At 44.8% G+C, this 576,716-nt stretch overlaps 4 protein-coding genes and 2 non-coding genes across 6 annotated transcripts; 3 read left to right on the top strand and 3 right to left on the bottom strand.

Annotated features, from left to right (window-relative positions):
- Positions 1–57,765: 57,765 nt before the first annotated feature.
- LOC115310470 lies at positions 57,766–57,927 on the top strand. Its single transcript, XR_003916859.1, has one exon. It is a non-coding gene; the product is annotated as a U1 spliceosomal RNA (small nuclear RNA).
- Positions 57,928–211,540: 153,613 nt separating this feature from the next.
- On the top strand, positions 211,541–272,827 carry LOC8034928. The gene is made up of 21 exons (XM_042292800.1): positions 211,541–211,583; positions 212,551–215,018; positions 215,082–219,591; positions 226,305–230,240; positions 230,330–230,413; positions 234,333–235,053; positions 235,147–236,401; positions 236,432–238,862; positions 239,580–239,707; positions 240,078–240,342; positions 241,325–241,465; positions 241,607–241,682; positions 243,855–243,901; positions 249,646–249,893; positions 255,686–255,796; positions 255,914–256,078; positions 258,647–258,981; positions 260,891–261,017; positions 271,674–271,763; positions 271,820–271,822; positions 272,771–272,827. The coding sequence occupies exons 1-21, from the start codon at positions 211,556–211,558 to the stop codon at positions 272,825–272,827; spliced, it is 17,226 nt and encodes a 5,741-aa protein (XP_042148734.1). The 5' UTR covers positions 211,541–211,555.
- Positions 272,828–276,711: 3,884 nt separating this feature from the next.
- On the bottom strand, positions 276,712–433,399 carry LOC8034930 (corticotropin-releasing factor-binding protein). Its single transcript, XM_040503524.2, has 9 exons — positions 433,322–433,399; positions 387,050–387,107; positions 386,624–386,626; positions 318,404–318,561; positions 289,623–289,833; positions 285,681–285,868; positions 282,703–282,811; positions 279,180–279,336; positions 276,712–276,873 (listed from the first exon to the last, which is right to left on the bottom strand). Exons 1-8 carry the CDS (start codon positions 433,394–433,396, stop codon positions 279,188–279,190), a joined length of 951 nt encoding a protein of 316 aa, XP_040359458.1. The 5' UTR covers positions 433,397–433,399; the 3' UTR covers positions 276,712–276,873; positions 279,180–279,187.
- An 11,298-nt stretch (positions 433,400–444,697) lies between these two features.
- LOC120845946 lies at positions 444,698–551,036 on the top strand. Its single transcript, XM_040217509.1, has 14 exons — positions 444,698–444,758; positions 451,368–451,586; positions 452,187–452,453; positions 456,296–456,385; positions 459,651–459,811; positions 477,158–477,289; positions 478,726–478,849; positions 491,788–491,957; positions 509,317–509,424; positions 514,437–514,505; positions 521,095–521,257; positions 525,438–525,559; positions 550,665–550,829; positions 550,962–551,036. Exons 1-14 carry the CDS (start codon positions 444,698–444,700, stop codon positions 551,034–551,036), a joined length of 1,926 nt encoding a protein of 641 aa, XP_040073443.1.
- On the bottom strand, positions 488,026–488,099 carry Trnas-gga. Its single transcript has one exon. It is a non-coding gene; the product is annotated as a tRNA-Ser (tRNA).
- A 5,666-nt stretch (positions 551,037–556,702) lies between the features above and the next one.
- Positions 556,703–558,280, bottom strand: LOC115325597. Its single transcript, XM_040217502.1, has one exon. The coding sequence runs from the start codon at positions 558,278–558,280 to the stop codon at positions 556,703–556,705; it is 1,578 nt and encodes a 525-aa protein (XP_040073436.1).
- Positions 558,281–576,716: the final 18,436 nt, after the last annotated feature.

Genomic DNA, 576,716 nt, shown 5'->3' with positions numbered 1-576,716 from the left:
ATAACTTTTTACTGGTTTCCCTCTAGGTATATAACCTACAAAAATATTTTAAACCGCTCAATTAAACATCTTGCAGTAAAAAAAAAATCCTGAAGTTGTCAAAAAGTACGTTTTGACGCATAAACAGCCGTTTATTCCACCCTGAGGTGGTCCAAGTAAAAATACAAAATATGGTGGGTTTGGAAGAACGATTGATCGTCCTTTGATTCTGAAAGATTAATCAGAGTAATTTTTGTTTAAAGCGAGAAAACAATTTTTGAAGTTAAACTCTCGCGCCACTACCCGGCGTCGCTTCTTAACGCCTCTTTGCCGCAGAGCACGTCACCTGCGACGATAGCCGAGGCGATTAGGTTCACAGAAACAACGTAGTTTGCTGCCCGCTTCCCCTCGACCCTCTTTTCTGGCATTAAGGGAAGAAACGGTGGGTATCGTGTACTAATCGGAGGTGCCGCCAGTGCGTCGCCATAGCAGGCCTGTAGTGCACTTCGTACGCGAGGGCGGCTCCTCACACTCCGAAACGCGATGCCTAATCGACGGGCGGCATCAGCTGACGTAGACTTCTTCATGCCATGCCAAAGGTCCCACGGCGACATCCGATTCCTAAATAAAATTAATAATTCTTGACCATAATGTTTGTGGTGCTTCTCTAAAATATTTTTGACGAGAAACAAATTTCCTGGGGTGATGATGGTTTGAACTCGTAAAAAGGAGTGAAACTATGAGTCATTTATTAATTGATGAAAATTAAGATATTTTAATAGAAGAGTGGACTATTTTTTCCTAAATACCACATGGTATTTTGATTGTAGTGTAATAAGGGTCATGGATATTCGCTTGAAGCAATTTAAGAAAAAGAGTAATATATGAGAATTTTAGCCTTTTTGATAGTTTGGTTACAAACTATCTCGTTTCTGCAGGTGATTAAAAATTCTTATGGGCAACCCTGTGAATATACTGCACAAAAAAGTTTCGGGCCGTACAACTAAATACTTTGCAGAAAACACAACTTAATTTGTGCGAAATTTCGTTCTCGGTTTAAATAGCCGTCAATTCTGCCTTGAGCTTGTCGAAAGAAAAATGCGAAACATGGTGACGTTTACTGAAGAGTTTATTGCCTTTTGTTCTTGAAAGTTTAATTACAACAATTTTGTTCGAAATACGAAAAAAAAAACATTTTCAAATTGAGCTTTTACGTCACAACCTGGCGTCATTTCTTGTGCCTCTTCTCTGCACAGCACGGCACCGTCGCGCCCGGCGAAGCGTGCGACGGTGTAACGGTGTGCCTACGCAGGTAGGGAGCAGGACCTTGGGTTGTCGGGTGCATCTTGGTGAAAAGGGGCTGTTTTTCACTCTTGTTGCTTTAGGGCTTTTCCCATTTCGACCGTTTTACGCGGCGATGTCCTCCTGTGATCTTCCAGTGTCTTGATGTCATGAGATGCTTATCGCTCCCGGTTCAGAGCATCCATTAGTAAGCTAGCTGTTTCCTACATATTACAGTCGGGGGTACATTGAAGCGCTGCCAGACGCTTCAATGTACCCCCGACTCCGTCACAAGCACTCTTCCCGTGGGACGTTGCGAAAAAATTCCATTCAGCGGAAATGCCGAAATCATTTTCCTGTTGACAGAGGTTTGCAAAGTTCTGTTTATTCTTGTATTGAGAGCTTCATCCATTGTTACACCACCGCATAACGTACTTGACGAAAAATGAAGTTCTTTCTTCGACAGATTTCGGATCTCAAATGGTGGTTCAAACGCCAACTTCTCGCTTGTCAGCCCTTTCTTAGCTTACTAGCGCAGAAGCGGGTTCCTCGAAAGGCAAGGAATGAGACTCGATACCCAGTGTCAATAGTGCGGACACGTGCCTTTGTTTATTCATTATTTCCAATGGGTCATGCAAAGATTCCCGCACTGGCAATATGGACCGAAAATAATGCTAGAAGCGCAGTCTTGGCTTGTGACGATGCTTCAAGCGTCCGAGTTAACATACTGAATCAGCGCGTTTCAGAGCATTGATCACGCGCCTGTAGCCTTCACTGCGCTCCAACGAAGCGCGAACCGGATCATAGTTCCGCTTTTCACCGCAGCATGCGTGACGGCTAGATTTCGCGGCGATATTATCGTGTTTCAGACGTCCACGTCAGCTGCTGCCGCCCGTCGATTAGGCATCGCGTTTCGGAGTGTGAGGAGCCGCCCTCGGATACAAAGGGCACAACGGGCCTGCCATGGCGATGCACTGGCGGCACCTCCGATTAGTACACGATACCCGGCGTTTCTTCCCTTACAGCCAGAAAAGAGGGTCGAGGGGAAACGGGCAGCAAACTACGTTGTTTCTGTGGACCTAATCGCCTCGGCTATCGTCGCAGGTGGCGTGCTCTGCGGCGAAGAGGCGTTAAGAAGCGACGCCGGGTAGTGGTGCGAGAGTTCAACTTCAAAAATTGTTTTCTCGCTTTAAACAAAAATTACTCTTATTAAACTTTCAAGATCAAAAGATGATCAACCGTCCTTCCAAGCCCACCATATTTTGTATTTTTACTTGGAACACCTCAGGGTGGAATAAACGGCTGTTTATGCGTCAAAACGCACTTTTTGGTAAATTCAGGATTTTTTTTTTACTGCAAGATGTTTAATTGAGCGGTTTAAAATATTTTTTATAGGTTATATACCTAGAGGGCAGCCAGTAAAAAATTATGTTTGGTCCCAGGAGTTATTATATATATTTTTTATTAAAATGACAAAAATGTTTACCTTTCAATAAAATTATGTATTTAAAAAAATATTTAAATTAAACAAAACTGAACAAACTCAACCACATTGTGTGCCGAGAACCGTGCAAATTTAAGGAAAAAAATATTGTTGGGTGTATCATAAAAAAGTTGATTTTTCGTAAATTATTGAGTGATGCCTAGTTTCACGCTGTTTTCAAAAATTAAAATTGCGCTCACGTCATCACACATTTTTTTCGTCAAAACTATTTTAGGGTATGGCTACGGACATTGTGGCCGGAGCCCATGATTTTCTTTTTTTTTTAGAAATCGGAGGTGGTCGAGCGCAACGTCTGGGACGTTTCACGTGGAATGACCCCAAAGTATTCTTAAAAGACATACCCCCACCCAATCCTTGTCTGTGATCTGCACACAGCTTCTCAGACAAACTATAGATGAAACTACAGGCAAGAAAAAAAAAAGAGCAGCGCAAAGTTACACAGACGCATGTAAGGACTACCACATGGAACTGACTGAAAGATAGGTTACAGCCCCCCGTTAGGGTCCTCGAAACTGTGCGTAACTCAATTTTCCGGAACTAGGAAGTGTGAGTAGGGTCTATACATTTTTTTTTAAACTGAAGCGCGTTGCATGGAAATCGGATCAGGTTGCTGGCGGCTTGACAAAGGAAGTATGGTCTGTGGAAAGTCAAGAAACGCAGAGTGTGCTCTAGTCCAGGTGATTTAGTTATAGTTCCGTGGTCAATGAGATTTCGACTTTCGTCGATAAGAACACGAAAAAATTAAAAACGAAGTACGAAGCATGAACATGGTAAATAACGTCCTGCATTTTGTAGGCTATCAGTGACCATATAGTCGCTCTTTGTTTGTTCTGTGTTGTGGTGTTGTCTAAAGTAAAAGGGTACAGCAGGGACAGGCGTGGGCTTTCTCTACGGGGCAAGTCGCTACCTGAACACCGTCTGTACATATACGTAAATGTATATAAATTACCAGGATTAGAAGATCGCCATTGGACGGCTTGATCTCCTTGCTCTTAGTGACATTTTCGTCTCGCGCCTCGGGCGGGTAATACTCGATGAGTTGTGTTTTTCTTTTATTTTTTTTTTTATTTCCTCGTATGTGACGACCATTCAGATGAGCAGAAGTTCTTGAAATGCACCCGAAATGCAACAGTGGTCAAGCAACTATTGCATGAATGACTAGTGATTCCAGTGGTGCCTGTTATCAAAAAATTATGACTATTAAATGTAGGGCTCGCGTGTGATCAGTCGCGGTTTCAGAGTTATAATATGCTTGAGAGTTAAACAAATAAAGTGCATACTCTCCGAAATACGAAAAAAAAAATACAAAAATATTTCTAATGGGCGCGGCTTGACTTTTGCCCTTTTATTTTGCTCGTAGATATAATGGTTTGGACCTTTTTTTTTAATTGTCTTGTTATTAATCAGAGCTTCTGACAAATAACTGTTTGCGCAATTTTTTTTTCTTTTTTTTTGCTGGGTAGAGGGAAATCTTTGAGCACGATGTCTTTTATTTTCTCTTTAAGAATTTCATGTATGAGGGTGGAAATAAAAATCAAGATGATTTAAATCATGATTTATATCATGGTCTATATAGTGATTTAAATGAAACAGTTTACTATGATGATTTAAAGCAAACCTTTCCCGTAAAATTAATTCTGAAAAAAAGATTTTAGATACCGCTAGTCTATAATTTGATCCTTCATATGCGCATCTGCTTTGTGTTTAAACGAACGAATCATGAAGCCAGAAATATTTATATCAGACTCAACACCACTAAAATACATTGCTCTTCTGAGCAATTAGAATAATTGAGCTTTCTTTAGTCTTCCACTTCGTTCGTGAGTTACACAACGTCCTATTGCAATCAAAGCAAACGCGAAAACACAAACAACAAAACAACTGGGAAGGTAATGTGTTATTGCAAGCAAATCAGAAATTGATTAAATTCAAATAAGGCTTTTTACCTAGCTATAAAAATCAAGCTGTTTTGGGTTAATAATAAGAAGTTGTTTATTAAACTGTACTTTATATTTAGAATTCTTTTTTACGCGATGTTATCACTGATCAGACGGTTTGATCAGTCAATCTACCATGTTCGAAAATGCATGTAGTGATATATAGTAACTAATTTTCAACCATAGTGATTTAAATCAAATAAATATGATTTTTTTTTATAAATCACCATTGTTTTACTTATTTTTTAGCCGTTGAAATTACTGACTATAGATTTTCAACATCAAAATTAACATATGTCATGTTTATATTAGTTTATTAAAATTTAAAAAAAAGAAACTATCTCAATGAATCTCTTTTCAATATTTTGTAATTAACTAACATTACAAGTTCGTGTAAAAAAAATACACACGACATAAAAAAGTACACACAAAGTAATAAATTAAGCTATTCAAGTTCAGCCCAACATTCATATTATGTAATGACATGATTACCATGATGCCATAAGAGCTCTTATCTCTTAGTTAACTTGGAACTACTTCACTGAATGACAATTTATGGTTACAATATTATGTCTGACTTTTTTATATTATGGACAGATAAAGGATGCGCTTAGAATTTTTGACACGTATGCATGGGTTGTAAATTTTACCTATAATTTTATTGAAGTTCCTGCTGTTTTCTGCAATAATTAGTTTCGTGGCTCGAAATGTTTAGCATGGCTATTTTTAGAAATAATATTAGGATATAAAGTCCGGTTCCAGAAACTACACGTGCTATCATCCTAAATAGTAATGAAAGATTCCATGACATCTTAAACTCATTGTAATAGAGATGAGCGCTTTTGCGTGCTAGATACAAGCTCTATTCGTACATGTATTGTGTCATCCCATTTCATACGTAACAATAGACGATAGTGCCATCACTGTACAAGGGCGCCCCATTCAACTTGACAGATGTTTCGCAGTGCCGTAACTAAACAGCGAGTCCAGGGCGTTTGTCTACCTCGCTATCTCGAAAACAACCCCCCCGGATACGCATTCCCAGTCAAGGCGGACGCGAGAAATCGGGAGGAGTTGGTTGCCGATGCAGTCGGGGCAACCGGCCGGCCGAACCGTGTGCCGTTCCACAGGCGAGGCCTCTGCTGGCCAACTTTCACAAACGCCCAGTGACCGTGCCCCGTTGCTCTTCCCTCGGTCGCTGCGGCACGTCCGAAAACGAGACCCAGCCCCGCGCGCCCCACCGCCCAAGAGAATACAAAGTTCACGGGCGGACTCCTCCCTTAATCACCGTTACACACACAGCGGCCAGCGCATCCCCAGAAAGAATAGCGGCACTTGGCGCACCTGCTACCCCCGGACAAAAACAAGAGTGGCCATCGCGCCGGCGAACGGACCAGTCGACCGCTGGTGTAACGGCAGCACTGGGTGACGTGCCTCGTCACGTGACTCCAGAGTCACTCACCTGGTGCGGGTAAGGGGGTCGCTCCTCGGCGTGCTTTCCATGCCACGAGTCCGGAGGAACTCGGAGCCCGAAAAGGGGGCCAAGAACTCTCGCCCTCTCACGGAGCGCGCCGTCGTCGTCCACGTCCTCCTCGCCGTGGCGACCGTTGCGGGAACAGGTCTTCGCGTAGGTTGGCCCGTTTCCGAAGGACCGGTTGCCTACCTCACTCGAGCCGAGCGCTGCCGAGGGAGCCGCAACGTTGCTCTGCTCCTGCCACTCCGACGATCTGCGAGGCCCACCAGGGATACGCGGCCGGCTACTTGGACGGGATACCAGGGGCGCGCTTCAGGACACCGCCGGGAGGGACATGGGAACCTGAGGATCCGTCGGCCGAGAGTGTGTGCGTGTGTGTTGTTGGGAGACCTGGTGGTTCATGGATAGAGGCCCTCTGTGATGGCTCCAGCCGCGATGGGGGGGTGGAGGCGCGGAGCCGGCGTTCGGGCCGTGCAGCAGCCTGGTGTGTTCATCGCCCTCGGAGTCCTTCTCGGATTGCTAAGCCTAGCTTCAGGTGAGGTGGCCCCGGGTTCGATCTGTGTCTAACGTGCTCGGCCTTTCTGTGCGCCTGTCTCTGGCTTTGTGTTTGTGTGTTTTAGCACAGAACCGGGTGTGGTTCTCTGTCTCGCTCAGTGGTATGCGTGATCGGGAGTAGGGGAGAGACCCATGGTGCGCTTGAGGTACCAGATCCACCTATTTAATTTTACGTTGCACGAGACGTTGGAAAAAGGCTTTCAAGGTCTTTGATGAAGCTTAAAACCTGCATATGAACACGTTGAAACCTAAATATTATTACAATATTTTATATGAACATCAGGAACTACGTGCGTTTCATACGCAGTCCTGTCAATGCGCAGTTTTTCGTGTTGATGCAATTTTTTTTTTAATTTTTAACTGTACACGTGTTTATTTTTTTAACAGGCTGTTGAAATATTCACGTACTTGCCGGGAACTTACGATGTGTGACGCATAAAATGTATTGTACTGAAAAAAAAAAACAGCTAGCTCTTCTTGTCTCACTTTTTTGTTAAAGTGTTTTTTTATGTTTGCAGAAGTAGCGCCACTTTTCGGTCTACCGAAATTAAGTTTCAGTTCCACCTTCGTTGTCAGAGATCAGAAAGCTATAAACCGTTTCCCAAACCATTATCGCCTCAAAAATTCGGAGCACGTCCAAGCTCTGGAGCAGCGGAACGCTCACACAATGACCTACGATACGATTGTCCGCCTTGCGTTTTACACGATTCAGTTTAGGAGTAACAAGTGACGGGAAAGAAATGTCAGGGTGATAAGATAATATCCATGATGTCTAGCCTCGTTCCCATGACGTTCCCGAGACTTTCGCAGAGTATGGTTACTGTCGCCCGCTTATTTTGCCCTGAAGACAATGGATAAGAGATCGAACCGGTGTGACTGCTCGCTGGTCTGGTTGCATGCCAATGAAACTGGCGTCAAAAACGATAACGTATCGGCGATGTATAACACTGCCAAGATGGTTTCGTATGACAACGTTGTAGTTGGTCGTCACGTAAAAGTTGCGTTTTTTTAGCAGGCTTGCCGACAAGGCGATTTCTAGAATGTTTCGCATAAAATGTAAGTCGCCCTCATATACCGGCATAATTAACTCTGTCACAAACACGCCAGACATGCCGTATATTCCAAACAATATGTCGGGCGAAATATCAGAATCCTGGGTTTTTCCATTCAGACAAATGCATTGATGTGATATCGCGAGGGGGCGCTCCGCAGGCGAAGCGGTTGCTTTTTCAAAATCACGGGAGAGCCACGGTTTCGCTTGTTAAGCGCTGTCCTGTGCTAAGTTTGGTCATTTATGTGATTACAGATGCTTTACCCATCACCAAAATTTTAATAAAACCAATTTTTTTTTTTTTTTTTTGTACGGAAAACGCACGGAAACTGCTGAGGAGTGGCACTTTTTCTGAGTTTGTTGTAACGTATCCGCCTCAGCATTTTTCGGAACTAATCGTTCTGAAAGTGGTTTCCCAAAACTAGGTGGTAGTGAAACCGCCAGAGGCTTCATTACCTGGAGAGCAAGTCATCATCTTCTTTTTGCGTCTGCGGTGACATGAGAACGACGCCGAACTCTAATTGGCTTTGATTGGAAGGATAGTGGCTAGACTTGAAGGCATCTAGCATTGAGGTCTACCCACTATAATTTCAATCTAAACCAATCAGAACTCGGCGTCGTCCTGACGTCACCGCTACTCCAGCGCAAGAAGCAGACCAACTTGAGCTCTGAGCTAGCCAGAATTTGCACACACAGCAGACATAGCTGCCACACTTGCCGAAAATGAACTTGGGATCACTGCAATGCTGCACTGAGCTTGACGTTTGATATCTCACATCACACTCAGTGTCACAATGCAGATTTTTTTTTCTAGAAATGTTTCTTCGACTGCATTATTCACCAAGTTCTCTCAGTGGTTGACTTACCGAGAGCTCTCTGGGAAGTTATGTGTTTGGAGTTCCATCGAGCATTTTCTGGAAGCGAATCATGGAGATGAATGTCTGTGGTCCTGAGAGGAGATAAGCGCTCGCGGATGAGTCTGAATTGTCAAACTGGTTCGTCTTTGAAGCTGTCCAAAAATATCGCTATCTTCTCCTTCAACTTTATGACGAGTGCTCAATTTTACAATATTTCAAGGTTCATGCGGTTCGCAGTGGCAAATTTCAACCAAAATTCAAATAAAAAAAATCTTAGGTCTTTTTTAGGCAGCAGTCTATTACGGCTACACTCTCAACAAAAGGGTTGTCGTGGGGTACTAGCTTCGGGTTGTCGGAAGCCGTCACAGATATCGCTACCCCACCTTCGTTATACTGACAACCCCACGGGTAATCACACGGCACGCAATCAACAGGTTGCCAAAGTGAGCACCCCCAAAAGCAACATGGCGGCTGGCAAGCGACAGTGGAGCAGTACGAGTAAGGCCTAGCGAGCTGGACTGCTTTTTGCTAAAATACGATTCTCAAGTGCGTGCGCCCGTTCGCGGCCTTCCGTGCGCACTGAAGCACTCCAAAACGCGCCTCGAACCACGGGCACCGCACGTATTACGAGTAGAGGCGACGATGTGAAAGGAAAGGGGGGGACAGGCAGGCAGGCATTTGAGGGGGTGTCCGCGACTGCTTTCGCGCGGCCGGCTGCATTTACTTCGCGACCAGAAAACATTCAAGAAAGGAATCGTATAGCGACAAATGGAATGATATCTTTATTGAACAGAGCGTCTCCTTGCTGTGCTTGCCGCAAGTGATCCGGCGGTTTCGGTTGACAGCGGCGAGGCGAAGCATCACCGATTTAAGCGGCGTCGGTTCCGATCGTTCAATGCTCCTGCTCACCTGTTAGCATTCGTTATCCACTTCCAAGTCCCTGGTAATCCTCACCGCGTTTGTGCACGCACTTCGCGCTATTCGCCGCACGGAAAACCCATTCAACTGGCTATGAGACTGATCCCACTGGGACGAGAGGCTGAGAACCGAACCCTTTGGGGCTGCCCCGTCAGCTCCGTAGAGCCATGGAACGCCTCCATGTTTTTCACTCAAAGAAGTAGACACATAAACGCGCGACTCCTTGAATTGGGCGGCGCCACGCGCCACCTAACGGACAGGGCTCAAACTAGAAAAAAACGAAACCAACAGTCATTGTGTTCAGCGCTTCGCCAGACATTCACGTATGTGCATATTCTACTACACACTTCACACTTCACACATACCCGACATAGAGACACCATAGCATTCCACACAGGAACGCGTTCAGACACAGCACAAGGTACTATATAAGACATTGACACTCTACATTCCTATACACACGTCTAGTCGACACCGCCACCTTATATACTGCTGTATTTTCTGTGACCGATTAGGATGGTGACCACTGTCATATTTTGCATAAATACGAAAAGACTGTGCAAGGTTTACGCGTATATATTATTTTCCTCTACTGCCCTTAGGAAAGCGCTCGTATCTCTAATGTAATCCATTGCAAAAGTGAACTGCAGGTTATGAATAAATTTGAATAGTTGCTACACGTCACGTTTTGATCAGTTTCGTTTTCTCGCTAGCCTACACTTTAAGTATACAGAAGCCTGTTTAATTAATTGTATTGATTATTGAAAACAATTTCTGCAATCACAACTTTCTGAACACGCTGATGCATTTTCTTTTCTCTTTTTACATATCCGAATGACTTCAGCGGCGGTTGAGTAAATGTTGAGTACACTGAGCGCGCGCAGGTGATTCTAGCGAAGCCCGTCCGCCGGTCCTCCCCGAAGCGTTGTTTCAGTTTTCTTCTTTTCGCTACAATTGTTTCTACTCAAGCGTGTGTCTTTCAAATATGCCTTCTATGCGCTCGCGCTCACGCCAAGAGGACAGTGCAGAACTGCCGTTTTCGGGCCCGTGCCTTCACCTGCAACGAACGCGAAATACGTATGCTAAATTATGTAAAGCCTGGTTCAGACAGTGGCGTTTGACTGCGTCTGACTGCGTTGCGGCAGCGAGAAACCAGGGCATCCCTGCTGCTTACATCGCGTGCGAAGATGATTCCTTGAATTGGATTCCACGCTTCATACGAAGCACAGTCGTGCCGGTGAGTCGCTTTCGGTTCTCGACGCAAAGCTGTCAAACTCATTCAAACGCAAGTGTCTGAACCGGCCTTACCGCTCATTCACACTGGAAGCGGATCCGCGTTTGCAAAGCGGTTGCGAACGCGGTTGTATAAATATCCAGTACGATTGCACGCGCACTCCATGGCATCAAGTGCGCGTACAATTGGACTGGGTCTTTATACAACCGCGCTCACAACCGCTTTGCGAATGCGGATCCGCTTCCAGTGTGAATGAGCTGTTGAGCATCAAAGAACGCCGAGAACATAGTTCTCTGCGCTGCACCTGCTGTCGTCTCCAGCAATACTTTTTCTAAAAAAAAAAAAAAATCTAAAACAAATAGCACGTATATGTTTGTCAATGCCTTATTTTTGGAAATTTACTTGGAATCTTTTATATAGATAAAAGGAACGCGTGCTGGAAGGCCTGAAATCCTAGTCCCTTTCGAAGTACTCCGCCTTGGATGACACATACTTGTTTGAGCATTTTTTTTTTTATCGAGAATGCTCGATGAAATCATGTATCCCGAGACATGCGAATCATGTATCCCGAGACAGAGAAATAGTGAAATACACGAACATGATCGCAGATATCTGTGTAGGTTCGTCCCGTCCGGCCTGAGTCGTGGTGTGCAATGCTTCATACTTCACTGCACTTGCAAGCAAAAAAATTGGGTACGACAGGAGAGCAAGTTCGGCGGAACGGGCGGAACCGAGGAGGCCACTTGCAACTGAACTGCACGCAGAACTGACCGATCACACCTTTATTGAGAGCACGCTCTTTACTGAACCGCACAATAAAAGACGACAAGAGTATCTCGTCCGACGAACATTCAAGTCAACTCACGCCTGTGCGTAGCTTTCTGTGCTTTTCTAGAGATTTGGTTAAATTCCTCGAGCACGACGCCAGCTGCCAGCTGTTGTTTACTGTTGTACATCGTAAAACCCGCGACGGAACCAAAAAGGACAACCGCGATACTTTTTATCTGCCTCGGGTTTTAGTAGGTGCATACCAATGTTGCCTGTACTTGTTTGTTTTCTGCCAGTTTAGGCGAAATGAGCCACACGCTTGTTTCGAGCGGTTTAAATTTAAATAAATAATAACCAACGCACAAAGAAAACAAGTTTTAAGTACTTTTTGAGATTTTTGAAGTGACTTTTACTATTAAACGACTGCATGCACTTGAATGTTCAATTCAAGAGTTTATAAAACGTGACTACCCCATGCTTGTCACCTTCCAACAGGGTGCTAACTCTCAATGGCTCGAGCCCAGTGGGTCGTTAGGTGAGCCTGTGGGGTAGTTACAGCCGTCAAAACGCACGATGACTAGGGGGGTGCTCACTTTTTCTTAGAGTGTACTTTGGCCGGTTACGTTCACAGAGAGTCTCTCTGTTACGCTCACAGAGAGTCCGATAAAATGCTGGCATTTTTTAAATTTTTTTAGGAGGTTGTGAAATTACGCGGCGTTTTTAGACTAATTTTATTGCTTTGTCAATGGACAGGCATTTTTTATTCCAACCATTGACAGAGGACATAGCGGTGTTAAAAAAAAATGGCGGCAATGCTAACTATTTTTTAGCAAAAGTGATAACCAAAAGTTAAACACTCTTAAATCGTTCCCAGGTACGGAGGAAGACGCTCATACTTTATTGTATGACTTGAACGGGAAAATTTGACAGGGGTCTGTCTGGCATGGGAAAGACTAATGAAATGGGAGTACATCCAACCGGGCTTTAATTAGACACGCAATGTTTCGAGGCCTACTCGGCTTGTATGAGTGTCGCACTACATTCGTTGAACGTGTCTGAAGACAGTCGCCTGTTATACCCGTGCCACACGGGCAGCTCGAATACCATTTAGAACGAATGACATTCGTGTGATCAACGAATCGGCTCGCGATCTGTCGCGCGTGGAACGCCCCACGCTCGGTGTGTCGGTCGCTGATTGGCCGATCGTTCAAATGTCATTCGTTGTAAATGGCATTCGAGTTGCCCGTGTGGCACGGGTATTATAGTTCGCTTTTAACTGACGTCCGATGTCTTTATTCTGGACAAACCATCTGTATAGCACAAAACGACTTCTCACCTGTGGTTCTTAATTAATATATATATAATATGGGAACAGGTCATACATTAGAAAAACTGGAAGCAATTTTGAGGCAAAAAAGAATTGCAAAAATCTTTCTATAAAAAAAAAAAAAAAAAAAAAAAAAAAACTTGAAGGAATTGTGAATGTCCTTAGAAAAGGAGCTGTTCAAAATGTTTGACTGAGGATGCATCGCGCTCCGAAAACTTGCAGAGCTCCAAGTGCGAGTGGGTTGCCTTGAGCTTTGCTTGCTCGGAACGAGAGTCTGTGCACTATAGATGTGCTCAAAGCATAAGGCTCGGTGTTCTTCTTCTTCGATCACTCTTAGAAGTTTTTGCGAAGTCACACGTGTAAACATCAGTATGTGCTGATCGCATTTACCGTAGTGGTCAATAGCGACTGGAGCACCTTTACGAAAAACACAACAAAATGGCACATTTTTGCTGACTTGAAAAAAACACAAAATTTTAGCTTAATACTTAAAAGAAAAAAAAAAGAAGAGCCACACGAGGTTATTTGTGGCAGAAAAATGCGAATATACTTCTTATCGAAATCATCTTTGAAGTTTGCGTTCAGTAAATACGCTAGTTTCTCAAAAATACTATTTTGCGTAAAACGAATTTGGAATGCACCATTTTTTTTCAGATTTTCGGGTGGTCTTTTGCATATATACGATCCAGCCCTGACGCCGGGTTTCGTTTCAAAGATCAGAACGTTCGAGTCAGAAAATAAAATTGCTAGAATGCCTTAGAATACGAGGCGTCTATATTTGCTTTTACGTTTTAAAATGGCATCTTCTCCGTCGCTGATATTATAGGTAGCAAGCGCCCAAGGATATCTCCGAAAAAGTATGGATGTAGAAACCCAAGTTGATTCGAGAGATGTGAGAGCCAATTTTAAGAGCTTTCGAGCTACGACGATATTGCGGCTTACCACAAAGTACGGTGTGCAGCTTTTCGACGTTTGCTATCACGTATACACACCAAAATCTGATACTCGCAGACGAGTTGGCTGGGAGCGTTTAATATTGAACCTTATATTTTGAGTGTTAAACCCCGTTGCCTGCCAGGTTTATTCTGAGGTCGGTATTCGTCACAATGTTTTGCTTTATAATGAGTTTATATTGTGCTTCTCAGTTTGCAATCTGCTTTTCGATTGGTCTTCGGGGGAAAAATCATATTATTTAAGATCTCGTCACACTGGAGCAAGATCGATGATACGTCAAATAGGGTGTGTGTGTGAGCAGTCTTTGTTTTACTTTTAAGCGTCAGCAACTGAGCAAAAATATATGTTGGGGAAACTCTCGTAGGACGGTTTATTTCTGGAGGGTGATAACACATAAATTTGTTTTGTTAAAGAGCTAAAACAGAGAATAAATGTTTTTGTTTTCTAGTATAAGAGGCCTTTATGAAACCTGTGGGTTCTTTTCCGCCCTGACTTTCACACGTAGACCGTTAGGCTGTCTCGACGCCAGAGAATGATTTACCGAATCCTTCCCGTCCTTCGGTACCTTTAAGCCGGGGTCCTGCTGCTCAAACATCATACGAAACGACAGTCTGCAAACACGAGTCACCGCAGCATCCGTGGTTCGAATGCGGTGTGCCAAGTTTCTCCTTGAACTCGTTACCATGCGGCATTCGAAGCACGGATCTCGCGGTGACTCGCGTTTGAATTTGTTTGCAGACTGTCTTCTGTAGGAAGGGTATAAGCTGTGTGACTCAGGCTTCAGAGGCAGACATAAAGCAAGTAAGGCCAAGCTGCTTCTTTTATATATATATATATATATATATATATATATATATATATATATATATATATATATATCAGCAATTTTTTTTAGTGCATGGTCACTTTTTACTTTGTTTGTCGGAAATGTTTTCAACAATGATATTTTATATCACCCTTTTGTTCACGTACTTTAGACAACAACACGCTCAACTATTCACGCGATTATCTTGTTTTCTTCAATAATTTATCTTTAAAAAAATATATATTTGTCTAAACAAAAAAAATAAAAAAATTAAAAGCCTATCTGCTTAACTAACGAAGGACAATACAATTGTATAGACAGTCGATCCCGATTATAACGACGCATATTTAGAAAGTTTAACTCACATAGTCGTGAACACTGACAATTAAAAAAGTAAAACATCTCTCCTCCACTTTATGATAGAGTGCAACATAGGCAAACAAATCGAAAATGCATTATAGTTTATAACACGCATTCCACCGAAAGATTGGGCTATAACTGTGAAGAAATGCGGAATCATCATTGTTCTGCGTCTAAGATCATATAAATTTGCAGTATGTGTATTCCCGTTTTTTTTTTTTTTTTTATTCAAATCGTGTTGCTTTAAATTAAAGGGGCCTTGGAACCCCAAAGGTCTGCGCAAAACGCCAGGACCTATTATAGCTCATTCCTGCATTGCATGTCTTTCTGAAAGATTTGCTTTCAAAACCGTCTCGTTTTCCTGTCTCTGCTTCAGTCTAAGCAGTACGATAGATATGGCATTGACATTCCTCGTCTCAACACGCCTTTACTGCAAACTTATTGGTATGTCGGGCCGAGTCGAATGAGAAACTTTTTAAAGAATTCGCGACGTCGCTATTTCTTTCGTTTTTTTTTTTTTTTTTTTATGTCCTTGGGCAAAGTCCGACGGCTTGAAATAAGCACGTGCGAAAATGTGATACGTACATAAAATATGTTGGAATTTGTTTTATTTTGTGCAAGAGAGTGCAGGTGCCTTTGCGAAACTATTTCAGCAGCGATGTGAGATGAGGTCGACACCCAAACGTGTCTTAAATTACTGTGGATTTTTGTTTAGCTTCTATAGCGGCTATTTCTTAGACATTAGGGGTGCGTGTCTCAACGTTGCACATTGGGTTCATAAACTTAGTATGTCCTTGTTTGGCTCCGAATTAATTTTGACCATTCGTAGTTAATTCATGGTAGCTAGTATACCTTCAAACTTTTTTTTTCGTATGCTCTTTCATCCGGCTCTTACGTAAAATCTTCCTGATGCTTCCCCAAAAATCAAACAGATAATGTTTAATTTTCATTGTAAAACTATAATTGTATGTCTAATATTGCACAAATATGCATTCCTAGTGCGGAACTTTTTTTCTTAGCGCTCCTTTTAGGCACATATATTCACAATCTGGTAATCGCAATAAATCCATAGAACGATGATGCTTGCGCGTCAGCATGAAGCTAGTGCATCACGGACATTTGTCGATGCGCATCTTTTGAAGTCCTTCAAAAGATTGCCCGTAGAGAGTAAGGCGTCAGGTTTTATGTTCGGGGACTAAAAACCACCCCCAGTACTAAGCGTGTTTTAACCACGTGAATGTCGTAAGGACGTAGAAGAAAATGTAGTCAAAACTTAAGCACATTCAGAGGAACTCAGAGGCGGATTTTGAGGCCCCGTCAAAAGGTTGTCTCTTAGAACCCTGAGAATCCTTAATATCCCGAAGACCATGCTCCCTCTTCCTTTTCCGCACCGACATGCAATGTGGAAGTAAAGGTGCCGCATGCTAAGTCTCATGTCATCGCTGTTGTTCGTCGCTGTTGTCTCCAGGACGTGGCCCCGGCCGTAGTAGTTGCCCCAGTGTACCCATTACGGGGAGGCCCCCAAAACCGCGCCGTCGCGAGCGTGCACGTCCTAATGGCTCGGTCATCAGACCTCCAACGTCCACGAACCCGAGGCGAGGAGACAAGCGCTCTTTCTCGCGGACGACGTTCAAGTTCCAGATCGTTTTGGAGGTCGCTTTCTTGTGTCTTTCGGGTCGCGCTGTTTGCAGCTAATGAGTGTGTAATAGCGCCACGCGGTGCGCGGTGTCCCCGCGAGAGAGTTGGCCGCTCGAACCGAGGCTGGAGAAAAGAGAAACGGCACGACAGGGGACAGCGTGCGTGCTTTTCGCTAGACATCGGTAATGCGGGTCATAATGGCAGGGAAGCCAATTAAAGGGGGTCTATGGCAGCCATTCGTTCTCGATTGGAATGCCCGACTTTCACGCTGGAGAATACTCGATTAGATTCGACGAGAGGAAAAAATAGAAACACGAGAGGAAAAAAAGTGAAAAGGTGAGCGCCCGTTGGACTGGCGCAATGGGTACTGCACGTTCTAATTGAATTGCGGTAATCAGGACTTTCTTTTGGAGGACGTGTCAGCTGATTGGATGCTAATAGAGATACAATGTATACCTATATATACACTCGTGCGTTCAAATCGAATAATATTATTTGCGGCTTACCTGCTATGACCGACGTGTTTTTGGGCGTACAGTATCGTACCTGCTTATTAGATTTGTCGCACTTAGGCTAGTTAGTTACTTTTGGTAGGATGAGCCTAGTATCGAGATAAGAAATTTCAGGTAAATCGTGTTATAAAGCTGTTTTTTGCATGTTTTATACGTTTTAAATGTCAACAATAAAATCAAGTGGCGCAGCGTCTGTTTATTATCCGCGATAATTAGTGTTCGCGGTGCGAGTTTCCACAGCACTGTACTGCCGAACGTTCGTGCAGTCCCACAGTAGGCCGGCAACCCTCTTCGAAAGTTTGCGACTTTCTGTCCCTTTTCAGCCGCACACAGTTACAACGCCAAGAGTCTTGGCATATTCAAATAACAAAACATCAACATCAGACAAAAATGTAGATAAAACAAAAACATCCAGTCACTTCTCAGGCTCAAGAGAAGGAACGTGCACTTGAATACGTTGTGGGTCTCTTGTTCTGTCCTCCGAAAGAGTGCTCTTTTTGTTTTTGTTGTTTTTGTTTTTCTCTTTGACGGCACTTAGTTCGGAACAAACACCGGGAAGTATTGTCTATATAAGCCTCTCGAACAACGGAATTATCGACGTGGTCCTTACAATTACCCGCTTTTCCCAGTCATTTGGCTCACTCGAGAAAACCCGCAAGGCTATTCGGTTCAGCTCCCCTTGATGCCAATGCACGACGCACAAAGCGCGCTAGTCCAAAGGAAACTTCAGGCTCAAAACAAAAACAAACGGCAAATGAAAAAAAAAAAAGAATAGGAGCGAGTCAAAACGTGGTTTTTCGCTAGCCGGTAAAGGACTCACCGTTACGGCAATAGCCACCGGCTTACCGCAAGAGTGCGGCATAAGCGTTGCGGACAATCAACAACTCCGTGGCGCCCTGACGTCCACTATAATCCCGCTATAGCCGGACCGTACCTCTTTTGCCGCGGTAGCGCACTGCGTATATATATATATGAAAGGCAGAAATCCGGCGCCTATAAATAACACGGTTAGAGGTATATTTTAGGTCACACTTCCTTCTATGGCGTGCGCCGCCTTAGCTGTTTGCCCGCGGGCGGCGTTTTTCTTGCACCGAGGCACGTGTTGGAGGAGGTAGACCACCCGTCTGTGTGCGTCTGGACGGGTCACCCGGAGAGGTGGCCCCCGCTTTTGATGCCCGAGGGTCGGCTTGATTGCGGCGTCTATGTGTGTCTTCGAAGGCGATTCCGGCGCTCGGCGGCGGTGGTTTGCGCGGAGGGGCGGGTTGGAAGAAGCGGCCGCGCTGCCGGCGTGACTGGTCCGACGGCGTGACATCGGACTTTCCTAACCCAGAGACTTACTCTTGCCTCCCTTCTTCGCCGCTGCCTCCTCCTCGCGGCCTGGGCCGCCGCCGCTGCCGCTGCATGAAAACAGCAGCCGCGGAAAATACCAAAAGCGCACCACACGGGGCTCGTAAAAATAAGAAAAAATGAAGAAGAGAAAAAAATGCCACGAAGAGAAAATGAGAAAATTAAAAAAGAATCCGGTCCTCGGACTCGTCGGAGACGACTGGTTGTACCTGCTCTGCATCCGGAATCAGGAGGAGACCAAAGTCAAGTCGCTGTTGCAGACATCGGCGCATTCGCCATTTTGTGGCCTGATAGATTTTTGGGCGATTTGTTTTTATTAATGTGGCCGATAAACGGAATTTTAAACAATCTAGGGTAAAATGTATAGAAAAGAAAAAAATCTGTGGGTGTAAAGATGGGTTATCTTTTTTATTTGCTTGAATTCGGTCAAGTTGAGCAAATGCGCGATAAGGTCTCGTTTCGATTCGGCGATGTGTTAGTGGGTTGCAAGAAAGGAATGTGAACTGCAGCTCTGTCTCGTGAAACGTGTGTTATCTGTGCGTTGGAAATCAATATTTGGAGTGTAATAGGCTCACTTTTTTTCTTAAATGATTCGTTGAACGCCACACAAATATTTGGCAACCCATCTTGTAGAGTAGCTGGAGGTATATTCACACAGCTGTGTTCGAATGGGTTTGACTACGTTTGACTGCGTTGCGTCGAGATACTACAGCGAGTTACCCAGACATCCGCGCCTCGTATAAAGTGTAGCAATCAATTCAAAGAATAACTGGGAACGTGGCACACGGGGTACGAATATTCCGGTGGTTTGCACTTTGAACAATGCAGTCACACAAGTGAATGGACCTTAAAGTTCTGTTCGCAGATAGGATCGGTTGCTTAGCATGCGATATGTCACGCGAGCTTACATCTGCTTACGTCGAGAACCACAAGGACAGTTTTGTTTCGTATGAAGAATGCCAACCATTTCAAAGAGTAACTTCGGTCGCGGCATTCGGAGCACGGATGTCCCGTGATTCATAACGTAACGTAAGACGGCGTTCTTGTGTGAATCGGTCTCAAAAGTGAACGAGCGAGAGCGGCACGTGGAACGAGCAACGCAAAAGCGTCTAATCGATCTTGAAATCACGGAAGTGAAGCACGAGCACGAGTTGACTGACATTTGTGGTACCACGTGAAAGTTTATTGACCGCGGACTTCTACGATGATTAACAGCGGAACAGCGTATGCTTGTTTGATCTCGTGGGTCTTGTTAATGAAGATCCCCGAAATCAACTAGGAAATTATCATGAAATGTGATTGCGGACCTAAAAAAGTTCTCCGTCCCCACGCGATGAGTTTTATGATGAAAGAGCAGTGCCAGCTCGCTTTGGGAGCGACTAATTCATATTAGATCAATTTGAGAAAAACCTGGCGTTCACGGCCGCAAGGAAAGCGAACACAACCGAAAACGTAGTGGCCTTTGCTACCTGCTGTTATTGGACTCTCGCACGACCAGTCGCGGCCTGAAGCGATGAACTCACGAAGCGAAGCTGGAAAACGGTTGCTACGCATCATCGGATGTAGTGGGGTGCCGTAACGAAGCAGCAGCAATCAAGCAACCGTTGCAAAACGATCTAAGAAAAAAAGGCGAACAAAGATTTCAGTGAAATTCAATTCTAATTACAACGCAGCCAATCAGGAAAAGCGTGAAACATAAATGTTTCCCCTCGGCAGACGTCAGTTGACATGACAGCATGCTCCTCTAAAGCATCTTACGCTCAAACGCGCATGAGCACAAGCAAGAGACTAAGATATAGTTTGACCACGGAGACGAAGCAAAAGGTTGCGCAATTTTGCCTTGTTTATGGGGAAGCCCCAGAACGAAACAGCTAAGTGCATCTTCCGCCGGCTTACGCAATCGTGAAGCGCGAGATCAAATCCACGGGCAGTCGAGCAGCAGCACGGAGAGCTTGAGCGCGTCGTCGCATCAAACGGTTACTCGTATACCCCGCTTCGACCTTACGATGGACCGCAGCGGACCGCACGAGCCATCCGAACCAATCCAGCGCTGTGAAAACGCATCACGCGACCACAAGTCCCTCACGACGATGCGCTCCGCCAGAAACCCACGTGACACTCTCGCGGCATGGGATGGGCGATGATGGCTCGTAGCGCGTCTGCTGTGGTCCATCGTAGGTGCACGCACGCGCGGCACGCGGCTCTGCACACCGCTCGGGGAGGGGAGGACGAGGGATATATGCACGGTCCGCTGCCCCCCGCTGGGCATTCGAGATCGCGCCTTCCCGACCTTGAGCTGAGTAGCATCCTGGAGCGCGGAGCCGCATCGGGCTGAGCGGCGCTGAGCGGCAGCATCGCATCGCTGCCTTCGACGAACAGGAAGCCAGCCCGGCGTTGCACTGCTGCTGCATGCTATATACCCGGCGGCGCCTGGCATGCTGGCGTGCTCCGAGGCAACCAACGGGTCCCCGCGGTCTGCTTACCCTTCGGCCGTTTATCGCGCGGAGAAATTACTGCCCCGGGTATTGTTCTCGAAAGCCCAAGGTTCCTTAAACTATATGCTCCGTCGGTTGGACCTGCGCATACAAAGATGTCAGAGGTGTATACTCACTTTTATTCCGCGTAAGCTGATTCTTAGCGTGCATTCCCGTGTGTTTATATTTGGGATCGTTGGGGTTTAGGTATAGCGCAATTAGGCGCTGGATGAAAGGCATGCTTGGCTCGTCTCGGGGCTTTGAGCATTGGCAAGCATTTCCGCTGTCGCTGAAGCTGCTGCTGCTGCTGCATGTCGTTGAAGAATCTGCTCGGTTAGTTTTTGCTGGTGAGGCGAATATTCCGCGTCGCTGACCTTTCCGCTTTTGTGGCTGCTATCGCTTCACGGCGTGTTGTTTACTTCCGCGAGGTGTCGTATTTTAAGCGAGGGTGCTACGACCGATAATGTAATAAAAGTTCAAGCGACGAAGGTATTTAAGCTATGCAGGCATACGTCAAGTAAAAAGTGTAAGGAGGGTGTGTGGGACGTGTCGAGGTGCTTGGAAGCCCGCATGCTTGTTTACGAGTAAGGTTTATAAAAGCTGGAATGTTGTCACTGCCTCATCGAGTCTGAGAGGATAAAATACTTATGGTTTTTCCCGAGTACAGAATAATGACCTCGGGGCACGTCTTAATTAGCCGAACCCACGCTCTGTTCTTTGGAGTAAAATAAACGGGTTTGACATTAAGGAGGAAATACTTGATTACCTTTTTGTTTTAAAGTGAGCGTTTAAAGTTTTTTTTCGCGTGGACGTTAAACGGTTTTCGAAGCGATTTCTCTACTGTCGCTAAATGCTACTTTGAATCAATCACTAATGTTAATAACTAAATAAAGTTGCCTTAGTTTCTCTTTCTAGGCGATGGCACTAGGCAAAAAAAAAAAATTCGAGAAATATGAGCATCGTTGATCCCCTCAATTCGGAGCCAAAGCAAGCTGCCACGTGGCCTGGTGCCTATCCTATGCCGCCAACGTTAAACATAGCCACGCGCTGGAGTCGACAAAGTAGAAAACGCGTGCTGAGCTCCAGGCATGGTTAGAGTGGGGCTATTCTCATCACCGGAGTGGTTGGACACGAGCCACTACCCGAGTGTCCGCCGAGGCATTCGCGGCTATCAGCTGCAGTCGAGTGCTCAGGCAGTTTCCGTGTCCAATCCATGAGCCGCGCTCGACTGTCGACAGGCGGGTGGTTTCGATCCCGCAATTACGTCATCAAGCTTTGCGAATGTACGACTAAAAACTTTCAGCCTTTCCACTCTGGTAAAGAAGGAAGACCAGCGGAGCTGTATAATGGAAAGTAATGGCCGGCCGCAAGTCGGCAAGCCAGAGTGGAAAGGCTGCCACCATCTATGAGCGACGGCGGCAACCAGATACGTGGTTTGCCGCCGTCGCTTATAGATGGCGGTAGGTGCCCAGAGTTCGGTGTCGGCATTTATTTTTGAAGGACACGATCCTGGGGAAACTGCCCTTAACAGCTCCGCTGTGAAAGAAAGAGTTCCCTTTTATCATCGCAATTTCACCGCCACAAAGAAGCTTTCGAATCAGCGGCGGTCTGTGCGAGTACACTCGGACCAGACTACGACCAGTACTTCTCTCCAAAGTCATGAGCATTCCAACCCGATATTGTTTCACGACCTCTTTAAAGTGTGTTTGAAGCTCCACGGTTCTTCATCTAGGGTGTTCCAGGCTTCATACATTTAATGGAAACACAGCTCGGGTACCCCATGGTATGTCATACTCTGGTGTTTTGTTTTATTATGCTTCCCATGCGCGGAGAAAAACCACATTTTTAAGTATAAGCCGACAAAACAAACATTCAAGTTTGGCAAACCGAGCAACTTTCCTGCTACTCGTTCACGGACATTGCCTTTTGCCGACGAGGTGCATTTTACTTGCCTTCGAGGGTGCGTTTGTTCTCTTTTACCCTAGTGGGTGGGACGACCCAACGAAGATCCTCGCCGACGTTCCAGTGGGCCGCTCGTCTTGACAAATCGAAGCGTTTTCCTTAGTGTCGAACTCGGAGCACAACCGTATAGAAATAGAGCATGACAAAACCTCCGAAAGAAACCTCTCCTTGCAAGTTTTGTGTGTCACTCAATAGCGTCTTCCTTCGACGGCCGAAAGGAAAATTCAAAGCGCAGAAAGGAAGAGATAACGGTCTCCGTTGCCAGAGCGATCCAACGCGCGAGGCCGCACGGCCGCCTCGCAAACACTGCAGCGGGAGTTGGGCGTTAGGTGGGGTCTACTCCCCGGTCGTAATTGAAAAGTATACGGAACTGCTGGACGAACAACAAAGGAGCGTGACCGCCGGGGCTGGACCTACGCCACGCGCATTCTTCGGAAATTGGTCTCTCGCTCCTGCATGCGGCGGCCGACGCCGAAAGGACGACGGATAGGAGGACGACGACGACGACGGTCCGGAGAGCACCCAGCGGGCCACTGCGCAGCTATAATACACTCCGTTTCTGCTTACCATAGACCTCGACGCAACGCTACGAGTCATCTAAGTCAATCTTGTAGCTGTCACGTGACTCTCGTGAGGGGTGCATCTACGCGTGGGGCACATGATCACGTGATCCGTTCACAGCGCTGGATTGGTCGGAATGATTCGTGGCGCCCGCTGCAGTCCGTGGTAATGTCGTGAATCGGGGTGTAGCTCTCAGCGGGCTTCGCCGCCCCCTTCTTTGAACCGGAGGTTACGTGTGGCGAATAGTAGGGGATGGAAGGGGACGAGTGCGAGTAGCATATAGTGAAGCCACGCGTAGGAAAGAAGTGAGTTGAGAACAATGATCGAGCTCAGTCTGTGGGGGGAATGTTTGGTCGTGAGGAAGCTGGGTCGTGTGGAAAGAAAACAAGCGGGTGTATGCTCCATTTCAGTTTACGATAGACCGCAGCTGACGCTACGGGTCATCAATGATCACTGGGGAGGTATCATGTGACAGTATAAGTTCCCCGTGCGTCGCAGCGCCCCTAACGACCGTCACGCGAAACTCACACGGCTTTGGATTGTTTTGGATGACTCGTAGCGCCCTCTGTGGTCCATCGTAAGGTGAAACCGAGTGTTTGTTGGATAAGAAAGAGTAATGTCAACGGTGACGACGCGATGTCGTACTCCATCATTGAGCTTTGAGGGTAAAAAGGAGAGAGGTAGTTAGTGGGCGAGAAATAGGAACAAACTCGGAACGTGACACACAGAGTCGGATAGATTATAATGCGAGAATCTAGAGACGGAGAAGAAAGAGAGAAAAAACACCAACAACAAAATGTAAAAAAATGCGAGGACAATGTTGCCTTCGAGCATACAGCTTTCCCCATTAGGTTATAGTGGACATTCGTTAAGGGAGTTGAATATCTCGTTAGAACGCGGAGGTGCTGCAGAGATTTAGGTAAGAGGGATATAGAACAAACGCATGTGAGTAAATGCACAAAAATGTTTTTTACACCTTTGCAGCACAGGACCGAAGTATAAAGGGTGCACTGTTACATATATTTGTTGGTCTACAATCGTTATCACGCCAAAAACTCAAAACAACAAAAAGAAATTGTGCTTGTACACTCTAAAAAAAAATCTCGTCGTGAAATAACTTTTAGGGGTTCCCGACTTGTCCACATTTCGCACCCTTGTAAGTTATTTTGAACACCCTTCCCCCCCCCCCCCCCCCCAAGGGTTCGTCAAGAAAACCCTGTAAGGGGTTCTTTTAAGCTCCTTATTTGATGCGAAACAGTTCCTTATCGCCTAGGCGCCTATCTAGTGCGCCAGGGGGCGATAGTGCTTGAGCAGGAACCGTTCTTGACGAGCTGAAATAGTTCTTGAGGTGTCGAAGAGCTGTTCACGAAGGGATTTTTTTTTTTAGAGTGTAGTTTATCCTCCGTGCGAAGCAGTTGTTATCAAGTTTAATTGCCAAAAAAAAAAGTTTTTGTGTATTTATTTTTTTTTAAGCGTGAACGTTTTGATAAAATTAGAAGTTACAGATTTTAGTTCGTTTAATCTAGCTTAGCTCACCGCAAAAGGGTTGAATATTATTTTCTTTCCGCTGTGAGCCGAACTTCCATGTTTTAATAAAAGGGTTCTTGACGTAAAAATAAGATTAGTTTGAAATGTGCATCTCCGAGAAGATTGATGTTCAGTTCCTAATAGTATTAAACTCTTTGGCACGTATTACGCCTTCGGCCAAAGTGCACACATATCGGGTCCTCGATATATTGACGGGTGCACTTGGAAATGAATAAACCGCAACGCAGAATCGCGTTTAAAAATAAATACAAAATAAAGCGCGGTCTAAGTTTGCACAACTTTGAAGTTTAATAACCTCTAAGTTGTGCGAGCATAGCAACAAAATATGCATGATATACGACCGTTTTGAGGTCCGGCCTTAGAGGAACATGGTTGCGAAAAGAACCCTTTAACTAATAATTCTGCCCTCTGCCGGAAACAACAAAATCCCGTCGCATTTTCTGCCATTTAGCCCTTAATAACATGCCATTAACTGCGAAATGCTTTGACGCAACAGCAGAAAAAACAAGCGGCGGACGCCGGCATCGTTATCGCGTGCTTTCTCTCGTCCAGGCGTTTCTCGGGGCTCTTATGCCTTGTTAACACGCCAACAAGGAAACCAGGCACGCGCCAGGTTTGAGAAAACTCTGGATTCGCGCCTTGAAACAGCACACCGGTGTCCACTCTCTGTACCCGCGTCTAATCGCGAAGATACACGGAGCAGAGCCAAGACGAAACTGTCCGTCCGTCGTCGATGGTCCGTCTCGCCGGCAAAGATGGCTCATTGTGCGAAAAAAAAACGTCTCTCCGTTGCGTGCCAGGCGAAAACGCGCTGGCGCAACCCGTGCAAGCCCGTGGCCCTCGGGCCGCTGGAACCGTTGCAGGAAGCGAGAGCCCCCCTCAAGGCTAGCGTCGGGATCAGGGACATCTTAACCCTGATCCAATCGCCAGGTTGCATGCAGCTTGGCTCCCCCCCCCCCCCCTTCGTCCTGTCTTCTTTGTGCGATTGCTTCTTGTGTAACGGCATCTACGCGGAGTCGAGCAGGCGCAGTGGTGGCTGGCGGCCAACAAGCGCCTGCCCGCCTGCCGTCGTTCCACTTCTGGCAGCGCCTTGCCAAACTGGTTTGCGGCCGCCGGGGCTGTTGCACGTTGAGAAAACGGCGTAACAATTCCGAGCCTCTTGCGTAGTTGACGCTGCGTAGCGCTGCAGCAGCAGCGGCGGCGGCGGACCCCCGTGCTTTGCTCCGACTGCAAAGTTCCCCCCTGCGACGGGCTGGGTTTGCTGATTGGACGCCCGCTGTACGTGGCAGTATGCGGCCGACGGGCCAGTTTCATCGCTTTCTACGCTCCGGAGGAATCTGGGCGAGGAGTTCTGGCGGTGACGTGTTCGCACGCTGGTCTACCGTGGAGTGTTTTCTTCGTGGCAGATGCCAAGTTCGTTTATTTGACAATTCAATCTAAAAATCCAGTGCGCCTACATTTCTGCAGGACACTTGGGAGAGGCGATCGCATCAATCTACTGAGGAAGCTCGGCGAATTACGTGGCTCAAAATGTGTTTACATGCCATTAGCGGGACGTATAAGCACTTGAAGCCTCAGGCACAGCGCAGATTGAATTTGTTTTTTTCTTCTTTTAAATTTAAGCATATTTTTTTAGCATCGTCGTTCACCGAACTCCATCGTAGATGGCAACAATTGGCTGTCCCAAATGTTTTACGGGGGATATGTTAGACGCGCTGAATTTGATTTAGAGCTGGTTTGAGGATAGTCGAGCAGAAAATGACGGTGTTAAGTGACTTTCCCCAGGAACGCTATGCTGCCGCGTAAGCTCTGCTAGCGCATATCACCTACGTTGTCCCGCGGCTCCTATCGTGTACTGGAACAGAAAATGCGATCGCTCACGAACACCTTCAAGGCAGCGCTGCCGAAGGTGAATTTCGAAAACACGATACTTTTTAGTTTTATCCTTCCCGGGGGCATCACTACGGGGCTTGACTTGGGAAAATCAAACAAACTACGGAAAGGAAAAAAAAAATTGCGGGCGTCCTTGCATGATTTTGTTTATAATTAACGATTCCGTGTAAGTTGTAGCCCACAAAACCCCGAAAAATAAATAAAAGAATAAATATAACCAGTAAATAAATAATTAACTACTACATTGAACTTGTTGGTGTGCTTTATTGATCAAATTAGCGTCGGGTTTATTGACTTTGCAGACGACGTAAGCATGCGGTTCTTTCTCGTTTATCTCAACAAACTGGAGGCATAAGCTAAAAAAAGAATTTGAGCTTTGTTTGCTGGCCGATATCCGCAGGTTTCCAAACCCCTTCAATTCAATGTGCTCAATAAGGATAATTAAAAAAAAAAAAGAGCGCAAATCAACGCAAGCACAAGGACCAAAAGGACACGTACACAGCGCTGCCTACTTCTCTTCGTCCTCGTTCTTATTTGCGCTCTTTTCTAGTATTTGTACAATGTGTATTCATGGAGGCAGGAAGCTTTCACGGGAGCGACATGAAGCCACCAGAGGCGAAGCCATAAGTGTGGAGGGACACGCCCCCCAACGATGACTACGACTGTTTTGGTCACCCTGATAACACGACTCAAACATCTTCGAAGCATGCCGCTTGCTCCATACATCTATGCATTTGTTGAACATGCGTGCAGGCAGTGTGTGATAGTCATGCAAGAAAAAAGATACCGCGCCCCAGACAGTGTTTCTGCCGGCTGTCCATTGCAGGATCTATTCGCAGTGTAAGCGCGGTTCGAGAGCTTGCGATTGTTGAAGTATAATCTTACGGCTTAGAATATTTGATTACTGACGGCATGAGATATGCGCCACCGCGAGCAAAGATGTGTTCATGAAATGTCTTTTCCTTCCGCATTTCTTGATTTTGTTTTTTATAGGGAGCTTGGAAGGTAACGTTTTGTTTTACTTTTGTTCCTTTTAAATGAACACTGGACTCCTACTAGGGGATACGCCTTATATTATCCTCTCCAATTATCTTCCGATCATGATAAATGTGTGGCAACGAGAACATTCTTGGAAAGTTAGCAATGAGTGTGCGTAGGTTTTTTGATAATGCTTACAGCATTTATTATCATAGTCGGAGAGCTGCACCTTCGCCGAAATCGATGTTTCATTACAAAAATGTGGCGAAAACTAATTGTTTCCGTCCAGTTCAATTTCTGTACATGAAAGAGTAACAACCAATTTATAATCATAACGCATCTAAAAATATTGAACCAAGAAAATCACTCATTATAAAAAACAAATGAAAGGGAACCTTTTCGGAAAGTTATTTTAAGACACGGCAATAAATGTCCAATATTTACCCATTTCTCAAGCATCCGAGCGTGAATACGCCAGTTGCAGTTTGATAAATGAGCGCGCTACGAACGTTCCATAACATAGGAAAGTCACAAAAAACAGAAAACTGAATACTTTTTCCTCGAATATTAATATTGAAAGGCTGAAGATAAAAAAAAAAAAAAAAGAATAAAGTACCTAACATATTCTTTCTTAAAAAAGGCATTTATTTGCTCGCGCAATTCTAAGCAGATATTATTTTCTAACCGTAATAAAGGCACCTTCTTCGTAATTGCTCCCCTGAATGTTCATTTAAATCTTTCTAGCGCGCTTTTTTTCGGCTTTCTGAACCAATACATTTTACTCGTTGCAATAAATTGTGTTTCAAGTTGTTCAAAATTGTAGATGCATTAAGCTCACGCTACTACGGAAATGAACGCTAAACTCAGGTTATATAAACTAGATAAATGACCGATCAATCGTTGTCGCTTCGCGCGCGGAAGCAGTTGTATACCGCTTATGGGCTTATTGTTGTACAGGTACTTTAAATTAAACAGATGCCCCTTATTGAAGTAATGAATTGCATCGCCATAAGGTACTCCACATGTCCGGTAAAAGCCATAATCGTAAGTTAAATAGATTACCTTGATGTAATTTAAGGACAACATCGCGTATCGTATGCTCATTCTGGCACAGTCATTTATCTAGGAGAGCAAATTTGTTTTGTTTCAAGGTTAGGTGTCTATTTTCATTACGATAATACAGATATTGAGGTTAATGTAAATTATTGAGGAAATAAATGGAAGGGGCTATCTTTGAGTGTTGGGCAGTGTTGTAGGCGTTACTAGAAATCAACGAAATATTGCTACTGGCACAAAAAATGAACCCGTTAGAGTTACAAATTAACGCACGTTCCATTTGCGTTACTTTCGTATTTAATAATTAAAACACTTGACTGTTTTGACGTTTAGGTATGGATAAGCGCTATATTTCAAGAAACATTATGTGCATGCAGAAACTTAACATAATTATTATATCTTTTTCACCGTTCCACCTGAATACTCACGAGGAAGAACGCGAAGAAAAAGAAAAGTTAATCAATTCACTTTCGTGACAATATCATTTGGCGCCTAGAAACCCGAAAAAAGTTATGTGTAATTGTTTTGCATGTTTAGGAAGGAGATGTAAAGAGTAACGTAGCCCATTACTCGAAATAAGTAACGAAAGCACGTTAAACGTTACTGCTTTGATAAACGTAATGAGTGCTTTACTGAGCGTTAGCGAGAAAGTAACGCGCTTCCGCCAACAGTGGTAATAATGCCCGTGCCACACGGGCAACTTGAATTTGATTTACAACGAATGACATTTGAGCGGACGGCCAATCAGTGCGCGACACTCCGGGCGCAGCGCATTCTACGCGCGACAGATTGCGAGCTGATTGGCCGATCACACAAATGTCGTTCGTTGTAAATGGCATTCGAGTTGCCCGTGTGGCACGGGTATTAGTAACGCTTTCACTGTCTCGGCTTCAAGAATTTATCGCAAGAGTGGCTTTAGCATTCAGAATCAGAATCAGTTTATTTCGTCTATATGTACAGACGACAGGGGCATGGACAAAAAGCCAACATATGTTGGCTTGACTGGGCCCCACCCCGTTTTCTTGGCAGAGGCGAATAAGCAAATTGTAAGAAAATGTAAGCAAAATCGATAATTATATAGCAGGAAGACGAGTAGGAAAAAACAAACAAACAAAAAACATGTAGACTAGACACTGGTAACGGGGGAATAGAACGCTCATATCATAATGCACTATACAAAAATAAGTGAGCTACAGAAACATATTTTTGATGGCACGAGGTGTTAGTGTTTCTATGGTGAAGTTGTTGCTCCTTAGATATTCAATAATGATGAAAGGTGGTGTCTCAGCATCTGCGTTCCATAGTTTGTTCTGCTGTATGGTCCATTCCAGACATCCTCATTACAAGTAAAATAAAAATTTATACTTCGTGCTAGGCCAGCGATCTCTTGAAATAAAGGATTGTTCAGTTTAACGCCTGCTGTGTATCTTAAAATTATTGTGTAGTCATACAGGTTGGTGACTGGAATGATATGCAGTCTTAAAAAGGGGCTATCTAGAAGAATTATATGGGGCATTGACGATACTCCGTATGGCCTTTTTCTGAGAGACATGAAGATTGTTTATATTGGTTAAAGTAGTGGTTCCCCAAACCAGATGACAATAATTTAGATGTGAAGAAAATAGAGAGTTGTATAAAAGGAGTTTAATTTTTACTGGGAGGTCGAAGCGACACTTGTTAAAAATGCCAAGTTTTCAAAATCTTGCAAATGAGACCTTCAATGTGAAAATCCTATGATAGAGTTTCCTGAAAAATTAAGCCTAGGGTTTTAGTTCTAGGTACTATTTCAATGATGGAGGGCCCAAGAACAAGGTTGTAGCCGAAAACCATAGACTTATTCTTCAGTTTAAAGAGCACTGCCGTAGTTTTGGAAGTGTTAATAGGAAGTGAATTCACAGAGCTCTATTTGTGAAGCGAGTCAAGAGTATGATTTGCGACTTGCGCGAGCTTTTCCTTTTCTTGAGCAGAAAAAATATAAACTAGTGTCATCGGCATATATAACATAAGTTGCCTCCGTACTAGTTTTGAAAATATCATTGATATATGTATTAAAAGGTAGAGGACCCAGTATACTTCCCTGAGAAACACCGGCAGTTAATGATTGTAAACCTGAACGCTGATCGTCGATGACAACACACTGTTGGCGAAATGCTAAATATGAAGCCACAACGTCAAGAGTTACCCCATGAAAGCCGTAAAACTCAAGCTTTTTAAGTAGAGTGATATGATTAATGCGGTCAAATGCCTTAGAAACGTCCACAAATATACCGAGAGTGGTACACTTTTCTTCAGATGATTTCAAGATTATTTCTTTCTGGGTTAGCAAGCCAAGTTCAGTCAAACGCCCCTTTCGAAAGCCATACTGCGAGGCGGTCCGAATAGAGAATTGGTTGCAAAACAAAAAAATTCTGGTGTGGATGAGTTTTTCCAGGCACTTAGAGAAGACGGGCAAAATGGAGATAGGCCTGTAATTGGATTTATAATTCTTGCCGCCACCTTTAAAAATAACCACCATCTTGGCAATTTGCATTTGACGCGGAAAAGTACCCGAAGAAATTGGAACATCATAAATGTGGGATAATACCGGTGGTTATAAGTCGAGAACGTATTTGACAGTCCTAATTTGAATATCGTCAATGTCACTCGATTTACTATTTTGGATGGAATCGAATGTATTGAAAACTTCGTATTCGTCAATAGGGTGAAAAAAGGCACTGCTTTCATTGCGAGTTTCCAGGTGGCTTGTCGACAGAGGGTTATGATTGCTATGAACACTGTTAGCGAAATAGTTGTTAAACGATTTTGCGATTTCTTGTCCGCGAAATATTTTATCGCCAATTTTAATTTCTAGAATGCTATTGTTTTCAAGAGATCGATTTGGAACTTGATTTACTGTTTTCCATCCTTTGTCTACTCTTGACATTGTGGCTTCATTAAATAAAGAGTGCAAATAATTTTTCTTCGCTTGCCTAAGTATTTTAGTCAGTCTATGTATATGTGGCCTGAACTTTTTTAAATCATCAGGCTTTCTAGTATTTAGGAATTTATGGTATAATTTATTTTTTATACGAATCATCTTGAGACATCCTTGGGTTACCCTCGGCTTATGAGTGTTTTTCTTTTGTTGGATTGGTTTATAGTGAAAACTACTGTTATATGCTTAAAAAAAACTATGAAATTGATATGCGTCATCAGCGGAGCTTGAGTTGTATACTGGGTTCCAGTTTACGTCACCAATCAAGGACCTGAAGGTTTCGAGTGTCTGAGAATTTATATCTCGAAACACACGAATGCCTGCAGATGTATCACAATGAAAAACGTTGATGTTGCTTGCGATCATGAATATTGGCCAATGATCGTTTACCTGCACACCACTGAGACCGCCTTATGCGCTACCTAAATCGGTATTGGTTATGAATAGGTCGATAAGCGTGGATGAGACACTTTAACATGTGTTGGCGATGTAATGACGTTGACACGGTCGTTTGAATCACGGACACTTTTAAATGAACTATGCGCACTTGAGGCAGTAAACATGTTGACATTAAAATCCCCAGCCACAAAAAGATTATACTTGTTTGCGCTTGAAAAATCTAGGAACTTATTAAAATAACACAAAAATTGTTAGAGTTTCCACTTGGGGGTCTATACACTACACTAAAAAATATTTTTCTCACACTTCAGCGTCAGAATGTCAAAATCAGCACATATGCAAGAAATCTCAGTAACAAGTTCGCAGTCAAAAGTAGCTTTTACACAGATCAATATCCCTCCACCCCTTTTGCAATCACGATTTCACAAAAACGTTTTGTATTTATTCAGTTTCAGTACCTCCTCCTCACTTTGGTACCAGGTTTCAGCGAGAATAATAGACCCTTTCCGGAATTCAGTCTGGCCACTTTTATGACTATCATCATCATCTGAAAACGGCATATGTGCTATACTAATGGCGGCCTTCTGTTTACTGGTGAAGGAAGAAGTTGGAGATGCTTCTAAGCAGATGATTCGAGGCCTATACATTCTAGATGTTAGCGCGGCGTGAAGCAGGAATTGGATGCAAGAGCTGCGTAAGCGTTCATTTCTAAATCAGTCCCAGTCAATCTTTTAGTAGTACTCAGTTGGCTTCAAAGCCCCTTGATGTTTAGAACTTTTTCAAGGCGTCTATGTGGATTGGCGCTTCGTTCCGACTGGCTGCATTTGTTTCACCATCGACGTTAAAAGAGATTAAAAAATAATTGTAATGAAGTGCACATTCTCGTTTACCGTTGACCTTTAAAAGATACGGCGCCCCATAAAATACTGCAGACCACAGGTTCATTGCCGCCAATAGTATAGTAAAAGATAAACTGCCATTTGAGTCACCAGATGGCACTGAATTCCGGAAAGGGTCAATTACGTCGAACGAGAATCCAAAGTCTTGGAACAATGCACACAGTTCGTCCTCTTTATTACGCGCAGAACGCAGATTCGAATGAAAGAAAGATATCGACTTTCCTTTATCGGATGTAAAAAGAGCGGTTATTTCACTCGGCGTAAGATGTGCGTGAGCAGCCATGATGAAGAAACAAGACTACAAGAAAAGATATTCCGAAGTTGCTACATCATCTTGGCAAGATCGCTAGTGCTTCTGATATGAACAGCCCGTTACTCATCCGTTTTTCGTGAGTATACATTTTCCCTCCCCTCGTCTACGCAGATTTCCACTTTAGTTCGTTCGTTTTGGCGATTGTCATGCCAGGCAAGCTTGTTTTTAGCGCCGGAAACAAGTGTTTGTTGACGTAGACAGGGGCGCGTGTAGCATGACCTAGATCAGCCGTTGGTACCCGTTTCCTCTGCGTTTTCTCAATTACAGCGTCCCGTTTCGAGCGATACTTTAACTGTGCAATGATGAGCGCGGGCATGACGATGAGTTGCCATCAGGAACGCAATGACAGACATCGATATCACACGGAAGGATGGGTTCATCAATCAAATTGCTGATTTTTTGTAGGATTGCTGCCAGATCTACATTTTGGACTCAGGGAACACCCTTAATCTCTATGTTGCGATTTCTAGAGTACTGTTCACAGGCCCTGAGCCGACGTTCACTCTGTTCGGCTTGGCTTTTCAGGGCTTTACATTCCTTTCGGAGGTCACCGTTGTTGTTTTTCAAACTTGCATTTTCCTTTTTTTTAGCATGGCGACATCAGCCCTCATATCCTGAAAGCTTTTGTTGAAGTTATCGAGGCTTAGCAGCTTGATCTCTCTCAGCTCTTTCCGAATTTCTCTCTCAAAATCATTATATCCGGAAGCCCTAGACAGGAAATGCCTTAAACCACAAACACAGAATTGATGCAATCATCGCCACTAGGCTTGTGGACATCACCAATTTCAATGTGCGACTTCGAATATAGAAAGGCGTATTTAGAAACACACATGCTCATTACTGCTGCTATGTGTGTCTCCGAACGGAAGACAATTAGAGTCGTGGCGTCTCCTTCCACTGGCTTCTTACCGCTCCGATAATTTCGATATGCCCTTCGATCGTTGTGGGCCTTGGGTGTCCCAACGCTCGGACCTGATTGACGCAAATCGAGAAGGCGGCAGTGTCTAATCTTTTTTCTGAGTAGTCCTTCACCGGGGACTAGCGCGCTAAAAATGCTAAGAGCACTTTTTTCGTTGCGCGTTCTTATGGCGAGCTCCGGCAAGATTGCGAGATAAGTGAAGGTGTTTGGGTGAGGGACATTTTGCGCTCCGCAATGCATCAGTACGAGTTTGGCGAGTATACTATACCTTGTTCACCCTTAAAGGAACCATAAGACGATTTTTTGAAATCCGATAAATAATGCTTCGTATCACTTCCTAACGTTAATAATCGAATAAACTGGCCTTAGTTTTTTTCTTTCTAAGCAATGACCGTCGATAAATAAATTTGAGAAATGTGAGCATCCCTGATCCCCTCAACTTGGAGCCAGAGCAAGCGGCCATGTGGCCTGGTGCTTATCCAATGCCAAAAGCGTTAATCATTACTACACGGTGGGCAAAGCAGAAAAGGCGTGCTGAGCGCCAGGCATTGTTGAAGTTCGGCTATTCTCATCACAGCAGTGGTTGGACACGAGCCGCTACCCGAGTGTCTGCCAAGGCATTGATTGTAACGAGACGAAGTCGAGTGCTCACTAAGTTTTTGTGTCCAATCCATGGGCCGCGCTCCACTTCGGGCGGGTGGTTTCGATCCCACAATTACGTCATCAAGCTTTGTGAAGGCAAGACTGAAGGAAATAGCCCGCCTTTATCCTCGCAATTTCACCGCGACAAAGAAGCTTCTGAATCGGCTGTGGTCTCTGCGAGTATACTTGGGCCAGCCGAGGACCAGTACGCCTCTGCAAAGTCGTGAACATTCCAACTCGATACCGTTTCGTGACCCCTTTTATGATTAGACAAGAAGCTCCGCCTTCAGCGCGAGCTTGCTGGCTTCCCCAGTGGTTTGGTTGTGCGTGCCTGCGCGTTCACTCCTGTGTCAGCTATGGCAGAAAGCTCCCGCTGAAGGCGGAGCTTCTAGTCTCAGCTCAAGGGTGAATGAAGTATGTAAACAGTTCCAGGAAACGGTTTCCGACCGATGCCATTTTCAGCGTTCGTATGTATGGGGCAGGCTTATCTCACTTTTTAAAGCGGCGAGCAAGCGCATTCTCGGCTGGGTCGGAGAGTTGGGATTATTAGAATCAGGCAGAGAACTTGGAGAGTAAGAAGTCTCGTCGCATTGCAGAAGTTTATAAAACGTGTTTTTGAGTCTTGTTGTACGAAACGCCTTCTGAAAATGTGGTACACACAGCTATTCACAGCAGAGAACCATTTGCATATGTTGACTTAAAGGAATTACTTTGGGTACGCTTGCTTATATTTTTGAAAGAAAGAAAAATAGAGCGAGACAAAAAGCGATCGCCGTGGAGGCACGCAGTTTAGAGAATCTCGTTTTAGCGAACGCCGTTCTACCGCAGTTTAGTGAAACTGGTGATGAGCTTTTTTCTATGAATTCGGGCAGCGTTAAGCGGCGTGTACAGGTAAACCACGTGGGTTAACATTTTTTTTTTTTATGAGACGCCCCAGAATGTTGACGCGAAGTGGCGTAAACGAAAAAAAAAAAGGGGGGGGGGGGGTCTAAACACCTGCCTCAGTCTTTACTTTTCGATATACTGCATTTCTCTAAACTCACTCTCCGCTTTCTCTAAACCCAGCTGCGATAAAACGTGCCCGTACTCTAAAACTTGTTTCGATGAGATGTTGTTTAATCAACCGTAGTAGCAAAGAACCAGAGTCGGGCTTTGAACTCAAACCCGAATCTGTTTTTTTGCTTTAGACGGAAATGACAAGATGGTGTACGAGAAAGAAAAAAGAGACAAAAAAACTTAAAACAAACAAATTGTGGAGAGTTTGGTAGCCTTAAGGTGCACCATTCTGAGCAAGAAGTTAAACGACCTCAATTCTTGAAGCTCACAATGCTGTTCCTGATGGGTACTGTCGCGTAAATTTTAGACTTTTTTGTTTGTTTGGTGTTCTAAATTCATGCCAGCGTTGCGTATCGGCACTAAATATCGGAACCTCAACCTTCCATTTTAAGCGCGCACACCTAATCTTCGTGAAAATCTTTCTCTAACGGTCATGGCGTTTCGGTCCACGGAGCAAAGATAAATGGTGCGCATTCATGCGGGAACACTTAGCGAAGGGAATGATGTGAGCAATGTTCCCTGTTCCCTAGCATAGTCTGGAAAAGAAGATGCGTTATTGGGCTGTATGGGCTCGTTGCAAACCTCAGAGAAGATCGGGATTTCATTATAAACGACTGGTGAGTCCTGCTGTCCACTTCAAACGCAGAGTGTGTTTACTTACCAAGTACTTATTACTAGCTAAACTTTGTTGAATAAATATATAATGTTCTCTTTATCTTTCCGTACTGCAGACGTCTTTTTGGAGGCTTGGCAAGGATAGGCTTATTGAAAGCATGAGAGTATAGTGGGTTTCGACGCAATCAAGGAATGTCGTTTTCCTTTTTTTAAAACCTGTGGCCATACAGAGCATTAACTTATTGAAAGAGTCCATGTTATAAAACATAGTCACGTGCCAACACAAAATCATTCCAGCGTACGCCTTGCAACGAAACGCGAAAAAAAGAAACTTTTGCCAGCATAGAAGTTTTTTCAAACTTTGGGGTTCAAACTACGTTGCAACAAAACAAGCCATAACTAATTTTTCCCACTTTATCAGAGTTAAGAAAAAAAAATGGCACTACCTTGATTTGAGTGGCAGCTTATTGTTTCTTTCGTTTTCGTGCCTAACTTGAACTAACCTTATGCACACGTGACGAGTTTTTTTTTTTTTTTTGCCAATAAGAGTTATTCTGTTTGGGCGTGCCACGCAGATTGCTGCGGTTTACTTGCCCGGTTTATTAGAGGGTTCTAGGCTTTCTTTAAAGTATTTTTCCGTAGTTCTGTACAGCACCGACTTTAATGGGAAAATAATGAAGCGCTTCAGAGCCACTACCCGGCTGTGTCCTTGCACACTTAATGCAACAAGCCGTAACGACCAAGACACTACAGCTTCTCAATCTCGGAAGCATCCGGGATAAAATCGGTTTGTGATGAAGAAGACGGTTCTGTTTCTTGATTTTTGTTTTAAATTAAGTATGTATTATTCAGCGCGCGTCTTTGGCCCAGGGTAGGCGCTCGATTCTCTTCGCAATTGTTGGCTGGGAATCGTTGTTGTTGCAATTAAAGTACGATCGGGCTAGGTCAGCGAAGAACACAAAGGGTGAAATATGATACGTCTTTCTCGATTCATCTCGTGGTAGGTAAGTCGTGGACAGCGATCAACCAATGTTCTGCTGACCTTAGCGTATGTTCTTCCTCGAAGGATCTTAAGGCAGGGTTGCCCGTCGCGTTTGTCTTTGCTCGCTCGATTGCTGGAAGCCCTTAGTTCTCTCTGGCCTCGAGAGCGCTTCACGATCTTCTATTTTGTTTTCCCGCTCCTGTTTTTTCATCGGTATGCTAAGACATTCGCAGGAAATGACACGTGGACCATTTCTGTAAAAGGAATTGAAAGCGCATGATGTTAGAACACTCCAGGAAGGAAGAAACTTGGAATAAATGCGAAGTGTTACATGATGGTTAATAGCAAGTTGCAGATTAGCAAAATTAAAAACTTAAAAATGAAAAAAAAGATCGAACAGGTATATATATATATATATATATATATATATATATATATATATATATATATATATGGGTGGTTTCATCTCAAATCGTGCAGGCAAAAAGGGTCGAATTTTTAATTTCGATGAAAAAAATATATGTTATGCCGCCGTTTCTAAAACCGCAGTCGACACAAACCGCAAGTTCGTCGGATTTTTTCTTCTCGACTTATGAATTTTTAAAGAGGCCGCGGCGAAAAGCAGTGTTTTTCACACCCGTCGTGGGTCGGATGTTTCGCTTGATCTCCCGCCATGGATTTTCAGTCCACATTATATTATCTTTTTTGAAGCACTCTGTGGACACATTTAAAAGGCTCCAATGCCATGAAATAATTTTAGGCCTTTTGCTTTTTTTCTGTAAAAATGTCAAAAACGCCTCCTCGGTCAATTGTTGACGAACTTTGACAATTAATTACTGGCGATCTACTTGGGTTACACCGATATTTTTTATGTCCACGGAGAGCCCAAAACACGCTCTTTCTATTTATTATAAAATGCCTTGGCTGTGTAAAATATCCTTTGCGGTACGTTTACGTTAATATTATGCAAAAACCAAAAAGTACCATTTTTGAAATTGATTTTCTCAAAAAACCCAGTTTTTATTTTTTTTATTTTTTGTTCAAATGTAGATATGATAGTTCTCTACACGAAAATCAAGCCTAGAAAGTGTATATTTTGTTTGCATGTTTTATATTTAGGCCTCAATATCGGAAAAAAGACGTCTTTGTTTTGCAAGACCTAAGTCAGACATAGCGACCCATGCGTCTCTATGAATTGTGAAAAAGTTTTCTTGAATTTTCTTCTGCATTTTGTAATTAATTATAAACGGATTTTGTGATATTGAATATTTAAGTATGTTTTGATAAGAGCGGGAACCATGAGATACATATCTAACCAAATCAGCAGGCCTAGTAGACTTTCAATAACCAAAAGGCACAGACGTTGTATTGTTTCGATTTATAAACCTTTCAAAGTAAACTAGCACGACTAGCTATTAGCTGTCATATTACTAAGACAAAGAAAGTCACCACATCGTCGATATATTATATACAATTCTTTACGAAACCAAACACTGGGGCTTGTTCACCGCACATCGCACAGGTCACCAGGGAATGTCCTTTCACTTCCGTAATACACAAAAGTGGTGACACAGAAACGGTCCGAAACACACAGAGAGTGTGTCATGGAGAGGGGTAGGAAATAAAAATAAATAAATAGGAATTAAATTGCCCAACTCCGATCTTAACGAAAATTGCGTTAAAAGATAATAAAGTATTTAGGTTCGAGCGGTGTCAAGGTCCACGCCCGGTGGAGAGTCAGACAAAGAAGTCGACGGCACGTAAAGGTAAAACAAAACAAAAAATCAATAATTTAATAAAGACGGGAAAACTCAGCCGCACATAGCAAGAACAAAAACCAACTCCCCCGGGCATTCCCTAAACGGGACGCAACCAAACGCGTGCGAACACGCTCTCTACATCACCGCCAGGCCGCTCCGCCATGATGAAATAAACCCAACAACTGAACAGTGCTAACAAACAGTTAGTAAGAAAACATTGAAAAAAAAAAAAAACGTTCAGAAAAAATCGCACCCGAGAAACAAAGTTCAGCGGGGCGAAGAAACACACACGAGTCGGTCCCACGACATTGAAGTCTGGCAGGATGACGGCGTCCACATGATGCTCGAATCTGTTCCTCCCTCTATTACGCACATCCACGACGGCTGTGCGGAACAGTGGCTGTACGAAAGAAAGTGAAGAATAGATTCCAGCAGGCGATGCGCGAGAAGGTAACCGAGACTATGCTTCAAGCTTCACATCGGGAGAGGAGCTTTCGAGGTAGTTTCTGCAGTTACTCAAACTTTCTCTTTCCCCTTCCCTTTTTCAAAAGAACACGTCAGCCGGCGCTAACGTTTCATCTCGGGAGAAGCCCACTCTTCACAAACGGTTATAGTTGACAAGGAGGCTGACTTCGACCCAACTAGTCTCCGGGCAGAATACAAACACAAGCATATTTACCAACACGCTCGTTTTAATATCAGTCTCCGGGCTTTGCTGTTTCCAAAAGAGATAACCCTTTATAAGGACAGAACGAGCGGGTTGGTGGGGATAATTAAACTTAAGGCCCGTTCACACTCTTGCAACCGAGTACGACCGAGAGAGACCAGACCGGTTTTTAAGCCTCTTGCGATCTCTTAGGACCATGCAGTTCCGCTGCCGCGCATCTGGTCCTAAGAAGTCGCAAAAGGCTTAAAAACCGGTCTGGTCTCTCTCGGTCTTACTCAGTCGCAAGAGTGTGAACGGCGCTTTAAACACTCCCTTCTCGTTTTCTTCCTCAAGTTTAAAGGCCCGTTCACACTCTTGCGACCGAGTACGACTGAGAGAGACGAGATCTCTTACAACTTCTTAAATGTTTCTAGAATGAGGGAACACACTGACATTGTGGCGTCATCTATGCGGTGACCCTAGAACTGCATTTCACAAAAGCGAAGGTTTTGCGGGATTTCCGAGGTCAAATGTGCGTAATACCCATAGAAAGGCTCGTTTATAACATTGACAAAAGCTTTTCGAGCCAAAAAAGAAAGGATATTGCGCGAGAAATAAAAAAAAAATATGCCGGACCGCCGAGTTTACACTGCTTCCCAATAGATGGCGCCAGTGTGTTCTCTGGTTTAAGAAGTTTTAAGGAACCCAGGTTTAAGAGGTCGCAAGCAGTCGCAAGAGTGTGAACGGGCCTTAATAGATAACCCTTCGGTGCTATCGGATCTCCACGGAGAGAGAGAGAGAGAGCACGGCCGTTTCAAGGTAAGGATAGGGCGCTCGAAGCTATAGGGCAAACAGGCGGTATCGTTTCACGCATGCACGGATGGCTGGTTTCAAATTTCCCCACATCCCTAAAGAAACCGGCCCATCTTCGTGTGTGCGTCTGCGGGATTTCTGTCCCGCGCCGCCGGTTTTAGCGCGCACGCGGCGTTGTTTTGGCTGGCACAACAGTTGTTGACCGTCGACATTGTAAGGCCGTGGTGTCCTCATCCTTTCAGGCAACGATTCCTTTGCTTTCCCTTGTGCAATACTCTGACAGACTCCTCCTGGGTGGCTGTCACTGTTCGCCGCGTCAACGAAACAATCGTACCATTTCACTCCTCGTGACACAGGGTGCGCTGCTCGCTTTACTGTCACGGGCCGTCCCATCTAACACAACGAGAGCGAAAGGTCGTGGTCATCTGCTGGCTCCGAAAGGGCGGGACGTTCATGCAGGCCAATGAGGGCCCCGAATCAATAAGACGTCTGCCGACTCCTACACGTTAAAAATTTACGACACCTGCTGGTCTGTTAAGAAGTGTTGCTTTCTCTTTTTGGAACTCCTCCGATGTAGCTTGCCGCCTATAATAAAATTTAAATAATCAATAAATATATCAGGGTAGAAATACTGTATTTCAGTTTTATGTGGGAACGTTGAAAAAAAGAAAAAAACTATTTCCAAGCTTGTGAAGACGCGCAATTCGCAAGTCCATTTCGAGCCGTAAAAACACGTTTTTGTACGATATTGATGCTTAAATGTAGAACATACAAACAAAATATACACTTTCTAGGCTTGATTTTCGTGTAGAGAACTATCATATCTACATTTGAACAAAAAATAAAAAAAATAAAAAATGGGTTTTTTGAGAAAATCAATTTCAAAAATGGTACTTTTTGGTTTTTGCATAATATTAACGTAAACGTACCGCAAAGGATTATTTATACAGCCAAGGCATTTTATAATAAATAGAAAGAGAGTGTTTTGGGCTCTCCGTGGACATAAAAAATATCGGTGTAACCCAAGTAGATCGCCAGTAATTAATTGTCAAAGTTCGTCAACAATTGACCGAGGAGGCGTTTTTGACATTTTTACAGAAAAAAAGCAAAAGGCCTAAAGTTATTTCATGGTATTGGAGCCTTTTAAATGTGTCCACAGAGTGCTTCAAAAAAGATAATATAATGTGGACTGAAAATCCATGGCGGGAGATCAAGCGAAACATCCGACCCACGACGGGTGTGAAAAACACTGCTTTTCGCCGCGGCCTCTTTAAAAATTCATAAGTCGAGGAGAAAAAATCCGACGAACTTGCGGTTTGTGTCGACTGCGGTTTTAGAAACGGCGGCATAACATATATTTTTTTCATCGAAATTAAAAATTCGACCCTTTTTGCCTGCACGATTTGAGATGAAACCACCCATATATATATATATATATATATATATTTGGTCTCGTGCTCGTCTTTATAGATTGAACTTTTTTTTAGTGAATGGAAACCGATTGTTAAGTCGGAAGTAGAAAAAGGTGGTTGGCGGAATAAAAGGCGGTCCACTGACACTTGATAACAGCTAACATATACTGTTTATATTAAGCTTACGTGCCTCAAAATAGCAGCTACCCCTACGTCCTAGTGGGCCTCAAAATAGCAGCTGCCCTTATGTTATAAAACTTAATTTCTTCTGAGCAGAGAACATTTGGTAACAAGAGGTAATCAGAAGTATGTTTTTGTAGCAATTAAAGTATTATCGATTCCTTACAGCAACAAAATATTTTACCAGGTTTTTTTTTTTAAAAAGCTAAGTACTACAATGCCAGCGACTCCGCCATGGGCCTTATAAAGCATATGAACAAATAAGCGCCCAGGAATAATGCAGCTGTAGAATAGGAGAAAAAAAAACTGAATATATATATCTATGTCCCATTTCCTACAAGACAGCTGAAGCTGCCTAATGACAGTCGGTTATGCTGTTTGTTTACTCATTCAGTGGCATCAAGTTTTTAAAGTTCATATGAGCTTACAATAAATTACGCCTAGATCATGATATATTTGCACACCAATGTAAACCTTAGGTGCGACATTAAGCTCACACGGGCTCTGGAGGCAACCACGCGTCAGATGTAGAGACACAAGGTCCAGTTCTTCTCTCCATCTGTTTTAATATACGAAATGTTTTAGCTTATGGTACAAAAAATCTCAGTCCAATATATTTCACGTATATGCCTCAGGTGCGACATTAAGTAGCCTCCAGAGCCCATGTGAGCTCTGGAGGCTACTTCCGCCTTCCTCTTGAACCGTCTCCGATTTGTATCGCAAAACTGCGTTCCTAAACGCCGAACGCGTCACACTTGGTTGGCCTGGTGGATTTTCCTTCACCAGGATGGCGAGCGTCGGCCAAGTCGTTTGTTCCTAACGTTTTCAGAGCGAAGGAAACGGCCGCTCAAACGCGGTCGGTTCCTGCGGTCACGCTTCATAACATATCCACGTACTTGCTTTTCTTAAAAAAAGACATTATTTGTTTGGTTCGCTTATTTCGATTTTCTTTTTATTTGCTAGCACCATCTGCACTACAAAAAAAAAAGTGTTTTTCTCCGCGTATTTATATTTACGTTTTATGCGTGCCCGCCTTATAGTTGAGCCAGTCGTCCAAGGCGCGACTTTCCAGCGAGTGAGAATGTATATGCCTAGCATGTAACCTCGGTCGGCTTATCAAAAATATCGGGATAATGTGTAGATTTCAATGTCACATTCAACGCGTGGTACCGCAGCGGGGCTATATACACATGTGAGCTACCAACATTGTTAAACCAATGTGCTCTACAACTTTAAGCTCTCTTTTTTTTTAGTTAACGTTGTGAGATACTATTAGCCTGTACTCGTCATTGGCCCCCTTTTTTTATTTACTTTGAAAGCGATGTCGGCGGGGCACCAAATGTTGCCCCTTGAGTAGGGGTCACGCTGCTCTTACCTCATGTAAAAGACAGTCTGAAGACACTGTTTGGGGCATGTTCTTTTCTTCGTAGGACAGTACTGTCCCATTGGTCGTACAAAAGCTGTCCGCAGACAAGTTCAAAACGTATACATGTGTATGGGGCAAATATGTTTCGAAGATGCTGGGGGCATGCCCGCAAATAATTCTGGCATCGTCTCCATGGAGAAACTCCGTGCCTTTTGTATGATGTATGCGAAGTGTGAGTGACTCTGTATTTACGTGAGTGCCCCAATCGAATGGCTTGCATAGACATACGACCTTTGCGTAAAAAGGTAAAGATAATGGGAAGGGGGCACGGCTCGAGGGAAAGGTGGAGGGAGAAATATGGCGAGTTAAAGTTTTCCATAGTTTCTCCGCGGAACAAAGCGAATCGCTCAGAGCTCGTTTGGTTTCCCGGGCTAAGCACAGGCACGCGACCGCATGCTCATTCGTAGGGATTTTCGTCCAAACGACGGACGCAAGGTCAGGGGGACCAATTGTCTTTTGTTGTGGTGACCTTGCGTAGTGTGTGCAGGGGTGATTGTGAGCGCAACTTTAGTGAAACGAACCGCGTCTACTACCCCATTGTACCGATTATTCTACGACGCGCGCCTGGCCCTAATCTGATTGAGATTGCGAGATTGCTGCTTAGAAAGCACCGTCATGACAAATGGTGCCCACGTGGCCAATAATAGAATGTTTTGGTGTCGTGCCCTGGCATACTCCACTTAGAAGATGACGTTGTGTTGCAGTCGGGAATGCATTGTGCGCGCTCGAAACGCGCATGATATAGATCACTCGTCGAGCAGTGTTGTCCCGTCGTTAGGCCTACAACGAGCAACGACAACGGAGGAACCTACTTTGTTCGGACAGCTCGCTCGTTCACGTGCAGAGTGAGAGGGATAGAAAACGAGGCATAGCAACGCAGACATGGACAGAGATCGTAACAAGGTTTTTCGAATACAATGGAGTGCCTCGCGGCCCCTAAGGCAGTAACCTGAAGTAAAGGGTAGTTCGAACTTGGACATTAATTAACTAGATATTAACAAATCCGCACGCGATTTTGATTAACTTGTCATACCCCTTTTCGGACGCAAATAGTCCTTCCCCCGGACTCTATTTGAAGAGAAATTTGCCTGGTTGTCAGCTTCGAAGATAGAACCCTTGACTCGAGTTGATAGGCTTGTTTGTTATTAATGCGGTGGGTGTCGCAGATACATTCGTATACGTCAGCCTTGTTTCAGTGTCCTTTCGTTTCGCCGGTCGGTATCCCATAGGCTTTCGCTCGCTTGTAAATGCTTGGTTGCGCGACGTTATTTCGTGCTATCAACAAGAAAGTACAAATACTTGAGAGAGCAATCCCGTGAGGTTTTCTATAACTACATGTCAAGCTAACTTATGGTATTCCGTTTAGTTTAGTGACTGATTGAAAAGTGAGCAAAAAAGAGATACAGGAAAAGATGGACGGGTAAACATATTTTAGGAATCCCCGTTCATTAAAATTTGGCTGTAACACAGATGGGGAGGCGAAAAAATTAAGTTAGTTCCTGTTGTTTCATTTCTGATTAAAGTTCCCATGCGCTGACATTACCCAAGTGAACAGACACCAATGAATCTGTAAGACGAATAAAACATTCAAGGATGCAGCGTTTCAGATTGATTATGCATGCCTACAATTCGTTTCTAAAGGTATGCTGGAGATAACGACCACTGCACAAGATACTCTAATGAAAGCACTTTGTATCTACTTAAGAAAGGGTTGCATCCGCTCGTGACGAACACTATGAACTCCTCTGTTTAACTTTAAAATGATGGTTATTTTACGAAACCGCAAGACACGCTTTCGCAGAAGACGGCACGGGCAAGCATTGTCAACTGGGTACGTTGAACTCCGCGCCGCTGCCTTCGTAATAACAGGTTTTCTCTTAGATACTCTGAAAACGGCGGTAGCTTGGACAGCAAGACCAACCAAGCGGAACTTAACTTAAGGGTTGGCTATTTTTTTTTTAATTTTTGAAACAAGAATGCGGTTTTATACTTCCTTGTAATTTCACTCCTTTATCTCTTGAACGTTTTGTGTGCTTGTTGCACTAGGAACAGATAAGTCAAGTCAGTGGGTATTCACGTTTACCACTATTGACATAACATCTATTTATTTATTTCATTGAAAATATCTAAAATGTCGTTCGGCATTGCATTACATAAAAAAGTGTGTGTGTGTGTGTGGGGGGGGGGGGGGGGGGCTCTACAGCATGATGAAAAAAATCACAAATCAAAAACTAAATTAGTACACATGAGCCAAAAATTGCAGAGAACGGAGTTCAGAATATATTGACAAAAGCAGAACTTAGACATATTAATATGATTCGAGCTTTTAACAATTAAATATATCATGAGCACATATACGTGAAATATATTGGACTGAGATATTTTGTACCATAAGCTAAAACATTTTGTATATTAAAACAGATGGAGAGAAGAACTGGACCTCGTGGGTCTTTCTGAATCTGACGCGTGGTCTCACGGAAAACCTTATGCGGTAACGGGAACACATATCCAGGCACTGCGAGACAGAAGTGTAAAAGTGAAATGAATATATATATATATATATATATATATATATATATATATATATATATATATATATATATATATATATATATATATATATATATATATATATATATATATATATATATATATATATAATCGTAGCAAGGAGCTAGGCAAATGCTTTAAATATATGATCATTCTTCTGTCTCCTTTTTTCCTTTATTCCTGATTCAGTGGCAAAGTCCATGCTTGGTCAGCTCTAACATTTGCCACATCGAGTGCTGTCGGTTATTTGTAAGCTTCCTTTTTGTGATTTTATGCACAGATATGATGCGTAGGTCTCGTTACGAATGATTATTTATAATGTTTCATAATGACCGGACCGTAACCATTTCTGCAGAAATATTCTCCCCCTTTAATCGGATTACCATCATTGAAGCACGATTTGTGAGGCGCACTTTGTGCGAGCAATTTTGAAAACTATACTCCGTTCACCCTTAAGCTGAGACTGCAGCCAAAGATACAAGCGCGAGATAGCCCACACTCCTAGCTTTCAGACGTGTATTTCTAGCGCGAGTGCTCGTTCTGTGGAAGAACGCTTCAAAGCAGCGACCTCGAGTTCTCGTGCTTGTGGCATTGGACGCAGTCTCAGCCAGGAGTTCGAACAGTCAAACCTCTAGCGGTACGCTTCAGCTTGAGGACAATAAACCGTATTTTCTTGCTCATTTTTGACTCTAGAAATCGAAGATCACGATTCGTAGGCCGCTCCTCGTGCGACTAAAGCACTGGTCAGTTGTTAGTCACTTACCCATCTCGTTGCTTAAAATCATGATTTTAAGCAACAAGATGCGTAAGTGTCGTTACACTGGAGCGTAGCTTATTTGGTGGCTTTCGTTCGAAGGACACATATGTATGGAGCAAACATGCTTATAATATGCCGGAGTCGTGTCTTTAGATAACGTTGTCAGCATGTCTACAGGGAACACAGCGCATTTTATATGATGTATGAGCAACGTGACCCCGGCCTTCGAGATATGCATAGCTCCATGAAACTGCAACGCTGTGTTCAGTGCACGCACAGATCAAAAAAGAAAAGTATTTTAAACGAGTGTAAAAAATTCTTTTTGTGTCCGTCTCTTACGGTGTTAACTCAAACAACGTTCCCTAAACGTCATAAAAATTTAAAAAAAATCCAGAATAATGATAATGCGTGATCTTTTCGCTATTAAAAGCAAACTTGAAACCAAACGTCGCAAAACTTTTCGTTTGTGAGATATGTCGAAAAAAAAAAAGCATATCTTCAACTTTGACTGCAATTTTTCATTTAAAAAAAAAAAAAAAAAAAAACTCTACGCATGATTGCAATTTCAGTTTTTCCAGGACTCTTAGGGCACGCAGATTGAATTTACGCCATGAAAATATGATCTCAAACACCACTTTAGAGTTCCTTGGAAAGCCGAAGGCTTCGAGACCTTATAGGAGCATATATAATCTGAAGCGAATGTAATTTTCAGGCTACGCAGGGCGCCAACTTAAGAAATTTAAAGAAAACGTCACGGATTTCAAGGCCGTTTGAGATGTCTGGGAGACGGAGGAATACATACACTAACCGGCTGGCTAAAAACTGTCATTCAACGTTCGAATATCAACTTTCCTTACAATACGTATATACAATCTATAGATACCACCAAGCCGTAGTTGTCGCAATCCTTGAAACAACGGGTGACTTGTGCTGCGATCTCCGGGCAAAACAAGTCTGACTCGTTCACCGCGAAAACTGGGGCGACGAAGGCTACTGCGCCGATTCTCAAATGCATGTCCGTGACTCTCTCAATCTCGCCCTCCTATTTTCTCGAAGAGGGAAGGAAAAAAGCAAAAATGCCTTCGGGGAGGTCTCCTCGGTCTGCATTCTACAGCCAAGAATCTGGCGGATCCCATTCTGTCGGGCAGGGGCGTTCGATTCATGGGAGAGCCCGGGTAGGTCAGTCTGCGCGAGATGTAGGCTACGCAGATCACAGTGGTCGCGCAATCATTCCACAATGCCCCCCCCCCCCCCCCCCTCCCCCGCCCCGAAAAAAAAGGGGAACTGGATATTATAGTTTACCTATCTTATGCAGTGTATAGCATAAATAAAAACATTCCACAAAAATCTTAGACAATAAAGTCGACAAGCACCGACGAAGGCAGCGTATTTTACTTTATATTTTATTTGTCCTAAAATGTTTTATGAAACGTTTTATGTTTTGTGTATGTTTATGAAGCGTGACGGATGTCAGCTCCAATGGGCATCAGGTATTTCCATTCTAGATGAGAAATTAGTTCAGTTGAGTATGCAGTACCACCTCTAGCCTTTTTTTTTTTTAACGTGCATCACGCAGTAGTGATACACGAACGCACGCCAGTACGATGCTCATTCAGATCGAAACGGGCAGGGATGGGGATTGAACCCAGGATTCCTGGGTTCTTCAGAGCCTGCTTTCCACGTGCTCCAAGCTGCTGTGCGTAACACTTCTTTATTCGTCAGCGAGGGACTGTCACCTAGGGTGCCTTCATGTGCACTTTTGCTTCGGGTGATGATATATTTATAGACATCTGGCCATTTCGTTCTGTTTTTCTTTGTTGTTCTGGAGCGCGTGAAAGAGCGTTTCCCTGCAAACGCTCTTGACGTTGGCCGTGCTACGGCGGCTTTTTGTGTTAGGCGATTTCTTTGTATTCTCTCTGAGAGCGCGCGCTGTTGGCATCGAGTAGATTGGAATAGACATGTTGCTATGTTACCCAAGCATCAAGGAGAATGCAGGGATTGGTGTTCCACGCGCCGCACGTGCTGGCCTCAGCAGTAGTAACTTTTCTAAAGCAAAACACTTAAATCAAATGGCATCTCGCACGCGCGTTCGTCAACGCTTTATTATGGTTATTTACTTCTAATTTTTTGTACAGGGAAGGCGTGCGCGTGTGGGCGCGTGGAACACCAATCCCTGCATTATCTTTGATGCTTTGAACCTGAACAACAAAGGATGAGATCACCCTGAACAGAAGGACATTGAGCCACCCTAATGTCAACAACGCGACTATGAATTAGAGTTTTCTGGACGGCACGCTAATTCTGAATTACAGCACTTCTGTTTAATTCGCTCGTCTGCACGATTGAGAAATGCACAATCAGCGCTATTCTTCGTTCGACCCTTACATGGAGGCGGGCGCGGGCTCTGGGTGACGTGTGCGAGTTCCCTACACACTTCCGCATGCGTCTCGATTACACGAATGGGAGCGCCTGTCAGAAGTTGAAGCGCGTCTCCACTATTCAGAATCCACAAATTCGTCAAGATGGAGCGAAGAATAATAGCCAATCTGCGATTATAAAAAAAACAACTCAGTGTCTACATGAAAAAAAAAAAACGCAATAAAAAGACACGCAGGCAAGATACATATGGTTCTCTTAACACATGTTCGTGACAGCGCAGTATGCCTACCTTCGTCTTGCCCGAGACCTCGTTCTGTCGTACCGAGCTGTCCAGATGCATCATGCCTGGTCTGACGTCGCGGCAGGTCGCAGCCAGGAGGCAGCTGCCAGGGCGGGGCACGAGGGAACAGCGTGGGGCCGACTCGATTGCACCCCGGGAGACCGGGTCGGGCCTCCTCGCTGCGCCTCCTGCAGCCGTGTGGCGAGCTGACCGCCGGGCGAACGCGACGGGCTCTGACTGCCAAACCTATCCGTCCCGGAGCCTTATTTGGACAAAAAGATTAGACATGCGCCACGTAACCGCATATTTCCGCCGCAGTGGCACTACGATATAGAAAGAAGTAGGCGTTTATTAAAACAGTGATGTCATCCAGTGCCTTGTGCTGGTTTGCTACACTGTGTAATGAACGGAAAAACAAAGAAAAAATAGAAAGGAGTAGAGAAAGCTAAGAAAACGAAATTTATATAAAGGAAGTATAAGAGAATATAAAAAAGTGATACAAGGTAAAAATTAAAAATAAATGGAGATGTGAGTGTTTCAATGGCAAGCGTCATTTACCACTTCAGTTCACTTTAGAACACTACAGCCTGTGCTGTAAACGAGTATTCTTCAAAAACTTTAGGAGAGCTTCTGTGGCCTTATAACCGTCAGAAGATCTCATCTAGGGTCCAAACACGATGTCGATGCTTATTTGTTCTTCCTCTTTGATGTTGAGGTGTTTCTTCATTAACTGCCTTTCATGACTGTATTCCTCGCATTCGCAGACTACCTGTACGTGAACTATGAAAAACTACGTGAAGTAGTTTTCCATAGTTTTGGTGTTAATTATATATTGCTAAAGGACCGAAAAGAAAATTACAGGAGGGCGCTTAAGCTTCGCCTTTAAGCTTGGAACGCGAGAGCCAAACACGTGAACCCCCGCTCGCTTCCAAGCCGTGCATGCGTGCTTGCGGGGCCTTTTTGTTTAATATTCCTTTCTGTTCCTTCTGTATATTTATGACGACGAGCCTCTGAGAGTATTAGATGAGAAATTATATGTAATAGAAATTGTTGCATGATAACCTTACCACGTTGTAGTCTTGACCGTTGTCTTAACAATATTTTCATGAAAAAAAAAAAATGCCTGCGTGGCCTAGTTGGTAGTGTGTCCTTCTTTGCAATGGGTCGTGGGTTCGAATCCCGCATCCACCTAAACGTTTTCTTTTTTTTTCTTTAAGGCAAATGAATTACATCATAAAGTAAAATCATTTTAGACATGAGGCGACCTTCAATTTGCATTACATGTCATGTTTAAATAATGTTTATGTCATGCGTGACGTCACTTTTCAAGTGAGTGCTGTGGGTTGCTTGAAATTCCCGCGCGAGGTCACGTGACTGTGACGTCATGACCCTATGACCAATCCTGCATTTTCCCGTACCACCGAAGCCAACGCCGGCTTTTCTGCAAACTCCTAAAAGCAATCACTTAAAAAAGAAAAAGTGCTCGATATGCGGTCCCACGGCTCGTGACTGGCGAAATTTCTTCTGTTATGCTGAGTAGAAAACTTGTAAACTCAGAAACAGCTTAAGAGACGCAGGGTAGGACGAGTCCCAATCACTTTGTTATGCCCCCAGAGCCAATGAGATTACGACGGTAGCCGATAAGAAGGCAGAAGAACGAATACCAAAACCGAGAAGCGTGGACCACGCCCCGTGTTCCTTAAGCTGTCTGATACCTTAAGTCTTCGCTTTCTAGCCTATCGTGTCTTTCGTGTTTATCAATGACTTTCGCCTAGTCTTCGTTCTTTAAATACCGTTGTTTGTACTCTGCTTCTGGAGTAATGAAGCGCATTGTACTCGTTGCCGTGTTTCGGCTTGTGGCAGTGCTGGACAAAGAGATACCGGACTAAACCTCCCTGGGTCTCTCTGTGCTTGAGATGCAAGCGAGGCAAACTCGTTTGGTGACTTCCAACGCCTCACTTCAAGTTCGTTCCGCCGGTTGCGTCGCGGCCCTCGGCATTCCCGCCTTGCATGCGTCACGATTGACGTCGTACGTTTTCCTTAAGATGAAAACAACTGTGCTCGTTGTGAGCAGTTATTCTCGTAGGACCAGTGACTCCAGGTTACTCGTTCCCGTCGCTTGTGTCTATATACATGTGGGTAACGTATTCGGGTATTTAGTGGATTCAGTACCTTGCGTGGTCCATCCTTTTTTTTTTCATGAAAAAATGTTGCTTGGGTTTTGTAGTTTATTAATTTGGATGGTGTACCCTTACGTGTGTGAGTGAGTACGCGTCGTACGCTCGCATACGAGATCTCCAGTGCTCATGCGAATACACTAGCACGCTGTGAATGTCGGGGGCACTGCCTCTTAAATTGAAATATGTTTTCTGTTGGAATGCTGTAATGCTTAGCACTCCAGCGTCTGTTGGACAGTGGCAGTATGAGCAGCGATGGCTTAAAGATTGTACCGGATTGTTTCGGAAAACGAATAAGCGGGGAAGCAGACCCGTTATTATAGTCCCAAATTTTTTTCTCAATGACAGTTTTTTTTCTCGCAGATTGATAAGTGTTCACAATAAAAGTTATTCACGTGTCTGTCCTAAGTCCAATCCCGTTCACACGGTACAGTTTTCTTACGTTGTGCTATGTTACGGGGGCTCACGTCTGCGTACGTCGCGAGTCAAAAAAAATGTTGTGTGTATGTTTATACCGCCGGAAGTTAGTCTGCCCTATTGAGCGTCTGGTGTCTCAGTTGTAGATGAGCAATTTAGCCAGTGCGGTAAAACCGCTATACTCAGTTTACCCTTAAGCTCAAACTAGAAGCTCCGCCTTCAGCGTGAGCTCGCTGGCTCCCGCAGTGCTTTGGTAGCGCGTGCCTGCACGGTCACACTTGCGTTAGCAAGGGCAGAAAGCTCGCTGTGAAGGTCGAGATTCTAGTTTCAGCTTAAGGGGGAACGGAGTATAATACTCTGTTGTCTTTAACGTGCACCATGCAGTAGTGATACACGACCGCACTCCGGTACGATGCTCATCCAAACAAACGGGCAGGGATGAAGATTGAATCCAGGATCCCTGGGTTCTGCAGCGCGAGCTTTAGCTCCACGCGCTCCGAGCTTCTGTGTGCTAGCCCACTTGGCCACCAATCCTCCTCGCGAATCACCAGGGCTCCCGTGTTTCATATGAAGCATAGTAACCAGCTCAAGAAGTGGCTTTGCACGTGACTTTCGGAGCACCGATGTCTGAGTAACTTATAACTTAACGTAAAAAACAAACAAACAAGAAGTTAAGCAATCAACATTAGGAGATATTCACTGGACGCCATATTTGAGGGCGATATTTAGAGCGCATGCTCAGAACGAGCTCAGATTTATAGCCTGCTAAGACCGGCAACCTTGATGGTGCTAAATGCACGCTCCAAAAGGACTGCGGAAGCTCGCCCTCAGACCGCGCTCAGCAGCAGCGCACACGGATATGGCCGCCAGTGAATCCGTGACTGCAGCCAAAGCTACAAGTTTGAGCTGGTCAGCGCTCCTTGCTTTCAAAGTTGCATTTCTAGCGCGAGCGCTTGTTCTGCGGAGGAACGTTTCAGAGCCGCGGCATCATGCTCTGCATGTGGCATTGGCTGCAGTCTCAGGTTATGCGTGAACGGGATGTAGTGATGGTTGAGTCTGGTTTGAGGAGCTCGAGCGAAAATCTTCGAATATCGTCCAGTGTCGTAAACCCATAAATACTCGAAGAAATTGGGAACGTATAAACTTTCACGTGAACGTCTGCGGAGAGCATGTCGCGGCTATCTACGGAGGGAGCCCGGTGAATGACAATGTTGATGTGTTCAGACCTAAAAGAAAATGGTTTGCGCAGGAACACTGACCATAACTTTTTAACCATGCACCATAACATTGCGTACGCTGTTTTATATATATATATATATATGTGCACTTTTTACCTTGGCATTCACCAAGTTCCGTAAATATTGGCTCTGGCAAATGTTTGTGGAAAAGAAAGTGCTCCAGATATCTTCAAAGTGTATGAACGTCGCGTGTAGTAAGAACATGAAGCTTTTTCGAAAATTCAAATTCAATACCCCCGCCCAGTGAATGCCTCGGCATTCACTGGGCGGGGTAAGCCGGCGGTGTGTGTGCGCTCGTTGCAAAAGAGGAGGGGCTAGGTAATCTTAGCTGAAAGTGCTGGCAATTGATCCGAGGCCTGTTCGAAGCACTCGCAGACAAATGCCGACAAGTGTGAAACTGGGATACATTTATAGATGGAAATAATTGGTCTTCCCGCTACTCTGTAGTTAAGAAGACACGCTGGCTTTGTTTCGTACGGTGGTCGACCTAGATTCGTGGGAATACGGAACTTTTCGGCACGATAACTTGCTTCTGTATCATTAGAGGCGTGTGGTTCGTACAAGTGCACAGTACCGTTCAATGTTGCAGAAAGTTTTTACTTGAACCTCTCGGACTATTTTGTCGTGCGCACGCTCCTGCTCAAAAAAAAAAAATCTTTTTGCAGAGTTATACAGTTTTGCCTGTTTGCTTTTTGTGACCGCTGCACGCATCTTTAAGATGGAGCGTACTTCGATCCTCTCTTCGATGATTCGTTTTGTGCGTGACTCTGACCTCACTCACGAAAAATGCGAGCCGATGTTCATCGACCCGACAATGCGTCGAACGAAAGATTGAAAAGTTTTCAACACGCGAAATATTTCGAGCGTTCTGAACAATGTCGTAAAAGGAGCGAACGCTTCCGCACGGACTTGAAAGCATCTTTCTCGCACAAAGTTTTCTCGAGCGAGAATAGCGCCTTTCGAAAAAGTGTATTGCGTGTTTGTTTACACAGAAGGAAGTTAGGCAGGCCAATGACTTCACTGCGTATGAGATATTTAGCCAGTGGTGGTATACCACTGCTAGCCTGCAGTCTTTACCGCGCATCACGCAGTAGGGATAAACGACCGCACGCCGGTACGATGCCCGTCCCAATCAAAACTGGGGATTGAATATGTAAGGCCCTGAAGATCGCGCTTTTGCTCCACGTGTCGGTCGGCCACCGATCCCACTCACCTTTCGAGGTAGGATTCTCGTCGTGACTGCGTATAGCGACATGCACGACAAAAAGTGTCGCTGTGGTTGGCCTTTCATGAGTGGAAAAATCTCTTACTATGACGCCATAGTACGATTAATTCTACTTTTCTTAACGGGAGCAATAGGAATGTCGTACTGTCAACTTTCACGGTGTTCGTTTAAGAACGCGATGACTACGAGCTTTCTCCGTGGGTCTTTTACCAGCGCCATCGAAATTGTCGCGGGAAATCCATAATCCTAGTCTTGACGTCACAGATAGGAACCATAAGAGGGATCCATCGAATTGTCTCGTCGCCTACAGGGGCTGAGAGCGCGAGAACGGCCGGGCGTCTCTTTCGGACGTCCAGCATCCAGCACTTGCTCTTTGCGTTCCGTCGTGCTTGGGCTGCTCGCGTGCACATTCGAGGTTCGCAAGACGCAGAAACGTCATTGAAGGTGGGAAGCTTGCGCTGCTGGGGATTAAAGGAGGGGCCCAACTGCCGTCCCCACCCTGCGCACAACCCGTAGTGCCCTAGTCCCACCAGAGTGACAAACAAAAATAACCGACACCGACAAGTCTCAAGAACGTGCAGCGTGCACTCGAAGATACAACGGGGGGACCAAAAGGAACTGTAACTTATTTTTACAAAATTGTGTATTTATTTTTACACGCTCGAATTTCAGGCACCTTAAAAAAACTCTCGAACTGATACAATGCATTGATTGGTCCTGAGGTTTCTTCAAATCGTTAATATAGTATTTAAACTCGTCGATCTCGATGCCTTTCAGTGCTTCTGCCGGGGTTTGTTTCGTATCTTTTTCATCGACAAACCGTGTCCCTTTGAAAACTCTTTAAAAGTGGAAACAAACAAAAAATTCGCATGGAACGAGCTCGAGTGTATAGAAAAGATGGGGCACGAGAATTATGCTGATTTTGGCCAAAAACTGCTGAACACTCAGCGAGGAGTGGGCAGGCGCTTTGTCGTGGTGAACCAACCAGTTTTCAAACAACTCGGGTTGTCATTCCAGCCACACCGCTTTGAGTGTTCAGCAGCTTTTGACTAAAACGGCATGGCCTCGCGTCCCTCCCTCCCTACTCATCCGACCTTACCCCGTGTGCTTTTTTGTTTGTTTTGTTTTCTCGGATGAAAACAGTTCTCACAATAAAACAGGGTGCCGACGTAGAAGAGGTGAAAGGTGTCGTGTTTATCCTCCTTGTCCCCACTCTCCATAGGGTTAAAATGTCTAGCAGCAGAAGCACCGAAAAAATGACGAGTTTAAACGCCATTTTGAGCAATGCAAATATTGTTACGACAAGTGTATTGCATCAAGCTTAGAGCACTGTGAGAGTGATTAAAATTTTAACCTGTAAAAATAAATCCAGGTTTCCTTCAAAATAAATTTCGGTTTTTTTTTAGGGAATCCCCTCGTATCTTTGGCAGTGTTTTCATCACTGGCGGCCATAGCTGTGTGCGCGAATGCTGAGCGCGCGCTGATGGCGAGCTTCCACAGTTCTTTTGCAACGTGCATTCGCACCATCAAGAGTGCCGGTCTTAGCAGCCTATTGATGTGAGCTCGTTCTGAGCATGCGCTCTAAACAGCACCCACAAATATGGCGTCCAGTGAATAGCCCCTATACTTACTTCATGAGCATCAAGGAACTACAAGCCTGTCAAAAAGCACCTTCGCTTGCGGGTTACTCGTGCTTTAGGCTTATCGGTGTAGGTGGTTTTGTTTGTCTTTCTGATGCCCGAACCCCACTGGAGCGAAAAACGAAAAATAAAACCGACAACGACAAGCGTCAGGCACGTGTGGCGTGCACTGGATGATATCTTTGACAGGCTGGCTAGGGTGCCTAGATGTCTGTCTGTCTCAGGGTGAAGACATCCATTGTTGTCCGGAATGTACCAGCGCGTGACGCTCTCGCGCACTCGGTGCGTGACTTGGGCGGTAAGATGGCGTCTATGCATCAGCCAAAGCTACGCGCTCGAGCTGAATGACACCGAATTGCGCGCACTTCAAAATGCATAAAAAAACGATTGGGCGGAAAAATGGCTGAGATGTCACCACTCAAGCAAAAGCGCGCGTGTGTATGAAGGCACTCTAAGGCTGGCACTCTTTCACTGCTCAAGAAAAAGTGTAAAATATCGCAGGCCTGGCATATGAGACTGACCACAAAACCGAACACGGGAAGTTCGAACCTATAAGGAGTAGTCACTGGGCGCCACATTTTGCGGGTGCTGTCTAGAGCGCACGCTCAGAACGAGCCCATATTAATCGGCTGCTAAGACCGGCAATTCTGATGGTGTGGAATGCACGTTGCAAAAGAACCGTGGAAGCTCGCCGTCAGCACGAGCTCAGCAGTCGCGCACACAACTATGGCCGCCAGTGAATACTTCCCGTACAAAGAGTGGCAAAATACACGCGCCTTCGGCGGGTGCTGAGTACGTGCATGATGGAGCAGTACTGAACGTGCCCGATGCCCTCATGACATCACGAGGAGCGCACAATCGTACCCCATGGCAGCTAAAGCTAGGTTACATGCACCCCAGACCTAAAACTAGCAGCAAGTAAGAAGAACGAGATTCTGAGATCTGTCCAGCTTGCCTAATAAACACGAACCAAAGCGTTATTTATGGCTTGTTCGGCTTGCTAGGTGAGGTAATTCAGCTGGCAGAGAACGCATCACCGCCAGGAATGGCTCCTGCGGCAGCAAAGACTTCGCGCAGAGCGCACTTCGTCGGCATACGTACCTTGTGCTGAGAATCCCGTGGTCACGGTGGCGGTTTCTCCGGGGGGAGGCCTTCCACTTTACAGCGGTCGGCTGAGCCCTGCCACTTCCCCAAACGGGGGTAGCTGGAGCATGGAATTTTTGGTAGTGGGGACCGGCACTCGGGCCCGTCCCCTTACAATGCAAACGACAGACAGACAAATCTCTTGAATCCTTGGCGTGCTCCAGAATGCACAAGATATGGCGGAAAACAGGACTACTGTTTTCCGCAGTCGTGCATGTATTCACGGGTCGGTGAAAGCACATTTTCTATTGTACGCATTTTACGCAGCTAGAGACACTAAATGAGCTATACGGTTCAGAGTAGCGAACACTTCAGCCATCTAAGTGCTTAATATCATTGCTGCCAGTTTTCTACGGAGTTTTCTGCAATCACAGGAAACGATTTTCCGTCCTCCAGAACACTAAAAACTGCCCGGGAAAGAGAAAAAAAGAAAATACGTCCTGAGCTTCTTGACACTGTGTATAAAGCACAGGAAGTCCCATTTTCAAATCGTAACCATCGCCATTGCGCCCGCCCTGCACTAAGCACCGAAATGGCAGCTCCCGCTAGAAAATAGGGGAACAAAGCGTCGGTATACCGGCGCTTCGTTCCCCGACTCTTAAGCGTCTTATTTGGATGCTGTAAATGCGACCAAGCGTTGTCTGCATGTAGCCTGCGAGAAAAAAACCATGAGGTTAGTTGCCAGTTGCAAGCCACTCTCGTTCGGTCGCGAATCGTTTTGTATGGTGGTTTCAACGGCGAAAACTGCGTCGTGAAATGATCGGATGTGGAGGACTCAGCGCCGCCAGTGCTCTCTCCTACTGCAATGACAGGTTAGGAACGTTATTGGTTGCTTTCAGAGCAACTGCAAGGACTACAACGACAGGGTTACCGGGACAGCTGTTCACCGTACACAATGTAGCAAGAAATTCAAGAAGTGGCTTCTTGAAGTATATCCCGTGCCACGGGTGTACGGGTGTTCCTTCCATTTCTTGTAGTTTTGTATGCTGCCATACTTCGTTTCAGCTCATGTCCAAACGCAGCCGATGCTACAAGCTTGAGCATGTGGTTCTGAATAGTGCTTGCACTGCACGAGCGCGCGTGTTTGGCAGGGACGCTTAAAGCCCGGAGCCCGCGCTCACACAAGTGAAACGGAGTATAGTTGCAGCGGAAGGGTTTTGGCGGCGCTCTCCTATGGTGTCCTCTCGTGACGTCACTACCTCGTGGACAACAAGTTCGATGGTGTTTGCAATTAGCATGGTGGAAGCTGGGATTCATTCCGCTCTAAACGCAACACTGCCAACACCGTCAAGACTCAAGTTCTCACATTCCTCTTATTTCCGTCGAAGAGAAACCCTTTGCTAACGTCACAGTCAGCATTCGGCCAATCGTGGCAGGCCGACCAGAGCGCCGCTTTTGATCGAGCACGTCACCCATAGGATGCCTTCATATTCGCTTTGCTTAGGGTGCTGACATCAGGGGCCCTACAATGCGCTTTTCGGACTCCCACGGCGAGTAGGGAGACGGAAGTGACGTCTAAAACGCAGCAAACGCAAATTGAATGTTGATTGGTGAAAGTCACTCATGACGAATTTCCGCAAAAGAAAAGAAATGTCACTTCCTTCTCCCTATTCGCCAATGGAGTCCAAAATGCGCAACATAGGGCCCCTGGGCATTTTGTTTCGAACGCTTATTTTAATTATTTGCTTCGGAAGCGCGAGCGCGTCATCACGACCGCCGCGAAAAACAGTGTCTTTTATGATCAGTGCGACAGGGGCTTGGAGATTCGCAGGACATCAGGCACGTCACTCGCTTAAGCCTGATTCACATGGTGCGGGTTCACTCGCGATTTCGCAGTTGCGACGGTGCTAGTTTGGCGAAAAAGAAAACACCGTCGAGGTTACTGTTCCCCGGGTCGCAGTTGCGCAATCGCGAGCAAAATCGCATCATGCGAATCGGGCTTCACTGTTCGTATTTAAAATGTAACATAAACGCGTGCGTGAAAAAGAAGAAGAAAAAAAAAAGGTTTAATTCGACATGCCTCGGGATATGGAGACTCAGGCAACCTCGAGAAATTGCTTGCGATACCCGAAGCGCCATTTGACCGTTTCTTGTGCATAAAAAATGAAAGAGAGAGAAAAAAGAAAAAAAAGAAACGCGTATCTTTTTTTTTTTTTTTTTCATTTTGTCATTTTATTCAAGCGCAAGCCCGGATTCTTTTTTTCGTACCAATGGCGCGTGTCTCGTTGACAATGACATTGGCAATAGAGTCGGCGGCATGGGCATCGTCGCGTGCGATCTGGCACCTGCCGACCATTCTTCCTTTTGGGATTATTCCCTCGGAGTCTTTCGGTTGTTGGCCGGCAGAAAGCCGCATGCCAGTTGGGCGGCCACGCGTGGCCGAGCTCACGAAACGGGAGGGGAAAGAGCTCGCGGTCCCTTTTGTCTTCTGCCTTCCGTTCGACGCCTCAGTGCGCGTGCCGTATGCCCAGCCCCGTTCCTTGGGAGATTGGCTCTGAAATCGGTTCCGACTCGCCGGCCTTGCTCCCAAACACGACAGATATAACAAAACCTGGCTTATTGTGCGCCTTGCACCGGTTGTCGGTCGCGTGTCTTTTTATTATTATTTCGAACCATATTGTATATAAAATGGCTCGTGTCGTCTTTTCTCACATTTTTCGCGCTTTATGTCTGGTTCAGACATTTGCGACCGTTGTGTTCGGAGCAACTATAGAACGACATCAACGACCAAGTGACCAGGAAAAGCGTTGGTCATACAAATAATTGGGGGTTGTGTGGATATTTATACAGCGTGTAGTTGGTCAGCCATTTCAAAGTTGCAACGAGTCACTCGCTGTATAGGGAGTATTCACTGGACGCCGTGTTTGTGGGTGATGTTTAGAGCGCATGCTCAGAACGAGCTCACATCAATAGGCTGCTAAGACCGGCGCTCTTGATGGTGCGGAATGCACTTTGCAAAAGAACTGTGGAAGCTCGCCGAAAGCACGAGCTCAGCAACCACGCACACAGATATGACCGCCAGTCAATAGACGATTGCAAGCTGGGCGACTGGCCGCCGCCATGTCTCTGCTCGAGCAGGCACGCCCGTGCGATTACGTGCTTGCCAAAGCTACGTTCACCCGCGCGTTGCACGCGCTTGCACGCATGGGGCACCACTTGTGGCGCCATGCTTGCAATTCTCTTTATAGGAGGTATTCATTGGACGCCATATTTGAGGGTGATGTTTAGAGCGCATGCTCAGAACGAGTTCACATTAATAGCTTGCTAAGACCGGCAACCTTGATGGTGCTAAACGCACGCTCCAAAAGGACTGCGGAAGCTCGCCGTCAGCACGCGCTCAGCAGCAGCGCACAACGGATATGGCCGCTAGTGAATACTCCCTATGGATGAGCAATTTAGCCAGTGCAGTACAACCGCTAGCCTGGGGGTCTTTAACGTGCATTACGCAGTAGTGATACACGACCGCACGCCGGTACGATGTTCATCCAGATCGAAACGGGCAGGGGAGGAGATTGAACCCAGGATCCCAGGGTTCTGCAGCGCGAGCTTTCGCTCTATGAGCTCCGAGCTGGTGTGCGCTATTATCTCCGAGACGTTTCGGTGTCGCCCTCGTTTGGTTACCTTTCGTGACATCATTATAACCTTCTGAAGAACAAGTTCGATGTTGTTTATAATTAGCATGGTGGAAGCCTGAAATCATAGCGCTCTCGCACTGCCAACACAGTCAAAATTGAAGTTCTTACATTCCTATTATTTCCGTCGATGAGACATCCTTCTCTGACGTCATTGTCAGCATTCGGCCAATTGTGGTGGACCGCCCACAGAGATGCTTTCGATCGCTCACGTGGCGAGCAATGCAAGTAGTACCTAGGCGAAGCAATCGTGAGTCACGGTTGAATTGGCGAATGCGTCGTCGTTGTCAATTCTGGTTGCTGCCGACGCAACCGACGCAAATGTCTGAACCGGAAATTAGGTTCGCGTTGTATTTTTCCTTCGAGACGTTCTCATAGGGTACTACGATGACGGACCGCCCGCCCTATTTTAAAAGATTACATACCGCTTCACTTCTTCAGCCGACGCTCCGGTGCGATAGAGTCAATCAAGCAGAGCCAGAAGTGTATCGTCACAGCGCTCGTTGTCTCCCTGGCTTTGCTCTCACCATGCTAAACTAATCACATTACGCATAAAAAAGAAAAGAAAAAGAGAAACGACGCTGGGTTGCGGCGTATTTACGTTGTGTGACGGCGGGGAGCCGTTCTCTAAGATCATCTCTAAGGCGCGGGACATGCGGGCTGAATGCCCAAATACGTCGTACGAATACCGGGTCGCTTTTCGTTATACGAGATTTTTTTTTTTCCATTTGAAGGTTGTTTTTGTTCATAGATGTGTCCGCTTCTGGGATGCTGATAAACCAGTTGTCAGGAACAATGATGCTCCAGGAACTGTTTATTTAAAGCGTAAGTGCGTCTGTGGCCTGGCTAAATCGCTTTTACATTTTGGGAAAATAAAAAGGCATGAACTACGATGTTCCTACTTCTTTTCACCATTTTTCTTGTCTGCATGCAACGCATGTTCTTCTCTTGCTGTTGTTCGTAAGTACGCAACACTTCCTATATACGTATATATATTGGGGTTTACGGACTGTGGCGTGCCCTTGAGACATACTTCAGGTAACGGGGGTAGAGCCCCGATGACATCTGGAGCAGGTCTTCCTGAATCTAGAAAAATGTAAAGGAAAAAAAAAAAAGAGAGCCAGAGAGTTTGGGCAAGAAAATACCGACCAATCAGTAATGCTAGCGAATCAACCTTTCTAAGCACCAATGTAATGATCATTTCAAACGCACTGCTCAGTTAATTGAGAACCGTTCTGTTTACTGCTATCATCCAATCACAACCCATCTTTGAAACGAGGATGCGCCCCAGCCGATGCGCCCCAGCCGAGTAAGATCGAAGGACTGGTTACTCAGAAAAGCCACCCCGCGCAAAAAGCAAAATTTCGGCGCACCTCTTCGCAGTCGGAGTTTAACGTAATCGATTTTACATGGCGGACAGCAGTCCCCTTATGAATTGCTTACCCCCTCTTGCACGCGAAGATTTCCAACGTATTTTCCTGCTCGTGAGAAAAAAATAAATAAAAGGGGAGTTAAAGAAAGAGTTTTTAAAGAAGAATCTACGCCTCCTTCGTCACCTACAACGCTATCTCTTCTTTAATTCCTCTGTTTGATTCCCTTCGCTCTGGCAGTTCGGTGGCTGCGTGTACCACCGAGGCCGCTCAGTACCGAGCCCCTCTGCTATCTCTTTGGTGTTGATCTATTCTTTTGCGTGTTTTTTTCTTTTCTTTTGCCAATGCCGATCTGGCCGAGAATCCGTGAGTGGCCTAGGGGATGCGCCGGATGATCTCGCCCCAGGAATTCTTGCAAGGACGAATTTCTCCTCACCCGCCCTTTACTGCGCATTCGGGCCTCTTTCCTCCTGTGTCTCTTTTTTTCTTTTTTTCTTCTAATTTTTTCTTTGTGTGTTTGGCCATCTTGGGAGGGTGACCTTGCTGACGCTGCGTCGCGACGACGGATATTTTCTTTTTAAAGTACCATTTCTTTTATTTGGGATATTTTGTTCAACAGACATATTTCGTTCGAGTCCTCCTTGTTTATTAGTCCACTCAAGTTCGGGCTGGTGAAGGCTCGGTTAGGCTTTCAGAGTAAATCTAATTTTTGAATCAAGTTTGGTATTTACATGTGCAAGCGTTTGTTATATAACTTGTCTAAATAAACAAAAAACGACAACACATTTTTTTTTTCAGTTAATGTTGCTCATTTCTAGGAAAGAAAGAAAAAAGATATCCTTGAATGCGAGATTTTATTCCCAGCACTGGTGTGTAGCTTTGATATATTTAATCTTGTGTTTGGTATATATACGTTATTTCAAGGAAAAGGAAAAACTCCAATGCTACGTGATTAGTGATATTGTTGTGGTTGTTTTTAATTAACTAATGAAATCAAAGTCCATTTGCAAACCGGAAATAATTCATTTTCGAATACAGCCGATATGGTGCACTATACTTTGTTCCAGCTTCGGTCCGAGCGCGGCCGATGTTATGAGCCGAGGGGCCAATCAAACACCGCAAAAAGCGAAGCGTCATGGCGTGCTCTCCGCGCTTGATAAGGCTAGCTGGCAGAGGAGCACGCACAGAGAGGTGGCGAATACCGGCTGGTCCTATCAACTGCAGAGGGCACGCCATGACGTTGTGCCTCTTTCGCTGTTTGATTGGCCCTTCGGCTCATAACATCGGCCGCGCTCAGACCGAAGCTGAAACCAAGTATAGTGTTTAAGAAATATTAGTGTATATGGAACATAGGTGGTCATGGGATATTCCTGTTTATGGAACCTTGCTGTTTATAGAACATTAATTTCATGGAACTTCATTGTTTATGCAATATTAGTGTTTATGGAAAAGCAGTGTTATGTGCTTGGATATAAGTTAAAGGTTAGGAGGTCAGACAATTTGGCTTAAAATATTTTTAGGATGTAAACTGTTCGTTGTGTTTATCATTTTTTTTTTTTTTTTGGTTTAACACTTAAGGTTCATGGCTTTTGGCTTTTGTATTGGAGTGTAATATCAAACTTCCTCTGGTGCTTCTCGGCCTTTATCGAAGTAAAATAAAACGTTTTTATACAAACGAATGTGGGTTCGTTACATTAAGCATTAATAAAATCAAGCTCCTAAATATACAATCAGTGTTTTTTTATTCTATTTGAGGGTTTATTTTATCTATTTCAAAATTCCTTATGTTTAAAAGGGCCATGAAACGGATTTTGGACCGGGATAAATGATTTTAAAGTGGGACTTCACTAATCGCATATCGTTTAGTCGGCCAAAAGAAAGAGGGTAGAAAGTCAACAGTCAGCTTTTCGGTACGAACATTTGAAGATATAGCGGTCTATTTTGTACAGTTTTTCCTTCGAAAGCTCTCCGCCTTTTCACTATGATACATCTGCGGTTCCCAAAGCGCGTCAGCGGTGCCAACCTGACGTCAGCCGAGCCCAGCTCACGCATTGGACACGAGAACTACGTCACTCGGACGTATGCGTTCGTCAACAATCAATCCGTCGACGAATATTTGGATCCGCGTTCGTGGCCAATGAGTGCCCTGACGGAACTTATCGTCACTGGGGAATGACAAATTTTATGGTGTGCATAAGAAGCACGGTGGAAGCTAGGAGTCATCGCACCGGTGCCGAAGATTGCCACGACGACGTGATTTCACTATTCGCATTTGAGTTGAGAATTAAAGCTAAGGAGGAAGAAGTAGGAAAATCGTTTCATGACCCCTTTAACCGCTCATTAGAAAGTTTTAGTAGATCGTTCCGATACCTCCGATAGCCCCGATAACGATACTATGCATGCGCAAGGGAGGCGGTGGCGGAGTATCGGGAATCGTTATCGGAGTCATGGGAACGATCTACTAAAACTCTCTATTCACACTGGAAGCGGATCCGTGTTCGCAAAGCGGTTGCGAACGCGGATCCGCGTCAAGTGTGAATGATCGGTAAGAGTGCTTCATGAGCCTGGCTAAGCTTTTCACGTGAAAATTGGCTTTTGTTAAGTAAGTAAAACTTTTTTTTTATTTTATTAACACTCCCAACTCAAGTTTCTTGTTTTATTTATAATTTTCTCCTTCCGGCTAACGGGCATTTTGAAAAAAAAAAGTGTTTTATTTGCATTTTTGGACATTTCTCAATTACCTTCTCGTGCATTCTTTTTACTTCATCACACTAAAAAAAAAAAAGCTGTTCGTAAAAGAGCTCTTGGGGGTTCTTCGCGTCACGTCGCGTCGCTGAGATGCGTAACCATAGCAACTGTCGTTGATTCAGTCACGCGGCGCCGCAACATTCGTCCATGTCTTAGCGTCACCGAAAGTTGCTCTAATGAACGCGCTCAGCGTTGCGACGCGAGGCGATTTTTGCAGACGTGTTTTTCACGCTTAAGTTCTCAATCGGCGGTAAAGCCATGCAAAAAGCCTTTTTTGTCTTTTTTTGTGTGTGTATTTTGCAGATGCGATGTGTAGCAGAATTCGGAGTTAAGTCGGTGAGAGTGACCTGCAGTTTGAATGACTATAAAAACCATATGGTATATTTTAAGCGAACTGCCTACGAATTTGAGAAACCGTAAAGTCTTCTATCTAAGCACAGACGCACGAGGGGGTACAATGTTGGCGGGTCGAACATCTCTCCTAAGGATTATTCCGTGAAAAAGTTTTAGCGGACTTCAAGGGTTAATGGAATTACTCCTTAAGCTTATGGTGAGAGGTTAAATACAAAGCAAAAATAAGTCCACTTTTAACGGCTTAGAGCTTACAGAGGCTCAACCTCCATTTGCTCATTCATGCGAATATCAACTTGGTTAGAACAAAAATACTGACTGACATAAATAAAAGGACCGCTTAAAAAAACATTTCGAGACAAAATGTGTACTTCATCCTTAAAAGAAAAGTATGTGTAAAAAAAGAAAAGAAAAACGACAGAAAACAAGGATTGTAATTAACTCATTTTGGCGGAGATTATTCGATTACTCGAAGCATGCAAAATGACCTTTCATAACTCCACCTGCCGTTCCACACCAAAGGCCTTTATTTTGATTACATTAGGTCACTTTCGTCTCATTGTACCGTTCGCACGTTAGGAATATTTTATTAGTCTGCTGGGTATGCGCTAGTTGACCCTAGTCTGTCTTTCATATCTCATTTTCCATTTATGTTCATTATTGAATTTGCACTGCTAACTTGGTTTCCTGCGCTCCGTTTTCTCCTTTTCTCCCACCCGTTCCTTATCTCATTTTGGGTCGACTTCCTTCTTGAACTTTGATCACATCCATGCGTGAATTAAATTCGCAGGCTCATGAGTCTACAGCTGCTTAGGGAAAGGTAGGAGGTGTGACATTCAGCGGTGAAAGATATGTTCTGCATTAAATTAGCCTATCGAAAAAGTCTTGACCTGAAAAGCTTCGATTAGACGCTCGATATTTTGGGCGATCGAACAAATCACTTCGAAGTAAAAAAACAGAACTCCCCAAGATTCACACAGCTAGAAACATGAAACATCTAATTAAGTGATGCCTAAGCAGACTTTCGTCTATATATTCGTGTCCCTTATACGTCAACCAAGGTTCACAGTACGAGGTTCACACTCGTACAACGCGTCCCCCCCTCCCCCACCTTTTTTTTTATTTTCTCAGCCAGCTTTTTAGCCAGTTTTCACACTTTTTGTGTTCACGAGATTTTGCACTGAGTTTAATTTGAAAAGGATGGTACTACTCCCAAATTCAAAAAAGGCGCTGAAGTCAATTTCAAGTTCAAAATTTACAAAGGGATGTTTGTTGATGCTTCATGAACTCCTAATAAAATTACTTAAAAAAAGAAAACTGACTTTGCAGAGTAAGAAAAGAATACGATTACAACTTTGAAATGCGTACAGTACCAAAGGCCACAACCCCAAACGATGAAGAGTTGGTAAAACTGCCGCCGGCAAAAAATTGAGATGGGAACGTGGAGATTAAGAAAGCTGGAGCCTGCGGCTTTTAGATGTGCTTTGGCTTCACGCATAGACACGGCGGCAGCAAGTGCTTGCTTGCATTTACTACTACTGCAAAAAAGTCTTAAAAATACATCAGTTTCCTTATCTTTCTCGCGACTGTAAAACACGTTCCGTAAGGAAACCTTTGCAATGGTTCGTCCGAAGCTAATATTTTCCACTCTGTGCGGAGTCGTCGTAGTTTAACTGGGTAGTTCGCAGAGTTGAATAATCACAACTCTTGCGTGATTATCGGCTGGTCATAAGGTCCCACTTTAGTTTCCACAGATGTTTTACGCAGTACACTCTTAAAAATGTTGGCGCGTCTACTTGTCCGCAAAACACTCGAAGAGCCAATCTCTGCGATCTACGAATTCAGCTCAGCGAATGATGATGCAGATCATCCGCTGAGACCTAAAAATGAAGTCTGCGCTTTGGAATTACGCAATGCAAAGCGTCATGCTTGCATTGCGTAACGCCACAGCGCCGAGTTAGTTTTGAGGTCTAAACAGATGTTCCGCCTCATCAATCGCTGAGCTGATTTCGCAGATCGCAGAAATTGGCTCTTCGAGTGTTTTGTGGGTAAGCAGACGCGCAGGCATTTCTTAGAGTGCATGTAACCTGATGGCCAAGAACATACACAAATCGATATGATGAAGCGCTTCATAAAAAATGTGGCAGAGGCAAAAGTTACGTAATATATTATTCTGGCCACTTTTCAAGCCATAACTTTACGTTACTGTTGCGTAAGTTTGAGCATATTTTGTAACATTAACGACTATTTAGTGCAATTTAGGGGGCGGTCTGACAGTGGGTCTTATTCGTCCGCTGTGAGTATTACTAGTCAGGCAAAAATAGAAAAAAGGGTGTTAACTCGATAACTTTACTCAGCCACTAGGTTCGTGCAGTGGAGAAAAAAAAATAAGGGGGAGGGGCTGTTAAGTCAGGGTTAGAAGCTAATGCACTAATGGAAGGGCGACCAGCTTAATGGAAGGGCGGTAACAACTTCACTGGTCAACTTCCGCCCTAATGGTTTTGCCTGATTGGGATCGGGAGGCTGTCACATCCGTAACGATGGTCAAGATTGGAAACGCGGAAGTGTACTTTAACTACGCGCAGATAGGAAGCGATTCTTCCGTAATCTGTAGGTCTCCGTGGTTTATTAAAATAGCGCACTGGTATTGAAATAGTGATTAGGAAATTACTTCATACCTAAGCAATATAATCTTTGCGAAGATAGGAATTGTTCTTTAAATGTAATTATTTATGGTAAACGTTTGCAGGAGCAAGTTCAAAACCTACTGAAATACCAGACTAGGATTCACTTGAAAATGTCATCGTTACTTTGTTTTTCTTCAATGAATAGTATTACCGATGCTTTCACCAATATATTTACTTAGCTTATTTGCATGTTCGTTTGTTTTTTCTTCTGTGTATTTATACAAGGCACCACTCCGGTATGGCTTTCAATCAAAAGCAGCAATATCGAAAAAAAAAAGTTGACTCCACAGATACCAAAAAAAAAAAAGAAATAAGAAAAAAGAACTGCTTACACACTTGTACCAAAATAAAAAAAAAAAAAACAGAGTGGGAGCATCGTCGAATCAATTTGTCCGAGTGACTATTTAAGTTCAATATATTCCTCTTGCGAACAGCTAATTTTCATCTAGTTTTATAAACAATAAATTCTTTAAAACAGTGCACACTCTAAAAAATTCTCCTCTGTACACTCCTCAGAAGAACGCGCCCAAAGTCAATGAGCAAAACCTCCCGATTCAAATTGGACGACCTGTTTCGCGAGCATCTCAGATGACTTTCATATCGAAGGCACTTCACTAACGTCAAACCTGCTCGCGATTCGAACTCTTCGCGTGACATTCGGCATTGGCTAGATGGCCAGCCTATGCCGACTGTCTTTAGCATAACTGTCATTTCAAATTCTAGTGAGGCCGCTATAAGGGCAGGAGCCATAATGACCTAGGAACTTTATCTGCAGCCGTGACGGACCTGATCTTTTTGAGGATCACATATGTTCAAATAGCAAACTAAGACAACACGATTCGTCGATGTGCCCCTCTGTAGATCACGTCATTGGTCGCTTTTCACTCCTCAGAGTGTCCTGCGCGGAAGTAGATACACATCTTTGTAGAGCGAGTAGAACGCACAATTACCCCATTCTCTAGGATGTCCAAATTGCGGGCCCATGGCGTGGTAATTGCGACTTACACCGTCGACTGCTTGGAGTGCAAACTACGCGGAAAGAAGCAGCGCATTAAAGCCCATCTCTAATCCTTCCGGGGGAGGGGGCGGGAGGGGGCAAGCGAGTCGTGCCGGAAAAATGGCTGGCGAGTGCGGCGGCGGCATGCATTCATAGCGCGCGTGGTGCGGCATGCGGTGTGCGCGGCTGCAGCCCTCTCTACTGCCGCGGCAGCGCGCGCCGTTCTCCGCGGTCGGGTTCGTGACTTCATGCCCCAGTGAGCCACAGCGGAAACGAAAACTGCGCACCGGAGACTGGAAAACGAGAAAACAACAAAACAACAACGTTCTTCCCAGAAGAACCAACGAGGTCGTCCAAGACGCCGGCGAGGAAACCGCGCTGCTGCTGTTGCGGGGCTCTCCTCGCCAGGCACCGTGAGGCCAACGAGCTGAGCCAGCGGGAGGCAGACGCGAACGACGTCGTCACTAATCAAAACAACGGCCGCGGGATGCACTTCTGGGTCTCCTTGAACGGTCGCACTGGACTTCGTTCTTTTCCGCGGCCGAGAATTCCTTTTGTCTTCGGGGTGGCCGTTGCGGTTTCATTGACGAGAAAGCGTTCCACGGTCTTGTTAGCGAGGCAAGCCGCTTTGAGTGCGGAGTCGATATTCGTAGCGGCTCAGACGAGACGACAGAAGCACAACACGGTAGATTATATACTTTATTTTCTTTTTCCCCTCTCTAGAGCCGCTCGCGTGTCTGCCCCGAAGAAAAGGCGGCTGGGGTGCTGGTGTGTTCGATGCTGTTGGTACTGTGTGTTTCTGTAGCGAAGGAATGTGGTATACGGTGTGTTTTGCTGGAGCGGACTGGTTTAAAAACGCGCTTCGGACCACTCCTTGGTGGCCTGGTATAAGACTTCTTAAAAGATCCGACTGAGAGTTTTCCGTTGTGCCTGTCCTCTTGATGATGGCTTGCGTACACCATGCGATTGGCGTTGTTGCGTAAGTTCGGACCACTACTTGCACCGCTCCGTTTAACGAAGACAGAGGGAGAGAAGCCGATGACAGACAGAAATACTTGAGCTAGGGTGGTCAGGAAAAAGATTAAAAATAGTCTGCTCTTGCGTTAACGCTGCAGACATAAAGTCAGTTTAAGCTAAATAAATGATTTAAGTGTAACAACGATAAATAAATAGTCGCAATGAATTAAAGGCACTTAGCCGAACAGCGGATGGCAGTAGATGCTACTCTACCCCGTCCTGGCCACGATGGAGGCTCTGGCGCCCTTTGGAAACTGAAGTGCGGTCGACAGCATTGTATCTCGACGGCGGCCTTTGAGGAATGCGCCTGCCAAGACCCGTTTTGAGCCCGTACGTCGTGACTCGTCCTTTTCTTACGTTCGCGCTGTTCAATTTTCTTTCTTACGTCAGTCGCAGTGGGTTAGGACCGTCAACAGCGTGCAGAAGGAGGCTTTAGTCGACGAACCTCGCCGTGAGCAGTCTGAACGTTTGCCATCGCTTCGGTCTCCGTCCGAACTCGTGATCGTTTTGACCAGTGAAAGCAAGCGACGGCCACCGGCCGACACGTCGCTTTCATGCCGAATGAATCTCGGCGCGTCATTCAGTGCGGTAGTTGCGGAGCTGCATGGCGGCTGTTGCGCAATATGTCGCGACAAGATCGCTCGTGATAGAAGACGTCACGCCTGTTAGAGTCCGAGGCCCCATCTGCCCACATGAGCGTTGCGTCATCCCACGAGCTTGTCGCGTTCCAGGTCAACAGGACGAGCTTCATTCCGCGCGTTGGCTTACGCGGCTCGGGCGTCAAAGAGCGAAATGAGGTAACGGTCACAGTAATTAAGCACAACCAGGTTGCATTGTGACCTTGTCAGGTCTGAGAACGTGACGGAGTTTGCTCACGCAGGTACGCCGACAAGTCTGTAGATTTGCTCATATTAGAAGGCTCGACAATTATGTTACATGAAAGCAAACTTTTGTATGCACGTAATGTGTCTTGTAGCTCAAATCTGTGTTTAAATTGCTTTGCTGATGAGTTGCGAGCACGAGTAGAAGGCAGAACAGACGTTTGAAGAGCCGAAAAGCAGCCTGAAACTTGAACGTTGGAAAATAGTTCCATACTAAATCTTTCAATAAACGAACCAAAATTAGTAATTACCGAAAAAAAAAAAATCGCGGATATGCTTTTAGCGAAACTTCATTTCACCTCTCCGTGCGATATGTTTATTCGCGTGGCTCCGTTTTAGAAAATTGCGTGGAAGGATGTTTACATCAGTTACCATCTTTAGAGAGTTGGTCAAGCTCAGTTATACGCTGTATTATTTTCGATTCTTGTTTACTCATTTCCTACGAAAGCTGATTTATATATGCTTTGATTTCCTTCCGAGTTTCACTCGTTTTCACGGACATGAGTTAAGTACTTACGTTGAGCAGTTGTAATAAAGTATACACAAATCAGAAGAATGTAACGACCATCACCAGTGTGCTGCGGCTCTCACGCCACAAACTTGAATGTCACCGCCGGCAACTTCCGTGTAAACTCGCATTCGCTCGACGGCATAATGACAAAATCAGCGAACATCGATACACAAAAAAGTTTTACCGCTACTTATTCGGAATTTTTTACTTTCAACCGGCACGGGCCAGGTTACCGCTGCGCAAAGCCATTATCAGAACGTCTTACGCCCAAAAGCCCGCCTTGATAAAATAAAAATAAAATTATAGCGGAACTTACATGCAACTTGACGACACCCAGACGCTCTTTTCCCCTGGCGCCACTTCATATCCCCTCGGTTCTTTTTAGGAACCAAGATTTGGCCATGACGCTCCTTCTTTCAAGAATACTTGGCTCTCTTATCAATGAATACTACGGGTAATAAGTCCCTAGGGTCCTTATTATCACTCCACAGGGAACGAGTCTGCGGCATTAACTCGTAAGGTTACCGAAGAACGGAACACGATGCAAGAAACGCGAACGTTACTGGGTCACGTTTTACGTTTCTTAAACTGTCCCTGACCATAATTGTAGAAGATGCAGAAGATACACTTACTTTTAATAAAAATACAAAAAAAAAACAAAAAAACGTTGAGCCTAAAAAAAAGAAAAAGCAACTAACGGAACTTGCTTTTAGAAGGTACAAACATTAGCAAATGTCTTGCCCGTGAGACCGTCTCTCGCTTTCTAACGTCTCGAGTTTTGTGGAATGCCGCGAACGCACGGGGCCTCTCCCTCATTCTCCTACTCGGTGCCTGACAGCATTGCGCGGAGAGAGTGGCGGTTTTTGTGTCGACCCAGTTACTCCCTCCCGAGGGAGTAGTCACCGAGACTCGAGGCAGTTACTCCCTTCCAGCCGGCGTAGTTCCGCGTGGCTTCGCGCGTACGTACAGATCTTGCCGTTAGTTTCCGGGTGGATTGGATGGAAGGGATGTCCGTAATGATCGCCTTTGGCGGCCGGAGCCCTCCTTGGAACGCTTCCAAGGACGAGCAACGGGGGGTGACATTCTTGTTGGGTAACAGCCTTTCACACGCGCTGTCGAAGAAGACAGCGCTCCTGGGAACGCCGTATTTAAGTTGTGTCTAATACGCCGCTCAGTTACAACTTTTCTATAAACCCGTTCTTTCTTCCTTTTTTCTTTTTTTTTTTTTTTCTCGATGTTAGCAGCCGGAATCACGCCGAGCGAGTTTCGGGGAATGTAGGTTGCCGCCGCGAAGGAGTCGGTGATTCGCTGTCGGCGATTGCGAACGTTCATGGCAGAGAACGAGGTACTCGTGATTGCCTTTTGAGGCGGCGATAAATTGGCCGTTCGGTGAGCTCGAACAGGCTGTTTCTTGGCGTTCACTCTACCAGCGCATACCGGGAAGTCACCGTGGTGGAGAATGATTGATGTCGGAGAGTGCAGTATGTTTAGAAACTCGCTTATCCGAAACAAATGTCGTAAGTTGTATGACATTCTACGCACAAATCAATGCCTCATTTAAAAAAAGAAAAAATGGTCGTGTGTCAAGACTCTGGCATAGCTCGATTGATCCTTTCCACCGTATCTATACATAAAAGACGGCGAATGATAATTTCGCTCAATAATGCAGCCTCTGCTCTTTCACTGAACCTAACGGGTGGAAAGTAAACCGTCTACCATTCTTTTAGACCACCTGAGACGAGGTGAAACAAACAAGACGACGTCTCAGAGACGTCGTCTTGTTTCTTTCACCCAGTGTCAGGTAGTCTAAAAAAATGGTAAACTTACACAAGCTCGCCTGCGCCCTAACTGTTTTATTCTTCTTTTAAGTAAAACGTCCTCGTCGCAAAATGTCTCAACACACAGCTAAGTATTAGATCTACTGGAATTTGTTATTTCGTGCTCTGTGATCGATGGAGCTCATTCTGTGGATTTTAATCATTATCTTTTTAAGAGTTGAACAGGAAATTTGACTAACGAGCCGAGTCGGATTCACGAAACGTTGATCCGATAAAACACGTTCTGAATATTAATCAAACGAAAGTAAACACCGTTTTCCGAATTGGCATAAAAAAAAAAAATCCTACATCGGGGGTTAAATATTTCTTACCAAGGTTTTTGCGACTTTTCAATCAAAATTCCGCTGACCAGATCTGAGTGAGCATGGCGACGCCAATTCTGTCGTCAAATAAAAATTAAAAAAAAAAAAATAACAAAAAAACAGTACCTCTGGGCAGGCAAGGCGTCTCCCATCTTCGTCGCAGTTATCCCTCACTAATGGCGAGACACCGAAAAAAAAAATTTTTTTTTTCTCGCTGCTTTTGTCGTACTTGCATTTGTCCGAAGAATCCCTTTGAGCATGCAGTTTCCGTCACATTCCTAAACTTCTCATTGAGCTAAAAATTAAATCTGGGCGAGTTGGTACTGAGATATTTAAGCAAAAAAGGACACCGAAAAAAAAAATAGGAGTAAGACAGAAGAAAAAAAACAAAACAACAAAAACAGAAACAAAGAAAAACTAAAAAAGAAAAAAAAAAAGCCATCAACTAGCTTGACGGATGATCTTAACTCTAGAAATTGTTGTGCAGAAAGTTTTCTTCTTTTTTTTTTTAAGTTTCTTCAAGTAAAACACTTTTCCTGAATCCGGTCTCTGATTTCTAAATCGAATTTAATGTCCTGAAATTGATGAAACTATATGGGCTATACGTTGTGCCAGGGTAAATATTGTACTAAACAAAATATTGCTGTTATAAACAAAACGAAAAAAAAGGTTAGATGCTTTGAGATTTGCGAATCTGTATGGGGTTCTTCGGTATTCAAATACTGCTCGAGAGTCAACTGGTTATAACACATATTTCGAAACAATACAGATACAAAAACTTTGCCCTCAAACTTATTGAAAAAATAATTTATTTACTTTCGGGAATTTCATTGGTTTCTATGTGTACGGGACGAGCACATAAGGTTTTGACACGGTTATCGGGTGCTCAAATCTATTTCATGCTTTAATATTCGTTAGTGAACTGACTAAAGAAAAAAAAATATCCCTGAGAAAGCTATTCGTAAAAGGAACAAAAACAAAATACAAAAAAAAAGAGAAAACCAGTAAATTTGGTTACACGAAAGAGATAAAACCGAAAAAAGAGTTCCTCCTATTTCCGAATTTAATAACCTTTATGAATTAATAAACTCAGGAGGAGTTTTTCGCCCCGAAACGTTCTGGGGAGGTTTCTCAGTCTCATGCCCCTACGCCTTTCGTCGCTTTTTTTTTTTTTTTTTTTGCCGGCAATTTACACGATGACATAAAGAATTGACGCATAGAGCTTTTGGGCTAGGCAAGGACCAGATCGCGAGCCTCGAAAGCTCTAACAAAATAAGGTAAAAAAAAAAATGTGACCAGCAAAACACGAAGTATGACTGCGCAGACCCATTAGACTTGTATTGTCATCGAATACCTTGTAAAGTGTGTGTGAAACGGTTTTTAACACTGATGCATGACTAATAAATGCAGCCGCTTCTCGGGCTTTGTGCAGTTCCATCTGTCTATACTTCATGTGGCTTTGAAGCGCGTCTGTGCTCTCTTGAAACAACAAAATGATAGCCAAAGAAGAGAGAGAGAAAAAAAGAGGAAGTTTACAAAAAATCTGACGGCGCAAAGCGTTCCTTTGAAGTTTCTATTTGTCTCCAGACAATGGTTCCTAAAAGGTATGGCGAAAATAAGTGCAAAGCGAAAGGTCCCTTCATTCAGAAAGAACTGGATTTAGTGTACGGTGGCTCGAACTTGGAACGGTGCATTCCTTCAATAAAAACAAGAAAATAAAAAAAATAAATAAAAAGTTTTGGATCTATTGGCAGTCTTGAACGGTACTAGAAAACAGATTTATTCTCCCTATTGCCGTTTTAAACAGCATCGTGTTGCGCAGTGTCTAAACCCGAAACTCGTTTCTTCATGAGACAGAAAGCTGGCGTTCAAGGATTTTAATTTGTTTTTATGCTCACTGATTTTCACAATCACAATTTCACAATAAGGGTCTAGTGGCTTAAGCAAGAGGAGTGTTTTATACCGCTTTATACTGCCACAGTCCCATATTCGGATACAAATGTGCCAATGGGAGACGCGCGTGGAGACACCTGCGCGAAATATTAGAAAAGCTTATTGCGCCACTAAAGCGCCGATATCCTCAGCTAGTGTTTAAGAGGTCGTCTGTTCCGTCAGCTAAAGTGTAGTTCACATATGTGCCTCAATAAAATTTTGGTTTGGGCTAGTTGGTCCATGATAGGTATAAGGTTTATTAAAAGCGCAAGGAGACAGGGACGATAGAAAGTAACACAAACGAGAGGGACAAGGCGCTGTCCTTGTCGCTGTCCTTTGTGTCGGTGGCAAGTCCATGCCGCTCTCACAAAGCACCAATCCAGAGTTTCGCGTGCTGAGAAGCATCTCCCGTTCCGTCGGCGTGAGGTCGCTGAACGGGAACTCAAACTGGACTCTGAGCGTGGGGTGGTCGTCCATTTCTTCCAGTTCACAGACCGCAACTATAGACAACCGCGGGACAACTGCGCTGAACGTCCACTAAATACTATCGAAAACCAAGAGTGCTCGTCGACGTCTCGTTCTAATGTTTGTTTCGGTTCCGCAACTTTATTTGCAGGCACATAAATAAAAATCACAGAGCTCTAAAAAAAAAAAAACAAATTGTGTGGCATGCCAGAATTTCATTGCGTCCAAAAACACCTTCTTAAAAAAAAAAAAAAAAAAAAAAAAAAAAAAACAGCAACAAAAACATGGAAATTGCTTTTAGGGTCTTTAGAATAGAGGTCTCAGATGTGACGTTATGTTAAAGTATAAGCGACTTGGAGTGGAATTGTAGATCTGCATAATAATAACAACGACGACAAACAAACGTGCGAACAGGCTGAGAGGAAGTCCCGATATACAAAAAGTACATCCGCATATAGAACGCAGTTAAGTGGCCTCGTGTTATAGGGACTAGTTGCTCTAGTTGTTTCTTTTTTTGCTATTGTTCTTTAATAAAAGACACCAACAAGAGGAAGGCAAACGTGAACACACCATGGCGTACGCCGTGTTTACTATTTTGCCTTCTTGTCGGTTTCTTTCGGTGTTGAACTATAAAGCATATAGACATGGTTATCCAAACTACAACCAGAGTGGAACGCTCTTAGCTGATATACATGGTCTTGAGTCTCACAATTTGCACAGGTTGGGTGCAAATATCCATTGTTTTACCCTAACTGGGAAATTGTGGCGAAACTAAAATATAGGTTATACAATGGTGGTAACTCTAAACTGATTTACAACAATTGCGTACGAGGTATTGAGGGTGCCATTTTGAATTTAGGAATGGCCACTCGGCACTGATATACTGCCGTGTTGAAGTAAATTAACCAAGAGTGGAACTCGAACTAAATTCCAAATAAAGCAGCACGGAAACAAGAAAGGCGACTGCTCCATACTCTCACGTTGAGAACGATACGAGATGATTACCACGACCTTCTCAGCCTTAATTATCCCCAACTTAGCAACACGTCCGCGGTCCTCTTCCCCGTTTCACTCTTTCCACGACCACTTCTGGCCCGCTAACACCGGCTAAAAAAAATAAAAAAAATAAAAGAAACTACAGCATCGAGAGCAGCATCGTAAAAACGACAGCAGCAAGGTGTTCAAGCGGGTACGTAACCGAGCCGGGGCAGCTAAGAGAGCTTTTGTTTTCACCGTAGGGTGTGGCACCGTATTAGAGCACGGGCGCTTGAAAGGCATCTCGCTACAAGACCCCCGGCGGCTCGTAACTCACCCATTGTCTTCGGGCGCCCAAGTCTTGGCTACCACCGCGTACCTCGCCAACTTCCGTTCCGTGCGTGCGCCGGTGCTGCAGAGCGTTGCTTAACATAGAACGACGCGATCTCCCGTGTGACCCAAGCGCTCGCACACTGGACATTGGGAGTTGTTATTTTTGTTTCGTGTTCCGGTTCTTTGGTGCCATCGATGTTCGGGAGGGATAGGCGTCGTGCAGCTTGGAACGGCGAATCGTTTGCGCCGCTGCCGCGATCGCCTTGCGCAACAACAATCGGTCCGGAAGACGGGTGAGCGGAGATCAACCGACCGACGGACCGGCCGCTGTCGTTGACGTATACGAAGGGAACCCTAGGGTCGCGCTTCCGCCCGCTCGGAGACAAGGAAACGGAAGCGCGCGTGCATTCGAGCCCCCGGAGCTTTCCGATTTGGCTAGCTACTTTCTCTTCCTATTTTTTACGCTTCTTTGTTTGTTGCTGTTAATGATGCTGTCGTCGCAGCTTTCGCTCGGCGCGTTCGGTAACCAGCGGGGCGACTTAGATGATGCCTGTGTCGTAATCTTTTTTTTTTTTTCTTTTTTTTTTTTCTTTGAAGCAAGCGTTTTGTGTACGTACGCTTCGCCGTTGAAAAGGAAAGTGATGGATTTGACCGACCCGACGAACAAAATAGGCAATTATACATAACTATATATATATATATTTATTTCCCCTTTTTTTGTGTGTGTGATTTCCGCGTTTTAGGTGTTTTAGTGGCTGTAACTTTTTTGTTTCTTGTGTTACGAGAGGTGCGCAGGTGCCACTTGGCTCATTCTTATTTGTTTAATTTGCTTTGAAACGTAAGTGGCCGCACACAGCCGTCGATACTTTTGGGTGAACCTTTATTGCTTCGTTTTTTGATTACTGCTTGAAGAACGTTCATGGTGTTCTCCATCAACTACGGCTGAACAAATGATTACGGGAACGAAAAGAAGAATGAAGGGAAGGCTGCCAACGCACGCCGAAAATATTGAGTTCTGCGAACACGAGACACTCGCCTGTCGGCCGTGCGCCCGCGTAAAACTGCCACCTGCGGTGGATTGTAAAGCTTCCTCTCTTCTCATTTCGTCGGATATGCTATCTTGAGATTTCGGCGGATTCACGTCAGCTCTGTTGCTTTTTTTCCCTACGCAATTTCGGGTTTTGGCGGGTTCCTGAAAACTTTAATTCTTTGATTCATTGGATTAAGTACGGTTCATTCATCTGCATATGTTCGTTTATATCCTCCTCGGAGACAACGTACGATAGTGTGAAGTGCCCGTGTGGTATATTCAATAACGTGGCTCTTGATTCTCGCAGATGATGATGATACCGTGTCTCTAAAAAAAAGCTGATAAGCAAAGACTGCTACATGTACACGGGACGGGACAAACAGTGGAAGGATTTCTGAAGCACAAACGAGCACGTACCACGTGACACTAAGCGTCGTATCGCGTTCCACGCGGCGGCGTGTGTTTCCAGAACACCTCCGATTGGATACATTTCGTTTCTTGTGCATTAATAAGGCAGATAGGAAACGCCATAAAGTCAAGGTGGAGTGGTGTAGAGGTTACCACACCCGACCGGACACTGGGAGGCCCAGAGTTCATATTTTGGCTCCGCCGTTATTTTGGCTTTCGTCGGGTTCCTGAAATCTTTGAATAATTGGATTAAGTACGGTTCATTCATCCTGCATATGTTCCTTTATAAATATAGTAAATTTAATTTTGACGACTTCCATTTTTCTTTTATACGGGCACCTCGTTGCACAAACGCATTCCGGTATCGGAAGGAACGTGTTGTTTACGGCATTTTATTGTGTGTCAAATCGTTTTTGGGGTTGCTGTTCAAAAATATATTTCACCGAAACGCACGGTATTGTGCCTACCGATGCACTACGCAATTCACAAAGCTGTGAACCAACTCACATGAGTGATTTCGTTTTGTCTTCCTCGTGATAAACATTGCTGTCGTCAGCGTCGCGCATGGACGGCGAGGCGATCATGTCTCGTTGACGGAACGCGGCCCTGACGCTGAGCATTCGCTGGACATCGAGTATCAAACGTATGCCGATGCATCTTTCCTTCGGCCAAATGGGACGCCGAGTCTGCCGGGCCAAGATATTTTTATTAGAATATAAAATAATGTAAGTAACATATGATTCATCAACAAAGAACAGCCTTGTAGTCTATTTTTTACTGGATCTATTAATGCGTGAATATTTGCGGTTTACAATTCTAGGGAAATGAAAATTACCAAAAACAATTACTCGTTTAAAGGGACTTATCTTAAAACGCACAGTTGCGGGGAAGGACGATGCCAGACATCTCCACAAAACAACGTACGTCTGGCTATATACTTGTCCTGCAGTTATACATAGTAGCATTCGCACGTTTCGAGCATTTCTCGGCTGACGCACCAAAATTCATGTCGCTAGCGTTTGAGAACGTTTGATTACATTACGTCCACAAACTGCTACGGGTTACCGCACACGTGCTGTGTAATCTGCCTGTCAACCTACTCATTGGATTAATTGTCGTGCCTCCGTGCTTCATACAAAGCAGAAATAAAGTTTTATTTTCGTATGTTAGTAGCGTCCGACTACTTTGCGAAGACTTACCTTTGCGAACACGAGCCACCGGGACGTCCCTGCTTAGCATGAAGCGTTGTAGCCTTACACGCGAAACACGAAACACGCCGACAACTCGCGGTCGTAAGTCGCGGTACCGTATAGGCAGAATTCTAAGTGGAGAGTAAAAAGAAAATAAAAAAAATAAAGTTATCTCCAACCTGTACCACACGAGCTATAACAGGTCTAAGCCAATTAACAAAAAAAAAAAATTCTTTTTGATAAATGTTAATTGAAGAAAGGGAGATGCTCGACCACCCCCCGTAAAGAGCCTGCACTATCCGTGGTGCACTTTTTTTTTTACTTTGTAACATACATATATACATATATACACATATACATATTTTTTTGTTAACTCTTGCTTCTGGTTTCTTGAACTGTTGTCCTTTTTCTTTGTTTTGTAGGTTTCCTGGTTCTTGAGTGGATGTTCATAACTGCAAACAGGGTGTCGAACCGGAACCGAACCGAACCTAAAACCGGAACCGAACCGGTATTTTTTCCGGAACTGAACCCGAACCCGAACCGTTATATTGTTATCGCGATGAACCCGAACCGGAACTGAACCGGAAAAAAAATAACGGTTACCGGCTCATGTCAAAACGGTTCGGCCACGCGCTGTTGACAATGAATGTGCTATCAATGCCATTTGTTTTTTAAGTGCCGTCAACTGACACACACCTCGCTTACATATTTTCCTTCTCCACTCAGTCTTAGGAATATAAACGCTGCATCCATGAATCTTGACAAACGCTGCATCCATGAATCTTGACATAGGAACCAGTATTGCGCGGGTCGCGGCTTGCACGGAAGAAAAAAAATTAAAAAGCTGTACAAAAAAAAAAAAAATCGCGTCACGTGATTTTATTTTTCTACAGTCTCGTAAATCCTAAATGCTGCTGTGTGCTCATTTCATAACACGTTTTTAGAACGCGCGAGTTCTTGAAGCTTGCTTCCATCGGAATGAGAAAAGAAAAGGCTGTGGAGTTTGATAATAATGCATCCGGTTTCGTATAGGCACTTAGAAGCTAGCATATTTGTGAGACAGCGAACTCTTCTATTTTAATATTTATCCTATTACGTCCTTCTGGTGTTGCGTTCGGTGAAGTGTTTTTCATATTCCGTATCTTGTTTAATGAAAACTTCTTTAAGGGTCCAATTTGAGTTACCGAAGGCTAGTTCAAATAAAGAAAGCTGTATTTTCTCCCCACTGTTCCTTCAATTGCTTACACGCCGAGGTGGCGGGATAGTTAGCGAGTTCTACTTGTAAGTGGGTTTGTAAGGAGGTCGCGGATTTTACAGCTACAGCGTCGGACTCAATTAGATGAAGTCCGAATGCGTAAACGGTAACCTTTGAGTGCACATAAAGAAACCATTCCTGGTAGAAATCCCTGAGCCTTACACTACGATGTATCCCGTTTCGTATGTGCTGATTTCAGATGTTTTATTTGTAATTTATTTTGATGTTGCAATTTGTCATTTATAATTTCCGAACCGGTTCGCGAACCGGTTCGCGCATCGAATTAATCGAACCGGAACAAAAACAATTTACCTGAACCTGAACCGTAACCGAACCCGTATTTTTTTCGGTTCGACACACTGATATATATGTATATATATATAGAGAGAGAGAGAGAAAGAGAGAGAGCTCTTTTTGCAAAGCTCTATACAGGGTGCTTTTGTTTAAGTTTAACACATTGGTTTAAAAAAAGCCGTGAAAGTTACACTTATGCCGCTTGTGGAGGTAAGTTATACGCCCAGGGGGACATATTATAGGGGGCTAATCGTAACGGAACGTGAAGGCGCTTTACGACGTAAAACGGAAACTATTTTTTGTGTGTGTTTGTTATAAATTCATAACAATTTTACCACCTTTTTTCGTAACAGTTCATGGTTCAGTGGTGACTGACCCAAATTTGTTGACTGAAGAAGGGCGAATCTTATGACACCCATCTTATGTAAAGACGAAGAGTTTTTGTTGATGACTTTCTCAGTGATATCATCGCCAACTTTCTTGATCATCAACGCCATGCACCAAACTAATGGTATCAACGAAACAACCGACATCAAAATGTTCTACAGGAATATTTTAGATAATAGTCATAGAATATCAACAACCCGTAATTAAGCTTTTGGGTGCGTACATTTTATTTCAGGGTTCAACAATTGTTTTCTGTACTGAATCTTAAGGGCTCCATTCAGAAAGTTATCAATTTCTGATTTTCTTGGCAAAAGGTTGTGATGTTCCCAAGCGTACTGCAATTTATTTGCTGTTATAGAAGCAAATTAATTAAAGCTTTGATATTTCCTCGAAAACTTTTTATTCTACGGAATGTCCCAGAAAGTGGGCCATGATATTTGATAAGTCGTACAGAGAAGGATAATTAGGCTATTTCGATTTCAAATGAAACAGTATCTTTCAAAAAAGTGCGTGAGAAATACACGGGTTTTGCTCCTCCATGTATTTATCAGGCTCGGCGGGCATTAGCTGGAGGAATTAAATGTCGCGGTACGCTCGCTAATTAAATAAGATCTGTTCATTCACGTTTTATTCATAGTTTTACGAATAATGTTGGCAATCGCACTATTGGCGGCAGTTACAAAGAGGAACTAAATAAATTTAGACATTTTAAGGAAAAGAAGCAACTAGCTTTGAGATACCCATCCTTCTGTTTTCGCGCTTTGCCATTCTGATTTCTAAAACTGGACGCAGAAAGGGCGCCTGAACTTCCTTCCACAATAATACATAGAAGTATGGCGTAGTCGTTTTGCGCATCTCGTCATTATCACTACCCGAAGCGAGTACGTCACTCTTTCAGGTTACGGCGCTAATTCTGCGTCCAATTTGGAAATCATTTGAACATTCTTCAATGAATCTTTCGAAGTCAGTTTTTTTTTTTAACTGACTTAGCTATCATCGTAAATGTTGTCCATACTGCATCAGGACCTATAGAAGCAGTACCTAGAAAGGTTAACGATAAATTTTTAGCTAATTAGCGGACTTACCTCGGCGGTCGTACTCTTTCCTACTATCCGGTGAGCCTGACAAATGCAAGGTGAAGACTGTATACTACCTGTGTAACTCTCACCTTTCTTTTAAAGTAAGCAAAGTAATATCAAACACCCTGCATGTACAATCCAAAAACTCTGTGGGTGCAGGTCTTATGTCTATAACGGTAGCGTCAATGAAAATAGCAATAGCAATGTTCAAAATGTAACCCCCAATAAAGGAAGAACGTATTATATGCCTTCACGTGGTTTCATTCGTTTCGTAAACATCTATAGCATTGCTACCGTCAAAATCGCAAACCGTCAAGAAGAAACGCTGATAATGAACTTAGATTCTTTGTTGAATTCGCGTATAAAATACACATGATATCCATCAGCATTGAAGAAAAGAATACGAAAACGTTTACGTGTGGCTGTGTCTCACGCCTGCGAAGTACCCCCGAGTAAGATCATTTCCTCCCCAACTCTGTACCTTGTGGTTTGATGAGTGCCAGACCCCGAGGCAATATGCACGAAAGAAAAGAAACAAATCGAATAACGGCGCCGTTCGTCCGGTATTGGCGGCATCTGTTCACTGCAACTGTCTGGTCGATAGACGGTGGCGGTTCTTTCCCAGCAGGCAACACGAGCGAATTAGCTCGGCTGAAGGTTCCCGTTTATCAGTCGAATCGACCAACCCCAGACGTCAAATTATTGGGGATTATTCGTTCTCTCCGCGTCCTTGTTGTGACAATCGCGGGGCGGCAGGAAACGACTTGCCGAACTGTCACACTGCGACCGCCTCCGCCTGTCTCTTTGTTTCTTTTTTTTTGCTCTGTGTTTTTTTTTTTTTTTTTTGTTTAAACGCAGCGTGGTAGTCTGCGTAATTACTGATTTTGAGACGCGCTCTGGGCATGCGCACCGCCGATCTCAGTCTTGTACCTTGCGAGAATAAAAACTCGTAATCATAGTTCGCCGCACGAACTGTTTCGCGAGACAATTTGGCAATTTTCTCCGTGCGGTGCTGTGTGCCTTGTGGCATTGGACATGGCCGAAACACTTGTGGAGTTCGAACTTTGCTGGTACCATGGGGTTGTCTGGCTACAGCTGGAGTTGACAACAATGACACCCTTGATTTTCAATCAACGTTTGATGTTTCTAAGTTTTCGCCCCAGGCTCGGGTAATTTACCAAGAGAGTAAATATGCACCAGCTCTCCTGCGCTCTCGCTGTAGTAAAATGAGATAGTTTTTTTTTTTTTATGTGAGTCGGTTTATTGCCTTAGTACTGTACAGTCCACCTGAACACTCGGTGAAATATAGCCGAATATTATAAAACATTTGTTTGTTAAGTATTGTTTAGCTAGTAGTTAGTGTTACGTTTTAAAGCGTCTACACCCCTCGACATATGAGTGGAATTTCGTATATGTCTTCCCCTCCCAAACCGCCCCCCGAAGCGACACCAGAAAAAAATAATATAAACGCAGAATTGCGTTTCTAAAAATGAAATAGTTTGCACTCAGTTGGATGATTGGGATCATGACCAAGGTGTTTTGAGTATGCGAGTAGCTAATTACATGTATTCAATAGCAACACCTAGCGTTATGACTGTACACACACCTTTATATTTCACTGCTTACCGCTACGGAGTGCATGGTGAGATTCTGAAAAAGAAGAGGTGAGAACGGCGCAGCAACGTCAGAGCGACGAGCTCTGATTGAAAGGCTTACCGCTCATTCACGCTGGAAGCGGATCCGCGTTCGCAAAGCGGTTGCGAACGCGGTTGTAGAAAGATCCAGAACAATCGCATGCGCACTCGATGACATCAAGTGCGCGTGCAATTGTACTGAATCTTTATACAACCGCGTTCGCAACCGCTTTGCGACCGCGGATCCGCTCCCAGTGTGAATGAGCGGTTAGTGGCGAAATGCTAGCTGCCTTTGCCTCTACTCGCAGTTCGCAAGCCGGCGACCGGCGTTTGAACGCGAGACACGGCCGCTCAGATTGGAGGTATGCAGTGGCTATACCTTCCATCTACGTTTACCCACCAATAATTTGAATCCTAGCTTGGCACTTTGATGACCCCGCGAGCTTTAATTTCCTCCTCTCTCTCAGATTTTTTCCGTAAAGCGATATGTTCCTACAATCTTCAAGAAAAAAACACTAGAAGTAGAGCGGTCGGGGCTAGGAAAGAAGATGTGGAGAAACCAGTGCAGGCAGGAGTAGGTTTGGGGGCAATGTTTCTATAACGAAGGCTCGAGACGTAATCCTTCAACTTGTGAGTCCGTGGCCCGAAAGGCTGTCTGATATCCTACAGGCAACATGCTCGTGCGACTACATCGTTTGTGCGCAGTCTTTCCACCCGAACTCGCGTTTTATTTATTTTTTTTCCTTGCCAAGTTTATCTGTATGATAGAAAATAAACCACCTTGATTTGGTATCACTCACGCTTTTCGCCCATTAAAGAAAAACAAAAAATCTATTCAAATTACGAGGAACGAAAGTATGGAGGCGATCTGGTTAGGAAAGATCATAATCTAAACCCTGATAGAAGGATCAATAAAATAGCCGAAAACCTGATTTCTACTTGTCTGACGGTTTAGATGATAATGTTTGCGATTCTTCCCAAAGCTTTTTTGCTAATTGGTATGCTTTTCAAATTATCTGACGTCGAATGCATTCATCGTCCTCATCGGGTATTTCATTTTTTTTTTTTTGTATCGCCTGCCTCTGGAACGAGGCCGTTATAGTTTATTGTGGTCCTTGAACAAAAATCGATAGACACGTGCACGCAGTATTAATGTCTGACGGGAAGCCGGTTAGTCCTTAAATAATACGAACTGAAACTGACGTATAGAAATAGAGGGAGTAAGAAAATGATTCATATATGTCTCGCATCGTTACTCCTTTTTGGAGTTCCCAATGTTCGGTGAGTGACATGTAATACCCAAAACGCTTTCGTGTACGAAAACCTAACGTAATGTTTATTATACGTTTTCGCGTTTGCCCCTTGTTGCTTTTGAAAACGCGTTGTGGTATATGCAACCGAGCACACGTGCCGCAACTGTGGCCTGCGTATAGGTTGTGTTTGCGTCAGTGTGCTCCAATTTTCTGTCTCGCACTTTTAAGCTATTACTCTCTTTATATTCATTTCATCCGCTACACAATGCGTCTTGTGCTTGATATTTTACGTAAGGTCTTCCTGCGCTACGGCAACCGGCGTTATTTCTGTCGATATTTTTGCCGCATCAGTGGCTGTATTTGGACGACTGTCGTGGTATGGTGCGTTTTATTTAGATTTAATATTTTATCCTTCTTTCGAGGTTCTCGGAAGCGTAGTTTCGTTGCTGATACCGGTGACTAAAACGCCCACTCAAAATGTCGCAACCTCCATAGCGAACAGAAAACAACGAAGTTTTACAGCAATTAACGAAGTTTAGGAATCGTTTAAACAAAAGGACGTTGTCCTATTTTGTGTCCACCCACGGTTATCCGGCGCTTGTTATTTACGATGAAAATTTTTACGTCTCATACAATAGTTGCAAATTGTAAACCAGGCTTTGCAGGCTCGAAATCTCGTAGGACACTTTTTTTATTTATTTTTTGTCTAAATAATAGGTAGACATTGTAACGCACGTTTTTTTTTTTTTTTTTTTCGTTATTTCTGCTAAAGAGCGCGACAGCCATCAATACGCTGTCTCGGCGTACGCGGATTATGCTCGTTATATGTGGACACGCATGTTCCCGCCAACGAGAAATCCGGTGAAGCACATGGGATTAAAGAATCACGTCATTTATTTTATGCAGAAAGATTAGTCTTAGTTCTGCTATCCACCTTTTGCGTGCCTCTGCATCGCGCCGTTTAATGTTTTCTCAATATTTGTTTTTCAACGTGTGCCCCGCTCAATTGGCCTTCCATGCATGAAAGCTTTGTCGTTTATGTTTTCATCTTGTTTGATTTAGTTCATCCACTCGACTTTGGGGCTCACTTTTAAACCGATTTTCCGATTTTTATATGCCCTTTGTTGTGAACTAAAAACTTTAGTATACGCAATCACGAGAAGAACAAGGAGTGCTTAACGTCGCGTCTGTAATGCCCAAACTGTAAGCTCTGTTGTTTTTGTTTTTTTTTGTAAAGTATTACGGGCGTTAACGAAATAGAGCTCCGCCTAATTGAGAGGTATTATGAGGATACTGGCATTTTTTAATATTGATATAAATCTAAAATGTAATTAAGTACTAGCCTAGCCTGATACGCATCGGCCTTAATTATGCTGAAACTATAATACATCGTTCTTGGCAGAGCGTGAAAGAAGAGAAGTAGTTTGCACACCGCTCGCCGAGAGCTGCTATAATCGAGTTGTAAGCTTATCTCACAAATTTGACGCATCTGCTTCGGCCACATCATCGAAATGTAAGCCAATGGGTCGTAACGTCTAGGGTTGATGGGAGCCAACCACCCTGCTTTCTCGAAAACAATTTCTCTTTTTTAGTCCCCCCTCCCCCTCCCCCCTCCCCCTCCCCCCCCTCTTTTTTTTCTGCGCTACTTTTTTATTTAGTTGATAGTACTGAACTGGTTGGTCTCTGACAGCTTAATTAACGCAGGGCGTGCCGGGTCCGGTTATCTCGCAATGACTCTGCAACCAATGAGATTTCAGCATTGTCCGGTAAGGACGCTGAAGAAAGAATGACGAGAGGTAAGGGGAAACATAAAAAAACACGGCTTGCGTTCCTTAAGCTGTCAGCGGCCGCGTTTACATGGATCCGACAGTAGCGCACCGAATAGAGAGGGAACCAATCATACGCGCCCATTCCCTCCGCGTCTTTTTCTTCGGTACCAATCACAATCGTCAAGTGTCGAATGAATGCGCTTCGGTCGCATACCTGTGTTCGTGTGGCTACACTCTAAAAAAAGTATGTGCGCCTACTTTCATGCACACCACTCGGAGAGCCAATCACCGCAACTTACGGAGGCAGCTCAGCGAATGACACTGCCGAAACATGTTTCGGCATCGTCCTTCGCCGAGCTGCCTCCGTAAGTTGCGGTGATTGGCTCTCCGAGGGTTGTGCGGGAAAGCAGACGCACGGGTTTTTTTTTTAGAGTGTAGTGACTATGACTGCCGCTAAGAGCTGCGAGGCTCCTACAACGAGGGATGCTTTCGAAAAAAAAAATCTCTCTCACTATTAAGATTTATTAAATAGACGCCTTTTAAGTGCTTAAGATTTTTTATTGCGTATGAATTAACTGCTCAGTTCCCATACGTGGTGACTGTTGGAAGGAAGCCGATTTGTAAGTAGACCCTCAGTTTTGTCTAATACTGATATGTATTCGTACATCACCGTACAATCATCACGCACATTGAGTGTTGAGCCACCAGGCATTCTCAATGAAAAAAACGTGGTATTTCTATAGCTAACTTCGGCGCGTCATTTTGTCTTTGTTTCTACGAAGGAAACGCTTGCAGGAGCACGCAATCCGAGGGCTGTGCTCAATGGTCACTCAACTAAGCGAAGGTTTTACGGACCTGTTGTCATGAAACTGTGTTACTCCCATCGTTAACACGAAAAGATGAAGTTCTTGGGTTACTATAAGCGTGCTGAGGTACATATGGTTTTTTTTTTTTTTCTCTTCGGCTTTCGAAGACAGTTCACGCCCTGTACATTGTGTGTAAGCTGTAAAAAGCGAAATCACAAAAGTTTATTAATTTGTGGCGTTCTTCTTTATCCAACGGCGAAACTTTCTTGTTTCGAAGAGTATACAGTGATGTCTCGTTAGTACGCACACCTCCGTTCCCCCAGAAAATCGCCCATAACGTGAGTTGTCCATAAGAACGAGACAAATAGGCACGTATTTTCTCCCTTTGTCTCCGAAAATGGTGTCCGTAGAGCGCGGTATCCGTTATAACGGGGTCCATATTAACGAGACATGCCTGTAATAACTTTTCGAAGCTCAGACATATACCAAGCAAATCTAATATCTTTTCGTTCGTTTACTTGCTGCTTTTTTATTTTATTTTGCTTTATAAACGTGTACTTGAAAGACGGCGGTAGCGTTTGCTAGATGAGTTAAAGGGGCCATGAAACGATTTTTTACTTTCACTAAATACTACTCGGAATCCCCCCTAATGTTAACGACTGAATAAACTTGCCTTAAATTTTATTTCTCGCAAAAAAAAGAAGAAAAGAAACCGAGAAATATGAGTATCGTTTATTCCCTCAACAACTCGGTTCCAGAACAAGCGGTCATGTGGCTTTGGGCCTGCCTTTTGACGCCAGCGTTAATCATAGCCACGTGCTGGGGTTCGCAGAGTAGAAAACGCGTGCTGAGCTCCATGGGGATTGTCAGAGTTCGGCCATTCTCTTCATCGCAGCGGTTGGACACGAGCAACTAGCCGAGTGTCCGTTGAGGCACCAATTGTTCCGAGTCGAAGTCGAGTGCTCACGCAGTTCTCGTGTCCAGTCCATGAGCCGTGCTCGACTGTCGTCAGGCGGGCGGTTTCGAACCCACAATTACGTCATCAGGCTTTGTGAAAGCAAGACTGAAAGAAATAGTCTCCTTTAATCCTCGCCGTTTCACCGCGAGAAAGATGTCTATGAATCAGGGCAGTCTGTGCATGTATACATGGGCCTGTCTAGGACCAGCACGCCTCGGCAAAGTCATAGACATTCCAATCCGATATCGTTTCATGACCCTTCCAAAGTTAATCCGACATAAGACAACCTCTAGACTGCAGGTAAGCGAACGACAACACACGCACGAACATTTTAATAGGAAAGCATTAACTGTCCCATGGAGCGGAGCCGTCCTTGTCCGTAACCGCGAAACAACAAGCAGAGAAGTTCCCTCCGCGCCGTAACCGCGAAGAAACGGCAGAGAATTTCCCTCCGTGGAACGGCTCTTCAAATGACTGTGAGGCGGACCGCGCGCCGGATAGTTCCAAGGAACGCCACTTGGCGCTGCTCGCGCCCGCCGCCGCAGTAGCGCACACCCCCGCTGCCCAGAGGCCGGCCGGCCGGCGTCCGCAAAGGCTGCCCGGCTGGCCTCTGCAGAGGGTAGTGGGGCGCGCAGCTTGCAGAAATACGCTACGTATACAAACGCTTTCGCATTTCTACAAGTAAGCAGTCTTAAGTTTCCTTTTGTAGTTATTTGTCTCTTCGTAGAATTTCATAATAAAGCACTTTTCATGCGAAATACATTTTCAGCTGTGTTCGAGACTTCTCGTGTCCCTGTCGTCCTTTCGACACCTGCCAGTCTCGGTATGTTATATTTAATCTTCACCAGCTCGTTTGAACCCTGACTTTCTGTTCACTAAAGCTAATTGTGTTTCGAGGCGACGACTTTCTGCTCTAGCGTAGTCCTGAAAGGACTCGGTACTATTTGCTCGGAAGCTTTAGCAACTGTAAACAAGCGCGAAGAAGAAAAAAAGTAAAACCTACAAATTAGCAAAAGCATACATCGCAGAGGGTCAACACTCCTCTAAGTCCACCGTGCTTTGTAGCATGCTCGAAAACCGGCAAATCTTCGAAGAGAGGAGACAGACGCAAAGAGCATCATGCCCAAGCCTCGCAAACAGAACCGAAACTTCCTCAAAGCATCTTGTCACGACATCATACACAACCGTAAAGCAAGTGGCCCGATCTATAGAAACTCCGCAGCACAGACAAACAGATGCGAGGGCGATTGACATTGGGCCTGCTGCAGCAACAAAGATCGTCATCAAATCCCAACACACTTCGCGTTGCGGATCAGGCCCTCACGCTATTGAACTACTCCAAGATAACAAAAAAAAGACCCCCTCTCCCTCCTGGCAACGAGAAGGTACCGCTGTGGCGTCCCGGGGCAAGAAAAGCGGGTATAGGTTATCAGGTTTCTCGGCCAGTCCGGCGAGTGTTCTCCGGCGTTAGGAAAAAGGGCGCTTCGGTCCTCTTGGAAGAGCGCGTCGCGGACGCTGCTCCGTTCACTCGTGTCGTCCCCGTGCTTCTCCTCACCGACACTCAGCCTAAGCTGCAAAAACTAGGCAAAAAAACATATAGAATATTACAAAAGCACATACACGCCCACTGCCGAAAGCACATGCGCGCGCGAACGCACACACACGCACACGTAAAAAGCACCATCATGGCGATCCTGCCTTTTTTTTTTTTTTTCGTTCGTTGCCTGGTCGTTGTGCTCCTTTACTAAAGCCTCCGGCGATTTTATTCTGTTGCTCTTTGGTGTTTTTTTTTTTTGTTGTTTTTTTAAGAAGGGAGGGGGAAGGGGTCGCTATTCCCATTTGAGAGTGGTTCAGTTATCGATGAACTTGGGGGATCTTTGGTTTTCTAGTTAGTTATAGCCTATACGTTACGAACTGAACGACCGTTGGCTCCTTGTGATTCTATGTCACGGGATGCGCTGTTCGTTAATGTTTGTTGTTTATGAGACCCTCTGGGAAACCCTTACATGTTAAGTACATGTTGTATATTACTACATGTAAAAATAAGAAGGTGGTCGTTGTGCCCTTATTTGCTGCTCTCTAGAAACAGGCGTAGACGCGCAATACAATAGATCAATAATTTACTTTACAAGGCGCTAATTATCTAACTGAATCGCGTTCTACGCGTTATCTTTACTAGATAACGCGTAGGACAACGAAACTCCTTCTAGCGGTGGTTCTGACTTTTGAAAATCATTGAACTAGAATTAGATTTACGCCAATCATACCATTTTATCAGATCACTTGAACCTGTATTTCTCACTGAACTAGAGTTTTTTTTTTTTGTATTGTTGACCATTTTAAGGCCCTCGTGATTACGTTCTGGGTGTACGACCGACGTGCGATCATGTAGCACTACTGCGTGTTGCACGTTAAAACCCCCAAAGTAACAGTCGTACTGCACTGGCTAAATTTGCCCTCTGAAGCGAAGGCACCACAAGTCTATTGGGATTGACTAGAGCTTTCCGGTGTCGCACACACCACAATATTCCATCAATATACAATATTTCTTACACTTTTTTGGTTGCTGTTAATTTTGTTTCGATTTACGTTGGTTTTTGTGCACGCTTTCTTAAGCACCGGTTATCGGTTGGCGCATTTTTAATGCGGCAACCGACAAGCTCGTAGGTCGTCAACATTTGCCACCGCAGAGCGCACGGGGCGGCAACCGTGTTTTCCTAAGCCTAACTTCATCCTAGACCCTTGCCCATCGGGCGTGTCGCAGGTGGAAACGGAAGTGCTTTGAAGTGGTAAAGCTTAAGGTTTTCTGCGATACGCGGACTCGCATCGATCTTGGCTTATCAAGCATCTGCTACTTGAGACCGCCAATGCTAGATAGATAGAAAAATCGTTTTTATTAGAAAGAAAGTCACGTGGCTGAAGCCGATAGCCTTCCAGGAGACCGCCAATGCTCAGTGTCCGGCTCTTATTTATGGATTCTGTCGTCAAACACACATGGTTTCAAGGAGTGTTTACGGACCCACTAAAGGCTGAACTCCATGGGACCAATAAGCTGCGAAAAATCGACGAATTTTACCCGATAGCTGTTGCTCTGCGTGTGGATACAGCAGTGGCTGCCACGTCGCGCGAAAAGCGAGCGTGCCGTCGGGCGACGTTTATCAGTTACTCGTCGTATAATTCGCTTTATGGAGCTCAGTCTTTGGGTGGCGCGTGCGTCCCGGACATCGGTATCGCCACTCGGAGAGTTTGAATCCTACAGTCCAGGAGATGCCTGCACGTCTACTTACCCGCAAAACACTCGAAGAGCCAATCTCTGTGATCTACGAAATCAGCTCAGCGAACGGTTAGGCGGAACATCTGTTTAGACCTAAAAATAAAGTCTGCGCAATGGCATTACGCTATGCAAAGCGTTAGGCTTGCATTGCGTAATGCCACAGCGCAGACTTCAGTTTGAGGTCTAAACAGATGTTTCGCCTCGTCATTCGCTGAAGTGATATTGTAGATTGCAGAGATTGGCTCTTCGAGTGTTTTGCGGGTAAGTAGACGCGCAGGCATTTCTTAGAGTGTAGCCGCGATGATCGTAATGTTAAGGAAGCATAATGCGAAGAAGGCGTCATGTAACATGAATTTTTGCGTGGCACATTTAGTGATCCCCAGTTGATCGCAATCAACCCTCACGTCATCGTCGAGTTGTGCCAGATGATCTTTCTTTTTTGCAATCTAAAATTTCGAATTTAATTGCTCTCTAGGCGTTTTTTTCAGTCACACATTGTGTGCGGAAACTATAGTCTCCGGAAGTTATCTGTTTATAAGAAGTTGTATGGTCAGACGAACAGAGTTACGTTTGAGTGTTAACAAAAATAAATCTCCGGAGCGCACACTCTAAAACAACAACAACAAAAAAAAAATCTTAGTGTTTTTTTGTACTTTTTTCTGAACACAGTGGCAGTCAGTCACGGCAAACAGTAGAGGAATTCCAGCGAATGACGATACGCAAAATACAAGACCTGTAAACTGCGATGTGCACAAGGATTGCCCATTGCACCTGGGTACCTTGCTTCTTTTATAGTCCCTGATAGTGACTATAAAAAAAAAAAAGACGGGGGCGTGGCGAATCTGAAGCGGCGGGAACCACGGGAGAAAGTGGCTAAGGACTGCACGTCGGCGCGAGCTAGACCCAGATCGTTGAGAGAAAAAACCCTTTGGCGGCGAGAGCGGGAGAGACCGCAGCGCGAGGGGAGGACGGTTGGCAGAACCTGTTCTTCGAAAGCACCGACTCCGGCCGAGTATCTAGGTCGAGGTGTTCGACGACTGGTATGCGGAGTCGCCGGTGGGCGCCGCGTGGATAGCCTCCTCCACGGGCTCGCGTAGCTTTAAAAAAAGATAAAAAGAACTAGCTTGACGCCGCGAGATGCGCGAGTGTTGCTCCTTTACGCGAGCTGGCAGCCCATCGTGTGAGTCAGGGGAAGGATAAGTTGTGGGACGCGATTAGCCTGCGGGAGACATTGTGCGAAAAACTAGAGGAAGCTTTATATCTTACATTCCGTTTCATTCTTAGTCTACAATCAATAGACAGAAAGTCACGGCGCAAACGAGCTGGTATAGACTAGAAACGATTGGATGTTCTGCCGCTTTGTGGCATTTGCTAATTAAGCGCTTATAAGTGAAATGCATTTTTAGCTGTGTTAGAGATTTTTTCTACATGTGTCGTCTACTGCTTACCTCCAGTCTCGGGGTGTGTTATGTCCCAGTGTACAACCCTGTCAAAGCTGCTTGTCCGACAGTGTGTCTTAATCTTGAGGTTGGTTTGTATAGATCTTGGGCAAAAGATGCAATATAGGGGAGGCCGAGCTCTCGCTTCAGCAGCTCTGACACTGTCGTACGCTGTGCACTAGGTATGAAAAGAATTATGAACTGTACGGATCGGTGGCCGAATGTGGTAGTACGCTCCGTGTTACCACATTCCACCACCAATCCCTACAGTCCATGATTCTTTGCATACACGAAGTCAAAGATCGCGATGCAGTACCCCCAGGGATCCTGGGCTCAATATCCCCACCCTGCTCCTTTGGATCTGGATGAGTTTCGTACCGGCGTGCGGTCATGTATTACTGCTGCGTGCGTCACGGTGAGGACCCCAAGATAGCAGTATCTGCATTGGCAAAATTTCTCGTCTGCAGTAGAGACATCAGACGCCCACTGAGACGGCCTAAACATATACACGACACACTTAAGTCATTAATTGTCCTTGGTTGTCTGACGTTCAGGATTTTAGCTATCCCGATAGCTATAGGGTTGCATACGAGAAAAAAAAGATACAAGGATGGAGTAAAAACGATGGTATTGGCATAGCTATCGATTTAAAGTCAACATGTATGCGGCGAATGTAGACTTAGGGAAACTCTTGTCTTATTTATTATGCCGCCTTTTGAGATGCGTTAGTGGGGCAACAACGGAACTCCTACAACTAGAGTGGACGTGCAATGTAGGCTGTCGTTGAATAGTAGCTTTAATAGTGCCCCCCTTCCCCCCCCCCCCCCCCCCCCCCCCCCCCATGGCGAGCCATAAAAATAGAAATCAACTTTTTTTTCCGAGTCTTATTTATGCCTTACTAGAAGATGAAAAAAAAAAAAACTTTTTATAGGAGATATTGTTATCTAGAAACATTATACCCAAATAGTGTGCTCACAAGCTAAGCAAAATTAATTCAGCAATGAGGACAGACAATTCAGCAAGCAATTTACTTTTTTAAATTGCGCTACTTAGTCGATTGATTTCTTGCTCCTGTCGCCAGACGTACTATAGCACTGCCATTCGAGTTAACCAAGGCGAATGTGAAGTTGCACTGCTCATTTCACCTGATCTTCTCCTGATACCAGATTTATTTTTCACTACGTTAACGTGTGAAAACCAACGGGTAAGCGTCTAATTCTCACCAGGCTACTTGTTGTGCCAAACCTGTTCGGATATAGTTTGTGTGATTTTGATAATTGAAGTTACTTTCATTGTGCCAATTTAACTGAGTTTAATATATACTACGACGTATGCGCATATAAAAAAATGAATTTCATGCACGTTTGGTCCTCCTAAATGCAGTACTTAGTTCTTCGAAACAAATCGTCGCCGCTTGAAGCGTTTTTTTTTTTTTTTTTTGCGGGCGTTTTTAAATTTTTTGAATCTATTTAAACTAGTGGAACTCATTTAGGGCGACTAACTTCAAAATCTGACTTAAACAAGCCGTCTATTGACTGAATCCACGCTTACATTTAGCTTAATTCACACACACACACACACACACACAAGACCAGCAATTGTGAATTACAAATTCGCAAACCGCCTGGTACGTTTACTACCGCATCACCAATGCAAATCCACTGTTGTGTGGAACGAAGGGTAGCGACTGGTTTGAAGATGGCGATCGCTGTGCGAGTCCTACTTTCGCCGCTGCCGCCCTTAAACATTCCCGGCGGAACCTACGTACCTTTCCCGCAGCACTTTGACTCCGGAAAGGAGTCTTCACCACTCTCCACTTGGGCGTTTCAGAGGAAGCCACCTATAAGACAATTTGGAAGATGGGACCGCGATGACGCGTCAGTCGGCGCTTCTCGCTGCATGGCAACAGCTCTCTCCGCCTTGCGAAAGAATGACTCTGCCTGTCGTGCTATGTTTCGCGCTATGTTCAGCGGAAAATATTCGCTAGATATAGCGCAGACGCTTTACGACTAAATTTAGCGGAAAGATTGTGACCTCAACTGACACGACATCACGAGACACTGTGACGTCGCGCTCTCAGGGTACTTTGATTCTCCTATAAATTTAGCGGAGAAATATTCCCGCGTAATTTAGCGGGAATATTGTGACGTCATGAGCACGACGTGGCGTGACACTGTAACGTCACACTGTCGCGAATTCGTAGTTTCCCGCTTAATTTTGCCGGTAAGTAGGGTGCTTTCGTAGACCGCGCTTCCCCCTCCGCTATGCCCTCCGCGACGAAGAAGCTGCTACTGCGCCTGCGCGCCGATGGCCTTGACTGTAGTGTTCCGTGTATCGTATCGGTTTGTGGAGACCTTAGCGGAGGGGGAAAACGCTGCTTACGAAAACTTCGTAATGTTTTCTCCAAGTTTAGCGTTTCGCGACGTACTTTCACGAAACACACAGGATCCTCTGCCAAACCTCGGCAATAACGCTTATCGTCGTGAAAAATAGGGAGATTCAAAGAAGGGGGTGGAGAAGGAGACTATCATGCCGTCGTCTCTTACGGCAAAGTGGTGGCTCCACGCGACACCCGCGCCTTTTGTGGCGCTCGCCTTTTGTGCCAAGATCCACAATCGCTAACGTCAGGGGGCAGAGAACGCGCGGCTGCAGCGACGGCAGAAAACGAGAGAGAGAGGGCACAGACACAACGCTAAGAAGGACTGGCGAAGAAAAGAAGAAGGGGCTATCGAGTGAGCGGGCCGGCAGGTAAGCAACCCCTGAAACCACTTGACCCGGGACGGTCGCGCGTCCACAGCGGCGGGGCTGGGCGCGTCCAGGTGTGTCCGGGAAGAGCAGTTGCGTAAGCTGAGGAGGTCCGGCTGCTGCATGCCGACGAGGCTTAGAGAGGCGGGCTGCCTCTTCTTTTTCTGTCCCCCTCCTTCCTGACCACGGGTTCCCGAGACACGCGAGGGTTGTACTTTTGTGCGCGATGAACGGGGAGGCGACGCCAGTTCGGTTGCGCCTCGTTGACCTCAACTCGAGCTTCAAAGACTCGAAAGGTTGGTAAGAGAGAAAGTAATCACTCTGGTCATTACATCCGTTTCACCTTACGATGGGCAGCAGCGGACGCTACGAGTTCTCGAAGCCAATCCCTTGTCGTGTAAGCGCCGGCTGCGGTCCTTCGCAAGGTGAACGGAGTTATAGTTGGTTTCGCATCAGGAAAGAAAATAATAGAAACCTATTTACGAAACTTACACTCAACCTTTCTTTCCGTCGCATCTGAAAAACAAAAATTGCATTGTTTTACTTAGGCAACGAAAATAAGTGTGTTTTGTAAATGCCAGGGGTGATCAGTGGCGGCTCTGTTAAATGACGCTCGTTCTTGATTCAAGAACGAAAGCAATTATGAAAGTTTTTGCTGGTTTTTCATGCTGGCGGTTATGCTGAGATAAAATAACGATCACACAAGAGTACTGTGGGTCGTGGCAAAGAGCCAGCGAACTCTAGAGGCCAGCGGTTCTGCTCTTACCCGCCCTGTGCAATAGATGTTTTTTTACTTTTCTTTTTGCTTCTAAGCGACTGTTATTCAAATGAGGGCCCGTTTGAGGATCGCCGTTCAGTGAACTTTGTCCTGCTTTATCTGGAAGTAAATCTGCCTTAATAATAGAAGGCTTTTTCCCCAAATAAACAATTACCAATCTGCGAGAGAAAAAAATACCCGCGACCTAAATCTTGCAAGCGTTTACACAGTTGCTTTCTTGAGAGAATGTCGTCAAGTTTCTGCTTTGCAGAAGACGTTGATGCAATCTGTCCCCTTGTGTGTCGGTGCATTTCATTGTTTCTTTTCTTAAGGCTAGAAACTTCCTAATTTCGCCGTTCATCGGTAAAAAACAAATAAAAAAACAAAACACAGTGAAATTAGTCCCGCGTTTTCCGTGGCTGGGCAGTCTACTCGCACACAAACCGGGCCGATGTAGTTTTTAAGTCTACCTCGCAGAGACTTACGAAGACAACATGCTTGCGTTTTCAGCGCAGGGGACACACGCCTTCGCCAATTAGGAAAACAATGGGGACCGTTATCGAGTTAAGCCATTTGACGCTTTATCTGCAAACAGCGGGCCAAGGACGCCATTAGCGTTTCGTGTAGTGGAACGACAGGAACTTGCAGTGCTCCATGAGCGACAAGCGTGGCATGCCTGCTATGTTCCTCACTTTTGCGGCACAAAGTGCCTGCGCCTGCCCAGGATCGTTACAAATCTATTCTCTTTACTGACTCAGTTAGAAGTATGTATTTTGCAACGAACAACATCGCAATAAAATAAAATAAAACCGTTGTGAACGCATCAAGGACGACGTTACTGATAAAGCAGGCTGCCTCGGCTTGGGGTAGTGATGAACGCCAAGCGTCGAGAGCGGTAGTTCGACAAAAACAGTTTTTGCGAAGCTGGCCAAGGCCTGAAAGCTTCTTTTTTTTTTTTTTAACGTGGAAAAAGTCGCGCATTTTCGGTCGCTGGGAGGGCGCGGAAAGCAAGCAGGAATTTAATCGCTTGGCGATGCATCACCTCGGCTTTTACCTGTCGCTTTGAAATGCTTTATAGTTTTACTTTATTTGTCGAAGAATGCCCAGAGATTTTGTGAAGTGAATATACGCAATAACGTATTTTGTTTTTCTTCACGGAAGCGGGTTTAATATATTTCTAAGATGTCCGAAAAATATCCTTCTGCTTAAAAAAAGGGTTCTTTTTTATTGCAATTATTTTATAACCTTTTGTGGCGTCATTTCATTAAAGCTTCACTTTTTTAAGTCTTTAAAGCTTTACTTTTTTAAGTCTTGAGGCATCGTAAAATATTGAAAAACAAGGAGGCTTCTCATTTTAAATTGCGTTACGCTCTCGAGGCGTCCGCATCGATTTTCGCTTTCGCGCACAAACACATGAGGTTTATTTATTTATTTATTTATTCATTTACCCTCGAGGTACAAGATAGACTAAATATTGGCAGTTGTTCGGTGTGTTTCATTTTCTCCGAACGACGGGCAAGCTCGGTATATCTCGCGGACGTCTCAAATTCTCGCGATAACCAATTTTTTGACCCCGGTCACAGGGTGCTTCTCCAATTGAACTGTTGAAAACTTTGGTGCAGCGAATTCTTCGCTCTGAACTTCAGGAGCCCTAAACTCGTCAAACACAAAGTTGGGGCCGAAGTTGACAGAGCGCACCGATTGGCCTATCACGACGATGACTTCGCGCTTTTTTCGCTGACGTCCAATCGGCGCGGTGCGGGAACTTTCGGCTCCAACTTTGTGTTTGACGAGTTTAGGGCCTCAGAACACAAATGCGGAAAGGCTTGTCTGTGACACCTTTCGCTCTTGTGATCGCTGACTTCGCGAGTCGTAAAATAACTGTCAAAATAAGGAAAAAAAATATTGATTATTTGTATATATATATATATATATATATATATATATATATATATATATATATATATATCACCAGTTTAGCCGTTTTACAGATCAGTCTTGAGCCTCATCCCGGTTCTATAATCTAGCCGGCAGCTTGAAATGCACAGGGCGTGGCTTATTATTCTCCCCTTTCCAGCTGCTTTGAGATTGGTCCTTTGGCGTCGTTATCGTCTAATGGCGCAATCTCATTGGCCGCGAAGGAATAATTAGAAGCCCGGGACTAGCGACGCCCCGTGTTCCTTCAGCTGCCAATACACTCACTGAGCAGCTGAAGGAACACAGGGGTGTCGCTAGTTCCGGGCATCTAATTATCTCTCCACGGCCAATAATACTGCGCTATGAGCCGATAACAACGCCAAAGAACCAATCCCAAAGCAGCTTGAAACGGGAGAAAAATAAGTTAAGCCCTGCGTCTCTTAAGCTGCCGGCTACCATAGACCACCTCAACTCATCGACTTCACGCCACCGAGGTGGCACTGCTGTCGCTAGTGCGCACGCGTGGATGCTTCACTCCTCCCCAATTTGGTTTCTGCGCAAGCGCAGTGCCCACACTTGGTGTGGGCAAAGCGGGCTTGTTTGGTAACACTGTGTTGGTGTTTATACGCCTAGAAACTGAGCGAAAGGGGGAGACGAGAGCGCGGGGCCAGGGGGGGGGGGGGGGGGGGGGGGGGGGGTTTAGATTTGTCTTAGGTGCACTCGTCGAACGCGTTAGAGCACGAAAAGCCGGCGTCCGGCGTGTTTGGCTTTTGCGTTCGAATACATTCGACGAGTACAGCGCAGCGCAGTTAGAGCAACGAGGTAGAGGGGCTTAGAATGATAAACTGGCATCTGAAAGTGACCCCTACCCGGCCGCCGCCATGTTGTACATTTTTTTTACCACAAGACACGTGACCTTATAGTTTTACGTCTAGATTTTAACGAAGTACCGCCTCCGGATAATTCCTCATTGATACTTTATTAGCAGTACCGACGAGATAAGTTATGTTTCGTTTCTTTCAAGTCCAAAATGGGGGGTGCCTTTACGACAAAAACTCCGGCAGCTTCGCAATGGTGCCCCCTAGATGCTGTCAGCCGCGTTGCTGTATTTTGGGCTTCTATCGAAGCTAGACACTGATCTCTGGGGCTAACAGTATTAAAAAATAGTTTGTTATGTTTGTTTACAGCGATCGCCATACAAATCTTAGCTCAGTTTTGCGTAAAGACCTGAGGATTTGGTACGATCACGTGTCTAGTGGTCAAAATTGTACAACATGGCGGCAGCACAGGGGACCATGGGGGGGGGGAGGCACTTTTGCCTGGTGAACGGGATAGCAGTTTATTGCTCTAAACCCCTCTACCTCGTTGAGATAAAGGCAGTAAGCTTAAGGTTCACTTACTAATCCTTCAAAACAGAGGTCAGCGTTCTGACTACTAATCTCTATTGTAGTAGTCTGGATCGCGGATCGGGAGCCCGTCGGGGGCACCACAGGAGGCCATTGCTTGACACCAGCCAATACACGCAAGTGTATGGGAGAAACGCACAAAAGTAGGAATATCTAAGCTTCTACGCGGTACTCGAAGGCCAGTACTTTATGATATGCTGCGATTATTATATCGGGTGCTTAAAGAACAAAGCGGTGTTTGTCAAGCGCTCGAACGCCCGTTGAAAACTCAAACGTGCCAGAGCACCGAGGGCTGAGGTGGCAAGCTTGATCTCGACTAAACAAAGGAACTTGCCGTCAATAAGACTTCCTCGGGGAAACGCGAAACTTGATGAATGTCGAAAAAGTTCCATCGTGACAGCGACTTTCCGGGTGTGAGCGAGTTCCGCGTCCTTCAAGCTTGCCGCTCATAGAAGCCGCCAACTTGCGGTAACTCTAGGTAACTCTTATCTCATTAAGCTGCACTACATAATCGCCCAGCTGAGTCACTCTTGAGCACAAAAAATTTCTTTACAAGAACTGCGAGGGCTGTAAGTTTTAATTTTTGTGCACGAGCTCTCTGACAAGCTTGTCGAAAAGCAGCCAGAGAGTTCCTGTGCCGGAAACAGCGGAAAGGGGCACTTTTTTCTCCTTTTTTCTCCCAGAGTGCATGCCACGCATTAGCTGGTGTCGAGCGATAACTGCCGGTGGTGCCACTCGACCCCAGCACGACAAACCTCGATCATAGTTCGATAAATATTCCACGACAGAAATGGAGAAAACTGAAACGCTTCCGCCTTTTTTGGTAACGCTCTTCATATATTTGCTGGGATAGCCAGACTCACGTTTGCCCACAAAGCCGATATGCAAAGTAAAGCGCCGAGATCATTGACATGTAGTGCCGGTGCTACCAACAGCCGCTCTTCAGGAAGTCGATGACCAAGAGAGCGCAACGAGCCAGCAGAGAAGCAGACCTGGTCCTTTTATTTCGCCGACGGTGCTTTGTCGTTTCGGTGTGTATGCGCTCATGGAGTGTAACAAACGATTCTACAAGTAATGGCTGCCGGATTCCGACCGTGTGCTCGTCATAAAAGCGAGGTGCCGTCCTCGCCTGACCTTCCCGTCCGTCGGGTGGCCCATGCCGGTAACCCGTACTCGGAAACCTTTTTCGAACGCGTGTTCCCTTTTAATGTTTCGGAGCCTTACACGACGCGCGCGTATGAAAACCGCTTCCGCCTCTGCGGCCATTGTCCCGAGGAGAGCAACTTTCTTTCACCGCGAAGGTCGGAAAGTCGCTTAGGGCGAAATGCGACGGTGGAATTGACCCGAGACCGTTTATTTTCCTTCTCTGTTCTTGAGCCGCCTTTTGGCTTTCGCGTTCCCCTAGCGTTCTCCCGCCATTCAAGTACCGCACACGGCGCATGGACGCCGACTCGGACTTATTTTTTGATACGTGCTCGCGAATGTTGTTCCGAGCGTGCGACGGCGACCTCGTGTTGCTTCGCGGCTTTGTAATCATGTTGCTTCAAAAAAATATAATTTGTTTGGTGGTTACGATAGAATGTAAATTTAATTATTGCTCAAGAGCTTCCTACACCCGTTAGGTACAAAAATCCAATTTTCTTTGATAGAGTTATCAGTTTCTGAGCTGTAATATTAATACATTGATTCGAACTCGTGGAATGGGGAAATCACAAACAAAATTTTCACGCCAGTATTGTTACCTATTATAGCTTTCTAAAATTCAAATCGAATATAGTGCATATCCCACAGTTTAACTTGTGGGTACACCCAAAGCTAGCTGGCTTTGTCTGAACTGCACTCGTCGAACGAGTTCGAACGCCGGCGTTCGGCGTTCCACATAAGTCTAAAATTCCACTCATTTCCCTGTCAACGAAACTTTGGTTTAGTAGCTATTACAGGCTGGTAGTGCTAGTACTTAGTTTTCAGATTTAGGCCCACACGTTTTAAGATCAAAATATTTAGCGCTGAACGTATATTTATTTTATTTTTTTATTAGAAAAGGGGGGGAGGGGTGCAGTTTCTACGGCGCCATTGCTTAAGCATTACCCCCGTGGTACAATTTCTTTGATTAGAAACACAAGCATTTCTAAATAAAAACGATAATTGTTTTTCGTCCGATGCTGGTCGATCGTATTCACCGTGTCCCTTAACCCACAGCATTCTGCCGAGAATCTGTTTATTTTGATGGTTTCATGACACATCGCAGCGTCTCATTCACCGGGGTCGATGTTCGCTCAAAAACAAGACTAGTTTTTGTATCCTTAGTGGCGCCGAATTGTTTCGCAGCTTCCAATTGTTTTCCTTTTTTTTTTTCTTTTTGAAAGTAGCGGCGAAGTTTATTTGCCAGCAGCCATTAGCGCAACACGCATACGCGAACGGCGCCGCCACCGGAATCACCTTCCGACTACGACCGTAGACGCCGCCGCACGAGGTGCCCGTGGGCGCTTCCCTAATGCGTTGGGTGATTCGTTTCCGCCCTGATCATCGCTGGCTTTCCTTGCGCGCGGGCTCGGCCTCGTAATGCGGTACTCCTTGGCGTTCTCCAAAAACCAGACGAGCAGCCCACAGTGCGCGGAAGTCAGCACGGCGTGGGAAACGTCGCTGACCGCGCGCTCGGAGGAAGCGCGTCGAGGGACGGGCACCTACTTGCACGCTGCGGCCGCTAGAATCCGTATTAAAACTGACGGGCATGACAGATCACTCGGTATCTTTGCCTCGTCCAGGTCAAACTCGCTCACGCATACGCTGCTGCGACATTAGAGAGTTTTGGTGTCGCGTATAGGAGCAAGCACTGTGCGTTCGCGTTGGCATTGCGTGCTCCACTATGCGCATGCGCGTCGTCGCCATGCGCCAATCCGAGACCCAGTTTGGGCTCCGAGCACGCGCAGGATTGTGCACGCAACGCTAACGCTAACGCGCCGTGACTGCGTTTGCTCCTATACGCAATACTTAAACTCACTATTGTGCAGATCTTTTTTGTACGGGTATCAGCTAAGATCACTCGAATCTAAGTGATCTTCTAATTTGATATCACCGTTCCATGGCATCCGGTAAGCTCCAAGGATACAGTCTTCGGAGTGAGGATCAATGCATGCTACGAGTATCCGTTGATACATGCTAGAACAATGCAGTGTAAGGTTGGGTGTCAGACCGTGACTTTAGGTTAATGTTGGAGCAGCATAATTTAACGTTCCTTGTCAGCACTTTTCAGGAGAGCGGTTCAGGAAGAATTTCACTTCTCTGTTGGATTAGACGCGAAAGTGTTTTGAGCGGCAGTTTGTTAATATTGTTCTGCCCTACAATGAGGATTTTATGTCTCGAAACTTTAAGGCACACGTTCGAGCGAAGCTGTGGTATCGTGGGCTTTTCCAGAGTTTTGGTATGCAGCGCGCTCGTTAGTTTCTTTGTTGGTATATCTCATAAACATCCGTGGTGGCTACTTGCAACGTCTCTTAGGTAACACAGCACTTGTGCCGGACGTTGTACGTTACTTAGCAGAGTTGCTGCGTCAGTGTTGGTCTGGGACTCCTGCTCTCACCAAGTTAAGACGAGTTCCAGTTGAGCGCTGACGCGGCGCTCGTATCCAATCTGCGTCCTAATATGGCCTTGTAATCTAAGAGGTTGTTACTAGAGACCTTCTCATCGCTTATCACTTGGGCGAAAAAGGCTGAATCACTGAGCTGTGCACAGATGCACAGGGTCCGATCTATACTTCGTCTCACCCTACGATGGACTAAAGGCAAAAGCTACGGACCTCTAGATCTAATCACGAGCCACTTAGATATTGCGTGCATTGTGCTTTGACGCACGTATCAGTGCCCGCGTCTCAGATCACTCATGGGGATGGGCGGACAGTGGTTAGAATTGAAGAGCAGTGAATGACTCAACAATGTTACATTGCAAAAAAAGCCACGACGCACAGGCTGTTTGCAGTAGTTTGCAGTGTCGGAGCTGTAGAAATGACACAGTGTTTTTGGATTCGGAGCATTATTCGTCCACCCCTTATCAATGTTAAGCGTGCCATAGTTTAGCGTGGAACGTGATTGAACCTGGCGGGCCATGGCTTTGGTCTTTAGTCCATCGTAGGGTGAGACGAAGTATAGTGAACAGCAGAGCAGCAGCGCATGCTCTGATGGCGTTCCACAGCCCAGTAGACAAAGATGGCAGCGCGCAGGAGGTGATTTTTGCGAAGGTCTATACTCGGAGCACCTCGGAGCAAGACAACTGTTCGGATGAAAAAAAGAAAAAAAAAACTCTTGAAAGCGTTCAATTTAAATTTAGTTTTCGAATATGTGATAGAATTGCAGCTGAATATTTGGACACGAGATAAGCTGCAAAAACGAGTCTAGCAAAGCGAATTAAGTTTTATTGGCGATGAGATTAGAAAACTGTCATTTTTGTCAAAAAGAATTACTTCCTGAATGTTCTTAGTGTGTTACACTAAAGCTTCCTCCTGGCTGATGATTATTTTGAGATTAATCTAATACAACCGGTCTATATCAACACATTATTTCTAGGGGATTATCTTATTTAAATCTAAGATAGAGGTGTTCATTCGTTGTGGCCAGTTAAAATGAACGTTGAGCTCATGCCACTTCCAATCTAAGAAAACATATTATGTTTCAACTTTCAAGCTGGTGCCATCTACGGTTGGCATAGGAATTTTAGTGCGGCATAAAAAATATATTGTGGCAATATTTACGCGAGATTTGCATGGCCCCGGAATACCGAGGACTCTACACTACTTGTTCAAGTGCTACCCTTGCCTCCCACCGAAGAACTCATCTTCCTTCCTCATTATCCACGATGACTTTTTCCGACGAGTTCTCGGCACGACCTCACTTAAGACAATGGGGCGTCGTGTTTGAGGATCCCTGATACAGGGAAGACTTTGATGGCTGGCAGGCATTAATAAAGACGAAGATGTACGACGTATGGAGCAGACGAGAGAATGGAGGTTTCAAATAATGCCCAAACTTGGTAGGTGATCAGCTTTTTAAAGGTCGTCTCACAGAAATTTATATTCATGTGTGTGTGTGGATCGCTTAATGCTGTTGGATTACGGAGGGATTTGCGAGGTTCCTTCAGGCGAAGGTCTACCTGTCTTCGACCAAGTCGTTTTTTTCCCCCAATTTCCGTACCGCGTAAATAGTGCTTCCTCTCATCTTAAGCCGGGCTATATTGAGAGGAAACAAACAGAAGCAGGAGCTGATGGTATCAGTGCGCCAAATGCAGATACGTCTGTGAAGCCCATGCAAATTCTAAAGCAATGAAATGCCACCTGCAGCCTTCACTGCAGTCCACGTTAACAGGAATCAGTATGAAGCAGCAATATTCGTTAAAATTTGTTACAGAAAAAAAAGGAACTTAATTTTATACAAATTTTTAATCTATATGGTTTGCGTTGTGTATGAACCTATAATTATGAACCAATATCTGCGCTGTGCGAGCCATTTGACTTTATGCATATACGTCATTCCTTTCTCTCAAGCTGAACTAACCTTACCGTAAAGTATTAAGCGGGAGTTGATCAAACTCTGTTGTAAATTGCAAAAAGAAAAACAGCTACTTGTTATAGTGTTCGATATGTCGCATAAAAGCGACGTACGATTCAAGTATATTCTATATACATTGGTGACGCCATTTTAATTTCACCGGGCTTTTGGATGCCATTTAATGTGTGGGTATCTAGCATGCACGCTTCAGCCGCTTTAAAGTGCTTTCCTCACATTTTTTACTATCGTTTTGCGAACAGCAAAGTGACCCGTACATCAATTTTTGTTGTTGTGGCTGTTGTTTCAAATCTTGTATTAACGAGGGTAGACTGAAGACAGCGGCATGCACGTGTCTCCCGGGGAATACGATATGATCCTTCGCCGGTAGTTTTGCCCTCTCAGCATCCAAATCTTGAGTTAGAGCTTTGCTTACTTTGCCATCCCTAGCATTACTATTCGATTGCCGGCCACAACATATTTTGGTCCTTATTCTAGTCTTGGCGATGGGATGATACGCGTGTAAAAAAAAGCAGGTATCGTAATATATCGGTGTTTTTCCTGGTAGCAGTCAAGTAATCCGCGAACGTAGCATTTTCTAAATTAGAACTCCGCAGGTTTCAAGCCAGTCCAGGCCCTGCACGAAAATGCACACATTCCGGCTGTCCCATCACAGTGAATACAATGTTTCCTTTCAAGTTCTCCGACGCAACATCTGAAAGGACTTTTTTTTTATTGACATTATGCGATTAAGAAACTTCTCACAGCTACTTTAAATTGTTATATCTTTACTGATAACCGTTATTTCGGCATCGTAACAGCACGCAAGCACACCGGCAGGTATTGAGGAGAAGTGTCCTCGCTTAGAGCAAGCAACGCTCGCTGTAAGAATGGCCTACATATCTAAATCGCCGTTACGACGAATGTTCCTGTTCCGCTTATGCTTTGGTGGCGCGCGGACGGCTCCCTCTCGCTGAGTTTGCGGACGGGCATTACCTTACCGTGATTTATCTTATCTCTTTTCGTTTTCGGTTCCGTCTACTTTAGGAGAGCGCCTTGTTCTTTGCCCGTCCGTGTTATGTTTCGAAGAGGTCTGAGGATGTCTTGGCGCGCACGCAGGCACTCGCTCCTTTTACAGCCGCGCATTCGCGTACGTCGTAGAGCAGGACGCCGTTGGCCCAGATATCTCTTTGGGCGGCCTGGGCGGCCCGGTTTTCAAGTGACAGAAAGGGTCGTGGTGGCGGAGCGGAATCGCTCTGTACGCTATTGTGCGCGCCTACACCTGGTCGGACTCGCGGTAGGTGTGTGTGTGTATTCCGTACGCAGAAGACAATGCACGGCGTCGTGACAAGACGTGCTCTTGTAGGCCTCCCTCTTGAGTCTGTCCAATAGTTTCGCTGAGACCCCAAAAAAATTCAAGTTTTTCCTTTTTTTTTTTGTTTGGTTGTTCTTTTGCGGCGGAATGAGGAAGGGAGAGGCGGCACTCGTTTCAAAGTTTACGACTTTCCGAACGTGTGTTTTTTTTTTTTTTTTTTAAGGTCGGATATATTTTGAAGTACGTGATGCTGCGGGTGAGAGCAGCCTAAATTGAAGGAGTTGTAATTCGTACTACTAATAAAAAGGTTGAATTTTATTGGCGCTAGCGATGAAAATACTTAATTTCTTTAGAATGTAAGAAACATTAACAAGAACAAGGAGTAAGGTTTTGTTTGACCAGGGAAAGGGGGTGGGGGGGGGGGGGGGGGGGAGGACGCGGGGTTATCGCGTCGTTTGGCAAGTCGTTGCCTTTTGTGAAGGTGCCCGAGACAGCTGTACTACTTGTCGGTTCAGTAAATAAATATTGGTTTGCTTTTTTTTTTTTTCATTTGAGTACACTGTGTCATGCGTAACAAGCCGCTACATAGGTATCAATGTTTTGTGAAATGTACTTGGCTGGGTCTTATGCTTTTTCACGTAAGATAAAATTTTAACAGTCTCTTCTTTTTCCTTTTTGGTGCGTCAGACATGCGTACTCGCAGCTCAACTAAGAGCACAACAGACAGTTCTGAAAAGTACAATAACTTGTCTTCTTTTTTTCGTTTTAATCAAATTGTTAACAACGAGTTTTCTATACCTCCGAGCACAGTTTTCTGAACCTCCAAGAAAAATTACTGTATGATATATTATATGAAATTACCCCTTCAAAATCCACTTTCTTCGAATTTCGCGTACGTGCACGCATTGAAAAGAAGTAAACTTTAGAAAGAATTGGCATGCGTTCTTTCGGAGATTTATAGCTCGATGAAATGAGTAGCACAAAACCAACGTTGCCTCTAAAGGTACATGCTTTCGTGGAAAACTGCCTCACATGGTGCTTCAGCAAAACTTTATCTTCCTCTCTTTTTCAAGCTTATGTAAAGACGTAAAAACTCGTATTGAAGCCCTACAACAATAATAATTAATAAAAAAAGAGATTTTCTTCATATTTTTTCGTTAACACGAACATATTTTCTGTTGTATAGAAATGACTTATGACTGTTCGGAAGCTAGCGATTTTCTTGGAACTCAAACGACTCGGACTTGAGTAGTGCAATAAACTTTATTCTCTTTTGGAACTCCCAGCAAAAATATATCGAACCCAAACGGCTTCCTTTTATTTTTCTGACTAGCACGCATTGCTGCGGCTGCACTTGCAGACTTCCCTTGCACTTCCGCGCAAAACGCTATTTTAAGTAAGATGAACCCATTCACATTCATGGTGCAATCTGTCAATACTCTAAAAACACAACCCTTAATAAAAAAAGAGATACATATATATAAAAAGAAAGAAACGGAGCGCATGTTTACGTCGCGGGCAGTGCTAGCTTGGGAGCTATGCTCCGATGTCTTCATATAGAGGCGGACTCCAATATATGTACACAGAGGCAGACAGGCGTCCCTTGGCGCAGTGCTGCGGGGCCCCAGTCCTCGTACAGTGTCCACAAGGAGGTATGGTCTCCCGCGAAGAGGGGACTGACTACGTGACCTCTGGGTCTGCTCAGCCAGCGAGGCCTATCGGGGAGAGGAATCTCATCAGCTCGCTTGTTTCGCTTGATCTGTCGTCGGCGGGAGGAAAACAAAAGTGTCCGGATGGTAATCTCTGCCGCGCCACGTTCTCCAGGGGCCGGCGGGGGCAGCCGGAAGTGATGGCGGCAGAGGGGAAGACGTTGTCTAACGGCGACGAAGACGACGTCGAGCGTTACGTCGCAGCTGATTGCGCAATTCGTTCGCCGGAACGTCGTGTACGCGCACTTTGACGACGGCGGCGTTGGTCGGAAAATGACGCGCGTGGTTGATGGCCTATGGCGTGCAAGGCGGAGCCGTGGGGGAACCTGAGCGAGCCAACCATCTTCCCCAATCGGTCAGATGATTTTGAAATGTAGTAATAGTACAACTTGGGCACCCAATTACAATGTCTAGTTACTCGAGGATGTCCTTCCGCTGTCCCTGTAATAAATTAAAAAAGCAATTAGAAAAAAAAAATTAAAGTCACTCTTAGTAAAATAAAGAAAAAAGGTAATAAAAGAAGTCACTAGGTTTGAATCTCCTCAACATTACTCCAGGCTGCAGTATGGATGGTTGAGTGGTGTCAGTGCGGTTCAAACTTTTAGAATATTTGAGGTGAGTGAAGGTATAAGTGTTGAAAACAGGTCCGGTTGCATTTATTCATTACAAAACAGAGCATACAAAAAACAGACACGAAAGAAGACACGCACGACAACGAGCGCTCGTCTTTTGTGCTAGTCTTTTTTTTTCTGTCAGTGCTTTTTAAACACCCTGTTTTTATGATGATGGTAGACACCAAACAACACGCGCTGGCTACATTTTTTATTTAAATACTATAGTCTTCTAGGATTGTTATTTCAATAAAAAATTAGACAAACTTTTTATCCCCGTAGTGTACTAGCGTATATTATATTACAAAACTCACCATTTTTGTAATAGTTTTTTGAAAAGTGTTATCTCGCTCCACCTAACAAGTGATAGAAAAACTCAAAAAATATTTCGTTTGAAAAAAAAAAAGACATTATTTGGAAATTGTGAAATTTATTACAAAATCGCCCGAGCTTGAAAGTAGTTTGTTGCACACCGCAACAAACTGGCCTCAATGTGGCGCGAAACGCACTTTCATTTTAGGAATGTGTATAATGTCAATAAAACATCCAATGCAATTCGCCGTTTGAAGGTGGAAGAATCATTGGTGCTTCGTTGACAATACCTTTGACTCAGAGGAAAAAAAAATCTGACAGCGCTGCGTTCAAGCTACGTCAACAGTTTATATTGATGGACGTGCGCTCATTCTGTCGCGGTATACGAACGAGCTAAGGCGTTGACAGACGTACACGGAATTGGAAGGACGTTTGTCAGGTAAAGATGCAGTCTTCGGCTTCCTGTGTCTTATCGGTTGCGTCTGCATGAGGGTTTGTTTGACCGCGGTACCAGTTGCAACATCATAGCCATTGAATACACTAAAGCCGATATCAGTTGTAAGACTCGAGAAGTACCAGCGCGAGTTGCGTCAGATTGCCACAATGCTCGTAATCAAACGTCAATTTTATTTTATTTTTTTAATTTGGATGAGGGAAATTATAGTCTGCGAGGGCGTTCGTTAAACTGTCAATGGCCATACTGAGTCGGGTAAAAGCAATCGGAACCGGAAGCTTTCTCACAGCCAGCTTGATAGCGCATGGCATAATTATGCCTTTTTTTCCCCTTCAGAGTCCTTTACCTTGGGCAGATGAATTTTGCTCTACATTCTCGTTTTTGTTCGTTTATATTGCCATCATTTTAAGATGTGCCAGTGTCTCTTCACTGCAGAGAACGTGCGGAGCCAATATTAAAGTCAACTGGGGAAAAAAGTTAAGAGAATGACGGGGGTTTAAAAACAAAATAAAAACAACCCGACCCGAACAAATAGTGTGCGCTGGAACGCTCAGAATATCGCACGGTATGCCTGGTGTCTTAAGGTAGGTTTATACTTTGTCTCACCCTACGATGGACTAAAGGCAAAAGCTACGAACCGCCAGATCCAATCACGAGCCACTTAGGAATTGTGCGTTATTTCGCTTCGACGCACGTATCGGGGCCCGCGTTTCTGATCACTGATGAGGGGACGGGTGGACAGTGGTTCGAATGGAAGAGCAGTGAGTGACTCAACAATTTTACATCGCAAAGAAAGCTACGACATATAGGCTCTTTGCAGCGTCGAAGCTACAGAAATGATGCGGCGCTTTTGGATTCGGAGCATCATTCGTCCACCCCTAATCAATGTGGAGCGTGTCATAGTATAGCGTGGAACGTGATTGGACCTGGCGGCCTGTGGCTTTGGCCTTTAGTCCATCGTAGGATGAGACAAAGTATAGTAAGCGTGTTATTATGGTCCCGTGATTTGCCGGCTTTTATCGCGGATCGCTGTTATTGGTCACTCGCTCGCTTTGCGTCAAGTAGACTGGTGATATTTTGTTATGCTCCTTTTCACTTTAAGTCAGAAGATCCTACGAACCAACGGGGGCCAATCAAGCGTGGCAATAAGTGCACGGTAATGGTGCTCATCAGCTTTGCGGATTTTTTTATATCGACTTGGTCAATCGCGAGCCACGGCTATACATATATGCGATCGTATGGTGCGACGAACTGAGATACGATGACTGCGATTGGGTGCGGAGGGACTGGGCGCGTGTGATTGGTATCTCGTCAATGCGATGGGCTACTGCACTCTAAAAAAATTCTGTGCGTCTACTTTCACGCGCAACACTCGGAGAGCCAGTCAACGCAACTTACGGAGGCAGCTCAGCGAATGGCGATGCCGAAACATATGTTTAGACCAAAAAACGCAGTCTGAGTTGTGGCATTAAGCAAAGCAAAACGCAAGGCTTGCATTGCATACTGTCACAACTCAGTCTGCGTTTTTCTGGTCTAATCAGATATTTCGGCATCGCCATTCGCTGAGCTGCCTCCGTAAGTTGCGCTGATTGGTTCTCCGAGTATTGTGCGTGAAAGCAGACGCACAGACGTTTTTTGAAGTGAGACAGAAGGCCTCCCCATGGAACTTTTCTCCCTCTATGAAACGTCATCAGAGTCGGATCGCACCAACTCGGCTATGGGGCCCGAGCCGGACCTTCGACGCGCTGATTGGATACGAGCCCCAGCCGTACACTGACACAGCACTCGTGCCCGATCTCATGCCTCGGGCGATGTGAATGTGATGACACGTGCCTACGCCTTCTGTCTAGGTGGCGTTGGGTGGAGACGTCCTTTGTTGAGTCGAGTTCTGGCAACGCTTTGCCAAAGTTGGTCGACAATGACGCACCTATACTTAAGCGGTAGGCAGGCCTTGTGCACACTCGCGTTTGCGAGCGGAAATCACGTTTCGAAACTGTGCGGAACGCAAGAGTCGTGTGCTTCTCTTGCAGGGGTTGTGGTGACCTCAGAACGCCGAGCTCTGATTGGTTCTCATTGAAGGATAGTAGGCAAACCTGAAAGGGCAAGCATGCCTTGAGGTCTACCCACTATCCTGCAATCAGAGCCAATCAGAAATTGGCATTCTGTAGTCACCACACCGCCTGCAAAAGAAGCAGACGAACTTGCGCTCCGGAAATTGCTATAGCTATCCCCAGATTCAAATAATTCGGGAGAAAGTGTAGACTCAGAAAGCAGTTTAAGAAAGGAAGGAAGTACGCCAATTGTGATATTGAAAAACAAAGACATTGTGCGACATTATTTGTGCGCCAAACTTTAGGTAAGAAAAGTCAGCGAAGACACCGGTGAGAAAATGCGTTTTGTTCTTGAATGGTCTTTGCTATTGAAACTGCTCTTCCAACAGGAAATCAACCATAAAATGATTTAATTAGTAATATATACAAAAATATATTTTGCATGTTGAACATATAAATTCAGACGTGCAGCATTAGTTCGAAATAAGAATTATAACTTATAATTATAACTTATAGCAAATTTCCGAGGACACCTAAGCACTTCTTATGATTAAAGATTAAAACAGCGCAAGGACACGGACAAGAACAAGAAGGTAGACAAACAAGGCAGCGCCTTGTTTGTCTACCTTCTTGTTCTTGTCCGTGTCCTTGCGCTGTTTTAATCTTTAATCATGAAATACCAACTAGCCCAAACTTCTACTTTAATCAACTTCTTATGAGTTGTGAATGCGAAAGTATGAATGTCGTTCTTCCGCTCCCTTAGTTCGTCTGCGGTGTACTGGCGTGGACGACCACGTTTCGCTACTGCCGAGATTGCGGCCGGCTACGGTGTAAGATACGCTCTTTAGGTGAGGACACGGCGGGGCTGAATGCGCGGCGCAAGGAATCAGATAGCGTTCGTTCGACCGCGGGAATCCGAAAGGCTGCATCATTCCGCTGCCACCGTGCCCGCGGCTGACAGTGTCGCCAACGGCCAAACGGCGAAACAGTGTGAGAGCGAAAAAAATCATCTCGTTGCCATGACACCGCGGTACACCGTGGTCTTTCTGCACGCGCAACAACCTCGCTGGAGCTCTGCGCGTGTGGAGCATGAGGCGGCACGAGCCGTTTTGTGCACTGTTGCCTGCCTCCTGCGTCTTACACCGTGCCCACGGGTAGACGAGTCGTCTGCCGGCGCCGCTTGAAGTTGAAACCATAGTGAGAGAGAGAAAGAGAGAGAGTGAAAAGCGAACTTTATCGGCACGTCGCGAGGAGCCCGCTGTCCTCACGAGCGCGCGCTCTCTTGAAGCGGCCACAGCCTCCCCCCTCCGACAACGCCTGCCACGAGAGCGGCGGCCGAGCGCGCACTCTCGTGAAGCGGCCGCAGCCCCCTGCTTCCTCCCCTTTCCAGCAACGCCTGACACGAGAGCGGCGGCCGCCAATGGCTATCTAGGAGCCGTTTTGCTCAGCCAATACGAGCATGGGCATTGCTTTCGCGTTTTTTTTTTTTTTAGCGGTTACAGACGCCGCCGGCTTCGTTTCCTGGGATAGTTAATGCTTTGCATTAATAACTTTATTTTGCCCAGCGGTGTAGGGGTCAGAATAAAAATGACGCTGTAGCGATTTCACAATGTCTCTGCCCGCTTACAGTTAGCAAAATGGAATGCAGCGTGAAACGGCTGCACAAAACTAGATAAATGTAAAGTGCTAAAAAACTATAAATATGCGAAAAAATAAGCAAACACAGAAAAGGGAACTAGGTACATATTAAAGTAGAACACCAATTGCGCGAATAAACAGAGTACAATAACAAAAAGACTCTCTATATGCATACGTATATTACATACAAAGGCGCTTATTACGGGTAAATACGACGAAGCTAAAATGTTCCTAATAGTAACACTGTATGCATTCAGGAATAAAATAAACTAATCACACAATTAGTAATTAGGGACAGCTGTGGGCCTATTAATAATACATAAAGATCAATGCTGCCATAGTTGATATGTAGAGAGAAATAAAAGATACATACATACATACATACATATCGTGTTCTAGTAAATCGTTTAGTAAGGCACATAGGTTGCATGTAATCGAGAGATTACCACAAGATATTCTTCGTAACTGGATGATCCAGTTTTTTGTATGTCTCGTGTTACTCCGTAGAATATTTTTCTGGGATTTAATAGATGAAGGATAGCAAGGCTATTAGTTTTGATCGCCGACTTTTAGAGTGATAGGAGCTTGTATTTCAATGAGCGTGATTCCTCTACACATATTCAGTGTCAGGGTACTCAGGAATTTCAATCCTCATAATGTTGAGAAATGCAGGCCCAACATGAAAAGGAAGTTCGGTTAATTTTATGCCAGCGCTATTTAGAGCGTCTTCGGCAGGGGCCCCAGACTCGTCGGACACAAAGGTGGGGTCGAAGTTTATGGAGCGGGCCGGTTGGACTCTGGCGGCGATGACTCCACGCTTTGGCGCCCAAGTCCTATCGGCGCGCTCCACCAACTTTCGGCTCCAACTTTGTGTTTGACGGGTCTCACGATCCTATAATCGTCACCAAGTATCGAGGCAGCAAGCACCTTTAACCTGAACACATCACCGCAGATTTAGCCCTCAGGGTCAAGAAAGAGACGAATAAAAAAGTACAAACGCACAAGAAAAAAGGGCGAATCTAGTCCGCAAAAAAGCAGAAAGATAAATGAAAAGAAGAGATAAAGAAAAGACGTTAATGGCAACGGAACCGAGACGAATCGTCCCCAAACCGAGACAGGACTGCCGGGCGACGCGCGAGACATTCAATCGCGGCGGCCGCGCGGAAGAGGGGACAATGCATTGCGCATATCGCAGCCCGGGTCGAGCGGCCGTCGTGAGCGGCTCACGCAATAATTCTGAGCCTCTGCGATCGTGATCATTGGGTCACGAAACGGGAATTTTGGGCCGCTCGAAGAGCGCGTCACGAGCGCTCGTCCTTCGACGCCCCGAGAGACGAACTTTGCCACGTTGGCGCGTCGTCTGTCTCTTTTTCTCTCTCTTTCTCGCGCCGGCTTTACTGATTTTCTTTGCCTCCTCGGATCTTTGTGATTTTGCTTGCGGTGGTTTCTTTGCGACGAGTCGGGCTTGCCCATTTTGCATTGACCCCCTTTCGGTGAGTTTCCCTGCGGCATTTCACGATCGGTTTCAATCAGTCAGCCTTTTTTCTTTAACTGGCGCAGCTATTCTTCTCGTTTGGAAGATTTGTGCGCGTGGGCGTACTTGTGTAGAGGTGGATGGGAGGAAAGAGAGAAGTTACGTTTGGGACTTCTTTGTTGGTTTGTGTCTCAAGGCGCACGGCGTGACCATTTCTCCGTCTGAAGACAGTTCCAAGTAAGGTCCTGCGAATAAATCAGTTTTCACGCCACCCCTGAGGCTATCAAGGGCGACTTTTAATAGCCTCATTTGAAAGAACCGTAAAAGAGAAAAGCTTTTGGGCTATCTCATACTCTTAGGTTTTGACTGGAAGCTTCTTTAACCGTAATGCAATTTAAGTTACTGTCGAGACACGACAGTTGTCTGAAACTCTTTCCTCTCTTACGAAGGTTGCCCTGTTACCGCGAAAATAAATGAGGAAAAACAGGAAGAGAAAAAAGTGTTACTCGTTTGCAGCTCGAATGGTATCCGTCCGTTTTTATCGTGCTCATGCCAGCACCAATGTCTTTGCTTGTTTCATTGTTAAAAAAAAAAAAGCGGTGACGTACTGGCCTTTTAACAGCTAAAGAAAAACTCTGCTCAATGAATTTTATAAGCTAAGCTTAGTTTATGCATATCCCAGTTACCATTTCCTTCTAAAACGCGAGTTTTTTTTTTTATTTTTTGTTACGTTACTATGCATCTATAGGTCTACATTGGTCTCCTATCTTAGCATTTTGAACGTCAGCCATTATAGCGCTCACCTTTTAAAATATGCTCAACGCTAAGTAACCCTTTGCTCCCCGTGCTTCTCGCTAAAGCCTACCAATACGCAAACTATTTCTTTGCGATTCCCATCGTTTCGTAGCTCTCTTCATGAATAAGTGGGCAAAAACGATGGGATCTGTATGTAACGTTGGTAAATATTTCTTTAAAAAAAAATGAAAGTGAGATGGAAATCTTCGGGGGATTGCTTAGCTAGGGGAAGCAATCTGCAGGGCGCAGTTTCTGCGTCCCCTGCGGTGCGAATTTGCATATGAGTTTTGCGGCGATGTCTCTAAAGTTCAATTTGATGGCCAAAAATCTTTCCGTTTGCTTCGAGGAATTTAAATTTCCGATGCACTCGGCCTTATTGAGTGCTGTCGTCAGTGAAGAAAAAGCTTTAAATTATTTATGCGCAAGCAGATAGAAGAACCATCTCTTTTTTTTTCGTTAGTTTAGTTTTTAGCGAGAATAGTTTTTAGTATGCACCCTCTCAAGGTAGCAGGACACTCCCTCTAAACGAAATAGGTTTCTAGACTTGGGGAACCTTCAGAGGTTGGACGTGATAAGCACCAGTCTGCTTGTTCGGCCCGTATATTTCATTCTTTTGGCTTTTGAAGTCTTTATTTGCATGTTTTTTATATCTGGCATCTTAGCAATTTTTTGTTTTAGCATTAATGCAAACTTAAAAAGACAATATATATATATATATTAGAGCTCAGAATATGATGGGATATTTCACCCATCGGAAGCTTCATTGGAATTTATATCCAGAACGTCTTAAGGAGATGTTGAAAAGATCAGTGTGGATATTTTTCTTGCAGTAGTTCCGACACAAGTGGTAACCCGTGATGGGGCCTGGTTGCGCTGGATCACGATGAAATCACTTCAATCTCAACACGCGCTCCCGCAAAACATCCTTCAGCACAGTGCCTTTGTGTACGCATAAACCAAAATGGTTCCGTGTCCTTTCAAATTTATCATCTTTTGGTGGGCGGCTATGTCTTACGTAGTCAGTGCGATCTGAAGAAACACGGAAACGATTACCTTCAAGCGTGTTGTTTTGGGATTCGTTCTTCTGCGTAATTATATATGTTACTGCTGCAACGTCATTGGTTCTGAAGCTATAATGAGATGCTGTAACACACCCTTCACTTTTTAAGCTGTAAGTGACTATAGTTTGCAAGGTATTTTCGTTAAAAACTGCTCACAAAAAGAACACACAAAAAAAAAGATACACCGAAAAATGTCCAACACAAGTGAAACAGGAAGCGTCACAAGAAAAGCTGTATTTTTCGTAGAGGTGATAATTAACACAATTAATCTTAAACCGACTAAAACCACTTGAGTTTAACTTTAGATGGCACGCAATTTTGTTTACCTATTTGTTTACGTGAGAGTAGCGAGTACTTCGTGTCAAAACAGGCGTAAAGGCGATAACCGTTTGTTTTTGCGCAATTGCGTCGGAAGTCATTGAAGCTTTAATCCACGCCAAACAGACGTCAGGTTGTAGTAGGACTTTTTGTAAAGAGTGTTTAGGTGTAAATCACCCTGCATCTAGACTCTTCTAATAAAAAAAAAACACGTAATTATTACGCGCTGTCGCGTGACTGTGCGGATTATCCAAATAATTTCTGCCTAAGCTGGTTATTATATATATAAAAATGGTAATATCCAGAGATGGCAAAATTACTTTCAAAAGCAATCAAATTACATTACTAATTACTTTGCATAAAACTGCAAGAATGTAGTTACATTACACTACAATTTACCACAGACTAAAAGGAATGACATTACATTACAAAGAATTTCCAAAAGAAATGAAATTACTTCGACATTACTATTCAATAACTTGACGCAGTAATTTGTGCTCATTTTATTTACAGTATATCTACCAAAACTCAGATCTTGCTGTTTACACCGCAGCAGCCTTATGTGCCTCAAAGTGAACCATACTAAGCAGTTGTTTTCCTGGTGCACACGACATAAGTGTTAAACATGATGAATAGTTTCTTCCTTAGATCTGACTAAAAGGCAGTTGACTCACCGGTTTCGCGGTTCATTCAACGGTGAAGGTCCTCAGTTAAAAAGAAATATGTTTCCGTTTTTGATTTTTTAAGAAGCTATAGAGAGGAAAAACGTTTCCCTTCCGCCTCAGGCGCCAATTGAATCATATTCTTCCAAGAGAACTAGTTGATGTATTTTCGGTCATTCCTCTCAAGGAGTATTGTTTCCGAACACCCGAAGAGCCCAAGTTCTTGCGCGTTGCTTGTCACACGAGGGGGCTGGATGTTTGCTAGGTGCAAGCGTCGCCAGTTAAGGAAAGCGACAGCGCGAGGTTCCTAATATGTGTACTTTCTCAAGAAACGGGTGGCGAAATGTGTTCGTAAGCTTATTACCGAATAAACTTCCCAAGGAAAGGCAGCGAAGCATACCGCACGCGGCGCCTGTTTTGCTCGATTCCCCTCTTTTTGACTACAAAAAGTACATTTACTGAGTACCAAGGATACGCTCGAAACGTTCCGCACTCTAAAATAAGTCCGTGCGTCAACTTTCTCGCACAACACTCGGAGAGCCAATCACCGCAACTTACGGAGGCGGCTCAGCGAATGACGACGCCGAAACATATGTTTAGACCAAAAAACGCAGTCTGAGTTGTGACATTAAGCAATGCAGAACGTCACGCTTGCATTGCTTAATGTCACAACTCAGACTGCGTTTCTTGGTCTAAACATATTTTTCGGCATCGTCATTCGCTGAGCTGCCTCCGTAAGCTGCGGTGATTAGATCTCAGTGTGTTGTGCGGGAAAGTTAACGCACGGGCTTTTTTTCGAGTGTGGGTCCTTGACAAGGCATTTGGGATTAATTATTCATTCCAGTCCTTTCTTGTTCGCAATGGTCGAAGCTTACGGGTCGACCTTGCCTGACAAAAGGGCAAGAAGGCTGGGCATCTGTTTGTCCGGTCCTCTCGAGTTTTAAACTGTGTTACCCCACTGGTGATGTGCCCTTCGCCTTGTAGCCTATAAGCTGTTAATCTCTAAACTGACAGTGCGGTGGAAGCTACGTGCCCGTTGGAGCAGTCACACGTGTATTTTTCGCGACGTAACCACGCTTTCGTTCATACCCACGCGCAGAGTAAGGGACGGGTCAGGTCATCAAGGGAAGGTGGTTGATTGGTTCTAGGGAGCCCGTAGCTCCCACCGCACTGTCAGCTTAGTGGTTAACGGAGTATATGTATCGTCGAGATGACGCGACGCCGTGAATCCGTCTTGCCTGGCGTTAGTGAGCCATGGCCTTCCAGCGATGTCTTTGCACGTAAGCTTTTCTCCTTCGCCTTTCCAGGTCGCCTTTGTGCGTCTGTCGAGTTCTTCGTACGAGGCTTTGCGCTCAGATTGCCGTTGTTCATTCTCTTTGATGTCTTTTTCACGACATGTCACCTTGCCAAATAATTTTTTTTTCTTAAAGCTCGCAAACGAACTTTCTCCTTTCGGACGACGTAATTTAAAAAAGTACTGAGTATTTTTTAATTACTGACTGAAAGTAATTTATTACATTACTAAATTACCCTCCTAGAAAAGTGATGCGTTACGTTACTCATTACTACAAAAAAGTACTTTAATTACTGTAATTTTATTACAGTAATGTCATTACTGCCATCTCTGGTAATATCTTATGTATCATACAAGTATTATGTATTATTCCCATTCAGACTTACATAGTTCGGTGCATAAACGTCTCGCACAATGAAAGTGCTTGCTCGCGAAACCTCGCGTCCACAGGAAAAAAAAATATATTGAGTCGATAGCGCAGTTTAGCTATTATTCTTTTACCCTTTGGGATGTGACATAGCTCGAAAGATTGTCGTGTAGGACCAGAATAACCCAACGACAAATTTAGCCACTACCTGTTTTTCAGTTTCCACAACCGGACTCGAGTGCCGCTCAAGAAAGGGTGATCGTATTCTTCATTCAAGTCGCGTCATCGACAGAGGCATACAAATTGCTCGTTTTCTACGACGTAAATCAGTCTGACCCAAATGAGAAAAATGGATGCGGACGTCGCCGCAGCAAATTTCCTCGTGTCTCCCGGCCCCTGTGATGCCCCCGAGGAAATCAAGTGGTGCGTTCTTCATGGTGGCGACGCACCTTCTCGGCCAACACCAAAAAACGAGGGAGTTCATCAGAGCTAGTACCTGGAAACTTTTCTTGAAAAGGATTTGCGATCAAATCACGGAGGACAAATAACTAAGGAGGGGAAGGGGGGGGGGGGGAATTGGCATGGAAAAGGAACGTTAAAGATTTGTCGTCGTGATTGTTTGGAATGAGAGCTTACAGTGGAGGACGGCGGTGAGGTTGCGCCGGAATTTGCTTTTTAGGAATTTGTAAATAGTGTTAATTTTCGAGTGATCGCTGCAGCGTGGTTAAATATAACAACTAGTATTAAAAAAAAGAACGTTCACTGATGTCATTTTTAATTAGGACAAAAGATATTAATACCTAGCGTATGTTATTTATAGATAGACAGTTTAGTAGAAGGTGTTCGACCGCGAGTTCTGGGTTTGCTGGCCCTTTATAAGCGAAATATTTTTCCTGACTTAACAGTTATAAGGATACCAGTTTAAGCAGGTTTTCAAATCCAAACGATTGGTTCGTTTTGGCAGTTACAATCAAGATACACGAAGATGCGTCAGGAGAATGTTAAGGGATGTTTATGATGGAGCTCTTAAAACAACTTTAACAATATTGTAGTGTCATCGCTATGAAATGAATATTTTGCATCACGGTGCCGCCTGTGCAGTGGTAGAATGAGTTTTTACTGAACGACTTCCCATTCAAGTCTACTAAACCGGAACAGAGCCAACTTTTGGGTAAAAAAAAGCGCCTCATGAATGTCGGTCTTCAGCGGACGCTTCGGGTGGATGTCACGAAAGTTTTATTTATTTACGAGCTCAGCCTATCAATGCACGCATCAAAATTACAGAAGTTCTTTAGGATTACCTGCAAGTGTTAATAAAATAAAACACGTTTACCTTCAATAAGTCTTGCATGGGTGCCGCATTGAACATAACCTGTTTGGTTAGAATTTAGTAATCGGAAGCCAAAGCCACAATCGAGCAATGACTTTTGCTAAATGTCTGAAAACTGGGTCAAATAATGTACTCTTTGAATGTCTGAACATTGTGAAGAAAGCGATATCGGGAAGCGCTACATTACAATCCGAGAAAAAAAAAATTATGCTCCGAGGGGCACTTCGTAAACATTTCGGAACTGTAAACAATTATCAATAGTTGCTTTTAAATCGCACTTAACTTGCATGTCGGAGCCGGGTTCATCTGGAGGAAATGCTCTCGACCTTGCAATGCTTTTGGGGCGTGACCACTGTTAAATCCTGTCAATATAAATATGAGGTCACTTTCAAACCACAGCCCTAACTGCAGTCATTGTCCGTGTTTTAATGGTACTATAGCTGGTCCGCGGTAACGAAACAATCTATTGAGAAGGCTATTACACAACCTTTGTTTAATTTTTTATTGTAAAATTCAAAGGAATCTGGCGTTCAAGATATTCTATACTTTGTGTGGTTGTGTTGCTGGCTTAAAAATTAAAAGTTTAACTCAACTGTTTTCTAAACGCTCTATTTTTTAATTGTGTGTTGAGCGTTCTCGATTGCTAAAATGATATTTCCAAGGAGAAAAATAGAAATGGGCATGTTGAAAAGCATACCATCTGCAGATATTATTTTCAGTCCATTTTCCGAAACTGTTTCATGGTCGTTCACCAAAATTTTATTATTACCTATTTTCATGATAAGTGTAACATGAATGAAATACGTTCTCTTGAGCACGTCTATGAAGTATTTAATTGAAATATTTATTTTTCACTTTGTTCCGTGGTTCTGAAGTACGGCTGAACTCTAGTGACAGCGATCGTACTCTGAGCCACCGGCGTGCTACCTGCTTGCTACTGCTTCTACCAGATCTTACGTCACATTCCCGGCTGTTTAAAAAGGCGAACGCAAAGCAGTTCCTGTTTTGATGATTTTAAATATAAAAACAAAAATATTCGTAGCTATTTTTTATGAAAATTAACGTGCACATTTCGCAGTTTACCAATACCGTGCAGAAATTATATTTTGTTGATAACACTCAGACAGACGGAAAACCGCCTGCTTGGATTTTCTCTGGAACGTGACCAGAGGCTTGCTTAATCAGTTGTTTTTACTTGAATCTAATTCCTTAAACTCTGGCAGCTTGGTTTTTCTACTGAAGTAGCAAAAGAGCCAAACCGGACGACAGGAGACCGGACTGTCAGTTGGTGACACCTTCGAAGCTACAAAAATGTGCAAGAAAAAAGGAAGAAGAAACGCTGCAGCGCGTAGGCTTTCAAGGAGGTGTCACATTACGCCTTTCAGAGTTGTGCCTTGTATTTTGTTCTATTTTTATACTCGCTCAACTTGGGTCTTTGTTGGTTTCTCGCCTACTTGCTAACTTCCGGGGGTCGCTGAACTTTCGTCTGCAATAGCTGTTAGAAGAGACAAGCTGGAAAACGAGAAAAGTTCATGTCAAGGAAGACAAAACAGAACAAAACAGAAACCGAGCCGACGAATTTTCCTACGTTTTTTTTTTTTCTTTTCTTTTCGACGTGTCCTCCCACTCCTTCATCTCGACTATTATCTCCGTCCACTTTTCGTTTGCTTTTGTTTTTGTATTATGGTTATTTTTTAGCAACCTTGGTCAAACTTTTCTTTTAAATGCAAGACGTGTGTAAGGTGTGAGTGTTATTTGCTTTTAAGTGCGTTGATTTTTTGGTGGATTTTCATGTTGCGCGAAGAGGTCAGGTATTGCGTTAGAAGCTACTGCTGTAGTGTGCAGGATCCTATGTCCATTTGGTCGTCAAAGTGGTTGAAGCGCTTTCAGGATTTGCCACCCACACATTCAAAATCTCGGCTCCCTGATAGTAACTCCAGACGAAAAAACATCAAATTAAGAACAACTAAAAAAAAAAAAAAAAAGCACAAGCACATACATAGTTTCGGCTCCTTTTTTAACCTGTTCTCTGTCTCGGGATTTTAATTGTGAAATTAATTCACCAGTTCGCCTGCGCTTTTTTGTTTTAATTCCCTGATAGTATTCTCGCATTGTCAACGAAAGGCAGGTACGCTTTCTACCGGGCAAAGCATTGTAGCTTCGTACCACCCACTCACAGATATACCCTATCTAAAAAATAAAAAAAATAATTGGTACCTGCAGGTCTCCATCCGGCACTTAAAACAAAGCTATTGCAGCGAAGGTGACTTAATTGATGCCCACGTATAATGAGTAATAACATTATTATTCAATAAAATTAGGGCTTCAAGTTAAAGATCAGTTTTATGCTGACGCGTTTCCTGGAGCCAAAGGCGGCTAGAATCGCTTACCTAGCAAGTGTGCAGCTCTTCCTGCGCACCATATTTTGTTGTCAATTTACTAATTGTATGAGCATCTCTTTCTCTCGATATTTCTTGATTTCACGACAACTGTTGAGGCAAAAATAAAACGAACAATGGTGTCGTGCGGCTGGGCTTCACTTTGAACTTCTGCAAGTTCAGGTTAAGATTACTCTGTCGACCTCTACACTGCTAGAACCGATGCTCTTCTCGTACGACGAGAGCTGAAGAAAAGAAGAAAAAAAAAAACGCTATTATGATGTGGTCGTAAAGTAACTCGTGCCTCGAGGATATTGAAAGCACCGGGGATGAAAGAGGTGAGATTGTTCCAGTGGTTCTATTGTGTTACGATAGTTTGGAAATACAATTTTGTTGTGATAAATGAAGCATAAACTATGTACTTCATTTTTGAGTGCCGTAAACTATGTTGTGCCTCATTGAAGCTATGAAGAATATGATCGACATTTGCAATATCCCTAAAATTATACATTATGGGTGACTTCGCTGGCGCCATTATTATTCATAATTTGTAAGCACCCCAGAAGGACTGCTGTACAGAGAAAACAAAAATAGAAAAGAGTTTTAACACCACAGTATAAAATGGCGAGCAAACAAGAAATGTATTATCCCCTTTGAGGGAAAGTTAAGGAATGCACAGTGTTTCCGATCAATAACTTAATTCAATGTGTATTTACCATTTTTTTACAATGGGGGGGGGGGGGGGGGGCTGGGAAAAAAAGTTGCATGGACTGCTTGACGAGTTCCCTGCACCACAAAAGTTTCAGCAGCAGCGGCAATGCGAGTTCAACTACATATTAAAAGGAAGAAAAGAAAAAGAAAATATAAAAAGTTATACAATATTAGCTAATGCACAGAACAGTGGATTTAAAAACCAAAAACAAGCAACAAAGCAAGTACAATACAAATGCAACACAAGTGTAACTATATCACTCACAACACAAAAAATAAGACCGTAATTCTTTGGGTAAAAGAGTAGTTATGTCTATGCGCTTTAGGGTTAGCATATTTAGCAACTTCGGGAAAGTTATTTTGATTCTCTTAAGATTATAGTTGGAGCGAGAGTTTCCAATGAACCGGGGTTCAGAACTACGAGTTGGATAAATTGAGCTTTTTTCCTGCAGTGACGCTAGAGAAATGAAACAGTCTCTATTTTTACTGCATCCTATTTTATGTTTCAGGCATGACTTAAAGTTAAAGAGTGTGAAGATTTTCATGAAATTCAGATTGCGAAAAAGGGGTTCTGTGTGAAAGTCATAGCCGACATTGCAAATTATTAGTAGAGCTTTCTTTTTTTTTTCTTTTTGCAGTGAAGGTGAAGAGTCATTCATTCGAATGACTCGTAAAAAGCACGACTTTGGCGCAATTCGTTCACCAATTATAAAAATTATAGTCCGTTTCCACTAGTTGAAAGTTCTACCACCGATAGGCGGCTCGCTGTTCTTATTGTCGTTAATCACTCGAGTTCCGGGGCGGTTTGCTGATCAATGCGGATATTTCTACCGGCTGCTAAAATACCCGTTAGAGGAATTTTCTAGTCACGGTGACCTGCTTCATAAAAACAACGTACCCCACCCTAAAAACAAAAACACAAAAAAATAAAAATTTAACATTATTTATTTTTGTAGCGTTGATAAATGGGCTAGGTGGTAGTTCATTTTAACGGGTAATAAACAGCGCATGAACACGAACAGAGTCTTCCGCTCTGTCCGTGTCCCTGCGCTGTTTATTACCCGTTAAAGCAACTATTTACTGCTATACGTTGTCAAAGCCATACTCCGTTCACCTCTAAGCTGAGACTGCAGTGAGAGCTGTGTCCGCCGGACCCCTCAGCCGCCTCCCTCTTATTACCAGACCCGGCTCCCTGCGCGTGGGTATGGGCTGGAGCGTGATGACGTGGCAAAAGAGAGGCGTATGAATCGTCCAACGAGGGCATAGCTTCCATCGCAGTCTCAGCTTAGGGGTGAAGCTGTACAGTGCCGCTTCCGCAGAGCCGCTTCCGCACTGCTGCACTCAGCACTGCTGCGAGAGCAGGTGGCTTCATTTCGTGTCTCACTCGTACGCGCTCTCATGCGAAGGAGGCTCAAACAAAGCGACGCGCTCGCGCAAATAGCTTGGTCTGCGTTAAGGCTGGTCTCCATAGGGCGAATATTCTGCGAACAGTCGACGAATTTTAGCCGGCAGCTTTTGCTCTGCGCGGGGCATCAGCACAGTGGCATAGCCTTCTCTATACTGACAAAGCCTGGCAGATCGCCACGAGACTCTGCCGCCTTATTTGAAAAAAGTAGACCGGCAGAGAACGGATGAGAGGAGAGCCAGGCGATGGCCGCCCCGCTGCGGCGAGACGCCGAAACACACTTATCCCGAGCGATGGAATGTCCGCTCGCGCTCCTCGCCCGTCCTCGCCGCTGCAAAAGCTGTGCCCTGAGTACAGATTCCCCGAGAAATGCTCTGTGCTACCAGATAATCGCGCTCCGATCTGCGACCGGGTACTCTATGGCTCCATCGTCGAACTGCCAAGCTTTGTCAGTATAGAGGAAGCTATGGAAGTAGCTGCTTCGTCACCTGCAAAGTAAGCGTGCCGTCGGGCGAAGTTCGTCAGTTATTCGTCACATAATTCGCTCCATGAAGTTCAGCTTTAAGAGCGCCGTGGAAGCTGCGCCAGCCTTGACAATGCAGCACAAAACTGTTGGCGCCGAGAACGACAAATGGTTGCCGTAATTCCGTCCTTGCTACGAGTTTTCAAGTCGGCTTTTGCGCGCATAAAAAGGATGAACAGGCTTGAAATGTAAGTGACATGAACCTGATCTGTCTACTTTGGGAGCGGCGTGTCAAGTTATTTCTCGGAAAGATCGTGTTAAGCGAGAATTTATAAAAATAACAGGCAGGGCTTAGGTCTGCTGAGCGGAATCGGCTGGAACGAGGGACTTCCTGCCCTCTGAGCAGTTCACGTGACCAGAAAATCTCTTTTGTCGCCATTTTAGCCGCCGGGAGAGATGGCCGCATGGATCAGCAAACCGCCCTGACAACAATTTTTTTTTTATCTGAACGTGAAGTTTTGCTGATTGTGACCGTTGTCTCATGATAATTTTTTTTCTGTGCTTGCTATCGTGATCTCCTGATACAGTGTTGACACCCTCGTGTCTCCCAATCCTATCATTTATAAACAAAATTATTCAAATATAGCATTCGCGGTTCAGAAATACAGTGTCGAATGAAGTTCCCCAGTTGTCCCGTTCGAATCCTTGCTGCAGTGGCCGGCTTATGACCGACGCTTATTCCTGAGTAGTTGAGGTGTAACTGTAAATTAAATTGAATGTTTGTGAACAGTCCAGTGCGGTCTAACGCCTTCCCCACTCCCTATTGTGAACCTTGTCAGATGCCGTTTGTTAGATTGACGCGTAAATGCATAAAATAGCGTGCCATTTCTACTTTTGACATATTGTAACTGGTAGCCTACTTCGGTCTCAAATTTTCCAGAACTGTTTAATTCCGACTAAGAAATAAAACAAAAATAAAAAAAAAAACGCCTGTCTCCGCTTAGATTAGAACCATGTTGCAGTTCTCGTTTTCCAGCAGCGATATCAAATCCGTTTCGAAACGAATAATCGAACGAGCTCGCGAAGTTCTCCAAGGCGTTGACATTTTCTCGCTTGTCTCATCGGGCGATCGCTGTTTCCACTTCGGTAGATTAAAGGCTCCGAGATATCTAGTACGAGCACACAAGAACCGCGACCAGTCGCTGGCGATACCTGTTGCTTAGTTTCGTTCATTCCGACTTGCACTTTTGTTGTCAACTTTTTGTTTAAATTCATATATCCACTGAAAAAAAAAAAAAAAAAAAGAGTAGCACAACAAAGTGTTTCCGCGTTGAGTAGCACCAAAAACGAGGAAAGTCGTTTTTATTTCGCAGAGCTTACCTCAGATTGGAGAGAGAGAGAGAGAGTTCTTGGGCGCACCCTGGGCGGTTGCGGACCTTTCGTAGTCGGATTGCTAGAAAGTGGATCTGTGGCCATTATGTTGCCCCTCCGTGCGTGAAAATTGCGGAGCGGCTTCCACGTAAGTAGCAGTCTTGCGGTTACCTCGGTGTGTGTCTCGCTTCATTGGCGCCGTACCGGAAGGATAGACGATTAAAGTAATTCTCGAAGCAAACGGCACCCCTTGATCAACAGATACTGTGATCATGGGCGCCGTTCGGATCGGAATCATGTGTTCTTGCGCGTTGGGTGCCCAGCGACGTATTGTACTTCTTCGAGTATCGCCAAGTCCAGAGAGGAACCTGTTGCTTTCGTGATTTTAGTCCGGAGGCTATGGTGCTGAGGCTATGGTCCTAAGCAACAATGGCGGTTATCTCAAAAATGCGTGATTCGAGGATGTTCTTTATGTATTTAATTCAGAAAGATATTTTAGATATTTCTTTTGTTCTCGATTGCAGAAGCGCTTATGGGTATATTGTCATAGAAGGGTCGTTTTAATGTAGTAATATTAGCGATAATTAATTATTTAGTGAATAAACGTGCTTGCCGGTTTTTGGCGTTTTTATCAATGAAACTCATAAATATTTATCCAAACATAATTGACGTTACAAAACACGGCTGTACTTTTTCATTTTATTTTAGCTATCTTAAAAAAAATTTCCCGCGAAAATATATTTTTAATTTTAATACATGTTTAACATTTACAAATAATTGAAACAGGGGGTACTACATTTAAGTTCAAATATCGTAATCATTGCCTGCCTAAAATGTTCATCTACACGATGTGTAATGAATGACACTCGTGAGTTCAGTTTGTATTAAGAAATAGCCATTTCATTGCTCAAGTGCACCGGCGTTACACGAATACGTGTGAAAGAATTACATAATTTAGAACGATCAAGGTTACGAGAAATATAAAGTTTCAGCATTTTGCATTCAAACTAACCCCTTTATATTGCCGCCTCAGCAAGTGCTTTCGACGCAAGTAAATTTCTGACCGGGTTTGAAAATTTTCTCTTAGTCCTAAACGTTCGACGGCTGGCGTGGCACGCGCGTAATGACCATTGCAATGTGTTTGTGATTCGCTTTATCCTGTTCAGCCAAATGTTTAGAACAGCACCAGGCTGCTATACCTTGGCTATATCTACGCTTAGTGTAATAACAACAACAAGAATCTTGCTGATGCAACGAGCGATCTCCATGCAAATAAACGCATGCAGCTGTGCAGTATAAAGAAAAGAACTACGTTTGTTTGTTTGTTTACATCCTACAGCCAAATGCGTTTACTTCCCATCTAAAGTGCAAAATTTATTGTGCATAGATTTCTACAGCGGTAGTCTCGCCTGTATTGAAAAGGCGCAGTACGACGGCGAGCTCGACACACAGCAAACAGCGAGCACGCAGATGGAATGCAGTCGCCAGAACGTCACCCAAACTTAAATATCTGCTTCGTTTTTTCTTTAAAAAAAAACAATTTTTTTTTTTGCCGCAGAGAAGGAAGGGGCAGCCCTTCAAACATAATTTCTCGCCTGTATGTTCCTTGTTGGGGAGGCACTTGAATAGATTATAAACTCAAATTGTACCAGGATAATAATAAAAAAATTGTTTTGCTATATATATATATATTTTTTTTTTTACTGCTTCTGAAGCATCTGATGTCGTTCGAAAGCCTTCGACGAAAACGAACACTGCACAACGTTTTAAGAAATTTTGGTAAAATTCAGTGAAGAACAGCAATGAAAATAATATAAAAATAACCTTATTCGTTTCAGAGAAAAAACAACCCCGCTAGAACAACTTTTTTTTTTCTTGCTCCACATCTACTCCCTCAGTTCAAAACAACAAGCAAAATTCATTTAAAAAAAAGGATAGAAGAAACAGACAGCCTGACATTTGGGTTCGTACACCTTTCAGTTAATCTTAATTTAATTTCGATTTACGCACGATGTCAGAATTACGATTTTCGAGAATGTGGAAGTGACGCAAAGGAGAGTGCGTTGGTCTTTGCGTCACTTCACTAGCCATTGCGGTGTAAAATGGGGCACAAAATGAGTCTGATTCAAAAAATATAACGTTGCCATATATATATATATATATATATATATATATATATATATATATATATTTTTTTTTTTTTTTCATCTTCTGAAAAAGAAGAAATTTGTTCTGCAAACCGTGTTTCGCCGTTCTTCAAGCTCGTTTTTTTATTTCAGCGCATTGATATGAATGCAAAATCAATCGCATATACGCTTGAGTGGATTCGTATGCATTTCCGAATCCACTAAAAGTTATCTAAAATTATTCAAAAGGTACTTGCTGAACATATGAAAACATCGGGGCCAGAGAAGACGCTGTTTTTAAAAATAGGTTTGACATGAACAGTCGGCGAAAAAAATCGCTTTTAGCACTAATTCTCTAACTCTTCCGTTTAGTTAAAAAATTTCACTCATTCGCTGGCAATGACTATCGGCACGTGAACTGCGCCATTGTTCAAACACAATTTTTGTTTTTGAAAACTCAGCAACAAAAAAACAACACGTGCATGAAATAGTATAGATACACACTGATGGGTAATGGTGTTGTTCACGACTCTTTTTATTGTTGTTCTAGTTTAAGCTTTTATTTTTTTTTTCTCGTAAAAGTAAGTTACAAGCAAAAAAAAAAAAAATATAGTAAGGGGTTTGGAAGAGGGGGGGGGGGGGGGGGGGGTCAGTTGGATTGGTCCTGGAAGTTAAACCGCACTGCCTCGCTTTTAGGAATCGGAATGAAATCGGAAACTAACTTTCCGGTGCACTCTTTGGCTTTGCAGCCAAACCCTGGGGCTTCTCGTTCCATCTAACGTCATTTCGTGAACAGGCTGAGTCAAGCTTGACCCTCGACTACACTTACCCAAAGATAAGCCGAATGCTTCTTCCGGGCCGGCAGCCGAACTCGATGGGCGAGCATTCCGGCGGTTAAGTTATGGAACAGGGCTAATTCACGGCGACATTCCGTTCTTGCTTCGGTCTCAATTCGGGTCAGTCATTTCCTGCACGGTTAACGAGCGATCAGACTTCGCGATACCGACCAGATTCGTAGGTTTTCATTGATGCCGTCCCGAAGCCGCGTCAAATGACTCTGTCCGTACTTCGGTTCACCTTATGATGGATCGCAACAGTCGCTACACTCTAAAACTAGATTCAGTGACTCTACCTTCAGGGAGAGCTTATCCTGCTATCTATGGAGGGCCCAATGATGAAGTTGAAAATATCTTTCGACATAAAAAACAGGAGTTTGTGCTGTGACGCAGTGCATGATGTAAGCACGTGAAATATCGTGCTCAGTTTCACAGCTGTGACTTTATTTTTTAAGATCTATATATCCCAGCGACTGGTGGTTCCGTAGTGAAACGTAAGTGTCACACTTTTTCGCACTCACTTGTTTTACCCGTTTGCGCCACTGTGCTTTGTTTCACATTGAGATAGACCGAGGATTTCTATGGCGCTAAGAGCCATCAAGGCTAATTTAATGCCGTGTATGTGTGACCTTCGGAAGGGCGCGGTAAGGCGCAGGGCGCGCAGGCACGTGACACGTGCACACTGCTGGATTTTGCTTAGATGGCTCGTAGCATCTTCTGCGCTTCATCGTAAGGTGTTGCGGATTATGGCGAGGTTACTAAAAGTCCTCGCTCCTGCCAGGTACAAGTTATAACCAGACTTGTACGTAACGCTTTACCAGGAACACTGCTTCCATCTATAGTCCGTTGCAACTCAAGAAGGTGGAGCGAGGTAAAGGAAGGTCGGGGAGGAGGAAGCATACAGAATGCAGAAGGCGAGAGGGGGAAACCTCCTTCTTTCTCTAGCGTTCTGCCTGCTTTCTCCTCCCCGGCCTTCCTTTCCCTCGCCCTACCTTCTTGAGTTGCAGCGGACTATAGTTACTTTTCTCGGCCACGAAGTAACGGCTTAGTTGCTTTTCGAGAGAGGCAACGAGTAACCTATTTTCTTCACTTTATGATACAATAACGAGTGACCGCATTTATTTACTTCTGGAAAGGAACGTATACAAAAACGTGTACAACACGAGAAGAAGAAAAAAAAAAAAGGTGGCAATGAATACGATGAATAGCTAGGCATTTTGACACAAAATATTAGAAGGCGGCTACAGTTTCAGAAAATCGACACACCCATAGTAAATAAAAGGTTACTTTCGAGCCGAAGTTTGCGTTGCTTTAGAGTCTCAGTAGCAAGTAACGCACACTGATACTTTTTGAGCGAGTGCAAAGGTAACACTATTTAGTTACTTTTTTTTCAGTAACGTCTATGCGTCTCGTTAGAACGTGTACTGCTGGCAGGTATATGGCGTAGGAGAAAATTTGCCTTCTCTTTTATCCTCGAGAGAAAACAGTGGCTAAAAGTAATGCGGCCGATTCTGCTTCAGTAGGAGGGAAACCCCGCCCCGTCCTTCTTCACCTGCCGTTGTCAGCCATCTGGCATTCGGAGTGGACAGGCGTTCTTGGCGTTAGCGCGATTCCGACGCTAACCAGAGGTCAAGCACAAAACGAATGTGAAAGATTTCGAAGTCGGTCGGCGACAGTGTTGGGCGTTGGCGCGCCACGCTGCAGCCAATTTGAACGCGGTTCCGCTCCGCTTGGTTTTCGTTTTTTCTTTTTTTTGTCTCCCGAATCTTTAGCTAAATCTTTTCTCGCCGCGCATGCGGGTCGCATTGCAGGGTTTCTTTCTTACCGCCTTCATTAGACGTCCTCGCAGTAAGCTAAGGTATGTTTGTTTGCTTTTTGTATATTAAGACAGAGAGGCCCGCAGTTCGTTTTATTCCTTGTGGATTTTTCGGAAGCAGAAACAGCAAAATGTAGAGCGGGCAACCTTTCTGATATTACGATAGGCGACAAGGACTACTTTTTGGGGTCGTCCTGTTTCGTTGTGTACTTAGCTTTTACATTTAGTTTAATGATGTATGCCTCGAATGATCGATTCAATGAGCGTGTGTCAAAATAATTGAATAAAACGAGCAAAAATTCAATAAAACGAGCAACAATTCAAGCGGAAGAGAAAGTAACATGTTTTGTAATGATAGTAAAGTTAATCTAGGTTGAAGTGGAGCCTGGTTTCTCCGTAAGTGTGCATTAAAAAGGGAACATAATGCCATGATAATTTTCTGTGATGCGATTGCTGTATTTTTGCATATAATGTAATTAATGCAGTTAAAGGTGTACATTTTAGTTGTAGTCACTTATTGGACAGAATACTTCGGGAGATCACTGGGGCCCTTCCACGGGAATATTCCTATACTACGTGTCACTAGTTGTGTGCAGCACAGGCGAAAGGAACGCCAGGCAAAGAGAGAAAGGGCGAGCGCTAGGAAGGCGGAACGGGAGTGGAGGGCAATGGAGGACGAGGGGAGAAAGAGAGAGCACTAAGAACTTTGGAGAAGAGATGAGGTTTATCTCCGCCTCTCCAGTGTTCCTAATGCTTGCCCTTTCTCCCCTCGCCTGGCGTTACCTTCGCGTGTACTGCACGCAACTAGTGACACAGAGTATAAAAGGGGTGGATGGGACTTTAAATTAAAATGTGAGTTGAGGTATTATTTCCCCGAAACAAAGAATAGAAAAATGTATAGTAGAATGGGGGTTCTATCAGGGCACGCGAAATTATTGCAAAGCTTAGACACACAATTAATAAAAAAGGATCGAATTTAATTGTAACGCTTGGCAGTGCCGTTGGAGTACATTTCTTTGTTTTTATACACTGCGTTCTTCTTGTGAAAATATTTAAATTCAGCAATTTTATAACTATAATAAAAAAAAGCCTCCAAAGTCTAACGTCTTTTCGACATAGCAAAATGCAGGAAAGGGAATGGGAACATCAGGCGTCAAACAAATAAAAGTCAAGCGCAATAACTTGCATCAGGAGCGTAGAACAGTATTTCTCTTAACCTCTTCCTACGGGATTTTTTTTTTCTTTTTTTTTTTGTAATGCAGGTTGGTAGCCTATAATATCAACTCCCAGAGGGCTGTACAATCTAGAAATATGATGGTGCATCAAGAGGAGTAGAGTTACTGCAGTTCGTACTATTCTCTAATAATATCTACCTGCTTAAGGTATTGAAACTCGCATTCCCATATATATATATATATATATATATATATATATATATATATATATATATATATATATATATATATATATATAACAAAAGGTAGAAAGCAACAGCATATCCGTGTTGTTTTTAGAAACACGCGTCCTCGCATTTTCTCTCGGGAATCACCACGCGTAGACTCTCTAACAATGTTTATTTCACGTTTTCGGTGCACGTAGCATCTCCTAATGGTTTCGCTAAATAATTTGCCGGAAAGGCGCCAGCTAGCGTTATCGCCGGAGTGAGCAACCGAAGGCTACCGTTCAACCGACACACTTGGGTTGAGTAGGCAGTTGAACGGTCCGTCGGAAGGATTCAATATCCGGGACTCCGGGCGTCGGAAATTGGTGTTAGGTGCTCCTTTTTCTCGGGTGTGTTATTTTATTTTTATTGATGAGGTTATTTACGCTCACTGCAGGGCGGAAAGAAGAAATAATTGCTCCCGATACGGTGTCCCAGAAAGTGTTCAAGATAAAAAGAAAAAAAAAAAAAAAACACGTATAGGTGATTCGCAATGGAGTTTGCATTGCCTTTTGTTGCGAGATAACTTTTATGCACGCTTCCTCGGCTATAACCAGAAAAATTATGAAATTACTTTCGGTTTGATGAAGCCTTGTCTTGGACGTTTTGTAAACAATTAAAATAAAAACGAGTATCTTTTTTATAGCCTGTGATTGAGTTCTGGATCGGTTTCCTGACTTGCATGACCAAGTTTTATCCTGGTAATATCCTTATTATGATGCCAAACACTTCGCGGACGAATGTACTAGTTCATTGGCGTCACAAACTTTAAAAAAAGTGGCTCGTGTTTTGATAGAGAGCGGAAGAGATTAAAACAATGCTTTGCATAGTTTGAACGGACGGATGCTCCGTAGCTATGGGTTTTCACTTAAAATAAGGAAGAATGGCTAGGGCCATCTATTGCCGTGGAATGCTTGACTATCATACAGCGGCACGGGAGAAGTCGCGTGGCGCTGGTGACGAAGCAGAAAAAAAAATGGAACTGTCTCACCAAGTCAAAAGAAAGTGCATCGCGCCTGCGATCGTATGCCGTTAAGACATCCTCACATCCATGGGAACAGCTTTGTGCTGTTTATTTTGGAAATTTGGAGAGTTAAGCAAAATAGCCAAGACATCCGGGAGAGCAAGAAACTGACCACTTGCCCCTTCGAGGCGAGTATGCAAGAACATTTTCATACCGAAAAACGAGCCTTGTTCAATCCCCCTCTCCGCCTCGCTAGTTTTACCTTCCGTCTTGTTAGTCCGTTATTTTCAGCAGACGCCAAACTCCGCTGCTGCGGTCCTATAACCTGCATGACAATGACAATATTTGTGTATTGATTATCACGTGCTTATGTTGATTCTTAAGCATTTTAGCGCCTCCACTTTATAATACTTTATTAGGTATCATACATAAGTAAGGACATAAGCATCGACTCCCGAGACTTATTCCCTCCCTGTTTGTGTGGTGATTGCAGCTGGAGCCGTCGGCAAGAGGCCCTGGAAGAACGGCACGTCGTGCGACCCGGACACGCACTTCAGCTGTCGGAGCGACCCCAAAGTGTGCATCGCGCTTTCCAGGGTCCGGGACGGGTCGGCCGACTGCCCGGACGCCTCTGACGAGGGTGAGTGCACCTCCGAAGGCCCCGTCCCGTGTAGCGGTTTCCCCGAGTGGACCATTTCGGTCGGCTTCACCCTCGGCGAAGCCGGCCATGAACCCTTTGTGGGACAGCGGTACATATATATGTGCCACTTTCGAACCTTTCTTCAGGCGACGGTGTAGCGGCAGTGGTACAATATTGTGCCAATTTGAGTGGTGCTGCCAGCTCGTGAACGTTGTGGCAAGCTTCCAGAATATTTTTATGTGGTTTGGACAGGTAGCAGATTTATCGCAGGTTAAGCACTGCCCAGGTTAATTCCTTTCTGAATCCAAGATAATACCTGTATACAAATTTCGCACTTAAACAAAAATTACACGTAGGGACGTATGATTAAACTCTAGTTGAGTTTAGTAATTCTCTATTAAAAGTGTTCTTTGAGCTGTATACCATATGAAACTAAACACTTCGTTAAGTATGCTTAAACTATAGTTGAGTTCAATAATATATTATTAAAATTGTTATATGAAACAAAAATAAAGCTGGATAGTATATTCAGACTATAATTACAGTTTACTTATATTGTATTAAAGCATAATTTGAGCTTGTACTCCACAGTGGCCAGGATAGGCCGACGGCAGCCGCAGTGTTAATTACACGTCCAGCGTGACATTAAAGCAATAGCAACGCCGCAAGCATAATAAAGTGTACGTGAGATGTGCCAATATATCCAAATATACTCGATATACATCTTAGACATATTTCTAGTGTATTGAAAGGGCAAAACAGGATTTCCTTAGAGTATTGATATTTGCTAAGGCAAATTCAAAAAGAAGTGTGGAGTGAGCGAAGGATACATGGTTAGTTGGCTGAGCCATGCGATTCAGAGAAAAAATGTAGCTTTGCACCAATATTTCATAAACAGATGTTTTAATGAAAATATAAATTTGGTTGTATTGTCGTTACTACACTCGAAGAGATGCACGTAGCGAGGGGGCGTGGGGGGGGGGGGGGGGGGGAGGGGCATGGGGTCCGGCGTCCCCCCACCCCCCCCTCCGAAATCTTCCATTTTGGTGGGTCCTCCTATTTCCCCTCCCCCTCATACAGCATTGTGTCCTGGTCGCCCCCGCCCCCTCCCCCCCTCCCAGAAAAAAAAACAAACAACAGAATCCTGGCTACGTGCCTGCTCAGAGTTAGCTATCTTTAAAACATGTTGATTTAAGTCCTCGCTTCAGAGGATCAGGTTTGTGTAGTTGAAATCCGAATATGTTTTGCTTACCCTATTGAAAATGAAAACATTTTACATATGATTCGTCCAATGTTAGTGATGTGATTGCTGCTCCAATTGCGCCAAACTGCGCCGAGGGGCTAACCCTGCTACATCCTGCTACATTTTGCCAAATTATGGGTAGTCGTGCCAAGCCTGCGCCCCCCCCCCCCCCCCCATATATAAAAAAACAAAACAAAAAAAATTTCGTTCGCTTTTTAAACCCGAAACTAAACTGAGCACAGTATTGAGCTTGCGTGTGTTATGTGGCGCAAGCGGCCAACCGACACACGTACCCTCATGAATTGTCCATCCGGTCCTGCATGGTTTTCCCGCCATCTGGCGTTTCGCGCTCTCGTCGTCCCGTGGATCTCGTCTCGCGTCTTTTTTTTTAATATTTTCAACAATAGACGCGGGTGTGTGTGGAGGCTCCGACCACAGCCTCCTCTATACGGAGAAAGCCTGGCACATCGACGACGGAGCCATAGAGCGCGCGGCCGCAGGAAAAGGGAGAGGAGGAGCGCGCCGAACGGTGACCAATATGGTAGCGCAGAGCAGAAAGGGCAGACCTAGACAGCGAGCGCTTGGGTCATGAGCGGCCGCTCCCCGAACCACGCTTGTTTTTGTGGTTTCGTCACCGTCGTTTTTGTGCTCCGGGAGAAACGGGCGCGGCGATTCGAAAGGGCGCAGGGAGAAACGGGAAAGGGTGGACGTTGAGTTTCTCCTCTCCACGATAGCGACAAGAAAAGAGGGAGAAAAAAAAAAGATTGTTTCTGCGTTTGGCCGCTCGCTCTTTTGTGGCGCTAGCAGGCAAGGTTCTCTCCGCTCCCGTTTCTCCGCCCCTCCTTTCCCATTTACGGCGGCCGTCTTTTCACGCGACGCGCCAGGCTTTCTCCGTATAGAGGAGGCTATGGTCCGACGCTCTAGCGTGCCGGGTACCAGCCATGCCGTCATGCTGTGAAACGAAACCGCTTTTTTGGGCGGCGGGGGTTACTTTGTGAACTGAAGCACTCGCTCCTGAAAGCAACAGTCCCTGCCTTCTATAGTCACCGTGGTCGCACGACGTCGGGTTTTGCCGTCCCCACGTCGCTGCAAATATGACGCTTTCTAAAATGAAACTAAGTACCACAGCATGTTCATCAAAATTTCTGTCTTTCTTTTAATCATGCATTTCTACAAAAATCCGTCTTCAACTCAAACACTGCTGTGTCGAAGTATTGATTACATAGGTTTCTCTCGGTGGACTTTCCTTCGAGAGAATTCCGGTACGTGAAAAATCTGCTTCGAAAGAAAGTTGGGGAAGAGGAGTGAGCTAAAACAGAGAAGGCAATGTATGCACGCTGAACTCGCACAGCGCACTTGTTTGTCTCGAGTTCAGTCGTTGCAAACAGCGCTCCAAGAACTTTTTGACCCTGGCTTGCAATGTGTTGCATCGATGCGTTCTGGTTCTTTTTGGCTTTTTTTACGGGTTTATCGTGTACCTTGTTTGCCCGCCTGACAAGAACGCGCGGCTGGCATGTTTTTCGTCGTATGCTCGACAGTTTCATTTTCCATACAATTTCGTTAATCAGTTGGCGACGGAGCGGAGTGACATGGTTTCGGTTTCGATCGAACAACCGTTGTCTCCGCTCGCGCGATGATGCACGCGCAACTACAAGCATGCTGAAGTTGCCCTCACGGGTTTGTGAACTTGATTGCTCGGCAGAGGCACCAGCTAAAACGCTTGCAATCCTTTTTTTTTTTTTTACGTTTGCTTTTTTTAAACGAAAATCTGGTACGCCGGCAACCAGCAAAACGGTGGCAAGCGGTTTTTCGGATTTGCTCGGCAACGCCCACAGCACTGTACACTTGTTGGATGTCTCAGCAGTAAAAACACAAGCAGGAGCTTCCGTCACAACACGTCACATTATAACACTACAGAAGTCAAAACACAAAGTGCCCTTCATTTGTACAGCACTTTAAACGAATATTTTTATTTTTCTAAGAATATCTACTCCAAAAGCCACTTTTACTGGTTCGAAACACAGTCTTGGCTGCTCCAAAAGCAACTTTTACTGCTTCAAAACACTGTCTTGGCTGCTCCGAAAGGTGCTCCAAAATAGCTCAGACCAATTACATCACTGAACGTACATCTCAGAGCTTATATAATTTCGAGAAGGCAAATATAAAGCGTATATAATGTCTTGTATATTCTTAGATGTTCTCATATGTTTCCTTAATGTCTTTATATTTGTTTTCACTAGTGTAATGCGTAGCACACAGTTAGAATTACTCGAATTATCAAAGACGAAGTAATAAAATGGGAGCAATGCTTAGGCTTAGATTACGGGGGGGGGGGGGGGGGGGCATCGGGGTTCGTACCCCCGACCTAGTAAGATCGGGGGGGGGGGGGAGGCAGAGCCACCCCCCCCCCCCGGTTATGATCCTTACGAGAAACTCTGTACGTGCCATGAAACGAGCTTCTAGTAGTGGCATGGAAACCAAATAATGCACACAGCGACGGACACATGGCGATATATATAGGCTATAAAATGCACCCCTTAAAATAAACTACTGATTGATGCTGGTGGAAAAAATTGCGCGGGAAAGCACCCCCCCCCCCCCTCTCCCGGAGAATTTCTCAGCCCCCCCCCCCCCCCCCGGGAAAATGGAAAGTCTACGCCGCTGGAGCAATGCGTACGACGGAAATAGTAGTTTGCCCCACGTTTACGCTGCAAACGTTTCTACAGTTGTTATTTAGAAGAAGGGAGAAAACGAAATCACTAGATCGCATAAAATAAAAAAAAAAGAATCGGTGCCTAAGGTTTGAAGTATAGTGACTGCGAATTAAGGCCACCAAAACGTTTAGCGAGTTAGGAGGTACACTTCAGAAAATTATAGTATGACACCGAACTTGTGAGCCTGAATAAGTGTTACAGACAGACCATGGAATGAGCTCAAGAAATACTGATTTCCACAAAGTTTCACTGAAAACATAAAAAATCAAGAATAAAAAAAAAGAGAATAAGAGTAACCAAACGACAGTGTTGTCTTTTGCTTTGACTTAATGGTTTTTTAGTTGTTCCGCACCAGTCTTGGGTATTACCTTATGAATAAGACTAAATTGCCTGTCTGACCTTGAAGATCGCTGCGCTCTGTGGCTGCCTTCTTATTATTGAGTTGAATAATAGACGTCATCCACTGAAACTGAAATAGGCCTAACGTTCCGACGAAACAGCATCCGTATAAAAATATTGTTCAGCAGTGAAAACATCTTGCGAGTTAGTGTTGTTCTGTTCCTTCAGATATCGTTGCACATGTCCCCGAGCAAGCGCGCCCGTGTCCGAATGGTTATGGTTTGGTTCCCACGCAAAGGGCCGAGGTTCGATACCTGGGAGCCGACGGACCTTTTTGGAATTTGTGTGAATGTCGCGTTCTGGTGAATTGGAGAACCCTGTTGCTTGCTCGAGGACCGAATGTTCCGCGCAGCGAAGATTCTACGCCGATTGTTCCAGCTAGAAGACCACGCGTGTACATAAGGGGCTCCGCGTGGCGAGCCGGAGTCAGTCTCGCGCCAACGCTCGATCCATGCTGTTCTGCCGACATCGACGCCTGCGACGCTAACCTTCTTCTATTTTATTTTTCGGCAAATGTTCCCTTTAAGAAACGTTTAGCTTCTACAGTTATCCCTCGCCGCATCATTTGTAATTCGTGACAATATTTAATTGGACGTTTGTAACCAGCATCAGTTACACTTATATTTCTAAATAGCTTGACACATCGACAGATCGGATAAATGATGACACTTGACACTAACCGATTTCATTCCCGGTGTCGGAGCGTTTATTTCTCGAAAACAGCACACAGCGGACATCTTCAATTAAAACCTAGACTACCTCTCTCCGATATTAGTGCAGATTATATTAACACATTTTTTTTTTTTGCTAAAAAAAATTATGGCGCGTAATACAACAATTTTATTTAGTTCTTTTGTTTGCTGGTATAAAAATAAATATCTGCCGGCAGGATCACCTATACGGGCTTAAGCTGAGCACGTTGAATAATTGCTTGTTAATCCCCTCTACTTTCTAGAATACTGATTAGCCTATACATCGCAACGAAAAAGAAGGCTCAGCAATTTTTGTTTGAAAATGTTATTTTTATGCTCCGAAACTTTTTTATTTACTTACGCTGCAGGAAGCTGCTGGCCTAGCTTTCAAGACGTCTCATATGGTGTGAATTCTCTGAACTAGCTTTCCTAATGCCAGTCATAATGCCTAAAGTGCTGCATCGCATATGAATTAAAAATCAAAAGTGAAACATGTAAAGAGTACATTTCTGAGGTAGGTATATATAACGTAACTACAATCACGAACCAAAGATTCCAAACTTAACCTTAAAAAAAATAATAAATGCATTTTTGATAATTTTTAATGACGTTAGCCTTAAAAACATCTCCAAGATAGACAAAAAAAAAAAAGTTGTTGATTTTGCTAAATACTGCGAGGGGATACCTCTCGTTGGATCCGAAACCATGAACGTGCAGCGTTCGATTTTTTTCTTGTTCACTTATTGCATGGCCTCGCTTCCCGTTAATCCTTTAGTTGGAACATATTTTACATTGCTGGAAATTTGTGTACTTTAAGCGTTTAGGTACATATACGAAGTTCATATCGTAGCAAGGCAAAGTTAAGCATGTCTTCAGACTACCTTTGATACCGCAGTTTACAATTTATCAAAGGCGTTCTTTAGATAGTATTTTTTAAACTTATTTTAGTGCTTTGAAACACTATGCGTCTTCTTATATGACTATCTTAAGATTTAGGTCCCCACTACTTATGCCACAGTTGTGTCTATGGTTTTAAATGCTTCTGATTTCTTTAAGGGGTAATTTTAACGGTAGATTAAAATTATGTTACTTATATATGAGGAATATCAACGCTAACGAATACTAAAATTTGCCTTACACGGTACATGGTATAGAGTCGGATTAAGTAAAAGCAAACCGCTTACAATAAGGTATTGATTTAAAGCCCGCTATCTCAGGCGGTATCTCTAAAATATGAAATAATTCTGGAGTGGAATATTTCTTCATCAGGTTATGTAATAACTTTCGTTTAACGAGGAGACCCAAAAAAAGAGCACGCTAAAGATGAAAAAAAAAGCTTGTTCCAAGAGCATTTTAAACGTTCTAAAAAACAGTGACGTATGAGTGAAAATAGATAGTTGTACAAAGGCGTGGAAGAGCCCGTAATCCCATAATGGACCGTAATAGTTTTCCTGTTCTTTCGGGAGATTCGGTGCGAGGAAAACTTTCTTCTCTGGTCTCTACTGCCGCCCTGAAACGTTTGATCATTCAATTGTCCACCGACGTCGGGAGTTGTAACGAGCAGCAACCATTGTTTCGTTTCCCTTTACTCAGAACTTGGATTTCTATATTGGGCTACTGCTGGCTTCCAGCGTGTTTTTTCCTCCACGACCGAATGGGGCCGGTGGCACTCGACCTCTTTGTAACTTACCGAAATCAATGTTTGTAGTTGCGTCGCCCTTCCGTGTCAGGCCTGTTTCTAATTCCAGAACCGCTTGGTCCATTAGCAAGCTTTCTGAGTAATGAAAGTGCGCGTCTGATGACAGCTTTGACAATGGGTACGCAATTTGTCCACAAACAAAAGAAACTACACTTTGATAAGTTTGCAACATTGGTTAAGAAGCTTGTAATGAAGCATTTATCGGTCAGTTCTACCAAAACTGTTGCAGCTAGGACGGGTAATGAGGACAAGTGAGAGGACGATTATGATTTTTCTGTGAATAGTTTATTTCCAAAGGGACGTTTCTCGTTTGATTCCTTCTGGGCTCAGTGAAACTTGCATTTATTATCATACAAGAGGACAATAATTAAACTAGACTGAGGTCATACGTTGCTTATAGGCAGACTTAAAGTTATGTGTTTATTATTATTAAACCTTACACAAAATATTTCTTTGGTAGACAGCTTTCCATGGCGATATACACGGCATTATCTTAAACAAGAAATTCATACGCAATTTCATACGTTTATTATATATTTTATGAACTCACTCAAGGTAAAGATAATCGCATCAACATGTACAAATAACATCCCGGACGCTCGATCACGCCTCCCGTGACATATTCGCGGCTAGTGCAAACCTTCCTCACGAGAAGCCTTATTGACCAGAAAAAACTGAAGCTATAGAGCCGCATAGTGTATGTTTCCTCTAGCCGCAAACACCTGGCTTCTAGCGTTTCTCGCTACCAGGCTTCCCCCGACACGTCCACCAAATGGCGCAGCTTCCACGCGACCGTAAGGCGCCAATGGGGCACCACGTGTCACGCCGAGGCGGTGTTTTGGTGTGCCTCATAATTTACGCCAGAATGCCTTCCGCCTCGCGTTATTTTTTCTTCGTCGTTCTCCAACGTCCGCGCGGGAACCCAAAGACATTGGCGGAAGCCGGAGGCAGTAGCTGTCATGCACGGGACGGCGGCAGTAACGGCAGCGGCGTCACAGCCTGCCTGAGGCGCTCGTGAACACGGAGCATAATTTATGGAACGCAAGTTCAGCCGCGAACCGTAATTATGGCGTTGTATTCTTGTTTTCATTGGTCGTCGGTGTTCTGCTCTACGTCAGGTGGCACGCCGCTAGCGCCCTACATTAGAGAGCGCGACAACCTTTATGTTCGCACGAACGGCTGCGTAGTCCGGCCGAAGCGCGCGTTCCGTTAGCGTTTTTATGACACGTTTCTAGGCTGCCGAATAAGCAAGATCGAAGATGCATCGCGATATAGAGTGGGGCTACGGGCGTGTATACCCTGTAGCCTTGACGACATTCTTCGTCTTGATTTCGATTTGCGCGTGGTAGTTTGGCCTTCCTGTTGCGGAGCGGATGGGGGTTCGGTGAAGTGGAGCTGCGATAAATTTGAATAATGAACGGCTACCGGACTGAGATACACGCGCTGGAAGGCACAATTCCGACGTTGATCGAGTCGACCAAGCGGAATATAGCCAAGAGAAGACGGAACGAGTGGCGTATTTATTGAAGCAGGTTGAACGATATTCAGGGTTAGAGCTACCATAAGGTTACCTTGTATCGGCAAAAAAGATGTTTTGTCCAGGGTGCTGAAAATATACGGCGTTTCACTAAGCCTAAGCTCACTGGACGCGTCTTTTTTTTTTGTGCGTGTGTGTCACTGACCTAGACATTCAGCGCGATGCCTTTGGCGCAGCGTTGTAGGCGTTACCGAAAAAAAAAAAAGTAACGAAATACGTTACCCGTTACTTGCAAATAAAAGGAACGCGTTACCTGTACCGACAAAAAGTAACGCGCGTTACTTTTGAGTTAATTTCTTAATTATGAAATAACGCGTGTGACTGGTTTGACATTACAGGTATGCATAAGTGACATTTTCAAGAAGCATTATAGTCATTGAGAAACTGAACATAATTAATATTTATTTTTTTCACGGTTTAACAAAACTACTTAGGAGAAAAAAGCGCAAGAAACTAAGAAATTCACATGGCTTGCCGCTAGAAACACGAAAAAATATGGAAGCGTAATTTATTTAAGTCTTGAGAAGACAAAGTAAAGGGTAACAGAACTTCGTTATAATGTTACCCGAAATAAGTAACGTAAGTATGTTACGCGTTAGTGGTTAAAAAAAGGTAACGAGTACATTACTACGTTACGGAAAAAAGAAACGCATTACAGGTAACGCCATTGCTTGTAAAGCGTTACCGCCAGCACTGATTTGAGGTCTTAGCGTTTATTTTGGTAGGGGGTATCCACTGGCGGTCATTGCTGAGGTCGAGGCTGCTCGGCGCGAGCTGATGGTGAGCTTCCACAGTGCTTTTGCAACATTCATTCCCCGCCATCAAGATCGCCAGTCTTAGCAGCATATAAGTGTAGGCTCGTTCTGAGCATGCGCTGTGAGAGCGTGCTTAAATATGGCGTGCGGTGAATAGCCCCTGTAGCCTCGATGCGACAAACCCGTTGTTCAGCTCTCTGGACAAATGCATCGTGCGGTTCGACAAAATATATCGCGTGTTAGTTGTTGTTGTTCTCAACTCCCAGAGATTGGGCTCAAAGGCTAATCCCTTTCTAACCCTCGTCCGCACGGTGACAGGCTATAAAAAGACTGCTCGCATGACTCGGTTCAAGAGTCGGCGAAAACTAAGAGGGTGTAAGCCTCCCTAATCCTTTCCAACCGCAGCTTGAATTGACGGCTGGTCTTGGCCGCAAAGGTCGTGACAACAACGCGACGCGTGTCGATCGTACAACGGCGTCGATCATTAACGCCTTACCCACAGCGCACAATCATAACCTACCTATGCGACTGAACAGACAGAGGAAAAACTCAGCGTGCTCCCGCGATTGATGTCCGAAGCCAGCCACCACACAACTCTTTCAGGGGAAAGTCTGGACAACGGGCACCGCCGTGAAACGCGATTTGTTATTCACTAGATCAAGAATGTCTTCCTCCTTCTTGCTCAGAAGCTACTCTCAAAGCCGACTGGTGAGAACTGTAATTTAAAAAGAGGCATACAGACCATGCATTATTCTTCCTACCGAATTCGTCCGAAGGGTCGCCGAAAGCGTGTTCAATACCTCCCTCTGAGTGGGTCGATTGGGGCGGCTCGGTTTTTTAAAGGTCCAACCTCTAAACTACTCGTGCGGTCGCATGGCTCCTTTCGGCACGACAGGGCAGTAGGACAGCCGAAATGTTTGAAGTGTTTCTCGAGACCTACATTGTGAATGCGGGAGGGAGGGAGGGAGGGGTGAAATACGGCAAGCAAGCAAGCGCGACGTCCGCCCAATATTGAAGGATGTGGAAACGGGATACCGTTGCTCGGGCAGGTGAGGCGCCAAAGGATTGAGTTTCAAGTGCAATGAACCGCGACTGACTTGGAAACAGCTTCCTCGTTGGTTGGTCATTCGGGGCGGTGTCCGTATCGCCCTGTGTGCGGATTTTGTGGTATATTTATGTCTATTTGAGCTGCTCCGACGTTTGATCGTTTGGGGCCAGATAGCGGAAAGCTGTGTCTGTTTTGGTGAAAAGGGATCCCAGATTCCCCCCAACCCTCCTCACCCATTTTATACAGCTTTCTTTATTTTTTGTAATTGTCGCCTATAAGAAGACATAAAAGTGAAGATCAGAAACTCTGATGAAAAGCACTCACGAAATGTCAGTCTAAATAAATGTTGTTGCCTGGATAACCCCACCCTCTATTTCTTACGCCCACTCACACGTCAGAATTCACGACTGCCTATAAATATATATTTATATATCTCTCAAAAAGGGGGTGCTGAAACAAGGCAGTACAAAAGTGAAAACATGAAAAAGTTTGATTTTATGTTTTCAGCGAAGTAATCAGCGAGCAAACGAAAAGAACAAATAAACGCCAAAATTAAAGCCATTGTGTCAACAGACACTGTGCAAACACAAAAAAAAAAACAGTAGTGAAGTCAACAAAGCAAATTGAATACAAAGAATTACTCAAAAAATTAATGGAAGCTGGAAAATTAAATCGTAGAAACGGGTAGGCGTCGACGTCTCGGGAATGCTGCATCATGCCTTGTCGTCCCGAAGAAGGTGGTGTCACTGCAGAAATGTCGGCGGCAGCCCGTTTTTAAAGTTCCCTCGCTATTTTCATAAACTAATTTCAGTACTTCATTCTTATCTATAGGTATTTTTTTTCAGTAACCTTCTTTTGTAATTGATCAACAAATTTGTGTTTTTGTTTTTGTATTTGGCACATGGTGGTACGTATATATTTATGCAGTTTTAAACTCCGTGAGTATTTTTCTTTGTGAAATACTATACAAAAAGACTTCCTATCTGGAGGGCTACTGAGCTCCCAATAAATTCCGTTTCATTATTTTTATGAACAGCAAAATTAAGAAAATAACTAAAGACAGAGCACTGAAAGACGTAGATTCGTTGTTGCTAAAATAGAAGAGGCACTCATTTATTTATCGTTCTTACAATGAACTAAACACCGTTTTTTTATCTCACCTGTCAATCTGACTTACTGTCATCAGCAAACTTTGAAACACAACAAGACTATTTAATTTGGTTCTTTAGTTTAGAGACTACTTTCCCCCAGTAGAATGAATGCTTTTTGCCAAAAGATCAATTTTTTAAAAGCTTTTTTTTAAGTTTATATTTTAAATTAACTGGATCTCCTGGAAAGAGAAAATAATAATCTAGTCATGCCGTACTACGTTAAGATATTATAGAGTGATAAGAGCCCAGGTAAAAAACTCGTGGAAGCAAGCGTCATTCTGGCAAAACCCGAGATTGTTATTTTACTTTTCGACGACATACCAGGAATCCAAGGACACATGCTATAGAAACAGTGTTGTGTGGAGCTTGAAAAGAACGACTGCGTTCAACAGCGTTAGCTGAGATACTCTTTCAAGATCGCATTTTTGACTGCTTTGGTGTAAGCCCCCTTCCAATTAGTAATTTGGCTGAGAAGGGAAGTATTGATATATTGCTTTTAAATTCTTAGAGTAGAAACTAGACAGATTACGTCGTACGAATATGTGAGAAAGATAGTTGATAAAAAACCTGAATGCTCTTGCAAATGCCACGAGTTCTGCGACGTTGCTTGGCATAGGAGCTTCCGCTCGCATGTTTCCATATTTTTGGCTGAGGAAATTATTCAGATTTCAATTAGATAAACGCTCGTCCTTTTTTTCCGATTCCTTACTGCAAATTTGTTTTCGGATCGCATATCGAAGGAATGTGGGCAGTGATATAAGCCAAAACTGCGTTTCGAATTTGGAATTATCTCCAATTTAGTTTTGAGTACCTCCTAGATGTAGTATAATAAATTAACGCTTTTACTCTTACTGTTTATTAGTTTTTGTTTCGAGTGTTAATACTACCATTTTATTACTTTTACAAAATGTTAAAGTGTTTTACTCCAGAGAAACTACCGAGTTTACAAAATTTGAAAAAAAGATTACCGTAAGTGAACTTTGAAAATATTTATTTCACTCTATTAATAATTTAAATTGCGAGTGACTGTCTTGTACAGTTTTCAGAGGAGTAATACATTTTGTGACGAAACAGCACTTTGCATACAGAAAAGATACGAAGTTGTGTCAAATAAACAAAAGAAATCCTTTATTATGCAAGAGACTTGAATGCATTCATGAAACATATCTCCGGAATGTATGGTAAATCTAAGACCAATTTTTTTTCTGTTCTTATGGTCTGTTTGACACTCGTTCTCGCTGAAACTTCAGAAGCGTTAGAAATACGTGTCTCTTGAACCCGTCTGACCTCCACCTAAGTTGATGTTGCTTTCTTCGCTCTCATCCATAACATTTGCTGAGTTACTACGGAGGCGAACTCAACATTTGAAGGGAGAAATTAAGCTTGATGTTCCGACTGGTCATACAACACCGCGTAAGACGCACCCGTGAAGCATAATTTCAAAGGCATATTTCACAACCACACACGCAGACAAAACAATTGCTCTCGAAAGCGCCACGAAGTCCAGCAACAAAAATGAAAGGAGCACCACGGCAGATTTTTTCACGTAGTGGGGTCAATTACATTACCCTTTTCGGCAACACAATTTCCCGCAAAATCTTAAAAAGAAATGAAACAAGAGATCGTAAATCAGGCTTTTGAGTCAGTGTTCTGCAGATTCCTCGAGACAGTTCTGTTTCTTAGTTTACACTACTTTAAAATTCGCTTTTTTGTTTTCGTTTTAATATGTTTTGTACATTCTCTGCTTGCTCATTCGCGATCTTTGAACGCCAAAAAATGTAGAAGACAGGAGCAGCTGCGCCGGCTCAAGGCAAGCGTTGGGTCTGCTCGCTTGGAAAAACTCGCGCGGGGATTTACAAGTTGGCTTACTTAAAGCAGGAAAAAAGAAAAAAAAAACAAAAAAAAACACGCAAATAAAATCAGCACGTGGCTTTCCATTTTTTTTTTTTTCAGTTTCTCGGCCACGTACTTGGGAATTCCTAAGTTGATGACTGTTGCTGCTACTGCTCTCAATTTTTCACCGCCGAGTGTTGCAATGATGGCGAATTCTCCCGGTTGTTGCACGCAACGTTTGTGTTTGCCACTATAGACGGGAAGTAAATAAGCCATACGAAAGAAGCTAAATGCAAAACTAAAAACAAAGACAATTTAAAATAAATAATTTCGAAAGGAAGAAAGCTGAAGGATGTAAGAAGAAAATGACAAAAGACAACAATATTTTCTTTTTCACAATATAAAATACCTTTTATTATACATTTAAATTATACAAAAAGTTCTTTAATTTATACTTCTGTCAAATTAAATGTTAAGTCGTCCGATCAGTGAATATTTTTGAGTCAATATAATCGTCGGAAATACCGTGCCCAGTAACAAGTTTACTAGAAGTGGGGATTACGTTTTGAGATAAAAAGGCAGAAATACATCGGAGACTGTTAATCGTATAATAAATAATAAAAATTAGTACAAAGCTCTGGGTATTTTCAGCCGCTTTGTGAGAACGTACGAGGGAAACGTTTCTTGTTTCATGCGAACAAAACGACGCTATTTTTGGAGGACTCGGAACGGTTTTGTTTCTTATGCATATCTCTCAATGGCGCCTTTTCACACGGTATCTCGACGTCAACGTACGCACACGAGATTCCCAGGCATGTGCAAGTTACTAAAAAAAGGTAATTAAGTAAAGGTACTGAGTATACACGTCAAAAGTAATTTGAGTAGGGTAGAAATTGCTCAAATAAAAAGTAATTAAGGGAATTACTAATTACCATAAAAAGTAGCGAATTACTTTTGAAGTTAATTTTGAAAGTTACTTTTACATGATTTTTTATGATAAAAAAGTGCAGATGTTTTGATCCCTTAGCGAAATTGTGCTAGCCAAATATGAATCGGCTTGTTTTTTTTTCACAGAAATGCTTTAATAGCTGGTTCTGCTTTTGCGTGCCTAATTGTTTTGTAATTTCTTTTTTGTTTGGTCAATGTTGTACTGGGAATGTGTCATTTCTCTTTTGAGGTTTAGCACTGTCTGAGCTTGATCTTTTTAGACAGTTTTTGCTTGTTGACAGTGTTGCGTAAAGTTCATCTAAAAAGTGCTTGAAGTAAAATACAAAGTAAATGAGAGGTTATGTACTTCAAGTAAAGTAGTAAGTACGGCGGGTGCAATGCACTTGACGTAGCGTACATAAACACACTATACTTCAAGGTAAAGTACAGGCAATTTTAACACAATCTGTCATGATGCCGTTTTTAACTGGTATGCATTGCTCCAGGGGTAATCGGAGGTTCATCAGTTTTTTTACGGAAATGGCAGCAAATATTGTGTAAGGTCAAGTCGCCGCAGAGTAGTTGTTTTACTCTCGCTGACGAGCTTTTTGGCACAATCAACTTATAAGGCACTTATTTCAATCGGTCTTACAGCCGCCATTACATCACTCAGAGAAGTGACCAGATGACGCCACGAAAGAGCGCTAATTCTAACGACGATACCGCCATTTTTTTTTTCAAATTCGGAGAATGTACCTTTAAGTCGGGAGTTTTACTTTCCTCGGAAAATACAAGTACATGTTCAGAAAATTTACTTCATGTAAAGTACAATTTTTCTAAACAGTAGTACTTTAAGTACCATGTACATAGAGTACTTCCCAACTCTGCTTGTTTATTATTTTTTATATAAAAACGTTGGGGGAATTACAACAGGTTTCTCGAACGATCCTTGAATCTTTGATTATCTGCATATTCTGGGTTTTGGGAGGAAAGGCAACGCAAAAAGGTAATCTTTGCGTTGCCCTTTAGGTCGTGATTCTTTGAGTACAGCACAAACTATGGGAGCACCAGATGGGTTTCAGAGCAAGTGCTGCATTTTGTTGCCTTCTTTGAGTGACGATGCCGTGTGTGCACCTCCTACAGTGGGCGAGGGTTATGGACGTTGGGGAGAAGTAGGAATCAGCCCTTTCTTCAAATGGGACAAGTCTCCTTGAGCTTCGGGACACATAGATACGCCAGTCTTCGGCGTTAATCCCTCAGTTACTCGGCCTCTCCTGCGTCGTGCCTGTTGGCTCCCCGCGCCTGGTAGCAGTGTTATTAAAATGAAAGGCTCCTGACTTTTTTTTTGGGGGGGAGGGGGGGGGGGGGGGTTGGATTCTTTAAACCATATTTTCCCCCCTTTCTACGCCACATGCTTTCCCCTCTTTGGAAATATCAGCTGATCTTTCAACATCTTACCTCCTTCGTGCAGGAATGTTCTTTGATAGGCAAAACGACCACTAACATTCGAAAGTAATTTCTAACTTGATTAGAAGTATTTAAAAAAAAGTAAATAATTACCGAAATAAAAATGTAACTGAAAGTTACTAAACTACTCAGAAAAGTGGTTAAACTGCAGTAACTTGAGTAGAGTAGTTGAACTACGTACAAGTTTGCACGACACACAGCTAGCACGAACAAGCGATTGCCTGCAGCATTTTATTGGTTAGTTCGTTTTTGTTTTTGCAGCTGAGAAGCTGTGATCCAACTAACATACTAGAATAATAGAAAGTTCTTATGTGAGGAACGAACTAAGGCTGCAGATGAGTGTTCTCGAAACTCACTTGCCTGAGTCGATGGCGAAAACGCGTTAAAGTCGCATTCACGCGGTGTTGGGCTCTGCACGAACAAATGAACTCTCAAAGAGTGCCTGGAACGGCAAGCGAGGGGCTCAAATTGTGTTATTAATGGTTGATTTTGATAAAGCACATAATTTAAAATTTGAAGAATCAGGATCTAAAAAAAAAAAAAAACAAAAAAAAACACCTTGTCAGTGAAATATTTGAAGCCAAGTCAAGCAATTCTGAAAAGCAGTCACCCCCCCCCCCCCCCCCCTCGAAGTCGATACGCCGTGTTTGCAGAAATGTAAGCTTTTCCTCTTTGTATTATCACCATTAGCTTTGCGTGCCCACGCACACACACAAAAAAAGCATATTCTTGGTTGTTGAATGTTACAATTATCTAACTTACTGATTGATATGCCTTCTCGGTCTCACTAGGAGAATGTTAGCCTCGAACTCGGCCCTGACCACAGATTAAATTTTGCAATTTCGAGTGCTCAATATGTAAACACGTTTTGCAATCTCTCTTTATAGGTAAGCATGCGAAAAATGTATCGTACCATAAGGTAGAAGGTGAACGATTAGGGGTATTTGGTCGGCTCGCTGCTCTGAAAGCTTCGCATCTGCGCATTTGCGAGGAAGCTCATTTGCACCATCCATATAATTTTTCTTATCTAAAATGTAATAAAAAAGTTACCATAAACACCAAATGAATGATACATTTTTTTACAATTACAGTTTAGTGCCGTATTATGAAGTCAATTCAAAATATTTCTCCTCAAAATTACGATAAAAACGATTTACTCGAATATAAGTGTTTAATTATTATTTCACTGTTTAGTTTAAACAATAAATAAAGGGAATTTACTCAGGGTGTTTTACGAAAGACTGATAATTACCATTGAAAAAACCTACCCCGAAATAAAACAAAAAATGCCTTTGATATAACGGTATAAACGACGCCAGAAATCAAAATACTAGTATTAAATGACAATTAGGAAGCGAATTACCTGAAATTTACCAAATAAATTTTAGACATTCACCCTAGCTGGCACATTCCAGTGGAGATGTCTTGCCCATCGCCAAAATATGCCATAGCTGTTGTCGTAGTATTCAGACAACTAAATTCAACACGCCCCGCCCCTTCTCAATAATAATAAATTTACGGATGATAGCAACATTTAAGGAATACCCGACTGCTGTCTTCTCAAAAAAATATTTGTGCACATAGTAAATTTTATTTGGTGTGATTTTAACACACTGGTAACATTAAAAAGCGTAACAGCTGAACAAAATATTGAAATGGTTAATCGTGTTCTTTAAACATCGGAAAAAAACAAAAAACAATCAACACGGGCTAAAAGAAGGCTCTCAGGGGAGGTCACCTTGCGAAGTGTATAAACCCAAATCGTATTTTAGATTGACAAAGTTTTCTTTCGCTGTTTTGAAGATTCTCGACAAATCCGAGGACTTTAATGTCAATGTCATGAAAGAATTTAGAGTCTCCTTCGGTTTTTCAATTGCTTCTACCTGTGACGTTTCGCACGCTGCCTTGTCCACCCTCCAGTTCGATATGAGTTTAAAGTTTGGTGAGTCTGGGACCGAGGCAGTTATTGCACTGGGATTACATAACGCCTCTCAAATAAAATTTCGGTTTTCTGGAGGCCAATAGGAGTTGTTTGAAGCAGCTTAACTCCCATACACGCTGTAACGGTCCTTGACGTACCCTGCGTGACATAATAAAAGAAAAACAATTTTGGAGTCTGCTTTTAGACGTCTTTCAAGTATAGATAATCCGAAGTAAAAAAACAGAAAAAAAAAAAAAAAAAACAGCGAGTTGCAACAAAACAAAAGCAAAGTGGGTCAGGGACGGTTCGGAAAGCAACTAGATAGTGATGTATTTGGCTCAGAAATCACTACTGAGAGTCATTTTTGATATGTTAAACGTGGGGGATATTTGAAATCGGTATTTCTTCTTTTTTTTTTTTTACTTTTAATGCCCTCAAAGTTCTTTTTACTGGTGGTTATAATTGTGGTGGGGTAGCGCACATCTCCTACACTACGTCAGTAATCCACCCAATATGCGCTTAATAAAAAGCGCACAAGAATAAATACATAATTAACTTCAATCGTCAAAAAAAGCTCGCTCGTATTAACAGTGCATATGCCTTTTGGTGCTCTATTGGGTATATCTGAGCTGAAACTCAATAGGTATATCAACGTAAATTCAAGGGGCCAACACATGAGTATAGGATACTATTAGATATATATCTTTACAATTTTAGAGCAGATCAATCGAGGGGATTCTTAAATAATCTCAATTGAATGCAACATTACACAATAACACATTTATTACCACTGATATTTGTTCAATTACTATTAAAGCAATAAGCAAGAATAACAAAAATGCTGGCTTATCACGACAATTGGAAGAACATAAAGAAAGGCAAGGGTTTCATTTGTGTTCTGCTATTTGTGATATGACCTTCTTTGTCAGCAGTCGCAATGTCAAAGTTGGCAAGATTCATAAAAATTTGAAAACTACCTAGACAAAAAAAAAAAAAACGCTTTTTTTTTGCTACGAAGGTTTGTGAATTAGGGAAATAACATTTTTACTAGTTTGGTATTTGCACAAGATCGCACTTGACTGAACTGACTTTATTACGCACAGTTGCACGATACGAGAAAAATTAACGTGTTACTTCTGTTTAAGTCTCGCTTACATTCCAAGGCGCCAACCTGGGCCCCATTTTTACGTCCCTCCTGTATAATTCTATAGCAGTGCGGGGCTGATTAAGGAAGGGCTCGACTATTAAAGCAAGGTCTGCACATGCTTGTGTGATGTCCGCCTTCCAACCAAAAGCGAAATATGTTTTTTCTTGAACTATACGAACCTGAGCGCTAAAATAATTATGGACATAACAGCAATCGTGGGAATTCTATGGAACTCCCAGAAGTACTCATGCTTTCAAATGCTTCACCAGCTCAGCTGTCTACGAGGCAGCTGGCGTGAATAAGCTTTGCATAGCATTTAAATTTATATATATTGGTTGTGTTTCTTAAAAATGAATTTGGTATACTCGTGATATTTTATTCTGCATCATACTTCGCTATTGCACCCAGACTCATTTCGATGCTGCTCGCGTAATTGTGGGAATGTCATTTAATCGCAAATACATTGTGTGTAGAATGTCTCATGAGACTTGCAACTTATTAAAAATCTCCACTCTGCCCCGAAATACTTCTGGCTGAAGAATGCATATTGCGCGTTATTAGTCGGCATCTGCCTAATGCCCTTTCGCAGTTTTCAGCTTGGGCGAGGACTCACTCCTTCAAACGCTTCTCAATGCAGCCTCGGAACTTCTTCAACATCTACGAGCAGAGATTAGGTACGAGATATCATTGATCTTTTTTTTTTTTTGTGCCAGAAAACGATTCATCAGCATCCTTATATACCGTCTTATTAATATAAGAATGGCACGCTAATTAGGGCTCGGAATATTCGTCCGTAGAATGTCACATAAAACATAACCAATAAAAACTTTACCGTACGGCGCACTAGCGATGAATACGGCGTTGACTTGACGTAGGTCTTATACTAGGATCATGATGGCAAGGGCGAGGGAAGGGGAAGAGTTGGCAGATGACAGAAAACTTATATTCGTAATTATTAGCTACCTAAAGACCTTCTTGAAGGTAGAAGCCTAATACCTAAAAAATAATTTACAAAACCAAAAATAACAAAGGGCCCCTTTAAGTTTTGACCTTGATTCGACTTTTTCCTTCCGCATCGTCGTAATCCTCTTGACCTTCTAATTTGCTTTCCTTTTTTTTCGGCGAGATTAGTGTAAACGCAGCCTTCTGTGATTTTTTTTGTTTGTTTTGCTAGCGTAGATTTGGGGGGGGGGGGGGGGGGGAGGGTGCAGCCTCCGCTCGTGTATCCGTAGACGAATTTTACCGGAATCAAAGGAAGCGTAAAGGCCCTCCCTCCTACCCCAAGGTTCCCACGGTGCGCGCTCTACTCTGATACACTTTTTAGGGTGTTCTTATTTTACTCCGACTCAGTCAAATTAGAAGTGGAGGAACAGTAGTTCTGTAATGTGAACAAAGCCTGCCCCTCCCCTCCCCCTCCCCCCCCCCCAAAAAAAAAAGAAAGAAAAGGAAAAAAGAAGAAACAAACCTGCCAAAAAATATAGAAGAAAAAACAAACAATAATTACAGCGTTGTTTGATAGGCGTAGTACTAAAATGGGCGCACACTCGTCTTTCATGCTCTAGAAAACAGGAGGGAAGAAGCCAGCTGATGTTGACTAGCAGGAATACGGGCCACCCCCGCAGAGCAGTTGACGGGCCTGGGATAGGGGCACTTGTATGGCTTCTTAGGAGAGTGCAGCAGAGACTGCGCGCCAGATGACCGCGATAAGAGAGTACGATTGTTTTGACGTGAGCGCTTTTTGATTGCCTTCTTGCTGCATGGACGAAGGCGGTAGTCTCGATCGCCAGTAGACCGCGTCTTCCAGGAAGCTGTTGGTGGTGGCATCTCCCGGAACATCTTTTATTTGGGGATTACGCGAATGATTAAGTGACTGCACGCTTAGACGCATAACTTCCGTTTATTACCATAACAATTTTCGCTTAAAGTACGGGACTTGGGTTTAGTATCGTGTTAAGCGCCGTTCACACTCTTGCAACCGAGTACGACCGAAAGAGACCAGACCGATTTTTAGGACCGGATGCGTTACAGCGGAGCTGGTCCTAAGAAATCGCAAGAGGCTTAAACACCGGTCTGGTCTCTCTCGGTTGTATACTGGGTCGCACTCGGTCGCAAGAGTGTCAACGGGCCTTTAGCTTGCTTGTGTTTTTTTAGTTTCTTTTTTTGCTAAGTTAGGTGTTTCTTTTAGTGATGACCGATTACTCCGAAAGACCTCAAGGACGGCGGAACAAAACTGCAGGACGACCTCAACACCGTCTCAGGCACGGTGTTGTGTTTGTCATTTTTTCGTCTTCTCGTTTTCGGCTTTGTTTGCTTCTGTGTGTGATGACATCTTTGGGATATTCGGTTTGCACTCCTTTGACCTTCACTATAATAAAATTAATATTTTGATGATGCGGGTGGAAGAAATACTTGTGCTCAGTCACCCTGTTTTTGATTAATTAGAACCGGTGATGCGTAGATACTCCAGGTAATAAAATGTCATAAACGTTGACTTTTTATCGAATACATTTATACCACAAATGCGCGCAGAGCTATTGAAGTTTGTCCATTTGTGAATATTTTGAATTTCAACGCGCTGAACAGGCGCGTTTATTAGCCAATAAAATATATACCGGCATTCGCCCATTTTAGATAATATTTCAGAATAAAAATAAACCTAACTACTTCGTATGTATTGTTTTACGTTTTACTGATAGCCCCGGAATAATGCTACGGAGGGGCCGCCCCTTAACAACGAAACTTTCGCGATTCAATCTACTGCGACGCAATAACCGTGCTATTGTATTTACTTTTCCTAAATTTACGTTTTCACATTATGGAGGAAGTGTGAAACGCGCAGTAATTTGGCTTATCGCTTATACATCATACAAAACACAGTCTGCGTGCAGATTCAAACACGAGTCACCGCGAGATTCGTGCTTCGAATGCCCCAGGGCAATGAGTTCAAGGAGAAACTTCCCTATTGAAAAATCTCATTTGTATGAGAAATATTTGTGTCCAATAAACATATATGAATCATACAGGAAGTATAAGAATATATAAGAACCATAAAATAAATTTGTGAAAAGTTTCTTATACGTTTCTTATATTATTCTTATGAATCTTATATAATTCAGTAGTGAACAAAAAGGTATGATATTTCGTTTCTTTTACAGAAGTATTGCTCGACGTCTAGTGAAAAGCCAATAATATTTTTCTTTGATATATGGTACACCATAATGCAGCCTTTTTAGCCACCAGGGGTCGGTTGTTATACCTGTATCACAGTTCGAAGAAAACTTACCCACGTAAAACCGAAATATCATATCTTTTTGTTCACTACTGTATATCTTGTATGATTCATATATGCTTATTGGACGGGAGAAATTTCTCATACAAATGACTTTTTCACTGCAGTTGCCAGGCGGCATTCGAACTACGGAGGTTGCGGTGACTCGTGTTTGCAGATTGTCTTTTGTACCATGTACAAGCAGTGCAACCCCGGCTTTAGTGTTGTATTTCTCTCGGAGAGCTGAACTAGACGCGCATAGTTTTATGCGCACTCTCGTATGGTGTTTTCTGTACTACTTGCGAGTGAGAATAACAATACAAAAAATGTTTTTTTTTTTTTAATTTGTGCTCTGTATTGCTTTTATTCGAGAGGAAGAAAGTAACGCTAAAGGTATATTCGAAATAAAGTTTTGGTTCGCGTTATGCACTTTGTTTTCTTCGTGTTTTCAAACGTATCAGGGAATGTTTTCGCCAATTTTTTGTTGTCGTTTTCTTTAACCGTGTTACAGCTTACGAACATTGAACTACAATCCCGTATGAAGCGTTTAAAAAACTCAAGCTCAGTTTCATTAATTGACTGGCCAGTTATTAACCTAAATGAATACTAAATACTTAAACGGTAACACACAAAAAACGGTATATTTAAAAATAAATATATCGAATTTCTAGGTTCTTGGTTTTGAAGACGAACGATGCCTGTCGCAATAGCACAACATCATTAGGACTGAATTACGACTCTAAAGAGGAATTTGTCAGAGCAGACTCTTTTTGCCTCTGGCCCTTGTTTACGGGTAGCGTGCAAACATGATCGTGCATTCCACGGCTTGGACAAACCACGAGAGAGAGAGAGGGGGAAGTAAAAATGCTATGGGGGCAGCGGACGACACGGCACGATCTGGAAACAACGAGGGGCGGCACGACACGAGCGTGTCGTGCGCCGCGTTTCTTTCCCAGATTCAGGTCGAGCATAAACACTGCTAAGCGGCCCTGGGAACTTTACGTCCCATTTTCGGAGAGGAACTGCCTAAATGGAACGGTCGCAGCCCAGCACGGCGACTGGCACTTTTTGCATTTCGCAAGCGTAGGCACGCTACGCAAAATTAGTCCCGAAATCAGTAACGCACGACACAAGATTCATTGTGATAAAGCGGAGCAATAAAATGGTTTACGTCTTGCTTTCCGAAGTATTCTTGTCACCCAGTCGAGCATGCCTGATGTGCAGCAATACAAAAAGTAGCTTCAGATTTCTGGATATAGTACTTGTATGTAGCGATAAAACCTGGCAAAATAAGAGAGAAGCATAGATCATAGCATCTGTCAGTTTTAACAAGAAGCTAAATATATTCTTGAAAAAAAGTCACGCATGAACTGTTTTTATGCACACTGTTGAAGCGACATTTTTCATACAAACCTACCGGTAAAACAACTATCTCTGCGGTTAAGGTGTATATTACCGATATCGTGTGCACGATAGCACTACTTGCAATCAAATACTGAGAGCAAGTTGTAAGATACCACATGATGTGGTTGATATATAGGTCGGGATGTGGTTTCAGCCATAGACAAGGTAATTATTTCTTAAGTGTGACACGAGATATATTAGATACTAAAAACATTGTTCAGTTGTAATCTGTTCGTGACTATCCCATATTTAGCAAATCAAAGATTGGTTCAACAAACTCAAGCGGCGTATATACGGAATCAAATGAGCGAACACCGTTGATGACGAAAATCAGTTATTGTTATGGACAACGAAGGAAACCCAAAGCTTGGCGAGTCCCGATCATCTAAAAAAGAAAGACAGAAAGAAAAGCGCAGTGATGTGAAATGGGTATTTGTCTTAAAAACGACCCCGCATACATCTTTTATTTCTTCAGTTGAGCAAAACTCGCACTTGCATGTGGCTAAAACACAAATTTTTTCGCGTAATTTGAGCGTTTTCAGGGTGCAGAGTAATATCTTGGTCCCTCGCCGTCTTACGCAGTTCTCACCTGATCCCATTCCTGGCACAAAGGGGAGATATGCTCGCTCGCTAATTCTCGTGTTCCGCCTTCGTTAGAAACGCTCAGCCCTTCGTGTCGTCATCACTTATCCGGATTTGCCTCTCGCTGCGTGCCGCTCTCTACTGCGGCGCCTCATGCATGCGAGCCTCGTGAGCCTGTCGTTGTCGGAGAAGGAAGTGGCCTCTCGCTGGACTCATTTCCTCGGCGGACGTGAAGAGTACGGGTTGTTTGGCTAAGGCGCTCCTTCGAACGTGGCAGGCAAGGCTGTTATAAGCGTTGAGCAGAGTTATACGTAACGTGTTACAAATAACACTGTGCTCATATATATAGTTGTTTTGTTTTTGTAACAAAGTAACGACTTAGTTTTTCTGTTTTTTTTTTTTAGATTGGGAACAAGTAACGTATTTTTGTTCGTTTTTAATGGAGTGACGATTGAGTAGTAAGTTATTTCTGGAGAGGAACAAGACAAGTTGCCCAATTTGGTTTTCCCCAGCTCACGCATGTTACTATCGGGAAAAAAAAAAAAAAAAAAACGAAAACGAGCAAAAGAAAACGCCATTAAGAAAATAAGAAATATGACTCGGAAGGCGTGAAACGGCTAGGCATTACTTACGACGCAAAACATTGAAAGGCGGCTACTGCTTCAGAAAAACGACACTTCCTGAGTAACGAGAAAGTAAGTCGTTACCTTTGAACTGAAGTAAGGCGTTCGTTTTGAGCCCCAGTAACGTGTAACGTACTGATTTACTTTTTTTCAGCCAGTAAGGAGTAACGGTATTCAATTACTGTTTTTTTTTTTTCAGTAACGTGCAGAAGTCTGGTATTGAGCATGAAAATAAGAGGGTTAATATCGCTCGTGTCGAATACAATTACAAGCTCCAGACTTGGTGAACTTTAGAATTCGATAAAACGTTCTTTCGTAAGTAGCTTCACGTTTGGTGGTATTTGAAGGGAAGTGCAAGCCAAGACAGACTGCACACTGTCTGAAAAAGAAAAGAAACAATTCCGCCCTTTAGTCATTGAATTCTTCACACCTACAGGCTAGGAATGGGACGCCGTTATAGCCTCGTGGTTCTACAAACTTCTCTTCATCTACATAAGAGCCCTGGCTGGGTGCGGCGTTCAGTAGTCGCTGACAGCATAACGAATGCCGGGCCTGGCCTAAAATGTTGACGATTCGCGATTCGTTCTTCGCCGCTTTTTATCTTTCAACGCTGCAGTATCGTTTGCAGCGTCGTCACAGCCTGTGATTCTTAAATCTGTCAGTCAGTATAATATTGTCACCAACTAGCCCCGTTTAATGTTCGTGCTGCCTCGCATAAAGCACGCAGGTATGAACTATGCACCACGATCGACCGAGAAATACTTTAAATTTCAAATAAATTTTTTTCGAGACGCTCGGGGGAGCGGAGAATGTTAGGGAAATTCTCAGGAACAACAACAGATTGCATTCGTAATATCCATCGGAAGACTCGTCTTTTCGAAATATGCAGTCCAAGAGATCTGAAGTGTCTTCTTTCAAAAAAAAAAGTACTTAGGGGAGACAATTGCTGCAATTTACGGAAATTGACAAGTCTGAAAATATCTTTCAGCCTTTCATGGAACTAAATACCTCGTGGGAAAGTTGAGTGTCCAGATTTCTTAGAACGTATTTGAAGGCGCCCATCCTGTATTAACGGTCCGGCTTGAAGAAACCTTCGTTAAATCTGAGCTCGTACGTATACGTTATTTCTTCCTCGACCACTCGTATGTAGTCGGAGACTCTAATTTATTTTGAATGCCCTCGTCTGGGACATTTTCCCGACATCGCAGCGTACGCACGCATATTCCACGAATTACCCGACGAGGCACGATTTCCATCGAACCGCTAATGACACCCAAACTTGAATATTCGTTCATCATCGCGATGCAGCGAGAAGATGGCCTTTGCCCGAAAAAAAAACAAAACCGCACACGAACGATTCGTCGAAAGTGGTCCTACTTTCCATAGGTCACTGATACGGTCATTCTGTCACCGTGCATTACGACATCAGCACGGGTTCCTCTCACGCAAGAGCGGTACCTGTCCAAACTCTAATCTACCCTCACTAATTGAATCGGTCGCATATGGCCACTCCGTCAGTGGCGCAATTTACTTTGCCCGACTGTGTTACAGGGAGGCGGCCTTTGAATGATTAGCGACTGATCAATTGGTGCGTGTGACTCAAAAGCGTTATCGCAGTGACCCCTTTGTGATTGGCAGTCGTACCGCGTGCCACTTAGCACCGCTTAAGAGTCGGCCACGTCGCTTTCAGGATGGACAAAGGGATCTCACGACGGCGAAAAGAGCGGGGAGCGATGCTGATGAGAAAACGGCTAACCCGAGCCAATTCTTATCTTTTTTTTTTTTTTTTTTGCTCTTTTCTCACTCGGGGTCAAACCGTCGCTCCGACCCGCAACAAAAGGTGGGCCCGGAGAAAACAAATAAATAAATAAAAACACGACTGGAAGTGAGTCTTAGCCGAAATCGCGCTGCTCTTTTGTTTGGCTCGTCACTCCCATTGTTTTCAAACCTTATCCCCTGTGGTTGGTGTGGCTATAGCGGTTACCGTGTTCGCGTTTTAGTTTTTGTTTTGAGAGAAGTGCCTGGCTAACTTCTCGTTGAATCGAGCTGCCGTCGCATTTCCGGTAGTGACAAGCGCTGCCTCTTTTCTTTCGCGCGCAACCGTGGCGAGACGAACATATCAATTTAAAGAGTTTTCGTGGATTCGAAGGAAATATTAAAATCTGTTACACAGTGTGCTGCGCTTTATGTGTATACATACAATGGCCGCGTCTAGCTGCGCTAACAGCTGCGTACTAATATCTATCACTTTACTTCTTTTTTATTCTTTTTTTCATTGCAAGTGCAAGAAAAAAACTATATTCAAATACCCGTAAAAAACAACAGCACTGCATCTAAACAAGAAAACGCTTAAATTCTTTAATAATATAGAATATAAGACCGCTACCTCCCCCCCCCCCCCCCTCCTATATGTAAGGTACATAAAAAAATATACATCTCAGGCCGGATTGTCGTAATTACATCATATTTATTGTGCTTCATACACTAGATGTTTAACATAGTCTCCTAGAGTTCTAACGGTGAAATTAATGCTACAGAGCAGCCACGAAGCATATAACATGCATCTGAAGCAGATATATCAAATATTTATTACAGGGTATATGTAAGGCTTCTGGGCCAATCTTTAGAAATAAGCCAATGAGAAGATCATGTTAACTTTAATTCGTTATCAACCTGAATTCAGTTCTATCCTTTTGTTTAAATTGAGTAAACCTCTTTATCAAATTTACCTAGATTTGAATGCGGATAAGCTTATTCTTAGTATAGTGTAATATTATGCTATAGAAAAACATCTTGATTAAAATTGCATTAATTCATTTCTGATCCCTAGAAATATTATGTTGCTACCATACGCGTGATGCATGTATGTGCCTTACACAAACACAATGATATCCTGCATTCCTACTTCAAGCTAAGTGCTCCATCCCTTAGAGAGAAAGAAGATGAGTTAAAGAGAGACACTGTCCGAGTCGTCGTTTTCCCCCCGAGAGGACGACCGTTTTCGAGCTGAGCAATTATTTCATTCCTAGAAACAGGTGCAATAGGTTACAGCTGTTCATACCCTGCTTCATATCAATCGTTACGTATAGCACTACAATAATTACTTTCTTAAACCTATCATACGATTAGCTCCTTAAATGTATTTTGAAAATCAGTCAATAAACCTTTTAAGAAATTGACGGGAATCCACTAAGGGACTGCTACCAAACTTTCGGGAAACACGTCTTCTGCATTAACCTATAGCGTTTAGATAGCCGCGAGATTATTTTTAAAAATTAGTTTTATCTTACGCTTTATGTATATTTTTATTTATTTTTATCCTGCCTTGGCCTTATTAGCCTCAAGGAGCAGAAAACGTGTTTCGAAAGAGATTTTGCCCGATAGTTGGCAGTTTCGCCTGTCAGTTTTTTTCTAAGCAGGAAAGGTTGATACGGGCGTGGAGTCGTTCGAAATTAGGACCTCTTATGCCCTCGTACGTCACTGCTCTGAATGTATTAGTAGGCTTTGTTTTTTGTGTGTATGTGTGTGTGTGTGTGTGTGTGTGTGTGTGTGTGTGTGTGTGTATGAGGGGGCGCTGTTGTGAGCGAAGGTCTTATGGTAATTTAGAGAGCCGCTCAGCTTTAAAAGTTGCATCTCCTTAAAATGAGAATGGATTCCTTTCAGACTTATAGGGCCCAAGCTGCTTTACATCTCTCTTTTTTCTAATTATCTTCAGGATCAATAAGTTTAAACCTAAATGGCAGCTGCCAGCGCCACTCAGTATTGAAATGTCAGTGTATTACAACGCGATTTTCTTGCAGCTGTGAGATTACCCGACTTTTATTCAGATTGATGGGGCTTCTAGACTTTAAAATATTCGTGGCACTAGGACGCGGAAGTTGATGGAAATACTATGACACCCCATGTGTATGCAAATTTAGATGCCCCAAAGATTGTCGATTTCATAGACTTTTTGATTCCAGCTACTGTAATATGAATTCAAGCCAATCTTTATTACACTTTGTCTTCTCGTCGCACGTCACGATGTACACATATACGAGTCGGAACGTCTGCGTTCTGGGGCCTGCCGGAAGAGCACGACGCATCCCGCAAAAAACACCGAAGTAGCAAGTTGCCAAATAGAACTTCAGCACCTTAGCGTGACAAGTCCATACCTTGCTTGTCGTTGTCACACCAAGCAACGTGCGGCGTCCTCTCAGGAGCAACTTCAGTCGATATCTGTGTTAATCAATACAGAATCCGCAACGGAACCATTGCATTCATATGCACTCGCTCACCCTGGTCTGAAAGAAAGTGACGCATTAATCACTCGTACACGATTTAAAATAAAAAAGCGTGGTTAGAAATACTTGCTTTGTTTCTCGAAACAATGTCGGCGCATTCGAAAGGTATTCGAAACGTAGCTGACACCGAGTCTTTGAAACTAGGGTTTTAGAATTCGCATGCCACTCAAACACCAAAGAAAATGGGACAGCTTTCGGTAAGGTAAATTGACAGGCGCGCGCGTAGCGACGAGTTCCCCGCGTCTTTTGTGCGCGTGTCCCCGCAAGACAAACCGCGCCGCGACGTGAACTCGAAATTGAACGCCGAGCACGAAGCGAAAAACCCTCCGCGACCGTAATGGAGCACGGGACACTTTCTTTGTCTCGACGGGTCGTCGTGGGAAAGCATTATTATGTGCGCAGCCCGGTCCGACACGCTGCTCCGTGGCTCACGCGATGACCCACTCTTTTGACATAACCGGCGGCGTTTCGCCTGGCGCACAACTTCGCGCGAAAAATAAATAAAAATAAAGGTACACATGGTTGGTGTGTTTACGTCGTACTTACCATGGTCTCCTAGATTCTCGACACGCAGATTTCTTCTCCGGCTCTTCTAAGCACTAGTTTTCTCAGTAGAGAAAGCGTGTAGCACAGCTTTTTCGGAGCTCCGCAAGACGGTGCTGATACAGAGCCGTTCACGATGCTGATACCAGCATCATAGGCGACGATGGCGACAACGAAAGGGAGCTATACAGGGCGACAGCTGCGCAACATTTCAAGCGCTGGACACGAAGCCTCGGGGGTTGCAGCCGTCTGCTTCGACTGGGCCACATGCTGCAGCCTGCTGTCTTCGCCGAAGTGCATGAGCGACCGCATCACCAGAACCGACCAGACTGTCACGGCGTTACCATCTGAAACCTTCATCGAACAGCCCGCAAGGTCACCTCGGCCTGCTGGCTGACTCGTCTCAACCGGCCACAAACTTTCGAAACTCGGGCAGCGGTTTTCGTGACGATCGGAAGAACACGTCTTCCTCATCTTGTGTACTATATCGTAACACAATCTCCATCTGCGAGGGAATGTGCGATCTGCGAGGGAATAATGAGCATGACGTTTCGCCTGCTCGGACTCACAAAGTAAATTATATATTTGGCTCAGAAACTTTATCGAGACTCGTCATTGACTCGCCACTATTTTGTGTCCCAAATGATTCGACGCTCAGTTCGTCTGAAAACAATTACGTGGGCATTTATTCCATGTCTTTCCCGGTTTGCTCGGATTTTAACCTACCGCTTTCTTGAAGGAGTAACGCGTGTTGTTGTGAGAAGCAACGATTACATATCCGGCAAACGAACGCCTTTCTATCCGTGCAGCTAGACAACCAACGTCGGTTATGAGGTTGGTTGTCTAGCTGTCCATGGTTCCAAGAACCTCGGACATACATTTAAATATGCTCATACCGGTTCGCATCCCTTGCGGTGAGAGCGCAGTGAATGACGCGGGCACTCGACCTTGTAGTTTTAACCTGTGGTGCAAGTGCGTGCTCTCGTAATCCTAAAATGTACGTGATCTTGCTGATATTTGTTTGTATTATACAAATGTATTATACGAACAAAACAGCTAACAGGAGAATGGGCGTTTACGCTCGTGCAATAGAACACTCTTCAAGCTCCGGGCAGGAGCGCGTGTTAAGTGCTTTTTGTATGCAGTCTCTTCATGTCCTAGTAGTCCTAGTTAGAGTGCCTCAGTGTTGCTGGGCTGGCGGCCCTCCAAGAGGGGGCACAACTCTGTCATCTGCTAACGAAGTCGCCATTTTGCTTCTCACTCTATACAGCCGTTTATAAGTTGTTTACGCCGTTAATATTGAGCTTATGAAATGACGCGGAGTAACCTTAAGAACGCACAATGTCACGTGTTCTGTCAAGTATGCGTTTGTTTTCGGCGCCAGCCTGGGTGCAGAGGTAAATGGGTTGCCGCAGTCAGGAAAAGGCGGCACTTGCCCTCCCAAAAGTGGTCGCAACTCTAGCGAGGTGCAGCCAGCAATAAACATTGGTGCCCTCTATACCAGTTTTTACCTCAATAAAAAAGCAAGTTTTATGCGGCGCGAAGTAGTTTTTACGATATTTGGTAGTCGAAGAAAAAAGCGATGATTTTGACGTTTGTCACGTGTACGTCTTGATAAGATAACATATAGCTAATCTTAAATTCACCTACATACAGGGTGGCACAAAAAAAAATTTACAGGGTTTTTTCCACCGCAAAAATAAACTAGGCATTGCCGAACGCTCATTCTCCGCCCAAAGGTAGCGCTAGAGGTCACAACCAGATGCCAAAGTTTCAGCCCGATCCAATCAAAAGTTATAAGTGATTTTCTGAAAAGTTCAATGAGAAAATGAAGCCAATTTTTGCCCGTTTTCGGTTTCTGGTGCCCATAGAGCCCCATGTATTCGAAAACACCGTCGGCTGCCATTTTTCCATTGAAATTCCCTTTTTCAAGGGGCCAATTGGTAATGCTCTGCGAGAGGCTGGACTTGTTTTACTACGGCCGCACTCCTGGAGCAAGAAAGAGCGACAACTGACACGGACTAACCTAAAAAACGTGCAGAGCACGCGATAGTATGTATTGGCAGGCTTATAATTCCTCGTGCTTACTTCACGAGCACCGGGAGATTGCAAGCCTGCCCAAAATACCTTGACGTGCATGCTGCATGGACTTGAGGGAAATTTGTGTCAGTTGTTGTTGTTGTCACTCAAGTGAGACTAACGTCACTGAGTCTGTAGGGTTGACCTTCCCGTTTACATTTAAAACTAAATATAATCGGTTCCGAAACAAATATTAACTGCGGCCATGACAATATGCTATTTAACTGGGTAACTGGGTGGTTATTGGGGGTGACATCAACGTTTTAAATGTCACTGCTTTATAGTGAAAAAGAAAATAGAAACGAAACAGGCGCTCATAGGAGACACTGAAAGATGAAGGTCAGAAAAGTGCAAAATGGGTCATCCGACGCTTTTGATCCGGGCCGCAACAATTGAAGAAAGCAAAGCCGTGCTACATTTTTTTTAGTTCTCGATTCGCTCCCGTTTAAAAGTATAGGGAGTGATTAACATTGGCCCATTGCTTTTTATAACAATTGACAGCCACAAGTAAAAAAATATATATAATTGGGAACTTTTATTTTTGAACTTAACGTTCCGTTGTTTTTTTTTGTTTTTTTTTTTCGTGCATAATAAATAAACATGATTGAAATAAAGGGTGCAACAGAAAAAAGGAAAGCGAAACAGTAAACAAACTAATTTAGCACATTTTCCGGATCCGCGCACTCTCCATATAATCCGCACTTGGTGCTTAGTCGACACAAAAATCTCTTCACACGGTACAACTTGACAAATGTCTGCTTCGTTCGCTCACAAAAAAGCTTGTATCATGCATAAATCAACATTGACATACTCTTTCATTCAAAAAATATGTCACGTCTCGTTTTAATGAACGATGTTGAAGAGCAGAAATCCTGGATAGTGCGCACCTGAAGATAGTCCGCTCCGCGCAAAAAATTGTAACGTTGAAACAAAGATAATCTGAGGACTACAATGCAAAAAATTCAGTACTTAAAAAAAAAAAAAAAAAACAGAAATAAACAATATTTAGGTGTGCACTTGCTTCTTCGGTAATTTATTCGCGGTATTTATTATTTCTAAATATATATTTTTATTTGTGTGTTTGCTGTGTATGTGTTCACAAAGCACCTGTTCCTGAATGTGATTGTCGAAATACCCAGGGACTATATCATTGCTGTAGGGTGCGTACTCACATGCTTTTCCTTCCTCTTTGGTTCTATTCGAATCAATCTTAGCGCGGATGCTTTGGGTGCAAAAGCAATCCCTGTCGGCATCTCAGTTACGACTGACTAGAGACGCTAAAACAGCTTTCTTTTACATAACGACAAGTTTTATCGTAAAGTGCGTGTCAATTCAGGTGCCCTAAGTTTTGTATAATTTGCGATGAAATAACGAGTGCACATTTAGCAATCGATAAACATATTTGGAACAAAAATAGTGAGTTGTACTTTTTATTCGTTCACTGCTGTATCCTAATGCCGGGGTCACAATGCTCATACAACATGTAAAAGAAAGCCTGCAAACACGAGTCACCACAATATTCGTGGTTTTAATGTCGGGCCCCAAGTTTTCTCCTTGAACCCATTGCCTGTAGCATTCGAAACACGGATATCGCGGTGACTCGGGTTCAAGTCTGTGCGCAGACTGTCCTCTGTATGATGTACGACGGCCAGACTGGAAGCGCGCGCTCTCTTTCTATTCTTACGGCCTTTGCGATGGGGGAAATCGCCACCTCGCGCCGCAATTCGCGGGGGGCGCTGTCGCCTCACCCTTGGTAGGGTGCCTACATGTCTGTCTGTCTCAGGGTGAAGACATCCATTGTTGCCCTGGATGTGTCAGCGCGTGACGCTCTCGAGTGCTCGGTGCGTGACTTGGGCGGCAAAATGGCGTCTATGCGTCAGCCAAAGCTACGCGCTCGAGCTGACTGACACCGGATTGCGCGCACTTCAAAATGCATAAAAAAACGACTGGGCGGAAAAATGGCTGAGATGTCACCACTCAAGCAAAAGCGCGCGTGTGTATGAAGGCACTCTAACCCTTGGGCCATACCCTTTGCCGTTTGCACAGAGCGCGTCTGGCAGTGTATCTCAGCGCTGTCGCAACTTGCGGCAGAGATTTTTATAGCCTTTGACACCTGATCCTTACGTTTAGACTCTCAGCCACTATCTAATGCGCTTCTGATGAGCCCAAATCGATGAATGTTTGACGCACATCTCCGAGAGATTCGGGAGTAAAAAATAGTAAGTAGAGACAGCGAATGCAATTGCAGAAAAACTCTACGCGTGTTTACCTCCAGGACTTCTGTTGCAACTCAAGAACAGGAGGAGACGGACCCCTTCAACGTGGAAGAACTTTAAATGATAAATAATTCGTACACTCTCCTGAAATGTAAGCAGGCCCAATCTATCTATTGCCGTGGTCTGCATCATCATTTCATAGGCCGCACATGAAGTCGATCAGCTTCTCTAGATGAGGGTGTAGTAGTCAGTACAATTTTCCCACAGCGCATGTTACAGCCTAAAGTGCTTCCTCGAGGGCTTGTGCACATATCCAGCTGATTTGTTGTTGCTGTCCGTGACCGTCTTTGCATGGTTAATCAGAAGTATTTTTAGGACCTTGATGCAAATTAAACCAGCCAAGCGCTTTGAGGCAGTGCTGTCAATGCCTTCTGGGCAGCTTAGGATTGGCGCGTCTTCAAGAGGGGGTGCAATGAGTAGTTGCAGAACTTCGTGCACATTTGTACGCGGAAGGTGCTTAACAGCCTTTAAAAATAAAAGCAACAATGTTCTCCAGAAGTGCGATGGAACCTAAGATTTGAATAACGAAGTCCGCTTTTATCCTGGCCTTGCAATAAGACGAACAGAGGATCACCTTTGTTACTCGTAGTCAACAGCATAAAACAGGCGTCGCACCCAAACTCACTAATGAGTTTCACCAGATAGCCACCGACGTACACCAAATCAGAGTATGTCACGGATGGAGATGAAGTGCAAGGCTCTTAGTTTTTCCAGGTCAGTGGTAGCCGAGTCGGGCACAGCCGCTGCCAACTGCTCAGAATCAGTGTCTGACATCTGTATTTGCTTAGAAGGGGCCTTTTCTTTGACAATGTGATCAAGGGCTGCTGCGACAGCCCTTGCATCAAGCATGTCATTCCCTCCACACATGGACCGTAGTCATCCAAAGACTGCTTCAACTGGGTCGCTGTTGAACTTTTTGGTCAACACATACTTCACTCCGCTTTCTAGAAAAAAGCTGAGTCTTTCTTCTAGAAAGACTCCGCTTTCCGAACTTCTCGAACAGCGGCGTGCGAGGAGTCAGACAAGTACAGAGGTCCCGTACATGTCACAGGGGAACGCAGTTTGATGACGACACTGCCTGTCGGTAGAGTGGCTTAAATTGGAGCGAAGTTCAATAATCCGTTGCCAAAACAAAGACCTAGGAAGCTCGAACACCAGCGCCAAGCAGCTCGAAGGGACTCTACGAGTGGGGTGAAGTGGGGTGAGGTGGTTGCGCCCCTGACGGCAAGCAAGTGAACTACATACGGAGAAAAAATGCCATTGACTCCCGGGCGATTGTAATGGCCGTAAGAAGAGAAAGAGAGCGCGCGCTTCCAGTCCGGCCGTGGATGTACAAGCAGTGTGACCCCGGTTTTTGGGCGTGACTGGAAAATTTAGGTTTAAGTGCTCTTTTCCAGATTAATAAAAAAAAAAAAAACGAAAAAAAAAAAAAACCAAAACGATAAGAGCTTTGTGCTTTCGCATCTGACTACATTCTTAGTGCGATCGTGCTGAGATCACACCTTGTAGGAAAGGGCGTTTTGAGTGGAGACTGGCCATTCATCCACAGCGCGCCAGAAGCCGACCTTCCTGATATAAATCCTCCAGAATTAAGAATTTAAACGAGAAATAAGCCTTAACCCCCGTCAGGTAATCCTGAAGTATCCCCTGCTCGTTTCCTGAACGATGTCCAACTTGGTTACGAACTCCCTAAACCACTCCAAAACGCTGCCAAAAAAAAAAGGATGGCATCAATACGCGCGAAACGGCCGGCGGCCGTTCATTCCGCGGCGGCAAATGCAGGCCCGATTCTCCGCGCCGCCCCGTCTCCGAGTTTGCTTGCGGCCGGTCAAGCCAGCGAGGCCCGCCGAGTCCGACCTACTTTACAAGGCGGCGGAATTCACGAACAACCCGACGAAGCGCGCGCTCACTCGGCGCACTCTCCCGCAAGCGCGCTCTCACACCGCTCACCATCTTGCCTTCTCAGCCTTCTCCACTCAGCCGTCCAGCGCTCGTACACTAGGGCAGTCTGACCCCGTACGACTCGCGTCGTTGCTGTTCACTTATGAGAACCGTCCTCTCTCCAAGTCCGAGGCTACGCTGCAGCAACACACCCCATCCCATCCTTCACGTACACGTTTATCTATTTTTTTTTTATTTGTCGTAGCGTGGAGTCTCCATTTGCCGCATACTAGCACACAAGGCTTGGGCCGATCGACTCTCCGTTCCATTACGAAAAGGAGACGAGACTGCCACGACGAGCTCTCCTCTCCGTTCTCTGGCTTCACCTGTTGCTGCTGCCGCGATCGGCAAACGAAAATTTTTTGGCCTCGTTATGGGCTTTGTGGGACGCTGGCGGACCGTTGCTGCCCTTAAAGGTGGCTGGCTATGTTTACCGGTGTGCGCAGGACCCGCGGCGCTCCGAATGAAGTTCGTATACGGTGGCTCGTGAGGCCAGCGATCGTGTGTTCTCCGGGAATGACGTCTGGACGAAAAGAATAGACGCCGGGAGAGCCGCCGTCTCGTCCTTTTTCATTTTTTTTTTATTTTTTATTTTTTATTTTCTCTCTTTACTATACGGTTGGGTTCGTGTTTGGGTTGGCGTGCTTTCGCGAGGGCTCCCACTTATGTAAGTGGCCCTGTTTTCTATTTCGGGGTCCAGAGAACGGCTCCCCTCGACCGTGTTATGATTTTTTGTTTTCGTGTTTGTTTTTCTATTTGATTGCTCCGATGTGCCTCGTTAAGTAGGTTGTGGGATGAGAAAAATTGCGTAAGCGGGATGATGTAAAAGCGGCGTTATGACGGCGGTCGAGTCGGTTAGGCTATACGATGATGGCTCGAACCTTGGCGGTTCTGAGGAACGGCGCTCATTGAGCCAGCTTAGCTGAACTTCCCACGGCGTTTTTGAAGGGTTGCGGAGGTCTCCGGTTCTACGATGCTGCGACGTATTATTTTTTCTCGGGTCGTTAGGGGTTGGAAGGATGGTAAAGGGTCGCGACAAAGCGAGTGAAAGTGCGTTCGTTTTAGCCACGAAAAAGTGGAAACAACTAAATAGCTTCTTGCGAGTTTCCCTGTGGGTGGCGCTGATACGACAATAATTAAGGGTAGATGGGGCCGTGAGAGAAAATTGGCGTGGAAGGTTCATCTTCATCTGCTCGTATCTTTGTGGAAATTTAAACAGAAAATGAAAGACAAAAAAAGAAAAACCTAATGAAAAAAGGGTTTAATAAATTTGTATGCAATTTTAGTTCGAAAGCCAGGAATTACAGGCTGACCAAAGTTCTCGGCTCTTTCCTTGGGTTTTATCTTGAAACTCCGGTTTGATATAGGTCGCTTGTAAAGTCAGCATCGTTTTGCTAGTAGCTCAATGTAACTGAACCTAAAGACAAAAGGTATAATAAAATAAGCGAGCATCTATACATCCGCGTATATCTGATTGTAACATATATTGTTTTCACCTTACTATTAGGAAGCAATCTGTAATCGCACCTGCAGAATATAAAGAAATACAACCATCATTGTGGCCATTTGTATTCTACTGATGGTCTTCCAGCAGAGGCTCTAGCCATTAGTAGTGAAACACACGTCCTTGTCCTTTAAACCACTCACACCACCTGTACCTTCCGGACTCGGCAGATGGAGTGACCGCTTGTTTGGCCGCAGCGGGCCGGCTGTTTGAGTCGACTGTGATTCTCGATGATGTCAGGATCGCCGCAGCCCTCGTATATGGCCCGCAGTTTCACATACAGCGTCCCGGAATATGAAATATCATAACTGAGAACCCGCCGCTAGGGTGAAGTGCCGCACGAAGTTTCTAAGGCATGCTCTGCCATTGAACGGAGAGCCATACTTCTATAAGAAGAATGAAGGCAGTCTATTCTTCGAGCTTTCTTTTCAACGGGCTTTCTTTTCAACGGGCTTAAAGGGATGCTAAACCAAAATTTAGATTCCACAAAACACGGCGGCAGAAGCGTGCAATGGGACACTACAAACACCAAAACATCACTCATACAGCGATATCTCGAATGGATGACCGTATTTTTCTAAAAAAAAAAAAAAAAGGAGGCGCATTTGGGATATGTTGACGTCTTGTTCCTCCGAAAAGAGTCGAGAAGGAGAGGAAACGGCCTCGCGTCTTCTCCGCGATGCTGCCTCAAGGTGACGAAGCGAATAGAGGAAGAAACGAGATATGTTGACGTCACGTGCCCCGTCGGCCTCATTCCATCGCGACCTCTTTTTCCGAAAATACGGCCGTCCATTCGAGATATCGCCTTATGGGTGGTGCTATACGGACTCTAGCCTCGCGCCTCCTCCTCCTGCATTGTTTTCTGAAATCCAAATTTCGGATCACCGTCCCTTTAAGCACCCGGAAATTCCCGCATTGCGTTTGTTCTGCTCCGGTTTGTATTCAGTTATGCCAACCTACATGACCGGCTCTTGTACTCATAAACTCTCTCTGGAAACGATCGTATTTTTTAAAGAGTTTGAAATATATTTAAGAATTTGACTGCGAGCTTTTGAAACAAATATCATGGTAGTGTAAACAGGCAACAAGCGGGCCGATAAAAAAGGAAAGGGCGTTTTGCGAACGCTACTGAAAACGTTTCCGCACTTCCCTCCCAGCGTCATTAAATGTTCGTTGACACCTCATGGTCACTAAACGGTTGAAGATAATGTGCGTAGGGTGTGAAGACCTGATTTTGAATCCGAACTGCTGCGTTGGAAATCACATAGTCCCGAACACGTCGCTGAGGTGTGAGCTCACAGCTCTCGAAGTATTTTATCTTGCCAGGTTTCTTCGCAGAAATGTTGCGGCACATGTTCGATGCAATGGTAATGATAATGAGTCTTCCTATAGCATGCGGTGTGCCACTTTTTGCAAAGGAAGGCATCGTTCATTCTCAGTCGTTCGCAGCGCGCGAAGAACCAGTGTGAGTTCAGGACCGCGCATTCAATGAACCCGAGCGAGATATCTCCCAGCGGTGCAGCGTCGTATCAGCTTGCTTACTTAATGCGTGCACGCACGGACGCACGCACAGCGAATAACGAAATTCGTCACGCGAATAAAAGAGCGCTATCTATTCACGCCCGTCCACAAACGGCGGCAGGCGGACGATTACCAATGCGCTTCCGGACTCGGCACACATGGAGTGACCGCTTCTTTGACCGCAACGGCCACGAGCAACCATCAACACCTCCGCGGCTAGCGAATGCTCTCCCCTCATGCCCAACAAAAATAAAAGCTTCGTTCCCGACCGAAAGGCGGCACAGCAGCGAGTAGAAATCCGGGAACGGCCTGGAAACACTTGGCTCCCGCGGAAGAAAGCGTACACGACACGAGCAAGCGAACTTCAGCTGTCGCGAGACAAACCAGAAAAGGATGCACAAACACAAGTATAAATTACGACTTTTCTTCTTAATCTTTTGAAATCTCTTTAAGAAAAAAAAAAAAAGAAAGACGTCTACAATTCTCCGTCATGCTGAATTAGAGCGCAGTTCTTGAGGAGGAGAAGGGGAGGGTACGGAGGAGAGGGCATGCCCCTCCTCCCTCCGTTAGGGGGAAATTTCGCAGAAATTTTCGCAAAATTTTTTGCTAAATTTATCGGGGAAATTTTCCACTAAATATAGCGGGGAATGTTCGCGCTAAATTTAGCAGATCATTTTTTCCGCTAAATTTAGCGGGGAATTGAATTATTATATAGGTCTGTGACGTCCCATAATGCTACTGGCGAGGTTACGCCGACGGTGACGCCGCCGCCGCGAAACACGGCACCGAGCGCATAAGAGCCCTGAAAAAAAAAAATGAAAAAAAACAAAAAAAAAAACAACCGTGAAGGCTGTACGAAAGGCCGGTCCCCACTTGCTACTTATCGTACGCCATGAGCAGCAGTTTTGACGCTGTGATTCAAATAGGGTGATCTGTGTGAACAGGCCTTAATGGTGTCTGTGCAGGTGAGCATATACCGGTGTCCAGGTGGATATAATAAAGCGGCTAATTCTCACGACAAGTCTGGTAATTAAGTAAAAGTTGTTAATTAAGCCTTTAGTAAGTTAAATATAAGCATATCGCTTCAATTTGAAACTTGCTGAGCGTCATAGAAAACCACTATATTAAACAAATGTAAACAAAATAAATAACCGGCGTGTATTTTGTTTTGAAGCATGGTGGAAGCACGTTTGCTTTATACACGCCTGGAACATGACTGCAGACAGTTTTTGTATGACCAATGTGACCTTCATACAAAGAAGGCCCCAGACAGTGTCTGCTGCAGACTGTCTTTTGTATGATGCAATGGCAGTCCGACCGAGGCTTTTGAAGAGATACTGCACCGAAATTTCGGCGCTTATGTTTTGGATTAGTCGTGTTCGAGGGAGCAGTGTGTGTGTGTCGGACTGCAATGGCAGTCCGACACACCAATCTCTTGTTGAAAAAGACACGAATAGGAATTTTAAAACGAATTACACGATTAGCAAAGAGCACCTGGTGGATGTCGCTAACGCCTCGTTTGTAATGCCCATCTAGGAACCTAGACAGGTAGTGACGATAGCTGTCTCGCCTCCGGCCACCACGTGAAAAGAAGGGCAGAAGGAACTCCTCTCTCCCCAGGACTCTGTTCTGTGTGTGCCAGACGTCGCCATTGTCCCACTAGAAGATTATAAAAAGAATTAACCTGCCACTCAAAGTTCGTACAAAAACAGCTTTCAGGTTAGTTGCGGTGGTCCTATCGCTGGCGTGCTTCGGCCGCAGCTTTGCTCGTCCCGAGACAATCTACGTCACGATTGCAGCCGATGTCCCGTGCTCTCCGCTGGCTGCTCTCCGAGCGCTTGCCAGAGTGGGCCGCTTATAGCGAAAAATACCGCCATCAGGCTGTATATTTCAAATTTCGTTAAAGTATGCCTTAAAGTACCCAATATATAATGTGTCCTTTTTATTATTAATTTGCAACTTCACATATTACAAAAAAAAAAAAAGGTGTGAAAACTACACTACCGCGGTTTGTACTAGTGAGTTATATGACGAGGGTGAACATAATATAGGCGGCTAACCGTCACGAGAAGTCGACTATACTTCGTCTCACCGTAGCATATATTGTTAGTCGCGCATGCCAAAAGCGCGAGCTATTTGTTTTGGATGAATCCTCGGCGGCTGGACGACCGCTCGTGCAGCGTGTGCTCCAGCATAGCCTCCTCTATACTCCCAAAGCCTGGCAGTTCGACGGCGGAGCCATAAGGGCCGCCCACACTAGCGAGAAAACGCGCGTGGCACGCCGATCGCGGGAAGTAACAAAAAGTCGCCGTAGCGCAGTCAGCGCCACGAGCGCGTGCAGAGACACCCCCATTATCTTCCCGCTCAACCGATTTTGCGGAACGCGTTTTCAACGCGATCGGCGCGCCGCGCGCGTTTTCTCGCTAGTGTGGGCGGCCCTATAGAGTGCCCTGCCGCAGATTTAGAGCGCGAGGATCTGGTAGCGCATATCATCGAAGAGTCATTTATCGAGGAACCTGGACGTCAGCGCACAGCGTTTGCTGTGGTGTGGACCCGAAACACACTTTCGGGTCCTCGCGTCTCGACGCAGCGTCTCGCGGCAGCGGCGATACCCGTCGTTTCGGCGTCTCGCCGCAGCGGGGTGCCAGTCACGTGGCTCTCCTGCCATTCGCTCCAACTCTTCCATTTCTGCGGCCGCTTCTCGTGGTGATCTGCCTGGGTCTGTCAGTATAAAGGAGGGCTCCAGTCAAGGCTACCCGCTCACGCTTGTAGAGCCTTCGCAGTTAGTCCGTGCTAAGGAGAGACGAAGTATAGTTAACTACAATGTCTCGATGAACTTTTTAAGCAGTAAAAAAAGATACGCGGTTGCAATTGGATATTTGCCATGCGTCATCAAAAATCACTAAATCATTCAATTTCGCAGCAGCAGCGGGAGCGAGACTACCTGTGTGACATTGCGCCCTCGCCGTTTTTTCGTGTTTCTCACCGCCGGACTTCTGCCTGTTGCGCTAGTGGTAACTCTAGCCGACTACTGCGCTTTTCACGCGCCAAAAAGATTTCTGAAAATCGCTGACTTAATGGTCGTCAATGACACTCAGCAGGTCTGCAGTTGGAACCATGTGTATATTTGCACTAATAAAAAAGGTAATTAACAAAGATTAGTGTAATTAGCCGCCTTATCGTCATAATTCGCCCCCTATATTATGTCCTGCTTTTCGTATGGCTCACCGACACATACCTCATTAGCCTACGTTTCAGAACTTTTTTTTCTTTTTTAGCAAACATGTAAAGTAAAAAAGAAAAAAAAAAAAGCCTGTTTAATGTTTTGAGACAGAAAGGTAGGATGAGTCCTTCTCTCGAACGGCACAACCTCGGCAAGTGAGCGGAGAGATCTCTGGGGCCAACCTGTCCGCGTAGGCAAGATCGCGGGCGGGAGGCGAGCGTCCGCGCTCGCCCCGAGTGCTCGTCCCCGGTGTCCTTGGCCCGTTTAGGATCGTCTCCTGCTTCGTGAAGGGAGCCAACCCCGTGGACGATCGGGTCATCGTGAGAAACGTCGGCGCTCGACAACGGTGTACGCAGGGACCGCGGCTTCTGACTGCACCGTTTCCCCTCACGATGGACGGTGGTTGGTACTACGACCCATCTCAGCCAATTAATCCAGCGCTGCGTACCTGTCACGTGACCCCACGCCCCGCGCATCACAGCGCTCCTCCAGAGAGTCACATGACAGATACGCGGCATTGAATACTGGCTTCTACGGCTCGTATAGGCTCCTCTGCGGTCCAACGTAAGGGTAAACGAACTATCGAGACGTCTGACATTGGCGTTTCCTTTTCTATCCGATCGAAATTCACGTAGTGGGACGCTGTCATGCGCTCCTCGACGCTGCTTTGCGCTGGATTCTGTTCATCCGGGTGGGGGCGTGGAGAGTGGTGAGGTAATCAGCGGGGACGTCGGGCATCTGCCCTCGTGCGCAATCCTGCTCGTCCTGTTTCTTCGAATGGCGTGTGGGAAGATTCAACGTCGTGTCATGACATCTTCGCACGGTATTGCGAGGGAAGCGGGCGAGCTGAAAACGAAGGCGGGTCTAGATCTATACTGGCGTGCGGAGGAGTTGAAACGCCTACTGGATCAAGAAATTAAGGAGCCGCGTGTGGCGGTACTTTTCTTTAGAAACTACTTTGCATCGTGGAACAGCCAAAACAAATCTAGTTGGTGAAAAAAAAAAGGAGGTGGCTGTCGTTACCTGTTTATGGCCTTTTGGGGTCCTCAAGAACTTCTTTGTTTTTAAATTCCTTTGTATGCGTCCTTTTCTGAAGAGAAAACAAACTGAGCTAATCGCTGCAAGTACAATTCTTGCGCGGCGTCCGATCAACGATGATGAGAAGGTGCGGTTCTGTATTAGGCGATTATTAATTATCATGAAATCTTATACCTTTCCGACACCGCTTAGCCCTGAAGGGAAGCTGAAACACTTCTTTCTAGCGTAGTTTTATCCCGTGACACTGAATATCACGTCCGTTTTCCCCGAAGATGACCCTAACCACGAGAAAACACGAAACAACTCCGACCAGTCGTTACGGCATAAGAGGATCTTTCGGCCGCTAAGCGCGTGTCGCTCGAGGGCCGCGTGTGCAATCGCGAGCTTGCCAGGTATAGACGCCTTAAACACGCGCCAGATTGAGCCTCCATTGCCGACCTTCTCTTGTCCTACTGAGATGCCGAGCCACTGAAGCGAACGATGACGAGTCTTTACAGAGACCTATGTTGGGGACACGGACACACCTGAAGTGGCACTAACCTGTCCTGCTTTGGCGATTATGAAGTGAAGCGAACCGAATATGAGGAATCAAAAACTGAAGGTCGGTTGTGGCGGCGCCCATGCACAGCTGCCTGAAAGCGTCCCTATTCACCCGCACTGGCAGCAGTCGTGACGTCCTTTTTTGCTCTTTTTAAAAATAGCAATTTGATAAGCGCTGAAGATGCGCGAGAGGGGAGGTTCCGAAAACTCCTTTTGTGACGCCATGAACCGGTACTTAGCGGTACTTTGAAAACGTATTTTTGCTGCCTCCATGCACCAAACTAAAAAAAAAAAAAAAATTTGATATTTGGGTTTTTGGAGGTCAAATGAAGACGATTTGAGTGTGTTTCCTCAAATACAAAACCGGCTTTGGCTTCTCTTTAAGATTTGAACGTTATTTGCAAGCTCACACGTGAGTTCCTTCATTAGTAAGTCAGTGATGAATTATAATTCAAAACTTTGCATTTTCTAGAATGAGTGAGGGACATTTATTGAGCGTAGCTAGATTGTGGAGAGATCTTCATTGTCAGCAGATAACAGAAAAGTTTATTTTAAAGCAATTCGTATCGTTTCTGGGGTATTATTATTTCATTTGTAGGCGCAACGTTATTTGACATAAAACGCCACATTTCAATAACGTCTTTAGAAATGAATTGCGCTTGGTACTAGATTTTGCTTTTCACTCCGAGAAAACTCTCACTAAGTGCTTTGAAGTCAAGAATGCAAGACCGTTTTTCAACCAAACTGGTGCAAGAGGCTACATGCTCCGAAGCATAGAGCCTTTGAGTAGTACCTGATATGACTTTAGCTGTTATAACACCTCCACTGGGCCTTCGTCGAACCCAGAAAATGCGTTTAGGGTCAAACTCGCAAGACTCGATATATACAAGGCGATAGTTAAAATGTCCCGAGAAATAAAAAAAAGTGAAATACGAGTGTACTTTGAAAGGGTACAATGTCTTGTAATTAAAGAAAAATAGCTCATTTTAAGACTGGGAGTCACTGATCTGAAAGAAACAGTACACAGGACGGACGAATAAACTTGCTATCGCGTACTTCCTTTTGAATAGCCCCTCGGTGCAATCTGCCTATTTGAATCGAAGGGCAAACGACCAATCTGTGTCCTAGCATTCAAATAAAACCAGTTTTCTCAGCACTGACATTGGAATCAGGCTATTTCGCGTCGACACTTTTTTTTTCTCTCTCACACGATTGCTATCTAATTTAATATTGTTCAATAGTTTGATTTTAGCTTTCGGACCTAAATTAAAATTACGAGTTTACAGGAAATTAAGTCTTGGCGTTGTTATTATCTGCCGTATCACAATGTAACCCTGAGTAGCACAGCATAGCTACGGTAGGCGTTACGATAAATGCCTACAACAAAAATCTCACAATCCATTTAATTTGTTGACACCAGTAAAATTTGAAGGCATTGAGCACGTGCTGCCCGCGTCAAGTGGTTTGTGATATCCTTGCGAAATGTATTGAGCCTTGAGTAAATGTCCAGGAATAACGAGGGAGAGAAAGAGAGGGAAAGAGAAAGAGGGAGATAGAACTGTGAGAAAGCGTCCTTAGTATGCGTCCTTGGTGCTTTCCCACGACTGTGAAACTCATCTGCCCCTGGACGTCCTTCGCTGTAGCGCGCAACAACCCTCTAGATATTCGCCAGCCAGCGCGCCTCTATCCGTGAGTGTGTTCGTGCAGGTGTGCGCGACGGCTGCTTGGCGAACCGCGAAGACTGGAATCCGAAACGGTCACCGTTCCAAAAAGGTTAATGACGAAAGTTTGGGACGATGCCGCCGCTACGGATGAGCACTGGAGAGATGCGGGATTCTTAATTCGAGCTGCTTCGTCTCAATCGTCTTCGGTACGCTGCAGCCATCCTCACGACTCAGGCTGTGCTGTGCCCGATTTCTACGTCACGTTTTCTCCTTCACTTGCCGCGTTCCCGCTTAATTGTGACCCGCGCACGTTTCTCGTTTCGAATGTGAGCGCGTACTTTGCTGCGCGCCGACCCTTTGAGGCTCGAGGAAAGCGTAGCTGCCGTAATAAAATAAGCGATTCGGTATGAGTAGTTAAAAGATACCGCTGTAAATTATGTCCTTCAAAAGGACCAGTATCCAAGGTGCATTTTCTTCTTGAAATGAAATATATTTAGCTTTACTGCTTCTTCACAGTCATTGAGAATAGCTTCCCATGAGGCCAAATTTTCGTATGTGTGTTGCCGTGCCCGGTTCTCTAGTTTTGCTGAGAAGCCAGAAAGAAGCGGGGGGGGGGGGGGGGGGGGGGGGCGCAAAGATATAACACTGGTGAACAAGTGATGACTCGCTTTGCCCTGCCAATTTTTTCTCTGTCTGCCTTTTTAAATTTTAAGATTATGGGAAAAATGACAGTATATGTGCAGTGCAGTCATAGCGACGCCTGCGATGCCTTACCGGACCCTAATGTGTCCTTGTGTCTATTTCACCTTACGTAAAGGAAACATGGCATATACACGGAGACCGAAGCATTCATCTACGATAATAAAATGATCTAGATATTTGAGATAACGTGACCGCGTGACGTCAAGTGACACCCTGACAGTACGTGAAGCGGTGACGCTCCGCGATATTGTGATGTCACGTGACAGTGAACGTTAGGTGTACCCTGATGTCAAGTGACGCCGTAAGGTCATATGGACAGCCCACATCATTTCAATTCGAGGCGCGAGGAAGAGCTCTTAGCAGCTATCACTGTAAAAACTACTTTTTGATGATAACACAGCGCGCACTGAACAAAGCAAGAAATCAGTTTCATTGCTCCCGTATGCGAATCCGTAGGCCGATCGTAACGGTACCCCGCCAAGGAAGTTCGCTTCAACCCGTGCGGAAATGTTTCCTTCCGCCCCGTTCGTCATGTCGGGAAAACGAGTCTAGCAAAGAAGACGCATTTCCCATTAATCACGCAAGAGTTCCCAGGACCGAATTAGGGTTTCGTGGTTGCGGCCCATCAACTTCTCTCAAAAACCAAAATATCTATTCTTACACTCGACAGATCCATTTGGGTCTGCTCTATTTCCGACAGGAACCACTTTGCTTTTCTTCTTTTTTTTTTTTTTCCCGCCATGCGTCCAACAGCCCGATACACATTTATTTCTAAGATTAGATTCTGCTTATGTCCAGGGCGTGTCTGACTAGGCGGGCGTTGTCCGGACCGCGTTTACCTTCGCGGACCAGAGGTCAGCGATTAGGCCCTCATAAATCCCGTTTTTCCTCGCCGCGGCGCAAGTTAACGAACCCGCATCGCATTCTGTAGCAATGGGAATCAAACATTGGCCGAGCACCGGAAAGCAGGCCCAATAAATATATATATATGGTTATATATATATATATATATATATGTATTTTTTTTTTTTTACTTTTGTGCCGTCGCATTTCTTCATTCCTCACGAATCTGTTCATGGAGCATTCATTTGCACGCAGGATTCAACGAAGCTTGGTTATCGAAGGTCTTCGAACTCTTAAGTTCCGTTTCTGCTTCTTTCGTGATGAAAGGCGAGCTAAAATGGGCCAATTTCCCACGGGACTGGCGGTCTGTCTTGGCGGGACAGCCGGTTCCCAAGGCGACTACTTAATTTCTGACAGAGACATTTTGCTGTTTAAACATAACTGTGATACAAAAAGAAAACCATGCAGAGTTTCAGTTTGATTTGGTTGATAGCTGTGGTTTGTTCTGAACTACCAAGTTATAACTCCTCCTACATCCATGTGAGCGTGAATTATTAAACGTGTAACAAGGTGGTTAATAAGGTGGATAACAAATATAGTTGTCTTGGACTCATATACAAATGGTTGCGACTTCAGAGGCGACTTTTAAGTAAGGTTGTGGCTGTATCGAATAGCGGTACGCCGGTTGTAGCCCTCACTGTGCGAGAAGAAAACCGCGATAAATAGTCTTTCTTTCAGTGTTGAAGCTAGGGGTCACACTGCGCTGTTCGATTCCCATGCAGTACTTTCACAGTCCTACTTTTAACCAATCTTGAGTCATTCGGTGTTAGGATAGTCGAGTTTTAACGAAACCTTGGGCCATGTTTTTAAGTTACCTTAAGTGTCCCCGAGTTGCGCTTGCGTTAATAAATGAATAGGCTTATTAGATGCTGCGAAAAACAAAAAGAAAAACAAAAAAACTGGGAAGATTTTAGCAATTTAAAAGTTACAAAAAATGTTTAAAAAAGTTATCGTATATTTTAACACGTTATATGGCAGAACTTAATTAATATACGACCCGAAAAACATTCACGTTTTCCCGGTCGTATATTAATTCAGTTGAACCGTATAACCAAACCCTGAATTTTGCACGTTGTTTTAGAAGCATCAATGTTTTTATCAACATTTCAAGATGTTCGTGATCCGCAAATTCTCGAACGTTTTGCAACAACACAAAAAAAATATTAAGAAGCCTCATTTTAAACAATTCAACTAATTTCTTTGCTCGATGTCGCTGCTGGATAATATTGACATCGTCGATATCAAGTGATTCTCACCAGTTGATGTCAATTTGCTTTTGCTCCACTCGCAGGTAATACTCTTGGGAGTCAAACTACATACCAAATTCGGCAGTCATTGCAGCGGGGAAGAGGGTGGGTAGAGAGGAGTTTGACAAGAGCCAAATGCTTTGTTTACAGAAAACCTGATGTATTAGATTCTATCATCGTCTATTCCACCGGGGATGAGACGCCAAGTGCTCACTCAATTTTGTAAACGGGGCGACTTTTCCGTTCTGTCTGAGTGCCTCATGCATGTGGGAAGCAGTTTCGAATTCTCCCAAGGGTACGAAGACCACCACTGAACCTCCACATACGCGAAGTGCAGGGTGTCCGTAGGGGCATTTCGCTCCAGAGCGGCCTCACACAAAACAGACGTCATAAAGAAGCCGTATTGACACTGAGCAAAAGATTCAACTTAATGAGTTTCGTCTATATATACATATATTCTGATCTGATGTCAGGATCTAGATTGGTAGTTGGTTGGCGTAAATCACTAGTAAGTATAGGATTCGATAGGCGGTAAGACATGTTCTCTCATATTAACTTGTTTTGTAATTCACTCGGCGTAAATGGGCTGGAGTGCGTCTTATTCACCGAACATTCATGCGTTGGCGCATGCGTGTGTACGTCAAAATGTTTCTTTTTGTAAACGGTTGGCGAACCAAATTACTCCTTATCATCAGCAGACAGCTGTATTTATGGAAATTTAGAAAAAGAAATATGTAATCGACTTTGATGAGCTCTTCACATTTATAATCACGTTGATCTATCTCAGAACAGAATAATAATTTACTTTATGCAAGTGAAAAGGAAGTTTCATTTTTAGTTAAATTCTGTGACACCTTAGTTTACTTCTTTAAATAACATATTTTTTTCAGGAGGTGGAAAGAGACATGTTTTAAATTTGCGATTTAGGTGTATACATTTTGAACACTCAAGTATCTTGTACTTATGTATAACGTCTGTGGCTAGACATAGGAGTTTGTTTAAAGTTTGTTTAAACTCCGTCCTTTTAATGTTTCGGTGTATCGTACGATACAACGTCAAAATCTTTTATTGCTCTAAGTTATTTCCACGTCAGACCGTATAATGATGGTTCAGGTCATATCGTCTTATATTTATGTAAAAAGACGTGTAAAATCCATGTTCTTGAGAGGAGTATTCAGGTTCATATGAAAGCTGTAGCTGATTGTCTTCCGGACATATGGAATTTTGAAGCTCGAATCATGAAGATTGTCAAGGTTTCACTGGTGTTTTGCACAACCGTCAATTTCCCACCAAAGAGTTTAGAGATATATTCACAAATTGTTTACCAACAAACTGCTTTATATAAAATTGCGCAAAATGTATCAAAAATGCACATTGTTAAAAGAATTTTACGGATATATAAAAATATATGCTTAGCCATTATTGAAGTTGTGTTATTGTTTCAGAATTGTAGCTGATTTCCCTAAATGGGACAAAATTGCACGCCAATATTTAAAAACACTCCATCTTTTATTTCTTTTAACTCTCCTTAATCGCCTACGGTGGTTGGAACTTTGTTTTGATGACATAACATAGAGTAACATTTGACTTCCGAAGAAACACTTTCGAGAACCGACAATGGCTATACAGCGGTGCGGCTCTACCATAGGGTATAGAAAGCCATGCTTACCATAGCTTAGCTTTATATTTGTGTTTCATTGCGTTGCCGGCTAGCCTAGCTTACCCTAGCTATGATGATTTAAATCAAAGCTTAACCTGCAATAAATAAATAACCGATGTTTGTAGTCACTGTTTATGTGTCAATTGATGCTTTCTCTATGAATTTTTTTTGGCATTTACATTCAAGAGTCATCAAGCGAGGAAGAGTTATAGCAGGCTGAACACGAACCGAAAACGATGCTCTTCCGAGCAAATTTGCACGCTGAGCTCCATTCCTTTTACTTCGTTAATCACGTCACTAATATCCCATTCACACGGGCAGCACAAAGGTACCTTTACCATAGGTTCCTTTGGAATCGGCGAATCAGCCGCGCTCTTCGGTCGCGAGCACATGCCACGCGCGGAGAATCAAGAAAGGATTCGCTGCCGGGCATAAAGGGTCCTTAGCTAAATCTAAAATATATGAGCCTGTAATCGAGGAGTTAATGTCCGATTGCAAGCCAATCAGTGGGTGAAAAAGAAAAACAGATAGAACCCTTCACAGTGACATTTACATGGAAGAAGTAAATGAAAGAGTGCTTTGAATTTGCAAATTTACTGTAATACTCTCTCCGGCGTTATTCTCAATGATCGAGCGACTTGATCAATCCTTCTTTTATGTTTAACGATACTAAGAAACACTTTTTATATAGAGTGATAAAAACCCGATCAATATGATTTAGGTCAAATAGTTCTGATTTAAATTAAGCTAAATTATTATATTTACCAAAAAATGTTTATTTTGTTACTCCCATTGTTTTAACCTGTCATTCATACTCCGCTGAGCCCATATCGCAAAACTACAATTTATTGTGGTTCAAAGGTCTATGTTACAAACTCACATACGTATGCTCATTGTACTACTCTGCACGTATATTTTATATTTTGTCACTTTTGTGTCGACGGGAAATTAATAATTGCGTTAGGTCTGCAGTTTATGCTCTCACTTTATCCGCGAAAGGACGACAAAACGTACGAAACTAATCGAAACTGTCTTTTTTTCCCGCGTGTATTTGCAGCGTGCCATACGGGCGAGTTTCGGTGTCTAAAGAGCTACTTCTGCATCCCCGAGAGGCGGGTCCGAGACGGATGGGAAGACTGCCCGGACGGATCCGACGAAAGTGAGTTTGGTGGCTTCATCAAAATGTCCGAGAAGCTCTACACTCTGATTCACGTTTAAGTCTGCCCGCAGCCGAATGCTACGATATACGACGGAGCCAATCAAAGCAGCGAGAAAAAGTGTATCGCCTCGGAGCCGGTTGTATTTTTGGGGTTTACTCTAATCAGTTACAGGTTAAAATTTTTCGATGGAAAGGAGGGCAGGAAATGAGGAAGCAGACGGAATGCTGGACAGGGCAGGAGGAAACATCCTCCTCTCTTCAGCATTCCGTCTGCTTGCTCCTCCCCAGCCAGAAAACTTTTCTTTACTTTAACTGACTATACCACCAGTCACACACAGAAGAAAGAGAAAAAAAAGCGCAGGTTCGCGACGCACACACTGGTGATGATTAGTTTGCTCGGCGATAACAAACCCCAAAGCGACAACCAGCGCCATGACGTTGCACTTTTTCCCCTGTCCGATTGGTTCCATCAGGTTGTAGCGTAGACTGGGGTCGGATCTAAGTTGAAACAAAGTATAGATTACCCTGCTCCAGGGAAAGTTTGTGTATCGGGCTCCGTTCGGGAAAGTAATCAGTCGGATCCGCAAAAAGAGCAATGCTCCAACGGCAGGCTTGCGTGTGGCTTCGAGCCAGTCCTTTAATTTTTGATGGGGCTCGTGACCGACACTTGGTTTAGTCAGTCCGGACTGGAGTAACATCCGGTTGTTACTATACATTTCCAAATGGCTGGCCATAGCTTCCCCTGATTCTCCAAGTGCCCGCGTGTTGTTGGTCGAGGTGATCTTGCTAAATATTAACGGGAGAACATAAAAAATAAGGAAGATGCGCGGGCGGGTTGGTCAGTCTTCCGATTAAGGGGATGCATCTCCATGAATAGGGTTTGTAGCTGACCTTCAGGGAAGATTGCCAGATCCGCGAATTAGGTCGATAAAGGTTTTAAGCATGAGAGATATTGCGACTTTCTTAAATAATCTGGCAACATCATTAGAAATAATAATTCGAAATGAATTAGTAGAAACCATAGGAAACCTCAAGCCGTTATGCAACATGAGAGATAATATTTTGTTTTACAACACGCATGTAAACGCTTTTTCAGTTCTTAAAATAAGCCCTTCATATCTAAAAAAAGAAAATCCATAGCCGAAATTTTTACCTTTTTGTCCTAGGTCACTATGCTATCGACCCCACTCTAGACTATGATTCCGTGTACCCTACTTTTTATACTATATGATCTGTAAAGGGAGGGGGGGGGGAGAGAAGCATGTACCCCTTTTTGTATTGTCCAAATACTTGTACGCAATAACAAAAAAACATGCAAGTCTGAACAAAAAGGCTGGTTTGCTTTCCACATATCCTATAGTAGTTTCCTGGAATGGTTCCTATCTTTTTTTACATTCACTGCTCTAGTAAGAAGATGATCCCAAGAACAGTCAAACTGTGGAGCAATAGTACTGCGGAGCACAGATGAGTTCTAGGCTACGAAAATATTATAATGAACAATAATTATACGATTTGAAGAAGCACTTACAATAAATCGAACAATTGATGATTTCGCAAACGCCAAAGTCGGTGAACGGTCAGGAACTACGGTATGCTCCGGGGTTACTTCCCTCTAGTCAAGTGCCAACATCTCAACAAAGTACGTGGGGCTGAGTTTGCAGGGTTACGTAAAGGGGCGGTCTCACTGCTAACGCATATCATACGAAATATAGTCTAGGTGGCGCAAGATACCACCCGTTACGAGTGGTATAGCCGTTAACATCCATTCATCCATCCATCCAGTGCAGACACTGTCTGAGGAGTGATTCTTCCTCGTATGGACGGTCCTCTCATATTGGTCACGCCTAAACTGTTTGCAGACAGGCCCAAAGCATATACAAATGTGTGAAGACATGCTTCGAACACGCCTGAGGCTGGTCGGCAGATACTAGGGTCATCACGTCTGCTGCGAACATTGTGTCTTTTCTGCGATGTACGAACACGAGGGTTGCCTCACCTTCGGGTCGAAACTTGCGTCCAACCGGTGAGCACACCTGTCTTGGTCGAACCTTGAGAAAGCACTCGTGTTTGGTTTGTGGCCCGCATTCGCCTTCAAAAGTGGGCGCCATCGGGTATAGCCGCTGCTTCTGTTATCCGCGAATCCGCGATTGGTTGGACAGGCACTACGCTCAAGCGTATTAGTCGCGAGGGTGGCGTTGGCGTTCGGCGTGAGCTCGGTTCAGCTCGTTTCGAGAACGAGTACTGCGTCAGCGGTCGGCGAGGACTCGGAACCAATCGCGTGCTTCGTTCCCCAAGAAATGGCGTCCGCCAATGTTGCTTGACGTGGTCTTTAAAAGGACAGTTGGAGACGACGGGGTAGCTCGCGTATGACCTGCTCACCTCGAAGCTCGGAAAAACTCTCGCGCGCACCGCACGAGGGTGTGCGCGATTCCGCTCGTAAGTTTTCCAAAAACCCTCAAAGCTCTCGCCCAACTACCCACGTGTCCCCTGGTGACCTCGTAAAGTGGTTCCTCTAGTCAGGCTTTTTTTTTTCTCGACAAAATACGGCATTTTAATACAAAACGCTCTTCAACGAACAACGTCCTCTAATCCACGCAACAGATTGTTGACAAAGTTTGTAATTGAGCTGCTCGGGTTTCATCAAAACATAGCATAAAAAAAACGAAAAAAAAAAACACGTTGAGATTAGGGACACAAATTAGGACAAAACACCGCGTCAAAGGCGGTGTTCTATTGTTCCAATTCTTGTCCCTAATCCCAAGGTTTTTTTTTGTTCTTTTTCCACACTGTACTTTCGTTGGTTCGCGTGGGCAGTAAAGCTTATTTCTACTCGAATCACGTGATGATCCTTTTCTTATCGCTCTATTCTTTCGTGAGCAGTCTTTTTTTTTTTTTCCAAAATCCAGGGTTACTCCACTTAGCCACCACTGCCCCCTTTGTCGTGATTTTTAAATATCCACTTGAACTAAAATTGATGGATCTCGACGCCCACGCTGTGTCGCAAGGGCCTTTGCTTCGACAGCTGCATATTCGTCGCTGCTCTTTCTTAAATAAAAAGCAAATTATGGGTTCAAATTTAGAGCTTAAACGTTTTCATAAGCTCTCCGTAGGCGGATTTATTAAATAGTTTAAAAGAGCCGTGGGCAATGTACGAAGCACCTTAAATTCAAGAGCTTCTGTAGAAAGGAGCGGGATTGATTTTTGTTCCCTACTGCGATATTTGCCCTACTGGAAAGTATTCAGTCCAGAAGAAACAAGCTCGTTTTATATTTTTGTTCTTTTGTTTTTCTTTTCACTATGTGTTTTCACAAGGTTACATAGGTAACTCAAAAAACGTAAAATGTCCCGCATAAATTGAAGTTACCCGACTTTCATATATATAAAAAAAGAGACCGGGGGTGGAATAAAGGTAAGAAGACAGAATGTAAGGTGTGATACACATATAGTCACCTTCGACCCAGTGTCAGTTTGATCTTGCGTACTTTATAAGAGTACATTGAAGCACCGGATTCGGCAGTTTGTGCGCTATGTTAGGGCTGTTATTAGCCTGCGGTCTCCACATTTTCTCGTGCTTTTTTCGGGCCAATAGTACAAAATGTAGCTTAAATTGTTTCTGATAATTGTCAACGAGATGTTTCGGGGGCGTCATCTTAGGGTTCTGATCCTTGAAGTCACGACCGAGAATATTAGTAGCGAGCGACAACTTCTATGGTGCTCAAAACGCGCGGTGGAAGCCTAGTCGTCACGTTCCTAAATCCACACAGTCAGAGCTGAGAGTCTGACTCGGTTCTTATTACTGTCGATGAGAACAGAAATAATCTCAAACCAGACGTCATATCGAAGCGTCTGGAAAATCGTAGAGGGGCGATCAGAGCGACGTTTTTGGTCGTGCACGTCGCCAATGCTATGCGGTTTGAACCTTGTTTAAAATCTTAGTTTAGAGTTTTCCAATGCATTGATATACAACGAAAATGTATGGGCAACAGACGTGGATCGCGCATTGTCGTCTCTACTCTGATATGATACCGTACTACATCGGCTACACGGAAACTGACTCGGAAGTTGCAGAAGTCGCACCCGGCCTTCACTTCCGCCACGCGCAATCGCTGGCTGGCCTCTGCCAGGCAAGCTCACTTCGGACGTAGACGCTGAGGTCCAGACAGGTCAGGCATCGGGTTTCTCCCGCGCGTCGCATTATTGCGGAGGGCCTCGAGTTACGCGCGCTGATACAGAAAGGCGCTGACGCCGAAGGGGCGCGTGAAAAACTGTCCTTGTGCTTGCGCCCAGCGTTGGTTGCACCCTTACATAGGTTCTGTCATAGCCTAATATCTACTGACAAAGCCTGGCAGATCGCCATGAGAAGCGGACGCCGAAATAAAAAAGGTGGAGCGGTAGACAACGGATGACAGGAGTCACGTGACTGGCACCCCGCTGCGGCGAGACGCCGAAACACACTTTTCCCGAACGAACAAGCGTGTTTCGCGTCCTCGCCGCTGCAAAAACTGTGCGCTGACGTTCAGGTTCCCCCAGAAATGGCTTTTTGATGCTGTGTGTTACCATAACCTCGGGCTCCAAATCTGCGACCGGGCACTCTACGGCCCCGTCGTCGAACTTCCAGGCTTGCTGGACGCCATATTTAAGGAAGCTTTTCACAGTGAATGCTCAAAACGGGTCCCCACTTATATTCTATACCCCAATCTTGATTGTGTGCAATGCACATTGCGGAAGTGTTATGGAAGCTCGTCGTAAGCTCGAGCTCGCCAGCCACGGACTCAACTGTGGCCGCCAGTGAATACTTTCTAAGCACCGAGAAAGTGAGGGAGAGGAGGAGACGAGAGCGCGCCGGGATGTCAGAACGCCGAGCTTTGATTGGAATAATCAGTGAGTAGACCTAAAGCTAGCAGCCTTTGTCTCCACTGCACTTGTCGAACGCGGTATAACACGGAACGCCGGCGTGGCGTTTGGCTCTTGCATTCAAACGCGTTCGACGAGTGTAAACAAACAAACAAAAAAGGTGTGTGTGCGTGTGTGTGTATGTTTATACAGCCTAGAACTTGGTCTGCCTCAACGGGTGACTTGTCTCCCAGTTGTAGATGAGAAATTTAGCCAGTGCAGTACAACTGCTAACTGCTTTAAAGTGCATATAGCAGTAGTGATACACGACCGCACGCCGGTATACGAAACCGACAGGGGTGGGGATGGAACCCAGGATCCCTGGGGTCTGCAGCGCGAGATTTCGCTCCACGAGCTCCAAGCTGAGGCCCTAAGAAATCGGGGGGCTATGATTGGCCGGCGCCAAGGTCAAGTGTGGCGTTGGCCAATCACAGCCGCCAGATTTCTCGCCGACTTTCTCGCCAAGTGTCCAGATTAGGGCCCCTGGTGTGTGCTAGGCCGCTCGGCCACGGATCCCCCTTTCGACGAGTGCGGTGAACAGAAAGGCAGCTATAGGCAGCTATAGCTGCCTTTCTGGCAGCTATAGCTGCCTATAGCTGCCTTTCTGTTCTACACCGGACGCCATATTTAAGGGCGATGTTTGGAGCGCGTGCTCAAAACGAGCTCACATTAATAGCCTGCTAAGAGCGGCAATATTCGCGGTGCGCAATGCACGTGTCTAAAGAACTGTGGAAGTCGCTGTCAGCACAGGCTCAGCAGTCGCGCACACAGCTATGGCCGCCAGTGAATACTCCCTATAGGGAGTATTCACTGGTGGCCATATTTGTGTGCGTGGTTGCTGAGCGCGTGGTGACGGCGAGCCTCCACAGTTCTTTTGCAACGTGCATTCTGCACCATCAAGACTGTATGTCTCAGCAGTAATGTAAGCTCGTTCTGAGCATGCACCCTAGACATCGCCGTCAAATATGGCGTCGAGTGAATACCCCCTATACTCAGTTTCACTTTAATTGTGAGCGTAGCAGAAGCTACAAGAGCGACCTCCGAGTTTTCAGCGTCCCTGCCAAAGCTCGCGCGCTCGTGCATGGCGAGCACTGTTCAGGGCCACATGTTCGCGCGCTTGTAGTATCGACTGCATCTGAACTTTAAGAACCACTTAAAAGCAAAAAAAAAAAAAAAAAAAAGTTTGTTTTTATCAGTTTGGTTGGGACACGTGTCGAAAAATAAATTTTACGCGAAAACAACTTTTTTTAAAGAGCAATATTCACGGCGCGAGACGCTATTTAGTCGGGGGTCACCTTCTTTCAACTTGTTTTTTCTTGGCATTTCGGGCGCGTGGAGCAGAGGTGGATCGGGTTGGCCATCACGTTGAGGGCGAGAAAGTGCATGACCATCTCTTTGAGGTGGAAAGAGTGTATGACCATTCAGTGACGTCATGAAATTTGCACACAAAATGTAAAATAAATCTCGCGCCGTGAATATTGCAGTACAATTCTTTTTTTCGCGTAAAATTTATTTTTTGACACGCGTGTCCCAACCAGACTATTAAAAAAACAAAAAAAAAACATTTCGTTTCGTTTCAGTTGCCCTTCAAGGCGAAACGAAGTTTAGCTTTAGGTCTACCTACTAATATTTCGAACAGAGATCGGTGTTATGGCGTTTCTCAGAGCATAGACCCCGCCAGGATCAGAACGGTAGGAAGGAGTTCGAGTAGTCCGACCTCCAGCCCTCCCCCGTTACCTTCGATAACGCCTCGGCGCCTGGTGAGTCTCGGGCGTGCACGCGCAGTCAATGCACGCCGAAAGGCGACGAGCGAGGGCTGGGGGCAAGACGTTCGAAATAGACGACCTGCGCATGTCGTCCTGTCAGTGACTATAATAAAAAAAAAAAAGGAAAAACCAGAGAGAAAAAACACACAAACGTAATTTTTATGACCTGACCCCTTTTCGTGGGGAATTCGTAGGAAGGAAAAACACGTCGATGCTATCGTAAAAATATATTCGAATGTTTCTAACAAAACGTTCGAGGCAGTTTTCTCGTCCAGTTAAGACACCGTTCTCAAATGAGGAGCTGGCTTGTTTTTGACGCAACCAACCAACAAACCCTAACTTAGGTGAAAAGTATTTGCAAAATTAGACGTGGCATCGTTGATAACTAAACAAATTATCCGCGCAGACCCATTCTAATGCCAATAATGCTAAACAAATTTAACATAAAGCGACATTAACTTCGCATTAAGTATGGAGATAACTTTGGGCCCAGATTTATCTAAACTGTTGTAATAGTTACGAGCGTATAGGAGAGTTATTTTGCAAACACTTATCGATGCGAACCAGAACGCTAACGAATGTATGGAAATACTTACCTAAAGGTATTCGTCATATATCACGATTGCCTTGGAATACTATGTGGATGTTGATGTTTGATGTTAATCCTTAGGTTGTTTTGCAACGTAAGTTTTATACAAAACAAAACAGCGCAGTCGCGGGAATAAACGGGAAACACAGATACGCAATATGGGCTAAACAAATCAACCGAGCTCTACGCAGTTTCCTAGGAAATTGAATTTGGGTGACTCTGACCCAGTTAGGTTGAAAGAAGTGCGGAAGCCATCACATCAACCGCTCCTCGAGCGCCACTTGACCCCGTCGGAATGCCGAAAAGTTTATTTTGGGCCGGTGTCAAGCAGCGAGAGATGGGCGTGTTCGCATTTATATGTGTACATATCTGTTTTGCCTTTATTTTCGTTCCTCCTCGCGATGATATTGACTCTGAGTCTTAGACACCCTCGAGCCTATCTATTTGTTATACCGTGAAGAGCAAACTACGTGTACAGCGTCTACGTACATCTTACATTTGTCTATTTTTTTTTTTGCACGGTGGAAAGAATGTTAGTCTTCGCTCATGCGCCGTAATGTAAGCTATTCGTAATAAGCTTTTTTTACTCGAATTTTGTGTATAACGAGGCTTTCTCACAAAAAAAACTGGTCATCCAATCCTCTAGAATACGAGACCTTCGTGCTAAGGGCCGGGACGTCAAGAGGTGAGCCAGATGCAAAGCTGTTTTTGTTCGTTTATATCCGCGGCGGCGCAACGTTTAGCTTTTGCAACATCGCGTCATTATAGCATATGCGGCGAGAAACTGAGGGAAAGGAGGAAGCCCCGATTGCTGACTTTCTCTTGTCTTATGTGGAGGCCGAGTCATTGAAGCTGGCGTTGACGAGCCTCCCCAAAGGACTTTTCGAATCACACACACATTCGACACACATTCGAAAGGACACACATTCGAATCCAAAGTGGCAATAACCTGTCCTGTTATGGTAATAATGAAGTGAAGTGAACATAATAAGTGGAAGCGAAAGCTGAAGGTCGGTTGTGGGAGCAGCGATGCACACCTGCCGCAAAGCGTCTGTAACCTGCCACGCCCCTTCAGAATACAGAAATGTTTGTCACCTTGTAATCGTGTAGGTGTTTTTCAACTTACTCCGTTCCACGTTGTACTTGCTACACCAGAAGACGGGCCATAATTTGCCCCGTTTTTGGCCTCTAAGGCCAAAACGGGCCAAATTATGTAAAATCAGCGTACGCCATCTACATGATGGGTATCTAACGGACAGTGAGTGTTTATAGCGGCACAGAAAACAGATGGTGAGACCTAATAAATGAGTGACGATAATCCAACCACTAAGTGAAGTTCGTTAAACCTGGAGATTATGTTTTGCATCATTGACTTCGCGTTGGTAATATATTAAGAGATCTTTATTACGCCACGCGTTTCTTCAGTTATTGCGGACAGTGACCGTCAGCACAAATGGGATATCAAAAATAATTCACCGTGCCCTTTATCTGTTTGTATCTGTCCATCCGGAGGTGGTCATTTATAAAGTGACCAGAAAAAAACAATCTGACCAGGAGGAGGGCACAGCGCATGGCAGTGCCCAGAGTTCCTCTTTGTACTTGTGTTCAGTCTTGAACAGCTTGTATAACGCCAAGTACGACCAGCTGCAACAATTTTGTAAAATGCAAATGGCTATCGCTACGATCTTCATTCTTTGGTATAGCTCTACAGTAAAGGCTTGAAATCATGTGCGAAAACACGCCCACAAGAATAGGCAAACCCGCGAACCCCTTTGGGCGTGGTATAAAATTGCGGGACGAAGTTTTTTACCGGCCCTTGTCTTGGAAGACCTGACAGCATGATTGATGATAACGCTAGAGTGTAGAAAAATAAGGCAGCGTCAAAAACACCACGATTCGTAAAATGCCCTTATTTCAGATACGTGGTGCACAATACAAAAGTGACACCGTTTCCCCCGTAAATGTAACTGCGTTGTGTGTATGTTCATACAGCCAGAAGTCAGTCAGCCCCAATGGCCGTCTGGTGTCTTAGCTCGAGAGGACCAATTTACCTTGCGCAGTGCTACCACTAGCATGAGGTCTCTAACGTGCATCACGCAGTTGTGATACACGACCGCACGCCGGTACGATGCTCATTCAGATCGAAACGGGCAGGGGTGGGGATTGAACCCAAGAGCCTGGGTTGTGCAGCGCGAGCTTTCTCTCCACGTGCTCCGATCTGCTGCGCGCTAGCCAGCGTTGGCGGTAACACGTTAGAAGCAAACTCTCGACGCTGTTGATGTATCTGTCAAACTATTACTGGATTACTCTTGCTGAGACAATTTTGCAAATGTTTCCAAAATTAAATAAAAATATTTTGTTGGCTTTTAAAATTTTCGGATATTATGCATCCATGGTGTCAATATGTGAGGTGCTGAAGGTAACGTCTGCACAAAATATAAATTTGCTAATACATACACTTAAGTTTTATAGTCAACCAACGTTACATAAGTGTAATGAACTGTCATGTTTTGTACGTTATCGCTACATTTATGAATGTTCGACGTTTCCACGCACGTTCCAAGTCTCTAACTTTACTGAGAATTTTTGCCTCAAATTTTAAACGCAGGCACCCTTTTTAGTCTGACAAAAGCGTGCTATTTATCAGCTGTATCAGTCTGTTTAACATGCCTGTCGAGAAATCGGAGAAAAATCATGCAAGCATTCTTGCGTCTTAAAACATCCTCGAATAAAAAAAGACTACGAGTTTGTTTGGTCGCCTTGTGCCATCATAAAAACAGGTTGCTTTATTTTATGATTTCTCACTTATTTCATTACCTCATAAAAACAATCAACCATCCACCAGTTCTTCCTATGAAATCAACAACACCCGTTTAAAAACGGTTTCAGAATATAAGTATTTAGGTGTTTGCCTCACACCCGCGTTGTGTTTGCATCGAGATGTAGATTATACCGTAGCACAAGCTTCCAAATATTTGGGTTTCTTACTTCGAAACACTCGTAGCTGTCCACAGGTTACGCGGGAACTATTATATAAAGCAAAGGTGATACCTCTATTACAAATGCCTGCACCGTGTTGACCCTCCAATCATAATACAGAAAGAAAAAAAAATTTGAAAAAAGTTCAAAATCTAGCAGCTAGGTGTATTTTAGGAAAATCAGTAAAAAGTGGGGAGTTTAGTGGGACGCGCTCCAAACAATTGTTGAAAGGGAGTACACTGGTATGCCTCATTGGAAGGCTTCGTTCAAAGTTTGTTCACAGTGTATTTCCCTCCCAGACTGGCATTCAGTATGTATGTAACGCGTAACCAGTAACGAGTCACTTCTGTCTAGTTACTTTTTTCGGTAACGAGTAACCTAGTTAGTTACTTTTTTTAGAAAAGGAACTAGTAATGTACTTAGTTACTGTTAATGCCAAGTAACGTGTAGCGGTGTTTCGCTACTTCTGAGGGGTGGCATGTACAACACCGTTTAAATAGCCTCGATTTAATTCTACCTGAGTATGCGTCTGTTGCGGCAAAGGCAGATGGGCAAACCGAAAAACAACTGAACCGTATGACAGCATAGCAACGTTTATCGCTGAACACGTCAGTCGAACTCTACAGCTGGGAATGACCTTTACCCAGTCTTGGGTAGTAACGCGTTACTGTAACTTCGTTACTTTTTTGGTAACTCGTAACTGTAACGAGTTACTTTTTAAAAATGTAACTTGCAACTGTAGTTATATTACTTTTTTGAGGTAACGATGAAAGTAACGACGTTACTTTTGTCGTTACTTTCAAGTGTTTTACGAATAATATATCACTGAACGAGTGCAATTTAGTCATTCCTTGCACTTTCCAAATCGTCTATTCCAACATTTCGAGTGAAAAGTTGGCCTTGCACAAAGTTGTGAATACGTTCTTTCTCGCGATTCATGACCCGAATATAGCCACGTGTAGATTTTATGAAAAAATATCTAGTTATCTCTACTGACGCGCTTGTACTTTGTGACTGAACATTTACTTCTTAATGTCTTGAAGCGCTATCTATGTTGTGATTTTTATTTTTTCTGTGCAAGCGCTTTTTATTTGGGTGAATAATCGTGAAACAATACACGTGGAGGGCACTGCGCATGTCTTGCATTTTGATTTGTGCCGCTACTCTGGCGTGGAAACTTTCAAACACTAACTTCGAGAAGCAACTGCTGCTAAGTTACAAGATGAAGTAAAAAGAGTACTTTTAAAATTTTATGCAATAAAACGTTGCGAGGGGGCGTTTTCAAGTTTTTTTCTAATTTTTTTGCGTTATAAAAAAAATAACTGAAAAGTAACGTCGTTACTTTATAAATGTAACTGTAACTGTAACAAGTTACTCTTTTGTTGCGGTAACTGTAACGGTAACTTCGCTACTTTGTTTCTGAAAGTAACTGTAACTGTAACGAATTACTTTTTAAAAGTAACTTACCCAAGACTGCCTTCACCCAGAGAGCACAATAAGGTTTATTGAAAGGAGAGTTACTGAACAGGCAAGCTGGTAACGATAATAGTGAAAGAAAAAAAATACAACCTTGAGAAAAGGAACGAAAGAAAGGGGATAAACACAACACCGCCTCTCAACAGAGTTGCAAAATTTATTTTTCACAATCTTTTTTATAGAAGGTCTTAAAGACGGTGTTGTGTTTGTCCCCCTTTTTTCGTTTCTTGTCTTGAGTTTTTTTTTTTTTTTCCTATGATAATAAGGTTTGTTGGTTGAAACTTCTAGAGTTGTGTACCGACCGAATGTAAACTTGGAGGTTGCCAACACGGGAAGGCAGATAACCCATTGTCAACTTGGAACTTTAGAAACATAGAGAACAAGAGAGAGAGGGGAGAATCCCAGTGTCATTAGCTCTCCCTGAAGCACAACACTGCCGTTCCTTCGAGCGCGCGAGTAGGACTAATCAGCGTCACCGGAGATGTATTCCCAAAGAAGCGGGAAAACATAACTAATGAAAACTTTGCGAGGCAGCCACTGCTTAAGTGCAATGACTACTGAAAAGAAAACAATAAACTATGGAGCGAAAGTGGTTATGTATTTTGTCGTCAAAGTAACGAGAAAGGTAACTCGTTACATTATAAGTAAAGTAACACGTTCCCTTTGAGAATCGGTAAGGAGCAACGTATTTAGTTACTTTTTGAGCGAGTAACGAGTAATAGTATTTAGCTATCTTTCTTTTTTTTTGGGGGGTGGGGGGGGGGGTGGGGGGAGGGGTTAACGTGTATAGAGGCCTTACACACGCGCCAGAATACAGCCGCCATTGCTGACCGTCTCTTGTCTTACGGAGATACCGAGCCACTGGGATGGGTGTTGACGAGCGTCCAGAAAGGCCAATGCTGGGAAGAAGGACACAATGGAATCTAAGATGGCAAAAACCTGGACTGCTATGGTAAAGACGAAGTGAAGAAAATGGAATAAGCGGAACAAAAACTGAAGGTCAGTTATGGCGGCGCCCATGCACAACTACTGTAAAGCGTCTATATCTCTGCTGGCACCCCACTGGAAACCTACCTGTTTTCCCCATAATACCTATGTGCGCGTGTGGATCATATTCATAAAGTACGTGGATATTGGTGGCGTGCGCAAACTACAGGGGGTGCTTCTCTAGCTATCATCATCATCGTTTACGACGTCACGGATAGGACTGACTGGCAAAGACTGCGCTGATATCGGATCGCTCGGCTCGTCAGGTCGCTTCATGCGCTGTTTGGGTAACGCACGACTAACCCTGGTTTCATGCCTTGTGTTTATTTGGCGAAGTGATATTTGGAGTAGGACATATTATCAAAACTTGAAAGCGTGGCACGCGTAGTGGTGCTAACGAACACTTTTGGCGCTGAGGTGTCGAAGCACTGGGATGGCTGTGCGCTGTTCAGTACAAAATGCTGGATGATTAAAATATAATATAAAGCGATTTACCCCATTACAACACCTACTACAGCGAATATGGTGTATTTTTTTTTATTATGTTTAGGACAAAATTAAACTGAGAAAGGAACCTCTCATTAAAATGAAAATAGGAATGCGAAATTCACCTCCCGCGTGTGTATTAAACACTTCAGTGAAAGCGATGCCGTGCATCCTGTGGGTTCTAATGCGTTTTGTGAGCGTAGGTCTCTTATTTGTTTCAAATTGATTTCTTCTTTAATTCTATAAACCAGTAAACTAGCATTCTCTCAAAACAACTGGCAGGAAGAAGGGGTGGCTTGCCACCGGAGTGGTTTCAATTAAATCCCTGCTTGTTCACCTGGTCGACGCGAAACGTCTGAGACCCCCTCGCGATCGAAGTCTTAAACCTAGTAAGTCGGTGGCAATTCAGCATTCCGAAAAATGAGGTATACACCTGCTATGAATTACTGTTTGTATGTTTAATTTTGTGGACCCAAATAAGCATAATGCGTTACGCGCTTCTCAGCGAGTGACTTTAAATTTGTAAACAAATCTTGGAACAAATTGGATCGAACAAATAATTCAAACTCCTGAATTTGCCAGGCCGTGTATTACAATTTAAGAATTTATGAAAATTTCTGCGTTTCTTTCGAGCAGAAGTCGCGCTGTGACAAACTTCGTTGCCACATATTCGATGCGGGATGAGCTGAGCGTCAGTCGCCGACGAGCATTTGCTCATCAGCAACTGTGTAGTCACACTTGGATAGAAGCCTCCGTATCGGAAAACTCAATGTAGAGAAAACAACTGTGCGGCGCTTTGCAACACAACTTTTCGCGCGTGCCCAGCGAAGAAGACAGCACGTCATTTACTCTGGTGAATGCAAAACCCTTTTCTACAGCAGCATCCACAGATCCGAAAAAAAGCAGAATCAGTGGCTGTGAATAGCCCTGGCGAACGCCGCGCAAGCTGTAACGCAAAGCTCTAGGCTTTTTTTTGAACAAATGAAAGTGTTTCTTTTTAATATAAAAAGCAACTTTGAGGCGCTGTTATTGATTACAAAGATCACTCACAGAAATGTCATACACGTTTCCTTAATAAAGAAACCGTTTTAATCGGCATAGATGTGAACTGACATAGCCACTCCATGCTTTGAGATAGCGCGTCGTCTGTTCGGATCCTGCCAACTCCGCCACAAGGAGGCGCCTCCGAGGTGTCGCCATCAATGTAGTTGGTCGCCAATAGGTGTCAGACTGCAGCTTTAAATGGATAATTTCTCTTTTTTTTTTTTTTTGGCAAAAACTTTTTGTTAGTGGAGCAGATTATCTTTTGTTGTTGTGTCCGTTTTTTCAAACGATGCCTTTTAGACGCCGAGAAAGTGAGGGAGCCGAGAAACCAACGAGCGCGGGTATGTGAGAACGCCGACCTCTGATTGGAAGGATTAGTGGGTAGACCTAAAGCTATAGCTGCCTTAGTCTCCACTGCACTCATCGGACGCGTTCGAATGCGGAAAGCCGGCATCCGGCGTTTGGCTTTCGTATTCGAACGCGCTCGACGAGTGCAGTGTAGACAAGGGCAGCTAGCTTTAAAGGGACCATGAAATGACCTTTTTACTTTTTCCAGATAACTTTTACATTAAACCGTCAATGTTCAGTGAATGCCGAACAGGCATCCGTTTTCGTCTTGGTTTATTAACTTCTACACAAAAAATTAATGAAATATCGACTTTTTCTTTCTGTCCAACTGACCGCAAAACAAGCCGTGACGTACGCTGTTTCCGGAACCGGAAGTTTTCTCGGTAGTAGGAGAATGGGAGCGTTAGCGGCGACGAGTTGGGGTGCGCCGGTAGGTTTTACCGCGCTGATGTCACCGACGTATTTTCTGAATCGGCGCCTCTCATCACCGCATCGCAGCTGAGCGAAATTCAATGAGATATGTTGCGCTACAGCGACAGCATGGGACTAGTCTTATACGCCGGTATGCCTGTTGGGAAGTGCAGCGAGTCTTCCGGTAAAGACTCGAGAAGTCAACCCAAGTGTCATTGTTGGTAAAAGGCGGCCCATGTCAGTCGTTTGCAAAGCGACGTAGATAAAAACAAATTGCCGCGGCGTTTTTCGCGGCCTCGGAGATGCAGGAGCGAGCCGACGTTAAAAAAGATACGTTTGAACTTTGAACTACGAGTGTCAGCAAGAGCCACGTAAATAACTGTTCACACTCGGAGCGGACGCGCGCGTTTGATGGAGGTGCTGTATTCGCGCTGTTGGTAAGCGCTTCGGGACCGATCTTTTACGATTGCAACTCGATACTGACGCGACACTCGGCAAAGAAAGGTTGGACCGGCATTGCACGTACACCTCCCACGAACTGTTATAGCTTGACAGTGACGTGCAGTCTGTCAGAATAAAAATGGCATGCCAATAACGAAGTGTACATACCGTGTTACGAAGGTAATCCATACGGCGTTTATTTCAGCTCTATATCACACAAAACAAGAAGATAGAATCGACGAGAGTCCCTTTTCGACGATTGTTCGTCAACACTGCCTCGGAAAACAAGGGGAAGAGATTGACCTCACCTCCTAATCTAAAATTGAGGTCAGCGATCAAACTAATACGGGAAGTGTCCACAAGAGTAGCCGGTCGTAGGCAGACGGTCTCTCGACGAAGCAACGATGCGCAGAGTCGGAGTGCCTGCTAGGCCTATATTCTGAGCAGCTCGCTTCGTCGGAGTCGGTGGATTCGTGGCCGTTGTCGCTTTTCTCGGGTGTTTGTGGATCCAGCGCTCTTGTTCGTCGTGGTCTGTTTTAAGTACTTTTTTTCTTGCTGCTTGAAGTCGGCACGCGCGAGAAGAACACGCAGAAAAATAAACGTTCAGTCAGTCAGAGTTTTGAGAGGAAGGAAATCAAAGGAAATAAACGTTCGTCGTTCGTCGGTCGTCGCGACCCAAGCGACCCAAGTAACTGAAGTCGGCCCTGCCCTACCGCGCACGCGCAGTAGTTGCTTCGTTTACCACACGATAGATGGCGCTTGGCTCTCAGCATTATCAAATTTTTCAATTTTCGCCACATATCTCTAATTATGCTGCAAAATGTGGATCTGAATATTATTTAACAAAACTTTTAGGAAACATTCGCCGGCTATTTATTGTTTACGATCGCGGTGCTGGTGAGGTAGGCTCTCACCCAATAGGCGACGTGGATTCGGCTGACGTGCTCCGTTTCCGCGGATGAATCGTAGTGAAAAGGCAGAGAGCTTTCGAAGGAAAGAAGGCGCAAAAGAGTCCAGTTTTCTTTTAAAAGTTCTATAGCAAATAATTTTTTTTGGCTCCCTATTTTTGTGTTTTTGTGTTTCTTTTCACACCTTTTACGACGTGCGGTGGATGAAATTCCATTTTGAAATAATTTCATGGTCCCTTTAAGTCTACCCAGTAATCCTTCCAATCAGAGCTCGGCTTTCTAAGATCCCCGCGCTCTCTCGTTTCCCCCTCTCCCTCACTTTCTCAGCGCATTCTGCTTTGGAAACGGTAGGCAAATTGGACTCATATGATTGTGTAATAATAAATTAATTCCCTGACCAATACGATTGTGTCATAAAATAGGTCTTGCTCACACAGTAGAGTATAATTGTATTCGTGCATAGGAGCTGTAGGTCTTGTATTCCGAGGGATAGGGTTTCGTGTAATGTTTGATAAGCTTTATATGCCACGAATGGGAAAAGTGCCTTCAATGTCGCGAGATGCGTTGGAATGGTTTGAATGTCGCCAAATATAAAATGGTGCATTGAAAGTCGCGAAATACATATACAAAAATGGGTTCATTGTCGCGAAATGTGATGTATTTTATCCAGACTTGTTCACGTTACTGAAAAAAAGTAACCGATTACAGTTACAACTACTTCACTGTAAAAAGTAACCGATTACAATTATAATTACAGCCTCAAAAAGTAATAGAAAAATTACTCTATAGTAATATTACTTTCAACGTTACTTTTCATTTAACTTTTTTCTTATAAGGGTAGCAAAATCCTTGGAGCCTCGCGCTCAGTTGTTCCGAGAAAAATTAAAAAAAAGAAGAAAGAAAGCCTTGACTGTTTTTGCTTAGAGCTGAGTGAGTGACGCCAACATACCCTAAACCCTCTCGTGAAAAAAATAAATAAACAGAGCGCTCTTTAAATACATTACTCACAAGAGACGGATAAGGTCATTTTTCATACCCGGACGTAGTCTCCGGTTTATCGAGAAAAAAAAAATGTACCTAGGAAACGGAGCATATTGAAGGGCCTACTAGTCCTCGAGGTCTCGTGATTAAAGGCCGACGTACAAGCTCGGTTTTCTGCAGGGAAGATAATCCTTTTAGCGCTCCCCTTCCTAAGCTGCAAAGGGAGCCAAGTTGGGCCAAGGTAAAAAGTGGAAAGGATATAAGAAAGGAGAAAGCGGGAAACAGTAGAAAGCGGAAGTGTATGTTGGCCTTTAACTGTTTTGAAAAAGAAAAAAAAAAAGAATGGACCGTTGCCCAGAGCTGACTGCCTCCAGCACATCTAGCCCTTTCCTCCCCCCCCCCCCCCAAAAAAAAAAAGTCGAGAAAAATTGTAATGGGTAATTTTGTAATCAATTACAGCAAAAAACTATTTCAATTCAAAATATGGTTACTCCTCAAATGAAGTAATTGAGGCGTTACAAATTTACAGCAAAATTTAATCGATTACAAGTAATTCATTACTTGTAACGTGTTACGTACTAGTCTGATTTTTTAAAATCATATCTACTTGGTGCTTGTTCATAGCTTGTTAAAGATGATTAACTGCTCATGTATCTTTATTTTTTTTTGTTTGTGTGCCTACGCCGCCCCCTTGTTGTAATACCGAAAGGCGCTGCTAGTATTGAATGAATGAATAAATTTAGTTATTCAAGCCTGCACCGTCGCGGCGGCTTTTATTATCTCCCGTAAATGCCAGAAAAGCAGTGACATCTCGGTACTGACAAAAAGAAGCGTCTTTAATTAAAAAAAATATATATTTAGAGACTTTCAAACACAGCCACAGTTCTGTGCTGCCTACTTCCGGAAACTAGAGTGCACAATAAGAAGAGTCAGAGGTTACATTCGGCGTTCAAACTTCTCATGAAAAAATGCTGCTTGATTGGGACATAATTCACTCGCGGGACGGGCTAAACGTCAGTCAGGCTTTTGGAGGATTTCCGCCTTGACGTACGATGTTCTCTGCCCAAACGGCATGGAGCACGGAAACCGACAAACTTGACAGCTTCGTATGTGTATAGCAAAGATCGACACAGATATTCGCGCAGAATGCATGCAGGCACGCTCGCACTCTCTGGCAAGCGGACACAAAGACGCTAGCGCCCAGTCGTGAACGCACTTACTCAAACACGCGCGCACGCTGCGGCGATCATTTCTTTGAATTGTATAGATAGGCGTAAGAAATAGTTCCGGGTTCGGGCCGAAATAACGGAAGTCCATCTTTGTGAGGTTTTCATTTGCAACAAAACGAAGCTCTATGTCTCTACTTTAAAAGAAAAACAATAAATGAAAAACAAAGAAACAAACAGCGGAACCGGTTAAACAAGGGCTATGTTTGTTTGTTTTTTTGGTTTTTTTTTACTTATGCAAGACAATTTCTTTAAATATTTTTGGGACCTGGAGGGATAGATAGTACCTTTGTGTCAATCTTTTTTCTGCATTGTCAAAAATCTTGCACTAATGAGGGACGACGACTTAACATTGCCGTTATAAGGAGTGCTTAATGGGAGAAAAAAAAATAAAAAAAAACGTAAGCAGCATATATTTTTTTTTTTCTGGGGGGGGGGGGGGGGGGCGAGGGGGGGGGGGGGGCTTAAAAAAAGGGAATGAAAAGGGAGTAGGCAGATTTGGTTGGGTGTGTTTGCTCCGAAAAAAGGAATGAGCGAAGTTTTCGTTTAATTTTAAATGGGTGTCTCTTTTTCTTTTACACTTTTTATTTCGGATTCCAGTTCGTTGATGTAATGACATTTATTGAAGAAAATAATCTCGCTGTACGTTCACATTAAATGTAATATGTTTCGGAAAAAACAGTTTTATTATTAGACTTACCGATATTCCGTTCTGGGCAAGCTATGCGTATACGCGTGGCGCTGTTAATTCGCTCTTGTTACTATCATCAGTGATAGGACATGGCTTCGCAGTGTCCTCTTAACAATAATGAACCACAAGCTGTTGCAAAGCAATGTGACTTTCTGTGTGATACAGAAAGCAAGTAATCTTATAATGTTCTTTATTTTAACGTTTTGCTTGGCTGCGTAGTATCTGGGCTGGGAACCACCGCATGTGTACCAATAGACTCACTCTGAATATTTGTATACTGTCACTAATAACAAAACAATAAAAAATTAAATAAATAAGAAGAAATAAACAATTATTTAGATTTCGTTTTGTGCCCATCACAATATTGCATATATTTTTAGGTTTCTTGGCTTCGTGCGAACGCTCGAAGCCTGATGTGCGGCCGCAAATAATCAATGAACTTTCGCTTTGGGGGAAGACCCATGAACTCTCTTCCGTTTTAAAGCTTTCAAAGCTTATATCTTTCTATAACTGCGTTATGCTCCTGGGCCAATGTGCAGTCAGACAGTGTAGCAACGACGCATGACATCAACTACTTCTTGAATGAACGTGTTCCATTCTTTTATTTTTTTTTTTTAAATTTTACCAGAAAACGGTGACCGACTGGCGATGGAGCAGTTTGTTGATATGTTTTTCGAGACTTCGTTTAGTATATCTAGTACAAGGGCATATACGAGGAGTTTATTTTTTTGAACGGGAACATAATAAATAAAAGGTGAACCGGATATTTCATCAAACGCCGCGTCATCGAGCGTCGATTCATCGAACACCGTTTCATCTAACTTTGGAGCATTATAGTGCTTTCAAGATGCTTTACTCTTGTTTCTGAGTTGTTTTCCCGCTGTTGTCAAATCACCAGAAACAGATTTACTAGCCTGGTCACTTTTTCATTAAAAGTGTGGTTTTTGAATCATAGAACATAAGAATAATTGAGTGGGAATATGACTTACGGTTTTCAGGTAAGATAAGCCGTGGTACTCCATCACATACATTATTCCCTGTTTAGACATGAAAGGTACATCCGAAAGGGAATATGGCTGTTCTTCTCTGCGGCTTTTTTTTATTTTCTATTTATCTCTTTACTTCGGTTTTCGATCTGTCCTAGGAGAATAGCTTTCGTTCTAAGGACGTAGGTCGAAAAGCCGTCATGTCCACGACTCTGCCATTTACGAAAATAAACAAAGAAAGGAGGTACATCTTTTTTTCTCCTTCTTGCGACAATGAGACATGTCATCGCTTTAAGGACGACTTCGTGCTTGAAACAGAAGACGTCTTTTCAAGGACAAGGGTACAGCCCTGAAAGGACATACCTTCTCACTGTTCCCGTTAATTACAGGTTTCATGAAATGTCACTGCGGTGCTCCCGTATATTATTGGCCACATTAGAAATCCAAATCACCAGTTACATGAAGAAAAAAAAAATCAAAGTTGTAAGGGAGAAAATAAAGTTTCCCATCATTAGATCTATCCCCTCCGTAAGAAAATAAAGGTCTGCTATTCTTGTCATGTTAGAAAAACAAGAATGATTTCCTACATCAAACCTTCCTATTAGTCAACTAGGCGGTATTCGATAAAATTGGTTCGTGGAAACGGTGTTCGATGAAATGGCGTTCGATGAAACGGCGTTCGATGAATGATGTCGGGCCCCAAAATAAAGGCGCTGCAAGTGAAAAATTATTCCTTCGAGATAACTTCTTTTCATCGCCGCAGACGCAATATAGAAAGTGTAAAATGATGACTAAATAATTAATTACACAAAACACACAAATTATCTTCTTGAGATATTCGCTTAAGCCCGAATATTCCGACTACAACTTTGTTGCCCGTAGCTCTGCACCCGTGCTATATTTCATTTATAAAATGAAGTATGCCTATTAATCTCTAGACGTTAGACATGTGGCTGGAATCAAATAGTGCTACGTCAGGCATAACCTTCGCAGTGTTATATAGAATCAGCCGCGACAAACCGGCTTTTTTCGGTGTTGAAGCTAGGGATTGCACCCTGCCATTCAAGCCGAAGCAGTATTAGCACAGCCCTAATAACCTACGTATAACTTGTATGAGAACTTATCATCTTTAAATCGGAAGTATGTAAAATTGCAGTTCGAATCGAATAGGGTGATGCCATCCCTAGCATTAATAACACTGTAAATACAGCCGGTTGTCCTGACTTTTTCTGCCACTGTGAAGGTTATGAAGGGCTATTCCACTCGAACCGGCATTCGTACATCCCCACTTAGAATCGATTCGGGCAAAGACCATGTAGACCTCGAGTGTCTTATTGTTCTTTGTTTTTTTTTTTGTTGTTGTGGCTGTTATGATGCATTTTTCTCGGAATTGTCATAGTCCGTGACTGCTCAAAAATGTGGGGTGTGGCTTAGAGAGTGTTCACGCTTCTAGCTTCGTGATCGGTTCTTCGGGCGTTCTTATCGGCTGATTCGGCAATCTCATTGGCTGTGGAACAATCTTAAGACGCTCGAGACTCGCCCCGCCCTGAGTTTCTTAAGTTGTCGGTGACCATAGTGTCGAACACAATGATGATGATGATGCGGATACAGGAAACTCATTTCGATCTTTTTGTTTCTTTTTCTCTTTCAGTTTGCCAGGAGAACGAACACAGGTGTCGCTGCGGGTTCCCTCGGTGCATAGGCGCCGAGAAAGTCAGCGATGGCGTCAGGGACTGTCTGGACGGCTCCGACGAAGGTAGGTTTCCCTCTTTTACGGGCCGCGGGAACATGGCCTGCACGAAGTTTCAGTAGCCGAGTAACAACATGGGCGCGATTCCGTGTACATTATGTACAATTGGAGAAAGTTCGTTTTTTCTTGTAATGTGCAAATTTCACTAAAAATAAAGTAATATAATAGCTCACATCGTACGCACAAATGACTCGCGAGCTTTAATGACGTCGATGTTAAATTAAATATACGGGGTGCTTCATTTTCAGTCGAACAGACACAAACAAAGTCGTAAAAAATGCACTAATACGGTTTGTGCAGGGGTGTTATACAACCACGGAGACATTATGCAGGTCGCCAATCTTTGCGGTAAGTCGGTTAACTAATTAAAATTCTATGATTAACTTTTTAATTCGTGAAACAGACATATGGTTTAAATTAGAAACTTACTGAGCGTCATCGAAAACCACTTCCCACGATATTTAAGTCGTTTTCAATTGGGACGATATGTGTATTTTTACCAATAAAACACTTAATGAACGAATTTTAATTAATTTGCCGACTTATCGCAAGGATGAGCCACCCACATAATGTCCCCCTGACCGTAAAGCTTACCTGCACAAACCGTATTAGTGCATCTTTTACGGATTTTGTGTAATAAATCTGTTCGAATTAAAATGGGACACCCGGTATAAGCTGGATTCTGGACTTGTACAACTACCCGCTGAAATTTTCTACACAACAATGATTTGCTTGGCTTTATACATTTTAAACAAACTACTAGGGATATATTCGGTTAATAACTGGACTATCCAAGGATTGTAAAAAAAAAAAAAAAAAAAAACTTACAAATTTGTGAAAAAACAAACAAACAATGAAGGCAACGAGTACACCAAGCCCAAATTCATACCGCAGCTTTTCTGGGCCTAGAGATAGTGGATAAGTAGTTTTATTTTATTCGCAATGTGCTATTAAAAAAAAAAAGAAGAAAAGATTTAGCTTTGAAACTGTCACACCTTAATATTAAATTTTCTTTTGTATTCTATTTACTATTCGCCACAAACTTTGCGATAAATAGTTATTTGAGACAGATACACCTTTCCCCAAGTAAGGCTGTTGCTTCTCAATGGTAACAGTGTAACACTTCAGAATGGACGAGCCTCGATACCACACATTAAACAAGCTCCTTCTTTTCTCCGCGATTGCTAGCTGTATGTACTCACGAGCGTGAGAGGTTTCCTTACCTGGTGTAAGAAAGAACCGCCCAGGCGCCAGAAGGAGCGTCTTGGGAAGTACACAAGGGCTCACTTTAATTCGCAATTTAAAAATTTAATCACAAAGCCTTCCGGAAAAAAACAAAACAAACAACAACAGATATTAAGCGTTTATTTTGGTCCAGAATATGGAAGATCCCGATTTCTGCAATGTGCGCCATCAAGAGGTTGGTATATAAGGAAACTTTAGAATTAAAAGGGACATTTCCGCTCCTACACTCAACATGCGCTTTTAGATCTAACGGCTCCCTGAAACACGCCTCCTAATGGCTTTTTTGAGTGGCGACGGAAAAAGTTGAAAAGCTTTTATTTTTTCCGAATTGCCTTCCACGTGCCTTGAGAAAACGTAAACCCACTGGTATATTTTTAGAGTTGTATTGATACGGATTTACCCACAGAGCAATAAGTAAGAAACAAGCATTTGGTGGACCCAATTGTAAAAAAAAAAGAGAAAAACATGTAGCTGTAGAATGTCGCAGTTACGACAACCCAAGGAAGAAAGTTGTATCTCGGCAAGTGACTGTGCTCCATCGGTGTGTTTGCGAGTTTTGCCTACCAACTTTACTAGAGTGGCGTGAATAAAGTAATGAATTTGTGCAGTCGCCGCACATGCGAAAAGCGTATATACACCAATGAGCAAAAAAAAGAAAAAAAACTGCCTTGCACTTTTAAAAAATAACGTGAAAAACGACGAGTTCGCCATTTCACGAGTCGAGTCACTCAATGCCTAATATACTTCATTACACGTTGTTTTCAAACAGGCGTCACGCTGGAACTGTGTGTACGAGAACCTGTTGATATAAGATAATTAGAGCGATCGCCGCTGGCTTTGACGAACTACATGGCGTGTTTGGCTTCAGCTTAACGATATTACACCAAGAAGATAACTAGCGGCACATCGCCTGCTACACAAGTGCTTCCACTGTATAAGTGCGCGTGCCGTTGAGGCACTTTTCAAAAGCCCTTCTGCAAACCTTTGCCGTGTGCGTTTTGAAAAGGCGTTCGCGGATACGCGTGAGCGTGTGCGTGTCCTGATGAAAATCACGTTGGGCTTTGGCAGACAAAGAGAAAGGCAAGGCGTACAAGTGTCCCAGCGACAGCTCTCTCCAAGACCTCATGGCCATGGAAAGACGCCGCCGCTCAGGTAGGCCCCTTCTCTCCCGTTGTTTTGTTGGCCATCGTAAAACCCGCGTGCTCTCTTTCTGCTCAATGCCAGGCCGATCCTTGTTTTGTAATCTCACTTTTTTTTGGCGCATCCGCGGAGAAGGGAAACCCTCCAACCCGAAACTGATATTCGAACCTGCATTAACGGCGTATCCCCATTCCCACTTCGGCATGCAAATTTGTTTAAGCATCCCCTGACAACTACTTCCAAGATGGCCATTGAGCCGTGACTTGAATAACCGCCATAACATTGCAGCGGCATCGGCGTCGTTGCAGCGGAACGTTCGGCAATAATTCGGGCGTTCATTACGGCCCGCGACGCGCTCCCATATAAGAGAGGCTTTCTTTGATTATTTTTCTTCTCGACAGTGGGTGATTGATCCGTGAACTGTAGGCTTGGAAAGCTGAGCGAAGATCACCGTTTAAAAAAGGCCCTTACTATTGTCTTTTATTTGGAGTAGATTTACGTTCGAAAAATATTTGGAAATATCGAGCAACCCTTTTTTTAGGTTCACTTTAATTTTTAATGAAAAAAATGGCTCGTTTTTTCAGCCTCACCTATTCCAGACCGTTGTTGCAAAGTTTCAAGAAGGATAGTGGGGATTACTTAGAATGTTCTTTATATGAAAATAGTCTGTCTCGAACTTTGTATTCAGGTTGAAAATGCGCAAATACTACACTCCGAGTTGTTGGCTCTGTGGTAACATTGCTAAATTGTAAATATATTATCTCCAATAATTTTATTGGATTTTACGCGCTGCCAGTGACTTGCGGCCAGCCAAGCCTACAGTACAGGGCACACACGCTCACTGTAGTTTTTGATTGAGCGGGCTGCGAGAACGTCGGGGCAATCAATCCGCAAGTGTTCCGTTTCAAATAGATTAGATGGCAGAAACAAAGACTCGAATTTGGCACTGACGAGTGCTGTGCTATTTTTGTATGACCAGACTCAGAACGGCGGAGAGGGTCGCGACATTCGGGCCTTATGACATACACCGTGGGAACCGACGCCCAAGCGACGGAGGAAGAAACCGCTGCTCTGGTTCAACCCACAGGCCTCATGGCAACGCTCACTCGTTCCGAAGTGCACGGAGAGCAGACCACGATCTACACCACTGATGTCCGGAGGCAATTTGTTGATGGAACGTACACACAAGTACTGTCCACCCACTCCAGTGTGCTTGAGTTAGCACCGTCCCTCAATGAAGTTGAAGGCGCTTTCCACCAAAGGGGACGGCAACGACCACAGACTACCCATGGTGTAGAAAGTTTCGGATCCCTGAGCTCAGGCAAAATCTTTCAGACGGCTGTCAACGAATTGGCCTCGACGGTGACTACTAGAATTCACGCAACCAAAGTTCACCACGCATCGCTTCTGAAGTCGATTTCTGGAGACAAGTCAACAACCGTGCTGGGATTGAACATCAAAAATGGTCATGTGGGGAGCTTAGATCAACACCAAGACACTGAGGTTCCCGTCATTACTGTGACTGGAACGGAAGGACTTCTAGTTCAAGGAACCGGAACCGAACAAATGACGTACAAGGTTTTCACTGGAACGTACGTCAACAACGAAGGTGATGACTCGAAGACGTACATGTTCTTTTTCGGTAACCGACAACTTCCTGTAGAAGCAACGCCATCACTTCCGGAGGAACAGAAAAAAAGTGAACAATTCGACATCCGATCTGGAAATCAGAAAGGCGTTGTTTTCGACATCTCCCATAAAATTGGGGTAATTTTGCCATCACACACGGTGACCACCATAGAACCAACTGAAGCTCCACGTTCGGACTCTTTAATATTTGGCTCTGGCAATGCACACGGCGGCGAGCTGATGACCGGTATGCTGATCGAAGGTTCCGAGCCCATCACTATTGAAGGAATGACCCGCACCAGAACAGCTACATCAAGCACAATGCAAGTCACTTTGGACTTAGTTCCAGCGCAGTCTCAGCGCGATGTTGTCAGAGTAGCCTTGACGAAGAAGGCAACTCCTACGCTTTACAGACATGGACGAAAATTTCAACCGACAGCTACTGGAAGAAAGATTACACCGATGGATGGATCCACAATAATTACGGACAAGTTTTTTCTACCTCAGCACTTGGGGCTCTATACCACATCTCCCATCTCAGGGGTATCCAAGACGACTGATGAATTCTTTGAAGACGCCGACCATGACTACAACGTTCCAGAGCCTGTCCCAGAAGAGCCAGTTGTTATGGTCATGATGAGACCTCCGTTTAATCATAGACCTCTGGGCAATTTCAGACCCGAGCTGCTAACCCCATCTCCGATAAAAGACATTAGACCGACTAAAACAGTTGGTTCGCACCATGATGATTTTGCCGACGAAGTTGGAGACGTCTTTGCAACGGACGCTGCTTATGTTTTCAACAAAGACGGACAACGTCATGAACATGATGTCGAGAAGAAGAAAACAAGAATAACCTTGTTTGGATTTGTTGACTTCACTACATCGATTTCTGGTACTGAAGTGGTATTTCAACCAGCCGCCACCGGCGTCTCCTACGATTTTGGAAATACCAAGTATCCACAGCCTCAGGACATCTACAACCCTTTTAACATTCCGACTCAGAAAAAGCAAGAGGAGTCAGTATTATCATCCAAAGGGAAAAACAATCCTTACGGAACAGCGACGCGTGAATTTGTATCTAAGATGTCGATGCTGACATCTACATTTAAGGGAGGCGTCGAAATGCAGAGCACGATGTTCACATCAACGATTCCCATGCTTCTCAAATCACGCACACCAAAGTACGAAAGCTACACTCCGGATGAACAAGATCCACTCTCAAGTATTGTACCTGAACCCGTGACAGAAAACGAAGAGGAACTTGGGCACAGTGAACCTTCTTTTGACTTCGCTACTCCATCGTATCTTTTTAGTTCTCCAGAACCCGAACATTTGGCTTCAAAATACCTGATTGCGTCTGTGAGGGAAAGTTCAGAAAGCTCTATAGAAGAGCACATGCCTGTTTTGGAATCAGAAACCGTGATGGTGTCGATGATTGAAGGCTCCAAGACTGAAGACTTCACGAGCAGCCCAACTGAAACCGTACGTCCGACACCTAAATTGAAGCGAAAAAAGACCTACAAGACAGGACTGGTCAGCTCGATCACAGGGACAGTTGTTCACGGTGATATGACGACAGAGTGGACCACGCTAATTATTGGCACCTTAATCGGGGGAAGGTACGCCCACGTCATCCAAAGCACGTCGAGTATTTTCTACACGCAGACTAAAACAGATACACCAGAAGAAATTACGACTACGAAAATTCCGACACCACTTCCAGGCCTGATCCTTCCTGGTGATATACAGATTGAGGGGCTTTCTGATCAGCCAGTGACAGAACCTAACATTCAACCCAAGACGGACCCGCCGGCAGTGACAGTACCAAAGTCTCAGCCAGAAACAAACATCCCTCCGGTGACAGAAGCTGATATTCAGCCACATACAGAGCCGCCCCCAGGGACTGAAGAAACAAGGGAAGAAAGTGCCGAAAACAATCAAGACTCTTTGGATGTTTATAGCATTACGTCGAATTTCGCAATCCCGCTAATTAACCAGTCGAGAGTGATTGAAGAAAGCTACGAGACTGCACTCTCTGGCCAAGACCAGCCATCAGTTGTGGCCCTGTCAGATGGACTTTTCCTCTCAACATTGGTGCCCACTATGCAATTGTCCAGCACGCTGCCAAGCAGCACTCAGAAGGTACAGCTCCTAACAGATGGCTTCATACTCCCGGGAGACAATGCCGCCGACAAATATGAGCCTTCATCGTCCACATCGTCAAGTGATGGTGATGGACAGCGTATCATTACGATGGGGTTTATTCTGCCAGGAGCCGACCCCGTAAAGCAGTTTGAAGATGATCTCATATCATCTGACGAAGTGAAAGTACTAACCGACGGCTTTTTACTGCCTGGCCACGATGTACTGCCTTCTTCGGAGCCCCTCGAAAGCAAGTCAACGCTCCAAGGAAGAATCGCGGAGAGTGCAACATTGCCACTTGAAGAAATCACCACTGTTACGTCGTACCCAATCACGCATTATTCAACTTTCACTTATTATACTACTCTGAATCAAGACGGCAGCAATATTGTATCCAGCAGAGAGGTGACGACATCGAAGGTGTTCGAGAATAGCGACCAGTACGAACATGCTCGATTGCTTGGTAGGGAGACAGCCTCACTAGAAAGTTCAATGCTACCATTAGACGCAACATCGACAGCAGGCATCACAACGCTCATGACGGCTTACACCTACTTCAGCACCTTTGTGTCAGATGGCTCGATAGTTGTATCAAGTAGTGAGAAAACGCTATCGGACCTTCTAACTCCAACTGAAAGCTACGATGCAGATGTGACTCCCATTTCGCCTTCAGTAGCCACACAGCCAACAACGCTCTTCACGACTTACACCTACTACACAACCGTGACGAACGATGGCAGTACCGTTGTTTCAAGTCGAGAGGAAGTGATTTCTAATGTTGCTACACCCGAACAAAAAGACAGCACTGTCCATAAAACGAAAGAAACCCCAGATTTAGCTTCAGTTGGAGCGCCGACTACCTATTTCACAACTTACACCTACCTGACGACGCTCTTTAAAGACGGAACTTCGAGCATCACGAGCAACCTAGAAACAGTATCCAATGTGGCTTACGGGTCGACAAAAGCTCCCAATCAAGCACCTTACGGGATGTCAGGGGAACTTATCCCGACCAGCACAACGCCGGTTACCACGTTCTATACAACTTACACCTACTTGACAACACTTTTAAAAGACGGTACCTCTGTTGTATCCAGCCGAGAGGAGGTGGTTTCAAATATTATGAAAGGTACAGGAATCTCCTTCGACGCTTCACCTTCTCTTCAGCCCCGTTCGAAACCAGATGAAACTGAAGTAAAGCCCACTGAATCGCTCTCGCTGTCCACATACCTCACCACATATACCTATTACACCACGTTTGTACGAGGTGGAACTACGACGATTCGCAATAGAACACAGGTTGTTTCCAAGGTGAAGACCATGTCAGCAGCAACCGAGACGGAGTTGATAACAACCCCGGTGGTTTCCACTTACTACACGACGTACACATATTTCACAACCGTGAATCGTGGAGGAACAAAATCAGTGAAGAGCAGAGAAAGTGTGAAGACCAACGTTGTGACAAAATATCCCAAGACAGACTTTTCTTCGTCCACGCCACCTGTAGAACTTATTACAAGTTACACGACCATATTGTCTCCTGTGACTGTATACCGGGACGGCACTCCGCGAGTATCGTTTATCTCAAGGACCTCGGCCATTGTGAAAACAGTGGGAGACACGCCAGCCACATCAGTTGCAATCACACCAGTGCCAAGTATTGCTCCGACAAAGTCTTCTAACATGCAAATGATGTACACCACTTATACCTACTACACAACTTTATATGATGATGGTAAGCCCATTGTGTCAAGCCGAGAAGAAACAGTCACAAATCTCATTTCGCCTACGGCAGGCACACCTGATGATGTCGAAACGTCTCGTAACGAAGAAAGCAGCACGATTGTGCGAACTTACTACACTACTTACACGTATTTCACAACGTTCGAAACTGAAGGAACACCTACAGTGACAAGCCGAGAGGAAGTTGTCACCAACTATGTGACGATGACGCCCCACGACATAATAACTGGAGTGTCGCCAACTTCTTCGTCCCAAGAAGTTCAGCCAACATCCGCTGTGTCAACAAACGAAACTCCTGCGCTGTTCGGATCTTTGCCTTCAGACTTTGATTTTCGGAAGTTGTTACACAATGTTCCAGTGACCCATTACACGACGTACACTTACTACACGACTTTCTACAAGGATGATAGTACAATTCTATCCAGCAGAACAGAAGTCGTATCTAACGTTGTGACCCCAACGCCAAGTTCTGAGACAGGCTCAACAACGGAAACTACATCTGAGACATCAAAAATGCCAGCTGCATCGCCATCGCCAACAACTTTGGCGTCGACACCAAAGTTTACTATGAAGTCTCCTAAAGTTTTGAAAACAAGGTCAACGCCTTCCCTGCCCACTTTTTTGAGAACGGCAGCTTTGGGTGCACCACTGATTGTCATCCGAAATAGGAGGGACGCACAAGAGGAGGAGTTAGAAGCTGACGAGGCCGAGGACACCGAAATCTACGCTACACCCGTTACCTACTATACGACGTACACGTACTTCACTACCTACCTGAAGCCCGACGGCAACACAGCTGTATCCAGCAGCATTCATGTTGTTTCGTCTATCCTGCATCCGGACCAGCGCGTTAGGCCAACAAGAACTATCTACCATGACGAAATCCATGGAACGGAGCCTGTGAACATCTATCCTTCCCATCGAGGTGCAAAAGGGTGTATTCGCTGCAGCTCAGATGTTAGGGCTGTCTACGTTACACATACCGACTACATCACCGAGTTCCAACGTGGACGACCAGTCACGTCTACCCGATATGTTACACTCACGAACTATGTAACAGTTACGCCTGGACAGACAGTGTATGAACACAACCCGCATACGCAACTCGCCGTCCCAGGCTGTCGTCATTGCAAGCATGATGCACAGTACACCACATACACCTACTTCACCACCCGTCTGCTGGAAGGACGTCCTGTCACCTCCACGCGATACGAAACAGTGACAAATTATGTGACTGTGACTGTTACAGAACAGCCAATCCACCAACGCATCAGGCCTACTGAGATTCACCGACCCATCGCTATTTATCCAACGACAGTTTTGGATACAATTTATACAACTTACACATACTTTACGACAAGCATAGTCAGAGGTCGGCCCACAGTTTCGACAAGATATGAAACTCTCACCAACTACGTCACTGTAACTGTTGCTGATAGACCCTTTGAGCATCGCGTTCGACCAACAGACACTTATCGCCCTATCATCATCCAACCAACAGCTGTGAGGGACACTGTTTACACAACCTACACGTACTTCACAACCAGACTGCTTCGAGGGCAGCCCATCGTTTCAACTCGCTATGAAACGGTAACTGACTATGTTACGGTCACCGTGACAGAACGAGACAGAATTCGACCAACTAATGTGCAGAGACCCATCTATCCGACAAGGCATGGCCAAGAACCTTACCACACGGGATATACAACGTACACGTACTACACGACGCGCTACCTTAGCGGACGGCCTGTGGTCAACACGCGCTACGAAACCATCACCAACGTCGCAACCGTAACCATCACGGAAAACGCGACGCCGGAGTTTGGGCACCAAGTGAGACCCACGCAGAGTGGGCCTTACAGGACCTACCACACAACTTATACCTACTTTCAAACGAGGTTCATCGACGGTACTGCTATTGTGAATACTCGGAAAGAGACCATAACAAATACAGTTCTGGGGGCTCTCTGTCGAACTTGTCCCACTGGTCATCAGCAAATAATTCAAACTCGGCCGTACATCGAGCCACACCGACAGACCGTTATAACTCGAACCGTTGCTCCGTCGCACGAGATCCAACCGACGCCGACAACCTATTACACAACATATACGTACTTCACTACAATTCTTGAAGCCGGTCGCCCAGTGGTTCAAACGCGATATGAGACGTACACGGACATAGTTTCAGGACTCGTCCTGCCTACTAGAGCCGTCGTTGCACCTCTGCAACCTAAGGAAGACTTCCGGCACGACCAAGTCCAGTTAACGCAAGACACTGAGCAAGTGCAGCTTCCGCTCCTGCAGAACGTGTCGCCTGCGCGTCGTCGTCGACGGTCACAAGAGGGCAGTGGGTTGAAAGAGAGCGACGTGATCTCCGGTGGTCTCAAACTCAACGAGGAAGCCAAAGTGATGCCCCACTCGCAAGTGTCCCGAGTCCAGAGAGGGTTGTCCCGTGATGTAGACGTTGCCCAAGCTCGGCCTGGCAGAAAGATGCTGAGTCACGGTAAACGTCGCCGTTTTATGATCCCTCTCGATTAATCCACTAAAACACTAAAACCTAAAAATGCCCCGCTCCGCCGCTTCTCCTGTAGCTTGGCTAATCGCACGCAGCACTTTCAATCGATGGCGTTTTATGTGTTATGGTGTCTTGTTCGTATTTTGTAGTGTTGCCTGTTTCATTTTTGTTCTTGTGTCTATTTTGGGGAGGCCTCTCTTTGACGCTTAATGTTTTACTAATGCTAACAATTATGTATGTGCACTGTATACTGTCTTTTGTCTCGTTCGTCGTGTTCTTGACTGTTTTGCTTGTAACCCATGTGTGTGTTTGCAATCGTAATGTGCGTAATGTTGTGCATGCTGACATTTGGATCAGTGTACATATTGGACAAACATTAGCTACTTTCCCTTAACGCTTCCATATAAGTACAAAAGCCTAATGAAACTGGTCCTTCTATAGCAAGCAGAAAGAACCCAATGTGTTCTTGTAAGTCATACGAAGAACAATGGGACGCTACATCTATCTAGCGGAATTCGAGTGAAACTTAAGGACAACCCAACGCACATAAATTTGAGAACCATGTAGAACTTCGTCTCGACCGTTCTCCAAACTACGCTGGAAGGCAGCTCGGACCTTGTCCTTGCACGCTGGATTCGCCTTACTTCAAGCAACATACGTGTCCCTTGCACGCCGATCAAGTGTCTTCGGGAACAGTCGTTGGAGTGGGTCAGGATGCCCTACCGCCCGACCAGTCTGGGGACCTTCGTTTATGCTCTTCTGAGGACGCAGTTTGCAAAGGCGTGCACTCGCACGATTCCTGGAAGATAGACGGCGAAGACCGAAGAGGCGTATATTTCCGGCTCCCTTGGCTGCGTGTTTGGCCTTAGCGATGTAAAAGAAACAGCGGGCATGCGCTTGTTCCCCAGCGCACTTTCGCCGTGTATTGACCAACTCGGCAGATTTCTTCAGTTTGAGCCAGAGCCAGCGTGCACACTTTACCTCTCTGAAACTCCGCTAAGAGTAACTTTGCAACCACATGCGGTACAAGATACACTGCTCTCAGGGAGGCCTCTTCAAAGTCGTTCGTGCCTCAGTCATTCCTTTCTCTTAACAAAGGCTTTCGTCCACACTTGCAGCTTGCAGCTTGAAGTGGCACTTGTCACTACCTTGTTGATCGCTAATTGGCTTGCACTAATTTCAAAGACTGCTTGACGTTTTGCCTTTCTTGGAAAATGAAACTGAGACAATTGAATTTTGCTTGTGCTATTCTTTCTTTCTGCTATTTTCTCTAATGTATATTGACGTGATATTAGAGTGCTCTATAAAATATCGAACACGTTCTGATGTAAGGTCAGCGCTAAAACAATTTAGTCATGGAATATCCGATTTGAGGGCGTCACATCTTTTCTCGAGCAAATAATCCAATTCTAAAATACGCTTATTTTAGCATATACACGTTGTTTGTAGTATGTTTATAGAGACATATTCTGAGTACTAATATTTAGTTTATATTTACGGCACCTAACTGGAGACCGTGTCTCGCTACTGCTGAGTCTAATATACCTTTGCCTTACAATGCCAGCCTCTGCCGCATTGCGCTCATGCTTGATATCTCTGCACCTCGGGAAGGAAAGGCTGATGCTTGAATTGATATAGAAAGCAAGTCGAATCTCACTTGACCAGAGGTTGTCATGATTTTTCAGGTAGGTTCCCAAGAAGCCCCTTAAGGGACGGCACGCCGGCCACTTTCGCGCACTTGCGACATAACGCAAACTCGGTAAAGGGCTCCAGACGCCCACCGCAGCGATTTCTGCCAAAGTCAGCGGCCTCTCCTGTCTTTCTTCGCGACACACGAGTCTTTCTGCTGCCTCTGCAGCCATCACTGCCTCCTCAGCCTCCTCAGCCTCCTCAGCCTTCTCCTGTAGCTTTCACACCGTCTGTTTATTACCGACAAGCCGGTCGGAACGAAAAGGATTATGAAGCGCTACGCAGAACCGCGAAAGTGGAGCCTTCCTTTCTGGCGACGCCATCTCCGCAGACGTTCTACACCACCTTCTCTTACTTCACGACTGTGCTCAGTGACGGAAAACCTTCGATTTCTACTCGACTCGAGACGATTACTAATGTCTTCACGAACGTCATCTTGCCTACAAGAGCTGTAACGGTACGGCCACAAAAAGAAACCTCGGTGCCCAGCGAAGCTCGAAGCAACTTTCTTAGGTATTCAGTGGAGGAAGACCTTGCAATGATACATCGTCCACAGAGGCCTCCATCGAGAAAATTGCTGTCCTTCGCTCACGCGGAAAATGAGCACTCGTTAGAAGATCAGTTTATTGTGACGGATGAAGAGCTCGCATCAGCGCACCGACACAAGTATGGACTAGTACCGAGGTCGGCTGGTTCAGACCCCAATCCAAGTCCCGCTGACAAGACTAAAGAGTACCCGACAGGCCTCATCCAGTCAGTAGAAGCAAGAGCAATTCGAAATGGCGCGACAACTGTGTACGCCACCGAAGTATACGGCACGTTCATCAATGGTGCTTACGCTCAAGTGGTATCGACTGCGGTTCGCGTCTTCTCAGATTCTCCAAATGGCCTGGGACAATTAGCGAAATCTTCGACTAAAGAAGACATCCTCACAAAATCCGTTACCCCAACAAGCGCTTCCCAGCTGTCCCACGCCACAGGGCTGCTTTCTTCCTTTTCAAATACTGTCATTCACGACAGAACAACGACTGCCTATACTACGAACATTTATGGAACGTACATCCGAGGCATGTACGCCCATGTCGCTCAGACGACGTCGACTGTAATCAAGCCTCAAAGCACCCAGTCATCTTCAAGTATTACCGAGAACCAGCAGTACAAAACGGGCCTCCTGTCTTCACTAGTCAACACTGAAATTCATGACGCAACCACCACAATCTGGAAAACACAAGTCTACGGAACTTTAATAAATGGATTTTATGCGCACGTGGCTTCTACCGTCTCAGAAGTCGTGAAACCGTCAAGAACCACGTTCGTACAAGCATCTTCCACTCGTTCCCCAGTTTATGTGGCGTCTAGCCGTTCCGACTCATCAGGACAAGCAAGCAAGTCTAAGAGTTACACCACAGGATTGTTGTCAGCAAGGACCAACACCATCGTCAACGGAGGACGCTCCACCGAAGTAGTCACCAATATCTACGGAACCTTTGTTGGTGACTTGTATGCTCAGGTTGCGCGCACAACAACACGCACCCTGCCGAATGAGATAAATCCTCCGAGCAAAACAACGAGTACTAAGTTCTCATCGACACCAGCGAAGCTACTAGGAATTATATCGTCCACAGTGCAAAGTGTGACGAATGGTAACGTTGTGACCTACTACACCACTGAGCTTCACGGGACGAATGTTGGAAATTTATACGCCCAAATTGCAAGGACATCAACCAGGACCGAAACTATACGAGTTCAAAGCACGAAGACATCTACACGTGAATTTATTCAAAAAACGGGACTCTTGTCTACAAATCTCCTGAGCAGTGAAGTACATGGGGGAACCACCACTTTACACGTTTCAGAAGTGTATGGCACGTACATTGGCGAAGCGTATGCTCAGTTTGGAAGATCGACACGAAGAATAATATCCCCTTCTACAACATCGGAAAAGCCGCAGCAGCCAGAAAGCCAGAAGACTGGACTTGTATCATCCACTATTAGTACAGACGTACAGAATGGAGTAACAACCCTGTACACAACCGAGATACACGGCACTTACATCAACGGTTTTTACGCACACATTGCCAGAAGGTCTTCCCAAGTCCTACAGTCTGCCACGCATCAAACAACGACTGCTCCTGCTGTAGCTGCAAACTCGGAGACTCACATTTCAAGTGAGATCAACACGGAGATTAAAAACGGGGCCACGACGCTTCACACAACCAACGTTTACGGGACCTACATCAATGGCTTCTACGCTCACGTGGCAAGGAGCACGTCAAGGGTACTAGAACAAAAGATAAGCTCCACGTCAACGGCAGAAGCACTAAAAACAGGCCTAGTTTCACGCTCAGTTCGAACGGCTGTCGGGAACGGCCTGGTGACGGAATACTCAACTGATGTGTACGGAACATTTATCAACGGATTTTATGCTCACATTGCCAGGACAACCACGAACGTATCACCTCAGCCTAGTTCCAAGGAGAATGATTCAACAGCTATCTCCAGCACCGGATTCTTTTCTCTGCTTCAAGCAGCGGAGTCTACGAGTGACACTCGAATCTTCACAACACCAACATTTAGTACTGTGGATTCGACGCCGACAGTTTCAAGGAGAGCCAGCAGTTTTACAACAATTTCGGCCTTTACGGAGCAGTCAACACTCCCCATTTCTTCTAGAATACCACCCGCTACTCCCGTGCCATTTGAAACTATCACTGAATCCAGCTTCATCTCATCCAAACCAAAAATAAATTTTGTGGAACTCGACACCACTACAGAAAATATATTAGACGAAATAGGGCTTACTACAACGCTTAACGTTGAAAAATCTTTAAATGATAAGTCAGTAGTTCCTTCTTTTGAAGAAGTAACCTTATTCTCGTCTATGAGTTCTGAAACCATAAAAGAATCCATTGTGATACCAACACCCATTATCACAATCGAAATTAAAGAAGAAAAAACACAGGAACCGGAAACAACGTTCATTTCAAGCATCACTGTTGACTCAACTCAGACGAACGAGATTTTGGAAAAAGACTCATCGGAACTGAGAGAACCCAGCACCGTACGTTTTAGACCTGTCTTTCCAACAAGAAGGCCACATGCCCCGCACCGATCTACACTGGCAGTCTCCAGCGACCTCCAGGATGAAGACGGCGACGACTACGGGGGAAACGAATTTCTGGACGAGGAGGACGAGGACTACAATGAATACGACGAGAAGTCTGTTCAGCCAGAAGAGCCCAAGCCGCGTCCTACGAAGCGCCATCGTCCAACAAGAGCTGGATATACCAGGGGACCTCGGCAACCTCCAACCACGCACCAGATCAAGCACCAAGGGGAGGATGATGAGTTCGACATCTATCATGAGGACGATTACGAACACGGGTCGAGAGCTAAGTCTCAAGCTAGCAGGGCCGACGACGCAAGACCTCATTCCGCTGCAGCAGGAATTAATATTCGACCTTTCAGGAGGGACAGAGGTGCTTTCGGCGTACCATCCAGGACGGCGAGCAAGCCATCGTTCACACTTCAGCTTCGCAGACCCCAGGTACGACAAAGAATAAATGGACGCCGACCAGTGAAAGAAGCAAAGCACGACGATGATGATATAGAAGCCGAAGAAGCGGTTCACAGTTCTGCAGCGACGCCACAGTTGCACTTAGGACGCAGAAGAGGGTCTGCGAGACCACTTTCTGGAAAAGTGGGTGGAAGGCCGACGCCATTTACAAGAACGCGACCTTCGAACGATAAAACCCATGGAATTTCTCCGAACAGAGCAAAGGCAGAAGATGAATACTCTGATTATGATGAAGAGGAGGAAGATTACTCGACGGAGCGCGCGCACCCTGGAAGAGGACGGCTCAATATCAAGCCAACGGCAAGGCTGCCTTCCAATGGCAGGACAAGAGGGCTTGGAGGAAGACAACCAACAAGGGTGGGACCTACACACCAGGAGGATAACGATTCGAATGAAGAAACTCATTCCAACGGAAGACTTCGAGGAAGGCTGAGTCCCCTTGCTAAAGGTCGCCGCAATCGAAATAGGGGGCGAGCTCCAAACTTGAAGTCATCGTTCAATGCTGTAGGCAAAGATGTGGAGGAGTCACCAAACCTACCCTTTGCAAGGCTACGAGGAAACAGGAGACGATCGTCTTATAACCCAAGAGCAAGGAGGTCATCTTTGACGTCGAAAGGTCATGGATCAACAAAACCAGCCGTAACCGTAACCTCCGTCATCACGACTGTCAAGACTCTTCCTATATATCATGGATTCAAGACATCTTACGCGACGTTAACAACAACCGCATTCGCCTCGAGTGTCATTCTTCCAACCGCATATTCCACCGTGGTGGACGACGATGGAAACACAAAAACGTTCCTTTCCTCAAAGACTGACTCAAATGGGCTGTTCAGGACCGTCACAGAAGTGCTTATAACCACCACCGACCTGCAGCAATTTAGGATACTTCCCATAAAAGTAGGGTTCAGTACCCGTACTGACACGATAACTGAGACCACAGTCTTAACCCAGCTTACGACAGTGTTCAGTACCATAACCCCTGATGTGATTCCGACCACACCGGCTACTGCTCCTCCTGCCTATCCGGTCCCCTTTTACCCCCAGATCCCTAACCAAGATTTTAGCCTACTCACCTCTTCCTACGTAACAACGGAAACTATTGTCACGTCTACAGTGTTGCCCATTGTTCTTCGTGGAAGGACGTTGCTTAGTACCATAAAAACAACAAAATTTTCCGAATCAACCATCACGAAGACAGCGTCCGTCCCTGTTCCCCAAGTCCCGACAGCGGCCCCTTACATACCGCAGCCATATTTTGCGGTGCCTCAGATAACCACTTTACTCACGTTGTATGTCACTGGGGACCAGGGAGACGTCATTCCTGTTGTCACTACTGTCACTGTTCCATTTTATCAGCAGCCATTCTTTCACACTAAAGTAGCGAGAAGCGTGCCAGACCGGGCTTCTCAATTTGCTACTTTGGCTTCCACAGCGTTCTTAGGATTCCCCATCGACGGGTCCAGACTAGACGCTCTGGGACGGGACGAACGTCCAGAGGAAGTCCGCCTTTTCAGCTCTGGGATTGAAAGCTCCGTCGAGAACTCGTCCCCCAACTCGGAGTCTACCAGCACCTTGGACAACGCCGTTTCCAAAGCAGCCTCAGAAGCCGACGCGGTCACAACAATCTCCATGGGGCCACTGACGGAAGTCTATGAACAGCCGGCAACTGAAGTTCCCATAATTCAGAAGCACCCCAAGGGCATTTCTAAGAAATGGAAGAAGAATCATAAAGAACCTTCAAGCGTCGAAGTCGGCACTGACAACAAGTACGGCATCGGCGCTAAGTTTTTGTCTAGAAAGTTGCAACAGTTTCCAGAAGAACGAGATGAAGAAGTCAGGCCTGTTCGAGACTTCACCAGATTAAGAGGGCGCGTTCGCGCGACACCCGTTGAAGCATTAGCCCTTCCGACACCTGAAGCTCTAGTTGACAACTCGGGGTCCTCAAGCCCCGATTTTGAGTTTTCAGATGGAGGACATCATAATGACGCCCTTGATGGTGCTCGTCACGGAGTTCGAAGAGGACGAATCCTTCGAAGACCAGTGCAAAGAAACAGGGCAATAATCGACGGATCCTCACCTAGCTTCAATGGATTTCGTGGTCCACATGGGGGCTTTATTCGAAGAAGGCCGCCGCATGTAGTTCCAGATCATGTGGACCTAAACCCGCCTCAAGAACACAACGGTGGCCTACACCTCGGCGAGGAACCTCAAGCCTTCAGTCCAGGTAACCTTCATCAAACATCTGTCGCCTATCTCTCCTCCTATAACATTGACCCTTCTCCTTCTGTTTCTTTGGACAATTTAATCTCATCTTCTTTCGTGGGTGACGGACACTCTCTCTCCTCGGTACCGGTTGGGGAAACTAGCCTTTCTGAACCCGTGACTACTGAACTGACTCACCAAATCTCGGCGGATGCGGTGACTCTTTCGGGACTGGAGACCTCCAAACTTCCCAAAGGAAAGGTTCGGCGCATCAAAGTTTTGAGGCCTGCCCCTCACGGTGAAGGATTCCTTGGTGATGGTTCAAAGAAAGTACGACGCGTCACGGTAACACGAACGTTCTCTCTGACAGGTGAACCAACAAGATATGAGGACTACCGACCGCAGGTGGAATCTCCATTCGGTCAAGACTATGGCTCGTATAACCAATTTGTTCCGCATCAGAATGTAGTACCAGTAGTGCAACAGCCACAGCAGGAAATCCTTCGCGTTCCGCAGCAGGTGTCGCAACAGGCTGACGTGCATCAGGGATCAAATTATGACCCTTATGCTTCGGGTCTGAACCAACAGTCGTATCAAGGGTATAGTCCAAATGTTCCCTTCCAGTTTTCACAGCCTGTTAACCAGCCACAATCATTTGGCCAACATGTGCAATTTTCTCCTCATCTTTCGAACCAGCAAGATCAGTTTACCCCTATTCAGCCTGTGCAGAACTTCGTGCCTGCTGCAAATAATCTTCCACCGGCATTACCAAGCAAAAATGAAGCACACTCAGAAGACCCTCACCAGTCATCAGCGGTTCCAGCTCGTGGCTCTCGTCGTACAGTGTTTAGGAGAGTTCGTCCTACCAACTCAAAGCATATTGGCGAAAGAAGGACGTCGCTTGTGCGCAAAACGAGACCAATCACCTCAACTCCCGTCTTTCAATTAACGTCGGTGAGCGTCGAACCAACGCACGTGTTTGTTTCAGCAGCATCAGGAGAGTTCAACCGGCTCTTGGGTGCAACAACGGCTTCTCGGGAATTTTTGGAACTTGTGTCTAAAACTCCAGACCCTCCTGCACCATATTCGCCCGACTATCAACCCGACCCGCCGCACGAAGAGAAAGACGCAAAACGTTTGCCCTCCGTAGATGAGGTTACGCCGAATCCTCACCAATTTAAGAGAATAATTCGAGTGAAAAAGCCTGGAGAAGCAAAGAATGGACAAAGAAGGAAAGTCGTCCTTAACCGAAGACCATCTGTGAATAGTTTGCAAGCTCGTGGTCCCGTAACTAACGGAAATGAAGATTTGGTAGCTCAAAACATTGATGTTGCGTCACACAACAAGGAAGGGGCGGTGACGTCTCCTCAGGTTGCTGAGAGCTCCAACCCAACCTTGTCATTCGAGATCGGTGCGACCGTTCCATTAACTTATTACACAACGTTCACTTACCTTACCACGTTTCTCCATGGCACCGACACTGTCTACAACAGCAGAGAAGCAGTGCTTTCGTCTGTAGTCACAGAAACTTTAAATTCAAATATTGTGAATGTGATTCAAAATCATGGTGGATTCACAACGGCTCTCGACGGAATTTCGATGGTACACTTGGGATCCAGGACAAAAGGTGCTGCAACGACCATAGTGAACCTAGAGTCACGGCTCCAAATCTTCAACAGCGACATCTTTAGGGGAATTCACCCAACACCCACCGTGACTCCGGATCTCACATTCCCGACCGCCTCGTCTTCTGTGTTTGAGGCAGAACCTCTGCAATCGCCATATGAAAAAGCACCTGAATTTAATTCGGGAACAGTTCAATTGACTGACCTAGCTCGTATGCCCAAAACGATCTACACGCTCTATACTTATTACTACACACTTTTTGATGGCCTGGAAACAAAAAGCTCCGTTAGATCCGAGATTTCATCCAGTATAATTCCTGGCGAAAACGAGTTCTTGCCTCCGATTAAGCATACGAGGATCAGGAATGGGCTACTACCGCTGGGGCTCGACGTAACAACTGTGCACTTAGGATCACGAGACATCGACGGCACAACGACAGAGGTTAACATCGGAATGCGTACGGTTATTAAATTTGACGGCGTAAAAGATGCAGTAATTGGAGAGTTCAACGAGCCCATTGTCCCAACAGCCTCGGTGTTTCCAAGTCACGCAACAGAGGCAGTGGATAACAAGATAGAATTTATTTCAAATCAGGAGCGTTCGTCCCTCTTAGAAGATGCTCTTCAGCCTTCTTACTCGATAGCTCATGATGATCCGCAACAGACTACAAGCGTTCATGCCACTCCGGTTATCCTGTTTCCTGTCGATGAAACAACAGATGCTCCAAGGGCGAAGGTGAGAATTATTTCGTCACGTGTTAACAAGCCGATAGGAGGGCTCAAGTCTGGAGTGTTTCAAGCGGCACCAGGGGTAAGGGTTAGAATCAAGCCTGTTATACGACAACCCGAGGAAGACCCTGTCACAATTTCTCCAGAAGAAACGTCTCATGACTACGATATTGATGCGACAGAGGGCCTAACTTCGCCGAGTCCCATCGTTGATGTGACTGAGGAGGAACATTTGCTCTCCTCAGTCTTTGAGGCTCCGACCACTCCAGAGGATGAAGAACACCACAAAGGAAGAAAAAGGCTCAAGGTAACGCTCAGAAGACCAACTCCGGGGGACAAGCTTGCGAGAACGAACTCGGTGAACACTCGTTTCGTGAGGCCTTCACGCTTTGAGATTACTACAAAGCCTCGTTTTTATGTTGTCACTCGAACCAATGCCGCGGGAGTCGCAAGGCCTACCAAGAACCCATTCACTGTCAAGGTCAGCAAGAGGGTAAAATCAACGGACCTCATACGAGCCACACCCTCAGTAAGCATTATCTACGAGACGTTCACCACTACAACGTCAGTTCCAGTTATCTTCGGGTTACAAACAAGCTACAGAGAAGTGGTGATCACGGCTTCTACGCCTCTGACAGTAACAATAACCCCAACGTTTGGAGGGCGATCACCGGACTTGATTGAGCCTTCGGAGACTGTGATGTTGACGTATTTTACTACGACGACCTACACTGTCCCGTACACTCTGGGAGACCAGACGCTGTTCACCACGGTTCGAGAGACCAACTCTAGGATCGTCACGGAAACTGTTGGTAAGTTGAACTCCCATCAAACCGATATCTTTATTTTTATGCTGAAATTTGACACATCTCACTTGATATCTTTTTTAATTACGTTGTAGCAGCAAGCCATGTTCTAGAAGATATTCCTGCATCGCGTTATCCAGACGATTACTTGGACTACAGCGCTCAACTTATTGGACGAGGTGAGTGGACACTTTAATTAATTAGAATTAGCTTGAGAAATGCAAGAATGTTTACTCAGTGTTGATGGCTCGTGTAGAGTTATTTACCTTACAATACGCTCAGACGGAAGGAACATAGATTGCAGTCGGCGTTTCAAGAAACAAAAAAAAGCACATAAAATTCAACATGGTTCGATATGTAAGACTGGAAATAACTAACACGGCAACGCAGAAAGTTGAGCTATTAGTTGCATGTTGATTATGAATACCAGTGCACAAAAACAGAGAAGAAGCAACACAAACGCGACACACCAGCGCTGACTCAAAATTAAGGATTATTTTAATTAAGAAAGCAAAAAACTGCAAAAGCAAAGAAAACCACTAATCAACCAAGATAGACTGGGCGCCTTGGATGGAGGAATACAGAAGCAGTAAAACCAGACATTTATGGTTACCTGCTCAAAAAGAAATCTAATCTAAAATAATTCCAGTGAAGGCCGGCTGACGTAGCGATCTCCTAAACGTGAAAAAGAGGTATTTTCTGAATATCTAAGGTTGACCACATCAGCTTAAAAAATAACATATATATATGGGTGATTTCATCTCAAATCGGGCAGGCTAAAAATGTCTAATTTTTAATTTTCACGAAAAAAATATATGTTTTGGGGGTATTTCTCAAATGAAGGAGGGCGCAAACCGCATGTTCTCCCGATTTTTGTTCTCGAGTTACGAGCCGTAGAAGCCGCAGTGGCAGAAACTAGTGTTTTTGCCTGCCGTCGCAGGTCGCGTGTTTGACACCCTCTGCTAACGCTATTGTTTTCTCTACATCCTTTTAACCTTTCCCCCTCATTTAATAGGTATCGTAAAGATACCTTGATGTATTCAAATATTTTTAGGAATTTTATTGTTTTCTAAAACACATGTCAAACTCGTCACTGCGGTCGCTTTTCGGTCAAATTCGACAGGTCATTACTTTGTCTGTACTTAAGGTAAATTTTCTTTCTTTGGCTCTAAAGAAAGCCCAGTGCAAGCCCATTATAGATATAATAACATCATAATGATCTGTCGACTAGCCGCTCCGCTACCTTCATGTAAACGTTGTAAGAAATAACAAATGTTGAAAGTTTGAGGTCGATTTCCACAAAAACCCCATTTTTGGAAATTTGTATTTTTTAAATTTTTTTAGACATATTAGTTGACTACAAGAAAAAACAGTCTAGAAATGTAATATTTTGGTTGTGTGTCCTCTGTTTGAGCCGCAATCGCGTGAAATGCGTGAACATTTGCTATTTTTCACAACTTTTACGTGAAGGTAGCGGAGCGGCTACTCGGCAGATAATAATGATATTATTATATCTATAATTGGTGTGCTTCGAGCTTTCTGTAGAGCCAAAGAACGAAAATTTACTTTAAGTACAGACAAAGTAATGACTTGTCAAATTTGACCGAAAAGCGACCGGAGTGACGAGTTTGACATGTTATTTAGAAAACAATCAAATTCCTAAAACTATTTGAATACATCAAGGTATCTCTATAATACCAAAGAAAGCGTTCTGTAGAAACGCTTTCTTTGGACGGGTTTCTAGATTTCGGTTTTTTATCGGAGCGCATCTTTGCGCCCGCGGTCCCGCGCCCCGGTGGTCGCGGCGCGAAGCCACCCCTCACCTCCCGTTGTAGAATGGAGGGAAGTAGGCCGCACGTCTGTTGCGCGTCTCAGCCACTGGGGAGCAAGACCGCGGGCGCGGTGATGCGCTCCAATAAGAAACCGAAATCTAGAAACGGGTCCAAATGAAGCTTTTTTACAAAACGCCGTAAAGTGCTGCCCCGGCGTTATATCCTTACACAAATAGTTAATTTAGTGGTTTTCATGATGCTCTAGAAGCTTCTAATTGAAACCATATGTCTATTGTCAGTAATTAAAAAGTTAATAAACAAATTTTAAGTATTTAACCGACTTATCGCAAAGATTAGCCACTCACGTAATGTCCCCCTGGCCGTATAAGCCACCTGCACAAACCGCATTAGCGTAGTTTTCACGGTGCTTTTTAAACAAATGTGTAAGAATTAAAAAAAAAACACCATATATATATATATATATTTATTTATTTATTTATATATAGACATATATATATATATATATATATATATATATTAGGTTCAGATGAGTGCTGTGTCCGCCAGCATTTAGTGGATTACTTCTTGAGGTAATTTCCTGTTTGGAAGCTACCATAGATATTCGGCAATAGGACTTTTTTTTCTCTTCGAGGTCGTCTTGTGACGCACAGGACGACCTGCCATAGTTCGCCTGAATTATGGTAGTTCAGGCGAAATGCCATAGTGTGTTGTCTTCTCTACTTTCTACTTTCTACTTGAGACATTATTTGCGATTCAACGCAGGTGTTTTGGGATTGAGCCTCTCCATCGTCCATAATTCTCAGCTTCTATATTAACCCTTATCATGTAATACGGGACCGCGTATAGCCGCACTTAGCACCTGTGAGTCCGGAAGCATGTCCCTCTCGACAGTGGTGGGCATATTTGCATGTTAGAGCCACGTCCCATTTAGACATCTTGACTTAAACAGCTTAAAACTTAAAATCATTTTGGTCCCATTTAGAGATTGTCACAATCTAGTGATCACGTCATGCTCGCATTTCTGGCACGCACCCGTGCCCGTGTGGCTGACGTAGTGTTGCGCCTCCGGCGCAACATTTATCCGGCCTACTTTAAAATAAGTAAGAACAAATGAAATATTCTTCAGGAACGAGTTGGTAATTATGTAATAGCACTGAATATGGTTGTCATCTGCATTCACCGGCATCTCTTTCTGAGTGCAAATAAATATTATCATTATCATCATCATTATCCAAAGCTATATTGTTTTTAAACTATGCGCTGCTCCCAAACATAATATTATTTTTAGCAGTGGAAATGTCCCACTGATCACTGAGAAGCGTACTTTAACGACTAGATCCAATTCTATAGTAAAACACATAACCCTTTAAACTTCCTTTTACGGAGCATGTAGCATATATTTATAATATTTTATCACAATAATTTCGACAGTCAATAATTGATACCGCTGGGCGTTGATTAAACATTTTACCCCGGTTAATCACCACCCGTTAATCGAATAATTATTCGATTAATCGGTCGCGTTAATTTCCATGCATAATATTTTTAGACAGTCAAAATTGATATTTTTTTTATTTTTTTTTTGCATTTGATAAAAAGCGGAATATGTAATTTTTATTATGAATAAACCTTGATTTGACGTTAAGAACAGTTCAGAGACACTCGCACTCGCATATTGTTACTTCAGCTGCATGAGGTAAAGAGGTTCGTCGATATTATCCGGCAAGAGCGAGCTAAACGGACACTCGAGCGGCGTTGAAGTGGCCGGCCCACGTGTTCTGCACTTCTCAGGAGTTACAAATCTTACCCCTACAGTTTACTGCAGGCTACATTCTGACCTAAACTTTGCCCTTCATACAGGTGTTCTCGTCCCCGTCTGCGTAGTGAAACCGTTTACTTTTTTATTTTATTTTGGTTCGTTAAAATAATACCGCTTAACTGGTAAAATATTAATCTCGATTAAAGCATTAATTGATTAATCGGTAGCTTAATCGATCAATTGCCCAGCCCTAATAATTGGGCTTCCAATTCTGACCACCACAATACTACTAATATTTTGTGTATTGAGCATCGAGCAATCTCAGCCTCAATTCTGAGATTAACTTCATTTGTACAAACTAAACAGCGCAGTCTTTGATGACGCACTCTGTGAAGTGTGAAGTATAAAGTCACTACTGCCATCAATATGTTATTACGATAGCGATCTTCTGTTGTTACATTCATTAAGGATACACATTTACGTCAACCGTTACGTTTTGACATAAATGTGTAATCGGTATATACTTTTTGCGTATACACTTTGCAGGAGCTGCACCGAAGCACCAATCATCGCTTGAGCTTTTTGCTTCCCACTACCAACATCGGCCTGGCCTGTCTACCAGAATATCGGACGGCGTAACGCTCATCGTTGCCAGTGGTGGTGACTTTGTCGCCTCAACGCAGTTGTTTTCTCACCAAGCGACACCATACACCTTGCAGCCAACGCTACTGCTTGACGCTGTGCTCATGAAAGAACATTTCGACGGACAAAACGTCTCTCCACAGCCTTATTCAGTGTCTTACAGCACCAAGACGCTTTTCACGACGTACACCTATTTCACAACATTCTTCACGGATGATTCCTCTTCGATCTCTAGCTCGGAACAAGTTATCTCGAACACGGTTACAATCCCGGTCACACAAAATATTCAGCCGACGGCAACTCCTCATCTGCCGGAGTTGAAGCAGGCCCAGACTTATCTGGAAACTAGCGAACGTGTGGTCACGAGCACGTCATATAACACGTTCACGTTCTATGCCACCCTTTTCAACGGCTCAAGCTCTGTGGTCACTCCGTTCGAGGAAGTCCAGTCGCAAGTGTTCACAATCACGGAGTCGTTCACCATCACAAGAACGATAATGCCATCCTCCGTACACCTGTTATCGACTCCAATCCTGGTGCATCCTCAGCAGCAGTATCAAGATGAGCAAGAGCGAATCAGACAGCAACATCAACAGCAGCAACAGCAGCAGCAGCTGCAGCAGCAGCAGCAGCAATATCAACTGCAGCAACAGCACCACCAACAACAACAGCAGCAGCAACAGCAACAACAACTTGAGCAACAACAACAACTACAAAGTCATTACCAGCAGCAGCAGCATCTGCATCAGCTACAAAACCACCAGTTGCAGCCGTCAGTAACAACGCTGCTTAGCACTTTGTATTCGACACAAACGAACTTTATCACGTTCTTCCAGGGAACGAGCACTATTGTCACCTCAATTGAAGAAATACTGTCAGATATTGTTACGCTGACAGTTCCTCACGGACTGGCTACTCCTGTGATTTCGCATTCATATTTGCTTTCACCTACCGTTACGGTACCTGAGTTTAGCACCAGAACGTACTTAACAACACAAACTCAATACGTTACTTTCTTCAGAGGAAAAGAAACAATTCTATCGTCTATTGAAGAAATTGGAACAACCGTTGTTACGGAAAGGGTAGGTTCGCGCCCATCTGTCTATTCAAGACCATATGGAACTCCTATCGCCTCTTCTATTGCTCCTACGAGAACGAGTACGCCAACGTTTGTGTTGCCTTCATACTCTGCTACACCAGCAGACTTGGTTCCGTCCATCAGAACATACTACACAACTTACACTTACTTTACAACTTTCTTCACTGATTCAAGTTCTATTGTGGCAAGCCGAGAAAATGTCGTGACCTCGCACGTTACGTTGTTCGTACCACGAGCTTCGCTGACGTCATCCACAAGGTTGCCACCTCCTTCAAGGATTCAGACAACTACTTCGACCAGCACATCCTCATCGAGCATAGCGCCTACAACTACGCGATCGTCAACTCCAACATATTACCGACCTACTGTGACAACTCCACCTTATGACACTAAGTTGTACACAACTGGAACGACGTACACGACTTACACGTTCTACACTACGTTGTTCGGCGGCCAAGATAAGATTGTAATTTCAAGCGAGCAAGTGGTACCTCAGATTGTGACGACACGAATCGGATCCAAACCCTCCACAACATCCACGAGGGCCAAGGTAACTCCCACTGTGCTGACACACTTCACGACTTACACCTACTTCACAACCCTTGTCAAAGAGTCGGAGACTATTGTGTCCTCTTCAGAGGAAGTGATAACTCAACTGGTTTCTACAACAATAACACCATCGTCGACGACAAGCTTCGTCCCTGAAGTGAACATTGTAACTTCGTCTCTTCACAAGCCTCCGAAGAAGGAGACTGCTGTGAAGGTTACGAGCAAAGTTCAACCATCCTCATCAAAGAAGCCCGAGAGAGTAAGCACGTTTAGGCCTGTCTCCAGTCAGCTGACTCCCAAAAGCTCAACGTCCTCCTTTAGTTCTGTGACACTATTTGGGTCGACAGAACTGGAGAGCTCCTACTCTATTCCCAGTGCTTCTTCAAGACCCTCGTCTTCGACACCAAGCTTTACAACCTTACATTCTGGATTCATCGAAGAGGAAAGTACGAAACCGCTTTTAGGAGTGTCGACAACCGTTATAGATGGCTCGACAGTAATCTTCTTCACTGATATTCCTGGCGGTCAAGAGGACGACGATGAGGTGGACGCCTTCAGCTCGTCGTCACTCTTTTCGCTCAGTACAGTTTCGGAAGTTCTCTCTCCTGTTTTCGTTCCGCCCGATTCAACCACAGAATCAAGCACCGTCAAAAGTACCTTTGACACCCTCCTACTTTCTTCGTCACCAGTAACATCAACCACGGTGTTGGATAGCAGTACCAGATACATCGGTCACGACAATGAAACAACGACGTTATCGCCAAATGTTACATTGTTCGTCGTCACCGGCACAGACGGTATCCTTACAAGGCTGACCGAAGCGACTTTCACGTCCAGAACTTCCGACGTTTCTCCAAGTAAAGCTGCCGCACCCGCTTCTGCGGATATTATTCCAACAGAGATCCCTACTGTTCAACAAGCACCTCTTCCCACTCTTGGTGATGGCGGTGCGGGCGGGGGTCTTGGCATTGGTTTCCCGTCGAAGCCAATTAAACCTGGATCCATCATAGATCTGGCCGATGTTCTCGGAGGTAACGCGAACCTGGGTGGAAACATTGGAGAGGCTATTAAGGGAATTGTTCATTTGTTGTCAAACGGAAAACGAAACGAAACAGATGACTCTGGTGATCTCCATCCGAGCCAAGTCAAGGACGATTCCCCACTTCCGCCTACTGACGGAGTTACAGTGAGCAATATTGAGGAACCTGTTTATATACCCGTTGGAGCTATTGCTTCTGACTCTTCTGGAAGAAAGAAGGCTACTAGAGTTGAGAGCACTCAAGCGAGACATCCGGAGACAGATGGAGTTAACAGCGAGAGTCTTTTTACTTTCATGCATAGCAGCGAATACCCGGTATACAGTGACGATGTTCACACCGATATTATTACTGGCGTCGAAACCATATTCTTGGGGCCGACTGAGTCTCACTATGACGACGATGCGCCAGATGTTGAAGATTCTATGCCCGAAAGAGCGGACAAGGATGCTGCTGTTCATCTAGTTGGAAGCGTTCAAAATAGCCATTCATCGTCCTCCTCGTCGGACAGCCCAACTCCAGCCCTCGACTCAAGTACTGAGGTTATTACGGGAGACAAAACAATCTTCTTCGGTGACTTCGACAAATTTTCAGAACTCACCCAAAGGGCGGAAGATCATAAGGGTGACATCACGATATCTGACCCTAAGGAGTTTTCAAAGTTCGTTGGAGTTCAAACCATTTTCTTCCCTGACGCACCTTTGCAGTCGTCAATTCCAAGCGAATTACAGATTACAGGAGCAACAACAATCTTCGGTGACAGTTTCACCCCAATTCTCCCAGACCTGGAAAGCAAGAGCTCTGTTGATTCACCTCATTCGTCTGCACTCGCTCCTGGTGGCCCTAAATCTGTCAGTGGAGCAACAACTATATTCTTCCAGCTGGACGGTGACCGGGCGCCGATTCTTCCACCGGTATCGACGAGCGTCTCTACCGTCACACAGTACGTTACGAGCGTTGAGTCTGTCACCCGAACCCTCACGCTTACGACAACAAAGGTATACTACACACGAGACAGCCCCCTCACGATCACGTCAGTCTTTACAACGACTATCGCTCCTAGGACGTTTGTTTCTACAATTATTGGAAGCCGTACTATTCTTGGAACCCTCCCAGAAGCCACAGAGACTGCAGAAGGCAGGATGACAACACCGCTGCCAACTGAAGCGACAACAACGGTCACGACAACTACGCTCATTTTCAATTCCATCACAACCACCGTGGTTCGCACGTTGGTCATTCCAACGGAACGGCCTGAACCCACTCGATCATCGTCGTTTGACTATCCAGCCACGACTTCGGTGCACGTGGTTACGAGCAGTCCTGAAGCCAAGGCAAGGACACCGGAATCTGCAGACAGCAAGGCCCCAACGCTCCGACCGCCGCATCGGCGACCGACGACTCCAAGGCCGCCGCATCCGACCCTTGGAAAGCGACCCGTGATAGCGTTCAGAGCACCTTCAAGAACACCTGACACGGCAAGCACAAAACCAATGCCATCTGGCCCTAAATTCAAAATTCCATTCCCAAAACCACCAACCACCACGACGACAACAAAGAAACCGACTCGGGCACCACCGGTTAAAGCGAAGCCTGGAAGGGTGACTCCTGTCGATGGTTATCCACCAGTCTGCCTGCCTGGGTGCAACGTCAAAAACAAGGAGGTTTGCAGAGAACTACAGGATGGTACATGGGCCTGCCACTGCAAGCCGGGATATGGAAAGCAGGAAGGCAATAACACCTGCACAGGCAAGTATTTCTGCTTTCATCTTTGTGCGAATACGGCTTTGGTGATAAATCAACTGAAGCGTTTTGACATCTTGTGAAATAATGCCATTCTGCTTTTGACTCACGAAGCCAAGACACAATTAAACGTTTTGATTTTACCGTTATGTTGGCCTGCCAATGCAACGTTAGGTCAGACAAAAATGAAATAATACTAAGGGTATGCGTACGAATCACAAAGTAACATAAATTTATCACTGTGACGAATGCAGCTACTTTAGGAAGAACAGCAGGCTCTTGTATGAATTTAATATGTAAAATAAGCAATTTGATGTAAACGCAATATTTATTGTTCTTTTAGCCAAGCACGTTTATTCCTTAAGGAAATAAAAGTTTTATAATACGTAATGACATAATATATTAATATTAAAGTTTTATAAAGGCGTTCAAAGTGCTGCAAAATGTGTTGCGTAAATCTGACGGCCTTCGAAATGTATACTCATCAAACCTTGAAAGCGTTCATATAGACTACTGCCGCTAAACGTAGCAGTACGACACTTACAACTTGAAAACTTTCAGTCAATACTGCCCCTGCGGGCACTTTCATAGCGGGTATAACAATCACTTTAGAAAGTTATCTGCACGGCTTACTCGCAACGTGACTTTCCAGTAAAACAAATAGGTCCCTTTAAGATCACGAGGAATGTCACGAGCTAATTCTACCTGCTTACACCCTTGCAGAAATCGAAACCTACGTCGTCCTTCTTCGCGTTGTCAAGATGGGAGAGTCGGCAGTGTCGTATCGCACCGAGTTTTCCAACAGCCTGTCCACTGAATACCAGGAAATTGCAGATGCAGCAAAGAAAGGAGTAAGTATCATGTCCTCCTCACATAGACCCTGTTTAAAGGTCCATCAAGCAACGCTGGCGGCCGCCATATTTTGGGCATCGTGTTGAATAGATACGCACACTAGTGGGCGCTGAACGCTGATGCAACGTTCGTGTCCAGTGCGTGCTAAAAGCGCGTTCCCAAATTATACGGGTGGCCTCGGAGCAGCTTCTAGATTGCGCGCACTTCTGGAAAGGGTCTATGGTCATCCCTCCATCCACTGCCTTTTTTCCGATAATTCGGTCACTTCGACAATTTACATAACTGTTTCGCCTCTGCTGATTATGAAATCTCAAAGCCGAAGCTAATTTCTTACCCCGTGTGCTGCGCCGTTTTTGTTTTGTTCTGCAGATGACGGATGCATACAGAAAATCCGAGGTTCAGAACCAGTTCGTGTCGTCGAACTTGAACAGCATCTCAGACGGTGACGACTTGGACACGGCTGACAGCTCTCCCGAAGGAATTGTGCTCAACTTCACGGTGTCGATGGCCAAGTCCGATAGCATCACTCCGGAAGTCATCAAGGAACAGCTCAGTCGCTCTCTGCGCCAATCCAACTACAGCATAGGCCAGAGTCCGCTCTTTGTGAGTCCCAATGCTGTGGCGGCCGTTCAAGGTCAGTTGCCCCTTTTTAAAATTTTTCTGGGGAAAAAGCGATGCTTTATACGTTCCAGTTTTTTTTTTAATATTTTATTCGAAAACGAACGGAACAAACGACAATATATATCTTGTTATTTAATTAGCTTTAATAAATAAATGTCAACCCTTCCTCTCTTCCCCCTTGAGTGTCTGTTATACGATGATTACGTTCAAACTAAAACAGTTATTCGAAAAGAAGCAAAATAACATGCCCCCTAATCCCACTGAAGCGGAAAGTTGGGCAAGTTTGTCTGCAGTTAAATATATAAAAGTGCAAAAAACGACAGGGACAATAAAGACTGGATAGAACACACAAGGCGCATATGAAAGTGCCAAAAAAAAAAAATGACCGAGACAAAGAAGTATTGCGCCCAGTGTTGTAGCCGCTCTGCTTTGTCCCTGCCATTTTTGGCGGTTTTATATAATCCAACTACTCACAAAAAATGAGCCTGGGAACAACCTCTGTTTTACAAAATACGCATTTTTGAATAATATAAAAGAAGCGACGAAACATTGAAAGGTCAATGTGCGGTGAGTGACACAGTTCAAAACCTTTTGTCGCCTGCTGTTTCTGAGGGTTTAAAAAAAAATGTTTGCCTGCTTGCTTACTGAATCACACTCTTGTCAAACCGGTGAACATTTAACACTTTTTGTTCAACCAAAAACCCGCAAAAAAAAAAAAAGGAAAGAGGAAAGAACTCACGAAGTTTTAGTCTGAAGCCTCGCATTCACGTGCTGCGACAATGCAGTAAATTAACTAATTTTAACTGAAACCGTGTACGGGTAAATACCTATTAGATCCACTAGGAATTGGCCTTGGGAAAATACCTAATCCTCGTTTGTTGTTTTTCGTTCTCGTTTGTTGTTGCCCTTATTTTGCTTTTTGATGAAAGAAGGTGGTGTTAAGCAATAAAATCAAATGGATCACTGAACACATGACAATCGATATTTTTTCGTAGACTACGACGAATGCGGAGATCTGGATGCCAACGACTGCGGCAGGTACTCCGTGTGCGTCAACCTGCCGGGGACGTACAGCTGCTACTGCAAGAGCGGCTTCGAAGACCTCGATCTTCAACGACCTGGACGCGCGTGCTCAGGTGCCCACGCTTATTTAACTCGGCGGTCGCGAGATGGGACTTTGCCAACCTCATGCACTTCCTTTCCCTTCTCGATCATTGTAACAACAAGGACCGTCATAATAATAATAATAAAAAAAACTCTATGATGACTTCTTGCAGGAGAAATCAAGAACTGCGACCATTGCAGCGGCCGAGGAACGTGCTTGATTACCGAGGATGGGAAGAAAAGCTGCAAGTGCGTAGACGTTTTTTTTTTTTTTTGTCTATTTTTTGTGATTGAGATTTACGTTTAGCCACACATGTGCCTGTTTTCTGTTATAGTTCTAACATTTCTAATTTCCCTTTAGTTCAGTAACTAAAATATTAATATAGAGGTACTATTCTGTGAAGAAATTTTCCCGTATAGCTCTTATCGTCAGAAATATTATATATTTTAAAACACGATCCGAGCATTATCTATAAAGAAAGATGAATCTGAAAAAAAACCTTGTATATCGTAAGTTTTTTCTAAGCTAGAAGCTTAATGCCGTCAACCTACTACCTTTCTCTGTTAATAGTCGTTCGCTACCAAAGCCGCAAACATACGAGGGCTTCAAATAATTCGGAGTTGGTTAAATATATATTGTACCTGTTTATTTTTATGTATACGGTGTTGATCAACGTAGAAGTTTGGGCTAGTTAATATGCAGACAAAATTAAAATCAAAACAGCGCAAAGACGAGGACAAAGTGAAAGGTAACCGACAGGACACGGAGCTGACTCTCAACTGAACATTTCTTTATGTTAGCATCCAGTACAAATTGCTAACCATGCCACACAACGTAATACAAGGAAAACACAAAAAATGCATATCACGTGTTCAATACAACAACGTTACTGGTTTTCCCTCCTCTCTCCAAGTACTGACGCTCTTTATCTCAAAGCGCGACCTATAGGGCGCTAACTCAATCTGGTCCTAACCTTGCGATTTCACGAGTTGCTACATTTTCACGCGTGTCTTTGTGTTTATTTTCAAAACCCAATTGTCATTTGTCGAAGACTGGGATGCAAGCACAATCTCTGCTGTGCACCCCGAGGTGACCCGACACAACCCTGTCTATGCCATCCCCTTCCACGGACGCTGTGTATTCCATTCAATTATCTTGCTGCCGTCCTTATGTCGATCAAACAGGAAGGTGCGTCTAGGATCGGCTCAGAGAATACCGATCTGACGTTTTTATAGCTACGTCGGATTACCTCGGGTTGTACTGCAGAGATTGTGGTTGCATTCCGGTCTTCGACAAATGCCAAGCGGTTTCTAAAAGTAACTACAGAGTCACGCGTGAAAATATAGAAGCTCGTGACATCGCAAGTCTAGGACCAGATTGTGTTAGCGCCCAGTCGCTCTTACTTTGAAATAAAGAACGGCTGTACTTGGAGCGAGGAGGGCAAACCAGTGACGGTGTCGTATTGAACACGTGATATGGATTCTTAGTGTTTTTCCTTATTTTATGTGGTGTGGCATATTTGCTATTTATACTAGATGCTAAAATAAATAAATGTTCAGTTGACAGTCAGCGTCGTGTCCTCTCGGTTACCTTTTACTTTGTCGCCGTCTTTCCGCTGTTTTGTTTTTAATTAATGGTGTTGATTGATTTAAAAAATCTGTTTCTTCGTCTGCTCGTTAAAGTACAGTGTTCGCGTGGTTTTGAAGCTTGCTGTACTCGGCAGCACAGAGAAGTCACTTTACCCAATAAGTCTTATATGCTTACGCGCCTCTTATAAACGAATAAAAGGGAAGCTGGTGAAGTTGATATTTTGAAGATTCAACGAAGAAGGTGTTTCTCTCTTGGTATATACCCTCTATTTTTTATTTAAGAACAGCAAACAAAATTAATTCTGAGGTAATGTTGTGTTATTAAGGCTACAATGCAATTAAATGCACAATTAAAGCTACCTATTCCATGGCTGTTTAAGAAAGCATTGCATATCAAAAGACTTCTTTGAGCAAACTTCACGACGCGTTACGCCTCGATGTTCTCCTCCCTCGGCACGTGACTTATTTATTCACGTATTTAGCGTTTCTATTCGTCCTAGGATCTTCTCTAAACGTACATTACTAATAAATAGTAATTACAAATTACTACACTTTAAACAAAAGTACAAAAGTCTTTAGAGACCGGACAGCTGAATTGCAACTATAGGTGCATTTCAGCTGTCCACTCTCTAAACATTTTTGTCTTTTGGGTGAGTCGCAAGCGCTACACTTATTAAAACTCTCAAATTATTGTTCGCATAGCCATCGAAATACAAGGGGTGCTTCCCTGTTATACCATTACAATGGCATGCATGGCGTTGTAATGGTATAACAGTAGTAACGGCAAAAAAGATGTGTGAGCGTCTTGCAATTGATTCTGCTCTTTTCCAGATGCAACCGAATGTTCCTGGGACGCCGATGCGAGATCAATGGCTTGGGTAAGGACGATATTTTCCATATCGCATTTATATCCTTTCGGGGATACCCGACAACCTTCACCGTGTGGCGTGTGCCCCAGAGGTCGCGAGTTCAAAGCCGAAAGATGTAGTGTCCCAGAGCGGCTTCTTTTTATCGCTTGTTTACGCGACCGTGCAAAGCGGAAAACTGGCCACGTACTGATTAAAATAATTCCTGGGGGAAGTCAGTCGGGTCAAAATCATGCCTTTTTTCCCCCCCTCCCCCCTTCCCTTACCCGTCACTTCTCATCTGCTACTTATGTTTCTGCTTACCCTCGTAACCTTTAGTGTCCAAAGGCTATTTGCTTCAAAGCAGAATCTGCGATCGGAACGCCACTGTGACGTACACTGCCGCTGGTCAGGTGCTGTATGCCTCTTACATTTTTACTTCTTTATTGAACAGTTTTGTTCCTTCTGGTCAGACGCCGGGGCTAAGTTACGATGAGTAATGTTTCTACGTGCTGTTCGAGCGCACTTAGGGTAATAGCACAAATAAGGATTAGCGGAAAGGCAGTTCAGTATATTCCTCCAAAGAAAAACATTTGCCGTGTTTATTCGTTTATACTTTTATTGACAAAGTCTGCACGTCCACTTTCCCGCGGAGGGAAGTCACTGCATGGAGCTTCAAAAAGGAGTTCAGCAAATGGCTATAGCGATAACGTTTAAGCTTTAAAACACCACCCCTATGCTGTAACACTCAACAATTTACATGGTTGTTTACAGCTTAAACGAAAATATTCCTTCCGAGCTCCAGCGAACTTTGTGTATTCGTTGGACCCTGGTTTATATCAAAGTATTCAAACTTTTAGTGCACGTTTCAAAAAAAATATACACTTGGGCTTCGTTCAGAATGAAAGATGACGTATTTCCGAGTAAATACGGGAACTGCGTGATGTAATTCTAACTGTGTCACAATACCCGCTATCTGGTCATCGACCAAGGTTTTCAGGGCACAGGTTTCTTCAGCTTAAAAACCTTCTATCCGGGCGCAGCCATCTTGAATCGCGTAACTTCCGGTATACTTGCAAACATCGTTTTTCTCTCGCCACGCCACTGGGCGAAGTTCATGTTTTAATCGCGACTTGTGATGGCTCGCTTTTATTTTTACCCCGTATACCGGATTCGTCAACTGCGCGGCTGGAGGCGAGCGTAACAAAAAAGGATATAGAGCGGGTTTTAAACATTTTTCTTCGCTCCATAGTTCGTTTCACTAGAAGGGCCGGAGCAGTCAAGGACTGTAGCCAAATATACACATGTTGGCCAAAAGCGTAGAGCCACGCGCATTTACCGTGCTGGATTGAACTAGCAGGTGATAGCATACTTACGGAAGGACGAGGAATAGCGTGATACTGCGCTTTTAGCGCTTCCTAATTGACCGGCTCGGCATGTGAAGATCGACTTCGCTCATGTACATGGTGTAGAAAACACTAAATGTTGACCCCTATTGTGCAGGAGATCAATTCTCCCCGCGTGGTTCACCTCAACAGTATTGGAACAACCATAAAATTAACCGAGCCGAAAGACGCTGCAGCGTTCCGCTGTTCAATTAGTGAAGTACCAATTGAACGCGACTTTCAGTTGAACACTGGCCCAACAGTCGTCTCCCATCTATGTCCCACGCTCGTTGGAGGTGGATACGTAAATCCAGTTTACAGGTTTTGTGTTGGGTGGTAAAAACCCAGCTCTGCGAAAAATAAGCTGCACATTGTGCTCCCTAAAATGTTTTCTTCTCGTCGATAATAGTGTATAAAGTCTGAATCTGAAGGACATAATACTGAAGAGGAAACGCAGAGAGGTTCTAATGTACAATGTTTATTTCCCCGTCTGTCTCTGCCCTCGTTTTGTTATTTTGCCTTTTCTCGGGTGTTATTTTAAGACTAGCTGCAACTCCAATCTTTTTTTAATATTATTAATTCATCGCTTCATCATACTGCTTCACTTGCTAATTATAAAAGTGCTTAGACGAAAATAAAAATTCGATGTCTACATCTCAAATCAAAAGGGCACATTTGAGGTGAGTCAGTGAGAATGATGCGATTAATTTATACCACCAACCAGGATTTGACGAGCAACACAAAAATATAAATTTGTTACGCGTAAACCGTAGAGGAGCTACGCCAGATTGTCAGCATCTTGACAACGACGAAACTTGCCGTCTGACTATCCAGAAACCAGCAGTTTGACACCAAATTGCTTTGGAGAATCTGCCAGTGATCCAGCTACTGTGTGTCAAGCCCCGCTTGAAATATCTTTATAATGCAATCTCACTTTAATTAAGAAGGACCCGGACTCTTTGTCCAAGGCTTTATATGTACATATATTGTAAATAGTACACAACAAAAACGACCAGGTGTATAAAAAGAAAACACAGAGGCGCTTGAATCTGATTGAAATGAATTAAAAATAAAGATTGCATAAGCGTCAAAGTCACGCTTGACCTTTCACTAAGACGTTTAGCTTTCTTAGTGCGATTACGTAAAAATAAGTTTAAACTTGTTCTTTTTTGCGTTTTTTCAGCGTGCGAATCAGTATTTCCTCACCCAAGGGTAGTTCCACACACCTGTTTTTCTAAATTAGTATCGGATGTTTGAAACCCGTCCGCGTCAGCTGCTGGCGCGACATGTTTATCTGGTTTTTCTCAGCGTCTCTGTCACGCATCTTTTTTCGGAGCCCCCTTCACTTTGTTTTTGGCCGCTTGATTAGCGAGAAGAGGTCCTCTATATTTGGCTTTGGAGCGCAGCGACCGGCGTGTAAGCGCTGACACGCTCAGACACTGACAAGGAAGTCACGCCTATATATAGTGCTTTTCAAGAGGTGCGCGGGCTCTTTCACCTCTGCGGCATTTTGTCTCGCTAATTCTCCCGCTGTGCGGCGCGAATGGCGCTGGCGGAAGAAAGCGCCACCACTGGGCAACGTTTACACTTTATGTGGTAACGTCGTCTCCTTTCGGACTGCCAATTTTCTCGACTGTCCAGTAGAGTCTTGGGGCTTTGGGCTCAACTGGCACTTCGTAAGAGTGTTGTCTATTTGGGGTCAGACATGTCAAGCACGCGGGGTTAAAGGTCGCCTGAGTGCCTAAATGAACTCAGATATTCTATATATATATTTGTTTTTAATACTGACAACCTAATACGTACTTTACGAATGGTTTCGTATGAGGTGCTTTATCCTGCGATGTTGCCTTTCATCCTGATGGATTCGATTACGGTACCTTCACGCAACGCATTTAGAGGCGTGCATTTTGCAGATGATTATTGCGTCTTCCATAAGAATGTAGATGATAAAACGCGCACTATTGTTCGTTACGTAAGTTATGAAACTAATCTTTTGAAAGATTAACCTTTTTTTTTTTTTTCTTTTGGCTAAGAGGTGATTGGATTGCTTTTAGCCTACGCTCTGAAATAGCGGAACATAAATGAAGCCTCTCTTTTTCGAAATTCTGAAAGTCTATCCAAGTAATTTATATTCGAATGCGGAAAAAGTTAAATATTTTAGTAGAATCGAGATATTTTCTGCATACAAAATTAAAATATAAACTTAATAAGCAATAGGGACGAGATACGTCTTCGGGTTTTTAATATTTCGGTGCGTTAACACCGAGGGAAACTTTAAAATTTTATTCTTTTTCGCGTTTAACATTTTGCACATTTAGGTCTTTTTAAGGAACCGCTGTTAAGCGAACGGTGATTGGAGTCTGCTCTCAAGGCTGGACCAGGACCTTTTCGCTAATCAAATATTTATGAACCGAAGTTGGCCGTAAATCTACAAAAAGTAACTAGACGATTAGCGTGTCAGTGTGTGTCTATATTTTTGTGCATAGAATATATAATAAAGCATGCGCATATTTTGCACAATCATATTTAACGCTAAAATATGTAGAATATTTTAAAATGTTATTATTGTGACATATTTTGTTGACCCACTCATCTTGTTTTAACCATCTCTAGACGCAGGCCTTCGTCGCAAATGTTTCATTCGTCCTTCTGTGGCACCGCCCCACTCGTAAAAAAAAAGTAAAAGAAAACGCCAACATAAAGATAGGTCTAACGAATGTTCAGAGATTAGCACATGAAGTGCAGCAGCACCTAATTTTCTAAGGCAAAGTGATCCGACCAGACCAGGCACCACAGACACCCATACCTACACAGAAATATCACCGATTGCTTCCATACTGTTTATATTATATAAAGCAAAAGAGTATTCAACACGACTCGCTTCATTCAAATTTAAATCGTATCTTTGATTGATGCACAATAAAATATAGTTGCAGAAATACTTTATTATTGCAACTAAAACTATACAGGCCCGAGAATACACCTGGTGCTCTATTTGAAATCACCCTCGAATGTCCTGTCACCGAATTGGTTGAGGCCATTTTTGCCCGAACTGTTTCTTCTGATACACAATTGCAACGAAAAGGAAAATAGACGTGGTATTCATAGTCACTGAAGACAAGACACGTAGTGCGTGTCACGTTCACGCCTCTTGGTTCGTAATTGGTCATTCGGCATTCTTATTGGCTAATGCCGCCGTCTCATTGGCTGCCGAAAGACAGCAATATGTTCGGAACTCATCGTACCCTGCTTTCTCTTAGATGTCAATGACCATAGCTGTAAGTACTTTAGGCTGTCGTGCAGATTTGCGTTTCCCGTGGTGAATCTGCGAGGCACTGGGGTACGCTCGTCTGAGTTTGTTAACGCACCGCAACTCGAAGCACGAGAAGAAAAGCTAGAGCCGTACACTTCAGGGATTCTGTTCTGGATTCTTATCTACCCCGCGTTGATCTGGATAAGTATCGCACAAGCGTGCATTCGTGTAACTGTTACCGCGTGATACACCTTAAAGATTTAATGTTTGCAGTAGTACTGTACTGCCCACTAAACGAATTTACAGCAAGAGGCAGGTGGTCTCACTTTAAAGTTTTAAAAGTTCATGCTGTCGACAATTCCAGGATGCTATTTTTATTCTTTTGTGAGACACTTAGGCGTATTTGAGAAAGAAAAAAGAAAAAGGGAAAGAAAACGAAAATATACGTTATATTGTTTATTGATCAACTTAAGCTGTGCGAATACCGGTTCGAATCGAATAGGAGTATATATCATCCCTAGCTTTAACACTGTTAAAAAAACGATATTTGGGACTTTCCCTACCATTGTGAAGGTTATGAATGACGCGGTGCCATTTGATTCTAACCGGTATTCGCACACTTCTAAAACTTAAAACGTATCCAGAAGCATTTTACTTTTGTACTGTAACAGATAAAATATAAAAAAAAATTGGAAGCTTCTTGCTGTCTTCCATGACAGTTTCCGCATCTGACTACAGGGTGTTCCAAAAATCACTGGTGTGCTTTCTTTCAAATAAGATTTCGATGGCAGATATGTGCTGTCACTGTCCATACGTGTTGGCTGAAAGTGGGCTTCGTTTTAAATGACCTTAATGCGCAAACACTCGTGGAATGCAAAAAAAAAAATTTGTCTGGTCTCCATCAAAGCACGAGTTCTATATATGTAGTGAACAACATACTTGCTCTGGTGACAAAATATGTATAGTCTACCGCATAAAACTAAACTGAGATTTTATTTTTATACATATCAGTAGCCCTTGATTCCAAAAACAGCAAGTTAAGTCTATAGTACTTTGATTCCAGTGCCCGATTTTTGACTCACTGTTGGGTTAGCATCTGTTCTTGTGTCCTGACGGTCCCGGCGTTCTCTTCTTCTCAGTGCTGGCCATTGCGCTGCCAATAGCGCTGGCGCTTTTGGTCATGATGCTGTGCTGCCTGGTGTGCTTGTGCCGACGCTGGAAGCGGAGGGCACAGCGCGCCAAGGGACCTTTTCGCCTGGGAGCCGTCAGTCCTCTAGGCGGCACTTTGGACAAGAAGGCCATGATCACAGACACATCGAGCGAGAGCAGTGGTGAACACGCACTCAAGCACTCGTACGCCTTCGACGGCTTCATGGTGAGCCCGACCGCTGTACGTTCACTTCGTTTTCTTCTGCTCACTAAAGGCTGGCTCCTCACACACTTACGTCTGCTTAGAACTGGAGAGGCTAAAAAACCTGCTTTAAGTCTCTCGTGATTGCTTGCGACTGGCTGCGCAGAAGTCGCAAGTGTGTCAAACAGCCTTAATCCGCGGTCCTAACGCCTGCTCAAGAATTCTCTACTCGGGAGCTGATCAGGGTTTTCGAAATAAAATTTGCGAGATACCAATACAACAATCGGTTTCACGTCCATTTTATACTTCTGCCATTCGCAATGAGCCTTGCGAGTTTGACTTCCAAATTTTTCCGAGCATGACTATAAAGTGTAGAGGTTCCCCGTAAATAAAATTGAAACATAGACCAAAATTACATTTTGCACGAGGTCGCCGCGCAGCTGGCCAATAAAATTGTACTTCAGCAATCGCGGGTTTGGTTGACACGATGATAAAAAGAGCATAGAGGTCTCGTCTCGTTCGCCTGCGCTTCTCCATCTCACCACCGGATTTGCGACAGCGGGCAGCTCCTAAGGGCCATGCAGTAAAGATCAAAAAGGGGTACGGTCACCGAGAGCTCGAAAAACGCGGGACGTGGCCTATCGAACATCACATATCACTCTACAACCAATGAGATTGCGAAATCAGCCGATAAAAACGGCCGAGAACGAATCAGGAAATCAGGACAGTGAACAAAAGAAGCCTCGCGTTCCTTATGAGCTGTCAGATAACACATCTTCTCTTATTTGCCGTAAAGCGGGGTTGAGGGGAACCTCCCGAATCGACACCTAAGTTTGAACTGGTGTTTCGCCGCTATATATCGGGGTGTATAGTTTTTGTTGCTCCATTGGTGTGTTGGTGTTGGGCGCAACACAAATGTGCACCACCCAAGGGGACAGAAAAATTAAAGAAAGCTATCAAGACGCCCTTGGAAGTTTTAGCGCAACATGTTTATAAAGGGGCGAAATCTGGGACCTTCGTGGTACATTTCCGTTTGCACACTGTGTCTGCGCAGGATCACAGTCTGCAGTCGAAGAAGTCGAGCCGCAAGAGCGACATGAGTCTCAACCGCAGCCTGTCGACGGGCTTCAGCGTCCCTCACGTGGTCATTCCGCGAGCTAGACATAGTCCCCAGAAACAGGTAAACCAGACCACCCCCAAGGGGCCTCTGGTTATGTGGTGACAACACGCGTGCTAACATAACGCGCGAGCCTAACTTTATTTCAAACCCACTAAAAAAGGAAGAAACAAAAGAAACAGCCGGTTTACGAAGCTTGTACAGACCTCGAAAGAAAAAAAATGCTCGTTCACCTTCGACCTGGAATGCGCCGAGAAATCCCTCCGGCCTCTTTCTTTCCCAAAGCCTCTGAGAAGGACGCGGGACGACATGCTCAAACGCTGAGGTGAACACTGAGAAGTCGACGTCGGCGATATCGGGTGGACGAATCCAGGGGACAGAGGTAACGGGCCCTCTCCCCTGGACGTCCGTGTTCGTCGTGGCATCGCATCCAAGGACGCATGTAGCGTAGGAAAAAAAGTTTTCCGTCGCTCTCCCAGTGCAAAGTGTGACTCGGCCAGCGTCTGATGTGCGCCTGGACACTTCTGGGTGAAATGGACTGACATAAGTGCGACGGCGTGCCCGGACGACGGCTGGCCAGAGCAACGAGGGTCGGACCATCTGTCAACTTTTCAAATACTTTCTTTTAAAACGCGTTGCCAACGCCAGTTGACGCACGTACATTGTTACGTTTACCTCTCAAGGTTTTTTTTAGTCTCCCGATGTCAATGGTTGGCGACCTCTCCCCTCAGGCATGAAAAATACTCTGACGACGTTTCCCGTCGACGTCGAGGACTGCAATTTTGCCGCACCAGCGCAGTATGTTGTTCTCGGCTACTGGGTAACGCTGTAAGTGTCGCTGTGCTCAGAGGCCGGTTATACCGCTCTGAGTGCAGCGACAGTATGGCAGTATTTGATCGAGAGTTTGAGTATTCCGTATAGGAGAAAAACGCAAGCACTGCGCGTTCGCGTTAGCGTTGCATGCTTCACGTTGCGCATGCGCGTCGTCGCCGTGCGTCAATCCGCAATCCAAGACGCAGTTTGTGCTCCAGCACACGCGCAGTGTGAAACACATAACGCTCACACAAACGCACGGTGCGTATACGCGACACAAAAGCTTAGTATTATGAATACCGTAAGAACCACGCGGATAGCACACTTTCATTTTTTGAACATCGCCGCGCGTCTACTTTACCGCAGAGCGCGGAGGCTGTCAATCACAGTCGTTTTCGGAAAGAGGCCTGCGAATGGCGAGGTACCGATAACGAATTAATCCCGGGATCTATCGCATCTTCAAGCAAAGAACGCTGTCAGCTTCTCGTCATTCGGTACTCTGCTTCTATAAATGACAGTAATCAGCCTTCGCGAGCCCTGTGGGAATATAGATGCACGTGTAATCTCCTACGGACTGCGGGATATTTTGTCATACCGACGGTACATCTGCGCAGTCAACACCAGTGAGGGAAATTCAAAGCATTTCAACGTCATCTCCGTGAGATTGAGCGCAGTCCCAGATTGGGCAGGAGTTCTTTGTCGGCGTTCGGCTGGTCTTCGTGTCTAGTCAATGCCTCAAAGGACGCTCGGCGGTGATGGGCTCGGACCGAATTGCTGAGTTGGCGCAATCCGAGTCTGATGACGCTGCACGGAGGTAAAGCAGGCTGTTTATAGACTGATGAGTCGAGGTTGCGTTGGTTCTAGCATCGGCAGGTTCGGACGTCTGTCAAAAGCGCCGTCGAACACAGACCAAACACGTCGAAGGCTTTCGATGTTACAACAGGAAACAATTGAAGTAATGTTCTTGCATGACCAAGTTGACAAAAATTAGCGAGCGACAAGGCCTCGTCAGTATGCCCAACTCTACGTATTAGTAACACCGACAGCAACGTTATCACGGTACTTTTTTTATGTCTGCGGTAAGCGTTCGCCATCTATTGACATAGTGAGACTGCACCATAACTGTTCACACCACCTTCCAGACCTTACAAGAAACTCACGCCGTCTAAATTGCGATATTCACGAATGAGATGTGCCATTGTACCTCAAAGATGTCCGTTTTTTTTTTGTTTTTTTTTGTCTTTGTTTTGGTGCGGTGAAGATATATCGCGTGGACCGTCGCAAAAATTGCCAAAATATAGAAAAATTTCAACAAGTATGCATCAAGCTCCTGGAACAGCATGCGATTTCAACCTTAATCCAGCTTATCACCTAACACAGCAAAGTTTACACAGTGGTGCTATCCCTTTTTCTAATTTAAATAAAACAGTACTGCTTAGTTTATTGTGCCAGACCTATTTTACTAGGCAAAACATCACTGGGCGATTGTGCGCTCTTAAAAAGTGCGGTGATAGTAATGTTATAAGAAAGACAAGATACAAAGAGTGCTTTTTGATACGCCTGTATAGAAGACTATTAACAGTTTTTGTGTTTGTTTTTGCAATGTTTACTTTTTGTTGTGAGAATAAAGAGAAAATAATGTCTAATCCTTTCCACTTGGTGTCAGTGGTGACAGAACTGGGTGGACGATGCATGTTGGTTAAACGCTGCGTTTATTATTTTCTTGGTTTGTATGACTAATTACTTCGGATTACGGGACACATTTAAAAAGCAAAATGGGCTGAAAGGAGCTGACTCGTGACTTCTACTCGTCGTGCATTTATACTATTAACCTTGCTCGCATTTGCACGCAAATTAGTTTTACCCGGTAATCCTCTAGCATCGTCTCACATCGTCAGGCCGAGAGCGTTGATGGGTCGGTTATTATCTGCCCCGAAAATTATAATTTGAGACATGCCTTACTATACACCCGCGAGTTGAGTAAGGACACATTTAAGATAGAATTTTACATTACTTCGATTTAGGGAGTGGATTCTTATAGATACATCTCGTGTAGAAGAATGCCTTCACTTATTATTCTCACGGCACCACCCTTACGAACGTCTTAAGGGTGTACCGTCGGTAAGAGATAGTCGCTAAATCTACAAGAATGGTACGAAAGCGAAGCTAGCTCATAAAAAAAAAAAAAGTTATTTTTTGAAGTTTCAAGCAAGCCCACGATATTGACGTGAAGAAGCAGAGTCGGTGATTACCGTTTGTCACATGTTGCATTCCAGCTATTTTTTTTTTCATAAAACATAGCAAATATGCATAAATAAATTGCAATATGATTCGACGTTTTTTTTCTAATAATTTCTTCTCTGGGCACAATAAATACTGGCAGAGTGCGCTGATTCTGAACACGACCATGACTTGTGTCTATCACTCAATGCTGCCTGGAGTTCCTCAGATAACGCTAACGGTACGCATTAACAGCACGGCACGTGATTAGCGAGCTTTAAAATAGCTTACACATAAGCTTTGCGTACGCAGAGAAAGAACATCTTCACTATGCACCAGCTCAAAACTCAGTAAAGGCTCTGCGCATGCGCAGTGATGATGACTCTACTCCTTTGCTTACGCAAAACGTTTGTGTACGCTATTCTACAACTTCTTATTGACAAGCAATTTTTGCGAGCAGGACGTCAGCTCCTTCAGTTATGATTCGATTCTTTGACTGGGCCCAGTTTGGTACAGGTCACTGAGGTGTCTATGGTTTGCAAGTAGTCTGCGGAAGGTTGCGGGGGATTCGGAGCTCCTTCGGGAGCTGGAAAGGCGAGGTGGGTGGGAGAATGAGGGACCCCTTCCTCCTTGGCCTGTCCTCCTTCCTTCTGCGTGCGTGTGTTGTTCGGGGGAGAGGGCGGAGGGACCAGGCATTTTGGTGTACGGCTGCTCCTAACCCCCGTGGACCCGGCTATCCAGACCCTTCTACCATCCAACACAAACAAACCAAGCTGTTGAACTGTGAGTTAACATTTTCTTCCCAATTTACTCATTTACACACTAATCGGTGTTCCTCTCTAATTAACAGGAGTCGCCTTAACGTGATTATTTTGATTGCACTGCGTGAATGTAGGGCCTGTACGTGTAAATATGTTCTTCGTTAACGCGATCAGGGCATCTTTAATGTAGCGCATGCTTTTGATGTGCGATCATTAACTGTTGGTGAGGTGAGGCCCGCACGCCAGTGGTGCACAACTCTTATGCGGCGATTGTCTTATGAGATGTCAGAGCACAAGTTTGGACATCTATCAAATATTTAAATTGTGTAAAGCTAGAATCGTTATGTGAACCATGAGAGACAAATTTGAAGCGGTAAATGCGCTCGAATTATAATAGGGGATGACAATCTGTGTATGTAGCGCGAAGTCTTGTTTGCCTCCAGACATGGGTCGTATCTTGTTAAATGAAAGTACTCGAATTGACGAAAGAATGCTCTGAAACAATGAATAAAACGTGCTATACACCATTTCACGATGACTTGGCGAACTGTGAGGCTACAGCCTCCGCGGCCGAAGAAGAGCGTCGGAGCAATGAACATGACACCACGTCACGGGTGCGTGTCTGTAAACCTTAAAGCAGCCACGTGCCTTGCTCCGATGCTCTTATTAGGTCGCAGGTTCCGCCACCTCTATAGTTCGCCAAAGTATCCTGAAACGGAGTATAGACTACGTGAATATTGCTGTCTCCAAATGAAGAGTAATATAATTTGTCTACGATGCATAAGCTTTTAACTTGGTAGTCGTTTAATAGTGTTATCGAATTTTATACAGTTACGTTGGTAAACACATTCTAGAAATCGTTTTAACGATTGTTTTGAAAACATATTTTGTCACACTTTTTTTTTAATTTTACGTAGCATTCCCGACCACTGAGCTCCAGCGCACTCGACAAGCTGGGAAGGGAGCCATCGGATGCAGCCAACATGCAGAGCAAGTTGCTTTATGTTCTAGATGGGTCAACATCAAATGTAAGTTGATGACCAACTTATTTTATAATACAATCATAGGGTCACCTGCATGAAAGCGTAATCTAAATGCCGTCTGGAGTCTGGAGTAGCAAAGTCCCGTACCGGACATCCGTCCAGGTTCGACAGCAGTACGAGGCGAAGGGCGACGCTGCCCGCTTCGGCTCCCTGCCCGACAGCAACACCTTCAGTCGCTGGAAGGGCGGCGAAGAGCGCGAGCAGCAAGAAGGTGGCAAGAAGAAGAAGAGCTCCAAGAAGTCAAGTCCCGCTACCTCGGAGAAGAAGGTACGAGCAGCAAAGGCGGGTGGAGATTGCACTAATTTGGGGATGCTGCGGAACCTTACAAGTGACTCGGCGAATTTTTGAATTTTGAGAAGAAATCAACTAAGTTCGGCTAGGGGACAATGTTGTCCAACTTCTGCACATAGACATTAAAAAAAAAAAAAACTTGTGCCGAATTTGTTTTGTGCGGAAGAAAAAATAGCCGTAAAATTTAAAAATAGACCACCAACATTTCCACGCTAAAAAGGCAACACAGCTATATCTAAGCTCCCACTGCAGAACCAGGGAGATCGTATTCAATCCCCTCCCATCCGCGCTTAGATCTGGATGAGCCAGAATGGGCATTGTACCGGCGTGTAGTTTTGAATTACTACTGCCTAATGCATGTTAAAGATTTCGGGCCAGCGGTTGTAATACACTGGCTAAATTTCACATGTACAGCGGATGCACTCCCACTGGGGATAACTAAATAAACGCACCACTGCCTAAATACACACACAACATAATTTTTACTTTTAATGCTTTTGTTCGTTTATTAATCTGAAACAATGAATCAATATCTCAACAAACAGTTCATCCCTTTTCCGCAAGGTGGCGTCAGCTTGTTTTCTATCATCGCGCATGCGAATAATGGTTGAACTTCAGTCGTACTTTTGTCAATCTTTGTAATCGAAGGAAAAAAAAAGTCGAAGTTGTTCTAACTTGAACCTTGGCAGCTTCACGACGTGCCTGGTTGTGATGAACGTTCAAAAAGGGGGCACACCGTCCTTAATAAAACAGACAAGGTGCAAGTACGCTGTGTCTTGGTCTGGGCTTGCAACGATTGTTTTTGCTCGAGCGCTTTTAGTATCAAGATATGGCTCTGCCATGTGAAAAAAAAGGAGAGACGATCGTAAAATGTCGAAGCTCGATCATCCTGCGATAGAAGAAACTAACCAAATATTTAGATAGTCAGGGCTCGAATGGGGGATACCTTTCGTAGCTGGTATTAGGCAGCACAAAACAATTAATGTATTTGGAGATCCCCCTTAGGAAGTGTGTGGAAAGTACGAAGACGCATGCCATATATACAATGTAGTAATCCAGTTTTCCTAGAAATAGTTGATTGTCAAGGTTTTGTTCAGGCTTGCAAATTCTTCTAGTGCACTCGCTCTGATAAAATTACTTTTGAAATTGCTTCGCTTTGATATTTTCAGCACATTGAAATGACATCGTGCGTGTAAATTATTTTGATCTAAAAGATAAAAATAAATACAACAGTGGTTCTAATTACAGCAAATACCGTACGGAATACCAAGTATAACACTTTTTTTTCAGAATCTCGCTTCTTTTATTCCTCATCCGGATTCTTGATTATTATTTTTTATCATAGCGGTTATTCAACTCATAAAAAAAAACAAAAAAACGTTTGGTTATGCGCTAAACAAAACTTAATTTAATGGTGAGGAGGGTAATCTTTTGAATGAATTTGTGACGTTATTTTAATGAAGACACGCAAGAGATCCTGGAAAGGGGTTATATTCTAACTTGGTAACTTTTTTAACTTGATGACCCTTCAGCGCCTTCACTTACCAAATAACGGCGATAAATTTGATATAATAGAAATTTATCGCGCATTAACATTCTAAAACGTCTCAAATGTCAAAATGCCCTCGTCTCGTGCTTTTAAACATCTTAAAAAAAGCGATTCAGTATTTTTTCTGGATTTCAACGAGAGACCACGCACACATGAATCAATAGTCAAGAGGATTAGAAAATCTAAGGGCCTGCTTCCCGGTAAAGCACGCGGATAGTAGTTCACTTTGGTGCATGGGGAGTTTCCAGCAAATGACGATCAGTCAATATTTATTGTCTGAGTTGAAAACATTCGGTGCTCAAGAATAATGAGATTGGCGTTTCAGGTGCTCATTGTACCTGCGCAAATAAGATGTTCAATGCAAAACGCGTTTAGGGCTTCGCCATTCGCTGGGTGGGCTTTGCAGATCGTAGTGGGTAGTACTCCGAGTGCTGGGTGGCGAACTGGACGCTCAAGCATTCTTGTATCTTTGCTTTTCAGGGTGATGATTTTTGAAGAGTATGAATGGTTGTGCAGGAACAATAATCGCCAAAAGTATGTTCCAGCACAAATCATTGTGAAGGTCTGTTTACGCGTGCAGGTCAGCTCTAACTCAGCACCATAGAAACCGCGCTGACCTTGCGCTCTATCAGCGCTGTGTTAGCGCACCGCTGCATTTGACCCGCTTTTCCTTGCCTACTCACACAATGCATCCCTGACCTGCCACTGATTCAGCAGTGAAGTAGCGCTGATGCAGCGTGGGGTTTGCGTATTCTCAGTTTTGACATGCCTGTGTGTACCGACCTTAATTGGTTTTGTCAAGAATTTGACTAATGTGAAGTTTCCTGCGAGTCTTTTTACAACGTCTTAAATTCGACTATTGTCCATCTGTAATGGTTAAAAAGTACAAATAGCGAACATACCCCTGGTGAAAGATGTAAGCTCTCGTACCTAGACAGATCTATGAGCATATGCTCTAATAACCTCCCTATATGAATTTCTCATTATTTCTCCAGTCAAGCCCATCCACGTCGAAGACGCAGCGCCCTGACATGCCGGCGCCCCCTCCACCTCCGCCGCCCGTGCCCATTACGCCGGGAACGTCCCGGTGGCTGGACAGCTCGGCACGAGCCGCTGAACGCATTCAGCAGCAGCAACAGCAACAACAACAGCAGCAAGATCAGAAGCAGCAACAGCACGACCAGAACACGCAGCGTTCGGCGGAGACATCGCAGCCAGTCTCGCAGCCGTCCACGTTCTCGAGAGAAATTTCCAAGTTCCGGAACACCGTGGTCGACTCGGCACAGAATGCTGAAGATGTTTACGGAACCAACACCTTCACAAAAAAGAGGTGAGCTTTCCATTTCGTTCTGACCCCTGGTCGATCACTTAGGCGTCTGATCTAACATTTGCTTTTTACTGTTTGTTTGGGTGGTTTCATACCGCCACTCTGGTCACCCAATGCGGTACTATTCCCGTATACACAAGTCTGCTTATCGCTAATGCAAGACGGTTTGGGTCTGTAGAAACCATTTTCAGTGGCTCTGTGCAAGTAAGAGACAACGGGAAGGGAATGGAGGTTCAGAGTTATAGCTGGATGCAAGTGCAAATATATTATATTAGGCTGTGATTAACTATATCTTACTCCCCGAAATATAGAAGACAAGTTATGTGTTTTGGTGAATCTACTATTTTTAGGTAGCGTGCAGTCTTTCTTTGGGGGGGGGGGGGGGGGGGGAGGGGGGGAGGGGGGGAGGGGGAGGGGGGGAGGGGGGGCTTTGATTGCATAAGAAACTGCTACGCGATATTTCGCCGTTTTTTAGCACTTTTAGCGCTATGAGTCTTCGTGGAGGCGACCAGTGCAGGCTATCATGAAACAACGCGTTGTTCCATACATCATATGTAATCATTCACCGCTTCTGTCACAACAAGATTACCGAGATGTCTAATGCGTTATCGTGTGCGACTTTTCTCGATTGGGGGAGACGTTAAAGCTGTAGGCATAAGCTCTTCAGGTACGACGCCACGTGATCTCAATTTCAGCAGGCTTAATGACAACGCTTGAATAAGCTATTAACTCTGTGTTTTCAGCCTCACCAACCGCACGGACGCAGTCGGTAGTACCATCCGAGTGGTACCAGTGTGGAGTCCACCGAGGTCAACAATGCTTTGTAGAGAGCACAAAACGATTGCTTAGAATAGCAAAAGAAGTTTAGCACAAGAGGACAGGGAAACTGAAATGTCACTTTCATTAGGAAACTGTAAAAACAAGATAATACTAATTTTCTTCTTTTTTTCTTCACTTCGTTTTGTAATTGAAATTTTCAGAAGTGCAAATTTTGTGGTAAAACAAAATAAAAGCTTGTTCGGTGCAGTACGTGGAAGTCAAGGCACGAAACATTGTAAGTTAAATGTCAAAATATACGTTCGTCGATTATGCTACAAACAGATAGCAGGTAAACGAAAGCGCGTAGATTTAATTAAAAACTAAACCGAGAGATTCAGGCGACAGAGACCCAGGAACAGGAAAAAAAAATGAATGTACGACACAAAAGTTCACTATTGTGTCGTTACCCCCCTTTTTTGGCGGCGCTTCTGGGTTGCTGTGTTAAAGGTTGTGCGTGTTGGTATCTAAGTTACAAATAAATCAGTAAACAAAGCTACCATGTTTCATTTCGAAATTAAAAAAAAAATACCGTAAGCTTTTGAAAGGTTTTAGTACGTTCCGAATTACTCTCGTGAGAGCTTAAATATCCTTGCAATTAAGCATGTGGAAGACTGATCTTATTCGAGCAAACTAAACATAAGGAATTAACTTCCGTCGGGAATATTGACGCTCGTCTTTCGCCAGTCCGACAATAATTTCTTCAACTTTTCCGTGTTTTTTACTGCCAAAACACGCCTGCCTCACAAATGTGTCGTGAAACAGCTGACGATAATGCCACGAGGATCACCGTGACGTTCCAATTCGAATGTTTGTGTCGCAGCATGGCTTGAAGAATTCGTTCGTAATCGGCAACAATGTATTTTTAATCTGTTTCTGCAGCTGACAAATAAACCTCGAAGACTTTCTCCAAGATTTCAGCACCTAAGTAAAGCAACAAATGTTCTCTTACTTAGGTCGCATATACGTGTTTTCGCTGTCTTCCACTGTTGAAACAAAACAAAACACGAAAATGAATACGTAGTTTCTTATTCCCAAAGACTGGCAAGGGTATTGTGGGGATTGTTTAAATTATTTAGTTTGTCTTTTCTCTCAGCACCATCTCCGAAACTGGACGCTCTTACGACGAGACCACCATCAGGCCGGCTGTGAAGCGGCTGCGTTCCTCGGGAGTCCCCGACGACGCTGTGCCAGGCACCTCCCGAGGGGATACCTTCCACGAGGTGGGCTCGCCTTAACATGCAAACAACCCGATCGTTGCTTTTTGAGGTTGTGATCAAATAGGTGTTTCAGATATGGCCTTATAAATTGCATTTTATGTCTTAAATCGAAACAACAATGAAACCGACGAAAAAGACTGCTTATCAACAAGTACAAAAAAAAATAATTGATAACATCTAATGCCGCATATATTGCCTTGTTGAGTGCTAAATCTTCATTGGCCACAAAGCGGCCATGTTCATTTATTTGAGAATGTATCTTTTTGAGGTAAATCAAAAACATCCCGATGTAAAAACACTATTTTCCTCTTTCCATCCGAAAACTTAATGATTGACTGTGCTCACCAGGAACTGATGCTCATTTCCATTATGAAAGGACGACTGCGTTCTTGAAGTACACGGGTGTACATTTGAAGACGCACATGTGAAGAACATTAGGCAAACAAAGATAACGGTATTTTCGTTCGCGCTGCGTGTCGCATATTAAATTTTTGACGTGCGTTAAATGGTAAAATAATATGCGGAGTTCGCTTTAGTTTTAAAACACACCTTACATCAAAATATTCACGATACAAAACCGCAAAGTCCCATTTCATCACGTAATGTATTTTTCTAAACATTTATGTAAGTAGTTGAAAGAAATCCGGCAAGCCAATTTTATTTTGTGCCTTTTAATTATCTCATTTAATATAATAGCCATAACGCGGTGACGTATTTTGTCAAGATGTTCAATAATTTTGTCACAGTAGTGTTCAAGCGAGACGCTTGTATGTCTCTTCTTAAAAATTAAAAAAAAAGCAATACTAAAACCTGAAAACATCATATTAAGCATATCCCAAATAGCCAATACAAATTCCGACTGATGAATGGACAAAAAGTATATTTTGCAAAGATTGCTTTGGAACTCAATTTTTTTTAATACAACATTTTATAGGAAATTTTCCTAAATGATGCACCACAATACTTGCAAAGTGGTGCACATATGCTCAATATATTTATTGATGTGTGCGTTGCAAACACAAACGCTCTCATTCAACTGAAAGCGCGAGATGGACAAGCACATAAGAACACACCACAACGCGCCACTATCAACTAACATGACTGAATAGGACTTCTATTATTTATTCCTACTCCTAGAAATACCGACGTGTGGAATTCAATTCGTTTTCCTGAAAGATCCAGCGATGGGTTACTTTTACAATTGCTATCACCTTGAGTTCCGACGTCGAAAGCTTGTAAGACTTTGGCCGTTTTACTTCGAAGTCTGCGGAATTGTTTTCTCCCATTCGAAGACACAGGCGCATTTATCAGAATAAAAGTCAAGATGATTCGACGCTGCCTCGCTTTGTCCCGAATTACTCTATAACTGTGTCGTTGTGAAGAAATTGAATTCAATGCGTGGGGCATTTTGAAATGTGGGTTAAAATAGTTCGCAAAAATTTCAGCAAATGTCAGTTGCTTGTAGCTCATTTGGGGCGTCCTTTCTTGTCCTTAAATTTCGGGAGCTCTATGGGTATGTGCCAACCTGCTCATTTTTTCCCACTCTACACAATCCCGTCTTTTATTCGGGGATTACTTTTCAAATTATCTTTTGTACCTGGTGATCCTCTTTCTTCAGTTTTCTTTTACATTACTCTGAAAATCGAATCGCCTTTTCAATATAATAGTTTGCATAATCGAGCTCTTGTTTTAGAACAGGGTCTCTTTTGTGATAAGAAAAAAGCCAAACACGAAAAGAAGTATGACAACGGACGTGTGTGTTGGCTTCCAGTTAGCAACAACATTTATTTCTTACACCAGCAGGGCTCAACTCCAGGAAGTCTCGGTCAGGAAAGGAGAAGAGGGCCAGTAGAGGGAGAGATAAAGTGCGACAGTGGGCAGGAAATGTGAATAGATTGGAGAAGAGAGGCGACAATGAACACGTGCTTTAGAGAATTGACTATCAAGGAGGTCGAAAATATAAGTACGGCTCAATAGACGACAAGAGGGTAGTTGTCCCCCGTATATCCCTGGTTCGAGAAATGCAGAGGTAACCATAAAGCCTTTTGTTAGTTCGCTGTACTAGCGCTCACGATCCGTATTTCGGGTTTATAGGTCTGATTGGTTTTCGCTTTTATAGCGTGCGTATTCATTCTTGTATTTCTTCTCCCCTATATCCACTTTTCCCGCTCCAATGTTACACTTTCTTTCTTCCTCAGTTGACCCTCTTGTCCTTTCCAAACCAACGTCTACTGCACCTGAGTTCTGCTCTTGTAAAATAAATATAAACTAGCACGGTAGATCGTACATATTCGCTACCATTTCCCTTTTCGTGTTTGAATTTTCACTTAGTACATCAGTCAACAAGCTTGTTAAAATGTCAATTTTCTTCATCTTCGTGTTTATCTTAAATGGTTGTAAAGAAATTAGGGTCGGCTAATGAATGAATATTTTATTGCGGCTTTTGCTGGTCGAGATATTCGCTATAATATCAAACTTTTACCACGGTGTTGCCTCGAACGTCTTTTGTTTTTTTGTCTCCTCCGTTTCTGAGGGGCTCTAACGTGGATGTGTAAAGCACGAAGCGTGGAATTGTTGAAGTAGGCTTATATTTAATATATATTCTCTCATGAGCAGTTTCTCGTTGCGGTAACTCTAGACGTAATAAAACATTAAATGACCACCTTCTCCAACCTGGCAATCGCTGACTGACCAGGATTGCCTCTTCGTAGAGGAGAAGTGATAATATAGAAAGTAAAGAAGGTCGTTGTCGACGGGTCATAGAGGAAGGAGGTATCAGTGGCGTTTAGAAGTGGGAAGTCTAAAATCATCGTTATTTCCATGGCAGTTTCGAATCGTAAGCATATTTTGCGACTAGTGTTAGTCGATTTCTGAGGATTTATTCGAAAAACGGAAGATTTTCTTCACAAAAATTAAAGCATTTTCAAACCGCTTCAATTTTTTTTCTAAGTTCATCTATGTGGATACCTTATCTTGGCTATTTGTGAAAACAGGAACGTTCAGTATTCGATATTAAAACGTATTTATGTGTTTATTTTCAAACATTACATTTTTCAGTCAGAAGACGTAATATAATTGGTAAAGAAAAAACTTCAAAGTCAACTCAACTTTCCAACAGCCATACAACGGCGTAGAAATAATACACCAAAATAACGTCATTAGGACACTAATCATAACTTTGAGAAGGGAGCGAACGAAACATAAAAACATACCTTTCTGACTTCATGGGGGCTACAGGAACCGTAGTGCAGAACAAAATAAAACTTGGTCAAGAAATATGTAATTCCCATTAACGTGTACCCAACGAAAGCCCCATGATCGTTCATATAAGTGAGTAAATGAATTAATATAAATGGGCGTTATTTATTCAGAAGTTGCGGAACAGAACTTTATTTTTAATCTAACCAAATTATTTTGATAACAAGAATATGCATGTTCAAAACATTCATGCATTCGTATTGCATTTCGTTTATGCGCTACGCCTTGCGCATGATTGAACGTCACATTATTTCAATATTCACGTGACGTGAACAGCTCCACGGCTGCAAATACCACACGTAATGCATCATCCAAAATACAATAGATTTATATTTGACTTTAATAAAAAATGAACAAAAAAATTGCTTTTAACTTTGTCACATCATAAAAGGAATATAAATATACAACAAAATGAATTCCCTAACATATACGCCTAGGTTATTTCCTCCCATAATTTAGGTTTCCATTCAGCAACCCTTTTGTGCAGCGCTATCATTTGTTTTCACGCTTTATGTCTATGTAAATGTGCCGGTTCTACACACAGTTGTAGATGTTCCACACGCGATGCACGAAAAGAAAGAAAAACGGTCGAATAGCGGCATGAATACTACCGCCCTCAAACTTATCCCGCGATTCAAAAGTCACTTCCCCTTTGCCGACGATCGAAACCTACGTTTTTCGTCCTGAGCCTTTGTTCTCGTCGTCTCTATAAATTGTGATGTGTGGAATTTGTAATGTTTACGCATTAATAAATAGATTTGAGGCTGTCTGGGAATTTATTGTAAACGCTCTGGCGCCCATATTAATAATAATCAATCAATCAATCAATCAATCAATGTTTTTTTAAGTTTATTGAAGTTCAATAAAGGCTAAAGGAACTTTAGCCTTTATTGAAGGCTAAAGTTCCTGGGCATTGAAGTGCCCAGGAACAACCTTGCGGTCTTAGTACAGGTGCACTCAGGAAACATGAAAAACAACACTACACACAAGAAACAAACAGTAAACAATAAAACACTTAAAAAAGATCAGATATGTCACATAAACTCGCTAGGCTATACCACCACGATAGCGAAAGGAAAGGAAAGCGAGAGTATAAAAATTGATTCTGAGCAACTTAATCAGGTGCAAAAAATGGGAAGCCAAATTTAGGTGAGGAACTTTAGCGCTCTGATGAACTCCGGTGTGTTATTGTTAAATATATCAATAGTGTCTGTAAAAGAGGAATTGTAGGTGTGCCCAATTCTCGACACGGGGTCGTGAAGATTAGTTACGGGAGCATTGTAGAAGGATGCATTTTGCCGTGTAGGTTTTACGGGAATTTTCAAATGCACATTTGATATCAATGATGTGCAGTCAGTGATGCCATGAATAAGTTATTACAGAAATAGGATGTCGGCATGTTCTCTCCTACGCCGCAGGGTGGGCAATGCCAAGCTATGTTGGACTGGGACTGCTGGATCATCGTTTGAGATAGACGCATTGCGCGACGAGAAACGATGTCTGTAGATACATAAGAACTTATTCTGAACACGTTCGATTCTAGCCGAGGTTGTCGCGCAGATTCCATTCCATACAACAGAGGCAAACTCGACGTGTGGTCGACATAGATCACTGTACAGTGTGACAAAAGTACTAGGGTTATTAAACTCTTTAGTAATGCGGCACGTGATACCAAGCGTACGTAAAGCTGAGCTCACACTATGGTCAATAATAATAATAATAATAATAATAATGTTAGCAGTATACTGCTAACAGTATGGGCGCGCCTCGTCAGCTCCACGTTTACAAGGAGCAGACGACGCGGGAGGATGGTGCTTTTGCCGTGCTTGCCTCGCGCCTCGTAGTGTACCGAATGCACAACGGCCGAACAATATTTCTTCTTGTGTACTCAAATTCCATAGCACCGTAGCAAACAGAAAGGTAAATATGGGTCTCCCGAAAAGTTTTATTTGGTTCCTGGGAGGTAATTCAAGAAGGATCTCCAGACGCATGAATCGCCAGCTGTGCGCAGGACAGGGTTAATTATAGTTTCTCTATCTTGTCGTCTGATTCAATACTGCAGCTACGCTTACTTGTAACGTTAATAGTGACTTTTCATAGATCACACGCGAGAACATGCAAGAGTTGCGCGTTGCTTGGGGGAGCCGCCACATCGACGCCGGACGGATCTAGGGCCCGCAGGGTCCGCAATCCGCACCTGACGTTCTACGACAAGTCCCTAATGTAGTAGCTGCGATAAATCCCCGTGGCTCCCGACAAAAAAAAAAAAAAAAAAAAAAAAAAAACGAATTTGCATTTATTATATTTTAATTAATGTTAAATTTGAGAACCTAGCTCACTTTGCTTACGCGACAATTTTGTTCCTTGATGCTTACAAGAGCAGGCGAGTAAGCGGCAAAAGGGCTTCAGGTAACTTCAGGCAGATAATCATAGCCCCTATTGCGTACTGCCGTGAACGCATAATTGAAAAGAGATTGGTGGTTGTACTCTAGTTTTTGTTTTTAAATATTAAATGATGTAGTTAGCCCACAACAAGTATAATTACTTTCCGAGGAGCTCTAAAAATTAGACATTAGAACATTCCTGGGTCATCGACTTAGAGCGTGTTCGTGATGTTGGATGTGCAAAATGAAAACAACACAAGGGGGACCAAGATAGGACAGCTCACAAAAGGTAAATAACTGAAAATGTGTGACTGAAATTCAAAATGAATTAGAAGTTTCGCAAAGAGAAGAAAGTAATATTTACGATCCTGTTTCGGACCAAGATGTCCAATCTATATTATATATAAAGTATAACTGCGCGTAAACAAAAAAACAAAAATTACGGGAATTTTTTTTTTTTTGCATTTACCCGCAACTGTGTTTAAATCTATCATTGTGACGTCACATAAGAAAGGTAAAAAAAAACAAAAAAACAAGACAACAATATTGGCGCAAATGTGAGTTGATTGAAAATCGCTCGTTTTATTTATAAAAGTATGAGTGGTTTACTAACGCAAGTGCGTAAATTAGGATTTTACCGCCTTGAGGGCAGCAATACACTTTCCCAAACAAAACAAGGTAGTAACGTTTTTTTTTTTTTTTCCAATTTTAGTGTTTAATTTGCTTAATATGTCTGGGAACAGAACAGATGAGCTGTGGCCGTATTTGCATCTCGCATTGTCTTTTTTTAATACAGCTTGGCCTCGTGTTACGGTTTGGCAGAGCCTGCCTCATCATCGACTTCATTAGCATGCATTTAAATAGCCGCGGCAGGCTTTCAGCAGTCGGTAACTACGACTTTCAAGAGCACTTGACTGAGTTCAAATAGTGTGTGCGACAACCCAGCTTTGCGCGAGAAGACAATTTGAACAATATATCATCCTCATCTTTGTCCGAATAGCTCTGACTTTCAAGAGCGAGTGAAACCATAAAGAAAATCATTTATCTTGCGGCGGACTTCGCCGTCGACAAATGTTCTTATGTCTGGATCAACCCCTCCACCTCGGAAGGCGGCACACAGGCAACCTTTCTTAGCAGAGGTTCGCCTCCTTAAGAAAATAATAGCCGTTTTTTAACAGACGAAATCCACAATATTAATACAACGTGGCCGGAGTAGAATTTTAACGTGTTCGTTGCCATTCCACCCGGACCCGGACTGCTATAGATGGCGCTTCTCCTCCAGAGTGCGGGGCCACTAGTGCTGCTCCGGCGCGCCCTCTGGGCAGCTGTTCTACGCTATACACCAACCCATGTTTACAAACGAACCGGAGCGCCCCCAGCGGACGCCACCGACGCCGCGCATGCGCAATGGGGGTGTGGGCAAAAAGCTCGTCATCGACCATAAACAAACCATTGGAATGGGATGTTGTCGGCGTCGGTGTGAGTCGCTGCGCTCTTTTTCGCATTGGAATTGTTGATTCTGCGTCTTCCTGGGCAATGTCTGACTACTTGAGCGGCCTCAGCGAAATTAACGAGGCTCATTACACCGCAAAACTCGATGTGAATAATGTAACATGCCGCGAATCATTTTGCGTGGACGCCGCAGTATGGACGCTAAAACCTGATTCACTTGGTAAGGCTCTGCTCGCTATTTTCAGTCGTGACGTCGCTCGGGCTACAAAAGCCTGAACCGCAGCTGAGATGTCAACGTCGATACTGAAAATCGCAAGCAGAGTCGGAACGAGTGAATTAGGCATAACAAGTTGATGATGACCACTTGTAACAGTTATCAACATCTCCTTATATCTACTGTTTACACCGAGCCTACTTACCCGAGGCAATTTTCAAACTGAAACGTCTTTTGAGGTCTGCACTTTTTATCGGAATTGCCGGGTCAACGTTTGGTCTACTGGCCGCTGTTGTTTGAACGAGCAGACGACAAGCAGAAACGTTTGCGAAAGCAGACGACAGCTCGAACGATTTGAACGTGATGACGCACTGAACGTAGTCCGCAGGTGGTCTGTGCAACTTAACGGTTTTCCCGCGTTGATGTTAGAATAAAACAAATAAATCGGATGGCTACAAGTATCCGTGAATTCAATCCAAAGTGCTTTCCGCCCAAGCAATCGTGGTCCGACGGCGTCTGTTTTTTTTTGTGTGTTTTTTTTCACGGTTTTTGTTGATGTTTTTGGACGAATCGAGCAGGCAGAAAACGCAAACTGACTTTCAAACCTTTCCCGAGTCTTATGGTAAAGCTCCAGTTGTGGCGTTTTGACGAGAAGGCAAGTTTTTGTCCGATTTCTTCCAAAGTCATAACGGTTTCCGCCACAACGGCTTCCGCCCACAGCCCAAGACAGGAAGTGCGCCCGACGCGCCACCACCCGCCGTGACGTAACAGAGATAAGATAGGGTCAACGTTTCCCTTTTCGGGTTACTGTTTTTTTTTTTTTATATTTATTAATGTCTTGTATTTACGAATTTGCATTTTTAAGTGTTTTATGCAACGCTACAATTTGTTTTATTGGTGTTAGTGCCATGTTTTCACGGACTTGTATTAATTCCCCGTGATTTATGCAGGAATTGAGCTCATCAATACTTTAGTAAAATAATTCCACTTTCTCCTTCTATAAGAACTTCAACACCACTGGATAGTTCTGACTAAATGAATAAAATACATTTTCTACCTTATCAGTCATCCGGGCGGAGCACCGACCGGTGGACGACTAATCCCCCTTGAAAAACTTCGATCCTCGCCATACTCCGTGAGCGACTCCATTTAAACCAATCCATCTCACTCTAGAAGGAAATGACACGGTTGTCACGCCACGCGACTTTGCGGACTCAGAATAGCGAGATACATGGTGGTCAAATGGTTGGATGATAGTGGACTCGGTAGTGACGTCCGAACCTCGATTAGCATTAGTTTCCGAGGGGTCATGCCCTTAAAAGTGTAAACAAGAGGACGGTGATATCAGCTTTTCACCTCCATCATCAGAAGGGAAACGTGGAAGGGAAAAGACTGCAGCAAGGAGAGCGGCCCACATAAAATCTATTCTGGTCGTGTCGGCCTTCCATTGAGTAGAGCTATGTTCAAGGCATGCACTGCAAATAATGTTGAACTATGAACACTCTCAAAAAAGGGTGTATTATTACACCCTTTGTCCCATGTAAGACACCCCAAAACTTTATTTCGGCGTACAGCGCCCTATAGTCAAATAGACGGCCGCATATTTTACCAGGGGCTTGATAGCCGTGTGGTACAACTTATTAAAATAACTAATGTACGTTTTACTGACTAAAAAAAGAAATATCGGGGTTCTCTTGGCCCTACCGCAAAAACTCGGTGTTTTCTTTATGTGGCCATTGATACGTACTTTAGCTATTTGAAAAGTTATATCGCACCGTTATCAAGCCCCTCGTGAAATTTGGGGCCGTCTGTTCGACTATAGGGCGCTGTACGTCGAACTGAAGTTTTGGAGTGTATTATATCGGACAGAAGGGTGTAAGGTGATACTTTTTTTTTTTAGAGTGAAGAATTAATATGCTAAAACAACTCTGTATTAATGCGTATAAGTTTGTTTCGTGATTCTAGTAACGCGATGGGAATCTAGCAAAACTTTAATATTCATTGACTCGGAGTTGGAACCTAATAACTTATGGGCATTTTATGCAAGATAAAATAAAGTAAGTTATAGTTTTTCTTGCTCATTTAAAAAAAATGAAGTTTTATCTTTTTTTTATTTTTATTTTAAGAACGTGGCACATATGATATGTTTGTAAAGATGCGTTGAGGAGGTTTTGGTTTTACACTATCGGGACTTTCTTACTGGCGGTAGGCACTTACACATAAGTGACAAAAACAAGACTGATAAGAAGACCCAAGAAAGAGCTCAGTGCTTGAAATAATGCGCCAACTATGCAACCATTATTTGTTCATCCTGAACAAGGGAAAAACGAAAACAAACTATAGCCGCTATGTGTTCTGCTTCTGAAAAAGGAAAAAGAATACTTCCGGAGAACTCACGATTTACACAACAATGACAGTCGTGTAGCAAATCGTAGTGCTTTAAAAATTTGCTTCCTTACTACTAAGCTTCAGTCCTAGCAAAAAAACAATATTTGATAACATTTTGGTAAGTAAGCAGGGCGCTCGTGGTAATTTAGTTTTCTTTAAATTTTATTTCTTTACCTTGTAAAATGTATTCTTGCTTTAAAAGGGAAGCTAAAGCACCGCTTAAAAAAAAAGAAAAGAAAGCGAATTAAAGGTGAATTATGGTGTTTATTTATCTCGTGAATCTGAATATCACGTTCGTTTTCCCCGAAGATGTAACGAACCGCGAGAAAACGCGAAAAACCTCCGACCCATCGTGATGTCATACTAGGACAATTAGGCGGGCAAGCGCGTGTCGCTCGTGTGGGCAGCGCGTGTAATTGCAAGCTTGCCAGATACATTCCTCCACACTGATACAAGTCGTGACGTCGTTTTTGACCTTTTTGAAAATAGCAAGAGTGCGCGTGCGTACCTTTGTTAGGCGCTGCAGATGCGCGAGAGCGGAGATTCTGAAAACTCCTTTTATGACGTATCGCTCTGGAAAGGAGGGGCTTCGGTGGTACTTTGAAAATAAATTTCTGCAGTCTCCGTGCACCAAATTGAAAAATACTTTCGACATTCCTGATCTTATAGGCCAAATGAAGACGGTTGAAGTGTTTTTCCTCAAATACAGAAGCGCTTCAGTTTCCCTTTAACTAACGAGGTCAAAAATCTAATTTACCTACTTCGGTCTTAACAATAAACTATTAGCACTTTACTTAAAACTTACAGATCCCAAAACAAACATACCCAGCGGACTTCGTTAAGCTTTTCTTTCTGGGCTTCTTGTTGGCGTGCGTTGAGAAGATAGCGTTCATTTTTTTTTTTTTTCTACACGGGACTGTATGCTTGTTTCAAACTCATTGTTTTCTCCGTCCTGGTCCCCAGGAGTGCTGTCGCCTTGACGACGCCGGAAACGACGCTGGGTCTTCCGCTAGTCCAATCCCGGGTCTTCGTGCTGATACTTCGAGACGGAGGGTAAGAGGGACAAAATTAATTTTTGTTTAGTGTAACTGGCAGCATAAATAACGCAGCGGGTGACCTATTAATAGGGAATTCTAGTAGAGCGTTTCCGCAGCCCGCTAAGCACCCGGATAGCGCTCCGTAATGTGCCACAAGACCTTAAACTATGCAGACAAGGCTGGGGGCGCGCATGCTCAGGTGCGGTGTTTTCTTCGGGGATACCGTAGCGGAGGAGAAAAACGATCTACTACAACTCCCTATTATTATTATAGCGATTCTTGCTTCGTTATTTGCGACGATTGGGTATACCGCAAGAGATTGCGTTATTACCCATTCAAAACGGTCAAAGAACAAATGATGAAGCAAGAGGCAGTTTGATAACGGTAAGCAACACTTTGCGTTTCTTAGCTGTCATTGACTATAGGCCTTTGCGAAAACCGCTTTCTGCGTGATGCCATCTTTGTCTGCTGGGCTGTGGAACGAGCATGCACTGTAGTTTCTTTGTGTGGTATTTCAGACGCTGCGCACGCTTCCACAGTTCAGTGACTCGGCCTTTTTTGCCCAGGTGATAAGGTATGCAAAAGTCTATAGAACTTTCCATCGCTTATCACCCGGGAAAAAAATGCTGAGCCACTGAGCTGTGGGCGCATGCTCGGGGTCTGATGTATTGCACAGCAGAGCAACAGCGCATGCTCAGAAGGCGTTCCACAGCCCAGCAGGGAAAGATGGCAGCACGCAGAAAGCGGTTTTTGCAAAGGCCTATATAATATCCCTGTGTTACGTGCAAGTGGAAGGCAAGTGCATAGGAACACCTTCGAAGAATCAGTGAATCAGCTCGCAATCTCGGCTCTGCGCGTGCTCCTTTGGGTGCGCTCGAACGCCGATACCTCGAAACGAGTTCGTCCTGCTGAAGGCCTTTAACGTGCCCGCAAAGAAGGGCTGAAAGAAATGGGGATGCATTTGGAATTTTATCCCCGTATTCAAACTCATCGTGTTCTTCCTTCCTTTTTCTCTTTTTGCAGACTTCAAAATCGGATTCCTCTACCGGAGACTCAGAGTTGATGACTCGGCCTTTCTAGGAACCCGAACATGCGACCTTGCCAGTTCTGCGGCAAAAAGCTGCGAACCTTGTCTCGCAACTTATTATGCAGACACATTAACAATATAGTGTCAAAAGTCAGGAAAACTAGTAGGAGCCGTCCATATCGACATCGTGTTTTTCAACTTACCGCGATCGTCAATGGCCCTCTTGAGTGCGCAATAACAAACTCCATAGTCACAAACCTCAATGTGAATTTTTATTTTCGCTTCTCTTGTGTCAGACACTGGGTCAGGGAACGTACTCAAGTGCCTCGACGAGACCGGAAGTCTTGTGGACATCGTAACAAATTTCTGCGAGTGACTGTTGCCATGATGAAGTATGCGGCGTCTTTGCCGTGAGAATGTATGAATGACAAGAAATACTCATGCGTTTTCAGAGGGCTGTACCATATCTTAACCAGGAAATTCATAATATTAATTATGAGTCGTGGTATCTTTTGCGTACGTATGTGAATGCATCGGTGCGTGTGTGAGTGTGCATTGTGCCCATCTTAACCGCTAACGGTTAATCACAATTTTGTTCATTTTTTGCCGCTATGTCTTCGGGACTTGTTTTCTTAGGTTCCGGTTTTGAATTTTAAGCTTTAGCGCACTGGAGGGGCAAAGCAATTCACGTTAAAACGGTCGTCGAATTGGCAGAACTGTCATTGTGCCTGCGATAAACAAGGCCAGTGAAAAGTAAATAGAAATAAATTGTATGTACAGTGTGTGAGAAAGCGTATATTTTGTGCTAACTATACATGAATGTAACTGTTTTGTAAATAGTAGCTGTCGTTTCTTCTTTTCTTTTATTAAATGTATAATCAGGGCTGCCACCTTTGGCGGACTGCAAAATAAAAAGGCAACGTCGGTTGACAACTTTGGATTTACGACTGTTAGCTTGACGTTTGAATTGCTTCTACTGTGGAGTAATACCCACTAACATTGCATAAAACTGAATAAAGTGAAAGTAAAAAAAGACTGCTTTTTTGTATTTGATTGCGCCTTTGTTTTCTCGTCTAAAGCGATTTTACACTTCAACACTTTAAGAAGCAGTCAGTCCATTTCTTATTCATATGAAGGTGTTTTTCGTTTTTCGTATGGCAACCCCTGGTGGCTTATATGCACTTCGCTAGTCATCGAATGAATACTTGTCCGCCAAAAAGACTCATTGTTTTCTCATTGATTGGCTACTGTTTTACGGTACATTAATTAGCAGAAAAAATGGTACTTGCTTAGATGGGTAAAATGATCTAGATTATTTTATGGTAACTAAACACTAGGTTACTTTGCGACTGGCAATGAGCTGGCGCCCATTTGCGCTTAGCGTGTTTTTAGGCCCACTAGTACGGATTGAATCACCAATTGCCGAGGGCCTCATGCTATCAATTGTTTTACACTAATCGTGAAAAGAATAAAAAACAACACTATGAAAAAATTTAAGCAATAACAAAGTATATGGAGAACTAAAATAAGCTAATATATACTACAATACAAATGCACTTCAACGAAATTGGCTGCAGACCCGGTCGGCTTGAAGGTAATACACACCTTATTCCAGGATATTTTCTAATACCTTTTTTTTAGTGAAACTATTCCAAATAATGTGTTGTAAATAAATTCGTGATGCAACTTAAAGCATGCTCTCTCTTACCGAAGCAGACACCAAGATTGCTCGACAACAAATCGCGCATATTCGTACTAAATATAAGTTGGCCGTGCACAAGCGTGAAGGCAGCATTGTTTTCGCAAAGGCAGAAAGAAATCTAGGACACCCACCATCAGAGATACCTTTAGGAAACCTTTATTCGTATGCTGTATTTTTACTTGGTGGGAAACAAGTACATACAGGGGGATGAGACCACAGCTTCATTTGCGACATATTGCGCGCTCTGTACAGGAGTGTGACACGAGAGAGAAAAAGAAAAAAAGTAGAGGATTCACTCTCGTCCGCAAAGTTGACCTTGGCTCAAGGATATTTATATTATATATATATATGTATACACAGCGTCCGAACCCACCCGGACGAGCCAGAAAAGGGCTCGTTTTGTGAGCGCGTGCTCACGTACGCCATACTTATCGAACTGGCACAGGTGCTTGCAACGAATTGGGTGACTTGTTACGAGAAATAAAATATAATATGAAAAGCAAAACATAGGTTTGACCACGACTAAGCTACTTCATAATGGGAAAGTGTAATATAGTTTACGGGTGTCAAATAAAAGTTAGTTTAGTAATGTTCTCCTGCATTCTTACGTGAAATAAACCAATAAATGTTAGGACGAAAATATGTCTTTTGGTCACCTTTGGGGCATTAAAAATTCGAACGTGAAAAAAAAAAATAGATACACAAAAATAATCAATAGGGGAACTCGTGATTGGATCAATACGAAAATTCTAACCTGGGTTTTGACAAAAGAGCACTGAAAACTACATGATATCAGTAATACTGGTAAATGACCTACAAGTTTGGCAACCAAGTCATATGCACTATTGTGAACACATTTTACACGGCATTCATAAATATTTATTTTTACTAATTTTGGAAAAAAAATAGAAGAGCAAATACACTGTTAATTAAACTTTATCTTTTATCTTATTTTTTTCAGTTTATGCAAGTAAATATCAAAGGTTGCACGGAGATTATCTTTTTTCCGTTACAGGTGCTGTATTGGACTTGGAAGAATTTTTTTTCTAAATTCGCTCCCCCCCCCCCCCCCCCCCCCCCCGTAAATATAAACTTTGTGTCTTGGTTCATCAAAATTAAATCTGCTATAAGAAATTCAGCGGGAATACAGAGCGACGCGTGGCAAATTTCCGACATCATGTCAGTCTATTCCCCAATGGCATCAAATATTTTTAAAGGGAATTTCCAGTATAGATGAAGAAAGATGCTGCCAATAAAATAAATCAGATTAAAGCAGCAAGTGTGTGCGTGTGCAAAAGGTTTCCTATGCTATTGGCGAAGATACTGACATGATCGTCGGATTTGTATGTGCTTTGCATCCTAGCTTCAGTGCGCCTGTATAGCAATAAACGAAGACACACCGTGCAGTTTTGTTGTGAGAAAGCACAAAACAAAGCAACGCCTGACACTAGATTTAAAGTCTCCAAAGCACCACAAAAGAATATGAGTGCACGCTTTGATAGTCACTGCAAACAACAAAAACAAATCAAATAATTTGCTCCCTAAAATTTTTGAAATGAAAAAGTACTTAATGGACGCCCTGTACTGTATACATCATTAAAACTGTTGGTTAAAAATAGAGCATGTACTGTCATGTTCTGGAATATTTTCAGTTCATGGTGATTTACTTATGTAAAAAACAAGGAAACAAATGGTTGATATCGAAATTCTTTCGAGTATAATTTTTACATGTCAATCACTGTAATCGTTTCAAAATACACGAGCAAGTTTCTTCACGTAACAATCAAGAAAAAAAAAACACTCAAGGGTTACCGTAAACAAGAACAGGTATAGACGACGAGGATCGTTTTTGCATTTGAACGTCCTGTTTTATTGTTTGCGAATTTTCAAGTCCTCCCGTTTCATTTTGGTTTCAAGACTTTAAAACAATTACCTGATCTACCTACTCCGACAATACAAGCCACGTGGAAGAATACGAGGGCGACACGAAGATCGGGACGCGAGAAAACAAGCTTCCCAGTTCACCAGCACCGGGTCGAACGAACACGCACATCTGAAACCGGCGATTGCACCACGCTGCCTACAACACGAGCGTTCCACCATAACGAAAGACGAGACTCCCCAGTTTGTGCTTGATTTATTTCCTCGCGGGATTGGCCTATCCACGTGCGTGCACTCATCTATTTCTTATCGGGGTACCAAACGGGGGTCCTCGACAGCAAACGAGATCGCAGATGAGAGGACGAAACAGGTATGTACACGGGGAGCGGCGAAAGAGTTTCGGATGGGACGAAGAACATGAAGGTGGCTGCATTCTCAGCAGCTTGGCGCGGATTCTCGTTTGAAACGGCTCTGCCGCTGTCGTCAGTGGAGGTTCCGATGCCCGGGCGTCCTTGTCTGCAAATCACGGAAACAAAGAGGAAGACAGAGAGAAATCGATTATTAAAAATACTTCTTTCAATTCGATATAGTAATTACGTTTTGGGGGAGGGAAACAGAAAACGAAGCTTAATAAGTTGCTTTTTCCACAGCGTGCGGGAGTGCCTTCTAAATTTCAGCAGGAGGTTTTAGAAATGATACAGAGCTGGACACCCAAGCGTCCAGTACGCATAACGCACAAGGGAAACTGTGTACACAAATCTGGGCTGCGAGACAGCTTGACGTCACGTGACGCAGCAGTATCAAGTCCTGGTGTCACGTCACGCAGCGTTCAGCGACGCCATGTGGCGTGACGTCACGTTACACCACGAAGCTTGACACCCAACGTTACCAGACCTGGTGACGCTGTTAACACCGGGGCGTCACGTGATATGCATTCACGTCAACTGAATTGGCCCGATGCACGTCGGGTGGTCAAGAGCCCATCAAGCAACCTTAGCGGTCGCCATTTCCTGGGCACGACGCATGTCATTGGATCCGAGCACTCGTCTAACGCTCAATACACACTCAAAGTATGGCGTGCCCAACCCATAGCGGTCGCGGATAATTCACGCAACGATTCCTAAACGGCGCACAGTTTCGAAAAAAAAAAAGAACTATTTAGGAGGATGTTAGTGAGCTGAATTCACTTGATGAAGGCGACATGGAACGTCTACGCGGGTACAGCAACGGCGACACCAACGGCTACGCGGCGTAGCTAACTCCCAACTTCGCTTTAACTAAGATGCAGTTTGCATTAACACACACACACACACACACACACACACACACACACACACACACACACACACACACACGCGCGCGCGCGCGCGCGCACATGCACACACACACACACACGCACGCACACACGCGCGCGCACACACACACACATAGGGCGTTGTGCTTGTTTATAGAGCGGGATATCGGTCTGCCATTTAAGTTACTGGGGCACTAATTCAACGTGATAGTACACGTAGAGGAACAATTTATTAATTGCAACGTGACTGCTGACATTGAGTTTTCGACGTGCACCGCGCAGAAGGCTGATTAGTGATTACATGACTGTATACATTGGTATAATTCTCATTCGTATTAAAAAGGCGCGGGAGAGGACTGATTCCTGATATTCTGAGTTGTGTTCATCGCAGGGCATCACCTTATTCTCTCCGCTTCGCCGTGTATTAGAGAAATTATCCCGATTTGTGCCAGTTCCTTGGCACGTTTATCTTTATATTTACATTTTAGTCTGCTCCGAAGCCTAAAATAGGATATGTTTTTGATTCACTCGACATCTTCCAGAGTTCTATCATCTGAGCCATTTCGATTGCAATTTTAAATTTATGGTAAGCCGTGGTGACAAAAGCACAATGCGTGAAGGAGTTCTTCGAAAAATGTCTCGAGTCATAATGTCGTAACAAGAAAGAGGTGTAATTCGTGAAAAATAGGTACTTAAAGTTTGATCCTTCCAGTGGAACATCTGAGGAGCCAACGCAGCTTCACCTAACCATACCGTTGGTTTCCAAATAAAATTATCTGCGGAATTCTGCCACATATCAAGTGAGTTCAAACTGAGTTGGCTGAGTAAGACGATGGCGCTATTTCAACTAGAACATCAACATTTTTTCCTCAATCTTTAAGACATTGCAGGTGTACCGCCAGAGGCTCGCAAGATGATGATTTGGTGTTCAAGTTTAGAGGCTTTCACCTACTAGAGATGTTAATAAAGGGTGACAAAGGTCACTGTTTTTTTTTTTTTTTTTTTTATTAATGTCGTAGTTAGCATCACCTCAAATAATAAATTAGTAAAAATATTTTAGTGACAAAAAAAGCTCAAATCTTGCATTGGGGCGTTTCAACATAAAAATACGGAATAGGTTGAACACACGATCTACAGCTTATTAATAAAGAGTACCAACAGCTTCATCTTTAAACGTTCCGGCTGGTCTCTAAAAGCAAACCTTGATGCCGATCCACATGACCTGACCAGTCCTTTCTTTAAGATAATGCTGTAGCAAACACAACAAATACGTGCATGAGGATGGAACTACAAACTTCATTCCCCATAGAACATTTTATCTTCAATCCACGATATGAGGCCAGGAAGCGGCTTGTCTTCGCCATGCAATTCCGTTTTATGTTATCACTAACTACAGCGGCAACGTATATCACATGACTGTGATAACCTTGTGCTTATTAAGACCTTTTCCCTTTATAATGACGTCCCTGATGCCACGGTGATATAAAGAAATAAGTTTTTCTTTAAATATTTTAGCGTACGCTCTTACCAGTGTCGTCACACGGATATGGCCGTTTTGGCGCAGGAGCGCAGGCGCTCAATCTCGATGATCGGCTCGTAGCCGAATGTGAGCGAGTCTTCGTATCGGCCGCTGGACACCAGGCGAACGGCGGTGCTGCCGCACGGGATCTGGATGGCTTTCTTGCCTGAAGCAGATAAACAGAAGCGACCTCTGAACTCGTAGTTGCAACCAAGAAAGAAAAAAGAAATATGTTGTGACGTAGGGAACAACGTCAAACTACAGAAACTCGATTAAATATGAATTCTTTGTTTTTACACACGACAAGCAGGAATGCTTTTGTTTTATTTATATAGAATACATTTTGATTTGCAGATTGAGACTTCCCAGATTTTCTAGATTTCCATCCACCTGACAATTATCAAAGATCGCGGCAAACTGAGGCAGGTTTAAAAAAAGAGGTAAAGAAAAGTTCTGATGGTGCGGTGGCATGAAGCTTGACCAACTGCGAGAACCGCGATAGAGATCATAAATATGCAGGGTGTCCTGCGAGAGTGAAATCAACAGTATGTTGTTAAAAAGATTTGTGGGAAAGTACGATTTTTTTTAATCTGCCGAATTATTTAGTTTATTAAGATTAATTAGCCCTCTTTTATTAGTTGTTTAAGAGCCGATGTGTGCATTGGAAAGTTGTAGAGCGATTTGAGTAACGCTCATTTAAGGTGTTTCCTACGTAATACCCTTCGGGCGCTCCTTGGTATTAGCTTAAAAAGAAAGCCCGCGAAATATAAAAGAGAGACCATGTGACAACGCACCAGCGTGTCACGCTTCAATGCTTTCAAACGTGCTTTGAAGAAAAAAAAAAAATAATGTTATCACTGGCGCGCTGTCATAGTCAGGGCTCCGTGCTGGGGTAGCCCCTGGAGATGAGCGCAACTAAAAGCGCTGCAAGCGCGCAGCGCGGGCAGGTTGTCACGTGGTCTTTTTTTATCTTTCAGGGCATTTTTTTTTTTTTTTGGGGGGGGGGGGGGGGGGGGGGGGGAAATAAAAAGAAGCGCGCAAAGCGTGGTCTTGTATGAAACACCTCAATTGGGTTTTTCTCAATGCGCTTTTCAATTTTCCAATTCACCCCCCCCCCCCCCCCCACCTCGGCTCTTACACAAATAAATAAAAAAGCTAACTAGCCTTAACGACCTATTTAACTAGGCGCACTGCAACAAAAATTGCGCACTTTCCCAGAAAACGTTCTAACGCTTTGCCGAAAAACGTCCTACCGCAGAGTGCTACGTTTTTTTTTATTGTTTTTTTTTTATAAAGTTTGGTGCAAAATAATTTGGGACCACCTTGTATATTAGGTCAACATTTCACGGAGGCTACTGTTAATTTCAATTGTGTTTTTCTGTAAATTATCTGCAAGTTAGTGTTTAATCTTGTTTTGATTGTCATTTTTCTTAAAAAGAGAAAGAAGAGAAGAACAGGCCAGAAGGGTCTCAGGTAACAATATAGCAGACCAGAATAACGGGACAGCCACCGTGCACGGCGTACTACGGGCTGTATTGAATTTATTCAACCATTTCGTAAGGTACGGTTTGTCTGCTGGTCTCCAGATGGCGCCACCTGTTCCGGAGTCTGCGTGAATGGGCGTGCGCGAGCCCAAAGAAAAAAGGAAAAGGGAGACTCGCTCGGTTGTCAACGAGAGAAACGATGGCAACTGAAGTCACGCTTTTAAAGTGCGAACAACCTTATTGTTGATTTCTTCAAAAGTGTACAGCAGGTAGTATTTGTCTTTGCACACTCGGGTCAGACCCGGTCCTCCATTCTTATGCCTAATAACACAACATAAAATAATTGGCTATCATTTTTCTATCGAGTACTTCACAAAAATAGGTTTGTGAACACCGGTTTAGAATTCTTAAGACAAATGACACTGTCATGAAAATGCTCCTAAACTGCGCGTCAAGTTGAAGTATTTAGCACTTGATCGAGAATCAAACATGCTTTAAACATGTATACGGCTAAAACGACGGACGACATGCTTGCTTTAAGAATTCTAACCGCCGTTCTTTTTTAAACATACACTTGTAGGAACATGCAAAGAGTTCCGACAGTGCAACCACTAAATCAAATAATGCATGAGACGTGTAAAAGGAATCTTGATATTTCTACTTATTTGTTTTATTGCTTATTAGTACCAATTGTGTATCTGCAACCGAAACGCATGATTACGAATGAATGCCCGCCAACGAGATTGATATCCGCATTAGCCTGCACTTTGTCTCACGTTTATTCTTTGCTCGTTCTGGTCGTCGACAAGAGTACGTCCACAAGCCAGTCACGTATGAATTAAGGCGAGTTAATGTTCAGTCGCCGAAAAAAAAAAAAAAAAAATCTCATCCAACAACAAGTATAGCTTTGTTTCTCTCAAAAAGAAAAACACCGCGATTGGGGAACGACTATTCCTATTGGAACACCTCAAATATTTAGTAAGCCGTCACTGTGCAGGCATAAATAAAGACAAACAAAAAACTTTTTGGACGTTGTATACGAGTTTTTAAAGTATCTTAAAGAATTCACATCAGATAGGAACAGGGAATCGGTGTCCAAGTTTCAACAAGTATAAATGCTGCTAAGGATGGACGTCATGAAAAGAAAACCGAAACTGTACGCGGCTCCTTATTACATTCGATCCCAAGTCAGAGAACAAAACAATGGACTGTAATATATTCTCGCGTACGAAAACCCACCCTACAAAGACTAACGGAAATTAGCTTCGTTTTTCAATCAGATGCGCAATATCCGTTTAAAGAAATTGCTTCTACTGCAACCGACGTTTCTTTATTTTTTTTTTTTTTTTAATGAATGTGTAGTTTTTTCCGGTTCGGGGTGGCGAACCCTAGGATATGCCATTTAGGTTCCAGCTTGTTTTGCAACTCCGAGAAGATTACGTTTTTTAGATTTAGGAAACGATTTTACTGTAAATCTGGAGGCTAAGGGCCTCGTTACATTGTCAGACATTTGCTACAATGTGCGTTTCATCAAACATTTAACTATAGCTGTTTAGTTACACTTTAAAAGCGATCAACACGACGACAAGAACTGCGTTTGGTGCCCTACATTTGCTGTTCGTGCCGTCTTTTCTTAGCTCCAGTGTTTACAATGCGTAGTCACTGAGAGCCTAAGAAACGTAGGGTGTGGCTTATTGTGTTCACGCTTCTTGCTTTGTCATTCGTTCTTCGTCTTTCTTTTCGGCCCGTGCCGCAATCTCATTGACTGTGAAACAACAATGAGACATTCGAAACTCACCACACCCTACACTTCTTAGGCTCTTATGGTGACTCTACGAATTTACCTTTCTTTGCGAGTGATGGGCACAGCTTACAAGGGGGGTCAATGGTGAAAAAGCCACAAACAAGGTAGTCGTACTTTTTCAAACCACTTCTCGTTGTGGCAAACTAAGGCAACATTTTTTTTTAAATGATAACTACCCTATAGTTTTGTGCCGCGATTCTTTTTCTTTCATGATTTAAGAACGTTGTTTGGAGGGTCAACTCACTTGCTGTAGAATCAAGACCGCAGATATCTTCAACGATGAGCATTCCTTCTGTGCTGATACCGTTTCCACCCAGGAACTGGGCGTAGTCTTGCATTCCACGTTTCTTGCACTGGACACGGGTATCATTAAAAAAATAGCATTTGTAGAGTTGGCATCTAATGTAGGAAATAGGCGATTACGTAACATACGCGAATATTCATAACGACTGACACAAATAACGCGAGAGACGCTACAGAGATTGTACATAAATGCAAAATTGCGTGCCAGCTTAAGATTAAACATAAAAGCACTGCATGTTGGAATAAAACTTATTTTTTTAGGTTACTTATATCTGAAAGTTATCAAATTGGCGAGGCCATGCATTAGACAAGCGATTACATCTATTAGATAATTCAGCAGCTTAAACTCAGCCCCGACTTTGGTAGCTCTTATTTAATGAGCAGCGGAGGAGGGGGGGGGGGGGGGAGGGGGGTTTCATTGAGCGTGCTGAAGTCTTTCTAAGCTGTCACCTACGAATATCTGTGCGAAGGTTTCACGTAATCAGCCGTTAGTCTACTAAACAAACGATGTTCAGTAAACACTGTTCAAGGGATATCTGCGTGACCGAAAGGCTACGAAGGAGTGGGGCTTTACATATCTCAATTTAATCTCTCGTACAGCCGCAAATGCCCAACCTAAAGCCTTTAAACTTCAAACAGCAGTAAGTTAACGCCTCCCCTCTAATCAAAACACCCGAGGTTATTCGACTTGGCGGGGGTGAGTCGACCAGACATGCAAATCAAGTGAGTCTTGTTTCCATCAATCAGGAAACATGATATATCTCGAGAACTCTAATAGCATCACGTTGTCGAGAACGAAATCCTACAAGGCTTATGGACGCTCAGATTGTGCCGCCCTTTTTTCCGTTTGACAACATGACGTACGCGTCATAATGATGATAGTAACGCGAATAAAACTATCATTCAGTGATAATTGGTGTAGGTTACGAGTAATTTCAAAGCATGCTCGACGGATCACAATGCGGTCGCTAATGAGCCTTATTGATGTGGCTGAGAGGCGCACTGCAACTTTGAACTTGGTGCTAATTATTAGGTCTATGCTCTAGGAGGGAGTACAGTCATCGACTGAATCAGAACGGCAGGGCGTCTCTTTTGGATGTCGTCCCTTCAGCACGTGCTCCGTGCCTTCCGTCGTGCCTTGGATGAGCGAGCACGTCCAGAGCTCTGGATATGCCAAAGTGTTTCCGAAGGTAGCGAGTTCGCGCTGAAAGCAGCCTAACTAAAAGACCACCTTATCTCGCAGGTCATGTCACTTACCCTTAGCTGATACGCTCGGAGTATGGGTATGGCAGTTACGTAAACGCGCGGGAATATGTTAGGTGCACCGCAAAGATGTGAAAGAGACCGGCGAACTTTCTATTCTATGATGTTGCTTTTTTCTTTCTATCTAAAGAGATACAGGGCTTATATATTTTTTTCATATTAACATCTCCCGCATCAACGACTGCGAGTATTAGTTAATAGTGGAAACTTCTCCGTCAAGAACGAGGCTCGGCTGCACGAAACTTGGCAGATCACAAGGAAAGAATAAAAACACGAAATGAAATGTGCTTCCCTGTGATCTGTGCTCCATCCAACGCGCTCTGCTACGTGTACCTGGGCAAAGTTGGAGCACCGCCAAAGCTACGAGCTCAGCCTTCTAGTTTTTGTGCTGCGGTACACCTTAAGGTAAAACCTGGTTCAGTGCGTAACTGTTCGTCACAAATTTAATTTTATTATTAGAAGGGAGCCGTCTTCCTAACAGTGGCAAGCCGGCGACACGCTGGGTGTATCAGGTTATATTTTTGTAGTCGTGAAAGCGGTTGTTCTTCTTTTGACGTGTGTTACAAGAATTGTAAATTAAAAACGTCGCTACCATATCACGAAGTACAGCTGATATATCTCATTACCGTTTTTTTTTTCTGAGAAATAAACAGTTCAGAGATATTAAAAATTTACATTGAAGCAACAAAAAGTATTAAGGCTCTTATCTCATAAAATTATTCAATACACGAGACTGCATTTTATTCTACATGTAAAACCAGATTTATGTAAGCCCAAATTTAAAATTGAGGCTTGGGCTTTTCCGCTTCACAGGATTACAGAAAGATAACTGCGTTTTCCGCTCCGAACTTTCTATGTATTAAAGAGAGTGTGCAACCGTCGCCATTAGATCCAAATATTTTAGCGCAGTCCACTCTACCGTCACCACTACCCTGCTTCCTTAGCTAACGCAGCACAAAATGCGAACAAACGAGCAAACACAGATTTCCAAAACTATGCTTTCTGTAATTCCCTAGCACCTAGAACGAAAAAAAAATAAAAAAACATCAACGCTTAGATTAAATCTACCAGACGCCTTCGTGAGTCCTCAATTTAACAAATTGTGCCTACATCGCGCTTGAACTGTGCTAACGTCGATACTCACCTACCACCAGGGAAGGGGAGAGGGGGTGGAAGGGGCCTTTAAACAGTCGATCGGATTAGACTTGACACCCGCCCACATCGGTTTCGCGGAGTTTGCGAGTCTAATTTGGAAATGCCCTGGCGAAATTATCGCATTAACGATTCGTTAGTCTCCAGGGTCCAGCGAGACGGGGGAGAAAAAAAACGTGTAAAAGCCCCCCCCCCCCCCCCCCCCCCAATCACAAGGCATGCCGATCGACGGCCGAGGTTAAAGATCCTAGATTTAAGAGAGGGAGCAACTGAAACCGCCAAGAGCATTCGCCATTTAATGGAGTACGCCTCCTGTGGGAAGATTGGTGGCAAGTGTGCATTCGGTGCGTTTTCGCGTGGCAAGGAGGAAAGCAGGTGGAGAGGTGGAGACGCTTCCATATGATCGACGCGTTCGTCATCTTCTCGCAGCTGGATTTCCAAATGAAGCCCCCGATCGAGCAGTCGGAAGAACTCTAAAATCCGAGCACTAGCCGAGGCGCTTACTTTGGTAATGAGTCCCGTCTCGAGCTCGCTGTTGGTGGAGCCCGAGAAGCCCTGGGACCCGATGCTGGTGGCCAGTATCCGGAAGTTCATGGGGAAGATGAATGCGGCGCTGCAGTTGACGCGCCGGCCGTAGTTGCGCAGGGTGTACACGGGGCTCTCGGACAGCGGCTGCAGCAGCACGTTGCAAGCTGTTGGTGCCCGCCGTGCGAAGATATAGACAAAAATAGAAGAAAAAAAGAAATCACGGAAGGACGGGATTAATTGGTGGTTGCTGCAGAAAGGATACGCGACTATTGATTTTTAGGAAACGTCGTACGTAAGTGGATGACTGAAGACCTACGTGAGCTTGATGTAGAGAAATGTATAGAAAACAATAGACCTCTAGCAATAACAAATGAAGACAACTAAACAAATAAAAAAAAACCTAGAACGTAACTAGGTTACGTTCGTGACGCTGATTCTGCGTTTAAAGTTTCCCAAAGGTGTCTCGGGAAAAGAAAACCGAAGGTGAATACAATGATCATGAGATGACACGATGGCATTGCATGTGTTGTTGTCAGACAGAAAGGTGGGCTGTTTCGCTTTTCGCCGGAATGGTCTCAGGCCGCACGCGGTTCAAAATGTCTGAGGTGGCAGGAGTATGAGAAAAAATACGATATGACAAAGTTTAAGAATGCCCTCGTGAACGCAGCAGTGGACATAGCCGCACTAATGTTCACAGTATACATTTGACCACTCTGCGGGTACAAGTAATTTAAATCTCCATGCTATCAGATCTTCAAGTCACCTCCAATTTACTGAAATCATAATCTCTGAATACATTCTCACAAATAGTAAAACAAATCCGGCACGTTCTGATTTTAGAAATTATGCCCTTGCCCGACAAACGTTTTTTTTAGACTCGTAATGCAACTTATTAAGCTAATAGTGTTCATTTACATATATAAAATCTAAGAAATACATCGCTTTTTTTATAGAGATATGTTTCTAAGTAAGCATGTGCAAACGTTTAATTTGGTTTTTAAAGGCCTTCCTCCGAAAACCAAGCCATTTGTTAGGGAATCATTGCAAATTAAAAAGGTACTAAACTGCTTTGCCATAGTGCATTTTAATACGCAAACTCGATCTGCGCGCGCAAAGCATCCTAGAAAACCCAGAGTTACAAAGACACGGGCCTTAATTCTTATTATAACGCTACCGAACATCACAATACTCATGTCACATTCAGAAAGTTAATTTTTTTTTGTTTTATGGTATTTATGGCGAGAGAAATTGAAGGCAGCCGATGGAGATAAAGCTGTCCTAAAGTATATATTATCAAGAATTCTCGGAGACATTTTAATAAAAATATATTTGTTTCCCCGTATGACACAGGCTAAACTATAAATCTAACATTTACTTTATTTTCCACAGGCTCATGGCTAAAAACATTATGGAGCCAGTGATGGAAGCCACTAATAATCAAGTGGTGAATTCTACTTAGGAGAAAAGGCATAGGATGGATGGAGAAGTAGAAAAACAGAGAATCCGAGACGCAAGGACGGTTATTGAAATTAACAGCAGGCTGTTAAAGAAGCTGCTCAGCAGAATTACACGCTAAGTAAGTCCCAGTACACTTGATATGCATAGTCAGGACCACCTTGACTTGCGACAACAGTGGATATAAGGAGAGATTGCAGGATGCCGCGCAGCGTCTGTTTCCTCGCACTGGGAAGGAGAGGCTGGGTGCAAACGTGTGCCATACGAGCTGGACTAATGGTTTTACGAGACGTTTTTACCGAGAGTACAATAGGCAGCGTTCACTTCGCACTGTATTGTGACAGGCTTTATAATAAAAGTGTATATGACTTCATTTTCTTTTGTGTTTATTGAACGTCGAAAAAACTTTCACGACAGATTGGTATTGCCTCCAGAAAAGTGTGCTGTTTGTATTGTAGAAAAACACCAAAAGGGAAACAACGACAAAAACAAGAGCCTCGGAACCCCGTATTCAAATAACTGCTCCCTGTCAAGATTGTACCAAGATAATTTCTAGCCGGAATGCGCATTCAAAATAAAATACAAAATACCGGGGAGGGGGGGGGGGGGGGGGGCAATACGTTCTGTCAGATTCAGTTTGTAGTCGCTTTATATGACCGCCCTGCTTCCTGCCGCGTGTCGCCTTTCATTTTCTTCTTGACATCCCTTCGGTTCCCCTCTGCTGTGAAGTTCCCCGGTGCACTGTCCGCGCACTGTATTGCTCTCAAAGTGCGACAGCGAACTCGACGCCCAATTCGCCTTTTCAACTTCTCTGTCTGCAATAACGTTACGTGGGTCAATGTGCAAGGGAATGTAGCTTCATAATCTGTAATTCGATTGTGATCACCCCAGAATCTACATAACTCCCTCCACCTTACAGGCTGTCTTAGGTTTTGAAATGCTGTAGACAAGTAAATCCACGCAATTAATAGGAATGCCACCATCTTAACAGAATACGCGCAATATATATATATATATATAACTGAGAAGAAAAAACCCTTAGTTAAAACAGCCACAACGGACGATTTATTCTTCGACGTTTCGGCCGGAGTCCCGCCTTCGTCTTCCTGATGAAGGCCGGACTCCGGCCGAAACGTCGAAGAATAAATCGTCCGTTGTTGCTGTTTTCACTAAGGGTTTATTCTTCTCAGTTATATACCCACGCCTTCGGCCACCCGCCACCATACCCGTTGTGTATATATATAAAGGGTGTTTCAGAAAACGCAGGCCAAATCGTTCCTGCGAAAACTACTCATCGCAACGAAAAAAGGCTTGTAGCGTTGTGGTCCTGGGCCTAGGACCCATTTAAGAAAATTATTAATGTCCGGGATAATTAACTTGTTAATTATTTTTGCCTAATTAACTTTTTTAATATTGTGTTTAAGGGCATGGTTTAAATTAGAAAATTGCTGAGCATCATCGAAAACCCCTAAACCAACAAATTGCAGAATGATAGAAGGCACGCGAAGCATTTTACGGCTTTCTGAAAACCGCACGAATTCGACGGGTGTTTAAGTTTCGGTTTGTTATCGGAGCGCATCTCCGCCCCGGCAGCACCGCGCCCCGTGGAGAGATAGTGCAACCAGACTCTACTGCGTCGCGACTCGCGCGATAACTGCGCAGCAGATGTTGCTTGCAGTATCTCTTCGCGGGGCGCGGTGCCGTCGGGGCGGAGATGCGCTCCGATAACAAACCGAAACTTAAACACCCGTCGAATTTGTGCGGTTTTTCAGAAAGCCGTAAAATGCTTCGCGTGCCTTCTATCATTCTGCAATTTGTTGGTTTAGTGGTCTTCGATGATGCTCAGCAATTTTCTAATTGAAACCATGCCCTTAAACACAATATTAAAAAAGTTAATTAGGCAAAAATAATTAACAAGGTAATTATCCCGGACATTAATAATTTTCTAAAATGGGCCCCTGGCCCAGGAACACAACGCCACAAGCCTTTTTTCGTTGCGATGAGTAGTTTTCGCAGGAACGATTTGGCCTGCGTTTTCTGAAACACCATATATATATATATATATATATATATATATATATATATATATATATATATATATATATATATATATATATATATATATATATATATATATATATATCAGGCACGTGGTAAGGATTTTGTTTCGGGAGGGGCCCGCCCAAGACAAAATGCCGTATGAGGGGGAGGTGGGAAACGATGTCGCAGCAAAATGGATTTTTTTTGGAGGGGGGCGGGCCCCATGGGTCCCCCTCCCCCCCTGGCTATATATATATATATATATATTATATATATCTTTCTTCAGAGATCTAGTAAGGTGTGAGCAGGGAAGCACTGGATTGCTCTATTTATTTGATTTGTGGTTTTTGAGATGCGACTTTCCGCCTTGTCACTGGATTCACTGAAGGACAAAGCGTGACGGGTACAGTGTACGGGACTTACGTTTGGGGTTCCTCCTGAACGTGACCAAGACGGAGAAGTAGTTTCCTCTGGTGGGCACTCTGAACATGACTACGCCGACGTTCTGCGACGTTGTGAAGGGCTTCCAGGGTTTGATGGGGCCACAGAACTCCGCGAATCTTTGATCCATCGGTTTCGGATGCTCCTCTTGAGTTGGGAAATAATCCCCGTAATTCTCCCAACCATCGAAGACCTAGAGTAAAGACAAACAAAAACAAAAAAGGACATATAGGTCAAACTATACGTTATGCCACTTCCATCATTGCGATCACTACCACGACCATCCGTCTCCCCTTCGTTGTAATCATCATCCTTTTACCACCATGATTGTCATCATCGTCCTTATCATCATCGTAATTATTAACATCATCGCCACACCGTGATGTGCATTATCAAAATCATTACCAGTATTGTATTATCCCCGTCCTATCCCCACGATAATCACCGCCCTTCCCATAATATTCCGCATCACATTTTATGACACTTATCATCGCGATCAGTTTTCTCACCGCCTTAGTACCATGCTTTATCACCAATTTGTTTTTTTATTATTATTCTTATGCGTTCTTACGCAACTGATTGATGTGTGAGATTGTAATACTGAAATTTCGGAGATATCGAGTGCGATACATCACTCGAACGTCCGAGTCACAGCTGCTCTGAGCGAAAGTTACTCGTTACTGCAAGACGTTTTGAGGAATGTTACAGTTTTCTGGCCGGAGGGCTTGGTCCTAGTATTCTTGCCCTTTTGTGTCAAAGCCGACCACCTAACGATGCGTTCACTCTGATAACTCGCGGGAGAATTCCCGCGGATTTCCACACCCGGCGTCCAAGTTGGGCCGAACATTCCGCGGGGAGCAGGACCGACTCTGTACTTATACTGACCGCAGAGAAAATGTTTTCGCTTATCTCGAGCAAGTAAGAACGCACAGCGGAAATTTCGGTTCCGGATCTCGCATCCCACCAGAGTTTCGAGACGCTCAAAGAGACAGTAAATAATTATGGCATTAAAAAAAAAAAAAAATCTGAACTATGCAAAACTTCAGTGCCCACAAGTAACAATGGTGAAATTATATTGGCGCTCAACTTGGCGTGAGCTTAATTAGACGCCAGTGCATGAGCACGCGTTTTATCTCTAGTTTGCACATTGTTTGAATACCGTCGCATTCTCGTATCCCCGAGAGAATCTCAGGAATCTTATCGGAACTCCAAACTGCTACCTATTTTATATTGCGTACCAGTCGTCTGCAAAAGGACACTTGCTATAGAAGTTCCCGAAACACCGCGCAGCAAGAGGCTGCCTTTGCATACTGTTCGTTTTCGCTCCAGTGCCATACTTCTCGTTTACTACACCTGTGTCGCTGTTATTGAACAGATATTAGCCAGTTCAGACTGACGAACTATGTGTGCGAGCTGGAAGCACCCTCGTTTGAAAAAATCGAGAAGCTGTAGGGGCGTAGTGGTTGCAGCGTGAAGTCTGAATAGTGAGTTTTCGTAGATCGTTTTCGCCGTTGACAGGCTAAACATGAAGCAAAAGCTTAGACATTACGAGTTCCAAGTTCCAACGAGCACTGTCGCAGAGTTCTATATCTTGGACATGATTTGAACATGCAAACATTGATGAAATTACTGTAATGTCATTCACCTCAAAGACAAAGATGGTCATAATCCATAATTAAGACTACTCTTCTTCAGCATTTTAATCATCAAAATAAGAAATCTGACTTTTTATGTATTTAGCCGCTGTTTTTAGCTGTCTTTGGTCTGGAAACCTATCTTATGGATATGCTGCATCAAAACTTCGGATTGAACCAGTTGTTAATTATTTTACAAATAGAGAGCCGCGACAAGACATATAAAGTGGCCTACATACAAGAAAAAGTGTTGCTAACGTCCAGTTGGTTTATTGCAAGGTCAACCATAACAAAGTAGAAGCATTTGTTTTGTTTTAAATCTGATCAATCACTTGGGAATTGAAACTGAAACACAAATGTGCAAAGAAAAAGAATACCTTCGTGATTCGGATGAAAATTGCAGCATTGTAAAATTGTTTCATTCTATTTTCGTGGAACTAGCTTATTTTGTGCACAGCAAATTGCAAATGGGAACTCCTTAAAAGCATTGTCGCGATTACCCTAGTGTATAGGGTGCTCACATTGCATTTGTCCTCATTAAAACAAACCGGAAAAGCGGCACCCGCACATAATGCTTTTTTTTTACTTTTATCAAATTTATATTGAGAAGGTGGAATTCAGCTAGTGACATCTTAAAACATAACTCACTTCCTGCAAAAAAAACAAAACAAAACAACAAAAAAAACTTGGTAGGGGGATTGGTGGACCGGTTCACAGGCAACTGAGTTAGCGGTAGCGGTAACGTGTGGCGCTGTTTTCCGATATGTGCAATGTGTAGATGACCCACTCTGTCGTTTGCTCGCTACGCCTGTCGGGAGATTGCAACACACGTTACGCCCATCGTTAACTCGGTTGCCTGTGAACCCGTCCAGCATTCATCATGGCAAAATTTTCGGACAAATGTTTTACAGGAATAAGAGGAATCCCTTAAAATTTCGCCACCTAAAATCCACCTCGTCCAACTACATTCAGTGAAAGCTTGAACTTTGGATGTGCAGCCGCCAATTTGAACGGCTCATTTAAGAGCACGAAGATCCATTGTAAGCCATCTTTCCACCGTTTTTTTGTTTGTTTTCTTTTAGTAAATGTTGAAGAATTATTTTTTTAATGCCAATTTTCGTACGTTTTCTTTGTTCTTCATACATGTGTTCCTGCCTTATGCGCCAACCCTCGCTGAATGTGTCTAAGGTTTCTTTGTGCTGTCTAGTTCGTTTTGTTGTTTAACGCTATGAACTTTATATTTGACGCTGAAAGATCTTTTTTTTTTTTTTAATAAAGGATTGAACTTATTGTGCTTACCGTGACGAAACCGTTTATTTGTGAAGACTGCATGTAAACTATATATTGCTGTCTCACGAGAATATCCAAACATAGCAGTTAGCTGTGTTTGGAGATTTGTGTATGTCCTTTGTCCGTCTTGTTCATCCTCTCCAGGGATTATTATGTTGTCATTCTTTTCGAGCTCGCGGCACCTCTCGATTAATTTTATTAACATCATAACCTTAAAATCAGGCCTTTAACTCTTGTTGGTGTTAGAGTGCTGGCAGCAATTAAAACCTGTTTGCCCTACTAATGTCTAACTCCTGGTTAGCTCGTTTTGTAGGGCGCTACACTAGGAAAGAAAAGGACCCTGGTTCGATATCAGGACCGGGCGGATTTTTTCAGTCGCGCACCAGTCAGCTAGCTGTGTTTGGAGATTTATGTTTATCCTTTATCCCCTTGTTCACCCTCTCCAGGAGTTATTATTGTCGTCATTCTTGTCCATCTCGCGGCAACTTTAAATTATTCGCATTAACATTTTGCTGAAAAAAAAACGTAGAAACTCAGGTTCTACTGGTTGAATTATTTCAAATTCTGATGGTTCTTTCAAACCGGAAATAATCGTGAAAAGAACGACGGTGACGTCGATATATCTGTCTTCGCTTGGAGTCACACCGACGACCGACACTATTAGATGAACTCAATTACGGAACTGCCCATATAGGCTATGAGCAGTTACCCTGCCGCCTCTCCCTCCCCTCTCGCCCCACGGTCCGGCTCCCGTCGTTCAATGCGCTGCCATTTTGCGGACAGCTGCTATGGTATCTGCAGCACCGTAAGCAGGAGTGTGTTTTATAGAATGCATATGTTTAGAAGCACAGCGTCCAGACGGCGCCTCGTGGTATTCTGGAGTACAGTTTTGAAACGAAACCCGAAATGGCGCTGTGAACAAAGAGAGGCTAAAGCTTTAAGAGGCTTTACGAGAGGCGGACTGGAGGGGTGGAGGCGGGGGCGCCACCTTTGCGGAAGTCCCACAACTGCGCTAATCTAGAAACGTAGGTAACGACGTCAACGGTGATGTAGGCACACTCGACGGCGCTACGCAGTCAGCCGTATTCACCAGTCGTGACTAATTAGTCCTGTTTTAAAGTTAGTAGCGCGTCTAGATAGTCGCGACCTAAGCGAAGGATCAGCGACTAAGAAGCGACTAGACCCAGGGGTATCCACGAGAGTGAAGAAAGCGGGTGACTATCTCGTCAGTGGAGTGCCAAGCGGAAGTGACATAAGAAGATTGCTCACGCATGCGCGTACTTAAACGCCACTGTGTAAATGGGGATTTTAGCGTGTAAAAACTTATAAGTAAATATTTATTAGGGAACACCAAATGTTATAATAAGAGACCGATTGTCCGGGGCAGAGTTTTATGAAGCAAGTAATCAAACGCAAGGCAGAAAGCACGGCAGCCGGTTGCCAGTAACATACACAAGTATGAAAGCGCCCGTAACTGAGGGCTTTCTCGTCTTCCAGCGCCTTGCTGAGATCGCTTTTGTGGTATCTATGACCTCTGAACATCTCCATTTCTACCCAATCTGTGCTACTCCAATTTTCTCTCTAGATGTGTCCCTCAGCGTTCCAAGACAGTAGGTACATCGTTAGCGCTGGCGGTCAGACATGATAGTAGTCGGTCATGGCGTTGAGCCGCTAGTCACCCGCTAAACACCGGCTAATCTAGCCGTATACCCCGCGACTAAGATTTGTTAGTCGCTTCCTAAGCCGCTCGGGGCGACTAAATTTGGTCTGTGAATACCGGGTGCTTACTTAGCCATGATTACCCCCTGCCATGTGATCATTTTAACCGATGACGCAGTCAGATGTTAAGCACGTGCTAGTGACGTCTAAGGTCCTTTGATACTTGTTTTACAAATAACGAAAACCAATACAAATTACAAAGCACGTTGCGCTGGAACGAAATGGCGGCATTCAGTTCAAACCTCTGCTGTGCGGCGCCATTCGCTTCCTAAAACTTGCACCGTCCCGAGGTCGGCGCTCCAAAAAATGTCGCTATTGTAGGAACCTTTTATCTAGGGACTTTAGTGACGTCTGTTGAATACGGCTGGATATATTTATCACTCTTTTCTTCTGCTTTCGGGGGTAGCGGAACATCTTGGCGTATGCGGTCGGCGCGAATTGTGCTGGGTCATTTAAATCTACCGTAGGCCGGTGCGTCGGTGTCAATATATTTGCCTTCGCTAGGCGTGGGCAGAAATATCGATATCACATTACGAAAAAAAAAACTCGACCTGAAAGGTGGCGCGTCGTCTGCGTACATAGAAAGTACATATACCGGAAGAGCAGAGATAGGAAAAAAAAGAAACAATCTTTATTGGAAAGAACTGGCCCCTACGTCCAGGTTCACTAAATCGTCAAGCACAAAGATTGGGCCGAAGTTCACAAAGCACGCCGATTGGACTTTCGCGGCTACGGCACTGCGCTTTTGTTGCCGAAGTCCAATGGGCGTCAATCAAACTGTTTGACGAGACTAGAGCACTTGGGGCGTTGAAAGCGCAAAGCGAAATAAGTGAGACATTAGCTGATCGGGAGGGGAGGGCAACGCGCTCGCCGGCGCACCCCTGATTGCCGTGATGAACGAGGAATAAGGAGAGAAAGTCAAACGATACTTTGGGTTAAAAATCATCCAAAAGCAGTGCACCATTTCGGCATCTACGTCATTCATTCGGAATAATAGTTTAAAATCTGACTAATTTAATATATTGTTTCTCTACAAATAAGGCTTTTCCAAGCTTAAGATATTGAAGGTGACGCCCTATGAATCACTTCCATTAATTTTGCAACGATAAAAGAAATATTGATGTTAGGATTGTCAGTTGCCGATAAAGTGCCGAAGGCCGCTGGACGCAGGATACTTTGTTTCTACCTTAGGTCTTGAGCACGAGCAATGGCGGCTTTTGAAATGAGTTAAGAGTTTCACCACCATATTACTGTACGCTATTTTCTTGAACGTTTACGCGGGAGTCAGCAACATTCGTCAGTTGAGCCATCCTAAGAAGCACACAGAGCAAGCTTAATTATAATCAGTCGCCAGGCGGCCCGTCCTAATTAGGCTGCCCCAGGTTAATGGCAATCGTGGCAATTAGGCCGAGCTATCGAGTCACCGGTCGTCCATGAGCTGGACTACCGTACCATGCAACGTAACAGGCACGATTATCTAAGTGACCCACTTTGCTCACGTTTTAGCTCTCAAATTCTGACACCCGTCAATATATAACATATGTCACAGATGCTGGCACCTGTTAAGTTAGGAAACACACCGCCATGGCACATGTGGATGACCTGGTTGCTCATGTCCCGGATGTTAGCACCTCGACCGTTTTCCTTTGCGCTCAAGCTCTCAATGCAAGCCTGACTATTTATCCTGGTTCTTTGCTCTTTTAAAAACGATTGTTTACCATTGGGCCCTGCAACTTGCAGATATAAACAAACTAGTGTTCTTTTTTTTTTTTTTTTTAAGGGAAGCAAGTTATTATTGTCTTGACGCTCTGTTGTTGCGAGAACATTTTTCTTGTTTTCTTTCGGATTGTGTCCGAAAGAAGGGACAGAGAAAAAGGCTGTGAAGCCTGACGAGGCACTGGTTCCTTAAAGTTCAATATAGAAAACAATGTTCCATCAAACGCCAAGACAGAAAAAGATGTTCAGAAAAATGTTTAGAAACCAGACGATATTACGAAGTACATAACAAGGTATAACTATACAAAATACGCATCTAAAACACTGAAATATATATATATATATATATATATATATATATATATATATATATATATATATATATATATATAGCCTAGATTGCGAAACAAGCATAGCATATTGTCACGGGTGGTGACCAAAAAAACAATAAACAGGAAGGAATAAACGTTTAATCTGGCGAACTTGTGATGAAAATAAATGGGTACAAAAGATAATAACAGAGCGTCGCGGGCGTCAAGTCGGCGTAACAGCAGAGGCGAACGCTGGTGCAAGACTGACTGCAGATCGCCACGCGGAGCCCAAAGTGTGGGCTTCTGGAATAATCGGCGTAGAAGGTTCGGCGTGTAGAACATTCTGACCTCGCAAGCCCTCCCTCCCCAACATGGTTCTCGAATTTACCAGAACATTACTTTATAGGGTCAACAAAAATGCGCCTCCACGGCCAGGATTCGAACCCTGGCTTTCAGCGTGGAAAGCAAGCGCGATAGCCGTTAGGCCACGCGCGCGCTGCCTACTTGGCCAGCTGCGCGCGCGGCATTACTCCCCTTTTTAAAAAGTGCATCGTCCCGATGCAACCCAAAAACCAAACAAAACAAAGAACGGTAAGCTAAAGAGTCATTCGGAACACATAAGGTCCACAGTCCTATCGGGCGTCGTACGGCTTCAGTCGCACGAAGTGGACGACTTCCGGCCGTGGAGGGCGGCGTGACGAAGTCCGTGTTCCGTCGGGCATCACCTTGTAGTTCAGATCCCCGAGTCGACGAAGCACTTTGTAGGGTCCAAAGTAACGTTTCAGGAGTTTCTCGCTGAGACCGCGGCGGCGAATCGGTGTCCACCCTGTGTCCGGGCTGGAAGTGGATGTCCCGACGACGAAGGTTGTAGCGGCCAGTGTCGACGGTTGTTGAACCTTAATACGGAGTCTGGCGAGCTGACGGACTTCTTCTGCCTTTTGGGCAACCACCTGGGCGTCGTCGCTTACGTCGACAGCCGGTTCGTGGGGCAACATAGCGTCCAGCATTGTCGTTACCTTGCGCCCATGCACCAGTTGAAAGGGGGTCACTCCGGTGGTCTCTTGTACGGCCGTGTTGTAGGCAAATGTGACGTGAGGCAACACCTCGTCCCATGTCTTGTGCTCCACGTCGCCGTACATGGAGATCATGTCGGCGATGGTTTTGTTGAGTCTCTCCGTCAGCCCGTTGGTCTGCGGGTGGTACGCCGTTGTGCGCCGATGGCTGGTGTGGCTCAGACGAAGGATTTCTTGAGTCAGCTGGGCCATGAACGATGATCCACGGTCTGAGATCAGAACTTCGGGAGCGCCGTGCCGGAGAACGATGGACTCGATAAAGAACTTGGCGACTTCCACAGCAGTCCCTGCAGGAAGGGCTTTCGTTTCGGCGTACCGTGTGAGATAATCGGTAACGACGATAATCCATCTGTTTTCTTGCGTCGATGGTGGGAAAGGACCAAGTAGATCCATTCCGATCTGCTGGAACGGTGCGGTCGGGGGAGCAATCGGCTGCAGGAGACCTGCCGGCTTCGTCGGCGGTTTCTTGCGTCGCTGGCACTCGTGGCACGACCGTGTGTAGAAGTGAACGGTCTTCGGCAGCTTAGGCCAGTAATACTTTTCACGAATTCGGGCCAGCGTACGGCTGTAACCAAGGTGTCCGGACGCCGCGTCGTCGTGGCAGGCTTGAAAGATCTCCGCTCTAAGGTCGGTAGGGATTACGAGCAACCATGGGGTGCTGTTGTCTCCGAAGTTCTCCTTGTAGAGTACACCTTGTCGGAGGACGAAAGTCGGTAAGGCTCTCGAGAAGACACGGGGGACAGCGCCCCCTCGTCCTTCGAGCTGCTCGATTAGCGCACGCCACTCAGGATCGTCTCTTTGACGTCGTGCCATGTCGTTGGAGTTCACTGCACCTAGGAAGCACTCGTCGTCATCGTCGTCGCTGCTGCCGGAAGTTGTTCCGACGGGGGCTCTGGACAGGCAGTTGGCTTCGCTGTGCTTGCGGCCTGACTTGTAGACCACACTCATGTTGAACTCTTGTACTCGTAGACTCCGTCGAGCGAGGCGTCCTGACGGGTCCTTGAGGTTCGCAAGCCAGCAGAGCGAGTGGTGGTCCGTGACTACGCGGAACGGGCTCCCGTACAAGTACGGACGAAACTTCGTGATTGCCCAGACGACCGCAAGGCATTCTTTCTCAGTCGTGGAGTCATTTTTCTCCGCCTTGGACAGTTACGACTTGCGTAGGCGATAACTCGCTAGGTGCCTTCTTGGATTTGAACCAGTGCCGCGCCAAGTCCAGCGTTACTTCCGTCCGTGTGAATTTCGGTTTCCGCATCTTGATCGAAATGTCCTAGAACAGGAGGAGTCTGCAGTCGTCGTTTCAACTCGTCGAATGCCTGCTGCTGCTCCTCGGTCCATTCGAACTTCTCGGCGTCCTTTGTGAGGTTTGTGAGCGGTGCGGAAATCCTTGCGAAATCCCGGATGAAGGGCCGATAGTACGCACATTGTCCAAGGAATCTTCGTACGGCCTTCTTGTCTGTCGGCATCGGAAAGGCAGCGACGTAGCGAGTCTTTTCTGGGTCGGGGCGAACGCCTTCGTTACTAACCACGTGACCTAGGAACTTCAGTTCATCGTAGGCGAACCGAAACTTTGACGGCTTCAGGGTGAGTCCGGCGGCCCGTATGGCTTGGAGAACTGCTTGGAGTCGTAGCAAGTGCTCATCGAAGTCGCTGGAAAACACCACGACGTCGTCGAGGTAGACAAAAGAGCTCTGCCACTTCAGTCCTGCCAGTACGGTGTCCATGACACGCTGGAAAGTTGCTGGCGCCGTGCACAGTCCGAAGGGCATCACCTTGAACTCGTACAGCCCATCCGGCGTGACGAAAGCTGTCTCCTCTCGGTCCCGTTCGTCGACTTCGATCTGCCAGTAGCCGCTCTTCAGGTCCATCGATGAGAAGTATCGAGAGTGGGGCAGCCGGTCTAACGTCTCGTCGATGCGGGGGAGTGGATAGACGTCTTTCTTCGTCACCGCGTTCAGCTGCCGGTAGTCCACGCAGAGCCTAAGCGTTCCGTCCTTCTTTTTAACCAGTACGACTGGGGAGGCCCACGGACTGCTTGAAGGTTGGATTACGTCGTCGTTCAGCATCTCTTGAACTTGCTCCTGGATCACCTCCCTTTCTTTAACGGAGACTCTGTAAGGCGATCGATGCACAGGGCGCGCGCGTCGTCCTCGGTAACGATGCGGTGCTTCGCAACGGTGGTTTGGCGCACCTTCGACGACGTCGCAAAGCAATCCCGGTATTCGGCGAGAAGGTTAAGCAGCTGCCGTCGTTTCGGGCACGGAAGCTTAGGGTGAATGTCGAGCTGCGCTGGCGACGTACTCTTTGGCTGAGGTGGCGAGGATTCGTCAGTAATGGCGGCGATAGCGGCGGAGTTTCGAAGTTCCTCGACCTGGCCCACGGCTGCACCTTTTGTGAGGTGTTGCGCTTCATTTCGGAAGCTCGTAACAAGGACCACCGTGCGGCCATCCTGAAGTTCAGCAACTCCTCTTGCGACGCCTATTCCTCTTATTCCTCTTCCAAGAAGCAACTGGAGGCTTCCTTCGAGCAGAACTTCGCCAGAGGAAGCTTCGGTGATTCCGACGGGTACGAAAACACTTGACCGTGGCGGTACGTTCACGTGGCTGGGGAGGACTCGGACCGCAGATGACGTCGCTTTGGGTTCCTCCGGTGGTGAAATAGGTTTTCGTAGCGTCAACCGGTTTGCTCCGAGGTCGATGACGGCGCCATACTCGCAAAGGAAGTCCCTTCCGAGGATAACGTCCCTCGAACAGTCTTGCAGGACGACGAACTTCACAGGGCACGTCTCACCGTGGATCTCGACGCTAGCAGTGCATCGCCCGACTGGTGTGATGAGGTGCCCACCGGCGGTTCGTATTTGAGGGCCTTCCCACGGCGTTGTTACTTTTCGCGGGCGACGAGAGAGCCTCCCACTCAAGACTGAGTAGTCTGCTCCGGTGTCCACGAGTGCCGATGCGTCGTGGCCGTCGATAGTAATGTTCAGGTTGTTGGACACCGATGCAGGGACGTCGTCGTGATGCGTAGCGTCGAGAGAGTGGGAACGCTCCGGCGTTCTTGGAGGCTCTTTACTTCGATCGTGTTCGGCAACGCCACCTCCAGGCGTTGCCGCACTTAGTTTTCCCGGCGGCGCAAAGGAGACAGGCTCTCTTGGCGGGGTCGTGGCGCTGGAGACGCTGAACGTCTGGGCGACGGTGACCGGGACTCACGGCGGAGCGGCGTTGAGGATGGTGAACGTCGGAGGTACTCTTCGATGTCACGAGGGCGTTCGTCGTACCTTGGGCGCGGGTCGTTCGGGTGGAACCCGCGCAGTCCCAGTTGTCCGTAGGGGCATCGACGGTAAATGTGGCCGGCTTCAACGCAATGATAATACAACGGGCGTCGGTCGGCCGTCCTCCACACGTCGGTCTTTCGTGGCGCAGCTTGTTCTGAACGGACGTACGCCCGATATTCCTGGCGTCGGGAATACTGTGGCGCTAGAGGTTCACGTCGAGGTGGCGCCGTATACGGGTGAGCCAGGGGCGGTGGTCTTCGGGTAGCTGCGGCGTAGCTCAGCTTCGGTGGTTGAGGAGCGGCGCTGGCGAGAACTTCTGGCTGCAGCGCCTGTTGAAGTTCTTCCCGGACAATCTCGGCGACTGAGGGCGTAGCCGGGCTTGTGGCAGCAGGTAGCAGCTTCCTGATTTTCTCTCGCATGACGTCCCGGATATAATCGCGGAGGTCCGGGCTGTTGCAGCTGGAAGTCGGGAGGGCCACGACGCCGGGAAGTTGCTGGTAATGGGAGGCCCGTGCTTGAAGGGCACGTTCAATGTTTGTTGCCTCCGTCATGAATCCTTCGACTGTGGTAGGCGGGGCTCGCACAAGGCCGCCGAAGATGTTTTCTTTGACGCCTCGCATCAGGATTCTTAGCTTCGCTTCGGAGGCTTGAGGATCGACGCGGTTGCTGTGTCGCAGGACATTCTCCACGCAGCTGACGATGCTCTCGTTAGGGCCTTGGATCCTCACTTGAAGAAGCTCTTCCGCGCGTTCTCTTCGTTGTTGGTTCGTGAACGTTCTTCGGAACTCAGCTTTGAGTTGCTCCCAGTAGGTGATCGATGCTTCGTGGTTCTCGAACCAGTTCCGAGCGATTGCTTTCGAGGCGAAGTAAGCATTCTGTTGACACTGTTCTGGCGTCCACCCGTTATGACGGGCCAATCGTTCGTACTGTTGGACCCAGTCGTCGATGTCTTCGTGGCTTTCGCCATGGAAGGGAGCCGGTGCCCGAGGAGCGACGGGTAGGTAGATGACGGCAGGAGCGGCGGGGTTCTGCGACTGGTTGGCCATCGTCGTCGTCTTCGGCATGGGCGTGTCCAGCAGTAAACCGTAGTCAGGATCCTCTACTTTGGTGCGGCGGCTGGTCCGAGCTTCAGGTTCCGCGGTGAGTGGTCTCCTCACCGAGCTGGGAACCGGACTTGCACTACGGGCCCTTGGTGGGGAACGCTGCACGGGCATGCGGTACCCAGCACCTCCACCAAAATGTCACGGGTGGTGACCAAAAAAACATTAAATAAACAGGAAGAAATAAACATTTATTGTGGCGAACTTCTGCTAAAAATAAAAGGGTACAAAAGATAATAACAGAGCGTCGAAGTCGGCGTAACAGCAGAGGCGAACGCTGGGGCGAGACTGACTGCAGATCGCCACGCAGAGCCCCTTATGTACACGTGTGGGCTTCTGGAATAATCGGCGTAGAAGGTTCGGCGTGTAGAACATTCTGACCTCGAAGAAGCCCCTCCCAACATGGTTCTCGAATTTACCAAAACATTACTTTACAGAGTCAACAAAAATGCGCCTCCACGGCCAGGAATCGAACACTGCCTTCCAGCGTGGAAAGCAAGCGCGACAACCGTTAGGCCACGCGCGCTGTCTACTTGGCCAGCTGCGCGCGCGGCGATATATTTGTTACAATGTAAAGTAAGTTTGGTTTACTGAAATTGTATGTCGATGCCCCCCAGCAATGTCCTGCACTCTTTTTTAACTATTGGAAAAGATTGTTCGTAGTTCATATCGCGTCCATTGTTTAATAAGGTAATTATTTTGTATTTTAAACTCTGCCTTCAGTAATTGTTTCTGCTGTAGTGTGTCTTTATTTGAACGTGACGCAACTGGTACGATGATGTTTCTTTTTCTGTTTCGCCGCCGTAACGTATACCGTTCTTTCATAAATGAACTGGAATAATTTAAAATAATATATCTTATTTACTTTTAAGATATTGTATTTAATAACAAGTGGTTGATTGCGCCGATCACTCACGTGGCCTCTATAATCTTGAACAATGTGTAGAACCTATTTTTGCAGAATTAAACATTTATTGTAATCTGAGATTGTTGTCGTGCCACGGAAAAGAACTCCATAGCAAATTTTAGAAAAATATAGAGAGCAGTACAACGTTTCAACGACTAACCTAGGCACGAGGCTTGATACTTTATAAATAAAACCCACAACTCGCGATAACACGGATGTTAATTTATCTACTTATGTACTCCATAAAGGCATTCTTCGCACGTGAGCAATATAGTACCAAATGCTTCAATAACAAACACTTTTTTTTATGATTCAGAAAATGGCATTTTGAATAAAGCAAATCTTCGTTCTGTGTAATGTTATCGAGCGCGCCTGTCGTCAGGTTGCGCATGTAAAGTTGTAATTAACAAATTTATGACCAAAATTCAACCTGATACCTTTCGAGATATTCACCTTAGCTGGCTCGTTACGATTACAAAATCTAATATCACCGTCAATAGCATATATATATATATATATATATATATTTATTCTTTTATTTATTAAAAATACCTAAGGCTTAATTTTCGGCATTACATTCGGGGGCCGGTACAGTCTGATTAACATGGCTAAGAAATGGCAGTGAGCACACCGACTCAATACAAAGAATAATACACAGCTGGGTGATATAAAACGCATAATGACATACAAAAAAGAATACACACATCCGTTGACCATCTCGAGTAATACAAAAGATAGATACAGTGCCCAGTTCACAAGGAAAGAACGTCGTTACACATTTTTAATTAGCTAAAATAGATGTGGCCAACTGAGAACGAAAAAGTGTTGGATGGGAAACTGACACAACGGCCTCGGGAAGATCATTCCAGAGCTTGATGGAACGCTGAGGGAGGAGTTGTTGTATTATAATGATGTCCCAAAGATACGTTTAAAACTCTTAGTGTTAAAGTTATGTGATTCCTTGTTCAGGGGTTCCAGATTCAGGAATCAAGTCCAACCGGGGCGGTGGCATAATCGGTGAATTAAGCATAGGAGTGAAATGTTACGTCGAGTTTCCAGCAGATAGATAAAATAATTTTGCTTTATTATTAACACGCTGTGGAGACGCGAATATGATGAAGAAATGAAGCGGGCAGCTTGGTTTCGAATATATTTAATTTGATTAATAAGGTAAGTTTGTTGAAGGGCCCAGATAGCGGAGGCGTACTCTAATTTCGGGTGAACATAGCTTTCCTAAGATAATTTGCGGAGGTGAGAGGGCGCAGATTTCAGATTGCGTTTCAAATAAGGAACTAACCGAACGACTAACCTTGGCTTTGCACTATATACTCTCGCAACTTTAACCTGCGAGGAGACTGTTGTAAGGACACTTGGCTCAGAAGAGTGACGAAAAGTCCCACCCGAAAGTGACGTCAGCAACGTCAGCCTCCGTAGAGTGTATACTTCGTTTCAGCTTCGGTCCAAGCGTGGCCGATGTTATGAGCCGAAGGGTCAATCAAACAGCGGAAGAGGCAAAACGTCATGGCGTGCTCTCTGTTGTTAAAAGGACCAGCCCGCAATCGCCGTCTGGCTGTGCACTGTGTGCTCCTCCGCAAAGAGCCCGCCATGACGTTGCGCTTTTTGCGCTGTTTGATTGGCCCGTCGGCTCATAACATTGGCCGCGCTCGGACCGAACATGAAACGAAGTATAGTGCAGCGAGTCATCGCCAGCCGTTCTGACAGCGTCGCCTTATCAAAGGGTCACATGGTCGTAGAAAAGGCGCGGAACACTGATGCCGTCTCGACTGCGCAGTGTTTCGTGCTTTTTTTCTCCCTTGAAGGGTCACTGTCAACTTTAACAACGTTATTTTTTATTACCTGTAACGATTCAAAATCAAGCCTCCCCCTCCCCCTCCCCCCCCCCCCCCCCCCCCCGACGAAAAAATAAAAAATAAAACAAATTGATTATGTTTTTTTAGTTTTTTTTAGTGTGCTAAAATTACAGTTAAGATTCTCCTTTAACTGTTCCCAGCGAGGCTCCTCCTTGCTTTCCTCGCTTTTTTCTTTGTTCAATGACGTGGTAGGTGAAAAATTTTCCAGACATTTGGAGAGGCCGCGAGTTTCATGACTAGAGCAATAATTAAGGACAGCCAACAATTATGTTCTTTAGACGGTTGCAAACGTACTACGCCGCTGACAAAACGCACTACGCCGCTTGCACTACGCCGGTGCTTCGCTATACTTCGTTACGGCTTAAGTCCAAACGAAGCCGACGCTACGAACTATACTTCGTTTCAGCTTCGGTCCGAGCGCGGCCGATGTTATGAACTGAAGGGCCAATCAAACAGCGTAAGAAGCACAGCGTCATGAGTGCTCTCTGCAGTTGATCAGTCCAGCCGGTATTCGCCGTCTCTCTGTGCGCGTTCCTCCTCCGGCTCGTCCTATCAACCGCAGAGAGCACGCCATGACGCTGCGCTTTTTGCGCTGTTTGATTGGGCCTTCTGCTTATAACATCGGCCGCGCTCGTACCGAAGATGAAACGAAGTATAATGGTATCAATCAAGCAGCATCAAAGTGCAAGTGACTGGGCCTTTTCTGTTAATGGTTGGATCAGCGTTGATAAAAAAACGCACAAAAACACGACGAACACCATGATGGCGCACTTTGGATGATATCTGATTGGTCCCATCAGCTCGTAGCGCCGTCTGCACCTTGACTTGAGGTAAAACGAAGTATAACTCAATACGAGTTACAGCCTGTGGCCTCCGTAAATGTTGCGCCATCAAACCTCCAAACAACAACAATACGAGTTCTAGAAAAAAAAAAAGTCAAAAGACAAAAAAAAATACAAAAAAAAAACATTACAAAGCATGGTGTACGGCCCAAAGGCAATGAACATAAAAAAGACGACACGCACACAACAGCTTACGAAGGTACGAGCTCGGATGTGTGACTTTGGAAAGTGTCCTCTATACGCGAGTCCTCGTAGAAACAAAAGCGTTCGTCTGAGCGAGACCTTGTGCGGCCGTTCTTTTGTCTGCAGACGTTTGTGAAGTGGAGTGTAAAACAAGAAAAACAAGTATAGATCAAAGATCAAGGTACATTTCCGGGCCTTCGACAGAATCACGCGCATCTTCAGATGTGAACCTTCTTCGAAAACATCGAAGGAATAAATTATAACTATCAAGGTCTACGGATAAAATAAGAATAACGATGAGCTTAATACCAGCCCATAAAAACAAATTTTTTTTTAGGTCAAGAGTTTACAAAAAGCGGCTATGAAAACGCAACCGTGCGACAATTACGTGGTTGGTGCCACTAGTGGTCACGGATTTGGCGTCAGCACGGGTCACATGGGCACCTGGGTCACGTGACCCCGTGACGTGACATGGTCCCGCAGTTGGTGTCCTGTGAGCATGTGAAGCTTATCTGATGACGTTACGTTCCCCTCGCCCACTAAATATAGCAGACGTTTATTATGAGTTGCCATATGCCAGTCCCTCAGTTTGCCATCTGCGTTACGAATACTCTATATATTGGAACAAGGTAAATAATTTTGTTCTTAAAGTGACACAAATTAATATCGTAATGACAATCACGGCACTTGAATGACAGACCTAAAATTCAATAATTAGGACCGTCTATCAATTTATCTTCGTTTCATCCAAATGCATCTAGGTGGTGCAGCAACATCTCTCCTTGCTCCTACCCCATATTCGTTTCTACCATAAACTCAGCTTAATTCAACTCATCTTGATGGTAGCACCTAAAACTTGAATCGAAAAAAAGTGAAAGCCGTTTACAAATCCCTGTAACGCCGAATTGGAGCGCAGCTCTTGAGGAGGAGGAGTGAAGGGTACTGAGGGGAGGGTAGACCCCTCCCCCTTCTCCTCCTCCTCCCCTCATTCTTTAATATGCTCCGGGGGGGGGTCACGTGACCTCGGGGGGTATGTGTCACGTGACTTCGGGGAGGGGGTCACGTGACCTCGGGGAGGCGTGACCTGGGGGTCACCTCAAGGTCACGTGACCCCCAAGGTGACCCCCACGTGACCTTGGGGGTCACGTGACCTGGACGGGTCACGTGACCTCGGGGGGTCACGTGACCTCAGAGGGGTCACGTGACCTGGAGGTCACGTGGGGGTCACCTTGGGGTCATGTGACCTTGAGATGACCTTGGAAGGGGTCACGTGACCTCGGGGGTCACGTGACCTTGGGGAGGAGACCACGTGACCTCGGGGGTCACGTGACCTTCAAAGGGTCACATGGGGTCATCTTGGGGTCACGTGACCTTGAGATGACCTTGGAAGGGGTCACGTGACCTCGGGGTTCACGTGACCTTGGGGGTCACGTGATCCCAAGATGACCCCACGTGACCCCCAAGGTCACGTGACCTTAGGGGTCACGTGACCTTCAGGGGGTCACGTGGGGTCACGTGACCTTGAGGTGACCTTGGGAGGGGTCCGTGACCTTGGGGGTCACGTGACCTTGGGATGACCTTGGTTACGCCGACGCCGACGGCGACGCCGACGCCGCTCAAGCCGGGAACGGGCCCCTAAGAGCTGCGCTCTAAAACAAAATACAGTGGAAACGGTTGAAAAAAGTGAAAGCCGTTTACAACTCCCTGTAACGCCGAATTGGAGCGCAGCTCTTGAGGAGGAGGAGTGAGGGGTACTGAGGGGAGGGTAGACCCCTCCTCCTTCTCCTCCTCCTCCCCTCATTCTTTAATATGCTCCGGGGGTGGGGTCACGTGACCTCGGGGGGGGGTGTCACGTGACTTCGGGGAGGGGGGTCACATGAGCTCGGGGAGGCGTGACCTGGGGGTCACGTGACCTTGGGTGTCACATGGGGGTCCCCTCAAGGTCACGTGACCTTGGGGGTCACGTGACCTCGGGGGGGTCACGTTACCTCAGAGGGGTCACGTGACCTGGGGGTCACGTGGGGGTCACCTTGGGGTCACGTGACCTTGAGATGACCTTGGGAGGGGTCACGTGACCTTGGGGAGGAGACCACGTGACCTCGGGGGTGACGTGACCTCAGAGGGGTCACGTGACCTCAGAGGGGTCACGTGACTTGGGGGTCACGTGACCTTCAGGGTCACGTGACCTTGAGATGACCTTGAGAGGGGTCACGTGACCTTGGGGTTCACGTGATCCCAAGATGACCCCACGTGACCCCCAAGGTCACGTGACCTTGTGGGTCACGTGACCTTGAGATGACCTTGGGAGGGGTCACGTGACCTTGGGGGTCACGTGACCTTGGGATGACCTTGGTTACGCCGACGGCGACGGCGACGGCGACGGCGACGCCGACGCCGCTCAAGCCGGGAACGGGCCCCTAAGAGCTGTGCTCTAAAAAATGAAAGCCGTTTACAAATCCCTGTAGCACCGAATTGGAGCGCAGCTTTTGAGGAGGAGTAGGGAAGGGTACTGAGGGGGTCACGTCACCTGCGGGTAGTCACGTGACCTCGGGGGGTGGGGGAAGAGTCACGTGATCTTGGGGGGGGGTTCACGTGATCTCGAGGGGGTCACCTGACCTCGGGGGCGGTTACGTGATCTCTGGGGGGGGGGGGGTGTTCACGTGACCTCGGAGGGGGGGGGTCACGTGACCCCCCCCCTTGGTTACGCCGACGCCGACGGCGACGCCGCTCAGGCTGGAAACGGGCCCCTAAGAGCTGCGCTCTAAAAAAGCAACAGACAATGTTTCCCCTCCTCCTGCCCTTAGTCTCAGGTCTTACTTTCATGGTGAACTGTGCCAGCTCGCCCTAAATCGGTGCTACAGGGAGTTGTAAATGTGTTTCATTTTTTTCGTTTTAGAGCGCAGCTCTAGGTGCCCGTTTCCGGCTTGAGCGGCGTCGGCGTAACCGTAACGTGTTTGCGTAACGCGTCGGCGTGACGCGTCGGCGTCGCCGTAACCGTAACGCGTCGGCGTCGCCGTCGGTGTCGGGAGGGAGAAGAGGGAGGGGAGGTAGAGAGGAAAGAAGAGAAGGAGAGGGAGGAAGGAGGAGGAGGGAGAGAAAGAGGGGAGGAGGATGGAGGAGAATGGAGGAGGAGGTAGGAGGAGGAAGAGGGAGGAGGAGAGGCGGAGGAGGTTGAAGGATGAGGGGAGAAGGAGGAGGTGAAGGAGAAGGAGGGGACGAGGAGGAGAAGGAGGAGGATGAGGAGGGAGGACAGGTATACCCTCCCCTCAGTACCCTTTTCTCCTCGTCCTCAAGAGCAGCGCTCTGATTCGGCGTTACAGGGAGTTGTAAACAAATTTTTTTTTAATAACTCGCAATTGAGTTTGTTTAGGTACCTGACCCTGGGGGGTATAGTCGTCCAGCCTTTCGCAAACGATAGGCTGCAACTTTGAGAAATCACTGGAGCTCGCCCGGCTGTTAGTAGCAGTGAATGCCGTTAAGAGAAAGTAGTCATATGTTCTCAGTAATAATCAAAACATGTAGCACCTTTTTCTGTTAAAATGTTTATCTACCACATCCCACGTACTCCGAAGGCGTCCCTGGTACTAGCCCTGACGTAGATTCACAAGAATCGCGGAGAAGGCCGCGAGGACGACCATTCAAAAAGGGGTGTCCATGTCTACGTACCGGTGCTCCTCTCTATGGCCTACGTATAAATTGCATGAAGCCAGTAAGAAGGCATTCGTAAGTCATCAAATAGAAATGAAGTGGGGGACTGACGACCTATTGCTTCAACTGTACAGCATTTTTCCTGCATTGAAGAAAGGCCAGAACGATATCTCACCTTGACAGTTGTGTGAGCCGAGGTAAGAAAAAAATAGCCATAATTGGCTGCCCTCGACACCACGTATAATATCAGAGACGCTAAGGGCGCGAGTGTTTGGACACACTTGGTATTCCCTGTCGCAGTTTTATGCCAGCTGCAAATCTGATGCTAATGTTGTAAATATGGCATTACATAACGTATAAAAACACGGGCATGACTTCATAAGTCTAGAGTGTGTTTTTTGTGTTTATTTTTTTATTTGCAACTATCGTATCAAAAAAGCCGCGAAAGCTACACTGATGCGGTCGATACAGGCGCGTTGTATGACCAAGGGCGACATACTATAGGGTGCGAATCGTCGGGATAAGTGGAATGATTAACTAAAGCTTGTTAATTGCTGCTCATGCACGAGTGGTAAGTTAGCACTCCACCGTGCGTTCCCAGATGCCCCAAGTCTCTTCCTTTTTTTTTAAGCGCAGCTTTTAAGGCTTGACCGCACTAGCGTGAACGGCGCCGCCGGTCGGCGCCGCCTGGCGGCATTTTCGTCTGGCTTCCCAACGCGAGGAGCGCACATTGGCCTCCGTTTTGCGGGCGTCACGTGACAGCACTGGCTCTCACGATCGCGCGCGCGCCTCCAGTCGGATTTCCCGCTCTTTCGTCGCCTGCTCTTCGTTAAATACTTCCGTTTCGGCTCTCATCTTTCGCATACATCAGCATCAGAACCGCTCTCGCTGCCTGCAGTGTAGGTGTCCATGATGACCTGGTGATCAGCGTGAATGCGATTATCCTAGCTTGCTCGTTGATCTTGCGAAGTCGCCGCGCTCTGAAGGGAAGGAGGCGCAGGTTTTGGGTCCGGCCGAGTTGGTTCTACCGAAGCACCGAAGGACAAGTCAGTGCTTTGCTGCCCCCGTGGCGCGCCAGAGGTGAGGGCTAGTTTCGAAAGTGTCACCAAATCAACATGACATCCGTCGCAACACAGACGACATGCAACAAGTGCCACGGAGAACCTCACTTGTAATTCCGAATTCCTTTCCTATAATTTCCCAGCGGTTGCTTTTAGCGTCATTATCTAGGTAGTCTGGCTGCGTCTTGTCATATAAAAAGGGAAACAGTCGCACAGTTTCAAGGAACCGCTCCGTTGGGGAAGGCATCGGGAGGATAGGGATAGCAGACGACACGAAACAACGCTACGTCCTTCGGAACGTGAAAGACGCGCGGAGGACCGACTTAAGCGTTGCCATGGCATCGCAACGTCACTATCTATGCCACCTCCCATTGGCTCCTTTCTCCTGCGGCGACCAGCGGCGAGCTCTGAACCGCGCAAGAAGCGGTTGGCTCTGCGGCGCTGTACGTCGCGCCGCTAAAGCCGAAAACTGGTTTTAGTCGGCAGCCGGCCGCGCCGACCGTCGCGCTGCAGGCCTCCGCGACGCCAATGTGGTCGTGCCTTTAGGCGCCAGTTTCCGGCTTGAGCGGCGTCACCGTCGGCGTAACTGCGCGATGCATTATGGGAAATGTCCCATAATGCTCCGCGCGGGGTCCTCGTGACGTCACGTGTGACGTCACGAGGGTCCCGCGCGGTGCATTATGGGACATTTCTCATGATGCAACGCGCGGGGAGGAGGAGGGGAGGAGGACGAGGGAAAGGGGAGGAGGAAAATGAGGACGGGAGGGGGAGGGGGAAGAGGAGAAGGGAAGAGGGGAGGAGGAGGGATGAGGAGGAGGAGAGGAGGGGAGGACTTGAAGGATGAGGGGAGGGGGAGGACGGGGAAGAGGAGGGAGGAGGGGAGGGGGAATATCATCGAGGATGAGGAGGAGGGAGAAGGTTTACACCCTCCCCTCAATACCCTTCCCTCCTTCTCCTCAAGAGCTGTACTCTAATTCGGCTTTACAGGGTGTTGTAAACGTCTTTCATTTTAGAGTGCATCTCTTAGGTGCCCGTTTCCGGCTTGAGCGGCGTCGGCGTCGCGGTCGGAGTAACCGTAAGGTCACGTGACCCCCCAGGTCGCGTGACCTGACGGTTACTCCGACCTGGGGGGTCACGTGACCCCCAGGTCACGTGATCTCCCCCCTCAGTACCTTTCCCTACTCCTCCTCAAGAACTGCGCTCTAATTCGGCGTTACAGGGAGTTGTAAACGGCTTTCACTTTTTTATTTGACTGTTTTAGTGGTTTTCAATGTCGTTCAGCAAGTTTCTAATTGAAACCATATGTTTATTTTTACTAACTATAAAGTTCAATACCACATTTATAGTTAGTTAACCGACTTATCATGACGATTATCTCGATCTAGTACATCACCAAGGCCTCAAAACTTACCTGCACAAACCGCATTAGTGTGAATTTCGTCACTTTTTTAAAACAAATCTGTAAAACCTAAAATAAACAACCTCTGTAATATTGGTGTTCTCTGCAGTGTGGTTTACGCATCACGAATAAAACTAAAAGAACAACAGTTAGCAAGAAACGAACAAGAAAGGTACAACTAGTTCCACAACTTTTTATTTTGCAAATATTGGCAATTTGAGATTAACTTGATAAAGAGCAACAAAGCTTGGTAGTTTCATTGTACTAATCTTCACAGTTTTCTAATAAACTTTTTTCGATATTAAAATTTCTTTTGAACGAGTGAGGCCGCCTCAGCTGACTTATGCTTTATAAGCCCAAAATGCCAAGCAGCTGACAAGTTATGTTAGTTAAAAAAAAAAAAATCGTACGCGCGTAAAGTACTTTTTCATGAGCCTTCGAGAACACCGGCAATATTGAGATCGATCTATAATTTTGTTGTAGGAGAAGCGCTAAAGTAGACTCACTCACCCTCACACTCACTCACGCACACATTATTTACATATCAAGTGCAGATTGCTGTCACGGCCTTCGGAACCTAGCCGCTCAACTTGCTCGCGAGCCTTTTCTCCGTGTCGTCCTCTTCTTTCCTCTTTCAAGAGCTGGCGCGATGACCGCTACACTACCCCCTTCTAGTCGATTTGACGATTGAAGGTAGAAAGATGAACTTTGCTTTGCGTTGGTTTGAACACTTTAGTCTCTGGGGACTCCTGACGTGACGGTTGGATATGCGCGGGCTTCAGCCTGTCTATTGATACATTCTTTGTTTTTCCGTTTAACAGCATTTGGAAGTATTTCGGTGTCCTCTTCAAAACCGGAAATGGACCATCGTAGGGTGGTTGGAGGCAGCTACATAGAGCGTCCTTTCTGATGAAAACGTGTGTGGTTGTAGACAGTTCGCGGCTGACAAAAACAGGGCGTGTCGACGACGGCCTTGTAGGTGTGGGGCGAAGTCGTGACATAGTATCCCTGAGACAGTGAACGTAGTCGGATGGATCGGGGGTGACTAGTATGTCAGGCGGGATGAAATATTCCTGTGGTAAGCGAAGCGTCGTTCCATAGACAAGTTCGGCGGCTGAGCATGAAAGTTGGCCTCTGAAGACCGTTCGAAGACCCAAAAGCACTAGAGGTAGCGATTCGGTCCAGTGGGTGTGAGCCTCGCGTTCGATGAGTGCGGTCTTCAGCTGACGATGAAATCTCTCAATCATTCCGTTGGCTTCGGGGTGGTAAGCTGTGGTTCTCAGCTTGCTGATACCGAGGAGAGAAGTGAATGTCTTGAAGAGCGCAGATTCGAATTGTCTGCCCCTACCCGTGGTGACAATTGCTGGTACACCGAATCGCGAAATCCACACGTGTAGAAATGATTGTGCGACTGTCTGAGCCGTGATGTCAGAAATTGGAAGCGCCTCAGGCCATCTCGTGAACCGATCAATGGCCGTGAGAACATATATGGAACCTTGTGATTCCGGCATGGGCCCGACGATGTCTAGATGTACATTTTCAAAGCGAGCTTCAGGAAGTTGGAAAGAGACTGTAGGGCTTTGTGTGTGTCGCTGAATCTTCGCTCTTTGACATGCCAGGCAATTTTTGGCCCAGCTTCTCACATCAATGTTTATGTTTGGCCAGACATATCGAGAGGTTATGAGCTTCTGTGTTGCTCGTATGCCTGGATGGGATAACCCGTGTAGCGAGTCGAAAAGTTGCCGCCTTAACGAGTAGGGAACGAATGGGCGGGGAGAGCCGGCAGAGATGTCGCAAGTCAGGGTCCTTTCTAGCCCAGAGAGACTGATGTCTTTGAGGTATAGTGCTCCCGGTCAGAGTCTACTTTAGCACTTCTCCTACAAAATGAATATCCAACTCGCCCAAGCATCCATTCTAACGATGTATAATTACCGATATCATTTACGCTTCCTTTTCTGTGTAGTACCGATACTTTAGCTATCTGCATCTTCTTTCGAAATACACCTGTAGCTAGTGAAAGATAAAATATTTAGGTCAGCACGGGAGTTAATAAGTGACAAGCATAATTTACCGGTCTTGTTTGAATACCATCCACATCCAAGCTTCCACTATTCTTAAATTGTAAAACAAAAAATACATTTATTACTTTCGATTTTTCAACCGGATCCAAAAATATTGAGTGGCTATTTATTTAATCATTATATGGTGGACACTAAATAGTTTCAACCATGCTCGCAATGCTCACAAAATGCTCGTTAAAAGAATTTGCTAATAAACACCCCCTTTAGTTCAACGCCATTTAAGACAACTTTCCCAATAGAGCTGGAAGAACTGTCGCGACTCAAGATAAAGTTTAATTATTTTACGATGACGCCTTTACGTCATTACGTTGCCTCTAATGCATCTACACAATAGCGTTGTTTTGTATGCTGCAACTATTTTGTTAAACTCCTACGATAGGCTTTAAAAACACTGATGTCTCTCTCATTTCTAGATTTATCAAATGTATCATACAAATAATTTATTGTGTGAATTTTTCCCAACAATTATGGCGTCACTCGTGGCTTTCTGAAACGTGTGCTTTTTTTATTGTTTTGAAATAAAAATTAGTCTTTTATAGTTTAGGAAATATATTCATAAATGTATTTTAGGCCCCATCTACAGAGTGTTCATCAAATGCTCCATTCCAGTTCGTGCCTGTAACCGCGACGGAGGAGCTTTCGAGACTATCAACAGTTACATTCTGAAAACGATATCGGTTGTGTTTGGCTAACTTTCTTTTAGATATCTTAAACATAAATAAATACTGGGAGGTGATCACTCAGGTCGCAACCAAGGACACCAGCTTTTATAGATTGGATCGAGGGATTGGAGATGAATAGACCAATGAGCGTTTCGGATTGACAGGTGACGGCCGTGGGGCTTGTAATAACATTTCTACAGCCATTTCTAAAAACTCAAACGTTTGTTTAGCAGAGGTGGTTGTTTACACACTAATCTTGAAGTAGCCACCGCAGGTTATATTTTTCCTTAATAAGAAAAACAAAACAAAAAAGTAAAAAAAAAAAGCCTCATCGTTCCCAGTCGGGTTTTGATACACGAATAGCTAGAACATTACGATTTCTATGTAATCACGATACTTTATAATCTTGAGTCGTACAACTGAAATCGCTTACTAATTCACTAAGAAACATCTTTCTTCAGGATTGATCCACCACCACCACGTTTTCCGTCTCGGTGGCTTCGAGGCAAAGTGCCGGACAATAAAGAAAAAAAAAAGCAAAGTGCTGGCCTACGGATCCCTAAGTGTGGGGTTCGAATCCCGGCCGAAGTGCCCGCAATCTGACAAAGACCTATTGCGGAGGAGGCGCCGTCTAACCGAGCTGTCGGTTGCACGTTAAAGGAACCCCAGGTGGTCGAAATCGATCTTCTCCGCTGGGGTGTGCCAGATGCCCGTCGTTGATTTGGTACGTAAAACCCCCACCAAATTTTGATGTTCGATTCAGGTAAAATGAACATTACAAAGTTAATCTTAGTAAGTACAATTTTTCTGTACACCACGTTTTCTGTAAACACCATAACTCAAAATAGAAAACCAACCTGATCAAAAATTAACTCAAACCCAACAGTTTTTTTATAAACGACTGCGTGCTCAGATGGAAGCATGCTGTACATGCAGAATGATCTTTACCAATATAAGCATTCAAGTCCTCTCGAAGCACAAACGCATTATTCATTGTCAAAAATGACAAGAGCTAAAGATAATATCACGGTAGAGTACCAATCTAAATGAGCCGACACAAGACATTCTGAAAGCATATGTCCAATTGCAGTCTCTCCCTCTTTTTTCCGAACGTACGTACATCCTTACGTTTCTGTCCCAGGCTAACTTAAGCCCCCTGCTTTGCTTATCGTGCTTTGTCAGGTTCTCAAGGAGACATGTTTTACAGTGATCTCCGTTCAGATTTGTTCGTTCTCGAGCCAAAGATTTCGTGTTCTTTGTTTTGACAATCGTGACAGAATGCCTGCCACTTAATCGATTTCAGGTAGAAGGAGCCCGTGTACTGAAATCAGTTCGTTAATCTGAACTTATGGCACATGCTTCCCAACTTAGATCAGTTTTGTCATTAGGTCTTCGTGAACAGCCAACCAACTGTCGACGGATGCTACTGCTGCCGGCAGTTGAGAACTGTAAGCACTGCACATCCTAACTCGAGGCCCAAAGCCGTGACACGAGAAAGGGCTATCAACGCGAAAACAGGGCAAGGGAAGTTGTATCTGGAAAGTCGGTGTTTTGGTGTTTTACGTTGTTTGACGACCAACCAACCAGATTTCCCTTTCTCAAGCTCTATCTGTATTCCGAATGGAATAAAGATAGAGCTTAATAACCACAAGGTTGTTGGGTGTTTCCATGTCAGTTATACAGTGATAGCCGGGGTCATATCTTGTATATTTCTGTAAAATGTATACTATATGAAAGTGATATCCTTGAGAGAAGCACTCAGCTATGCATACAGGGTGTTTCACGTAACGCGGGTCAAATCGTTCCTGTGAAAAGTACGCATCGCACTAGAAGTTTCAATCTAATATTGGTTCCTGCCAAAGGGCAAATATAGGAAAAAATGTCTTTGATATCATCCGGTTATTTATTACTTTTAGTAATTAACTCTACAATTAATATATTTAAAGGTATCATTGCAATTGCAAATATTGTCTGCATAATTGAAAACGATTGAATCCACCCACAGTATAGAGATATAAACCATGCACAGCCTTTTACGGCGCTCCGTCAAATACACATCATAATGAATGTGTTTTGAAAAAAGTGGTTGTAAGGGTGTGTCTTGGGGGGGGGGGGGGGGGGGGGGGAGGCAACGCACGGAAACACGAATGAGAAGCTAAACTAAGGACATCATAAATATTTACACCCCACGATAACGCAGCACCGCTGTACAGGCTTTGTCGGCGAAGACAAGTTAGCTCAATTTAAGTGAAGGTTTGTTCTCGTTTACCTCTCAAGGTAAATGAGAATAAATACATTATGCAATGCTTTGCCATCACAAGTTAGTTCAAGTCACTGTAAACGGGTAAGGAGATAATAAAAGAAATAAAAAGTTGAATGATATACAATATTGACGCGCAATTTTGCCACATTTATAGAAATTAGCTGCGTTTCTGCATTAAGAACATAACTACAATAATAGCTAAGCATATTTGTTTTATATATTCGCAAAATGCATTTAAAGATGATCGTTTTGATATATTTGGCGTCGTTTGATATAAAGTTGTTCGTTGGTAAAGAACTTGTGAATGTGTTTTTAAACGCGTTTATTAGACTTGTTTCGTAATTTTTTGTCGTGCATATAACTTTGATTTTCTTTTTTAATATTATGCGTGCGTGCCGTAAACCTTCCATAAAATAAGTCGAAAAAGTATTACTACGTGCATGTTTCGGTGTGAAATTGACGGCTGTGCGAAGTACCATAGCAAAACGTTGGGAACCTCCACTCTTCGAACTTCGAAATTTCATATCTCTTGACCTTTATTGCACAATCTGAAATGGTAACACCCCATTGTTCTCGAAAGGTTCCACCGCGCTGCGCCTGCTCCACAACCCAGGCGTCCGCGCCGCACGGGGTGCAATCAGTGCGATGCGAGCTCAGAGCGCAGATGTGGACGGCACGTGTACTCTTCAGCGGATTCGTTTCGGCTTGCACAAGCATCTCGCTTCGTAGCGTCAATTACGAATTCATTTAATCCAAATGTCACTTTATGGCTAGACTTTATTGAGGCCCCGCGTCAAGTCTCTGACTCAATTATGCACCAAGAAATGAAAATTTACAACGTAATTTAAACGTTTTAATTTATTATCTGGTAAATTACCGATTTCACGCCTTTCCTAGTGGCTCCCATGGGGCAACCAGCCTAGCCCAAGGGCTAAAATAACCGCGCCGCTAATTCATTTTATTTTCTAAATTCTGCCCCCGGGCCGGTGAAAAACAAACACAAAACACTTTTGAATTGCAACACGTTTTGTATAATCCAGCGCGAAAAGTATTGCGATCTCGACTGGCGTTGGTAATCGCTTAGGTGTTCGAGCAAGTGCGCCGGCCGGAGGCCCAAAATTTCGGATGGCAGCTGTGGACTACAGCAACTGTATGTGCTACGCTTGCGGAGCAGAGCGTCGCAGTGGTGCTTCCAGGGCGGCCATCTTTACTTCAAGCACCACTGCGGGAAGCGACCGTCATTATTGCAGGAGACACGGAGACACGGCTAGCGGGCTGGCGAGGTGGCTGATCCATGCTATGGGCGTGGCCGTTACGCAACGCGATCGTCCTCCGTGTCGTCTGTGTCCCAGAGTTTGAACACGGATTTTTTAAAACATCACTGGGGTTGTAATAAAACGCGATTATACTGTACCTTGTGGCTACATACGAGTATAATGTTCAGTAGTCAAGGAACCTTCCAGTTCCTTCGATTTTATGTATATTTCGCAAACGCAAAACGAGAAACATGCTCCGCCTGAACCTCGGCGCCCGCAAGGTCGCTTTCCCGCATAAATTTGGAATCCAGCTCCGCGCACGTGATCGCTTCTCCGCCAATACGGAGTTGGCGACAAAAGGAAAAGGGACGCGATACCCTGGCTATGCGAGCAGAGCCTACACAGTTACTCCACTGTACATATACGACATTTTCTGAGATTGGAAGCACCGAACAAGGAAACTCTTCCGGACTCACCGTTAGAAGGCCTCCTTTCGTACAGCTGACGTCGAATCGCAGGATTTGAAACTCCACAAGGAACTCCGGCTCCGTGTAGACGTAGAGGGCACACACGCTATCGCTGCCCGTCGAGATGAACGTGTATTCGCCCTCTATGGACTTTTCGAATATGCAGTCTGCGTGATACAGGGAGAGGAAAGAGAAAGAAAGAAAAAAAAAACATGAATGAGATGGTGGTGGCCTTGTACCCTTTCTATGCTATCCAAGTCAACCACTAAATTTAAAATGAGGAAACCTAACAATGTACCAAATAAGGCAAAATGTAGCAAAGTAGTCAAAAAAAAAAAGAAGAAAGGGGGCGGTTAGTGCAGTCGTCGACGAGGACGGCTTCCAGCAATTTCCGCTACGTCGACGTGTGGAGATTGCCGTGGGCTCTGACAAATCCAGTAAGTTGCGTGTCGTGGCGAAGCGACCAAGGGAGAAGGCTCTTTCCATTTCACGATTGCATCCCGAGACGACATGCGATGAACTTTTGGAAACTGCCTTGTGCGCTTGGAAGCCAAAGCTTTACTTGCGCCCCCGAAACTGTGTTCCAGATTTAACAACTGCGCTTCTTTTCACGTCTCAGTTAATGAGAAAAACTTTGGTAAGCCAGTTTGTCGCGATTTGTGACCGCATTGTTGCCTTTGTCGGCTATTTTCGGGACGGCTCAAGCCCGATGACAATGGTAGTGCTAATAAGACTGTACCAAGCCAGAGCCCCGATCAAAACCGCCCTTTAGACTGATAAACATTAATACGAGAAGAGTCATCAACAAACCGGATGAATTTGAAAGTGTAATCTTAATATTTGACTCCGATGTAATAATGATTACTGAAACTTGGTTCAACAGTGAAATATCGGATAGCGACGTTTATATGGATGGTCTAATGTGTTCCGGCGACATCGACAATCTCGCCGGAACACATTCTATATATTTCATATACACCCGAGTCAGAACATGTCAATACAGTAAAATGCTTAAACTGATGTATTTAGCATCGTTCACACTCACTTCCAATACTGTGTGGAATCCTGGGGTTTTACTAATCAAAGATACATACAATCAGTTATAGCACATCAGAAGCGAGCAATCAGGATATCAGCCAACACAAAATATAATACTCATTCCATTTCATTATTTCAAAGCCAACGGATACTGTCGTTCCACTTGGTACGAGATTACAAAGCTGTGGCTATGATGCATAATATTTTGACGACAAATACACCACTACGATCAAGCATTTCCTCACAATCGGAAAGAGTCACCAGAGATGTTATGGTCAACAATTTTAATATTTCATTGTCTCATAATGTGTATGGTCAAATAATGACACGGTATACTGGAACAAAAATATGGAATTCCTTATGCATCCCAATAAAAGAAAGCAAAACGTTCAAAAGTGCACTTAAAACATTTTATGTGGAAACAATATTTCATTCACATTCATATGTGTACGGCACATGCATGGATGCCAGGTAACTGCCGCTATATTTATGTGTCTGCATTTGGAATGGATCCAAGACTAGCCAAGTAGGCTACGTACGGATCCAGACGCATTTGAGCAGTGTGATCTGTGATTATTTTATATTTTGAATAAAATTGAATTGAATCGAATTGAATTCATTCATGGCGAAAGGGGTCGCACTCCTCGTCAAAGTCAATTTCGCGTGTACATTTATTGAACACAGTTATGATTGCGAAATGGTTTGGGTGCCTGTTCGTTGGGTCGTCAGTCAAACCACCGGCATCATACAGGTGCCCGCAAGCTGATATGGATGTGCTCATAAAAGTATCTGAATTTTTGTCAATCAATCTAATTAATTTTTCCCATGTTGTTCTGGCTGGAGACTTCAACTTGCAAGATATATACCATATTGACTTTAACAACATAATCCTCATAGGCAGCAGAGCGAGCTTAGGGCTACTTGTACATATTGCTCATAGAGGTAATTTAAGCCAAGTAGGAAGATGCCCCAAGCGCTTGTCCAAATGTCGTGATTCGTTGCTAGATTTGATCTTTTTTGGACCGCTGCCTGAAATGGTAATATGTCTAACGTGGAGTGCATATCTGACTATGCAATAGTTGTCTGCGACTTATCTTTCCGGCGGAATACGAGCGATACTGAAGAATTCAAACGGTTCCGCGATTTCACTCGGGACAGATGATGTCGGCATCCTCAATACATTGGAAATAGCATTTGACGAGTTTTTTAGATAAGCAACCAGGATGGAGTATGCGTCGATAAGTCATGGATTTGTTTTAAGCATGTTATATTATGGCGCATTTCATAATTGTCCCGGAAAGTTCAGAAAAAAATAGAACTAAGATGAAAAGTTGATGGATTACACGAGACATTTTACATATAAAACATAAGATACACCGTATTTCAACTAGGTTGAAGAAGTACGCTTTCTTTCTTTCGCCAACAACTACGTGAACTAGTGCGCACATTTAGGTACCATTTTTACAATGCCAATATGGCTAACTTTCTTGGTTAAAGCCCCAAAAACGTTTATGACCATCTGACTAAAACAAATGCACCTATCAAGGAACTTTGCCATAACGGTGCATTTGCTCACCGATGAGCCGAGTATCGCAAGTGAAATTAGCCTTTTCGGCAGGTTGATACTTTAAACCCATGTCGCGGATAAAAAAAAAAATTAAAAAAAAACAGGGCGGTGGATGGCCCAAAAAACACGCTTTTCGTGCAAGGCTCTCAAATTAGGAGGTGCTGGAGAAAACCAGCCTTCTGCGTTAATTTCTTATTTGGAACTTTTTTTATTCGCGTTCCGCCCATTGAAGAGCACGTAGGGAGCGCCTCAGCACGCACGTTGAATCGCTGCGCCGCAGTGCTCTTCCGCAGCATAAAGGTCGTCTGCATTCATCGCCGTCACCATGGCAACAAACGCCGAATGACCTTATCGGACGGCGCGTAATTCACTGGGGAGCGTGTCAACTCTCCCCGCACCACCCCCCGCCCCCCTTTCACCATGCAAATGACACTAACAGTAAACAAGTGTCCATTTTATTTTGCTAGTATTCAACTCAGTACTTTAGAACGTGTCACTTCTTACAAGTATTTGGGTATTACCATCACATCTAATTTAAGTTGGTCGTTCACTTCGAGATTAATATAGCAAACGTGTCCCGAAACCTATGTATTTTACGAAGGGCTATTCAACATGGCAATCCTGAAACCAAGCTAGTGGCGCGCAGTTCTTTGATTCGCGCCCGTAACTGGAATACGCGAACCTATTATGGGATTCGCATTCCCAGCCATTCATTGATTAACTGGAAGGAATCCGAAAAAAGGTATTTCGATTTTTTATAATGCATATTCATATGGCATGCATACGTTTGTGTCACCCCTTAATGTGTTATCCGGATTTACCTAGCTTTCGCCCCACAGAAAAGTGAGCATTTGAAATTTTTGTACAAATTAAATGGAGACGAGGGTCTTTAACTTATTTTTGTTTTTTTCATCTAACGTGCTAAAATTTAGAATAATAATGTATTCATCACTGGTAATTTCAAATATGCAATTATTTTTCAGGTTGCTTAACTAGATCCTTAGTTAGTAATAAATTTGTAATTTTCATTAGGTCCTCCTTGTGGGTCGTTAGCGTAAAATTCTTCAGACTATATCAGAAATGTTTATAAAATTGCATTCACCAAGACATGCTTTGTGCGGTGATGCTATTTTTGTTGCTTTCTATCTCATACAATAGTTTTAATTAATTAGTCTCCAAAATATATAGCCTCTGGTTTTGTGCAACTTGGTTGCAGATGTTTTTTTTTACCAATGTAATATCATTAAATCAGGCTTAAAATAGCATCACCGCAAAACCATGTCTTGGTGAATGAATTTCTATAAAAATTTCTTAAATATTCTAAAGAATCTTACGCTAACTACATTTAAGGGGGACCTAATTAAAGTTACAAATGTATTAAGAACTAAGAGTCTATTAAAGCTGACTGAAAAACAATTGCATATTTGAAATCACCACTGAGAAGTACATCAGCATGCTAAATCTCAATATGATAAATGAAACGTAAAAGAAAAGTAAACCTTTTTCGTAAGTTTCAATGTAAAAAATATATTTCTAAATATAATTTTTTGTCCTACATCTGTCCGCAGCTGGAATATCCTGCCTCATAGCACTACAGGCAGCGCCACCTTCGATTTGTTCGTCAGTGCCTTATATGAATTTTTGATTTAAATTTTTTCATCATTGCCAAGAGTTAATTTTCATTTTCTGGAAAATTATGTATTTCGAAGCTATGTACCGATCCTGCTCAGGTGTTGCGTAGAAGTACTTACATGTCGTGGCCCACAAAGGTGGGCCGATATTATTCCTCAAATAAATAACAAATAAAATAATTAAAAATGTCGCAAATATTAACTAATCGAATTTCTAAAATTGCGGTTCGAAGAACTGAAGCTACAATTTTTGCTCTCTATCTGGGCCTGTCATTTCATTCGGAATAACTTATTGTGCAAGCATTTGTTTTAAAGTGATGCTACCCGGTCAATTTCGCTGTCACACGGCGGTTTTGCTTGTTCGTTGCTCTCAAATCTTGAATCGAGCCCGCATCTTTGACAGAAGCATCGGTGTCAAACATTTTCACGCCATACTTTTACACTGACCCTTTTCAATGAAAGCGGCTAACACCTGATAATACAAACAGTGAATTGAGCGATCTCGGTAGAGCTGCGCGCTTTACAAAAAGCTGCACGAGCGTTTGTTTTGGGGTATTCTTTCAAGCAAAGCGCTTGGATGCCTGCGTTTCGCGCGCACATGACATTTACGTACATGCATTTTTTTTTCGCATATAATATTTATAAAAGCGACAACGGAAACTAATATCAAAGCCTCTTTTATCCTTTATTTAAACAAAACTGCAGAACGAAGGCTTATCGCCACTGCTGTACGCTTCTAGGGCGGTTGTATGTTTCTGATGCCGTGAAACCGCTCCCTGTTGTAAGAGCATCTCTTAAAAAAAGATTAAAACAACAAATATTAATTAAATGAATTCAACGTTCCATCTATAGTCTTCTAAACTTAATCACACACAATCTACGAACAGGAGCTTGGAAACTGGAAGTCGCGAAACCTGCGGATTGAATAGCTTTAAAAAGACAAAGAGCACGATTTTAATTTTAACGTCTTTTTTCGACGTTTTGGGAGCCTCGCATCCCGCTGTTTCTTTCATACATTTGACGATCTTCAAAAAAGCGTTGATGTGCTTGCGCTAAAAGAGGGCATTCCTAGCGCCACCTCTCTGTTTGTAGAGTGAATGGCCGTGCCAGCCATTCATTCTTGGGCTGTAGCGAAAGCAAGAACTGCGTCGTGGGTTGCTTTGTTTGCCATAATGCTAGCACACTGCGTCGGCACTGTGTCGCGCGTTGTTTGAAAGTAGCATTATATAAAAAGAGCAACAAATGTTTAAGAAGTGAGGAAGAAAGTCAGACGTCTCACCATGGCAGCCGAACGAGCAATGCCATATCTGCGGCGAGAGTTTCAGGTGATTTCAGGTAGGATCGAATAAAGACTGCAAGGGCGGCATTTTTAATTCACTTAATATTTTTACGTCATCGCCCAATGTAAAGGATAAACATATTCATATAGAGTTACCCCCAGACAAAAAAGTTCGGGCTCGAAATGTTGTGGATTATGAAAAGGCGGATACTCGCATTTACGCGCACCACCGTTGTAGATATGTGGGGTAGTGAATAACCTAAAATACTAATATAATAAGTTGAACAACCTTTAGAAACGCACGTTGCCACAAATATTACAATTTTTTAATTGCTCGCCTCCGCTTGCTGTTACGCCATCGAGCTTCATGCAAAGAGCGTGGTGATGAAGGCACTTGACCCAACACCTCCTAGACAGCTTTCAAGCCCGCACATAACTTGACATGACGTCCCATCCCGGAGGCCTGCACGGGTGCTGATTGGATGCGAGTGCCGCGTCAGCGTTCCCGTGGGACTATGGTAGGAAACGAGTTTTACGCGAACGCTGACTCGGCAGTCGCATCCAATCGCCGCCCGTGCAGGCCTCCGGGACGTGACGTGATGTCACGTGACGCGCAGGATTTGAAAGCTCTCTGGGTGGAGTTGGTCGACCCCCCCCCCCCCCCCCCAACCAATAAAAAAGATAACCATATAATTATTTTTTGTTTAACTTTTACTACCGCACAATTATCTTCTGTTGAGCTAGATCGGTCGCAGCACAATGTGTATTCCAGCGAAAAACGCAGTTTGTGAGCTCAATGGCAAATGAACTTTTACTAATTAATGAGGGGCAAAGTTGTATTTGGTCAGACGTTAATTGAAATCAACAATTGATCAGCTCTTCCCACACACATCGAGCATGACATTTCGATTAACGTCAGTTCGAAACGTAACTTCAGTTCATTCACTCGTTGTACTTTGCAAATGTCATTTAAACGCTCTAAATAAGTGCAGCTGTCGGTGTACGGAAGCGAGAATTTCTTTTTTCACTCTCAACTTTGTGCGATTTCCCTTGCTGCTACCCGTCTCGGAGAATGACACAGCACACCGGTTCAACAACACGTAAACATTTAATGAGCGCTATCGCCTGCGCCGCGATCCCAACAGCCCCCGCGCATCCGCTGCGACGGCCTTCTCGCGTGGCCAGTTGCCCTTGGCCCCCTCGTGGTCAAGATGACCACTTATGATTGTCGGAGGGGCAGCCTGGGCCAACCGCTTGGAATCGCCAGGTTGCCCATAGCTTAAGGATAACGGAGCTGAGAGCGTTATGCCTAGGGCGCCGAACCGAACCCTAACCCGGCCCGAAACCAGTAGCAAAATCGTGATTTTTAGATCGAACTGAAACTGTAGTGTTATCGCTCCTGCGGTAGAACCTAAGATGCGCGTGACTATCAGTTATCGCGCTCTACTGTCTGCTTCGAGATGACTCGTCGTAGGAGTGCTGCGCACTGTTGTTGTCATGTGACCTGATATGTGTCTATATATGTGGGTGTGGCAATAAACGGGGCACTTCTGGGTCTGGGCCCCAAGTTGGAAGTCTTGCCTGCATCCCGGAGCAAACGCGACATGGTGTCAGGAGTGGGGTGACACCCCTGCTCTCCCTCGTCGTCGTCGTCCTACGCCCCTTCTTCTCCGTGGCTGCCATTTAAGTTCAAGCATGGTTGGCGACGAAAGCGGCACCGGCGCGGACCAGGCCATTCGAGCTCCGTCGCAGCCGGGAGTTTTTCCTGTCCAGCCGCCCCCGAGTTTTAACTTCGACAAAACGTCGGAATGGCCCGCTTGGGTGCTGGACTTCGACGACTACAGGTTCGCCTCAGGACTGAACGAGCGGACACAAGAAGCACAGGTACGGACCTTGCTATACACAATGAGAAGGCAGGCACGCAAGATATTTCAAACCTTCAACCTGTCCGAGGAAGAAGCGAAAAACTATTCTCTGGTCAAGAAAAAGTTCGACGACCATTTTGTCGCCGCGCGCAGTTTGGTCTACGAAAGCGCCCGCTTCCACCGTCGTTCTCAAGAACCCGGGGAAACAGTGGACCAGTTCGTTACGGCGCTTCACACGCTGGCCGACCGGTGCGACTACGGAGAAGTCAAAGAACGCATGGTGCGTGACCGCTTCGTTGTGGGCCTGATGGACGCCAAGCTGTCCGGGGCTCTCCAGATGGACGCGACGCTGACGCTAGCCAGCGCCCTTGCCAAGGCACGCCTGAAGGAGACGGTGCAACGGCAACAGAGGGAGCTTCGCTGCGGCTCGGCGGAACATTCCGAGACTGCCTCGTCAACGGCAGAGGTGGACGCAGTTCGCAGAGAACAAGCTACGGGGCGTCACCCGCGGAACAACCGGCGTGGTGGACACAAAGGCAACGGCGCTCCGAAGTGCTCATCGTGCGGAAGAGGTCCGCACTCCAGGTCTTCGTGCCCGGCTAGAGGAGCGGTCTGCCACAAGTGCGGCAAGCGAGGACACTTCGCCATAGCGTGCTTCACGTCGTCTAAGGTAGGCGTCGACCAGGCTGGGAGACAAGGGACTACGAAGCGCGCGACCTTTATTGGTACTTTAGCAGGCAGTAGCGCGAAGGCTCGCACGGTACAAGTGTCTGTAAATGATACAGTTGTTACCGCTAAAGTCGATACCGGAGCTGAAGTTTCGGTGATTCCGACGTCATTCCCAGGATTACCAAGGCAGCTAGAGAGTTGCGATGTAATCTTAAAAGGCCCAGGCAACAATAAGTTGAAGGTAAAAGGACAATTTGTTGCCAACATTTCGTGGAAGCGCAGTTCCACTCGACAAACTGTCTTTGTCGTAGAATCTGTGAAGTCCGTCATCCTGGGTTTACCAGCCATTGAAGCCTTGGGAATAGTCAAGTTTGTCGACAAAGTATTGGTGGAAAAAGGCTTTCCTTCGCTGTTTCAAGGTCTTGGGACCATGGAAGGCGAATACTGCATTCGTCTTAAACCAGACAGTGTGCCTTACGCCATCCACACCGCTCGTCGTGTTCCCATCCCGTTGCGAGAGGCCGTAAAAAGAGAACTTGACAAAATGGAAATGAATGGGGTCATTAGAAAAGTTGAGGGCCCAACCGAGTGGTGTGCGGGTATAGTGCCGGTCTTAAAGCCGTCGGGTGAGGTACGCATTTGCGTTGACTTAACTAAACAAAAACGTAAAACGAGAACGTTTTGTACTTCCCACGGTTGACGAGACTATTGCCTTGCTCAGTGGAGCAGCAGTATTTTCGAAACTGGACGCTAACTCGGGATTCCATCAAGTCAGGTTAGCAAAGGAATGCCAGCAGTTAACTACTTTCATAACGCCGTATGGTCGTTACTGCTTCGAACGATTGCCGTTTGGTATAACATCGGCTCCTGAGTATTTCCAAAAGCGCATGAACGAAATTCTTGATGGAATGCCGGGTGTAGTAAACATGATGGACGATGTGCTAGTATTTGGGTCGAATCAGCAAGAGAATGACGAGCGTTTACATCGCACTCTTGAGCGTCTTCACAAAGCCGGCATAACCCTGAACAAAGAAAAATGCCAATTCAGCGTGAAAGAACTGTCTTTTCTTGGTTTCTTGGTCAGCAAGGACGGCATACGGCCAGATCCCGCAAAGGTCCGGGCGATAGCTGATGTGAAGGCGCCGACAAGCGTAGCGGAGGTGCGCAGACTCTTGGGTCTCGCTAATCACTGTTCGCGGTTTATTCCCAATCTGGCTGATAAGACAGCGCCGCTGCGTCAGTTGCTACAAAAGAATACAGACTGGATTTGGGCGGACGCTCAGGAGAAGGTGATGGAGTGCCTGAAAAAGGCCATTTGTTCAGATAGTTGCATGGCCAAGTATGACCCGAGGTATCCGACGATCCTATCGGCAGATGCCTTGTCATACGGATTAGGTGCCGTTCTGCTACAGCTGCAGCCCAACAACGAGCAAAGGCCCGTCGTTTTCGTTTCTAGGGCTCTAACACCTACTGAAATGCGCTATGCGCAAATTGAAAAAGAAACCTTGGCTTTGACTTGGGCCGCAGAACGTCTGGAAAGTTATTTGAGGGGGTTGCATTTCACAGTGGAAACTGACCATAAACCATTAGTCACATTACTGGGAAAGTCTCCACTGGATTTGCTCCCACCGCACATTCAAAGGTTTCGTATGCGCTTGATGCGTTTTAGCTTTGATGTGGAATATGTGCCCGGCAAGAATCTCGTGATTGCTGATGCATTATCGCGGGCGCCTTTACGAGAACAGCGAACGGCAAAATGCCTATCGGTAGAAGAAGTCAGCAGTTTTGTTGCAGGCTCGTTGTCAGAATTGGGCGAGTCTGATAGCTTCAGATCTGTTGCCGAAGAGCAGGCATGCGATGAGGTTTGCCAACGACTAATTCGCTACACTCGTGAAGGCTGGTCCAGCCTAGCTTCGTTGCCTGCAGAGTTAAAGCCTTACTGGCAAGAACGCGGAACGCTGAGTGTTTGTAAAGGCGTCCTCCTCAAAGGAAGCCGCCTCGTGGTTCCACAGTCATTACGAAGCATGGTCTTGAAACAGCTTCATGAAGGGCATCAAGGAATTGTCCGGTGCAGGGCGAGAGCGCTTGAGTCCGTATGGTGGCCGGGCTTAAGCTCACAACTTGCTTCGATTGTCACGAACTGCCGTGTTTGTGCTGAGTACCGTGATCAGCCAGCGGAGCCTATGATTCCAACTAGGACTCCGTCAAGGCCATGGGAACGGGTGGCCGCGGACATTTTTCATATGAAAGGAAGCAACTACCTTTTGGTGGTAGATTATTTTTCACGTTTTCCAGAGCTGTGTCGCTTAGAATCCCTCACTAGTCCCCATGTTGTCGAACAACTTAAAAGTGTTTTTTCGAGGCATGGTATTCCGGAAGTGCTGGTGTCGGATAATGGCCAACAATTTGTAAGCCAGGAGTTTGACCAGTTCTCGAGAGAATACCGGTTTAGACGCGTCACATCTTGCCCGAGGTTTCCGCAGGCAAACTGTGAAGTCGAGAGGATGGTAAAAACGATTAAAGGACTACTATTGAAGTCAAACGATCCCGTTTTTGGCTTTATTAGCCTACAGGGACACCCCGGGACAACTAGGCAGCACGCCAGCCGAGCTGCTCATGAGTCGGCGACTCCGGACCACGCTCCCGCTCCACCCAAAGAAACTGGCGCCTATAGTACGCAAAACCTGAAGGAGGTCCGTCGAAGCTCTCCTTAGGGACGCCCAACGTCGCTTCTACAATAGGCGCCACGCGGCCCGTCACCTGCCGCAGTTGGAGCCCGGTGAGGGAGTCTGGGTGAAAGACCGCAGAGAGAAGGGCGTAATCCTTAAGCTGGCCAGTAGGCCGCGGTCGTATGTGGTGGAGTTGGATAAGGGGGGCAGAATCGAGCGGAATCGAAGAGCCCTGGTCCAACTTAAGCAGGACAGGGAAAGTGTTGAAAACTGAAAACAGTGACGACTGCTACGAGTTTCCGGAAGGGGAAACTGACGGCGGCGTGAGTGCAGAATGCCTGAGTCGTCCCGGTTCGATTGGTCAAAACAGTCCGCTTCAAGGGTTGAAGCCTAATGTTTCGTTGCCAGCGGTTCCTCCGGAGTATGTGACGCGATCTGGTCGGACAGTACGCAAGCCCGAGCGGTACGGAGTTTCGGAATGCCGCGTATTTGATTTATGTTTGTTCTGAAGGCTGAGTAGCCTGTTTGTCCTTTATGCCGTGTATTTGATTGTATGTTTTGAGCGTAACTTTATTTTGGCTCTCGCTTGCTGAGGTGGTATAGCTGATTCATGGTCATCTTATTGTTCATAGCGTTTATTTGTTTGTAAAAAAATATATATATATATATATATTTGTGCTTCAGCTTCGAAAAGGGGGATGTAGTGTTATCGCTCCTGCGGTAGAACCTAAGACGCGCGTGACTATCAGTTATCGCGCTCTACTGTCTGCTTCGAGATGACTCGTCGTAGGAGTGCTGCTCACTGTTGTTGTCATGTGACCTGATATGTGTCTATATATGTGGGTGTGGCAATAAACGGGGCACTTCTGGGTCTGGGCCCCAAGTTGGAAGTCTTGCCTGCATCCCGGAGCAAACGCGACAGAAACCAAACGGTAACTCAAATGAAGCATTTAATATTAAACTCGAACCGGAACGGAACCGTAATCTCATTTGGCAGTTACCGGTTCACTGGGAAACGGTTCGGCAAATGAAGTGTGGACCACTCTTTTTTGCGGGTGGCGGCGCGAAGTCAATTATGTATTCGTGACGGTGGCATCAATGGTGTCGTGTTCACCACTGACGTGAAAACAGCTCAATAGTAATGAAGAAGTAATTTTCCCATGTATGTGCAGCACGATTTGGCATCGGCGAGTTGGCGCGCTGGCGTACACTTCAATAGTTTGTTTCATCGGAATTAAAAACAGCGCAAAAAGACGAGGACCAGAAAAAGAAGTGACACGAACGTAGCGCTGACAAAGTCAGCCCTACGTCCGTGTCACTTCTTTGTCTGGCCCTCGTCTTTTCGCACTGTTTTTAATTCCGAAGTATGTACCAACTCGCCCAAGCCTCAACTTTAGTTTGCTTCACCTTATGATGGACCCCAGAGGATGCCACGAGCTACCGGAGCCAATCTGTAGCTCGGAGGGTGTTACGTATCCTTCTGGTTGAGCGGGGCGACGCGGGGAGTAAGAAGTCACGTGACAAGCTACAAGCTACAGATTGGCGCGGGCTGCTCGTGGAGTTCATCGTGGAACATCGTACACCTTTAAAAAAACATTAATAGTATTCACTAGGTAAAAAATTTGTAACTGCTTGTGACATCTGTTACTAGGTACAGTACCTTGTTACCGGAGGGAGTAACGGTCATGCTAGTAGTGGTTACTAAGTCAAGAAGCTAGTAAGCGTTACTAGCCTCAAATGTAGAACCCATGTATTGCATTACCTTAAAACTAATAAATGGCACTACCTCACGGTACAACCTCCAGGCAGTGCGTGTCACTACTTTCAGAAAGGGAGAAACCTTTCTCCTGGCAAAAAAGGTAAGACGCTCCCTGTTTCGTCGATGCGCACCGGAATACCAAAAGAGTAATTATCAATGCGCTGCACCAAAAGTCGCTCTGAAACTCGCGAACCCAGGTGGTGCTAGCCAACATCAAATTCACAACTGGCAAAAATTATAATCGCTGGGAGAGATTTCATTTCCGCGCTGCTTACGTTCACATTTGTACACGTATTACACATTGAACGCACAACACAAATGACACGCACACAACACTCACGCGACGAGACGTTAACCCAAACGCTGCTCCCAATGGGCGCGTTCAGTAGCGCCTCCCTTGCCTCCGAACGGAGTGCCTCGAGTCGGAGTCATCGGAGCGCCTACTGAACGGCAAAAAAACCCGCGGCTCCAAACCTGCTTCTACGCAACTTCCGCTTCCTCCCCTGTGCCAGACGGTCTCCGAATAAACTGGAAGCAGACGATGGCGAGCACGATCGCTTTTATTTGACGCCGGTATTGAAGAAGTCTTAACAAGGTCGCTGAAGAAAAAGCGGGTGATTGTACACATCAGCGCTGCTGTTCGAAGCGATGCAACGCGATCGAGCCCTTCGCTTGGCGGTGCAAAGGCAGCTACTGTTATAAAAGCCGACAAAAATCGTCGTCAGTACACGCAAAATACCGAGCTCAGCGAATCTACCCCGCCGGTTGCGATACTTTTATACGGCCATAAGTTTGTTCTGCCCTTCGTAACGAACTTCCTATAAAATGCATTTGTATACAGACGGGAAGTTCGGCCGCGCTCGGCGATCAAGGTTTTGTCGGCCGAGGCGAGCCTCAGCCAACGTGCACCCCGATTTAGCTACGCAAACAAAACATTAATCGGTATCATGCTCTGCGTGAGTGTCCAACCGGCTTCCAAAGTCGCGTTCATACCCTGTTTTTCTCTGTTGAGCGCGGACAGGACTATCGTCAATATTACCGAGTTTCCGTGCAACGGCGATCACGAGACGGCGCGTCAAATGAACGTTTGCGTTGTTTATTAGCATATTCAAACCAAACAAAATACGGTCCAATGCATTTTCCGAAAGAGCCTTACCTCAAAAAGATATTCGAACGCGTTATTCGTCTTACCTTGAGCACTTTTCATTAACATAAGCAAGCAAACCGCGCACCCGCTACAGAACCGAAGCAGCTTATCCCGCCATATTGTTTGTTTTTTACTCTTTTAGCGCCGGAAATCGTCACCAGTCAGGAAATGACGTCATTTTAGCTCCTTTGACTGTACGTGCACCGTCTCCGGACTTGGTGCTTCGGAGCTTGACTCCGAAGCCCCGGAGTTACGTGCACCGGAAGTGACTTTTGGCCGTCCAGTGGAAGGAGTCAGTGACTCCTTGACTCCGGGGCCGCTATTGAACGCGCCCAATGGCTACACATGCATCTTTTATACTGATCATTTAAAAGAAGTCGGTTGGTCAGTGACCACCTCGTCCGTGGACGATGTTCTAAATATGATGCTGTTTTCACACCATGTTGTAATGTAGTATTGTTTCAAAACATTCCAAGGGATGTATACCGTTATGTGTACCGTTACTAAGAAATAACGGTACACATATATAGTAATTATTTGCGACAGAGTCGCCATAGGTTTCCAGCAGCCTTGTTCTCGCTTCCCCGCATACCAGCTGCAGTTTTTTACCTGTCACGCTTTTTAGGTAGTAAATTGCTAATGAAAAGGTAGTCACGGTAAAAAAAATAGTAACTTCTGCAGTTACTAACTTTTTCCTAGCATTTTCCTAAGAGTGTAGGGTGAAACGGAGCATATATATATTTATGCCAAAAGGCTAAAGAACTATTCTGCGTGCGTATGTGTGTGTGTGTGTGTGTGTGCGTGTGTGTGTGCGTGTGTGCGTGCGTGCGTGCGTGCGTGCGTGCGTGTGCGTGTTCGTGTGTGTGTTCCTTTGCGTGCTGCTAATAGCCGATTCACACGACGGACCGAATCGCGATTTTCGTCCGTGGACCCTGTGCCACGTGACTGTCACGTTACCGATTCCTACGATCCGCGCCCCGTCCGCGGATCGTAGGGGTCCGCACAATTCGGGCACCTTTTCACTTGTGGATTTTCGGCGAAAGATTGACTTGAAAACCATTTAGCCTGGCAACGGTAGAATGCTTTCTTGTTTGTTTTTGTTTTCGGAGGATTAAAACGAACATTGCGCATCGTTGTGTTTTATGCGTTCGGTAATTAATTTTGCCGCGCGATTCTTGGTTTAGCGCGTGAAAGAAACTGCAGAAACTTTGCTCGGCTTACTAGACGAAGGTTCAGATACTCCTCCGCGTCCGTGCCAAGAAGCGCCTATCAAAACTCGTGTAACACGCCGCGATAATTCTTGGTCGTCTAACCAGCCCTTCCCCGAGAAAGACCTTTCTTGTGGCTGTGGTGTATACATGAAGGCACCTCCAAACGCCCCTCCGCGAGCCCAGAACTTCATAATTTCTACGCTGAAGCCTACTCGAGCAGGACCATGCCTGTATCACTGTCGTGCCTTGGATTAGTAAAGCTAGTGGCGCTTTGCACGAAGCCTAGCATTTTGTTCTGTCTCGATCTGAACATAACAGCGGCGTACGATTCTTTATCGTGGTAGCAAACGACAACTTCTCTTGGAGAACGGTGCCACGCTGCAATGTTGGAGTTTCGCGGCACTGTGGGGTGGCGAACAGATTCAGTCCGTCCTCACTGGAGTCTGCTCGTCGTTTTTCTCGTTTGAATTACTTGGGAAACGGACGAACCGCGGACATGTCGTCACGTGATCAATCAGTCCGCGGATCAGTACATCGTGTGAATCGGCCATAAAGAATATTCCCAGGGAGAAAGAAAGCAAACATAAATATATATAATAGAAATATAAAGTCGACGGCTGTCGGCGTGTTTGTTCCGCGGTGCCAAAATCTGAAGGCGCCACGAGGAGAAGCCGCGAGGAGCGCGACCGATACTGCAGTGCCACCACGCCCGTCAAGGGCGCCCTCGACGCTGCTTGAAGATTTCTTTTGTGTGTGTTTTTAAGAGCCGAATGTCGCGCGTATTTTTATCTCCTTTTTCGTTTTAAGAATTTTTAGACCACTATTTACTGTCTCTCTCCTCTTGAACTCAGTTATTCGAGAAAGGCATTCGTGCGTGCGGGTGGTTCGTTTGCGAATACAATGCGTGCTAGCGTCACGGTTTCACTGCGTGTGCCGGCTGATTGATTTCGCATGTGCGTACTGTACTTTGTTACTGTCTCTGAACGCCTTTGAGACCACTTAGTTTGCATTAAACGATGTTAGCGATAAGAAGTCAAGGTCGCAAATATAAATTAAGCATATGTTTGTTTCGCTGTAGTAGTTTCCGCAGCTCGGGTTCTGAATACATTTTTACTTTTTAATGCAAATGACGTCGTGTTGAACCTACTTTTAGTAAAAATGATGTCGTGTTGTGCCCGCTATCCTAACGAATGGTAGCTGTTGACTTTTTTTTTTTAAGAACAGGTGTGAACCGGTTCGCTCTTGGTGAACCGGTAACCGGTTCATTATTTTCAGTTTCTCATTAAAACGGAACAAAACTGGAACAAAATACAAGGCTACTGAACCCAAAACGGAACGGAACCGGAATAATGGCAGGTTCGACTCACTGCTCATGCTGTTGTACTATTTTTTTTAAATCAAAATAAGCTCGCTTGGCATAAACGATGCATTAAATCAGTGTCCCTCTGGACTTATTTTTAAAGAACTAAGGTTGTACGCTGCGCAATCTACACAGTACGTTTCTGCGAATACTTTCGAAAATCTCTACAAATAGAGTTGTTGTGAATAGAAGGAACTCTATTCGGGAACAAAATTCCAGCCACGGCGGTAGTCATTTTACTAATTTACTGTTTAATAAGTGAAAATAAATGTGATTCTATTTAGAAACTCGCTTAGCGTTATCGAAATCCTCTAAATCAGTCTATTTAGGAAGATAAAGCACGAGGGAAGGACTCAAGTTTCCAGTTGTGCAACAAGCGAAAGGCTGGCGATGCGACAGCTCGGATGATTTTCTTATCCAATTTCTTCGCTTCCCCAGTCTTCCGCGTTCTGCACTGGTGAAAACTTTAGCCCACCTTCAGGCTTCACACGTGCTTTAAGTCTTCCTAAAATTGACTGATTTAGCGGTTTTTGATGACGCTCAGCAATTTCTGATTAAAACGATATGTTTATTCTTATTAATTAAACAGTTAATTAGTAAATTTTAGGTAACTATTGGACTAATTATTATGTGTGTGTTGTTTTTTTTTTCTCGCAACCCCTGGCGTCCGCCGTGGCTTGCAGTTTGTTCTCGAAAAGAGTTCCTTTCTTTCTCGGCCACCATATTTGTAAGAGTTTTTGAAAGTATTCGGAGAAACATTCGGTATATTTCGCAGAAAACAAATATATCGACGCTACCAAAGTTCAAATCTAACACGGAAATGCGTTAATAGGGCGCTTAGCCTCCAGAACGCTTGCGTTAGGTCACGAACGCCTAAGTTCCGAAGTAGCTAATATCTCATTTATAATCTTCAGAATTTGTCTTGAATATTCGTTTAGTTTTTATAGAGTAAAAACATTCCACAAGCAAAACTATGTTCCGTTCACCCTTCACCTGAGACTACATTCAATGCTACAAACACTAGAGCACGATGTCGAGGCTTTGAAACGCTCTTCCTCAGAATGAGCTCTCGCGCTCGGAAGGCACGTCCATAGCCTTCTATATACTGACAAAGCCTGGCAGATTGCCACGAGCAGCGGCTGCCGAAATTGAAAAGGTAGAGCGGCAGACAACGGATGACAGGAGAGTCACGTGACGGGCGCCCCGCTGTGGCAAAACGCCGAAACACACTTCTCCCGAGCGGTGGAATGTCCGCTCGTGCTCCTCGCGTTCCTCGCGCTCCCGCCTCTCTTCTCGTCGGATTTGGAAACCATGTTTCGGGTCCTCACCGCTGAAAAAGCTGTGCCTGTACGTCCAGGTTCCCCGAGAAATGCTCTGCGCTACCAGATCCCCGCGCTCCAAATCTGCGACCGGGCATTCTATGGCTCCGTCGTCGAGCTGCCAGGCTTTGTGAGTAGAGAGGAGGCTATGGCACGTCTCAAAGCAGGAGCACGGGCTAGCTCACGATTGTAGCTTTGGCTGTAGTATCAGGTTGAGGGTAAACGGGGTATAGCGTGCAGATGTCTGTTGGGTCAATTTATTTGTGGCCGTTTTATACGAGGCAATTTTGCCCCGCTTATTCTGTCCGAACACAAGTTGAGTCTGGATTAACAACACTTGAAATAAATGTTCTTATTAATAGATTGGAGCACGCAGCTACCCCTGTTTAATATTAAGATAACTAACCTTACTAGTGATATAGTAACCGAGCGTGACCAAATGGATATAGCAAAAAATATTTAGCCTTGCTTCTGCGCTATTTTCTTACCTTATCTCTTGTCTCGTCCCTAAGCAGTGCATGCCACGTGGGTCATTCACATCTGTGTCTTCTTTTGGTTGGTAAGTTTTGGTAATGGTTACGCCTGAACAGTATTTGTTCAGGCATAACCATTACCTGAACACAGTTGCCGTGATCAGGTCGCTCCTCTGCCACTTCTTACGTTCCCCCTCCCTTTGCCTTTGCGTAAAACATGCGAATATATTTTAAGGAAATAAACTTGACATTAACTTGAAGAATTTCTCTTCCTATCCATCCTATACATAGACCCGTAATGAGAAACGCAGCCTACGGAGTGCACGAAGCGGTGAGTATGGGTTCTAAAATCTCATTTTACATTTCAAGCAAGCTAACACTTTTCGGCTAAACAGCACTAATTAACCCAAAGCTAGAGCATGCTGCCCACCTCAGGAATTGAAATCAAATAGACACATCGTCGTGATCAGCTATAATTTGCAATCGCGTTTGTCTATTTTTGGTCATTCGTCTGAAACAATCGCCACCACGATCTGAATAATAACTCGATAAGGTATTCCGTAAATCTTAACTTCATAACATATTTCACTATTACTGTCAGAAAATTATTTTTTGGTTTCGCGATATGGCACACTTGGATAGGTCCTAGTACGAGAGGTTCATCAACATAGTAAAATAAAATACATGCGTTCTGTTCTTTTGGACACAATTATAATTAAATTAATTGTTATACACACGTACAAACTAGAATACAATAAGAAACATAATACATGATGTGGCTTACTAAACACAATACAATGAACGAGGGCACCTGGGTGACTATTAAACATTTAAGCAGAAACGTATTCTATAGTAGCATCGAGAAGATAACTACTGGGTTTTGCAAAAATGAAATATAAACTCAAGTATTAACAGCATAAGTGCATAAAAAACTTAGTTCAACGTTTTGGATAAATCACGCACTTCAAAAGTACAGATAACAAGTTGTCGAAAGACACTTTATGCCATAAAAATGCACTGCAGAAAGGTGTTGCAAGTTTTAAAAACTCTGGCTGGTACCCTTTCAATCATTGATAGCATTGAGAAGCAAAAGTATTAATATCTGTTAGTTCCCGCAAAAACAATTTGTACAGGCAGTGAATGCTGGTTTGGAGAATAATGCATTTGGGTTACCTGAATAGCAGATAGTTTTAAGGCTAAATGATTAAAATAAAGTGAGTGTAAAACGTTCACTCCGATAGATTCCTGCGCACTAAGTTCGGGATGTCTGACACCGAGGCTAGTTAAGGCATCTTCTGTAAATAAATCGTAATGATAACGAATGATTTCTTTTTTTTTTCATTTACACATTTTTTTTTTTTGGTGCGAGTGTCGCACTGTGGCAACCGGATCCAGCGCCGACTGTACCGTTTTATAAGCCAAGAGTTTTACATAGCTCGGAACATTGCTGAGCCTTCACCAAAGAAAGCGGACTTTTTACGAGCCGTTGAACGTATGTTATATTTGAATGCCTCTTGACCATTTTAGATTACCTTTAATAGGTAGCGCTAAGTACTTCAATTTTCAAACTTCAATTATTACGATATTTTCTGTTATATGAAAAAATAAAAGAGCGGAATTTTTACGTCTTTATTTATGGTAAACTATATGATCATAAAATATCAGCATGCCCTAGTGATTTTACAATTAAGCGACTTGATTTAGCTTGCGGTTTAGATTTGTTTTGTTCTTTAAAACTTGCAACTTTAGTATGTTGCATCGACCATACTTATGATGTGTTTAATTATACAATCATGAGGACAGATAGTTGCGCAACCTAGGAGTGCTATTCGACTCATGCCTTTTGTTTAATACGCAGGTTTGGAAAACTATTAGTTACTCTTTACAAGTACTAGGCACTATTTCTAGAATTACGCGACATTGTAGTTCTTATGCATGCGTGAATAATCTATTTCGAGCCCTTGTCTTAGCTCAGCTGGAGTTTTGTTCAGTTGTGTGGAAGTTTGTCGGAGTGACGCAGCCCTGCACCTTGGAGAAAGTGTAGCGCCGCCTTATGCATATTAGGGAGTTTTAGAATAACGTGCGAAATTTTAGCGCACGCTAGTGCTAAATTTAGCGCTTGTATTAGCGCACGCGACGCGAGAGAGTTTTAGAATAGCGTTTCTCCGTCGCTACGCAAAAGCCCAAGCATCTCGCGCTTTCGGCGCCACCAAGATACAGTAACAATTTTTATTTCACAATTGAAATGCTATTTATAGAAAAAAAAAACAAGTGTTTTAGTCCAGAGTAGCATTTTAGATTTGTTTAAACATGAGAATGCGACGCGAGCGGTTGACCGGTCGTGTCCGCTTGCGTCGCCTCGGCAAGAGAGGTCTCGTGTACTGACCTTCGCACATCGTACCTTTGCCGAGACATGTTCGCGCGTCGCAGGCATCAAGTTGCCGGTGATCGTTGCCAAACCGAGTACAATGTCGCCCTGTATTGAAAATCGCAGTCGCGAGGATGCCGCCGACGTCGCAGTCACGACGCCGCCAAAGCCGCCAGAGCAGTCGCCAACATAATCCTGCAAGCCGCCATTTTTTTTAACTTTGTTCGTCTTGGCTTTAGCCAACTTGTCATCACGAATCCTCCTTGGAGAAGCGCAAAGACTCTTTGTGTACGCACGCTATTTCCGAGACATAGCGCACGCTAAAATTGCGCACGCAAAGCAAAATACCTGGTTTGCGTTCGGAGCATGCGCAGTGGCGACGACGCTATTTTTTGCGCGCGCAAAGCTTTAGCGTGCGCTATTCTAAAGCTCCCTATTGAATACGATAGATGGATTGGGAGGTTTATTTATTTCGACTATAAACTCTGCTCAAATTACTTGGTCGTGTTCCTGTATGCAAAAAGAGACGAAGGAGATATGTGACATTTTTTTAAAGGTGGTGAGTACCATAATTGGTGCATCGATCGTCACTTCTTAGTCGTGTTTAATGTTGTGCTCCGAACATGCGTAGCAGAACTTTTTTATTGTTTTATACCCGTCTAATGTTACTCTTGCCTCACCAATAACACGCTTGCAAATTATTTTTAACCACAATAAATGTAAATTGGATTTTTCTTCCTTTATAAGTTTTAAGACAAGTAGGCCTATGCTTTTAAAACACGTCTGTAGTCTGTTTTTATACTTTTGTTTTAATATTTGAACTTCTTAATTTATCTTTCCCGTTTACCTTCCTTTGATAAAGGTAGAGATTTATTTTTACTGTTTGTTAAGCTGATTATTTTTGTCTGTAATCTGCACACTGTTAAGGCCGGAGCTGTTTGTGGCACGCTCTGAGTGGAGCAAATAAATAAATAAATATACCTAAATAACGCAATGATCCACGAGCAATAACTGTGAAATATTTAGGCCCACGTATTCAACGTATCCAATTAGATCGCTCATACAAATAAATATAAACAGCAGCCCAAGGACGGATGCTTCGCTTTTTTCATATTTAACTTCTAAAACGGGGGTATAAGCCGTCCTATGTGTATCACTTGCCTGCGGTTTTCCAGATAGGCGTCAATCCATCGAATTATCTTGGGGTAAATTCTAAGTTATCTGAACTCTAAAAAGGAGTATACGCTCTAGTAGTTTATGGAATGTTTTAGATTACTCAGAAATATAAAATTGTGTCAGATGTGTTGATTTCTTGTCAAAATCGTATACTTTAGTTGTTAACTGGACTCTATCGAAAAAAAAACAGAAAAAATCTTGTAAACCAGTGCTGCGAAGGAAACGTCGAATGTGCTTATCTTGGTACAAAGTTTCATACTTTCAAATTACGTCGTATAAGATTTTTATGTCAAGCAAGTTTAATATATTGGCCGATATATATTCCACACTAATGACGGATAGCCTTTTTTTAATATCAGGACCACACGTGGCCGAGTACCAGTCATGGGGCACAACCCCACTTGAAAGTGCCGCAGTGAAGAAAGCGATTAAAAATTTCGCAAGAGCTCGCTCGGAATACCGCTTCAGAGAAGGCTTGGGAATATCATCAGAGTCAAACGACTTTGTGGCGTTAATATTACGTTACATCGCAAACAGCCTCTGGTGTGGGATTTCAAAATCAGCACATCTCTTTCATCTTGAGAAACAGAAACCAGAATTAGGCTGGCGCAAAAGATACGCTATGGAAGTACCGTCTAAACAGATCAAGCATTACTTTACTATTCGTAACGACAAAACACGCAAAAAAATCCTTTTAAATGCCTTTTTATGATTTCAAAGATGTTGGCAAATATTTTAAAAGGCAATATGTTTTTAAAATCTTGTAAGACCATTATTAGCAGGCTTCCGCGTTCTCGGTTTCTAGTTTTTCAAAATTCGGCGTACTTTTTACGGTGTTAATTTTAAAATTTAGTTTTCGTTTTTTTTTTTTCGGCGTATAATTATGCCCACAAAATTTTATCGGCTTTTTTTGGTGAATATAAAATGAACACCAAAGGACACCGGATCAGATGATACTTGTAGCTCTGATATTAGTGATCGCTCAAGGAAAAACGGCACAGATACATTGAAAAAGAAATTGACGTTTTATTTGGCAAATGTGAGTAACTGTAAAAGAAACAAGAAAAAACAATTACAGACAAGTCAGATATAAAGCCTATGCCCGAAAAACTTAGAACTTCGCCTTCTGTACATCAGGATTACGTGATCTTATTATAGTACACACACACGTGTACTTTCCCAGGTTCTCCTCGTTGATCCGCACTCTTTCTCTCCTGTTAATATGACCCTGAGCTTCGAGAATGCCCTCTCGACGCTAACACTAGACACTGGCAAACTGAGGAGATGAAGAGCTACCTGAGTTAAAATGGGCCAATCAACCAATCGTGACCGCCGAAAGAGACACGGTGTGACGTTTTGAAGCACAACACAAGGTGCGGAGCTTGCGTCAAGTCTGTCTTCCTTACAACGGGTTTGAAAACACGCTCGTACATGGCGAAGTCATGGGTCATTTCGGACTTCAGGTTCCGATCGACGATGCGCACATTAAACCAAAACGTCGTGATGGCATCCGTGTATCCCATACATTCGAACATGTTTCGGTAGACACTGTCGTTCCACTTTTTTGTCGCGGCTCTGCGGTACGACTGGTAGGTCAAACTGACATTTTCCTGTAAAAACTGAATTTTAGAAAATGGATTCGACGTACTTTTATTGGTTTTTATCGCTTTAAATAAAAAATGTCGAACCTAAAAACTGACCTTTTTTAGTTAAAACCGAATTTCCGAAAATGGATTCGGCGTACTTTTATCGGTTTTTATCGGTTTAAACCGAAAACTCCGAACCCTAATTATAAGGGTAATTGCACTCAGCCTTAACTAAGGACAAAGCTTGGAGGTGACATTCTCGCATCTTTTTTTTTTATCCAATTTCTAGTGCCAGTATAATTTGGGCTAATGTACTCTTAGTCTCCTATTTTAATATCAACTTTTGTATCATCTACTTTTGTAATTAGATATCTTTGTTCCTATTTTCTTTTTGCTTCTGACAATTTATTTTGGAGCACTTGCTTTGACGTTTTGCGTTAAGTGTCATCGTACAAGCCCTTCGCTGACTTTACAAATTAGTATATGTATCAAGAATTTATTATTAGTAGTAGTATGAATATTCCTTTCGTACACACCAAAACTTCTGAAGTTCATGCGGCTTTAATCGCGTCAAGACAGAAGGGTTAAGGCTGGATCTAGCTACGTTTGAAGTCAAGATAAATATACCTTGCATTTAGAACATTTGTACATCATGAAATCTTCACTAGAAAAAAGTGACGTCTCTTTAGTGGACTTTTTCAAACTGTTATGTGCTTTCGATTATCTGTGCATATCAAAGTTAGCTACCCTAAGCGGCTCTATAACAGACAAAAAAATTAAAACTTCACTTATTCTGTAAATTTTTAATTTCGCGAACCTCCTTTTTTATTTATTGTTTTTCATCCTTAGCGTCGAGTAAACTTTAAAGTCCTGACCTTTTGGTTTGTGTAAAAGTTCACAAAGAAAGGAAATATTGACGTGGCTTCTGCTGCGCACAGTCTCGCAGCTGCGTTCTAGAGGAGTGCTTTAAATAAGTTCGAATCTCGCCTACCATCCAAGACACTTCTTGCTGACTCTCCTCGCTAATCACGTAAGCGGACATTTACCTTTACATCGGGAATTTTTTTTTATTATTTGTGGTTTAACTCTTGTCTCAGGTGCTTCAACAGGTGAATGCATTTAATTACTTCCTAGTTATTCCGCTTCACATTCGTTGAAACTGGAGACACACCGATATGTTAAGTCGGAGATATGTTTTGTCTACAGAAATTCAAAGTCTGCAAATATTAGACGAATATTTAAACCTTTAAACGTTTGAGTGGAAGCATATGTGAATTTTAACGAACGAATTAATAAAAAAATGTAAAGTTTTCCATTAAGAAAATTGCGGAAAATTCGGCGAAAGAATATAGCTTAATTTTAAGGTTCTATGGCAACTAATCTTCGACAAGAAAACGGGTGTTTCCTTCTTACACAAATTATTATCGTTAGACAATATGCTACATTGCATTATATTGCTGTTTGCTTAAAGATTCCTTTGACTATACGAGTCTAGATGTGAAAAACTATCAAGCACGGCATGTTCTGCCCGTTTTCTTTTTTCAGTGCTAGTAGGTAGCAAAAACTGTCAACACTTAGTTCACATTTGAGCCACAATCTCTACAGCTTACGCACCTATGTTCACTCATTAATGTGAGTCTGGCAGCCTGATGCCTTTTCCTTACGAACACATGTTTTGTCATCAGATTTCGTCTGTAGCGACTGCGGCATGACTAGCTTAGGAACAAACAAAATCGGATACTAGAAATTTACTGAAAGACAACCTGTCGACTAGCTGTTCGTCGTTGTGCAAGTCTTCAAAGTGAGCTATTTCTCGTAAAGCAGTTCATCACACGGGGCGAACTTTCGCTGTAGCATGCATATTTCGATAACAGGAAGTTTGTCTGCCTCAAGTTGCATCGGCTGTCTCCGTTGTGACTGAGAGTTGCGTCGGTTGCGTCGGTTGCGTCGGTTGCCTGAGCTGTGTCTCCGCTGTGCGATAACCCCCATGATTCCAATGCAATACCCTCATGGAGCCATTCCTCGCAGAAACGCCCACTGATACGATTCTCATTTAGATTAAAACGGCAAGGAGCGGGAATCGAGTCTAGGATCCTTAAATTTCTGTAGCGCCAGCTTCCCCTTCACGTGCTTCGAGTCGCGGAGCTCCAACACACTCGACTACCATCCCCTGTCCCACAGGACGAGTCTTTTGGGGCAGCTTGAGACACCGCAGTTCCCCCAGCGTCTCCACGTCGCAACACCAGCAACACAGCCTTTCCGCGTTCACGGGCAGAATTTACTAAAGCTCTAATTGCCACGTTTTTCGCTATCATAATTGCAAGAATAATTTTTCTACACTGAATATATTCAAAGTTCCGCATTAATGACGTGTTTTTGTTTCTTTAAACAGGGTGTGAATTCTAACAAATCTTCCTGAACCTGTTTAGTCTTTAGACCGATTTATTGCAAATCAGGACCACGTTACTTTCCATGTTCAGCTATTATCATCACCACCACAAGGATGTCACGTAAAAATATCCCGTCCCTGATTGGCTGCTGCTGCTTTCAACGACCCCGAGTAGTTCGAGTTCGTCGCCCACTTTATTTGGAACCCTATTTCTGCAATTCGTTTTGCAACACGAGGATCTATAGGGAACACTCTTCAGCAACCTCGAAATGTTTAGGGAAAATTACTAAATTCCGAAGCGGGCCTCGTAGATCGAAATAGAATCGATAGAATTTTTAATATATAGGGTGTCCCAAGTCACCAGTCTTGATCTAAAATGGACCGTAAGCATTAACGCCTGCACGTAGCAATGTAAACTTTTCGTCAATAGTATATTTCAGAGGTCGTATTTTTTAAAAAAATAATATTAGAAGGCGTAGTTATCTTTTTGTAAAAAAGAAGCCCAAGAAACTTGCCTGGGTCAACGGCGGGCGGCGACGCAGGCGACCAAGTCGAGTGGTGGGGCTCGCCTGGCGCTCGTATTGATAGATGGCGCTACCCCCTTACCGAGACAGCTCGCGACCACCGTGGTTTATCAAAATGAACACAATCATTTTGTAATGCACCCTTGGTTAAAAATGAATGTGGACAAGGAAAGCAAAACTTAAGGTTCAAAAAACCGGTCTGCATAACGACGGCCCTTTTGCTGCGAACGGATTTTGTCTGCGTGTTGTCTGCTTTCCTTCGCTTGTCGGCTGCACCTTCCGACGTTGCTCCCGACGCCATCTATCAATACGAACGCCAAACGCACCCCGCTATTGGACTTTGTCGTCTGCGTCTTCTCCCACTGTAGACCTTGGCAAGTTTCTTGGTCCTATTTCTTTAAAGAAAGAGAGCTACGCCTTGTAATTTTACAAGAAAAAAGCGATCTTTAAGGTACACCTTTGACGAAAAGTTGAGATTATTACGTGCATACGTCAATTTTTACGGTCCATTTTAGATCGAACCTGGTGACTTGGGACACCCTATATGTCTTTTTATCAGAATTGGGCTTCAATAAAGTACTCGCCCCCCGTTCCCCGTTTCTATCCTATTACACGATTCATGATTATTTCCTCTCGGTATTACGTACTACTATACTGGCATAGTCATGGCTACGGGTAGGATGGAATAATTAACTACAACGAAATTCGTAGCAAATAAAACTCGTAGTGAACTCAGGTTGATAACTAGATGCACCCACTTATCTTGATAATTTCTGTATAAAATATTAAAATATTTGAGATATCGACTGCTCCGATCTTTAATATGTTATCATTGCCCAATATACATTTTAAGGGGGCACTCATGAAGAGCAAAAAAATGTCTACAGTATAACCCTTGGCTTTAATATGTTTATTTTAAAAGAAACACAGGTGGAGATCTAGGTATAGAAACGTTAAACTAAAAATAAATGATTACCAACAAAATAACCACGCATGTACTGAATTTCAAGGAAGTATGCGATTATCAATGCGTCTTTAATATAATTTAAGGATCCGAGATAGGATGGTTTGTGGGAAGCGAACCTATTATTCGCAAATATTGACTGCGCTTTACAAAAAAAAAAAAAAAAAATGATGGCGATCATTGGGATTCATTCGGCGGAAATACGTGAAGATTAGTTCTTCCGGCAACGGTGACGGCATACCAGCAACTCAGCTCGCCTGCACTCCGAAGGGCGACCACCGCGCCGGAATGCCACCTGCTTTGTCGCTCCGCGCCAGCCGTGCAACGCTCCTATCGGTCTGAAGCGCTGACGTCAGCAGGTGTCGCCATCTCCATTCCTGTCCGCTTCGGTGCACCTACGCGCTCCGCGCGTAGGCGCGCCGTTATAAGTCATCCAATCCCTAAACACGATAAAACGCGATTATTCGTCTCCGATGCATATTTCGGAAGTGAAGTCGCCCCTCTCTCCTCGTGACGTCATGCATGGCGCTGACAAACTGAATTACTGACACCTGCGGGTTTTTGTCGAGACGAGCATTTTCATGCTTACGCATTAGAGTGCTCGTCACCACCTTAGCTCAGATGCACCGAAGCTAAGTTAATATCTGCATTCTATAGTACAAATACCCAAGCGGTAGCATCGAGAGCAGTTATCATTTTCCTTGCGTGCTGTCGAGCCTATAATTTTCGTAAATTAAAAAACGGCGACGTGTGCAGCGTCATGTTTATGTAGAACCCCTTTGTATAATATTCAAATGGCCTCTGTGTCTCGCGGAAATATATAAATTAAAGCGCCTGTTGGGGCGCGGAACTAAAAAATGTTATGATCGCGTTTCAAAAACCTTTAAGACAATCCCCTGCAAAACAATCAAGACTCCAATCTGGAAATGTGCGTAAGTTCAAAACAAAAATAGACAAAGTTAAGGTCTTTAAAGAATTACTGACTAATGAAAAATTTTTTTTTATTATTATCTGAAACAATCAAAAACGATGCCTGTACATTACCCTCAAAATTCGAAGCTTGAAAACTCAATATTTGTGAAGTAAAAAAAAAAAAAAAAAGTTTCCGCGCGATTTGCGCCAGTGCAGTGATGTTTACGAAGAATAATGTTCCTGCACAGCTTCGCGAAGAATGCGCCAGAGAAGGCGGCCTGGATAGCTGCAATTCCTGGAGGACTACTGGAGTGTTTCAAATCAAAGTCCTTTATTTGTTCTTGACACTTTGTCGTCGAGGATTATGAGGTCAGCCAAAATGTTGCGTGAGCCCATGCGCCTGTAGCGCGTAGGGGGTTTAAAAGGTACCCGGGTTGACTCGTGGTGTCGTTCCGACATCTTCCTGTAGCAGGTCCCATTAGACAAAGCAAAACTTCCATGGCCAGAAGTACGTCTACCAAATATAGAGAACTTGGTCCGATTCCCCGATTTCCTGATTCCCCGATCATCCTCACTGCTACAAGTGCCGAGCGCCACAATTTTTTCCGAGGAAGGATAAAAAGTTAGGAGGCGACTTCCACTTCCGGACTCCGATTTTCCATATTTCAAAAAAGTGCGTTCGCAATTGTGTTAAAAAATATGCTTTAAGGATGCCGTTATTAAATATTATAAAAATGTCGCTAATAAAGCTTCTAAATTTCATAATCCATTATGTCTCAAATAAACAAAACGATGGGGTGAAAAGTCACAAAAAATACCACGTTGTGGTATTTGTACGACCTATGACTACAACTTGCATCGTTTTAAACAAAACAAAAAAATACGACCCTTGTGTCCTCGGCGCACTTTTCAACGATGCCCTTTAGTTTATATGCTTATTTCAACACTCTTAAATCCGCCTTTCACAATTCCAACACATGATTTGTGGAACCCATTGTCTAGTGACTTGCTGCTCCATTAAACGAGAACTTGATTAGGTGTTGACAACCTTGTTCCGAAATTACAATTGGTCTTTGTGAGTTGACCTTTGAATGAGAGATTAAAGAGTGCGTGCGTAAGCTGACCTACGATGAAAGCGAACTTTGGTGTTTTGACGGCAAAGTTTGTGTCGGATCATCGTAGCTCTCTTCATTATTATTGTTTTGAAAATACAAAACAATGCAGTCGTCTTCAGTGTCACCTAGGAAGACCATACGTTAAATATTACGACGTGACTGTATAAATGTTTGTGTTTCTGAAACATGGGTTCGGCAAACATTGCAACTCGCCAAGTCTCCGAATTCGGCGGACTCGAGCGGGCGAATTGAGGGAGGTGCAACCGACAGCGCAGTCAAGGCTACGGCGTGGGCGTAGCCAACATTGAGCTAAACCCCTTTTGCTTGTCTTTAGTTCTCCGGGCGAGCGTAACGGGGGACGTCAGCAACGTTTCCTCTGGGCGGACAGCGGTATCCACGTGAATGGCGTAACGCGCCTGCGGAACGCGCTTCTCGCGAGCAGTCGGGCCGCCCCACCGCAGTCACCCGCGTCACAGACGCCGTCGTTGTCTCACTGTTCGTGATTATTGCCTCTCGGAGTTTCGTCCACTCAATCGACACTACGTGCGCAGACCTACGCCGCAGTTGTGCAGACGTCGTCGAGTGTCGTTGACACTAAAACGTGGCGAAGAGTGCGGTACAGACGCACTCTTTGCCACGTTCCTGGAACACGCCCGCCCCAGTCCCGCTCGTCGTCGCGTAGAGAATCACGTGACATCTCGTACCACGTGATAGCAATGTCCGTGGCGGCTCGATGACAATGTTGCCGGACCGAACTGAAGTTTCGGTCTCGATTTGTGCTCGCGTTTAAGATTAGATTTAAATAAATATATATATATATATATATATATATATATATATATATATATATATATATATATATATATATATATCAGGGTGTCGAACCAGAATCGAACCGGTATTTTTTCCGGAACTGAACCCGAACCAGAACCGTTATATTGTTATCGCGATGAACCTTAACCGGAACTGAACCGGAAAAAAAAATAACGGTTACCGGCTTGTGTCAAAACGGTTCGGCCACGCGCTGTTGACAATGAATGTGCTATCAGTGCCATTTGTTTTTTAAGTGCCGTCAACTGACACACACCTCGCTTACATATTTTTCTTCTCCACTCAGTCTTAGGAATATAAACGCTGCATCCAGGAATCTTGACAAACGCTGCATCCATGAACCTTGAGATAGGAACCAGTATTGCGCTGGTCGCGGCTTGCACGAAAGAAAAAGAATTAAAAGGCTGTGCAAAAAAAAAAAAAAAAAAAAAAACTCGCGTCACGGGATTTCATTTTCCTACAATCTCGTAAATCATAAATGCTGCGGTGTGCTCATTTCATAACACGTTTCTAGAACGCACGAGTTCTTGAAGCTTGCTTCCGTCGGAATGAGAAAAGAAAAGGCTGTGGAGTTTGATAATAATGCATCCGGTTTCGTATAGGCACTTAGAAGCTAACATATTTGTGAGACAGCGAACTCTTCTATTTTAATATTTATCCTATTACGTCCTTCTGGCGTTGCGTTCGGTGAAGTGTTTTTCATATTCCGTATCTTGTTTAATGAAAACTTCTTTAAGGTCGAATTTCAGCTACCGAAGGCTAGTTCAAATAAAGAGAGCTGTATTTTCTCCCCACTGTTCCTTCAATTGCTTACACGCCGAGGTGGCTTGGATAGTTAGCGAGTTCTACTTGTAAGTGGGTTTGTAAGGATGTCGCGGATTTTACAGCTACTGCGTCGGACCCAATTCGATGAAGTCCGAATGCGTAAACGTCGGTGAGGTAACCTTTGAGTGCACATAAAGGAACCATTCCTGGTAGAAATCCCTGAGCCTTACACTACGATGTATCCCGTTTCGTATGTGCTGATTTCAGATGTTTTATTTGTAATTTATTTTGATGTTACAATTTGTCATTTATAATTTCCGAACCGGTTCGCGAACTGGTTCAGCGCCCCGAACCGGTTCGCGAACCGGTTCGCGGATCGAATTAATCGAACCGGAACTGAACCGGAACGAAATAAATTTACCTGAACCTGAACCGAAACCGAACCCGTATCTTTTTCGGTTCGACACACTGATATATATATATATATATATATATACCTTTTTTCGCGAAGCAAATGACGTAGTGTATTTTACTAGGATTTTGTTTTAATGCGAAATCGCTCATTGTCCTGATATATTCGCAGTTGGGCAGAGTTGCCCTTTAAATAAGTTTGGCGTAGTCTTTCTTACTCAGACATCTGAATTCATTTCGGATGAGTAGGCGCCACCTTTCCAGATGTGCACACCAGCCTTAAAATAAGAGCTCGACGGAAATCGTGATATAAGTAATGATATGATATGCAGCGTTACTCTGTACTTCTCGCGAAGCTAAAAATAAAAAGGGTGGCAAATAAAAATAAAAAAACGTCTATTTCGTATATTACAACAGTTGACAAAAAAAAAAAGAGGCTAATTACAAACTCAAATTAACTAAAAAGCAGAGTCTGGTTTCGTTTAGTCGGGTTCAGTTTTAGGAGTGAAATTGGTTTGCCATGATGTTTGCAAAACCGGCACGTTGCATCCGAATCAAAAATAAATCAACGTCCTGTTTAAAAAAAAAATAATGTTGTTGTTTTCATTAGGTGTGGGTACTGCGCACGCGCAGAAACCAGATTTACGTGAGATGAAGTGTCTGCAGAGCCGTGACGGCAGCAGCGCCACCACGACTGCTTGACTTCACTTCCGTGTTTTGGTCTATAGATTGAAGATGGATCGGGGTAGAGCTGCGGGAAGGTGACGAAAGCGTTCATCGTCAGAAAGCGTCGCCACCCCTTCGCCCGCTTTCCTCCTCAAAGGGATTGTCCGGTCGAAACCGGAAGTACTTAAGCGTCTGCGCTCATTACATTAAGGAAGCCTCCATGTAGACAAACAACATTTTTATTTTGATATATGATCTCCCGTTAACTAAACCTTTCATGAGTGTATGTACGAAACTGCACCCCGATTTTCGCCAGTGTCAATTTCTGACATCCGTAGCTGCTGCATGACATCACAAAACGCAAAGGTTTCTCGGATGGTCCGGATAGCTAGCGTTGGTCGATGGATGTTTTGTATTTTGTTTCGAATTACGTAGTCTCCTAGGCCAGTGGTTCTCAAATGAGGTTCCGCGAAGGCCTTCTAGGGGTTCGCGAAGCCATGCCTCATTAGTCAAACCCGGCAATAAAAGATTTTTCTTTTTTTTCAGGTCGAAAAGAAATGTTTTAGTTTTCGGGCGAGTTTTTTCGTGTGAACGTCAATAAGAGAGGTCTACTTCACACTAGCCCTTAGTTATATCCATGTATTAAATCACCTTTCCTCTCATCTCACCACGAACGGGGTCTTTCATCATTGCCGATCCACAAGGGGTCCGCGAAATATCGATGGTTGAGAACCACTGTCCTAGGCTGTACCCTACTGAAACACGGTTATTTTATTGCATAGCATGTGTAAAAAAAGTCACGCCTTTTGCAGGATATTACTCGAAAACAGCCATAAGCTTCGAGCAAACGTATGCCGTTTCGCGCAAACAGAACTGCGACAGCCACCGATCGAATTAGGAGCGCTTGCAAAGCAAAAGATGGAAATTTCGCCTCTGAAGCGGCTACTAGGTACACGAAGCGGTATCTGGGTACACATATCATCGGATCCACTGGATCGGTGATGAGGCTGCGGGTCTTTCCCTCTGAGGCGGTGACCGCGGGTCGAAGACAACCGGCGGATCGTTCAAATGCATGTCCTCACTTGACTTGGACGAGCTTGGTGAACCGTAGCCATGCTGTATTTCCACATGCGGGTCAAGCCGAATTTGGCTGCCCGCGTGGTAAATACAACACTGGTATCGTTTCCAGGTGGTCTAGCTGCTGGTTTCGGTTTCGTTGCATAAACAAATTGATTCATCCGATTTGGGCGAGAAGTGGATGGACGTAGTTTAATATCGTTGGCACAGCATCACACCTCAACTTACGAGCCTTCTCTCCGCTTAGAGCTCAGCTCGTGGATCTCTTCCGTGAGATGATTGCTGCATACGTGAGATCTCGATCTTGACGGGCACCCGGTCCCTACGCACGGCGACGATCCATTTTGCTCGTCACAGCGCGTCTCACGGAGAAGTGTGGAACGCCATGTCTTGGCTCGCATCTACTGCCCGGTGGTTGTGGCACCCAACCGCGCAACAAAAATCTCACCTAACCACGAGCTCCCAGAGCTCCCATGTTGCCACCGAAAACAGCGTTTACGCTAGAGTGCGATTGGAGCAGTATAAATTCAATTACTCATCCAGAGGGGAATGATATTCACTTGTTTTCTCGAATACAAAATGTGACCGGATAATCCCTTTAACCTGCGAACACCGAACGCATGCGCGCTTGCGACCACTGAGCGCAGGCGGCGTCTGCTATTTGATTGCAAACGTTCTCCGTGGTTTGAGTACCTTCCCCCCTCGAATTTAGGCTCTCTATCCGCCTGCAACCAAAGCCATATAGGGGAATAGTTTGGACATCTATCGTCCCCGGTGACCTCTCGCCGTATCTTAGCTTCTCCCAGGCTCTTCACATAGAACTGACATCTGGCCCAGCAACCACACCGCGCGAACGGCGCGGGCCTATCCACCATTACTGGTCCCAGGCCAGTGCGCGCGCATGCAGGGCCGAATGGTATCCTGCTTACAGACCCTTATTTATTAGGTTTTCGGGTGAGAAAATGGTCGTATGTTGTGCGGTTGGATATTCCAATCACAACCCGTCACGGTTATCGTTTCTTTATGATTCCAAAAGAGAAAATTGGATGCAGAAACCTATTGTTGGTTGTCAATGAATTGCGAAAGCATCCTTCACGAGAATCACGACTTAGCTCACTGTGAATACGACGACGCATACTTTGAGTGAATATTTGATTTAATGAATGCTTTAAGACGCAATCATTGACGTCAGCGTGACTGCAGCGCGTTACTTTGAAATTGAGTGATTGATTCGTCTCTGTGTAGCCATTTAATATTCTGTCTCTTTGTTATCGTTTAATATTCAAGCTGTTTCCCCAACACCGTTACACCTTTGTGTGTGTGTGTCTTGACCTGTTTCTGTGTAATCGTTTAATATTCAAGCTGTTTCCCCACCATCATTGACCATGCACCAACTAGCTCAACTCAAACAGATAAAATCTTCGTAGCTTTGACTCAAACGTGTATGCGCGGGGCGGGTTTATCTGCTTTTGCCGCAGTCATGAGGGGTTGCTCGTAGCTTGGACTTAAATATGATTGTGTCCGTACGGCCCTCCATGTACGCGGTGTGGGTTTATCTGCTTTTTAGGGCGACGTCCTAGAGGACGACATCAAAGACTACTTTTAGGACGACCTCTAGAGCTAACTCACTGACGGCCTCTAGGGCGACCTCAAGGACGAGGTCGATGATAACGTTCTAGAGGACGACGTCAAAGACTACGTCTAATGTGACCTCTAGAACTACCTTTAGGGCGATCTCAAGGATGACATCTTTTATAAAATGGAGTTTTTTTTTTTTTTTTTTTTTTTTTTTTCAGTAGCTGCGAAAAGTAGCAAACTATAGCTGCTGCACAAAGGTCGAATGTAATGTGTAATTTGAATAATTGCAGCTCGAGACAGGGACGTCCCATGGCTGTGAAGCTTTTCCCCTTGCCTTCTTCTCCAAACCGCGAAGTGAATGATTATTTAATTGATGCCTTCCAAAAATTGTGTGTTTTTCTCTATGAAAAAGCTAGTCTTTTTGTCTTTCTAACTTTCATTAAATTTCATGTAATGACATGACATGACATGCTGGGACCCCAGCGCCGTTAGGATCGGCCAATGAGTTTAAAACGAGCAAGCTTACCATTCGTGAACAGCCGCCTGACGCTAAGCCGCTCGATATTTATTTCGTAACCGTCAGTTATGAAATAGACGGCTCTAACGTTACGACAAACGTTAGTCCAGCGCCGTTTTTAAAGCCATCAAACTCGCCCAAGCTTTATTTTTCTTTCTCTCTTCGTAACCTTCCTGATTCCTGGATGTTCGGAGAACAAGATCGTTTCTTTTTTGCTGACTGAGTTCGGTGGAGGCACGCGGTAAGCATGCACGACACGACCATTCCCTATCGAGTAGCGATCGCCTCAATTAAGCCATCTCGTTTTATATGCTGACGCATGGCCAAGAGGAAATGCAATTAGGGAAACACAAAGCTCCGGGAAACTCTCAGACAAGGAGGTTTAGCTCGCTTTACAATCTAACAGACAATTTACTTCGAAACCATGGGCAACGTTGGCTTTTTCTACACTTGCTTATCAGAACAGTCTACAGAAAGCCCCTCAGCCGCGAATTAAAAGCTGTTATCGTTGTGCACCACTAAAATAACAAGAGACGGCTACTGGAACTGAAAATTGGGAAATTTACGCGAGCGAACTTGTTTGCGCGACGCACTGAACGCCCGTGAACCTTATCAATGGGCTGGTGTCGCGGCGCGTACGGACGGAGAATAGACAAGGTAACCGGGAAATCACTTAATGACTTCTGAATAAACACGACACAACCCAAATACCGGTGTTGGGAAGTACATTAAGTACATCGCACTTAAAGTACTACTTGAAGTATGTTTAGAAACTTTGTACTTAACTTGAAGTACATCTTTGAGTATGTGCTTGGATTTTCAATGCATTTTTTGCTGGTAATTTTCGAAAAAAGTGAAACTCACGACTTCAAAGTTCATTCCTCAAGTTTCGTCTTGTTAAATTTGTAAAGCAAAATTATTCTTTGTAAGCACTGAAGAAATACTGGAGGGGATATTTTACTCTCATCATAAACGCGAGCAGCTAATGCATCGCTTTGTTTGTATAAGGGGGGGGGGGGGGGAGGGGGGGGGCTTTCCCACAGCATTTCGAACTCTCGCTGCTTCTCGCTCGGCAAGCGCAAGCGAGGAGGTTAAAAATATTAGGAGAGGACACACCTCCACGGGAGTTTTTCTTGGGAAGCTATAGAGCTGACGTCATTCCCTCTCCTATGAAAGCAAGCGCAAGCGGCGCCAAATTCAGAAATCAAATGGAATTCTGAATTTAGATTCATTTCCGAAAATACTTACTCTGTGGCCACTCTACTATATCGATTATTCACCGCCATTTTCTAATACAGCTGATGCACCCCCGATGTGCATACCAATTAAGTGCATACCAATTAAAAAAAATTAATTGCATAAATTAAGTGCATACCAACAGTGCATACCAATTAAAAAAAAGAAAAAGAAACCACTCTATAGGGAAATGAAAGGACCTAATGAAATATTGTGTTAAAAACCACTTGTACTTTACATTGGAGGTACGTTGTATTTGAAGTACTTTAAGTACAATGTGCCCGGTGTACTTAGCACTTTACTTGAAGTACAAAACCGTCCATATACTTTGTACCTTACTTCCAGCACTTTTTATATGTACTTTACCCAACACTGTCAACTACTGCTAGCGGATGACTCAGTACAAAATAAAACAGTCATACGTTTTAAGAAACCGAGAACTAAGCATGCGGGTATAGGTCCCCGGCATCGGTTGAGCTCGAAGATGGCGAAATGCGCGTGGCCATGGCGTTCGCGTGACGCGTATATGACGTTGTTAAAGAGCTGCCAACGGAGGCCACACCAGCTGGTCAAACTCTCCGTTATATATGGCTCTGCCTGCAACCTTATCATGCCTCCAACTGTCGGCTGTTGCGCCAAATAGACGCCTTTCGTTAGCAGATGAACGTCGTGGGTAAAAATCTGAAGTTCTTGATTTGCATTTTTTTTTTTACCCCAGTAAGTTCGTTCGGTGAATGTTTGATACACTACATTCACAACCTTCAGGCACTTCTGCGTTGAATTCTAACACCATAAGTTAAGAAACCGATTTACGCGGTCCCTTCAAACAGCCAACAATTCCTTTGACCCACGCGAAGTGTCAAACTGCGTTTAATATTTTTCTTTAATATTTATATCATCTATGAGTGGCGCTGTTCAAGAAGCCAAAATAAGTTTTGGAACGCCTGAGCAGGTTCAGTTCTGCACTGCGATATTGCACTATTTGTCAATGTTCATAAATGGAGAAAGGAATAAGGCGGTACTGAGGTCTTGGAGCGATAATGAAGCGCAAGGAGCTCTTATGAATAAGTGTAAAACATGGCACATTAAAAGGGCGCTTTGCAATGTGATTCACAACAAAGGGTGCGGAAGATAAAGGCCATTCATGGCCCTCAAACTTTAAAAAAATAAAACGTGCGTCTCCAGAAAGTTTAAGTAAATGCCGAATCCGGAGTAAAATTCGAAATGTTCAAATCTTGTGCCAACAAGAGTAAAACGGCAGAAGCTTCATTTTTTTTTACAATTTGAATAATATCCGCCATGTCTCTTTCCATTTTAAGCACTGTTTGTTTACTTGCAATTGCGGAGCCATTTTCTCATTATAATATACATAAAAATTGCTTTCATAATTTGAATAACATAATCGTTAGTTGTGCTACTTGAGCCGCATCTGTCAGTGCTATAATCAAATAGAATTTCAACATTCAGCAATGTGTGGTTCATTCCTCATTTCTAAAAATCGTCTTTTGCTTATTCAAAGCAGACACTCTGGTCATTGTACAATTATAAATATTATTGCCATTCGCAAACATTTTTTTTATTTATGAATACTGTTTATCCCTAACACAGGCTGTGCCAGGTATCTGGTGGAAGTTTACGTGAATTATACATGTTCTCACGTAAAATAAACAGCTTTACTCTTAATATGATTCGGTAATTGTGTAGTTGTGTTCTTTCTTTTAAAGTATATTTCATCGAGAGATTGCTCACGGCTCTGGTGCGGGCGGTCAGCCCATGCGCGTAAAACTATCAAATTATTGTACGCAACAAAGTGTGTGGTAGTTGTTCAGCGTCACGTGCGACGCTGCGTAGAGATGCATAATCCACTTACACGATTTTCTGTTGCGTAGCATCGTTGCGGTGGATATTATTCTTGCCGCATTAACTGTGAATGAAATTTTGATGATCCGTAGTTTTTTTCCATTAGTCTAAGTGCGAGCCCTAGCTTCCGAGAACGCAGGGTGGGACGAGAAAGATGCTTGTGCAAATGGTTTTTGTTCATCTGAATCGAAAGAATATTATATTTGGCTTCGGTCGCCTTACCTGGAATTGTGTGGGGAAGCGAAAGTTTGGAGTTTGTTCTGTGTCCTGAGCACAACTTTGTTCCAATATACCTAAACGTTAAATGTACAAGTTCGAATTTTTTTTTTTACATATTTAATGTTGAACATAATCTGATATTACAAACCGCTAATAATGTTTTCGACGGGCTGCTTTTTCTGGAAGATTCCAATTTACGTTTTCTGTGCGTTAAATGAATGTTTTTTAAGCCTCGTTACCGCAAACAAAAGAAACATATTATAAACATATTAGATCATAAATGCAATTTTCTAAAATCACTATAGCAGGCCATGCTTCTGCGTTCAATTTTACGTCGATGACGACTTTATTCGCCACGATCTCTTGGCTTTAGAAATATTACGTACATTTGGTAAAAAGAAATTGTGCTCTAAAAGACAGGAATGCGCAGATTTAAGGTTAGGTCAGTTGTGTGTAAAAACGCATTCGCGTTTTTGCGAGACATTTCTACGAAGACAGAAGGAAGAACTATGCATGCAAAAGCACATGGTGCATTAAAAATAGTTCTAGACTTCGTCTACCGTCAACCTCATTATTACATTTAAAAGTAAAAGTGCAATGGATTTAATGTTACTCATAAAACTTAAATGATTCCCTAGAATTTTTAGTCGTAATTTGTATTAAAGGGGCGGATACTTCTTAAAGACCTCTTCGATTACCAGTATCGTAAATTTTGTATTAATTGGTTAAAGACTTAAAGGTTATCGGCCATAGTTCTACCTGCAATAGACCCTTTCCGAAATTCAGTGCCATCTGGTGGTTCGTGAAGCAGTTTAGGTTTTGTCATATCAATGGTGGAGATGAACTTGTATCGGCAGCGTCACTTTCGCAAGTCAACGGCACGCAAGGAATTGTTCAGTGTGAGTTCTTTCTCGATCACTTTCAGTTCGATGGTGACCAAGAACCTGCATTCTGAACAAAGCTCAAACCCACTCAGATGCCTCGAGAAAATCCCATACGCCAAAGTGGTTTAAAGCCGATTGCGTGCCGCCCCCAGATTGACTGAATCTCAATTATTAGAAATAAACGCTTACGCAGCTCTTGTGATCCATTCCTACGTCGCGTCGTGCTGACCCCCCGATTGTACAGGCCTCGCAAGATCCTCTTAGGAGCATCTTCAACGTCTCCCTTTATCAGTCATTAGAAAGCCGCCATTAGTATGGCACTTATGTCGTTGAACAGATGATGATAGTGATCAAAGTGGCCAGACTGAATTTCGGAAAGGGTCTATAGGCATAAAGAGAGCTCTAAAATTGATGTTTATTAGCAGTATAACTAAAACAAATAAAAGTTAGCTAAAAGTAAAACGTAAGGGGTTAGTTTTCATAGTAGAAGTTTTAAAAGCAAAGACAAAAGAGGAACCAAAGAAAACCTTTTGAAGGAATACTCAAAGTGTATTTACACTTCTCGCTGTACTGTAGTTGCACGTAGTATTCCGTTACATAGAAAACTTACTGTAGCGACATATAAATATAAAGGATTCGATATAAAATCAAGGTAGACGCCCGTGTTATTATTTTAAGTTTGTTGACGTCCCTAGGCTGAAATTCTCGTAGTTCTTAGATAGAACATTGGAGATTCAGAGGGGGGGTGCCTAATATTTTGTTGTCTTTTTTGTTAAAAAAAAAAAAAAAAAAAACTCGAGCATTTCTTATCAGTTGTGAACGTGAAAGCATTCAAGCCGCTCGTCCGCTCCCTTTTTCGGCTGCTGCCTACCTCTCGTCGCCGGTCAGCGCGCGTGCTCCCCTGGGCACGCTGACCTTGGACGCTTCGTGTTAACGGCTTGCTGATGGACACGCAGCGCCATGGGGTGAGCGGTTGTGGCAACTGACGAGCGCAGCGGCCAATGGTAGTCCTGTCGACGCGCGCCAGCCAATGGAACTAGAGGTGAAATCCATCAGCTTTACTTCGCTCCTATTGGGATTGCGGAAACTAGGTGCCGTTTTCGCGCTTCAAACTGATGACTTCAGCTCGCTCCATGGGACAGTTAATGCTTTCGCATTAAAATACTGAGTTCATAGGGCCACATATTAACGCCAAAGTCTCAACCGCAGCTAAGGTTTAAAGAGAAACGCTTAAAAAGAAAGTTAAAAAGGTTTCTAGAAAAAAAAAAAGAAACAAGTTGGAGATGAATTCTAGAGTACTTTTATGCGGTGACCCTGAATTTTCTCCGAAGATGTAACTAAACAAAAAAAAAAAAAAAACTGGAGTTAATATAATGTACGCTAAAGGTCCAACTTGCGCTAGTGTCTATGCGACTTCTGGGAGGCAAATTGAAGCAGAGAGAAACCTAGAGTTATTATAATGTACGCTAAAGGTCCAACTGGCGCTAGTGTCTATGCGACTTCCAGGAGGCAAATTGAAGCAGAGAGCAACTAGTCTACTTTTGCGGTGCTCCTGTGTATTTCTAAAGGAAAACGCGCGTGCATTTTGTCTCTCCGACGGAAAATATCATAATAACTTTTGTTATTTGGGTTGTACCGCATAGTATTTACCTTTATTAACATCATAAAATTGTAATTGCTTTAGTTCGCACACTTTACATTATCATTGAGCGATGTTTAACTTGGCTATATTTCAGGCTCAAACCTCTGTTTCACAGAAGGTGTGTAAAAACAAGGGACGATTCTAACCAAAATAACAACCGAAAGAAATATAGAGTGTGTATAAGGTTCGCCAGCATTAATATGCTAGTCCTGACACTATATAAAAATAACCCCGTCTTGCATCTTTACGAGCGCTTAAGAGCATGCAAAACGTAAAGATTAAAATATGTGGGCTATACGCCGGGCATCTTCTATCAGGCTCTTGTTCTCAAAGATTTCGAGCGTGTGGGTGATGTTTTCAACGTGGAACAAGCATCTCTGCGCAGAGCAAAAAGAATAAAGCTGACATACTTATTGAAAGTTGGACTATATTAAAAAGGCGGTGCAGCAATTTTTGCATTTTGCGCAAATACCGCTTAGATCGGATTCCTGACGTTAATTACCTGTGAAACACCTGTTCGTTTTTCACCACACGCAATCGAAGTCGCAGAAAAAATTAAGGAAAATCGAGAAGCGTTCACTCCCTCGACTGGCAGTAAGAACAAGCGACCATATGATCTGGAGCCGGTTATGTGCCGCCAATGTAGATCATAGCCAAGCGCTGGGGTTGGCAAGGCACGGGACACGCGCTGAGTTCCAGACATTTATGTTTCGGCTATTGTCGTCATTACAGCGATTAAACACGGGCGACTACCCGAATGCTTCTCAAGTTATCACGAGCCCAAATCGAGCGCCCACGCGATTCTCGGGTCCAATCTATGAACCGCATTCAAATAGCGTCACTGGGTGGTACTGCGGCCGCCCAGCTACGTCATCAAGTTTTGCGAAGGAGAGATTGAATGAAAATGCTCACTTTCGTCCTTTGAATTACACCGCAACAAAGTAGTTTCTTGGCCAGTGGCGTTACGTACGAGTATTCTTGAGTCCCACTAGTGCCAGTAAGCTTGTGTAAAGTGAAATACAATCCAATTTAATATCGTTGCAAAGCCCCTTTAAATGTCCATTAATTTATATTGACCGTACATTCACAGGGAGCTACTGATCCAATGTTACTGTGTAGTTCTTGCAGTACCTCTTGGTTTTTCACTTGCCCTTCGTTCGTGCGGCACGTATATCCCCCATGTTCAAAAGCACCGACGTCCCGTTCGCGCTAGCAGTGTCCGACAGTGCACATAAATATATGTACGAAGCCGTTTTAACACCGTTTTTAAGCAATTAATTAAACAAAAAAAAAGATGCCGGAACGGACCAAATATTTGACCTTCCTGACTGAAAAATGTTGCAAGCTACGTAGTACGAATGAATTAATTTGGATATTTGGTACTATAATCAAAAGCCGGGAGAAAATGCACTCCCTTTTTCCCATAGAAATGCATTACCGGTACTCAATTTTCGAATGGTTGCTGTTTGCTTTAATTTGCGACAGCACACTAGTGCCAGTCGAACTTCTAGCGTACATTATAATAACCCTATGCAAAAAAAAAAAACTCCGACCAGTCGTTACGTCATACCCAGATCTTTCGGCCGCAAGCGTGTGTCGCTCGTGTGGGCAGCGCGTGCTATTGCGAGCTTGCCAGGTCTATTCCCCCGCACTGACACCTATCGTGGCGTGCTTTTCTGACCTTCGTGAAATAGCAAGAGTTCTCGTGCATAACTTTGATATGGGCTGAAGATGCTCGAGAGCGGAAATTCCGAAAAGTCACGCTCCGGGGAGGAGGGGCTTCGACGGTACTATGAAAATTCTTTTCTGCAGCCTCCGTGCACCAAATCGAAAAACAATCTCAATATTCGTGATAATGGAAGCCACATGAAGACGTTTTAAGTATTTTTGCTCAAATATATAAATGCTTCAGTTTTTTTTTATTACGCAATAGCGTTAGAATCAACAAGAGACAAGATCACAAATCAAAAACCCATAGAAAATTGCAAATACACCCAGTTTCCTATCCAACACGAGAGGAAACTATCCCGGACAAGCACTACCGCAGTAAGGGGGGGAAAAAAAGAAACAGAATTGCATTACCGCATCTTAAAAAAAAAGACTGCTGGTTTTTGTTGTTTTTTGTATACAATGCGCCCACTAATACAAAGAGAGAAAGAGCAAGAGAAAACTCAACTCCCTTTAAAGAAAAACAACGACCCTGGGCTTAAACAGAGAACAAATACGTGTTGTCAACATGTCCCTTTTCGATACTTCTCATTGACTCTTGAACTATAGTTCGACACACTGTTTCCAAACATGCCCGCATTTGCCCACACCAGGTGGTGCGGGCACCGCGCGAGTCCAAAAACCAGATTCGCGTGATGTGAAGCTTCTGCGCATGCGCCGTGACGACAACAGCGCCACCGCACAGGCGTGACGTCAGAGCCGCGTGTTGCTGTGTACCCATTCGTCTCTCTGTTTGTCTCGATCCTCTCATTTAGAGTATTGTTCATGATCGTTAACCTTCTCAAGCTTGTTTGCATGCTTACGTTTTGTTTTTTTATAGGCCCCTTTCGCTTAGATATTTCCTACAAATACCCTCTTTTTCGTTTATGTCAGTAAAACATATCTGCATTTACTGCAAAGCAAGATAAAATATAAGTATGATGCAATTAATGGAAAGGTGCAAGCGAGCTGGAGAAGAATGACACTAATGATCCCTGGAGAATGGGAACATAGGGAGCAAAGGACAAACACCAAACTGCAAACGCAGCCTAGTAACTGGTGCGCGACCGAAGAAATCCGGCTGGTCCTGATATCGAAACAGGGGCGGTTTGCCCATCTCGCGGCCGCGGGATGGAATTTTTATGTCACGTAACCAGCTTTATGGGGAAAAGGAAGCACCCAGTGTCCCTGCCTAATGGCAGAGAAATCCGTGTCGCTTCGAGTACAGAAGTTTAATTTCGCTAAAAGAAACTGACAGCAGAGGCTTTAAACCGGAGTCCAATTAGCCGCCCCTTTATACTTTAGGAGCGACAAGTAAAGGAACGGCCAGTGAAGGTAAATATAAGCCGAAATGAAGGAGAAACAACCCGAGAGAAAGCGGAGGCAGTGTATTCATGTATTTTCGCCAGCGACGCTGTTCCGAATCTTTCGTTGTAGTCGAGGGGTAGCCTGACTTGACGTCGCTGCGTGAACGTTCCGGGTTCAAATCCCGTCACCAATTTTTTTATGTATATATTTTGCGCGTGTGTCTTACTTCTTAACTGTGATGTTTCTTAGAAACTGTCCAAATTATCTGCCTGCGCCACTGCGCCTTACGCGGATTTTATTTTGTCCCACCTGTGGAATCGACACACCGGAAGGAAAAAAAAAAGATCAAGACAAGTTAGGTTTTAATTGTTGTTAGTCAGGCCTATAAAAGCAAATTAAAGGAAGAAACGTGGAAAAGCGACGGTTTAAGTTTCCATGGGTTCGATCACCCCCCCAGAATAAGAATGCAATATTATAAAAAGTTAGAGCAAATGATGAGAGCGCAGTTCCGGAAAGTCATCGCCACTCACTTACGTCATTCTCATTATGTTATTTCAATATATTTTTTAATATATCGGAATATAGGTGTCCCATTCATCAGCCCCGCTCTACATGAAATATACCCAACCGACTACTTCAGGGAGAACAAACTCCCGAAAGCATATTCGAGAGGTTATTCTCTCGTAAACACCACATATCCACATTATTGCTCCACACATGGTGTTTTGGAGCGATAATATTTGCCTTTTCTTGTTTAACAACAATCCCAGCGGTGCCATCTAACCGGTAACTGCCGGTCCGGGTATATTTTCTAAAGTTTTACGCATCATTCTTCCGCCATAGGAGTGAATTATATTATGTGTAAGAGTGACATAACTGACCCTTTTTCGATAATACTATGTAGATTTAATCTCACAAATACTGTGATCCCGCTGTCTAATTGGGAACCAGAAGGGTCTGTGTGCTATTTGCACACTGGTGCTACCACGTTTCAACTCACGCGAGAAAGAGAAAATAGACTACGAAACGGAGCAGACCTCCTGATGCAAACTGAAATGATAAGGCGGACTTTAATAATAACGGCCGTGAGGAAATATGCCCCAAAATAATCTGATAATTGTTTGTCACCGTTGTGGCCTTTTTAGTTTGGACAATGTTAGTGAAGCAAGCGAACACAACATTAAAAGCTTAGATATTTGCCTCGCTTTCGGTTAAATTTCTAATATTACACTGAATATACGCACGACTGCCAACCGGGTTGCCACTCGTAGAACACACTAAAAGTATGTCCTATGCGAGATTTTTTTTTTTTCACGCGAAAAATATATTATTGCACTTGGAGGAGCGTAGGTTAAGTGACGTCACTGTGCGGAAAAACTTTCTTCCTGGAAATTACGGAAGTATGCCTTCACGGGCTGTGTAAGGGGAAGAGCGAAAGCGAAAACGACTTCTTTGTCAACGTGGCTCCCTAACGCTCTTGGGTTTTCGCGGGTTTATGGTGCCTAGTATGAGTTGTACGTGCATTCCCTCTAACAACCAAAAGTGTGTGGCTCAGTAAAACAGCGTCTCCTGCTCCGGACGAGGGGCATGTTGGATACATTGCAACAGTTGTATTTTCTGGCCTAGTGCTGGAGTAAAGTGTGGCATCGTCGAAGGCAAGACGTTCTTGGGAACTGCGTTCTATCAGTCAACGATTTAGAAAATACGTTTGACAAGACGATCTATATAATTTTTTATATTATAAAGAAGCTGGGAAAAGAAACGGAACAAGCAGGGCCTCCTGAAGCAGGGAGAGGAGAACTTTCCCAAGTTGCTAGGGGACGCCTCCCGCTCGCGATCGAGGAGCCGTGCCGAGGGACGGAGATCCAGGTCGACATCGAGGACGGGCGGACGACGGCAGTCGCGATCCAGAAGCGGCGGAGGACGCCACGTGAGGTGGGCGGAGATGGTCTCCCGTAAGGCTCCACAGAACAAGAGGGGTAACGCGTTCGCAGAAACGAGCCAGGCGAACGAGCTGGCAGAGATTAAGGCTTTGCTGAAGCAGGCCTTAGAAGAGAATAAGGCGCTCCGCGAGGAGCTAAACAGGCTTAAGGAGGGGACGCGTGAAAGAGTAGAGGTTGTGCACGCAACGCAGGAGACGGTCTCCGCGGAGTCTGACGGTGGTGGGTTGGCGTCACCGCCACTGAAGCGGAGGGCGCGGGTCACGGCGCGACCGAGAGGAGAGGCACGCGAGGCAAAACCCGTTAGCGGGGACCAAGAGACCTTCGTGACGAAAAACATGTTGGAGAGCGCGATCACAGGATGCATGGAGAGGATGCTGACCGAGTTGCAGAGCCGCGCCTCGAGACTGGCACAAGGCACGCCGAACCCGTTCGACGCCTGGGCGCACTGCACCAGAGTCACGGGGAACATCACACGACCAGAGACTGAGGCTATGATCAATGAAGATGGATCGGAGCCGTAGGAAGTACGTCATCTGGCAGTGGAACTGCCGCGGGTACGGAAAAAAGAGGGGCAATCTGCAGCAGTACATCAATCACAAGGAAAAGGGGGATCGACCGGACGTCGTGGCCCTACAAGAACCAAAAAGACTAGCAAAATTATCTGGCTACAAGTCATACGGGAAGGACGCGCAAGACAAGACACTGGTCACGACGATGGTGAAGAGGAACATCCTGGTCATAGAGCACGAAACCGGGGTATCCACGGTTGATCACGTCCTGATCGAAATCATATCGCACGAAAAGAAAGACAGGCGCAGCATCTTCGTCTTGAACGTTTACAGCAGCCCCTCGAAGAGGCACAGATTCGCCTCCCTTTTCAAGGCATCCACGAACATCGCAAAAGGGCAGACACTTCTTGTCACGGGGGACTTCAACGCCCCACACCCGAATTGGGGGTATCAAGTTGAAAGAATCAAAGGGAGGAACCTGTGGAACGACTCGCACGAGTACGGCCTCTCTCTCATCACCGATCCAGACCAACCGACGCGGCGGGGTAACCACAGAAATCAAGACACGACCCCAGATCTTACTTTTGTAAAAGGCACCGAAGACGCTCTGTGGTCCAACACGTGGGAAGATCTCGGGAGCGACCATTTCGTCCTCTGCATCACGACTGCAGCGGGGCCGGCAAAACCGAAAGGCAAGCGGTGCAAGATCACGGAATGGGACGCGTTCAGGGAAATACTCAAGGAATACGGAACCGAAGACATTGTAAATATCGAAGAGTGGTCGGAAAGCCTTAGAGCGGCAGCCGAACGGGCGACCAAGGTCGTTCCCGAAGAGGCGAACGTGACGGTGGCGGACAGCCGACTGCTACACCTCTGGGAGGCAAAGGCGAAGCTGGAGCAGAGACTGCGAACCCAGAAGGGAAACAGGAGCCTGCGCAGAAGAATAGCTCAACTCAGCAGGACCATAGAGGCGCATGCTAACCAAGTCACGTCGCAGCAGTGGCAGGACACGTGCGATGGCTTCGACGGGCAGCCGAACGTGCCTAGGACGTGGAACATTTTGCGCCACCTGCTCGACCCGGAGGGTAACAAGACTGCGCAGAGAAACAAGTTGTGCGAAATCATCAGGAGGCACGAAGGGGGAGAGGCGGACATGATAGAAGACGTCCGGAAGCGATACATCGGCGACTACCCGAGAAGACAGCTAACAACCTATCGTGGAGAGGCGAACGCCCTCCTCGACGAAGACATCACAGAATACGAAGTCGCGGACGTCATACGCGGCCTCAAGACCAAGTCGGCCCCCGGTCCCGATGGCGTCACAAACAAGATGCTTCGAAACCTGGACACGGAGGCGGTCGCAGCAGTAACGCGATTAATGAACAAGTGCTGGCAGAACGGGAAAATACCCAGGCAGTGGAAGGCGGCGAAAGTGGTCATGATTCCCAAGCCGGGGAAGAGGCTCCAGCTTGATGCGCTGCGCCCCATCTCCCTCACCTCGTGTGTAGGAAAACTGATGGAGCACGTTATCCTAAACAGACTGAACAACTACATGGAACGAAAACAACTCTTCCCACACACCATGATCGGATTTCGACCACAGCTATCAACGCAAGACATCATGCTCCGGCTCAAGCATCAGATCATAGACGGTGAGCAGAGCTCGCGCCTAGACACGAGAGCGATACTAGGGCTTGACATTACCAAGGCCTTTGATAACGTCAAGCACGACGCCGTTCTCGAGAACCTGGAAATGCTCGGAGTGGGCGCTCGCACGCACGATTACATTCAGGATTTTCTCAACGACAGAACGGCGCAAATCTCGATCGGAGGCGCCACGTCAGACGACATCATGCTAGGAGAAAGAGGTACGCCCCAGGGCTCGCTCCTTTCACCGTACCTCTTCAACGTCGCCATGATCGGACTTTCAGAGAAGCTAGAAGCGATCGGCGGATTACACCACAGCATTTACGCCGACGATATCACGCTCTGGGTGACCGGCGGCAGCGACGGTTTCATACAAGACACGCTGCAAGAAGCGATTCGGGCGGTGGAAAGTTACGCCGAGCCAAGGGGCCTTGCCTGCTCCCCGCAGAAGTCCGAACTCCTCCTCTTCAAGCCGGTCCGTGCCCGCCAGCTGCCGTCGGACATCGAGCTGTACGCCCAGGGTAACAGAATCCCCACGGTCAGGAGCATACGAGTCCTAGGCCTCAGGATACAAGCCGACGGAAACAACTCCGAAACGATAGCGTCGCTAAAAGCAACTGCGTACCAAATTACGCGCCTCATCTCCCGAATCGCCGGTAGAAACTATGGCATGAAGGAGAAGAACCTCGTGCGCCTAGTACGCGCTTTCGTCGTCAATAGACTGGCGTACGTCCTCCCTTTCCTAAGACTCGGCCTCACGGAAACGAACAAGCTCAACTGTCTCATCAGAAAGTCATACAAGAGAGCACTCGGCATCCCGGACACCACCTCGAACGAGAAGCTCGCGGCTTTAGGTATGCACAACACGGTGGAGGAGATCATAGAAGCTCAGCGTGTTTCGCAGCTAGAGAGGCTGACGAAGAGTGCCACGGGCCGCCACATCTTCGCCAGCCTTGGAATCCGCTACGAGAGGCAAACGGGGGAGAAGGCCGACGTCCCTAGGCGGGTCAGGGAAGCCCTCGTCATACCAAACATCCCAAAGCACATGCACCCGACGCATCATGCGGAACGCAGAGCGGCGCGAGTCAAGGCGCTCCAGAAACGGCTAAGCATCGCGGAGGGCGTCCACTATACGGACGCTGCTAGAGCTGGCGGGGGTGCCATGGTCGCAACAGCGGTCAACCAACAGGGAGAAGTGACCTCGAGCTGCGGTATCAAAACGTCCGAACCGGAAGTCGCGGAGGAGGTGGCCATCGCCCTCGCGATCCGAGTCCGGGGGGCACGCATAGTCGTCAGCGACTCGCAGCAAGCCATCCGGCAGTTCGCCAAAGGAAGAATTTCTACAGCCGCGCTCAAGGTCCTGGGCGACCCCGAGAAGACGTTAACGAGAGTACAGCTCATCTGGACACCGGCGCACTCGTCGCTCCCCGGCAACGAGAAGGCACACGGCGCGGCCCGAGAACTCGCTCACCGGGCCGGGGAGCCGCTGGACTCTTCTCTGGCCTTTTTTTCGGGGAGTGACAGGCTGGTCGAATTCGGGGACGTTCTCGATCACTACACTGGCGAGAGGTTACGCTATCCACCCGCGCACCCCTCGCTGGACAAGAGGACGTCGGTGGCATGGCGCCGCCTCCAGACGGGCTCCTTCCCGAGCCCCTCCCTACTCAATAAATGGTACCCCGACAAGTACAAGCCAAACTGCAAGCTCTGCGGCGGCCACGCCAACCTCCAACACATGGTGTGGGAGTGCAGCAGGATCGACCGCAAGTCTCACCCCCTACTGGAGAAGATCGACAACCAGGAGAGCTGGGAAACCCTACTCCTCTGCTCCGACCCCTCGGTGCAGAACCAACTAGTCCAGCTGGCCGAAGACGCCGCCAAAACCCAGAGGGTTCAGGCTGCCGTCTGAGGGGTGGCTAGCGGGGCGACCCTAGGGGTCTCCCGTTCAGTCATTAACCCATGCTTGGGCAAATAAATATTGTTTACTACTACTACTTACTGTAACTTTTTTATTTTTTTTATTTTTATCAGGTGTGTCCTGAAAGTAGGAAAAATGAGCAGTCCTGCGTTAGTCGCTTGGCATGGGTGTAGCGTTCACGCACCGCGGATTCCTGACGGCAAAGTCTGAATCGGCTTCGTTCTCACGAGCATGCACCTGATGGTTATCCCTGCGAGCAACGGCGAGACGCGTCAACGTCGCCGCCAGGGCGTCTTTCAACGCCTCAAAACAAAGCGCAACGCTAGGACAAGGCCACGTCACGACTCCCGCTTTGCGCCGTGCTGTCGCCAAGGTTCAGCCCGTTCGCCTGTTGGAACGGCTCAGGGCTCGAGCAACGTTACTAGATTATCTCAGTTATGGAACTGCCCATGGCATAGACGTTGCTTGCACAAGTAGTATACCCCTCCCTCCGTTTGCACCCCACGTCTCGCCTCCGCTTAAGGGGACGGCTGCTACGGTAACTGCAGTGTATTCAATGGAATACGTTTGTTTCGATGCACCGCGTCTGGATGGCGTTCCACCGTATTCTTTGGAACGCATTTTTGAAACAAAAATCTAGAGGGCGCTTCAAAAGACGAAAGTTTAACTCTCGCGGAGGTGCCGGGGTACTCCAGCTCGCTCCCTGCAGTCGGGAGGGAGTGAGCTGGAGTACCCCGGCACCTCCGCGAGAGTTCAACAACCGTGGTAATATAATAACGTAGGGATCGACTAACGACGGCGTAATGAGCAGGCCTGTCTTCTAGGTGGAATTGGATGGATGGATGTGGCCGAACCCTTTTAATCGGGCGGTAGCTTGAGCCACCTAGCCGAAGTTTTTAATTGCAACAATTAACTCCGATTTTATTTTGAATTAGTTAATTATGACAAAAAACATTTCTATGCGATGTCACAGCAACCATGGCCATCTAGTGGACACTACACGAGACTTATACGCTCATGTTTCTTCCACAAATACCGTGGGTAAACCGGATTGTCAAATTTGTCGCGTAGCATTGTGATAATGCGGCCGCTTCACGCGAGCAGCCGCCGACCCTGGATCGAATGCTCAAAACGGCGGGTGATATTCTGTTCTCAGGCAGTTGGAAATATTGGCGATGAACGCCTTATGCTATACTATGCCAACTACAACAACTACGAAATCAACAACGACAACGGCCGTCATTTCTAGTGGTTGGGAAGAACCCCTAACACCTGCCGCGGTAAAAGAGGTTGTGAGGATGTTTTTGGACTACTGCTTTTACTTTGAAATTGCGTTACTACTGCAGCAGTCAATAGGGACTCCTAGAAAACCGTTACCGCGTACCGCGCTACCGGAGCCTTTAAAGCATGCTCTTAAGCGCACGTCCGGGTGACACCGGGACCTGTAGTGCGGTACCTGGAACACGGTAACGGTTCGCAAAAAGTCCCCAGTATTGTCCTTATATATTTAGCTTAGAATAGCTCGATGAAATGAACTCCCAATGCTGGTAACCACGCAACAAATATAAAATAAGAAAGAACAAAGCATAATAGCATTTATACAAGACGATGACAGCGAATTCTCACGATAGCACTCTCCTTACCGCGCCAAAATATATCTGTCTCTACACCAAACAAAACAACAACAAAACAAAAATCTAGAAAGAATCCTCCGTGAGTTAGTTTGTAAGTCACGATGTTGTCACGCGAATGAAGAAGCCCGGGTCATCTTTTTCCCAGAATAGATTTTTCGCTGGAGCATAAAATCTGACGTTTCTGATGATCCCTTTCTCAGTGCAGATCATATTTCTGAGCAAGAAAGGTTTGCGTGTATTATGATTCTCTTCGGTCAAACCAACCCAACCAACCTTTTAAGAGCGGGTCTTTCTTGCTACGTTGGAGACGTCACTCGATGCAGGCCGAGAAGAGCAGGCGGCAGCAATTTTATACTAGGTTTTCATTAAAGAAGCCAAGTGGTTCCCCTCCCCCCCCCCCTCCCCCTGTTTTTTGTCTAGATTTTTGTTTAATCTTTATTATTTGTGTGGCATTTTATACGAGCTTTACATGTCTTTCAAAGTTTCTGCAGAAAACTTGGTTAGGCCGATTACCACGATCTACGCATTGCGTTTCCGGAATGGCAAGTCTCAAAAGGCAACTTAAAATGCAACATGCGTAGAGACATTGAGCACGCCGTTATACTTACTCATTACCTTTATGCAGGTATTTTTTAGTGCCAAATGTATTTTCCTGCGTCTCATGATTGACGTGCCGTCGATGACGCTACAGACCGAAGGGATTTGCTCGAAGTGTTTTTTTTTTTTTTTTTTTGTGGGAAAGCCGAACTGCAAGATCGGCAAACTGCAGAATTGGCGAACAATTGTCCGACACGGCGTGTTACCTTCTTTTTGTAACATAACCTCAGATGTCTACCAGTGTTTTTGTTCTCTGTCTAAAAACTTGTGGTGGTAATCGAAACAACCACTATGTTCGGTTTTCATTTCGCCAAGATAAGCTCGAGGAAGCTGAGGGGAAGCGAATGATGCGCCTCGGCGAGGTGCACGAGATGATTGCTTCTGAACAGATGAAAATGATACTAACTGTTTCAAAAAGGTCACAAACAGATCATGTCTTCTCGGGGAAAAAGAACTTCGATGCTTTTTTTGGTAATATCAACGCAAATTGCCACACTCTTCTCAACGTACTCAACGCAGAAATCAATGCGCCGAGAAAGTCAGGGATAGGAGGAGTCGAGAGCACGCGGGGACGTCAGAATGCCGAGCTCTGACTGGAAGGATTAGTGGGTAGACCTAAAGCTAGCTGCCTGTGTCTCAACTGAACTCGTCGACCGCGTTAGAGCGCGGAACGCCGGCGTCCAGTATTTGGCTCTCGCACCCTAAGGCGTTCGACGAGTGCAAAGGAGACAAAGGCAGCTCGCTAGCTTTTGGTTTACTCCCTAATTCTCCAATCAGACCTCGGCGTTCTGACGACCGTCCGCGCTCTCTTCTTCTCCTCTCCCACACCTTCTCGACTCATTTACCCACCAGTAATGGCACCATACCGGAGCACACTGAGAGAAATAGTGGGAAGAACTGTATATGCTTTCCTTCGTCACTAAAGTGGATGTAGCAAGCACGGTCTAAAAACGCGTAAACAAATTATTCTTCCTTACTTATTATGCTTCCTTACTTAAAATGATAAAAGTGTCTTCTAAATATAATTTTTTTTGGCAGCGCAACTTGAAACATTACGCCGTAGCCACCTCGGTTTAAGGTTTCAACCACATGTACAATATAAAGTAAAATGGTGCAATAAAAAAAATTATTTTATAATTTACTAGTACTGTCCAACAGATAGGCTTCGTAAAAGCATGTTTATTAGTTATCGCAGACGAAGTATAAGTGGGATAATATGCTTAGGACTCCTCCCCTCTCACCACAAACCGATGAGAATATCAACAGCCTGAATTATGGACAACATATATCGTAGGTATTTTTCCAGCAGGTTTCACAAGCGAAAGATGATCCAGGTCGTCCTCGCGAAGTCGAATGCACTTAGAATATGTTTAGGGTCGTTTTCTACTGTCACATCTCATGTCTGGTTAATCCTCACGAAGCGAATGGAGATAGCGAAAGCCAAGATAGCAATCGCACCGGCGTGATAGTGCTGATTTCGGTTGATCGGAATTTTTTGTTACGCTTCAATGACTCCGCTAATGATTATGTTGTTAGATTCACACATACCAGTAGTGATCGTAGCAAACACCTTCTGTATTGCCCACCTGGCCCATTTTATGCATGAGTCACGAACACGAGTTGAAATGATAACGTGGTTGTGTAACTTGAGTTCTAAGCGTTCCCTCCAAAACACAACTAAATATCTATACTCGTTGGTTCGTCAGAAAGTACCTGAAATTCGTTACAAGTTTATTTTTACATGAAGTGGTTAAGTTCTTTACCTTGATTCGGTGCGGCGAAGGTAAAGAGACACAAGTAATTCCATAGTTTCTAACTTGTTACGTACAAGTGGGATTGTGACAGTGGAAAGCATTGATGAAACACCCCGCGGGGAGCTCACAGATTTACAGTTCGTCAAAAGTATCGTATATTTCCCTGAAAATCGTATTGTATTTTGTCACCTTTGGACGCCCTACGAACGAGGCAACAAATAAAAATAACCGTGTTTAAATAACCCGTCCTGAAATATGTACACGCTCAATGTGCACTTTTATTACACTAATAATAAATTCGAAATAATTGTAAGTGTACTAGCAGTAGTATGCTTCTTTGTTTCGTGAACGAGTATAATTAATATACTTTTTGTATGGCATTTTGCCAAGGGTCGCTAGTAAGGACTACCTTCGAAGTTGAAACCTGTATGTAATTGAGAAAATCGAAACGTTTAATGGCCATATTGTCTAGGTTGTCATTTTGATATCAAATTTTGTCAGGCCCGATAATTTTACGTTATATACGGTGCCTGGGTATCGTTGGACCCTTTGTTGAAAACAAAACATTAACAACATATCGTACAAGAGTGTAAATTCTAATGTATTTTTTTCATTGTTCCAAGATGTCAACAGTGTAAGCAAGACCACGCCACCTCGACACCCACGTCCAATTTCGGTTGAGCTGATGCCGCTTCTCGTGTCTCGTATCTCGTGTAAACAGAACAAGTTTTCATCTCAGATGATTCAATACGAGGAAAAGTTGTCCTTCGTCTTCCAACTCGTATTGTCTCTTCCGTCCCACTCAGTCTGCCTGTTTGCGCGCCCACCTTATATGCCAGGGATGACGTCGGTTTCGCTTGAATGTGACGTGGGCACGCAGCAAACGCCCATGGCGACGAAGCTAGGGCCATTTCTCGCGGTGAGATTCTTGTTCTCCGTGACCTGATCCGAGCGATATCTAATTAAAGGGGATCCCGGAGAGGTCAGTAACTCGCCTAAGCTCGTTTCGCGACCCGGCAGCCTCGTTGCTGGATCGAGAAAAGAGGAAATTGCAGAAGGACGCTGATACCGCACTGAGATTACCTCAGGGCTGTCGGCTCGGACGTGCGACGAGGGCGTATGAAATGAGGATACGTTTCGATAGGTTGTTACATTATATATAAAATATTTGAGAAGAAATGTAGATGAACATTTACGGGAAAGTCGCTTCTTCGTTTAGTGTGGTTTAGTGTGTGAAGACAAATAAAAATATAACTTTTCTTGAAGTATACGAAGTTGCCATCTAATATGAACCCAACTAGGGCTAAACGAAGGCGCGAAAATATACTATTCAGTAAAACATATACTAAGACACACATATAGGCAACGCCAAGATATAAATACAGAACCGCAATTATTCCTAAGGAATGGGGATATTCGAGGGCTACTTTTGCAAAACTAGCAGAAAGAATCCAAAAATGCAGCTACGGAAAACCGACGGTAATATACATACATAACTAACACACTTGTTATTCCGAAGAAAAAGAAAATAAATTTTATAATCTCGTATATTGAACAAAAAGACCTACGGTTCGTCGGTTCAAAATATGACGCGAAACTTTCAGATAGTTTAATTTTGAAAAAAGACGTACTGTACATCTTTATTCTTATCTGCGAAGTTGTTAGGCAAACTAATAAAATAAGGATGACATTTCAACGAGACAATCTTCTCAAAGAGCTTGTCTTCAACGTATCCAAGATTCCTTCCGAGTACGAACTATCGAATTAAAAAATTATTTGTACCGCTGTAGAGCCCGCACTCATAAAAAAGAAGAGTGAGTGCTTTTATTTGTTCACCGCAAAAATAAACCACGCATCGCCGAACGCTCATTCTCTGCCCAAATGCAGCGCCATCGGTCTGAACCAGATGGTAAAGCTTGTAGGAACAGATATTTCCCATCTCCCCATCTAGGCACATACAGGTCGTAGGGAACGCAATGGCGGCGGCTTCCCGGATACGAGGCGAGGCCAGGCGAGGCGAGGCGTATCCGTGGGGACGGCAATGGCGCTGGCTTTCCGAAAAACTACCTCCATTCCGGTCCCCACGGCATGTGCTAGGCCTAGATAGGGAGGCGGAGAACATGTGCTTCTACAAGATTTACCATCTGGTTCGGACCAATGGCGCTGCATTTGGGCAGAGAATGAGCGTTCGGCGATGGGTAGTTTATTTTGGAAGGGGTACACAGGACAAGCGCTTGTCCCGTGTAGCCCTTCTACTTCGTCTTCGTTTCTTGTGCGCCGCGTCGAATCTACTAAGCATGAGCCAACTAGCCCGTATCGCCACCCCTAATTCTTCGGAAAGGGTGGTGTTTTCCTCGCCACTTTGGGGTGAATTTGCTACTGGCACAGCCTTGGAAGTGATCGTGGACGCGACCCATCCGCGTGCTAAGCCAGGCTTCCTACCCCGGCCGTGACCATTTCCCGCAGGCTATATAAGCGAGTCCCACGCCGGGGGAGCCGGACACTCTTGTTGGGGAGGCACCTGGCCCTCGGAGCCTCTACCTTCTTTTAACAGCTTCCCCTTTCCAACGAATCTACCTGGTACGATAGCGTGGGCCCCTCCAGGTGAACCTGTCTGACGACAGCGCCGACCTTTTTAGTCTTTTCTCTTTTAACCGACGTGCAAACCGTGCTGGCGTATTCGTCAATAAACACGTCAGTCTACGGACCCACAGACGTCCTGTGTCCTTACGTGGTAACCTCCAAGGGGGAAACCCACAAGCTTTAGAACTAACCGTTACCCTATTCAAAAGTTATAAGTACGTTTTCTTTTTTATATTTACATGGGAAAATGGGGCTTGTTTTTGACCGTTTCTGCTAAACGGTGCCATACAGCACCATATATTCCAGAGCTCTGTCTGCCGCCATTTTCCCATTCAATATTTCAGAACTTATAGACCACTCCAGTAAATTCTCTTAAGACGACGCCATTTTGTTCGACCGCAGCGTCCTCTCCACATATCCGGGAACTTCAATAGGTTCGACGGTGTAAGACGAGAGAGAGGGCACGTGTCCGACTCTGCTATCAGACTACAAACCGGGAGGTTGCCGTTCTCCATCTTTGGGCTGTACCGGCGGGCTGTACCGAGCATCAAACTCTTACTCGCGGCTGCCGTTGTAAAGTGGTTCGAGTTTCGAGAGTATTTATGGCTACTCCAAAATCAGCCTTTAGTGCTCTGTTGTTTTATTTTAGTAAATGATCAGCTAGCGTATCTTTGTTCCGTTACTTCAATAGCAGTGGCGTCAGCCGGCAGCACTGCCGTCAACCACTGCGTATATGGCGTCTAGAGAGCACAGTTTTTTATTTATTAATTTGTTCGAGACTCCCTACTCATTGTCGCTAAAGTCCAGCACCAGTACGAACCTTATATGGTAAAGAAAAGCTAGTGCAACCGGATTTACTTTACATCTCAGAGGAGAGACCGACCACTCTGACATAGTTTCCACGTTTATTGTTTTATTTGCACGGCAGGTAACAGCACAATTGAACCCGGGTACTCTTTTTATCGGGCATAACATTCCACGATAACTGGCATATCAAAATCCGCGCATTTGCGCTTGAAATTTTCAAAATGACGCGAATTTTAAATGGAGTTTGCACGCCAGTCGGATCTTATGTACAGCCTAATTGACGGAGCAGACGAGGCGCGCGGTGAGAGGAAGAGTGGCATTTGTTTTCTCCGCTCTTCCTATTGGAATGGTCTATAAATCTTGAATAAGAGGTTCTGTTTTGAAACGTTGGCATCTGGTTTAGAAGGATAGCGCGACATTTGGTCGGAGAATGGGAGGTCGGCGATTCGTAGTTTATCTTTGCAGTAAAGAAAACCATGGATATTGTTTTGGGGGCAACTTGTAGATGAGCAAAAATTATTCATTGTTTCTAATTTTGGTGTCCTCTCTTCTCAGTTCAAAATGGTTTTAACGTTTTCTTGTTCATTTTGCCTGAAAAATAACAGCTTACAATCAATAACCAGCATAACTATATACTTAATAAGGCAGAGTGTTGTAGTGAGATTGGTACACCCGAAATCGATTTCACAACTGAAATACAAATATCGTTTTTTAATGCATCTCCACAGAAAAATACAGATGCTGGAATCAACCTAAGGAACACTATACTGCTATAATTTTGCGTCACGATATTGCCTAGACCGGAATCGGCCTCATATTTATGCTTAACCGGAATATCGACGTTTTTTTTTTAGTTCTCAGTAACATTGCATATGTACAGTTTTAAATGCCTGCAGGTGACAACTTTTTGAATTCTTTCATGCTTAAAAATGGCGCAGAGTATTTTTTACCGCGATGGAAGTTAGTGGGACACTTCGCGGGTATCGCGCCGCCGACCTCACTCCATATCAACGCGGGCCATCTTTGGCTTTCTGCCAAAATATTTCCCAATGACGTCTCGCCGCTCGTCACGACTCTGACGTCACGCCGAGCCTCCCGTCAGCTGTTACCTGGCGTCAGCTGACTCAATGACTTGATATTGTCTTGTCGAGTCACGATCCATATGTTACTCGGTTTAGTACGAAATGTCTACGCGGACTCTATGGTGCGCGCTCGCAGCTTTCCCGTTCATTCGGTCCATCTGCTCGGAAATGACAGCTTGGCGGCTCCGACGTCACGCATCGGCTGTCGCAGTGTTTCCCCTTAGCACATGGGCAGCGCCGAGGTGCGCCACGGTAACCACTCGTGCAGTAGGCGAGAGGCCGGCGGCGCGAAAGCAGGAATGGTGACATAACCACGTTTGAGCACCGCCGGCCTTGGCCCTGCGACAGTAGTTACTTTAGCGCATTCCCGCGCTTCCCGCGTGCTTCAAGTCAACCCAAATTTGGCTGCTTTTAGGGGTTTTTGATGAGGCTCAGTAAGGTTCTAGTTTAGACCATACGCTTATTTTCACTAATTTGAAACGTTAATCGGTAAAATTTAGGCAACTATTTTGCTAATTGGCATGCTTTTTGAATTTCTGACATCCGCCGTGACTGGTAGTTTGTTTCTGAAATAATTTAATATGTTCTAAAACACACTTGTTTCAGGATTTTTTTTTAGGTACTCGCAGGAAAATCGGGTATTTTTGCAGAATCTCCAAAATGTCTTAGATCTATTTCCTGTTCCTGATCTCGTTGGTTCGTGAAATTGTACTTTTGTGTCTCATCTTTTTACAGAATGATAGAAATATATCCTTTATTAGGTCAGCAAAGATGATATTGGAGGGCCGAAAAATATTTGCAAAGTTTTACTAATCGAGAGTAAACGTACAGTCTCTGAGAGGACAAGCCAAAAACAGGAAAATGATAAGCTACGAGCTAAAAAACACCCCCTCAATCTTAGTACATGCTTAGCACCAGTCTGGTTTCATAGTGCGATTGTAGAAAAGTCCTCCATTTGAAGAATTCTGCCAAAGGGCCCATTGGTTTAATCAATTACTAGCCAAGGCTAGCGGAAGAAGATGATTGAACTTGGGGACTGAGACGGCTGCGGTAGTATATCTTTTAAAGAACAATAAAAAAGTTAAACACGAGCTCATTCCTGCATTTACGTTGAAGTTAGGGGCTTTTATTTTACTCGTATATGAAATAATGCAACTTTTAAATGTTACACTTTACTCGCTTCCATTAAGAAATGGCGGTAGCATCTATACAGTAAAGCTATTTGTTTTTAATATCATGTCTGAATTGCGTACACTGATAGATTAAGAAACTATACGTAAATGAAACATAAACAGAAGAGTTCTGCACTATAACAGAAAGTGCTGAAACCGTCTCTAACCTGCATTTAAAACAAGCATAACCATGTGCTCGTGAGCTCTTCAGAGCCAAGCACAGGCTGGTTGAAATGAAGTATGTGTATTTTATTTTCTAAACAACACAAACAAAGAAATACATTTTACCGAAAGACCCCGAAACTCATTATCTGCGAGTAAACAACACTTGTTGCTTCTGATTTTTGAGCTGCACAGGTTTTTGTTAAAAGAGCCTTGAAAGCTACATTTTTAATTTTAAGTATTTGTCTTTTCTTTCTTTCAATTCTTTAGAGTTCAAGGTCGTAGCGTCATGGACATCTCATAAATTTTCCTTGCTCATTGAAAGAAGTGCGTGTGCCTGTGTTCTTCCTTTGCATGTTTTATTCTTTCAGTGTACTCCGAAAGCTACGCTTATGCGAATTGGGCTCGTGAGTTATACGGCCTGGGGGACATAGTATATGGGGCTAATCGTAACGATCAGCCGGCTAATTAAGTACAATTTGTGAATAAACTCTTTACTATTGAAATGGATATATGGGTACAATTAGAAACTTACTGAGCGTCATCGAAAGCCACTAAATCAGTAATTTTCGGAAAAGCTTTGAGCACGTGAAAAGCGTGGTACCGCGCTTAAGTTACCACTGGTGCAGCTGGAGCAAGGCTACCGGCGTGAGCCCCAGGCTTGTACTTGTTGACGTGTGGTACCTTTAGCGCGTTACTACGCTTCATACACACTCAAAGCATTTCTAAAAAAAATATTAATCTAATGGTTTTGGATGACGCTCAGCGAATTTTTAATTGTAACCATATGTCTGTTTTCACTAATTAAAAATGTAATTAACAAGTTTTACTTAATTAGCCGACATATCGCTACGACTAGCACCATATGGTATGTCCCCCTTGCCGTATAACTGACCTGCAAAAACCGCCTAAATGTAGCTTTCACGACTTTTTAAAACAAGCCTGTAAAACTTAAAAAAAACGTATATAACTTTTTTTTACTTTTTATATATATGAAGACTGCTAATTAGGAAATAAACGATGTTCGTTGTCAATCATGAAAATTTGCTTCGACCGGCATGCGTTTTCTGGAGTCTAGATAGTGCAATATCCTCTAAAATATGTTTGCTAACGGACTTAGTAGAAGAGAGCTGTATGAAACGATTTAATATTTTTGTTTTTCACGGTCAACGTTGACGGAAGAGCCTGTACCCAATAATAATAAGTTCTGCTCATAAAATAACATGTCTGCCTTATCATAAACCTGACATGATGAAATATTTCCAATATTTGATGAACGTAAATAGTTGTTTTCCACGCGTATTACACTTACGGTAGTGTTTGAAGTGATTGCCACATAAGCAATCACTTCAAACTACTCTACATTGTTTCTGTTCGAGTCAACAACTTGGATGAAGTCTGTGACGCCCTAAAATAGACGATTGCTGTTTGTCGAGAGCTTTCCTGCGGAGCAACAAACACAGAAAAAGAGAAGTCATGACGTACAGAACCAGATCTATCTATTTCAGTTGAGGCAAATGTTTTCTTCGCTGAAACTCCGAGCCACGACATTCATTTCCTGGCAAGAGATCTGGCTCGGCAAACAGACGAAGTTTGGTCCGTGTAAAAACAGCCAATGACGCGCAGGCTTGAACTACGGGGAATTCGCGCCGAATAGGTCAACATGCCTTATTTGTTTAGGAATTGTTTGGACAGAGGTACCTTGTTCAACGCGTAAAACAACACCGAGCAAAACATAAAATCAAAACCCAATATGCTCGATGAGCCTCGTGGTAGTAAGTAACAGGGAAAGCGAGCGTCTGGGAAAGCGTCTGGGAAACTAAGAATAAATTATGCTTGGAAAAAACAAATTATAATTTTGATTGAAGCATAAGAACTGCGGGGAGAAACACTACATTCTGAATTCTCAAAAAAGGAATGACGCAACAACCTCGCTCAGTACGAGCACACCAGCAAGGAACGAAAAAAAGAACAAAAATCACAAAAAGACGTGGATTCGGGAGAGAATTGCAGAAGACGAGGACTAACTAACAATAAAATATATGTTGTAAACAAAAAAAGCACATTAAGCAAACATTAACATTGTCTTGGTCATTCCAATAAATTCGGGGAGCACAGAATATGACCCGTGTGCATTACGCGTGCGCTATAATTTGCAGTGCTTGGTTACGAGGAGATTTGGATGGTTTCGAATGGCGCTGCAAACACGACACACTCTTGTGTTCTGGGGTTCATGAGAATGACAGACAATTTTAAATTTATTCAGGAGTTGTGTTTGTCACGAGCATGCTTTAATGATGGCTTTTTATAAGTTCTGCTAAAGTTAAAAAATAATAATATGACAAAAAATAATATTAAAAAAATAGATTCACTTGATTTGAATCAGGTTTGTTTGATTTTAATCAAATTAATTTTATTTAAATCACTGCAGCTAGAAAAAAGTGACATTTTCTTTCTTTATATTTAAAAACGCCGCACTAATTTATCAATCGCTTGATCACTGAAAACAATGCGGAAGAAACGTTTACTGTATATCTGAACTTTTAAGTGAGCTTTTCTTAACATTTTTTATTCATGTCATTCCTTAACACTAGAAAGAAAGCGGCTTATTTTCTAAGTTTAAAAGCTCCATTTGCTTTTCCTTCGACATTCTGATTCGATTGCATTATTTTTCTTGTTTTGGATTTTCTTTTTCGTGTTTTGATTTGCTTGCAATAGCTACATTACATAACTTACAAACGATGTGGGGAACGTAGAAAAAAAAAATAAACGCTTTTATTTGTTCAGTAAAGTTTTTAGTGCTCAATTTGCTTTATATCTTTTCGGCTTGGGAATTACTGATTTAAATATAAAACAAGTGCACATAGAAACCATCGAGGGATAGACAAACAGTAAGTAAAATGTATTTTAAGAATTATTTCTGCTGAAGAGGTTTGATTTCAATCATCATAAAAAAAACGGTATAATTTAGATCATGATTTAAATCATAATCAAAATCACTATTTAAATCAACTTAGCTTTTATTCTCCTCCCTTGTTTTGCTTCTTCCGCAGGTTGCGTTTAGGAAACTTAAAAATCTTAGTGCTCTTGGATTGCGAGGAATTCTTTGTGTAGCCTGGAGTAATCTTAAAGGGAGGAGGTTTATCGCGCCCTTAATGCCATCTATTGATTGCTGTCTCAAGTTGTGGCACTGTTAGGTTATGATTTTGTGATCCACCCCTTGATGTCGTGAATCCTCGCGGGGAACTACTTTTTGTCATCTGAGAGCCAGCTGCGAGCGCCGACGGTCGCTCGCAAACTGAGCATGCTGTACTAAGCGGCGCTGACGATCGACTGCAGACTTTTGTACGCAGGACTATGTATGACTCGCCGGTGATGGTCGCCTATAGGGTAAATATTACTAGCCGCCGGCAGCCACCCGAGGACGTAGCTGCTGAACTCAGCACGACTGACCGCCAACGGTCGCCTACGGATCAAGTATCTTTCGGCGGGGGCAATTGCGAACAACCGAAGGCGACCGTTCGCGGCGTGTGCAGCTAGTCCAGCTGCGTGATCCTCTCTCTCTACTTCCTCTATGTGGTGGTGCCGACCAAAGCCGTCGGACCGCGGATCGCACCCTCCTGGGTTTGATTTCTGCCTGGGCACCTTGGTAAATCTTTCTAGTTGCGATTAGTTATGCCTGGTTATAATTATGATTGAATTACTATTACCAAAAATGCATTTAACGCTTTGGGTAGTCAGGTGCATGGGCTATATGGGCTAGGTATGGTCTATATTACTTCGGCTTGGGTGTAAAGCTTTTTCGGCGCACTCTTTTCTCATAAAATCTAGTCCATAAACACATTCTGCGTGAAAAATCCTTAAAACATATGTGCATCTTAATCCTACCAATACAATTGGCAGGCATTGAGCGTGCAGTCTGTTTCGAGCTGTGCTGGGTTAGCGTGATATCTACGTGGTGTTGTATGTTTATAGACCTTTGCATCGCTTATAACCCGGGTGAAAAATTCTGAGTCACTGAGCTGTGGACGTATGCGCATCGTCTGATATACTGCACAACAAGACTACAGCGCATGCTCAGAAAGTGTTCCACAGCCCGGCAGACAAAGACGGCATCGCTCACAAAGCGATTTTTGCAAAGGTCTCAACTCGTTTCACTGTAAGTCCTGCCGCAGGTGACACCACGAGCTAATGGGAACAATCAAGCAGCGTCAAAAGCGCAAGTCACTGGGCCTCTTTCATTTATGCTTGTTCAGCAATGATATATGACACGTACAGAAACATTACCATCACCGTAATGGTGCGCTTTTTACGCTCTGTGATTGATCCCCTCAGGTCGTAGCGTCGGCTGCGTCTGTACTTGAGCTGAAACTGAGTATAGGAGGATGTCTGGATGTTGTATAGACACGGCGCCATGTGACCCTATGACGTCATGGTGTCAAGTATCTTTACCCCTCGTGCTGATGCAAAGTCAGGTAATGGTGTCACGTGACGTCACACTCATGGCGACACGTGATCATCGTCCGCTTTATGACGCCACGTGAACAGCGACCGTTAGCGAGACGTTAGTCTGCCAAATTAGCTCCCATATACCAGGTGTTTCGGTCACATGGTCACATGGCCGCTCTTCACCCAATTAGTTTCCCCGCTATATTTAGTGGCCAAATTGCACTTCCCTGCTGGCGCTTGAGTTAAGTCACGTTGACACACTTGATCTTGACTCCGACCGACTGAGACAAGACCGGTTTTTTAAGCCTCTTAGTACGGCTTAGGCCGCCGGAGGCGCGGCAATGCAGCCAGTCGTAAGCCGTCGGAAATGGCTTAAAAACCGATTTTGTCTCTGTCGGTCGGAGTCAAGCCCAAGTGTGTGAACGAGCCTTTACACTTCTGGCATTCTTGTTGCTTACGTTACTACACTTCCGTTTCACTTTTGGGATATTTTTATAGAACACTAACCTTCTTGACATTTTGTGTAAAACCAGTCGTCTGTTGACGTAAGCAGTCACCCCGTCGATAAAATCAACTTGTTTTCTTAATGCCGATACATTAATGCCTTGTTGACGCAGTTTTTCGTGCCTTCGCTTGTTATTTCGTGTGCTTGAAGTTTTTTCTCCGCTACTTTTCATAGCCCCTCCTAAGGGTCTTAGTATCTTGGAAATTGGTGTGCCAAAGCCAATCCCAGCAGTGAGCACGTAGGCGTCCTTGAACGTAGAGACAGGTTACAGCGTCCTTTCTGTCCGATGTAAACTCTGCCATGTGACAACCCGATTCTGTATGCGACGTCCTCGGCGCATTTCAGAAATGTCTGTGCATGTTTCAAAACGCATAAAAGTCCTTCGTTTTTTGTTTTTTTTTCTTTTCATTTGTGCGGACTTTCGTGGCACCGGAAACGCAGGAGGCGTGTTACATCGTTCTACCACTATAGCGGCCTAATTCGAAAATTGTTTTCTAGCTCGGATTTTTAGAATGCATGGAGATTAGGTTAATCGTAAGAAAGACTGGCGCTGGGAGATAAAAAAAGGGCTACTAAACGACACCTCACAACTAATGTGCTCTCGCACCGATCAATATCACTTATTATGAATAATAAGAAATAGAAGGATAAAAAAACATACAATAGAATTCACACCTATTCCTTTGGCACATTTTATTCATTTTTCATAGTATCTCTAACGGCTCTTATGTAATTAAATAATTTTCGATGAACAATAAGAAGGAGCTTGAAATGCTAAAGATCGTTCATCTCCGTGTTGTACAAGGCAAGTCAAAAGCCTTGTCAAAATAAAACTTCATTGCCCGGAGGGTATATTCCCCCGCCCTGACCTCAGTCGTGACGTCGTTTTCTGACCTTTTCGAAAATAGAAAGAGGGCGCGCGCCTAGCTTTAATAGGCGCGATGTGTGGGAGCGGAGATTCCGAAAACTCTGGATATAAAGTCACGCCCCGGGAGGCAGCGTCTTCAGCGGCACTTTGAAACTGATTTTCCGCGGCCTCTGTGGAACAAATTGGAAAATTATTTGACATTCGTGATTCTGGAGGTCTAATAAAGACGATTGAAGTGTTTTTTTCCTCAAATGCAGAACCGCTTTAGTTTTTTTTTAAATTTCCACTGGTTGAAAAATCTTTTGAATTAAATATATTTTGGCTTTTCTAGATGACTGTTCAGTGACAAACATCAAAAATAATAAGTAATGCGGAGATTAAACACATGTATTCACTGACGAGTTGAGAAGTTATGAAATAATGAACATAGTTACAGTTGCGCACACAAGGACAAGGACAGAGTAGTCTTTGCCCTTGTCCATGTTCAATATATACCAACTCGCCCAACTGTCTACTCTTCTACTTCTGAAATAATACTTTCATCAGCGAAAGTGCGCGCGTATGGTTCGTCGGATAATGCGGAAAATTCGGGCACTAGTGACCTTCAGAACGATAATAGAGAATTAGTCAGATTTCATGCAAAACCACAATTTGATCTTGTTTCTTCTGTTAAATTTCTAAATTGTAGCATGGCATAAAGTTCAGGATTGAACATCATGTTTTGTAACCCAAACATGAATATGAAGCGCAAAGGTGAAGAAGTTCATAAATAATTTTTTTTCCGAACTTGGCATCGATTTATTTAGAACTTACTGTGCACTCAATTGGTCCCGATTCTGTCACACGAGGCTAGACGAACTTTAATGACTTCTTCCAACGTTCTCAGAATCAATAAGGCACAACTCTGGTGAAGCTTTGCGCCAAAGTAAAGTGCGCATGGAATGACGCAGTGTCCTGAAAACTGTAACTTGAAGCTCTTGTTACATAACGCGATTGATCAGCCGTGTATAGAGGTATGTGTATCACTATACGGGGAAATAAATAGGGTAAGAATATTAGCGTACAGTGACGTTACCGGTCGAGGCTTATGCTCTAAATAAGAACAGAACCACAAGGTTCAAGTGAAGAGTCAGCAGCAGTGGTGGCATGTAGGAATCGCTGGGGGCTGGGCGTGGATTAAAACTTATAACCCGATTAATCGGCACCCTTTAATCAATTAATTAATCATTTATTCGGTCGCGTTCATTTCCAGACATAAGAGCATGAAAAGGACAAAAACATATTTATTCTTTTACGCTTTTTTTCTGTGACAAACACCGAAAGATGCACTTTCAGCTGGGGATAAGAATGGTGTTATTTGTGAATTTTCCGCCGACGAAGATATTAATGTTTGCGTTTTGAGCAAAAAAAGTTTTAGTAGATCGTTCTGATACCTGTGACACACGCAATAACTATACGATGCGTGCATGCTCAAAGACTCTGGCGTAATATAGGGTATCATTATCGGAGTCATCGGAACGATTTACAAAAAAAACTCTCCAATAATGAAAGTCACTAAGATTAAAAAAAAATACACTGAAAGTTCAGATTTTGGTTTAGGTTCACCCGGCTTCAAATTCAACCGATTAACCAGCTCAAAAAATTAATCGCGGTTAAAGCAATATTATACTAATCGGAAGGTTCATCGATCAATCGCTTAGCCGTACTGGGAACCATGTACACTAATCCGGGAAGTAAATTACGCGCTGGCATATCAAGAAAAGAGTTTCACAGAAAAGTTCTCGGCTTGAAAATGTTAAGGGGAGGTTCAGCGCAAAATGATCAGAAATACATAAATTCAATTCATGTTATTGGAAATATGAACTTTACGTTCTGCTATCAATAGGTTCTGTCGAGTCCATGCTTGACAAGGGCGTGGCGGAGGCATCTAAAAATATTGACCTTGCTCAGGCACTTTTGGGAGGCCATAGACGACGGAACCAAGCTTGCATCTAGCTCACTTTAGGGTGTCGCACCTGATGCGGACGAGCGGCAGCTGTCAAAAACTTTGACGGATGGTTAAGGTTATATATCCAAGGTTTTGGTTCCCGTAATGGGGTGACGACGCAGATGCAGTCATATTTGAAACTTCATGAAGAAAATGAGGTGGTTTAAGTGGTCATTTAACTCTAACCATAGGAAAGCTTTTTTTTTTTTTTTTTCAGAAGGAAATAGCAAGTGGCATATTCGGATAAAAATATAAAAATAAAAATATTGAAATAAAAGGACTAGTGACCAACTAAACTGAATGCTTGCGTCAACTTCATCGATAACAATCAAAAGCTTTTTCGTCAAATTTTGGCGCGATATAAGGGCCCGATGGACCTTCCTCGAATCTATAGGTTTAAAAAAATCAGTACGGCCGTACCAGCCTACGAGCAGGAATGACTCTCTTACAATGACCATAACATGTGTAGATTTTTAGATGAGCAGTGTGATGACTAAGTTTCAAAACAGTTAGACAACCCTAACCTATTAATCAGAGCAATCTCAACCAAAGGTTAGTCAATGAAAAATTAGATGTCTTTTGAACCACTTGTTTTTAGTTGTTTTTTCTAGGACAAGTTATCTCGGTGTTGATTTTTACCACACTTTTGCTATGAACGAAACCTAAAGAGCACCTTAACACAAAACATCTTCCCCAGCATAAAAAAAAAAAAAAAAAATCTTCGTTGTTGACGTTTGCTCTTTTATAACCGCTTTACAAATATCAATGTCAATAGGAATAAGTTACTTTCGTGAGCATGGTTAAAATTGTGCACAGATAAAAATTCTATTTCTGCGCTATTTGTGCGCAATTTTAACCATGTTCAACCATTACCAAATCGCTCAACTAACCACCTTATTACCTTCGTGAGTAGCCGCGAGGCTCTTTTATTACTCTTCTGGTGTAGAGATCATTCAAGCAAAAAAGTTATTATATGATTAATTTAAATGGCTATCATTTAATACATTAAAGTACTGCCCGATTCATCCTGGGCATTATTATAATCTAGGTATTTACAGACCTTTCAAAACAAGAGTTAAAATTATGCCTTGGTATAAAAGCGTGCCGGCTAAATTAATGGCTCCACCCGTTCAAATCAAGGAACCTCTTTTTTCGAGGCAGGTATTGATTTATTTTAGCGCCTATTAATAAAGTTATCTCATTGTATCTTTATAGACGCACAATATATCCGAACCTTTATTTTCTAGTGTTTTTTTATTTTAAATTACACATATCTTCCCTGGATTCTTGACCCTGTGATTGCATAGTTAACTTACCCCCAGACTCCTGAGTTTCCAGCCGGAAGTAGGGATTGGGATTCTGGATAAGGTATTGCTGAAAAGAATAAAAGAAACAAATTAAGAGATTTTACTCTTTATTCACTCGAATTACTCAGGATTAAGCAAAGCAGCAAAATTAACAGCCTTCGGTTATCTGTTACTTCTAAACAAATACAGTCACGATCAAAAGAAATACAAACAATCAAGCGGCGTCTGAACGATACCTATGTTGCTTAAAGCAAAAAAAAAGCAAAAGACCGGTTCATCTTGTTTTTCATCGTGACCGATTTGATCTCTGCGATTTGCCGCCAACGGCTGTGTCCAGGATGGAAGAAGAGAGAGGTACGGAAACAAAGATCAGAAAGAGTGCCCGAATTTCATCCGGGCTTCGAACATCTCACCGTAGCGCTCTATGGGGTTGGGCTCGGCGCTCTGGCGCAATCGCGCGCCGGGCGGCTTTAGCGCGGGCGTGGGCGCGCGCATCACGGCCTTGAAGAGGTGTGGGCAGGTAAGGACAGTTCCTCGAGCTCCTGTCATGCTGCGCCATCTCACGGCGTTTGTCAGAAATGGCAGCGAATCTTCTACGCACTGGGTACGTAGAGAGGCGGCACCCTTTACACACCTCTCTCTTCCACCGTCACCCTCTCTTTATGTTGCTTGTTATCTTGAGTGTCTGACGGCGAGAATAATGCCACCCTTTCATAAGAATGATGCCACCCTTTCATAAAATAATGTGTCAGCCCGGCGACTGCGCATCTTATTAACAAAATCCGCTTAGTCATTCGCTTAGAGCAATTTCAATTCTATTTAGAAGCGGCGTCATTCTTTAATAGTCCACTGGCGCTGTGCCTTGTGCGATCTGAATGCAATCCTTTAGTTGTAAAAAAAAAGGATCACAGGTGATTGAGACATAAATGACGCAGTGACATTCCTGTGCACAGCAGATAACAATGCGCAATTTTGCGTGATCTTATTGTCACGCGATTACTGATGGCTCTCTGATTATAAAGACCAGGAATCCAAGGGTGCGACGGTGAGTGTCGCGCCTTGTGTAGCCAAGCGTGAATATAATGCAACGACTGGAAACACGGATAATAATCTCGCTGGAGAAATACCACCAAGCTCCGCCAGATGGTTCTGCATGCTCAGGAAGGCACGCGCGCCGCTGTCCGTTTTCATTTTTTTTTTTTTTTTACCAGGATTGAAGATTTATAATTTGCTGTATTGAGGGTCATTACATAGCAGTTCGGAACCAGCGGCAATATCCACCGGGCAACAGCCAGGCGGCAGCAGCAGAGTTGGAGCCCACAGTTATACCCTGTCTTGTTGTAACTTGACAGAGGGTGAACGATAACCCCCACATTGCGTGCCAACGGCTCCGATATGCGCCACGTATACGTGCGCAACGCACATATATCGGAGGATGATGCAGCGAAAACCTGACACTTCTTCGCAGTAAAAGCACACTACAGCGATGCGTAGTCACGTTCCGATTGGCCCAAGAGGGCCGTAACTTCCGCTGTACTGGCATGTTATGCGATCGCGGCTTCCTGGCCTACCCTGCATTTCTTACTTCAGACGCTAGACTAAGCGGCGCCACTAGAGTAATATATCCCGTTTCAACAATGCAGCCGCCACTCCCAGGCATGCTAAATGTTTCTTGCTTCAGTCGCTAAATAACGCCAAACCAAACAGCATTGAATGTTGCCTATAGGACTACTGGCAGCTAATACTTAATCAATTAGGAACAGGGTGGTAAGCTTTACGTCCAAGATAGGTATTCTAAAGAGGAATAAACTGTGTCACCCTTATTTTTCGCCTTCGTCAACACTACTTCGTTCTGAACGATTTGCTTCCGTACGCCTTCAGCAGAAGAAAGCAAGATTTGATCGCTTGATCTTTTGACATGCTTTGGAGTTTTCATTTTTTTTCTCTTATCTAGTTCTCCTCCATTATATTACTACAGTGCCCTAGAAGTGGGGTAGTGGGCTCACCGCCCTATCTCCCCCGTGTGCCGCGCTGAAGCGGCCGATGTCGAAAACGTGGGAGTCGCAGCAGTAGATTCTTCTTTGGGGGGATCGGTGGCCGAGTGGGCTGAAGCGCACACCCAGCTCAACGCGCGTGGAGTGAAAGCTCGCGATGCGGAACCCAGGGATCCTGGGTTCGAGCCCCACCCCTCCCGTTTCGATCTGGGTGAGCATCGTACCGGCGTGCGGTCGTGTATCACTACTGCGTGGTGCACGTTAAAGACCCCAGGCTAGCGGTTGTACCGCACTGGCTAAATTGTTCATCTACAGCGTGTGACTCGTCGCAGCTTTAAATGGCAGACCAACTACACGCTGTATAAATATCCCCACAACACCAATTATTATTATTAGATTCTTCCTGAAACTTCTCCCGCCCGCTGTTCGCGATGGGTAAGAGCTGCCTGGCCGACCTGGTCTGGCCAATGCACGCTGGAAAATTTCAGGAGGAAACGCTTACAGCGCACCGTCGCGTCGACATCAAACACGTCAGGCTGAGCCGTCCCGTGAGCTTACTACAAGTCTCTAGGCCACTGTGATATTACGGCCGTTTTAGACTTCAATGTGAGTGTTGCTACCATCTTCTCAACAAGTTAATTTCCAATTCGCATTATAGCGCGTGGCGAGCATTGACAAAGATTACTGTCCCACGCCGATGAAACCCAGCCAAAATTACTGGGCTCCACAGACACCCAAGGAAGATCCGCCAAACCAGATCACAAGTTAAAACCTCGTCTTTGTTGTATATTTATATACCACGGCATAGCGGGTGGCTATTGTCGATTTTCATTTGGTTCACGTGTTCTTGCATAACGCCCTTTTTGCCTACTTTGGCACCCGACAAACAGGAACGACATTTACAAGCCCGTGCTCAACCTACGCTACCCAGAATAATCAAAGCCCGTGAAAAGCCTCCTCTACCATAATGTAAGGTCACACTCGGATGACGCTTTCCAGCTTTCGCTATGCATCAATGACTGGATTACGCTGACTGACATTATAGCAACTGATACTAACCATCTTTCGTTCCAATCCAAGTGCAGAACGTATTTGAGTATATACTACTCCGTGTCTCTGTAATTCTTTCAATTAAATTGTTTATTGAGATATTATTTGTAATTTATATTTTGACTTGTTTACCTCGCTCTTCATGTAATATATCCGAGGGATGTCTTTGAGGATAATCAGCTTGAACATGAACTCTGACTCTGAAATTGAACACAAGCCCGACACCGAACGTCTTTCGACGCTGTGAAGGAACACGAAGGTCAGCCTTACGCTGGCGCTGTAGTCGTGTCCAATCTATGTCTGCGTTATATCTCAGTGTGATTATGTCGAAATGCTAGTGCACGGGCTTTAATTATTCTAGCTGATGTTGGTCTGACGCGATTTCACAAACAAAGGGACCATTTCCATTTTTAAACGAAAAAAATAAAACTAAGATGGCATATGCCATCTTAGTTTTATTTTTTTGAGTGCGCGTCACCGCCACGCAGCAGTGACGCGCACTCTGATGCATTTATTGTTGCGCTAAAGCACAATAACATCACTCCGTCAGCCACCAGCTTCTGACTTCAGAAGTTTTCATGCATGTTAATATCAATGTCGATGCATACCAAGTTTTTGAAAAATCTATATTTCTGTTCCAGTGGCGATAGATATTTCCACGCGACACATGCCACCGGTGTTTGAATGAAGAGTCCGTTTGAACGCGTTTTATGAAATCAAGGACACTTCAACGACACAATCCTAAAACACAGCTACGGTTTCAGTCAGAGACGCCTTAAAAGACCCAGGAAAGAAAAAAAAAACAGGCGTTACAGTTACGCGTTTTCTTTTGAATCAATAATTAGACATACTTTGCTACGTTTTGAGCGAGTTAAAAATCATTGAAGTTTGGTTAATTTTCTGTAGAATAGTTAGAACCATCTGAAGCAAATAGCATCAGCCTAACGATTTCTTCTTGTTGCAAACGGGCACTTTAACAATAGTCTTGAGCACTGAGGTTAATCATCCCCAGGTGCGATTTGAAACTATAAAGAACATGGGCATCGTCATTTTGTAGGTATAGTCTACCGTTTGCTACACGGTGTTAGGAACACTTCGTACGCAAAAATCCGAACGCGGGCTTCACTCAGGGGAAGTCTTATTCACCGACAAATTATACAGCACCATTCCTTAACCCCGCGCGGCACCATGAGGGCCAGTACCACTTAAAAAAAAACAAAAAGACAAAAATTCGAAAGAGTCCGTAGCTGAACCAGCTAGGGTCCTGCTGAACATGAAAGCCTTCGCAAGAACAGAAAAATGTCACGCAGTTTTGTCATGTACCTGAAGATGTTTGGCAGTGCGAGATTGAGGATATGTTGGGTTTTTAAGTGTCAAGCCTGCCCAACTGTAGTTTCTAGACTGTCGGCATTTTCAGTATGCTATAACACTCTCCGTGTGTCAAACGACTTTCATGTGCGGGATGTTGAGTAATTTCTACAAACCCAGTGCACACACGTCACAATTCAGGCTTAGCCGACCCGCCCGCCCCCCTCCCTCCTTTAAAAATTTTCTGTATTGGATCTACGTGGTACATACACCCTATACAGCTTCCTCCTACAAGAACTTTAAACGAGCACCCCCCTCCCCCCCGCAAAATAAGACTCCTGGATATACCCCTGAGGGTTTCCCTAGGGGTTACTTCCTGAATAACGCCCGTAAGCCCGGCTCCTGTTAGGACACATTGTATTCTCAGTGTGAAGACAGAAATGTGAGCACCCTAATGACGGTGTTAACAGGTAAAAGAGTCAGTTTACAAGGCTCTGTAAAAAGTCCCTCTCCCCGTTAAGCAATGACCGGGGAAAGGGGGCGGGGGGGCGCATAAGCTTTGAAAGTTTGGGCTCGCGTTCTTGGAGGATTTGGCAACAAGTCTGGGCATATGCCAACATAAAGTGCTCAGCGCTTACTCTTTCGTCTCTCATAATTTTTTTTTTTTATGTTCGCGTACTTGTTTGAAACGAGAAAAGAAGAAAACATTTAATTAAACTCGCCTCCCTTCAGCTGCCGAATAAATAAGAGAATATTGTAATGTGCAAATTGATTTTTTTTTTATTTTATTAGACACGACTGATAGATATTGTGTATTCAGTTGCTATACCTCGAAGTGTGTTGTGTGATTCCTTGTCTCATTTATCACTTTTGTTCGGGCTACTAATGAGAAAATACAAACCGATAAAATGAAATGCTCATATTTTGGAAACCATAGCCGATGTGATAAATATTAAAGCACACGCGATGATGAGATTAGAAGACTGTCGCCGGATTGACCCAAACTCATCGAGCTCAGGTTATGAAGTATACGCCTTATATAGGTCTGAAAAGGACTAACAAACACTCTTGGAAACTTGAACACTTTCAACCCCCAAAGATGTTTGTTGTCCTCGCCATAATTACGCCCTGTCAAAAACTGAAATATACGCACATTGTTTAATTTGTCAACGCTTAAACCGTAATCTAAAGAAAATAAGAAACTGCTCATATAGATTTAGCGCAAGCATGATCAGTTTTCTTTCGTACATTTATGTCCCACCTATCCGGTAGAAAGAAAAACAACTACTGCCATTATAGTGTTCGCCATTCTGTCATGACAGCGTATTGAAACTAATCAGTGGTCTTTTTCCTTGCATTTGCATGCGATGTTTTACCAACGCATCAAACCTGGCTTTCAACACTTCACTTGTTAATTGCTTATAGTTCAAAAAACGTTCTCTGTTATAGTTTGCTCTCAGTGTTTTAATTAAGAATACATATTTATAAATAAACGTGTGACTAGCCTAAATTAATTATGTAGGCATCGTTTGTTTAGTGCGTCGGCGTTCAAATAAAGCGTCTAACTTTGGCTTCATTTTTCAGAAAGTTTTGCGGAACACTGATTTAGAGAAAACGCGCTTGGTTTAAGGGGGTTGCCAGTTGTCTTTAATCAGGCTGGTCTATCGTGGAGTTAAGAGGAGCTAAAAATTCATTCAGGAAGATTTTCTGCTTTCAATTACAGCGGTATATCTGCGTTAAGAGTGCATTGTCTAAATGAATGACATGCAGCGCACAAAATTATGGCCTTAAATGTTTAAAGCCTCCAAAATTGTTCAGAACCATTTTTTGACGACTGGTCTATCTATGTTGCGTGATACGGCTTGCGTGAACCCGGAATCTGCTCTTTTTTGCTTTAACAGTTACGTAGTTCGGTTTTCAACATAATTTTTTTTTTCACATTCAATAGCATTTTATATTAGGAACTTCCACCTGTATCAGCATATTTCACGACTGCCTTTTAGCAACGGGGCAGAAAGCAACAATATTGGTCCACGTTTTCCTTGTAATTTGTTCCGCTCTGTAGAAAGAAAATAATCTTCTCCAAACGTATCTGACCTTCCGTTTGCTTCTAAGAAAGACATGGCTGGTTTGAAAATGCTAGATAATAGAAGTCAAATGCAAGCTGCGTCGAAAAAAAAATAAAGTTTGCGGTCCTGTGGCCGGTGGCCTCTTTTCCTTTGTGCCTTTTGTGCATCTTTGTGAGCGAGTTCACTCAAAAATGTTTCCAGATCAAGAGCTCAATTTTTAACGCACCCCAGATATTTCGGTTCCACATTTGCAGCGTTTAGGGCCATCAACGAACAGGCAATTCAAACTTTCAGAGAGCAATCTCAGTACTTTCAACCATCAGCCAGTTTAGCTTTTCTATGTGGCCTTCGGCACCTTGGTTTACAGAAATCTCGGAATTAGGGAAGTTCCACCGAAAAAATGTATTCGTATTTATTACTGCTAGGCGCCCGGTTTCGGGTTGAGCGGCGTCGGCGTCGACATCGGCGTAATTGTGCCCTTTGCATTATGGACGTCACAGTTCCCCCTCTAAATTTAGCGGGGGAACTGAATTAGTGGAGGTCGCGCGACATCAATCTTCCGTTAAATTTAGCAGGAAACTTAATACGCTGAATATAGTCGGGAAATTTTCTCACTAAATTTAGCGGGAAAACTTTCCGGCTAAATTTAGCAGGAAAATTTTGCTAACTTTAACGCTAATTTTAGCGGGAAAATTGTCGCTAAATTTCGCACTTAATTTAGAGGCAAAATTTTCCCGCTTGATTTAGTTTGTGAAGTTTCCTCGCTAAAATTAGCGAAGAAATTCGCAATATACTTCCCGCTAAATTTAGCGGGAAAATTTCCCTGCTAAGTTTAGCGGATAAATATTTGCTAAATTTAGAGAGAAATGTCGCAAAAATTTTCTGCTAAATGGGAGGCGAGGAGGCGAGGAGGAGAGGAGGGGGAGGAGGGGAGGAGATGCATACCCTCCTTTTCGTACTTTTTCCTCCTCCTCCTCAAGAGCTGCGCTCTAATTTCGCAATACAGAGAATTGTAAACGTCTTTCATTTTTTTTAGAACACGTTGAAACGTAAGTTTGAGAACACATTCATGTAATTGTAGTTTTAGCTAGGTGTGATTTGTATTTTATTTGGAAAAATACGTCAAGCAAAGGGAACTTGTGTTTCCTTTAGTTGCTTGAATTATGTTTAATAATACATGTGGTTTAAATGAGTAATATAGAAGAATGTCATATCTTATGATAGGTCGTTGGAAAATGTTTTAATACTTAAAGAAATTAAAATAATTAATATATATTTTAAGGTTTTTACTTATTTACTAAAGCTATTATAGATATTTAAAATTAGTTCGACTTTATAAAAATCAGTTGCGATTAAGAAAATCACAACACCACGTCACGGTCGTTCTGGGTCAAAAGTATTAAAAATAAAATGTAGTTGTTGCAAAAAAAAAGAAAGCAGAGCAATGCTTCTGAAATTTGTTTATGCGGAATTTGTGGAAATCACCGAAAGACAATTTTGAACTTGATGAAAAACGAAGTTGTAAAGAAGACTTCCAAAATTTTTTTTATTCATTCAATTAAGCTCTTTGACAATCTTATACTGCGTGGGTCAAAGGGAGCAGTGGCCGTTTAAAATGACGACATCAATCGGGTTCTTAACGTATCGCGCTATGATTTACTACAGAGGTGCTTGGGGTTAGTGGAAGCTTTCTATAAAATTGTGGAAAAATTGACTCACCCGAGTAAATCAAGAAAAATCAAAAACTATGTTTTCCCTATATTTTGCATCAACACTAAAGACGATTAAGCGTTACTGTGGTGCCTATCTGGGCCAAATAAAGTGAAAAATAGGTAAACCAATTCTATTTTATTTTCATTTCACAAATGTTTCAATCGTAGTAAGCGCCAGAATAGCCCACAACTATTTTCCGATGATTTTGAGATAAAAGGCTTAGCGATACTTTTTCCATGGACAAAACAAGTGTTTATTTTCTTTCTTTTGACTCCGGAGGTTTCATGTATTCATACTCTCAATTATTGACTGCACGAGCTTCCAGCGCCTCCGCAGTAAATCACAGCGTGATAAGTTAAGACACCGATTTCAGAAGTCCCTTCCAATCCTCCATCGATCCAATTGACCCACCTGATATTTCTGTTCACTGGATAACTAAAAATTGAATTGGGTAGCCATATTGTGTGAGGAGATACTCTACACCAGGGGCCCTAGACTCGTGAAACACAAAGTTGGAGCCGAAAGTTCGCGGAGCGCGCCGATTGGATGTTGGCGAGAAAAGCGCCGAGTCATCGTCGTTATTGTCCCATCGGTGCGCTCCCTCAACTTCGGCCCCAACTTCGTGTTTCACGAGTTTAGGGCCCCAGGAGTGCACAACCAAAAAATTACGCGGGACAAAATTACGTATATTGAAAACTGTGCGGGCCGCAGCTGGTACGACGTGTGGCATATTTCGGCCAAGGTCAAGCTTCCGATATCAGGCGTCGGCGCACTCGTTGCCGTCTTTAGCATATCTCGCAATGTCATGTCCGTCATGGCAGATCGAAAACGGTTTTTGTTGAAAGTCATCAGTTAGACGGTTCGATCACAAGCATACGTGCTCCCGAAAAGTGACCGCAGTTTCACGGCGTGATCCACCAGGTTTCCGTACTTGTTCTTGTCCAGGTTTTTGAAGAATTCATGCAGCTGAGATTCGCGATGCATAGTCTTCGGCGCTGGTGGACACTGGAGGTCGATTAGCTCCAGTGGCATTGTCGCATCAGAGTCCTCCGATTTGACGGTGCAACCCCTAATCAGTGTTTTACACATTCCTCAAGAAAAAAAAAAAAAGGAACGAAAGATCGTTACTAGTTCCTTTTGATCTTTGGAACGCGTTCCCGTTACAAGTTCCATCTGAGAGAAAGGAACTCGTTCCCGTTACAGTTTAAAAATGGAACGCATCGTTACATATACGTTACATTTGTATTTTGCTGATTACCATATTTAGTTAGATCGAGGAGAGTTTTGTTTATAATCTATCCCATCAAATGTTAACATACCAATTTCAATTTTGCGATGGAAGAACACCAGGGAAAGAACACCAGCGGAAGCAGGGTTTCATTTGTTGATATATTCACCTTTAAAAATCTCAGATTTTAACCATATTCATGTTTGTGATGAGCGATTCAGACTAGCCAGATGGTGCTGTTACCTCGCAATGTGCTAACGTTTTCAAACAACCTGGCTCATCTAAATCTAAAAAGTACCTTGCAAAAAGTTAACAACAGTTGCTTCTCGATGTTGCTGTCCGCAAGCTGAGGAAGTGAAGGTGAGGATAGGACTTTTAGAAGGTCAGTCTTGGAAACTGCAAATCCGCCTTTGTGAAACTTTGATCCGTTGTTCAGTCAGAGGATGGGAAACAAGGAAGGAAGGAATAAAGTTTAATTTTTGTGCATCTTTTAAATGACCGATGTTCGGGATACAAGGGTGTGTTCGATGTCTGGTAACCTCTTTTTCGGTTGTAACTGTGGGTCTCTCTGTGGAAGTTCAGTGATGGTTGTAGTCGGCCTTAGACTTCTTGGTGTATCAGGATTCGTGGAAGCAAAGAAAGTAGCTAAGTTTGAAACGACCCTTAGTCTGTGTCTTTTCCTTCGACTAAAATATTTGCTTTTTGTACCGCAGTCTCGGGTACTAAAAAAAATAATCGATGTCGATTAGCTCTCCTGCACCTGACCGTTATAGCCTCGTCCCACTAGAACGACAAACACCGATTTTTGTCCGACGACACCACAAAGTTCCGTGTCGCCGATGCTGTCCCACTGCAACGACCGTCACCCGCGACAATCGCCGACACGCGCCGACAAACGATCGACGACGGACGAGTTCTTGTCTGTCGTTGGACTTGAAGCGCAGCAAGCAGTCCCACTGAGAAACATGTCTCGGAGACAAACTTATCCTCCTCGCCCGCTTGTGCCTTCTGTTGCCTCCCCTCCCACCCTTCTACCCTTCCTCCCGGAACGAGAAGCCCTTGGCGGCCACTCCTCGTTCCCGGCCCCGCAGTTCCGGTCTCCCGATTGCACGTAGTGGTCGCGGGCGCGGCTTGCTTGCTGGCGCCAGACGGTCGTGTTGCGAAAGGGAATTTGCTGTCATGCTGTGGCTGGTTTTGCTCGCGAAAACTTGGTGCGCGAGATGGTGCTTCAAGACGCCGAGGTCTACGCCCCTGCATCAGGATGGATACACTCATGTTCGAGAACTGACCAAAGTAAGACCGCTCACCACGAAGTAGGACACGACGTTCCGAGGCAAGCCATTCCGGCAGAAGAGAGACTTGTCATCGCGTTCTGTGATAATCGGGATGCCGTACTGTCCTCCAAAAAACGCCTGCCCTCGATCATTCGGATATGAGGTTATAAACATCCTCAAAATAGGTTTTTACTTATTTACTAAAGCTATTATAGATATTTAAAATTAGTTCGACTTTATAAAAATCAGTTGCGATTAAGAAAATCACAACACCACGTCACGGTCGTTCTGGGTCAAAAGTATTAAAAATAAAATGTAGTTATTGCAAAAAAAAAGAAAGCAGAGCAATGCTTCTGAAATTTGTTTATGCGGAATTTGTGGAAATCACCGAAAGACAATTTTGAACTTGATGAAAAACGAAGTTGTAAAGAAGACTTCCAAAATTTTTTTTATTCATTCAATTAAGCTCTTTGACAATCTTATACTGCGTGGGTCAAAGGGAGCAGTGGCCGTTTAAAATGACGACATCAATCGGGTTCTTAACGTATCGCGCTATGATTTACTACAGAGGTGCTTGGGGTTAGTGGAAGCTTTCTATAAAATTGTGGAAAAATTGACTCACCCGAGTAAATCAAGAAAAATCAAAAACTATGTTTTCCCTATATTTTGCATCAACACTAAAGACGATTAAGCGTTACTGTGGTGCCTATCTGGGCCAAATAAAGTGAAAAATAGGTAAACCAATTCTATTTTATTTTCATTTCACAAATGTTTCAATCGTAGTAAGCGCCAGAATAGCCCACAACTATTTTCCGATGATTTTGAGATAAAAGGCTTAGCGATACTTTTTCCATGGACAAAACAAGTGTTTATTTTCTTTCTTTTGACTCCGGAGGTTTCATGTATTCATACTCTCAATTATTGACTGCACGAGCTTCCAGCGCCTCCGCAGTAAATCACAGCGTGATAAGTTAAGACACCGATTTCAGAAGTCCCTTCCAATCCTCCATCGATCCAATTGACCCACCTGATATTTCTGTTCACTGGATAACTAAAAATTGAATTGGGTAGCCATATTGTGTGAGGAGATACTCTACACCAGGGGCCCTAGACTCGTGAAACACAAAGTTGGAGCCGAAAGTTCGCGGAGCGCGCCGATTGGATGTTGGCGAGAAAAGCGCCGAGTCATCGTCGTTATTGTCCCATCGGTGCGCTCCCTCAACTTCGGCCCCAACTTCGTGTTTCACGAGTTTAGGGCCCCAGGAGTGCACAACCAAAAAATTACGCGGGACAAAATTACGTATATTGAAAACTGTGCGGGCCGCAGCTGGTACGACGTGTGGCATATTTCGGCCAAGGTCAAGCTTCCGATATCAGGCGTCGGCGCACTCGTTGCCGTCTTTAGCATATCTCGCAATGTCATGTCCGTCATGGCAGATCGAAAACGGTTTTTGTTGAAAGTCATCAGTTAGACGGTTCGATCACAAGCATACGTGCTCCCGAAAAGTGACCGCAGTTTCACGGCGTGATCCACCAGGTTTCCGTACTTGTTCTTGTCCAGGTTTTTGAAGAATTCATGCAGCTGAGATTCGCGATGCATAGTCTTCGGCGCTGGTGGACACTGGAGGTCGATTAGCTCCAGTGGCATTGTCGCATCAGAGTCCTCCGATTTGACGGTGCAACCCCTAATCAGTGTTTTACACATTCCTCAAGAAAAAAAAAAAAGGAACGAAAAATCGTTACTAGTTCCTTTTGATCTTTGGAACGCGTTCCCGTTACAAGTTCCATCTGAGAGAAAGGAACTCGTTCCCGTTACAGTTTAAAAATGGAACGCATCGTTACATATACGTTACATTTGTATTTTGCTGATTACCATATTTAGTTAGATCGAGGAGAGTTTTGTTTATAATCTATCCCATCAAATGTTAACATACCAATTTCAATTTTGCGATGGAAGAACACCAGGGAAAGAACACCAGCGGAAGCAGGGTTTCATTTGTTGATATATTCACCTTTAAAAATCTCAGATTTTAACCATATTCATGTTTGTGATGAGCGATTCAGACTAGCCAGATGGTGCTGTTACCTCGCAATGTGCTAACGTTTTCAAACAACCTGGCTCATCTAAATCTAAAAAGTACCTTGCAAAAAGTTAACAACAGTTGCTTCTCGATGTTGCTGTCCGCAAGCTGAGGAAGTGAAGGTGAGGATAGGACTTTTAGAAGGTCAGTCTTGGAAACTGCAAATCCGCCTTTGTGAAACTTTGATCCGTTGTTCAGTCAGAGGATGGGAAACAAGGAAGGAAGGAATAAAGTTTAATTTTTGTGCATCTTTTAAATGACCGATGTTCGGGATACAAGGGTGTGTTCGATGTCTGGTAACCTCTTTTTCGGTTGTAACTGTGGGTCTCTCTGTGGAAGTTCAGTGATGGTTGTAGTCGGCCTTAGACTTCTTGGTGTATCAGGATTCGTGGAAGCAAAGAAAGTAGCTAAGTTTGAAACGACCCTTAGTCTGTGTCTTTTCCTTCGACTAAAATATTTGCTTTTTGTACCGCAGTCTCGGGTACTAAAAAAAATAATCGATGTCGATTAGCTCTCCTGCACCTGACCGTTATAGCCTCGTCCCACTAGAACGACAAACACCGATTTTTGTCCGACGACACCACAAAGTTCCGTGTCGCCGATGCTGTCCCACTGCAACGACCGTCACCCGCGACAATCGCCGACACGCGCCGACAAACGATCGACGACGGACGAGTTCTTGTCTGTCGTTGGACTTGAAGCGCAGCAAGCAGTCCCACTGAGAAACATGTCTCGGAGACAAACTTATCCTCCTCGCCCGCTTGTGCCTTCTGTTGCCTCCCCTCCCACCCTTCTACCCTTCCTCCCGGAACGAGAAGCCCTTGGCGGCCACTCCTCGTTCCCGGCCCCGCAGTTCCGGTCTCCCGATTGCACGTAGTGGTCGCGGGCGCGGCTTGCTTGCTGGCGCCAGACGGTCGTGTTGCGAAAGGGAATTTGCTGTCATGCTGTGGCTGGTTTTGCTCGCGAAAACTTGGTGCGCGAGATGGTGCTTCAAGACGCCGAGGTCTACGCCCCTGCATCAGGATGGATACACTCATGTTCGAGAACTGACCAAAGTAAGACCGCTCACCACGAAGTAGGACACGACGTTCCGAGGCAAGCCATTCCGGCAGAAGAGAGACTTGTCATCGCGTTCTGTGATAATCGGGATGCCGTACTGTCCTCCAAAAAACGCCTGCCCTCGATCATTCGGATATGAGGTTATAAACATCCTCAAAATAGGCGTGAAATTCCGTGGCGCTCACCTAAAATTCCTCGAGCGACCCAAAAAAAGGACCGATTCGGGTATTCTAGTTCGGAAAAAGTTTGGCGTCGATTGTCACGACTGTTTACTGAAAGTCGCCAACAGCGAATGAAGAGAAGCGGAAGCTTCAATCAAGAAATAAAGTAATCGTCTCCACTTTCACCGTGTCTGTCGGCGCGTTTTATGCCCAAAGAGCAAAACACGAAAACCGTGTCGCCAGACTCAGTTTGTCTGTGTATTTTGAGGCGTTTTGTTGACAACTCCAGTCCCACTAGGAAACAAGTTTTCTTGTCCCCGTGTTCTGTGTCGTGTCCGCCAAGTGGGACGGCGGACTCCGACAAACAGGCTGTCTGTCGGTGTCGTCTGTCGCTCATTGTCGTGTGTCGCTGTCGTTTGTTGCTGTCTGTCGCTCTAGTGGGACGCGGCTATTACCGAGCAAGGAACACACACACAAAAAGAAATATGATAAGTAACCAAGAATTTAACAAGATCATGCTCTTTGTACATAATTGCTTTTATATATTAAAATTTTTCATCTTATAAATAAATTAAAAATTACTCCACTGGACTAAGAAAAGGAACGCCGTTCCTCTTTCCGTTCCAGTAAAAATGTAACGAGTTCCCGTTCCAGTTCCAATGATGCAAAATGGAACGGCGGCGTTCCTTTGTTCCTCTTAAAAGGAACGCGTTCCAGGAACGCCGTTCCTTGGAACGCCGTTCTGTACAACACTGCCCCTAACTATTCCAACAGGAAGCAAAGGCCAGTTCACACTCTTGCGACCGAGTGCGACCTAGAGAGACGAGACCTGTTGAAACCTCTTAAAATATCTTAGGACGAGGGAACACACTGGCGCTCTGGCGCCATCTAGGCGGTGACCCTGGAACTGCATTTCACAGAAGCGAAGGTTTTGCGGGATTTCCGAGGTCAAATGTGCGTAATACCTATAAGAAAGGCTCGTTTATAACGTTGATAAAAGTTTTTCGAGCCAAGAAAGAAAGGATAGTGCGCCAGAGAAATAGAAAATATGTGGCACCGCCAAGTTCAGACTGCTACCCAATAGATGGCGCCAGTGTGTCCTCTCGTTGTAAGAGATATTAAGAGGTTTCAAGGCACTAGTTCTAAGAGGTCGCAAGAGTGTGAACGGGCCTTCAGAGGGTTGATAGCCTCTGTGGTGAAAGCGAGAAGGGGTTCTGTTGAGAGAGAGCAGGATGTTTTCGCGTTCCGTGTACATACATGTTGAGACAGAACCACGGCTGCACATGCTGTTTTATTGTTATCAGCGGGATTAGTCGAGAGAAAAACTTTGAGCTGAAAAATAGTAGTTCTTTCGCTGAAGACTCAGAAAAGTAGGTCACAGGGTTTTACTGCTGCTTTCCAAGCGGAGCGAGCGCTCAGTGGATTGAATGGCATAGTACGCAACTTTCTGCACTGAACCGGGCCGCGGGCCGCATGTTGTGCATCCCTGCTCTAGACAATGACAGCTTGAAAGTATTATTTCATTCCATTGGTATCACTAAATCCCTTGTTCTTTATTAAAAAAATTAAAGACAAAAACGAACAAACACCACCTAGGATAAACATAATACATCAGGTTATATATAGATGCGCCTCTCGTAAGTTCCCAATTCGATTTTGGAAATATAACGATATCGTCATATTTAAATCGAAAGCTAATTTTCGTGAGGTGGGGTCAACTATTCATAGTTGCAATTTCGTTTTTCTAAAGAAAGAATAAACATTAATTTTATCCTGGTAAGCCCCATCAAAACAGTAAAGGATTATCCTTAATTTTCGTACGTTTTGGGAACACGATACAGGCATTATACGACGAAGAACTTGTCAGGAATACGAAGGGTATTTATGTTAGACGTGAGGCGTGAAAATTACAAACTATTTTTTTTTTTTTGAAAGCCTAGAGAAGATTTGGAGGAAATATGAAAATAAACTGACAAGACAGTTCTTAATTCCTCTTTGATTTAATTTGCGAACCCGAAGCGAAGAACCGGTAAAAAAAAGAAAAAGGAGCCGGGGTAATGTTACTTAGAAGCAGCGATCCTAATTACGCAACGCAGAAGTATCAGAAGAAATGTCAGGCCGGAGACCATAAGTCCCTTTCCGGATTTTCCCTATTACTATCCTTCGAGTCTACCAGAAGCGAAGTGACAAACGACCGGGTCCACGGCTGCAGCTCGTTCGAGCTGCAATCGATCTCCATCTAGGCATAGGTCGCGTCCAACACGACAAAATAATTGCGAGGGCTAAGCAGCTGTCGTCCCGTGTTCTTGATTGGTGGTCTAATCCCCCGAAAGGATTTATAGCTAAGGGACAAGGGATAATCGGCGTCAGGACATTTTTATGAGCGAATTACAGCGCGATGCAGATAATCCCTTTAGGAAAGCGCTGGCGCCCACGGGTCTTGAGCCGTTCTTTCTGTACCCTCTTGATTCTAGCGAGCCAATCTCACGAGTGGCCTCCCGTGGTGCCAGAAACAAAAGTGTTTTCTTTTTTGTCTACACCGTTTGAGCCAAAGCGTACATTGAGGACAGTGTATGGTGTATCTAGAATCTAGATGTGTATGTTCCACAATGACGTCTGTGAAATCGATCGCTGTTCCTCTTGTTTATTATTTTTTGGAATATATACGTTCACTCCGGGCATATATACGTCCACTCATTCTTGAACTGCAACGAATAACACCGAATTACGAAGAGTAATTTCACTAACTGAGCAAGCTGCTGTGATAGAGTGTCAACAATCCCCTGACTATTTTAAAGTGACATAGTAAAAACGATTTTACATATATATATATAAATATAAAAATTATATATATATATATATATATATCACGGGCACTTCACACCATCGTACGTGGTCTCCGAGGAGGATATGAACGAATATGTGCAGATGAACGAACCGTACTTAATCAAATGAATCAAAGAATCAAAGTTTTCAGGAACCCGCCGAAAGCCAAAAATCGGCGGAGCCAGGATTTGAACTCTGGGCCTCCCAATGTCCGGTCGGGTGTGCTCACCTCTACACCACCCCTACTTGGCTTTCTGGCGTTTCCCTACCTGTCTTATTAATGCACAAGAAACGAAATGTATCCAATCAGAGGTGTTCTGGGAACACACGCCGCCGCGTGGAACGCGGTACGACACTTAGTGGCACGTGGTACGTGCTCGTTTGTGCTCCAGAAATCCTCCCACTGTTTGTCTTTTCTTGTGCATATATATATATATATATATATATATATATATATGAACGAATATTCTTATGATACAAAACCTAAGCAATGCTGCCATGCCGTTTGTGTAAGACTCTGGATTTTGATTAGCATATTTCCTTTAATTGAAATATATAAAACGGCGTTTATTTCAACTTATCGGGATTTATATTTATTGACAATTAAGTGGTCCACAAATATAAAAAGATATATATATATATATATATATATATATATATATGTATATATATAGGTAAATATATTTCTTTTTCAGACTGTCTTTCTTTTGCATTCAATTGAAAAAAAAAAAAAAAAAACGTTCTGACTGGTTGGGAGTAGAAACATAATTATATCAACTGAGGTTTGAAGGGTCATTCTTTCTGCATCGACGTGAAATGTAAATGAAAACAATTAGGAAGAAGAATTTACTTGCATGAAAACATTATACGAGACTGGATACAACCAATTTTCATAAAGTTCGCTGAAATATGACCGAACTGGTGATTTGAACAGTCAAAATATAATTTATGGCTCTACTTGAAAATAATATTGGTATTATCACTTATATAATAATTCAGAATGCAAAGCCATTTTACTCGTAACTAAATACACGACTTACTCTCGATTTTAAGTCACTGTATCATCTCCCTAATGCCCTAACAACTCCCCTAAAATTGCTGGTTTTAAAAGTGGCCATGTTGGTTCATCGCTAGTTTTTTAAACGCAGTGTAAAAAATGAGCGCCCCAGAACAGCGAATTAGATAAAGAGCGGTACACGCTGTCACGAGACTATCGAACCAACGAACGAGGCTTGCGGGCGAACCAATGCAAGAAGCTCTGCAATTTTGTGAAGAGGATCAACTTATTGAACCTATTTGATTCATGTACAGTCTCCGGCGATATGAAAGACCCACTGGGAGCGCGTGGCCGAGGCGGTGGCTGGTGGGGGCGCTGCGAGCGCTCCGGGCAGTTCCATTCTGCTTCGAGGGGAGGACGCTCATTCGGCACTCGGCACAAACTGATAAGCGCGTTTCGCTTTATCTGAGCCCGAGTGAGCGTCCTCCCCTCGAAGCAGAATGGAATTGCCCGGAGGGCTCGCAGCGCCCCCGCCAGCCACCGCCTCGGCCACGCGCTCCCAGTGGGTCTTTCATATTGCCGGAGAGTGTACATCTTGCAGATAAATATGTAACGACGAAACCTCAGTCACTACGTATTTTTAATCCGCGAAAACTTTTCTTGGCAATGCATTGGAAGGTGTAGGCACGCGTTCCCCCTCCAGATTTGAGCGCTGGATAAAGCTGTGCGCGGGCTCTCCTCCTCTCTCCGGAAATGCCTAGAAACGTTCTCGCGGAGTATCGTGACCCGGCGGCGCAAGCCCTCTTTGATGTTTCCGTCAGCCTTACCTTTGGCTAATGTCACCGGACCAGAAACCTTAGAAATTAGCGCTCTTCGCCTTCAACTCTCTCCCTTCTGGCCTACTCATTCCGTTTTGTGCTTCGGCCAAGTGGAAGATAAATTTTCTACCTGGAGGATCACTAAATAATTAACGAAGCTCCATAACAATAAATAATAATGCAATTAATGCAAAGGTGCAAGCGAGTTGGACAAGAATGACGAAAATAATCTCTGGGGAAGGGGAACAAGGGAGATAAAGTTTTGAAGAAGGGGACAATATGTCCCCTTCTCCGGGGCATGCTTTCGTCCTTTTTGTCCAGTTCGCTTGCACCTTTGAATTTAATTGCATTATAATCATAATCTTAAAACGCAAGCCGTTCACCCTTGTTGGTGTTAGACTGGTGGCAGCTGATAAAACCCGTTTTTTTTACTGACGTCTGACTCTGGTTAGCTCAGCTGGTAGAGCGCTCTACTGGAACTGGAGAGGTCCCCGGTTCGACACCAGGACCAGGTGGATTTCTCCCGTCGCGCACCAGTCACATAGCTGTGTTCGGAGATTTGTGTGTGTCCTTTGTCCCCTTGGTCCCCTTCTCCGGAAATCATTTTCATCACATCTGAGTAGTTTTGTGTCTGGAAATCGCTACCGACTTTGTTAATTTAACTGTCAATATACCCTAACAACAACCTGAAAAAGAAGCTGGGGATGCTAAAGTAAATTGGCGAGCAACGGCATCTATAACGCACGTTGACATCCAAAAACCTCGTTGATAGAACGCCACATCAAATACTTTGGCGCCTACCCCAATCACTGAGAGACTCTTTAGCCGTATCCGAACCTTCTGTTCTCCTAGAATTATTTCACCAGCGGCTATTGGCAATCGTTAGGATGGTTTACCGACCAACAATGAACTTTATGACCGACGCCTTAGCACAACTTGCGGAAAAAATAACCGAGGCGGCTCCGGTTTCTTCTAGTACCCAGAAAACACAGATACAGACACCCCGATATCTGGTGTTCCCGAATCAAGTGCTATCGCCGATATACGTGACAAGATAGAACGCCTAACCTGTGCAAGTGGGCGCGTTTATGAACGTCAAAGAGTATGGATCACGTCGAGAATCATCGTCACGTTCTCCATGGTAGTTGGGGAAGAGCCGGTTTGTAATCCCGATTCGGGATCACAAACCAGCCTTTCATAACCAGGAATCTTCTTGTGTAACTAAAAATTTTGTTGTAAATGAAAAAAATTTGCGCTTCATATATTGTGTTGAAAAACACCGCAGATTGTCCGTATCCAAGTTCACGAATCTCGCCTTTTCATATCATGTCTAAAAAAAGCAAAAAAAAAACAAACAACAACAACAAAAAAACAGGCGACTGAACCCTTGCAGCAACTATCGTGCCCCAAGCAAGACCACACTGCCTACCACGCGAAGTCGTACTGCGGCTTACATGTCAAACGACATCTGCAGTCACGTGCTTTTGCGTTAGGACGGCACGGCGCCAAAAGATCACTTCAAAAACCGTATACTCTGGGCCACACAAGATAATTTCAAGGCGATACAAGGCTTTCTTCACTGAACTCAACTGACGGCAAGAATGCTTTCTTGTTGACCGTCTGAATCCTGCTAATTACGAGCTTCCCAATGCAGACGACGCTGCCCACTACCTTTTTTGCTTAACTGACCGGCCATCGTCATCCCCTGCTTCACTTCAAACCGACTCCTCCGATGTCAAGTAGTCCACACCGATTTTTCTTATAATAGCTCCATTTCACTCAAATTCAAAACCAGACTTGATTTTCTTTTTGTGTGTGTAAGCAACCTAGCAGTACAGCAACCCGCGCGACCACAACCTGACTCAAAAAAAAAAAAAAAGTACGTCGTAACAAACCCTTCGAACAACCCCGTCACCAAGTTTCGTGCTGTTTTTTTTTTTTTTTTTTTTTTTTGTTTATAATGTATGCGAAATACATTTCGTGTTTATTGACGAGGTGGCAGTTGACTTCATTTGTGTAAATATGATGCATATTAATTTAATCACCAAGCTTTGGTCACCACAGTTTACAGGGATATCAATAGGCCCGAGACTCGCGACGCCCGGATTTACTTAAAAAGATGCTGAACCGAAATGTGGATTCCACAAAACACGTGGCAAAAGCGTGCAGCGGGATGCTACAAACATGAAAAGATCACTCTTGCAGCGATATCTCGAACGGGTGGCCGTATTTTTCAAGAAAAGGAGGCGCATTTGACAGAAATGTTGACGTCATGTTTCTCCGAGAAGGAGAGGGGGGCCTCGCGTCTTTTCCGCCTCGCTACCTTGAGGGAACGAAGCGAAGAGAGGAGGTAAGTAGGTATCTTCAAGTCAAGCGCCTCGTCGGCCTGGTTCAATCTCGACCTCTTTTTGCGAAACTACGGCCGTCCATTCGAGATATCGCCTTACGAGTAGTGTTGTAGTGATTGTAGCGTCCCGCCTACATCTCCTGCATTTTTTTTTTTTAAATACAAATTTTGGCTCACCATTCCTTTAAAGCTCTCGGTGACTCCAGACGGACAAGGTATACTCGACTAGATGTTGTTTATTTTACATCAAGTTATGAAAACGGGGTGATTAGAAGAGAACCGTTTTTTTTTTAACCAAAAACTGATAAAGCCGATAATTGTAATATTTTATGAAATGAGCTGAACTGTGGAACAAAGAATATTTTCTAATTTACCTACATTTTTTTTTTGTTGTTAACATTAACTTTTTTATATATATATCGCTAACACTGTCTGAGACTTTTAAGTGTGTGCGTCGATACCTTCAGTCTTGGTTTCTTTTCTTTTTTTTTTAATCATATGTATCACTATCTCTTCGCACACATGCGCCTGTTGACTTTGCAAAGTTGACTTTTCAAAGCCCTTTCTATCATTTTGCCACTCTTACAGTGTTCCTCTTTTCCATGCCCTTTTTCCCGGTCTTCTTGTGTTCCCGCTTCAACCTTTCAATCTCTTCATTTCTCATTCTCTCGCACTCTCTTTGTCCCAGTTTGCATTCCGTCGGCCTGCACGGCCTCGTTTTTGTTTTCGCCGCTGCGTGGCCTCTCTATCCTACTTTGTCCGTCCCCGCGGTGTTAGCTTCCCCTGGTCCAGTCTTGTGCCTCGCAATATCTTCTTAGTCCCTCCAAACCAGTCTCACTGATTGGCCTAATGTCCCTTCTATTTGTTGTGTTTTTTTTTTCCCTCCAGCCTGTAGCTTAGGAAGCCTCTGTTGAATGAAGACGCTTTGATAGACTGCATGCCGATAAGCCTGGCAGCGTGTTTAAACCAATTAGGTCACCTTTTTATTTATTTTATATTTCGGGATAAACCCCATCAGGGTAAGCAAAAAAAAAAGCGGCAAACTTTGGTTTTAATTTAGCCTAACCTAACTTAACCTAACCTAACAAAAAACGAGACACGAGATAAAACTCTTTTCTTAAATGGTGGAATAAATCTTTTATAAGATTAAGAGCCAATATCTATTTTTGCTTATGAATGTTTCTCACATGTGTATCGTGCGCAGGGGAAGGCAACAGTTCCGCAAGTAATATAAAGATTTTTGTCGACATATACAGTGGCACAGGGTACCTCTGGGGAGTATAGCGGGCTCCAAAATTAGCGTAGAAATATTTTTAAAACCGCTGTTTTGACAGAGAAGACTGCTTGAGTGTTCCGAAAAGTCGTTTTAGCGTGGCTTGCGTGGGATGACCCAAGAAAAACAGACTCGTTCTAAGTGTAAACTTGAAAGGGTGCGTTCAAAGTGCTTCAAAGTTTGTACCTGTGTAGGGTCCTAGAGTCTCTCATCACCCAGAAAATACGAGAGGCGACAAAAATAACTGAAATCTCTCTATTCCCAAAGGCATGCTGCTGAGAAAAAAGGGGAAATTCTAGTGGCTCCGCAAGGGCGCTTCCGAGATTATCACACTCCACGTCTTCCCTTGGGGTTGCCTTGCGAAACCCATTTCTGCGCAGAATTTTCGGGATGGCACGGGACATTGTGCGAGCCATCCCAGGACTAAGCTGAAACGTAAACGAGCTATGTTTAAACTCTGAGCGCTGTAATGGTGACCCCGGAAATCCTGTTCGCGAATGCTGACATTGTGTTGTGTTAACTCAACGGATGACGGAAACAGACAAAACAAGCGGGATTATATAATAAAAAATGGCGCCTAACTAGATATTCAATCATTTTTATAACGATAAGTTATGCTAGTACGACGCTTTTAAGCAGATCTGTGTGCCATCCCGACGGATAAAGTCACACACAACACACATACACGCACGAAGACACAAACACAAAGAAACACATAGACTAATATTAAAAATATGCGCACTAAGTATCGTCTAAGTTTTTAAACAATATAATAAACAGCTTTAAAACACGCTTTCGAAAGACGATTCAGCTTTAAACGTTCATTTGGAAATGTACTACTTCAAACCCAAACGGGGGGCAATGCGGAGCCGTCGACCTACGTCGTACAACGAAGGTGATGTAACATCTGCAAATCAACTAAATCTATACTCAAATAGTGCGCTCACCATTTGCAGTACTTACCTATACCTTTACTTGGAATATGCTTTCGTACAATTTAAGTAAAGTTAATATTTGTATTAAGACAAGTACACTTAAGGTAGTGGCTCTTACAAAAAGGCAGGGACTGCCAGCCCCACCCCATTGAATAAAACTTTAGTTACTTGTTTCGTTTGTGATATTTTCCACTGAAATCTGCCATAATATATTCGTGATATTAGTATAGAACATAATCTACTTCCGTATTTGCGATCAATTTTTGACAAAATATTGCTTGAAACGTAATTGAGTCTTTTTCTAATAATGTGTAGAGAAAGACGAAAAGCGACTACGTCTGACGCGTTCAAAGATCGAACTGCTGAGGCTAACTGCTGCAGGCGTTTGCGTTCCAAAAGCATTGTGCGTTCTAAGATAGCTGTCTTGAGAGCACCATACAAGTTCGTCGCAGGTGGTCGTGCGAGGATGTCGTAGACCTCCAGCGCCACTTCGCACGGCAGCGAAGCCTGGACGTGGCTGAACCGCACCTCTTGGGATGTTATGTTGGCCAGTCGGAAGCTTCCCTCGACTTGAAGAAACCAGACTTCTGGGTGCTGTCCCCAGAATGGAGGCAGGCGAACAGCGTAGGCGCCGACGGTCGCAGCGGAGGTTGCAGGAGGCCCAGCATCAGCTCGGTGAACATCGTGACGTTCCATGCTGGGACGTCCGGGTACCAATAGCGGCCGCGGTTACTCGGGATGAAATTGCAGCACTGCGAGAAGACGTGCAACAACTACAGGAGATTGTCACAAGCACATTGCGCCTTTCACGACCTCGCAGACCTAGGCGATCCTCACAGTCCAGAAGCTCCCGCCGTTGTTCTCCCTCGCCACAGGCGAACCACCAGCCAATGCATAACCAACAGCGGCAAGAGCAAGAGCACTGCTGGTATAACCAGCGCTTTGGAGCTGCTGCGGAACGCTGCACCAGGCCTTCCAGCTGGTCGGAAAACAAGACGCGGGATCGCTAGTGGCGACGAGCGCTTCCCCAAATAAGCAAGGTCGCCTGTTCTACATTACGGACGCTGCAGTGGACTGAAGTTCCTGGTTGACACAGGAGCTAAAGTGAGTGTGCTACCGGCAAATTCTTTTGACTGTACACTTACTCCTATCTTCCACCTGCAAGCGGTCAACAGCTCCAACATCCCCGTCTATAGGAAGAGGTCAATCTTGATCAACCTTGGCTTGCGAAGGACGTTTCGTTGGATCTTTCTTGTAGCCAAGGTCAGTCACGCTATTCTAGGAGCGGATTTCTTGTCCCACTTCTCTCTCCTAGTAGACATGGCCCAAAAGAAAATTCATGACTCCACCACAGGCCTCCTAACCGTCATCGACAGGTTCACGCGCTGGCCGGAGGCTTGTCCCATCAAAGACATCACGCCTGAGACTGTCGCCTCTGCGCTTCTGTCCACCTGGATCTCCCGCTTTGAAGTTCCCGCCGAAATCGTGACCGATCGCGGACGCCAATTCGAATCGGCCCTTTTCCGAAGCTTGACAACTCTTCTTGGCATCGCTCACTTGAAGACCACAGCCTACCACCCGCAGGCAAATGATTTGGTCGAGCGGTTCCATCGCCATCTCATGGCCTCCCTTATGGCCCACGCCACACCAGATAAATGGGCCACGTCTCTACCCATCGTCCTCCTAGGGTTGCGTACAGCCATAATGGAAGACCTCGGATGTGCCGCATCACATCTAGTTTATAGAACATCGCTGCGCCTCCCAGCTGAATTGGTCAGCCTTATTACTCCGATCCACGGCGGCCCCACGATAACTGCAGGATTGCTTTACGTGGAGAACTTAGCCCGTCTGTTCGGTGACGTGCGCGCTACACCAACGCGTACACGCCAGAGCAAGCCTCTTTTCTTCCATGGCGACCTGCACAACAGTGGCTGCGTGTTTTTGCGCGTCGACAGCGTCCGCCGTTCGCTCCAGCCACCTTACACTGGTCCCCACCTCGCTGTGGCACGTGGCGAAAAAACATTCACGCTGCGAGTTAATGGCCGCGACACGGTCGTGTCCGTTGACCGCCTCAAGCCAGCATTTGTTGAGAGCGATACGATCGCTCAGCCGGCTGATCTTCCCAGCGCGCAAGCCACCTCGTGCTCCACAGTAGCACCCGCGACCCGCATCAAACACTCCAGGACAGTTCACTGGGACGACTCCGTCTCCAAAGGGACGCTATGTGGCGATAGCCACTGAGAAAAAAAGGAGATCGAACTGATCTCCCTTTTTTATTTGCAAATAAAAAAGGAAGACCAGTTCGATTTTGGAATGCGTCAGACGTAGTCGCTTTTCGTCTGTCTTTCTCTACAAATGCTTCTATATTTTAGGAGGGTGTAACTATTTGCTGTAATCAGCCATTTCTTTTCGGTAACTTCCGTAAGACTAGTTCACATCTAGCTACGCTTCAGCGCTTGAATAGTTTGCAGCGTTCTCGCGCGAGACCGAAACGACGCATGGTGAGTAATACCAAGGTATGTCATAGAAGCAAAGCCATCACTCATGAGAGGTTCGCTTACTTGCATTAACCGACCCGCGAGATATTCTAACATCACCGACATGTTCACAAACATAACGCCGCCCACCCAGTCCGTAAGATTAAACCCATTCGCAAAATTCAACAATTCAAGATCCATAATATTCCCATGAATGCATGTCGCAATTTATAATACCGTTAGTTAAAAAACATTTTTTTTTTATAATTGCAAATATGTACTGCATGATACTCCGTTTCACATAAAAAAAAAAACCTAAAAACGATATTGAAAAAAAAAAAACGAATTAGAGGTGAGTTTTGGCTTATTTTTTATCTTTTGAAATTTGAATATTATAGGTTATTAACCCGAACGTATCAATAGAAGACGCGAGAACAACTGGAAGTCCAATCACTGAGTCCCAGAGGCTTCAACTGCCTCGCGCGTGCCGCCTCTGAGGGAACTGCGTGTAGCGTTTTTGATCGCTCGGGCTCTAGTCGACCTCTTTCACCCAGTGTCCAGATTAGAGACCCTGTCGTGACATACAGTATACACTTGGCGCTTGAATCTGAAATGTAAAATGTTTGGGTATTCGTCATGCTGAAGCCCGGATGAAGCCGATTTAAGTGTTTTGTTTCTCGAATACAAAACCGCTTCAGTTTCCCTTCAAATCCGACCGCAGCCAGCACTATACACCTTTTCCATGAGGGCACGGCCATCTTGAATGCCGTCACTTCTGGTATGCGGTAAAACATTGTTGTGATTTCTCCACGCCACTGCAAGGTGTCCACAAAAGGTGCGTGATTGTCACCAGTGGTGTCACTGGGGTCAGCCGCACCCGGGGTGGTGGACCGACGCGACACCCCACGCCCCCTTCATTGCGCACTGCACCCCTCTGAGCGCTGCCCCCGGGGCGGTCCGCCCCCTCCCCTTGTGACACCATTGATTGTCAGAGATTCTTGTTTTTCCTCGCCTAAATTAGAGGGCAGCTCTTACGCGCTTGTTCCCATGTTTCGCGGCGTCAACGTAACCACGCGCCTTGCATTATCAGACGTCACGGGCCTATACACCAATTCCATTCCCAGCTAAATTTAGCGAAGAAACTGAATTGGTGTGTAGCTCTTTGACGTCCCATAATGCAACACAGCGCATTCAGCTTCCCCGTTAAATTTAGCGGTAAAACTAACATTACATGACAGCAACACCCTTCAGTTTCCCCGCTAAATTTAGCGGGGAAACTGGAAAAAGCGAAATTTAGGGAGGAGGAGGAAGGTTCACCGTACCCTCCCCTCCTCCTCCCTATATAAATTATATTATATTAAATAATTCATTATATATATATATATATATGTGTGTTTGTGTGTGTGTGTGTGTGTGCGTGCATGTGTGTGTGTGCGTGCATGTGTGTGTGTGTGTGTGTGTATGTGTGTGTGCCTGATTTTTAAGCTTTACAGATTTCATTAAAATAGGCCGTGAAAGCTAACTTATGCGCTTTGTGCAGGTGAGTTATACGGCCAGGGGGACAGTATGTAGGTGGCTTATCTTTGCGATAAGTCGAATAATTAATTAAATTCGTTAATTGAATTTTTGAATTTCAATTCGTGAAAATGGACATATCGTTCCAATTAGAAATTTAGAGAGCATCATGGAAAACCACTATATCAACTCTTTTTAGAGTTGATGCGCCGAAGTTACCACTCATGAAGATGTCGCAAAGCTAGCATTAGCGGAACGCGGTTGATTAGATCAGATACTCAACACTCTTTTTTATATCGACAGAAACATCATTATACCGGTAACTGCATTTCACCATCTACCGTGGCGACGTTTTCTGTTTTTTTTTTTTCCAATAAATAATAAATATCCCAGCTGGATTCAATAATGCGCGCTCGAAATACTGTTTAAATATTGGCAACTTTTTTTGGACACTTCAATATTTATAACGCTGTGCAGAAAAAACATCTGCGCGGAGTGGAAACGAACAAAAAATCCTTCATTTGTTTCTATTTTTTTGTTAGAGTCCTTAATAAAAATGGGGAAAGAACTTCAAACCTTTTCACTCCAAAATTTTTAGTGTAATGCCCGACAATCATAAACTCGTCACAAAAAAAAAAAACAAAAATAAAAAAGCCTTCAAACATTTTTCTGCTGTATTGCCAAATACGAACCAGAGTCAAAAAGTATTCGCAATATATACATATATATATATATATATATATATATATATATATGATAATAGACACAGAATTAAAATAAATTAGCCGCTTTTCAACATAGTATCCCCGCTTTCAACACATGTGCGCTAAGGCTTCAACAACACGAGTATGCCACGGAAGAACAAATTTTGCTGATGACTCAGAAAAAGAAAAGGATAAACTGCCGCTTTTAGCTCATTCCCATCCCGTAACTTCATTCCGCCGATTACAGCTATGAGTTGTCCGAACAAAATGAAATCGCTCGTTGCCAGTTATTTTGAGCATTGCGGATGCGGAATGCGCTGAAAACGCAGACACTTGATTTTTTTCTGCTCTCGCAAGTGCCGCGGGGGTTCGTGCATTGTCATGCTGCAGAAACACACCAAAGTTCACCAAACCAACGGCGCTTTGACCTGACCACAGAATTCAAGTTGCTTTCGAATAAGACACAATACCAAGTGACGTTGACACTGAGCCTTCTAGCACGCAATGTCCGACTATTGAACCTTTTTAGTCACAATAGACCGTGAGCATAACCTTATCCCGCTTCGGAACTGGGCTGAATTTTTTTGGTCTTGGTGGCGCTTGGTCTATAACTGGGCATTGTAGATTCACCGCCGCACTCAACTTCTGATATTGAGTGCGGCGTCGTCGAAATGTGAGCCCGGCTGGGGCAAGGTGCGTCAGTCAGACTTGACTCTACGCTCTTAAAAATGCTTGCTCCACTTCGAAGGCCTATCCAAGTGGCATGCAGGCGCCTCCATACTGCCAGATTCTGCGATGAATATCCGCGGGCTTTTCGGATTTCGTGCCCTAACACCGCATTACTGAGCGCTGCTCTTCCCCCGCGTGCGTGCTTTCAAGAGGGCGGCCATTTTGAAAGTGGTGTGGTCACGTGATCTTTTACAGCGGGCCGATGGGCCGGCGCGCGCAGCTCTAGTGAAGGGTCAAGCAATAAGTGAAGCCCAGCAATCTATATAAGGATTTCGTTTATTATAACAATATTTCAATTACTTCTTTATACTCTCTCGTACATCGACATGGTTGCGAGAGACTCGCTTCGTCTAAATTTATCAAGTCCCACGTTTTAAATTTTAATGACAACGACATAGTAAACTTCTGCGCATAAGCTTCGAGCGAAGCGAGGTTAATCCTGTCGAATTGTATAAAATCTTTATTGTTTTTTTTTGTGTGTACCCTAGTTCCATCGCGCTCGTAGAACCTGAAGAGGCCAACTCGTAGCTTTTTTGCGCTTTCCGTTAAGAGGATTATCAGCATCAGGGCTATAAATTAGTTGAGTAGGTTCCTCAATAGCCAACTAACAAAGCTGGTTACGAACCTGCCGGTGCTGGATGGGGTGCTCACGCGTGAGGCATGGTGCACTAAGCTTGTTGGAATGATACATTGTATTAGCTCCATACCCCGCCCCCCCCCCCCAAAAAAAAAAAGAAAAAAAAGAAGCGTTTCTCTTGCTTTACAGTATACTGGTTCCCCCCCCCCCCCCCCCCCCCCAAACATTTTATTATTATATAAAACATTTCAGACCCCTCTTATTTTCTATTTTTTCGAGGGTGAGGGAAGTGTCTGCTTTGACAGTCAGATTAGTCTACATCATTGTGTAGCATCGCATCTTCATGGCACTTAGGAGGGATGAAACGGGGTCCAGGCAGTTCCACCGATTATCATCAAGGTGGGGAGTGCGTACTCACTGCGCTGTAGCCGCATACCGTCCATCTGATTTTCCCCAGAACAGACCTGCTGCTCGTTCTCAAAACTCATTGCACAGCCCAGTGGGCAAATATGGCAGCAATGAGTCGATCAGTGGAATGATGCACACCAGGCACTGAACGTCACAAAGTTCTGAAATACTGTCTTGACTTACGCTAATAGGTCCACCTAGTATGAAAGAGTGTGTTAGATCAACTTAATTTAATTCGTCGGTTGTCAACCGTTTTCCATGAAGATAGTGATTTACTTAACCGTTTTAACACTGTTTATCTGTTTTCAGGCGATATTTTCGCGACCGCAAATACGCTATATTGTCACGAATGACAGTTGATGAAGCGACGAATAACTGAAGAAAACTAAACGTTTCATGGGACGAACTTGCGCCCAAAACAAAATAGAAGAAGGCTAGCATCGCAGGCGTCGATGGTGATGTAACAGCAGGATCGAGCGCTGGGACGAGACTGACTGCGGCTCGCCACGCGGAGACCCTTATGTACACGCGTGGGCTGCTGGAACAGTCGGCGTAAAAGGTTCGGCGCGTTTAACATTTGAACCTCGAATAAACAAAATGCTTTACGAATTCACCAGAACGCGACAATTACAAAAATAACAAAAATATCATTTGCGCGGGAGCCAAGCATGACAATTACTCGGTAGCGACAATTACCACCCTTTAAAAAGGGAATCGACTCATGCAACGGGCAAAAAAACAAAACAGAGAGCAAAAAAAAAGATAAAGCACGGAGGTTGGTAACACACACTCCTATCAAACGTATAGCACGGGATCACAGACCACAGTCTTATCGTGCGTAGTACGGCTTGAGGCGCACGACGTCGACGACTTCACTTCGTGGTGGGCGGCGTGAGGCTGTTCTTGTCCCGTCGGGCATCACCTCGCGATTCCGACCTCCGAGTCGACGAAGAAGCCTCTAGGGTCCGAATTAGCGCTTCAGGAGTTTCTCGCTTAGACCGCGTCGTCGTATTTGGGTCCAAACCCTTCAGGCTTGATGTGAACGTCGATCCGACGAAGGTTGTACCGGGTAGAGTCGACACGTTGTTGATCTTGAATCTGGATTCGAGCGACCTCGCGAACTTCTTCAGCTCGTTGAGCACCCAAGTGGGCGTCTTGGCTCCCATCGTCAGCTGGTTCCTAGGGCAGCATCGCGTCGAGCATGGTCGTTACTTTTCGGTCATGCACCAGCTGAAACGGTTGAGGGGGCCGCGAGTTCCTACCACGTTAATTAAAGTAAGGACATAGAAACGGACAACATCCAGCACCCGGTCGAGGACGAACCGATGCCTGCCCTGCCAGGTACTCGATCGTCTGACGACAATTTCAATAACGGCGTCTGCCAGGGCTGCGAGGCCTCTGAGGTCGAGAGCCGAAGCGGTGGCTAACACCATCTGGACGTTGGTTTTTCTCTGTGGTGACCCGGACGCGTGTATCCGAACGCCTGGATCCCCAACGCGTCGAGGGGGAAAAAGAGGGAGAGGATGTCACCCTACCAACAATGGACACCCTAGCAACGGCGCTCATGTCAGATTGGCTGGCTCGTGGAGATAGACGCTGCCGCCGTCAAGTAGGCAGCGGTTAAAACGAGTTACCGAAGCGGTTGCGTCGCTTAGTGGTAAGGTGTTTGTTTCATACGCAGCGGACCAAGGTTTGATCCACAGTGTGGACTTCCTTCTATTTATTTCTTCTCAAGCATTTTATTTAGTCGAGGTATTTGGCGATAATTACGACAGTTCGTTTTTACAATTAACACAAAAACAAAAAAAAAAACTAATTTTGTCAACGAAACTTCGCTTTCCGGAGGTGCATGGGGGACAGCGGGGCTTGGGTTGCCGGCTCGACTCCGCGAAGTGGCGTGTACGGAGGGGTCAGATGGGTTAATAGTTCTGTAATAAGCAGCCACAGACTACCGCCGCAAGGTGGCGTGAACGCAGGCGGGAGACTGGATTAACACGATCCCCAGTGATGCAGGCGCCGTCCGAATCCGAAATCCAAATTCCCGCGCGTTGTCGAACAGCCAATCCGGCGTGAGCGCCGTTGCTAGGGTTTGTTTGTTTGTTTGTTTGTATGAGTTTATCTGAGACAAACTTACAGAAAGTCCCAGGGGACATGGCTACAGGCACTTTGAAGTGCCTGACGAGGCCACGACACCCTTTTTGGCAACAGCGGTAGCAAAATAAGGCAACAAGAGTGACATGCTTTCACTGCTACACAATAAGAAACAAATACCAAAGAAGACAAATAAGAAAGAACCAGTGGTGTGCGAACAGAGGTGGGCTAGTTACCCTTCAGCAGAGGTGGGCTAGTTACCCTTCAACAGAGGTGGGCTAGTTTTCCTTCAACAGATCTTTAAAAAAATTACACCTTTTTGTGCTATCACACGCATTTATCATTCAAGATGTTTAGGACATATTTTTCGTTGTTTTATTCATCCGTAAATAAAAATTATTTCACACTTTTCTTATAAATAAGGGGTGGCCTAAAACTATTTAGAAAGTCTAAAATTGTTGGGTGTTTGTTCGAAAAATGTGGCATCTGAAAACTTAGCTTCTGATCTCCATAATTTGTCCGTGAACGAGATTTCATTATTACATTTTGTCTTCAATTGTATGGCCTAATTTTCACGGGGTACTTTGCATGGAACAACAATTTGTCAGTATGAAATTGGCGCCAAATCTCGAGAAACAGTTCATATTTGTGTAGATCTCTTAAGCTTATTATTTGGCATGCTCTGAAGTATGGTGTGGAATTCCTAAAAAAATTTCTATGTTTCCAATTGCTCGTAATGCTCGCTTTTGTATAGATAACAGATGATCTAAATTTGTTTGGGACGTACTTAACTTACCGTAGAATAACTTATGCCGGAGTGTATGAGGGCGAATAAAATTTGACGTTTAGCTTTTTAGGGGAGATATCTTAATCTATTCAAAAGACCAACAGCTCGACAAAGATTTCCTATGAGCGAATCAATATGTAGTGTCCATGATAAGTTTTCGTGGAATAGAACTCCCAATAATCGAATTGTTGAAGACTGTTGAATGAGAGTCCTCGAATTCTAATTTGTAATTTGACGGTAGTGTCATTCATTTTGGTTTAAATAGTAAGTGCTTAGTTTTGTCTACGTTTAAATAAAGTTTATTTGATTTAAGCCGCATGTCTAACCGCGTCAACCCTTTTTTTGCCCTTCCAAAGAGATCGCGTAATTCTACAAGAGGGAGAGGAGAGTGTCCTCCTCTTCCTCTTTCCCTCGCGGCGTTGGGGCTCCAGGCGATCTGATATACGTGACCCGGACAGGATGGTGTTGACCACCGCTACGGCTCTCGATCTCACAGGCCTCGCAGCCCTGGCAGACGCCGTCATGCCGTCAGACGATCGAGTACCTGGCAGGCGCCGCCAAAAAAAGACGCGCGTGAGCTGTACGCTCACGGGGATGAGTTTTTTTCTAGACAACACCGAAATAAAACGTTTTTTTGAATCGCCCGCCTCCTGCCCGCTCGTTTCACCATATCTGGTGACCCTGACGTCATTGACCGCGCTCATGGCCCACGCAAACACCAGCGAGTGGGTACAACACCTTCCGCTCGTCTTGCTCGGGGTCCGAACGGCGCTGAAGCAGAACCTCGGCTGTGCAACTTCCGAACTCATCTATGGGACGACCCTGCCACTACCATCGGTCGTTTTCGGGTTCGATTCCTCTACAACCACAAGGCCAGAAGACTGCGGCACGCGGTGTTACCCCTGTGCGGGCACGTGGCCAGGATTTTGTTTCGGGGGGGGGGGGGGGGGGGAGGGGGGTTCGTCCTTAACAAAATTCTTTATGAGGCGTCGAGGGGAGAGGAGGCCCTAGAAAAATGCAAGATTTCAAAGTTGGGGGGGGGGGGGGGGCGGGGGGGGGGGGGGGGACTGTGGCCCGGGCATTATCTCCCGGCCCCCCCCCCCCCCCCCCCCCCCCTGGGTGCGTGCCAGCCCTTCTGGTCTCTTGCACCGCAGTGTTGCAGGCAAACTTGACTTAGGGTAACAGATCGTCCCACGTCTTGTGCTCTACGTGGACATCCATGGTTGTCATGTCGGCGATAGTTTTGGTAAGCCGTCTTGTTAGTTCATTTGTCTGCGGATGGGGTACAGTGGTTCGAAGGTGGCTGGTGCTACTTAGACGAAATATCTAGCTCTTGCTTTAGCTGGACGAAGTCCGCTAAATCTCACTCTGTAATGAGACTACGGAGGCGCCGTGCCAGAGGACGATGGACTCAATGAAAAAATTGGCGATTTCAACAGCCGCACTTGATGGAAAGGCTTTCGTCTCGTCTTACCGCGTGAGATAATTGATCGCGACGATTATCCATCAGTTTTCTTGTGTCGATATAGGGAACGGTCCAAGTAAATCCATTCCGATTCGCTGAAATGGGGCAGATGGTGGCGCAATAGGCTGGAGAAGTCCTGCCGCTCTCGTCTGTGGTTCCTTCCGTCGCTGACACTCATGGAGAGATAAGGTGTAGTGATGGACAGTTTTCGGAAGCTTGGGCCAGTAGTACGTCTCGCGTATCCTGGCAAATGTCCTGCTGTAGCCAATGTTTCTCGCCGTCGGATAATCGTGGCAGGTTTTAAATATCGCTTCTCGAAGACTAGAAGAGATCACCAACAGCCTCGCCGTGTTGTTGTCGCTGAAGTTCTCTTCGTACGGCACAGCTTGCCGGATGAAGAAGGTTGGCATTGTTCGTATGAAAACAAGAGGAGCCGCGCTTCCTTGTCCCTCTAGGTGCTCAATGAGCCCTCGCAGCTCATGAAGGTTGATCTCTCTCGAGTTCTGCCATGTCACTGAAATTTAAAGCGCCGAGGAAACACTCTTGGCCGTCATCTTCAGTGAAGGCAGGACCGGCCTCGACGGGGGCCCGTGACAGAATATTGGAGTCACTGTGCTTTCGGCCGGGCTTGTATATCATGGTCATGTCAAACTCCTGCAGTCGTAGACTTCACCGTGCGAGGCGGCCTGAGGAGACCCTCAGATTCGCGAGCCAGCAGAGCGAGTGGTGGTCCGTAACCACTTGGAATGGACTTCCGTACAATTACGGGCGAAACTTGCTGTTGGCCTAGACGACGGCGAGGCATTCTCTCTCCGTGGTAGAGTTAATTACCCTCCGCCTTGGACATGTGTCCGGCTTGCATGGGAGATTACCCGCTCTGTTCCCTCCTATTAGGACCAGCACCGCGCAAAGCCCCGTGTTACTTGCGTTCGTGTGAATTTCTGTTTGTGCATGCTGGTCAAAATAGCTAAGGACAAGAGGTGTTTGAAGTCTTCCTTCGAGCTCGTCGAACACCCGCTGGTGCTCTTCTGTCTACTGAAACTTTACGGCGTATTTTGTAAGGTAAATCAGGGGCACAGAAGTTTCGCAAGATTTCGAACGAAGCACCTGTAGTGGGTACAGAGGCGAATCTTCTTACGACCTTTTTCTTTCACGGCGGGGAAAATGCGGCTACAGCGCGCGTTTTCTCAGGGTCAGGACGAACACCCTCGCTGCTCACGGCGCTGCATAAGAACTTGAGCTCATCATAAGTGAACCAACATTTTGTTACCTTGAGAGTTAGTCCAGCGGCCTTGATGGCTTAATGTACAGCACAGAGTCGTCGTAAGTGTTCGTCTAGGTTGCTGGCGAACATCACAGTGTTGACGAGGTAAACGAGACGGCTCTGCCATTTTAAGCCTGCTTGCACGGTGTCCATGAGACGCTGGAAGGTCGCTGGCGCTGTGCATAGTCCGAAGGGTATCACTTTCAAGTATTATAGTCCGTTAGGCGTTTCGAAGGCAGTTTTCTCCTGGTCCCGTTCGTTAACTTCGACCTGCCAGTAGCCACTCTTCAAATCCATCGACGAAAAGTATCGGGATTGGCACAGACGATTTTGGGTATCATCGATGCGAGGGAGTGGGTAGACGTCTTTTTTTTTTTTTTTTTGTCACAGCATTGAGTCGACGATAGTCTGCACAGAATCTCAGGGTTGAGTCCTTCTTCTTTACGAGCACGACAGGTGAAGCCCATGGACTACTTGACGGCTGTATGATGCCATCTTCGAGCATTTCCAGAACCTGCTCTTGGATGGCTTCCCTTTCTTTCAAATGGGCACGGTACGGTGACTGATGGATTGGGTGCACGTTACCGTTGGTACCAATGCGATGTTTCGCCACTCCGGCGAATTTTCGACGACGTGGCGAATCAGTCATCATATTCAGCAAGATACACCAGTTGTCGACGTTTTGGTGCTGGGAGCTCGTTGTCGATGTCGAGCTGCGGTAGTGACGTGCTCTTTTGCTGCGACGATAAGGTTTCCTTGAAGATTGCGGAGACCACGGCTGGCGTTTGAAGGTCCTTGACGTGGCCCACGGTGGTACCCTTCGTTAGGTGTCGCAGCTCAGCTCGAAAGTTCGTCGTGAGAACACTTGTACGTCCTTCTTGGAGATCCGTTACTCCTTGTGCGACGCCAATTTTTCTTTTTTTCAAAGAACAGTTGGACGCCGCCTTCCAAAAGAGATTCACCGCACATGGCTGCGACGGTTATGACGGTTACGAAAACGCTCGACTGCCTTGGCAGGTTCATATGGTCGGCCATAACTCGGATCGCGGTCGACATCGTGTTGGACACCATCGGCGGCAGAACAGGCTTTCGCAGCGTCAACTGGTTTGTCCCGAGGTCGATGACGGCGCCATAGTCGCAGAGAAAGTTCATTCTGAGAATAACGTCCCTTTCAAAGTCTTGCAGAGCGACAAACTTCACAGGGCGCATCTCACTGTGAATCTCGACATGAGCAGTGCATCTTCCGACTGGTGTGATGAGGTGCCCTCCGTCGGTTTCTATTTGAGGTCCATCATACAGCGTCGTCCCCTTTCGCAGGCGGCGAGAGAGCCTCCCACTCAAGAGTCAGTACTCTGCTCCGGTGTCCACGAGTGCCCATGCGTCGTGGCCGTCGACGACAACGTTTAGGTTGTTGTGCATCATTGGAGGAGTGTCGTTGCGATGCGTGGTGTAGGGAGAGTGGGAGAGATTCGGCGTTCTTGAAGGCTCTTTACTTCGGTCGTCTTCGGCAATGTCACCTCCAGGCGTTGCCGCACTTAGTTTTACCGACGAGATAGGGGGGGGGGGGGGGGGGCAGGCTGTCCCGCCGAGAGCGGCGGAAGGGGGAAAACGTTCGTCGAGCAGAATGCGAACGGGAACCTCATGGTGAAGTCGGCGCTGGGGACAGGTGTCGTCGGGGGTACTTTTCAAAGTCCCTTGGTCGCTCCCCAAGGTGGGGTCGCGGATCGCTCGGTGCATAATCTCGCAGGCCCATTTGTCAGTATGGGCACCTCCGGTAGCTGTGGTCGACTTCGCCGCACTGATAACTCAGCGGTCGTCGATCGGCCTTGCGCCACACATCCGTCTTCCTAGGTGCTGTTTATTCGGCGCGGACGACTTGGGGCTGCCCTTCCCGACGTCGAAAAGTCTGTGGTGCTGGTAGGTCACGTCGAGGCGGCGTCGAATACTACCGGGCATCTGGCGCCAGTCTCCGAGCTACTTTGGCATAGGTAAGAGTGGGCTCCTCGGGTGCTGCTACGCTGGCATTAGACTTCAGTTGGAATGCTCGCTAACCTTCCTCGCGGACAACTGCGGCTATCGAAAGCGAAGCCGGCTGGTTGGCTGCAGGTAGGAGCTTCCTGGGCTCTTCCCGGACGACGTCACGAATTAGCTCGCGAGTATCCGTGCTGTTACAGCTGGGAGGCAAGAGGGCAGGCGGAGAATGTCTTCGACAAAACTTGTGACGCTGTCGGTCGGCCCTTGGCTTCTTGCTTGCACAACTGTTCGGCCCGCTGTCGTCGCTGCTGGTTGACAAAGGTGCGTCGAAGCTCGGCCTCGAAGTTTTCTTACGACGAAGTTCACGCTTGGTGGTTTTCGTACCAGGTGCGTGCCGTGCCTTCTGGAGCGAAGTAGACGTTCCGCGGGCTCTGGTCATCCCCCCATTCGTTGAACCGGGCGACGCACTCGTACTGGCTCAACCAGTTGCCCACATCTTCATAAAGGTGGCATGGAGTCAACGGCGTCCGCTGTGGGTCCTGCGCGCAGGCGATGGAAGTCGGTGGTGTTCCGTCTTGCTGCACCGTAGTGTTCATCGTGGCCAGTTTTCTTTTTTGTTTGGCTTGAACGGTAGAGGGAGAAATTCCGAGGCAGGACTTGGGTACGGCGGCTGGTACGGGTTTCGGGTTCGTCAACGGGGAATAAGCTTCCCAAGAGTTTAAAAAGATCGATCTCCACTGATCGTCTGAAGAGTATGTCTCACGGGCCTCGAACGCGGTACCCCGCACCTCCGCCAAAATGTAGCGAGAGACATTTAATGAGGCAAAGAATAACTGCAGGAAACTGAATGTGTAATGGGGCGAGCTTGCGCCCGAAACAAGCTAGAACAAGACTGCCGTCGCAAGCGTCCATGGCGGCGTAGCAGCAGGATCGAGCGCTGGGGCGAGACTGACTCCGGCTCGCCACGCGGATACCCTTATGTACAGGCGGGGGCTTTTTGAACAATCGGCGTACAATGTTCGACGCGTAGAACATTCAGACCTCGAAGAAACAGAAGTGTTCTTGAATTCACGACATCACGACATTTAAAGAAATAACAAAAAGGTGCGGCCGCTCTCAAGCATCGAACCTCGGCCCTTTGCGCAGTAGCCATGACAACCACTTGGCCACGGGCTCGCTGCTCGGGGAAGCGCATTGCAATATTGTGATTCTAAATCCAATATTCTAAATTGAAAAATTGCCGCTGATTAGGGCATAATATAGGCTTTTTTTCTAGTCTGACGGAAACGTATGTGGGAGATTTAATGTATAAATGCATATTTCTTTTCATTAAGAACTTTTTCCGTTGCTATTATATCTGTTCTTTGACGTCACAGCACAGCTCACGTATTTTTCACCCAAAGAAGATGACACAAGAAAATAAAAAGGAAGAGACCTCAAAATTGCTTAAATTTAATTCTAAACTATCCTCGTCTTTTTTTTTTTGTTGGCCTAAAATTTCGCCCCAAGCGTGAATAGTGTATTTTCATTTTATTCTCAACTTATGCAGCGCGTGCTTTTTTCATTAGAAAGTTACAGTTGAAGTTGATAGTTAATCTTAATTAAAATAAATTTCACATGAACATTTCGTTTTACTTTGCTCCTTTTCAAATTTCCCTTGAATCACTCTATAAAATAATCTGTGCTTTATCGTTATTTTTAATCTGATGCAAATGTCTGCGTTTGTACCGCGTAGCCAATACGATTTCTATTATATGCGGTGCCTCCCCATGCGTTAAATTCAGAAAACGTTAAAAATGTTTATATTTTTCTTTATTAATGTCAATATTAATAAACTTAACTCCACTTTAATTTTTATGTTTATTTTTTAATTGTTTTTATTAATGGAACTGCTGGACTGTACAAGTAAGCGAGCTCAGTTGAATATATTTATTAGTCTTTACCTTAATTTTCCTGCGCGCCTAGGAATTCTATTAGATGTATTATTATTCGCGAAACCTTTTTAAAATTCAATGTTTTCTAAGATATGCTTGAATCGGCCTTTCTCAGTGGAACCCCGATCGGTGAAAGGGAGGCCCGTAAATTTCGAGACAGTTCACGATGAATGCAATTGCATATTTCAGTCAAACTTCAACATTCATCGGCGAGAAAAGAAGAAAGCTGAAAAGTCAAAAGTGACGCGAGCGCCATTGATCTTTTTATTGTCCATCGTTCTCAAATCGCACGCATGTACTCTCTGGCGCAAATGCTCTCAGCCGAGGAAAACTAGCGCAACGTGAAACTCAAGAGAAACTTGTGGCAGCCCTATGCAAGGCTGGTTGTTCCCTTGGGCTTTTATTGACTTCTCCGCCAATATGCATCATCCAGTGGCCGAGCCTGCCCAAACGCTTGACAGGCATTAAAAAATGTACAAACGCCGAAAAGTTGGCAATATTATGATTTTTGTTTTACCTTTTACTTGGGCAGTTGCGTTAAGCTCAAGGGAGCTCAAGTAGTCCTGTTCTTTGGGACAAAATTTGATTTTTCTCTCACAATTTAGGTTATTAAAGGTCTCCAAACAGCTAAGGTATAACCATACTTAATATTCGTTGACAGGAGTCTGCATGTTTTGACCCTGATTATTGCCAAAGAACAGTCAGTGTTAGATTTCACTGCCTCATTGTTCGGTTCCCATCTTGTTTCTTTGGGCCTCAGTGCCCGGGAAAATGCCAGACTAGGCTTCGCTGCTGGTTGTTCGGTTGATACATGGCACGTTTGGCTCATCTCTGGCACTTGGCCATATATGTTATTAACCAAAGAGAGCCGATAGGAAGGCCAAAGAAAAGTACTTTGTCACTGACTAACACATTTTAGCGAAGCTTCACTACACACAGGTTAGAACCCTTGCATTGCCAAACATAAGCCAAGTGTGGCGCCTCTCTTGCGTCCTCCCTGGGTCATGATTAAATAAAAAAGGGGGAGCGGAGGATGCGGCAGTTATATGATCCCGGCTTACAACTGCCGTTTGCCTTTCCGCAGTTGCTTTTATAACGTCATTCTGCCCTTGAGTGTAGTCACAGCATGTGACTTGGGTATTATAGCGCATGGACTGGGCGGTACCTAGCGCTACCTAGGCTGGCTACTTGCAATTAATCTGCTTGACTATGCCACCTGGGGCAAGCGGTTTAACTTCATTTCACGCTTCGTGATAATTTCTGGTTACCGTGCAACAATGAGCCAAGTAGGCTGCTTCGAATTCGGTGTTTTGAGACCGGCTTTTGGTTTCGCGAATTGTTTACCACACCTCTGTGATCCGTGTTGACGAAGTAATTGTTGCTCGGGGAATAGAAAAGATAAGGCGTAAAGTGCGCGAGGTAACTGGGTATCGGTTGTCTCGGTTTAACATCGTAGTGCTGACGACTAGAAGACTGAGAAACTGCTTCCGAGACGCAAGTTTCTTTACCTTCGTGGTGAAGCAGACTTCGGAAATAAATATAGTTCGCGGAAAGCACGTGGTACGCTTTTATTTGCTGTTTCTCTCGCCCCTTACATAAACGTAGCGTCCTCATTAAGCATTATTGAGCTCGATTTGCCCAATTCGGGGCCGCCATAATGAGATGCCAGGGAAGGAGGAACATTGTTCCCCTGCTTTCAGGACAAAAGTTTCTCCCTTTCTGAAGGAACATAGGTTACAAGAGCGTCCTGAAAGCAAAGGACTTTATTCCCCTGCTTTTAGGACGAACGTTTCTCCCTTTCTGGAGGAACATAGGTTACAAGAGCGTAGAGTTTTTTCAATAGCGATCGATACCTATAATTATTCGTGTACCTTAAAAAGCTTCGCAAAAAATAGCGTAAAATCGGACGCGCAATTAGCTCGCTTTAATTAATCTTGAAAAACAAGTTGCCTTTATATTTATGTTTCATCCACAACATTTTGAAGCACCCATCAGCTTATGAAAGGCAGCGCGTGGCTTAGTAGTATGTTGACAGATTTCCTCCTTCCTGATTGGTTACTCGGCATTCTTATCAGCCAACGCAGCAATTTCATTGGCTGCCGAGCGTCAATTAAATGCTGGGCTCTCGCCACGCCCAGTGTTTATCAATCTCTGACAGCGACTAAAGCAACAAAATGGTCAACGTATTTATTGTATCTCTGCTTTTTTAGCCAATATTCACTACTTGCGAGAGGTGAGTCTGAGTAATACAACCTTATTGATGAGGATAATAGCTGTAGTTCGTGTACTAGGGATCAGAAAACACTATATTGAAGTATTTTGTCATTTGCTCACTGGAAATAATTTTGTCAGCCATCATACTAGGGTTAGTCATTTATAATCAGTGACATTTTTTTACATACTCATAAGTGAATTTTTTTAGTATACAGGGCGTTTTTTCCCCTTTTTTTATTATTGAAATACGGGTTAAATTGTTTCTTTGAAAACTACGCATTGTACAGGGAAAAAAAGTTGATGTCGTCGTGGTATGTTCCAAAGTGTCCATATGGAAAAATTATTAGCGTTCCGTATATTTCGGTAAGTAATTACATTCTAGTAATTAAATTTTAATTTTTAACATTAAATGGTACGGTTTCACTTACAAACTTAATGCGAATCACTAGAAGTTATTAAATACACCCGTTTTACAATAATATAAGGCACCGGAAGCATTTTCCATTTCCTGAAAATTGCTCAATTGGGATGCGTTTCTATATGTTTCGGTTTCTTATCGGAGCGGATCTCAGCGCCAGAACTCACGCCCCCGTGGCCAAGAAGCAGAACGTGCATGCACCGTCACGCATCGCACGTAGAGGTGCTTCTTCATGCCGGCACCGACGTCAAAAAGGCGAACCTCATGTGGTAGTCCGGAGGCTTTCTCATCTCGCCTCTCTTTCGAGCGATGCGTGGCGCGGCGCAAGTACGATGTACGTTTTGGTCACGGACGGCAGGATTTCTGTTGCGAAGATTTTAGGAACGCCGCAAAATGCTGCGCGTACCCTATGTCATTGTAATATGGGTGCGTTTAATAGTTGTTGATGACTCGCCTCAGGTTTCCAATTAAAAGCACCTTTAAGTATAATAAATAAAAGCTCAACTACTAAACGTGTAATTAATTATCGAATTATATTGAACGCTCATAATTTACCTTAATGGGTCCTTTGGCACAGACCACTACGGCATGAACCTTTTTTCTGAGATGCGCTGTTTTCGCACGAAAGATTTGACCCGCGTTTTCAAAAACAACTTGTACATGCATGCGTTAAAAAAAATACGCATTTCACAGCTAAACTATGCTTTACAGTGTATGTCTCTGATTGTTTTCCTTCGAGTTTTATCGATCATTAGTTGATAAATAATGAACTGCAAGCAGTTTAATAATGAACAACTGGAGAGGATTCTTTGTGCGCACCCTAAGTTGGCTGCAGCTTCTACAGAATGTAACTTCGTTTGATCGAAAGTACAGAGCGCTCTTTTCTCGCGTGTACATCTTTATTTAATATTAGATTTTCACCTTAGGTATCAAAGTTTGTCTTGCAGATTTATAGATTTGAAATATTACAAGACTAGATAATTTTTTATTATTATTTTTGCACCTGTAGACGCCTTAACAATGCGCCTATAATCAGACAACAAAGAAGTTTAAATTCGTTTTATATTGAATAATGAATATGAAATATCTGAGTTAGTTACCGAATAACGCTCGTTATAAAACAAGGCCCTTGCAAAGTGGAGCGCGTAGGTGAAACGGTTGCAAATGAGCGAATATATACACGAAGTGCAAACGCAGACGACACAGGTATGTATTTTATATTAGTATTTTGTCTATATATTTGTTATATCTATAAGATCCTTGTTACGTATTATACATGAGCATATTTGGTACTGCACTCAGAAACAACTTTAACTGTTTTTACCTGTGTCGTGAGGAAGTCAGCTTAGTAATTAATTCGTTTCGCGCTAGAAAAGCAGGCCACAAATCCGATACAGGTATCAAAGGCGAGTGTAGGTGCTGTTTCTTTGGCGTTGAACTCCTCGCTAAGTATGTATCGATTGAGGACGGTACGTTATTTACCGACAATTTAATATGTCAGTATTCAAAAAACTCCACCCCATTCACGCATACTGCTAAGAATGAAGAATGCGTGGTACATAAAAATAATGACTGGGGCGTGTAACGCGCAAAACTTATTGATATTGCCTCTTCGGCGACTTGCAATTCCTTCTTAAGGATCATTGAGCTTCTACGATTCTAAGGCGAGCCCAATACGTCCCAGAAATCTGGGCTCGAATGATATTTTGTAAATGCTGGCCACGACGTACGTTATAGTTCCAGTATTGCGGTGAATCACGCTCTGCGACATCGTTGAGTGCATTTCGGTTTGCTTGTACGAGTTCCGTTCGTGCTACTTTGTTTCGTAAATAACCCACCGTATTTTTTCCTTTTCTTTTTTCTTCAACAGGGGATCTATACGCGTTTTTTTACGTCGATTGTTTATGGTTTAATGATCATTCTTCGAGCGCCTGATTTTTTGTTTTTTTCTTCATCCCGAATATGATATAGATTTTTATCCTTTAAAAATAACATAATTACAACGTGCACCGTTAAATTTGTCCGTGTTTTTTTTTTTGTTTCTTTTTAGAGAGAACGTTCTGTACAGTAAAATGTATTGTTTGTTTGTTTGTTTTGTATTTTGTAACAAACAGAAAAAAATAGCGCGGTACCGTCTTGTTTACCGTATTAATGAATTCGACGTAACGTTGAATCTAGACTTGGATTCTTCAGCTTACTAGAATGCTGCTATCTTTTTTTTCTTTTGAGTTATAGTTTTTTCCGTGCATTCTAAGTTATAACGGTGATCTACGAGACCCAATCCATGCTTTGTTTCACGCGAATGGTCCGACCGCCGTCGACCTCACCATCCGCAGGAGCCGATCTTGGAGCGACAAAAATCGCCACGGCGCTCGTATCGGTCTTTGTTTGTCCGCTCTATAGTATCGGCTAAACCAATCACCACGTGCAGCGAATGCGCCCTCATCTCGCGCTCTCTTCTCTTTGTATGTGATTGGTTGAGCCCACAAAGACGACGAAAGTCATGACGATGCGCTTTCACTGCCGCTTTATTGGGTCTATCGGATGATATATATATATACCGTTCGGCTGCGGTATAGTACCTATATACTTATAGTAAAGCAGGTTACAGACGACGTTTCGCGAGTGAAATTTTAAGGCAACCACGGCAAGTAAAACAAACACAACGACGAAACTTTTTTTTTTTTTGCGCAATTAGAATGTCGAAGGACGCGCTTACTAATTTGACCTCGTATAGATCGGTGCACGGATGATTGTATTCCGTCACACTATCAGATTGTAAGATTGGAAGAGAGCATTGCGATTGTGAGACGAAAATGACAACTACTACAAAAAGAAAAAAAAAAAACGGACAATTACCTGTGCCTGTTAAAGCGCCGCGCACTGCATTTACACGCTCGAAGGAAGTGTCCATAACTTACATAAAGTTGCTTTCGCCCGTGTAAAAATTTTCAAGTGGAGAAACAGGCTAATAATAAAAGTGAATAACTGCAGAAACTGTCCTACCCAAAAATGAAACTGCTAACTTTGACCATAGTACCAATGGCGAAAAGTTTTATAACTAGATTTTTTACTTACTCCAGGTTGTTGAAGCGAAAATAATCACCCTATAATAATATGGTAGGTCTCGTTTAAAATTTGAAAGCGACGCCGGTAGAATTACCCCTTGTCGAAATACCGTAAAATGTACTAATTTTACTTTTATGCAACGCAAAATGCACTTGGAGTATTTCGGACTGCTCAAATATGTTTTCAACATATAGACTATTATTTTTATACTGCTTTAATGTACTTTCATTGGGCATTTTTTCGAGCTGTATGCTGCGCGAGTCTTTCTACTCTGGCAGCTGAGCTGCACATACTGAAAGGTTATTTTTAGTTTGCCTTTGTAAAATAGAAGTAGACCCTCAAAATTACTTTCCAAACTGTTTCATCAACGTTCAAAGGAGCATATTTTAGAATATTGCTTTTTGCCAATGCATTGCACTTGTCCTAGTTTATGCTTGTAATTACTAATATTTATAGCTTGTAGCCCTCATATATAAATACGATTACTTTGATCAAAAACGCATCTGGAAACGAAAAGCAAAACCTAGAGGTCTGCCCAACATCAGGTACTTGCTGCATTAACTACCTGTGCACTAAACAAACCTCAAAAGATACGAGTGATGACATGTTCTCTTGTAAAAACATTCTACTCTAGCTTATTAGATATGAGCAAGTAATAGATAAGCCGCCGCATTAAAAACAACATTGTTGATAGTTTTAAAAAGTATAGCGCTGTAAATAGCATGGCTTAAAATCTCAAGAATATGTAACGTATATAAGGATAACGGATAAGGATAAGGTTAAAGAGGAGAGGAGGAGGAGCGGGATGATGGAACGCTGATCCGCCTGAGCGTCCCTCTCGACCGCTTTTTTTTTATACCGTCCGTTATTTAGAACGTACATCGATTTAAAAAAAAAAAAAAAAAGCTCGGTAATATAATCGCCCGAATTGTTAATATGTTGTACGAATATGTTCAAGATATTATATTGTAAGTTTTGTACTTCCTATATTTGCTGCAAAAAAAAAAAACGTGTTTACTATTTACCTTTAGGATGATTTATTTAACCCGTAACACCATATTATAAAACGGAACACACGATGGATTAACAGAACGGGACGAAGTTTCATAATGCATGCTCCTTCTTAACTTGCCATTAACGTAATGAACCAATGCTCCTTAATATCTCAAAATAAAGTATAATGCATGTCACGGTCAAGAAGCTCTTAAAGTCATACTTTCCAGGACGCATGCAACTTATCTATGGCGAGGAAAAGTACTCTGACGTAAACATCTTGGATAATTCTGAGAAGTTCAATAAAAGTGTAGTACTCATGATTATTCGGTTGTTATACATTTTTCTTTTATCCGCTTATATGCATGCTCCTTCCTGAGGCCCGCCAGCTGTTTTGGGACACAAGGCATGAATTAGTTCAATAGTTGATTGAGAGTTTTAGCAAAATATGAGCACAGATTTGTTTTAAACTCCAAACTAAAAAAGAAACTTTCGCAGACAATCGTAAAGCGTGAGAGAAAGGGCTCACCTTCCCGACCGGAGAGCACATGACGCTGTGGCGTGAGGCGCACAAGAGCAGCAAGAGCGCACGCACGAGGGACATGGTCTCGGCCGCTTCCACCAACATGCTGGTTCTCCTCGCTCCGTTCACTCCGCGCGGCTGGCTCCCGAAAACGAAACTGACTTCCTCGCGGCCGACGGGTCCGGTGCTGATGTCGCTTTCGCTGTGCCGCTCGAAGCGCCCGCAAACGCGAAGCGGTCGACCCCCGAAACAACGGGCCTTCTTCCTCAAACTCCCAAGGCAAAGGGGACAACAGTCAGTGTCCCGGATGACGCCTCCACTTCTCAAGTTGGCTCGTGTTTCGTCACTATTTTTTGTTTTCTTTGTTTGTTTCCAGTCTCAAATCTTGAGCAAGCGAGCAAAGACTTGGTTTATCCGAGCAGCGATGGGGTGTTCCAAAACCTATTATATATATATATATATATATTTTTTTTTTTTTTTTTTGAGAGGCAGGGTTAGCTGGCGAGGGAAGGATAATCTTAGACTTTCCGCATAAAAGTATTTGTTCAAAAAGGGAGAAAAAGGGGCAAGATTAAAAATAAATAAATAAAAGAACAAGTGAAATCAAATAATTTAAACAAAAATTGCTTTCGCTGTTTGTCAAAGAGCAAAAACAAAAAGAAACGTCCCGCGTAGGATTTTTGACAGTCCGAGAAGCCCTGTTTAAGCAAAATGTGCTGTGCCGAGTGGGCGGTGACTGCTGCGGAGTTTCGAGTTTATCGAAGCAGCGTCGGAGACTTTGGTGCGATCGGAGACCCCACAGGACTTGGTCGGAGTCCGCGAACAGTCTGAAGCGCGCTGCCATAGGACGGCGTCTTAAAAGGGAGCCGGTGAGTGGCGCTCCGATCGTGTTTCCACACAACCCCACTCTCCTCCCGCCCACGGCGGAAACGTGCGAACGCAAAATGGGGAACGGAAAGGATAAGGGGAAAGAGGAGAGGAGGAGGAGCGGGATGATGGAACGCTGATCCGCCTGAGCGTCCCTCTCGACCGCTTTTTTTTATACCGAACGTTAGCCTCGTTGTTTGTTGCCCATCTGTCGTGCATGTGAAGAGGGCAATTGACGCCAAGTAGTGTTTCAAGAATACATTAGACTCTTCTTGAAGTTGAATAAGGCAGTTTGGTGTTTTTTTTTTGTTTTTTTTTTCCTTTTCAGGGATTCGCATTTTTAAACGCTATACTGGTTTCATATGTCTACTTTTTAAGAAAAAAGTAAATTTTTTTTTTTTTTTTGAACAAAGGAAAACACAGAAATGTGTGCAGCTGAGAAATGACTACTAGACCCTTTAAAAAAAGGCGCCTTTGGTATCTCGCGCAAAAGAGCTAGAATCCCATCTATACCGATACGCAAAGCGTTGCTTGTATTTTTGTTACTTTTTTCGGCATTATTATTTGTTAGTTTGTTTCTTCTGTACAGCAGGACCGAGTAACATATTTTCGTTACTTTAGTTCTAGGTAGCGGGTGACGTTAAGTAGTTATTTTGTTTAGGGACGTTTACTACGCTAAACCTGTCTTTACCCCATTTTCTGCTGCGTTTTTGAACCGTGTTAAAAGCAATCTAAAGAGGAGCGCGCAAAGTTTAGCCAAGCTTATCACAAAAAATTTATAACCTGATCCGAACTTAATAGTGTTTTCTCGAATGTACTCAAAAAAATTTCTAAAAATTAATCCTTTCGACAATTGTTCTTTTTTTATGTGGAATTATTATGAGAATTGCTGTAATACCCTTAATAAGGCTACTTATAATTATTAGTGTGCTGTGCACCGGGGGTTTCGGAGGTTTATTTTTATACATTGATAGGACCCGGCCAAGAGCCGCTGAAGTCGAAAAACTTCCCTGACAAATACCGGACAACTCACGACACAGAACGCTTCAGCTTCATCGATTTTTATCGTTCTACGCCCCTGCATCGCCCAGTTGGGGCTTTTTTTCTTAGTTATATGAGTCGGATATTTTTTAATCTAACGACATTCACGTACAACCAGGCAAATCAGAGGCAATTTTGATTGAGCACTACTGTGAGCCAGCATAATCTTTTGAATCGCACCCCCATGACCTGTAGAGCGACCCCGTGTACAGGTGCACATAGGCTGAGCACACGCACCACGACGTGGTTTTGCGGTGCACAGAGAGAGAACGGCAGAAAAGGAAACTTGCGGGAAAGCTCAGAGAAAAAGAAAGCTTATTTATTACTTTTGGACCATGTTGTTGTTATAAGCCGTGAACTTTTCTACTTTACCGGGGTATTCAACCATGTATATGTTTTTGCTTGTTGCTCAATTCAGTTGTAGGCGGAGAGCCACTTAATCAAAACCTCACCACCCTCCCAGGCTAATAGCTAGACGGAAAGAAAGGGTGTGCATCACGGCGAAGCTCAATTTTCATGGGACATGTTTCATTCAAGCAAAGAACAGACAGACACTGCCCCCTCCCCCCCTCCCTCCCCCATTCCAGCCCTTTAAACCCCGATGTTATTCACCAGTTGATTGAACCACTACATAGTTTACACGCGGCGCCGCCTCTTTGTAACATCTCACAAAATAAGAAAAAAAAAGTAGCGCTGCAATCAACTGTTCAAAATCAGCTATTTTGATGAAGCATTTATTGAATTTTCGTTGTTGAGTGGACTAACAGTATCTATAGTACCGCCACAGCACTTGTTCGAGGCTCATTATAATTGCCCTTCGGCCGGGCATAATGTCCCAGCGTGGCGCTTCATCAAGAGAAATCAAAGCATGCATGGGAACTAGAAGGAATTGACAAGTGTTATTGTTGATTCTTATCCGTCCGTAGCACAAAAGCTTATTTCGCAAAAATTACCCAATCTAAAAAGATCGGTCGATTTCGGTCAGAGAAAATAAGCCGAGCTCCTTTAAAAGATCGAGATATATATACGACCATAAAGTGAGCTCTCCATAGCGCGTCCGTAACACTAATAAGTATATCAGCTCCAGACGAGGTTCACATTTTCCGCCACTAGAAGAAACAACAGTCAGCTACACACCCATTAGGCACCGGGAAAGAAGTTAGCTCTTGAATATAGTTCCAAAGATAATTAATTATTCAAACGTCAGTCCAGAAGTGCGCTTTGTTTTACCATAGATCGGAGCGAAACTGACACTATACTTCGTTTTACCTTAAGAGGCAACCGACAGACGAGCTTAAGGGGCCAATCAAACAGAGCCAAAAGCACAAGTCACTGGGCCTTCTCTGTACATGATTGGTTCAGCGACGATAGAGCACGTACGGAAACATAACGAACATTGTGGTGGCGCGCTCTTTACGCTGCATGATTGGTACCATAAGCTCGGAACGTCGGCTGATGGAGCCAATCAAACAGCACCAAAAAGGCCACGTCAATGCTTTGTAGTGTTTGTGGCTGTATTATAGACTTCTTAACACCAATCCAGTCAAACTCAAAAATAAAACTGCACCGTGGGATTTTGTAGTTTCAACCTGAGCATATGTTTTCACCTGTCACCTCATTTTTTACCGCATAGGCACTAGACCATGGGCAACGTGGCTAATACACTCAGTTGAGGAACTCACCCTTGAAAACCGGTCGTTCGCGTCCGCCGAAACCAAACTAAATACGATAACAGCGCCACCGTTTAGAGACTAGCCAAAACATGAAAGTTTATTTACATTGCTACTGCGAAATGGCAATGCGCGATGGCGCCACAGGCCTAGCGCGACTCGACCTAAACCGATACATGCAGAAATGCAGTTCCCGGAGTGGCCGCTGCGGTAGAAATGGTGGCGTTGTGATCGACATTATACTCTATTTCACCTTATGATGTACCGCAGAAAAGGCTGCAAGCCCGAGGTCCTTGCTTTAGGGCACAGTCTCGGTGGCACAAGCTCTTGTGCATTAAGGGCAGCTGCCAAGCTATGAGCTCGCGCCTCTAGCCTTCGCCGCGGTACAACATAAGGTGAAACGGAGTATAGTTTAAGGTGCCTCTATCCTGGGAAAAGTGGCGCCATCCATTGTTGTGGAAATGCTTGAGACACGTGCCGCGCGCGACTTCTGGGAAGAACATAGCATCCGAAGTCTAGCACAGTGCCAACGTTGCTCAGTGCTGTGCTGTGCCGCCATGATCTTCCCAAAGGCTGCGAGTTGCACGTGCCTCGTGCATCGACGCATCTTGCGCTACTTCTCTTTTACATTAGTTCGGTTCTCGAGTACGGATCGAAGCCACTTTTCTAAAGTAGGCTCTAAGGCAGTTTCCCAACGGAGTTCTTCTAGTAACGTTGACCATAGGTAGAGGTGGTTTATTTCCATTTCAACACGTAGTGCACTGCTTTCTGGGCAATTGTTCGTCAGTAACAACAAAGGTAATAGAAAAGGCGATGTCAGCCCTCTCCGTCCGTTTTCGATTGGGAATGCACAGTTGCGGACGACATAAACAAAAGGTCAAGCGAGCGCGTGGCTCAGAAGAGAAGAGAGTTGAGCAATTATCGGGGCTATTCTGTGCACGAGCGGCATTTCAGCGGCTGTTCGACTTTTTTTTTTGTAACTTCCTAATTAGTCGGCAAACTATTGTTGAGTCAACACAAATTCCGGCGCTGCTTTTTAATCAAGCTTGCGGCGTTTCAGCACGAAGGGTGAGAGCGAGGGATCGTAGAGTGTGGTGTGCAGAGCTTGGGCGTTGCGTGATAAGGTCGTAGAATAAACACACAAAAACAAAGTTTTTTGTTTTGTTTATTTTATAAAAATCTACTTATCGCTTTTTATCCCGCGAAAGTACTTTCAAACGCACGAACATTATAGCTCAACTTGCCAACCCAGTTATTTCAGCCGCGCTTGATTTCACCTTTTTTGGAGAAACTCCTTTACAATCAACGTTGACATTGACATTAACTCAGTGAAAGCTGGCTAATTCGAGAGTGACGACAAAAATGTTCTTTATAATGGTTGAGCTTTCCTCTTACAGAAAGCGCTGAAGGCCTTCTAAGCCACGCTTTCGCCAGGGCTTTTCCATATTGTCCACGTCTCTGTTCGTCCTTCTCATAAAAAGGGAGTAAAAAAAAACAATTCGAAGTGTAAACGGTATAAGCAGCCAGTGCACACAAACATAAAGCGTGAAGCTTTTTTTTTCTTCTTTTTCCAGTAGGTTATGTGACAAATCTTTATGCAAAAGCGACATATACTTCACTTTCCTCATTGGTCAAGTGCTAGACTAAGGGGAATTTTTATAATTTTATTCATTGTTTTAAAAACGAGCGTTTCGAACCGAATCAAGTAAAAAGCTCATACAAATTAAGTGTTTCTTGTCATATTTTTACAGTATTATTTATACGAGAAAAATATATAAACCCTCGACTACGAGACTACTTCCTTTTCTTTAAGATTTCTTTTTCGAACCTTAAAATATATACGCGTTTCTCAACACTTATTTTAAACAAAGCTTTTTTTTTTGGTTTGTGTTCTTTTAATACTTTACAGGACGTTTGTAACATCACTGCGCGTAAAGTACGATGGCGGGTGTCACGCCGTGTGCGTGGCTTTTACGTACAGGTGAATTTAATGTCAAGTTGACATTTGCATAAGATGAAGGTGAAAATAATTTAGAGATGACCATTATAAACAAACAATCAAGTTTATAAAAATTAGAAATCTGAAGTCGGGTAAACTGCCTATAACATGTATGAGCTATTAATAGTATTAGCAACAGCACCGTATTGAAAAAAAAATGCGATTGTGTCCAATACATATGCAAGAATATTGTGTAAGTACGTATTTAGGACTTAAATAATTAGTGTTAGTTTAGACGTGTTCATCAACAAATGAAATAAAATAATTCTATTTTTTTTTTAAAAGGTATACAACTATTAACATCATGCGTTTGGGCAAATGGAGGGCAGCTTTTTATTGTTGTATACAGGGTGTTTCAACTCACATGTGCCAAATGTTTAAAAAAGAGATGGTGGACACTACGCGTGATGAACCGATGTAATATTATTCGTGGTCAACTGAACAAGTAAATTTTTTTTTTGTGCGATGTGCCCAACTGGTGAATTTACACAAATCAATTAGTTAACTTTTAAAATGTTGATTTTGTGCGCTAAACCTCAAATTCAAAAGATGTGGAGCGTGTTAAAAAAAAAAAAAAAAAAAAAAAAAAACATCGCATCGTGTCGTTTTCAAAGAGGTAGCTTTGTGTGTCTAATTTTTGCTAGACACACCGGGTGCAACGCTGGCGGTACAAAAACGCGAATGATAAGAAACGGAAACACCACGTGGGTGCCTTATCGCATCATCAGCCCTGCGCCAGTTGCACGAGTAGTTAATTTTAGCGCAACACCGCCCTTCCCACGTGTACCAAACCTTTCTAAAGTTCACTTATTTAGCAGGTTTTTTTTATTACGTTCAGCAACTCTCCATAGAAAACTGCGCCGAGGAACTGACGGAGAGGTGGAGACAAGAGCGCTTCGGGACGTCAGGTCACCGAGCCCCGATTGGACTGATTAGTGGGTAGACCTAAAGCTAGCTGCCCTTATCTCCACTGCACCGTCGAACCTGTTCGAATGCGAGAGCTAAACGCTGGACGCCGGCGTTCCTCGTTTTTACGCGTTCGACGACTGCAGTGGAGGCCGGGGCAGCTAGCTTTAGGTTTACCCACTAATCAGTTAAATCGGAGCTCTGCGTTCTGAAGTCCCGCACTCTCTCATTTCCTCCTCTCCCTCATTTTCCCAACGTATAGCTTTCTCTTCACTAATAAAAAAAATAGCATTTATTGTTTGATAGTGACAAATGTTCCCCCATATTGTGTCGCTCTGGCCGAAAATTTCGCCTGCACAGACATCGCTAGCGTGGCTTTAAGGATATGTTTAAAGCAAATCTGTATATTCTTGAACAAAATACTAAATATTATTCCCCCTTCTGTAATGTCCTTCCCAGAAGGACCTTTAAAGTACTCTAATGACCAAATAAATAAATAAATTGATATCACAATTTACATTATGATATGCGCTCATTGGTCTTTTTCAGCAGGGTTCGCACAAATACAATGAACTAATCAGTGTATACCATAAAATACCAACGTTAGTTGGCCTGCTGACTGTCCCTACATTCCTCGAAGTGTCCGCAGCATTATTATGCTCTCTGAGATAGCCCCTGCAGCCCGATAATTGACATGCCTATCGTGATTAGTGAGAGCGTCCTGCTTTGGCAGTGACTTGCAAAAAAGTAATGTCAAGTTAAACCATTCCTTACTCTCAAAACCCTTTCTATTTATTTATGACTTAAAAGGTTGTGATGATCTATAGTTTGTTATCTGTATAAAGATGCTTCTTTTAAACTTTAGAAATCGGTAAGAAAGAAAAAACGTGAAATCTTATTTATTTTGGGTTTTGCAACTACGGTGAGGGGAGCATAATATACGGTATAATCGTAACGATAAGCCAAATCATTACCTAAAATTGAAAAAAAAGAACGTGTAGTTTCAATTAGATAATTGCTGGGCGTATTCGAGACCACTAGATAAGTAAACCTTAGAAATATTTGTGATCTGTGGGAAGCAATGTGGTGCGCTAAACTTACAAAACATGATAAAGCGCTGTAGTGTGATGGCGCGACAAATTGCGATGTAAGCGCGGTAAATGTTACTAAAATTAAATAATTTAGTAATATTCTTCGGTTTCCTACCTTCTAATTAAAGGCATCCTTTATCTACTTAATAACAAGCTAATTATTTTAAATTGCTAAGCATTCATCTACCCCAAATTATCTGCCATTATAAATAGCTTCTTGGCTAAAAGGCAGCATGACACAACATGTTGTGCCATGTTGTTCGTTATTTTATTCCTTGTCTCATGATTTAAATTATCTTGTATCCTAACCAGCTCACCTGAATACACAATTCTGTAACGATTTTGTTGGTCGGCATTGTTGTTGGTTCCCGGTAAGGCTATCCAGCTCGTCGTAAAATGCAAAATTCGCCACGTTGTCTTTTTTCTTTTTTTGCTCGTGCCTGATTGGTTACAAAGGTCTTAACAGCATGCTTGATTTTACAATAAGCGAATATTTCTTCTGACAGCAAAGGTTTCACCTGTTCATCGGCAGTCTTCGGGTGGTTCAGCCAAAGAAAACTTAACAGCATTGACTCAAACGAGATCTTGCTTTTTTAACACTTTAAAAAGCGTCGCGGTGTCTTCAGGCGCAACTTGAACTTTTCTTAAGGAGCGCTAAATTTTGAACCAAGTAAAGCGCCCACTATAGACACGTATAACACAAACTACATGAAAAGAAAAAATACTGTAGATTTATTTTGGGCCATATATGTTCCATCCAGGTACTTTAAGAAATCTGTTTTTATTTGTTTAATTTTAAGGCATGTAAGCTAAGGATTGTTTTCTTTTTATTTCTATTCAAAACATACTTCTACCTTGAACAACCGCCAATTGCTTTGACTCTAAAATCAGTGGAGCTTGTCAATACTTGAAACCATAACTGCAAATAATAAATTTGAAGAATTGCGCGCACCGCCATGAGTGATGGCGACTGCCGGTAAGAACGATCGAATTAAATATTAGTAGGTGCTTCCCTAAGGTCTGTTAAGGCGACTCTTTTCTTCTATGACCCTTAAAACACCGCTAACATTTATACTCTAAGATATCTATGGTGTGTACTCTCCCACAAAGCATTCGGAAGATCCAAGCGCTGCAATTTACAGAACGAGCTCAAAGAAACGAAGAGGCTAAAATTATGTTTAGTCGTGGGATGAAGGCTAGACTATGGTGAAGCACAGTGCCACAGCGCAAACTGTTTTTTTTTTTTTTTTTTTTTTTTTGGGGGGGGGGGCTTAAACATATTTTTAGCCCCGTCATTCGCCGAGCTTCCTTCGTTAACTGCAGTGATTGCAGTGTAAGTGCTTTGCGAGAAAGTAGACGCCCCCGATTTTCTATTTCCAAGGGTCACTGACAGCTTACGAAACGCTGGACATGGCGACTTCGGAGAACCCTTTGTATCGCTTTGCAGTCAATAAAATTGCAACATTAATAACTGATAAAGAAAACGCTAAATACCAAATTACGAACCAAGAAGCTTGAGCATAATGATGCACACCTCGCCTTTCTTAAAACGCCTGAGACTTACATCAGCTTGTCGACGATTAGACATACTTCGGAGATATAATATGGAGCTGAAGACTCGTCAGGGCCTACGTTTCTTAGGCTGTAAGGTATTATAAAACTCTGTCGCTGACCAAAATATAATCGTCGGGGAATTACAATATTTGTTTACGGGAGGCTAGGACTGTATGCTATTCTCTTCTGTACAGTATATTGACGTTTTAACATAATCGCCATCATGCAAAAACAAATGCAGGTCGATTATATTTAAAAATAACATTGAATGTACCGTTTAGTGGAAAAAAAACGGAAGACGTTTACAACTCTCTGTAATGCCGAATTAGAGCACAGCTCTTAAGGAGGAGGAGAGAGCGTACGGAGAAAAGGCTATGCTCCTCTTTCTCCACCGTACCTTCTCCTCTATACCCTCTCCTCCTCCTCTCATTCTCTCCTCCCCTTCTCCTCTCCCTCTTTCCCTCCCCCATCGTGACGTCACTCGTAACCATCAGGACCGTCGTGACATCACTTGTGACCCTCGTGACGTCAGACGTGACGTCACGAGACGTCAGGCGTGACGTCACGTGTGACGTCAATATGGGAAACGTCCCATGATGCAACGTGCGTGTCACGAGTAAACCCGCGCGTTGCATTACGGGACGTTTCTCATAATGCGGCGCGCGGGACGCTCGTGACCCTCGTGAAGTCACACGTGACGTCACGTTGAGGTCATTGTGGGAAGCGTCCCATAATGCAACGCGTGGGTCAGGAGTGAGACCCGCCCGTTGCATTATGGGACGTTTCCTATAATGCAACGCGCGGGACACACGTGACGTTACTTGTGAGCTTCGTGACCCATAGAGTTATTATAATGTACGCTAGAGGTTCAAGTGGCGCTAGTGTGCTGACGCAAATTGAAGCAGACAGCAACCAGACGAAAATTGACTTCCGGTAATGCATTTCTAGGGAAAAAGTGAGTGCATTTTCTCCCTGCGCTCGATCATAAGAGCAAATATTCCATATAATCCGTACCTACTAGGTAGCTTGGAACATTTCTCAGTCAGGCCAACGAAATAATTGGTCAGTTACGGCGTTTTTCTTTCAAATTCATCGCATTAAAAACTGGGCTAAAACGGCTTCGTACATGTATTTATGTGCACTGTCGGACACTCTTAGCGCGAACACGACGTCGGCGCTTTTCAGCCTGGGGGATATACGTGCCAAACGAACGAAGGACATCTGGAAATCAAGACGGCAAGAACTACGCAGTAACACAGGATCAGTAACTACATGTGCATATACGATCAAAATAAATTGAAGGCCACGTAATCTATTCCGATTTTAAATAAGTACCGCTTTATTCTTTCTGCTCTGAGCGAAGCTGCTTGTTCGACATTCAAAATATTACCCGCACGCTCGAAATCTTTGAGAACAAGTGCTTGATAAAAGCTGCCCGGCAGAAAAAACAACACGAAGAGGCACCTTTCATAGCCCACGTACTTTATTCTTTATTTGAATATTTTTATCCGCTCATGCACGACAGGGTCATTTCCATATAGTGAGAGGACTGGCATATTATCAACATATGAGCGTCACCGGAATACTGGCGAGCCTTGAACACACCCTACATTCTTTTCGATTGTAATTTTTCTTCGAATCGTCGCTTGTTTTTACACATCTGCTGCGGCACACACGTTTGGGACTGGAATGTAGCAAAGTTAAACATCGTTCACTGATGAAGAAAAATGCGCTAACTAAAGGAATTACACATTTACAGTGTTAATCAAAGTACATACTATTTGGTACGACCCAAATAGCCGAAGTGTTCCGTGTTCTTTTTCGGTGAAGAGGCACAATGCACGCGCGTTTTCCCATAGGAATGCACAGGAGCACCGCAAAAGTAGACTGGTTGCTGTCTGCTTCAATTTGCGTCACGGAAGTCGCATAGACACTAGCGCCAGTTGAACCTCTAGCGTGCATTATAATAACTCTATGTCGTGACCTTCGTGACGTCACACATTACATCCCATAATGCAACGTGCGGTTACGCCAACGGCGATGGCAACGCCGCTCATGCCAGAAACGGGAGCCTAGGAGCTGAGCTCTAAAAGGCGCGAAGACGCAGAACAAACAAATTAATGCCTGAAACAGGCATTGATGTAAAGCCTCCGACCTTACACCTCAAGTTATAAGTACTAATACGAAAGTTTGTTTATTCTTTCAGCGATTCATTTATAGAGTATAGATTTCATACCCAAGTGAAGCAGCACCAATGGTTGCCTGGGTTGTACTGCTGGGACTTTGCGAGCTCCCAAAATGGATCCTAGGCCAAGGTAATTGATTTTTGTGGTAAAGTTTCAATGTCTGCATCGAGTCAGTAGAAAAGAACTGAAGAGCGCCAAATGGCAATTAACGCGGCAGTTAAAAGATACCTCTACGTGGAGCAAACCATTAAAAACATATTCTTAACTAGTTCCTTCCTAGAATTAGCTTTGAATTCCATTGTGTATTTTGCTTTCTGAGTAGTATCAGATCTTGAGTCATCTCAAGAACTTCTTAGAAATGGTTTCGCCAAAACCCCCTAATCTCAATTCGGACAATGGAGAAACTCCATTGGCACAACGTAGGCTCTGCGTGTAAGCAGAAATTTTCACTGCCTCCACTAGGGGATACCACCTAGGGTGTTATCCCTTAGCGGAGGCTGTGTGCAATACATTTTGCCAGCCGTTCTCGCTCAACGTATACTCTTATTCGTTCCTCTGTTCCAGCACTACCTAATTTAAACGTTGCGAATCTTAGGGGTTGAAGGGCGATACCGGTGACGTTCCCGTCTTGGTACAATACAATGTTGAAATAATAAACAACTGTACTCAATGAATCAGTAATATTATTTGTGTCCCGCGGATTAGGCACTGTGAGCGCAGTGGCGACAAGTCGAATCCAACTTGCGTACGTGGGCACTAAAATCAAGCCAGCAAAGTCAATTGTATTTGCAAATAAACTAGTTCTACAGATGTATATATATATATATATATATATATATATATATATATATATATATATATATATACACATATATATACTGCGTAGCCGTAAAATCAGCTGCAATATGTTGCCGTTATCGCCATGCGCCACATGCCGCGTTGCGAACAAGGCAGGTACGTCACCTGCGTCAACCGAGTCCAAAGAGTGAGAGGTCGGGAAGAGATGTGTGCACCTCGTTAACTCGAGGTTGGTCGATTTAACCACTTTTTGCTTGATGTATGCTTCACGATTTTCACTAGTACCCAATGCCGGTTCGTTTACATCATGGTTTTATATAACAAAAGTGAGTGGAATTAAAGTCATTTCTTAGAAATTCTGCCGCTCAGACCATGATTGGAAACGTGCGACAGGACAGTGGTGGCACAGTGCGGCTCCTAGCGGGATCATCTCGCCTAAACATCCCGTCTGGAAGCCGACCTTAGTATCTAATCGATGTCAGCTTACAAAGCTTACTGCGATACACAGAACTTTCAGGGATAAAATCGGCGCTATTTTTTTCCAAATACCTGAAAATTGTGACAAATGCCCTCTATGCAACAGTGAAAATCGCTCCGATCCTCTAAATCCCAGACAGTCTACTCGATCCACCAGGGACCAAAGAGCAATCGAATGTTAAGAGGAGCAAAACATACTTCTTACGTAGATTTTAAAAATTACGGTCAGTGATGAATCTCGTCCCGTTGTAGTTTCGGGACCGTCGAACGCACAAGCGCTTCGTAGAGGCATATTCCAGCGCATATAAACGAAAGACATGAAGGTGTGTTGCCGTCGTTGCCGCTTACAACTGCGGAGGACGCGACTAAACCCATGCTTCGAGCAGCTGGGGTATAAGGCCGTGAGAAAATATACAGAACAACACTGGGCGCGTGTAAGCTTCTTCGAATCTCAAGGAGCCAAAATTTACTTACCAAACGAAACCAACTGCCAAGACAGACCGACACGCCCTTTTTAAATGTAGCAGGCTCCTAAATGAGGCGCTTTAATGTACAGGGTGTCCCAAAAGAAAATTTGCAGTATTTTTTACCGCAAAAATAAACTAGGCATCGCCGAACGCTCATTCTCCGCCCAAAGGTAGCGCTAGAGGTCACAACCAGATGCCAAAGTTTCAGCCTGATCCGATAACTTAATCAAAAGTTATAAATGATTTTCTGAAAATTTCCATGGGAAATTTTGCCCGTTTTTGGTTTCTGGTGCTATAGAGACCCATGTGTTCGAAAACTCCGTCGGCCGCCATTTTCCCATTGAAGTTTTCAGAAAAACAGTTATAACTTTTGATTAAGTTGTCGGATCAGGCTGAAACTTTGGCATCTGGTTGTGACCTCTAGCGCTACCTTTGGGAGGAGAATGAGCGTTCGGCGATACCTAGTTTATTTTTACGGTAAAGAAGACCGTGTAAATTTTCTTTTGGGACACCCTGTATTTATAAAATTTTGTGTCGGTATGTAATTTTTTTTATTCCTAGCCACTCTTAAGCTTTGCTGAATTTATATCGTCTTCTGGGCAGCACAGGAAGAAGGAAATTAAAATTTACATTTGTTATAAAATGTCGAGACTGGTCTCTTTTAATATTTGGCAGGTCGCTTTTTTTCGGGTTCAAGAATAATTTGTTCTCAGGTGCATACCATGCTAACCAAGGTAACGAAATTGCAAGACATATCACAATAATTAAAAATCAGTTAAAAAATTGGCAGCGCTATTTATCTTTAATGTCCTATAAGGCATGGATTGAAATACTTATCAAGCAGTCCTTATAAGTGTTTAGAAGACATTGAACAATCTTTTCGGGAAGTGAAGAACTTATATTTCTTGATTAATTTTCTCGCAACACTTAGCAGACAACGTGAATTGGCACATGAATCACGTGATATCAATATCCCTGCTAAAGTTTACGGCGAAACTGAATTTGTGCGTAGGTCACATGATGTCGATTTCTCTGCTAAATATAGTGGAGAACCTTACTTTGTGTATAGACCGACACGCTGTTTACAAACAAACCCGCATTTGCCCACACCAGGTGTGGGCACTGCGCAAGCTCAGAAACCAGAACCGCATAAGGTGAAGCTTCTGCGCATGCGCCGTGGCGACAACAGCGCCACCGCAGGAGCGTGACGTCAGATCCGCGTGTTGGTTCATAGGTTACGGGACGTGAATTGGCCCAATAAGTTTAGTGGCGAATTTAAACTGACCATGCGACGTCGATTTGCCTGCTAAAAATAGCCGGGAAACGGGATTTGTGTATAGGTCACATGAAGTTCTTTTCCCAGGTAAATTTAGCCAGGAGGCCTAATTGATGTATAGGTCACGCAAGGTGAGGTCGCTTAAGGTCAGTTTACCCGCATTCGGGGGGAAACTGTATTGGCATTTAGGTTGCGTGACGTCAATTTCTGTGCTTAATTTAAGGACGAAACAAAATCACTGTCAGGTAACGTGATATAAGGTGACGTGAAACCATTTTCCCCGTTAAATTTAGAGGATAAAGGCACGGACAGACAGATGAAATGACCGATTTCTAAGATTGGAGTTTTCCGTTAAAATGCATTCTATGCTTTCAAATATTCTTTACAGTTAATGTGAAAAAAATACCGCTTTCGATTTTATTCGTAGAGTTCAATAAACTTAAATGTGATATACGTCACACTTCCAATAGGATATGCATTTAAACATCGCGTGGAATTTTTATTTTGCAATGCATTGAATTATGGCGCTTTTCATTCCAAACGTAAATGTAAATTTCAGAAGCGTAGGCGATTTTGGCGGTGCAAACAAATGTTGTACTAAATTGCTGATTACATGCAAATGCTACCTGGAATGCAATGTATTAAAAATCAGTGTATATAAAAACAAAATTACGATGCGACCCAAACACTTTTAAAAACATCGACATCTTGTAGACCCCGGGAAGGGGAACAATGACGAAAGCGGGCGAAGACAACAAAATTTTGTTGTATTCGTCCGTTTTTTTCATTGTTCCCCCATCTCAGAATCTACAAGATGTCAATTATTTACCAGCTCGCCTGCACTCTATCACTGCTCAAAGACCTTAAGAGGCCGATGAAACGATTTTAATCATTCAAGATTCTGTAGCGTGCTATACTTTTCTTTCGTTTATCTTAGCACAAACAAAAGAAAACAAGTTGATTTCCCCCAAATAGTGCGATTCCACCGTGTCATCGCAAAACCAAAACCTGACTATTTCTCGTCCCGTGGCCGCAGGTTGCGGCTATGTCCTGAAAACCACGGCATGACGCCGTCATGGGTTTCATTGTACCGTATGAACAAGTCGTGCACGTGCACTTGCGGCGCCACCTACCCAAAGTCGACAAAACCGCCCCCTCTCTGCTGCTTCTGCAACGAACGGGAAAAAATTTGCGCTAACAATTTTTTTTTATTGATCTTCCGAATTCGGCTACTCGCCGCGAACATCAGCGATTCCGACTTCTTGTAGTGTTCTGACGTGATCGAATCGGAGATTGTAAATTGTTCTGACTCAAGGCGAAGACGTCCGGACAACCGGAGAACTAAGGGAGTTTACGTTCGAGTGCGTTTGAGAACATATGAAAAAGCTCTCTCCCTCACGTGTGATAATCTCTCTGCACACATGTTTCGGAAGACGACGTAAGAGTTCAGGGAAACCACAAACTTGTATATTTTGCTAAGGGAAAAAATGGTCCACGTAAGCAAACATTTTTTTGTTCTTTATTTTATAATCGAGGAAGACTTATTCCCATAAATAATGGGCCGAAATCCAAAAGTTGCTCACGATGCCTGCAGAAGAAGAAGGATAAAAAACGGAAAAGTTTCAGGACCAACTATGCATTGTTCTCAAATTCAAAATTCACCACAAACATTAAAAAAAAAACTAAGTAAAGCAATAAAAAAAATTCAAAGGGCTTAAATGGTATATGTATTTTTGTTCCCTTCATTTTCCCCGAAAAACATGTTTCTGTTTTCCAAAATATTAACAACATCAGACACCAACTACACCACTCGCTATAGGCACCTCCCACAGAATGGTACCACCGCCAATTACTACTGGATCGGCTTGGTCTGGTGTGGTGGCTAGTATGCCTGGCAGGTAATCAGGAGTCCTGGAGTTCAAATCCTGACGCCGCCAACGATTTTACCTTACGCCGAACTTCAAAGAAGGAGCACATTAGAACAGCGAAAACGAAACAGTACAACAATTATTAAAAATATAACACAAGCTTTTCAATAAAATTTAACTAGCCTAATTTGAACACAATGAAACTAGCCTGACTTGAATGCCAACAAAAAAACCAAACAACTTTTTCTAAGAAATTTATCGTTAGACTACAAAGTGGCATTTATTTTCCTGCAGTTTAATTTCACAAGCGCAGTGGGGCCCATCTAGACGCAAGTCATATAGCGTTATCAGCCCTACAACATATTGAAAATACGTCAACAAAGCGTTTTAATCGGTGATAGAGCCGAAGGAACTTTACAACCGTGCTCAATAGTCTAAGCAATACAATGGCGAAATATAGAAAATGCAATCTCCGAAATAAATGTATGGAAATTTTATTTTCCTCTGGATTACTCTTCGCCATTTCATATTTAGCCCGGGGAAACCTTTCCAGTGACGTGCACATTACAGCTAATGCATACTGCGTATAAAAGGTCTAACAACCCTGAGGAAAGTCGTTTATTCATTTTATTGTTTACCTTATATTTTGGGTTGTCAATATTAATCTCTATCAGCACATCTGCTTTATTCCCCAGCTTAGACAGGAGTACTTCTTCAGCTTATACAGCTTAGACAGTAGTAATGTGTTGCTGGAAACACGAGCTATAATACACCTAACAAAAGCCTCCATAGCTGTTCGTGGGCACTAAAGAGATAATAAATACATTAATTAATTAATTAATTAATTAAATATATAAAGAAATAATAATCTGTAGACTTGAAGGAACGCTGACACTCATCATATTAAAAAAAAACTGTGTCACGCGATTTAATGTGGTGCCAGGAGACTATTCAATAAATATCATGCCAAGAGAGTCAGGTATAGTTATATAAAACAAAAAAAAAAAAAAAAAAACTCAACTGCTTGAAACCGAAACCGAAACGTGAGCACGACAGCTTGTGGTCGCGACATGCGAACGATGTGTACCGAGGAGGCGGGACAAAGATAGAGGAGGAGAGTGTTGAGGAAATCATGTGGCTACGTACATACCAGACCACGTTTTTTTGTTTTTTCTCCTCTTCTCCGGCTTGTGAAGCAAACGATGACGACGACGACGACAACGTTGCGTGCACGTTTTGTCATGCAATTGTTTCACACTCATATCCCTTCCGCTCGATGTTCTGCGCTTGATGATCGATTGCCCGGTACCAGGAACCACAGTTCCGATGTAGTGGCCTCACGTCCGTCGCAACGTTCCTCGGACGTGCGCCGCCATCGCGTCGTCCAGCCCTCGACCTCGTGGTCCAGCCTGGGGTACGTCGCCATATTGAGAATGTCGTAGTACATGTATTTCTTGTGATTTATGCAACATATTTTTTTTTATTCAACGTATTTGCAGTTTTCTTTTTTTTTTTTTTTTTGAGGGGGGGGGGGGCTACAGAAACGGGGTTTATTTTGTTTTATATTTTTAATATTGAATATGTGCCTTATATGACCCACGGCTTTGAATATATTTGGCACGCTTTAGTTTGAACGCCACACGCCATGGAAATATAGTGAGCGCGACTGAAACTGGCCAATTCTAAACCGACTGTTTTCGAGCGAAATGTCACTCGGATTTCGAGCCGCAAATTGTGTTCTGGGTAGTTGAGCTCTTATAGCTCATGTTTAAATAAAAACCTCGGCGAGTATAAATACCTTGTCAGAGCCCCTTTAATGAAATGTGTTGCGTGTGTGTGTTTTTCTTTTCAGCGCTTCCCCTTTACGACGGTTCATTTTATGCATCTGGCGAAATCTTTCGAGAAGACTTTGTTGTTGAAGAAGAAAATAAATTGAAGGAGACCAGTATTTTCGAAGAAATTTACGACGCCGTTAATCGGAAAGTTGCTCTTCGCATTTTGAAGGCTGATGATATCATCACGTTTTTTTACGACATAAACCTCAAAAAGAAATATGTCATTCGCAGTTTTGGTAAGAACACTCGTTTTAATAAAATGGGGAATGATCCCTTAACATTCGGAAAGATCACAGTGTATAGGGCTCCGCCGGACAATATTTTAAAGTAAATGTTCCAAACCCGTTAAAACTAAATTTTTTTTTGTAACACATTGTGTAGTTTTATATGCGAACATTTTTATGTTGGCTTATTTCTTGGGACATTTTTTGTAACGTGAATTTGGGGATATAGCACTCCAAAAGGCACAGTCAATCAGGACTGAGTTATTTTATTTCTGTTTTATGTGCAACCCCCATACGACGATAGGAACAATCAAGTGACGCGTGAAGTGTTTTATACGTAAGTATATAGAGTTGTATATAACTGGGGTTCTTAATAAATTTGCTATGTAGTTATACCAATCCTGTACCATTAAACAAAATCAAGTCCTGCAAAAAAAAAATCAACTGGATAATCAGATCGCTTTTTTCGTTACGATAAGTTATTGAGAGAAGGCGTCTTTGCCTTCACAGCAGTTCAACTATTAGCTTTCAGAATGCTTCTAAATTTTGAACTCCGTCAACCACACCAAAAGTAATAGTGCTTGTGATCTTGTTTATCTTCCTGCTATGTAGAAAACGTGACAACATGTGAAAAACCGCCAAATGAAGACTGGGACCCAAACAAGCAAAAAAACGTTCTGTCGATACTCTATGGACCTGATGAGAGGAAATACAGTTTTTTGCGAGATGTTCTGACTCTCAGACGAATGGCAAGCGTGAAAACCAGAGATGTCTATGACGTGCGAGGCATGTCTTCTAGGGTGTTCGGCTTTAATTTCTCCATGTTTGAAAAACCAGGTGCACCTGAGGTCTTTCTTAGACCGGTGGTTATATGGACTTGTGAGTTTTACTTTTCTATAACCTTCCTAACGCTGAAATGTAGAGCTTACAGGAGGACGGAAGCGTGCTTAAAAAAAAACCTGAAAAGAAAACAATTTTTTTTTTTTTTTTACAGTCTGGTTGGGACACGTGTGTCAAAAAATTAATTTTAAGCAATAAAAAAAATTTAGAGCAGCGAGACTCGATTTAGTTTCTAGTCACCTCCTTTCCACTTGCTTTCTCTCTCGGCATTTTGGGCGCGTGGAGGAGAGGTGGATCGACTGCGCCTTCACGCAGAGGTGCAAAGAGCGAATGACCATGTCGATGAGGTCGAAAGACAGAACAGCGGAACACGTGTTCAGTGTTCTGCTAGTGCGGTACGCGGAACACGGTAAGGGCCTGCTAAAGGGGTATCCACACGAAGGAGAAATCCGCCCCTTTCCTCCGCGGAGCGCGCATCACGTGAGACATACGTCATCCCTTTTTGACGCCTCGCGGCGCGTTCTCCACCGTGGCGGAGGCGCGGAGGCTTCGTGCTGACAGCACGAAAGCTCCGCAAGTGCACGCGGCGGAGCCGGGGACGGAGTTTCCCGGGATGTTGACGTCACGACATCCGTCCGCGGAGTTCTCCTTCGTGTGGATCCCCCTTAAAGGGGTATTCACACGAGGGAGAAATCCCGGGGATTTCTCCGCGGCACGCGCGCATCACGAGATGAAAACGCGAGGCTTTTGCACATCGCAAAGCCGGACGTTTTCGTCGTGGGATGCGCGTGCCGGGGAGAAATCCCCGGGATTTCTCCCTCGTGTGAATACCTCACACGAGGGAGAAATCCCGGGGATTTCTCCCCGGCACGCGCATCCCACGACGAAAACGTCAGGCTTTGCGATGTGCAAAAGCCTCGCGTTTTCATCTCGCGATGCGCGCGTGCCGGGGAGAAATCCCCGGGATTTCTCCCTCGTGTGAATACCCCTTTAAGGGGTATCCACACGAAGGAGAACTCCGCGGACGGATGTCGTGACGTCAACAACCCGGGAAACTCCGTCCCCGGCTCCGCCGCGTGCACTTGCGGAGCTTTCGTGCTGTCAGCACGAAGCCTCCGCGCCTCCGCCACGGAGGAGAACGCGCCGCGAGGCGTCAAAAAGGGATGACGTATGTCTCACATGATGCGCGATCCGCGGAGGAAAGTGGCGGAGTTCTCCTTCGTGTGGATACCCCTTTAAGAGTCCCTAATGACGGGTTATAAGAACCAGGAAACTCCGCTTCCGTGGCACGCGGTCGTTGCAGTCCGCGACGATCTGGCTGCGCGTCCGACGAAGTGCATGGTATCAAAAACAGAGATCTCGTGCTCGAGGCCGAGCATCCACTGGGTTCTTAATATGTCACCGCCTATAGGGAGTATTCACTGGCGGCCATAGCTATGTGCGCGACTGTTGAGCGCGTGCTGACGGCGTGCTTCCACAGTTCTTTCGCCATGTGCATTTCGCACCACCAAGATTGCCGTTCTTAGCAGCCAATTAACGTGAGCTCGTTCCGATCATGCGCTCTAAACATCCCCTCAAATATGGCGTCCAGTGAATACTCCCTATTGGGGAGGAAATCGAACGGTCACGCCTCTAGCTGTACGCTTCAGCTCTGGGGGCAAGAAACCTTATCTCCTTGTTTTTTTTTTGTTTTTTTTTTTTATCCAAGATATCAAAGATAACGATTTGAAGGAGGCTCCTCGTGCTACTAAAGCACTTGTCAGAACGAAGAGCACGTGCCCACACCGTGCTAGGCGAGGTTCCATTTCTTTGTTATACTGTGTTAGTAAACACCGGGCTATGGGGACAAATAGAACCACTAAATGAGCTGCGCTTAGAGTATCGGCACTGCGTTCCCCGAGATTCTTGTGGGCGCCGCCATTTCGGCTCGTATGCAGAGCGGGCGCAACTTCCGATCGTCATGTTCCCAAAAGTGCGACTTCCTCAGCATTAGATTCGGTGTTAGTAAGCTCATGTAATATTGCTTTGCTCTGTCACGAACTGTTTAAACATTTGTGGAGGACGGATAAGTGTTTCCTGTGATTTCAGATAAAACTTCAGATAACTGGAAACCATGATATTAAGACAGAATATGGCCAAGTGTCGTTACTCTGAAGTGTAGCTTCTTTAGTGGCACTAGAGACAACAAGCTCGGTAAAGCGTCCCCTATAGTTGGATCTCCTGCCCAATAGACGATTTCAAGCTGGGCGACTGGCCGCCGCCATGTCTCTGCTCGACCAGGCACGCCACTGCGATTACAAGCTTGCCAAAGCTACATTCACGTGCACGTTGCACGTGCTTGCACGCATAGGGCACTCTCACCAGCCAGTTTGGCTACGCCACCGCTGCCACAATGCATCGAAGGAACTTTAGTCTTTCTGCGCTTGCGACAACCCTGCTGGAGCTCTGAGCGCGTGGTGCACGAGACGGCGCGAGGCCTCGCATGCACGGCCCTGGCACGGCCGTCTGCCTCCTGTGAACTAAAGTTATGACGGCGTCACGCATGCGCTGAACGTTTAATGAGATCGGTCTATTGGCGGTGCGATGTTTGGGTTTCGCCCTTCGATGGTTTCCTCTTCTGACTTCATTACCTTGCGAACAACAAGTTCGACAGTGTTTGTAATGAACATGGTGGAAGCTTGAAATCCTTTTGCTCTAAAACCAATACTGCCAACACCGTCAAAATTGAAGTTCTTGTTAACTGAAGAGCGTGTTGGTAACGTTGACTGGCAACAGAAAGAATAAAACTTGGGACGAGGGACGACGAACATTTCTTGAACACTTGTGTCGCGCAGAAGCTATTAATTGCCTGTTTTCAGTTCTTTACCTACACTCAAAATGGACTTTTAGCAAACCGTTACCGTTTTCCGCGTACTGCGCACCGGATCCTTTGAAGAACGCTTTAAAGCGCACGCCCCGCGGTCATGGCATCACTCGGCGTCCCGAGTTTGTTTTATTATTTCCGTGGCCAGTGAAGTTCTTACATTACTCTTATTCCGTCGATGAGAAATCCTTGCTAACGTCATAATCAGCATTCGGTCAATCGTGGCAGGCCAACCACAGTGACGCTTTCGATTGCTCACGTCGCCAATAGTTTTTCATCACACTAACCAAATGCCAGACATAACTAATGCCAATTTCAAGAAGACAATGGTATCTAAAAGGCACACGCAAACCTGGCTGAACATGTTTCAGGGTTACCAGATGCGTATTAGCAGTTTAATAAAAAAAATTAACTTTTCAAGAGATAGTATTGCGATTTCTGCGGATCTACAACGCGTCCCCCAAAAAACTTCTTGATTTCTTTTTTTATTGTAAAAATAAACTATGCATCACCAAACAGTCATTCTCCGCCCAAATGTAGCGCTAGACGTTAGAACCAGGTACTTAAGCTTCAGCACTAACCGTTATCTTATTGAAAAGTTATTAGTGAATTCGAAATCTTCAGTGGTAAAATGGGGCCCATTTTTGTCCGTTTTTGGTAACTTGTACCGTAGAGCTCCATGAATTTGAGAGCACGGTCGACCGCCATTTTGCAATTGAAGATTTCACAAAATCACTTATTACTTTTGAAAAGGATAACGGTTAGTCTTGAAACTTTAGCATCTGGCTCGGGCCTTTAGAGCTACATTTTGGGTGGAGAGTGAACGTTCGGCAATGCGTTTTCCTTGTACATTTTCGTTTCTTTTTTTATTCGGGGGGGGGGGGGGGGGGGGGGGGGTAGGGAGTCTGGAGATATATCGGCAGTAAATACTCATAACGCGGGTTGCCGTCTTACGAATTAGATTATCGTAATTCTGATGATTTTGTTTTCATATTATATGATTTTGTTTCCTTTCAAGTAAACGAAACACACCCGGACTTAAAAACTCCTGGTCAGACCACACCAGCACCGATACTTACGTCAACCAGATTTCCATCTGATATTACTGGTGAGAACAGTTTAAACGAATATACTTTGAGTATTGAAACCATTAAACGAATTCTCAGAATATCACATGGTGCGCGAGGTTATGTTTTTATCAGTTTGGATTTGCTTGCTTGTTTTCTTGAGACACTTCAATAATTTCCTTCACAACCTTGAGCCCCGATCGCAGCAGGGTGGGGATCGAAAATGGAGAAAAATGGGAGGGGAAAAGATGCTAGAAGAGATGGCGGATGCTGGCCTCTCGAAAAAAGTTCAGGAGGGACCCCGACAGTGCCTTTTTGTCTGTGTGTTTTCTCTTGGAACGTGTCCATTCTTTATAGGCCGCGCTGAAAGTTGTGGCACTAGTCGTCTGAAGATTTTTCTTTTAACGCTTGAAGTGGCGGCGCTTCCCCATAAAAGGTGATCCACCGTGACTTGTTCCTCGATGTTGGGGAGATCGCATTCTCCCGTGAAGATGGAACCTGTGTCGAAGTTTGAAGTGTGCGAATAAGCAGTTGGTAGTTATGCTTAAAGTAGTAGTAGAAATAAGGTTTCAGGGACGAGGTGATAGATCGACAGGAATTCTAGGTTGTTCAGCCGCCACTGACACATCTAAAAACTGACGCCTAGCGCATTCATTCTGATGTGACGCCTAGCCGAGACAAAAAAAAAGAGTAGCTTGCACTACAGGTGCTACGATTATACAGTCAGTGAAAGCAAATTTTCGTAGCTCTTAGGTGCATTTACTGTAACGTCACAAACATCGCAACTCTAATGCCATTATTGAACTCATTGTATTAGCACGTTATTTGTAATTCTATTCTCCCAAAGAAAAACAAAATCATGTTCAATATCCTAGCCTAAAAATCCTCGCACAAAAGTACAATTCGTTCAATGCCTGCGTCAATTACGTGATGCCCCAACTGCTACGTTTTGAGGTGTGGCGAGTTATTTTCGCATTGATTGTCTGATGTGTCGGCGTAGTATAGGATAAAAGCGCTCTCTGGTGTTCGCCGTCCTTTGATTTGTCCATCATTTTTTAAGCGCTTTTATCCTATACTACTACCGACACACCGGAAGCATGCCTTTTCCACAGGCTATAAAGGCCGACCCCAATTGTGGCCGGGAACTCTCTTCGGAGTGGGAATTGCTCCAGGGAGCTACGTTTCTCGTTGCGATCTTTCCGCTTGGTTTTAATCCACATAGTCACTGAAGACCTAAGAAACGCAGAACGCGGCGAGTCTCGAGCATTTCGTTATCATTCTCAGTCAGTGATATCGCGGCCTCAGCCAGTAAGAACGCTGAAAAACAGATCACGAGTTGAGGAGCTTGAGCATATTTAAGCCACGTCCTGCCTTTCTAATACCCCATTCACATGGTCAACATAAAGGTACTTTTAACATAGGTTCCTTTGCTATCGGCGAATCAGCCTGTGCTCTTGGGTCGCGAGCACACGCTACGCGCGGAAGATTGTGAATTGATTGGGCGCAGAGAATGAAGTTCCCTTAGCTAAAGGCACCTTTACGGTCGTGTGAATGAGATATTAAGCTGTTTGTCACCATAGTGTGGCCTCGCGCAGTCCAAACGCAGATTCCGTCAGCCGAAGCAGCGTGGATACTGCGAATGTTGATATGGGAAAAATAGCGTTGTTTTAAAGGTCAATAAACACGTCTTTTACGGATTCACTGCTTAGCCAAGTTGTTCCCCATACCCTCCCCACGGTGACTTCGAGGCAGTTATTGGACAGACCCGCCATAGTCGCCTCAACTGCGAGCTATGGAGTATAGGTATGACATAGCGCAACTTTTGGGTAACAAAGAAACCCAAAAGCGTAATTTTGGGGTAACAGAGAAACCCAAGGACGAGCTTTGCAGTCGTCGTTCAGGCGAAATTTCAGATGGCAGACTAACGTCGATGTTTTGAGAGTCGTTTCTGGCTGGACACGTATTTTCTAGCATCGAGGTTCTCGCACTGGTAGCGAAAAATATAGGAGGCTTGAATACGGTGAAGTGACACTTAAAAGAATGTGGAAACGAAATGTTTGCACTTATTTGTTTGTTTAGATGTGGTATATGTTGTGCAGGCAGCCCAGAAACACTAGCCGGCAGAGAACTTAAGAAAAATAATTTTAAAACGAATGAACAGATTTCAATATTGCGTCTCGTGGCTGTCTGTGAAGCTAAGTTGGAATGCCGCCGCGTCATAAGTTCCTAGAAGCAGCGCCAGTTCACGGTGGCATAGCTCGCTCGTGTAGTTACTTAGACCTGAATGCGACTTGGGGGGGAACGCTCACGCCGTCAAGATCGCCGTTCTTTGCAGACGTTAGGTACAAGCTTGATCTAAAGATGCTGGGGCTCCTGCCACGCCGACCATACCACTCCCTTCCCCTCCCCTCCCCCGTGCCCGGACACGCTGTGAATAGCGTGCTCAAATATTGCACCCAGTGAATACGTTATGTGCATGACTTGCAGCTGTCGTGACTGCTGGGTACTGGCGGCTATTTCTACTTGCTGGTTCCCTCGAGCTACTATTACTGGGGTGTGAAACAAACATAGAGAACCGAATGCTCGTGGCACATAAAAATTCCGGCATGGCCGCCAATGACGTCACGGCCAAGCTATGTATAGGCCATAGGGCGTGCACTCCTCGGATATTACTACTAAGCGAGATTATTAAGAGATTATCACGCATTGACGCCACTAAGCGGTAACGCTTGCAACTACAGTGCCTTTGGCGGTGCAGGAACTATTGACGTTACGAGCGTGATACGCATTGCGCTTCTTGATGGCCGACTTTGAAGCGAAGGGTAGAGAGCTCGCGCTCACGTCATTTCGTGTCCGTACCCCTTTAAGTGTAAAAATATTCCCATGGCACGACATTCGCTCTTCCTATCCCAGAACACACCACCGCCTCTTCAGCGCGCTGTTCCTTTTCCGACTGTAGTTCCGTCGGTAATTGTAACTGCTGCGCATAAAGCAAAAGCATAGTTTTGGCATAGCCGTTTATTTGTAGAAATTCTTTTTTTTTTTTCGCGAAGGAGCAAATTAGCATTAAACTCCCTTTCACATATTCGCTTATGTAAATAAATTAAGTATCTCTTTCTCTCCATCTTGCTTTCTCCCTCTCTCTGAGAGATTATGTTCAGTACCTAAACTACGTGCGGGTGTTCTAGGGTTTGCACGAGTAAGAAACAAAACTAAGACCTTCCAAATAACAACTTGCTTGTGTATTTGTTCAATATCGGTTGTCCCCATCAAAACGGCACCTGACTTTTATTTCTCTCGCTGCAGACTTAAAAAAAGCGATGGATACATCTGCAACTGAAACGCTCGCCGTTCCTTGGGAGGTCCATTACTCTTTTGCTATAGGTCCCAACAGAAAAGAGACAATGAAGACTAGAATTTTCAACTTTGACTTTATACGTGAGGTAGGGAGGCACGAAATTCTTGAGGTAAGTGTAAACGTTTTTGCTCCTAATTGCACGGTGGCCTTCACGTTGCAAAGAGTGTACCCCATTGTTGCGAAAAACACGGTTTCATCTTTACTGACCGTGGTATGCATGACAAACCACCTATGGGAAATACTGCACCGATACAACAACAACATACTTCGTAAACCATTGCATGTTTTTAATATTGGAAGCTAATGAATTTTTATCACCCTTTCCTTGCCATGCATGCAATATAAATGATATCTTTTCTATGTATAAAGCGATTTACAGATTTCGTGCAAAATTTAGGAAATCATATTTAAGGGGCCATGGAAGGAATTTTGCGCTGGAATGAATGATTTTAAATGGGGACTTTAGTAATCGCACATCGTTTAGTTGGCCAAAAGAAGGAGGGTAGAGAGTCAACAGCCAGCTTTTCGGTACGAACATTTGAAAATATAGCGAGCTATTTTGTAGCTTCTTTCCTTCGAAAGCTCTCCACCTTTTCACTACGATACACCCGCGGTTCCCAAAGCGCGTCAGCGGTGCCAACCTGACGTCAACCGAGCCCAGCTCACGCATTGGACACGAGAACTACGTCACTCGGACGTATGCGCTCGTCAACAATAAATCCGTCGACGAATATTCGGATTCGCGTTCGTGGCCAATGAGTGCCCTGACGGAACTTATCGTCACTGGGGAATGACAAGTTCTATGGTGTGCTAAAAAGCACGGTGGAAGCGAGGAGTCATCGTACCGGTGCCGAAGAATAGGGAGTTTTAGAATAGCGCACGCTAAAGCTTTGCGTACGCAAAGAATAGCGTCGTCGCCACTGCGCATGCTCCGAACGCAAACCAGGTTTTGCGCTTTGCGTGCGCAATTTTAGCGCGCGCTATTTCTCGGAAATAGCGTGCGTACGCAAAGAGTCTTTGCGCTTCTCCAAGGAGGATATATGATGAGAAGTTGGCTAAAGCCAAGACGAGCACCGTTAAAAAAAAATGGCGGCTTCCAGGATTATGTCGGCGGCTGCTTTGGCGGCGTCGTGGGTGTGACGTCGGCGGCATCCTCGCGGCTGCAATTTTCAATACGGGACGAAATTGTACTCGGTTTGGCAGCGATCACCGGCAACTTGATGCTTGCGACGCGCGAACATTTCACGGCGAAGGTCAGTACACGAGACCTCTCTTGCCGAGGCGACGCAAGCGGACACGACCGGTCAACCGCTCGCGTCGCGTTCTCATATTTAAACAAATTAAAATGCTACTTTGGACCAAAAAAACTCGTTTTCTTTTCTAAAGTTACATCATTTCGTGTGTGAAATAAAAGTTTTTACTGTATCTTGGTGGCGTCGCAAGCGCGAGATGCTTGGGCTTTTGCGTCGCGGCGGAGAAACACTATTCTAAAGGCCCTTACGTACAGTACATTAGTGTTTGAGCGCGGTGCGTTCCGTAGCGGCAAGCGGACGCGTTGCGTTGCGAAGACCGCTTGCGCCAAACTTGTACGCACAGTTGCGTTGACACGCAGTCAACCGCAGTCAAGAGCCAATAAGAACGCGCTATCGTCGCTAGTGGCTCACCAATAGTAAGCGAAATCCAAGGCAACATGGCGGCGCACGGCGACAGCGTCGAAGTGTTCGATCTTGGGACAATCTCGCCGGCTTCCCCGGCGTTTTGTCAAGCTTCAACCATCGCAGCCTTGGAAAATACAGTCCCCACCGCTCCCCAAACGAAAAAGCAAGCACTACGACCGGCGAACCGGATACGTCTCGCCGAGTCGGCCGGGTGGGGCGAGCGAACACGTCACCCCCCCTCCTCTTTCGACTTCTGATTGGTCGAACGCACCCGAACGCACCGCAACGCTTCGGAAAGTTGAGCGAGTCTCTACTCGCTTGCGTCGCGCTACCGAGCGTTGCTGGAAGGCGCGCGTCGCTCTGCAAGCGACCGCGCCTGGCCGCAAGGACTCCGCAACGCACTCAAACGCGTTCAAACGCGAATGTGCGTATGGGCCTTAAAACTCTTCTGCGTCACGTGCGCTAATACAAGCGCTAAATTTAGCGCTAGCGTGCGCTAAAATTGCGTACGTTATTCTAAAACTCCCTAATGTCACGACAACGTGATTTCATAATTCGCATCTGAGTCGAGGATTAAAGCTAAGGAGGGAGAAGTAGGGAAATCGTTTCATGACCCCTTTAACTATCATGAGACAAATCATAACCGCTGTGAGGAGAAAGGTAAAAAAACTGGTTGGCAGCTAGTAGAGATTCAAGGTATTTGCAGTGGTAAGCAAAACATAACCTTTGGAATAACCAAAAAGAAGTCCGAGGACACCTAAGCACTTCTTATGAGTTTGTGAACGCGAAAGCATGACGCCTGTGACATATCACTTCCGGCTCGCATTGTCGAAGGGTCTCGTCCACATTCTCGACAGCTTTGTTCTGTCTCCTAGCGTGTTGCGCCGCTGCTCGTATACCGCCCCCGTGTATTCGGAGACTTGACAAGGATGGTAGATTACGCTGTCTGCCTCCTCGCTCGTTGTGCTGCATTATTCCGCTCCCTTAGTTCGTCTGCGGTGTACTTGCGTGGACGGGCAGGTTTCGCTACTGCCAAGGTTGCTGCCACCGCCGATGTACAGGGTGCCACAAAAAAAAAAACAAAAAAACTAACAGGGTTTTTTTTTATCGCAAAAATAAACTAGGCATCGCCGAACGCTCATGCTCGGCCCAAAGGTAGCGCTAGGGGTCACAACCAGATGCCAAAGTTTCAGCCCGAACCGATGCCTCATTCAAAAGTTATAAGTGATTTTATGAAAATTTCAATAAGAAAAGGGAGCCAATTTTTGCCCGTTTTCGGTTTCTGGCGCGCGCCAGGTATTCGAAAACTCCGTCGGCGGCCATTTTCCAATTGAAATTTTTAGAAAATCACTTATAACTTTTGAATAAGGTATCGGATCGGGCTGAAACTTTGGCATCTTGTCGTGACCTCTAGCGCTACCTTTCGGCGGAGAATGAGCGTGTGGCGATGCCTAGTTTATTTTGGTAAAAAAAAAAAAAGAAAAGTGTAATTTTTTATATTTTTTGACACCATGTAGATGTTTGAGGTACCGCCATGTTCGTCGGCGGCGGGAGGAGCAGAAGCGGCCGAGCGCGCGCCACCGTGTTCCTTTTACGTATGATGATGATGATGATGATGATAATGATGCGAATTTTTTCTTTATAACGGGTGAGCTCGAAGTTACTTCACTCCATATCCAAAAAAAACCTATAAGCTTCTGTTGTCCTAAATTTTCTCCTACCAGTGTTTCAGAAACGCTTTCGTCCTTCGTACGCACTGCACGGTACAGATGTCATGCCTGTCTTGTGGAGGGTCGTCTGCTCCGCCCGTACAGAGGTTGTTTGAGTCAGCCGTCGTATTAAAACCCAGTGCACATGGTAGCATCGCCTCGGAGTGAAGCCGTCGATCTACCAGTGGGGGTGGCAGCAGGCACTCACAAAGGATCACTAGGTGTTCAACTGCCTCAGGTACTTTTCTGCACGCGCGGCACATCGTGGAAACCACCTTGAGGTCAAGCCGCTCCCGGTAGACCAGAGTTCGTAGAGCGCCCGCTCGCGCCTCGAACAGAAGGTGGCTCCCAAGTTGTTGTCCTAGAGCAGGGTTTCAGCCGCGATCAGTTGCTTGTTTGTGCTGTACAGCAGTAGCGTTGGCTTTGCTTGAGCGGCTTCAAGCCACTGGAAGACCTCCCTCTCACGTACTTTGCTCCTCTTTTTGGCCTCCAACCTATCACCCGTTACTGCCTCTAAGGGTTCTGTAAAGAAGCCATACTTTTTTGGAGTTGATAGAGGCGCTTCTGCCACGTTGTTTTCGTCCCAGTCATGTGAGTACACAAAAAGTGTTTTGGCCCAACGGTTTCGATCCAGGTGGTGGAGTCGTGCATCATAGCATATCTTGCGGGTCGCTTCGCTGGCTTCGAAGCTAAACCATCCTACGTCTCCCTAAACGGCTTCCTTAGCCACATTTCCGTGACAGCTGACCTTGTTGTCCAACTGCTCGTTGTTGTCGCTCCAGAACTTCTCGTAATTCACGGGCGCGGGGCCCGCAGCGCCGTGGGGTGGCGTTCTTATAAATTATGACGCGCGCCAGCCAATGGGAGCCTATCCATCAAATTGCTGTTACAGACAACACTGCAGGCTTCGCTTTATTGGGACAGGACAGTTCAGGTGCCGTTTGGCGCGGCTTGAAAACCTGATAACGCCGGTTCGTTCCATAGGACGTTAATGCTTTCGCATTAAAAGGACAAAAATGCAATCGACGACTTGTTTTCTTTAGAAAGCGCACGCACAAACACACACACACACACACACACACACACACACACAATTACTTCAAACAGCGTCCACCTCTAGGCGACCGGCGTTCCGGCGATCGGCGCCGCAGTGTCGCGCTCTTCGCGGCTTCGCATCTTTTCGCCTACAGATTTCGCCACCGCGGAACAAACGCGCCGACAGCCGACAACTTGTTTTTTTTTTTTTTTTCACGTTTATGCGTGCTTTTTTTTCTTTGAGGAATATTGCTTAGTAGCAAAAAAAGAAAGCACACACGCGCGCGCACGCACACAGAAAGAATAGACGCTTTACAGCAGCTGTGCATGGGCGCCGCCATAACTGACCTTCAGTTTTAGTTCCCTCTTATTCCGTTCGCTTCACTTCATCATTACCACAGTAGGACAGGTTATTGCAATTTTAGATGCTACTGTGTTCTTGTGCCCAGCATAGGCCCTTGTGAAGACCCGTCAACGCCCGCTTCAGTGGCTCGGCATCTCGGTAAGATAAGAGAAGGGCAGGTATGGCGGCTCAATCTGGCGCGTGTGTAAAGCGTCTATACTTCTGTAGCCTCTAGGCCACCTGATATATTTCGTTTATCACCTTATGATGTACCGCGATGGACGCTACGAGCTACACAAGCCAATCTGTCGTTCGTAGCTCGCCGTGACTTCGCGCTCTCCGCATCGCTCCGTCCAACCGGAAGGACACGTGAGGCCCTCCGAGCTATGAGTTCGCTCTGATGGCTCGAAGCGTCCTTTGTGGTTCATCGTAAGGTGAAACCAAGTATACAAGTGTACGCCTTCACACCGACTTGCCGACACAAATTCGTGCTATACATAGACGTGAAATATACTTATTTAGCATTATATTTGAGCTGTCTTTATGCCACCGCTGCCGTTAGTTTAGTCAAAACTGAGCCGTTGACGCCACCGTCACGAATATTTAATGGACTTCGCACCGCCACTCGCAAGAAGGCGCGGCTCACTTTTGATTACGCCGAACTGTTTTCAATGATAACGTAGCAGCTTGGGCGAGTTGGTTGCTCATATTAACACACACTACAGCGCACTACTCCAAAAGCACACTCCACAGCGTATACTCACTCCTTACACGCGAAAAAGAAAGGAAAATCAGACGAAACGAGTTGACCCACAACTAGAGTGTACTAGAAGGTATACGAGGGGGACGAGCTATTCGCGACTCCAACTAACTATAGGTGGCGCCACTCATTTTTCAAGATGGCGGGTTTAGTGAGGGTCAGAGATGCGTGCCGCTGTTGAGCCTGTCTAGTGTGCTGGCTTCACTGAGCGACATAAATTATTTCTGGTAATACGAGGGAGCTAATGTTTTATGAGCGCAGGTCACCTCTTTAGCCTGAAAACAAGAACGGAGTTTAGCGTATTAATTACGGAAGGATGCGCGTTTTAATTCTGGAGCGAAACCGAAACTTACCTCTATTTTGGATTTAATTTCTCGACAGAGGTCTTAATTTCGGATTCTTTCATAACTCAAGATGTGTCTCGCATCGTAATTATTTACTTAGAAAAGTTGTTCGCGGAAACTTTATTTTGTGACATACTGTTCGATCCAGGCTGATGTTCGTAGTTGTTGAAAAAATCAGTGCTGATATCTGTGCGTTCTCGCTGCCTTTTTTTCGCTCAGATAAATGTCATGAGAAATAATGAGAATTATCCCAGCACAAGAATAAGATAATAATTCAAATTTTTACAACATGTCCACGAAACGCATAAACTAATAAGCGCTGCTCTCACTTCAACAACCCAAGACGGAATCCGAGTCAGACAGCTGAAGTGTGTGTGTGTGTGTTTATGGCACCACGTGACGCGTAGGACTTCATATTACATCCAGCGTTTAACTGTTTGTCTATCTTCATAACTATGTCAGAGTTTTTCATATGCTAAAGAGAAAACAGAATTATACCTTTCTGGAAAGACTATTATAATTAAATAGAGTATTCCCGTGATCTTGGCGTTAATTAGAGGCGTACATTGCCGCGATTTGTATTAATAATAATAATATTAAAATTCACATATTTGGATAAGTAATTCTTCAAGCTCTAATATAATTTGCTGCTTATGATCTAATTTTAAACGCGCGAAGAAATATGACAATGAAAACTGTGCTAATTATTATCGCTGGTTCCAATTGCTGCATTTTAACTACAAATAAAATTAAAATAGTCTAAAAACAATGAAAACATTCTGGTTAATGTGAGAAATCCATGTAAAATAACATTAATTGTGGGTAAAGTATATTGTGCTATCAAAGTCGCGACTTTTGACAATCGGCGAAACGTCCAAAGTCGCCGCCAATATACTTCCAGACCAAATGCCCAAAAGTTAAAAAAAAAAAAAGTTTTTTTAATTATTAGTTTTTCCTAACATTTATTTACTTTCGTATTTGCTCGCCTTCGTTTTGCCAATCTCAGCCTTTCCAGTTCGAAGGAACGCCTACCTGCTTGCACGTCTGCTCACTGCAGGCCGTTTCGTTGGCGTTGGAAGCCGGTGAAACAATACTGATTTTAAATATTCCGTATACGAGCGAACTCAAGCCCTGTGTGTTTGCGTCAGCTTCGCGCGTTAGACACTGTGCGTGCGCGGAGCCCGAAATCGCGGTCTTGGATGACGCATGGCGATGAGGCGCACGCACAACCGTGGGGCACGCAACTCTAACGCAAACGCACACCGCTTGCGTTTGCTTCTATGCGCAATACTAAAACTCTCCAGTAAAGTACAATCCCATACCGGCTGCAGCACTACGTTGGGACAGTGAAGAGTGTTGTTTGCATTCGGAAACGACATTTCGCGAGCCATAATCGCGAGCAGTTCCGCCATGCCCGCTGAGCAGGAGAATCGGGGGACCCTCACTAGAGCGCTTCCCGTTTCCGCCGCGGGAGGGCGAGCGTCGAGCTGGAGACGCGAATAGGCTCCGCTCATGCTTTCAGTTGCACCTCAAAATGTGGACAGCGATCAGGTGGAACCAAGCCACTTTGATCGCAGCGCCACCTTTGCTGCGATCAAGCAACGACATAGGTCAAGGTCATATGGGCAATATAGCTTCTTAGGGGCTATATTGTATTTTTTTATGATTTTGACGTCAGAGGTAACGTCAAAGCACCACGACACGACGACGCTACGCGACTCCAAGATGCTGTCAAAGGCCGCCGTGACATCGCGTTGCGTCGAGGACGACGCCGATTGGCGACGTCAAGTCGCCGTTGTAACGCGGTCGCGGCGTCGCGTTGAGGCCGACGCCGTCACGCAACATCAAGTCGCCGTTGTGACACGGTCGTGACGTTGTTCATCACATCGAGGACGACGTCGACGTAGTCGTTGATACTGACGGTGATGTCGACGCCCCAGGCATTGTCAAACATCGCTATGACGTCACGTTAACATCGGCCTGACGTCATCGTGAACGTAAACGTCGCGACGGGGCCTTGACGGCGTGTTACGTCGTCGCCTTTGCAAGCATCAACGTCGACGCGCAGTCACGACGAAGTCTTCACGTCGTGTAACGTCGTTGACGATGACGTCGATGTCGTGAAGTTGTCGGGACCTCTTCGTGACGTGGAGTTGCGCCATGTCGACAACGACGTCAACGAACTGACACCAAGCGTCCTTCAAGCCTCATCTTGACGTCCCGTGACGTTGTCGTCGTGATCATCAACGTCAACGTCGACATCGTCGTCGTTGTCAAGTCAATATGACGTCAGAACGCAGCCTTGATGTCGTGTTACGCACTTTGTCAACGTCGATGACGACGTTGACGTCAAGCCGCCGTCCTGATGTCGCATGGCGTTGTGACAACAAGTCAGGTAGCGGTGACGTTTGTATGGACGTGACGCCTGACGTCTAGGTTGTATAAAAAATATAGTCCGGCGTTCTATCGTTTCTATGACCTTGGCCAGTGTGCAGGTCGAGCATGGCGTTGGAACGCAACGCGTTTTTCATAAAAAGCAACTAATCCGAACCACTTCGCTCGTAACGCCTGAGATGGTGCTACGAGCGAAGTGGCTTGGATTAGCCGTTTCTTTTTTTTTTTTTTTTGACATGCGGAGGTCCCTAAATAGCACTCCGGTGCTATTTAGGGACCTCCGTACACTCTATCACAACTCATTTTTATATAAAGGGTGTCACAAAAGAAAATTTACACGTTCTTTTTTACCGCAAAAATAAACTGGGCATCTCCGAACGCTCATTCTCCGCCCAAAGGTAGCGCTAGAGGTCACAACCAGATGCCAAAGTTTCAGCCCCATCCGATAACTTAATCAAAAGTTATAGGTGATTTTCTGAAAATTTCAATGGGAAAAGGGCGGCCGAAGGAAGGAGTTTTCGAACACATGGGGCTGTATGGCACCAGAAACCAAAACGGGCAAAAATGGGCTCCATTTTCCCATTGAAATTTTTAGAAAATCACTTCTAACTTCTGATTAAGGTATCGGATCGGGCTGAAACTTTGGCATCTGGTTGTGACCTATAACTTTACCTTTGGGCGCAGAATGAGCGTTCGGGGATGCGTAGTATAGTTTTGCGGTAAAAAAGACCGTGTAAATTTTCTTTTCTGACACACTGTACTTTGTCTTCTTCTACGTCTATAACCGCCGAATTTCCCAAATTTCCTAGACGCCAAGAATTTTTTTTATTCTTTTTCTGTCAAGTTCAAAGGTAGTGCACTAATACAGTTTTCATAATTTCTGACGATGTGTTCAGCTTCAATAATTTCCCTAGTTATTTGGTTACTGTGCCTCCCTAAAAATGTACAACATCGCAGGTGAACCTCGCACCAATTATCACGGTCGTGTCCGCCTAGGTGGCCAGAGTTAGCTCAGGTGCTATTGTTTTTGTGATTTCGGAACCTATGATTAAAGGGGTGGTGCAACGATATTCAATCGGAATGTTTTTTGCTTTACACGAGCTTACTGGCACAAGTGGCAATCAAGGATACTCGCTTGCAATGCCACTGCACTCTAAGAAAAAAGGGAGGAGAAAGGTAGCAAAAGCGACTGTTCCTCCTTGTTGCGGACAAGTTGCCCAGAGAAGGGAGGAACGGCAGTTCAGATGAAAGGAGGAGGGCGAGGTCCTCCTTGTTCAGTTGGCGCAGGGGTAGAACATCGCGCTACCGACCAAGTGGTCAACGGTTCAATCCCCAGGAAAGTGTTTTTTTTTTTTTTTTTTTGTAAAGTTTTTTTTTTTTTATTTTTGTTTACCAAAACACACATAAACAAACCCAGACCAATGAAAGGAAAATTAAAGTCCTTATTATTCTCCGAGACGTTTTCCTCCTCCAGGCAGACCGGAGAAAGCTTTCGTCCTCCCGACCCATCTTCTTTCGGTTTCGTTTTTCGAGCACATCGCGCACGTTGTTTAATAAATTAATGTTGAGTTGATTGAGCTTCAGCGGCAGCGAAGGCCGCCTGTAATTCCGTCTTCTAGTCCAAACGTGCAGAACATTTCGGTTGCATTGACGTTTTTACCACTAATTTTATCAAACGAGCTAACGAAGCCGCTAGAAACACCGAAGTTCCGGAGCAGTGCCAGCAGCGCTACATACACTGGGTAAGACGGCCGTCTCCAATTTGCGGGACACACGCGGAACTACAGCAGCGAAACCACGAGGAACTGTGTCGACGTTTTCGACGTTATGGAAATCGCGAGAACTGCGTCCAAGGAAGGCAGGTTTTCCTGCCGGCTGCCTGGGTGCCTTCCGTGCTGAGTTCGGTTCCGTTGTCCCGTGCCGAGTGCCAACCGGCGTTCAACGTGCTTCTTCTGCGTGTCAGCAACATCGTCAACGTGGTTCTGTATTTCTTCGTGTTAGCGACATCGTGATGGCAGTGTTGTGGGTTGTGAACAAAAGACGAATTATCGCCGATGTGACCGTGTGTTCGCGTATCAGTGGTGTAACAACAAGATGAGATGACGTAAACTGTCGGGCATTCATGCCGCTGGTCGGGCCGTTATCGGAGGGGCCGGGGTGTCGCAGGATGACATTCCGCTTTACATTAAAGAGTTTAAAACCACTTGAGGGATTAGGTGCAGTCGATCGACTTGTGGATAGTCATGTTGGAACGCTGGTCTGAACGGTAAGCTCCTATCGTACAGTGGCCAATGTGACTGTCGGTCCCCGAGAGCGATTGCGCTCTGGGGAAAAGACAACACTACGAAAGTATGACGGAAAGTACGTATATTTATAATGAAAGTTTAGCATAAAAAAAAAGACAGGCAAAATCGAAAAAAAACAAAAAAACGCTATCCTTTATTTTACTGTTTAAATATATTACGGTTCCTGTAGAAAGAAGCTGCCCTCTAAGTGGCGCGCTGGGATGAGCGCTAGAAGTTTTCGAGCTCGCAACGGCGCAGCTCCGTACACTTAACAGTTGTCGCAAGTCGCGGCTTTGACTGCATTCAAGTTGATCGAAAAGCGATTTCTGTGCCCGTGAAGCATCACTTCCAGCTGAGTGGATATCCGCTCTACAGAGATTAATTCAAGACGGCAATTGCAGCTTTGCGGGAACAGCACAAATAGAAAAACGAACACTACAATATAAATACTGGCTACGAAGGGCCATGCGGGAAAACAAACTCATGGCTTGGAACCACATTGGAGCGGCTCGATTTATGGGCTTTCAAATAATTATGGCATGATCGAGCGTCTTCTTTTTAATAAGAGATTCATCCCCTGAGCCATTAGAAACAGCCTCAGATGTATGACATTGCTGGAAAAAACTGAACATGTTCGGAATATTTTTTTTTGCTTAGGGAGTCACCGAAAAATTCCGTACGTTCAAAACGACCACTATAAAAGACGGAATCGCAGGGCTCGGTAGTAGTGATCGGGGTAGTGTGCTGTTCTATTGATGTTTGTATGTGCGATGCCTGTGTATGCGTTCAATATATGTTGACCTGATGTTTGTAGTGTGCGCAACGTGTCTACATGTGTTAGGATTCCGAAGAAAAGGAAACGCAATTGTGGCGTAAGAAAATAGAAATATTTTTTTTGTAAAACATGAATTGGGCGGTACCTAGCGCCACCTAGCCTAGCTACGTGTGATTACTCTGCTTGACCCTGCCATCTGGTGGCAAGCGATTTAACATCCTTTTACGCTACGCGGCTACGCCATAATTTCGTGTTACCGTGCTGAGATAAGCCAAGAGGTTGCTTCGGATTTGCTTTTTTTTTGAGAGCGGCTTTTGGTTTTGCGGGCGAATGATTTTCACTCCTCCGTGATGTGCGGTTGACGCAACGGTTGACGAAGGAATTGTGGCTCGAGGAATAGCAAAGGTAGGACATAAAGTGCGCGAACTGAGTGCCGGTTGTCTCCGTTGAACATCGCAGTGCTGACGATGAGAAGACTGAGTGACTGCATGCTTTCGAAACGTAAGTTTCTTTACCTGCAGGGGTAAAGAAACTTCGGAAATGAATACAGTTCGCGGAAAGCTCGTGTTACGTTTTTATTTCCTGCTCCTCTCGCTTCGTGCAAGAGACTTAGTGTTCTCGTTAAGCCTTACCGAGCTCGATTTGCTCGATTCGTGGCCGCCATAATGAGATGCAGTCGACGGAGGAACTTTTCCTCCCCTGCTTAAGGGACGAAAGTTTCTCCCTTTCTGAAGGAACATATGTGTCAAGAGCGTTCCTCCCTTTAGGGAGGACTATACTGACCCTTTTTTCTAAGAGTGTGACTAAGAAACTCATTTGTTGCGGTGTAATTTCAAGGACAAAAGCGAGCATTTTCATTAAATCTCTCCTTCGTGAAACTTGACGTAACTGGGGGATCGCAGTACCCGCAGCGACGATATTTGAATGCGGCTCGTAGAGTGGACCCGTGCCTTGCGTGCGCATTCGATTTGGGCTCGTTATAATCGATACCTCGAGAAGCATTCGGGTATAGACGCTTTACACACTTGCCAAATTACAGCCGCCATTGCTGACCTTCTCTTGTCTTACCGAGATGCCGAGCAATTGAAACGGTAGTTTACGAATCTCTACAAAGGCCGATGCTTAAAAAAAGGACACAGTTGAATCTAATGTGACAATAACCTGGCCTGCTATGGTAATGATGAAGTGAAATAAACGAAATAAGAGGAAACAAAAACTGAAGGTCAGTCATGGCGGCGTCCATGCACAGCTGCTGCAAAGCGTCTATACTTCGTCTCACCCTAGCATGGACCAACTGCGAAGGCTCTACAAGCGCGAGCGGGTAGCCTCGACTGACTTGACTGGAGCACCCGCTGCACGAGCGCTTGTGCAGCAGCCCAAGCGTGATCCAAAGCAAATAGCTCGCGCTTTTAGCATACGCGGCTAACAATAATCCATGTTAAGGTGAGACGAAGTAAAGTGGCCTGTGTCCAATCGCTGCAATGACAACAATAGCCGAATCATAACAATGTTTGGAACTCAGCGCGTGTTCTGTGCCTTGCCAACCCCAGCGCGTGGCTATGATCAACATTGGCGGTACATAATCAGCTCCAGATCACGTGGCCGCTAGTTCTGGCTGCGAGCTGAGGGGGTGAACCTGCTCGTTTTTCTTTAATTTTTCCTGCGACTTCTACTGCGTGGGGTGAACAATGAACTCGTGTTTCATAGGTCATTAACATCAGGAATCCGTTCTAAGCGGTATTTGCGCAAAGTGCGAAAAATGTTGCGTTGCTCCTTAAAGGCATCGTTCAGTCTTCCGGAGTGCGCAGAGGAAGTGGTGTATTCGTTTCTTTTTTCGTGTGGAAAAATGTAGATAGGGCAGACTGGAGGATGGCTTAATGATAGCCTTCGAGAACACAAAAACAATAACACCAGAGCTAACTCTGGCTACCTGGGCATACAATACCGTAATTGTCGGCGCGAAATTCACCTGCCATGTTGTACAATTTTAGGTAGGCAGTGTAACCAACTAATTAGGGGAATTATTGAAGCTGAACATATCGTCAGGAATTATGAAAACTGTATTAGTAAAGCATCTTTAAACCTAACACAAAAATAACAAATTTTCTCGGCGTTGAGAAAATAGCTGCATGTGATTCGGAAAATTCGGTTGTTCCAAACGTACAAAAAGACAAATTATACAAAAAGGAGATGTGAGAAAGCGCGGTTCGTTTGATTTTCCTTTCTTTTTCGTGTGTAAAGAGTGAGTGTACGGTGTGAATGCATTTTTGCAATAGTGCTCTGTAGGGTGTGTTAATATGAACAACCAACTCGCCCAAGCTGCTACGTTAACAAGATATAATTCTAGTACGTCATGCCTTTCTCTGCATCTCTCTCGGACCCCAAATTTCCTTGTCATCTAGATTGCCATTAGCCTATGTCAGGCAAGAACCTTCGGATAAACCGACCGGAACAAGATAATACCACTTGATGTAAAAACCTTTTTTTGGAATCTTCGCCCCATCTGTCGGCCAGGGCACCAGAATGTGCAAGATATTACAATCTTAATGGCATAGACAAATACGATTTCACTAGACTTCCCTCTACGTGAGGCTGTGTAATCTTCCCCGTGGGAAAGTAATTTGGCGTGATCACTCTCTACACACTTATCGCCTAACAGAATGTTTATGGCGACTTTGAGACATCTGCACATTCAAACCCCCAAAAAGGTGAAATGTCCCAGCAATCCTGCGCATGTCATTGGTGACATTAACCTACCTCAGGCTATGCAAAGCGTTCTCAGTCTTGGTCCCAAATTTTCTGTGTAACCAAAGAAGTCGCGGCAATAACTGCTATCGTTTATACGTCAAGTCTCGCACCGTGTTCCGGAGTTGGATGTTAACCGGGTTACATTCGAAGAAGTCGATTTGCTACTCCGACAAGAACCGCGCGCCGCCTCCATATCTACCAGGAAGGTGCAAACATATTTACAAGATCATACCCTATCTCTTTTTCCCGCGGGCAAGAAAGAAGGCTTTGCAGTTGTGCACCATGTTATGTTTGGGAGAAAGCCATCTCAGCGATTGAGTCAGTATTCCAATGTCATAAAGATGTCTCCCTGAGTAAGGTCAAAAAACATGCTAGACAATTGTGCCAATCGTATAAATTGAAAAAAAAAAACTTTACACCCATATCGATCGCCACAAGCTGCTAAGCTTCAGTGCATTTTTCAGTGCCAAGACCCATAAACCCGGTTGTCGGCTCAGAGTCATTGTATCCGAAAAAGGAACTTGGCAGAAATCACTCGCCCTATTTCTCCATGAAAAATTAAAACTTCTAACTATTGACTACACTTTCTTAATTAGGAGTTCCAACGAGGTTATCGCATTCATGGCACAGCAAAGTTATGGTCAGCTGGAAGTTTTTCCATCGACATAAAATACCTCTACTACGAACTACCCTAGGACTGCCTTTTGCGTTGAGTAGGAGAGAGTATTGACTCTTTTAGTGCCATCGCTTTCCACACTTCTGCGGGTATCTCGAAGACAATTTTCTAGATCTAGTCTTGGTCTACCTACACTCGACCTTTGTTAGCTGGGAAGAAAATATGAAAGACGTTTACAACTCCCTGTAACACCGAATTAGAGCGCAGCTCTTGAGGAGGAGGAGGGGAGGGTACAGAGGGGAGGGTACGGAGGTGAGGGGTGGGTGAGGAGAAAGAGGAGGAGGGGAAGGATGAGTAGGAGGAGGGAGGAGGAGGCGAAGGAGCATGAGGGGTGTAGGAAGGAGAAGGGAGGAGGAGGAGGAACTATGGGAAACGTCCCATGATGCAACGCGCGGGTCACTCGTGACCCCCACGTTGCATTATGGGACGTTTCCCGTAATGCAACGCGCAGGGCGCTCGTGACGTCCCGAGTGACGTCACGGTGACGTCATTATGGGAACGTCCCATAATGAAACCTGTGGGTCACGAATGAGACCCACAGGCGCGTTGCATTATGGGATGTTTCCTATAATGCAACGCGCGGTTACGCCGACGCAGACGGCGACAACGCTCAAGCCGGAAACGGGCGCCTAAGAGCTGCGCTCTAAAAAATTGTCTCCAGAAGAAAAGTATCTGCATTGGGCCGTGTACAACTCGAGTTCTAAGTCATCTTTACCTTACCCATCACGATAGATTATTGAACAATTGCCTTGACTCCTCCAAAGTAGCCGGAGTATTTAAGTTTCATTACGACTACTTCATCATTATTGACGTCGAGAACAAAAATGTGCCAACCACTGTGGCTAGCGTTCTCTCAACTTTAAAAAACTGCCTGGATCCATTGGATATTACTCATGAGTTTCCGGAAGAAAGATCTATCAGCTTCTTAGATCTCAGACTCCATTTCCTACACAATCATATATCCTGAACATAAGAGCCAAGGGGAAAAAACGATTTTTCTTTTTAATTTAGCACATTCTAAACTTGTAAAAAAAGGTATCATTAAGTTATGTGTAAACAACTCGCTTCATAAATTGTGCGAGCAGTCCATTTGAGTAAGCTTTTATGCGCAAATTTCAATATCAACATTTGCTGGATACCCTATCTCTTCACTAACATCGATTGCAGAGAGCACCCTAAAAACCAAAAATAAAGGAACATCTATCACACCAAGAGCCAGGGTAGAACAAGGAGACCAGTCGTTCGGCCCTACATACACAGGTTCTCTCATGGCACCAAAAAATCGCCAATAAGTTCAACATTGACGTCGTCTTCGCTGCTCCTAATACGCTTTTCAACCTGTGCAAACAAGTGAACTCATCTTATTCCCACTGAACGGTAAGCTGTACCAAGAAACATCAGAACAGCTTCGTCGAGTGCGCAGAGGAAGTGGTGCATTCGCTTCCCCTTTCGTGTAGGAAAAAGTGTACATAGGGCAGACTGGACGATGCCTTAATGATAGGCTCTGAGAACACAAAAACAATAGTACCCGAGCTAACTCTGGCCACCTGGGCATACACTGCTGAGATTGTGGGTGCGATTTTACTTATATTTTTGCAGTTGCAATGTCAATCGAGGGGCCAACAAAGCTTGACGGAACCTGCGGTGCTTCACGTCCCAACTGAGATATCAAGTTAAATCAGACTGTGTGAATCAGACTTTACTGGGATAGCCGTTCTCGTATGTTGCGTGTCCTGCATGTTGGCTAAACACGGATCTTAGGTAACACGCACCTTATAAAGCACGTACTCCCCGGTATCTCGTGACGCTTTTATTATACATTTTATTTTTACGTAAATGATTAGTTTGCATAATATACGTTACCGGTTCCTTCGACTGCATTTGCGTGGATGCGATAGTAACGCATAGAATCAAGTTAGCTTATCGAATCGTCCCATGTAAATGTAAAGTGCATCATCCGACCCATTTGAAAGAGGTAGTTTGAGAATTTCAAGCCGAATCGAGATCTCCATATAAACCCTCGAGAACCACGTCGAGTGTCTGAAAGTCAGGGAATGAGGGAGGGGGAGTGAGGGGTGAAAGGCTAAGATGACCTTCAGGCTTCAAACCACTTTCCCTCTGCCAACACCTCCAAGATGAAATACCCTAAGTGCTGAATTTTCCTGCGTCACTAAAGAAGGCCACCTTTGGCTACAGATTGGACATGACTACGGCGTCAGCGTACGGCTGGAACGCGTGTCCAGTCATTGACACCACGACTCGACTCTAGCCGAACGCTGATGCCGTAGTAGTGTCCAATATCCGCCTACGGTGGCCTTTCCTATGATGGTTTACGGTGGGCTTTAGTGACGCAGGAAAATCCAGCCCTATAGGGTTTCTTATCTAAAAACTAAGAACGGTAACAAAATGCGTGTAGGGGCATTTAGTTACCGTTCTCACTTCTTAGATAGGGCGACAACTCAGACTGAGTTGTCACCCGCCCATCGCCCACTCACCCCCATGTTGTCGTCTCGATCTCCGGCACGCTGGGCAACCTGTAAACACTGCAGATAACGTGGCTGCGTTGTAAATATTCGACAGGCGGTGTCGCCACCGGTCGATGCGAATCCACTTAAACGCAGTGTTTAAAATGGATTCGATGCGCTATGGGGGGGTTCGCAACCATGTAAACGCAGCCTTTGTCTTTCACGGTCATTTAGTTACGCATTACTTATTATACTGGTTTTAGGTTCCGGACGGCCTTTATTGCGCTGATTATTATAGAAAAAATGTCACCAAGCCTGCTGTGACCAATATAAAAGCATTTCGTTATTCAGCACGAGTATGGAATACGGCAACAAGGCAACACAGTCTGATCAAAGTGAGTATCGAGTTAATTACAATAAAATAAATATACTGATCATGGTCTTTACCACCAAGATTGATGTAACAGAGTTCTGCTGTCTGTTATATTTATTCTATTTTTACCAGAAACGCGAGCATTCGACGCATACTACTGAGGGCGGCTCTCCCGCAACATTTCGAACTCTCACTACTCACTTGGTCAGCGCAAGCGAGGAGGTTCAAATATTAGAACAGGACACTCCTCCATGAAAGAATTGCTTGCGGAAGCTTCGGGGCTGACGTCATGCTCTCTCCTAGTATGTTTAAATTCATCGAGTGCAAGCCAGTGCAAACGGCACCGAATTCAGAAGTCGGAGGGACTTTTTAATTTTCCGCCATTCCGAAGGTAACTAGCCTGTGCCAGTTGACTGTATCCGATATTTGCCGCCATTTCCATAAAAATAACTGAATGGACCCCTAATTACCCCTGGGGCAATGCATGAACACCAGTTCTTTATTTTAACATTATATCGGGGAGTGAAAAGTCATCACAAAAAAAAATGCTGTTAAAAAGTACTTGTACCCTGGAAGTACATCGTTTAGGAAATATTTTACTTCAAGTACATAATGCGCCCGGTACACTAGTCACTTTACGTGAAGTACATAACCTTTCATGGACTTCGTACTATGCTGCAAGTACTTTTTAGATGTATATTTTACCCATAAAACACTGATCTTCGTCACAATCGCAACTGAAAGAGATTAAGCAAAAGCTCTACAGTGAAGACCACATACCAGTCTGCCGTGGACTGGCGAAAGAGACAGTTCCCAATAAAATACTAGACTACAGGCTCATTACCGCCATTTGTATGGGGAATTTTAAGCTGCTATATAATCCACCAGGTGACACTGAATTTCGTAAAGGGCCTATTTAGCCTTGTATTCACCTGGTGTGTGATCTCGGAAGAATCATCACATGCCTATAGAGAGCAACAGCCAGACAAATTACCATGCAGAAAAAACCATGCTTCGAGGGTAGTTATACACGTGCTGGCGTCGATGTATCAAAACGTACACCCCAAGTTGTTTTCTAAATAAAATCCAAGCTACCGTTGTCGTAACACTCAAATTAACCAGAATGTAATCACGCAACCTACTAGAAAACGCGTCCGTTTTCCATTCACTTACGGCGGCGATCGACTGAGCCAGCGAGACACCAAGCTACCAAGCACCGAGCGACCAAGTTAGCCAAGCTTACTCGTGCGCCTGCAAAGGGAGAATTCAGAAAAGGCGAACGGTAAAGATATCATCAACTGGTTACCCGGGAAAAAGAAGCACCGTGAAACTACACTAGCAGTGGCGCCTACATGCGTACTGCCCTGCGGTGCGCTCAAAAAAATTAAGACTGATATTAAATAATGCTACTTGACTCCTATTAACCTATATTTCAATTTTTTTTTTTTTTTTTTGCAGGGGCAATTCGATGTTATTAAAAAAGTTTGGAGGTTCGAGTACACACCTTGGAACACGAATGATCCGAAATCCCGGAAACGGAAAGATCTGGAGACGCTGACCATTATTGTAGATGCTTTGAACGGTAGTTTTGTTTTTAATATATACATAAAAAATAATATATATATATATATATATATATATATATATATATATATATATATATATATATATATACATATGAAGAGAGAGAGAGGGTGTTTTTTTAATCTTTCAGATTTGTTTAAAAGAAGCCGTCAAAGCCACACTTATGGGGTTTGTGCAGGAGAGCTATACGGCCAGGGGACATAGTACAGAGAGAGAGTCGCAACTATCAGTCGGCTAATTAAGTAAAATTTGTTAATGAACTTTTTAATTTTTACAAATAGACATATGGTTCCGCCTAGAAACTTTCTGACCATCATCGAAAACCACTAAATCAACTCTTTTTAGAAGGATATAATGCCGGGGCAGCATTTTACCGCGTAAAAACGCTCCATTTGGACGCGTCTCTGGTCTCTTACCAGAGCGCATCTACGCGCCCGCAGTCCTGCTCCCCAGTGGCTGAGACGTACATCACACGTGCGCCCTAGTTCCCTCCATGCTACGAGGGAGACGAGGAGGTGGCTTCGTGCCGCAAGCACCGGGTAGCAGGACCGCGGGCCCAAAGATGCGCTCGAATAAGACACCGAAATCTAGAAACGCCTCTGTCATGCATGTGGCATGCATGAGGCAGCGGACTCAGCGCGCGCCGTCGCCGACGGGTTATCGGGCCTTGTGATTGTTATATTTTTGTTACCCGTGGTGTGCGCTGATTGGTGCGACGTGAAAAAGACGAAGTGACGACGGAAGGACCGAGGCTGGAGACGGTGCGCGAGGAGAAAAAAAGAACGCGGTGGGCTGGAGCTGGTGCAAGCACGACTTCGAACCGGAATAAAACGCTTTCCCCCCAAAAGGCTGGCTCCCTGCCTTCCCGGGTCCCACGGCGCCCAAACCACAAGCCGTGACTGGCGCAGTCGACAGCGGGAGTTCAGCTACGGAACCTTGCGATGAGCGGCCAGCTCCAACACCGCACAGACGTCGCCGAGTTCAAATAAGCCCGGATTTTTGCCTGCCACAACCGACGGAGCGGTGGGTCCGGCATACTACACGGACGTTGCCAGTTCAAGCAAGCCAGGCTTTTCGTCTACCATATGCGACGGAGCGGCGAGTCCGGAGCACAGCACGAACGGTGCTGACAGCAAGCAAACTCGGCTTTTCGGCGGCCATGCAACCGGACGCCAGGCGAGCGCTTGGCGTGACCAGTGGGACGAACGCTGCATGACGCAGCCTCAGCGCAAGAACCAACGGCGGAAAACAAGACTTCCAGTCTTCGAGAGGGACAGGAACTACTGCCTGCAAGCGGTAAGTCCGGATTTCAGTGATACACGGACCCTGAGACATTCCTGTTAGGAATTTCCGCTGCCAGTGCTTCTGACTGCCCATCGACGACGAAGAGCTGGTCAACCTGAATTGGTGAGCGCATATGCTTGTCTATTTGGGTTGAGTGATCACTCGAGCCATGGCGAAGAACTATGAGTCGGGCAAAGGGGAGAGTAAAATGCCTGATAAACTTAAGGAGCCTGATGACGCATCAGAGGATGAGGGGAGAACTGATTCTGAAGTGATGAACACTCGGTTGGAAATTGAAAAAATAAAGCTCGAGCAAATACGGGCACAAATTGAGCTCCAAAAATTGCAGAAGGAAAATCGTGGTGGTGCAAATGGGGGGCTGGGATTACAACCAGAATCTGGGGTAGCCCACTATGCTGCACTCTTGACTAATGTGCTCAGCCGGATGCCTGGGGACAAAACCTTGGTGCCTGGCTGGTTTGAGGCGGTAGAAGTCATATTTCGATCCTTTCAGGTTCCTGACGAGATAAAAACTGTTCTGATAGTGCCGTATATAGCTGACAGGGTCAGGTCAGCGATCATGTGCAGTGGCATGAAGGAACTGCCATCTTACGCTCAGCTAAAAGAACGAATTTCACGTGAGCTAAGATTATCTCCAAACGAATACAAACGACTATTCACCACGGCAGGCGAATTGCGGGAAGAATCCTGGAGCCAGTTCGCCGGCCGTCTTAATAGCTACTTCAGTTATTATGTGAACAGTAGAAAAGTGAATACTCACGATGACTTGTTGCAACTAGTTGTCGCGGATAGGTTGAAGGAGTCCCTCCCTAATTAAATAAAAGCATATGTTGCCTTGAACGAAATGGGGGAGTGGCTGCGTCACGAGGCAATAACTAAGCTCGCTGAATGCCATCAGGAGAGTAATGCACAGAGGGTCCCAAAACCCTACCACAAGACACACTACTGGTGACTCTAGTCAGAGCAAGTCTATGACGCCTCCGAAAGAGAGAGGTCATACTGAGTATGTCGGCGACATTCGACGCTGTTTCGCTTGTGGGAAACAGGGTCATCTGGCAAGAAATTGCCCTGAGACCAATCCTAAGCTAACGGCACGAGTGAAAAGACCTTTAGACTACGAAAGCGCCGAGCAATCAATCGAGGTACAGTCGGGAGCAAAAGTTTGCGGGGCACGGGAGCGCGTGCCAAAATGCATCGCCGCGCCGTGCAACGGCAGGCTGCCGCATTAAAAAGTCGTGCTTTGCGCGTGCGCGTCCTTCGTGCTGGCAGTTATGTCTCTTTCGCTCGTTTCTGTCCGACTCACTCCTGATAACCGGGGTCGGCGCCAGGGGCGCAAATTGCCGTTTCGCTGGCTGCTATTTCTCGCGTCCTCTTCAGCTGCCTCAGCAGCCGCGCTGGGTGACGGAGCGTCTGGTTGTCCCCCCCTTTCCCCCGCGAGCTCCGTCACAAAGCGCGGCAGCGGCGGCTGAGGCGGCTGAAGCAGACGCGCAGCATGTCAGCCTGCGAAGCGCAAACTCGCGCCCCTGTCGCCAGCTTCTGTTATCAGGAGTGCGTCGGAAAGAAACGATCGAAAGAGACAGGATAGCGTGCAGGAAAGGCGCGCATGCGCATAGCCCGGCTGCTTAATGCGGCACCTCGCCGTCGAACGGCGCGGCGATGCATTTCGGCACGCGCTCCGGTGCCCCGCAAACTTTTGCTCCCGACTGTACATGATAAACTAATATCGCCGACTGAACAACATGAAGTGCTTGACGAAGAACTATTTGTGCAACTCCGCTCAGGAGACAAGCGCTTGAATGCTAGGGTTGATTCGGGGGCAGACATTACAGTGGTTCGAAGGTCGATGGCCACCATTTTGGACGAGAATCAAAAAGGGAAGGTTCGGTTGAAGGGTGCTTTCGGCCACAAGGTGGAGGCCGATCTCATGTATGTCCCGTTTCGACTTGGTAGCAGTGCGCTTGATACTGGAGTGGATACTTTACTGCTCTGTGCTGTAACCGAGCAGCTTGCCGGAGAAGTTGACGCGCTACTCACACCTGAGGATTTAGTAGCTTTAAGAGGAGTAGAACAGAAAGTGCCCTTGGTAGATCAGGTGGCTCTTCCCTGTGACGTTGCAGTATTGAAGGAAGGGCTGGTGATAGAGGCATGCGTGGCGAGCACACAGTCGGAGGGTGAAAACGGGATTGTAGAGTCAGTGGACGAGCGAAGTGACGTAAACGAAATGGAATCTGAAGGTTGCCTTCAGTTTCGAACAGAGCAGAAGAACGACGAGTCGCTGAAGCCCTTGTGGCTACAGGCAAAAAAAGGGACTCATGGAATGCAAGTGGTTGATGGAATGCTGTTCCACAAAGAAAAAATAAATGGCAGAATTGTCAAGCAGCTAGTTTTACCGGAAAGCAGGCGGAAGACAGTGTTAGAAGTAGCCCACGACAAACCAGTTGGCGGGCATTTCGCTGGAAGGAAAACGCAACAGCGAATTAAGAATTCATTTTACTGGCCGAACATGCAGGAGCAGATTAGTAAATACTGCAAAGAATGCCATTACTGCCAGTTGAATGCGAGACCTAGAACCAGAGACCGTGTGCCTATTACCCCGCTAGTAAGACCAGATGTTCCATTCCAGACAGTTGTAATGGATTGTATTGGACCGTTATACCCGGCGTCGTCGAGGGGGCACAAATATTCCTTGTATCTGGTTGATGTGTGCACGGGATGGCCAGAAGTGGTTTGTATCAGATCGTTAACGGCGAAGGCAGTGTGTGACGCACTGGTTGAAATATTCGCGCGAATGGGAGTGCCAGAAACAGTCTCGTCCGATCAGGGCACAAACTTCACGGCCGAGCTCACACAGGAGTTGCTGCGTAGGTTGGGGTCGTCACCCAGGTTCTCTACACCAGAACGCCTAGAGAGCAATGGGCTAGTTGAGCGATGGAATGCTACGCTGAAGCGGATGTTGAGGCATGCCATAGCGGAACATGGGCGGGGCTGGGATCGCCTAGTTCCTTGTCTACTTTGGGCCTACCGCGAAGTTCCAAATGAAACTACGGGGATGTCGCCATTTGAACTCATGTATGGACGTGCGCCGAATGGTCCACTGTCCATCCTAAAAAAATCGTGGACTGGTGACTGGACGCCCCCGTCCACCCTCGTTGAGTCGGCAGACAAATATCTGGTTAGATTAAGAAAACAAATGGCCGACATGACGCGAGTAGTAAAGGAACAGGCAGAGCACAAACGGAGGTCGTACGCCACGCGTTACAATCTCCGTGCGAAAGAGAAGGCCTTTTGTAGGGGCGATCTAGTGCTACTAAGGGACACGAGTGGTAAAAAAATGAACTTTCCTTGGTTGGGACCAGCGAAAATACTAGAGGTTAGGAGAAAGAACAGCTACGTAGTTGAGATGCCTGACGGTGGCCGTAAGTGGATCCACGCCAACAAACTTAGGCCATATGTGGCACGCGTTGACGCTGTTGGTGTTATCTTTGATGATCCGGTCTTCGGTTCGGTGGAGGAACTCCCCACAGATGGGAGGGGAGCAGGTGAACCTGAATCACAGAAAACCGCGGAGGAAAAAGAGATGTACAGCATGGTACAGCAGTTCGTACATGTCTTTTCTAGGCACCCAGGAAAGTGTGCAAAAGGACTCCACAAGATAAGACTTGTTGAAGGTTCGCAACAAAAGAAGAGATATGCTTATAGGGTGCCGATAAAAATGAGAGCTGAGGTTGAAAGGCAGATAGAACAGCTTCTAGAATGGGGTATGATCTATCCAGTTGAATCAGTGTTTGCTCATCCGGTAGTGTGTGTACCGAAGAAGGATGGGAGTGTGAGATTGTGCATCGATTACAGGCAATTAAACGCGATTACTGAAGTCGATGCCTTTCCAATCAATAATGCTACCGAAATGATCTGGATGGTCGCGAAGGCGTCGTACATAACAGTACTGGACCTAACCCGTGGGTATTGGCAAATACCAGTCGAAGAACGGTCTCAGAAGTTCACGGCATTCGTAACCAATCGTGGGCAGTACGCATGGAAAGTTATGCCGTATGGGTTGAAAAATTCAGCGGCAACTTTTCAGCGCGTGATGTGAAGTGTTGCGACCACACAGAGAATATGCAGGCGCATATATCGATGACATTGCAATATATTCTAAGTGGGAAGGCCACCTTTTGCATGTAAAAAGCATTCTCGAAACCTTAAAGGGAACCTACGGAGCTTCTTGGAAAAAATGAGTTAGAAGTGAATTCTAGTGTATTTTTACCCCGTGAACCCGAATACCCAAACCATTTGCTGCGTAAGTATTGTTAAACGCGAGAAAAACGCGAAAGACAGTCGCTGTCCGTGACGTCATCGACGGCTCTTTTGGCTGCCCAAGGCTAGGGAGGCGGGGCTTCAGTCCTATTTTGAAATTGCTCGTATGGCTCTCCGGCGCGTCGCATTGAAATACAATTTCGATATCTGTTAGTCTAAAGGCCAAATGAACGCAATTAAGCGTTTTTTCTCAAATGTAGAATTGCCCCATCTTTCCTTTAAGTCGCGTGGGGCTTACGGTGAAGCTGTCCAAATGCAGGTTTGCCCAGGGAATGGTCATGTACCTCGGCCACCAGATCGGCTCTGGGAGGCATGCTCCTGACCCCGTTCGTATCAAGGCGATTCAGATCATGGAGAAGCCAAAGACGAAAAAGAACTGGAGAGCTTTTTAGGGCTAATGAACTATACTATAAAGACTACATTGCGAACTATGCTGAAGTGGTGTTGCCGTTGACCGCGCGAACTGGAGACAGGACTCCGAACGTGTTACCGTGGGGTGACGAGGAGGAACAAGCGTTTCAAAAGGCAAAGTGTCTCCTGATGGAAGTCCCAGTCATGAGAGCGCCAGATGCCAGCCAGCCTTTTGTTCTGTCCACCGACGCATCAGATAGAGCTATAGGGGCATGTCTTGCCCAAAGGGCAGGTGATGGGAAAGAGCACCCGGTGGCGTTTCTCGGTAAAAAACTAACTGATCCCCAAACCCGGTGGGCTGTAATCGAACGCGAAGCTTACGCGATTGTGTGGGCCTTGGGTCAGTTGGAAACGTGGCTATTTGGGGCGGAGGTCGAAATTCGCACCGACCATAACCCTTTGCAGTATTTGGCGTCAGCAGCACCAAATAGTGCGAGGCTGACTCGTTGGGTGCTAGCGTTGCAAAAATTTAACCTGAATGTCCGGTACGTAAAAGGGACGAGAAATGTCCCTGCTGATGCGTTGTCAAGGCTGTAGCCGGGTGGAGTTTTGTTTGTGGTTAATGTACTTTTGATGTTCTAGAGAAGTTTGTCAGTCTTTCTAGTGATCATTCACGCCGAATGGACGGGAATGTGCGCGCAGTTCGTTTTCTTTTGTTCTAAATGCTACGATTGTAAAGTAATACACAAATTGTGATTTTTTAATTGGAAAAGAAAAAAAAAAGGGGGGGGGGGGGGCGTGTCATGCATGTGGCATGCATGAGGCAGCGGATTCAGCGCGCGCCGTCGCCGACGGGTTATCGGGCTTTGTGATTGTTATATTTTTGTTACCCGTGGTGTGCGCTGATTGGTGCGACGAGAAAAAGACGAAGTGACGACGGAAGGACCGAGGCTGGAGACGGTGCGCGAGGAGAAAAAAGGAATGCGGTGGGCTGGAGCTGGTGCAAGCACGACTTCGAACCGGAATAAAACGCTTTCACCCCAAAAGGCTGGCTCCCTGCCTTCCTGGGTCCCACGGCGCCCAAACCACAAGCCGTGACAAATGGAGCGTTTTTACAGAACGCCGTAAAATTCTGCCCCGGCGTTATATCCTTTTAAAATATTGGATTTAGTGGTTTTCGAGGATGCTCAGCAAGTTTCTAATTGGAGCTATATGTCTATTTGCGCTAATTAAAAGTTAATTAACAAAATTTACTTAATTAGCCGAATAATGGTTGTGACAACCTTTCTGTACGATGTCGTCTTCGCCGTATAACTCACCTGCACAAACCGCGTTAGTGTAGCTTTCACGGCTTTTTTAAACAAATATTATTATTCTGAACCATGGGCCCAAACCTTGTGAGTAACCGGAACCTAAAACCGCTTAAGAGCGAATATTTTAAAGAAATTGTAAATAGAACAAAACTGATAATTTAATTTGGTATGAACCAAAACTGGAATGAGGCCTGTTATAAATTAACCGGTAACCCATACCATAAATCTTGTCAGAACAGTTTTCACAAGCAACGAATTGAAACCTTAAGGCCAGGGTCACACTGCTTAAAGGAGCTGTGCAACGATTTTAACGTTGAAAGAATTGGCATTTTCTGCTTTTGATATTGTTCACTGTGTCACAAATGGCAGAAAACCCACCTACTTTTATCGAAATGTTGCGATTCCGCCGCGTAATAGCGAGGCAAAACTTGGAATATTTCCCGACCTGCAGCCACGAGCGGCGGCCATGAGAAACAAGCGGCGTGACGTCACTTGGGTAGCTGTAAGAAAGATAGCAAGTTGTGCGAATACCTGCTCGATAAAAGGTTACTTTTTTATAAATCTTGTCGTTCCAACATATATATAAATGCATCGAAACCCTGGTATCATCGACAGAACTTTTATTATACGGAGTTTTAGTGGCGCCATCTATTCTAGATCTACAAAACCGCGAACAGCCGCCAGAAGCCGGAGGGGGAGCAGCGCCGGACGGGAAAGGACGGGTGGTCACGCGGTCGCGAGCGGATGAGTTCTCGCTGCTCGCTGATGGCTCTATAGAGAGAACTTTTCCGGAACTCCGCGCCTACTCAAGTGACGTCACTGTGCACGTGACCCGGAAGACGATGAACAAGTTGAGAGGCGGCAAAAACCTGGATCCTTTTAATTTTTTTTAAAAATAAAAACTAGGGTATCCAGGCAAAATCTGTTCTCTGTAGTTCACTGCAGAAGTGTCAGGTATCAACTTCCACAATTATTTAAGCAAAGCCCTGAAATTGTTGCACTGCTCCTTTAAACACAATGCAAACGATAGTCTGCAAACATCAGTCACCGCAATATTCGCGTTCGAATGCCCCGTGCCAAGTTTTCCTTGAACTCGTTGCCATGCGGCATGTGATGCACGGATCTCGTGGTGCCCTGCGTTTGAATCTGTTTGTAGACTGACTTTTGTAAGATGTGTAAGCAGTGTGACCCCGGCTTTAGGCATGGGCACACACATCGTGGGCAAGTAAGGCTTCTCGGTTATAAAATTAAGGGGTCTATACTTTTTTTCTAGTAAACTCGGTTTTAGAAAGGTCTTTTATGTATGACACAGCTTGTTGAACATTATGCTGATATGGTATCAGCTGATGAGGGGGGAGGTGAAACGCATGCCATTTTTATGGACCTCTGTAAAGCCTTTGACAAAGTGTTTCAGCCTTAAGTTTCTTTAACTTTGATGAAACCTTCAATTCTTACTCTAAACATAAGTTATTTCAAATGAAGCCATCTGACTGCCCTCATAAATGTCAAAATATTTTGTATTGAAGTGATATCTGGCGTGCCAACGTGGTCAGTGTTGCGGCCTCTTTTATTCCTGGTGTTTAGCAATAACAACGTGATAGACATTAGCTCCTCTGAGGGGCTGTTTGTAGATGACTGTGTTTTATGTGGCATAGTGGACGGTGTTGGTAATCCTCTTCTTTTACAATCAGGTCCGAGCAGAATCTCTTAAATAGTGCAAAGACTAGGAACTGGAGATCAGTGCTGAGGAGTGTGCCTAGGTTACTTTGAAGTGAAACGTGCTATTTTGTCGATAAGGATAATAATCTTTGGAGAATGGGAGTAAGGGGGACAGAGGACCAACCCTAATCTCCAAACACAGCGAGGTAACTGGTGCGCAACAGAAAAAATATGTCTGGTCCTGGTATCGAACCAGGGACCTCTCCATTTCCAGTGGAGCGCTCTACCAGCTGAGCTAACTTAGACGTCAGAAGAGCAAACGGGTTTTAACAGCTGCCACCAGTCTAACACCAACAAGGGTGAACGGCCTGTACTTTCAAATTATGATAATAATGCAATTAATGCAAAGGTGCGAGTTGGACAAGAATAACAATAATATTCCCTGGAGAAGGGGAACAAGGCGGACAAAGCGCAACCCGTTTGCTCCACTGACATATAACTTTTGGTTAGTTCAGTTGGTAGAACACTCCACAACAAATGGAGAGGTCGCTGGTTCCGTATCAGCACCAGGTGGACTTTTTCCGTCGCGCATGAGTTACCTAGCTGTGTTTGGAGACTTGTGTTTGACCTGCGATACTTTTTATGCTATCTCTAATAGCCCGATCTGAATGAGCAAACATTGCTATTTGTAATAACCGAAAAATTCGTAAAGTCACATAAATCAATTGACTTTCAATTTAAATCAAATTGAATCAAAGAAAATCTATGTCCCACCAGCTACAGGGGTTATTTATTCTTACCTAGCACAATCATCGAGTGGAATGCAATGCCTGAGTCTGCCATCATAAGTATTAGCATTCTATTGCTTCTTTGAGGATTGATTTAAACTTTACACTCGGTTGTTTTGAACTTTTTTTTTTAATTAACGACCTTAACGTCCTTGAATTAACAGATTTCCTGAATTTTCTTGAAGATAAAAGGATAAATAATTAAAATAATCCAAATCCATCAGAAGTTCTAAAATAATTTTCATAATGTTTAAGACTATAAGTTGATTTAGCTCTTTTTTATTTTTGAAGAGCGTTGCGTGAGTACTATACACGCAACTTTTTTTTTGCGACATAATTAGCTGATGAAAATAATCCCTGGAGAAGGGGAACAAGAGGGACAAGAGATAAACATAAATCTCCAAACACAGCTAGGTGACTGGTGAGCGACCGAAAAAATCCGCCTGGTCCGGGTATCGAACCCGGGACCTCTCCATTACAAGTGGAGCGCTCTACCAACTGAGCTAACCAGGGGTTAGACGTCAGTAGAGCAAACGGGTTTTATCAGCTGCCACCAGTCTAACACCAACAAGGGTAAAGCTTGCAGTTAAAGGGGCAAGCGAGCTGGACAATAATGATGAAAATAATCCCTGGAGAAGGGGAACAAGAGGGACAAGGGACAAACATAAATCTCCAAACACAGCTAGGTGACTGGTGAGCGACCGAAAAAATCCGCCTGGTCCGGGTATCGAACCCGGGACCTCTCCATTACAAGTGGAGCGCTCTACCAACTGAGCTAACCAGGGGTTAGACCTCAGTAGAGCAAACGGGTTTTATCAGCTGCCACCAGTTTAACACCAACAAGGGTGAAGCTTGCAGTTTAATGTTATAATTATAATGCAATTAAATGCAAAGGGGCAAGCGAGCTGGACAATAATGATGAAAATAATCCCTGGAGAAGGGGAACAAGAGGGACAAGGGACAAACATAAATCTCCAAACACAGCTAGGTGACTGGTGAGCGACCGAAAAAATACGCCTGGTCCGGGTATCGAACCCGGGACTGACGTCTAACCCCTGGTTAGCTCAGTTGGTAGAGCGCTCCACTTGTAATGGAGAGGTCCCGGGTTCGATACCCGGACCAGGCGTATTTTTTCGGTCGCTCACCAGTCACCTAGCTGTGTTTGGAGATTTATGTTTGTCCCTTGTCCCTCTTGTTCCCCTTCTCCAGGGATTATTTTCATCATTATTGTCCAGCTCGCTTGCCCCTTTGCATTTAATTGCATTATAATTATAACATTAAACTGCAAGCTTCACCCTTGTTGGTGTTAAACTGGTGGCAGCTGATAAAACCCGTTTGCTCTACTGACGTCTAACCCCTGGTTAGCTCAGTTGGTAGAGCGCTCCACTTGTAATGGAGAGGTCCCGGGTTCAGTACCCGGACCAGGCGGATTTTTTCGGTCGCTCACCAGTCACCTAGCTGTGTTTAGAGATTTATGTTTGTCCCTTGTCCCTCTTGTTCCCCTTCTCCAGGGATTATTTTCATCATTATTGTCCAGCTCGCTTGCCCCTTTGCATTTAATTGCATTATATTTATAACATTAAACTGCAAGCTTCACCCTTGTTGGTGCTAGACTGGTGGCAGCTGATAAAACCCGTTTGCTCTACTGACGTCTAACCCCTGGTTAGCTCAGTTGGTAGAGCGCTCCACTTGTAATGGAGAGGTCCCGGGTTCGATACCCGGACCAGGCGGATTTTTTCGGTCGCTCACCAGTCACCTAGCTGTGTTTGGAGATTTATGTTTGTCCATTGTCCCTCTTGTTCCCCTTCTCCAGGGATTATTTTGATCATTATTGTCCAGTTCGCTTGCCCCTTTGCATTTAATTGCATTATAATTATATAATTAGCTGGTGTGACTTGATTAAACTGTAAAAATAGGAGCACGAACACGCAACGAATAAACAAAAACGAACAGCGCGCGACCTCCTTGTTCATATTATGCTCCCTAAAAAGTTATTTTAAACACCCCCTAAAAGGGTTCTTGGTGGAAAACCTATAAGGGGATGTTTTATGCTGAAGAGCTCTTCGTCGCCCAGCTGCCTTTCTAGTGCGCAAGGGGGCGATAGTGCTTGAGGCGAAACCGTTCTTCACTAACTGAAAGAGCTCTTGGGGCCGTCGAAAAACCTTTCAATGATTTATTATTTTTTTAGAATGTACAGCACAAATACTCCCCTCGTGGTGTGGACACGTCACAACCGAAAGAACGCATGTGCATCGCGCTGTTCAAAATGTCTCGCAGTAGGGCAGCACCCAACCGAAGGAGCGTGCTGCCGCTGACGTACCGAGTTAACGGTTCAATGGCCACGACTGTAATGACGGGTGCGGCAAAACAGCAGAGACAGCTGTCTCGTGTGGTGCTCGAGTGTCCACGACGATTGATGGCATCGCAAACTGCGACGGACGTCAAGATAAAAGTTAAAAGGGATCATTAGTCTTTTAATTTACGAGAATATACTAACATTTTTTTTTTTGTGTGTTCGCCTTATATCGTATATTCAAATGACAGATTTGTAGCCCGTGATACAAGTATGCTGTACTAGTTAAAATTAAAATAACTAAATTCTTCTCGGCACTATTCCATGACAAAGTTTGGCAGTCCAGAGTTCTTCATACTAACACTAAGGGGAAAAAAGCGCCGAAGTCTGCTCGCCCGAAGAGACATCGGATTGCCCTGCCCTCTTCTACGAACACGTGGCCCTTACTTAACGCGACGCTGTCAGATAGGCTCCTGATGACTATCTACCCGCGCAAACTACCGAGGCTGACATCTCTTCAGAGTGGGACAATACTGGAGTTCTTTTACGTCTAGTTTTGGTATTTCAGCATCTTCAGTGGTTAAATATTCCAGACAATAAAACGAAGATAAATTTAGTTGTTTTATTCTAACGACAGCTATGGAATATCTTGAAGATGTTAACACATCTAATTAAAATATGCTGGCTAAGGCACGTATCTCGAGAGTTTGTGTATTTTGCTTTTCTTTTGTAATGTACATTGCCCTGTGTTTTTCGGGTTTTGTGAAGTAGATTTGTTTGTTTTGTATGTTTGTTTATATATCCATGATCATAATGTCTGGAATTATTTTAAGAAAAGAAGTTCCTAAAGTGTAAAGAGAGAATGTGTTATCAAAGTCCTTTAGCTACATCGATCCGTACCTTTGTTTTGCAGAGCGTGTTTTCGAAATTTCAAAAGAAAGCTCAGTCTGCCGGATAATATCACTTGAAAGTCTTCCATTTGACCTGCAAATGATTATTGAACCAAACAAAATTAAGACCATGACTGCGAATACTTTTTTCTATGGTCCCCATCAATCTTCCTCATTGAACTACGCAAAGTTCGTAAGGCCCTTTCATTACCACATTCCTAAGGACAGCTTTAGACTCATGCATTGACTCATGTTGAAGAGCTATATTTCACTTTATATTTTTGTATTGTATAATCCAAGTATTTGCAAAAAATAATACTCTAGGTTGATGATGCTGACAAGGACCGGGAGCATGTAATGTATTGTGAATGAAATGGGGCACAAGATATATGTGTATGTGACGTCACAAGACGTCCTAAGGTCACAAAACTGTGACGTCACAAGACGACAGGGGACTTCGCGATGTCACTTTACGTTATGGTATCATGCGTCATCATGACGTCATTTGATGCCATGACGTAACGGGACATTCTGACGTCACGTGGCACCATGATGTCACACTCACGTGACGTCAGTGTGTAATTTGACGTCATGTCACGTGACCAACCCTGATGTAAAGGTATGGGCTTGTACATATACATTCCATAGCCAAGTTACAAAGCTTTTTTCACCGTAAAACTATCTATATGCATGTCCGAACACTCATTCTCTATCCAGGTAGCTAGTAGTTCAAATAATATGTATCCGTGTAATGTATGTATTCGTGAAATTAAATTTACCGAAAATCGCTCATTTCTGGGACACTCTGTACTTCCATATGCGGCTTTAAATTATATGTAAAACAGGAACCTATAGCTATAATGAGTCGTTTTTTATGAACACATGTTGATAAAACTTGTGTGCTAAAAATAGCCGTAAGTTCAGCCCGTATCACAAAGAGGCACCACCGATTTGTATGGATTTATACTATTGATTTAAAATCTTTTTAAAGCCCCGATAAAAAATATGCACGTTGCTATGTATGTCACAATTTCTTAGGATACAGGATACTTCCCTTTCCCACCAAGGCAACTGCCCAAGCTATACAACTTTTACTCTAACAACCACAACGGACTCTCTTCTGAAACCTTGTAGTTTTCATAATAATATAGAAGAGCGCTTCTCTACTAAATTTTGCGATTTCGCAGCTTAATTGCCACAAGAGTATTGCAATTTCGCACCTTAATTACCACAGATGGTTCATAATAGTAACCGTAATACGTTTAACATTCCGTGTTAAAACGACTTCATAAATTCAGCAGAGATTTCAGTAATTCAATTTGTTCCTTTCTCTTCGAATGATCTTAACTTATTTGTAGTAATTATATTTTTAAACTGTTTAAAAATGAGATGATGGTAAGTTTTTTTATTAAGATAAAGTTAGAGTTTAAACAACGCAGTAGGATGTCGATAAAATATGGTACTTTCTTCATACACTCATAAAGAAACGACCGTGCTAAATTTTTAAAGGACGAAGTTTAAACATTAGTCCAGTACGTCCTTAGGCACCCGAATTGAGACACGAGTCTTATAATTTAGTTAGCAAAGAAAACATCAGGGTCCAACGACTGTTACATGTGAACTACAAACACTAACTGCTCCTAACCAGGTTATCACAAGTTAAAAAGTTCTGACGAAAACGTCAGTTTCCGCGTTTGTAATATTTAATGACAACTCCCTAACGTTTATTTATTTATTTTTTATTTGTAAATATTGCCAGACGCCTAGATGGTGTCCAAGGCAAGGTGAGAACGGTACAGCAAGTACACTGTACAATGTAGGCACACAAAGAATAACATAACAACGATAAGCTAAATCGGCAATACAACGCAAAGTGCCAAGAGCATACAAATAATAAAGAAAAACCCCAGCAACACTCGAAGATATTCAAGACACAAAAAGCGAACTTATTCTATGACAATAATTGATTAGTAACTGCCGCGACAAAACAAGAAGATGTGAGCTGATTAGTAACGGTTAAAAGTAATTTATTCTATTCATGAACAGTTCGCGGTATAAAGGAGTAATTAAAAAAGTCCTTTTAAGATTGTGGCACTATAATGGTTTTCTCGTGTTTGTTGCGTGTCTGTTTGGATGTATCTTATTGCATGTATTTTTCGAATGGAAGTTTAACATTGCCATAACTATGTTCTAAAGAAACTTAAGGCGATTAATTTTCCTGCGTGTTTTGAGCTCGGGTATGCTTGACAGTGTATGCAGTTGAGAGACGGAAGTCAGCCTGTCGTAACGGTTATAAACAAAACGCAATGCTTTGGTCTGAATTCGTTCTAGTTGATGTATGTTTTTTGCTGTGTATGGGTCCCATACCAAGTCAGCGTATTCTAGTATTGGCCTAATTAAAGTTGTGTATGCTGTTAACTTTGTTTTGGGTGTACAGTAGGTTAGTTTTCTTCTTAAAAACCACAGTTTCTGCAACGCTCTGGCAACTATGTGGTTTACGTGCGCGTTCAACGTTATATCTGACGCAATGACAATACCAAGGTACCTGTATTCTCTAACAGCTTCCAAGGAAACGTCGTTCACGGAGTAAAAAAAGGGCCTAGGTCTTTCTGCTTTTTTTTTTTTTTTTTTGGTAACAGTCATCTGCACACTTTTGTACGTCTTTAAGCGGCGTCCAAGAGGGCATCCAAAACCTAGCTGGCAATGGGACAAAATAAAAATATTGCCACTACAGTGGTACGTGGGTGTGATAATAGCAGCTGGAATACATAAGCTAGCCACCGAGAGAAATGTTTAGGAGTGCTGTGTAAACAATACACCGTAGTGAGCGAGTGCTGTATTTTATATTCTGAAAGTTGAATGTGCTGGGATTTTTGTTTGACTTAATTGAGGGAAATAATTTCAGCCATCATCATTGCACTGAGCTACAGTGGACGGAAATACTTTCTACCCACCCGATTGCGAGCCGATGAGCTATTCGCCAATAGGGAATAATGAATGTTCATTCCCCATTGTCCCTCCCCCAGAAACTTGGCACTCCTCGACCCACCATCATGGCATTTTTACCACCCAGGTGCAGACCACATTGTGCCAGCTCGCAATGCCGCCACGTGAATTGCCCCTTTTACCGATTTATCATTACAAGAGCACATTCTGAATAGCTGCATTAACCACACAACGTCGTAATGAAAAAAAAACTAAAGAAAAAACTCTTCAGCTTACTTATTCCCTAGCCCAACAGAGGAATGTTGTGTGGTGCGTCGCACGGGGTAGTATAAAGCTACAACAGAAGCTTTCGCCGACACTCTTTCGGCGTTAGATCAACTTTTCATCGATCTTTATATAAAGATCTTTCGAGGCTTTGAGGCTAGACATTTCATAGGATACCACTGAACTTCAACACCCACATTCCGAGATTTCCAAGAGACGCCCTCCTGTGTCTCTATCTCATTACCTGTTTAAGGAAAATCATGCTGCAATAGCTTCGAGCACGCCCCGTCTACAAGCCCCTAAAACAAAAAAATAGAAGAAAAGTATCATTAAAAAATAAGATTTATTTTACCTCAATAGCACGTTACGTAACTGACGAAAAAAAGGTGAGAACCTTTTAACCAAAAAGAAAAAAAGGAAATAAAAACACAAAAAAATGTGTGTCCGAACGTTGCTGGCTGGGAAGGGGTGGCTCGTCTTCAAATCAGATATAGGTCACATGTGACCACTGACGCGGCCGAATCCCGAGACATTCGTAAGTGCTAGAAGATCGAAGTTTGAAGTGGATTAAATAAAACATTGGGGATTTTTTCTTGAATAAGGAGGGTGTTTCAGAGAACGCAGGCCAAATCGCTCCTGCGAAGACTACTCATCGCAACGAAAAAAGGCTTGTAGGGTTTTTGTTCTGGTCCAGAGGCCCATTTAGGAAAATTATTAAAGTCAGAGATAATTAAGTTGTTAATTATATTTGCGTAATTAACTTTTAATATTGTGTTTAAGGACATGGTTTAAAATAGAAAATTGCTCAGCATCATCAAAAAACAAGAAATCAACAAATTGCTGAACGATAGAAGGCACGCTAAGCATTTTACGGCTTTCTGAAAAACCGCATAAATTTGACTGGTTTTTAAGTTTCGGTTTGCTATCGGAGCGCATCTCGGCCCCGGCAGCACCGCGCCCCGTGGAGTGATAGTGCAACCAGCCTGTGCTGCGTCGCGCGATGACAGCGCAGGAGAGGTTGGGTGCACTATCTCTCCACGGGTCGCGGTGCCGCCGGGGCCGTGATGCGCTCCGATAGCAAACCGAAATTTAAAAACCGTCGAATTTGTGCGGTTTTTCGGAAAGCCGTAAAATGCTTCGCGTGCTTTCTATCGGTCTGCAATTTGTTGATTTAGTGTTTTTCGATGATGCTGAGCGATTTTCTCATTTAAACCATGCCCGTAAACACAATATTAAAAAGTTAATTTCGCAAAAATAATTAACAACCTAATTTTCCCGGTCTTTAAGAATTTTCCTAAATGGTCTCCTTGACCAGGACCAAAACGCAACAAGCCTTTTTTCGTGGCGATGAGTAGTTTTCGCAGGAGCGATTCTGCCTGCGTTCTCTGAAACATCATATATATTGTTAGAGGTCGACACAGCACGCGACACGAGCGCAGGAGACTCGGGCCAGGCAGAGCTATCCTGGGATACTCCGCCAGAGCAAGCACCCCAACGGTCGCCCCGTCAGCTCGCCCCGTGAGGACCGCAATAAGCGTGCTGACAATATATATACCGTATATATATAATATATATATATATATATATATATATATATATATAGGTTTTTTTTTATTCTTACAGATTTCTTTATAATAAACTGTGAAAGCTACACTAATAATGCGGTTTGTGCAAGTGGAATAATGGATGTCAGACGGACATTATTCGGGTGGCTAAGTTTTTCGAAAAGTCAGCTAATTAATTATAATTCGTTAATTTAATTTTAATTAGTAAGTATAGATATAAAGTTCCAATTAGAAACTTGCTGAGCATCATTAAAAAAACACTAAATCAACTATTTTTAGAAGGATATAACTCCGGGGCAGCATTTTACGGCGTTCTGTAAAAACGATTTATATGGACGCGTTTCTAGATTTCGGTTTCTTATCGGAGCGCATCTAGAAGTCAACGAAGTAATACAGACAACCCCGATTCCACGTAACATGAACCCCACGCTCCCCGCGGGACACCGTGCGGCCAAAGCGACAGCACTTCAACGCATTTATGGTATACGTAGAAAGGACGTCAGATACACAGATGCAGCAATGTACCCGGTCCGGTCGATGGCAGCCGTCAGCCTCATTGGACAAGACAACAAAACCCTCACCACAGCAACGGTGCGCACAAGAACCCCAGCAGTTGCCGAAGAGATGGCCATAGCCCTAGCAATAGTTGCGAACGGCCCCCAACACATCACCATTCTTACCGACTCCCAAACGGCCATTCGACGTTTCAGAGCTGGTCGAATCTCACCCCAAGCCTTTCACGCTCTCCAAACCAAAGGCCCGGCCCCACCCAAGGTGGCTCTGGTCTGGACCCCAGGTCACGAATCCGTCAAAGGAAATCGGCATGCACACACCGTCGCCCGAGCTTGCACCATCCGGGCTAACGACGCGGACGCGGACCAATCCACTGAAGATTCTTCGCCTTTCGCAATCCCCTTTCCCGAAGTCCTGGCGTTTCAACACGGCCAACGTCTCAAGTATCGACCACCTCATCACTCACTAACCCGCGAGCAGGCCACGACCTGGCGTCAGTTACAGATGACAACATTCGAAATTTTGGCACTCCTGCATAAATTCTACCCCAACTAATATGCTGACACTTGCCCATACTGCGGCGAAGCCCATCCCTATATCACGTCAGTTAGGCGTGTTTCTTTAACCCCTCGCTCCCTCGTTCCTCTTCCCCTTTCTACGAGACCTGGGAAGCTGCGCTGCTCAGCCCCTCCCCCGATGACCAGCAAATGCTGGTACAAAGGGCGAAGGCTGCGGCAGAGAGCACTGGAGCCCTGGACTAAGGGCCCCACCTAGACCAAAATTCTCTTGCAATCAACAAAAATTCACTCCTCCTCCTCCTCCCTTCAAAAATGGAGGGAAGCCTGGCGCACGTGTGTTGCGCGTCTCAGCCACTGGGGAGCAGGACCGCGGGCGCGGTGATGCACTCCGATAAGAAACCGAAATCTAGTAACGCGTCCAAATGGAGCGTTCTGACAGAACGCCGTAAAATATTGCCCCGGTGTTATATCCTTCTGAAAATAGTTGATTTAGTGGTTTTTGATGATGCGCTACAAGTTTTTTATTGGAATCATTTGTCTATGTTCACTAATTAAAAATTAATTAACGAATTTTAATTAATTAGCCGACCTATCGCAAAGATTAGCCACCCACATAATGTCCGCCTCGCCGTATGACCCACCTGCACAAACCGCATAAGTGTAGCTTTTACGGCTTTTTTAAAACAAATCTTAAGGATGAAAAAAAAACACCCTGTGTATTGTTGCGCAAACTTTTCTATCTAGCGTTCGCCTTTCGATTCTGGCGTACGTACAACTCCTCTTTTTCTACTTCAACCTTTCGCGCCTTGCACTCGCCGCACCCCAGAGAGCTGTTCGCCTCGAATAGCACCAAAGATAGTCCCTTCGGGTGATGTATAGCTTCAGCTGACTGGTATGAGTGTAAAAACTCGTTTCAGCTTTCGTGGACAAAACGCTAAGAGTTCTTCCAGACGGTAGGTGACAAGTCCAAGTTATTTTTTTATTTGGAAGGGTCCGCAGTAGCGAGGAAGAAGCTACTCCGAAAAGTGTGGCCGACGCTGGTTCCTCCGCACTAGTACCAGGCCACCCGGTTGAAATGACGGTGCGGCGGCAGCAGTACTCAAGCGCCCAGCAAGGGTGGACTGCTTGTGCAGAAATGCGAGGCAAGCTCTTTCTCTGGCCTCCGTCAATCGCCGGGTGCAGCCGTTGGCATACTCTTGGCCCCAATGGGTCCACGTCGTGTCCATCGCAGATTGTTGAGGAAGGGCAGCAAGTCTGCCATACACCAGCTGAAATGGTGCCTGACAAGTGGTTTCTTGGCGGAAGGTGTTCAGTGCAAACGCAGCTGTGCTGACATATCCGTCCTAGTTTCTGTTTGATGTATCCACATAGGCTGAAAGTATATTGCCCAGGGTGCGATCCGTTCGTTCCACGAGTCCATTCGTCGGAGGATGGTATGGGGATGCTGCTGCGTGTCCAATTACATAATCCTGGAGTGCTCGTTTGAACAGTCTGCACATGAACGGCGTTACGCGATCAGAAATTATCAGGCGTGGATATCTACGGAGTGGCACAAGGCTATTAAAAATCTGACGAGATGGGTGGCTCCCGCATCAGGAACTGCCAAGCCTCCACCCACTTTGTTAGGTAGACAGTCACAATAATGATGTATTTATTGCCCGACACCGTATTTGGAAATGGACCGACGTGATCAATATTCCTATAACCTCGTACGGGGCTCCTGGAAGAGAAATTTGTTGAAGCTTGTCGGGACCCGTCCGGCCGCCCCACCCTGGAGTCCCGTCTTTCCCGCATTTCCCCTGCCCCTTCGCCTGTTCTGCCCGCGCCCTGCTAGTGCCGAACATTCCTACTGACCCGGATCCGTGGACAGAGGAGCGTCACCGTAATCCCCGCTCGGGGGTCGTGCGGGGACCGTGGCGGGGGCGTGCGTGTACACGTGGACGGGTCTTGGTGGGCACGTGATCGGTGGGGGGCGAGGATATAAAAAGGGGAACAGAGACAAAGGAAGGCCAGGGGAGGAAGTGGCCGAGTGGGCTACGCGTCTCAGCTCGGAGCGTGGAGCGAAAGCTTGCGCTGGGAACCTCCTGGGTTCGATCCCCGCCGCCCCCGCCCGTTTCGGTCTGGATGAGTTTCGTACCGGCACGCGTTCGTGTGATCACTACTGCGTGATGCACGTTAAAAATCCCAGGTTAGCGGTTGTACCGCACTGGCTAAATTTCTCATCTACAGCTAAGAGACCGATTACCCGTTGAGGCGCATCTCCATCAAGGCTGTATAAACATAAAGAGCAAGCCAATTTTTAAGGAAGGCCCTCTCTTGGACGGCAGCGCTCTCGAACGGTGGACACGGAGACAGCATGCAGCGGTGACAGGAGACGAAGACGCTGGCGCGGGATTTGGCGGGAGACGGACACAGGCGCGGGGAAAGTGCGGGCACTACGTCGAGTGGCGGACTCGACAAACGGACCGGACAGCGAACCTGGACGACGACGTCCCCGTGACGCGGTGGGGACGACCACCGCTGGGACTCGGAGAAGCTGCTGTGGCAGCGAACTCTCCCCCGGCCTCGCTGATGACCGTCCCTTGATCCCGGAACCCCCCCCCCCCCCCCCCCCCCCCAAGGCAATGAGTGAGTGAATAAACCCTTTTGCCGAGAGCGAAGTATTGAAGTGTCATATTCATCCGGGGACAGGGTCTGCGGGAGTCGGAGCTAGAGGATGCCCGCATAAACTGGCGCCGCAACGTGGGGCCTGATTCTTGATCAGGCAGGCATTCCGATTCCTAACCTGTTTCCGGTTGAATTGGGGCACTGTTTCGCGCTCTTTTTGGGGGTCATCTTCGTTGCGGGAGCGCCGCACGACGTTTTGTTGCGGGAGCTCCGCACGCGGGCCCTGACATGATCGCCTGCCTGACGAGGAGGCGCGGACTTGACCGTTGTCTTTAGGGATTAAAACCTTGTCCCAGCCTGTCAGGAATTTGCTTATCCCCGTTACGAGAAGCGCCTCGAGTATTCACTGTTCAGCGCACCGTTCGATGCCCTGGCAGGTTGATCCTGCTACGCAAAAGCGCTGTGTGTGTCGAAATTACCGCACCCTTCGAAGCATGCGTCGGGCGTCCCCCCACCTACGCCTCCGGCCGTCCGCGTCTGCTGGGAAAGATGCCAGCTCCCGGTTTCGGGGATGTGATGCGCCTAACCGCCTTTGCTCGCGTATCGAGGTAATGTTTTGGAACGCTTGTTACCGATCGGACGCGTTAAGAGACGCATCGCCCCTGCGTGGAAAACACTCCCATTGCGGATGGCGGTTGCATGTACTGTGTTTGGAAATTATTCCCGCATTCCATTTTGTCCGGGAGGAGACTAGCGTCTCGGTTTGACCGCTTGCTAGCTCCCAGTTGGCCTTGCTTGAGCTGTCAGCGCGGTTTTGAGCTTCGTTAGTTGACAGCGTCTCAAGGTACGGATGCGCTCTTGAGGTTCCGACCAAGATCGCTTTGAACGAGTACCTTGTGGCTAGAGGCTACATTTAGGGGCTGAGCCCACTAAATCGTGCCGGGTACGCGATGTCCGGTGCGTGGACATCGGAATACCGCAAACCACAGAGTTTCCGTTTTCACTTTATCAGTGGCTGTGCGTGTGTAATGCTCCGTGGAGTTTAGTCTGACGCGATGGGCATGACCTGTGCGTTTCTGGTTGTAGAGTCGTGAGGTTGATCCCGTTTAATTGTGCGCACAGTAGGTTCCGGATCCTCACACCGCCATATCTAAGGTTGAGCCTCGCGGTGGGAGTTACTCTTTAATTTCGCTTTCTCCGTCTCCGGAGGAGCGGCGGCTAGCGCGCGCTTTGCGCTGCCGCCGGAGACAGTACGGTTTTCGGCCGTGCATTGGTTCGCGTTGGGACGCGAGGGTGTAGAGAGCGGAATTGGTCGTGCAGAGACCTGGACTAGAGTGAAATTATAAATTTAGAGCAGAAAAGCCAGCTAGGTGGAAAAAGAGCTGTGCTCGTGCAGTGAAGAGCTGCACGAGGGGTGTGGCGGTCTTGGGAGGATGTGACGAGTTGCTCATAGTTTTATCCTGTACAGATGCCTGGTTGGCCCGGGAAAACGTACGGTTCACATCGGCGGTTACGTGCCCGGGAAGCCTAGAAATTATGGCAGCGGCATGGCCGTCGGCGGCTTAGAACTGTTGTGCGTTGGGTCAGCCCGTCGCTGTACAAACTGCAGTTTTTGCATAAATGGGTAGCGGGTGTTGGAATGCGGCGGTAAATGCGGTAGACACTTCGACGCTGCGGAAACTGTTTATGCAGAGCAAATATAGTTTATTAGCTCGTCCATTTCCAAGACCGGCCGGTTAGATTATTTGGCATTCCGGTATCGCGCTCGTTGCACGGAAGTTGAGAGGTGCGCGTGTAGGATGCTTACATTGTTCGAACCCTGCCTGTCCTCACAGTCGCAAGAAGATTTTTCAGTCATGCGGCGTGTTGACTTGGCTGGGGGCGAGCTTTGTGCGTAACCTACTGCGTTTGTATGTGGACACGTTGCTCGATTCGAGAACGTTGAAGAGTCGCGAGACGCGTTGACGGCGTACCTTTATTGCTCGATCCCGGCCGGCCTTGACATCAGCTGGAAGACTTTTTAGTTATGCGGTGTCGGGGTTTGGCCGGGGGAGAACTCTAACGTGCGTCGATGCGCTTATCGCGGTTGTCGAGCCCGTGCGGTGTTCGGTGCGGACCGCCGTTACGCGCTCGTCGCTCCTGTTGGGTGGTTACCTCCGAGCGGTGAAGCGGTAACGTCTGGTACATGCCCAGACTTTACGGACATGGCCGTGTAAATAGGCTGTCCAATGAGATCTGCTGTTCGCACGATCCAGGTACTGTTCCCTTCGCACTGGTGTAAGTGGCCGGTACCACGGAACAAGGGCCTCTCAGTAAGGTGATTACCCCTTCTGATGAAGGTGTGCTGCGTAGCTTGGCAGTAGCGTGTTTGTAGCTCGGGTGTCGCGAACGCCGAGTGCATGGGTGCCTGTCTTGGTTAATTGCTACTGTTGACAGTGTGTTCCTTCCGAGTCGCACATCGCGAACAAGACAGGATTTGTGGCCGTTTCTGTTTTACGGGAGGTTATTGTTAGTTCTTGAGGTTTTGTACGTTCTTCGCGAATGTGTTGGAGATTAATAATGTTGTCAGAGGTGTGCGGTTCTGACGCTCTGGTAGATTGCTTACTGTTTTAAAAGAATGCGGTTGAGTTTGATAGGAGCAAATGTTGTATAGGGGGCGTATGTACGATTTGAGTATACAATGAGTGCTCACGCTTTCTAGTTCAGGAATAGATTTCCTCTTAGGGACCTCTTGAAAGTGTAGCGTGACGTTCTTGATAATTGCCTGCCCGTTAGTATTGAAAGAGTTTTGTTTTTATTTCATAGCATGTCCAACGATCGAAAGATTTTGGTCTTGTCGCGCTGTCTGGTATAGCATGCCGGTATTTGTTTTTGCGCGATTCGCTGTCTGTTACATTAGGGACGGAAGCGAACTTTAAAAGCCGGCGTGTTTTGTGTGCCTGAGTGCCCGTCCGTGTTATGAGCTGTGGTGCTCCGGACCAGTTCGTGGACCGTGCTCCGTCGGTCACGACCTTCCCAGTGAATGAACGTTCACCGCTGACCTGCCTGGTTTGATGCCAGCATCATCATCATCATCGAGGGTGCTCGTCGTCATCGGTGACATTCAGCCGAGCGAGTTCCCTGCCAAAGGTCCTGGGGACCACGCAACCTCAAGCACCCCGGAGTCCGAGCCTTGAGGGAGGGGAGGTGTGGGGACCCGTCCGGCCGCCCCACCCTGGAGTCCCGTCTTTCCCGCATTTCCCCTGCCCCTTCGCCTGTTCTGCCCGCGCCCTGCTAGTGCCGAACATTCCTACTGACCCGGATCCGTGGACAGAGGAGCGTCACCGTAATCCCCGCTCGGGGGTCGTGCGGGGACCGTGGCGGGGGCGTGCGTGTACACGTAGACGGGTCTTGGTGGGCACGTGATCGGTGGGGGGCGAGGATATAAAAAGGGGAACAGAGACAAAGGAAGGCCCTCTCTTGGACGGCAGCGCTCTCGAACGGTGGACACGGAGACAGCATGCAGCGGTGACAGGAGACGAAGACGCTGGCGCGGGATTTGGCGGGAGACGGACACAGGCGCGGGGAAAGTGCGGGCACTACGTCGAGTGGCGGACTCGACAAACGGACCGGACAGCGAACCTGGACGACGACGTCCCCGTGACGCGGTGGGGACGACCACCGCTGGGACTCGGAGAGGCTGCTGTGGCAGCGAACTCTTTCCCAGCCTCGCTGATGACCGTCCCCTGATCCCGGAACCCCCCCAAGGCAATGAGTGAGTGAATAAACCCTTTTGCTGAAAGCGAAGTATTGAAGTGTCATATTCATCCGGGGACAGGGTCTGAGGGAATGGGAGCTAGAAGATGCCCGCAAGCTCCAGTTTCATACGGTGCGGCGGTGTTTTTCGCATTTGACATATTGTGCAAGAGGAGACAACATCGAGCATCCTCTTTGACATGAGGACACCAGAACCTTCTTGCGATCTTTTTAAATGTTCGATGTTGCCCGAGATGACCTGCTGTTGAGGCGTCATGGCACATAACCATAATGCCGCAACATAAAGCTTTGGCCACAACAGGTAGCCACGAATCTGACCGTCGTGATCGATGGCAAAGGATCCCGTCACGCAACTGATCGTGAACTCGTAGATTTCCCAGACGTCGTCCGTTCAGTAGAGAGGAGTCCTTTCCTGTGTTTCTGAGATCATTGATTAGACCCGATGCCTCCACGTCCGCTGACTGTTCTGCGCGCAGTTCGAATAAAGTTAGCATTGAAACCGCGGGTGCCTAAGGTACAGGATTGCGCGAAAGGAAATCGACGCCTTGGTGGTGTTTCCCGCCTCGGCGGACAATTGCAAAATCTTACTCTTCAAGCTTCATGGCCCATCGAACAAGTTTTGGCGTGATGTCACCTTTTAAAAGGAGCCACTGCAGGGCCGAATTGTATGTGACCACTGTCAATGCTCTGCCGTACAGGTAAGGGCGAAACTTTTCAACAGCCCACACCACCGCGACGCATCCGAGTTCGGAAGAGTGGCACCGACTTTCAGGTTCACTTAACTTCCTGCTTGCGTAGGAGACGGGACGGTCGCCATTATCCTCGCCTCGTTGTAGAAGAACCGCACCTAACCCTTCTCCGCTGGCATCTGTGTGGAGCAATGTAGGTGCGTCGTCCACGAAATGTGCTAGCGTAAGTGGTTCTGAAAGAGCTTTCTTGTGATCCGCAAAAGGGGCAACCTCGTCTGTTCCCCATTTCCACTTTTTGTGTCCTTTCTCAGGAGGCTGTCCAAGGCTGCAGCCCAGGGAGAGGAGTTGCGAACAAATCGGCGAAAATAAGATGCGAAGCCTAGAAAGCTTTTTAGTTATTTGATGTTGGTGGGTATAGGCAGGTTAGGAAGTGTCGACAGCTTCGCCGGGTCTGACCGAATACATCCTTGCTGAAAACATGGCCGGTGTAGGTCACTTTGCCGTATCCTAAGAGACACTTCGATGGCTCTAGACGAAGTTCAGCGTTTGATAGGGCATCTCAAACAAGCCCTAGACGATGTTGATGTTCGTCGAAATTGTTTGCTTACACGATTATGTCGTCAAGATAGAGTAAGGCCATAGTCCACTTCAGATAGCCCAGGATTATGTCCATGAAACGTTGAAAGGTTGCCGGCGCGTTACACAACCCGAACGGTAAACGGAAACAGACCGTCAGGATTCGCAAAAGCCGACTTTTCTGCGTCATCCGCGTGAAGTTCAACTTGCCAGCACCCCGATAGGAAGTCCAAAGTCGTGATGTAGTGAGATCCACGGAGACGGTCAAGATCGTTATCAAGTCGGGGTAGGGAGTACATATCAGGTTCGGTGGTACGGTTCAGCTTCCTGTAACTCACGCAGAACCTTGTCGAGCCTTTTTGTTTTCTTACAAGCACAACGGGCTATGACCATGGCCTGTTAGATGGTGCCACAACGCCTCTTTGAAGCATGTCGACGACTTGAGAGTTGATCTCCTTTCGTTCAGACATGGATACTCGTCGAGGGTGGTGGTGTATTTGAATATGTTCGCCGGTGTCGATGGTGTGGCAGACTATCGGTCTACATGCTAACTCATCTTTCGTAAAGGCGAGAGATGAAAAACTTTTTTAATGTTTGAATGGATGCTTCTGCATTTCAAATAGATTTGGTCCGAAGTTAAAACCCGTCCGGGATATTGTCATAATAGCCTTTGCATTTATCTGAGCTGGTTAACACAGGTGAACTTACAACCGTGGCAACCACGGTTTAGGTTGACACGTCAAAAGCCACCCCTCAACTTTTACCTCGCTTGAGGTAAACCTCACTACAGGCCAAGTTAGTAACAAAGTCCAAGGCGCCTCGGTGCGAAGAGACCAGTCTTCTGAGCGTTGCAAATTCTGCTCCAGACTGGGGGTGCAGAACAGATTCGACTATGAAATCTCCTGAACGCTGATTTTTCTGAATTACAGTTTCGAAGCAGTTTCGAAGACTTCGAAACTGTTATGCCCCTCGCGGCAACTACCAGAAACCTGGATGGTTTACATGTGATATGCCAAGTCAATAAAGAACGCAGAAACTTCACATAGGTTTCTGAAGCCTGCCGTATGGTATTCGAAAGTGCTCGGACACAATTCACCACTCAAAGCAGTGCACAGCAGTAGTAGTACAAAAGCACTCAACTTTATTTAATGTCTGGCTCAGTTTTGTCGCGGCGATTCAGAAAGGATGTGTCCATCGACAGGTTGCAGGGCTTGTGTTCTTGAGGTGTTGAGAAGGCTGCGCGACTGGGTTCAAACGAGACCTGAAGCTCTACTGCTGCAGACCAGTCAAACCCGAAAATGGCTGGTGTACTTCAGTTTTCCACAATAAAGAAAGGAAGTGTGACCTTTCTCCCAAAAGCTTTGTTGGTCAATTCAGTGTGTCCCACATAGGGAATGCGGTCACCGTTTGCCGACAGCAGTCAAACATCTCCACAGCCAGCCGTTAGTGAAATATCGCTGGCGGATCTCAACAAGTGAGCCTCAAGGACGCTCACTCCAGCTCCCGTGTCTATGATGGCGTCGATAGTCTCTGAGACTCTATGGAGGTTGACAGAGAGATCGACATAGAGGGATGTAATTGGCGATGCTGTGGCAAGAGGGGTTTCGCAGACTATGCGGGGCCTTGCCCCGTCGGGCGCGGTGGAGGGTTTTTTTGGTGTCGAAGGGTTGGACTCTGGCATGAGCGGGCAAGGTGACCCGGTCGTTAACAGTTGAAGCAGTAGCATACTTTTGAGGTGAAATTAAAATTCCGGTTACTCCACACAGAAGAAAGTTATTGGCAACTATAATTACTACTCAAGAAAACCATTCATTACAATAATCCATTACGTAATAAGGGTTCTGAAACCCTTTAACCTCGTGATCCCCCCGATAACTTAAGTAAAATCTGGGGAACTCCGTACTTCACAGTCTCGCGATGAATATCTGGGGAAGCCTAAACAACACTACTCACACCGTGAAGGAAGGTTGGAGTACTTATAGCGTCAGATGATGTGGCCACGTGACATAAGGTTACGTGATCACCTGATTTTTTTATTGTCATCTGTCCAACGTCGCTACAGTGAAAGGAAACCGAGGCGCGAGCGAGGAGGCGCCTTTTCACAAAAATCTTCTCTGCATTACCAGTGGTGATCAAGATAAACCTCGGAAGAAACCAGAGTAACGGAGCAAAACAAAAAGAAGAAATATATTGTAACTGACAAACTCAAAACTTATCAGTAAAATATACACAATTGTTAACTCCGTTGACGTTTTGGGTAAAATAACTGAGTTTATTGTTAATATAACGGCATGTTGCACGTCCGACCTTGGCCGCTGCCCCCAAGCGAGTCTGTTCTTCTCTCCCGCTGGGTTTGCGCAGCGAGCGCGCTTTCGCTAATCCCGGCACAAGTGCCGCCATCTCATGTCTAGGTGGCGAACCGCGGGTTACACAATGTCTTCCTATACTTACGTTCGAAATAGTACTTCCTTTGTGTTCCTTATTATCCTGCTACATGTGCCTCAAAAGGTGTAGCTTGTTTAGACGACATTTAAATGCTGTGCTTATTATGTTCTTTTTTTTCAATTAGACATAAATTCTTATTCTATTCCACATTTATTATTATTATAATTAAATTGAATTATTATTATAATTAAATTGAATTAATTGAATTTTACATTTATCTCGATTGGGGCGTTATCGATTTACCAAATTCGTGTTACACGATAGGAGGCCGAGATGTTAGAACGACACCAGTCTGTTATTTCAACATTTTGTTTTCCACTAAGCAATGCCGTGCAATCTCGGCAAAAATTGAAACAAACGTGATTTATAAATTTATAAATTTCCACTGCGCAGAACAGTCGGCACAACACCACATCAGCGTTTTTTTAGGTTATTGCATATCGCAGCGATGGTCGCGAAATTTAACGTCTAACATTGCGCTCTCAATGAGTACATTGTTTATCACACGAAGGATTCTCAAGAGTTATGTAGACAAAACCGCCGGAGAAATATACGAAGAATTTTGCGGTAGAAAGCAACGAGAGAGAACGTGTGTTAGTATGCTATCAGTGCACCTGAAAGACAGGAATATTTTTTACACCCAAGTAGCCAGATAGGCGGTATTAATAGTATGTTTTTCAATAAACCTTCAGTTTTGAGTGCGCCACGTCTTTGTCTATTTCGTCCCTCTTTGTTCAGAGCTTTCATCTAAGGATTTACCAACTACACCATCTTTCAGTCTTAAGAACCAGCAATCGATGGTACACTATAACTGTGCCACACTCCGCAAGTAGGTTCTCAATTTACGAAACGAAACTCACAAGTTATATTTGAGACGGCATGTAAGAAGATATTTAGTGTTCCAGAACTGTTGTAAGTTGGGCGAGTTGGCATGATGACATGGTGAACAGAACAGTGCACAAAAAGCGTTTGTGTGCTGTGCATGTTCCTTTCCTCCATCCTCGTCCTTTTGTGTGCTGTTCTGTCCCCAGTATAGTGTTCCACACAATATTGTTCGGGAATTTGTCGACTTCCCTTATTGTAAGATAATCGACCTACAGGTTCATTTGTCTGATTTTGTTTCTGATTTTGTTTCTGCCTTCACCTCAACATGCAGTTCTCTCGTGTTTGAGGTAGGATATCTACTAAGGCCGCCACTGTGCGTGCTGTGGCTTTAATTGTTGCTCATCAGTACCTTCGATGCCCAGCCATAATCAGCCAATCCACATTTCATGCACTGTCAGAAACACAAAATAAAGCCGTATCTGATGCTTTGTTTTCAGTCATTTGCTTTATTGAATCAACTTAACCGCGAGATAGAAATTTTAGGAGTAATTAATTCATTTCAGTATTTACTATCACTAAGGCTTACACTATGTATATATTACAATGCAGGTTACGTTTGATGAGATTACCTTAAATTACCGCAATTAAATTACTACCCATGCATGAACTCTCCTTAATTGGCATGGAGTGACCAAATCTACAAACCGGTTTTCATTTTCTCAACGTATTTCACTATTTCTGCTTCCTCTAAGCCATATTATATCTCTTTCACGATATTCTAAAAATAATAGTCAGAGTAATGTTGATGAAAACGAGCTTTTTAGCACCTACTATTTGTTATTTTTAAGACGTATCGGGGAGGAGTACCGTGTCACCTCTGGAGCATGGACCGTCTAGGTTGGCCTCCTGGATTCTCACACATCAGGACACGCTGGCAATGGTGCTTTGTTAACAAGGTAGGACTATAATACTTTTGTGTTTCGCCAACAAAAAGACAATGTGCATCAAAACTTGACAAGTCAGCGTAAAAGAAAAAAACGTAAAAACTGCGGTTGACGGATGGAGAATATTACAAAAGCACTCCTGATCGCTATAAGCCTTTAGGTTTGTTAATGCAGAACTGCCTTCTCATGGAATCAATTTCTCGGGTACGTCGTGGGCGTTGCGTGGCTCAATGAAAGGAGTTCGCCAGTTTCTAAACACCAGCGCCGCAAACAAATTGTGCGTTTTCGACCCATGTCATTTCAACACGTCATGAGTTTCCTCGCGCGGCGCTCCCTTGCACGTGTTTATGTGTTTCACGGCATAAAAAGCGGGAGGTTGAAGAGGAGGATGCGAGAGCGTTCTGAAAAGATGTGGCAGCGCGTGCCAGGAAGGCCGACACTCGATGCCAGCGCCCGGTGCGGTCCTTATAAAACGCCATTCTGCATATGGCAGCTTCATCGATAAATCAAAATACAGCTGCAATTTTTGTTTTGTTAAAGAAACCAGTCGGACAATAAAATTGGGTTGGAGTTTAATTAATTTAATCTTATATAACGTGAAACAAGCGCCCGACCGCCCAAACGTGCTTGACCTGAAGTATTAATTCCGCTGTGAAATTTTAAAAATAAGATTACAGTGTTAATTTTTCTGCACTTTCAAACTATTTACTCCGATTGAAACGTAAGGAGCGTATTGGTAGAGACTTTAAAAAACAGAGAAACAATAAATACAAAGAGAACAAGAACACAGACGAGTACGTACGTACTCGTCTGTGTTCTTGTCCTCTTTGTATTTATTCTTTTTGTGTTTCTTAAGTACTCAGTATCAAATGCTGACGTTTTCACAGAATCACGCAAGTATAGTCCAAGTAAATCAGAACATGTGTTGATTGATAATGTCAAACCACCACGCAACAATGCTGCTGGAGCCGAGCACTTTGTGACCTAATGGCGTTTTCTGAGGTGCAACAAATATTTTTTGCAGTCATTCTAGTTCGGGTTTGTCATCAATCTTGTTGTGATAGAAATTAACTAACTCTGTCGCTATATAAAATATATAATAGATTCTCAATTTTAGTAACCCAGTTGTATATCCCTGAGTAATGCTAGTGGCACACACCGAACAAATACAAGGGACACATGTGTGGCATGCAGTGTGTTTTTCTAGGATAAATATTTTAGAACTTTGGAAACGGCTGTGAAGTACGGTGTGCGGTGAGAGGTCAGGGCGCCGCCGACGGGACTTTTGAGCCGAACCCGAGAAACAGGTGCTTGCCCTTCGGGCTTCGAATGGAAAGATTTGTCCGGTGCCCTTTTGTCTGTGTCGGGGAAGACGATGGGGGCCCGCCAGCTGCGGAGGCGCCGAGAAGTCGGGATATGAGCTGCTGGCCGAAGGGACGGGAACAGTACGAGGGTGCATCATCGAGGAGGAGAGAGTTTTTCTTTGTGAGCTTGGTGGTGTTTTGGTGAAGAGGAAGGCCCGCCGTTGGGGAAGAAGGGGGGCTGGTCGGGGGAGCCACTGTGGGCGGTCGGGGAAAAACAAGCGCCTTGGAAGGGGCGCGCGGGAGTAGAGAGGTGGACCGAACCACGAAAAGATCTCGTTGGCGGATAGACAAAGACAAAGACAGGGGCTGACCAGAAAGACGGGGGTGAGTACTGCGCAGCGTCCCACCGATTGACGCGGAGCTGACCGAGACCGGGCTTACCGATCCTCACCGAGCCGTGCCACCGAACCTGACGGAAGCGTCCCACCCACCGACGCGATCCTGACCGAGATGGGCTCACCGAACCTGACCGAGACGTGCCTCCGTGGCCCATCACGCATTCAACCGGATCACCGAGACCGCGGCCCAAGAACCGTCCGGCCGCTTCACCACCACGCCGCTCAAGACAGAGAGAAGAGCCCAAGGCCCCGCGTCCCATCAACAGCACCGGCACCAAGGGGGGCGGGGGGGGGGGGGCGGGGGGGTGGTGAGCGAGCACACTCACTGTTCGCAGTCCGACCAATTAATGTCCATATTTAAAATTCAGAGTCGTGGCACTTCCTCTCTCAACCCCGAAAGGGACACCAGGGTGGCTGAACCGCTACTGCCCGGTAGCGGTCATCAGACGGCACTGGGGACGACAAAATTCCAAGGACACCGTAGCACTTCTTATGAGTTGTGAATGTGAAAGCATTCTCGGCGCGCCGAGAGGAGCAGAGGCGGCCGAAGTGCCGGGGCAGGGAGTGCGGCGTTCCGCCTAGGAACAAAAATTTCCAGATCACCCCCCCCCCCCCGCCCCCCGCCCCCCCCCCCCCCTCCGGTTCGGCCACGCCTGACCAACACGCCTGACGCGGCTGCCGCGCGCGCACCACTTTCTCCCTCTTTAATGGCGCACTCCGGCAACACCTCCTAGAAGAGTAGGCCGTAGCGCTCTTCTCGTGACGTCGCAAAGGAAGGCCATCAAGGGCACGCGTCAAAGCGAAGGCAACGCGTGTGGATCGACCGTCGTAACGCGCTTTTAGTCACATACGCGTGCCTTATTAGCTGAAATGAAAGCTGCACATAGCAATGGGGTTAGAAAACATTTTATTAAACGGGCAAAATATTACACCTCTAAATAATCGGTACAAAATGGCACGAGGTATGCGTAAAAGACGTCTACAGAAAAATGTGATTGTTTTAGGTCATAAACATTGAGTCACGCAATTATTGCTGTAGGAATTTACATATTAAAGAGAAATATTTCGACAAATTGGCGAGACACGCAGTGGTTGGACACAGCAAAACAAATAACAGTTAAAGATTAGGTAGACGCGTAGTCAGCGTGGACACGGCTAGACAAGGGTTGCTTACGATCATGTAAGCGATGTTATCGCGTGCAGTCACTGGATTCTTGCATCATACCCCGGGCACATGGCAAAAGTAATGTAATTTCAATTGAATGACATCATTGGGTCGACAAATCAGCATGCGACGCTCGTAAAATAGCTCAAGACTGCGAGCTGATTAAATCCAGTATCATTTAATGAAAATATAGTAACTTTTCCGTGTGGCAGGGGTACTAAACTTACTATTTACAGTCAACTAATTTACTTCTTCCTATAAACTCGAGCTGCATTTAAACAAAATACAACTTACTTTGTATAGAATAATATTATACCCTTAATACAGTTAAGATTCTAGTAAAAACGTGGTAATGACAATAAAATAACATTAGTATAAATAAACACATAAGCACACGCAACGCACTTTGTATAATCACACAAACTTGTTATTCAACTTGCAATGAAATTTAGAATATTACCACGCATATTTACAAATGTCGACGCAACCGCACACGGATAACGGCGAAGAACGAAATGCCATTCTATCACGAGATTAAAAAAAACGACTGCAGCACTTTACTTGCATCCTACATGACCAAGAAAGCCCGAAAATAGGTTCTTTCTCACCCGTCGATCGTATACATATGTCCCTCAATATCTGGCACGAAAACATTTGAAGACGAACTCCAAGCAGTCTCTTTCTATCGAGAGAGAGAGAGGTCTATCCATAATCGACCAGTGTCATCGTTGACTAGTCGCCACACATGTCACTCAAACCATAGCAGGACATGTTCCGCGAATCCACGTAAATGTCTTAGTATCCAGCGAACACAAGAAAACTACCCGAGACTGCGGGAAACGACAGAAAATTGACGGGAAGAAGGATCAAAAGAACCACCCACAAGATCAGAGGCAGCAGTGTGGGAGGCTTAACGTTGTCGACCCATTTCTTGCTGTGTGCGCTCCCTGCGGCGATGACAGGATTTTTTTCGGTTCCCTTCCGTTCCGAAAGTCTCAGCGTTCCTTTTTAGACAGTCAGCAGCTCGCACACAACGTAAATTTACCAGAATCGAAACCCGTACGAGAGAAGAAAATGTCGTACCGGACCGGTTCATTCGAAAAGTGTGATAAGATGCGGGACTGCACGTAGTCCCGCGGTTACGGTGATAATCATAAATATAAAATGGGTACTTTCAACCATGGTAGCGCGTTGTATATTACGTTTTTATTATATATATATTAAACTGTACAAGACTGCTCTTTTAAAATATATATTAGTGGCGATGCTATATTCACGTCGATGCAAGATATTTTCACACGTAGTTGCGCCATGGCCTTCCTTCTCCGACATTGTGACGTAAGCACTCGGAGCGGCACGGCCTTCTCAACTAGGAGGTGCTGACTCCGGTTACACCTGACACGTAACCCAAGAGGGGGGAAGGAGGAGCTGCCGAGCGAGCACACACTCTCTTTAGTTGCCCGTTTTTCGCGGTCACAAACAACGCCGGCGGCACTCCATGGGACAGTTAATGCTTTCGATTTAAAATATCTCCTTCCGTGTAATATTAATGGCCACGGCAGGCGCAGGGGAACATATATGACGCCATAATCACGAAAAATTAATGTAATAATAGAGGTTGTTGTTTAGGCTTCCTTAACATAGATATGTACTGTTGGGGTTCAATCTTGTTAGTGTTTTACAAGGTTGGAATTGCAATCGCACCAGAGACATAACCTCGTATTGCTGTTCCACGTCGATAATTTGGATATTCATACCATTTATAGGCGCATCTCATTCCCTATAACTTGCGTCTGGACAGGGTAAACGATGTTCACTTTCTCCAGTTAATTGTGCAACTGACATAACGCTTAGAGATAAATAATTTTGTAATGTGCGGTTTGCAAATATCAACATTTAATTAAGTTCTAATTTACTTACCCACATTCTGCAAATTTTTTTGTGTCGCGGAGTGTGGAGTGTGTGTGGTGTTTGTGTGTGTGTGTGTGTGAGGGGGGGGGGGGCGTGCGTCGTACGGAAAGGAATTTTTTCCTTACGCTTAAGAGCTATAAATATAGCTCAGAATGGCGGATGTTTGAAAACGAAGTAGGTTGGGTACAGAAAACTGGAAGTGAAAATTAAGTACTTTCTAATAAAATTATTTTTTCTTATTTCTAGGATTTTTACGATCCTTCCTATCAAAGTGATTCTTCTTACCCCGTCAGTTTGGACATTTACATTCTTGAGGTGAGTCACTAAGCCACGTCCTAATTAGGAATAGGTTACCGCACGAGAGTGAATGGCCGTCACATATGTACACACTATAATTATAATTTTAAACATAATTTGCACGTTTTAGGATACGTAATTCAAAAATATTAGAAATGCTAGAAGAGGGCATGACGTCGGCCCCATAGGTTTCCCCAAGTTATCCTGTCTAAACGCTTGCATCTTTCTTTTCCTCGTCCATCTACCCAAGAAGCTCCTTAATTATGGGCCATGCGGTTCTTTCCGTGGCTACTGTAGACCGTGGCAGCCGGACCGCTTGCAGACAAACGTGCACTTATGGTTGCTCGTTGGTCGTTTATCACCAGCTCTAAAGTCAATCAGGTTTGTTCTTGGGAGATTGTTTCCGCCGTGCAAGTGGTACAGTCTAACTTCCGATAACGGCGAAGTAATAGTTAGTTTGCCTATGGACGGTGCTTCACAGATGTGTTTTACACCGATGCAAATTTAGGAATAAATAGGCTATTGTATATCCAAAGCGTTAAATATAAAAGAATATGTATTTCCAACATGTTAAGCTGCATTTTTGCGAATTTCCACGGTGTCTTCTTCTGCGTACGTCCACGGAAAACTGGCTATGTAAGGGGTTACACCTTAGATAACAATGCAGCTGCGTTTTTTTTTTTTTTTTTTTGGCTGAAACCATGCATATAGGTTGTTCCCTGGATGTTTTTATTAATATTTAATGTTAAATCAAAAGTTACAAACGTTAAATCAAATTTTTTACTTGGAAGGAGATAAGAACTAAAGGCGCTTTTGTCGAAAAACATAAGATCTGAAGCACACGGATTGCATTGCTCCACTTTGTTCGGGTTTTGTGATGGCATCGACCAAGAGCCAAAATTCATTGTTCGCTCAGCTCGGTGACCTTCCGAAATCTAAGAAAACCGTTAATTGATCTACGTTACTGCGAAGTTTAGGATCGGCATGTTGATGAGACCAACCCCGCGGAAGGACAGCGGAAAATTTTTTTGCAGCCATTCAAATTGCAAGGCGCCATTTTGAACTGGGCGACACACGACGCCACACATTTTCTCCTTTACTCAATCTTCTCAGCCGCACAGTGGCACGATTCGTCCGCTCATCAGCCTCTCTCCCCCCTCTCCTTAGCTTTGCCGGTTCGCCTTCGCTTATTTTTCATAAAACCAGACTTGTAGGTACGTGTTACTTTTATCTAGTAACGCTTTTCAGTAAGGCTTGTTTACTTTTTGAGTGAAGGATCGAAGGACGTACTTTCGTTGCTTGAGTAACGGTATCTAGTCATTTCTGGAAACGAACGTGCACAGCGCACGTTACCGTATTTTGTTTTCACCCCAGCTCACGCCTTTGACTTTCACAAAAGAAAAAAAAGATGACCATGATTGCCCTATAACTAGGCATAGAAAGAAAGCAAAATATTGAAATTCGGCTACTGGTTCAGAGAACGACAAATCCAGCGTAACGGGAAAATAATACCTTGCTTTTGAGCCGAAATGACTTGTTCCTTTTGAATCTCAGTAAGGAGTAACCTACTTAGTAACCTTAAGGGGTATTCACACGAGGGAGAAATCCCGGGGATTTCTCCCCGGCACGCGCGCATCACGAGATGAAAACGCGAGGCTTTGGCACATCGCAAAGCCTGACGTTTTCGTCGTGGGTTGCGCGTGCCGGGGAGAAATCCCCGGGATTTCTCCCTCGTGTGAATACCCCTTTACGAGCGAATAACGAGTAAAGGTATAGGGTTACTTTTTTCCGTGTACATATCTGCGTAAAACCTAGCGGGTAAAGAGGACGCACCAAAAGTGAAGCCCAGAGAAAAAAAAAACAACTCTCACGTGGTGTGGTCCTCTGGTCGTTACGCACTTAGTTTCTTCTGTAATTATTCTTGCCAGAATTATCAATGGGGTTCAATTGAGTTTCTTACGTATTCTTATAGAGCACATTATAAACTCATTTGGAACTCATTGCTAAGTTTTGTAAGGGTGTAGGCTTTAAAAGCATGGACGCATGCCCTCCATTAATTTCTTGAATTGCCTAAATATAATAATTTAGTCTTCCATCATTATTAAAATTATGAAGAAACGATTCTTGCTAAAGTAATGCGCACTGTTTTTAATATGTGTAACAGAAAATATAGGCAAGACATACAGGCTGGGAAAAACTAACACTAAGAATTTAAATATGCCCGAATATTACCTTCCCATTTACGGAACGGCATCTGATCAAGAAGAAAAAATAACAGAATAACCCAGAAAGGATACTAAAAAATAAAACATCTATATGATGGGAGATGAAATTTTCTGTGCGAAACCATTCAATTGTTTATGTTGATGTATTTTCCTATTCTCTAAGTAAACGAAAGGCAACTTGAACGTTGCTAGTATGCTTGCAACAAGAATTCGGTCTGCTGAGAAAAATTGGAAACACTGGTTCAACACTGTCGGGGCGTAAGTTGGTAAAGATATAACGACTTCTAATGGCATAAGTACCATACATGACGCATTATTACACGCTGGGATGCCGTTAAAATGTCCATTTTTTTTTCATTAAATTACAACTGACGAAGGGATAAATAGGAGAAAAAAGTAAAACTTCAATGTGATGAACTTGTGCCAAAACAGAATGAAATAATTTCGGTTGCGGGAATCAATGTCTGCACAGCCTTAAAGGGGCCCTGGAAGGACTTGTTTACTGGTTTTTAATTTGCACCGAACCTGAGCGCACTGAGTTAATTAAACTTGTCTTTTCTCAAATTTCGCTTTATTTTAAAAGTTATGGGCAAATTAAAATGACGAAAACAAGCAAATAGGAACCTCCTTCATGACGTCCTTAGCCCTGGCTTGAGTGGCCGTGAACTAGAGGAGGGGCAGTGAGCTCAGCGAGCGGTCACGGCTGCCGCACTCCGTGTCGACGGCTCGAGAGGGCGCCACTAAAGCATGTTCTGGCTAGGCTGTATGAAGCGGGCAGCCAGGGCGGCTCGGATTGCATTTGCTGCGCGATTAAACACTAATTCGGCATCACACTTCATTGGCCAGAAACGACAGTAAACAGGGGGTAAAGGTCAGTTCAGAACGGGAGCCACTTCACGCTGCCATACCGCCAAAAGGCCAAACCGCAAGCGAGAGCTGCTCGCCGAAGGCCTTGGGAACTCTCGGAACCGGTCGGATCCTCCAGTCCGTACGACGGCAGCGCCGCCGCGTACATCCCGGACCTTCCTACGTTCGCCGCTCGTTAGTGGCTGATGCCACTACACCTTTCTAGCATGCGCCGCCTTTTCCACCGCTTGGTGGCGGGCATGTCGACGGGTCATTTCTTGTTTCCGTAATTTCTAAACTGCATTTGTTTCTTTTCTGATCTAAAATAGTGAACAAAAACTACTTTTATAGGTAATTGAAACGGTTTGCGCCACTTATATTTTGTATTTCGACTAAAAATAAGCTTTTAGCGGCTCTGACCAGTAGTAAGCCAAGGACCAAAGACGTCACATATCGCGCTCTTTCGGCACCGTGAGTCGCCCCCGTAGGTGTCGGAGGTTTCCGCATCGTCTGGTTAAAATATGACGCACTTATATTTAGTTACTCTCTCCGTGCTCTGGCTTGCCCGAACACGAAGAGACGTGGAAGCCGCAAAAAAGGTAGACGCTTAAATATCTATGCAGGGCCCCTTTAAGATCGACTTCTAACGGAACACTAACCAGATGCAGCTCTCTAGGGCTGCTCTAATATTCGCGCTAAGTTCAGGGAGGCTCTAAACCAGAAAAAAAAAAAACACACACACACATACACACACAAAAGAGACACGATAACTATCAACAAGGAACTGGAACTTTCCAGAAGAAAAACAAATGATAAAAATAGGTTGGCGGAGATCGATCCCCAAATCATCATGTAGGAATTCCGTACGCTGGCAATTCTACCACACACGCGGCCTTTTCAAAGCTGGGAGGGGTGAGTATTGAACTTGGGAGTGACTTTTTGGGCGGTTTCCTGGGCCGGGTAGGAGAGATTTTATGTTACGTGACCAGTTCCGTGGACGCAAGGAGGTATTATAGAAGCACCTACGGGCGCGCAAGCTCGTGCTGCGCAAGTGCGGCGTGCAGTTGCTACGGGAGCTTGCAAGGAGAAAGCAGATTTTTATAGCTGCTGCAACCAACACGCTTGTGCATTTATCACCTGAAAAAAAATTTCGAAAAAGTTGCACCTAAACTTACGCATAAATATCCAAATAAAATTAGAAACATTGTTTTGCAGCTTGAAACGGTCTTTTGCGTAGTATAGAGCGATTACAAAACTTAGTATTAAGCTCTGACTTTAGTGTAGCTAAACGCGGTGCTTTCCCCCACTTCATATAACAACACTGTGTGTTGATCATTTCGCTCTTCTGCTTTGATTTTTGTAATTACCTGCTTTCGATTGGCTGTTTTCTGGTCAATCACCACACCGTTCCACCGACATACCCACCGACCGACAAAAAGACTGAGTGACAAGTGATTTGAAGATGTATTATGACACCGCAGTCTCTAGCCAGCCAATCGTGTCAATTGACTAGCACGGTGAAACTTCATTTATCGGCAGTATGACAGGTTAGGATAGGCAGAGAGCGTGTGTTTCGAGACTACCTCAGTTCCTTTCATGTCTTCGACAAATTTGTAATTGCATTCGTTCACAAATCGCAACTAAGAAGAATTATAGGTTATGCGTAATTTTGTGGATAGGTGGCTATGTCCTTATTGATGCCATTAGCAAAACAGCCGCCGGTGACGCTAGATACTCTTGCCCCCCGGAACAGGTCAGGTGAACTCAAAATATCTAATACCCGCCGAAAGAAATAGCCGCATCCACAAGCAAAGCGGCCCAGGGTTTGATCTAGCAACAAACCAATATGTTTTATATTTTACGGGGGCATGACACGTACAGTAAAATTATATACTCTTCATATGAAATAATCGAATCAGGCTTAATATAAGCGAAACATGTTTAGAATGTTAAAAAGACCAATAATTAAGAAAATAATATTGTTTTACATTTTAACATTTATACCGCCTCACTGAAAAAAAGGACGTAACCCGGCCCGTATCGTGCGTCGCATCCATCCTTGCCTTATTCAGTTTTTGCGGCCGAGTACCGCATGCCTTCGTGCATTGCACAGAGCGGTGTTCAGCGTAAAGGCAAGTTAGAACGCGAGAAAGCAAGTGATGCTAGCCCCTAACGTTATCGATATCTTCAAACATAATCCAGCCCTGGGCCAGAAGAGTCGAGCGTTCCTAAACAAAGTTAGTTTATTTGTAAAATAATGTTGCGCTAGCAATCAATATTCTGAAAAATAAAGTGCACAATATAGTGCACAGTCCCCTTTCACAGATCTCGGAAGCAGAGTTATGTCTGATTTAATATTGTGCATGAAGGTTTAGCTTAAGGGGAGGGCGGTTAAGTTTTTCGTCACTACATTTAACTTAGATTAAAGGGGCGCTGACAGGTCACAATCATTTCTTTTTTTATCCGAAACGATAAAAACAATGCCTGGAAATAACCCTAAAAATTCACGACTTGGAAAGTCAGTCTTTGTGAAGTAAAAAAAAACAATTCTATAGAGCCAAATTTGAGGTTCCCGCGCAATCCGCGCCAGTGGAGTGACGTCAAAGATTGAGTCGTTCTGCAACTCGAGTTTCTGTAATGCCTCCGTGTTCTGTTCGCCGGCGCTTCCCGCGATCGCCTTCTATCACTGTGAGCAGACGACGCTTCACTATCGAGTTCTTTGAAACGGTGTAAGGTCGAAGAGAACGCGCAGTAGACTTTTGTGAGCGACGTAATTGACCACGTCGCGCCGGTTCTGCGTGAAAGGCGGCCAGACGGAGTCACAGCCGAAACTACGGTACACATGCGTCAAACCCAGTTGTTACCGCTTGACGATTTCCTTTTCGAAGTCTGAGAGGTCATCGGGCCACTAAAAAAGAAAACTATGTCCGATTCCCCAACTCACCGATCGCCATCAGTGCTACATACGTCGAACGTCGCCATGTTTTTTGAGGGAGGATAAAACACCAGGAGATGACATCCCTTCAGACTCCGATTTTCGGTATTTGAAAAAGAAGGGCCGCAGTGCGTTCACGACTGCGTTAAAAAAAAAAAAAAGCATATTTTACGAATGCCGTCACTAAAAATTATAAAAATGTCGCTTACAAAGCTTATAAATTTTATAATCGAGTACTTCACAAATAAAAAGAAGCGAGGAGGTGTGGAGCGGGAGAGGAAAGCGTCAAAAATAAAAAGGTGCGCGCGCGCGTAAAAGATTTCATTTTTAGCGCTCTGTATTTTTTTTTTTGCGTGTCATTTATTACAACTTGCATCGTTTTTGAAAACAAAAGCAATACGACCTTTGGAGTGTCAGTACCAGTTTAAGGCTCGTGTTAATTGAATTAATAATTCATGATTCAACGCTAATTTGATAGAAATTTGATGCTAATGATCAAGAAAAAAGTTGTTTTTTGGACCAATCCTAATGCAATTTAATTACTGATCATTTCAGTTGTGCTTTAGTGTAACGATTTAATCTTTGTCTACTTTTCTCGCAGGCATTGCATAAGTGGGGCAAAATCGATCATCGTCAAGGGCACGTCTTTTCATTTCAATTTTACGATGTAAACACAGCACTGGATGCTTTTGAGCAAACACGAGGTTTCGACACCTCACCTTGCTTTAAAATGAACGAAAGAAAAACATTGCATTTGACACTTGGTAAATGTTCATTTTTGTATATGAAAAAAAAAATTCTTCGCAGCCAACTATGTGGTGTACGGAGCCCCGGTTAATTTTTCTCATACAGAAAAAAATATTATCTGCCAATACGTTTTCAGTTATTAAAACAATTTAGATTATACCTGCAGAAGTGTGTGATAAACCGGCTCCAGATCAAAAAAATTCGTTCACCAGAATACCTCTCTTAGATAGAAAGAGACAAGGGCCAAACAGCGACTTGTACATATTGTTACTGGGCAAGCATTTTGTAAAATATGTCCAACTACGATGGCTGTTTTGCTTTTAATATTCGATGAGCTCTGTTAAAAGAAAATTCATCAAAATATTTTAACCTAAACTGAATAAATGCACATACTACGGCTACTCCTCCACAATCACCGCACAATTTTAGGCAGCTATTATGACATAGCAAAAGCTATTGAATGCCCTTTCCAAAGCCCCGCAAGCGTTTTCAATCCCTCCGGATCTCTCCGATAATTAGGTAAACAACACTAGAGTGGTGAGTTTATATATATATATATATATATATATATATATATATATATATATATATATATATATATATATATATATATATATATATATATATGTCTGTGTGTGTGTGTGTGCAGGGTGTTTCACGAAAAGCGGACAAATTCGATATTGCGAAAACCACGCGTGCCCCCCAAAAAAGGCTTGTGTGGTTTTGGCCCTGGGACAGGGGCCCATTTAGGAAAATTATCAAAGTTTTAGATAATTAAGTTGTTAATTATTTTCGCGCAATTAACTTTTTTTATTTTGTGTTTAAGGACATAGACTCAATTAAAAAAAATTGCTGAGCAGCATCGAAAAGTACGAAATCAATAAATCTCAGAATGATGCTTCGTTGGCACGCGCACCATATTACGGCTTTCTGAAAAGCCGCACAATTTGGACGGGTTTTTAAGTTTCGGTTTGAGGACGGAGCGCTTCTCGGCCCCCGACGGCACCTGCCCCGTGGAGAGATAGTGCAACCAGCTCCGGCTGTATTGCGCGAGGACAGCGCAGCAGAGCTTGGTTGCACTATTTCTCTAAGGGGCGCGGTGCCGTGGGGGCCGAGAAGCGTTCCGATTTCAAACCGAAACTTAAAAACCCGTCCAAATTGTGCGTTTTTTTTAGAAAGCCGCAAAATGGTGTGTGTGCTTTCTATCAGTCTGCAATTTATTGATTTAGTGTTTTTCGATGATGCTCAGTGATTTTCTAATTAAAATTATGGCCGTAAACACCATATTAAAGAAGGTATTTTCGCAAAAATAATTAACCTCTTATTATCCCAAACTTTAATCATTTCCCTAAATGTGTACCTGGCCTCAAACCAACATGACACAAATCTCTTTTTTTTTTTTTTGCGACGCGTAGTTTTTGCAATATCGAATTTGTCCACTTTTTGTGAAACACCCTGCATATACGCAGACTGTAGGTACATACTCTAGAGTATAGATACTTCTTTGCATAATCCTCGCACAGATTTAGTGAAATATTCGGACGTTGCTCAAGCTTTCAGATGTTCTCCCCAAGAATGGTTCCCGTCTGTGCTCTACGTCATCCCATCACAAGTTTAACAAGTGACAGTAGCCACGGACGTTCTTTTCTGACCACTACATCAAGGACGTCCTTCCGTCCTTCCCAAAGCTTCATGCAATTTTCTTCTCACACATTACACATTTCTCGCGAGTGATGGTTTTGCTCACGCATGACAAAATTACTGAAAACCCCAGCAGTAACCCTCTCTGGGGATGGAATTTAAAAGCCTCTGTCACGTTATAACAACTGCCTTAATCTTTCCAGCCTTTGGGGGAAGAAGTAGCTGGAGTATGCATATAACATTCTTCGTACATCAAAAAAAAAGTGTTCCGTTATTTTACCTGTTTTTTTTTATTTGAAGAATAAAAACCATCGTATTTGGGCACTCTGTATTATTCGTTCAAACTGAATATTTTGTCGACCTCGCCTGCCTTGTTTATCGCCGAAACGTAAGCTTCGATAACGTTTCCCATCGTATGAATTAAACTCGTTCCTATTTTCATAATAGTATATTTGATCCTGCTGTATTTCTGCAAATATAAAAACAATAAGTGTGGTAAAGCGACTCGAGACGCACGCGTAGAGTCTTTCTATCTATTCAAATGCAACATACGAAATTTATTTACTGACCACCTCAAGTTATGCTTGTATTCGATTTATTATCAAACATCTGTCTTTTTCATCAGATAATCACTAAAAATATTTTAAATTCAGAATTACATTTTCGTATTTGAATTGCGTCAAAGCACTTAATAAAATATAGCAATCACAAATTAGAATTTTCAACGTTCATAACAAGGCAGACTGCGCATCTGAGATTTGAAAAAAAAAGACACTATTCTTTGTGAAACCAATATACCCAAACACCATTATGCAGGTTATAAAAGCAAAAAGGACCGTTCTGTCCGAGGACTTGTACAGGAGTGTGAACTTCGCTAATGTAAATCCTTGCGAATACCTACGCGATCCGAGGACCTGTTAGCGGGCCGTTGAATAACGCTCTCCTTGGAACGCCACGTTACCAACTTTAAGAATACCAACTGGTCCAAGATTTTTATTTAAAATCCCCTACGTTACACTTCAAATCACGAACTTTTGTTAAAAAAATTATATGCTGCATTTATTGTTCGAATATAACGAGGAAAGCATTTCCCTTAGTATAAAAATGAAAATCATTAAAACAAAACATTTTCTTGGTCATTGGTCATTTTATTGAACGAACAGTGTAACTAGATCAAAGTCAAAAGAATATTTTTCTTACTTTACAGTCTTTGGTTCAGCGAACGACTCATTGATTTCATCGCTTAACACAAAATATATTCGAGGGATGAAATATCTGAGAAATGTGTTACGTCACGTAAAAAAAAACTGACACAATCCCGCTAAATTTACCGGCGGTGTTTGCGTGACGTAATCAGCGTGACGGTTGTCACGTGACATTATAACGCGACAACGTGACGTCATGTCATGTGGAACCATGATGACACCGCGACTTTATGTGATGGCAGTCACTTTAGCATGACAAATTTAGCTGCGTCATGTGACGCAGTGTTGTGTAATGTCACGGTGGCACAGAACGTGCATAAGGAACTAAGTACTTTCTTATCAAAATGGTTAGTCAGCCAACACGTTTCAACGCAGGTTTGACTTATATTCAGCAGAGACCTGCGAGGACTTTGCCACTCTATCTTCAGCATTCTCGAAGAAACCAGTTTTTGTACAGCAGTATTCTGATCGTCCGATGTATAGGGTGTCCCAATTCACCAGGCTCGGTCTAAAATGGACCGTAAAAATCGACGCCTGCATGTAGCAACCTAAACGTTTCGTCAAAAGTGTATTTCACAGGTCGGTCTTTTTCTTTTAAAATTACAAATCGTAGCTTTCTTTGTATAAAAAATAGGGTCAAGAAACTTGCCAAGCTCAACGGTGGGCGGCGACGCAGACGACAAAGTCGAGTTGTGGGGTGTGTTTGGCGTGCGTACTGATAGATGGCGTCTGGAGAAGCGTCCAAAGGTGTAGGTAGCCGACCAGCAAAAGAAAGCAGACTACACGCAGACGAAATCCGTTTTCAGCAAAAGTGCCACCGTCATGCAAACGCGTTTTTTTCCTTTAAGTTTTGCTTTTATTGTGAGCGTTTTTTTTTACCAAAGGTAGATTTCAAAAAGATTATGTTCATTTGAATAAACCATGGTGGTCGCGAGCAGTCTCGTTAAGGAGGTAGCGCCATCTATCAATACGAGCGCCAAACGCGCTCCGCTTCTCGACTTGGTCGTCTGCGTCCCCGCCCGCCGTTGATCTAGGCAAGTTTCTTTGCCCTATTTTTCACAGAAAGAGAGGTACGCTTTGTAGTTTTACAAGAAGAACCCGATTTGTGAAAAATTGCTACGTGCAGACGTCGATTTTTACGGTCCCTTTTAGGTCGAGCCTGGTGAATTGGGACATTCAATATTCAAAAGCTCGAATAGTAAGAAGGCGAACATCAAATCAGATTGTTCAGGCAATCGCTTTTTGATCTCAAATAAATACTCAAATATTCGCACACCGCTCCGAATTTTTTTTCACCAAGTAGCTTAATGTTGTGTGCATCGATTGCTTCAAATGTTTGTTTTAATTCCAGCGTCGTATGTGCCTCCGGATATCACAAGGAAATCACAATTTCTGTATAATTTCTACAATTCAATCGTGATTTTTGGAGGCAATTTGAAGAATCTTTACTTATATCTCAACCATTTTCAAGTGGTAAGTGCAAAAACGATCACAAATATTCGATTCGAAGACACTTATGATGTGCCTATACCTGCGGCTACGGTTTTGATTAAGAACCCATAAAATATTTTCTCGGCAAAGTTAGGCTAATTTTTATTTTACTATTTGATTTATATTTGTTTTTACGACACGGATTAGTAGTTTTTTTTTTCTACAAAAATAGCTGTCGCAGAAAGATAATTAAAAAAAATAGGCAGCGACCTTTACCTTCAAAGTCCTATAACTGCATGAAATGCATTAGAGGGAAGTGATGAAAGAATTGGTGCGGAAATTGGTGCGTCCCGTGACGTATATTTTCCTGCTAAATTTAGAGTGGAATCTTAACGGCTGTATAGGTCACGTGACGTCAGGTAACGTGATGTTGATTTCCCCTGCTAAATTTATCGTGGAAGCTGAATTGGTGTCTCGGTCACAAGACGGCGATTTTCCCGTTAAATGTAGTGGATAACCGAATTGGTGCATGGGTCATGTGACGCGAATTACCCGCTAAATTTAGCGGAGAAACTGAACCTTTGTTTAGGCAACAAGATGTAAATTTCCCGCTAATTTTGGCGGGGGAAACTGAGTTGACATGTAGGTCATATACCGTCAATTTCCCCAAGGTGTGTAGGTCCGGTGACGTCACGTGATGTCATGTCACGACACTTTCCCCGCTAAATTTAGCGGAAAATTAGTGACGGACGGACGGACGAAAAAAAAGTATGGGACGAGGATTAAAACGCAGTTTTTGCTTGTAAAAAACCAGCAGAATTATTCCGCTCAACTCAACTCGCCTTCAGAACAAGGGGTCACATAATCTGGTGCCGATTAGGGGGCCATCAATGTCCATGAAAGACACGCACTGGAGTTTACAAGGAACAAGGAACGTGTTGTTTTTCGGAGAGTATTGCCTAAAACCCATTATTGTTGGGCAGGAGATCGAATAGTCAGGACCCCATACTTCGTTTAAGCTTAAGTCCGAACGCAGCCGATGCTACGAGCTACGGGACTAATCAAGCAGCGTAAAAAGCACAACTCACTGGGCCCTTTTTCTTTATTAATGGTTCAGCAATGATATAGCACGTACAGACACATGTCGATAACCATAATGGTGCACTTTTGACTCTGTCTGTGTGGTTTCATCAGCTCTTACTTAAAAGAACACTGAACCTAGGAAACAAATTTCTACCTAGTTAGGACAGGCATGTCTTAAATTGAATGTTCGTCGGAAAAAGAATGTTTCCAATATTTATGTTACAATACGAAATTTTTCTATTTACGAGCTTGACCAAAACTGTACCCGTGAGGAATGACGATGACAGCGCTTGTACCCAACTGATGTGCGCTCTGACTTCGCTGGAACTGATTGCGCACACTAGTTGGGTTTACACGCTCTCATCATAATTCTACAGGGTTACAGTTTCGGTTTCACTCGCGAGTAAACATAAATGTGTTGTAGCATAAATGTTGGGCAAAACTTTTTTTTTTTCAACGAACATGTTTTTTTTTTTAGATGTGGCTGTCCTAACCAGGTATAAACATTTTTTCCTAGGTTCAGTGTCCCTCTAAGGTAAAACGAAGTATGAAGTCGTCTTATTCCGCCGGTGTGCCCAGTATTGCCAATGATATGCCGCATTAGGAGTGAGTTGACATGAAATAGGACAAAGATTGCTCAACACTTACCCCGATTACAAGGCGCCAAAATCTTCAAGGTAGTGCCGCCTCCACAAGCGCACTATCTCGGCATAACCTTCGAATCGAGAAGCTGCCCTCCCCCCCCCCCCATTTCCCCTCCCTCCTCCACAGTGCCTTTGGCTTTGCGCAGGTTTCCACTGACCACCCCTGTTAACGTGCGTGTTTAGAGCTAAGCTTAGAGCACATGTGCAAAAAATCAACTCAAAATCTTACAAAAATCGAAACATGCAAAACTCGCTCTCTCTCTTCCTTTTTTAACAACCATGGTGTTTGCAATGCGCATATGGAAGGTGCATCTAAATATAAGCACATTTGTTTTTTGTTTTTTTAGATAAATACTTCCGCATGATTCATTTAAGAAAAATTGTGTGAATTCGGTCGGTCGGTTGTACCACAGCTCAGTGTTCTTCAGCTAAATGTTAGGTGAGGCAACGGCAGCGTCCAACAGCGACAGCAGTAATTGTAATTTTGTAAAATTCACGCTATGTAAGAGTCGTACCTCGCACTTCCACGTCAGGAGAGTGTAAGCAAGCACCTCCATTCTGAGGCTTATCTTTCAGGGGCTAGGGATCGCGATTCTCGCACCGCGGTACCACTATCGTTGAAAGATGCCATATATTACCAACAGCATGTCCTATAATCGTTAAAAAAATACATGACTTCCGAGTTTCCATTCGTGCCTCATGTATGCTTGTTTTTTTAGAAGTTGCTTTTAGGTTGCAACCTGAAACTGGGTGAAAGGCAGCACAACATCTAAAAAGCATCCATATATCCCAAAGATGATAAGTGTTCTAATATCCTATGAGCAGCATGCCAGTTAATGTCACATCCTTTTCAGTCAATTTTTGTGTTGCAGTTTATTCAACGGAAAACGAAGCGCCCCCTCCTGCTGTGACATTATGCAAACTGTCGTAGTCACTATAACTGAAAACGGCATTGCTAATTGTCTCGAGCTTTTGGAAGGCGTGCATTCGGCGATCGTTTTTTGTCCTGTCCGCGTCCTCGAAAGCAAAGAAGGAGGGAAGGGACAAAAGGCTTGAGGTAGACCTAAGCACAATTCTTATGAGTTGTGAATGCGAAGGCATGCATGTCGTTCTTCCGCTCCCTTATTTCGTCTGCGGCGTACTTGCGCCGGCTCTCGAGCGCGTGCTCGCCTCGCCGCGCCTACTTGAGCGTGGAGCCGCTGCTTTTTTCGGCGGCCAGACGCTTCGTGTTACCGGCGCGCTGGCGGCGCGGACACGCAGCACCATGGGGTGGCGGTCGTTGAAACTGACACGCAGCGGCCAATGGGAACCTGGTTCTTTGAAACTATAACGCGCCAGCCAATGGGACCGAAGCCGAAATCTGTCAGATTTCAGCTTCACTGCGCTCTATTGGGAACGGTAAAACTAGGTGCCGTTTGTCTAGGCTTTACGCGCAGCTTCAAAGCTGGGAGATCTCGGCTTCACTTGGAAAAAGGAGTTTAGGTGCCGTATGGCGCGGCTTCAAGGCTAATGACATCGGCTCGCTCCATGGGACAGTTAATGCTTTTGCATTAAAAAGGAAAGAAGTGCACAGAACCGCTACACGCACTTGCGTGCATTTTGACAGTTTTTTTTTTTTTTTTGGAAGGAAACACTTTGGACTTCCGGAGTTTGCCTAATATTATTTGCACTGAGAGACCGGTTCTTTCTGTCAGTTTGCTTCTCTCTTCGCCATGGACAAGCATGCTGACGAGTAACGATTTGCAAACAATCTAGCCACGAAAAAACAAAACAACAGAAGATTTCACTTAAGACTTTAGGTGACAAGAAGAAAGGTTTTAGCATCTTAAGAACGCCAGTTGCCAGTGAGATTCCGGTAAGACTTAGCCTTTCCGACAAAACCATTTTTTTGGTTTTTGGTGTTTTTTCTTCGTCGATGAAAACAAAATGCAACAGATTACTATCCTTCCCTTACGTAAATAAGTAAGAAAATTACTATACAATTACGTTCCAAAATATGTATTTATTTCCTTACAAAATTACCGATAAATATACGGGACTAAGTAATATCGTTACTTGTAACCGATTACATACAAGTCTGCGCCATAGTACCAAGAAGGGATCGAAGGCACTTTCTTTTACATTCGGCCATTAGTTGGGGACTGGGGATGTCCCCAGAAAGTGCCCCGGCGAGGCGCGAGTGCCAAAATTTGAAAAAGATGACAAAATGCGTAAAAACGGCCAAACCCTCTTCATTTTAAACCCGGTTTTCTAAACAAATACAAATACGCGTTTAAAAGTATTTGCCATAGTGCCAGAGTGGACTAGAGCGCTCAAAATTTTATATTACTCTATTAGTTTTTAACTCAGTTCTCCTCAAAAACTTTCTTGGCGAGGCTCGTGTGCCCAAATTTCAAATGATGAACGAATTCGTAAACAAGGCCGAACCATACCGACTTTAACACCGGTTTTCTCAAAAGGATTAATTTTGAAGCAATGGCCATAGTATCAGGATGGGCTCGATGGCTCTAAATTATGTATTCCACTATTAGTTGGAAATTTGGTTGTCCTCAAGAAGTTCCCTGAAGAGGCGTGATTACCCAAATTTCAAAACATGGACGGATGCGTTAAAACAACCGAACCATCCCATATATGAAACAAGCTTTCTAAAAAATAAGCGCATTGAAGTATTTGTTATAGTACCAAAAAGGGCTGCTAACTCTTAACTGCTGCTTACTTCTATTTCGCGCTTCTGACACACGGGGTTATCATTTAATAGGTGCCCTGAACGAGATCCTGGCTGCCCGCAAAATGTGGCTTTTCAAACTGAAGTTTTAGCAAACCGCTAGCTTACTGCCGTCACCGTGCTACAGCTACCGTGGGCCCGACTGCGCATGCGCGACCGCGTACCATTCAAATCTTGAAATATTTGATTTTAGCATACCGGGGACTGGTACCGTGGTATCGGAGCTCGACTGGAGCAAACATCAAGACAAAAGTTGACGGTAATAAATGCATTTCTGAAAAAGGTGGCCCAATAAAGTGGAATAATGATAAAACTAAGGATCGGCGTAAACCGGTACCTGATACTCGAGACACTTATGCTCACGGTGAGGCGAACACGGTATCGCACTTGAGGCATATGACGCCGGCACGAGTCGCGCATGCGCAGTCGGGCCCAGGGTAACAGTAGTACGGTAACGGTAGCACGGTAAAAGAAGTACGGTAACCATTCGCTAAAAGTCCCTACAAGGGACTTTTAGCAAATTGTTACCGTGTTTCGCGTACCGCACTATTCCGGATACTTCGCAGCACGATGTTAATTTAAGCGCGCGCCACGGTGATGCCGCGACCACGGTGCGCGCGCTCAAAGGGATGCTGAACCAAACATTTCAATGTCCATAAAAAGTGGCGCGAGATCTTTCCACGAGCCTGCAGTTGCCAATGTGCGTGAGCACACGCAACGAAATTGACGTCGTAGTCCTCCATTCACGCGTAAGATGAGAGTGAAATGTGTGGGCACCGGGCAAAAGGAGAATAAAGACCGGCGTTTCAGCTCCCCTGTGGGGTCTGGTGTAAAAGATAGGCGATTAATTGGTCTAACAATCACATAGCCTTCACTAGTGGAGAAGAAAAGCCTGTCTTCGTTCTCCTTTTGCCCGGAGCCCATACATTTCACTATCATATTAACCGTGAATAGAGGACTATGACGTCGATTTCGTTGCGTGTGCTCGCGCACACCGGCGGCTGCTGGCTCGTGGAAAGATCGTCCACCACTTAATATGGACAGTACAATTTTTGGTTCAGTATATCTTTGCTTTGTTGGGCAATGAAATTTTGTGATTCCACGAGAGATCGAACCTGCAGGTACACTCAACATTATTATTTTTTCTGTTTTTTTTTATATGCGATGTACACACAAATGAATCGCACGAAACTGAAAATTTTTCTCGAAAACGCGTTTTCACTACGAGAAAAAAAATAGTTTCAAAATTGCGCGACGGCCCTGCTCCGACCGCGGACTGCATTAGTTGCCACCTTTGCGGTCCTGTGGAAGGCAGGCAAAACGTGGTAGGCCAAAAATGTTTCCTGATTTATGTAGTTCACCAAAGCTTAAGTCAACTGCATGCAATTATTATGTGCGTTGTGAATTAAAAAAAATATATAAAATATTCATAACTTTAGACCAAGCGTAACAAATACACTAAATTTCAGGCCTCCTACCTCAATATGTATGGCATTAGATCCTGGTAGCCTGCAGCGTTTGCCGTAATTCAACATCTAGACGCTTGACACTGTGAAAATTTCTGTTAAAAGGTATCTTCTTCTTGTGAACGCGGAGGTAATCGGCGCAAAAAACTCCGAGTGAGCTATGTGCTGCGTGCATTGAGTGCACAACGGCGACGTCTGTCGACTCTCCCGTTGCTTCGTCTGCGCCGCCAAACGAACTGAAGCCCGTGGGTTTCGCAATGCTGTTTCGACCGAGGAGATCCCCCGCTGACGACCAACGCCAGTGGCCACGAACCAGGCAGAGTCAAAGTTCACGTGCAGTGAAGCTCTGCATCTGTGCCTTTCCTGGGCATAAACGCACAAACACACAAACGTCCAGATGACATCACTGGTGCGCCGACACCAACTCTGCCACCACGCATTCGAAAAGAGTCTTGCTGAACTGTCGCAGTAATCCACCTTGATGCGCCCAGAGCTGAGGATTCTCCAAATATTCTTCAAGGGCGTTGACGAGCCGTCATATTTAGGCCGTTGTTACGTTTTTAGACGTAAGGAAAGAAGCGCATGGACAACTGTTCGTGCCGGAGTTAGGCTGCGGTCTACTCGAGTTTCGTTTATTAGAACTGTAGAGAATAGACGCACGATGCTTCGGGTACAAAGGTGCGGGGCGCTTATGTTACGGCGGAGCGAAGGGGGATGTGTACGTTCGCCCCGCGGCAAACGTGAGCTAAAATATCTTACTAGCTCCTGACAGCGACAGCGACCGCGAACCACGTATACCGCGTGACAAACGTAAATGTACCTCCTCCTTGGCTTCGCCGTGACATAAGCGCCCCGTAGCCTTGTACTGGAGGCGTCGTTCTTTTATTCCCTACAGTTTTAATAAACGAGACATGCGAAGTCCAAGCGCGATTAAGGGGCGTAAACTTTCATCAGTGCCACTAAACAACCGTAAGAAAAAAAAATATCTGGAAAGTTGTTTTTGTTTTATTACAGCAAGCTACAACACATAAATTTCTTAATTGTGGGGAAAAAATGCTTCTCCAAAAAAAAAAAAAAAGTAGCGGGGTGAAGCGGAAAACGCCGAAGTCAAGACGCTTCGCCACCGCCACTTTGACCGCTCAGAACTTTTGTACCAAGCAAATGATGCAACATGTTTTTGTACATTATTTTTGTTTTTGGCCTAAGGAGTGTTTTACTTCAGAGTTTTAATAAAATCGAAACCGGGTTTTATTTTTATTTTGTTTTTTCAATATCGGTACTTTTAAGGGGCTTTTTCAAAATAATTTTTCTATATTTCTATTTTTATAGGAAGTTGAAATTTTGCAGGTATAATTTAGTTGCCCTGGCCTATATTATGTATAGTTTTCAAAGTCGCTAATGCCATACATATTGAGGTAGAAGGCCTGAAAGTTAGTTTATTTGTTGCGCCTGGTCTAAAGTTATGAATTCTTTATATATTTTTAATTCGTAAAGCACGTAATATTTGCATGCAGTTGACTTAAACTTTGGTGTACTACATGAAACAGGAAACATTTTTGGCCTACCACTCTTTGCCTGCCTTCCACAGGACCGCAAAGGTGGCAACTAATGCAGTCACCGGTGAAAGCGGGGCCGTCGCGCAATCTTGAAACATTTTTTTTCTTGTAATGAAAACGCGTTTTCCAGAAAAAAAATTCAGTTTCGTGCGATTCATTTATGTGTACACCACATATAAAAAAAAAAACAGAAAAAAATAAAAATGTTGAGTGGACCTGCAGATTCGATCCCTCGCGGAATCACCCTTCAGTCATTTTACAGAAAGCATAAAGAACCGAAAAGGTTATTCTTTTAACACAATTCACGGAAACAGGGAAACAGACGAAAACAGATAGATTTGTGGCAAAAAAAAAAACGCCAAACTTTTTTATATTTTTTTTTACACAGTTATTTTTAGTGTACGTTTTCTATCGTTGCTGAGCCATTCATAAACTGGTAAAAGCCTTGTGACTTGCGCTTTTGACGCTGCCTGAATGGTCCTACCAGCTCGTAGCGTGAGTTGCGTCTGGACTTAAGCTGAAAAGTAGTATAGACCAGCTCAAATCTCTGACGTCACGCCACAGGGGTGGCGCTGCTGTCGGCACTGCGCATGTGCAGATGCAATTTTGGTTTCTACGCACGCGCAACGCCCACACCTGGTGTGGGGAAACGCGGGCTTGATTGTAAACAGTGTTTTGGTCCGTAGCTTATGCCGATGATGTGAGCATCTGGTGTTTGACAAGGCCAGAATAGCGACTTGCTCACGGGCATATAGAAGAATTTCGCAGTCAGGTGCTGAAATAAAAGTAAAGATTCAGCAGGTGTCTGGTTAAGGTCATGGCCGTCTAAGCCAGACTTGCACTTCGGTGTTTAATGCACTGAAAAGGCCTCACAGTCAAACTAGACAGAAATCGGCTTGGATATAACAAAGCTGTCAAGGGGGGGGGGGGGGGGGGGGAGGGGGGGGGGGGAGAGGGGGGGGAGACGGCGTGAGGCTACAAGTCGTTAGAGGCAAGCTGCCGAGTGGCAATTAAGAAATGTTTCTCTTTTTAAACCGAAGCTATGTTTGTAACACGGTGTGTTTTTCCTTTGCATGATACTCAGCACAAGTTGTGACGGCTTGCCAGATATGTGATGTGCAAAATTTAAAACGTATTTGCGCAATCCTTGTTTTTTATTCTTGTTTTGAAAAAAAAACAAAAAAACAGAACGCACTAGCCTTTTTGTTAGTTCGCATAAAATCGGTGAAGGGCTGGCCAATGTGGACATTAAGGTGAAAGTTCATCGATTTATGCTTCTTTGAGATGGGGAAAAATGCGATGTCCGCTCCTGCATTGTAGGTCGCGGAGGGGCGGTACCTCTCCTTCTGGCTTAACATCGACTGCGCGGACGACTCGACGCAGCGGAGAAGGCACCAGTCTTACTTTATTACAAAGAAATACCGGAAGTGGGGAAGTTTTGAAGCAGATTCTCTGAAGAGCACCATCGCGGACAATATGAGCTGAAACAGCGCTGCGGCCTGTGCACGGTACTACCTGCGCCGCTTGTCGCACCGCTCCGCAAACACGGCGCACCCTGAGGCCGAGATAAATTCTCACTTGAGCTCACTGCGCCACTCCGCTCTTCCAGCCGTCTGCTAACGAATATATTGGCCGACGGAACCCCCATCACGATGCGTGTGCCGTGCAGCCCAATGTTTACGTTTTCAGCTAACATGCATTTCAGTGCTTTTCAAAAGGGCGCCGAAGTGGAAAATGGGTTTTCACGCTCGTATCTCCTCGAGGACCGCTGCCTGACGGAGCTGCTTGGCCCCCAAAAGGTGCTGATCTGATTATCATCGAACACGTTTAAAGGCGCATCAAGGTAGCCGTGTCACTGCCTCCCCTCCCCCGTGCCACTGCCGACGAATTGTGGGACGCGGTGAGTCGTGAATGGAGGAGGCTTCGGGCCGAGCCAGACTTTGTGGTCGCGCTCTGTGATACCTTACCACTGCAGAGAAGACGAGAGGCGTGGTCGCGGGTCAGGGGAGAATGACGCGGTCCTAACTTCTTGTGTATGTTTTACTGTGCCTCAGGACCCCCTCAACTGGACTTCTGCCAGTTGGAACAAAGCTGGCTGCTACGGTTGCGACACACTGTTTGACGCCGTTAACCAGCGCATACTTATGTGTGGTACATCTATGATCCTAATCTTCTTTATAGTGCAGTTGAACTTCCACGGCCACTTTTAGTCTTTTGTGTCTGACATTGTTCGTCCTCTGCGAATATCTTTTCGATGATGTTTCAAGCTCTTTCTCCTGACAAATATATGACTGTTTTTCACACTTCATTAGGACTAGGAATTTGTAAATAAAACACCGGTGTTTTGTCAGCAACTTGTTTTGTTTGAAACAACCTGCAATCTCTTTTGATGTGACTTTCAAAAACGATAATCGCAGAGGCAATTTCAGATACCTCGATATTTTTTTTTTCATTAGTCGGCGCTTTTTCTACGTGATTCTACGCGATATAATGAAGTAAATCAATTGCAAAAAAGAGACGTCAACTGCAATCTTCTGCCCCCCCCCCCCTTGCCGCCCTACCACACACACGCCCGCTGTCGCACACGCCGTCTCGCTAGCAGACGGCCGGGAGAGCGCAGTGGCGCAGCGAGCGCAAGTGTTAATTTATCTCGGCCTCAGGGTGCGCCGTGTATGCGGAGCGAGGCGACACGCGGCGCAGCTAGTACCGTGCGCCGGCCGGAGCGCTGTTTCAGCTCATATTGTCCGCGATAGTACCTAAGCAAGAAGAAGAGAAAGCGTTTATATTGGAACACAATTGAGTTGTTGATGCCACCGCCCTCTACAGCTCGGGCTTTGCGAAGGCGGACGGATCTGATGTATTTCTGCGTTTACAGAGGTACCCTGTGTAGAGGTTGCCACCCCGACATTGTTTTTAGGGGCCCGAAAAACGTCGTTAGCTTGCATCGAGCACGATGCAGATAAGCGCGTGTTACCTGACACGGGGGCATTTTGACTATTCACGCTCGGGGAATAAAAGTTGTGGATTCGTCATGACACACTCGTCTGCTTCGTCTTCTTGGCTGCCGCGTCGCTAACTATATACCAAAGCACCCCAGCTCTGAACATGGTGTAAGAAGTGGGATCCACCTGCTTGTAGTCAGCGCGACCACTATGCCAGACGGAGAAAAAAAAAGCGTCCACCTCCGGTCCACAGGGCTTCAACCGCCGTCGCCGTTCGTCCTCACGAGCCACGGCGAATGGGCAACGAGGATTCAAACCTACGAGGAGTACGCCTTTGCCAATGGTCTACGTTCTGCAAGCCGCAAAACGCAAGTACAAACGCTGCTTTATTGTATGAGTCAGCAAGCTCATACCGCACTAGCTTCGCTTGGCGTGCCAACCCCGTAGACGCAACCGTTTGCCGCCGTCATGGAAAGGCTCACCCAACACTTCGTTTATCCCGCGAACGAAATTTACGAAAGCCAAGATTTCACCGCAGGACTCAGTAACCTGGGGAAACAGTCGGTACGTTTTCATGGAGCTTCGAACCCTAATTAGACGCCGATAGAATTCCGCTTAGTGCGTGACAAGTTCGAAGTCGGCTTATTGGACGAGAAGCTATCGGAGCTTTGCCGTTCCACACGACTCACCGCTGACGAAGCTCTTTTACAAGCTCGCCAGCATGACGATGCTGAGAGGCGCGCTTCTCGTTCGGCGCAAGCTGCAGCAGCCTTGAACCGCGACGCAGCGAAGAAAAAGACTGCGTCATCCGCTCCGTCGTCATGCGCACGTAACCGGCAGCAGCGTTTGGATAACGCAGTTTGTGGCAATCGTGGGCGTTCGGCGCACGACCGCAAGCATTGTCTAGATCGGAAGGCAACTTGCAATTTTTGTAGAAAGCCAGGCCACTTTGCAGAAGTTTGCCGCGCGGGGAAGCGTAAGGAGAAGTTGGCCTCCATCGAACTCTGCTCTGTTTGTGCGCAACAGGCAAGATTCGAAGTAAGCGTCAACGGTCACGTGACAAATTTCAAGGTGAACTCGGGAGCAGACGTCACCGTCGTTCCGCCGTCACCTCCAGGCAATTCTCGCGAGCTCAGCTTAGTAGAAGGGGGGCTTTTCGGCCCGGGGAACCAGCCACTGCTTGTCTTGGGAACTCTCCAAGCCACTTTGGCGTGGAAGGACAAGCGCACCGTCCAACCACTCTACGTCATCCGGGCTTAAACTACACCGCTTCTAGGGCTCCCTCCGTTAGAAGCTCTCGGCGTGGTCACGTTTGTGGACACCACCTCCGCCGAGTCCAGAAAAACGGACGAACGTCTCCCATCTTCCGACGCTTGTGGCAGGTGCGTTCCATCTCCCGACGCCCGCATTTTTAAGGGACTGGGCGGACTTCAAGACAAGTAGACCATTCGTCTGAAGTCAGGGGCTTAGCCGTAATGGTTGAGTTTTCCAAGACAAATACCTCTGACGCTCTTTGACGTTGTCAAGAGGGAGTTTAAGGCCATGGTAGCTCAAGGCGTCATCAAAAAGGTTGACAAGCCGACAGCATGGTGCTCCGGATTTGTTGTCATCCCCAAGTCGTCGGGTGGGTACAGGCTGTGCGTTGACCTGACCAAGTTAAACCGAGTCATTGAGCGGGAGCGCTACGTCCTGCCGACGGCTGACCAGATCCTGAGGCAGCTAGGCGAGGCCAAGGTCTTTTCAAAATTCGACGCGAAGTCCAGTTTCCACCAAATCAGGCTCAGCGACGCAAGCGAATAATTAACGACATTTATCACACCGTTTGGTCGCTACTGCAACCGTCGTCTACATTTTGGTCTGGCGTCAGCTCCCGAATGTTTATCAACGTCAAATGTCAGGGGTCCTGGAAGGGTTGCCTGGCATCGTGAACATGATCGGCGATTTCCTTGGTTACGGGAGAGACTTTGAAGAGCATGATCAACGCCTGGCCGAGGTGCTTCGACTACTTGAGCGAGCCGAGGTCAAGCTCAACGAGAAGTGCGCATTCCAGGTTCCTTTGGTCAAGTTCCTTGGAGTCGTTGTCGAGGGATATGGTATCTCGCCGGATCCCGACAAGCTTCGCGCCATTCGGGAGCTACCTCCGCCAGCGGACGTTGCAGACGTTCGCCGACTACTGGGGATGGTTAACCACATAAAGCGCTGCTTGCCACACCTTTCGGACGTAACTGCCCTAATCCGTTTACCACTCAACAAGACAAGCGCGTGGTCCTAGGGAGCAAGCCAAGAGGATGCGTTCATGCGGCTGAAGGCTATGCTGAGCTCAGAGGCCTGCGTGGCAAAGTATCATCCACGCTATCCTACGATAGTGTCCGCCGATGCAAGCTCATTTGGCCTGGGAGCGGTACTGCTGCAAGATGAGCCGTCCGGAGTTCGTCGTGCTGTGGCCTTCGCTTCAAGATCCTTGACTCCGACTGAAGCAGGCTACAGTCAGACAGAAAAGGAGGCATTCGCCATGACCTGGGCTGTTTTTTGGTTCGATCATTACCTGCGTGCGCTCAGTTTTACCATGGAATCGGATCACCTACCTCTCGTCGCCTTGCTGGGAAAAAAAGGAGCTGGAGTTGCTGCCGCCACGGATTCAGCGAAGGCGTATAAAGCTAATGCACTACCAGTTCGACCTTTTGGCACGTACCTGGTGGACTTCTTACCACCGCGGACACACTTTCACGAGCCCCTTGCGACGTCCAGTCTTCCTCGACGGTGGCCTCCATCGAAAATTTTGCTAGCGAGATATTTAAAGGTCTTCGCCTCCCTTCGCTAACCGGCTGGACGAGGTTCGTCAACGACAAGCTGAAGATGAAAATTTTTTTTTTTTTTTGTCGTCCGCTACTGCCAAGAAAGATGGCCAGACAAGAGGAAGCTGCCTCCAAACGTGGTGCCGTATTGGAAAGAGCGAGGAAGGTTGGCAGTCTCCGATGGCCTTCTTCTGCTGGACAGCCGCCTCGTAATTCCTGCTGTTCTGCGCGACGGCCATCAGGGACTTCGCCGCTGTAAGGAGAGCGCCAGAGAAAGCGTCTGGTGGCCCAGCTGCAAAAACCATATGGAATATCTGGTCACCGGCTGCGACAAGTATGCGGAAACAAGGGCTATACACTCGGGGCCCTTGATGTTATCGCCTACACAGGGTCGGCCACGGCAACGCCTAGACATTGACTTGTTTCAGCTGAAAGGCCGTGATTACGTTCTCGTGGTGGACTATTACTCTCGACTTTCGGAAGTCGTCTCCCTGAGCTCCACGTCAGCCTCAGCGGTTATCGCGGCTGCCAACAGCTGCTTTTCCCGCTATGGGATACCGGACGTTGTACGGACAGACATTGGTCCGCAGTTTTGTTTTCACGGGAATTCGCAAACTTTGCTTTGCTGTAGGGTTTCAAGCTCGAGACAGTAGCCCTCGGTACCCGCAGAGTGATGGCGCATTAGAGGTGAGGTGAGGTGAGGTAAACTTTATTCAATCCAAGACTGTTAGATCCCCGCGTCAAGCGAGTCTCTCTTAGAGAGAGACTCTTCACAAAGCGATCGCCTCGGTCGACAGACGAGACGCGGTGTTCCCGGTGTCGTCCGAGGTCAACTGGACGAGAATTTTCTGAGTCTTGGGGTCAGGATGCCGCAGGAAAGATTCATAGGCGCCTGGTTGCCTGGCTTTCTTGATGAACTCATTATTCTTCGAATGAAGAAGCAGCTCCGGGCACCCCCAGAGTATATGGTGGAGTGTGGCGATCTAGCCACACTTCCTGCAAGACGGGTCGTAGGTATCTGGGTACCACGAGTGCAACTGCGCCGGGTTGAGGAAGGTCTCCGTCTCGATTTGACGGAGGATGGTGGATTCTGCCTTGCTGAGAGTGCTGTGAGCCTCTGGGCAGACTTGGCGTTCTACTCGGTAGTGGTCCAGCACCCCCTTAAGGGTGTAGAGGTTGTCGTGGTTCCACGAGGCGAAGGTCGAGTGCTCGCTTGGTGTGCTAGCCTGGTTGTAATAGCGTGGGCTACACTGTGAACACTCTCGTTGCCTGGGGTGACGCATGGGGTGGAGACCACAGGATGCGGACTGGGTGGTCGATCAGGCGATGACCAGTGGCGATCTTGAGGGCTTTGTCAGAGATGTGACCACACATGTACTGACGGATGGCCATCTGGGAGCCACTGACGATGACTTTCGTGGTGCTGAGGGTGAGGGCCAAGGCAATGGCTGCTTCCTCTGCCTCTGCACTGTTGCTGGTATACACCCTGCCTGCCTTGAGGATTTGGTCGGAGCGATTCGTAACTGCAAGGGTCATCCAACCCCTGTCAGCTGAGGCTGCGTCGACATAGGTCACCTCAGAGTCGTCGTAGCCTTGCTGTAGAGTGTTTTCCAGAACCTTGACTCTGGCCATGCGTCTGCCTGCGTCGTGCACTGGATGCATGTGACGAGGCAGAGCCGAAATCTGTAGCTGCTCGCGTAACTCCCTTGGAAGGCAGCCTCGCGTCCTGTGCCCTGTTGGGTGGTAGTTGATGCCCAAAAGATGTGAGGATGGTTCTTCCCGCTGTGGTCAGAGATAGCCTTTTGTAGTGGGCTATCCTTTGTGCCTTAATGATCTCCGAGAGGGTGTTGTGAAGCCCAAGCTTCTCGAGTCGCTTGGGCTCTGTTGAAGGTGGTAGGTGAAGCGCTTTCTTGTATACGCAGCGGATGGCGCGATCGATGGCATCTTTCTCTGCGAGTGTCAACTTGGGCACGGTGTAGACAATCCTGCTAATCACGAAGGCTTTGATAAGGCGAATGACATTCTGCTCTTTCATCCCGTACCATTTTCCGGCGCTTCTTGCTATGAGTCTTCCTACTTGCTGTGCGTGGTTACGGAGGACTCAGATGCTGTATGTGTTCTTGCCATCTTCTTGCAACCTCAGACCGAGTATCCGAAGTCGCCGGACATGAGGGACGTCTTTCCCTCCAACTTGCAGTATGATGCTTGAGGGAGTTTCCACCGTGGTGCCGACCATGAGTAGCAACTCCGACTTTTCCTGAGAGCAGGCTAGTCCGCGCTCCTTAGCATAGGCTTCCACGATGTGTGTAGCTTCTTACAGTGAGACTTGGATGGCGCCATCGCTTCCCCCTGCCATCCACAGAGTGACATCGTCAGCGTAGATACTGTGGCGAAGGTTGGGGATTCATTGTAGTTTCGTCGGTAAATCCTTCATGGCGATCTTGATGAGAAACGGAGAGAGCACTGCTCCTTGCGGTGTGCCGACTCCGCCCAGAGTTTGCAGGTCGGATTGGAACCCGCCGATCGAGACCTGCACCTGCCTTTTTGATAGGAAGTTATGTATGTATTTGAAGATTCGCTCGCCGACATCAATGGAGTTTAGTCCACGGAGGATGGCTGCGTAACTCACATTGTTGAACGCTTTCGATATGTCCAGCCCGAGTATGGCTCTGGTGTCCCTTTTGGGAGCGTATTCCCGTGCCGCAGTCTGATAATACAGTCGTGGCATCACCTCTTGTGTCGAGATCTTAGGTCTGACCCCGAACATGGTGTCCGCGAAGACTGTTGGCTTCTGCGTACCTATTAAAGCGATTGAGTACGACATGCTCCAAGACCTTCCTGAGACAGGATGTGAGCGAAATGGGGCGCAGGGCGTCCAGATGTAGTTTTTCCCAGGCTTGGGTATACACACCATCTTCGCAGCCTTCCAGGATTCTGGGATTTCTTCTTTTTGCCAGCAGACGTTGAAGTATGATGTTAGCCGGTCAATCTCTGTCGTCCAAGTGGCGCAGTAGCTTGTTGGAGACTTCATCAGGTCCTGGAGCGGAGCGGGTCTTGAGCTCTCAGATCGCAGCCATGACTTCGAAGGTTCGGAACTCTTCGTCTAGCATGGCTGGCCCGTGTATTCCATCGGAGGTGTTGGTGGAGCTCGTCCCATATACTTGTTCTGTACTGCTTGGACAATCTCTTTTCCATCTCCCTTGAAGGAGTTCAGGATACACTCCATCTGATTTCGGACTGTGGTTCGGCTTTGTCCGGGGTCGAGGAGACGTCGAAGGGTGTTCCACGTCTTTGGAGTGTTGGGAGCTCCTTCGAACTCGTTGCAGGTGTCTTCCCATTGCTGAGTTGTGAGATAAATGGCGTGACTCTCGATGGTCTTGTAGAATGATGCGATTCGTTTGCGTAGCCGACGATTTCCTTTCTTTCGCCTTAAGCGTGCTTCAAGGTTCGTCTTAATTTCACATAGGTGAAGAAGCCGACTGTCCGCTGCGGTCCGATTTGATTCATCGGGAATGTTTCTTGTGGCTGAGGCTTCAACTTCTCTGATGCCTGCACTCCACTGGTCCAGGTCCTTGATCTTTTTGTCCCGGTCAACTTCGTTTAGCTGCTGCCTGAAAGTGTCCCACTCGACTACTCGCAGAGGCCTTCCCTTGGGCTTCGTGGTGGGGCCGCGTCTCAGGAGAATGTTGAGGATGTAGTGAAAACTGCCCAGAGTTTCCAGGGTGTGCCATTCTGCGTCCGAGCTGTGACCGAGTGTGAGGTCTGGTGATGTGTCTTGGAATCCGCCCGCGGCTTTCCGAGTTGGCTGCGTCGGGTCTGTGAGTAGGTCCAGTCCCAGGGTGGCAATGTCCCACCAAAGCTGCCGACCCTTGGCGCTATCTTGCGGACAGCCCCATGGCATGTGTGGTGCGTTAAAGTCGCCAACGATAAGCAGAACCTTTCCCTTGGCCATGTTTATGGCGCCGCGCAGGAGCTGGTGAAACGACTGTCGTGTCTTCAGAGGACTGTATACATTGAGGATGAACGTGCTGCGATGGCTGTTCTTCTTGCCCGCCAAGATTTCGATGAAGGTGTGCTCGATGTTTTCGATGCTGGTTGAATGAAGCTGTGCTGGTAGGCTCCGTCGCACTAGCGCTGTGACTGGTACGACCCCTGATGAGTTGGTGTGATTAAGGCTTGGTATCCCGGAATGGTGATGCCCTTCCACGTTTCCTGTATGGCTAAAACGTCTGGTCTGCGTTCTAGTAGTAGGGATTGTAGGTACTGGTGAAAGTGTTCCCTCTTCGGAGCCAAGCTTCGACAGTTCCACTGCCACACAATGCGACCTTTACTTGTCTTGGCCAACATTGGGTTGTAAGAGTCTGTCAAGGATGGTCTTCAAGTAGTGCTTTACTTCGCGCATCTCGCCTTCCAGCTGGTCTATGCGGGTGGCTATGCCTTGGCTGGCCGTGTCCTGTTGCATGGCCACTCCTTCAACCTTTGTGGTTGTGCCCGAGGGGGTAGAAGTGAGTGGTGTCATTTTGCGGCGAAAAGCCCTCCTCTTGGGAGTTGCTCCTGCTTCGTTTCTCTGCAAGTCGAGTTGCTGCTGCACTGCGTTATACCGAACTTCGACCTCCTTCCTTTGTCTTTCGGACTCTGCAGTTTGTAGCAGAGGTCGTGCTACTGTGTCCTGAAAATTCTCCACCATAGGCTTCAACTCTGCAAGCTTGGTGGAAGTCTTGTCTGCAGTGCGTGAGGTTGGCTTGGTCTTGGGGTGACCGACCCACTTCGCTCCACCCAACCCTGTGTCTGGCCTTTGATCTTGACCTCGACCTGCTGGGTGTGGATACTCGACGTAGAGTTCTGCTCCGTGACCTGGATCGGCCCCTCGATCTTGATCTCGCGCGAGGCGTCTGAAGGGGGGGGGGGGGGGGGAACTCGGAGCTGCGCAGGGCTGGGCTCTCGACATTGGCGGGAACTGGAGGTGCGGTGGGTTTCGCCTTGGGGGGTGGAGTGCGAAATAATTTCTTGCACTGCCTTGCTCCCGTTGGGTGACCCTTGCCACACATTCCACAAGTGGGCACACATGTGTGGCCTTGTTCGGGGTTGCGCGTACCGCAAGTACGACATCTCGTTGGGCCTGTTCTTGGACACACATCAGCACGGCGTCCTAGGTTACCGCAATTCTTGCAGTACTCTTATTTTTTCTTGTGGAGAAAGCATCGCGTCTCCACACAGCCATATCGTACCCAGAATGAAACGCGGCGACCCTGAAACAGGATGATAACCGAGTTGAACTGACCCATTCTCCTCGCTTGTACGATGCTTGGGTTGCCGGGGTGTACCAAGCTCGTAGTGATTATGTCATCCGTGTCTTCCGCAAGAAAGCCATGGATGACTCCCTTGACGGTATCGTCTGGTGCTACCACGTACGTTGTTTCGGGGTACTGGCGACCGTCAACTTCAATGCCTTGGATAGAATTGAGTTTTCCCGCTCAAAAATTCGTCGGGCGTGCTGAAGATCAGCGAATTCTGCTGCTCGTTGTACCTAAAGGTGTCGGTTCGGAATTGTGCGATGTCGTCTATTTCTGACGCCTTGGAAATACTTCGTTGGAGAACTATGTGATACAACGTTCGCGAATTCAATCCTTCCCTGAGTCGGAGAACTACCTTGATGTCGCCCTCCGGCAATCTAGTCGGCATTGGCTTCGGAGTCGAGCGAGGCCTATTTACCCCATAGCGCCAACCGTGAGGCTTAGCAACGTTCTGGAGAGTTCTAGAGGCTTCTTGCTTCTTGCGCAACGCCTTTCAGACCGCCGTTGTCCATCCAGCTCCCTTCGCGTAGAAATCCTTCTCGGAGATATCTGCTCCCAGAACAACAGCTCGACCCAGGGAATACGTAGGATCATTGGTGGTTTCTTCTCGAGGCGCCGCAGTCTCCGACGCATACGACCAGCCGTCGACTTCCATGACGATCGACCTGTTAGGCCTGACTGGCGTTAGGCTTAGCAAAACACTTAACGCGCTCCGAGAAAAAGGCCAGAAATCTCAAGAAAATTCGCTTACTCTTGCGATTTGCGACGTCCAGGGGTTGAATGTCGGTTTCGCGGACCACAGACGCAAAAAACAAAGCACTGGCTAGCACATTTCCGTACAATAGTAAAAAAAAACTGCGGAGCCCATATGAAGCCTGCCAGCAGCGACAACCCGCCTCTTTTTCCCTCCTGGCGCAGTAGAGCGCATGGTGCACACGGTAGAGGATCCTTTGTACAAGTCTGAAGACCCGTACTTAGCGCTCCTCGCCTACCAGGACATACTGGGCGTCGCAGGAGTTTCTTGCCATGTTTCTGATGAATCGGCGGTTACAAACACGTCTTCCTGCACTGCCGCAGCGTCTCCCACCAGTTCAGCCAAGCCACGAGAGGTTCCGTGCTCAAGACTCCGGGAATAAGGTCCGGCAGGCGAGAGACTTCAATCGCCGCCACAACGCTCGGACTCTTGGTCCACTCAAACCGGGTGACACGCCTGCGTCACAGATGCCAGCTGTCAACACGCGTCTTGAGCCAGGCCCAACGACCACGGTCGTACGTCGTAGAGACTCCCAAGGGAATCCTGCAGCGCTACCGCCGGCACCTGGTGCCCTTCTCGCCACCCGTTACAGCGAGGGAGTCTATTGCGCTTCCTAATGCCGAGGAGCCTCCAGGACAACCATCTGAAGGAGCTCTGCCTGGGGAGTTGTCAACTGCGGGCTGCTCTTCGCCCTTTCTGGGTCGTGCATCTTCCCCGCAAGGTGTCTCAAGATCACGCTATGGACGTGTCATCAAGCCGCCAAGTCGATTGGGTTTCTAAACAACGCTTTCCTTTGAACTGTTTAACGTGTGTGCAGTAACTAGCTCCTTGGGGAGATGTAGGGGTCGCCGCCCTGATATTGTTTTCTGAAGGCCCAAGAGATGGTGCCAGCGTCCATCAAGCACGATGTAGATAAGCGCGTGCTATAGGATTTTGGCTCTTCACGCTCGGGGAATAAAAGTTGTGGGGTTGTCATCCTCGTCTGCTTCGTGTTCCTGGCTGCCGCGTCGCTGACTATGACCCAGAGCACCCTAGCTCTTAACACCCTTTTCGGCAGGATACGAACGTTTTCTTTGTCAGGTTTCACGGGGAAGTTCTACCTGTTAAAACGTAGGAGAAAAATATGTTTTCTACCCATGCGGCACGAGTTGCGGCCTTTATCATTTTGAATAAACGGCGCAGCACACTTTTTTTTTATTGAAATGCCGAAGTGTTTTGGGCGCAGTTACTCGTAAAAAGCCAAACTGAGCTGTATCAAACATGGCACGCCATAAAGTTTCTACATGTCAGGAAGCAAGAATGCAGCTTAAAGCCGGGTCACACTTCTACATCATACAAAAAACAGTCTGCAAACGCGAGTCCCCGCAACATCCGCGGTTCGAACGCCGCGTGCCCAGTTTCCTCCTTGGACTCATTGCCATGTGGCATTCGAAGCACGGATCTGGCGGCGACTCGCGTTAAAATCAACATGAAGACTCTTTTTTTGTGTGTGTATATAAGCGGTGTGACCCTGGCTAAAGCTGCGAAATACTGATTTTGATTAAACTACATGCAATAGGGAATTCCCGCACTGATCACACGTTGGTAAGAGAGGGAGGAAAACCCGCATGGCGATACTTCGTTCAGGATGTTCACTATGCGAGCTCCTTAGTGAGGGAGATCCCTGAAGGTGACTTTTGGTAAACTATGAAGTCACAATTAACATATCACGCTGCCCACGTATGAAACCACCCAAATGACGTGTGCTGCAGTATCTGCGATATTTTCTCTCCCTAAGTCACTTCTGTTGTGATCTACATGTGAGAAAGTAATCTGCTGTGATTTGTGTAGAATTGGCGCATTTTTAATGGACTAGTCGGAAGCTAGCGACTGCCCAGGCTACCCAGTTATTACTTTGCACCAGGGTTGTGCAGAAATACTCAAAATGTATTTGGAAATACAAATACTGGGATACATTAAAATAGTAGCTAAAATACTGATACTAAGATACATCTGCAAAAATGTATCGCGATACGTATCGGAAATACATTTTAAAAAGAGGCAAAAAGTATTTGGAAATACAAATACAGGAATACATTTTAGGGAGGCAGAAATACAAATACAGAAATACTGATACTGCAATACATATTTCAGATTTGTTTGAGATGCCAACTGAGATAAAGCTTGAAGTTTGAAGTGGAACTTTTTGATCCCGAAATTACTTTCCCGAAGGTTGGCACTTTGCCTTGAAGGTAGTGGTTTCGGGCGACGAGGAGTCTTCAATGGGCTCAAAAAAACGTTTCATCAAGGACTGACCGCAGTCTCTTCCCTGACATCCCGTCTGTCTGACGACGAATGCGAAAAGGCTTCGACCTCTAAATAAATTCTGTCACCCTAAACCCCATCAAAACGTCACCACGCCCCTGCCAACATTGATCACATGACGTCACGGTGGAATGAACTGGTATTCTTTATCTGCAGGTGTGGCCTTGAACATGAAACTTTAGCACGCTGCTGTATATGAAAGGACAAAACATACTTTCGTTGCAAGTTACCTCGTTGAAGACCGTGCAGGCAGTGCCATTTGATATTTTTGAGAATAGTGGACCACCTGAAGCATTCTGGAACACACGTCTTGTCTTCTGTTACGGTTGAAAAAACCATACGGTGGCATCCCCATTGTGAAGGTCCTCCTGCCGACCCTCCGCCACCGACGCATGAATTGCAGTCCTCAAGTTTCGTCTAGCATCCCCCAAACAGAGGTCTCGTGGATTGGGACCTGATGTTGCCGGTACAGGTGCGAGCTCTCCGAGAAACAGCGCGCTTGAGACGAGTCGCAGGTGTACGAAGTCTGGGTCGGAACAGCGAGGCCACGTCTGGTCTCCTTCCTGGGTTTCGGATCACCAGAGCAGCGGGTCATGTTCACGTCGACATATGACGTACCCTTGAGCCGTGCAATATTACGAGCGCAACCGCAGATGCGTTCGTATAAGTGTTGAACTTCACTGCGTGAGTCATTTTACTATTTTAAATTGACAACTGCCAGGCTCGTGCTGAAACGGACTGTGACTCAGCTTTGCCAGCTGGGTGTACTGTGTACGCTAAGGCAAGAGAGACGGTTAGCAGTGGGCGTTTTATGCCAGCAAACAATGACTCAAGAAATCCCTACCTAAAAACCTGTGGCAGAAGATGCTCTGACTCCACTCCTCTCACGCCACCTGGTTTGAGTCCCCTACTACGCAACACTTCTCAGAAGAGAGAAGAGCACGCATAGAAAAATAGTTTGGAGAATCGGAAAGAACCTTGGTCAGCATAGTCACAATGCCCCAGTATCTCCTTGACCCTCGCGCCCTCAAAAGTAAAAAAAAAAAAAACCGTTCGGATTTTTTTTTTTTTTTGAAAAAGGGGGGGGGGGGGGTATTTTTCAAGAAATGTAACGAAATACATTTCATCTTGATTGTATCGTGATACAAAGAAACATCTAAAATGTATTTCGTTACAGGAATACAGATAATGGTGAAAAAAATGTATCGCGATACGGAAATACAGATACGAAATGTATTTCTGAAATACTATCGCGATACATTTGTATCTCGATACTGCCCAACCCTGCTTTGCACATACATCCCCTTTATGCAATTAAAAGAAGCGAAGTTTGCAAAGCACGTGGCTGTCACACAGAAAAATGGAGCTCAAATCCCTATCGGACCCGATACTGATTGTATTAATTTTGTACTCATCTAAGAAATCCCAGCCCATTCTCGGCTATCATCAAGTGTTCTTGTTGTCACCTTTCTCTTTAGGTTTGTAGGCACAAGCTCTCATCATTAAACATTTATTTGTTGTCCTAAATTCATCTTCTCTTTTTATTCGTGACCCCAATGCAGCAGGGGAAAAATGAATATAGGTAAATGCGTAAAACATATGCGCCTGATATAAATTAGCTGACAATCCATCCTTGTATACCTCCTGTACGGAATCAACCACTAATAATAACATACGTTTTATGTCTTATACTCACGCGCAATTACACAGTTATATCTGAATGCACCTATCTATAAACCACTCCAACTCAACTATAAGAACTATAAAAATGCGTGCAATGACTCCTGCTAAATTGTTTAGAAGTTCCTATGTTCTTCCTTTCACGCCAGTATCGTTATGAAATGGTAAGGAAGCACTATTAAAGTTATCAATATGTTGCATCCGCAAGGTACTCATTATTTCATCCTGATTTTTTATCTTTGAAGCTACTGTTCTGTAATTGTTGTAGTTTTCACTCGTCCCACACTCCGCTTTGGCGGAAATTTGTACACCGCGTAGAAGTTAAAGGTGAGTACACCACGTGGGGACGTAAAAGTGAACTAGAAACACCTGTCGCAAATATCTGGCCATGTCAAAGAAACCCAAGGGAAAGTGAGTTCGTCTTGTGTGGGTTTTCATCAGAAGAAAAAAAAAAGGACTCAAAGCACAGTAGTTTGCAGAACGTATCAGAAAACACGACGAAGAGATAATTTGCAATTGTTGGGGAGTTTTACAAATATTATGAAAACCTTCAAACGGTTTTTATTCAAACGACAGAAGTTCAGAGGGAAATTAAGATAAGGAGGGTGTAGTGTTGTTTGTTGCCGGCAGGTGTCTCTCTTAACAATACTAACCTTATTCTAACATACTGTCATAGGGGGCGCGGCGTTACTGTTACGTTTTCTACATAAGCTGTGAATAAAGCCTGCTGGGCCGGGTCCTGACCTACCCGGCCCAGCTGAGATTGTCTGGTCCCGGTCTCTACAGGGGGAGGGGAGATGGGGGGGGGGGGGGGGTACAGTAATATAGTAGACGTCATTCAGATGCAGCATAAGAATGATACAGCCCAACGCAAGCGAGAACAGATAATTGTTGCGAAATCAGATTTCTATACTTTTTTTCACCTTATGATGTACCGCAGCAAAGGCTGCAAGCGCGAGCTCCTTGCTCGAGGGCACATCTCGGCGGCACAAGCTCTCGTGCGTTAAGAGTAGCTCACAACGCTCTTAGTTCGCGCTTCTAGCCTTGTCTGCGGTACAACATAAGGTGAAACGGAGTATAGTAGCCTGCTTGTCGATGACCATTTGCCCGATGTCGGTTTATTTGAGTTGTCAGCCTCAGCACCCCTTTAACATTTAAATAAAACTGCTACCTGTCTAGGGCTTGAAAATTTATCTAAATCCATAAATATCTCTAATGTACAAGCGAAAACTACAGTATTCGGTGTTTCAACGTCAATGACCGCCTGTGAGAAGTGGGCACATCCATCGCAATTTCAACCACTCCCAGATTCGTCGATACCGACATGTAGGTGGTTTTGAAACCGGAGAAAGCTAAGAGAAATAGATATTTTTAGGAATTTGTGCAACAAGTATAGACTTCTGCCACGCAAAGAACATTAGTTATCCTGTCGATTCTCAAAGATTTGTCGAGGAAGCGTTGAATGATTCAGTAATATATTGAGTGTGCATGGCGAAATTGGCAGCAACATGGCTGACAGGTGAAGGTATTAGGTTTAAACACCGCCAGGCTAGTTCTTTCTTTTTTTTTTGTTGATTGGTATTTTTTTTAATTCTAGTTTATTCACGCATGCTATCGTGTGTCTTGTTGTGAAATCTGATGAAAGCGCGCGTCTAAAGCAGTGGGAATGTGCACTGCGGTGGGTCAATCGCTCCTCTGCCGTGGCAAGATGTATGGTTTAATTGTTGAGCTGAAAGGCAGAACGTTCTCTACATAAACGTTTATTCACAGTTTTACTTTCATCTGTTATTTTGTGTTCGCGATAATAAACAGCAAGAGTTGTATATTTGCTCTGTTCCAAGTGTTATTGCGCATTTGAACTGTTACCGCTGATCTGTGACAACTGTTTGTTGTGTTGTTTACAGCACCAAAGTGACAAAAACGAGACATTTCTGGAGATGACAATTTTTGGGAGTCTTGGCGAACCGAGGAGTATTTTTTCTTCTCTAAGTATTCCAAATATTACATCCGTTATGGAAAAACTTTCCTGGCGTGTGAGGACAAAACAGCTGGGATTTATATCCGATGAGGTAAATTTAATTACTTGTAATTTCTACCTTACAAATAATTTAATGACATACTCTCGCCTTAGCATGTCTTTGGTACTACTTTTTTATATAAACCTTAGGTCTGTACCAATAAGAAAGCAACCCATTCTTTAGAGCAGACTGAAGCGAATACTCCCAGATCAAAGTAATTCCATGGGTCATAACAATAACAAAAATGTCAAAACATGATAATGCAAAACTTCTCAGAGAGCCACAAAAAATTATCGAAATTTGGATTTCTCAAAATAAGGTTGCATAAGCGTTGAAGGGGACGCTACGAACTTCAAAATCTTACTCTTACATCGATATCTCGAATGGAAGGCCATATAAATATATATATAAATATATATATATATTTTTTTTTTAACGAAGGGTGCGTTTAAGTGAGGACTATGACGTCACGATTCGAAAGGGGGGAAGCGGCCCCTCTTCTCACCTCCTCACTTCGGTTCACCTGTTCGAGGGGACGAAGCGAAGAGGAGAGGAAATGAGAATCCTGATGTCACATATGTCTTGTCGACCGTGTTTATTTTAGCACTTCTTTCCCAATAATACGGCCATCCGTTATACGGATATCGCTGTATGAATATTGTTTTTTTGGGTTTTGCAGCGTCCCATGCTGGAGCCTTTCGCTCCACCTTGTTTTGTGTGCTCAAAATTTGGGTTCGGTGTCCCTTTAAAACATTTTAGAAATAAGTCTTTGTAGCTAATTGTCGATTCTACAGTCACTGAGAGCTTAAAGGGATACTTCAACGAAATTTTAAATATACCCGTACTCAGGGATGGGCAGTATTTAAAATACAAGTATTTGAAATACGTATATCAAATACTTTGTGTATTTTGTATTTGTATTTAATTACAAATTGGGTAATGCATTTGACGTGTGTATTTAAATACTAAAACGTGGGTATTTCAAATACAATTGTAATTAAATACAATTTTGTGGGCGAAAATACATCCCTCAAATTTATTGTCACTGTCCAGAGCAGGAAGAACACTACGTTCTGCGCCGAATGCAGTGTCACTCGATCAAACACAAGCGTTTAGTGAATTTGTGATTACGGTGCTAGTCCAGGGCAAGAATAGTGACGAAATCGACGTTCACAGGCAGACTGGCTAAATAAGTGCCTGTGACAACTTGTGATGCTTTCCAGCCTGATTTCCCCCCATATTTTTGCCTGGAACATTCTAAATGCGCGGGTCGTCCAGATTTTTGTAACTGGTGCGAGTTGCAACAATAAAAAATTCTCTAGCTTGTGCTGCGCGTCTTGGGCGTCTCGGTTCTTTGTTGGTCTATACCAAAATGTAATCGACAAAAAAAGCTGCTTGAAGCTCTGTCCTTTTTTCACCTATTACGTCCAAGCTGAATAACTTTTTTTTTGTGATTATATTTTTATTACGTTACTAGAGCCTCGCACACTAACTCCCGAGTGTGCAATGCAAAATTAAAATGAGATACCCAGAAACCCGTTGCAGGTGCCCTGAAGTCGCTGACGCAAATTTTGAGGAATGTATCTGGAAAAGTATTTGGAGGAGACCAAATACATTTGGTTGTATTTGTATCTTGTATTTAAATACTTTTTTGGAAATGTAATTAGATTTGTAATTAAATACATCTTTGATGAAGTATTTTGTATTTGTATTTCGATACATATTTGCATGTATTTTGACCATCCCTGCCCGTACTGTTCAGAAATAGGCTAAATATGATCCACAATATCTGTAAATAACAATCGCACGTTTTTGTATTTTGAGTGTGGCGGCTGTATTTTTCGTTATAAATGGCCTACCCTGGCGAGTGTTCGGAGAGCAGCCAGTAGAGAGCACATAACATTCGGCGGAAGCGTAACGTAGATTGTCCCGGTACGAGCAAAGCTGCGGCGAGATAAGAGAGTTTTAGGGAACCGTTTTTGCACATCCGATACGGTACGATGGGCCCTCCGGTACGAACTGCGCATGCGCTTGTCTTCTGCGATCTTACCGTAATGCGGTGGTCGAACCGTAAGGCACGACTGGCACGACCAATGGCCGACATAAACAGTCTCGCTTGGTTAGCAAAACGGCTATTTCGCTGGCGGAGAGAGCCTGCCGTGGCTCCAAATATGAAGAAAATAACTCGTGGCAGTGCCTGGCAGGAGCGCCATCTGTGACCGCAAGTCCATAAAGTTTGAGTCAGCAAATAAGGCAAAGAATAAAAACCAAAACGCAATAGGACTTTTTCAATAGAAATAAATTTGTATTTAGCGCAGCCACATATCGTCTGCTCGGTAGCTCAGGGAGAAAGAAGAAGAGGCCGTCTGGAACGGCTGCGAAATAATGAGTTCTGGTGGAAACACCGCATCGGCCTCTGGCCGAGGTATTATTGAATCGTCTAATGTCACCTGAAGTGAGTACAGGATCACCCTCCCTCGTCTGCCAACCGGAAACATCGTCCTCAATTCTGTATTTCTTCACGCCGACATGTCTTCCAGGCCTTATACGGCACCGGACTTCCGAGATGCTCTCAAGGAAGTAATAGACCTAAAAGACATAAAAGCCACCGGACAATTCCAAATGGGTCATGCATGGATGGTCACCTGCGTGAACGCTCTTGCCAAAAAAAAAAGCTTTGCCTTCGTGGTGAGCTGCTCGTCAAAGGCAAGAAGTGCCTGGTGATCGACCCAAACACTCGGGATCTCAAGATGAAGCTCCTGTGGCTTCCGAACCGTCTCGAGGATAGACGCATTGTCGAAGCCCTAACACCATACGGTCATCGAGAGAAGTGGCGCTGTCCGGAAATGGAGCACATGGACACCCTAAACAGGGAAGTAGACATCACCCTACATGAAGGAACGGCGACGGAGAAGATTCCTCACCTGCTACAGGTGTACGGAATACAAACGCTCGTCATCATCCCGGGAAGGCCTCCTTTGTGCCTCAGGTGCAACCGGGTCGGACAGATTCGACGGCAGTGCAGGACACCGCGCTGCTTCAAATGTGGCACTTACGGACACATCGCTGACGCTTGCGTCACAACTTACGCGACCAAGCTTCGTGGGAAAGTGTCCCGTGACGCGGAAGGACACTCGGAGCTCCTGATGGACATCTCCGAGGTCGTTGACGCTTCAGGCCACACTACCTCTGCTGAAACCTTCACGACACACATCAAGGATAACTCGCCTGCAACAGAGACAGCCTCTGGTGTCAAAGAAAACGACTCTGGAATCCTCCCAGAGCTAACGCCTGCGCCCTGCGACCACGGTGATGATGATGACGCCTCATCGACGGCAACGATTGTCGAGAAGGACGCACCATCAGACGCAGGAGACATCGCTGCTCCCGCCGAGGTCATTCCAAAGGCCAGCGAGAAAGAGACTGTATCACCGATGCCAGAGGTTGCCACAGAACTTGGCGACCAGAATGACCCTGTGCCAGTAGATGACGAGTCGTTTGTTCGGGTTAGGAAGGACCGAAAACAGGTAGGCTTTAGGCCTAAACCATATTCCAAACAAAATACTCATAAACCGCTCGATAACAACCAGAGCGGTGACTTTAACTCACCTTAAAGCAGGCTCATGGGAGACCCCGCCCTTCCTTTACATTTTATCACCCTAAATGTAAGAGGCCTGAGGTCTAAAAGGAAGCAGCTCCAACTCTTAAGGCTCTTAAATTACGAGCATGTTGATATAGCCACTGTACAGGACACAAAATTATCATCAGATGAGGACATTGCAGAAGCCCTAGAACCCTTTCGAGATGACTTTGAAATCTGTGTGAGTCAGGCAGTGGGCCTTTCTGCTGGTTGTTTTTTTGTTTCTGCGTAAGTCGCTTGGCTATCCGTCGGTTTCCTTATCCATTGACCAGGAAGGGCGTCTCATTTCATGCGACCTTTCTTTGAGGCAGAGTGAATGGAGGATTATTTGTGTATATGGTCACAATGCTGTGAATGCAAGGCTCCTTTTCTTCAAATTTCTAGCCAATTTCTTGGACACCGACAAAGTGGTGGTGCTAATGGGAGATTTTAACTGTGTCTGTAATGCAGAAGACCGAGCACTACTTCAGACGCGTTATGACAGAAGCGCCTCGATTCTCAAAGACCTGCTTCAGGAGCACAACCTTGTTGATGTGGCATGTCGGAAAGATATGTCAATACGTTTTACCCACTTCCAAGGTGTTTCACACGCTCGTCTGGATAGGATATATGTGTCGGGCGAAGCATTCACTTCAATAGCGAGGTATAACGTCAAACCAATTTTCTTTTCCGACCACTGTATGGTTCCTGTTTGCTTTGGCGCCAAGGCTCCCCGTGTATTTCGACCTAAATGAGAAATATGGAAATTTAATGTGAGTATCCTAAAAGATGAAAAGTTTCCAAGGAAGTTTTAACGATTCTGTGAAAATGCCTTGATAATCAAAATACGCATATTTTCTCCACATGGGATAGTTTCAAACAAGAGGTTAAAAATTCGGCAATTGAGCGTTCGACAACAGTATCTTATGAAAACAAACAAAAACGTCGCGAACTTTATAAAACTCTTTTAATGTTTCATGAATTAGAATGCATAAATCCTGGTTTGTACAGTGATGATATTAATGTCACCAGAGCCCAGCTTCAGGCATTCGAGACCGAAAAATATCGTGGAGCCGTTGTTCGTTCGCGCACAAAGAAGTTTTTGCTTGGTGAACTACCCACGAAGCGATCTCTGGATGACGAAAGAAGATATGCGTTTTCTAAAGAAATTTTAGAAATTGACCATAACGGCGTGACCCTTAAGGAACCGACACTGATTGTTAAAGCATTTTATAACCACTACTCGAATATCTTTGGTAAGGTTATTTCTACAGGCAGTCACACTGATGTTCAAAACTTGTTATCAAATATGCCTTTTCTTAACGACGACTCCAAAAAGATAGTAGAAGGCCCAATAACATTAGACGAAGTTAGAGCCGCAATCGACTCACTTAAGACCGGTAAAACACCTGGACCCGATGGTCTCAGTGGTGAATTTTATAAAAAATTTAAAGAACAATTAAGCCCAGTGTTACTTAAAATTTTCCACGACTCTTACAATTGTAAGATGTTCCCGCCTTCCTTTTATGACTGTCACACCGTTCTAATACCTAAAACAAAAGACAATGAACTGCTAAAAAATGTAGAGAATTACAGGCCGATTTCACTGTGCAACGTAGATTATAAGATCTTCGCTAAAATAATTAATGAAAGACTTCAGATGGAAATTGAAGACCTTGTAGGTGAGCATCAAACCTGCGGTATACGCGGTAGATCCATTCAAACAAATATCCACGTTGCCCGCTCGGTCCTTGATTATGCATCAGATAGTAATGGTCAGGTTGCGCTAGTTCAAATCGATTTGGCCAAGGCCTTTGATCGCGTGAGTCACACATTTTTGCTTACAATCCTCCGTCACATTAATGTGGGCACCGCAGTTTGTGAAGGCGTTAACCTCTGTTATGAAAACAGCTCAACGAGATTAATAGTTAACAACATGCTATCTCATAAAATACCAATTAAATCGTCTGTTAGACAGGGCTGTCCCCTATCTCCTCTTCTTTTTGCCCTGTACCTAGAGCCCTTTTGCCTGAGCATACTTGAAAGCCAGAACATCCGGGGAATTTTGATTAAGAAGGCTGAAGTGAAGGTTCTCGCCTATGCTGAAGATGTGGCTGTTTTCTGTACCGATAAGAAAAGTGTAAAAGAAGCCATGACCGTTACCGAAAAGTTTTGCAATATTACCGGTGCGTCCATGAACCCTGCGAAGTGTAACGGGTATTGGTATGGTGGTGGTGGTGAAAAACTTTTATTTTATAAATGGAGAGTTTGCAGGCCAAAATGGCCCTTTACATAGGTGGAGTCCCTAGTCCGGGACCCCGCTGGACAAAGCCGCTACCCGCGCCCGTTGGACTAGAGCCCTTTGAGACTCCAGCCCCGAGCAGTTGAGTAGGGCTGCCTCCCATGCCTCTCTAGTGGGGGAAGGATTAGGGGGAAGGGAAGGGTTCATCTGACATGCCCACATCATGTGAAAGTTATCGGAAACTTCCCCACAGTGAGGGCATCGCCCATCAACTTTGGAGTCAAAATGTTTTACTATTGCAGGACACAACAGGGTGTTGGTCTGCAGCCGCCTCAACGTTCGTTCATCGGCCCCACTCAGGCCCTTGGCTGGGACCGGGTAAAGCCGATGGCGTTCGCAATAGTCTGCCAGGATTTCCCTGACCCGCAGAAGCGGTTGTCTAATCTCTGAGCCGGAAGAGCCTGGATGAGGTATCCGGTGGGAAAGCGCTCGGGCGGCCGCGTCTGCAGCCTTGTTACCTCGAAGGCCCTGGTGGCCCGGAGTCCAAACGATGCGTTTAGGTGAGGGGTCCGAATCCATCACGGCTCGCTTTAAAATGCGGTAGGCTAAAGGTGAAACCACGCCCGCCAGGTAGTGCTCACAGGCTCTGCGCGAATCTGTGATGATTATCTTCGATTTCGGGGCCGAGGCGGCAAGCGCTATAGCTACCTCCTCGGCTTGAGCGGAGTTGAAAGCACTATAGGAGAGTCCGTCGACGCGTCGGCCCTGGTGAACTACGGCGGCCGTATAGAAACCAGTAGGCGACGGCCCTGCCACATCAACGTGGTACACGCCCTGCTTAGATCCGTATTGATGTTCGAGAGCCCGAACGCGCGCCTCTCGTCTGCCTTCGTGTGTCTGCGTACCCATGTTGCGCGGGAGTGGAGAAACCCAAAGCTTGTGACGCCACACTTCCGGGAGCCTGCATGTCTCCTCTGGAATGCATTCGTGTTGTATGTGCAAGCGATCTAGCAGGCGGCGTCCGGAAACCGTTTGCGAGAGTCGCGTGTATTGGTTCACGAGGTGGGCCTCTTTCAGCTCCTGGTAGGTGTTGAGTACCCCCAGCGCCAACAACTTAGCGTTGGATGTAGTCACCGGGAGGTCTAAAGCTCGCTTAGTAGCCTTCCTAATAATGGCGTCGATGCGTTCGTCGTGTTGCTTCGTAGTGCGAAGATAGGGTACGGAGTAGAGGATCCTGCTGGTTACGAAGGCATGGACGAGCCGAAGCGCGTCCCCGCCCCGTAACCCCCTGCGTTTGTTAGAAACGCGGTGGATCATACGTCCGACCTGTTCACCAACACGTTTGAGTTTGGAAATAGTGGTTTCCGGTCTCAGCCTGTTATGAATAAACAGGCCCAGGATCCGGATCTCCTCGACTTCTCTGATAGGACCTCCCGTCAAGGAGATACGTAAACTCGTGTTGTCGTTCTGATTGGCTCTGAGGTGTAGAAGTTCCGATTTTGCAGGAGCGCATTGAAGACCACAGTCGATAGCATAGCTATCGACGATGGAAGCAGCCCGCTGAAGGCGGTCCTTCATTTCCCCAAGGCTCCCCTCGGTGGTCCAAATTGTTATATCATCCGCGTAAAGTGAGTTGGACATATTGGACATCGATGGCAACCACATTGAAAAGAAAAGCTGACGCTTGGAAAGAACGCAACATGTCCATGTTTACTAGAGCTAGTGTGTGCAACGTGTTTCTTGTGTCCAGGCTCATGTACGTGTTGCAGGTGATGCATTGTGCTCGTACGAACCTTCAAAAATTTCATCGTATATTCGCCACCTTCATTTGGCGTTCATCATGGGAACCTCTCAAGAGAGACAACCTTTTCCTTCCTCTTGAAGCAGGCGGCGTGAATTTGTGCCATTTATTTGTCCGGTAGTTAGTGCCACGTTTCTTTTTCTTTAAAAATGCTGAGCATCCTTTCCTGAGAACCTTTCTCCAGCTACGGCTGGCTAACAGTCTTAATTATTTAATTGTTTCTAGTGACGATACATTTGACAGGAAAGCTTGGGGCTTCTTAAAGGAGGTTGTAGACACGTTGGGTTTTCTTAAGGCACGTTTCTCGTTAGAGTACTTATTCAATGTCACACGCAAGCAGCTATCAAGAGCGATAATCGATAGCATATTCTCTGTCCCACTTTATCGAAGCCGTTTCTTTATTGATCCTCAAAATGATGTCCTTAATAGGGTGACAAAGATGTCTGTACCGCCATCAACCAAGTCATTTTTCTTCAAACTACATACTTCAACGCTGCCGGTAAAGACTTGGCTCCAAAGCAGGGCAATATATGTTCCATGGTCTGTAAACTGCAGGTTATGTAATAAGCCCGAAACTATAGAACACTGTTTTATTTATTGCAATGACGCCTTTTTCTTCTGGGACGTGCTGCAACGAACTTTAAAAAAGGACCTCGACATTACGGACCAAAATATCCGCTTTCTTCCATTTTCCAAGGAGGAAGTAGTTCCATACGACTTGTTTGTACTATTAGGCCTCCACAGTCTATGGAAATGTAGAATGATTGATCGAAATGCTGAACCGCCTCGTACAACAAAATCTATTTTTGTGGAGCAAGTGGCTCAACTACGCAGTGCATATGCAGCGCAAAACGTTCAACCTGACTGGTTCCCACTTCTAGATGCATGTATAGGATTGCCAGATTTTTGAAAATTTGTTTGTTTGGGGCTTTATTGAGCTTAATAATTATTTATGTCAATCCTCTAGATCTTTACGGGTTGATATAGTTTGAGTTTTGTGTGTCTTTCTATTATCTGTTGGTTGTAGCGTGTACCAATATGAAACCAAATTGCCAAATGTAAAAGATGCCAAGTTTGATTGCGAGATGAATGTGCCTTGTATATATTATTTATTTGTGTAAATGTACGCAGTCTTGCCGAACGAATGTGTCCTTTGTTATATAACTTCCATGTAATAAAGATATCAAAAAACTGTTCGGTAGCTCAGTGGATTGGAGCGCCGATTTCTTAAGCTCGTAGAGGAGCGGTAGTTGAGAGTTCGAATCCCACTTGCCCAAGCACTTCTTTTTTTTTTTTTTTTTTTTTTTTACATGTTATAAGTTTTTTTTTTTTTTTATACAAACATTGAATGTGCATTTCGAGCACTTATCACCCGTTTTTTACAGCTGCTGTTATCACTGAGGATTATCTGTAGTGGCAACAGAGTGAGCAACAGCCTTCTGCATCAAGACTCTGGATACTTTTTAGTTTAAAAATGTTGCATGAATTAAAAATTTCTGTACAAATCCTAATCACATATATCATACAAAACGAGCCCTTTGAATATTGGGTGATAGTTTTAATAAGTGCACAGCAGTAAAGTTACAGATTTTACGGCGCAACGATCGGTACGCGGGCGTACGACCGTGATCGTCTGCTATCTGTACCGTAAAAGAGCAACATGAGCGCCGCATCTGCCTCCGTTCCTCCGCCTCTTCCTCGCAAGCGGTTTACAGCAGAAGACAACATCTTTCTACTTCAGGAGGTGCTAGGCGCTACTTCTTTTTCACTCCAGCCCTTTGGAATGACGCAGCGTTGAAAAAGAATACTCGTTGCGAGGAGCGAAGGAATGGATTGATCTCCTCGTAAATAAAAATAGAGATTTGAGACGTACTGAAAGATACGTCATTCCAAAAATATACACACCTTATGGAAAGAAAAACAGAAATCATTACATTCTTTCCTTATTTAACGAACCCCCAGAGTCCCTTATGAATATAGAATCCACTAGGGTACTAAAAAGGAAACTAAGGAATTGGTGTCAAGCATCTGAGCTGTAGATATTGTAGCCTAACCGTTGGAGATCTTTCGTACTTTTATTTCATGGTTGTGTGAGTAGACTTGGCTATAAACACCTATATTTCATGCTCTAAAGTGTTCCTTCTGTATTTATTTGTGCTGCTAATTTTGTGTTCCTTTAATTTTTTTAAATTTTTTTTTGTGCTGCGGAGTGCTTTTTTTTTGTAACAACATGTATTCTAGTTGGTCGCCTGGCCCCACATACAAGCAGAATGCTGCTTTTGTGGGCCAGCTCTTTATTTCGTATGACTTGATCTGAAAATAAAAATTGAATTAAATTGAAAATTGAATTGAAAATTTTAATTTAATTAACTTTGCACAGGAAAAATGACCGCATCAACTTGAGAAAGTGTGTATATTTTGGTTATTTTTGTATTTTCTTCGAGATTTAATATTTCTAGTTTTATTTGTCCATAGCTTTCTTAATACTCGATTCTGCATTGGGCCTCGACGGAAAGAGACAGGATCGCTAGCAGACAACTTTGAATGTTGATGATAAGCTCGCGCGAGCGTGTTCTAGTGCCAAATCGAGTTTGCTTTCGGCACTGTTTCAGCAAATCAGGACGTGGTTGGTGTAAACATCATATGTGGTTGATGTAAAACACCAAAGCTTGCCCGCTGAGAACGCATGATTAATTAGGAAACAAGCTACCATGTACGGTCGAGGCATTATTTTATTCCCCAAGTATATAAATCTGGTAAACTAAAAGAAAAAAAAACCCAAAATACGCTGACACATCATTCATGGTATCCGCACATCATTTCTGGTATCACACCTTTTTTGTTTACTCAAAAGCTACGCCAAGTTGAACGTCCTATGCCTTGCCGCCAACAAGCGCCTTCTCTTAGTGTATCGGTCCTCGGTGGCACCCGAAAGAAATGCGACTGACTCCGTGTCACGGCAAACCAAAAAGAATGTATATTCCCTCGTGCCCCTGCACCAGTCACGGGCACCACGGCACGCACGTGCGTGCCTCGCTTATAGAAAGCGGGAAGTTCAGAAGAGGCTCACGCCAAACTTAGTGCGCAGACAGTCGTACAAAATCACTTTTTCTAAATTGTTTTCGCTGAATAGAGCCAACTCCAAGTCATGGTCAAAAAGATCGAGCGCCATTGTTGTCGGAAAGCTCGTCTGCTTCTTTACCAGACGGCCATTTTAGTACTTGGCTGTGCTAGGGGCGACACGCCGTGGTGCGCCAGGTTTTGTATTACGAAAGCGCATTCATTCCAGTAAAAAAACGAGACGAACTATAAGTAGGTATACAATATTTTAGGTGCTCTATATATTTAGGGGGCGATCTTTATTTACTTGAGTTTCTGCGATTTGTACAAACACGCGCAAATTTGTCCTTTCTCGTTGAGGCGGATGCAGGTTTCCGTTGCCAGGGGGCGCGACCTGTACCGATCGTCTGCTATCGTCTGCAAATACGGTTCCCCCAAAGCCGTTTTAGGGCACACGATCGGTCCACACGCCCGATCCAAGGTATCGATCGTTTTTGTTTATTGATCGTATTTTGTTCCGGTTCCCTAAAACTCTCCATTAACGTCGACCGGATGTCCCAGCCATTCGTCACCGAAGCGGCAGAAGCACGCCAGCGATCGGGACACCGCAACTAGCCGCAAAGCTGCTTTTGTACCAATTTTGAGTGACGAGTTAACCTTCTAAAATCGTCTATAGAGGGACAATAGCGACGTCTGGGAAACACAAAAGAGAGTTTCTGTGAGAGGGGAGTTCCGCCTTCCCCTCTTTTCTCGTGGTGATAGGAGAGCTGGTGGGATGGCGTCAGGTTCAATGCGTGCATAATCTAAGGCGAGACAGGCACTGTGGCTACCTGCCAAGGTTCCTGTTCGCCTCGAGATCGAACTAAAGGTGGCGCTACTGTCACGCTATCATCATCATCAATGCGTGGACAGCAAGATGGCTGCCCCATAGGCTACCTGCGGCCACGGCCAAAAGCCAGAAAAATATCGCGTTTATTGCCTCGTCCAGTATTGCTGTGAAAGCAATTTCAACATAATATGGTCCCATACTGTTCATTGCCCCAATGCAATTTCTATTGCACCGAGGTGGGGGTCCGTTTTAACCGATATCCAGCGGCCGGCACGCTGAGAAAAGGGTATCTCTCGAAGGTGAGATCTGATTTACGCGATGGTGTTCTCTAAACATTTTACCGCCGAATATTTCAAACAAACGATGCATGACAACCAAGGTAAGTGGACAAACTGTTTACATAAGTGTGACGAGTGGCCTGACGTATAGAACGCGTAAAGCGTGCGCGTAGATACTCACTCGCTGCTGGGTAGTGTGATCGTCCTTAGTGTGGGTCTTTCCGCTGCGGTGTTTTTAGAGCGGACGCGAATGCCACAAACTTATTACTGCGCGAAAATCCGATTTTCGCAACATTGCACAATTGTCACTCCTACGAGCTCCCTACACAGTGCCACACTAAAGGAGGCATCGACTGCAGGGGAAGTTACTCGCTCAGTCTCAGTGCCATGCGTGTGCGTCGGACGCACCTGATCAATTTTCTCGAAGTTCGGTCGCAAGTACGTGGTAAATAGGGCTGATGGCAACTGGCAAATCTACCGAAGGAGCAACAGGAATTATCGAGGCTAACCAATTAGTTTATTCTCCATGAATTTTGCTTATCCTCCGCGTGACGAAGATTTCTTGCCACCTGGCTTGAAAAACAAATTTTCAACGGCAAATCGCGCTACATGAAAAAGGCATGATCGCAACTCAGGTTAACATCTCACTAAAGGATATGGATGCTACCTACGAAGCTCGAGCCATTCTTTTACCGAAGTGACTGCACCGCCTACTGAAAAACCCTTCGCGAGCACCATATTTTCGAGAATTACAAAATTAAGGAAAAATAAAGGCACGCGAATACCTCTCTTGTTTTGAGGCCAGAATTCGTCTTTAGAATTCGCGAGAGTTTGCGGCCGCGAATATAGGTTTCTAGGCCTAATTTGCGAATAATGGAGATCGCAAAAATAAAGGGTTTTACGTATTCAGCGTTTAAAACGATCGAAAGGACGAATCGTACAATTCTCTCAAAGACGTATCCTGCCGTTGGAGTTACAAATAATAGTTACCCTACAGGGTAACTATTGTTACATCAATCGTGGCACCGTTCGTGAGTTCCAAATCCACAGTGTTGGGATCCTTCCTGAGAGCAGACGACTGCAGTACGCAACTCCGCACGTGTACGCTCGTCGACGTCGTCGTTGGGGCCACAACGCTGCATTCAATAATGAGTCCGGCATTCACAAATTCTTCGCCTTTGACAAAGCACCGCTTTCCGTCGGCAATGTGCTCCATAATACTATGCAATGGCACTGAATCTGAAACAAATAACCGCATCAAAACAACAGCCCCAGTAGCAACCTTACATAAGCATCCGGCTTGGCATTCCTTTCCTTCGCGTGTTTCCACTCTCGTGGAACGATACAATCTTTCCGAAGAAACAAGCATTCACAACGTAAATAGTGCAGTTTACCCGAAAACGAGCCTTGATCGTCGCGAGGATCTATGTTTCAACTTGCGTCGAGAGAGACGACGTGCGGCGGTATCCACTCTAGCAGTGTTTCTAACATCGGCCGCACGGTGGCGACTCTGTTCGATCGCGAGGCGAATAAGGGCTTTACAAACGAGGCTTTAGCGACACCCACCAAGTTCCCTTTGTGAGTCGTTTATTTCATTTTAAAATTTCTTTTCTTGTCTTTTTCAACAAGAGATTTGTCTGTCCGATGTGATACTGCTCCCATGAACACGTATAGACCAAGAAATAATCGCCGAAATTTCGTTGTAGTATCCCTTTAATGGGACACTGACACCCCCCAAATATTTTAATGTTTTTGTTAGGCAAGGTAGTATGGTGTCAAAAGGCTATCCAATCAATATTTTGCTACATCGTCACGTATAGTACTTTCAGAAAAGCAAAAAAGAAACGCAACTGCAGGAACCCAAAACCAAAACTGTACTTGGGAGGAGGCAAAAGGGTAGCGACAATTTCGACGTTCACTTTCAAAATAATTTGGAATATTATTTTGACGTCCGTGACGCCAGTTCCTGAAGACGTGAAAATATCTTCAAAAACCTTTTGAAATCCCCCGTCAAAATATTTTTTGTCATTATTTTGACACCTCCAACATGGAACTTTGGAGTTTCGGAGTTCGGATTGGAGAGCGATCGAAGGAGGCGGCCCAAAAATATCATCTTGCCTTCATGCAGCGTCGCGGTTCGGCACGCATTTTCCGAAAACAAACGTCAAGCAGTCGGCTGCTTTTTTTATTGCCTTTTAAGTGATGTGGAATACAAAAAGGCCTTCTCAAGCACATCAGCTATCAGGCCGAAAGTAACGTTTGCATGGTTGTGCCAAGCATTAGAGGATGCGGCACCACTGCTTTTCATGATTTGTTTCACGTGATTTACATAGACAAAGGAGCTGAATGCCGTATCATAAAATTTGCAGTTGATTGAAAAATGCCTGTATTTCGTACAACCGCGCCAGGACCTTTGTTCGTTCGCACCAATCAAGAAACATAAAGAAGGCAATGTTTGCATTCGCAACCTTTTAATCAAAATTTCGATCGCTTTGTAGTTAAAGGCGCGTTCACACTCTTGCAACCGAGTACGACCGAGAAAGACTTCTTGGGACCGGATGCACTGAGCGGAGCTGGCCCTAAGAGATCGCAAGAGGCTTAAAAACCGGTTTGGTCTCTCTCGGTCGCACTCGGTTGCAAGAGTGTGAACGGGCCTTAACCCGGTCGTTATTCACGAACCGAATAGAAAATCGAAACAAAACAACGAACTCGCGAAACTCGATTAAAACCAGGGCGGGAGCCAGATGCAGAGGAAGACAAGACTCGCTCGCACAATATAATGGCACAAAAAGCGTGCCGAATTTCCCAGTTTTGTGTATTGTAGGCACTTATACTTGTTACGTGCAGGGAATAAAGAGGGATATCCAGCTCTCCTTTGTTTTAAATTTAAAATTTTAGGGGAGACGCGTGCCGGGATACGAGCACAGAACGCTCAGAACGCTCAGAACGTCGCCAACGGGCCTGTCACGTCCGGAAGGTTCAACGTAGAGCCAGTCCCACACACACGCTGAATAAGACATTTCCATTGTCGACTAGGACCGAAACTATCCGTCAAAACGTCATCACCAACGACACTATCAGAAACTAAACAGAACGAAACCACAAAACGGCCACCACTGCTATGGATGCTGCATTGAAGAAGGACGTCAATTTTCGAGATATTTTGACGGTGTACGGCGAAATAGTTACCGCCAAGAAGAAATGTAGTGGAGGAGAGAGTTGCTAAAAAGTCACGTGGCGTCACCGGACCGCGTTTTTCTTTTTTTGATTTTATGGTTGTGCAAAGCAGACGAAAAACACGCACGTCGTGCGTAGCACGAAAGAGACGAAAGCCGTACACTTCGTGCTTGACGTTTGCGCGTTTTTAAAGCTCTTACTAATTCGTGTTCGTAAGATAATCCATGTCTTCAACCAGGAGAAAGAACAACAACTCGGCAACGTCTTCGTGCGAATCAGCTTGCTGGTCGGGCGTGTCGTACGGAATAAATCCGAATAATTTTAATCAGTAAACGACATCTCTTCCAAAGCTAGACAGATTCACCGGTACCGCGAACAAACTTTCTGAACAGGTCCCGCGCCCGTCGTCCGCAGTCATCGCTTACCGCTCATTCACACTGGAAGCGGATCCGCTTTCGCAACGCGGTTGTGAATGCTGTTGTGTAAAGATCCAGTATAATTGCACGCGCACTCGATGACATCAAGTCCGCATGCAATTGTACTGGATCTTTATACAACCGCGTTCGCAACCGCTTTGCGAACGCGGATCCGCTTCCAGTGTGAATGAGCGGTTAGTCCGCTTCGTTGAGCTATGGTATGGTGCCTGAAGCGCATCTCCGACTGGTCTGTTTAGCGTCCTATGCTGCCCATACACCAAAGTGGTTCCGAAGTGGTAAGAAATGACGTCAGAGAAGCCGAAGTGTCATGCTGCTGCACGTCGCGATGCTGGCTGTTGGTAGAAAGGCTAACGAGAATCTGCGTGTGGCACAATCGAACGAGAGTGTCACTGTCGTCACGGCGTACAAACTTATAACTGTTGAAGCTTACTTGGACCGCCACACTGGAGACCAACCTGCAGTAGAACAGGCGTCTGCCACATACACCTCAGCTATATGGTGTTTGCAGCATGCGTCCCATGGTGTGTTTACCGCGTCCCAAAAAGTGGTCTTTCGATTTCCGCCTGATGACGTCCTAAAGTGGCCTGCTGTCGCCGGTCCCGATCCTGGTGGTGTCGCAGCAGCGGTGGTGGATGTGCCAGACGCCAGTTCTGCTGCAGGTCGCTCTTCAGCAGCCTGACAATTCACGGAAGCTCCAGCACACAGGAGTTGAGATGCCATGACGACAGCGACACTCCCGGCTGCTCGTGCTTTTTGCCGGAACTTCTGCGAACCCCCAGTATCTACGACCAACCACCAGCATGGCACTCCGGCTCTTGTGACGTCATTTGTTGCCACTTCGGGATCACTTTCCATGCATGTGCGTACGCTAAGCAGATTAGTCGGAGACGCGTTCCAGGCACCGTAGTTCAGCCGTCCAGCCCGCGAATTCCTCGCCCCGACGCCATGTTGACAATTACTCAGAGATCGCACAAAGTGCTTCTGGTTCTTTGTGCAACTTTTTTTCTTTTTCAAACGACTTATTTGAAGTTCTCTAGAAGCCACGAAAAAAGTATGATATTTTTTTTCTATTTTAAATATTGAGCGTGTGCCTTCCATGACCCACGACTTTAATTATATTCGGTGTGTGTTTCTAAACCATAGAGAACGGCACGAGACCACGGAGAAGAGAGTGAGCACGACTTTAACCGGCGGTTTTCGGGCAGAAAGAGAACGAATTTCGAGCCGCCAATTGTGTTCTGAGTTGTTCGGCTCTTATATGTCATGTACAAATAAAAACCTTGGCGAGCATGAATATACCCTTTCAGTGTCCACTTAAGAAGCCAAGGTCATGGCTTACGTAGTTTGTTCATGCTTTATGCTTCTTGCTTCGTGATTGAGTCTTCCGCGTTCTTATCTGCCAATGGCGCACTCTTATTGGGCTGCGTAAGAATAGCAAGGTGCACATGACTCAATGCGCCTTAATATAGAAAATGTATTTTTAGAGCGTCCACGATTAAAAAAAAAAGAGTTTCTGTTCGAATACTTCTAGCCCCGGTGATCAGTTGGGGGCACGGTGAGGACACGGCGGGGCTGAACGCGCGGCGCGAGGAATCAGATAGCGTTCGTTCGACGGGCATCCGAAAGCCTGCGTCATTCCGCGGCCATCGTGCCCGTGGCTGACAGTGTCGCCGGCGGCCAAACGGCAAAACTGTGTGAGAGCAAAAAAAAAAAAAAAAACGATCTCGTTGCCATGACACCCCGGTACACCGTGGTCTTTCTGCACGTGCGGCAACCTCGCTGGAGCTCTGCGCGTGTGGAGCATGAGGTGGCACGAGCCGTCTTTTAGTGCCGTGCCCACGTGTCCACGAGTCATCTGCCGGCGCCTCTTGAAACCATAGTGAGAGAGAGAAAGAGAGAGAGTGTAAAGCGAACTTTATCGGCACGTCGCGAGGAGCTCGCTGTCCACACCTGAAGAGCATTATCTTACACCGTGGTTGGGGGATATGGGAGCAACTATAGAAGGAAAAAGAAGAGTTTTGTTAATTAGTTGGTCAACGAACTGAAAGAGTTTTTACTAAAGTTTTAAAGTTTTAGTTCCTGGCGCTTAATCTAGTTGGAAAATTGAGGCTACAAATAGTCTATACGTGACGTGGATACTAACTAAAACATTTGTAGTGAGCGCTACGGGACGAGAAATGTCATCCTTGGGCCCGGCTTTAAACCGAAACTAACCTGTGAAGCGCCTCTGTTCAATACCACCTAGAATACAAGGCCTGCTCGTTACCTCCTCTAAACGTCATCACTAGTAGATCCTCTCAGCGCCCCCTATATAGCCCGGATGAGCACCATCGTCTGCTGCATTGTCAGCGACATCGTCTGCTTCATCGCCTGCTTCAGTGGTCATGTTCAGAACGATCTCGCATTAATAGGCTGCTAAGACCGGCAATCTTGATGGTGTCGCATGGCTCGCTATCAGCTCTTGCCACGTAGCGCTTGCTCAGCAGTCGCGCACACAACTGTGGCCGCCAGTGAATGCGACGCGGCCCATACTCTCGTCATGCTTCGGGGTGTTTGCCGCTTGGGGCCGGTCAGGGATCTACTAACGAAACGCCATACGCAGGCCTTGTCTTAGGGGTAGTATTAATCTGTGAGGTCGATCTCCTCGCTCTGCGCCTTCTCCGGAACCCACGCGCAATTAACGTGATCAATGTGACATAAGCGCAGGGCGGAGGGATCGACACCACAGACGAGCTTCGGCGGGTCAATATTGGTTTGAAGCCATGCATACGATGATGGCATATCCAGTCCCGTAGCGCACGCAGAAACTTTTATTAAACATTTTACTTCACGACCAGACTTGTACGGCAGTCATTACAAGTATTCAAATTTCTTGTAATCGATTAGTTAGCAGAATATTTTTGTAATTATTTGATAACTTTATTAGGTAGTAATCACAAGAGTAATCTCCTTAATTGTGTCAGTAATAAATTTACTTTTAACATTTGCTGTATTTTCAACTCCATTCCTCTTGATTTCTGGACTTACGACTACTTCATCATCACGTTTTAACTAAAAATGCTGCAATATGTCCACTTCATCCGATTATACATTTTTCACACACAATAAAATCAAACAGTTGTAACCGACTTGTACAAAAGAAGGTCAAACTTATTGCTTGGACAGTTAAGAAAGCAGTTTGTCGTGCTTCGAGCTGGGACTGTGAAGCCCGCGAGTTCTCTAAAGGTGCCTTTCAGTGCGAAGTTTGTTTGCTAAGGCGAATTTGTGTTTTTAATAACCGTCCAAACCGTCTGTCTCAAAGCGCCTCTGCACTCTGGTGTCCCCAAGATAAGCGAAACCAGATGATGTCCAAAGTTATTGTGTGAAAAAAAGTAAGCTTTTCTTGACATGCAAGAAAACCGGTTGGAGTTCCACAAGAAATTAGAAAATGAGTAGTTTGTAAACTGGTGATCTTAATACACAATTGAACAGTACAAAAAGCCTGTTTCGAAACCTACGAAAAATCGTGCAAATTTTTTTTTCTTTTATGTTGCAAGCTTTGTTTAAGCTTTGTTTCTTGATGTTGCAAGTGATAACGATATTAAGCTTCTTAAGAAATCGAAAAAGTGACAGTTACTTATTCAAGTAATCGTAATTTATGTCTTAAATAATCAAGTAATCTAATTGATGAATGTTTAACCAAGAGGGATTGTATTTATATTCAATATTTAGTAATGTTACAATATGACTCAAAAGTAGTGCCAATGCTTGTCCCTTAATATATATACATCTCATGTGGTGCCCAAACGTCAATAGAAGGTTAAGCTAATGTTACTTGTTTCTTTATTCGCAGGTGATCTACAATGTAAGCAAGATCTGCTACAAGGAAACCCTCATGTCGAGTTTGAGCACTCCTCTCTACAGCTGATCGCTTCATTTTTGCACTTAATGCAATATCTGCTCTTACGCTTTGTGTGCAATAAAACATTATTCCCCAAAGCGCACTATCTAAAATTTAATATGTTTCTCAGTCACCACGTGGTGGCCAAAGTGCGAATGATTGCTGCTTCTGGTGTGTGTTCAAAAGTAGATATTGTGAGGAAATTGATAGTTAATGACAACAGGGGGGGGGGGGGGGGGGGGGCAGAAGCGAAGAGAATGGAAAAACTAGCTGAATGTAAATAAACGTGAACACGTCGACTGTCAAGTCATGTTACATGTCATGTCATATCACGTTATATATATAGCCTACCTTTGCATTTTAATGTTTTGATACTCTAAAAAAAGCAGTCACCTTGGTTTCAGTAAATTGAAATCAGTGCGAGAGCTGCATAACATTTGAGTTTGAATCTGAAAACTAGTAAATATAAGCTCCACTATATTGCAAGGGAAAGAGGAAGAGCCCGCTGTTGCAGCAGACACCAAGGTGAAACAACTTAATTAAATACCTACTATTCGGTAAACATAAATGGTTTTAAACGTTTGTCATCCGATACCCGTGAGAACGCCACAGATGCAAACATTCTTCTGGATACTATGATAGGCTACATGATCCAGAGATCGGAACGACTAATAGTAAATTCTTCAAATGTGGAAGCGGCAAACAAGCTTCGTTTTGAGTGGGTGAAGCTTGAAATATTTTTTACAAAAACTGTGGCAACATGACTACAAAATGAAGCTTTTTATTTATGTGTACGCATGTAAGAAAGCGCCTGAGACACAAACGACGACCAAGTTTGCTATTTTTTGTTCTTCAATCAATTGGTTAAGAGTGAGTAATTTCACTATGTGTGCGCATGCACTTAGCTCATGGGTAGTGTATGCGCATTGGTTCAAACGTCGGATCGAACACCCAGAAGGTTCGACGCTGTAATAGTTACTTAGGCGATTATGTTTTTTTTCTTTAACTTTCTCCCCAAAACTGTATGCGAGACTCTCTTCAATAATTCTTCTGACATTTCATAGATTGACAAAAATTTGCGGGAAGTTAGAGAAGAGAATGGGGAGAGCAAATCGTCTGCTTCTTTCGCAGGAGTTGCGGTAACGTCAGAACGACGCCGAGCTCTGATTCGCTTTGATTGAAAGGATAGTGGGTAGTCCTCAATGCTAGATGTCTTGAGGTCTACCCAAGATTTTTTTTTAATCAGCCAATGAGAGCTCGGCGTTCTGACATCACCGCAACCCGTGTGCAAGAAGCAGACGAACTTGCGCTCCGCATAAAGATGGCTTGCGTGGACACGCGAGGGCAGGGGGGCACACAGGGCAGTTCGAGTATGAGAACCTTTGGAGTCGGTGGTTGCGTCTTATCTCTCTACCTATCGTGCAAAGCTCGGGAGGTAAGAAACAAACAAGAAGGCCAGTGAAGCGGACCAAGAACAGCAACTTCGGCTGCAACGCGATCAAGATGCCAAGAGATGCGAAGACGTCTCGCGAAAACAACGGAGAGAGGTAACTTCGACTAGAACGCTAAGTGGAGGCCAAGCAGGTGAGGCGAGCTTCGGCAACGGACAGAGCAGCAACGAAGAGCGAATACAAACAAGTACTTTAAGAGCTTCCTGAACGACTGTTCGGCATGTCGTGCTGCTTGTGCGACCGCCTGTGGTTCCAGTCGCGCATGGGCGCTGTAAAGGACCACTTCGCGGAACTGCTTTCATTCTTCTGCGGCGTTCACCGACAAATCGGTAGACCGGTTCGTGGCCTACGAGCAACCTGAAAAGAGAGAACTCTCCTTCAATTTCTACTTTCTATTCGAGAAAGAGGGAAACCCTTCTCGATTCGACGTGGAGTAGCTGAAAGACCCATTCTTGTGGGGAGAATAGGAGGGAAGTGTACGAGAGGAAGAGTAGAGAAGTAAACTGAGAGCTGGTTTTCTGCCCTGCAGAAGAAGGCTTTGAAGGACGGTACAAGGCGGTTCAAAATACCTTCGCCTTTCAACAAGAACCTTCGCAGAAAATTTATCAATTATTTCCCCGAATAAATAATTGTCTAATTATTTCACCCGCCTATATTAAGTGTTGTGTTTATCGCGTCAATTGTTCTATTTCCAAGTGGTACTTTGTACGTATTCTCAACTGGCCAATAAACAAACTCATTTATGCACTTTTCTCGCGTCGCGGATTGAAGATATCAGCTACTATAGCCGCCAGTGACACGTTAACAGTTCAGGGGAAGCTCCGCCCACTTCTCCACTTTAGCGGAGTGAACGCTGGAAGGGGGGGAGGGGGCGACTTTCTCTTCAATATTTACTCTGCTAATGTTCAATGGAATGGTAAGGGCTTCCCCTGAATTCTTAACTTTTCACCGACCTGCAAGGTGCTTTTGCACGCCGACGTGCGCAAATGCTTCTTTTAGGCCCCACTGCAGGAGGCATACATTAAGCATCCATAAAAATATCCGGCTGCCCTTCCGAGAGCTGAATTATCTTGCCTGCAGGGTTCAAAAAGTTTAAAAGTTAGTTCTAAAACCATATTTGCGAAATTTTTATGTTTTTTATTGATCATGTTAAAATCCAGTCTAAGACATTCCAAGAACAAACTAATTACGTTCGGACATATACGTAACGGGTTATTTCTACCTAGTTACTTTTCTCCGTAACGAGTAACGTATTTAATCAATCAATCAGTCAATCAATGTTTATTTTCCCTTGTGCTAACCAACAGCTCGAAAGCCTACTGCGTTAAGCACACACACTTGAAATACACAAAAAATACAGAGTCGACAAAATAAAGAGTTGTAAAAAAAAACATGCAAGCACACAAACGTGTATATAGGCCAATTAAAAACACATGCATCAAAATGATCGTTCTCCAAAAGACAGGTTTGTACTAAAAATATTGACGTCAGTAAATTGCGTGTTTAAAACATGTTGGATGCGTGAAACCGGAGATGCGTTTCGAATGAGGTCTGGGTAGAACACTCTTGGATTTGTAGAGTTCGTTCTGAGTGGAATGCGAAAGTGAACACAGGTGAGGAGAGTAGGGCTGTCTATTGCTTTATGAATTAGCCTATGTAAAAACTGAACATCCCGAATAGACCTTCTTTTACCTAAGGCGCCCAATGTTAATTTTGCTAAAATTGAATTATATTTGTAGGATCTACGGTCGCAAGGAAGAAGAGGACGCAGGGATGCGCGAGAGGCGCGCAAAGAGAATATATAGCACGAGAGTGAGCCAGAGTTGGGCCTTAAATACGGACGAACAACCTTCACGCTGATTTCCTTTCCTTTTCTTTTTTTTTTTTTGTAAATATGTAAATATAATATATTGTGGCGCTTGCGACTCCTGGCTTTCATAAGAACCCACAATTTGGTGACCCGGCATCGCGGACTCAAAAACACCGTCCTCATCCGTCAAGGCAAGTACCTCTTCGGCGTTCAAATCCTTGGAACCGCCCCATCACCCGACGCACATTCACGCACTCAATCATGAGTCACTCAGAAGACAGCTCAGCAACTGCCGAAGTTGCTTCAATAAATTTCAAACTGCTGGAATTCTGGTCGTCGGACTCGGAACTTTGGTTCTCGACCATCGAGTCCTCGTTCCGGAAGAATAAGATAACTTTACAACAATCCAAATTTGACCACGTCGTCTCGTCACTGTCCCAAACAGTGGCGGCGGTTGTCCGGGATATCCTGCGTGCACCCCCTCAAGGTATGCCGTACGACATGCTCAAGGCCGAGCTCATACGGCGTACGACGGAGTCCGAACAACGGCGACTTCAACAGCTTCTGACATCAGAGGAGCTTGGAGACAGGAAACCATCAGAGCTACTTCGTCGTATGGAGCAACTAATGGGTGACAAGGCCTTGGACGCAAGCATACTCCGAGAAATATTTCTCCAGAGACTACCACTCAAGCCCGCATGATTCTCTCCACCTCAGCAACAGACTCCGTCGAAACTCTAGCTCGAATGGCAGACCAAATCATGGACGTTAACACGCCCAGCGTCTGCCAACTAACTCATCCAAACCCCTCACACCGAACATCTCTGTTGGATAAGACTCTTCCCCAGCTGCTGGAGTCTAACAAAGTACTGACATCGACTGTCGCACACCTCTCAGAAGACATTAAGCAGCTGCGCCTGGACACTCGTCGTCTGACAACGCGTCAACTCTCCGACAACCCACCACGACGTCGTCGATCTAGGTCTGCAAACAGCAGCGGTACATGCTGGTACCACCGCACCTTTGGCAACCGTGCTAGAAGATGTGAGTCACCCTGCACGTTCCAAGAAAACAGGCAGGGCCGGCGTTGACGGCGGCCGGCGTTGCGGGCCACAGAACAAGCCGTCTATTCTTTGTGACTGACCGCACCACTAAGCATCAGTACCTCGTTGATACTGGTGCGGAAGTCAGCGTGATTCCACCAACAAAACAGGACCGACGGTGCCTTACAGAAACACCCCCCTTGCGAGCTGCCAACGGCTAAGCCATCAAGACCTATGGACAACGGTCGCTCACTCTCGACCTAGGTCTGAGGAGGACGTTTCGTTGGGTGTTTTATGTGGCTGATGTTCAGCAATCCATCCTGGGAGCAGATTTTTTACGCACCTTTGGCCTCCTTGTTGATCTGAGGTAAAACGTACTCCTGGACGCTGGAACGCATCTCAACGTTCACGGAATCGCTTCCAAGACTGAGTCCCTCAACCTCACCATATCAGCACCCATACTTGAGGTTCCATGGAACTCCCTTCTAGGCAAATTTCCTCAGCTGCTGCGGTCATCCGACGCGAAAGAGCCAGCTAAAACACACCATCACGCACCATATTGAAACAACTGGTCCCCCAGTATTTGCGAAACCTCGACGCCTCGCTCCTGATCGCCTCAAAATCGTCCGTCAGGAGTTCGATCACATGATCGAACTAGGCATTGTACGTCCCTCAACAAGTGCTTGGTCATCGGCACTACACATGGTGCCAAAGAAATCTCGAGATTGGCGACCCTGCGGGGACTACCGGGCTCTCAACAACGTGACAGTCCCAGACCGCTATCCCATTCCACAGCTTCAAGATTTCGGGGGTGCGTTGCACGGATCTAAAATTTTCACGAAAATCGATCTTGTAAAAGCGTACCATCAAATTCCGGTCAAACCTTGCGACGTACCAAAACAGCAATTGTAACGCCTTTCGGCATGTACGAATACACCAGAATGCCTTTCGGCCTAAGAAACGCAGCGCAAACGTTTCAAAGGTTCATGGACCAGATACTTCGCGGACTACCCTTTTGTTTTGCGTATTTAGACGATATCCTGGTTTTCAGCACGGAACGTAAAAAAGACTTTCATCATCTCCACCAACTCTTCGCTCGCCTCAGCGAGTACGGAGTTGTCATCAACCCGGCTAAATGCGAGTTTGGCGTCTCAGAACTCTCGTCTTTGGGGCACCAGATCAATCACCTCGGTATATGCCCATTGCCGCAACGAATCGAGGCGATCAAGAAATTTCCCCAGCCTCCCACTACTACCAAGCTCAGAGAATTCCTGGGGCTTGTGGATTTCTATCGTCGCTTTATTCCTGCTTGCGCAGCCATACTCCAGCCGATCAACCAGCTTCTTGCAGGTTTGAAGCGCAAGAACGAGCAACTTACGTGGACAGAATCAGCTACTCAGGCATTCACAACCATCAAACAGGCTCTTTCCAAAGCAACCATTTTGACTCACCCCCGATGCGCCGCCCCAACATCCATTATGGTTGACGCATCCGACACCGCTGCAGGCGCAGTTCTACAAGAGCTCAAAGACGGTCAGTGGCATCCCGTCTCATTCTTCTCAAAACACTTTTCACCAGCCGAAACAAGATACAGTACTTTCGAAAGATAACTGCTTGTGGTGTTCCTTGCCGTGAAATACTTCCGCCATTTTTTAGAAGGTAGACAGTTTTGAATATGGACTGACCACAAGCCTCTTACATACGCACTTCAATCCAACACCTCTAACCATACGCCGCGGAAGATCCGTCAGATGTCCTTTGTTTCCGAATTTACTACCGACATAAGGTTCGTTTCAGGCAAGGACAACCCCGTCGCCGATGCATTATCACGATTAAACATAAATGAGATCTCTTCATCCCGACCAATAATCGATTTTGCGATTATCGCTCAAGCTCAACAAACGGACTAGGAGTTAATCGAGCTCCGCTCATCACAAACGTCTCTTATACTACAAGACGGCAACGTTCCCGGCAGCACTACAACGATAGTTTCCGACACATCTACAGGCACACCTCGACCGTACATTCCACCTCATTTCCGGCGCACAGTGTTTGATGCACTGCACACACTGTCCCACCCTGGCATACGTGCTACCCAGCGTTTGGTCACCGCGCGCTTTGTGTGGCCACGAATCAACGCAGACGCGAGGCGGTGGTCACAATCCTGCCTTCAATGTCAAAAGGTAAAAGTTCATCGACACACCACCTCGCCTCACGATGTTTTTCCCCAACCTGACGCTCGGTTCAGCCATGTCCAAATGGACATTGTGGGACCGTTACCATCATCGCAAGGTTTTCGATATATGCTCAC

This window comes from Ixodes scapularis, unplaced genomic scaffold, assembly GCF_016920785.2.
Source record: "Ixodes scapularis isolate PalLabHiFi unplaced genomic scaffold, ASM1692078v2 PGA_scaffold0__279_contigs__length_252992795, whole genome shotgun sequence".
Taxonomy (NCBI): Eukaryota; Metazoa; Arthropoda; class Arachnida; order Ixodida; family Ixodidae; genus Ixodes; species Ixodes scapularis.
This window is presented reverse-complemented; position numbering and strand designations above follow the sequence as displayed.

Coding starts and splice junctions, on each gene's coding strand:
- LOC8034930 (XM_040503524.2), bottom strand. CDS start 433,396: ATGTCCCTCGTGCGTGCGCTCTTGCTGCTCTTGTGCGCCTCACGCCAC. Junction 387,108..433,321: donor TGTGCTCTCCGGTCGGGAAG/GTGAGCCCTTTC, acceptor TATTCTTTTCAG/CAATACCTTATCCAGAATCC. Junction 285,869..289,622: donor GTTCAGGAGGAACCCCAAAC/GTAAGTCCCGTA, acceptor GGGCACCAACAG/CTTGCAACGTGCTGCTGCAG.
- LOC115325597 (XM_040217502.1), bottom strand. CDS start 558,280: ATGTCCAACTCACTTTACGCGGATGATATAACAATTTGGACCACCGAG.
- LOC8034928 (XM_042292800.1), top strand. CDS start 211,556: ATGGCCATGGAAAGACGCCGCCGCTCAG. Junction 230,414..234,332: donor CGCTCAACTTATTGGACGAG/GTGAGTGGACAC, acceptor TACACTTTGCAG/GAGCTGCACCGAAGCACCAA. Junction 258,982..260,890: donor AACACCTTCACAAAAAAGAG/GTGAGCTTTCCA, acceptor CTTTTCTCTCAG/CACCATCTCCGAAACTGGAC.
- LOC120845946 (XM_040217509.1), top strand. CDS start 444,698: ATGGTTGCCTGGGTTGTACTGCTGGGACTTTGCGAGCTCCCAAAATGG. Junction 444,759..451,367: donor AAAATGGATCCTAGGCCAAG/GTAATTGATTTT, acceptor TTTTCTTTTCAG/CGCTTCCCCTTTACGACGGT. Junction 459,812..477,157: donor GGAGGCACGAAATTCTTGAG/GTAAGTGTAAAC, acceptor TACTGGTTTTAG/GTTCCGGACGGCCTTTATTG.